General features: G+C 43.4%; 1 protein-coding gene across 5 annotated transcripts; it reads left to right on the forward strand.

The window, feature by feature from the left end:
• Positions 1-40,836: 40,836 nt before the first annotated feature.
• Positions 40,837-424,064, forward strand: PCDH1 (protocadherin 1). Of its 5 annotated transcripts, XM_030211304.1 has the most exons (6): positions 40,837-41,479; positions 77,519-78,341; positions 87,285-89,477; positions 296,420-296,639; positions 409,621-409,761; positions 423,044-423,125. In XM_030211304.1, the coding sequence occupies exons 2-5, from the start codon at positions 77,544-77,546 to the stop codon at positions 409,740-409,742; spliced, it is 3,333 nt and encodes a 1,110-aa protein (XP_030067164.1). In that variant the 5' UTR covers positions 40,837-41,479; positions 77,519-77,543; the 3' UTR covers positions 409,743-409,761; positions 423,044-423,125. The 5 variants fall into 5 exon arrangements, with proteins under 5 accessions (XP_030067164.1, XP_030067163.1, XP_030067165.1 ...); XM_030211303.1 differs by lacking the exon at positions 409,621-409,761 and having other exon boundaries at positions 423,044-424,064; XM_030211305.1 differs by lacking the exons at positions 409,621-409,761; positions 423,044-423,125 and adding an exon at positions 388,094-388,462 and having other exon boundaries at positions 40,838-41,479.
• The last annotated feature ends 152,652 nt before the right edge of the window (positions 424,065-576,716 follow it).

Here is a 576,716-nt window from a genome sequence, read left to right on the forward strand (position 1 = left end):
AGCCCCCCTTGAAGGCCTGGGCCCGGGAAATTATGCTCCCCCTGCCCCCCCTCTCAGTGGCCTTGAAGGTCAGTCGCACACATAACAATTTAATAATGAACCGACAATTGATATTAATGAGCATTATGTTATAATTGGTTCTAATTGAAAACAATTAGTAGTTATACCTACCCTTGATATTTTATAAGTTGTATACTCAAATTCCAGAGCGTACAACTTCAAGAGAACCATGGACCTGAAAGGAGGGGGGTAGGATTTGATATACCGCCTTTCTGTGGTTACAATCCAAGTGCTTTACATGGTCTGTGGTTTATTAAAGTTTGCTATACAGCCAAAGCTAACTCACAGGTCTCAGCGGTTTACAATAAAAAATATAAAAAAAAGTTTGAAACAGAAAGGAACTACAATTTGGATAGGAAAAACAACACATCTTAGCAAGAGGCAATTCACTATTTAAGTACAGAGTAGGAGGAAATAGAGGCAAACACACGAAAACAACAGAAAGCTAAGGTCTATAACATATTACTACAGTATCGTATCTCAGAGGGGACACATTTAGGTGATTTCAAAGGCTTTTGCAAAAAGTCAAGCCTTCAGAGCAGATTTAAAAGCCTTGAATGAAGACTCTGCATGTACATGAAGGGAGAGTGAGTTCCAGAAAGAAGGAGCAGCAAAGAAAAAGGCGCAGTTCTTGGTGAACTCCAATTGAGCAAACTTAGGATCTGGTAGTACAAGTCTGTGATCATTCAATGAACGAAGCAGACAAGCAGGAGAATAAGAGATGGTGAGTGTACTCAAATAAAGAGGTAACCCCACCCTGTGAGCCTTAAAAGTAACAGTCTGTAATTTGAAGATTATCTGTTGGGGTATTGGTAGCCAGTGGTACTTATTTTGTACCTGGGGCAATGGAGGATTAAGTAACTTGCCCAGAGTTACAAGCTGCTGCAGTGAGAATCAAACTCAGTTCCCCAGGATCAAAGCCCAATGCACTACTACTACTACTACTACTTAACATTTCTAGAGCGCTACTAGGGTTACGCAGCACTGCACAATTTAACAAAGAGAGACAGTCCCTGCTCAAAGAGCTTACAATCTAATAGACAAGTGAACGGTCGGTCCGATAGGGGCAGTCAAATTGGGGCAGTCTGGATTCACTGAATGGTAAGGGTTAGGTGCCGAACGCAGCATTGAAGAGGTGGGCTTTAAGCAAAGACTTGAAGATGGGCAGGGAGGGGGCTTGGCGTAAGGGCTCAGGAAGGTTGTTCCAAGCATAGGGTGAGGTGAGGCAGAATGAGCGGAGCCTGGAGTTGGCGGTGGTGGAGAAGGGTACTGAGAGGAGGGATTTATCCTGTGAACGGAGGTTATGGGCGGGAACGTAAGGGGAGATGAGGGTAGAAAGATAGTGAGGGGCAGCAGACTGAGTGCATTTGTAGGTAAGAAGGAGAAGCTTGAATTGAATGCGGTATCTGATCGGAAGCCAGTGAAGTGACCTGAGGAGAGGGGTGATATGAGTATATCGGTTCTGGCGGAACATGAGACGTGCAGCAGAGTTCTGAACAGATTGAAGGGGGGATAGATGGCTAAGTGGGAGGCCGGTGAGGAGTAAGTTGCAGTAGTCCAGGCGAGAGGTAATGAGAGCGTGGATGAGAGTTCAGGTGGTGTGTTCAGAGAGGAAAGGGCGAATTTTGCTGAGGAAGAAGCGACAGGTCTTGGCTATCTGCTGGATATGCGCGGAGAAGGAGAGAGAGGAGTCAAAGATGACTCCGAGGTTGCGGGCAGATGAGACGGGGAGGATGAGGGTGTTATCAACTGAGATAGAAAGTGGAGGAAGAGGAGAAGTGGGTTTTGGTGGAAAGACGATAAGCTCGGTCTTGGACATGTTCAGTTTCAGGTGGCGGTTGGACATCCAGGCAGCAATGTCGGATAAGCAGGCCGATACCTTTGCCTGGGTCTCTGCGGTGATGTCTGGTGTGGAGAGATACAGTTGGGTGTCATCAGCATAGAGATGATACTCCTCCACTGGGTAGATCAGAAGTGTATCGGGCAGTTACGTCTGCAGGTTATAGAATACCATTATTTACATGCCTAACATGACTCTTGGATGTGCAGCATATTGTTTTATCATGTATATACTTTTCAATGGCAGCATACATTGTAGCACAGTGCTTATTTACAGATTGCCAACCGTAGTTTTGAATGTTATCTGTCAGTATTTATACTTTTGCCCAGTTACTTCCAATATAGTACAATCTTAAATAGAGTCTACCATATCCATTTTTTGACAATAAAAGTTTAAACGTTGATTCATCATTGGAGTCCTACTTGTTTGGTTGACGTACGTCCCTTCCCTACTCTCTTGGATGGACTTTGCTCCATAGGGTATCCTTCCTTGTTTCTCAGATGTACAGTTAGGCTTCAGCATTTACACCAGCTATTGAGGTAGCATAAGTGTAAAGTTAGGTGTGGAAATGCAGACTTATGCTAATAGTCTATAACAGAAATCGCATGCACAAGTTCCATTATAGAATTCACTCTTAGCACGCATCATCACAGCGCCTAATTTTAGGCAATCTATACAGAATTACCCCCTATTTCCCAGATTCTATATATTGCATCCAAATTTCTGTGCCCAACTTTGTGCACACATCACAGATGTGTGAGCAAAAAAATTGACTAATGGGGTCATAATTGGGCATTGTTAAATTTGCACGTGTATCTTGCTGGACACTATTCTATAAAGCATGACACACCTAACTTCAATCGTGTGTATCTGAAAAGGGGACATGGCCAGTGCAATGCCAGAGGCGTTCCAAAAGGTTGTTTGGGGATTTACAAAATTTGCCCAATGCATGTCTAAGTTGGGTGCCAGTATTTATACCTGGTTTTTGCAGGCATAAGTACGGTGCCCAAAAGTTAAGGTGCAGGATCTGCACCAAATGATATTCTATAAATGCCACACACCCTTTATAAAATAGCACTTACCCTCGGATTCTATATAGCACGCCTAGAGATCCACGCAGAAATCCAAGCATATTCTGTAACAACGTGTGTAACTTAATTGTCTTAAAAAGCCAATCAGCATTGATAACAGCACTTAACAAGCAATAATGAGCACTAATTGGCAATAATTAGAATTTAAGTGCACAACTAGCTAAGCGTATTCTGCAACGTAGTGTGCCTAACTTCTAGCATGTGTTGCCAAAAAGGGGCATATTTATGGGTGGGCAATTGGGCATTTCATGGGCGTTCCAATATTTACATGTGTAGTTCTAGAATATGGCCCAGTGCGTCTAACTGTACACACTGGGATTTACGCCATATTTTCATTGGTGTAAATGGACATGCATAGTTTTAGGTGCTAGGATATCAACTAAGCATATTCTATATACTGTGCCTAAATCTAGGCGTCAGTTATAGAATACGCTTAGGCGGAAATGTTTTAGGCACCATATATAGAATTCCCCCTTAATTTTCAAGTTTTGTAGCACCAAACATAGTGTCATTTATTGAATTCTCTTATATGTGTAGCATGTAGTGGCAGGCATGTGTGTATATTAATGTTCATTCCATAGCAGGCATAAATACACAGATGCAGTTATGCACATATACTTTACATTTTGAAATATTCATGCAAACCCCAGCTCCATCCCCCAGGAATGCTGCAGATTGCAGCAAATAAATAGCAGCAAATTTTGCATAGCCAGTCTTCTAAAATTGCCTCCACACGTTCAACAAATACAATTTTGGAACTTCTGGTTCAGTTCTGATATGTAGTACTTTCGGGCAAAACAAAACGCTTTTTTGCTAAAGTTTTTGCTCGACTATTTTTTCTGATTTGTCTTTTGTTTTCCTTAAATTTTATGAAGTTAAAGCCTGGAGGTGAAAGAGAAGAGGGATTTAAAAATAGCACCGTGTGAGCAAACTCACTCACAAGCCTTTTGAACTGTTTTTAACCTAGTATTACCTGACACTGAAATCTCATGCTTAATTTCTTCTACTATTAATAGAACACCATTAGGCTGAGCGTAATAGCACTGTACAAAATGCAATATTGTAACAAAGGGATCTAGTGCAAGCTGCAGTGGTGAGTGGATTAATTTAAACACTGACATTGGTGTTTAAAATTAAAATATATATTGAGCACTGCTGTAAGGCAGATTTTAGAAAAATGGAAAGAGAAAAATGAAGGCAGATAAAGTATATATGGAGGGGCATAATCGAATGGGGCACCCAAGTTTTCCTTAGGACTTCCTCGTAGGACGTCCTGCGAAGGGGCTGGGAAACCCGTATTATCGAAACAAGATGGGCGTCCATCTTTCGTTTCGATAATATGGTCGGGGACGCCCAACTCTCAACATTTAGGTTGACCTTAGAGATGGTTGTCCTTAGAGATGGTCGTCCCCGATTTTTGTCCATAATGGAAACCGAGGATGCCCATCTCAGAAACGACGAAATCCAAGCCATTTGGTCATGGGAGGAGCCAGCATTCATAGTGCACTGGTCCCCCTCACATGCCAGGACACCAACTGGGCACCCTAGGGGGCACTGCAGTGGACTTCAGAAAAAGCTCCCAAGTACATAGCTCCCTTACCTTGTGTGCTGAGCCCCCCAACCCCCCAAAAAAACCCACTCCCCACAACTGTACACCACTACCATAGCCCTTAGGGATGAAGGGGGGCACCTACATGTGGGTACAGTGGGTTTGTGGTGGGTTTTGGAGGGCTCACATTTACCACAAGTGTAACAGGTGGGGGGGATGGGCCTGGGTCCACCTGCCTGAAGTGCACTGCAGTACCCACTAAAACTGCTCCAGGGAGCTGCATACTGCTGTCATGGAGCTGGGTATGATATATGAGGTTGGTATAGAGGCTGAAAAAAATTGTTAAAAAACTTTTTTAGGGTGGGAGGTGGTGGGTGACCACTGGGGGAGTAAGGGGAGGTCATCCCTGATTCCCTCTGGTGGTCATCTGGTCATTTAGGGCACATTCTTGTGGCTTGGTTGTTTAAAAAAAAGGACCAAGTAAAGTCATCCAAGTGTTCATCAGGGACACCCTTTTTTTCCATTATCGGCCGAGGATGCCCATTTGTTAAGCATGCCCCAGTCCCGCCTTCACTACGCTTCCAACACCCCCTGCGAACTTTGGTTGTCCCCGTGACGGAAAGCAGTTGAGGATGCCCCAAATCAGATTTGATTATGCCGATTTGGGCGACCCTGTGAGAAGGATGCCCATCTTTCGATTTGTGTCGAAAGATGGCAACCCTTCTCTTTTGAAAATAGGCCTGATGGCCTAGCCAGTCTGTCCATTCATGCCCTCTACTGTCCCTTCTTCTCCCTCAGAGATCCTATGTCCTTGTCCCAAGCTTGCTTGAATTCAGATACAGTCTTTGTCGCCACCACTTCCACAGGGAGGCAGCTCCACAAAGTCAGCATCCTTTCCGTACAGAATGGAATTGAGATGTTCAGGTTGGGATGTATCAAATTCCATTAGCTTTTTTTTTTTTTTTTTAGAAAAGCTGCTGATGTAAAGCCTTTCTTTTAGGAATGAGCACGTATGTGCTGTCTGTGTATGGTGGCACACCCACTTTGTAATTGTCAAGTTTCTGAAAGCTCTCACTGCTTTGTTACTGTCAGAATTAAACAGGAAAGAACACAAGAAAGGGTTTACTTTAAAAGGCATATTTTCAAAGCACTTTGGGAGGCTAAGTTCCATAGGTTTCTATGGAACTTTGGGAGGCTAAGTGCTTTGAAAATGAGCCTCAAATTTTAGCATGTTTCATAGTAGTTCAGCACCAGGATCTGGACAGCTCCTGTAATAGACCAATGGACAGATGGCTATCTTAGAATTAATAATACTTTTACAATATTTTTGAAACACACACAAAAAAAATAAGCAACACTGCTATGCTGACTCTTACAAGAATCTGATGCAGACATCATACTGATATGCAAGGATTTATGAATACAGCACAAGCAACTGGTAAAGAAATACAGACACATCAATATTCAATCAGCTGCACTCAGCTACCTGTGGGGCCCTTTTACTAAAATGCATTAGAAAATAGGTTTAGTGCATTTTAACACAAAACTTTCCTGTGTGTTACACCTATTTGTAATGCTGCCCTAAAATAGGGCTTTGATTTTTATTATTTCAGGTCCCGCTCTAATTTTTCCACTAGTGTGTAAGAGTTCCAAAAAAAAATTAACACAAGAGCGCCTATTAAGAGGTGCTTCAAAATTAGCTCTGCATTAACCAGTTAGTGAACGCTAATTGGAACATGCTAGCTAGTTAACACAGAGGGGCATAATCGAACGGTGCCAGCCAAATAGATGGCTGGCCATCTATTTTGGCGGCGCCGCAAAGAGCTGTCCAGAACCGTATTATCGAAAAAGATGGCCGGCCATCTTTTGTTTCGATAATACAGTTGGGGCCGGCCAAATGTCATAGATCGCCGGGTTTGAGATGGCCGACTTTGTTTTTCAGTGAAAATGGAAACTGGAACTGGCCATCTCAAACCCGGCCAAATCCAAGGCATTTGGCCGTGGGAGGGGCCAGCATTCGTAGTGCACTGGTACTTCTGGATATTTAGATCTTGCTGATCAGTTATGTTATGACTTACTTGTTCTGGAGTGCTGTATTTTGTGATACTGTTTTGAGAAATGTTCAATAAAGACTTCATACAAATTTTAAAAAGCCCCTGCCGTGCATTTCCCTTGATGGCCAAAATCAGAACTGGTTTTTGCACACAGCTTTTTTAGTAGTAACAGTGGGATTTGAACCAGCCACCTCTATATTACAAGACCAGTGATGTAACCACTTGGCCACAGCTCCACTTACTTGGATGTCCCTCCCTTTTGATTATGCCCCTCCAGGTCTCTCTCAGCCACTCACAGACAGCTAAACGCGCTGTGATTGGCTGAGAGAGACCTGAAGGGATATAATCAAAAGGGAGGGACATCCAACCAAGTGGAGCTGTGGCCAAGTGGTTACATCGCTGGTCTTGTAATGCAGAGGTGGCTGGTTCAAAGCCCACTGTTACTACTAAAAAAAGCTGTGAACAAAAACAGTTTTGATTTTCCCGTTTAGGGGAGAAAGACGGCCATTAAGGGAAGTGCACGTCAGGGACAGCCATCAAGGGAAAATGCATGGCAGGGACTTTTTAAAATTTGTATGAAGTCTTTATTGAACATTTCTCAAAACAATATCACAAAATACAGCACTCCAGAACAAGTAAGTCATAACATAACTGATCAGCAAGAGCCTTTTTTTTTTTTTTTTTACGAGCTGGCGGAATGGCTTCCCCTCCTAGGGAAGGAAATTCGCGTGCAAATGAGCAGCTCATTTGCATGCGATTTCCTTCATGCATGCCCTTCCCTTACCGATTCGCTAAGGGAATGGTAAGGGAAGGACTCTTCCGTGCAGGTTAGTGCACCTGGCTTTAAATCTGCTCCAGGGACCTGCATGCTGCTGTCATGGAGCTGGCTGGCATAGAGACTCGCAAAAAAATGTTTTAAAGTTTTTTTTGGGGGGGGGGTGGGAAGGGGTTGGTGACCACTGGGGGAGTATGGGGAGGTCATCCCCGTTTCTTTCCGGTGGTCATCTGGTCAGTTTGGGCACCTTTTTGAGACTTGGTCGTGAAAATAAATAGACTAAGTAAAACCGGCCAAATGCTCGTCATCGCCGGTTTTCTTTTTTCCATTATCAGCTGAAGCCGGCCATCTCGTAAGCACGCCCACGTCCCATCTTCGCTACCCTGCCAACACGCCCCCTTGAAGTTTGGCCACCTCCGCGACGGAATGCCGGCGAATGTGTCCAAAAATCGGCTCTCGATTATACCGATTTGACCGGTTTTAGAAGATGGCCGGCCTTCTCCCGATTTGTGTCGGAAGATTGCAGGCGATCTCTTTCGAAAATAAGCCTGACAGTCACACCTATTCTCCACCCATGGCACACTCCCTTCCAAAATATTTTCAAAAATTCATTAACACACATTTAGGGGCCCTTTTACTAAGCCGCGTAAGCGTCTATACGCGCCCAACATGCGCCAAAATGGAGTTACCGTGTGGCTCTTGTGGTAATTTAATTTTTGGTGAGCATCTGATACCTTTGTCCAAAAAATAATTTTTATTTTCGGACACGCTTATTGGATGCATGCCAACAGGCATTTGACACGCGCAGGTGATTACTGCCTGGTTACTGCATGAGACTTTACGCTGGTCAATGGCTGGCAGTAAGGTCTTAGACCCAAAATGGACACACAGCAATTTTCATTTTGCCACATATCCATTTTCAACAAAAATTTTAAAAAGGCATTTTTGATAGGTGCACTGAAAAATGATTCTGCGCACCCAAAACATGCGTCTACATTACCGCATGCCATTTTTCAGCGTGCCTTTGTAAAAGGGCCCCTTAGTGTGCAGAAAGAGCTAAATTATAGCAAAATTATTTAACACATTTTCCAGTAAGGGTTTTCCGATGCACCAAGCAAGCAATAGTACTTAACACCCTTTAGTAAAAGGACCTCTACGTCTGGTTATTTATCCCGATATGGCATTGACAGTGGCCAAAAATTATCTGGATATGACATCTTGTGCTACAAGATGTATGAGATGAGACATATGGAACTTTGTAAGGCTAAGTGTTTTGAAAATGAGCCCTTTGGGGACCTGAATATGAACACCCTAGAGCAAGTGGTTCTCAACCTAGTCCTAGGGCTACACCTAGCCAATCAGGTTTTTAGGTACCCACAATGAATGCACAATGAATATGCATAAAATGGAGGAAGCATGTGCAAATTTGTGCGTATTCCTTGTGGATATCCTGAAAACCTGACTAGCCGGGTGTGTCATGAGGACTGGTTTGAGAACCCCAGCCATAGAGGAAAGAAGAGTTTGGGGTGATATGACACAGTTGTTTAAATATTTGAAAGGGGAATTAACTTAGCAGTAATGTCAAGAAATTTAACTTAGTCAAAATATGTATAACCTGCACAATCTAGAAATTCTTCGTGGCTATCAAGTACATGTATATAATATCTAATAAAATATCATAGAAGCTCTTTTACTGAGGCATGCCAAAAAGTGGGATGCGGTAGTGTGGACACGTGTATTGGATGCATGCTGGACCATTTCTCCAGTGTGTCTGGAAAACAATAGGGGGGAGGGGCAGGAAATGGATGTGCGGCAAAATGAAAACCAACGCATGTCTATTTACAGCCTGAGCCCTTAACGCCACCCATTCACTTAGTAAGTGCTCATGCATGTGCCAACTGCCAATTACCGCTGTGAACACCCCCCATGGTAGAAAATAGAAAATTATTTTCTACCGTGTGTTTTCGGCACGTGCCAAAGTCAGGCAGGCAGTAATGTCGATTTGATGCACGCTGCATGTGCATAGACCCTTGCTCACCTTTGTAAAAGGGCCCCATAATATAAACCAGACATATACAAACCTGCACAATAACTCTAACTTCACCTGGTATAACCACTACTTCAAATCAATCCAGCATATTTTAACAAACTAGTCTGCCCAAAAAGCTTGTTGAAATATAAAAGTTCTCAGATCTTTTTTGAACAGTCCAGTGCCCTGTAATGGTTTCAGTTCTTGTGGTAATGTATGGCAAAGTTTTGGTCCAATGATATGAAAGATAGTCACATGATATTCCTTTAGAATAAGGGTTCTCAACCCAGTCCTCGAGACACACCTAGTCAATCAGGTTTTCATAATACCCAGAATTAATATCCACGAGACAAATTTGCACACAATGCAGGTAGCACATGCAAATCTATCTCAACCATATTCATTGTGGTTATCCTGAAAACCTGACTGACTAGGTGTGTCTCAAGGACTGGATTGAGAGCCCCTGCTTTAGATTGACCTTACGAAAAGAAGGAACATCCAGCAGTGTCTGACTTACTGATCTTAAAGATCTTGAAGGCTGATAAATCCTTAAATCAGAAATGTTACTAGAAATATTGTGAGTTAAAACTTGAAATATCAACAAGAAAGTTTTCAAATTTTCTTCTGTAACTCTATGGGAAGCCAATTTAAACCTTTTAACACCGGAGTGATATGTGGATATCGAGAACAACCAGTAACTATTCTAGCCAACGCATTCTGGGCTACCTGCAATGATCTGTAGTAAGCCGTAGGTAGACCCATCAGCAGACCATTGCAGGACAACTTCCCTATGAGGAAAGGCTAAAGCGGCTAGGGTTCTTAAGCTTGGAGAAAAGACGGCTGAGGGGAGAAATGATAGAGGTCTATAAAATAATGAATGGAGTGGAACGAGTAGACATGAATCACTTGTTTACTCTTTCCAAAAATACTAGGACTAGGGGGCATGCAACGAAGCTAGAATTCTTTGCCAGAGTATATAGTAAAAGCAGTTAGCTTAGATGGGTTTAAAAAAGGTTTGCATAGTTTCCTAAAAGAAAAGTCCATAAGCCATTATTAAAATGGACTTCAAAAAAAATCCAATGCTTATTTCTAGGATAAGCAATGGATGGGCCACTGTTGGAAACAGGATACTGGGCTTGATGGACCTTTGGTCTGTCCCAGTATGGCAACACTTATGTACTTACGCACCATTTTTGCAAAAAACGTATTGCCTACCAGTACAATACTGGGATAAATTTAAAACTCTATGTCAGATCTTCAAGGCGCTTAAAGGAAATGGCCCCGACTACTTGATGTCCTTAAGGTCTTTTCAAGGACTATCACTAACCACACCCTCTCTAAAAGGCATTACACGATGTGATACCCGCAAGCGAGCCTTCTGCGGAGTAGCCCCCACACTCTGGAATGCTCTCCCTGAAAGGCTCCGCTTAACAGAAGAATGTCTCTACTTCAGGAAGCAGGTGAAATCATCTGATAAAATATGGAGGTATTACAAAAGGAAAGGTGCCAAAAAAAACCGTTTAAAATTATGTCAAAATGTAAAAACAACCAAAATATGTAAACTCCTGATGTAGGCACATGTTTTAATATTTTGTAGACTCCTGACGCAGGCACATCAGCACCGAAACACGGCAGCTGTGTCAAGTCGTTTGATTGTTCCTCAATAAAGATTTGCAAACTCATACATCTCCCTTGCGTTTGGATAGAACCTACTTGTCCTATTCCCTTCTCCTTTGACCTGGCTACTTTTCGTAGGAAATCAGTGCACCTCCACTGTACGTGGTTTCTGCCTTCAAAAAAACAAATGGCCATGTGATAAGATTTCATTTACCGTGTGGCCATGCAGGGCGGGATCTCTTACCACCACCGTTAAGGGATCCCATGCTAGCCCAGCGGTAACTGGGTACCGCGCAATGCTGCCCAATTACACAGCACAACAAAAAAAAATTGTGTGCAAAAACCATTTGTCCTATACTAAATTCAGTGTGTATTCAGTGTGTATTCCAAATCTGAAGTCAGAATTGTTGTAACACGTCAGGAAATTTTGTTATGCATAAGTTTTTTCAAATGAATTAAGCACTTGGAAAGCATTGAATAATTTTTTACAGAACGAGTTTTACTCCAACAATTACCTGATCTACATCAAAGTTTTCGTAGTAAACAGTATATGAAAATGTAATGGACTAACAAAATTTCAAAAGTCTTGAATTCCAGTTTAAAAGTCTTACTTCAGCAAGGCCCAGTACTGTTAAAAGTGCTTCAGGCATCTGCTTTTGCGTTTGTGACCGGTCATATTTTCCCGTTGCAAAAACCAACAGTAGTCCCCCATCATGTTGGGATTCCAGCGGCCATGATATCTGTTCTCCATTGTAGAAATGTCTTTATGGAACCTCTCTCCATGTTTCCAATATATAATGCATTAATATTATAAGTGAATAGGCTTTGCACGTATAACTTAAAATCTAGACAAATTCGGATTTCATATTTGGAATCGGCGGGTTCAATTTAGTATAAATCACATGTTTTTTCTCTCAGTAGCAAAATCATTGTTGCGTTGTGTTACCGTCAGGTTAGTGCCTGGAGCAATATTTTTTGAATATGTATTGTAGTGGAGGATGCTGCACCCTGGGGGTGGAATTACCACCGGTGCCTGCGTTGGGCCAGTGGTAGCTCCAGATTGGCATGCAGTAAGCCCACGGTGTTTATAGAATTTGGGGTAAGTATCTAACCATATCCTACTGTAACATCAATAAAAATGTTACTTACAATCAGAGTTTAGTTCATAATGTGCATTGCATGCAAATTTCTCTCATGCATTTTCATTGCGAATATCCTGAAAACCCCTGGGGTAGATTTGGGAACCACTGATCTAACAAATCAGAGCTGCCCTAATTCATGACACTATTTCCTAAGGTCACAAAGGTATGCATGTATAAATTGTGCAGGATGCTAATTTAAACAGTGACAAAATGTTGTATGCCCTAATCAACATAAATAAGAAGAATAAATTGCCATATGTATATTTAATAGAGCTGCTAAGTCCCTTGGAGAAAGTAAAAACATGAGAGGTGGGGAGGGTGAAGGGATTTTTTCGAGTCAGTGTTCTATTCTAACGCAATGTTGCTCCCTGAGATTGCCTTTTCTGTCTCGTCTCTCTGCCCTCAATAAGCCCTATACCTTCCAGTGCTGCATTTGTAACAGTAATGGGGTCATCACAGACCAGTGACCACTGATGTGTACATAATGGACTTCTTCCTTCTGGAGAGTCACAGCTGCACTGGACTTTTGTCTGCTGTGTATGTTAGGGCTGTTCATCCTTTTCCTATAAACTCAGCAGAACTACTATAATGTGACTGATGGATGATCCAGGTGAATGTAGACTCTCTGAACCCATGTTCCTGTACTAACAAATATTATTCTTGATCATACCATGTGCTGGGAAAGCCGACACCCTAGTTGTGTCCATATATTATTATTCAAAAAAAACCAACAACCACTTATAGCCCACACTTTCCAATGCTCAAAGTAGATTACTATAGATACCAGGGGCGTAGCTACGTGGGGCCATGGGGCCCCACAGATTTAGCCCTGGCCCCCTCTACTTTTGACCCCTCCGCCACCAACCCTCCCCCAGCACTTTCGACTCCCCCTCCCGCCGCTGCCGACCCTCCCCCGCTGCCAGGTACATTTGCTGGTGGGGGTCCCCAACCCCCACCAGCTAAAGTCTTCTTCAGCGCTGGTCTCTGGCGCATTCTCTGATCTGTTTCTGCGAGTCCTGACTCCTGACGTCCTGTGTGCAACGTGCAGGATGTCAAGAATCAGGACTCACAGAAACAGATCAGCGAACGCGCTGGAGACATGGTGCTGAAGAAGACTTCGACTGGCGGGGGTTAGGGACCCCTACCAGCAAAGGTACCTGGCTGTGATGGGGGGGGGGGGTCAAAAGTGATGGGGGAGGGCCAGCAGTGGCGGGGGGGGGGGGGGTTGGCGGCCTAAAATGTGCCCCCCACCTCGGGCTCTGGACCCCCCTCCTGCCGAGGTGTGGTTACGCCCCTCATAGATACACAATATTGTTTCAAAAACAAACAATATAAGACAATTTTAAAAATAACAATACATAAAATAACCTAATATTAATTACAAAAAATGTCAGTTTCCAAATAACCCAGGGGTTTGTGTTCAAGCCTTTGCAGAATATTTAGGGGTCCGTTTACTAAGGTGCGCTGAAAACTGGGCTCTGCAAGTGTAGGTGTGTGTTTTGGATGCATGTAGATCCATTTTTCAGCGTGGCTGTAAAAAAACCTCTTTTTTTTGGCTGAAAATGGACGTGCGGCAAAATCAAAATTGGCGCACGTCCATTTTGGGTCTGAGACCTTACCGCCATCTATTCACTTAGCGGTAAGATCTCACGTGTTAACCAGGTGGTAATCGTCAAAGTGCGTACAATGCCGATTACCACCCCGCTGAGTACCAGAAAATAAAATATATTATCCGACGCGCGTAGCAGACACACATAAAAAATGAAATTACCACCTGGGCCACGTGGTAGCCAGGCGATAACTCTGAATTGACACACGTTGCGCATGCGTAGGTGCCAACGCAGCTTAGTAAAAGGGCCCCTCAGTGATGTTTTAGAGCTTCCTCCATGTTACAACCCTGAGTGTAAAGTCTGAGTTTCTTTCTTTTCTGTCCAAGTTTATTCTTAGTGTCATTTTAAGCCTTTGAAATAAAACAGCTCCCCCCTGATCCCTGCCGGTTCCTGATAATACCACCTATATGTTTGTTCGCCATGTCTTTTTAATTGAAGGCCAGCTCCAACTAGGCTGATCTTTCCTCATATGTTAATTGTTTTGCCACCCCACCATATGTCATATTATGAGGGGACAAAATGTATCTGTGCACATAAAATGTTAGGCCACATGGGACTAGTGGGGGATAGAAGTCGTTTTCCCATAGTCAGTCACTGTTCTGTGACTGATACTCTGCCATTAGTGATATTCCAACGTTTAGTTCAGTTCAGTTCATGCATCGGTGGGTTAACATAGTCCTCCAACCTAGGTCAGCTCGGTTGAAATCCTTCCCTGTGGATCTGTAACACTAAAATATAATGTTATATACATTAAGCAGAAGAAAATGAATTTGCTGTTTTAAAAAAAAAAAAAAAAGCTTTTTCATTAAAATGGGGCCTGTGGTTCTTTCTCTGACAGCTTGCTAAGTCTATCAGCGTCTATGGTCCAGCTGCAGCTCTCTGATAGGTTCAACAGGTTTTTTAAAAAAGGAAGCCGGGTGTGTGACACTCAGAAGAAAGCAGGAGTGGTATTTGTGTATTTGTTTCGTCGGATCTTATTTTTGGTTTTAACTTTTTTTTTCTTCTGGTCAGCCCAGTTTAAACTTTGCTGCCCAGCACAGGCTTCTTGTACAAGAGGCACAGCTAAGGATTAAGACTATCTGGAAAGGGGACTGGTGGCTATAATTAAGCTGGATCCTCAATTTATTATTTTTACAATTATTTTCCTATCAATTGTGAGAAACCTGGGCATGAATGGATTGACTGATTATTTAGTAGAGGTAAGCAGCCAGAATTACTTCATTTTGTGTTCTTTCCCATGTCGATTATAGGAATTTTCACTACATTGGTTTTCGTTTGGCATTTTGTCATGTTGTCAGCAGGGGCATAGCCAGCCCTCTTATTTTGGGGAGGGCCAAAGCTGGATTGAAGAGGCAATGATTTCCCTGTCTCCCCCCCCCCCCCCCCCCACACTGGTGTGTTAAAAATAATACCTTTGGCAGTGGGGATGCTGAAGCCCTACCAGCCAAAGAAATTTGCTTCTCAGCTGATCCCCTCCTCCTTACACTGCTACAGTAACCCGGAAGTCAGTGGGGTGCCTCCAGTCACCAACTCCAGGACTCCCGGAGCATGCTATAAATTAGGAAGTGTGCGGGGGGCCTCAGAGTCAATGTGTGCACTCAAAGTCCTGGCATATCCTGCCTCCTTCTTCAAACAAACTTCCTCAAAGGAGGAAGATGGTCCCAGCAAAAGCTTCAGCTGGAGCCTGCAGGTATGGGCTGAGATGTGGAAATGCTGAAGGCTGGGGACAAACTGGTAAAGGGAATACCTGGGGGGGGGGCAGAGATGGAGAAGATACTGAATGGAGTCATAATAGACTATGGGCCCAGTTTATTAAGGCATGCTAGTGTTTTTAGCATGGGCTAAAAATTACCATGCGCTATCTGCGTAGACGCCCATAGGAATATTATGGGCATCTACACGGTTAGCACGTGCAACATCACTGGCTTCCTGTAGTTTCTAGAATACAATATAAGATTCTGAAACTGTCACACAGAGCCCTATATATTGAGGCCCCGCCCTACCTGACCTCCTTGATTATGCCTATTGTCCTCCAAGATCCCTCCGTTCCGCACCTGCTTGTTGGCTGACCTTTCCATCAGTCTCAGAATCAACCTATCACTCAGCATTTTTTTTGTTGTTGTCCCCTTCTTTTGGAATGCTCTACCTGCCTCATTTTGTAGTGAATCTATGTACCTGAAGTTCTGATCTCATATAGCATGCCTAGAGATCCACGTCGAAATCCAGGCAGATTCTATAACAAAGCACGTAAATTAATTGGCATAGCAAGCTAATAAGCATTGATAACAGCATTTAACAAGCAATAATGAGCACTAATTGACAATTAGAATTTACATGCACAATTCGCTAAGTGTATTCTATAATTCACTGTACCTAACTTCTAACGTGCGCAGACAAAAAGGAGCATGGTTTGGGGTGGGGAAATGGGCGTTTTGTGGGCATTCCAAGATGTATGTGCATAGTTATATAATATGGCCCTCTGCACCTAAATCTACATGCCAGGATTTACGCCACGTTTTCATTGGTGTAAATGGAGGCGTGTAGTTTTAGGCACTGGCATATCAACTAATATTCTATATACCACACCTAACTCTGCTTATAGAATACACTTAGGCGGAAAATGTTTTCAGCGCAGAAATAAACACAAACAAAAAACAAATATATCACTGTTGCATTGCATGTAGAGTCTGGCTTCTTGGCGTTTCCAGTTCACTTTTGTCTGAAGATTTCTATTTTTAATCTGTGATATCTTATTCTGTATTTGATAAATGTTTGCTCATCCTCTGTGCGCATGAGACCAAGGTGTGATATTCTCTTTCGATGTAGGGACCCCTAGCATTTCAACTGGTGTGATAATTGCAATGCTGTTTTTTCATAGGTAGGGTTGGTGCTATGTGATTCCTGGCAGTTAGTACTGTTATGCTGTGGCAGGTTTACCATAGGTTCTATATGATATTTGCAGAATTCTGTATTATTTTATAACATGCCTGGCAGAGGAAGGAAGTTGTGCTGATCTTAATGGTGTATAAATGACCAAGATCATTCAGGGAAGAGGGGTTGTGATCAGTTCTTGAGTGAAGGATCTGTGGACCTGAGCCGTGGTTAAGTTCCTCTAACTGCTTCTCAAGCTTAAATGAAACAGATACGTTTTCAATTTAGTGGCTATTGCTACTAAATGGATCATTTTTTTAGCCTGCCTTCTCCTCACCTCTAATCCAGCCCACATTATGCAGACAGATATGGGCCGTGTAGTGATTTAAATAGCCCAAAACTGTATAACTTTTTAAAAATACGCCAGTTATGTGCTCATTGGCTGCAAGCAAATACGTAATTGACTTTAATTATAAACCGGTGTGTCACTATGTTGTGAATGAGTTACTGTGCTGAACAGTTACTGAACAGTTCAGTAACTGTTCAGCACAGGATATTTGAATATACATTTCCCATTTATGGGAGTGGCCTAATGGTTAGAGCATATCTGTTGACATCCCAAGGTGGCCGGTTCAAATCCTACTGCTGCTCCCTGTGATCTTGGGTAAGTCACTGAGGGGGTCTTTTACTAAGGCACGCTCACATTTTTAGCATGCACTAAAAATAGGCATGCGCTAAACTTTAGAGATGACCATGCATTTCTATGGGCATCTCTAATGTTTAGCGCGTGCCCAATTTTAGCGCAAGCTAAAAATGTGAGCTCACCTTAGTAGAAAAAAACCCCCTAAACCTTCCATTGCCTCAGCTACAAACATAGGGGGTCTTTTACTAAAGCTTAGCTTATCTGAAACAGGGCCCATTTTATTCTTATGGGCCCTGCTGCAGATAACTCGAGCTAAGCTTTAGTAAAAGACCCCTTTAGATTGTAAGCTGGACAGGGAAATATCCAGTGTACCTGAATGTAATTCACCTTGAGCTGCTACTGAAAAAGTGTGAGCAAAATCCAACTAAATAAATAAAAAATATTATCAATAAAGCTCATGGTGACTGGGAGTTAAGAAATGTCTAGTGTATAATATGCATGAGTGCAGAAATGGCCTTAGAAGTTTGCAACTGATGCAGCTACACAAGTCTGCCATGGGCTCCATCGTAGTGCTCAAAGGGTCACAATTATTCTCTCTCTGCTACCTGCCCCTCACACCTTTCTCTCTTCTTGCACAGGGTCCTACCAGGGCTAAGGCTGGCCCTGTCCGAATGTACGGTTTTCTATCAGCAAATAGTTATTAGGGATGAGAACAAGCAAAAAAAATGTTCAGCTCATTTTTGTAATTTTTAGATTTTTCTCAGTGTTTGGGTGGCTTTTCTTGTTTCTTTCATACGTTCATTTTAATAAAAAACAAATTAATGCACATTAGAACATCTTAACATGTATAGATTAAGGGGGGGAATTCTATGTATGGTCGCTGTAAAACCACGTGGTTAGCATGATTCTATAAACTATGCCTAAAGTTAGGTGTAGTTTATAGAATATGCTCATGCACAGTTCTTGCAACTAAAATTTAGGCGCACGCATTTAGGCCACCTAAAGCCAGGCCTAAATACCTGCGACTAAGTAAAGTGCAGATCGGATGTATTCTATAACAGTGCACACAGTTTTTTGAAATGCCCACAACCCGCCCATTCCATGCCCATGGCCACACCCCCTTTTTGACTGCACACATTAGAATTTATACGCACCACGTTATAGAATACACCTAGAAAACTGTGCGCATTAATTCTAATTAAAGCCAATTAGTGCCACTGATTGGTTAAGTACCAATTATTGGCATTGATTGGCTTGTTAATCAAATAGGCTGCGAGTGCAATTTGGCCATGCATCCAAATTACAATGCACAACTTAAGGCACCCTATATAGAATTTGTGGGTGATTGTGTATGCATTCATTCACAGGTTTAATGTGTGTCAAATTGATGCCACATGCACCAAGTGGTCCTTTTACTAAGATACACTAGCAAGTTAGGGTGCGTTAAGTGCTATGCAGCCCAATGGAATATAATAGGTTGCATGGCATTTAGCACACACTAATCATTAGCATGTGCTAAATCCATTAGCGTGCCTTAGTAAAAGGACCCCTAAAATTTTTAAGGCGTACAAACAAATTGAATCCATATCCCTAATAGTTATTTAGGGACTCTAAGGGACCCTTTTACTAAGCAGTGGTAGGGCTCACATGTGGGCAGAGTGTACCACATCAACACCACCTCCGAGGTAGCACGGGCACCCAGCGGAATTCAAAGTTGGCACGCACTGTTTCACGCACTAATCAGCGAGGCCACATTGGCGCACACTACATGATTACAGTGCGATTAACACGTGAGTCCTTACCACTAGGTCAATGGGTGATAGTACATAAGTAATGCCACACTGGGAAAAGACCAAGGGTCCATCGAGTCCAGCATCCTGCCCATGACAGCGGCCAATCCAGGCCAAGGGCACCTGGCAAGCTTCCCAAACGTACAAACATTCTATACATGTTATTCCTGGAATTGTGGATTTTTCCCAAGTCCATTTAGTAGTGGTTTATGGACTTATCATTTAGGAAACCATCTAACCCCTTTTTAAACTCTGGCAAGCTAACCGCCTTCACCACGTTCTCCGGCTCAGGCAGTAAATAGCCGTGTGCTACTTTTTATTTAGCGCATGGCCATTTACTGCCCCCATTAAATAAAGCCTTTTTCCCAGCCGCAGTGTGCGCCAATTTCATACATCCAAACTACCGCAGGCCACTTTTTACCGCAGTTTAGTAAACGGGCCCCTGTGTTTTTGGTTCGTGTTTATAAGAAGGTGTACTTTTTATAGGGTAGTGTTAGCAGTGAAACTCAACAAGCAAGAATGTTGGGGGGGGGGGGGGGGCAGAGGTGGACAGTGTGTAGCCTGAATTTAGTATAAATGACTCTCCAGAGGGTTGCCTAGTACATACCCAGTGGTGGCATTTCCCAGCACATAAATTTGTTTTTATTGTTGGGACCAGGGCCAGGAATAATTTTCACCAGGGACCTGAATATAGCAGTTCTCAGATTCTTAAAATAATCCACTTGGTCAATAACTCAGCATTTCTGAACCAATTGTTCACGTTATCGCTTAAAGCAATCACAATGTCCAATGAGGCAGAGGCAACAGGAACAAAAATATTTCCAAAGTCTCACCCCCTTAATTATTAAGTGTTCAATCTTTGAATCTCTCATATCCTATCACAGGGTGTAGCAGGGATTAAACACAATTCTCGTTATCTCTTTTCCTGCTGCTAGGGGCAGACAGGATTACTCAGAGGTCAATGCTCACAATGCCCACAGTAAGCCAACAGTGCAGAAACCACAACGCCAGAACAGCGCAAAAACCTAGCTTGTCAATTCTCAAAGGAGATGATATTCAAATTATATGCACACTGTAAAAGCAAAAGCATTGGGGGGGATGTGCATGGTACATGCACAGAAGAGTTTCGCAGTGCGCATACACCTGGGAAACCGGAACATGAAGCACACATTGGCGTCTGTGTTCTGCACCTTTAAATATGTGTTTCAATTTTTAAAACTTAGAACGCTTGTATTTAAATGTGGGAAAAAGGCGCAAATGTGTACTTTCACTTTTGGGTTTACTCTGACTCGCATACATTCATCTGTCACTACCAGCGTTTAGGGGCTTGCATGACCTTCCTTCTGCTTCCAAATTAAGGGGTCCTTTTACAAAGGTGTGCTGAAAAGTGGCTTGCGGTAGTGTAGGCGAGGGTTTTGGGCGTGCGCAGAATAATTTTTCAGTGCACCTGTAAAAAAGGCCTTTTTTCCCCCCGAAAATGGATGTGCAGCAAAATCAAAATTGCCGAGCGTCCATTTAGGGTCTCTGACCTTATCGCCAGCCATAGACGTAGCAGTAAAGAATTTGGGCAGTAAGAACCTATGCGCATCAGATGCCACTTGGTGAGCGTCCGCTACACGCTTTTGAAAATAAAAAATTTTTGTGGACGCGCACCAAAAATGAAATTAGTGCAAGAGCCATACTGTAGTCGGTGGTAAGTCCATTTTGGCACGTGTTGGGCGTGCGTAGGCATATGCGCGGCTTAGTATAAAGGGGTCCTAAATAAAATCCAACAGATGTTAAAGAAAGAATTGTGAGAAGCCCTCTCTTCAAATACCCTAATGCCTGCTCAGAGCTGGCGTTACGTTTTCAGCAGGAAGGGTGGCTTTGTTTTGTGCGCTGTTCTCTGAGCATGTGGAGGGAATCTGTTTGTTTATTTAGCATGCTATTTGCACTAATCTTTGGTGCCTTTGTTGCTCCTGCGCTAGAGCTTTTGAGCATTCTGCGCATAGTAATGCGGCTCCTGGTCCGGCGCTAACAGCCTCTAGCGCCTATGTTTGGTTCTGAGCATTGGGGCATCAGTTAATTTTACAGTGGATAATAACTGTGAGACTCAGGCACTTTGAGCTCAGATGGAGGAGTTGCCTAATGGTTAGTGCAGCAGGCTTTGATCCTGTCAACCTGGGTTCGATTCCCACTGCAGCTCCTTATGACCTTGGGCAAGTCACTTAACCCTCCATTACCCCAGGTAGATGGGCCCAGGACCACCCACTTTGGGATCAGGCCCATCCAGTAGCAGCACACCTATGATGTGGCTGGCAGGGATTCCCAAGCTCCACCTGCTGAAAACTCCCAACTGTCCCTCCTGCATACCTTGTAAATAGCAGATCTTTGCCTGCAGCAAGCAGTGACTGATACATACTTCTCGCACCGGCCCCACAGCTTTTCCTCTGACGTGTTCCCACCTATGCAGAAACAGGAAGTTGCATCATGAGAAAGCTGTGTGGCCAACATGAGCAGTGTGTATTAGTTTCTGCTCGCTGCTGGTGGAATCTACTATTGAAAAGGTATGCGGGAGAGGGGGGATGTTTGAGAGACCAAATTACCTGTGGGACGGGGTGGGGCTCTTCTGCCCATCCATCTTGGGCCCAGGCCCACCCAAAATTGTGATTCTGGCTACGCCCCTGGATCTAATAAGCAGTGCTGGGATCTGTAGGAATTCTGTAGATGTGACAGACGGTGTTATACTCCAGCCTTGCGATATTCCTGAACCATAAGGTAAATAGTCAGGGCGACTTGCTAGAATGCTCAATGCCCTTCTCCTGAGTGCACACAGAAGGGATATAGAGTGGTCCTTAAACTCTCTAGCCCAAACAGAGCAGCAAGGTTTTGACTGCTGTGTACTTCAGTCTCATCCTTCTGCCTGACAGTATACTAGCTTGGGTGACATGGAGGGGCATTTTCGAACGGTGCCAGCCATCCCTAAGGGCACCCATCTCTGAGGATGGCGCCGTGAAGGGGCGGAGCCAGCTGTATTTTCGAAAAAGATGGGCGGCCATCTTTCGTTTCGATAATACGGTTGGGGCGGGGTTTGAGATGGACGGCCTCGGTTTTTGGCGATAATGGAAACTGATGCCGGCCATCTCAAACCTGCCCAAATCCAAGGCATTTGGTCGTGGGAGGGGCCAGCATTTGTAGTGCACTAGTCCCCCTCACATGCCAGGGCACCAACTGGGCACCCTAGGGGGCACTGCAGTGCACTTCAGAAATTGCTCCCAGGTGCATAGCTCCCTTACCTTGGGTACTGAGCCCCCCCCCAAAAAAAACCCAAAACCCACTCCCCACAAGTACACACCACTACCATAGCCCTAAGGGGTGAAGGGGGGCACCTAGATGTGGGTACAGTGGGTTTCGAGTGGGTTTTGAAGGGCTCACATTTTCCACCACGTGTAACAGGTAGGGGTGTGATGGGCCTGGGTCCGCCTTCCTGAAGTCCACTGCGCCCACTAAAACTGCTCCAGGGACCTGCATACTGCTGCGATGGACCTGAGTATGGCATAGAGGCTGGCACAAAAAGTTTTGAAAGTTGTCTTTTTTTGGTGGGAGGGGGTTAGTGACCACTGGGGGAGTCAGGGGAGGTGATTCCCGATTCCCTCCAGTGGTCTTCTGCTCAGTTTGGGCACTTTTTTGGGACTTGGACCTGAAAAAAAAGAGACCAAATAAAGTGGACCAAATTCTCATCATGGCCGCCCTTCTTTTTTCCATTAACGGCAGAGGGCTGCCATGTGTTAACCACGTCCCTGTCCCACCTTCGCTACCCTGCTGACATGCCCCCTTGAATTTTCGCTGGCCCCGCGACGGAAAGCAGTTGAAGCTGCCAAAATCAGCTTTCGATTATGCCGATTTGGCCAGCATTGGGAGAAGGGTGGCCATATCCTGATTTGTGTCGGACGATGGCCACCCTTCTCTTTTGAGCTGGATAGCATATAGGCTCCTATTTCTAGGACTTGTTTGTTAAGGCTTTGGTCAAAATCCAGGGAGAATCTGGAACCTAAGACAAGGGTTTCAATATTGAGTTGCTATTTATAGATAGGAGGGGGGGTTCCTGCTGCCACCAGATTTTATGTGTGCCCCCTTGTGGGGTTCCCCAGGGTTTGCCTATCTCACCTCTTTTGTATAACTTATACATGAGCTCACTTGGTCAAGTTTTGCTGAATCCAGGCGAGCTTATGTTGTCTTCTGCTGATGACATTTTTGTATTGGTTCCTGTTACTCAGGATGTTGACTCTACCTTTTCTATTAAAAATGATTGTATTGGTAGGATTAGAGACTGGTTAATGTCTGTACAACTTAAAACTAAATGCTGGTAAGACCAGAATTTTATGGTTTATTCTTAATTTGCCAAATAGCCCAAAGTTTATTCCTACTTATGATGGGGGGTCCAACTAACCCCCCCCCCCCACACACACACACACACACATTTTTACAAAGCCACACTAGCAGCTGTCAGTGTGGTAATGATGACACAGCCCATTCAAAGCTAGCACAGCTTTGAAAAAAGGGAGGGGGGGGGGGTCCAAAGTCTTGAGGATACTGTTGGACTAACAGTGGAACCCCAGATGAATAGTCTGGTTAAGAAAGCTTGTTTTAAGTTCAAGCAATTGGATCAGTTACGTTCTTATTTTCTGTGAGATCATTTCAGAATTATTGTGCAGCTTTCTAGCTTTATTAGATTATGGATTTGGGTATAGCCTCTAAACTGCTCTTTAAAATTCAATTAATTCAGTATTCAACTGCTGATTTTTTGGTAAATCTCGAATTGATCATGTGACTCCTCTACTGAGGGAGCTGCATTGGTTACCGATACAGGCTCGGATTTATTTTAAGATGTTATATTTAGTTTTTAAGATTTTAATGGGCACTTGCCCAGAAGATCTATCTCAAATGTTGAGAATGTTAAACTCTAATTCAACTTCTAGAAATTATAATCAATTACTCCTGGCCTTCCTACAATTAAGAATGTGAGATTTAAGCCTTTATTGTCTCATTATTTTTGGCTTTCGATGATGGAATGATCTTCCAGTGGAAATACGTTCTAGGAGTATTCTTTGAAAACGTATTTGTTTAACTCTAGTAACATATGATATTATGTTTTAAACTCTTTTCTCTTATATTTTGTAATTCCTGATGTTTTGTATCAGTTTCTTTTTGATTTATTGTATTCTCACCTTGAATCTCAATTGAGGGACCTAGCGGGTGATAAGACTCCCATAACATAACACAACAGTTCCTTCCACTGATTGTAACAGACACTCCTATTTAGTACTAAGTCCTCTCAACTTCTATTCCCGATTGGAAAAAGTCAGAGGGGTTGATATTCAGCCAGCAGCAGTCAGCAGGTTTTTTAAGTCACTGGTATTGTTCCTGGATATTCAATGCTGGGACAAATCCAGGCACTGGCAATGAATAGTTGGGTTTATACAACCAGCTATCTCTTATGCAGTTAAGTGCGATATTCAGCACTTAACTACCTAAGGAGCCCTTTTAACTACGCCGGAGTAGGCTCTACACACCTGCAGTATGCGCCCAAATGAGACTATCGCCAGGCCAGCATGCCCTCCTGGCAGTAATTTCAGACTTGCAGTTGAATTTTTGAAAGAGAAGGGCGCCCATCTTCCGACACAAATCGGGAGATGGGCGTCCTTCTCTCAGGGTCGCCCAAATCAGCATAATCAAAAGCAGATTTAGGGCATCCTCAACCGCTTTCCGTCGCGGGGACGACCAAAGTTCACGCGGGCGTGTCGGCAGTGTACCGACGGTAGGATGGGGGCGTGGTTAAGAGATGGGCGTCTTTGGCCGATAATGGAAAAAAGAAGGGCGTCCCTGACGAGCATTTGGCCAGCTTTACTTGGTCCATTTGTTTTCACAACCAAGCCTCGAAAAGGTGCCCAAACTGACCAGATGACCACCGGAGGGAATGGGGGAATGAATTCCCCTTACTCCCCCCAGTGGTCACCAACCCCCTCCCACCCAAAAAAACAATTTTTTTAAACATTTTTTTCCAGCCTCTATGCCAGCCTCAAATGTCACACACAGCTCCATCACAGCAGTATGCAGGTCCCTGGAGCAGTTTTTACTGGGTGCAGTGCACTTCAGGCAGGTTGAACCAGGCCCCCCTACCTGTTACACTTGTGGTGGTAAATGGTGAGCCCTCCAACCCGCCCCCCAAAAACCCACTGTACCCACATGTAGGTGCCCCTCTTCACCTATAAGGGCTAAGATAGTGGGGAGTGGGTTTGGGGGGGTGGGGGAGCTCAGCACACAAGGGAAGGGAGCTATGGACTGGGGAGCAATTTAGGAAGTCCACTGCAGTGCCCCCTAGGGTGCCCGGTTGATGTTCTGGCATATGAGGGGGACCACTGCACTATGAATGCTGGCTCCTCCCACGACCAAATGCCTTGGATTTGGTCGTTTTTGAGATGGGCGTCTTTGGTTTCCATTATCGGCGAAAACCGACGTCGCCCATCTCTAAGGTCGGTGATCTCAACATTTAGGTCGCCCATCTCTAAGGTTGACCTAAATGTTGAGATTTGGGCATCCCCGACCGTATTATGAAACGAAAGATGGACACCCATCTTGTTTCAATAATATGGGTTTCTCCACCCCTTCGTGGTGCCATCCTTAGAGATGGGCGCCCCCTTTCGATTATGGCCCTCTTGGTGTGTCATCATAACAAGTGGATGAATTATTTATTTATTTCCTCCTACACACGCCGCTTTCGGCAGTAATCAACATTTGACGTACGCCGACTGGTCACTGTGCGTGGAGCAAGAAGAGCTGATACTGGTTTAGGCAATGGGAATTGTATGCTTATCTAGAAAGATTTTCATCTTAGGCAGACTTCACAGATCAGTAATCTTTATCTGCTCTCATTTGTCATGTATGCTAAAACAGTAGGGATAACACGACAGCAAAAGTGAGGGTCAAAGTCAGGGCCGGCATAACCATTAGACCAGATGAGGCTCTGGCCCTGGGTGCTGGCGATTAATGGCGCCAAAATACCCAACCTCTGATCTCACCTGGTGCAAAGGTTAAGTCTTTTTTCTCCTCCTCCCCCCTCCCCCTACTCTGGTCTCTCCCCTTCCTTCTTACCCCCCCCCCCCCCCCCGAGTCTGGCACTGCTCCCTCACATCTCTCACTCCCACGTGGTCTTGTACAGTTTATATTGGTCACTGGTGGCAGCAGCAAATTCAGGTTAATACCACCCATCAGAATATATCTGAGTGGTTTACATAAGTAATTACATATAAAAATAAATCATGCAAGACAAAGGTAAAGAGAGAAAGAGAAAGCAGAATTCCATTTGTCTAGGAAAGGAGAAAGAAGGGACAGTAAAATAGGTATGCAGTGCCCTCCTGGGTTCCCTACATCACTCATGACTCATGTCTCAGGCTCCTCCCCCGCAAGTGGAGACCTAGATAAAAGCTTTTGTAAACAAGTTTTTAGTTGGACTTTGAATAGGCTGCCTTTGGCTAGCCCCTGGGTCTTTCCTGTGCCATGTCCTGCCTCCTGGGTCTTCCATGTGCTGTATCCCGCCCACATGAAGAGAGCTGAGGGAGCAGTGCCAGACCTATGATGAAGAGGGGGAGAGACTGGACTGGGGGGGAGGGGGGAAAGAGATGCTGGCCCAAGAGAGGGAGGGATGCCAGACTTGATACTATGGGGGGAGGGCACCACCAAAGCAAATTGGCTCAGGGCACTACTATCTCTTGAGCTGGCCCTGGTCGAAGTACACATGACAGTGAAGATACAGAAAGAGGCATATTTTCAAAGCACTTTGGGAGGCTAAGTTCCATAGGTTTCTATGGAACTTTGGGAGGCTAAGTGCTTTGAAAATGAGCCTAACAATCACCTAAGGCGGTTCAAGCATGGGATAGTCAAGAGTCAGGTCTAATAAAGCACTCTTGACTATCCCATGCTTGAATGGCTCTTGGTGCTTTTCTGTATCTTCAGAGCAGTAGGGATGGGCAGCCAGAAAATTTTTGTTTCTGATCATTTCTCATATCATTTCTGGATATGTTAGTTTTGATCGTTTTCATTTGGCATTTTTTTCGTCATGGGAACAAAGTGGTATAATGCACACTCTTTTGAACGAGTGTGCCCTGTTTGCAAAAAGCGCACATTCTTTATGAAAGAGTGCTCACTCTTTTCCCAGTAGCATCCACGATGGATTGTGCATGTGTGATGGCACCCTGTTGGGAATGAGTTCATACTCTTTAAAAAAAAGTGTGCACTGTTTTCGACAAATGAAAAACCACAATCGTTTTGCATTTTTCTGCTCACTTTCAGGTTTTAATGATATATTGTTGACATTCCCCATGTTGTTGCAAATAACAGCCCGTCCCTACAGAGCAGTGATTTTTCAACCGTCTTTTGTGGCACACTTAGAGGGGCATTTTCGATATGATGTCTAAGTCCGACTTTGGATGTTTTGCTCAAACAGCAAAACATCTTCACCCCCCCCCAAAAAAGTGTCTATTTGCTAGATATCATTGTGTTCTGTGCATTTGTCTTTTTGGTCCATTAACAAACAAAAAAAGTCCAAGTGAAAAATGCAAAAATCAAGCCATTGGGATGTAGGAGGAGCCAACATTCTTAGTAGACTGACCACACAGACATCCCAGCAGAGCAGTGGGGCATTGCAGTGGACTTCAAGTAAAAGCTCCCAGGTACACATCTCACACTGTTGCCCCCTTATATTGTATGGTGAGCTCACCAAAAACCTACTGTACCCAATTATACACCACTACAATAGTCCTTATGTCTGCAAGTGTCACCTACAGTGGTGGAAATAAGTATTTGATCCCTTGCTGATTTTGTAAGTTTGCCCACTGACAAAGACATGAGCAGCCCATAATTGAAGGGTAGGTTATTGGTAACAGTGAGAGATAGCACATCACAAATTAAATCCGGAAAATCACATTGTGGAAAGTATATGAATTTATTTGCATTCTGCAGAGGGAAATAAGTATTTAATCCCTCTGGCAAACAAGACCTAATACTTGGTGGCAAAACCCTTGTTGGCAAGCACAGCGGTCAGACGTCTTCTGTAGTTGATGATGAGGTTTGCACACATGTCAGGAGGAATTTTGGTCCACTCCTCTTTGCAGATCATCTCTAAATCATAAGAGTTCTGGGCTGTCGCTTGGCAACTCGCAGCTTCAGCTCCCTCCATAAGTTTTCAATGGGATTAAGGTCTGGTGACTGGCTAGGCCACTCCATGACCCTAATGTGCTTCTTCCTGAGCCACTCCTTTGTTGCCTTGGCTGTATGTTTTGGGTCATTGTCGTGCTGGAAGACCCAGCCACGACCCATTTTTAAGGCCCTGGCGGAGGGAAGGAGGTTGTCACTCAGAATTGTACGGTACATGGCCCCATCCATTCTCCCATTGATGCGGTGAAGTAGTCCTGTGCCCTTAGCAGAGAAACACCCCCAAAACATAACATTTCCACCTCCATGCTTGACAGTGGGGACGGTGTTCTTTGGGTCATAGGCAGCATTTCTCTTCCTCCAAACACGGCGAGTTGAGTTCATGCCAAAGAGCTCAATTTTTGTCTCATCTGACCACAGCACCTTCTCCCAATCACTCTCGGCATCATCCAGGTGTTCACTGGCAAACTTCAGACGGGCCGTCACATGTGCCTTCCGGAGCAGGGGGACCTTGCGGGCACTGCAGGATTGCAATCCGTTATGTCGTAATGTGTTACCAATGGTTTTCGTGGTGACAGTGGTCCCAGCTGCCTTGAGATCATTGACAAGTTCCCCCCTTGTAGTTGTAGGCTGATTTCTAACCTTCCTCATGATCAAGGATACTCCACGAGGTGAGATTTTGCGTGGAGCCCCAGATCTTTGTCGATTGACAGTCATTTTGTACTTCTTCCATTTTCTTACTATGGCACCAACAGTTGTCTCCTTCTCGCCCAGCGTCTTACTGATGGTTTTGTAGCCCATTCCAGCCTTGTGCAGGTGTATGATCTTGTCCCTGACATCCTTAGACAGCTCCTTGCTCTTGGCCATTTTGTAGAGGTTAGAGTCTGACTGATTCACTGAGTCTGTGGACAGGTGTCTTTCATACAGGTGACCATTGCCGACAGCTGTCTGTCATGCAGGTAACGAGTTGATTTGGAGCATCTACCTGGTCTGTAGGGGCCAGATCTCTTACTGGTTGGTGGGGGATCAAATACTTATTTCCCTCTGCAGAATGCAAATAAATTCATATACTTTCCACAATGTGATTTTACGGATTTAATTTGTGATGTGCTATCTCTCACTGTTACCAATAACCTACCCTTCAATTATGGGCTGCTCATGTCTTTGTCAGTGGGCAAACTTACAAAATCAGCAAGGGATCAAATACTTATTTCCACCACTGTATATGTGGGTACAGTAGGTTTTGGTGGGTTTTGAGGAGCTGACACATTCCATCACAAGTGTAACAGTTAGAGTAGATTATGGTCCTGGTTCCCCTTCTCCACGGTGCACTACATTGACCATTAGACTACTCCAGGCTCCAGGGACCTGCTTGCTGCTCTAATAGGATTGGCCATAACATCTGAGGCTGTCATAGAGGCTGGTATGTACTGTTTCTTTTACATCTGGGGGGGGGGAGAGAGTCAGTGACCACTGGGAGAGTAAGGGGGTCATTCCTTTATTGCTCAAATTATCATGTGGTCATTTAAGGCACTTCTTTGTGGCTTAGTCGTTATTAAGAAAATCAGCAAAATAAAACTAAACAATCAACACGCGGAATCACTCTAAATCCAACAGACTTTTGGCGAGCAGTGGTCATGACATAGGACATTTACCCTGACGCAGCTTTAGCGAAACCAAGATTTCCTGTCAATGTAGTGTGAAGACAGTGTGAGATAAGTGGATTATAATTATTCACCTATTTGGGATTACAGTGACTGTGATTATTTTTTTTACCTGTGGATAAGCATGTGTTTTTTTTTACTCTGGGAATTGGAGAGATTTTTGTGCACTATATTAATAGGAGTTTTTTTCTGATCTGTGATGGGGTGCTGTGCTCAATTCTTTAAAACTTGGTTGGCTTAAGTGGTGACGCTGAGGTCTTTTTTTTCTCCACTTCTTTGGTGTGTGCAAGTCAAGTGGTTCCCTTTCAGAGTGATTCCACGTGTTGATTATTTAGTTTTCTGGTGCTGATTTTCTTATTCAAGCTTTTATTGCCTGTGTGAACTTGAGTCATTAATCGATATTAAAACAGGTTTAGCACAGAACGCCCTAATCCCACCCCCAACGCGCCCTCGACATGCCCCTTGTGATTTGGATTCATTGCAGACAAACTGCATAGACAACATCTGAAACAGACGAGGGGATACATGATTGAGGTCTACAAAATTCTGAGTGGCTTAGAATGAGTAGAAGTAAATCGATTTTTTACTCGTTCCAAAAGTACAAAGACTAGGGGACACTCGAGGAAGTTACATGGAAATACTTTTAAAACAAATAAGAGGAACATTTTGCTGGAGGATGTGGTAACAGCGGTTAGTGTATCTGGGTTTAAAAAAAAAGGTTTGGACAAATTCCTGGAGGAAAAGTCCATATTCTGCTATTGAGGCAGACATGGGAAGCAACTGCTTGCCCTGGGATTTGTAGTATGGAATTATGCCACAATTTGGGTTTCTGCCAGGTACTTGTGACCTGGCTGTTTGGAAAATAGGATACTGGGCCAGATGAACCATTGGTCTGACCCAGTATGGCTACTCTTATGTTCTTATCTGCAAAATAGGCTTGGAAATAGTGATTTAAACGTTTTGGCAAGCAAAACGTCCAAATGCTGCTTTATGTCGCTTTGTAGATGTTTTGTCTCTTTCAAAAACGAGCCCCCAAATCAGTCAAATGTTCAGCTTTACAACAATGAATGTGCAAGAAATACATTTGCTTATATTGGAGACACAATTTTATGTGCATCTATCTCATGCATGTGCATCTGTCTCATGCATATGCACTGTGGTAATCCTGAAAACCCGACCAGCTAGGGGTGTCTCCAGGCCAGGATTGAGAAACACTCAGAGCAGCAAAGATGGGCTTTGCTGCTCTGCATGGAAGGAAAAACAACCTCTAGGTGGAGCAATTAGCCATCTAAGGAAATTAAGCCATGCAATATATATGTGTGTGTGTCTGTGCTCAACAGGTTCATTCAGCCCCAAACAAGTGCTGCATTCTCCCTCCTATTATCCTAAATGCTGCAGAAAGCAACAGCAGACAATATAATCCTCTACCATTTTTGTTGTAAACTGGTCCAGATTCCCAGCAGACAAAATTAAAAAAAGCACTGAAGAATGTACTTGCAGTTCTGCACAGCTAAGGCTACAAGAGTAATAAAGGCTCCTGTTTAGGAAAGATTTTCTCCTCTATGGCAACGGCTCTCAGCGACTTGCACCCAAAGAATATCTGTAGGCTGGGGTTCCTCCTTTTTCTCACAGATCTTGGCTGGAGCGGCTGTCCCTGTATAGCTACAAGCCCTGGCAAAAGCTTTGCGGTACAGTGCTCAGAGTGTTCGATCTCCTGGCACAGAATCAGAATCATTTCTCCAAGCCTTGGGCACTTGGCAGGAAACTTAAACAGTCCTTAAAGGAACAGGAAATTCAGTTGACGTTCACATAGGCTTACCCTCCGCCTAAAGTATCTGGCCCTTTTCATTAAATTGAATAGCGCTATCTATCCACTGATCCCCATGGGGTAGGCATGGAAGGGCAGCACCCACCACCCCAATATCATGGGCCTTAATGCTAAATTGGTCCCCCTCCGCACTCCCCCATTGCCAATGTAACTTTCTTACCCTTTGCATCCCCCCTCTGAAATTAAGCAGGCAAACTACACCGACGTTGATCCTCTTCTCCCTCACTCTAAACACTTATTATTAGTAAGGATGGGCACCCCAAAAGATTTTGTGTGTGTGTTTGGTTTTCTTTTTTCTGTTTTCACATGAATGTCGTCAAAAGCGTGCATTATACTCATGCAGTGCAAGCTGTCTACACATACCCCTGGATCCTATATATGGCGCCAGGTCTTACGTTCTAAAATTTGGGCTTCCTCCCGAAGTGCGCACACAAATTAATTGGCTAACAGGCCAATTATCAAGAATTGGGTACTGACAACCAATTATTGAAGTTAATTGGCACCCATTAAAACTTGCACGCATACGGCTGTGCGCTATTCTATAAGGCATGGTGCCTAACTCTACTATTATGTAACTCAAAAGAGGGCATGGCCATGAGCATTTCAGGGGCATTCTGAGTCCACACTCCCTTTTTACCTACAGCAGCCCTGACAGAGCCTGCTTATGAAGGGGTATGTGGATGGCATAGTTCTTACCAGGAAGAGTGTGGGAGAGGCTAAAGGAGAAGGTTGTGAGGGCTTATTATTAGTAGTAAGAAACAAGAACTTCTACAGTGTTATTAAGTGAAACGCCTCTGAGATATGTCAAAGGTTTGAATTTACTTGGTGCATAGAGAGACGCCATCTAGATTTCTACACCCCGATATTTAGCCAGCTGCGGGCAGCACTTTTGCAGTCTGCCACCAGCATTAAATCTGGATATTCATACCAGATCATTTCCAGCGACTGGCACTGAATATCTGGTTTCATTTTTGACTGTAGCAGTTTAACTGGTTAAGTCGATATTGAGCACTAAGCAGTTAAGTATTTAGCAGTTAAAGATAGGCCACATATGTGGCCTATTTTAACCACTAAACATAGCCGGTTTGGCACTGAATATCCATGCGTAACCAGCTATGTCGTGCGATATAGCCGTTTAGCAGCTAGCTGCTAACCATAGATATTCAGCAGGAAATAACTGGTTATCTTACACTGAATATCCGCAATTAGGCATTAAAATTATATTTAACCTTGCTATAAGCTGTTCCTGGCTAGTTTTTAATATTGGGCCCCTAGTATTGACTACGACAGCACAATAACAGTGTTATCATGCTGTACATACTGTAAGTATTGCCATACTGGGAAAGACCAAAGGTCCATCAAGCCCAGCATCCTGTTTCCAACAGTGGCCAATCCAGGTCACAAATACCTGTCAAGATCCCAAAAAAGCACAAAACATTCTATACTGCTTATCCCAGAAATAGTGGATTTTCCCCAAGTCCATTTAATAATGGTCTATGGACTTTTCCTTTAGGAAAGGGAAATGGGACTTGATATATCACCTTTCTGAGGTTTTTGCAACTACATTCAAAGTGGTTTACATATATTCAGGTACTTATTTTGTACGGGGGGGGGGGGGGGGGGAGGGCAATGGAGGGTTAAGTGACTTGCCCAGAGTCACAAGGAGCTGCAGTGGGAATCAAACTCAGTTTTCCTGAATCAAATTCCACTGCACTAACCACTAGGCTACTCCTCCACTCCAAACCTTTTTTAAACTCCGCTAAGCTAACTGCCGTTACCACAATCTCTGGCAACGAATTCCAGAGTTTAATTACACATTGAGTGAAGAAACATTTTATCCGTTTCTTTTTAAATTTACTACATTGTAGGTTCATCGAATGCCCCCTAGTCCTAGTATTTTTGGAAAGCCCATGTGATGCTTTTTTTTTTGTGGCAGATAAAGGGACTCATTTTCAAAACAGATGGACGTTTTCTTGTGCCAAAACGTCCAAATCACTATTTTCAAAATCCATTTTAAGATGTTTTGCTAAGCAATTCATCTGCAGTGTGTACAAATCACAAGTGGTCGTGTCGAGGGCATGTTGAGGGCGGGATTTGGATGTTTCAAAACTTGGACGTTTTTCTGCCATAATGGAACAGAGCAAAACTGTCCTTTTGAGTGTGTTGGAATCTCAATGTTTCCACTTGTTTATCTGGGCACATAACGCACAAGTGAGAGCACCGATGATGGTGTGATTGTACGTAGTGGTTCATCTGCCATTTGCTGATGATCTTTAATTAGGCCAGTGACAGCAGGATACCCCTGTTGTGCGACATCTGCCCCATTCCCCCATTTCATTCATTGTTTAAGATTTAGAACTACTACATTGGGATTTCAACACTCCCTTCAAGGTTACCTTATTGTTTTGAGCATTCCTATTAGAGTAGCAAGCAGGTCCCTGGAGTAGTCTAGTGGTGGTGCAGTGGACTGTAGAAAAGGAAACCCAGGCCCATATTCCACTTGCGGTGGAAAGTGTGAGCCCTCCAAAATCCACCAAAGACCTACCATACCCACATATAGGTGACGCCTGCAGCCATAAGAGTTATTGTAGTGGTACAGTTTGGTGGCTTTTGGAGGGTTGAAAATACAGATAATTTTGGGAGGAGATCTAGTTGATATATACATATTTATTAAAGGACCATACAAAAGATGACATCTGATCTTTTTTTTTTTAAACAAAATCAACTACAAACAAAGCAAGGGACTTGTGAAAGGATTAATAGATTTCATCTCTTTCAAAGGAAGGCACCTATGACTGAGTGCTGAAATTATAGACCATTGGCCAACCTAATTAGTTATGGGTATAACACTAAATCATTTCCAAAGTAAATTAGACAAGCTTAGAGAAGAAATTCCTACACTGTAGACCCCCATATAGGGCTAGATTCTATCCGCTCGATATTCAGAAGTATTAACTGGCAAGGAATGGCACCTGGCCAGTTAATTACCTTCAAGCCGGCTATCTGCCAATATTAAGCGGGAGATAACCAGTTATACCCCGCTGAATATCCCAGCCACAGGCTAGCCTAGTCACCGGCTATGTCACATGACATGGAGGGGCATAATTGAACGGGGCACCCAAGTTTTCCTGAGGACGTCCTCGCAGGACGTCCCTGCAAAGCGGCAGGGAAACCCATATTATCGAAACAAGATGGGCGTCCATCTTTCGTTTCGATAATACGGTCGGGGACGCCCAAATCTCAACATTTAGGTCGTCCTTAGAGATGGTCATCACTGGTTTTCGGCGATAATGGAAACCGAGGACACCCATCTCAGAAACGACCAAATCCAAGCCATTTGGTCATGGCAGGAGCCAGCGTTCGTAGTGTACTGGTCCCCCTCACATGCCAGGACACCAATCGGGCACCCTAGGGGGCACTGCAGTGGACTTCAGAAATTGCTCCCAGGTGCATAGCTCCCTTACCTTGTGTGCTGAGCCCCCCCAAAGCCCCCTCAAAATCCACTCCCCACAACTGTACACCACTACCATAGCCCTAAGGGGTGGAGGGGGGCACCTACATGTGGGTACAGTGGGTTTCTGGTGGGTTTTGAAGGGCTCACATTTACCACCACAAGTGTAACAGGTAGGGGGGATGGGCCTGGGTCCGCCTGCCTGAAGTGCACTGCAGTACCCACTAAAAGTGCTCCAGGGACCTGCATACTGCTGTCAGGGAGCTGGGTATGACATTTGAGGCCGGCATAGAGGCCGGCAAAAAATATTTAAAAAGTTTTTTTTTTAGGGTGGGAGGGGGTTAGTGACCACTGGGGAAGTAAGGGGAGGTAATCCTCGCTTCCCTCCGGTGGTCATCTGGTCATTCAGGCACCTTTTTGAAGCTTGGTCGTAAGAAAAAATGGACCAAGTAAAGTCACCCAAGTGCTCATCTGGGACGCCTTCTTTTTTCCATTATCGGTCGAGGACGCCCATGTGTTAGGCACGCCCCAGTCTCGCGTTCGCTATGCTTCCGATATGCCCCCATGAACTTTGGTCGTCCCCGTGATGGAAAGCAGGTGAGGATGCCCAAAATCGGCTTTCGATTAAGCCGATTTGGGCGACCCTGGAAGGATGCCCATCTTCCGATTGTGTCGAAAGACGGGCGTCCTTCTCTTTAGAAAATAAGCCTGATAGCCAGTTACCACTGATTTTCACCAGTTGACTGGTTATGTTTGGCAACCAGATAAACCCACGTAAGTAGCAGGTCCATCTTTGTCTGCTAGAGTCTAGCTGGTAAGCCGCACCAAAAATACCCCTGGATATTAAATGCTGCTGGCTGGATATGTCCCTGGCATTGAATTTCCGGGTTCACCAGCGACAGCAGGAGTTAGCTAGTCTAACTCCCGCTGTCTCAATATTGAGGCCTATATATTACACATAAAAAATCAGTGCCAAAAAAAAAATACACCTAGTTGATTTCTATAAACTATGCCTAAATTTCAGCGTGGTTTATGGAATACACCTAGTGCCTATCTGCGTGACTAAATTTAGTTGTGGGCAGTTACACTAAGTAAAACTCAGAGTAAATGCCTACACCTAACTTAGGCATGGACTGGGTGTATTCTAAATGCCTACAATGCGCTTATTCCACACCCATGGCCTACACCCCCTTTTCAGCAGCGCACATTGGAATTTACGTGCATCACTTTATAGAAAACAGTTAGCAACTTGTGTGTGCAAATTCTAATTAAAGCCAGTTCGTGTCAATAATTGCTTAATTGGCAATTATCGGTGCTGATTATCTTGTTAGCCAATTGAGTTGCACAAGACAATCCAGAATATGGCTGGATTTGTGTATGCAACTTAGGTCACACTATATAGATCCAGGGGATAATGCAGACCCTGGAGTTCAAGATATCTGACCACTTTATAAGTGAATCACGTTATATCAGGTCCATGGTGTATTATGCAATAAGACAAAAACAAATGGGGTCCAACCTTTGACCATTATCAGTGATTCCGCATTATATGGAGTCTACAGGTTAACGGTGAATATCTTCATTGCATTGCTTGTTAACAGAATACATTAGTTAAGAAATAAATATTTTTTTCAGGTTTGCAGAATTGGCTATAGGTAAGGCTGCTAACTGGCTCCAGATATTCAGGAGAGGTTGAGCCAATCCAGGTTTTATACCATTGCATGCAGGGAGCTGTAGTTCCGACTTCCCTTTTGCAGTCTTTGAAAAGCAAAACAACAATTGCATGCACGCAATGGGGTAAAACCAGGACGGGAGCCGTGTGGATACCCTACCTTACAGCTGTACAGTGATTCCACCTCCTGGATTACCATCAAAAGAATATTGGATTTCATGGACCTCTGCTCCTTTTGGAGCTTCTAGGTTACCCATTTCCAAGAGGTAGACATTGGATTAGTCCTTGTTTTGAGTTTACATCCCAAAGCAGTGTGAAATTTATAGCCCTTGATCCTATCCACAAAGATGAGTGCTGCAGGTCCTATGATGCATCAGGATGAATTTGTCAGAAATCAAGAACCAGTGTCAACTCTCCTTCCCAGAACTAGCTAACTTGGCAGCCTTGCCTTTCATTCTAACCAACTTTATTCATTACAATTCTTATATGCTGCCTACATGGCTCATGATCACTCAAAATAAGAGAAAAATTAAACTAATAAAAACTTACTTCAACCCCCCCCCCCCCCAAAACAAAATCCCCGACTTAACTCACCAAAACCGCAAACCTCAAAAAAATAACCCCCTCTCTACAGCAACAAGACAACAGGAAGAGAATTTCCTCTCTGGAGATCTGTTTCACATTACTCAAAGCCATCCTTATAAATCTGCAGTTGCATCACTCCTGCTACATCCAGATATGAATACAGTATAGTCAATTAAAAAGTGGCTTCAGTGAGAGGAAACTGTTAAGTACATAGGCATGAATTTAATAAAAAAAAAAAAACACAGTTTTGTGCATGTCTCTGTGTGTCCTTATTTATTTATTTGGATTTAGCTCACATCTTTTTCAGTAGTAGCTCAAGGTGAGTTACATTCTCATAGAGTACTTTGGACAGGAAGTTTAATCCCCCCCTGTTTTAGCAATGGAGATGACATTTTGATGGTCTCACAAAGTCACAGGCTAAGAAGGGACCATATTCAGCCCATAGTTAGACTCTGAACTTGGCTGGTATCCCAAACAAGACCAGGACGTGAAATGTGTATGCTAAATATCCAAGTAAGGAGAAGCCATCACACACCGGAAATTATCAACAACCATCACCATATGACATGGAGCTCCAGCCAAACCAGGATCATTAAATTAAATGGTTTATGCCATAACCATCACCATTATGTTCTAAGTTGATGGATTTTGATGATGACACTTGCACAATCATACAGGACTCTTTCAAAGTTCCCTGATGCAATCCTTGGGGCGAAACATGGCCATGTTGGATGCTACACCCCTGAATGAATATTACGTACATCATCGAGTGTTATTGGAACATGGACCAGCATTTTCAACCTATTTATGTGAAATCCATCTGTAAGATTTTTCTTCATTTGTGTCATCTAATCAAGGCAAGTGAAAATGGTTTGCTTTCTGTTTTGTTTTTTCAATTGTGGAGCAAAGCTGACAAAGTGCAGTCACTGGTGCCCAATGATTACACCTGGAGGGGTAGCCTAATGATAGAGCTGGTAGGCGGAGAACCAGGAAAGCCTAGGCCAAATCCCAAGGTGGTCTTTTGATGTTGGGCAGATCACGTAAACCGTAAGCCACAGGGGAAAGAAAATAGCTGCTGCGCCAGACTGTAACTGTCTGTGAGCTAAAACCAAATCCCTTTCCTAAGGGAAAGTATTTTCAATATAGTGCACTTGTAACTTTGTAAATTTAAGTGCTTTGAAAATACATCTCATAGTAATCTGTGGATCTTTGTAAGTGCTTTGAAAATGAGCCCCTAGATGTATGAGTGGCCACTTTTTTTTACATTTGCACATGCAAAAAGAATCTTGGTAACAGGAACAGAATTCACCTGGGGGGGGGGGGGGGTTATTAAAGCTTTAACTTGAGGTATCTGCAGCAGGGCCTGTAGGAATAAAATGGTCCCTGCTGCAGATAACTCAAGCTAAGCTTTAGTGAAACACCCCTCTGTCCCATTGTTATCTATGGCAAGGCAGACTTCTATTTGATCGGCATATTAATGTACCGGGGAACACTTGCATCAGTTTTGGGTAGGAAGGACTGCCGCCTCACTTAGGTCAATTCGAAAAGGTTTTACCTCAGAGCATGCGTAGAGTTTTAGTTCAAATACCTCTACGTCAGGTGTGGGCAACTTTGGTCCTTGAGGGTCGCAACCCAGTCGGGTTTTCAGGATGCAAAATAGATCTCATGCATATTCATTGGTGAAGTCTTGAAAATCTGACTGGGTTGTGGCCCTCAAGGATCGAGATGCCCACCCCTGCTCTAGGTAAAGCAGAGCATGCAGTGGCAGCAAAAACCAGGACTTGGATTTGTCTTTCCATGCCAGAGCCGGACTGAGATGACAACCCTAATTGTGGGATAGGGCTCAGAATGCAGAAGCAGCTGCAGCAGGGCTGCCAAGTCTCCTGGATTTCTGACCATCCTGTTTATGATGCACTACCGGGCTGCCACCCTGATTCCAATAAATAGAAACAGAGATTGCAAATACCACAGGAAAGTGGGATGTAAATCTAAACCGGGACTTGCAAGGGTAAAATAAACCTTCAGTACCGGAGGTCAAGAAAACAATGCTTTCCTTTCTTTTTATAATCCGTTTATTTCGGTGACCGGTCCTACTGAAAACTAAAGTTAAAACACTTTAAACACAACTGTCGCCCCGATGTTGGCCGCACCTTTCAGCCAGAGAGAGAACCTCTGGAAGGAACATTCTCGCTGAGAATTAAAGCCAGCAGCTCCACCTTTTATCTTTTAGTGGAAATGCACAATCGCTTCAGGCTGGTGTAAATTTAAGTTTGCCTTTATGAGCTTCAACTCATCTTTTTTTTTTTTTTTTTTAACTATATGTCATTCTCAGAAAGGGAATTTTAAAAAATGTTAAAGCTGATAGGTAAATAGAATCTAATTCAACCGGTTAACAATGAAAACCACCAAATGCCAATGTTGATGACTTCGACCCATCCCTCAAAACTGAGGGCCAGAAAATAATGAGTATGCAGGAAGAAGAACGACTACAAGGGTTGTTTTCAGCGACTGTTAAGTGATATCGATGATGATGGAATAGTTTTGAGTTTGGAAATGTAAAAAAAAAAATGCATTGTGAGATGCGTTATTTTGAATAACTAATGTATATCTTTTTGGAAGCAGAATTTAAAAATAAAAAGAACCCTATTTTTAATACCACTAGCTATGTTTCAAAACTCTGTGCCCAGCCTATTTTGCACTGGGCAGGCTTTCAAAACACCCCCCCCCCCCCCCGCAAGGATACACAAAGAAGGACAATCTTTGCCTTTTTAAAGCACCAGCACTTGTGTTAGATAATTCAAGTCATTAGATAAACAATAGATTAAATTAACTCACCCATTGTCAGTTTGATTTCACGTCATTCCCAAGCAGACACTATAACCCTCTTTAACTATTCACCCTTTACGAGTGACGCCAGGAATAGAGCAGCCAGCTTAAAAGCGAACTTTAGGGAAAGCGATTTTTGAACCTGCAAGATGCGGTGATAATATTAAAAAGATGCGCAGCTTGATCAGAGCAAAAGAGAAAGGAGACCTTGGATTAAGACCAAAAGAAGACGTACCAGCGAGGACAAGGCGTGAGGGGGTGCTATGACTTTAAACTGCTGCAATGGACCACAAACTCCACAATCACCCGACGTTGCAGGTGCGGCGAACCGGGCTCTTTAACTAAAGTGTGTGTGTGTGGGGGTAGGGAATTAGCCCCACCTTTTCTAGGCTATTGGAGAGCGTGGAAGGCTTGAAGCAGCCACTGCACAGGACATCCGTGGGCTCGTTTACAGCGGATCAGGCTGGCTCTCTGCTTCCTATGAGGAGTTGATTTTTTACTACGTACGAGCTACAGGTAGTTGGAAAGTACGGTGGCTTCCTCTGAGCAGCCACCTAAGCTGTAGAGGCTCCCCCTCCCCAATAAATAATAGGAGGGTAATTGGAGGAGGAGAAGGAGGGGGTATTGTTTGGGTTGTGTGATTTGCAAAGAGAATGTTTGCAGCAGCACCATTTGTCCTGCCGAGCGATGCAGGCAGCAGTCAGCCTCTGGGTTAAACAGCGTGCAGCCGGAGCCTTCTCGCGCGCTACACGGAAAGGACGCTAGACGGCCGACGGAGAGAGAAACCCCTGCTAAATTCCTCCTGGCCAAAAGCGATGCCGAGTATAAAATCTGATCAAAAAGCCGGGAGCTCCACCTTCTCTCTTTCCTCAGCTCAAAGAGGGAGTTAGTTGCTTCCTCCACACACACACACGCACAGCGGCAGCAGCCAGGAGGGAGGCTGGGTCCCTGCCTGCTGCTTCTCACCGGCAGGACGGAGGCGCCTCTCCTCGGATTAGACCCGGGACAGCTATTCCAAGGGGCATTTCCCCCCTCCCCGTGTATGTGCTGTCCCTTCTCTTTATGTAAATTGCCATTGGCTGGACATCAAATCCTGTGGATGTGAATTACAACCCCCAAGCGGTGAAAAGGGAAGGCGGCAATGAAGAGCCACTGTGCAAGGAAGGGCGATGGAATCAAGTGCTTCAGGCAAAGTAAGGAGGGGAGAAGGGGGAACCCGGTGATTGGGGGGGGGGGCACTGTGGTGGGATGAGGGGTCAAGGGCAGCGGCCGATCCCAGGGCACTGGTCACTGCAGCACGGAAGGGGAGGGGGGACACGGTTCAGTTTGTTAGGTTGGAGGTAGCGCTGGTGTTGGGGGGCAGAAAAGCCAGCTCTGATTACCTCTCTCCCCCCACCGCAGTGCTGCTTAAATGTATAGGTAGGTTCGTGTACTTGTAGCTTCGGGCCAGGCTGCACCGATAAATACCCCGGCTCCCCCTCCCCCAGCTAGAACATATCTGCGGGGGGAAAAAGAGCTGAACCCTGCCCCCCCTCCCGAAAGTTTAGTGAGGGGCGTCGGAAGATAGTAAGGAGAGGGTTAATGAGGGCTTCGTTCTTAGCTTTATTCCTGGGGGGGGGGGGGGGGTGATCTTATTCTCCTTCCATGGGGCGATGAGGCTGCGGAAGGCGAGCTGCTCCTGTCCACCCCCGTTCAAGGCTAATGCGAAATCGGACGTGAATGCTGGTTGGTTTGGATTTTTTTTTTAACCCATTATGATTTATTTGTCCGTCCAGGGTTTCTTCTGAGCGGAGACAGCCCCTGGCGTGTGTTGCACGTAGAGGGCAGAATCCCCCATATTTAAAAGGGTTTATATAGAAAGCCCGAGTCCTTTGCAGAGACCCCCTTACACCTGTAGACTGCACTGAAGCAGCTATCAATTTGCTCTCGGAGGAGCTGCAGGGTAGCAGTGTATTTTCTTCACTTTTTTCGGGGGGGGGGGGGGGGTAATTTTATACTATGGGCAATAATTGTCAGATAAAACACCTCCGCCTTTAAAAATAAAATCATAACACTGCCCTTCTGTAGCCTTACTTGGAACTGGAAAGGAGTCAGAACTTAAGGCATTTAGCGGAATTGCTAGTCGTTGAAAGGCAAACGAAACGCCGTTCGTTTCTAGTCGGGCTTGCACAGAGCATGCAGTGAAGGGGGGTTTCGTCGTCATTTTCATCTTTAGTGGGGTTTGCGAGCTTGGCTGGCTGTGGTGGATAAGATGTGCTTTTAGATCTGTGCCAGTGTGCTTTCCTAGCTTTTTGTTTCCTAGGAATCCCCAGTCTGTACTGCTTAAAAATTATATGGGAGAGAAGGAAAGGAGGGAGGGGGGCGGTGGTATAACACTGTAGTATTCCTGTTTGCTTTCTGGAGTGGTTTCCGATGCTTCCCAGTCCCGCTGATGCCCGTCGTAGTCCTGCGACGATTAGAGCAGGGTTGCAGGGGGCTGTGGGAGCAGGCAAACATTTATTTTGTCCTCCTCCTCCCCCGTGAAGTTGTCAGTCTGGGGGTTCCTTCCTCGGCAACCTGACATCGTGCCGGGGTGGCATCTGCCCACGATCTGCGTGGCCGCAGATACGCTACCGCTTGCGAGTCGCCTTCGCTCGGCTGCGGGTTATGCACCATGGCCGGTCCCGGTCGCTGCGAAATGGCTGGAAATAAAGCCAGGCTGCGGATCCGCTAAGGAGGGCGCTAAGCTGGCGGCTTAGCGGATCGTGCAGCAGTGCTGAAGTGAGGAGAAATTGACGTTCATTTAATCAAGAGGGAGGAGAGAAAGAATGGAAGGGGAAATTCAGTAAATGAGGCGACGGGAGAGGGTCGCCTCGGTGTTCTCCGCTCGCTGCTTATGCCCGTATCCTCCTGCCCATTAATGCTAACCCTGTATAACCCCTCCCCCCCCCATCTCTACTAACCACCACCACTTTTATCGTACGGATTCTCTTCGTGACTTCCTCTGCTAAATACCTGGAGCTTCCACTTACAAAGCGAATCTCTTTACCTGACGTGCATGATAGAAGATAGCAAGTTGCTTAGTGTTTAAAACTGTTCTTTTGGACTTTCTGCCTATCTTGCTCAGGTCTGACACATCTTAATTACAAACAGGCAGGAAATGATAGTCTGTACTATGACAGCATATTTTTGTTAGGTTTCATATCAGGGTAGCTTTTCATAATACCTTCTCTCTGGCTGCATTCATTTACCAAAAAAAAAAAAAAAAAATCTCGATGCATATATCCTTTGGATGTTCACACAATTTCAAATAAACCTATGTTGGCATGTCAAAAAGGGAATTGTATTAGAATGGGTGTTTGCTAACAGCTCCTTTCCCTGCCCGACCTAAATGTTTATTTTTTGTTTTGTATAATAAACATTGCATGGTATAATAGTTTGCATAACACTATCCTCATAACTTCATATATGTGGACTGTCTGTATAGAGTCGGAAGTATGCTTGTTTTACAACTGCATTGAACTATTAAGGAATCATATTTTTTATACATTAAGAGGCAGTAATTAGCAATCTTCAGCTGCATAATTATGCATTTCTGTTCTGATTTTTAATTGTGCCTGAGGTTGTAAATTTTGTCCTGTACTAAGGCAGCATTAACACTTCAGTAAGGAGAAAGGACTTGGCTTGTAGATCATTTATTTTAATCTTTAATGTCATAAATGAAATAGCATTTTGTTGAGTTATGGTTTTAGCAGTGTTAATCAACCTCAAGAAAATTTTATTGCTGGCCTGCATGTTTTTCTTGATTTGACACCACTGGCTATCTCCAACAGTTGGTGGCTACCATATTTTTTTTTTTACATCAAATCAATCAGGTTGAGACTGGGAGGACAAATGTCTTTCTCCTTTGTGGCCTGAGCAATGAAAAACAGCTTGAAAACGTTCTTGGCTGTTTCGCATCCTTTTGAGTGGCTCATATGAGGCATCATGGTTCACAATAGATAAGGGATGGGCTGGAGTGTAAATTTAAGGGGCTTCGATGTTAGCTTCAGAACTTTCAGTACAAGAACAGTACTGGGCAGACTTCTACAGTCTGTGCCCTGAGAAAGGCAAGGACAAATCAAACTCGGGTATGCATATAAAGTATCACATACCATGCAAAATGAGTTTCTTGTTGGGCAGACTGGATGGACCGTACAGGTCTTCTGCTGTCATTTACTATGTTACAATGGTCAAAATATGTTCATGGTATAGCCATTAAAATACCACCTTACCAGCCATTTTTTAAAATTATATCAGTGTTTGTATAATTGTGCTTTTTTGAATTTCAGTGGCCTTCCTTAAAAGGGATTGACTTTTTTTTTTAAAGATAATTCACTTAAGCCTGCGTGTTGGTTTCATTTTATTTTGACAAGGGATGGCTTAAACATCTGCCCAGTTGTGCCGAATCTAGCAACCCAAGCCAAATGGTCGCAGTGAGCACCTTGTCCCTCTTTCTATTTCCCTTCTGTTTGCTGGAGCTGGCCACCTCCTCCACATCTCACTTTGATCTTATATTTGTGAAAGGAGTTTGCATATCTCATGAAGGGGGGATATTTTAGGAAAAACATGTAGAATTCAGCATGTGGCATCAACCATCCAGCAAGAAGAAGCTTTGTCCACGTCTTTAAATTGTAGCGGTTTTATCATGAAAGTAAAGAGCCATTTTCTCCCTGCCCCCACTGATCTGACCCTTCTCCTACCCTGAATCATCTCCTGCTATACCAAAGCGCCCCACTTGCATTACCAGACACCAGTGAGGGTGGTGTTTAGATCTAGAAGCAACATGTTGCAATCAAGCCCATTGAGCAAAATGTGATGGTTTGAACAAGGTGTTAACTGCTGTAAAACAACTCTTTGAAAAGGTTGGGGATGGAAGCTGGATAGATATCAGTATTGGCTAGTACCTTTTATTCCTTACCACCCCCACCCCGTTTTGTATAGGTGATGCTTGAACATAAGTGTTGTTTTTTTAATGGTGATCAATCTATAGTGGAGGCTGTCTCCAAATCCTTGGCAGGTTAGATGGGTGTTTTCAGGTCTTTAGGAATAAAACATGAGATATTTTAAAAATAAGATGGATTTACAGTATCCTCAAATGTGTGAGGTGTAGACTTTTTTTTGTTTGAGTCAAGGAAGTGGATGCTGATAAAACCTTGTTCTGGCCACTTCAGAAACTTGGCAGTCATGAAATGTGTGTGTGTGACCATTTTCCTGGCACTAGGTCATATAGTGCTGCATTTATTTATTTAGATTTTGCTCACACCTCTTTCAGTAGTAGCTCAGGGTGAGTTACATTCAGGTACACTGGATATTTCTCTGTCCCAGGAGGGCTCACAATCTAAGTTTGTATCTGAGGCATTGGAGGGTTAAGTGACTTGCCCAGGATCATAAGGAGCAGCAGTGGGATTTGCTCTAACCACAAGGCCACTCCTCCACTCCATGTCTTGAGTTTTCTGTTATAAGATGCCAGGCTTTTCTTATTATTTATGAATTGTCAACCTTCACCTCTGACGTAAATCTTTTTTGTGTGTGAGTGTGTTCTCTCACCCCACCCCACCCCCCACTCCTTGTCTTTTCAGATGTCTGAAGGCATGAGACTAGGATAAACAGTTTTTTACCACTTGTTTTTGGGTGTATGGATGTGGACTCCTCCTGCACAAACATTTGATGGTATATATTGCTTGAAAGTATTTTTCCTGAGGGGCCTCAACTTCATATCATAGGATGGCTTTGTGAAATTCATAATTGGTCTTTATTGTACCCTCCTGTGATTGAGTTATACAGCTGTGTTATAGCAGATCTTTGATGTGGTTGGAGAACTGAATGCTAGACAGGGATCACATGGGTGGAACTCCACAGCAAACAGCAGTATCTGACTTATGAGGGTTTGGCAGATAGGCAGGTGATTTTTTTTATTTTTTTTTTGGTAAAGAGGAATGGAATGAGGCAAAGCTAGACATTAATAACTCTTGAGCCAGGCAAGCCTCTCTTTACTTATTCTAACCCCCCCCTCCCACCCCCTCCAAACATGAATGCTCTCCCTCACACTTAAAAGGAATTTACTGCTTTTCCTTCAATTACCAGTGTTTTCTTGTGCTGTAAAGAGATTGTTTACCCGCTGTTTCTCCTTTTGTTTGCTGGGGGCCTCTGTAATCCTTCATGAGCCTGATGGCTAAGGAAAATTCATGCAATGCAAAGCTGTTCTGTGTTTTTTTTTTCTCTTTTTTTTTTCTTAAGAAAAATGTAGACATTTAAAAAATCATTAACTGGAGCTACAAACCATTTTTTTTGTAATGAGCTCTGCCTGTCGCCTCTGGATGCTGTGTCTTCTGTTGAACTAGAAGCAAGGAACCCTTCTGCATGTCACTCGGAATGAGCTCAGTGCCACTAATGGGCAGTTCTCCTCTTGGTATAGGATACCGCCACCAAGCGTACTTGGTTTTTGTCCTTCCATGGATTTTCTTTGCCTTTTTCACACACTTGTGTAAATTATTTTTCTGACATTTTGCTTTCATACCTGTACAGTGTTTGTATATAGTACTGATCTCCAAGAAGGTCTATTCAAGGCTGTCTCATGGAGCTTTCAGAACCAAGAGGCTGGTACACTTCTTTCAGCTGCTGACCTGGTCTGCATATAGATTGCACTTGTATTTTATGTGTGTAAGTTTCCTATTTATTGATCCTAGCTTACCTCTGACTTTTTTTTTTTTTTTTGTTTTCTGAAGGGGCAGCATTGTGTTTTGTTGTTTTGGGTTTTTTTTTTTTTAACTCTATAGGAATAAGCCATTTGAAATCTAACAGCTTCCATGTAGTGTAACTTAGAATACATGGTGGAGCTTTTATCACACTTTTTTCAGTAGTAGCTCAAGGTGAGTTACATTCAGGTAGTATGTCTCTGTTCCTGGAGGGCTCACAATAAATTCGTACCTGAGGCAATGGAGGGTTAAGTGACTTGCCCAAGATCACAAGGAGCAGCAATGGGATTTGACCTGGCCACCTCTGGATTTCAAGAGCGGTGCTCTAACCACTAGGCCATTCCTACACTCCAGTGCTCATAGTTACTTCCACAGTGTTTAAAACTGTGTAACTTCTGGATGCCTTTGAATTATTTAGCTCTAGTGCAGTTCTGGTGGAGGAGGGCTTCTGTTTGCTTACCCTATAGCAGTAGTGTCTGTCTCCTGGACAGTCTTGGGGGCACAGGTAACTACTACTAGTTATCATCATTTCTATAGTGCTACCAGACGTACGCAGCGCTTTACACTAGAACATGGAGAGACAGTCCCTGCTCGATAGAGCTTACAATCTAATTAGGACAGACAGACAGGACAAGTGAGGGATAAGGGTTAGGTAACCTTTCTTGACCCTCTTTCTCCATCAGAGGTACACTCTTCACTATTACAGCACTAGTCCCTATGGGTTATACAACAAATTTCTTTCCTTCTCAAGATGGATGGTGGCTGTATTAAGGGGATAACCATGAAAACGGGGGGGAGGAGGAGAAACAAAAGGTCAGTCTCATCTAAATTCAGATTACAGCCACAAATGTTTGCTGTACACTGCTATTTGATTGCTTCTATTGCATGATATGAATGCATTTGTGGGTGCTAAGAGTACCACACAAATGGAACAATTTTAGGTAACATGCATGCTTAAAAACAAGAGGTTAGTATGGTTTCAAGTTGCTTATATTAAGCAAATGATTCAAATGCCAGTGCCTGGTGCTTCTCCAAATGCTATGACAACATGACGAGATCAGGAGGTCAAGGTGGGATGAGCAGGAAAACCATTCTTAAGTGTGCACCAGCACGACTCTGCAGGAAGCTGCATATTTTAGTGCAAGTGTCATGTTTTGTGCTCCCTCTCTCTGACGCTGTGGTTCCGAGATGTGTGTTGTAGGTTCATATCCACACAACTCTCTGAATGATATTTGATTGGATCGTAGAGGCTGTACTTACATATTACTGCAGCTCATTTCCCAGCTAGAATGTTTAAGGGCTTGAGGCAGTCCTGGATACCAGTCGAGCCAGGTTATATCAACATTCTATTGTAGAATAGGGGAAATTAATATTTCATACTTGATTTAATTAATGCTTCCTCTCGCCCCCATTCTGTATCTAATTGAGGAGGCTCCCCTCCCCCAGACCCTTGTTCTTTTTACATATGTGCACAGGTAAGATAATGGTGACGTTTTATATTGAACTTACTCTTATGATTAACAAGAGCTGAGTCAGTGGTGACAGAATTGTTGGAACTCGGGGGTGGCAGGAACAGAACAAAACCTTTAAGATGTGAACAGCTCACACAATAGCTGCTTTTGGTGTGTGGAGCTGAGTGGGCTTCCTGCTTTTGTCTGGAGCAGCATGGCCCCTACAACCCCTTCTATCACAGCCTGCAGGCTTATGTTCCTTAATCATTCACTCTTAGAAGAAAAGTTAAGTGTACCCCCCCCCCCCCCCCCCCCCCCCCCCGAGCCAGAATGCACAGAAAAGTGTACTGAATCCCTGCTAGGTAACTGATGAAAGAATAAACTGTTAGGCATAAACTCCACGGAACATTAAATGCTACAGTAAGAACTGGTTATTAAAATAACATACATAGTGGTAAAAAGTTTTGACGCCCCATAATAAAACATTGCAACTTTGCCACACCCTGATAAGAACATTTTTCCCAATGTTAATTGTTCCAGCAGTCAGTGAGTCGCAGCCCATTGCTCCCCAAAATCCTGTGACTGGAAAAGAGTAGGCTTGGAGCTCTTGCTACTTCTACCCCCACCATATTTATTTGACATTAAAATATGAATATTTTTTGTTTAGGTTAAAAGACTTAAAATGTAAGCAAAGCCTGGAATGTTCTCGGGGTTCTCCAACCTTCCGCTTTCAGGACAGCACAATGGTAACACAAGGCTTGTGGGAGGGAGAGAGGGAGGGAGGAATAAGTAACAGAAAAAGCTGTTAGTTAAAATTAAAGCTTAGGGTCCAATAGGATTTGAGGTTACGATGGGTTACCATTACAGCAGTATCTATTTCCCTAATCGAGCATTAGTGCATAGAAAAGGGGCACTTATAAAAGAATGTGCTCTGGACACACTTTTTTTTCTTTGAGAGATCTAACTGCGAGGGGGACATACATGTGGTCAGATTGGAATGTTTTCAACATGTGTGCAATTTATAGGATACTCTTCCACACACATGATGCATTTAGCAATGCCTACTTACACCTGCCATTGACCTAGCGTAAATGGTCATGCCTAAATTTAGGTGCACCAATTTGAGTTTGCGCTAGTGTTCTTTAATGCGTCTTGATGCCATTATAGAATTGGCACTTGGTGTGTGGCATCATTGTGCCAAGCTACAGAATTTCTCCCCTTTTAGAATTTTATTTATTTGTTACATTTGTAGCCCACATTTTCCCACCTATTTGCAGGCTCAATGTGGCTTACATAGTACCGTAGAGGCATTCGCCAGTCCGGTAACGAAACAAATACAGGTGGTATTATGGTTGAGTAAGGAACATATGTTTCAGTTACAATGGGAATCAAGGAGAGGAAAGATTATTTAGTGTCCAGTACAAGCTTTGTACTGGACACTAAATGAATCTAACCCACTCTTGATTATTTAAACTCTATGGTCTGCTTTTACCTTAATGTGAGCTCTGGTATTTTCCATGTGTTTCGTTGTTTTAATTTTAGCACCAGTTCCTATCTACTGAAAATCCAGGTATAGAGATTACTAGCCTTGTAATGGCAGCTGATATCGCTGATACCTGAACAAAATCTAATTCTACCCAGGCTCCACTTCAGCACTGCTGAGATACTTTCTGCATTTTCAGTAGCATTCTCTGGCTACTGCTGAAAATCTAGATATGGTCCTAGTGAGTGGGACTTATATGGGTAGGAGCCATTTTTCTTCCTGGATAAGTCCTGCTGAATATTATTTGTACTTGGTGGTACTTCTTTCAAGAGCATTGAAAAGGATGGTAACAAGATCAAGCTTTGTCCTAAAGAAAAAGTTATTTTCTGTTTGTCAGCTGGAGAGGTAGCACTGTTACTGACCTGAATCGGGTGTGTTTAAGGTGTGGGGAAGTAGAATAGTTGCAAAGGTTACTAGGGCAGTCTGATTACGGGGTTAGCTTCAAAGGGTTTGTTTTGAAGCAGTTTCCTTAGAATCAAAATTCTGTGAAGAGGAAAGGTCCCACTTTAACTTTATTTCTGAGAAGTTCTGAGAGAAGACATTTCTCTAGCTAAGTGAACATTATTTTGCTCTGTGCTTTGGTAACTTAAAGATTGGAGTTTAAAAGAGGAATTGTAGGTTATTGATATTTACAATTAAAATTTTTGCTTTTTTTTTTTTTTTTTAATTATTTTAAATCATCTCATACCCTTTTCCCATAGTTAACTTGAGCTGGTCTGCCACAGCATTAATAGATGGCCTCTAGAAGGTACTACAGGACCTAGCTCAGTCTTCATTTCCACCCCCACCCCTAGCTCATCTCATTTATAGTCAATTATTCTAATTAGGATAACAAGAGGAGAGTTTTCATTAGTTTCAATTACATTTAATTAGCTTATGAGAAGCAAACACTAAATTACACATTATACAATATAATCGTAAGGCTCTTTAATATCCCTAGTACCTTAAGAAGTTTTAATTAAAACTCCTATAATACTAAGATGTAGATAGCAATCCAACAGCGAGAGGGGTTCTATTCAGTCTTTTGCACTGAGTGTCGCATGTATGATTATTTCCCAATTGGTGAGAGGTTATATGTGTGTGCTCAATGCAAAGAGCTAGCTCTCAGGAGGACAAGTTCATTCTTTTGAGGCTAGAGGAGCTGAGGGAAACAGAGGTATATAGAGGAGGCCTACAGGGAGGTTGTAGAGAAGTCTCGCCTCCATTCTGGCGACCCCTGTGCTGCCTTGGAGGAGGGAGATCTCCTCCTAAAAGGAGAGCATCGCCCTGGTGAAGCTAGAAGTAACCCTGTAGTCAGGACCAGCCCACCCGGGGATACAATATCTTCTCACACCGAGGGTGTATCTCCTGGAGCTTCTGCCCAGGAGGGAAGGGTTAGGATGACTGTTGTAGTTAGTGATTTGATTATTAGGCATGTAGATAGCTGCGTAACTGCTGGTTGTGAGGATCACCTGGTCACATGCCTGGCTGGTGCGAAGGTGGCAGACCTCACTTGTCACCGAGATAGGATTTTAGATAATGCTGGGGAGGAGCTAGCTGACTTGGTATTTGTGTGGACCAATGAAATAGGAAATGTGGGAGGGAGGTTCTGGAAGCCAAAGTTCCTAGGTAGAAGCTGAAATCCAGATCCACCATTTTCAGAAATTCTCTTGTTCCATGCACGGGACCCAAGAGGCAGGCAGAGCTCAAGTCTCAATGTGTGGTTGAGACAATGGTGCAGGGATGAGGGATTTTGCAGAGCTTCGGGATTTAGATTGGATTTAGATTTGTTAGGAACTTGGTAACATTCTGTATTTCAGAGGCCTGGTAGAAGGACGACAATCAATGGGACGCTGTCAGCATGGTACAAATTACATTACAATGATAGTGGATCAAATTGGAGAGGGGTTTGCTATATGTTAGAGGAGTCGAACAAAATAAACATTCTACATGAAACAGCATGGAATCTTTATGGATAGAAATTCCAGGTGTGAAGGGAAGGAATATACTGGTAGGGCTGTACTACCATCTGCCAGGACAGAAACGAACAGACAGCTGAAATATGCTTATAGAAATTAGGAAAGCTGGCAAATTGGGGAACATTATAATAATGGTGATTTTCAATTATCCTAATACTGACTGCATAAATTTTACATCAGGGAGAACTAGGGATGTAAAATTTCTAGATGTAATAAATGACTACTCCTTGGAGCAATTGATCCAGGAACCAATGCGAGAGGGAGCTATTTTGGATTTAGCCCTTACTGGGATGCAGGGCATAATTCGAGAGGTAACGGTGTTGGATCTGCTGGGAAACGGTGATCATACCACGTTCAAATTTGAGCTTATATCTGGAGTGAAGTCACTAAAGAAATCTACAGTAGTAGCTTTTAATTTTTGAAAGGATGACTATGTCCAATTGAAGAAAAATCTTAAAACGAAGCTGAAAAGGTCAACCGCATAGGTTAGGACTTTAAATCAGGTGTGGATGTTGTTTAAAAGTACCATTGTGGAAGCCCAGACTAGATGTATTCCACGGAGTAACAAAGGTGGGAAAAAGAGTAAATGACAGTCAACATGGTTAAAAGGTGAAGTGAAAGGCCATTAGAGCCAAAAGGAAAAAGAATTCAAATGAAGAAAATAAGAAGCAACATAAATGCTGTCAAGACAGGTGCACAAAGTATTGATAAAGAAGGCTTAAAAAGAATATGAAGAAAAACTTTGCCATGGAGATTAAAACGAAACACACTTTTCAGGTATATCAGAAGCAGGAAGCCTGCAAGGGAATTTGTGGGATAGTTAGATCAGGAAGGATCAAAACGGGCACTCAGGAGGACAAGGCCATAGCGGACAGATTGAATGAATTCTTTGCTTCGGTCTTTATAGAAGAAGATGTAAGAGATCTATCTATCTATCTATACCAGAAATGGTAATGATGCAGAGGAACTGAAAGAAATCTTGATGAACTTGGAAGATGTACTGAGCCTTGGACCATATACACCCCAGGGTATTGAAATAATTCAAATATGAAATTGCTGATCTGCTGCTAGTGATCTGTAACCTGTTAAAATCATCCGTAGTACCTGAAGACTGAAGGGTGGCTAGTGTGGTGCCAATTTTTAAAAGGGGTTCCAGGGGTGATCGGGGAAATTACAGACTGGTATATGTGACTTCAGTGCCAGACAAAACAGTGGAAACTATTATAAAGAATAAAATTACAGAACACATAGACAAACATAGTTTAATAAGTCAGCATGGATTCAGCCAAGGGAGGTGTTGCCTGACCAATTTGCTTCATTTCTTTGAAGGTATGAATAAATATGTAGATAAAGGTGAGCCAGTTGATTTAATGTATCTAGATTTGCCCGGGCCCACAAGATGCTACAGTGGGAATCAGTTCCCCAGGTTCTCGGCCCATTGCACTAACCATTAGGCCACTCCTCTATTCCAGATGGCATTTAGAATATGCCCTTAGGCCTGATGAACAGGGACTTAACTTTGGTTAATAAGGTGTGGGTAGTTTATTTAGGGCTCCTTTTACAATGCCATGGTAGAGCAACCATGGCGTTGGTGTATATCAGTCCGGCATTGCTGCTGGCCTACTGCAGGAGCCCAGAGGTAGTGCCTCCCCCAGCATACACCATTTCCTGCGCATCGATAACATTTATTTTTTAACGCCAAGGGCTTACCCGGCGATAATCTAATCGGGCAGTGCTATGCGGCAGGTGTTTCACATTGCACGGCCATTTCCTTTTTTGAAAGGAGAACACGCCTTTTACTCTCTGCAGTAAAAAGGGGGGCCTTGGCACTCACCAAACCTGCATGCCGATGCCAGCAAGAGCCCCCTTTTTTACCACAATGTGGTAAAAGAGGTCCTTAATTTTTTTTTCATGTTTTGATTAAATGAACTGTTCTTTAAAACCATTTTTGGCTTTATAGAACACATTTCATCTAGCGAGATGCTCGGTGTAGTGGTAATTGGAGAATACTAGCCAAAACAATACCCTTTCATATTTACTCTGCATAAATGCCACCTGTAAGACCCCCTTCTGATCAGAATTTGATTCATGAAGAGGTATTGCTGGTTAATGAATAACTTTTGTCAATACTTAATTTCTCCTGAAGGGCTCCCACAGGCCTTGCTAGAAGCTAATTTGTGCCATTTAATAAAATGGAAAACCAACTTGGAAAAAGATGAATGTCTAGGATATATATTTTTTAAAATTGAAATTATAAATCTTTTGTATTACAAAAATAATGCAAGAAAATACCACAAGGAAATATCACTGGAAAAAAAATCTCCATATGAAAATAGGTATGAAGCCCACATTATAGCGGAACAACAAGGGATATAAGTATTTAAAAAAAAAAGGAAAAAAACACAAAAACTGGCTAAGGATAAGCAATCAAATATATAGAATCCAAATTGCTAACTCTTCCCTAGATATACATTAAGAAAAATCTAATCTAGTCCACTGTTGCTTTATCCTGTAAGAAAACCTCCAACTGCATTGAATCAAAAAACACAAAGGGCTTCTTTTACAAAGCCATGTGGCAAATGAGAGGAAGCCCATTCAGTTCTGTTGATTTCCTCATTTGCTGTGCCTGGAATCGCTAGCTCAGTTTAGTTAAGAGGCCCATAGTGATTATTTTGATGAGTGCCTAAACATTTAGTTGAAAACTAGGACTTTAGTTTTCAATTGTAGTAAAGCTCTCCTCTTTAACTGAGTCGCCTAGCAACATCTGGAAACATATTTATTTGGATTTTGCTCACACCTTTTTCAGTAGTAGCTCAAGGTGAGTTACATTCAGGTACACTGGATATTTCTCTGTCCCAGGAGGGCTCACAATCTAAGTTTGTACCTGAGGTAATGGAGGGTTCAAGTGACTTGCCCACGCTTTCCAAAAATACTAGGAGTAGGGGGCATGCGATTAAACTACAGTGTAGTAAATTTAAAACAAATCGGAGAAAATGTTTCTCCACCCAACGCATAATTAAACTCTGGTGTTGCCAGAGAACGTGGTCAAGGTGGTTAGCTTAGCAGAGTTTAAAAAGGGTTAGACGGTTTCCTAAAGGACAAGTTTATAAACCACTACTAAATGGACTTGGGAAAAATCCACAATTCCAGGAATAACATGTATAGAATGTTTGTACGTTTGGGAAGCTTGCCAGGTGCCCTTGGCCTGGATTGGCCGCTGTTGTGGACAGGATGCTGGGCTTGATGGACCCTTGGTCTTTTCCCAGTGTGGCATTACTTATGTACTTATGCCCAAGATCACAAGGAGTAGCAGTGGGATTTGAACTGGCCACCTCTGGATTTCAAGACTGGTGCTCTAACCACTAGGCCACTCCTCCACTCCCACAAAAAAGGGAGTCGCTTTTTTAGGAAAATATGCCTTCAAAGTTTCCATCTTTTATTACTACTGATTGTAATACAACTATACATAGTAACATAGTAAATGACGGCAGATAAAGACCTGTATGGTCCATCCAGTCTGCCCAACAAGATAAACTCATTTTACATGGTATGTGATACTTTATATGTATACCGAGTTTGATTTGTCCTTGCCTTTCTCAGGGCACAGACTGTAGAAGTCTGCCCAGTACTGTTCTTGTACTAAAAGTTCTGAAGCTAACATCGAAGCCCCTTAAATTTACACTCCAGCCCATCCCTTAACTATCAATGTCTAGAGAGGACTCCAAAAATTGTGAAAGGTCCAAGCTATCAGGAGAATTTAGAGGGTCTAAAGCATCCCCTTTTTCTACCCTAGAAAGGTAATATGCATTGACAACTACCACTTTTCCAACTGGAAACATAGTGAGTAATAGGAAAATTGTAATAATCTCAGATTAGGTGTTCTAGAAATCTCTAATTTTTCAAACTTCAAAGGAATCTTTAACGGCTGATGTGGTTGCTGATTGCGACACTCTAATTCATCTAATTGATCTACCACATTTAATAGTGACTTATCTTGCTCAGACATCTTAGTGGAAGCTTCTTCAGTATATTTGTCAATTTAGAAAACTGAGCAAGATTGACCTGCAGCATGTTCTCCATTCGGGTCACAACAGTCCAAAGATCATTTAAAGTCACTTCTGAATTTTAAAGTTGAACATGCAGACACACCTGACATGCTGAGTTTATATCTATAGGTACAGGAACAGTCGTTATAGGTGTAAATTCTCGAGGAGGGTCCTTAAAACTCTAAGACAATGATCTCAAACTGTTGTGGGATGAGAGGGTGGAGTTTGTTCACCTGAAGATAAGGATGCTTCCACAGAGGACATGAGCTTCAAGTAAGGGAAAGTCAGTTGATTCGGCGGAACAATATGCTGATCCATTGATGTTGACTGTGCCCAAGTTTACGCTTAGACTTCCCAATGTCTTGTTTTTCTGCTTCACCATAATGTTAAATAACATGACAACCTAAATTCCTGGCTCCAGAGAGGCAGGACCTTCCCCTTTGGTCATGCCCCTTCAGCCACGCACCTGCTCCCCCCCCCCCCCCCCCCCCCCCCCCCAGGATACTTTTTTTATTTTTTTTTTATTTTGTGATGTCTTATTGAAGGTCAGGGTCCCTTTATTTTCAGGAATGTACCTTGAAAGGACCTTAGCAATAGAGGCTCTAGTTAACTTTTGTAACTCGTTCTATTGATGGGTGGGGGCAGATGGACTTTGTACACTGTATTAATGGCCTAGCTCATACTATACTATTGGGATTGAAATCAGCACAGTTTGTTCAAGGGTGGCAGGAAATTTGCTGGTTGACTAGCCTGAGCCTCTTGGTATTGGCTAGAAAACCATTCCAACTAGGCCTTAATCCTCAGGTTTGTGTGTGTGTGGGGGGGTGGTTGTTTTATTAAGGGGAGAGTGTAGTAATCACATTCATGACCTTAAACATAATAGTGAGTAGCAAGCATATGTCAAGGCCAATATTCAGAAAGTGCATTTTGGTATCTGCTCTGTCTTAACTTCTGATGAGCGGGTAACATTAGCTTTTGTCTCTTTGGACATATCAGCTATGCTCTGAATAGACTAATCAAGTGTGATGCATCAGAAAGATGATCCACTACTAAATGTTAGCACAACTGGTTTGTGGAGAAGCACACTGTAACATGCATTGGGATAACTGGTGCTGACCTCTAGGTACTCTTGCCCATAATGGTTTTTCATTCCATTGTGATGGTGGTGAGGGTGTGCTGTTACTTGTCCTCAAACCCCCCTACCCTAAAGCAGGAATACAGAGACAAGTAAAGCATAATTGACACAGCAGGAGCTAAAGAGGAAAGCAAATTCCTAAAGAAAATAAGGGTCTTGGTTATGGGTATACCTTTCTGTAATCTCAAATTCTGAAAAATAAGGAATAATGTAAGTGTTCAGGGAATAAGGTTAACAAGCATAAGCAGTAGTTACAGGCCAGGTTGTAATGTGAATATTCTAGTGATCACCCCAACAGTACAGAATGTGATGTGTTCTACGCTGAAACCATGAATGGAGGTTATGAGTGAGTGACTGCCTGTCCTAGCTGCTGTGCAGTCTAAGCTCAGAACAATACTCCATGGTATGGTAACAGGAGAAAGTCTCCTTGCTGTGTGCATTAAGATCTTTGTCTCTGGATTCCTATGTGCTTGTTGCCATGTATGCATGTGCTTTGATGGGTAAATCCCACAAACACTGAAGGAGATGAAATATGAATGACGTGTTCGCTGCCCATCCCCTCGAGCAGACAAAAAATAAACAGATGAGAGCTTTACGGGGAAGGTGTGCTCATCTAACTTGGCTCAGTTTTCATTATCCACCTGTTTTAGGCCAGAAGCCAAGAACTGGGATGGAATGGGCCATGCTGCTGTAATCTCTGCTTGTCTACAAGGAGTTGTCGCTTCCAGGAAGAAACGTGCTGTAAGAGCTGAAGCTGGCTTCTTTGGACCAGAGTGGATTGATTTTTTTTTTTTTCCCTTCCTTAGATGTGTTAGGAAGCCTCGGGCTTGTCCCCCTGTTCATGCTGAGAGGTTTGGGCCTCTGAGCCCTTCACATCTGTGCTCTGTGACACATGTAGAATGTTTGGCAGAACAGAGGTGGGGCAGATGGTGTGAGAGCAGAAATAGAGGTCACCACTGGGAAGTTGTGTTTTTGAACGCTGCTGCCAGAAGGTTTTTTTTTTTTTTTTTTACATTGTATGTGTTGAGACATGCTCATTTCCGTAATGCCAGTTCTTGTTGGTTCCATCAGAAAGCAGGTAGAATGTTGGCAGAGGACCTGTTTTGTACATTCACTCTTCTGTTTAATATATTTAATTCGCTGCTTTCGATTGGTAGCTCAAGGTGAGTTATATTCATGTATTCTGTTTACCTATACCCAGAGGACTTACAATATAATAGCCTCATTTACTAACCTGTATTAGTGTTAATGCACATTTAATGCAAGCCCCATTATTTCAATGGGGCTTGTTTACAAAGCACATAGGTTAGTAAATTTGTTTTTAGTTGTGTTTATTATACAGTTTGCTTTTCATTCTATATGATCTCAAAGCAAGCTACCCAACCTACCCCCCCCCCCCAAACAAATAGCATAGCTGTTTAAAAACACCAAACACAGCAGCTCGACATATATCAGTGTGACAAACGTAACCAATGTAGAACTAACAACAAAGGGATAATATTCTCTGTGTCCTACCTTAGTCATAGCATTCTGTACACTTTTTCTCCCTAACTGATACTGGGGGAGTCCACAAGAGTATGAATTAAAATAACCCAGCTTAACATATTTTCAAAGAATAAATTATTAATTGTAATCCTGGGCTGGTAAATATGCCAGCATCCAATGGAGTTTGCAAAATACAAACCTACGTTAGAAATCTACAGCCTAGGGGTTCTTGGCCTAGTCCTCAGGACAAACCCAGCCAGTCAGGTTTTCAGGATATCCACAGTAAAAAATATGCATGAGAGATATTTGCATGTTCCGCCTCCACTGTTTGAATATTTCTCTCTTGTGTATTTATTGTGGGTATCCAGAAAACCTGACTGGCTGGGTGTGTCCCGAGGACTAGGTTGAGAACCCCCCTGGTCTAGAGAAAAGAGGAGCAGAGGATGTGCTGTTAATTCTTTCTTTCTCCCCCTCATCATCCATCACCTGATTATGGTGAAGAGGAAGGGTCAGGCCCAGAAAACTTGGGGCAAGCTGTGATTGCAGGCCCGATTGACCGCCATGTTATTCAGAGCTCTTCCTTGACTACAGATCCTCTGAGGGTAGTGCCACTTGGAAACTGGAAGGGGAAAGGAGCTCCAGAGTTGTCTTTGAAAATACTCGTAGCCCAGAGCATTTGCGGGCAGCCAATCGTGTCTGCTGATAACCCAAACCCACTTCTCCTCTCCCTCCACTCTCTATCTCAGTTGATAACACCCTCATCCTCCCTGCCTCATCTGTCCGCAACCTCGGCGTCATCTTCGACTCCTCCCTCTCCTTCTCTGCGCATATCCAGTAGATAGCCAAGACCTGTCGCTTCTTTCTCTCTAACATCAGCAAAATTCGCCCTTTCCTCTCTGAGCACACCACCCGAACTCTCATCCACTCTCTCATCACCTCTCGCCTTGACTACTGCAACTTACTCCTCACTGGCCTACCACTTAGCCATCTATCCCCCCTTCAATCCATTCAGAACTCTGCCGCACGTCTTAATCTTCCGCCTGGACCGATGTGCTCATATCACCCCTCTCCTTAAATCACTTCACTGGCTTCCGATCAGGTACCGTATACAGTTGAAGCTTCTCCTACTAACCTATAAATGCACTCGATCTGCAGCCCCTCATTATCTCTCTACCCTCATCTCCCCTTACGTTCCTACCCGAAACCTCCGCTCACAGGACAAATCCCTCCTCTCAGTACCTTTCTCCACCACCACTAACTCCAGGCTCCGCCCTTTCTGCCTCGCTCACCCTATGTCTGGAATAAACTCCCTGAGCCCATACGCCAAGCCCCCTCCCTGCCCATCTTCAATCCTTGCTCAAAGCCCACCTCTTCAGTGTCGCCTTCGGCACCTAACCATTATACCTATATTCAGGAAATCTAGACTGCCCCAACTTGACTTTTCGTCCTTTAGATTGTAAGCTCCTTTGAGCAGGGACTGTTCTTCATTGTTAAACTGTACAGCGCTGCGTAACCCTAGTAGCACTTTAGAAATGTTAAGTAGTAGTAGTAATAGAATTGTTGGGTGCAGCTTTGAGGGTGGAATGCATTGTGAACCCATCTCTAAGTGGAGGAGATGCCACTGTAGACTCGGGGGGGGGGGGGGGCTGCGGAGTCGATGTCTTCAGTAGGTGGACTCTAGCTCTGGAAGAGCAGACATTGCCATCGATGGATCTCCTTCCTGTAAAACTGCAAGTTGTAATTTTAGATATTCTTTGATGCAGCACAATTTCAAGCTCATTTAAGTTTCAAGTTTGTTGGAAGTTAGTCATTCAGCTCAAGTAGCTGGACATGAAACAAGTTTTAAAGAATTGGAACAAAAAATGATTAGATATGAAATTCAAAAGTACTGTAATTATGGTTTAGAGATGGCATTTGGAAAAATTTCTTGTTCATATATACATTTTTTTATAAACTTTCCAAAATCCTTAATATCTACTGTGAACATTAAAAAAAAAAAAAACATTTTGAAAATATCTGTTTACCCTATTGTGGGCATAGTTCTCTGAATTCTATATAGTGTGACTAGAGCTGTGCACACATCTGGTTGTATTCTGTACTGCGTGCACAACTTAATTAGCTTAACAAGCTGATCAGCACAGATACTTGTCAATTAAGAAGCAATTATTGATACTGGCATTGGAATTTACACAAACAACTGTAAACAAATCTAAGGTGCATAGTGTGAAAAGGGGGCATGGCCCCCGCCTTGGGCATTTCTATAAACTGTGCGCATTGTTATAGAGTACACCTGCTCCGCACCTAATTTAGGCATAGGCATTTACACCAAGTTTTTAACTGCCCTGTGACTAAATTGCATTACGCAGGCAGGCGCTAGGCACATCTTATAGAGTACATCTAGTCCCGTGCACTAAGGCCGCTTCCTACTGCAGCAATAAAATGACTTTTTAAAAATTGTCTACTCACTAAGGGGTCCTTTTACTAAGCTGCAGCTAAAGGGGGCCTGTGCTAACAGTGCATGTTTTTTGACGTACACTGAGGCCCCCTTTTACCACAGCGGGTAAAAGGCTGTTGCTTTTGCTGGAAACAAAATGGTCGTGTAGTAAGTGAACCATTTCTGCACGCCAACCCTTTTAGGGCCCCTAAGGTTGCCATTAGTGCATGGCCATTAAAACAAAGTAGCTCATGAGCACTTGTAGGCAGTAGGGGCTCATGCACTAATCAGCGTGTGATACACTAAGCAATTCGTACTGGCACGCCTACTCTCCACACCAACACACACCCCCTCTGCCCTAAAAATTATTTTGTAGCATGTGGCTTGCACGCACTAATCTCGGACTTGCCACAGGACCTTCTGTAGTATGCCCTTATAAATTGCGGTAAACGCACGCTAGCTTTTATAGCAGCTTAGTATAAGGACCAGTAAATGAGGAAGTTAATCCATCAGATTCATTTTGTTCTTTCTGATGGTTTGACTGGTTCATCTGTACCTGCAACTCTTGATTGCAATTTTTGATACTATTGTGACACGTGGTTTGGTTCTACGGAAATTATTTAGATATTGATGAGGGGTTTGTGGTGTGACAATCTGGGTATTCCCAAACTTGTTGAAACTGCCAACATAACTCTCGCTTACTCTGGCCTAGAGTCCTACAGGTATGAGCTTAAAGTTTCCTTGTAAATGTCTGGGTGTTATATAGTAGTAATGTAAAATCTTCTATGTACCAACACAATTGACTGACTTTTTTTTTTTTTTTTTGTCTGATAAAAGCCCTTCTATTCCTTCCCCAGAGAGGTTTACAAGTATACTTCCCAACCCCCCCCCCCCCCCCCCCCAAGTACGACATTAATAGATTTGAGAAACAATAGCTTCTGTTTTGCTTTTGTTCTTTTCTTTCTCCATGTTCACAATTTACCCCAGCTGTGGCCTTTTTTCACATCTCTAAAATATTCTTTTGACTGTATATATATTTAGAGCTTGTAAATTTTCCTTGCATTTTGCTCTTTATTTCTTTTACAAGTTGTGTACATGGGTGTGATATTTTGAATATTTAAAGAAATCTAGCCTAAAAGACCACGCAGCATCAAAAATAAAATCCCATTTCTGCACGTTCTCCTGCAATTGTACTACCTTCACAGCCACATACATAGGATATATCGGTTTCCTCACCCTTCTGGATAAAGACCTCGTACTTCGTGGGGATTACCTTCATCTTAGCACAGTGCCAAGAAATGTTTGTTAGACATGACTTCTCACCAGTTTCCATCATAGGGTGATCATTTGCGCAAAAAAAAAAATTTTTTTGAAACCCAACTCTCCCATCACTGGAGATATAAAATTGCTGACAAAACCTCACATACCTTTATGGGAGTCTGGGGTGAAAAAATGTTTCTTCTGGCAACTTCTCTGCCATCCTAACTATGAAGGATTTCCACCTCTAAATGTGATCCAAACCATCTCAAAACCTGACCATCACCCCCCCCCCCCCCCCCAAAACCCTGTTGCCCGCAAATGCTATAAAACATTTCCATTTTGAAGGTGAAGTGTATGAAGGGTCACAACGAAAATCAGTGGGATTTGAACCTTGGCTTAATCTCGGCCTTCTGCTTTCTGATAGCAGTTATCTATAAAGTTTATCACACAATCCTGCGAGCACAAGCACAGGAGGGTGGCATAAAGTACAAAATAGAAAAATAGAAATCTCAGATTAAAAAGCTGCAAAAAAAATGCATGAATGGGCAGGTTGTGTTATTCAATTTGTCAAACGCGAGCTGAAACAACCAGGTTTTGATAGCTTTTTTTTTTTTTTTCTTTAATTTACTAAAGGAAGTTTCCAGGCGATTATGAAAGCGAAGACTTGTGGCTGAAATATTCAAACATTTGAAAACCATTTTTGATGTGGGTATCTGTTTAGACTGGTACCCCTGGTGACCTGTAGAGATACACGCATTCAAGAACATAATTGCCTTCTACCACTCTCAAACGTGCTTTAACAAACTCCACGGTTGTCTTATTCTGATTTCAGTCTGTGCTGTTGATCTCCCTGACTTTCAAATCTCTTCGTTCTTTATTCCTTGTGCTTTCCATGTGTTTGGTGCTAGAATTCCTTGCTGCTGCTTAATAGTATTGCACCTGGCTTAAAATAGTCCTATGCTCAACAACAAAGGATGAGACGCACACACAGAAACTTGCAGAGAAGATGATTGAGGAAGCAACGCGAAGGGCACAACAGCACTTCAGCTGTTGGGGGTTTGGGTCCCCCGTCAGCACAGGTAGTCCACAACGGCGGGGGGGGGGGGGGTTGACTGGTTTGCGGAAGGGGGGGTCGAGGGCCGTAGCGCGGGGGTGACAGATGATTCCGAGGCAGGGGGAGGAGTATTCCCTACTCCTCCCCTTGCCTTGGAATCAGCTGTCATGATGTCAGTGACGTCAGTGCGTGTCTGCCTAGCAGACCACCTCCAGGGATCCACGGTCCCAAGCACAGAACGTTGGAGGTAAGAATTATTATATAGGATGGGAAAAATCTATTCAAATGGTTTATAACTAAAACAGTACAATCAATCTGATATGCGCGTCCGAAAATAAAATTGGACGTGTTCCAAAAATGACATTACCACATGAGCCACACGGTAGCCGGGCAGTAATTCTATTTTGGCGCACGTAGGCGCATACGCGGCTTAGTAAGAGTCCCAAAGGCTGCTGAACTTTCAGGTCCTGAGAGCGCCAATTTTAGATCTCTGGACCCACCACCCTTAAAGCCTGTCTTCTTCATTCTACATGTCTTCCTAGCATTGCTCACTCTCCAAGATTTTAGGATGAAGATGTTTCTGTGACAGAGGTGTGATAGGCTGCCTGTCATTAGTACTGTTAAGTTTTCTTGGTCTAAGCTGTTAGCTGCTCTTGTGAGTGTGTGAAGGTATTGTAGTGCTCTAATGAGAATCAGCACAGCAGCTTCCTGTCTTACTGACAATCACAATGATGGTGGGAACTTCCAGACAGCTAGATCAGTAGTCTGCAGCTCTTTTTGATACTGTAGCATGCCATCACTTTCTTTTCCCTACCCAGCCTCTTGGGACTGCTTCCAAGGAGTGAGAGGAATTGGGGAAGCAGATTTTCTTACCTGCTTCTATGGTTTCCTGATCTGAACTTGAAATTGTGTGGACCCTATATAATGTGATCCAACAACTCCACATAGGTAGAAGAAACAAGTTACAATCTGATCAAAGAAAAAGAAGGAAAGATAGAGGACCTGTGTGCCATGAGGCATATTGCCGGAGTGCTAGTACTGCCAGATACCCTTCATGGTCCATATGTTTTCTCATAAAAAATATGAGTTTCCCACACACACACATAAGAAGGAAGATAATTCCAGAGGTTGGGGCTCACTACACTAAACGGTGTTCCTGATATGCCCACAACGTATTCTAAGAATAGAAGGCACAGTTAATGAATCCTGGCATCCTGAATTACTACTACTACTATTAGCATTTATATAGCGCTACCAGACACACGCAGCGCTGGACAATTGACAGAGAGAGACAACCCCTGCTCAAATAGCTCACAATCTAGGTAAAACAGACAGACAAGACATTACGGGCAAGGGAATTACAGGATAAAGAGGAACAGGAAGGAGGACAAATGGGTAGTGGCTAGGAGCCAAAGGCAGCAGTGAAAAGGTGAGCCTTCAGCGTAGAGATGGAGCTAGACGTATGGGTTCGGGAAGGCGGTTCCAGGCATAAGGTGCAGCAAGATAAAAGGAGCAAAGTCTGGCGTTAGCGGTGGAGGAGAAGGGGGACGACAAGAGAGACTTGCTCAGAGAGCGGAGTTCACGGGGAGGAATGTAGGGAGAAATGAGAGAGGAGAGGTAATGAGGGGTCATAGAGTGGATGCATTTAAAGGTCAGTAAGTTTGAACTGTATACGGAAGCGGACAAGGAGCCAGTGAAGTGACTTGAGAAGTGGGCTAGTGTGGGCATAACGATTTTGACGGAAAATAACTCGAGCTGCAGAATTCTGGACAGATTGGAGAGGAGAAAGATGATTGAGTGGAAGACCAGTGAGAAGTAAATTGCAATAGTCCAAGCGAGAAGTAACATACAAGGAGTAAAATATTGTAATTAAAAATAATGGGCAGCCAGAGGAATGAATCTGATGAATTATAAGAATCTTAAAGGTAATTCTACTGGCTATGGGCAACCAGTGTTCTTTCTGAAGCAAAGGGTAACATGACCCCTTTACTGGCACACAAGTTAGGGCCTTAACTTTAGTCTGGTACTACGATATGTTGCTTGGCATATGCCATCTGTTCTTAGATCAAAAAAATTGTCTCATTTCTCTCCCCCCCCCCCCCCCCCCCCCAAAAAAAAAAAATACTGAGGTTCAAAGGGTCTGAAATGTAGATTCAAGAATATTTTTGAATTGAAAGCCATCTAGTGTTTGGATCAGGAATTTGAGTTACAACCTGAATCTCGGAAAAGTTCCATTTTACATTTCACGGTCTGATCTACCTGGTAGTTCTGCTTCTATGACTGTAAAGCATTTCGAGCTTCTGTATTGGGTAACTGTCTCATAGTGTTTCTAAATTTAAGATTTAGAACAAGGGTGACATACCAATAAGATAAATATTTGACCAGTTGGTTCTTGCCATTTTTTTTTAATTAGTTTCTAGGCTGCAGAACATTAGTGGGGTTTCTCCTCTCTGCCCCCTTCATGAGGGTAGGGGTATGTGACCCACATTAGGAAGGGAAACCCTGATTCGGGCCTTTCAGTGTGAAAAATCCAAGTTCTGTGGGCCAGTTCATTGTGCAGATGGAGAAGCGATACTAGTTGAGCATTTAGCTGTTTACATGACTGGTGTATGAATGTTTGAATTTTGAGAGCCATCAAAGAGAGACTAACTCTGCCCTCCTTTAATCATATGAACACGTGGTTTAGTACAGAAGCTTAGGGGGCTGTTCAGGGTTTCTTAGGATTTTTCCCCTCAACCATACCATTCGAGATCATCCATACCTAACAACATGGAGACTTCAGTTAGCAAGTTGAATTTTTGGCACATAACACAATCTGTCATTTTTTTGGAGTGAGATTGTGGGGAGAAGAGAGTTCATCTGTTTGCTTAGCAGCTGTTGGAGGATAGATGTTGGGTGTCTGTTCTATAAGCCACATTACTGTGCTGTTTTTCTAGGTAATGAATGATTATGGACAACAAGCTCAAGCAAATGAAATTCTCTGCTTGCTTTTCATTCCTGAAAGAGAACCAAGCATGCAAGGCCGTTATTAGGGGTGTACATAGGCCAGTTTTTATTTTATTTTTTTCAGTTTTTTGATTTTTCAGCCTAGTTTATTTTATCCATTCATCTTATTCCAATTAATTTACTCAAGTTAAAATCCTTTTTTTCACAGGTTAACTCTTCAATTAATCTTGTATGCAATGATGAATGTGCATCACCAGCTGCTTTGCCTTACCAGTGCAGGAAAGCCCTAAAAAAAGCGAGTGGTTCTACCTAGTAATAGAGTTGTTAGCAGATAAAGACCTGCATGGTCCACCTGCACAGTTCATCCAAGGTGGCCAGAGTTGAATGTGGAACTCTGTGCAGGTTCCACTTCTTCGTGATTAAACACTTGTATACTTGCTCTCCATTTCTCCCTGCCAATTTTGGGGCACAGACTGTAGAGGTCTGCCCGGCATGAGTCCAAATTCCCCAACTACTGGAGTTGCTATAGAAGTCCACTTCAGCCTTGATACTGATCTATCTTTGCCATTTATGGGACCCAGTGTAAATCTTGAAGAGCAGCTGCCCATACTGCTTTTACTACAGTATTTATTTGGATTTGATGTTGCACCTTTTTCAGTAGGAGCTCTGGGTGTTAAATTCAAGTATTTCCCTGCTTCATAATTTAAGGTCCTACCTGAGAAAAGGGAGTGTTAAGTGACTTGCCCAAGCTTACAAGGAGCCAGAGCTTCTCCATTTCTAGTGAGTTCTATGGCTCTTGCCTTTCATTCACAGAAGAAAAAAAAAAGGGTTGACTTTTAGATGCTGACAGTTTGTTATGGTGAGGAAATAGTCCAAAATTATTTTTTCTGCCTGGTTTTGCTGAAAGGGTATCGTAATTTTCGGCCATGTTTTTGGTTTCGGATGAAAAATGACCGTGTTTTGGTGGCAACAAAAAAAATTGTGCTTTGTCCCATTTGTTTCTCTGCTGGACCTCACTTCTCACCCCTAGGCTCCCCGGGGCCTATCTTATTCCTGGTGGTCTAGGGGTGTAGTTGGGCAGGAGTATAAGGGGATCACCCTGTACCATTTTGGCTCCGTTTTCAAAATGGCTGCTGTGACTGGGGCATCGCTTCTGCCTTGACTACACTACTAGACCACCAGGGATTGTAAGATAGCCCTTTTGTGTGTATGTGTGTGTGTGTGTGTGGGGGGGGGGCTGCTATTAGCAGTCATTCTTTTTTTGTACTGTGATTACAAGTAATGCAGTTGCTATATTACACTATAGTTTTATATAATAGACTACTCCCAATAAATGCTTTTGATAAAGACTTAAATTTTCTGCTAAAATTTTGTAAATTTGGGATAAGATCTTTAGGAATTAGCATCCTTGTGGAGTTGTGATGTAAGTTATGTGGTGCAAAGTCAGCCACTGTAGAAGCATTATTATTTTTAGTTTGTTTTCATTAGCTGTGGTCTGTGTGCAGGGGCTATCTATCTTTGCTTGGAAGTAAAATACGGTCTTTCATTATTAAATTATATTCTGGCTTGGATACTGTGGGTTTAACAGACGGATGTAGACTGCAAGCTCTGACAATCACTAGTGGCCCTCGCTGGGTCACATTCACAACCAAACTTGAGGTTTCAGCATTGGCCAAAAGCGGGTGACTTTTCAGCTGCAGTTTTGGCCAAAACTGAAAAGGCAGTTTGTCGGCCTCTAGTTTATTTGTGGAGTGAGTTTAATGCACTGAAATTGCCACCAAGACACATCCATGTGTACCTTCTAGCTCAGAATATTTGTATCTACCAGGCTTCCACTCTTCCAATAAAGCATGAAATGTGTGTGTATTCTTAATGACAGCCATGTAATGATTAGTAGATTAGGTGGCAAATGTCCTGTACAGGCAGAGATAGCTCTTGCTCACAAGTTTCAACCATGTTCTTGCTGAGATTTTGTACTAAGTTAACACACATTGTTTGGAATCCTAGTTGCTTTGCTGTGACAAGTGCAGGAAGAAAGGATGTGCTGATAAATGCTAACGGTTCTATTAATCCATTGTAAATTTACCTTGTATGGAAGTTTGTAGTTGGGCAAATATATTTTGGAAATGTTGAAAGCTCTCCAAAAGACATTACACGATGTGATACCCGCAAGCCAGCCTTCTCCAGAGTAGCCCTCACACTCTGGAATGCATTGCCTCAAAGGCTCCGTTTAACACAAGACTACCTCTAATTCAGGAAGCAGGTGAAAGCTTGTCTCTTCAACCAAGCCTTTAATGGAAGCAGTAACTAACTTGTTAGTCTCACTCACACACACAAGAATTGACTCCCATTCTTACCCTAGCTGAGATAATATTTAACCATTTCTCTGACATCACATGCAACTTTCTTCAAATCAATCACCTTACTTTCTAATTCTTCCTACTTTATTACTCATATGTTAGAACTTTGCCTTACCCCTCACTACCAATTATAATGTTCTAGTACATATTGAGGGGCATAATCGAACGCGAACGCCCATCTCCATGGGCATCTATCTCTGAGAACGGGTACGTGAAGGGGTGGGACAAACCGTATTTTTGAAAAAAATGGGCGTCCATCTTTTTTCCGATAATATGGTTTGTGCTAGCCAAATGCATCAGATTTGTGCGGATTTGAGCTGGGCGGTATGGTTTTTCAGCGATAATGGAAACCAAAGGCGCCCAGCTCAAAAACGAACAAATCCAAGGCATTGGGAGGGGCCAGGATTCGTAGTGCACTGGTCCCCCTGACATTCCAGGACACCAACCGGGCACCCTAGGGGGCACTTGTAACAATAAAAAAGACAAAGCAAGCTACCTCTGAAGTCCATAGCTCCCTTCCCTTGGGTGTTGAGCCCTCCAAATCCCCCCCAAAACCCACTCCCCACAACTCTACACCATTACCATAGCACTTATGGCTGAAGGGGGGCACCTAGATGTGGGTACAGTGGGTTTTGGGGGCGGTTTGGAGCGCTCCCATTTACCACCACAAGTGTAACAGGTAGGGGGGATGGGCCTGGGTCCACCTGCCTGAAGTCCACTGCACCTACTAACAACTGCTCCAGGGACCTGCATACTGCTGTGATGGATCTGGGTATGACATTTGAGGCTGGCATACAGGCTGGAGAAAAAAAGTTTTTAAAGTAGTTTTTTTCTTGGTGGGAGGGGGTTAGTGACCACTGGGGGAGTCAGGGGTGGTCATCCCCGATTCCCTCCGGTGGTCATCTGGTCATTTAGGGCACTTTTTTAGGACTTGTTGGTGAAAAAAAAAAAGGGTCCAAAAAAAGTGACCCAAATTCGCACTAAAAACGCCTTTTTTTCGATTATCGGCCGAGGGTGCCCATCTCTCCTCGGCCGATAAACATGCCCCAGTCCCGCCTTCACCACGCCTCCGTGTCGCCCCCGTCAACTTTGGCCGTTTCCGCGACAGATTGCAGTTGAAGACGCCCAAAATCGGCTTTCGATTATACTGATTTGGACGCCCACAGGAGAAGACACCCATCTCCAGATTTGGGTCGAAATATGGGTGTCTTTCTCTTTCGAAAATAAATGGATTGTGTTGTCATTGCAAGCAGTATACCATGCCTTACTTTGTATTGTTCGAATATTTTTACTGCTCTAATTGCCTCCTGCTCATGTTTGATCTATTCTTACTGTACACCGCCTTGAGTGAATTTCTTCAAAAAGGTGGTAAATAAATCCTAATAAATATATAAGACTTACACTTGCATTACTGGAACATCAACCTCCTCACCTCACTGACACACCCTTGTCTTGTGTCCAGAAACTAGTCTGCTTCTCAGGTTATCCTTTTTTCATTGGGGATGTCCTGAGAATTATCTCGTTTATTGTGTTGAGAACCAGAGGTGGGGACCCTTGCTTATGAGTAAACTAGAGATGCATATATTAATGGTGTGTGTTAAAGAGCAATATCTTATCATGTAACTTAAACAGGGGATAGTATCAAGATTTTTTTTCCTGCTTTCAAGATTTATATTTGTCGGTACATAAGCAGCAGCTTAATTAGCTACATATGGACAGCTCAAAGGAAGAGAAATGTAACTTGTAATGTAAAACTGGGCAACTTCAACAGCAACACATGTTTGTTCCTTATTACTTCCTCTTGGTATCGTCTGTGTGTGGGTTTTTTTTTTTTAAGATGCTATTTAATCATGTACATGTGTGTGGGGTTTTTTTGAGTAAAAAAAATCTGTTCTCACTTTTCTTGTAAACCCTTCAGAATTTTTTTTTCTCCATGAACAGAGGTGGAACAGCTCTACGTGTTATGAAAAGCATGCATGAGATTCTGCTAAAGGCCAGAGCTCTGAACTCTTTACCGTCATGGTGTGAAGCACTGCCTCTGATATATAAATCCTTGTCCTTGACCTCTCTAATGCAGAGTCTTGAATAGTTAAGAATATTTTATTTACAACATTGCTGATATGGAGATCATACAGTAGCCTCTTAGTAACAGCATGACACTAAATTAATGGCTATTGAGTCTCCTAAGCTCCCATCTCACACTCTCACTGTTTCTGTGTTCTTGATGTCGTCTCCCTGTACATCACTATTGCCTAGTTATGATTCAGAAACTGTCTACACACCTTTTTCCTTTGGAAGCCTGCACAGAACTAGAAGCCATAAATACGCTATCAAGCCATATTTTTTATTTATTTTTTTTTAGATGGGGCTCCATGTTTGCTTCAAAAATGTTAACATTTGTAAAGTTCACAGTGATCTTATTTAGTTGAAGGTCTTTTTTTACTTGTTGCTGTAAAGCAATGGTTTCCAGCCTGTGGTTTGAAGATTCCTGGGGGTCCAGGAGACTGTTAAAAGGGTTCCAAAAGATACAGAGGTGAGTATTTTCCTGCTGGAGGACTGGTCTGGGTGGGGGGGAAGCAAGAGCGAGACTAATAGAAGGATAAACAGAGCTAGTGGGGACAGGTTTGGTGGTTAGGGGAGGTGCTCTGAGAAGTCCTGAAGGTGAACTAGGGATCCCTGAACTTCTTGGGGGAGGGGCCTTAAGGGGTCCACTCAAAAAAAAAAAAAAAAAAAAAAAAAAAAAAGTTGGAACCTTTGGAAGATAATCTGGACAGCAATGATAAGACATGCAAGGTGTTTTAATTCCGTTGCAGTGTTGTAATTCTAAAATTGTAACTAAATCTTTGGAATTTTCAGTCTGACTTTTTGTTTTACAATGTGCTGTCATCACATCCTCTAGTATTTATATAGATTTGCAATATGAGTGGTCTGCATTTATATTCTACACATAACTTGGAGAGGTTGGTGCTTTAGTCTGTGTCACGCCAAAAGTTACGTAAAGTGAAAAATTAGAAAATGGGCATAGCTGTCTGGTCCTTTGGATGAGACCCAAATGTAGTTATGAGATGGAGAGCCTTTTCCATAAAGGCCTAGAAGGAACTGAGAACCTGTATATTCCTTTTTATTTCACCTCGGTAAATACGTGTTGGCAATGGTCATTTCATCACATGGGAATTGATAATGCAGGGGACCAGGAACCAGGTTTGAGTCCTACTGTGACTCCCTCTCACTTAGGGTCTCTTTGATTAAAAACCGTGCGGCAAATGCGAGGCAGCCCATTCAAGTTGAATAGGCTGTGTTGCATTTGCTGCACCAGGAATCGCTAGCGTGGTTTAGTAAGAGGCCCTTAATCCTTTGCCCCAGGTACAAAAATTTAAACAAACAAAAAAACATAGATCATGAGCCTACTAGGGACAGAAAGTACCTATATACATAGTAAAATGTGGACTGCTTGGGTTGTACCACAGAAAGGCAGTATATCAAATGCATTGCCCTTACCCTTTATCCCCTAGGGTAACGTTTCCCAAGTTCGATCCTGGAGTACCGATTCCTAGTCAGCTTTTGAGGATATCCACAACAAATATACATGAAAGATTTGCATATAATGGAGGCAGTGTATGCAACAAGTTAAAACATTCATTGTGGATATACTGAAAACCTGAATGGCAAGGAGTACTCCAGGACTGGACTTGGGAAACCATTTGAGGATTAAGATATTTTTAGACTTTGGGGGGGGGGGGGGGGGGGGGGAGAATCTGCAATTTGGTGGATGTAGGCCTTTCAGGGGAGATGTCTGAAAAGGTATAAAAGTAAAAACTGGAGAGTAATTTTGGAGGGACGGTGCATAAAGGAGGACAATTTCAATGCTTGGGCAGAGTTGAACACTGGGGATCTTGAAAACCATTGGACTGATTCTAACAAAACTTGTTGGACAAAGCAATAAGGGGCCCTAGTTGAATACAACAAAGATTTTTGGATGATCCATGGTTCCAGGTTTCTGTTTTGGTTAACTGCTGTTAGTAGTATAAAATATTGGGTGTCTCCCCCCCCCCCCCCCCCCCCCCACACACACACACTATTATTTGGATTACATTTATTTTACAAGTATCTGGAGGAAGCATGAAGAAAGCATGGAAAGGATGCAAATTCAGAAATCCCTCTGAGAAATGCATGGGCACTTCACATCTTGATCTGAGCCAGTGGTTCTCAATCAGTGTGTCCCCAAGAGTTGGGAGGTGTCACCAAAAATTTGGCATACTGTAAACAAGTAAGCCTGTGCTTTCCTTAGAAACCTGTTTCTAGGGGAGACCAAGGATACTGAAAGCCAAGTTCCTGATTCCCCATAATTGGTCCTTGTGCTTCCCCACTGCACCAATGATGATTGCTGCTACAAGCCCCATTTCTGTTTGCTACATGGTTTGAGTAACATATTTGCAGGGTTTGGTGTTGCTTCAGTGTTTGGCAGTAGAACGATTTTTTGTTGCTGTTACTGAGATGACACAATAATTTGAATATATATTTATGATAAGTGAAGAAATTTGGAACTGATGTGTTGCATCCAGTTTTTAGATATGGGATTTAGTGGTAGGTAACTTAATCCTAAACTTAGTGTCAACAATGAAAAAATTAGATTTTTTTGTTCAGCTGTTTGTATGTGACACAATAAACATTAAAATAATCAGTGTTTCCCAAGTCCGGTCCTAGAGTACCCCTTGTTAGTCAGGTTTCCAGGATATCAACAAGGAATATGCATAAATATTCATTGTGGATATCCTGAAAACCTGACTGGTAAGGGGTACTCCAGGACTGGACTTGTGGGGAAACGGTGACATACATGAATATTGTGTGTCGGGTGTCACAACAAGAGTGGTTGAAAACCGCTGCTCTGGGCTGATTTGCACAGTTTGAAAACCATTGTGCTCAATATCTAGATATATGTAAATTTGATATTAATGCTGGCAGTGCTCAGCATTTGCTTACCATTGCCGGCATTCTGTCCATAAACCCGAAAATTCCATGCCAGACCCTGAAGTCGGTTATACCATAGCCGGTTAAGTGCTGATGTTTGGCACGTGACAGGCTATGGGACACCACATAAAGATAGGACTGACTTTTATGTGGGGCAGTTAATTGCTGACTCTGCCTCCAGAACGCCCCCCTCCAAAAAAAGTCTGTTTTGCATTAGGTACTAACTGGTTAAGTGCCGCTTTAAATGACTAAGTTAGCCCTGAACAGTGACTTAAACTGGCCAGGAGCTGTTTCTGGCCAGTTAAATCGCTGCGAATATCAACCCTGAATTGGGCAGTGGCACCATAGTTCCTGATTTATTTACATAACATGACTCTTTCAGTTGCTGTTCCATCTTTTTCATTTATTATTTTTAGAATTTTTTTTTCTTACACTGCAGTTTAATCATTAGCCTAAGTCTGATTAGCATTGACAATATGTTAGAAAGGGACACAGTTTTGACTGAAATAAGCAGAAGTATAAAGGGTGTAAGTGTTTTATTTGTACCATTTTGTACTCCGCAAATATATTTCAAGGACAAAGCAAACATACCGAAACAAAATCAATGAAAGCAAAATAAAACAAGAACTGTAATCCAGCACAAAACAATTATAAAGAATTCTCTAGAACCAAAAATGTAAAATGGTAGGAAAAAGCAGACTGCAACCCAAATCCTGCAGCTTTTCCCCTCACATTGGTTGAAAGGTATCTTGCCTCAAAGCAAGTTACTCATTAATGTGATAACTCTTGTAATTTTTATAAAATGTTTTCCATATAGAACAGGACTCTTATAAAATTGCATGTCAAATACTTGTACATATCCACATGGATTTACCAAGATGATGGTGTAGCACATAGGTACTCCTGTGAGTCCAATTTGAGCAGAAGAGTGGTAGAGGTGTGCTGTATACTAGTATTAATGGACAACCCTTGGGAGCAGGTATAAACTAGAGAGTTGCATAGGGACAGAACTTTCACTCATCCCCAACGGAATCTGACCCATACCCATCCATACCAGCTAAGATCCCCACCCATATCAGCAGGAGTTGACGCTATTATTTACTTGCTTGCAGCCCTGCCCCCCCCCCCCATGTCTCTTTTTGGGGGAGGGGGGGTGTTCATTATTCAACCAATGAGTGTTCCTAGCCTTAGTTTGCTGTTCCACCTGCACTCCTGGGCGTTCCAAGCTTCAGTCTGGAGTCACAAAAGATTTTCACTACACTCCTGTGCGAATCCCATGGCAACTTCTTCCATCCCCTTGGGATTCCAGCAGTCCCCATTCCCATGCAGCTCTCGAGTATAAACTCATGCAACAGTGGCGTTCCTTGCCTGGATGGCACCCGGGGCGGAGCGCCGATGTGCCCCCCCTCCGGGTGCAGCGTGCCCCCCCACTAAATTACACCTTCCCCCCTATCCGGCGAAATGACACCACCCCCGGGTGCACGCTGCTGGGGGGGGGGGGGGTGCCGCGGCGCGCGCCTGCTCCCGAGTTCGCTAAACTTCTTTGCTCGTTTGCTGCAGCTCCCTCTACCCCGGAACAGGAAGTAACCTGTTCCGGGGCAGAGGGAGCTGCAGCGAGCGAGCAAAGAAGTTTAGCGAACTCGGGAGCAGGCGCGCGCCGCGGCGTGCACCCGGGGCGGACCGCTCCCTCCCTTGGTACGCCACTGTCATGCAAAATGAATTTGTGCGTTAGGGTGTCATGTAAACCTATTTTGTAAAGGCACGTAACCTTTTGGGGCATTCGTCTGAATGCTGTCTTTACATGTATTGTATTCTTAGGGGTTAATGTAATTGGGCTCATGGACTAACAAAACCTAACTTCAAGAGCCAACCCTGGTTGATTGCATTGCTGAAGCCCTGTCTCTTCATCTGTTCTATGCCAGTGTAGTTCCTTCTACCTCCCCCCCCCCACCCCACAACACCACACACACATCTTTTTTCCGCAATTTTGTATTAAGCAATTTGTAAACCACTCAAAGTATTTTTCTATAGAGTGGTATATTGAGTTCTAATAAACCTGAAACATTTATAGGGACATGCTTACTGAGCTGCATTGCCTTTGTGACAGATGAGGTGGTGACAATTGTGCTACATTAGGTGTCGCTAAATGCACCGCCATCAACAGAACAATTAAATTCACGTTTTAAACTGATTTTTCTCTGCTTTTAACTGAATGGGGAGCTGCTAGAACACACCCAACAGCTAATACAAAGGTTTCCCAGTTACCATACTTTTGTGAGCGACTGTTGGGGCTTTTTGCCTTCAAAAACATGCCAAGTTTATGTAGTATGTTCAACACACACAACAAGTCACCTTTCTTCCCAGGCTGGCAATTCAGCTTCAACATAAATTTTCAGTGCAAACACAACAGGGCTCTGGTCCCTAACAGGTCTATCTGCTCAGGCTTGAAAGGCTCACTAAACAGTCTCTGGCACTATGTAGAGAAGCTGTCCTACTTTCACTTCTCTTCTTGGCAGTTCTTCCGCTATCACTGGCAGGGTTCAGAGGCTTCCCTGAACTTACTCGTAGGGCAACTCCAACTTTCCATCACTTAGTTTTATCCATCCTGATCTCAGCCACACCCTCCTGCCTAGTCTTAGCTCTGTTTAAGGCCTAACCCTAGTTCTGAAGGGGAACTAGGGTTAGGCCTTAAGATTCCAGGCTAAGGGGACTTAAGGGGAACTAGGGTTAGGCCCTTCTTACACTGCAGTTAATAAGGCCCTTATGATGTGACTTTCTTTTGGAAGGTTATTTCAGAACCAGGACTGGATCTGGCATACTGAGCCTTCATTCATAACTACTGGAAATATTTATTTTTCCTCCTCCTAAATCTCCCAATTCTTAATTTGCCATCTTAACTCAACAGGATGACTCTTTGAACATTGCAATGATGGACCCTAAATTCAGCCACTAGTTGCCATTGTTTTGACATATCTCAACATCCAGGCTATGAATGCTGCCTCCATGTTGATCCAAGGTGTGGAAGACGGGTCTCCCCACATGGCACTGTCGCCTTGTCACTGGGCTAGGACCACGGCCTTAAACTGGAGGAGGGGGAAGCTTGAAGGGACAATGCTGACTACTTCAGAATTAAATTCTGCTCTTGCTCTGATAGAAATAACATTGTTCTGTGTGTGGCTTACACTTATGGATGCATTTATATTTAAAGAGCATTTGTGCCAACAAAGCCTTTGACTTATTCTAAAGTGTAAAATTTTGCATTGGTTAGGGATTACATGATTTTTGGTTTTCCATTTTACACTGTATATTTCAGTACCTGGCCCCAGCAACTGCTGAATAAATAACTCATGAGATAACAATTGAACACACCTTTGAATGACATTCTTCTACTACATATGTGTCTGAAATCCTAAGAGGAAAGGCAAAGATATGTGTAATGAAATGGTCTACTCCTTGTTGACAACGTCATAATTTATCAGCACCTGGTTTAACCTGTGGCTCTGCTTCAGCTTGCTGGGAATACTCTGCAGCAGTCAATGTGTTTCTAAATTCAGAAGGCTTTAAAGTAAGCTATTTTAGTTATGCCATTTTTTTAAAATAAAGAAAATAACTGGTGTGAAACTTAATAACCTGCCTACGGCACAAACTCTTGGCTGCCATTTGTTTGGTGATGTAAGTCTCGGCTTGCCCAATCGGTGAGTAGGAAGGAGGGATTGTCTTTGAGGAATGTGCCTTTTGAATTACACAGTTATTAGTTCATATGATTGTGATTTATAATTAGAACAGCACTACAGGTATTAAAGCCTACATCTGCAGGTAAATCATTTCAGATCTGTTACTAATCCTGTTATCTTTCATGTGTTTGTTTCTGTACAGGTCAGACAGTTTTGCTAAGGCTCAAATGAAGTGGTCGTCATATTCGCTACTCATATGGGCCTTCCTTCAACTTCCTTTTTTGGGGGAAGGGACATCTATTGATTTTAAAGTACAAGAAGAGCAGCCCCCCAACACGCTGATTGGGAGCTTGGCTTCTGATTATGGTCTTCCTGATACAGGGCACCTTTACAAGCTGGAAGTGGGGGCCCCTTACCTGCGTGTGGAAAGCAAAACAGGAGACATTTTCACCACAGAGACTTCCATTGATAGGGAGAACCTGCGTGAATGTCAGAACCTTTTTCCTGGAGAGCTATGTTACTTGGAGTATGAAGTGTCTATTACGGACTTAATGGCCAATTCTGCCCCTCGCCTTTTGGAAGGTAAAATTGAAGTTCAGGATATTAATGACAACACGCCAAATTTTGCTTCCCCAGTGATCACTTTGCCTATTCCTGAAAACACAAATATTGGGTCGCTTTTCCCTATCCCTCTGGCCACGGACCGAGACACTGGCTCCAATGGTGTGGCCACCTATGAGCTGATGGCAGGATCAGAGGCTCATGAACTCTTTGGGCTGCAGGTGGCAGAGGATCAGGATGAGAAACAGCCACAACTCATTGTGATGGGGAACCTGGACCGGGAACAGCGGGACTCGTATGACCTAACTATAAAGGTGCAAGATGGTGGGAACCCACCACGAGCCAGTAGCGCCCTGCTGCGTATCACTATCCTAGACATGAACGATAATGCCCCCAAGTTTGAAAAGATGTTATATGAAGCAGAATTATCGGAAAACAGCCCTGTAGGCCATTCTGTTCTTCAGGTAAGATTTTTATACACTTGCTCTGTCTATTAAGCGGGAAATCTACGTTTCATTTTCATAGGGGTGTAAAGTGAGATTGGCCTTTTATTCGTATAATGGGGATTATTAACTGCTTTTATGAAGATTCACCTTAGGCAATGTACAGTGGGTACAATTTAATACAAAGCTTTATTTAATCAAGACAATAGTAAAATGACCAAATATAAGCATAAATATCAATGAGGTAAATTGAGCCTAGTAATATTTTAAACATAAATGTGTATGTCTGATACTGTTTAACAGCACTTTTTGTAAACTCTGAAAGGGTATGTTTTTAGATCACTTGGCAAAAGAAGTTGCCAGCTGGGAAATGTGTAATTTGGAAGAGGCTGGAGACTTCTAGCTTTTGAAGAAGGGTACACAGTAGAATTGACAGTGGTCTGTAGGATAATTTGACTGCCTAATGTACTAACCTGTCCTCTGCATTTTGCACCTGCCACATCCCATGTGTATAATAGTTTTTATTTGTATGCTAGAAAATGAGAATTATCACTAGTTATTTGGGAGTCCTTTTACTACGCTGCCTAATGAGTCAAAAATGCAGTAGCGCGGGATGCGTGTGGGCATCCTGTGATAATTTCCAAATGTGCCCATGCTAATTACAATTTGTTAAATATTTTTAATTTTTTTGAGGGGGGCAAGTCATGGGTGGAGATGGGTGTTCTAAACTGTGTTACCGCACATTTACTGGTTAGCACTGGGATACCGCGTGAGCCCTTAACCCCTACAAAATGGGTGACAGTAAGTGCTCGCGTGGCAACTTAAAAAAAAATGGCCACACACTAATGGCCATAATGGCTTTTTTTTCCTCCTCACGCTTCTTAATTATTTTGCAAGTTAGACCCTGAGAAGAGTATCTCATGTTTGGTAGTTTCATAAATAGAAAATAGGCCATTTTACAGCTGTGGTAAAAATGGTCTTAGCACACGGAGAAGACCCACCACATAAGGGCATGTTGAGGCTACTTTTTCTGCAGCTTAGTAGAAAGACCCCTTAATGAGAAGACTTGGCTCTGTCCCTGACTGCCTGACAAAGTGAGTCCCTGGTTTGCTAGCTGAAGAATGCCACCTCCCTCTTTCCCATACTAAAAAAAAAGTCATGTGTTTAAAGATGACTCAGTCATTCCCTGGTTTTCTTATGTAGCACTTCAGACAGAACACTTACATAGAGGAAACTGATTTTGTGAGTTCAGACAGAACACTTACATAGAGGAAACTGATTTTGTGAGTTGGGGCAGAAACATGAATATCCCAATCAGGGTGAATTTTCTTCTATTACTTGAGTAGAAAAATGCCAGTGCCAACCAGGATGTTACCTCAGTGGGACAGCACTTTACAAAACCAGAACACTGTACTAATGATTTTCTGGTGAGAATACTTGAGAGAAACTTTAAAACAATATAGGAACACAAAACCTTTGATATATATGCTGTTACTTATCAAAATTTGCTTATTTCTGATCTGACGAAGAAGGGCTACCTTCGAAAGCTAATCAAAAAATGATTTAAGTTAGTCCAATAAAAAAGGTATCATCTTATTTTCTTTTCTGTTTTATTTTATTCTATTTCTATTGACTGTCTTCTATTACTTAAAGATCTCTTGATAAGTGAAGAGGGTAGAGGGACAGAGAACTGGCATATCATAAATGTAAACCAGCTTTCAGTGTATGAAATACCATGACCGCCCCCCCCCCCCTCAAAAAAAAAAAAAAAAGGTCTCACCAGTGGCATCCTGGAGCCCTCTTTAGATATCACCCTCAAGAGAGTTGAATGATTATTGATCAGTCCTTTCTTTTCTGATCTGGTATTTGGGACTATGGTGCTGGTCAGTCTGAATCTGGATTTTCTATCCCCTTTTTCTAAATGTCGTTTCTAAACCAAAAAAAATGGGATTTTTGATTAATGTGAAGTAATAGGAAAATCTGAAAGTTCTTCAAGCTTAATCAGTTCCAGTGAAATAATTATATGTTCAGTCTAGTTTAAAAATAGACTGAACTTTTTATTGTTAAATGCCTCCTTTGCTGCATTACTAGGGTGTGGAACCAAGAAACCTGTTGGGTGGGTTTGGCATCCTTTAACTTTAAAGGTTGCTGTCTTTCATAAGCAAGTTTTGATCCAGTGATTAGAGGATGCTTCACATTCCATTTGCACATGCCTGTGAGGTGGCTGAAATGGGGAGTATTGATAACTGGTTTTACTCCTTCAGCCAGTAGGATCTCTACACCAGCCAAGGACTTTGTAGCTCTGTGTCTATACTTGAACCTGTTGAATAGAGCTCTTTCCTTAGATCTGACCTTTTCATGTCCTAACATGCCTGGGAAACTATTTTTTCTGCCCCCCCCCCCCCCCCCCCCCGCATCACTTGGGTACATTGTGGTCATTTTGAGACAATTTATCCATGTGGAAACACCTACACTTTAGACCCAGAGACATTGTAGAATATTACAACTAGTATTTTTCTGTTTGGTTTATAACCACATGAATGAGGGGGGGAGGTTCTAATCTCCTTGATGTGTCATTGTTCATAAATACAGGAACACCCTAGAGTGCTGCCAGCTTTTAACTAGTAAGTCAGACAACAATAGGAGCAAACAAGATACCTATTCATTCCCAGAGAGGAGGTTAAACCTGTGAAACCTTTTCATCACTTGAGTCATTCGCACTGTTGCAAGTAATTATCAAGAACACTTTTCTAAAATGTCTTATTGTAGAATTTCCTTTTATCCTGGTTTAATTCCACCCCCCCCCCCCCCATATACTTTGAAACCCACAAAAGGCACTTAAGGACTAATGGCTGCCTGTATATAATGCTTAAAAGGGGATATTCTAACAGCACATATCAGTGAGGCTTGGTAAATCCTTATGGTAGTATGGAAGAAATGCAGGTCCATGGCATCTAACCTGATAACATTAGCAGTTCTGTCCATGATGACTCAGGAGAAAAATATATTGTATCTGTAGCCAGTGTTAGACCACCCAAATTATAGGAATCAACTCGGAATTGCCAGGGTACTATTTATGTTCTAGAGGAAGATGGTTCCCCCACCACACACACAGGCAAGTCGGACCCTTTTAATATTGAATTTAGTATAGAAGTTATCCCTGCATTTCCCATATCCTCAAATCGGTAGTTGTGCAAGGGGTTCTGGTGCCCCCTGCAATAAAACATTGATGCCTTACTCTCCACTGCCATAGGAGGACGAAAAACAGCTATGTCCTGGCAGCACCATTATGGGAAATGCCTCTTTCCGCAGGTGTCTGTGCCAACCCAACCATTAAGCAAGACTAGGCAGTTGCCTAAGGCAGCAGTTGTCAAAGCAAAAATGACAGGTCCTGACAGCCAGACAAAATTCCAAGAACCATTAGCATATACTTTACCTTCAGGGAGAGTGAGCATATGCGTACAAAGCAAAGGTTTTAATATTTGAAAGTAAAGTATGGTGTCAATTATGCATGTTTATTATTGTTAACTGATGGGGCAGTCTTGGGATGATCATGATTTTGAGTTCAGTTATCAAGATCTTGGAGGGGAGGTGCTAGGGCAACAAATCAGGAGGGTTGTTAGGATGATTTGCATGTACTGCTTCCATCGTAAGCAACTTTTTGCGTAATCATTGTGGAAATCTTGAAAATCCGACTGGGTTGTGGCCCTCGAGGGCCTTACTTGCCCATTCCTGCAATAGGTCTTGACGGCCACAGTAACCCCAAGAACTGCATGTAGCCTTCACCTGCTGGGAAGTGAACAAATAGAACAAAACAGATATGAATTGCCAAAATCCTTGTATTACCATGCTGGGACAGACCAAAGGTCCATCAAGCCCAGCATCTTATTTCCAACAGTGGCCAGTCCAGGTCACAAGTACCTTGTATTACCATGCTGGGACAGACCAAAGGTCCATCAAGCCCAGCATCTTATTTCCAACAGTGGCCAGCCAAGGTCACAAGTACCTGGCAAGATCCCAAAAAAGTACAATACATTTTCTGCTGCTTATCTTAGAAATAAGTAGTGGATTTTCCCCAAGTCTGTTTTAATAATGGTCTATGGACTTTTCCTTTAGGAAGCCAGCCAAACCTTTTTTTAACCTGCTAAGCTACCTACTTTTATTACATTCTCTGGCAACGAATTCCAGAGTTTAGTTACACGTTGAGTGAAGAAAAATTTTCTCAGATTCATTTTAAATGTACTATTTTGTAGCTTCATTGCGTGCCCCCTAGTCCTAGTATTTTTGGAAAGAGTAAACAAGCGATTCACATCTACCCATGCCACTCCACTCTTTTATTTTATAGACCTATTGTATCTCCCCTCAGCCATCTTTTCTCCAAGCTGAAGAGCCCTAGTCGCTTCAGCCTTTCCTCATAGGGAAGTCTTCCCATCCCCTTTATCAATTTTTAATTTCACTATATCTTTTTTGAGATGCGGTGACCAGGATTGAACACCATTCATGGTGTGGTCTAAAAAGAGCCATTTTATCTATAACATTTCGGTACATAATTCTTTGTGCAGATGTCAGATCAGTTATAATCGGTGCCTCTTATCAGTTGGTTATTTATGAGAAATTAGCAAATTTACCTAGCCAGATAAAATACTTATGCTAGACAAACTGGCACAGTTCAGTTCACCTCTTGGCACTATAATATTCTGGAGACATTCAACTGTAATTAGATCCTTTTTTGTCTTTTAACAGAATATAACTGATGTTGATCACATTTTGTCCCTCAAACTTCTCCATGCCTCAACTCCATGGAATGCAAAAAATGTCATTAGTCATTGGGCAATCATAAAAGGCTATAATTATTGTAACATGGATAGGAAGAACTATGTACCAAAATGCTACCGATGTGTCCTCCTTTTTAGGACTCATTTGTTTTGAAAAAAATTGCAGTCATTGTGCAGGTTCTTTTTGGTCATCACTCTCCTTCTCCTTGGATTTTCTTTAATATCTTCACAGACCTGAGAGGGCTCGGGGCAGCTCATCTCCCCCCCCCCCCCCCCCCCCCTATCGAAGCAGTTGCAGGAGTTCAGGCCTCAAGTGCTGCAACCAGGCCAGGTTTTCAGGATATCTCCAAGTATGTTTAGGAGAGATTCTGCATGGATGCTACCTCCATTGTATGCATCCAAATCTAATGTCATTCAACCTGAAAACCTGGCCTGGCTGCAGCACTTGAGGCCTGAACTCCTGCATCCTTGCAATAGACTCTTCTAAACATAGGCCAACCCTTAGTTATTTGTAACAACTGTATTCAGTGGGCACAGAAAGCACATGCACCCCGTCCTCCTGATGCCTGGGCAATGATGTGTTTATGGAGGCCCTGTCCAGGTCATGATGCAGGTTTTGTCAGCCCTAGGCCCTTCTTGCCGCTAGACCCTCTCCTTGGAGTACAGGCGTTACCTAGGAACTAGTTGAGGCATACAGACCCTTCATTTAGTCTGTCCTCAGATACCACCTCTCTTTGAAATAGTGTCTCTAATTGCACCTCTCAGCAGATAACTACTACCCTTTCTAGTAAGGGGAATTTGACTTGATGCACCCCCTTAATTTTTTTTTTTTTTTTGTATTAGAAATAAAACCCCCATCAATTCCACATGAGGTGCACATTGACTTGTACACCTAGGTCTATAAAATGTGTTTTATATATTGCACTGCAGGGAGTGTGAGCCTAGCTAGCAGTTACTGAACCTTGAAATCGAGATGAATGAGAAAGCAACAAATGGTTTGTTCTACTTGAATTATACTGCTTGAGATTTTAAATGTTAGTGTGTTCTCGGACTATTTGTAGGAGATTGACAGCACACTGGCCATTCCTTGCTGTTATAATACCTACTACTTCTTGTACCTAATCAACTAATCCATAAGAACTGTGTTCTTTTGATTCAGGCCAAGTCATCCATACTGACCAGTGTTGGAGACCAGATGCTGTGCTCGATGTACATTGGAAATACCCAGCTGATCTTAATGGAAAAAAATCTTCTCTCTGTATTGCATGCTGCTGGATATACATGATCCCAACCCTCACCTAGCTAATAATTTGTTCATTTTGGAAACTTAATAAACTCTTTAAAGTCGGGCTATACTATTCTTCTTGACTGCCTCTGGCAACAAATCCCACAACTTTTTAATGTGCATTTTAAAAAAAGTTTCTTGGCCAATATTCAGTCAGCGGCAGTCAAAACAATATTTACAGTTGCTGGCTAGATTAGCTCTGGACATTCAGGGCCCCCTCCCCTCCTGGTCCAGATAGACCATGGTGGGGGGGGGAGGCAGCATCCGGGAGGGATATCATGGAACTTGGGGAAAAAACAAACAATGTTTAAGCGGGTCCCGACATTGAATATTGGCAGCTCCTTCCCAGTGCAGCCCCTTTTACCGTCCCTGACCTTCCCACTTTCAACATCGTCAGTCAGATGATACTCAGTGGCACTGCCCAGTTTGGTGCCACTGAATATTGGTAGGTGGGCTTAAATCACTTTGAATATCAGGCGAGTTCTCACCCACCAGTTCCCCCCCCCCCCCCCCAGACAATTCCCACTTAAGGGAGAAAATTCCCAGGAATTTCCCACCCTCCCTAGCCTTTTTTTTTTTTTTTTTAACCAATCGTAGATTTTTTTTCTTGTATCAGCTTCCATAAGTCCTGGCAGTGCTTTTGCTTTTTTTTTTTTTTTTTTAACGGCATCTGGAGCAAGGAGATTAGAGCAGCACACAGAAGACGTATAGCAAAATAACTTTTCATAGGTAGAGCAGTAATTTGTTATAAATGGTAATCGATTGGTGTGTCATTTTGAGGGGCTGAACTAGATTGAAACCTAATTTGGGGGATGTGTAGGGGGGGGGGCATTGCCCTCCCCACATGAACTGTACTTTGCATTTATCTATTTATGTATTTACTTATTTATGACATTTAGATCCTAGATTAAACATGTTAGGTTGAAACCTAGTTTGGGGGGGGGTGTGGAGGGCAAAGGTACTTTGTTATAAATTGTAATCAGTACATCATTAGGTTCAAACCTAGTTTTTTTGGGGGGAGGGGGCATTGTTCCCTCCTCATGAACTGCAGTTTGTATTTCTCTGTCTACTTATTTATGACACATTTAGATCCCAGATTAAACATGAATTAGGTTGAAACCTAGTTTGGGGAGTGTACCCCCACACATGAACTGCATGTCTGGAAGGGGAAATGGATGTGTAAAAGCTAATGTTGTGGGGAGGGGTTGAGGGGGTACTGCCCTCCCCCCCCCCCCCCAAATGATCTGGAAGAGAAAAGGGAGGGAGATTACTTGCCTTGTGTGTCTTGTATTTTTTGGGTTATGGGTAGGAATTGTCCTCCCTAGTGTAGTGGGACTAGTCCAGATGAGAATTGGTGGGTGGGAACTGACCTAGAACCATTGAGCCCTTGTTTCTGCTGCCTGATAAGTTTCAGTATTTACTCCTTGAAATCCTGCATAATGTAGAACTTTTGCAGAATTTCCCCTTCTGTACAGAAGTTACATAGGATCCAGGAGGCAGCAGAGACTGTGGTGGCAGTTTGTATTGTTCCTCTCCCCACTGTGCTGATTGACGCAAGAAGAGAAGAGCGGCTGCTCCTCAGGATGTCTTCTGCTACCCTAGCTCTTAACCGTACAGCTCTTCCACTTAAATTCAGGAATGAGCCCCAGGTGGCATTGGCCACAGATATGGTTTTGACATGCAGCTAATATTCCTCTTTCTTCTGCTGATCAACGGGAGTATAAACTTGAGGGGAACGTTAGGGATGTGGGGCTTTGCATCTGACTGGGGAATCAAAAGAGGGCTTCAGGTGTGTATGTGATGTAAAGAGGTGAATAAAGTCTTGGGGGTAGGGTAAAGGGGTAAGAGAAAGCTGGGGCATTTTGACCTTGGAGAGTGAGCAGAGAGAGCTGAAGCTCAAATGTGGAGAGGGGATCAAGCTTAGGGAAAGATTCAAGCTTGGGGAGGGTGAGCTGGACAGTCTGAGGATGGAGAAAGCTGGGCATCCTGTACAAAAAAATTAGGGAAGCAGAATGGCAGAATCCTGCTAGGAGTGAGGAGGGCTGTGGTCTTTATTGCAAGGATTTAAAGGTATAATGTCCATTTACACTAGATATATATAAACTCTCTAAATTTTTGCCAGTGGAAGCACTTGCTTAAATATGAATAGTCATTGGTTATAGATGTATGTATTCAATGCATTTATTTTAGAAATTGTTCTTTGCATGTGTAAAATCTGCAGTTATCTGTGAAAAGTCCTTCTGAAATGACCTACTGTATCTGGGTGATTTTAAGCAGAGAAAATTTGCTGTTCCCCTTTTAGTAAAAGCAATGCCAGTACTTCTACCTGTGGGGATGGGGCTGGTAAAGGTGCATTAAGATTCCAGTTTCAAGTACCCACAGCATTGCTGAGTCTTTAGTTTTCCAAGGGGAGACTTCCTGTATATTCCATAAACTAGGTCCATGGGTGCAGAATACCTGTTCTAAAACACTATAAAAAAATTTTTAAGCCCCCCCCCCCCCCCCCGCCGATCCCCTTATTGGCAGAACATACTATGCTGTTTGCTGTAATTTGTGTAGTGGGAACAAGTTGCACGTGGGATAGAATCTTCTATCACCAGGTGGGCAACCTCGGTCTTCAAGGGCCGCAACCCAGTCGGGTTTTCAAGATTTCCCCAGTGAATATGCATGAGATCTTTTTATGCACTGCCTCCGTTGTATCCAAATAGTGAAAACCCAACTGGGTTGTGGCTGTCGAGGACTGAGGTTGCCCACCCCTGTTGTATCTTAAGGGGCCTGGATCAAAGATGAAAAAAGGTTAGACATGATTCTCTCATCTGATTAATAGGCAGAATGGATAGGTTATATGGTCTTACTATAATGTTTTCTATTTTCTAATTTATCATCCTTTTTCTAATATTTCAGGTGAAAGCAAATGACTCTGATCAGGGTGCTAATGCAGAAATGGATTATACCTTCCACCAGGCACCAGATATTGTCCGCCGTTTACTCAGACTGGACAGATCTACAGGTGTGATTACCGTTCAGGGCCCCATCGATCGAGAGGATGTCAGCACCTTGAAATTTTCAGTTGGGGCAAAGGACAAAGGCGCTAATCCTAAGTCTGCCCGTACACAGGTGATCATAACTATCAAAGACATGAATGATAATAAACCTACCATTGAGATCCGGGGCATTGGGCTCGTAACGCACCAGGACGGTGTGGCCAACATTTCAGAGGATGTTCCTGTGGCAACAGCAGTTGCTTTGGTGCAAGTGTCTGATCGGGATGAAGGCGAGAATGCTGCAGTTACTTGTGTTGTAGCTGGTGATGTCCCTTTCCAGTTGAAACCAGTCAGTGAATCAGGCAGTGACAGCAAGAAAAAGTATTTTTTGCAAACTACTACACCACTGGACTATGAAGCTGTGAAGGAGTACACCATTGAGATAGTGGCTGTGGATTCTGGGAATCCTCCATCATCCAGTACCAATTCACTAAAAGTACAAGTGGTAGATGTGAATGATAATGCTCCTGTCTTCACACAGAGCATCATGGAAGTGGCCTTCCCTGAGAACAATTCTCCAAATGATCTGGTAATGGAAGTCAGTGCCACTGATGCCGATAGTGGTTCCAATGCCAAGTTGACTTACTCCATTGTGGCTGGGCCATCTTCCAAGGGCTTTTTCACCATTAATCCTGATTCCGGAGAGATCCGTGTAAACACTGTGTTGGATCGTGAGCAAAGGGAACGCTATGAGTTTCTAGTGGTAGCAGCAGACAAGGGCAGCCCAAATCTGACAGGGACGGCATCTGTGGTGGTCAATGTGATGGACAAGAATGATAATGACCCCAAGTTCATGCTTAATGGCTACAACTTCTCAGTCATGGAAAACATGCCACCCTTGAGCCCAGTGGGTATGGTAACAGTAATTGATGCAGACAAAGGTGAAAATGCCCATATCAGACTCTCTGTAGAGCAAGATAATGGTGATTTTGTTATCCAGAATGGCACAGGCACCATACTTTCTAGTATCTCCTTTGACCGTGAGCAGCAGGGCACTTACACATTTCGATTGAAGGCTGTTGATGGTGGGGACCCTCCACGGTCTGCTTATGTAGGCGTGACTATCAATGTACTAGATGAAAATGACAATGCTCCCTTTTTCACTTCCCCTTCCAACGTTACACATGAACACATCACACCACTAACCAGCCCTGGGACCCAGATAACCCAAGTGCGTGCTGAGGATATTGATTCAGGAGTCAATGCAGAGTTAACATACAGCATTACAGGAGGTAATCCATTTGATTTATTTCACATTTCACCCAACAATGGTGATATTATCCTAGAGAAAGAGATCCTCAGGAAGCACCATGGTCTACACCGGTTGGTGGTACGTGTAAATGACAAGGGCAAGCCCTCACGGCATAGCACTGCACTAGTACATGTCTTTGTGAATGAGACCTTAAACAACAGAACTCTGTTGGATACCTTAATTTGGCATAGCCTGAACACACCCCTAGAGATTGACATTGCTGGTGACCCTGAGTATGAGAGAAGCAAGCAGCGCAGTAACATTATATTTGGAGTGATTGCTGGTATTATCGCTGTCATATTAGTAATCATAGTGGTGGTACTGGTGCGCTACTGCCGTCAGAAGGAAGCCAAGAGTGGCTACCAGGCTGGTAAAAAGGAGACTAAGGATTTATATGCTCCAAAACAAGGAAACAAGAACAATAAAAACAAAAATAAGGCAAAGAAAAACAAATCGCCGAAGCTTCCAAAACCAGTTGAGGAAGAGGAGGAGACGGGACTCCAGAAATCGCTCAAATTCAACCTGATGAATGATTCAGTCAGTGATAGCCCCAGGATTCACCTGCCCTTGAATTATCCTCCAGGCAGCCCTGACCTGGGACGTCACTATCGCTCCAACTCCCCACTGCCCTCCATTCAACTTCAGCCACAGTCTCCTTCTGCCTCTAAGAAGCACCAGGTGATACAAGACTTGCCAGCTGCCAACACGTTTGTTGGCACTGGGGACAACAATTCAACTGGTTCTGATCAGTACTCGGATTATAGTTATCGGACCAACCCCCAGAAATACAACAATAAGCAGGTAGGCGACCTCTTCCTAAACAGCTGGTATGGACATAAACATAATGTGGACCAGAGTGTGGTGATGATGGAAAGCTGAGGGATATCGCTCTCTCCTATCCTTGGCCAAGTGAATTTACTTTGAGATAGAAATCTATTAGATTTTTTTTCTGGGAGGAGGAGTGGAATAAGTGCTGTCACTTCTTCTCAAGGCAGATAGGTCGATATTCAGACTTAGCCAGTTATCTTGAAACTGGCCAAAGATATTCCACGGTTTCATGTGGCCAAATATATTTGCTAAACTCGGTTTAAAAATTGGTGGCTAGTCAATTATATTGTGTGCTATAACCCAGTAGCCACTAACTGGGGATATTCAGTGGGGGATAGTCAGTTATTCCCCCGCTGAATACTGGCAGATAGCCGGTTAAGCCCTATTTAACCAGTCAGCAGCTGTTCTGGCCGTTTAAGTAGCATTGAATATCGAAGGGGGGGGGGGGGGAGGAGGCTGTAAGCACTGCCAAACAAATCGTTTACATGCCTGCTGCAGTTTAATTGAACTGTAGGCATTGCAAAGAAAACTGGCCAGTATCTAACCTAACCTAACTTCTGTATCAACCCACCACTGAAATATTTGAGTGGCTTTGAATAGAACATATGACACCTGCATTTTTTTTTCTTAAGTGTTGATTTTTTTTTTTAACTGTTTCACAGGATCTGATCATGGGTAGTGTCTATGTATGCATAGGTGTGTTACGATTGAAGTATTTGTATGATCACCATACTTTATTTTGTATCTTGCTCCCTTTAGTAAATGATTGCACAGATAGGCATGGTTTCATGAACGTTGTAGGAGAAAGAGCCATAAAGAAAACTGGAGCCATTGTATGTGTTGCTTATGACATGCCTCCTCTATCACAGATGATTGTATGAGAGCATACATTTTCAACATATGTGAATGTATATGTAACATGGTTTGAATACAGACTTAAAGTTTATTCTGCTGGGGTAATGGTTCTTTAACCACAAACCATTTGGGCAGGGAGATTTCTCTTGGTTTTCATAAAAACCATGGTTTCTAATTGGCCAGTCCTTTGTCATTGCTGAATTTTATGATGGCATTACCAACCAATAGATGGTGTGCCATTTCCAAAGCCGGAGGATACATTCCACCAAGCTGTGCTCTCCTCATCGTTCATAAAGGAACGTGGCTGTCTTATGAGTTATGTGCACTGCAGCCATACAGTCGGCTTCTGTTTTCAGTAGCGCACACAGCTTCACCCTGTGTAATCCAGCTAACCTGAAGAGCCATGTTCTTTAGCAAAGCAGGGGGTGCACATAGCCCACTGCTGGTGCCACATCTTGGCTTCCATTCACGTCACATATGTTACACATGAATGGTAACTGCTACTTGTGGTCCTTTATGAATCTTGCTGCATAAGTAAACTGGATCTTCATCTCGCTGTGGTGCTAATGTTTTATAAACTTTAAAATACTTGTTGCTGCTGTTAAAACATGCATGTATACACACACAGCATAAAGGTTTTAAAAAGGAAGAAAAAAAAAAAAGCGATGCTAATGAGTACTCGATAGGAAACTCAGGTCAATTGGGCTCTGATTGTCTAATAGCCAGGATGGGTAATTCTGAGCACATGGCTAAAGCTCCAATCGGAGGAATTATACTGGTCATATTATGCTGATTTGCACGCAGAGGAAAGCATCCCATGGAGACGAGCCTTATCAATTTATTTATTTATTTATTTATTGCTGTACCTTGTAAGCAGCTGGTTTTCCTGGTCCCCTCCCCCTTAATACAATGTAACCTTCAATTTGTGCCTACATCACCAAGACTGCCATTTCTTGATCTTCACAAACTTAAAATTATAGTACTGTCTGCTAGAGCACAAATGAAAACAGAGTTCCTGGTCCATGCTCAGAAGGCATGAGTGTTGTAATGGATGTTATCTGTTTTTGCTTTGACACCCCAGTGTTAATCGCAGTGCAACCCACTTAAGTTAGGAGTCAAACAACCTTTATTTAAAATGAGCAAAAGCGCTTTCTGAAATGGCAGGTAACAGCCTTTTTGAAGGTAGCTCTTAGAGTGCCAGTCTTGTACAGTCTGGGAGTGGAGGTTGGAGGGAAGTGGTAAAGGGAATTGAAAGTGGGTGGAACTGGTGACTGGGAAGATGAGATTTTAAGCTTTAGATCTAAATTGATTAGTTTTCCAGTGGCTGAATCACTCAGGCATGGAGTCCCTAACCAAGTGCCTTAGTTCTTATTGCTGATTTTTATTCTTGCAGGATATAAATTTCTGGTGTGAATGTGTAGAATATTTAAACGTTTTGATTTTTAAGACTAGCCAAACGCTTATGATTTGCTGTGAAGACCCAGGTAGCACAGGGAAGTGAACAAATATGCTGTTAACAGTGAGTCGGCCTCTAACCTGCTGTGTAATGGCACCTTATGATGCTGATTTTATACTGACTGGAAAACCTGATTGTGTTTCTCGAATGTACACTGATTCATTTTAAAGTCTGTATTTTTAAATAAAGTTTCCTTGTTTTTTTTTAAATTTGTGTTTCAAGAATGTTGACGTGCAGAGGTGGTGGGAGTCGTTGTGGCTTTATATGGCAATATGGCACATAAAGTTCCAGTTCAATTTAGTTGGTATACTGCAAATTTTCAAAAAGAAATGAGCAAATGAAATGGGGAAAAGGGAAAGAAACATACAAAAATACAAACAATATCCCAAAATACAAAAGGGTAGAGGGTGAAGGAAAGATTACATGTCAACAAAAGGAACAATGGGGGAAAAAGAAGAAACCTAAGGGGAAAGAGAATGGGACTTCATATACTGCCTTTCTGTGGTTTTGCAACTACATTAAAAGGGGGGGGGGGTTTACATAGTATATACAGGTAATTGTTTGTACCTGGGGCAATGGAGGGTTAAGTGACTTGCCCAGAGTCACAAGGAGCTGCAGTGGGAATCACACCCAGTTCCCCAGGATCAAAGTCTGCTACACTAACCACTAGGCTACTCCTCCATAAAGAGGGAAGACGTTGTCCTGCATATATGCCTGATAAGATAACAGGGAAAGGGAATTGGAGTGGAGGAGTAGCCTAGAGGGAAAAGTCGAGGAAAAATAGTAGGCTTTTAATTGTGATTAAAAAGTATTTAAAAGACTGCTCAATACATAAATATTGGGGAAGGGTATTCTACAATGTAATGGGTGCTCCTGAGAGCATCTGGAAAGATGGGATTGTAAACAGGCCCTGGTTAGCTGACCGAAGGGATTGGTAGGGACATTGAGAATCGAGAGAAACCAAAAAGGATGGTAGGCTGGAAGAACAAACGCACTGAGACAAAACATTAACCTGAAAGAAATCCTAGGTAAGTTACTGGAAGCATGTGTCCTGCAATAAGGAGGGGAGTTTCTTGCCTTTATGATTTATTGCAGTGTTTTTTAACTGGTTGCAACCTGTGTAACTGATCAGCAGGCAGACCAAGAAGCACAGAGTTGCAGTAGTTGAGTTTAGACAATACAAGAAAATACAAAGGGAACCATGATCCAGAAGAGGACAAATAGCACAAAGACATCTGAGCGTGTAGAAGGAAGAGGAGACAAATCCTAAAATATGAGTGAAAAGACAAAATGGTTGAGTAACCCCCAAACTTCTAGCTGAACATAGGGGAGAGGAGCATCACTAACTGTAAAGCAAGGGGGCTCGCAACAGGAGTGTGAGAGGAGAAAAACATGGCCACTGACTTGAACAGGTTGAGTTTCAAGCGCTGTTCTGCCAACTAGTTTGCAACTGATTCTAATTTACCAGAGATTGAAGCATAATCTGAACCAGAGCTGGAATCGAAAGGAAAGAGCAACTGAATAGCTCTTTCCTTTCGATTCTGGTTAGCTCATAGCCTAGTGATCTTCTTTGTGAGCCTGATATATAAAAAAAAAAAAGTTATGCTCATAAATTGGCCTCTTTGAAAATTTACTGGGGCTGAGGTGCATACATTTTTACTCAGTTTCACTAATCTCTTAAATAAAATGGGTGGTGACAGAGGCAGATATGGGGTGAGAAAAGGGTTAGGAGTTTTAGCACTGATTTTCAGCACTAGGCTTATGAATTACATTTTATGAGCATAAAGCTTCTAAATTTAAGATGAATTTTCAGCTAAAAACTTCTGTTTGGCAGAAAATAGGATGCAAATTTAGGAGCTCATCATTTTCTGAAGCGTTGGCCCAGTGTGTTTGAAGAGATTGCCCTTGGAAGGGGGCCCTTCAGAGTCAAGACAGTGGCTGGACAACAGTGCTACATACTGAATAAGGGTAGAGTCCCCTGTAATGATGGCGCTGGCTTAGGGCTTCCATCTCCAGTGCAGTCAGCTTGGCTGCTCAGCTGCCTTCAGTGATGCTCCATGTGCCTAAGTAGTAGTCTTCACACTTATCACATTTCATACGGCCCTATGTTCTTTAATACTGTCCTCCACCACCATCTCAATCACTCTACCAGTCAGTCTGCCATCCTTTTCTCCCATGCCTTCACTTTAGCGGTTTCCCCTCATCACCACACACTCACATGCACACACTCACACACACTCTCACTCTCTTACACACACACTCACACTCTCTCTCCCAGTGCTCTCTTTGGAAGATACTCGATGGTGCTGCTCTCAATTATGTTTTTCTTCCACTTACTCCCATTTTGCCTAAACTCACAGACCTGTGTGGTGCAGGTAGAAAATGGCCCAGTAGTGCCTATAGAACAGGTAGGGGAGAGAGCCAGGGGGTCACTGCAGGCCATTCTAGTGAAGAACTTCCATACTGCTTACACTAAAACAGGCAACCTCATTAAAATCTTCATACCAGAGTGATGTGGTGCTGAGGTTCAGTACTTTTAATGCAAAGTTACTACTTCCTGGAGAACACCATATTGGTTATGAAGCATGTACTGTGGCCATGATGGTATGTGTGTTTTGGAATTGTCCAGACATGGTCATTAGGGGGAAATGGAATTGCTGTGAGTCAGTTATACACATTTAAGTCTTACCGTATGAGGCCTGCCAGTTGGGGTTGATCTATCTGTGACAGCTTATAAATGTCACGGTCTTTGTACCAAGATAAGTTGCAATCCAAAAATGTTCTACAATTAGTTTCCACAATATTTTGGGGAGACAAGTTTCAAACCTGAGCCTCTGTTATTGTCCCCCCCCCTTCCCCCACACACATTCACACTCGCCATAAGCATAGCAGGGCTGTGTGGAAGGGGAGTAGCACAGACTTAGTGGTGAATGAAAGGGTTAATGCACAGGGTAGGTGTGATGCTGAGAGTACCTTTGATGTGTTTTGGGAGCTGTGACTTGAGACTGCTCAAGCAGAGATGCTATCTATCAGTGGTGAACTAGTGCCTCTGCAAAAGATGTTTGTTTAATAGACTGGAGCTGCCCTGAAGTGAGTAACAGCTCAACTGCTATTAAGAAATGAAGCAGAACGTCCCATGGGCTGCATAAAGGGACAGAATCTGGCTGAGACGCAGGCCCTGCTCACTCTGCCTACCTTGGAATGTGTTTGCTTGGCTCAGTAATAGCTGCCGGGGTGAAAGGCCTGCCTTGTAAAATACTCCTCTTTTCAAGGCAGAGGGACTGTGGGTCTGAACTGAAGCCAGTGAAGAAGTGTCTGGAAAGGTTTGGCAAGGGCTGCAGACAGGCTGAAGGTTGCAGCAAAGTAATAACAATACGAGAGAGATAATACTGACAAAGTCTGCCTTCTTGTCTTCAATCAGAATTGCCCAAACCAGGCCTGGGGCTCCCACAGCTAGCTGGATTTTTATGAGGAGTGGCCTAGTGGTTAAAGCACAGGTGTTGACAGCCAGCAGTGGCAGTGGCTGGTTCAAATCCTGCTGCTGCTGATTGTGATCTGGACAAGTCACTTAACCCTCCATTGCCTCTGGTACAGAATTAGGTTGTGAATCCTCCAGAGCCAGAGAAATACCCAGTGTCACTGAATGTAACTCGCCTTGAGCTACTACTGAAAAAGATGAGTAAAATCCAAATAAATAAATAGCCATAGTGGATATGCCTGGAAAAGTATGTACATTGCATGCTTCTTCACTGAGCATTCAGGCCTGTCTAATTCCCCTCACTCTGTTGCTGGCACAGCTTCCCCCCCCCCCCCCCACCCCATATAACACACCCCCTAAAAGTGGAAATCCTTGCATAGCAGCAGTAGGTGGAACAGCACTATAATTCATGAATCTGGGACTGTCTCTCCTGTAAACCTCAACCTCCCCCCCCCCCCCCCCCCCCATAAAAACATGCTTTTTTTGGAAGGGGGAGAATTAAGGGGTTGATATGGCCACTGCCGGATTAAATCACTTGTTGGGGGCTATCTAGTCACTTTCAGTGGTACTTAAGTGGCTGACCCTGCTGAAAATTAGCAGTTAATGCCTAAGGGAAAAATGGCTATTTTGGGCCATTCTGGAGGCAGAGTCAGCACTTGGCTGATTGAGTACCGATATTCACCACTTTCAAGGTAATGTAAATATAGCACCACATAAGTCAGCCTATCTTTATGTTACTATGTGGTAAGCTGTGGCCAGTTAAGTACTGAATGCCAACTATATGTTTAGTGGTTCCACAAAACGCCGATCTTCAGTGCCGAAGCCCGGAGATGGCCTTGGCGTTGAATACCTGAGAAAAGCATTGGCAGCGGTCAGCAAAATGCTCACTGCCACCAACTGAATTTTGACCCCTAAGTGTTGAGCCAGCAGATTTTGTTATTTACAGACACAATATATATTTCTCTTCTACAGGCTTTATATATTATATATGTGCTCCAGCCCAGGTGTCAGGGGCGTAGCCACAGGTGGGCCCACCCAGCAGTGGAGCACCTTCATCTTCACAGCAGCAGAGGGAGCAGGCTGAGCTCCGATCCTGCATCTGCCTCCCTGTCTCTCACGGCAGCACTTCCCAGTCAGACGCTGCCTACCGCCGCCACGATCCTGCATCTAACTCCCTCTCAGCACTCAGCAGTGGTAGCGATTCATACATGCTGCCTCCTGCTTCTAACCCGTAAGCGTCTCCTCTGCCGTGTCCTGCCCCAGCAGGATCGTGGCGGCGGTAGGCAGCGTCTGACTGGGAAGTGCTGCCGTGAGAGAGAGGGAGGCAGATGCAGGAACGGAGCTCTGCCTGCTTCCACTGTAAATTTAATGATCATTAAGATTTGGAGCAAGGATTCAGGCCTAGGGACCAAGCAAGTATAGTTCAATCATAAAAAAAGATTTAAACCACGCAGGTCGCTGTAGCTGGAAGAAAAAGGGGGATGTTGGGGGGAGAAGATGGCGGGCAGATGGAATGAGAGGGAAGGATGAGGGCGAAGGAGAATCGCTGGACATGGATGGGAGCGGAAGGAGAGGGCAGGGGACAGAGGAGAATTGCTGGGTATGGATGGATGGAGGGGGTCAGGGGAGAAAAGAGAATCGCTGGGTATGGATGGCTGTAGGGGGGGACAGGGGAGAGAGGAAAATCGCTGGGTATGGATGGATGGATGGAGGGGGGGCAGGGGAGAGAAGAGAATTGCTGGGTATGGATGGAGGGAGGGGACGGGAGAAAAGAGAATTGCTGGGTATGGATGGATAGAGGGGGAACAGGGGAGAGAGGAGAATTGCTGGGGATGGATGGTTGGAGAGGGGGCAGGGGAGAGAAGAGAATTGCTGGGGATGGATGGAGAGAGGGGACAGGAGAAAAGTGAATTGCTGAGTATGGATGGATAGGGGGGCAGGGGCGAGAACAGAATTGCTGGATATGGATGGATAAGGGCAGGGGAGAGAAGAGAATTGCTGGTATGGATGGATATAGGGGGGCAGGAGCGAGAACAGAATTGCTGGGTATGGATGGATAAGGGGGTTGGATGGAGGGAGGGGATGGGAGAAAAGAGAATTGCTGGGTATGGATGGATAGAGGGGGATAGAGGAGAATTGCTGGGTATGGATGGAGGGGGGCAGGGGAGAGAGGAGAATCGCTGGGTATGGATGGGGGGGCAGGGGAGAGAAGAGAATTGCTGGGTATAGAGGGAGGGGACGGGAGAAAAGAGAATTGCTGAGTATGGATGGATGGGGGGGGCAGGGGCGAGAACAGAATTGCTGGGTATGGATGGATAGGGGCAGGGGAGAGAAGAGAATTGCTGGTATGGATGGATAGAGGGGGGCAGGGGCGAGAACAGAATTGCTGGGTATGGATGGATAGGGGGATGGATGGAGGGAGGGGACGGGAGAAAAGAGAATTGCTGGGTATGGATGGATAGAGGGGGGAGAGAGGAGAATTGCTGGGGATGGATGGATGGAGGGGGGCAGGGGCGAGAACAGAATTGCTGGGTATGGATGGATAGGGGCAGGGGAGAGAAGAGAATTGCTGGGTATGAATGGATGGAGGGGCGAGGAGAGTTGCTGGACATAGGTGGATGGAGGGGAGGGAAGAGGAGAGAGGAAGGTTGCTGGACATAGGTGGATGGAGGGGAGGGCAGGGGCGAGGAAGGTTGCTGGACATGGATGGATGGAGGGAAGGGCAGGGGAGAGGAGGGTTGCTGGACATGGATAGAGGAGAGGGAAGGGAGAGAGAAGAAATGCTGGACATGGATGGAGGGGAGGGAAGAGTGAGGAAGGAGATGAGATGAGGGAAAAGGAAGAGAGGAGAAAAACTGCACATGGATGAAGAAAATAGGCAGAAGCTGGATCCACTGGACAGTCAAGTCTGCGGAGGACCCAGCTTTTACTTACAGATGTAGGGCAAGAAATTAAGAAGAAAGGCGGAAAGTAAAGAAATAAATGGAAAGGAAGCCCTGGAAACTGAGTTAAAAGGACAGATAGCAGCAGAATCAGATACTGGGCCAGCATGATCAGAAAAACAGTCACCAGACAACAAAGGTAGAAAAAAATCATTTTATTTTCATTATAGTGTTTGGAATTTGTCCACTTTGAGAATCAGGTGCTCAACATTAAAAGTTTATATATACTTATTTATGGCATTTTATCCCACATTAAACATGAATTAGATTGGAACCTGGGATCATTTAATTTTTTTTTCCTGGAGAGAATAATGCATTGCCCCCCCCCCCCCCCCCAAGCTCTCCCCGGCTATAGCCAGCTCTGCAATTTTGAGGGGAGGTACACAGGTGGATGGGGGGGGGGGGGCGCAGAGGTGGAGGGGGGTGCAGAGGTGGACCGGGGAGAGCGCCTGTTTTTAAACATTTACCAGCACACCACTGTCTAGTGCCCACCCATCCAACCTGTTGGCCCACCCAAAAATTGCCTTCTGGCTATGCCACTGCCAGGTGTGTCCAACCTCAGCCCTCACCAGGTTGGGTTTTCAGGATTTCTTCAATGAATATGCATGAGATCTATTTGCGTAGAGTGGAGGTAGTTCATGCAAATAGATCTCATGCATATTCATTGAGGAAATCCTGAAAATCCAACTGGATTGTGGCCCTCGAGGACAACCCTGCTGAAGACTCTCTATTTCGAAGGCCATGCAGACACACACATACCCACAAACATCAGCTGTAGTAATCGTTTCTATTTATCAGTCTGTCTAATTTGAGGAGCTTCTTGCTGGCCTGGTTGAATCTTGAAGAAAGCAAGGGTCTGCTGTGTTCTATTGCAGCTTTTATCTCTGTGTAGCCTGTAGCAGCTTGATAGTAAATTCTGTAGCTAAACTTCTCAACACATGTGGCAGAGCTAATTTTGTATTTTGCTATATAAGTTAGCCTCCCTTCTGGTACTGATCACAGATTATTTTCAGCTCTCTCAGCCTCGGACAGACAAGAAAACTTGGTGTGGATTCTCCAGGTAGAAGAGTTGGAGTATCTGGTTCAAAGCTTATCCTGCAATATACCTAGTTAAAGAGAACATTCGGGCATAAGGTGGTCCAAAATCAAACCTTGAATGAAACTGCCACTGTGTGTTCTAGTGACATAAAACAGAATTAGACAGTAATGTGAAAATGTCTCCCCCCCCCCCACCCCCCAATTGCATATGTCATTGAATAGTTTCTGATCTTTATATAAAATGTAATAAGACAAAGGGACCTGAATAAACACCGTTTTTAACTACTACATGTAAGGAGCAAGGCTATCCAACACCCACATCATCCATGTGAAAAGTAACTGCCCCCTAAACTTAATAATTGTTTACTGTACCTTTAACAGTAGCAACAATAATTGCAACCAAATGCTTCCTCTAATTTGATATCATTCTTTCACAGCTCTGTTGAGGAATCTTAGTCCGCTCTTGTTTGCAGAACTGTTTTAATTCGGACACATTTGTGCATGAACTCTTGTTTCAGGTCCTGCCACAGCATCTCTGTTGGGTTCAAGTTAGGCCTTGGACTAGGCCAATCCAGAACTTTTTAATTTTGTTCCTCCTTGGTCATTCAGATACAGACTTGCTTTTGTGTTTTGGATCATTGTCCTGCTGTATAGCCCAATTACACTTCATCTTCAGCTCACAGATAGATGATCGTACATTCAAGAATTTTCAGGTACTACTACTACTATTTAGCATTTCTATAGCGCTACAAGGCGTATGCAGTGCTGCACAAACATAGAAGAAAGACAGTCCCTGCTCAAAGAGCTTACAATCTAATAGACAAAAAATAAAGTAATCAAATCAAATCAATTAATGTGTACAGGAAGGAGGAGAGGAGGGTAGGTGGAGGCGAGTGGTTACAAGTGGTTACGAGTCAAAAGCAATATTAAAGAGGTGGGCTTTCAGTCTAGATTTAAAGGTGGCCAAGGATGAGGCCACCATTAGGCTTTCAGACAGCCTATGGCCTCTAAAGCCCAGATACAATATGGAATTCATTGTTCCTTCAATAAGGATGAGTTTTCCAGGTCCTAAGGCAGTAAAGCATCCCCACGTCATCACACTACCACCATGTTTGATTGGAAGAAGTGGCATAGCTACATGGGGCCCATTTGGCCCTGGAACCCCCTGCTGATTGCCCTTTTAAAGATCAGAAACCAGTCAATGTAACACATGTGCAGTAATAGGAGAAATCACAAGAGTCTTTTTATTTTTTTTACATCATTGTACACAGCAACTAACATCTGTGGTAAAATTTGTGGCCTCTGTTCCTGGTATGCAAAAGCTGCCAGGACGTTTTCAGGATCTCCCTAATGAATAGGTGTCAGAGAGAGTTGCATGCCTGTTAACTAGGGCTGCATTTTGATTAAAACTTTTAAGTTTAACTAATTGTGTGGTTTAAAATTTTTCTTAATCTTGATTAATCACACAATTAAAGATATTTATTTCCCACTGCAGCTCCTCTTGCCTCTGGACAAGTCATGAAGGGACCCTTTTACAAAGGTGCGGGAGGGCTAACGTGCGGGTAGCATGTGCGCCCAGCAGTAATTCAGATTTTGGCACTCGCTGAATCCTTCGGTAGAAAATAAATTTCTATTTTCTACCATGAGGGGCCCATTACAAAAATAGCCTTTTTCACAGCTGCGTTAAAAAAAATGGCGCCGCGTGCACTTAAAAGATGCGCCCACACTACCACAGACCACTTTTTACTGTGGCTTTATAAGAGGTCCCCTTAGTTCTCCATTTTGCCAGCTACAAAATAAGTACCTTTATATAACATGTAACGGTTTTGATTGTAACCACAGAAAGGCAATATATCTCCTGTTCATTCCCCTAAAAAACTGATAAATCCCTCTTCCTCTGAAGCTTTCCGTCTGGCTTATCACGCCTCATCTGACATCACTTCCTATTTCTGCATGGGCATGGTAGGGCAGAGAGAAAGTTTTGGACCAGACCACCGGCAGCATATATATATATATAATATGTATCGCTACCCAGGATGGGGACCAACAGAAGACCACCTTTAAGGTAGACCAGCATGAGGGGTGGGGTGGGGGGGAAAGATGCCACATCACTGTCTGGAAGAAGACAGGAGACACTGAACATATTTTTTATTTATTTTTATTTATTTGTTTAGATTGTGCTTATATCTGTTTTTTAGTGGTAGCTCAAAGTGAGTTACATTCATGTACTCTGAGTATTGGCGTGCCCCTGTCAGGCTCACAATCTAATTTTGTACCTGAGGCAACAGAGGGTGAATGACTTGGTCAAGATCACAAGGAGCGGCAGTGGGATTTGAACCAGCCACCTCTGGATGTCAAGACCAGTGCTCTAACCACTAGGCAGCTATTCCACCACAATTTATTTAAATTGTAGTCAATAGTTAATGCATTACTTGTATGTTATCTGCAATTAACTTACAGCCCTACTGTTCACCCCTTCTGTATGAAAATCTTTCTCGTACACATTTTTTATATCAATACAAGGGTTACATGCAGTTTTAATTAGTCACACTCTATTATATACTCATCAAATTGACTAATTTTTTATATATGTAAACATATCACAATATATTAATCTTCATTACTCTTTATTAGTTACCATATCCTTACTCACAAACATTAGATCTCACACATTGATGGGGAATGTGTGAGATCTAATGTTTGTGAGTAAGGATATGGTAACTAATAAAGAGTAATGAAGATGAATATATTGTGATATGTTTACATATATAAAAAATTAGTCGATTTGATGGGTACACATTTTTTAGGGATATTGGTGGCACTTTGAGGCCTGGGAGTGAAGACAAGGGGTTGGATCCTTTCTTCCACACACTTCTGGGATACCCTCCCTCCCTTTCAGCATTGGCTGCTCAGAATCCAGTCGGCCCTTCTGGTACCTATTTCTTTGCAAAATTCCTCTCCTTTTGGAGTCTGCAGGATTCCTGGATTAAGTATTGATAGGGCTGTTTTCACCTTTATGCTTCTCTTTGCGCACAGGAGTGATATGAACAGATTCTACAAGCAAATGACAAACATCGCTGCAATTCAGGGCCACAGCCAGGATCCGTCCTCCTCCGGTTTCTGGGAACTGTTAAGAGCTGTTTTTATTCTCTGTGGCTAGCGCGCTCACTGTGTCCATTTCTCTCTACTGAGAGCTGTGCCATTCTTTTCTCTATCATCTGGTTGCCTCAAAGTTAGACAATTCAATGTTGTATATGCTGGCCTCCCAGATCTCTCCCTCTGTAAATTGCAGACGGTCCAGAGTACCGCCATCCGCCTTCTATCATATGCTCATCACTATGATCATTTAACTCTACTTTTGAAAGAACACCATTGGCATCCCATAAAATACTACTAGAGTACTTATAAGGTACTGACCCTCGCTTTTAAGGCGTTGTGCTTGGGTTCACCACCATATCTAGTCAATCTGATTACTCCTTATTGTCCTGCATGTGAGCTCCGCTCTGCATTTGATTCCCGTCTGGCTTCACAATCTATTTACAGTCCTCATCTTTGCTCCACTCGCACCTCTGCATTTTTTTTTGTTTGGCCCCTTTCTTTGGAATTCATTACCTCCTTCCCTGAAGTCTGAGCTTTTGCTCCCCTGTTTTCGCTGTCTCTTTAAAGCCCATCTGTTTTCCCAGATGTTTCTCTAACCCTATGGTTTTCAATTTGTTAGCAATGGGTTTCAGTAGGTAGTTGGTTTTCCCTGTTTCCCTACCTGCCTTGGCTGTTTTTCCCTTTTTCTGACTTCTTTCCCCTGCTGTCCCGATATTGGTGTGCCTTTTCTTTTTCTTCCTTATTAATTTTTGTGAAGTGCTTTGGTTTGTTGTGAAAGGTGATATATTAAGTCTCCAATAAACATAAACAGGCACGTGGGTTGCTGCTTTCTTAAAGGAAACACAACCTCTGCAAATCTGACCAGTCTGTCTTATGGATGTTAATATTCTGGCCATACCTGTAGGATGCATTAAGACACCTTACCCATTCCCTCTCTTCTGCCTGCAATCCTGTGGGGAAACACAGGCCTGTAGTAAAGAATAGAGAGACTCCTTTACCTACGATTCACATTTTCTGATATTTTATTTTTCTGTGTCTTCTCAAATTTTTGTCTTTTATTGTAGAGGGGGAGAGAAGAGAAAGTCGATGAGGCTGGTGGTACGTGATGGGAAAGGATTTAGGAGGAGAGAGTTGGAGATGGGATGTTTCAGATGAGGGAGGAGGAAAGGGAATTGGGGTCATAAGAGGAGAAAACGGAGGCATGCAGGGTTGAAGAATGGCTGAACTGGGATTGGTAGGGATAGTCCACTCTTGAACACTTCCAGACACTCACTCCTTCTTTCAAATCCTTTCAGACCGCTTGGTAAGTTATTTTTCCTTGTTTAATTACTGTGTTAAAGAAGATTTTGGCTCAAGAGTTCTGAGTCTTCTGATAGTGATGTTCTATACTCCTGGTTTAAACTGAAGTCAAGCCTAGTCTAAGTAATACTTTGCAAGGACAGCACTCTCTCTCTCTCTCTCTATCTCTCTCTTCCCCCCTACATTCCCACTATCCTCTCATTCATTTTCCTTAGCTCTGATCTTATCACACAGGTGGCCCTCCTTCCTTTGTCTCCAATCTGCTCTTGTGTTCTGACCCTCTGAAACTATTGTTTTGTTGCCACCTCTGAGGATTCCTTTATTCAGTCTTCTCCCCTTCCCCTACCCCCTTTTGAAAACCACTCACTGGTCCCCTGCCTCTGTTCTGCTCACTGTTAGGGACAGTGTTTTTCCAAACTTTTATCCAACACAATCTTATTTTAACATTTAAATTCCTGCGACTGGATGATGATGAACTCAAAATAACAGACTGCCACTTTTTCATCCATTTCTTCCTACCCTTACTTATCTGAGGCATGATAAATGTGACAGTGGCAGTAGGCCCAAGACTGAAAGGAGCAGCTCGCAGAGTAAAAAACTTGCATCAGGCGTGGATGCTGTTTAAAAACACCATCCTGGAGGTTCAGGACAAATATATTCCACGTATTAGGAAAAAGGGAAAAAAGACTAAACGTCAGCCGGCGTGGCTAAACAGTAAGATAAAGGAAATCATTAGAGCCAAAAAACAATCCTTCAGAAAGTGGAGAAGAGAACCAACTGAAAGTAACAGGATAGATCATAAGGAATGCCAAGCCAAATGCAAAGCGGAGATAAGGAGGGCAAAAAAGGACTTTGAGAAGAAATTAGCGTTGGAAGCAAAAATACATAGTAAAAACTTTTTTAGATACATTAAAAGCAGGAAACCGGCCAAAGAGTCGGTTGGGCCGCTGGACGAAAATGGTGTTAAAGGGGCGATCAAGGAGGACAAAGCCGTAGCGAGAAATTAAATGAATTCTTTGCTTCGGTCTTCACCGAGGAGGATTTAGGGGGGACACCGGTGCCGGAAAGAATATTTGAAGCGGGGGAGTCGGAGAAACTAAACAAATTCTCTGTAACCTTGGAGGATGTAATGGGTCAGTTCAGCAAGCTGAAGAGTAGTAAATCACCGGGACCTGATGGTATTCATCCCAGAGTATTAATAGAACTAAAAAATGAACTTGCGGAGCTACTGTTAGAAATATGCAATCTGTCCCTAAAATCGAGTGTAATACCGGAAGACTGGAGGGTAGCCAATGTTACTCCGATTTTTAAGAAAGGTTCCAGAGGAGATCCGGGAAATTATAGACCGGTGAGTCTGACGTCGGTGCCGGGCAAGATGGTGGAGGCTATTATTAAGAATAAAATTGCAGAGCATATACAAAAACATGGACTGATGAGACAAAGTCAGCACGGATTTAGTGAAGGGAAGTCTTGCCTCACCAATCTAATGCATTTTTTTGAGGGGGTAAGCAAACATGTGGACAATGGGGAGCCGGTTGATATTGTATATCTGGATTTTCAGAAGGCGTTTGACAAAGTGCCGCACGAAAGACTCCTGAAGAAATTGCAGAGTCATGGAATCGGAGGTAGGGTATTATTATGGATTAAGAACTGGTTGAAAGATAGGAAGCAGAGAGTAGGATTGCGTGGCCAGTATTCTCAGTGGAGGAGGGTAGTTAGTGGGGTCCCGCAGGGGTCTGTGCTGGGTCCGTTGCTTTTTAATGTATTTATAAATGACCTAGAGATGGGAATAACTAGTGAGGTAATTAAATTCGCCGATGACACAAAATTATTCAGGGTCGTCAAGTCGCAGGAGGAATGTGAACGATTACAGGAGGACCTTGCGAGACTGGGAGAATGGGCGTGCAAGTGGCAGATGAAGTTCAATGTTGACAAGTGCAAAGTGATGCATGTGGGTAAGAGGAACCCGAATTATAGCTACGTCTTGCAAGGTTCCGCGTTAGGAGTTACGGATCAAGAAAGGGATCTGGGTGTCGTCGTCGATGATACGCTGAAACCTTCTGCTCAGTGTGCTGCTGCGGCTAGGAAAGCGAATAGAATGTTGGGTGTTATTAAGAAGGGTATGGAGTCCAGGTGTGCGGATGTTATAATGCCGTTGTATCGCTCCATGGTGCGACCGCACCTGGAGTATTGTGTTCAGTACTGGTCTCCGTATCTCAAAAAAGATATAGTAGAATTGGAAAAGGTACAGCGAAGGGCGACGAAAATGATAGTGGGGATGGGACGACTTTCCTATGAAGAGAGGCTGAGAAGGCTAGGGCTTTTCAGCTTGGAGAAGAGACGGCTGAGGGGAGATATGATAGAAGTGTATAAAATAATGAGTGGAATGGAACGGGTGGATGTGAAGCGACTGTTCACGCTATCCAAAAATACTAGGACTAGAGGGCATGAGTTGAAGCTACAGTGTGGTAAATTTAAAACGAATCGGAGAAAATTTTTCTTCACCCAACGTGTAATTAGACTCTGGAATTCATTGCCGGAGAACGTGGTACGGGCGGTTAGCTTGACGGAGTTTAAAAAGGGGTTAGATAGATTCCTAAAGGACAAGTCCATAGACCGCTATTAAATGGACTGGAAAAATTCCTCATTTTTAGGTATAACTTGTCTGAATGTTTTTACGTTTGGGGAGCGTGCCAGGTGCCCTTGACCTGGATTGGCCACTGTCGGTGACAGGATGCTGGGCTAGATGGACCTTTGGTCTTTCCCAGTATGGCACTACTTATGTACTTATGTACTTATGACCCTTTGTGCCTGTTGTGTTAACAGGAAGACTATCCAGGCGTAGGAGGGCAGGGCCTGTGCACAGCTATTGAATCACACTGTGCTGTCTGCTATTACTAAGTATAGATCACAGTGAAGATCTTGACCAGGGGCGAGAGCACTGGCCTGATGACATAGCTCTCACCACAATTTGGCAACCACTGGGCTAAGAGGAAGGACAAAGGCAGCACAGCACCTCTAGCTATTTTTTTTTAAATTTTTATATTTAATTTTGGATTTTGCTCACACCTTTTATTTGTTACATTTGTACCCCACATTTTCCCACCTATTTGCAAGCTCAATGTGGCTTACATAGTACCGTGAGGCGTTAGTCGCCTCCAGTGATGAAACAAATACAAAGTGATGTTATTATCAAGAGGTTCATGTGTTACAGACACGTTAGGAGAATCGTAGAGAAGAGTTATACAGTGTTCAGTACGGGCTTTTTTTCAATAGTAGCTCAAGGTGAGTTACATTCAGGTGCACTTGGCTGTCTCATACTCTGAATGCTGTGCTATTGTTTCTGCTACCATATCTGTTTTTATAGGGCTGTGGGCACCTGGTCTTCCATGCCAAGACTTTAGCAGCTGGCTAATTCTACAACAATTCTCATAACAATATAATTTTTCTTCTGCCCTCTACTTAACACTAGCAACAACCTCCCCTCGCCCTCCAACCCCTTTCTGGCCACAGTTGTCTGTGCACTTTAAGAGAAAAAGCTACCCTCCCATGGTTTCCTAACCTAGTCCGCTGGTATGTTAGATTTACCATAATGACTATGCATGACATAGCCAGTGTATGTAAATCTATCTCATGCATCTGTGTTCTGCTAATACAAAAAATCTGAGTGGCTAGGACTAGGAGCATCTCTGTTGATTGGAAAATAAGATCTCCACAGTACCATAGCTGTATCCAGTTCTTGGCTTGTTGGATATTGTGGTTTAAACATTAAAGGTCTGAGATGAATGAATTCTAAATTAAATACGTCATCTGTTTTTAGGGCAGCCTTCTAATTTTATATTTGGGAGGGCTTAGTTCTATAGTTAAGCCTTCTTTACAGTACATACTGTAAGAGCATCCTTGTGTCCTTGATGACTCATGTAAAATTGTGTGTTTCCATACATGGATTTGCTGGGTGTGGGATATTTATACAGGTAAAGAGTTCTGTGCAAAAGTATCATTGCAAAAAGGTAAAAAATAAAAATAAAAAATTGCACCGGAGAAGCTGTCACCAGGAGTGCACACAACCTCCACTGCTTCCTCAATGCATGCATTTTCCACATTCCTGTTCCCATAATTCCTGAAGACAGCCCCACCCACCATATGGCCCCAAAACTTAAAGAAAAATTAGAAATTTCCCTGTATACTATCCTTCTCCCAACTACAAAACGCATACATGCACACACAGACTTTTAATTTTCTCACTTCCAGCATGTCTTCAACAGAATTAGTTGGGGTATTTTTTTTTTTTTTTTGATGGTACACCTTGCGGTCAGAGAATGGGTATGGATGTGTTAATCAACTGGTTAGTGCATCCATAACACAGGAGCCCTTAATGCCTCTTAAACAGGAAGAGGTAAGTGATCTGACGTTAGCATCTGTGTGCCAATGCTAACATTAGTGCATGCCCATTTAGTCAAGAAATAGAAGAGGCCAAATCTGTGGCTATGCTAGAAATGGGCTTAGTGCGTGAGAGAGTCCTGCGGAAGGACACGCTAAAAACATTTCTTAGCATAGCTTAGTAAAAATGGCCCTTAGATTGTAAGGTCTCCAGAGACTGAGAAGTACCTACTGTACCTGAATGTGACTCACATTGAGATACTACTGAAAAAGGTGTGAGCAAATTTGAAATAAAATATGATAAATGGTATCTGAAGACAAGAAGCACGTGTCTCTTGAGCTCTTTAGCACCAGGCAGTGTCCTGCTTTGCTCTCTGGTACCAATTACTACAGCTGTGATTTATGGTGGATTCCTTCAGCCACCCAGGGCTGCAGAACACAGACCTTGAAATGCATCCTGCCTACATCTGAAGGAACTGGGGTAGGAGGTGGGAGGGATGTGCAGAGAAATGCACAGTTTGAACAAGACAAAGTCTGTAGTGTGCCCCTTCTTGTCGCACATCTCGTGATGTTTCTCCTCAGTAAGACATGAAGCCCTCCACTGGGAGGCAGATCTGTTGTTTTGGAAAAGGCGCTTCCAGCTCTTGGCTCCCTCCCTACGCAAATATGTGATAGATGTTGCTGCCACTTCTGAATCTTTAGTTGCTAAACCGAATTCTGGGTGTTCTCTCTCTCCTGTGAGTGCTGTATGTCTAAGGTTTCTGCATCACCACTTGTGATGTGTTCTGTTCTTCTGCATTTCTGATCTCCATCAATAGACCAACTACCTCATCATTCCCTCTGATACTCTGCGACTCTCTCCTAAGTGCTGCATTTCCATTTAACCTGGTATCTTGCAGGGATAGGCAGTCATTAGTAAAAAAAAAAAAAGTTCACTGAAAAGTGTGCACTTTTCAAAGAGGGTTGACTCTTTCCTAATGGTTTTCATATGCACTCACATTCTTGCACTATCAGGAAAAGAGTATGCCCTCTTTACACATAGGGACAGATTCTATATATGGCGCCTAGAAAATCCACTACGAAAACATTTCCATCTAAGCGTATTCTATAAGCAGTGCCTAGATTTCGGCGTTGTATATAGAATACGCTTAGTTGATATCCTAGTGCCTAAAACTACGCACTTCTATTTATACCAATGAAAACGTGGCATAAATCCCAGCATGTAGATTTAGGCACTGTGGCCCATATTCTATAACATTCCTAAATTTTGAAACATCTATTTCCCCACCCGTAACCACGCCCCTTTTTATTCATTTATTTACAATAGCTTGATATATCGCAATGGGCCAAAAAGTGGCTTCTATGCGATTTTCAACAAAGGGAAGCTGCTTAAAGAAAGAAAAGAGAAATAGAGACAGGGGAAAGAAAACACAGAGAGTGGGTGGTAGGATATGTGATCATGAACGGGTGTGTCTTTAGAACTGCCTTAAACTTCACATAGGAGGATTCTGAGGCCCTCATGATCAAAAGCCCCGCACTGTTCCAAACAGCGCCCTAAAAATAGCGCCTGGACAGCGCAGGGCTTTTCTGCATCGATGATCAAAGATAATGCATGCTAATCTAAGCAGCGCTATTATCTTTGATTATCATGTTGAAGTGCGGGAGAATTGCGCCCGAGCATGCGCTCAGCACAATCCTCCCGCACTTGTTTGACAGGTCTGGGCTGTCAAAAGCCCAAACCTGTCAAACAGCCTGGCCCGGGGGCCCGAACAACGAGGCCCCCCCAAACCCCCAGAAAACGTCGTGGCCGCCGCCGGCCAAACCCTCTCCCCCCCCCCCACCCAGCGACGGGGGGGGGGGGGGCTGGAGGATCGGTGGGTCTCCAGCCCCCGAAACCCTCAGTAATCGCTGGTCCATCGACGGGGGTGGGGGGTGGGTGCTGGAGGTCCGGTGGACCTCCAGCCCACCCCAAATCCTCCCCACAGCTTTGTCTTTAAATTCCCTGGTGGTCCGTGGTGTCGGGGGGGGGGGGGCTGGAGAATCGGTGGGCGGGGCTACATACCATGTAAGGGAGCAATTCCCTTACATGGTCTGTAACCCTGCCCAGTGCATCCCAGGATGCAGTGGGCAGTGCTGGGCGCCGCCATTTGGGCTTCGACTGACAGGAAGAGGAGGGAGGCAGGCAGGCTGCGTCCCTCCTCCAACACAAGGTAGGGGGGCCGGGACGGGGCTGGGAGGGGGCCAGGGGGGTGTCACGACACCACGGACCACCAGGGAATTTAAGGAGAACGGTGGGGGAAGGATTTGAGGTGGGCTGGAGGTCCACCGGACCTCCAGCACCCCCCTCCCCCGTCGATGGACCAGCGATTACTGGGGTTTCGGGGGCTGGAGACCCACAGGACCTCCAGCCCCCCCACCCCCGTTGATGGATCGACGATTTCTGGGGGTTTCGGGGGCTGGAGACCCACCGGATCTCCAGCCCCCGTTCGCGTTTGCCTTGGGGGGGGGGGGGGGGGGGGGGGGGGGCCTGCCAGCATGCAACTGCATGCTGGACAGGGCTCATCATTCCTCCCCAATGATCCGCAAAATCTAACGCCAGCTCGGAGCTGCCGTTGATTTTGCTGCGGCCAGCGACCCAATCTTTGGCGCGCTGGTCGCTGATCATTGGGGATGAATGCGTTAAGCGCCAATTAGCATGCATTTGCAAGCTAATTGCGCTAGAAGCCCTGTTTAGCATGCATTTGCATGCTACTTGCGCTGAGAGCCCTCGAGTGCGCTGTTTCAGGCGCTCGAGGGCTCTGATCATGGGTCGGCTGCAAACTCTGGTGCTAGTATGGCGTTAACAGCCTCTAGCGCCAGAGTTTGCTTTTGATCAAGAGGGCCTGAGTGTAAGTGGGCAGGGAATGAGTTCCAGAGCTGTGGACCAGCATAACTGATGGCAGTAGAGCCTGTGCGAATTAAAATTTAGGAGCAGTGCGTTACAGAATACGCTTATGGAGTAGTTGTGTGCATAAATTGTAATTAAGGCCAATTAGTGCTCATTATTGCTTAAGTGCTCTTAACAATGCTAAGTTACACGCGTTGTTACAGAATACGCTTGGATTTCAGCACTGATCTCTAGTCATGCTCTACAGAATCCGGAAGATGGAGGATAATTCTCAAAAGGTCATCAAGTTGGGTGCTGGGATGCTGCTAAGCACGAATTCTATAATGGCATTTGCTGTCATAGAATACTAGAGTAAGTCCTCAGTTGCCTAACTTTAGGAGTGAGGTAGAGGTGGAAGCCCACTTGGGCCACCAAGTATTTCTTTTACATTGTTGGGGGGGGGGAGTTAGGAAAGCTGGAGATCTACCAGACCTCCAGACCCCCATGCCCTTGCATGGTTGGGGGATCAGGGGGGTTGGAGATCCACTGGACCTCCAGTCCCCTTGTCGCTATTTCAGGAGGAGTTGGGGGGCACTAGGCCACCAGGGCCTCAGTTTTGGAGGGAGGTCCAGTGGACCACCAGGACACAATGGCAGCCTGGACTGCCTGACTGATGGGTGGGAACAGAGCCTTAGCCCTAATGCCAGCTCTGAGCTGGCGTTAGGGTTAAGGTGCTATGCTCTGCTCATAGGAGCGGAATACCACAGAGCTCATATAAATATGAGCTCTGCGGTGTTCCTGCGCTCTCATGCTGGACTCCCTTTGATCATGGGCGCCAGGTAAATGTGGGTGCTAGTGGTCTCTAGCGCCTGCGTTTACTTTTGATCATCTAGGCTCTGGCCCTGGAGGCACCCCAGCTGGTCAGGTTATCAGGATATCCACAATGAATTTTCACGAGAGAGATTTGCATGCACTGCCTCCATTGTGCATGATCTGACCAGCTGGGGTGCCTCCAGTACCAGGTTGAGAACCTCTGCACTTTCCTATATCTTGCACACGCAACTTAGCGTGCTAAGCATTCACCCGGTGCACTTTAGGGGGATAGAGTGCATTCCTTTGCAAAAGTGCATATTCATGACAACATTCATCCCAGGAATGAAAAAAAATGACACACATTTTTTTGGCTGCCCATCTCTGGCATCTTGCCCTCTGTTAAACTTCACCCTCACCTCTCTGGCTTCCTAGTTGATAGTGGACCTCCTGCTTTCAGCTTCCAACTTTTCCTTGTCCCTCCTCCTACAGGGGATCACTGAAGTGGCTAAGCTTTTATAGTGGATATGTGTACTGATGAGCAAGAATCTCCTTCCTTGCTATTGTCTCCTTGGCTTGAGTTTAGACGGCTGCTGACAGATATTAGCTGCTGTTGGTTAATGGAGCTGCCAGCATTATTTGTCTAGCCTGCTCTGGTGTTTCCTTGTATGCCCTGCTCCCGTTCCTCTGTGGTGGCTCTTCCCATCTTGTCCATCGTTTTCAGCTGAGACATGCGTTCTGAGGCGTACTAATTTAAGTAGATCCCGCTTTTATCAGAAATTCACTGTCTATGGTAAATTTAATCTTTAGAAAAGGAAAAAAAAGGAAACCAAATTAAAATTCTAATGAACCTCCCCTTGCTAGGCTTCCTGCCAGCGCTGCACTATCCTGAGTCAGCGGGCTGAAAACTCTGCCTGGGCTCCATCTGCAGACAGCAGGGTGAGGGGGATGGAAGGGAAACTGGGCTTGTGGTTAAAAAGGCTGAGCCTGCTGCTTGGTTACAGCATTGAGATTCTGTGTGATAGTTTTACATTACATTTATTTGGCTTTTGCTCATACCTTTTTCGGGAGTAGCTCAAGGTGAGTTACATTTGAGTAGAGGGCTCACAATCTAAGTTTCTACCTGGGGCAATGGATGGTTAAGTGACTTGCCCAAGATTACAAGGAGCAGCAGTGGGATTTGAACTGGGCAACTCTGGATGTCAAGACCGGTGCTCTAACCACTAGGCTGCTGCTCCACATTGGCCAGCGATTGGTGCTCTCTATAGGTGGCAGCTCTGTGGGTACAGCAGCTACTTGATCACCCCAGTGTTCTGTTCAGTGAGTCCATGGAAGGTTAATTCATGGTGCGTTTGGAATATCTAACCTTTTTGAAATGTTGGCTCCCGTGGTGCCCTTTGATGGTGGCTCTGGACATTTGGTACTTACAGGCAGAGACGACTTTTGCTACAGGTTTCTGTGTTATCCATGGTCAATGGAAGCTTGTCTGTTTTGGGCTAAAGGTCTCTAACTTAAGGCCTGGGGACCAGATACAGCCATTGGAGTGAGCTTTTGTAACCTTCTATAGTTTTCCTGTCACTAGTTCAAATCCAGCTCCCAGAGCAAACTACTGTTTGCTTTTCAGAATTTTTGGAGTAGACTTTCAGCTGGCAGTGGTCAGTGATTTAAACAGCCAAGAGCCTTTTAAATCGCTTTGAATATCAATCCCTTTATTTTTTTGCCTGTGGCCCCAGTCTTGTGTATTTGTCTCCTCCTCCCCCCTTACGTCCTGCAGTTCGGGGATTTCAGCCTGGGTCTCTATGGTCCTTCCATCTGAGATTTGCTGGTGGACAGGCCGTCCTATAGGACAGCCCGCCCGCCTGCCCGTTTGTCCAGAAATCCGGACCAATGGGCAGATTGCTAGCCTCCCCTCCCTTACTACTGCCCTGGTGGTCTACTGACCTCTTCCGCCTTTAGGGCAGGAAAGAGCCCCCTCTTTCCTGCCCAAAGCGCTGCCCTGCATGCATCTTTCCTGTTCGTGTTCTCGGCACCGATTCAAATGGCCGCCGAGAGTTGAAGTGAACTCGCGAGACTTCAACTCTCGGCGGCCATTTTGAATCGGCGCCGAGATCACTAACAGGAAGGAATGCAAGCAGGGCAGCGCTCTGGGCAGGAAAGAGGGGGCTCTTTCCTGCCCCGAAGAGGTCACTAGACCACCAGGGCAGTAGTAAGGTAAGGGGAGGGGGAGTGACGGAGTGTGTGACGGGGGAGGGGGAATGTGACAGGGGCGGAGTGAGGGCGTCAAAGGGGTGGGGTGGGTGGTCGGTTTCCATTCTCGGCAAACTCTGCAAGAGGGGACCCCACTCCCATGCAGCGCTCTCTGGGGTTCTTTTAAAAAGTGGCCTTAGCACACATAGAGTGGAGGAGTAGCCTAGTGGTTAGTGCAGTGGACTTTGATCCTGGGGAATTGAGTTCAATTCCCACTGCTGCTCCTTGTGACTCTGGGCAAGTCACTTAACCCTCCATTGCCCCTGGTACAAAATAAGTATCTGAATATATGTAAACCGCTTTGAATGTAGGTGCAAAAAACCTCAGAAGGCAGTATATCAAGTCCCATTTCCCTTTCCCCTTGCATGGGTCATTCCCAAGCCTTAAGGCCATTTGTAATATAGCCATAAAAATCCTTTTTTTCTATTTTCTCTTTTAATGGCCATGCGCTAATGTTCAATCAATATATGGGTTGTCTTCATAGTTTACATGAGCTAATGTTATTTTCCAAAATTAGCACTGAAGCACTTACTGCCACCTATTTTGTAGGTACTAAGGGCTCCTGTGTTAACCATGCGCTAACCAGTTAGAACAGGGTAATGTAGATGAGCTAACTGGTTGGTGCAAGACCACCGACTCTCTACCCCTGACACAACCCCTCAAAAAATATATATTTTTAGCACGGGGTCAGCGTGCACAGATTGCAACGTTACCACAGGAAAACCTGAGTGTTGTCCTGTGGTCTCCATTTTTTTTTTTTACTGTGTTAGGATGAACTTAGCGCCTGTAATTATACTACGACAGTACATGTTATCCACTCCTACCCTAGCTAATATTCAAGCACCTTTCTGACCACATTTGCAGCTTCTTTAAACGGTCCCTTAGTTTCTTACTCTTATATTCTATCTTATCTATCTATAGTTCCATTATTTGCTTACACCCTATCCTGCTTATTTTCGAACGAGAAGGCGGCCATCTTCCGACACAAATCGGGAAATGGCCGGCCATTCTCCCTAAACCCGGCCAAATTGGTATAATCGAAAGCCAATTTTGGCCATCTTCAACTGCTTTCCGTCGCAGGACCGGCCAAAGTTAAAGGGGGTGTTTTGGCAGGGTATGGAAGGCGGGACGGGGGCGTGGTTACAAGATGGCCAGCTACGGCCGATAATGGAAAAAAGTCCGGCTCTGACGAGCACTTGGCCGGCTTCACTTGGTCCATTTATTTTTAGGACCAAGCCTTAAAAAAGTTCCCCAACTGACCAGATGACCACCGGAGGGAATTGGGGAACACTTCCCCTTACTCCCCCAGCGGTCACCACCCCCCTCCTAAACATTTTTATGCCAGCCTCAATTGTCATACCCAGCTCCATCACAGCACTATGCAGGTCCCTGGATCAGTTTTTAGTGGGTACTGCAGTGCACTTCAGGCAGGTGGACCCAGACCGATCCCCCTACCTGTTACACTTGTGGTGGTAAATGGGAGCCCTCCAAACCCACCACAAACCACTGTACCCACATGTAGGTGCCCCCCTTTACCCTTTAAAGGCTATGGTAGTGGTGTACAGTTGTGGGTTTTGGTTTTTTTGGGGGGGGGCAGCACCCAAGGTAAGGGAGCTATGCACCTGGGAGCAATTTGTGAAGCCCACTGCAGTGCCCCCTAGGGTGCCTGGTTGGTGTCCTGGCATGTGAGGGGGACCACTGCACTATAAATGCTGGCTCCTCCCACGACCAAGTGCATTGGATTTGGCCGGGTTTGAGATGGCCGCCATTAGTTTCCATTATTGGCAAAAACCAATGGCAGCGATCTCTAACGCCGGCCATCTCTAACGCTGGCCCAAATGTTGAGATTTGGCGGCCCCCCGACCGTATTATCGAAACGAAAGATGGCCGGCCATCTGTTTCGATAATATGGTCGGGTTATGGCGCTTTCAGGGGCCGGGCTTAGAGATGGCCACCATATAGATGGCCGGCCCCGTTCAGTTATGCCCCTCCACGCTAATAAAATGTTTTAGTGTGTATTCTGTTTGTTGCCATTATAATGTAGCATACTATGCCATACTTTTGTTGTTTGAATATTTTTACTACTGTAATTCTGTATTGGTTATGTTTGTCTTATTCTTGCTGTACACCACATTGAGTGAATTCCTTCAAAAAGGTGGTAAATAAATCCAAATAAATAATGCAGCTTAGTAAAATTCTCTTCTGTGATTTTAAAATACCCTATGGCGCCCTTATTTTGAAAAATGAGAGGAACACCCTTTGTTTTGTTTTATTTATTTATATTCCACATTATCTTCACAATTCTAGGCAGCGAATGTTACGTACATGAAAGACAAATAAACAAACAAACAAACAGGCATCTGTTCAGTATGATAAGAGACTAGGACAGGACGTGCTCAGCTGTAACTTAAGAATGTATCCCCCCACCTCTTCAAAGTGGTGGATGTATGTAACTTGCCCAGTGGAAATTGTGTGAATAAAACAAATTGGTATCTGAATTCAAGAAAGCAGGAGTACAGCATAAAGGATGCAAGAGCCAAGCCAGAGTTCAAAAAGGTTCTGCAGTGCATTAGTGAGTAGGAAAAACTAACATAGTAGATGACGACAGCTAAAGACGTGTATGGTCCAGCCAGTCTGCCCAACAAAATAAACTCATTACATATGGTATGTGATACTTTATATGAATACCTTATCTTGATTTGTCCTTTCCATTTTCAGGCCATAGACCATAGAAGTCTGCCCGGCACAGTCCTTGTTCTAAAATTTCTGAAGTTAATGTCAAAGCCCCTGAAAAGCTCCACTCCAGCCCATCCAGTGTATTCAGGGCACTTCCGTAGCAGCCTGCCCAGTACAGGCTTTGCTTTCCAATTACCGGTGTTGCTAAGCTTCTTTGAAAGAGGAATAGTTGCTGAGCCTTCCAGTCTTATATCTTGACCCATTGTATATTTGTATGGGTAAATACTATGAATGTGTTGTCATTTGCAATTTTTTATTATTTTTTTTAATTACATTTGTACCCCATACTTTCCCACTCATAGCAGGTTCAATGCGGTTTACATATTATTTACAGGTACCTATTTGTACCTGGGGCAACGGAGAGTTATGTGACTTGCCCAGAGTCACAAGGAGCTGCCTGTGCCTGCAGTGGGAATTGAACCCAGTTCCCCAGGAACAAAGTCCACCATGCTAACCACTAGGCCACTCCTCCGCTCCAATGGCATAGAGTATGTCGTTTAACATATCTATTGTTGCATGTCGTTACCAAATGAAAACGAGCAAAAAAAAAAAAACCATGACATTTTGTGTTTTGTTGTTCACCACTATTTCCCAAAAGTGGAACCACCACGCATGCATACCTTATTGGGAGAAAAGTGTGCCCTCTTTCCACATGAGGTAAATTCAGTAAATGGCACCTAATGATGGGGCTGGAAAAAAATAGCGCTTAATGATATTCTATAAACAACGCTCAGAGTTAGGTGCTCTTTATGGAATAGCGCTAAACTCTGGGAACTGTGACTACATTTAGGCACAACCATTTACACCAACAAAACCTTGGTATAAATCCCCACGCCTAATTTGGTGTGGATCCCCTTATTCTATAATAGCATGCATAAACTGTGGGAATTCCCCTTGACCCACCCATGTCACGCCCCTAGTGTGTGTAAATATACCTGCATAACTTGTAATTAATTGCCAATTAGCCCCAATTATTAGTACCCACATTTGTGCGCACAATTGAAAGCGCCATTTATAGAATTGGAAGGGTAATGTGCACTTGTTTTAAAATTAATTATTTATTAATTTCAATTTGAATATCAAGCAATGCTTGTACAGAAAAATAGTTAAATACAATATCTCTATATATAAAAGGCACCACCAACGTTCTAAATGAAGCCTCCAGCCGGAAGTGTGAAGGGGGAGAGATATCCGGTTTTCCCATGAGTGTCTGCCTCGCCCTCGCTCTCTCTGTAACACAAACAGTGAACGAAAACACAGCAAAGCACAAAATCAAATCCCTCTCTCTGTAACAGTGAAGGACTCAGAGGGGGGAGGGGAGAGAGGGCAGAAGCACTCAGTAGCTCTGTAACACAAACACAGCACAGCAGGAAACTTAACACTGAAGGACTCGACTCCAAGGGGGGAGGGGACAGAGAGGACAGACAGCACAGGAGAAGGGAGAGAGGGCAGAGGGCAGGGACACACACACTCCCACATGCACACAGAAGAAAACCTTGCTAGCCCCCATTTCATTTGCATCAGAAACAGGGCTTTTTTACTAGTTACTTCTATAAAGAAGAATAACGAAGAAAATGAAAAATCACACTATTAAAGATCTTATACATATTCAACATACTCAAGTCCACAATTATGATTCAAGCATTAGAATAGTGGAAACAAGGTATAACTTAATGTGCATTTTTTTCTAAAGCATGCACACCATTATCAGAAACTGACAAAATGGCCAGAAAGCCGAGTAGAACAAAAATGTACGTAAATGACACGGGGAAAGAACATGAAACAAATATTTCTGGCTGTCTCTCCCTCTAAATTACCCAAGTTTAGAAACCTTTTAGGGAGGAGAGAGAACAAAATTCTGAGTGGTGTAGAATGAGTAGAAGTGAATCGATATTTTTATCTTTTACTCTTTCAAATAGTACAAAGACTAGGGGACACTCAATGTAAGTTTACATGGCAATACTTTTAAAACAAATAGAAGGAAATATTTTTTTCACTCAACGAATAGTTAAGCTCTGGAACTCGTTAGAGGGATATGGTAACAGCAGTTAGTGTATCTGGGTTTAAAACATGTTTGGATAGGTTCCTGGAAGAAAAGTCCATAGTCTGTTATTGAGATGGACATGGGGGAATCAATTGCTTGCCCTGAGATTGGTAGCATGCAATGTTGCTGCTAATTGGGTTTCTGACCTGGATTGGCCACTGTTGGAAACAGGATACTGGGCTAGATGGACCATTTGTCTGACACAGTATGGCTATTCTTATGTTCTAATGTTACCCACCATTTATTTGGAAGCCGTTCAGTAAAATGTTGCAGCTTGCATGCTAGAGAGGATTGAGAAGCATTGTTTTAAAAAATAGCTGTACTGGGCTATCATGTTTCTTTTTTTTTTTTTTTTTTTTTTTTTGCAAACTGAGAGACCGATGCAGAAAGCCACCCAATACAGCAGTGCATGGATGGCAGAGTGCACGATTTCTACAGTGACCTTAAAACTGCACTAAGCAGAAAATTCATGACATGCAAATTGCCGGACTCGTGCACAAAGGTTCAGTGGATAAGTGCAGCTTGTGCACATATCCAAAAAACACCCCAAAAGACCAGCACACATCTGCAGTTGTTCTGCACATAAATTTTAGCCTCCTCCAAATTTTGCAAAACTGATAAATATATATGCAGGACAACAGCTGCACATCTGTACTGGCACTTTAATTTTTGTTGAGACATGCACACATTTTTTTTTGTTACATTTGTACCCCATGCTTTCCCACTCATGGCAGGCTCAATGCGGCTTACATGGGGCAATGGAGGGTTAAGTGACTTGCCCAGTGTCACAAGGAGCTGCCTGTGCCTGAAGTGGGAATTGAACTCAGTTCCTCAGGACCAAAGTCCACCACCCTAACCACTAGGCCACTCCTCCACTCCTTGCTGTTACTTCCCATCTGTGTTTTAAAGTTGCAGATACTGTTCTGGCTGCAGCAAAAAAAAAAAAAGAAACATAAGAACATAAGTGTTGCCAATACGGAGATAGACCAAAGGTCCATCAAGCCTGGTATCCTGTTTCCAACAATAGCCAATCCAAGTACCTAGCAAGATCCCAGAACAGTAAAACAGAGTTTATGCTGCTTATCCTAGAAATAAACAGTTGATTTTTCCAAAGCCATCTTGATAATGGCCTATGGACTTTTCTTTTAGGAAATTATCCAAACCTTTTTTTAAAACCCTACTAAGCTAACTGCTTTTATCACATTCTCTCTCTGGCAATGAATTCCAGAGCTTAATTACACATTGAGTGAAGAAATATTTTCTCTGGTTTGTTTTAAATTTACTACTTTGTAGCTTAATTATGTGCCCCCTAGTCCTAGTATTTTTGGAAGGGTAAACAAGTGATTCACCTCTACCCATTCCACTTGATATTTTATAGACCTCTATTATATCTCCCCCCTCAGTAGTCTCTTCTCCAAGCTGAAGAACCCTAGCCTCGTTAGCCTTTCCTCATAGGGAAGTCGTCTCATCTCTTTATCATTTTCATTGTGTTTTTCTGTACCTTTTCTAATTCCACTGTATCTTTTGTGAGATGCGTTGACCAGAATTGCACATAGTATTCGAGGTCCAGTCACACCACGAGCATTTCAAAAGAGCATGAAACCACCTCAAGCAACCCTTCTACACTACTCCAGCCCATTTTTCATTCTGCGCATTGCTGTGGCGTACTTAATGATCTTATTACCATACATTTTTAAGCACTGTGTGTCCATGTCTATCATGTGTGTTAACACCTGCACTCAACACCTTTCTGCATTGATGTGTGAGTAAAGCCTGTGGTAACCATGCTGTTAGGCTCATATTAGCTTTTTTTTCAATCAATCCCTGCGTTGTGAAAAAGGTGTTTTCAGAGCATAATTTCCAGTGGTATCAACACTGGCATGTGCCTTGTTTAAATGAAGCACAGGATCTGCAAAGTATAAAACTCTGTTATAAATAACCCGGTTGGTATTTGCCTAACTGCAGTTTCCACTTGATGAGGCTGCTTTAATCTATCTCTCAGTAGCCTACAAGCTCCCAGCATGGTGGGAAAAGATGGATTCTCTGCTTTTATTTTTAAATCTGGGAGCTGCCGATTTCTCTTTGTCTCCATTTTCTGTCTGATGATAAATTATGCTAACAGTAGAATAATCCATTTTTCTTTTCTGTAAAACTGCATTAGGAAGGAATGTTCTTTCCTCATCGCGAGCCTTTTTGCGTACTGTGGATGTCAGAATGAACTGGAATGAATAATGAAACACAGAGCAAACTGGTTTGCAACAATGACGCCTCCCTTCTCCTGAGCAGTAAAGTGGAGGAGGGAAGCAAGGAGCCAGGCAGACAGGCACTGGAATTTGTCTTAAAAGAAAACCTAGATAAGGGACTTTTTAGGACTTGCCACTTTAGAGAAAGGTAAACAGATAACCATTGTTTGTTAAATCTCACAGAAGGCCTTCTGCTACTTGAAGAGCTGCCTGTCTGATTTGATTTTTTTTTTCCTTTCTTGGTGTGGAAAAACCTGCTCATAAGGTTTGCTTAAGTTAAATCTTTTTTGTTAAAATATAAAATAGGAAACAAAATTTTGTACAACTGTCATTTGTATATTACAAATGTAGATAAATACAACACTACACTAGCTGCAAATAATACAGAATAATATCAACGATCCCCCCTCCCCCTATACTCCCTGACCCACCAGGCTCTTAAAGTTTACTTAAAAATAAGTTACAGTCCATTTACTCGAGATCCTGCACAGAGGGAGGTAGGCAGTCTGGCTGGCCTGTCCAGGTTAGGGTGGGTGGGGGAGACAACAGAGGAGAGAGTAGCAAAAGTAGGGACATAGGCACAAGGGGAGGCAGGAAGAAGAAAATTAAATCTTGTTTGTTCCTGGATTGGAGGGTACAGGGAAAAGAGGGAGGATCTGGGAGCCCAAGGGAGTAGAGCCTGAGACAATTCAGTTCTGTGGTTCATTTTCTGCCCAATCATAAGTACATAAGTAGTGCCATACAGGGACAGACCAAAGGTCTATCAAGCCCAGCATCCTGTTTCCAATGGTGGCCAATCCAGGTCACAAATACCTGGCAAGATCCCAAAGAAGTACAAACATTTTATGCTGCTTATCTCAGAACTCCGTTCACTGGGTAAATCTCTCTTATCTGCACCCTTCTCCTCCACTGCTAACTCCAGACTCAGTTCCTTTTATCTTGCTGCACCATATGCCTGGAATAGACTTGCTGAACGGTAGGTCAAGTTCCATCTCTCTGGCCGTCTTCAAATTTAAGCTAAAAGCCCACCTTTTTGATGCTGCTTTTCACTCCTAACCCTTATTCACTTGTTCAGAACCCTTATTTTATCATCCTCACTTTAATATTCCCTTATCTCTTGTTTGTCCTGTTTGTCTGTCCTAATTAGATTGTAAGCTCTGTCGAGCAGGGACTGTCTCTTCATGTTCAATTGTACAAAGCTGCGTACGTCTAGTAGCGCGTAGTAGTAAATCAGAAGTGGATTTTCACCCAAGTCCATTTTAATAATGGTCTATGGATCTTTCCTTTAGGAAGCCGTCCAAACCTTTTTTTAAAACCCCGCTAAGCTAACCCTGCTAATCACTGGCATAATTCTACCACCCGCCCAATGGAGAAATTGTAACATAGTAAATGATGGCAGATAAAGACCTGAATGGCCCATCCAGTCTGCCCAACTATCACACTTATTATCAATTCATGATTAAACCAACAATGAAAGTGATATAAAATACATGAACATGGTCTTTTAGGTGTTTCTGGGATGTAGACCATAGAAGTCTGCCCAAATGTTTGATTAATTAGAAGAACTCAGTTCACTTAGGCAATGTCCTATGAAGTTCCAAAAAGAATCATAGCAAAAGGAAACTCCCCGTGTAAATTTCAGTTCCCCCAAAGTTCAAACCTGGCTTCCAGTTTTAAAGTCTTTTCTCTTGAGTGGTTGCAGGATGACAGTACACCTCCCTCTACACAGCAACTTGACTCCTGTGACCACCCACCGCCTTCAAACCCCTGCCCTCCACCAGAGTACAATCACAGTCTATATCCATCTGCTTCTCCAAACCTGGCAGTCCTGTACTCTGCCCTTCTCCTTCCTCCAAACAATCCATTAACTCTGGCTCCTTCCCAGCCTGTCTATTAGCTTCCCCCTCTGTCTCCCAGGTGGAAGGCATCTTGTATTGATTTTTGACCCAGGGAAATGAGTCTTTCCATTACTGCTCCCCCTCCTGGTCATTGAGCACCATAGTTGCTGCTCCCTCCAGTCTTTCCCTCCACCTCCCCAATGTGAAGTCCCTGACAGGTTTTTTAATTCATCTTCCTGCTTCCCTTTCCCACTACCTTCTGGGATGTGTAGTTTGGTCCCGCACCTGGCTTGAATTCTTCCACCTTATCACAATATTACCATGCCCATTTGGATCTCCATATAGAATGCGGTGCAGGTTCAGAAAGTGACCCTAGAGCAGAGCAACAATTGCACTGGGCATGCGTGGTTGGGCATTTTGTTCACTTTGGGAAGGGAATTGGTAAAAGTAGGAGAAAGAATAAAGGAAAGTAGTTCTTGCCCCATGACATGGCTCGTGAATTTTATGAATAAAGCTGTGGCCTATTTAATCTCGAACACAGGCTTGCAATGTATTATTTGTAGTATAGCAAAGCAGATAGGAAAGGTGGGGTGTGGATGGTTACCATATGGCTCCAGAAAAAGGAGGACGGATTGAGCCAGCCGGATTTTACTTCCATTGCTTTCAGTGGAAAGCAATTGCTTTCAATGGAAGTAATTGAGCCAGCCAGGTTTTACTTCCATTGCTTTCAATGGAAAGCAATGGAAGTAAAACCCGGCTAGCTCAATCCGTCCTCCTTTTTCTGGAGCCATATGGTAACCCTAGTGTGGACCAGCAGGCATGAGGATGAAGCCTTTTGTGGGTCTGTTACAACTTTAAAGGCATTGGTGCACTTCGAAAGGGTGTAGACTATAATCCTATAAAGAACTACCTTGTTTTAGGAGACAAGAACACTTGTAAATGCTGGTCTTCTAGTCATTTCCATGGATATGTGAATAGTTTTATGCTAAATATTCTTTAAGTATGTGCCTAGGCACAATGGCAAGTGCTTTGCAGGTGGACGTTCACATGGGTAGAACTTGGGCAGGGTACATAATTTTGCACATAGATTATAAAATCATAATCTCTTCACAATCTTTTGCAAACTAGGTGTGAACGTTTACACCAGTTCTATGGTTGCTGTGTTTATGCCTTAACTATAGGTATGTTTTTGGTTACTTTTATGGTTAGTCTTCTATAGTGAAAAGTAGGTGCTTACTTTTCTTTATAGAATGGACTTCAAATAGGCACTTTCCTAGCACAGGGTGGTCTAGTGCCAGGATGTGTAGGCACTAAGACTCTTAGATACCAAACAGTGGCACCTAAACCGCATGCATACATATCTGGTTTGCAGAAAACACGTTCTAGACCGCTCAAGCCACCATGGCAGGGCTTCAGCAGTGTACAAGCTAATAAAATAAGCAGCAGGAAAAGAACAACATTAATGTTAGGAAAGATATAAACATTCTCACAAAGAAAACAGAAGAAGAACACACAGGAGGAAATCAAAGAGATATGGCAAAGAGAGGACTTCTAGTTGGTGAGATTCCACTTAATTGGACACTTCAAATGCGTGTCTAAACAACTAAGCTTTTTGAAAATCTTAAGGGAGGATTGTATGCGGAGGGGGTCAGGAAGATTGTTCCAAGTGTGGGGAGACAAAAAGAAAACAACGCGCCTAGTAGATTCATAGTTGGAAAGCTTAGGGCCAGGGAGAACAAGCCTGTGGTCATCAAAAGATCGGAGCACCTATGCAGGGGAGTAAGGAATAGTGAAGCAAGCAAGATAGTCTGGTAGGCCCACCCGAAGGGCTACTTTATAAATTATACAAAACTCCACGGGTAACCAGTGGAGTGATCGAAATGATGGGCATGACAGAAGATGAATAGCAGTGTTCTGAAGGGTTCTGAAAAAAACTTCTTTTTCAAAGATGAATGGGGTAAACCAGCACAAACAATATTGCAATAATCGAGTCCTGACGTGAAAAGGGTAAGAATCAGTTTGTGAAAAGTATGGTGATTGAAAAAATGATGAACAGCACATAACTGACGAAGCAGGAAAAAAAGAGATCTTAGATAACTGAGCGATTTGTGGCTGAAACGATTGGGCCGAGTCCAAGATGACCCCAAGATATCAAAATTTGTGACCAAGAGACCTTGGTCCCTAATAGGGAGATAGAGCACCAGTGAACCAGCAGGCACTTGCCTTAGCATTAAGCACTAATCAATGATCTTCTAACCATTATGCAACAGAGTCCAAACAAGTCTGCAATGGAGTAATATAAGGGGAAGAAGGGCAAGAAGGGGAGGTCAGGTAAAGAAGGATATCATCAGCATAAAAATATGCTAAGATTAAAGACTGGATAAGGGTTGAGAGAAGGCTTCTCTAGAGCGACTTTTCTGCAAACCAGACGTGTATGTTTAGTTGGGTATGTGATATTCAGATACCACAATTTGGCACTTAAATGGCAGCACCTAAACAGTGTTGCCTAAATATCCTGCTTTGGTGCTGAACACATGGGCGGGGTTCACGTGTTACAGTTTGTGTGGCTCTGGCATTTAGAGACGAGCGCTTACGCCAGCTCTATGGCTGACTTAAATGCTTGTGCCTAAATTGTAGACATGAACGCTGTAAAGGAAAGTAGGTGCAGTGTTAGAGAACTGCCTTCTACATGTTCCATACAGGGGCGTAACTAGGTGGGGCCACGGGGGCATGGTCCCCACAGATTAAGCCCTGGCCCCCTCTACTTTGGACGCTGCCGAACCCCACCACCACCGCCGACCCTCGCCTGTTGCTGCCGCCGCCAGGTACCTTTGCTGATGATCTGTTTCTGTCTCCTGACGTCCTGCATGCACGTCCCGTATGCAGCCCCATGCAGGACATGCACGCAGGACTTCAGGAGTTAGAGATCATCAGCGAAGGCGCCTGAGTCGACCAGTGCTGAAGAAGACTTAGGCTGGTGGGGGTTGGGGACCCCCGCCAGCAAAGGTACCTGTCGACCGGGGGGGGGGGGGGGGGTCGGTGGCGGGGGGGGGTTTCAAAGTGGTAGGGGGGTCAGCAGATGGGGAGGTGGGCTAAACTGTGCCCCCCCCCCACCTTGGGCTCTGGACCCCCCTTCCACTGAGGTCTGGCTATGCCCCTGGTTCCATATAACTAGAGCTTTGGTTTTAATACATCTGTAGGCCGATGCTCAGAACTCCCACAGTAAAGAAGCCAACAGCACAGAACCCATATCGCGGAATAGCGCAGAAAACTAGCTCGCCAGTGCTCAAAGGAAATGGTATTAAAACTACATGTGCGCTGAAAATGCGAAAGCAAAAGGAGGAACGTGCTTGGCGCATGTGCTGAAGAGTTTTACAGTAAGTTCCGCTCTGTGGCCATGCACCAGGCAAACCCGAAAGTGAAACACACAAGAGCACCTGTGTTCTGCGCATTTAAATTGAAGCTTTTAAAAAAAAATTTTTTTTTTTTTTAATTGGAAGGCTTATATTTAAGCACAGGAAACAGGCACCAGTGTGTGCTTTCACTTTCGGGTTTGCTCTGACTCGCGCACATTCGTCTCGCTGCCAGTTCTTAGGGGCTTGCATGAGCTTCCTTCTGCTTCCAAATTTAAATATAAACCAATAGATTTTAAAGACAAAATCATGAGAAATCTTCTCTTTAAACACCTAACGCCTGCTCCGAGCTGGCGTTAGGTTTTCAGCGGTAAAGGCGGCTTTGTGCGCTGATCTCTGAGCATCGGGAGGAAATAGTAAATGACCTCATTAACATCTGTTTGACTACATTTGCATGTTATTTGCGCTAATCTTTGGTGTGCACATTTATTTATTTCGGTTTTGCTCACACCTTTTTCAGTAGTAGCTCAATGTGCGTTACATTCAGGTACTCTGGATATTTTTCTGTCCCAGGAGGGCTCACAATCTAAGTTTGTACCTGAGGCAATGGAGGGTTAAGTGACTTGCCCAAGATCACAAGGAGCACATTGCCATGCTAGAGCCCTCTGAGCATTCGGCACTTACTAACGCTGGCGCTAGTCCTGTGCTAATTGCCTCTAGCACTGGCATTTTGAGCATCAGCCCAGTAGTTTGGTGGTGGGGGGGGGGGGGGTTATTTTATAAGTGTAGTAACACCTGCAGACAGTTTTGGGAGTGGAGAGGTTTCATTCCTGATTTGTGACTGCTTCTGTTGGTGGAAAAAAAGAACAATGTTATCAGGCACATATTCTAGGTAAACAGTAACAGAGATAACAAATTGCTTAAGATTTGTTGAGAATTGTAAGAGAGGCAGAATTGGAGAGATTAAAGATGTCCCACACCTTTTTTGGAGATTAGACTCTCCCTTTCTGGGGTAATGCCTACTTTGGAGGAATGTAGGAAGCTGTCAGTACCATGCAAGGCATCTTGTGAAAGCTTCACTCCTGTTTTTTTCGCAGGGCCCTCTTACAAGTCCTGGGCACTGAGGATTTTATCAGTGTGTTACTGAATCATCTGGAACACCTGGTGAAACGGAAACAGGAACAGGTGACCTGCAAACAGTTTAGTCATTAAAGTTAATGGTTAAGCTCCAAGGACAAAGGGTGAGGCTGGTGCCTTGCAGGGGCTCCTATCAAAGCCTCTGTTCTGTTTGAAGTCTAATTTACTTTATTTTATTATAAAGCTTTTTATGGCATTTTTTAAAGTATTTTTATTGAACCAGCTGAACAATACAATTGTAATTCCTGGATTGTCCCAGTCTTCTTAATTGTTATCCGGCATAGAGCTGAATAGGTTATTTGTGGATTATAAGAACTGAGGTGTTATGTTAAAAAGAATAAAACACCATTTTTGTGTTGAAATACAGTTAACATTACTTACAATCATAAATAAAGATGATAATATTAAAAGCACTAGAAAACCTAAATCATTAATAACTGAAAAGGTTGAGTAAACAAATACATTTTCAAGCCCTTCCTAAAGGAACACAAAGACTATTGCATATAGTGAGGGAGAGAGCAAATATCTCTTATATCATGGTCATAAAAGATTTTTTTTGTAGTCTGCCTTAGACAAAGGCAGAATGAAAGTAATAAACCTATAAGCTGTAACTGTATAACCTACATTGGTCCCTGACACTGAATTATGGGGTGAGAGATATGTGCACAGAAACAAGTTTTGGTTTATTTTTGGGTCATTTGCACATATCTCTCACCCCATAATTCAGTGTCAGGGACCAAACTTTTTTTTCACATGGAGAAGTGACTATAGCAGCAGCCTTCTGTCAGCTGCTGCATGACGCCTACTGGAAGTTACAACAGAGAAGGTAGGTAGTGTCGGAGGAAAGCCAAAGGAAGCCTATTTTCTCCACTGCTGGTCACCCAACATGAGTTTGGAGAAGTGGGATGAGGAAAGGCAGCAGAGAGAGTTGCTGGACTTTTTTTTTTTGGGGGGGGGGGGGGGAGAAGGGAGGGATGCCAGACTTGTGAGGGGGAGGGAAGAAGGGAGATGCTGGACAGTGGAAATGTACAGCAGGAAGAAAGCCATTTTGTTAGAGGGCATTTCAGTTCAAGCAGATTTTTTTACCAGGCTTATTCAATGGTAGTTATACCCCTGCTGGGAAGCCTGATACACCACACTTGTGTTGGCCCTGATTTTGAAGGAATAGGTCTAAATGGGCTTGGATTACACTCTGCTGGTATACGGCAAAATCTGAATATGGTTATATATAGATAGAAAGATTATGGGTGAGTTCATGTCATGATTCACAATGAAGGGCATTCCTCCTTGAGGATCATAAGTGTGGTCTTTGTACTTTTTGAACAAGTGAAAAATCGATTAATCTCCACCCATTCCACACCACTGAAGATTTTGTAGACCTCAATCATATCCCCCCTCATCCATCTCTTTTCTAAGCTGAACTAACTTTAATGCGGGTAGTGTGATGAGCTTGGCCCTGCATACTTGGTCTACCTTGGATCAACGTGTATAATTTTTCTCCCTGTCCCCAAGAGAAGGAAAAGGTAGAAAGGTCCTACAATACTATCTCTTCTCCATGGCATAGACAATGTAGTACACTGCCTAATTCTACTGAACAGAGGTGTTTTGGATTGTAACACATACATTTAAATGTGTGTTCTGCCCTTCTTCTTCCACATTATTTTGAAATAGCTGGACCTAACTGTGGAAGTAAGCTTCTGGGGGAAGTATAATAAGAACATAAGAATAACCATACTGGGTCAGACCAATGGCCCATCTAACCCAGTATCCTACTTCTAACAGTGGCCAGTCCAGGTCACAAGTACGTGTCAGATACCCAATTAGTAGCAATATTCCATGCTACCAATCCCGGGGCAAGCAGTGGCTTCCCCCATGTCCATCTGAAATACACACTGTGGACTTTTCCTCTAGGAACTTGTCCAAACCTTTTTTTAAACCCAGATACTCTAACCACTGTTACCACATCCTCCGGCAGTGAGTTCCAGAGTTTAGCTGCTGGTTGAGTGAAAAAAATATTTCATCCTATTTGTTTTAAAAGTATTTCCATTTAATTTCATGGAGTGTCCCCTGGTCTTTGTACTTTTTTTTAACAAGTGAAAAATAGATTAATCTCCACCCATTCCACACCACTGAAGATTTTGTAGACCTCAATCATATCCCCCCTCAGCCATCTGTTTTCTAAGCTGAAGAGCCCTAACCTCTTTAGCCTTTCCACATATAGGAGGAGTTCCATCGCCTTTATCATTTTGGTCGCTCTTCTTTGAACCATTTCTGATTCTGCTATATCTTTTTTGAAATACGGCAACCATAATTTAAATCAGTACTCAAGGTGAGATCGCACCATGGAGTGATACAGAGGCGTTATAATATTCTTGATATTATTTTGCATCTGTTTCCTAATAATTCCTAGCATCCTGTTGACTTTTTTGGCCACTGCTGCACACCTTTGCAAACCTACAGTTGATGAGATATGGAGGGTGAGGGTGGGAAAGGAACAACACTGATGATTTTGGCATGAGAGATATTATGGGGAGAGGTTGAACCAAAGATGTTGAGAATGGCATGGTCCATCTAGTCTGTCCAGCTAATTGGCTGTGCAGATCATGCAGGTTACCTCTTCTGTGCCTTTGTTTAGTATTGTACCTACCACTCTATGCAGGCTTACACCCCTTCTACGTCATTTGTTTTGCTTTGATTCCACCCTCTTTGTAGATAGGGGTCCTCTGTGTTTATCCTGGTGTCTTTTTGAATTCTGTTATTGTTTTTATCCCAACCACCTCCACTGGGAGAGCATTGCAGGCATCTACCATCCTTTCGGTGAAAAAGTATTTACTGATGTTGCTTTTGAGCTCATCTCCTTGGAGTTTCATGTTATACCTTTTGCTCATTAATACTTTTGTTATTGATGAGCAAACAAAACTTTTTCATTCACAATCTTCAGGTTGTAGATGCTACAGTAGTTTTTAGTTTTCCAGGTTCTATGCTGCCAAAAATATTTGATACATTTATCTGCTCTCCATCCGCTCCAGATGTCAACTTTCTAAAAAGACACCCCTTGAAACATGAAGGAGAAGTTCATCTGAGTCATTCTGAATATCCTGGACATCATCCAGTGTAATCCATGAATGTTAGTTGTAAGCATGGCAAGAGATATTCCCTGGTCTACCGCTAGCTTATTCTTTGCAGAGTGTCTGTTAATGACTTTGATCAGCCTCTTTACTGTCAGTTCAGAAAATCATTTCTTGATTACAGACTCTATATGGTCAGTGCCATGATGATGATTGAGCAAAGTTTCCAGGAAGGTGATGTTTATAGTAGTTCCAGCCTCTATCTATGTGTTGGGCTATGGCACAGTGCCTTACCACCTCCTGCAGGGCATCTTTTTGCATTGTCCCGTCCCATTTACAAGCAAGGGTGTTAAGCATATATTCTGAGGGTGGAAGAAGATGACACAAAATTGGAGGCAGGGAAGCCGTTATCTCTAGCTCCCTGCACTATGGACTGGTGACATATTAATTATTGATTTCTTAGAAAACTGTTGGCTCACTTTTTGAATAATGGTATGCTTCTAGGTAGGCCTGTCCTCTTGCAATAATATGAAGAATGAAAAGCTTTTAACTTGGTTCATCATATTTTTTTACATCTTGAAGACAGCTACTCTAAACGGTCTGACAGACCGATGATAAACAACATTGTAGTAATATTTCCTTTGCGAAACAAAGCTGAAGTATGTAGGATGAAAGATCAGCCACAGTATTATGTAGGCCAAACTGGATAAGACAGCACTTGTCAATCTTTCTGCAGCTGTGATCCTGTTTGGGGTCCCAACCCACAGTTTGGAAAATTCTGGGATAGGAACTTCCCATCCTACAGATAGGCCATAACATGAGATGTGCCCCTTCTCACTGTAACCTTTCATTAGAATTAAGGGGCGTTAAATGTTGATTATTCATTTAAGGTTTTAGGCTTCTGGTAATTGTTTCTAGAACTATGATTTGACCCTGAAAATTTCATAATTTAGCTTTTAAATATATTTTTCTTTTAGCACTTAAAAAAATCACTAGAAACTCGGTTAGTGAAATGAGGATATTTGTCGAGACTAGTAATTTAGTATCCAGACGGCACAATCGAGATGGCATCTCGTAAATGAAGAGCATCCCATCCTTTGCTGTGTATCTTGGTATTTTTACCATTTGGATTTCTTTTCACCTTGGTAGTCTTTTCCCCTTCGGTGGTATTTTGCAGCTTGTTTTACTGTATAGCAGGAGAGTTAATGCCGGTAACCCCGATGGATGCTTTGGGCCAGTTACATGGTAAAATGTAAGCACAAATAATCCAGTTGTAGGTGCCCAGCTATGCAGGAGACTCTGTACTTCACCAGAATGTTTGACCACTTCATACATTTCCACCCTTTAAAACAGGGGAGGGAAGCAAACTATAGCCAATGGCCAAGACTAGCCCTTAGAGCTGCCAGGAGTTGAACAAAAGGCACTCAGGTATTTTGATCTTTGGCAGTACCATGTGCCGTGCGACCTTCTCCACTGCTACTTTCTCTTTTTCTACAGTGAGCTATTCTTATTACAGGGCCAGCAGGAAAAAAGGAATGGAGAGGCAGGGGTGGAGTAGGCACATGATCAGCTACTTGGGGCCCGTTTCCCATCCCCTCTCTTCAATATAATAGGAGGCAAATTTTTGATCAGTTCTCTGACGGGAGACTCTCCTGGCCCCAGTGCAGACCAATTTGTGGCTCTTGAGGATTGCGGTTTGACACCCCTGCATTAGCCCATCACTTGCATTCCTTGTTCAGAGCAGACATCACTGTGTGGCTTTGTTTCATTGGCATGATCACTGCCCACAGTTCTAGGGAAGATCAAGGGTTCCAGGGTTCCAGGTGTCTCTGAATAAAGCAAAGATGGGGCCTGAAGTATTTTTGAAGTATTAAGAGACTGGAAGAAGAAAGAATGAGGATTCTTTAGGTTTCTTATGTACTGGCCTACAAAATATTGATGGTCCTGTTGTGCGCATTGTACAAGTTAATTCATCACAAATGTTAACATGAATTCTGTAAGATATCCAGCTGCTGCTCTTGATTTAAGAATAATTATTTCCCCACTTCTTTTGGCCTTACAGTTTCCTCTTTCTTCTTTGGGCCTACAGTTGAACTGAAACTAGGGCCACATACTGACAGTACATGCCTGATTTTTTATAAGAGGTTGTCTATATGTGGAGCTGAAAAAGGTTGAGAAGCATTGCTTCACCCAGTGTCCCAATGCCAGGTTTCTGGGCTCTTGTCAAGGCTCCTTCAGTCTCTCCTCTCCAGGCAACCTGCAAAGAACAAGAGGGGAGAGGCTGAAGAAGGGAGCAAAGCAATTGTTTTCTGTTCTGTATGGTTGCTCCTGTTTCTTCTCCCTGCCTCTTATGTGAGCAGAACTTGGGACTCAGTTGAGGGTGGAGTTGGGAAGAATAAGTGTCAGAACTGTAAACCATTTATTTGGTGGGAGAGGGAGACAAGAATGCTGGTATGATATTATACCCATGTATACAAAATTAATGGACTTATTAATAAAAAGTATGTCCGTAAATAAAGGAATGGTTGCTTCTACACAATTCTGTACAGTGATATAATAAGAATTGTATTTTGGGGCTCAACTACATCTTCCCCTCCTTTTTGACCTTTCAGTATACTAGGAACTTAGGCTGGGATTCAGCACCATGACTCTTCCTTTGCAACTCCTCAGGGATTATTTGCCCAATGTTATATCCTTTCTTCCACCACAATTAGTCCAGTCATCACCACAAAACCTCCTCAGCCCATGGATTGTGCTCCAGGACTTTCTGGAACCCTCCAATTGTAGGCTTTATATCTGACCCCTAGGTGTCAGCATTGCGTGATAACTTGGATTCAAGGGCAGTGAATGCTACCTCTGCATTATCCCCAAACAACCTACAATGGATGTTCTGACCCAGAAATCAAACCCAACCAACGTTTCCTTCATGGCAGTGGACAACACTGCCTCTCTACCAGGGCAAATCTGGGATGCATATACATTGTTTCTTCACTCCTTTTTGCTACTGTTTTGTGTTCCTGAGAACTGGAGTTGCTCCTTCCTTTGCCCTTTTATGCATATATATTTGAAATACTAGATTTATAGCAGCCATATACATTATTGTAAAAGAGGCAATGCAGATCTCTTCCATGGCAGTTGAAAAGATGTACTTTCTGACAGATCTTGATCTGAAGCGTTTTCTTTCTGCCTGTGACTTTCAAGGAATTTATATAATTAGCAACATCTAGCACTGCAGTAAAAAGGGCTTCAGCATTTTACTGCTTTGTTTGCAGACTGGGATCTAGGAACATCTTGTCTGTATGTCTTTTGTTTACATTTAGCATGTGATTATTTGTTTTCAACTGTAAATAATGAAGATGGAAACTGACAAGGTTGCTACCGAGTAGGTATTGACTATTATGCCAGAGAATTGATTTTTTTAATCTTTTAACTCCTGCAATTCAAAATTACAAGGGGAGGGCAGGGAAGAGGGAAGTTGGAAAGCCAGCCAGATGTAGCTCAGCCATAAATGGCAACTGCTCACTGCCGTCCCTGATTTGGGATTGAGATATGAACCTTTTATATTTTTATACCTTGCAAAAAGTGTTTCTGGCAGTTCTGCTCTGGATTATCTTTGGATGGCTGCTATCCTATTGGTGGTCTTCCCTAAGGTGCTCTCCCACTTGACTACAGAAAGACCATGGAGCAGGGGAGTTTCCTGTGAGAGGACAATTTCCTACAGTGTGTTATATTTTTGAATAATTCTTTTAGAAACTTGACCTCTGAAAGCGTGAAGCCTGCAAGCCTAGAATCTGTCAAGAACTAGGGATGCACATTAATTTGGAACAACATGGGGAACTTTTTTTTTCCATGTTTCATACCAGAAAAAAAAGCCAGCTAACATATTCCCCCCCCCTCCCCCCCGTGTGGTCAATAGTGTTTGTTAATTATATTCTTGATATATCGCATTTCTGTAGTATAACCAAAGCAGTTTATATATTATATAGAGTACTTTCTTTGTCTCTGGAAGATTTATAATCTAAGTTCTTTGTACCTGGGGCAATGGAAGGTGAAATGAATTGCCACAGTGGGAGTCACACCTGTCTCCCCCCCCCCCCCCCCCCCCCCCCCCACCTCCTTGGTTCTCAATCTACTTCACTAACCATTAGGCTACTCCTCCCCTCCAGGGCTCACCATTTGGGCAATAGGATGTACAATAGAGGCTGACCGAATGTTAGTTTCAGCTTTGGTGTCAAAACTGGGCTAAAATTCTGATTCAGCCATATTTCAGTTTTGGCCAAAAATGCTGGTGCATTTTCAGCTGAAACCAAAACTCCCCCCAACCAAAAGCATCTTCCTCCCCATGCCTACCTTAGAAGCCCTGATGATCTAGTGGTATCTCTGCAATCAAAATGGCTGCTAAGACCCTTGGTTCTAAATGGCTGGTGCCTATATCTGCTCCAGTCTCAAAATGGCTGCCTCAAACTTCAGTGGCAGCCTTGCAAGACTGCCACTGAACGTCTTGGCAGCCATTATAACAGCACAGACAGCAGGAGCAAGAGTGACTGAGGATCACTCCGCCTCTGGTTAGGCCACTAGACCACCAGGACCTAAGGTAGGCTTCATGGTGGGAGGGGCTCACTGGTGGACCAAGGTTGAGGGAGGAGGTAGTGGATGCTGTTTAGGGTCAGGCCAGTTTCGGCCAAAACCAAAGTGGTGAATTGCAGCTGCAGATTTGGTTTTGGTCAGCCTCTAATGTGCTTTTTGAGCAATAGTGGGCATATCACCCCCAAAATGAAAATAAATAGATAGATAAAACACTAAATAAAATGAAAATCCCATAAACAGGAAACTAAACAAAATGAGATATTTTAATCTGCATACCCCTAGCAAGAACAAAACCACTTTACATTTTAGTGTAGAAGACCACAGCAAACTTTCAAAAACAAATCTGACAATTGTCACATGCCCAGCTAAAAATGTTATTATATACCCTTAAGGAGTTTAACCCCCCCACACCACCACCACCACAAATGGTGTTCTGTTTGGGGGGAGGGGCAGTAGAAACATTTAGCTCAGCTGCATTAGCCTGAAAATTAGAAGTTTTCTTCCTTTTAGGTTTACCCTGGTATAAATTGTCCACCTGAGCCTTGCTTATATTTTGAGAGGACGGAGAGCCATTGGCATATCCAGAGAAGCCAATTTAACTGCTTTATATGACTTTTTACAGTAAGGGCCCCTTTTTTTCAGTTTTTCTGTTCTCTATTCAAAAATAAAAAAGAGCTGCATACTACAATGAGTTATTTTGGTTAGCGTTTGGGTTTCATTTTTTTATTGCTACAGAAGATATTCTGTTATAGGTAAGCTGTGATAGATCTCAGTTTTAAAAGCCTATTTTGATAATCTTTTGGATGGAGACCCACAAGACAAAGGGAATAAACGCAGGAAGTAAAGCTAAAGGAAGTGCAGTTGGTCAAAAGGTGTCCCATTAATAAACTGATTCCTTCACCTCTTCATGTGGCCAACTGTGCTTTCTTTGACTGGCCTTTTGGTGTAGCCCAGTAGTTCCCAAACCTGGTCCAGGGGGCGGCCCAGCCAGTTGCGTTTTCAGGATATTGACAATGAATGTTCAAGAGAGAGATTTGCATGCACTGCCTCCAGTGCATGCAAATCCTTCTCATGCATATTCATTGAGGATGGAGCAAAAAAAGAGCACAAAGAGCCTTTAAAAACAGAAGGGACACAGTTCATTTTAAAAAATTCCTTTAATAGTGAACTTGATTGAAGAAAGACCCGACACGGGCCGTGTTTCGGTGCTACCGCACCTGCATCAGGGGTCAATGACGCAAAGGCTGCTACAGACAAATATTCAAACCACTGGTGATTTCCAAGGTTGTCTGTAATATATTTCTCCCGATGTCAAACAATATAGAGCTCACGCACACCTTCATTGTGAGTGTCAGTGTACCTTTTGGTAAGCAGAGGCTTGGTCTCATAGCTTCCAAGCCCATAATTGCTAGATGGCTGAAGGAGACTATTGCGTCAGTTTATTTGTTTGTGGGGAAGCAGGCTCCTCAGGCCCTGCGGGCTCATTCTATGGGGTATACAGCAACATCTTCAGTTTTGGAATAGTGGGAAGCTACATAATGGGTGAAATTAAGTCTTACCTGATAATTTTCTTTCCATTAGTCCTTCCCACTATTCCAGAGGCTCTCCCAAGGTTTCTGGGATGTTTATTCGGTGCAAAGTAATGGGTCAAATAATGACTATCACCTTGCATGGTGCTGCCTGCATATCTCTTGTTCTCTACAAGTTTCCATAGATGAGAGAGGTCCACACATATTTGCTCATCTGGTTAGTGTTAGGTTAGGGGAATTGTTTATGTTTATTCTAAGTTGCTCCTTATACTGAGGAGTTGGACTGGATGCTAAGAGAGAATGTCTCAGCTCAGTTTTCAATTCTATATCTCCATCTGATTGTTGATGGACACAGCTATCCCACGGGTTCTGGAATAGTGGGAAGGACTAAAGGAAAGAAAATGATCAGGTAAGACCTAATTTCTTCTGTTCAGAAACAGATCAAAGCTTGTTTTTTTTAGACATGTTTTATGACATCTGAGAGGTTAGGAGCTGAAGTGGGTGACTGATGGGTTTATGGTGCTGTGTGTAAGATAAGAATATTTATGTATTGTTCTATTAAGTGTCTGCTAAATGTAATGAATTAAAAGTGGAAATGAATTGCATGGCTGCTGCCAATCTCATCTCAGGCCATGTATAGTGTTTGTGTGAGACCCTCTTCAAAAACTGGTTTCCTAGGTTATGAGGAATTAGGGATTTGCACAGGGCAAACATTTGTGATTTGTTGGACTTTTTTCAGTTAATGTTATATGTTCATTTCAGTAACAGGTTTTAGCATGCAGAAATCAATGTAATGTGTGCTTTAATTTGTAGATTAACGTATGTTAAATTGATTTAACATGCACTATATTTTTAAAGATACAATAATGAACTAAGTGTGCTCTAATGAATACACATCTTTATCAGAAATTGTAGGGGAGTTGCTGAATGAAATTAAAAATTGAGGATTTAAAAATGAAACTTACATAATATTCACTGCTTTCAATCAATTTACTGGATCAAGCTTGACAGATTTCAAAGTACAGAAAAGACTGGCTATTTTAAATTAAAATCATTCAAACTGAAATTCCCAAGATCATTCCTGATTAAAACAAGATGTTAACATTCTTAACACCTCCTGCCCCACCTGCTCAGATCCATGACAGCTGTTCCTCCCTGGATTCCTGGGACCCTGTTTTGGGGTTGGCATGTTCCAGACTATTGCAGTTCCATCTGTCACAGTTGGAACAGGAACAAAATGAAGCACACAGAATGAAAATGATAAAGGCTTTCTGAGAAACCAAGCTATAAAAAAATTACCTTAGCAGTCGGCATTTGGATTAACATCTGGGTATATACATTACAAAACATTACAAAACCTGTTTTACCTTTTGTCAGGAACAGTGGTGCTGGAAGCATTGATGTTCTATGAGGGCCCCAGAATACACTTAAGAACCCTGTAGATTCTTATAAGATGAATGCACTTTTTATGAGGAGGGCATGTTGTTTACACACTCATATTGTTGGTGCTACAGTGGTACATTCTATCATTTGACTACTGCGCATAAAGAGTTTCCAGATTATCCATAAAGCTTCTTCCTTACCCCAGGTTCCCCGCATTTTAGCCGCTCTGATATTGTCTCACATACATATCCACTACTCCACCTCTTTGGCCCCCTCTATCCTTCCTAAGAAGATTATAGCCCAGCACGGTCACATCCCATTCATGGGAAATGTTGAACCACGTCTCCATGATAGCAACAGTATCCAAGTTTTCTTCAAACATCAGGGCTTGCAAGTCTTGAACCTTTTTACTTAGACTACGAGCATTTGCCTTCAGAAAATGGAAGAAAGAACCGTCTGAAAATAACAAGAAGCAGCATAAGGAGTGTCAAAGCAAATGCAAGGCGCAGATAAAGAAGGCCAAGAGGGATTACAAAAAAAAGATAGCATTAGAGGCAAAAAAGCATAGTAAAAATTTTTTTTCAGTATATTAAAAGCAGGAAGCCGGCAAAAGAATCGGTTGGGCAGCTGGATGACCGAGGGGTAAAAGGGGCGATCAAGGAAGACAAGGACGTAGCGGAGAGATTGAATGAATTCTTTGCTTCGGTCTTCACCGAAGAAGATTTGGGTGGGATACCGGTGTCGGAAATGATATTTCAAGTGGACGAGTCGGAGAAACTTACTGACTTCACGGTAAACCTGGAGGACGTAATGGGGCAGTTCAGCAAACTGAAGAGTAGCAAATCTCCTGGACCGGATGGTATTCATCCTAGAGTACTGATAGAACTGAAAAATGAGCTTGCGGAGCTACTGCTAGTGATATGCAATTTATCCTTAAAATCGAGCGTGGTACTGGAAGATTGGAGGGTGGCCAATGTAACACCCATTTTTAAAAAAGGTTTCAGGGGAGATCCTGGAAATTATAGACCGGTGAGTCAGACGTCGGTGCCGGGGAAAATGGTAGAGGCTATTATTAAAAACAAAATTACAGAGCACATCCGAGGACATGGATTACTGAGACCGAGTCAGCACGGCTTTTGTGTGGGGAAATCTTGCCTGACCAATTTACTTCAATTCTTTGAAGGAGTAAACAAACATGTGAACAAAGGGGAACCGGTTGATATTGTGTATCTGGATTTTCAAAAGGCATTTGACAAGGTACCTCTTGAAAGGCTACAGAGGAAATTGGAGGGTCATGGGGTAGGAGGAAAAGTCCTATTGTGGATTAAAAACTGGTTGAAGGATAGGAAACAGAGAGTGGGATTAAATGGGCAGTATTCATAATGGAGAAGGGTAGTTAGTGGGGTTCCTCAGGGGTCTGTGTTAGGACGGCTGCTTTTTAATATATTTATAAATGATTTAGAGATGGGAGTAACTAGCGAGGTAATTAAATTTGCTGATGACACAAAGTTATTCAAAGTCGTTAACTCGCAACAGGATTGTGAAAAATTACAGAAGGATCTTACGAGACTGGGAGACTGGGCGGCTAAATGGCAGATGACGTTTAATGTGAGCAAGTGCAAGGTGATGCATGTGGGAAAAAAGAACCCAAATTATAGCTACGTCATGCAAGGTTCCACGTTAGGAGTTACGGACCAAGAAAGGGATCTGGGTGTCGTCGTTGATAATACACTGAAACCTTCTGCTCAGTGTGCTGCTGCGGCTCGGAAAGTGAATAGAATGCTGGGTATTATTAGGAAAGGTATGGAAAACAGGTGTGAGGATGTTATAATGCCGCTATATTGCTCCATGGTGCGACCGCACCTTGAGTATTGTATTCAATTCTGGTCACCGTATCTCAAGAAAGATATAGTGGAATTGGAATTGGAAAAGGTGCAGCGAAGGGCGACTAAAATGATAGCGGGTATGGGACGACTTCCCTATGAAGAAAGACTAAGGAGGCTAGGGCTTTTCAGCTTGGAGAAGAGACGGCTGAGGGGAGACATGATAGAGGTATATAAAATAATGAGTGGAGTGGAACAGGTGGATGTGAAGCGTCTGTTCACGCTTTCCAAAAATATTAGGAGTAGGGGGCATGTGATGAAACTACAGTGTAGTAAATTTAAAACAAATCGGAGAAAATTTTTTTCACCCAACGCATAATTAAACTCTGGAATTTGTTGCCGGAGAATGTGGTGAAGGTGGTTAGCTTGGCAGAGTTTAAAAGGGGGTTAGACGGTTTCCTAAAGGACAAGTCCATAAACCACTACTAAATGGACTTGGGAAAAATCCACAATTCCAGGAATAACATGTATAGAATGTTTGTACGTTTGTGAAGCTTGCCAATTGCCCTTGGCCTGGATTGGCCGTTGTCGTGGACAGGATGCTGGGCTCGATGGACCCTTGGTCTTTTCCCAGTGTGGCATTACTTATGTACTTATATGTGCTCATAGCTTTCCATGTGCTTAGTGAGTTTAGGTGGTTTTCTATATTTACATTACCTTTCCCTTCTACCATCATATTTATTCTGGGGGTGACTTTCTGAAATCCCTTGTTTCCTTTTGTCACCCCCACCCTCTAGTTTAAATGTCTAGAAACATAGTCTGAATTTCTCCCCAAGGATCCTTTTTCCCATCACAGAAAGATGTAGCCCATCGTTACAGTACAGCCTGTTATTTTTCCACATATTACCCCATGCTCCTATGTATCTAAAACCTTCTTTACACCAAGACTCATGCCACTTATTGAATTCCACTGTTTTGCGTAGTCTTTCCTCTCCCCTTCCCCACATAGGAATAGATAGGGATGGGCTGGAGTGTACATTTTAAGGGGCTTCGACGTTAGCTTCAGAACTTAGTACAAGAAGAGTGCTGGGCAGACTTCTACGGTCTGTGCCCTAAGAATGGCAAGGACAAATTAAACTCAGGTGTACATATAAAGTATTACATACCATTTTAAATGAGTTTATCTTGTTGGGCAGACTGGATGGACCGGACAGGTCTTTATCTGCCATCATTTACTATGTTACCATCCAGCTTATTTTCGAAAGAGAAAGACGCCCATATTGCGACCCAAATCGGGAGATGGGCGCCTTTCTCTCATGGGTGCTCAAATCAGTATAATCGAAAGCTGATTTTGGGCGCCTCCAACTGCAGTCTGTCGTGGGAAACAAAGTTGACGGGGGCGTGGTGAAGGCGGGACTGGGGCGTGTTTATCAGCCGAGGAGAGATGGGTGCGCTCGGCCGATAATGGAAAAAAGAAGGGCAGCAGTAGCAAGAATTTGGGCTGCTTTTTTTGGACCTTTTTATTCACAAACAAGTCCCTAAAAAGTGCCCCAACTGCCCAGATGACCAATGGAGGGAATCAGGGATGACCTCTCTTGACTCCCCCAGTGGTCACTAACCCCCTCCCACCAAAAAAAAAAAAAGAACTTTACAAACTTTTTTTTTCCAGCCAGTATGCCAGCCTCAAATTTCATACCCAGCTCCATCACAGCAGTATGCAGGTCCCTGGAGCAGTTGTTAGTGGGTGCAGTGGACTTCAGGCAAGTGGACCCAGGCCCATCCCCTCCTACCTGTTACACTTGTGCTGGTAAATGGGAGCCCTCCAAACCGCCCCCAAAACCCACTGTACCCACATCTAGGTGCCCCCCTTCACCCATAAGTGCTATGGTAATGGTGTAGACTTGTGGGCAGTGGGTTTTGGGGGGGATTTGGGGGGCTCAGCACCCAAGGTAATGGAGCTATGGACTTGGGAGGTATTTTAATTTTTTTTTTTTTTTTACAAGTGCCCCCTAGGGTGCCGGTTGGTGTCCTGGCATGTGAGGGGGACCAGTGCACTACGAATCCTGGCCCCTCCCACGACCAAATGCCTTGGAGTTGTTCGTTTTTGAGCTGGGCGGCTTCGGTTTCCATTATTGCTGAAAACCGATACCGCCCAGCTCAAATCCGCCCAAATCCGATGCATTTGCCCGGCACCAACCGTATTATCCCCTTCACGGACCTGTCCTCGGAGATAGTCGCCCATGGAGATGGGCGTCCGCGTTCGATTATGCCCCTCTATGTAAGAGTCCTAGAGTCTGTTCAGAGATGGTATGAAATAGTATGAGTTTCTTTCCTTTTAGGACAGGAGAGTGAGTATGGGACTTCCCAAATCTATTTTCCTTCCTAGAAGGGAATTTGCCTCCTTTAGCTTAGTTCCTGTCCAGCAGGGGACATTGTAGTAGTGTTCATCGTCCATCCCTTCTTATTACTAGTTCTTTCACTTCTGTAGTGCTACTTGGTGGTGTACACACTGCTTTACAATTGCACTTGAGAGAGTGTAATCAAGATAAATGTGTAGAACACAAGAGATTAGAAATTCATGTATTTCAAAAATCACCAGGTGATTGGGTGAACCAGGGTTAAGAATTAAAAGCAGTTGAGTTTTTATTCTGATTATGGTTAGAGCATGTCATATTGACTCAATGTCTGAGCAAGGTGGAAAACAGGTAGTGGAGGAAGAGCCATAGATAAGAGTGACTTGCTGGAGGGGTCGGGATGGAGAAATCAGAGAGGAGAGCTAATGAGGAGCTACAGATTGAATCATTTATGGGTGATTAGGAGGAACTTGAACTATATACAGAAAACTATTCAGAGTCAAGGGGTTGTATGAGTGTGGCTGACTGGCAAAAGATAAGTGAATTTTGAGTAGTGTGGAAAGGAGAGAGATGTTTTAATGGAAGACCTGTGAGGAGCAGATTGCAGTAGTCTAAGTAGGAAGTGATCAGAGTATTTAAGACTTCTGGTAGTGTGTTCAGAAAGGAAGTGACAGATTTTGATGGTGATACAGAGAAAGAAACATGTTGTTAGTAGCATTTATGGATGGATCTAGAGAAGGAGAGCAAAGATTTGAATAAACACCAAGGGCTAAGAGGACAAGGAGGATAAAAGTGTTATCCACAGAAATACAAAAAAAAAAAAGGAGATGAGGGAAACTGTGTTTGGAGGGAAAAGTAAACGTTCTTGGCCATGTAAAGCGCTATTCTATAAAGTAGATACTAACATTTACACACACATTTTCCCCGGATTCTAAATATGGTGAATTGCGTGCGCAGATTTGATCGCATGCCCAATTTGCATGTGCAGTTTAAGTAACAAGCCAATTAGCACCAATGATTGTGTGCCTAAGAATCCATTATTGGTGTTAATTGGCAACAATTTGGATTTATGTGCACATCTTGCTAAGTGCTAGTCTATAAAGATGTAAATCTTTTGGCATGCAGCTGAAAAGGGTGCTTGGCCATGGGAAGGAGCATGGGTAGGTTAAGAGCATCCACTAAAGCTGCATTTAGTATTCTAGAATTCGGGGGATCTGTGTCTAATTTTACATGTGAGGATTTGCACCACGTTTCTGTTGGTGTAAATCCTTGTGCCCAAAATTGTGCGTGGATTCTGGCATTATGTGCTATTCTATAAACAATGCCCAACTCAGAGCACTGTTTATAGAATTGTGCTCGGTTCTCATTATTTTGGTGCCCAAATTGAGCGTCATTTATAGAATCTGGCCCTGTATGCATAAATGTTTAAATTACTAACATATGTGTACACTTAGACATGCATATGCCAATAAGCTGCCTAAGCACTATTTTGTAAGTATATTGCATAGCTCATATTTGCCTGAGGGGGCTGCAAATAGGTGGGACATAAGCAGGGCTCCCACTTACACATGTAGCATACTGTAAGTTACATGTGTTCCTTCATTTAAGTGCCTGCAATTAAACTAGCTCTATGGCTGGTGCGCGTGCAGACATGTTATAGTTAGGTACACAGATATCAGGTTATGCTAGTATTCTATAATAGATCCTAGGCACCTAATATTTGAAAATAGGCTCCTACTACCCTTGAGGAGACTAAATGGAGGCACCCAGTGACAAAATTCCCCCTAGCGGTTAAGATGGTTGTGAGGCATCCGGATAGCAACATCTGAGCTTTCAGACTGGGTTACTGATGAAAGTTGTGGTGTACATATGTATTTCCACACTGGGACAGACCAAAGGGTCCATCAAGCCCAGTATCCTGTTTCCAACAGTGGCCAATCTAGGTCACAAATTCCTGGCAAGATCCCAGAAAAGCTCAATACATTTTGTGATGCATGCCCTAGAATTAAGCAGTGGATTTTCCCAAGTGAATTTAATAATGGTCTATGGACTTTTCCTTTAAGAAGCTGTCCAGACCCTTTTTAAACCCCGCTAAGCTAACCGCCTTTACCACATTCTCTGGCAACGAATTCTAGAGTTTAATTACATGTTGCGTGAAGAAAATTTTGCTCTGATTTGTTTTAAATTTACTACTTTGTAGCTTCATCGCATACCCCCCAGTCCTAATATTTTTGTAAAGAGTAAGCAAACGATATCTCCCCTCAGCCAACTCTTCTCCAAGCTGAAGAGCCCTAAACGCTTCAGCCTTTCCTCATAGGGAAGTTGTCCCACCCCCTTTATCATTTTCGTCATAGAGAGAGAGATCTAGGAGTTGGAAGCAGAAAGATGGTACTGACAGCCATTGGAGGAGATCAGAGCACCAAGAGGATGAGTTGAGCAAGAATGAGACCAAGAAATAACCCTGAGAGACACCACCTGCTATTGGGATAGCAGTAGAAGGAGGAGCCATTAGCGGACACAGTAAAGTACTTAGGAGAAAAAAGATGAAAAACCAAGACAGGACAGAGTCTCGAAATTACCGGGAGAAAAGAGCCTGTCATCATTGGCTGTGTGTCCAAAACCCTCCATACCTGTAGAGCAGAAGACTAAATCCAGCATCTTCAGCTGAATCAGCCCTTGACATTGTTTTTCTGGTTTGCTTTCGGTAATTATTCATTGCACTATATATAGCATGTGCATATATTTGTGGATAGATAATTTGCAAGGTCTTCATAAGGTGGTTTCTCCTATGATGATGTAGCAAAGTAGATCCAGTACATATTTTTCCTTTCTAACAACTCATGGTAAAACTGTATCTCTCATTCTAGGGGTGTTCTCTTTTAATATCACCTTCTGCAGAGTGAATTACAGTTTTAGCCCTCTGGAGATAATTTTATACCTGGGCACCTCCATTTCGCCACCTCAGGGCCTATTCTATAACAAAATGTAGTTCTATTTTTGAATATTACGTAACTCAGTATCAGAACACCTAACATCTAGGAATCTGCCCTGTAAGGCACTGTGTAAGGTAACAGAAATCACTTATGCAGTAATTACTCCAGACTCGTTTAGCACAAGGGGATGATCAATATCCTATAAATATGACCCATAGATTCTGGTAAGGCTGTCCACCAATAAAAGGAATAATGCCAAAGTGGAAATACATTATTTATAGATATAAAAATAACAATATGGCATTATCCAAAGCAGGTTACAGATCTCTGTACACTACACTGATTTATATATACACACACATATTATTTATATATATATATACACACACACACACACACACACTCACAGAGAGAGAGAGAAAGATGTAACTACACATCTATAATATATCCTGGGAAAAGATTACCAACAACAGCAGAATCAGGCTACAGACCACAAGTCCTGTTACAACCAATCAGTTACAGGCAAAAAACCCCAAAGATAACTAAAACTTGAGCCATAAGAAGAAAATTCCTACTTCTCTCACCCTTGGGGTCCCATAGGTTCAGGTGATGTGCAGAATTTGATTTGTTCTGGCTCTAGCAGAGTGCACCTGCGAGCCTTGTAGATTGGGAAAAGTCCATGATCTCTGCTTCGTAAAGCTGGTTACACAGTCTTTGGTGAAGCCAAAGAGCTGCTTCTAAGTTTTAATGATTTTTATTCAGGATCAAACACATCCAACATCTAATAACTAAATATAAAGTCTAGACAAGAACATTAAGCAATTACATGACAGCAATCAAGCGTAACAGAATAATAAGCAAAAACATCAAGCAGCAAAAAACTGGATAACACATGATCCCATTTTTATTTTGTGAGAAGACTCCCGCACCCTCCCCCCTCATTACACTAGTTCCCTTTCAAAGTAATGGTTGCCTACAAGATCACCCCTCTCCTCCCCCCCCCCCCCCCGGCAACCCTACTGTACCCATAACTGAAACAGAGCTGCTTCTAAACTGTACTTTGTGCACTGCTCAACACAGTTCAGTTCACAGGTGTTTGGTGCAAATTAGTCTCTAGTTGCTCCGAGAGAGAACTATCCACCCACTATCCCTCTCTCTCTCTCTTTTCTCTCTCTGATGCCCAGCATTGGCATCCCGCTGGGTGAGGTGACATCCATGGACCAATCACCAGCCGTGTACCTCTGTCCAGCAGATATTCACGGTCATGACAATGAGGCACCTTGTGATTCCAGCAAGAATCACCAGCCATGTACCTCTGTCCAGCAGATATTCACAGTCATGACAATGGAAGAGCCTTGTGATTCCAGCAAGAATCTCTTATTAGACACAAGCCTGGCAGTACCAAACTCCCCTCCATGGTTCACAGATGTACCGGAGATTCTGTCTGTGAAAGGCATACTCCTATTCATCTTCCCAGGAGATAATGAATGGCTGGTGCATGTAAACACATGTCCGTGGATGGTGAATTCACTAGCACAGCTGTGCCAAGTAGTAGTTTTCCTTGAAGAAAGAAAGAAAGCTGGTTTCTGTTGTATTCAGGCCTCAAGCTGTAGAATCCATATTAGTTCAGGCTGGCTCAGGCCTAACTAGCAAAGGTGAGGCAGCAGGAAAAGACCCCTACAGTCCTTATGCCTAAATGCGGCAGGGGTGAGTATTCTGTAAGTTCTGCACATAAGTGGAAGCCCTGCCTATGTCCAACCTTTGCTCCACCCCCGTGTATGCCTCCTTGCAGATACACATTGGAGGGAATTCAATAAATGATGCCGAAACTTAGGAGCCGAAAAAAAAAATCAGCACTAAGCGCTATTCTTTAAAGGGTGCGCCTTATATAGAATAGTATTTAGCGAGGATCCCACACCTAACTTTTGTTTGCCGGACTTACACCTGTTGAAACCTGGTGTAAATGCTGGCACCTAAGTTAGACGCAGTTAGTCCATATTCTGTAATTCTTTGCACAACTGTTGGAACAATGCAACACATCTGTGGCCATGCCCCCTTTTGAGATATGCACCATGGGAGTTAGGCGCCATGCAGATGCACATGCAAATTTTAATGAGTGCCGATTAACATCAGTAATTTGTTGTTAGTACCCAATTATTGATGGTTCAGAACTTATCCCGTTTATTTGCATGCACATCTCAGAAGCACAACCAAAGTTGGGTTTGTAACTTTGGGCACCATATATAGAATCTGGAGGACTACAGTGGTATTTAAGTGGGTATTTGCAGAATAGTGCTTAGGCAGACAGAGTTGTGGCTTTTATGAGCAATGCGTGCACATACACGCGTACAGAGATCAGAACACAGCGCAGATCAGGAGTCCAGACATTCTTTATTGAGACCCGTCTTGGCCATCTTTTGCCAAAATGGCTGCATTAGGGGTTGAACAAAACACTAATCTAGCTTCCATCGTGGGAGAGAGAAGAGGAGGCTGTTGCCATGCCTCCAACTGCTGCTTTACTTTCCAAGGACTGCTGATTGCCATCTTGAATATACAGTTGTTAGCTGGGGTTTACTCACCTCAGATTAGTGTTTTTTTTTTTTTTTTATTAATTTTAATATTATCACATAAAGATGACATTACATCACAATGCTTTGGAAATTCACAATATTCTATATAATACAGTAAACCTAATGATAAAAAGAAAAAATCAAAATAATTTGTCCACAATAAGTGGATCCAAGAGCAGGAAATAAACCCACGTATCTAAATACATATCAGAAATAAACATCTAATATAATAAAACGCACCCTCAACGTTCTGAGGACAACGTTCTATGAAGCCTTGAAGCCTGAAGCCTGAAGCCTTGAAGCCTGAAGCCTTGAAGCCATCTGACGTCACTCCCAGGCTGAGGCTGAAGGGTTCGTGGATTCGTGGTGTGAAGCCTTCAAGCCAGCCAGCCGTCTCTGCCCCGCCCTCGCGACAAAACAAACAAATCCGGAAGCGAAACGTCAGGTAAGGAGGCGGCGCTCCCGACGTCTAGCCTTCCTTTCGCTGTGTTCCGCCTTCAAAACAAGGCGGAACACAGCGAAGGGAAAGCTAGACGTCGGGAGCGCCGCCTCCTTCCCTGACGCTTCGCTGCACGAACCGCCACGGAGGTAAAGTTAAAAAGAATAAAAAAAAAAAAAGGGATGCATGGATGCGAAGGGGTGGGGGGGCATGGATGCGAAGGGGGGGGCATGGATGCGAGGGGGGGGCATGGATGCGAGGCATGGATGCGAAGGGGGGGCATGGATGCGAAGGGGGGGGGAGAAGAGGGCGGGCCAGGCTGGGACATGGGAGAGAGCGTAGCATGGATGCGAGGGGGGAGGTCATGGAAGGGCGAGAGGGGACTTGCTGGAAAAGGATGAATGGAGGCGGCAGGGGACAGAGGAGCATGGATGGGTATGGATTAGGAGGGCAGGGCACAGGGAGAGAGGGGAATTACTGGAAATGGATGAATGGAGGGGGCAGGGGACAGAGGAGCATGGATGGGCAGGACTCAGGGAGAGAGGGAAATTGCTGGATAGGGAAAAATTGAGGGGCCAGGTGACAGATGAGCATGGATGGGCATGGATTGGAAGGGCAGGACTCAGGGAGAGGGGAATTGCTGGATAGGGATGAATGGAGGGGACAGATGGGCATGGATGGATATGGATTGCAGAGCAGGCCTCAGGCAGAGAGGGGAAATGCTGGATAGGGAAAAATGGAGGGGCCAGGTGACAGAGGAGCATGGATGGGCATGGATTGGAAGGGCAGGACTCAGGGAGAGGGGAATTGCTGGATAGGGATGAATGGAGGGGACAGATGGGCATGGATGGATATGGATTGCAGAGCAGGCCTCAGGCAGAGAGGGGAAATGCTGGATAGGGAAAAATAGAGGGGCCAGGTGACAGATGAGCATGGATGGGCATGGATTGGAAGGGCGGGACTCAGGGAGAGGGGAATTGCTGGATAGGGATGAATGGAGGGGACAGATGGGCATGGATGGATATGGATTGCAGAGCAGGCCTCAGGCAGAGAGGGGAAATGCTGGATAGGGAAAAATGGAGGGGCCAGGTGACAGAGGAGCATGGATGGGCATGGATTGGAAGGGCAGGACTCAGGGAGAGGGGAATTGCTGGATAGGGATGAATGGAGGGGACAGATGGGCATGGATGGATATGGATTGCAGAGCAGGCCTCAGGCAGAGAGGGGAAATGCTGGATAGGGAAAAATGGAGGGGCCAGGTGACAGATGAGCATGGATGGGCATGGATTGGAAGGGCAGGACTCAGGGAGAGGGGAATTGCTGGATAGGGATGAATGGAGGGGACAGATGGGCATGGATGGATATGGATTGCAGAGCAGGCCTCAGGCAGAGAGGGGAAATGCTGGATAGGGAAAAATGGAGGGGCCAGGTGACAGAGGAGCATGGATGGGCATGGATTGGAAGGGCAGGACTCAGGGAGAGGGGAATTGCTGCATAGGGATGAATGGAGGGGACAGATGGGCATGGATGGATATGGATTGCAGGGCAGGCCTCAGGCAGAGAGGGGAAATGCTGGATAGGGATGAATGGAGGGGGCAGGTGACAGACAAACATGGATGGCCATGGATTGGGAGGGCAGGGCTCAGGGACAGAGGGGAATTGGTGGAAAAGGATGAATGGAGGGGGCAGGGGACAGATGGCCATGGATTGGGAGGGCACGGCTCACACTCTCATATACAATGTCTTTCTGACTCTCTGTCTCACACTGTATCACATTCACTCTCTATGTGCCACACAGTCACTCACACACTCGCTTGGTCTCATACACTCACTCAAACAGAGAATCTGTGTCTCACACACACTCTCTCTCTCGCCCACACACACACACTCTCACTCACACTGTGTCTCACATACACACTTGCACACACTCTCATTCTCACACACACACTCTCTCACAAACACACTCACACCCAGACTCACGCTCTCTCTCACACAATCACACTTTCACTCTGACTCTCAAACAGTCACTCTCACATACACTCTCCCAAACATACACACTCCGAGGAAAACCTTGCTAGCGCCCGTTTCATTTGTGTCAGAAACGGGCCTTTTTTACTAGTTATATTATAAGTCACATTGACCAGAAGGAATTTAGGAACATACAGCCTAGACAGTATTTTTAACCAGAAGTTACCATTTCAGGGGTATCCTTCACATTCTCTCTAGCAGATCTGAGGATCTTCCGATCTGAGGAAGAAGGGCAACCTTCAAAGCTAATCAAGAATTGTATTAAGTTATGTCCAATAAAAAAGGTATCATCTTATTTTCTTTTCCATGTTTTATTTTGTTTGAATTCTATTGATAATCTCTAGCAGTAATAAATTCTTGTAATCTTTTGGGTGAAGAAAAAAGGTAATTAACTCCATACAGAGAAATCAAACACTTACAAGGAAATTTAACAAAAAAAGTTTCACCGAGTGAAAGAATTTTTGGTTTATAAACCATCAACTCTTTCCTCCTAACTAAAGTTTCTTTCGCTAAATCTGGAAAGATCTGAATTTTAGCTCCCATAAAGATGGCATTCATTTTCCGGAAATAAGTTCGCAATACCAAGTTTTTATCCGACTCCAGTGCAAAAGTTACAAGCAATGTAGCTCGGTCTGTAATTTCAGACCTTTCAAGAAAATCAGTTAAATTGAAATTTTGCGGTTGTTCTGGTGTTCCATTTGTTGAACACGGAGCTTTTTTTAAATACTGTGTTCTAGTCACTGGAGGGTGACTTTCTGAAGGAATATCCAGAATCTCTAAGAATTACTTTTTCAAAAATTCAATAGGTGAAATAAACGAAGATGAAGGAAAGTTCAAAAATCTTAAGTTATTCTTTCTAAGCTGATTTTCAATATACTCCATTTTACGTGCCTGGGCATTATTTTCCTTAATTACAGAAACCACAGTAGATTGCATTGATTTTAATTCAGAATCATAATTTTCAACCTTAGTGGATATCTGTGCATTAGTATATTTTAATTGACTTATTTCAGTCTGGGCATAATTCAATATCTGCTGTAGAGATGTGTTTACCCCTTGGATGGCCTCCCAGAGAGTGTCCATAGTGACTTTTTCAGGTTTTGACGAACCTCTTCCTAATCTAGGGGAAAAATCTCCATGGATTATGCCTAGGGGTAAATATCCCCCTTCTGTTGTTATAGTACCTGGAGTAGAGGCGAGGGCTGGGCCTCCCGCAGCCGTTGGAAAGTCGCCAACTCCGGACGCTCCCTCATATGGCCCTCTCTCAGCTCCGCTACTCCTTCCAGGTTGCGGAGGGGTCAAACCGGAAGGGGGGCTCAATGTAGCTCCCTCAGTACTGTGTTCCAAAGATAGCGTTATGGAACTTCTAGAAGTTTGAACCGGCGTTCCCGGTGGGCGGATTCCGAAGCTCTCCAGTGTGGGTTGCGACATGGTGGGTACATTAACTGCGCTCGAGGAGGTAGGAGCAGCAGTTTTACCTTTTCCCCATTGTGCCTGGGGAGCGCTCCGTATCGCAAATCCTCAAAGGTAAGCTTCTGGAGCTCTCGCACACACGTCTGGTCAGGCGGCCATCTTGGATCTCAGTTCCAGATTAGTGTTTTGTTCAACCCCTGATGCAGCCATTTTGGCGAAACGTGGCCATGTCGGGTCTCTTTCAATAAAGAATTTTCTGGACTCCTGGTCTGTTCTGTGTTCTATTCCCTGCTGTTTGTTGCAGACCTGAAAAGCCTCTTTTGTTGGTACTCATACGTGCAAATAGGTCATTATTCAAAGCATTTACATGTGTAACGCACATTGAAATGTGACCATCTAATTTATAGAATTGCCCTTTCATGTATTATTGGCTGCCATTTAAGTATTCTACTAGTCGCTATGGATATGCATTTGTTAATACTAATTTGGTTCGTCCGTGTGCCCAAAAGATTTTAGCGTATCCTAAGTTGACAATGCACACTAACTGAAGAAATAATGCATGTTAAGTAAATTAGTGCATGTTAAAAAACACAGTATCAAGTGTTTAAAAAAAAAGTTATCAAAACAAATGTATAAAATGAACCAAAAAACACCTGAACATCAGGAAAACTTCAGGAGAAATTGAAAGCAAAACAATTTTATTCACTGTGTACATCTCCATTTGCAATAGAAAACTCTTTGCAACTTTAATAATAATAAAAAAACTTGATAGACCCCCTTCTACAGTAAGTCAGCGTGGTTTATTATATATATATATATATATATATATGTATGTATAATTTTTTTAAGTTGTAAAGCACGCTGACTTACTGTAGAAAGTTGATATTTTTATTATTGTAAACCACTTCTTGAAGTAAATGTATCTTTAACTTAATTTTTAATTAAACAAAGACTCCCTATGGAGCTCCATCAGAAGCTGAGTCCATAAAACAGGAGCACACCAAAAAGAGGCACTCTCCCTTGTAATCATCGTGTATGACCATCGCATGAGATATGCTTGAAATGCTACTGGTATATACAAATGAACCCTGGATGTATTAGTAGAAATGCTAAGGAGAAAAGTGTGGCCTAAACTTAACTGGTAGCACCATCCACTTCACTATGGGGTCCTTTTACTAAGCTGTGCTGAAAAATGGCTTGCGGTAGTGGAGGCGCGGGTTTTGAGTACAAGCCAATCCATTTTTCAGTGCGTCTGTAAAAAAGCCCTTTTTAAAATAATTTTGCTGAAAATGGACACGCGGCAAATTCAAAATTGGCACATGTCCATTTTGGGTCTGAGACCTTACCACCAGCCATTCACCTAGCAGTAAAGTCTCACACCATAACCGGGTGGTAATGACCTACATGCACCAAATGCCACTTGGCACGCATAGCTGAAGCGTGCCAAAAAAGAAATTTCAGGCGTGCATAGCGGATGCGTGCCAAAAATGAAATTGCCACAAGGGCCACGCTGTAGTCGTGTGGTAACTCCATTTTGGCACGTGTTGGGTGCACATAGACGCTTATGCGGCTTAGTAAAAGGGTCCCTCATGTAGCTAAATCAGACCACATAACTAGCTGTCCTAAACTTAAACCAGGTCAAGTATCGGAATACAGCGGTTCACTTGATAACCTAGAAAAGTGTAAACATAAAATTAAAAATTTTATAGAGCAACTGCCCAATGTCCTATGATAACTCAGTGGCGAAAAAAAATTCAAAAAATATAATATATACAAATAAATCAACAATAACACATGATAACCCTGATAACCAATTAAGTAGACATCAGATCTTCATCTTCTCCTGATCAGGTAAGGGAAAGACATTCAAGCATGCACTGTTAAACAGCTGCTTCAGAAATGCATCCTCTCTGCTCTGTCACCATGACTTGTACTTCATTTATGATGATTGGAACATGTATTTTTGCTTAGATTGTTTTTATAAGAAGTCTGAATTTGCTAGGTTTAGTACTATGAGTAATCATGTTTTCAAGCAGAAAAAGAGTGGCGTGAATAGGAAACTTTTTAGGCACTCCTGACTTGTGTAAAGGTTCTGTATAGTGTAAATGGTAGGCTCTGTGCCCTAAGAGCAAAGTGGGTTGAGAACAGAGAGAAGAGAGCTTCTCCTGCATCCCTCATTTATTCTCCTTGTGCCTGAGATCCCTTCAGGAGCCTGGTCCAGTGAATGCTTGATGTAACAGATTTATCTTCACTTAACACAGTCAGGATCAGGAGAAGATGGAGCTAGTTAAGAATTTCCAATCAGCTGTAAAATTTGTGCTCTGCATTTTTTCACTTTAAGGGTCGGGTGCTAGCAGAGAGCTATAATAGCCTTTAAGCAGTGCAAAGTGGGAGGCAGACTGTGGTGGGGGTTAGAGAAAGAGCGATGTGATCTGCCTAGCTGAGATGTTGGACTGCTGGAGTCTGGTGTTTGGATGTTATAGATAGGGAGTAGGTATGACTTATGTACCTGAGCTGGACTGAAAGGATCGATATGACTGAACTGTAAAGTGTTTGTTTCCTATACTGTACTATGTATGAAGCTAGTTGGGTCAATGACCATGTGTGATGATCTTAAGGTGGTCAGATGGGTAGAAAAGGTGACAGTGAATGCCAGAAGCATGCTTGGGTGCATAGGGGGAGGAACGGCCAGCAGGAAAAAGGAAGTGATAATGCCTCTATATAAGTCTCTGGTGAGACCTCATTCAGAGCAGTGTTTCCCCAAGTCGGTCCTGGAGTACCCCCTTGCCAGTCAGGTTTTTAAGATAGCCACAATGAGTATGCATGAACGATTTGCATGTCATGGAGGCAGTATATGCAAATCAATTTCATGCATGTTCATTGTGGATATCCTGAAAACCTGACTGGCAAGGGGGTATTCAAGGAATGACTTGGGGAAACACTGGTTTAGAGTACTGTGTACAGTTCTGGAGACCATACTCTCAAAAAGATATAAACAGGAGGAGGGCTACAAAATGGTCAGTGATCTTTGACATAAAGCATATGGGGACAGATTTAAAGATCTCAATATATGTATACTTTGGAAGAAAGGTGGCATAGAGAAGATATGATAACAATGTTTACCTTCATGGCATTAATGCACAGGAGGTGAGTCTTTCAACTGCAAGGAAGCTCTGGAATGAGGAGGCATTTGATGAAAGTGGAAGGGGAGAGCCTCAGGAGGAGTAACCCAATGGAAATACTACTTCTTGAAAAGAGTGGTGAATTCATGGAATAGCCTGGTGGTGGTGGAGATGAAGACTGTATTTGAATTCAAGAAGGCTTGGGACAAGTACATAGGATCTATAAGGGAGAATAAAGGATAGTAGATATGCCATGCGGTCTTTATCTGCCTTCATTTTTTGGTGTTTCTGTGTAAATATTGTATACTAGTGTGTGTCCTGTTTGAGAACTAGTGTGCAGAGACTTCCTTTGCTCTGGTGAGAGGAATAAACATTAACAGGCCGTCTCTTGCTGGGTTTGTTACTGGAGTGTTGACACGTTTCCTGTCCCGTAGAGGTGAGATGTCACCTGAGAACGTTTTCAAGATGAAACTCTGTGCATTAAGAGATGCCAAGAGGGAGCAGTTTTTAAAGTGGGATTTTTTTTTGGCCCCTGTTCTCCCTCCATCTTGCCTACAACATTTCCCTGCTGGCACTACAACCTTGAAAAGTTTCAGATCACATAACCCACCCTTTGGCCTGTTAATCTTGCAGCAGGAAATGTTGACATGAAGGTGTTCATGGTCATGTACAGGCAGAGAAAAATAAATGTTCAGTTACACCCAGATTCTACATAGGTTACCCAAATTTGGGTGCAGATCCAAAATCCTTGTGCAAACTAATTAGGAAAGGAAATGGGTCTTGATATACTTCATTTCTATGTTTTTTGCAATTACATTCAAAGGGGTTTGCTAAGTATGTACAGATACTTATTTGTACCTGGGGCAATGGAGGGTTAAGTGACTTGACCAGAGTCACAAGAAGCTATAGTGAGAATTGAACCCAGTTTCCCAGGATCAAAGTCTGCTGCACTAACCACCAGCTACTTCTCCACTCCTAGTTAATGAGCCGTTAACAATCAATAGTTGGTGCTAATGGGCAGTCATTTGGGTTTACTTGAGGATCTGTCCTGCGCCCTATTCTATAACTTGCGGGCCTTACGCACAACTCAAAAGGGGCCTGGCCATGGGGCAGGTTATGGGTGGGGCAGGGGCGTTCCCAGAAATTAGGTGTGGTGATATAGAATAGGGTCATTTATGTGCTGATCTGCCATTAGTTGCAAGAGCATTTACACCAGGCTTCAGCAGGCGCAAGATCTGCGCTAAGCTAGTATTCTATAAAGGGTGTTCCATACAGATCTCCATTTGCAGAATACTAATTTAGCATGGATCTTCCTGGCGCCTAACTTTGGGCGCCATTTACAGAATTCCTTCCTTAGCGCCCGAGTCTATTACATTCTGAGAGGGTTTCCTGACTTTGGGTGGGAGGTGACCCTCCAAAGTGCAAGTCTGCTCCTCAATGCAGGAGACTTGGCAAATCTTGACACTTCATTTCTCCCCTTACTTCCTTTATGGAGTTCTGCCCTAGGACCCTCTCCACCCAACTGCCTTACTGTTTCAGGTCAATATATATATATTTTTTTGTTTTCAGTTTTTACTGCTGTTTGATCTTCTTTACTAAGCCAGAGCTCTACCATTTGTCATGTGTGGCCACAATCCATCACATCTATGGCTAGCAGATGCCCAGTGTCAGTTCACTTCCACATCATTCTCAATATCTGTCATTGGTGGGCTGACTCATTTACTTTCTGGTGTTTCTGTAGGAACTCATGATGGTTCCTTGTTACTTTGAGCTGGTGTTTGTCATCCCCCCTCTGTGACAGAGTGCAGAGACCTTTTTGTATGATACCCTGTGTGTCTGACTCATGCTGTATTGGCACAGTAGGAGAGGACCTTTCCCTGCTGGAAAGCCAGATCACTGCCTAATGCAAGGCTTTTAAAAAACAGAGGAACCTGTCAATTTTGCCTTTATTTGATGGGCAAAGGTAGCGAATAAAGCTAATTGGAGCTGACACTGCAGTGCCGGAGAGAGCCTACCAATCAATTTCCCTTTACGTGCGGTTGCTAATCAACAATGGCAACTTTTTTTCTCAAATCCAATTCTGTGTTTAATTACCAAGGACTGGGGAGCTAGAATCCAATCTTGGTGTGTTGGAGAGGAGTTGTTTTCCTTTCATTCAGGGTCCTGTTATGCTCTAGAGGCATTCTTTGGGAATTTAGGGTTCAGAGGATAACCTCTCCAGGATGAAGGAGCAATGTCATTCTCTTTGGCCTCTAAGCAATAATAGCAATAAGATATTCTACTTCAAAGCATGTACACATAAACTTGCTGACAGTGTATTTGTTGATCCATGGAGTTATGAACATTAACACCCTAGTTCAGTGTTTTTTTTAACGAATGTGCCGCTTCTAGTTCACTGGTGTGCCGCGGGACTTGAGGGTCATTTATTAGTAGGGCCAGCTTAATTTGTGCCGGAACAAAGTGTACCTTTTAAAAAAGTTTCCTTGTCTCTAGCAGTCGGTGCCAGCAAGCAGTGATTCATACAGCCGGCTTGCGCCAACCCCAGAGCCTTCTCTCTGATGTAACTTCCTGCTTCCACTTATGTGGGAAGTTACGTCAGAGAAAAGGCTCCAGGGTTGGCATGAACAGCCTGTATGAATCACTGCCACCGACCACTGGAAACAATATTTTTTAAAAGTAGATGGGGGGGGGGGGGGTCAGAGACAAGGGAAGATGGCTAATTGTTGGCTGGAGAGGGAACAAGAGGGAGAGATACTGGACTATTTGTGAGGATGGGGAGTGGAAGAGAAGGTAAATGCTGGACTTTTTGGTGGGGGGGAGAAGGTAAAATGCTGGACCATGTATGGGTGGGGGTAGAAGGTAAAATGCTGGACTATTTGTGGAGGACTGCCTTGAAAATTTTAGTACCATGTAAGTGTGCCATGAGACATAAAAGGTTGAAAATCTCTACCCTAGTTTGTCACCTCTCTAGCACTTGCAGTTTTGCTAATAATGGCATTTACATCATAGTCCTTATTTAAAAAGGTTGGTGTGATTGAGTATAATATAATATTCTCTGAACACAGCATCTTTATATCGAAAGATCTTGACATGTTTTCTAGATAGGTTATACTTATTTCCCACTTACCATTGGTACTCGTATAGCTTGAAAACGTAGGCTGTCTATCAGGATTTGTATTTCCAAGCCTTTGATGCCCCATGACATATAGATGTAGCAGGCAAACCCTGGTGCAACTGGAGTTATAGAACTAATTTCCCCAACTAGCCTAGAAACTGGAGAAATTTATTGCCGAAGAACTGGTAGTCTGTAGAAGTCGGTCCTTCTCCGCCCTTGGACTTACATGCACTGTCTTTCCTCTATGTTTCTGAGGGTTTCTGTCTTTTTATCAGTCCTCAATTGTCAGTAGATTTGCAGACGTGCACTTTATTTTGACATGTTCTATAACCTTGTCTAACACTCATTCTGCAAAATGGTTGTGTGGGTTCTTCCAGATCTCTCCAGCCAAACTGTGATGTTTGAGCAAAGTATCTGATGTTGGACATTCTGAAAGCCATATGTTGCATGCCCATTGCTCACCTTTTCACATCCATGGGGAAAGCTGTGGAAGACGAGAGATTAAGAGAAGTGACCTTATTTAATACTTTTTCTACAACCACAGGATGAGGACAGTTCTTTTGAGTGAGGCCTACGGAGTCATAAATAGCAGAATAATTATATTTTCTTGTACAGATTATCATACCCTTTGTAAACCAAACACCTATGCCAATTTTAGCTTTTTGGGGCTGTTTCATGTAGTTACCACCTGTATCTTTAGAGAATCAACCAAATTTCTGACTTGAGAACCTATGAATTTTTCAGTAGTAACTGCTGTGTAAGGTATTCTTAAACATTTTAATAACATGTCATGGAGAAGCATCTTCCTCCACCCATATTCCCCAGTATGCAGTGATGCAAGGGACATAACGGCAAGCCCAAAAAAATCAGTGATTAGATTAGTCTAATAGCACCTGCTTCTTCTTAGGAGATGATCTGGACCTCTATTTTTTCATTTAATTTAGTGGTTCCCAAAACTGGTCCTGGAGGCAACCCAGTCAGTCAGGTTTTCAAGATATCCACAATAAATATTCATGAAGGTGCTATTAGACTAATCTAATCATTGATTTTTTTGGCACTTAATTACTGACTGTAGCTACTGTGCTATAATGCATTAGGGCCGGGGTCCTTTTAGAAAGGCACGCTAGCGTTTTTAGCCCGAGCTAAATGCTAGAGACGCTCGTAGGAATATATGGGCATCTCTAGCGTTAGCACATGCATATTTAATGCAGGTGCTAAAAACGCTAGCATGCCTTTGTAAAAGGACCCTCGGTGCACAAATTTGCTATTATAGAATACTAGTAAAAAAGGCCCGTTTCTGACACAAATGAAATGGGCGCTAGCAAGGTTTTCTTTGGCTCCCCTGCAGCCACCCATGTCCAGCAACCCTCCTGTCCCCCCTGCGCCCACTGCAGCCACCCATGTCCAGCAACCCTCCTCTCTCCCCTGCCTCACCTCCTGCCACCCATGTCCAGCGACCCACCTCTCTCCCCTGCCCCCTCAGCCACCCATGTCCAGCGACCCTTCTCTCCCCTGTCCTCCCTCCAGCCACCCATGTCCAGCGACCCTCCTCTCTCCCCTGCCCCCCTCCAGCCACCCATGTGCAGCGACCCTCCTCTGGACATGGATCAGCTGTGAGGCATGTTTTTTTTCCCCGGGTTCTGAAGTTGACATCATAATGGCTACGGTGATGTCAGCCTGATCTACGAAGCCTAGCAGACAACTCGGAAGGAGCCACGGTCCCAGGCAGCAAGACAGAACGTTGGAGGTGAGAATTATTATATAGGACTAGCTTAGGGCCTGATATTCAACCGGCGGCGGGCAGCGTGTTTGCTGGCATTAAACCCGGATGTTCAATGCTGGGCCATTTCTCGCAACCGGCATTGAAATCCATGTTATTTTGGCCGCTAAAAGTTAATCGGCTATGCTGATATTCATCGCTAACTGGTTAACTTTCTAGTGGTCAAAGATAGGCCTGTTATTTAAGTGGACTATTTTGATCGCTCAGCATAGCTGGTTAGGTGATGAATATCTGCATGGTATAGCCCCGCTGACTATCCACGGTTAGGTGCTTAAACATTATTAAACTGGTCAGGAGCCGTTCCTGGCCACTTAAATAATTTTGAATATCGGTGGGGGGGGGGGGGGGGTAGTGTCTAGATATTGGGTGCCTAACTTTTAGCGCTTTTTATTGAATTACCCCCTATATGCACATAGGGGTCAATTCAAGAAGTGGTTCCAAAATTTAGGAGCTGGGTTGATGTGCACCGAGAGAAAATTCTATAATGGTAGCACTGCGCGGAATTACTGTTGTAGAATACTAGACTAAATCCACATCTAGGTGCCTAATGTTAGGTGCCATCACTTACACCGGCTCAAAGGCTGGGGTAAGTGGTCTAACTGTATGAAGTTAGGCGCGTACTTGATAATCTGCATGCGTAACTGCCTGACGCGCCCCTGATCCACCCATTCCCCTCCTATGTCCACGCCCCCTTAAAATTGTGCACTCTGGAATTTGAGTGCACAACTTTAGAGAATAGCAACTAAGGGCAGTTACGTAACTGCTCATTGGTGCCAATTAGCACCAATTATGGCAAATTTTAACCAATAACTGGATGTTAACTCCAAGTAACACCCGATTAATTAAGTTACCTACTGTGCACTAAGTGTAAAGTCGGGCCCCCAATTGTATAGAATTCAGGGGATAATGTGTGCTCTTAACGACATTCACTTAGAAATGTTTTAAAACAAATTTCTGGCTGCCCATCCTTACCCAAGAACCTGGGGATTATAGAGAAATCTCAGTAAAATATATGCTGTTCAATAGGACAGCTTTTGCAAAATTGATAGGCTTCTCCCATCAGAATTGGTATTACCATTGATTTTCTTCCTCCCAAGTCTTTCCTCTTTAATTTGTAAATTACAGTATTTTGTAGTTTCTTTTTTCCAGCTGTTGTCATCAATTCTGCAATTACTGCTCATTGCCACTTACACAAACTATGCATTTGTCTTTTCTATGACAGTGATGTCAGGAGCTTTGTGATATTATTATATTAATACTAATGTTATTAAAAATGATGGGGTCGATATTCAAAGCAATTTAACCAGCCAGATAGTGTCTCCTGGTCGGTTAAATCGCTTGTTTGACGCTATCTGCTATTATTCAGTGACACAACCATTTGGAGGGAGATTCTATAAATGGCGTCTAAAAAATCTGTGTGGAAAACATTTCCAACTAAGTGTATTCTATAAGCGGCGCCTAGGTTTGGGCACAGTATATAGAATATACTTAGCCAATGTCCCAGTGCCTAAAACTATGTGCCTCCATTTACACCAACAAAAATGTGGCGTAAATCCCGGCATGGCGCAGAGGGCCATATTTTAAAACTACACATGTAAATTTCAGGAAAACCCACAAAATGCCAATTTCTCTGCCTATAACCACACCCCTTTTTAACTGCGTGCTTTAGAATTTAGGTGCAGTTTATTATGGAATCCGCTTAGCGAGTTGTGCGCGTAAACTCAAATTATCACATAAGTACATAAGTATCGCCATACTGGGAAAGACCAAAGGTCCATCGAGCCCAGCATCCTGTTTCCAACAGTGGCTAATCCAGGTCACAAATACCCGGCAAGATCCCCAAAATATACAAAACGTTTTAAACTGCTTATCCCAGAAATAGTGGATTTTCCCCAAGTCCATTTAATAACGGTCTATGGACTTTTCCTTTAGGAAGCTGTCCAAACCTTTTTTTAAACTCTGCTAAGCTAACTGCCTTTACCACATTCTCTGGCAACGAATTCTAGAGTTTAATTACACATTGAGTGAAGAAATATTTTTTCGATTCGTTTTAAATTTACTACATTGTAGCTTCATCGCATGCCAATTAGTGCTCATTATTGCTTAAGTGCTGTTAAAAACGCTGATTGGCTTGTTAAGCCAATTAAGTTACGTGCGTTGTTATAGAATACGCTTGAATTTCAGTGCGGATCTCTAGGTGCGCTATATAGAATCCAGCAGTTAAGTCCTTATTCTACAAAGTTTATGCTCCTAAATTTACGAGCATAATTTATGCTCCTACATGTACGTAGGAGCATAGATTATGCTTGTAATTTAGGAGCATAAACTTTGTAGAATAAGGCGCTTGTGGTCACTGAATGTCACCAGAGACAGCTAAACTCAAAGCCAGCTATTTTGTGTGTGGTCTGGAGGCGGAATCAGCACTTAAATGGTTGTGTCGATATTCAGCCTTTAACCGCCCAAGTTTAGCAGTTAAATCAAACCCAATAAAAGTCAGTCTTATCTTTAAGTGGTGTCACTTAGGCGGTTAAGTACTAAATATCGCACTTCACTGTATAAGAGATTGCTGGCTGCAAACTCAGAGAGTCAATGCTGGTGCCCAGACATGGCCTGGCATTGAATATCCAGGAATAACATCAGCGATGGCTAAAAAAATACTTGCAGGTGCTGGCTAAATATCTACCCCCATTGTGTTTGTATTGCCAGTTTTGAACAGGGAGAAGACAACATTTTTGATACTGGGACAGATAAGTGATATATGGAATGATAACATTTTAAGGTTAAGTAACCCAGCGTTTAAGTTTGAGACTAGTTTAAAAACCTTGGGAGTTTTATTTACAAGTTGTGCAAGTGAATGTGATGGAGAGGAGATGATTCTTTGGGCAAGCAGTATTTCAGATGTTGGTGCAGAGCCTTGTAATAGCCCACTTAGACTATTGTAATACAGTCTACCTGGGCTGTTCGAAGTCTCTGTTGAAGAAATCACAGACCACATGTCCTATGTGCTCTGCTTAAATTTGGGATAGAATAACTCCTTTGTTAATTAGTTTGCATTGGGAAATTAGCGCATTAATATGGGAAATAGGAAATGCAGCCATTTTACAGCTGTGCTACTGATACCACAGGCCAGTTTTTAGTGCATCTTAGTGAAAGGGCCCTTCTGAGTCTTTTGTTCCTTCTTTTTGGGCAATAACCAAGGAGTTGGGACAGCAGACTGAGAATCAAGGAAGCTGGAATTCAGATCTTGCTCCACCTGAGGTTCAGTGGGACTTTGCGCAAGTCATTACCCTTTCTATTGGCGTAAGTACTTGTTAAGCTGGAAGCCCTCTGAAGCAAAGAACTGTAGTACCTGAGTTAAATGGCACCTTGAGCTCCTATTTGAAGAAAAGTGAGCCATTAAATTAGCTCTACAGTGAGTCAGATGCATGGTTGTACAATTTCTCATTTCCTGTAGGGTCTGGAGCAATCTCAGCTTGCTCAGCTACCTAGCCTTTGTGAGATAAGAAAGGGTATAAAGCAGTATTTCCCAATTCCTGTCCTGTAGTACCCCTTGCCAGTCGGTTTTCAGGATATCCACAATGAATAAGATTTGCATATAATGGAGGCAGTGTATGCAAATCAAGTTCATGCTTATTCATTGTGGATATCCTGACAACCTGACTGGCAAGGGTACTCCAGGACTGGATTTGGGAAACACTGGTATAAAGTACTGCTGACCAGAGGGAGTTGGAAAAAGAGAGAGACGGAGCAAGCAGCCAGTCTGCATTCCAGCAGATATGTAAGGGAGCGCCATTAGGAAGGATTGGCTGTGGTTTGGCAGCTTGTGTAGAGTTGAGAATCTGACAAGGCCAAGTTAATGCTATGTGTATTATCTTAAGAGAATTTGTTTCCTGGTTTGTTTTAGGTCCATTAGTATTTATGTCCCTCTTACTGTCTCTCAGGGTTGAAGATTTGCTGGTATGAGATGGTGGAACAGCTGCCAGGGTGGTAATGGTTTCCAGACCCGACGTGTCAGATTTCTGCTTGCATCTTCAGTTGAGATGGCAGTTTCTCGGGTGAAGAATGAGCTTGCAACTAAGCTAACTAAACAAAGACCTGAGCTCTTTGTTCCTGAGCATATCAATTGTGCTGTGACTCATTCAGCAGTGTCAGGACTTGAGTTCAAAAGTCCAAACGCTTTAAGGGCAGCAGCAAAGAGAATGGAGAAACAGATGAGATTCCTCTTGGAGCTCCTGTGGTCATCCACGCTTGAATCAACTTTATTGGTTACCTGTTGAATATTATACTTGATTTGAACTACTGTTTTTGATACTACAGTCAAGCAAGGGTTAGCAGCTGCTTGTTTAACTTTATTGTTGCAATGGTTTTCTGTCACTTCTCCAGTTAGATTGTGCCTTCAAAATTCACTAGTTATTCCCCCTTTCAAAGTAGGCAAATTGCCAGATTACTTGTTTGAGAATATTCAAATTTTATGCACAATGGCTGTGGAATACTTTGCCTGCTGAGATGAAGGCTAATACCGATACTACTTATTGTCATAGATTATTGAAAGCTCATTTATTTAGGAGTGAATTTGGAAAAGAATAATTTTTAATGATTATCTGTATTTGGTATATATTATACATGTCTAAGAGTAGTGTATATATTTTATGGACTTCCACCTTGAAATCTGGCAATTAGGTGGATTATAAATGTCATAAATAAAACATTGTCGTTCCCTGTTGACTTTGGGTCATCTTGGGTTTCTAAGGTGTACAGCTTTCCTGTAATAGACTTTCTTGGCATCCTCATGTCTTTCCTTCTTAAAAGTGAATTGGCATCCTTATAATGGTGGTTCTGCCAGGCAGGTAACTTAGTTTTATTCCCATATATGCCTTCTGCACACCACACTGACAGGGGCTATAAATGCTGCAGGAGTGGCCGAGGAAGGATCTGCAGCTGTGGCTCAACAAGAACCTACTTGGGTGAGATTCATGATGCTTTAAAATTTTTTTCTCTTTTTACCAGATTCTGACAGGAGCTATATTCTGAAGGGCTGTTACCAAGGTTATCTTTAAGTAGGCAAAATCCCTTAAATGAAGATCCTTGGCTCCACTATTTCAACATCTCCTGTCATGAGGTGGCTGTGGCACATTCCAGCTGGACTGGAAACTCAGGTGTGGAGGAAGTGAAACGCAAAACAAAGAACACTTTAAAACATTCTATTCATGTTGAAAAAAAACAGTTTCATTACATTTAGAGCAGGGTTATTTAGCCCAAGGCGTGGCCTTTTTAAATTAAGGGCTTAATGTTAGCTTTTGTACTTATAGGGGCTAGATTCGGTAAATAGCGCTCAAAAGTTGGTGCTGCAAAAAATTGTCACTTAGTGCTATTCTATAAAGGGCACGTAAAGATGAGCGTCCATTATAGAATAGCGCCGCTATTGGCGCCCAAATTTGGGTGCCTGAACCAGATGTAATTCCCAATGCCCAATTTTCTGTGATACTGCATGCAAATTATAGGAATGTCCCTGACCTGCCCATGCAGCTCCAATGGTCACACCTGCTTTTGGGTTGCATGCTAAGGGATTTGGGCGCACATTTTTATAGAATAGTGTGTAGCAAAATGTGTGCCTGATTCTAAATTGGTACCAATTAGCACCCAATTATTGGCTCTAATTGGCTTTTTAGCCAAATTTTATTGGGCGCACTTTGTGTGTTTGCACCCAAATGTCTGCACCCAATTTTGGGTGTCACATATAGAATCTAGGGGGGGGGGGGGGGTCAGTGGATTCAGTGAACACACTGTGACTGTCAACTGATCTTGTAAACTGGGGTTTGGGGGGGGACACTAATTTAGTGGGTATGTGTATATATGAGTTCAGAATACATTTCCCGTAAAGAGAGGGTGGTTGCTACCTAGAGTCAACTTTTCCTTGAATCTGGCAACACTTGTTCAAAAGCACCACTTATTCAATCAGGTCAAGGCGGTTTATAGGCTAAAACCTAAGTAAGGAAAGGAACACCAGTTATATAATAGGAAAGGCAACAGTAAACAGTCATGAAAGAGCCCCACACATATAGGACCAGCGACTATGCACAGGACTCCCATCTACAAACCAGTATCCAGTGGCAGATAATCAAATGCATTATTTTAAGTGCATCCTTAAATTTCTTAACATAACTCTTTTCTGAGAGTTGGAGGGAGATCATTTCACAACTTAGGGCAGTAATTCCCAAATTTTTGGGTTCCCCTAGGACAGGTTTGGAATTCGCTGATTTAGGGGCAAGAAAGAAAAAGGCTGAATGCTGAGTAGACTCATAGTAAGCTCTAACAGGGAATGGCAACACCAGACTTTGGAAATTAATAGAACAAAGAGTGCGATTTGGGGGTATAAGGAATAATTAGCCAGCCTAGATAAATAAGATTGTTTACCAGTATGAATGGCCTTATGGGTCAGAGATAAAAATTTGTACTGTATTCGTACATGTACAGGAAGCCAGTGTCTACAAAAGGAAAAATAAATTCTGTAAATGACACAGAAAACGAAACAAAATGAAATGTTCTTGCCTGCACGCTGTCTCTTTGCTCCCCACCCCTTCCCCTCTTCACACACACACACACACTTTTTTTGCCCAGTCTCTCACCAGACTGGTCTATAGTTTTCTACTTCTTCTCCTTGAGAAAAATAAATTCTTCACAATGACTACTTCGGGAACCCTGAAAGGGTATCTGATCACCGCTTCCTGTAACACATATCTCTAAGGGAGAGGAAGGAATAGAATAGTAGATGGGCAGAATGGATATGCCTTATGGTCTTATCTGCCATCATTTTCTCTCGTTCTGTGTTGCAAGATTAAGACTTACGTGTTATCCACAGCCCTTTTTTGTTTTCTTCTTTTTCCTGTCTTTCATGAGTCATTAAGTTTGGCTTGGCTAACCTGTTCTTTGATGTGCAGGCTCTCAAGTGTCCTACCTGGAGTGGGAAAATGAGCATAAAAGATGGTAATGAGATCTACCTGTTTTGAGTAGGGTCCACTCATGATGAGGAAGATTGTTATAGCTGTGTCTGGATATCGCCAAAGGTTTAGGAAGCTAAGGGCTTCTCTTACAGAGTGGCCCTACTGATTATTGTGGACTGAATGCAAAGAAGCCCACGGGAATTGAATGAACTTTTTTCATGTTCAGTGTGTCATTATTCGGTAGCGTCACTTTGTAAAAGGAGACCTAAAACTGGCAGAAGTCTGACAGCAGGTAAAATCACTGACTCCAAGTTGTTCCTGCTCTAGGGAGTATGGTATCAGTCTTCTACGCAATGACTTTTTAAAATTTGGGCATGATCAGGGCAGACTGGGACTTGGCACAGACTTGAGAACTTTCTGCAGTCTAGCATGCACACGGGTACATGAGCAAAATCTGATCAAGTGCAGCATACCGGTTTTTGGCAATGGTCCAGGGACTTTGTCACTGACTGCTGAGTTTGGTAGGAGTTCTGGCCACCAGAGGAAGAACTCATCAGCTGGCAGGGCTTGGGTAGTGCAGGTAAGTTTAAGAAAAATCAAGATGTCATTATAAGGACTGCTTCTAAAATAATTCATGTGTTTAGCTTCCAGATTATATTAAGCCACTTATTAAAAAACGAATGTCTCACAAGCAAAGAAGCAAAGGAAGGGTTTCACCAAGGTTTCTAGTAATGGAAGGAGATGAACCATTATTTTCCACATCTCCACTCATCAGCTGAAACTAACATGAGCTCGGTTTTCAAAGAATGTCTATCATACACCCAAAACCAGGCGATGGCTACATTTCTCAAATTTATTTATTTATTATTAGGATTTATTTACTGCCTTTTTGAAGGAATTCACTCAAGGCGTTCTACAGTAAGAATAGATCAAACATGAGCCCTAGGCAATTATAGCAGTAAAAATATTCAAATAATATGTCAAATATGCCTGTCTTTAGTTTACCTCAGATCACTCCAGCTCAAAGATCACGAAAACCTTCTCTTTGCTATATTAAATGGAGTCTCTATAAACTATTAGCTACTCTGAGTAAGAAGATGAGATTCTCACATATTTTTTCATTCCATGGAATTTGATGTTGTTATTAGAGGATTCAGTATATTCTTATCTTCCAAAATTTACGAGACAATTAAAGGTAGATTTGTCTACTGGTCTACTATCTGACTCTTCACCTACACATGTAAGAAACACATTTCCATATGAGATTTATTATATACCTTTAAATTTCTTCTTAAATTAGCAAGGGAGATAACTGTTCCTCATTCATCAGGAAACAAGATGAAGAGCCAGTACGTTAGGCACTTTCAAATAATTTAAGAAACCAAAGGTGATAGCAGTGTCCTCATAGGCAGGTTACTTTTGGACCTACAGACAAAAGCCCAGCAAAATCCAGATTCAGTTGTTCCAGTCTCAGAGAATTGATACAAAATCTAAGATTCATCCTGTTCCTGCTTTTAGTAAGTTTCAGCTTTCATGTTAATATGTAGTAGTAGTAGCAGCAGCAGCAGCAGCAATAATAAAAACAAAGAAAAAAAGAAAAGATCAGAAGATTCTACTAGTCATCTTCCTGTCAAGTTTCTAGGATGCCAGAGAGGCAAAAGGCCTTTCACCTGGTTATACTGGTCTCTAGAATAGCAGTTTATCAAATCTATATTCTGCATTATATAGCCAGAATTGATCATGCAAAACCATGGAACATTGCTTCATCTCAATACTGTTTCATTTTATGAAGCATCACCTCAGTAAGACAGAAGTCGATGAGCTTCAAGCGCATTGTATCTTTTCCATCTTACATACAGTTATTGTCAAATTTAGTCTAAGAACTGACCCTAAATTTCTTCCAGATATATGAAGATTTCATTTTTTTCAAATTTATAAAGGTCTTTATTTAGCATTGACAAAATAAAATATCCATCCACAAACCAACATAAGTAAATCAGAACATAACACAGGTCATGCTCCGACCTATCAGCAGCAGCTTAGGAAATAAGGATATGAAGATTTCATTTTAATAAATGTACTAGTCGTCCGGGAGAAAAACCTCTTCACACCCTGGATTGCCAGAAGGCCCTCACATTTTATCTAAAACATACAGAAACCAGTAACCATTCTACACAAATGTTTGTTTGCATAATCTTACCCTTCCCTGCCTATCACATGCTGCTCTTCTCCTCCACCTATCACACATCTTTCCCCCCTCTTATTCTTTATCAATCTCCCTGCTCCCCTTTACACTTTTTTCTTTCCCCTCTTCACCATCTCTTCTCACCTTCACCTTTCTGCTACCCCTTCCCACTCATCTTTCATCTTCATCTCCTTTCTCCCTTTCATTTGTATCTTTTCCCTTCATTTCACTCTCCTTCTCTTGCTTCCTTTCCTTTCTGTCTACTTTACCCTCCTCTTGTTTTCTTCCATCTCTCTTCTCCACCTTGTTCTGCAGGGACACAAACAGTGTTGCTGGTCCCATGGCCTTTCTTCCTTCTCATTCTTCTAACATATTTATAAATGACCTAGAGATGGGAGTAACTAGTGAGGTAATTAAATTTGCTGATGACACAAAGTTATTCAAAGTCGTTAAATCACGGGAGGATTGTGAAAAATTACAAGAAGACCTTACGAGACTGGGAGACTGGGCATCTAAATGGCAGATGACGCTTAATGTGAGCAAGTGCAAAGTGATGCATGTGGGAAAGAGGAACCCAAATCATAGCTACATCATGGAATGTTCCACGTTAGGGGTCACAGACCAAGAAAGGGATCTAGGTGTCATCGCTGATGATACGTTGAAAACTTCTGTTCAGTGTGCTGCTGCAGCTAAGAAAGCAAATAGAATATTAGGTATTATTAGGAAAGGAATGGAAAACAAAAATGAGGATGTTATAATGCCTTTGTATCGCTCCATGGTGCGACCGCACCTCGAATATTGTGTTCAATTCTGGTCGCCGCATCTCAAAAAAGATATAGTGGAATTAGAAAAGGTGCAGAGAAGGGCGACGAAAATGGTAAAGGGGATGGGATGACTTCCCTATGAGGAAAAGCTAAAGCGGCTAGGGCTCTTCAGCTTGGAGAAAAGGCGGCTGAGGGGAGATATGATAGAGGTCTATAAAATAATGAGTGGAGTTGAACAGGTAGATGTGAAGCGTCTACGCTTTCCAAAAATACTAGGACTAGGGGGCATGCGATGAAGCTACAATATAGTAAATTTAAAATGAATTGGAGAAACTTTTTCTTCACTCAATGTGTAATTAAACTCTGGAATTCGTTGCCAGAGAATGTGGCAAAGGCGGTTAGCTTAGCGGAGTTTAAAAAAGGTTTGGACGGCTTCCTAAAGGAAAAGTCCATAGACGTTATTAAATGGACTTGGGGAAAATCCACTATTTCTGGGATAAGCAGTATAAAATGTTTTGTACTTTTTGGGGATCTTGCCAGGTATTTGTGACCTGGATTGGCCACTGTTGGAAACAGGATGCTGGGCTTGATGGACCTTTGGTGTTTCGCAGTATGGCAATATTTATGTACTTTATGTGGATATTTGTTTGATTTGTCTATACAAAATAGAACAAAAACACATCAGTTCAGAGCTTATGTCAGTATCTATAGCCAATTTAAGATAAGTATCTGAATAAGATATGAGGGATCTGTAGAGTTACAAAACAAGGTTCCTGCATACTTTCACATCACATTATTAACTGGGTAGAACCCATTTGGGTTACCGAGTCATCCTTCTTGTAGACAGAGAATTTGCTTACCTGTAACAGAGGTTCTTGGTTGAGAAAAGGATTAACCAACAGCACAATCCTTCCCACCTCCTACGTTTTGAAGGTACCTGCATGCTCAGAAACTTTTTCTAGTTGTTTTAAGCTCAGAAAGCTACTCCATCCTGGCACTGTCAGATGGTGTCACCCACTTGTGTGGTTGATTTATCCTGCTCTCCAAGGAGAATCTGTTACAGATAAGCAACTTTGCTTTCCACTTATTTTCTTGTACTAAATTTGCAGACCTGAGCAGAAATAGCACCTTTTTTTGCAAGGTCTATAAATATTTAAAGATGCTCAAACACCTGCTTTTTTTTCTCCCTAATTTTTCCGCCCATAACTGAGTTAGCTAATTTAATTGCCATAAATTTCTGTCTGTCTTGAACCCTATTTCAGAGGTGAGAGACAGAGGTAGTCTTATCACAGCCCTACCAGTTGGGTTTACAGACTTCATGTCTTCATCTCTTACACATGAGCACTATCCCATTATAACAACTGAAAGACTTTCTTACTGGCAATTCCATGTTAGGCTCATTTACTTGTAATTCTTTCTTCTTGATCTTCTCCATCTTAGACCTTCCTCTCTGCATTTAAAACTTAAATCCTTCCATATTTATTCCCCTTCGATTTCCTTTCCTCTTTTGTTCTGTCTTTTTTTCAGTCTTATCTTCTCTTATAATGCAAGTGTGAGGGACGAGGCAGTGAAGGGAGAAGCACGGAAGAAATTACATTTTGATAGAAATTGTATTGACAGCAAATTCCTTCTGTTTGTATCTAATGATCCTTATCTTCGTTACGTTTTAATTACAGCTGAAATTGCATGGTAGAGAAGCTGAAAATTAAGTGCTGGGAGGTCAAGGCCTGTATGAGTACAGAGGCGCTGGAGGCCCCAGAGAGATGGCTAGCTGTCCACTGCTATTGAAGTCACGCAACTGGAGGCATGACAGCATAGGTTCTATAACAGATGTGTTGGTTTTCATTTTATTCTTTCTTATGTTTTTGTCACAAAGTTTTCAGGGGGGGGAGGAAGGGGGAGCTTTTTTTTTTTTTTTAGTCTGCACACAGAGAAGCATTTGGGGGATAAGGAAATGCATGATTGGTGGTTTTGTTAGGCTAGTTCATAGGGATGAGAGGCCAGAAAACATCCTTTTCGTATTGTTTCTCATGTCATTTTCATTTTCCAGGATTGTTCATTTTATTTGTTTTCATTTGGCCATTTTTTAATCATGAGAGCAAAATCGTTGAGGGACCCTTGTAAGCTGTGCTAAAAAGGTCCCTGTGCTAGCAGCGACAGATGTTTTTGCCATGCGCTGAGGCCTTTGTTACAGCAGCGGGTAAAAAAGCTGAAAAAAGAAATGGCCATGTAGTAAGACTGAACTTATCACATGGCTATACGGGGGGGGGGGGGGGGGGGGGGGAAAGCACCCATTCTGCCGGGGTCATCTTTGACTCCTCTCTCTCCTTCTCTGCTCACATTCAGCAGATTGCTAAAACCTGTCGTTTCTTTCTCTACAACATTAGCAAAATCCGTCCCTTCATCTCTGAGCACTCTACTAGAACCCTTATCCACACTCTTATCACCTCTTGTCTCGACTACTGTAACCTACTACTCACTGGCCTCGGTCTTAGCCATCTCTCTCCTCTTCAATCGATCCAAAACTCTGCTGCGCGACTCATTTTCCGCCAAAGTCGCTATGCCCACATTAGCCCTCTCCTTAAGTCACTTCACTGGCTCCCTATCCATTTCCATATTCAGTTCAAACTTCTCCTACTGACCTATAAGTGCATTCACTCTGCAGCTCCCCAGTACCTCTCCACTCTTGTCTCCCCCTATGTTCCCCCTCGAGTACTCTATTCTGTAGACAAATCTCTCTTATCCGTCCCTTTCTCCTCTACCGCTAATTCAAGACTGCGTTCCTTTTATCTTGCTGCACCTCAGGCCTGGAATAGACTTCCCGACTCTGTACGTCTAGCCCCGTCTTTAGCCATTTTCAAATCCAAACTCAAAACCCACCCTTTACCACTGCTTTTGACTCCTAACTCACTTACCTTGTCCTTTATCCTCACCTCTTTATTCCCTTACCCTTAATTGTTCTGTCTGTTTACCTGTATTATCTAGATTGTAAGCTCTTTGAGCAGGGACTGTCTTCTGTGTATAGTGTACAGCGCTGCGTATGTCTTGTAGCGCTATAGAAATGATAAGTAGATAGATAAGTACATAAGTAATGCCACACTGGGAAAAGACCAAGGGCCCATCGAGCCCAGCATCCTGTCCATGACAGCGGCCAATCCAGGCCAAGGGCACCTGGCAAGCTTCCCAAATGTACAAACATTCTATACATGTTATTCCTGGAATTGTGGATTTTTCCCCAGTCCATTTAGTAGCGGTTTATGGACTTGTCCTTTAGGAAACCGCCAACCCCTTTTTAAACTCTGCTAAGCTAACCGCCTTCACCACTTTCTCCGGCAACGAATTCCAAAGTTTAATTATACGTTGGGTGAAGAAAACTTTTCTCCGATTTGTTTTAAATTTACTACACTGTAGTTTCATCGCATGCCCCCTAGTCCTAGTATTTTTGGAAAGCGTGAACAGACGCTTCACATCCACCTGTTCCACTCCACTCATTATTTTATATACCTCTATCATGTCTCCCCTCAGCCGTCTCTTCTCCAAGCTGAATAGCCCTAACCTCCTTAATCTTTCTTCATAGGGAAGTCGTCCCATCCCCGCTATCATTTTAGTCACCCTTCGCTGCACCTTTTCCAATTCTACTATATCTTTTTTGAGATGCGGCGACCAGAATTGAACACAATACTCAAGGTGCGGTCGCACCATGGAGCGATACAATGGCATTATAACATCCTCACACCTGTTTTCCATACCTTTCCTAATAATACCCAACATTCTATTCGCTTTCCTAGTCGCAGCAGCACACTGAGCAGAAGGTTTCAGCGTATTATCGACGACGACACCCAGATCCCTTTCTTGGTCCGTAACTCCTAACGTGGAACCTTGCATGACGTAGCTATAATTCGGGTTCTTTTTTCCCCACATGCATCACCTTGCACTTGCTCACATTAAACATCATCTGCCATTTAGCCTCCCAGTCTCCCATTCTCGTAAGGTCCTCTTGTAATTTTTCACAATCCTGTCGCGATTTAACAACTTTGAATAATTTGTGTCATCAGCAAATTTAATTACCTCGCTAGTAACTCCCATCTCTAAATCATTTATAAATATATTAAAAAGCAGCGGTCCTAGCACAGACCCCTGAGGAACCCCACTAACTACCCTTGTCCATTGTGAATACTGCCCATTTAACCCCACTCTCTCTGTTTCGTAGCCTTCAACCAGTTTTTAATCCACAATAGGACATTTCCTCCTATCCCATGACCCTCCAATTTCCTCTGTAGCCTTTCATGAGGTACCTTGTCAAACGCCTTTTGAAAATCCAGATACACAATATCAACCGGTTCCCCTTTGTCCACATGTTTGTTTACTCCTTCAAATAATTGAAGTAAATTGGTCAGGCAAGATTTCCCCACACAAAAGCCGTGCTGACTCGGTCTCAGTAATCCAAGTCCTCGGATGTGCTCTGTAATTTTGTTTTTAATAATAGCCTCTACCATTTTCCCCAGCACTGACGTCAGACTCACCGGTCTATAATTTCCTGGATCTCCCCTGGAGCCTTTTTAAAAAATTGGCGTTACATTGGCCACCCTCCAATCTTCCGGTACCACGCTCGATTTTAAGGATAAGTTGCATATCACTAGCAGTAGCTCCGCAAGCTCATTTTTCAGTTCTATAAGTACTCTAGGATGAATACCATCCGGTCCAGGTGATTTGCTACTCTTCAGCAATGCGGCCGCACAGGCTTCTGTTTCTATGAGTCTGACGTCCTGCACATACGACGTCAGACTCACAGAAACAGAAGCCTGCGCGGCCGGGTTGCTATCTGCAAGAGCAAGCTTCTACATGGAATGTTGCTAGTGGAATACCAACATTCCATGTAGAATCTCAAATAGTAGCAACAGAATCTCAATAGTAGCAACATTCCATGTAGAACTCAAATAGGGAAAGGGAAATGGAACTTGATATACTGCTTTTCTGAGGTTTTTGCAACTACATTCAAAGCGGTTTACATATATTCAGGTACTTATTTTGTACCAGGGGCAATGGAGGGTTAGGTGACTTGCCCAGAGTCACAAGGAGCAGCAGTGGGAATCAAACTCAGTTCCCCAGGATCAAAGTCCACTGCACTAACCACTAGGCTACTCCTCTACTCCTCAAATATGTGCAGAAAACATTTCCACCTAAGCGTATTCAATAAGCAGCTGTTAGATGTGTGAGCCCTTGTGCCCCGACTGAGCACGGCAAAGATGGAGGGACACCGCGCTCGGTCAGGCAGCCAGACAACCCCTAGCTTCACCTGCACTTAGCCACTGCCCCCCAGGAGTTGAGCCCCTGGGTTCGAGTGGCTGGCAGGATTTCCGGAACCAGCGGGGTTGCACGACCACTGATCAGACAGGAGGGCAAACAAACACAGTCCAGAGCCCGTAAATGGCAGAGCAAAGAATAGTCAGTAAACAGTCCAAGGTCAAGGCAGGCAGGAACACAACGTGTGGTCAGTAAGCAATCCAAGGTCAGGAACACAGGAAAACACTGGAACAGGTGAACACCACAACCTCTAAACGAATAGAAGCCAAAGCATGGAAGGACTGGAAACAGGGCTTTAAATAGTGCAGGAATTAGGCTCAACCATGTGCAGCTGTTCCAAGATGGCTGCCCCCATCAGCAGAGTGGCACAACACCCAAATATGGGCTTCCTTCCTGTTCTTGTATACAAATACTGAAGAAACTTCAAACAGCCCAGAATACAGCAGCCAGACTCATCTTCGGAAAACCAAAATACGAAAGTGCAAAACCCTTATGGGAGAAACTACACTGGCTACCACTCAAGGAATGCATCACTTTTAAAGTATGCACCTTAGTCCACAAAATCATTCACGGTGAAGCCCCTGCATACATGTCCGACCTAATTGACCTGCCACCCAGAAACGCTAAAAGATCGTCCCGAACCTTCCTCAATCTCCATTTCCCTAAGTGCAAAGGCATAAAATACAAAGCACTGCACGGATCGACTTTCACATACATGAGCACACAATACTGGAATACACTACCCCGCAGCCTGAAAATGACCTACGAACTGACCGACTTCCGCAAACTACTAAAGACTTATCTCTTCGAGAAAATCTACGGCAAGGATCAAAACACATAAAGCCCATGCAATCTCATAGACACGCACCAATACACTCTCTGAACCTCTACTCCCGCGCTCTCACCACTCTTAAACCCTACCTACTGACCAAATTTGTCAGACCTCCCTATTCCCTCGACTATGTTTTCCCCCCCTCTCAACTCACCCCTGTTATATTCCACTATTCGATCCCCTAAGAATATCTTGAACTTACTCTGTCTTGTAACCCCTAATTGTACTGCAACCAACTGCACTTCCATTTTTTACAATGTATTGTAAGCCACACTGAGCCCGCAAATAGGTGGGAAAATGTGGGATACAAATGCAAATAAATAAAATTAAATAAATAAATAAGATGGCTGCCCCCTCCTGAGCTAACCAAGATGGCTGCTGTCCTTGCTCCAAGCCAGATGACGGCTGCCGGGTTAGGAAACAGAAACCCACCCATCCTGGAGAAGTGTAGCAGAGCGTAACAGCAGCGCCTAGATTTAGGTGCTGTATATAGAATACGCTTGGTTGATATCCCAGCGTCTAAAACTATGCGCATCCATTTACACTAATGAAAACATGGCATAAATCACGGCATGTAGATTTAGGCACACTAGGCTATATTCTATAACTAGTATGTAAATTTTAGAATGCCCACGGACTGCCCATTTCCCCGCCCATAATCATCAAGGCAAGCGATCTGCAAAATCCAATATGGAAAACAATCTAGCAGATCAATATAATATCCAAACCACTTTATTGAAGATACCGTATGTAAGACAAGTGCCCGACACAGGCCGTGTTTCGCCCAACAATAGGGCTGCGTCAGGGACTAATCTGTATTTTCATTAAATGAGAGCGGACTGTTCATCGAGCATTTGGCGTCACATAGAACACGCTGGTTTATGCTGCTTTTGCTGGTTTTTTTTTATAAATTCCTTTTATCCTTGCTCTGATATATGATTTACTACCGCTCTCATTTAATGAAGATACAGATTAGCCCCTGACGCAGCCCTATTGTTGGGCGAAACACGGCCTGTGTCGGGCATTTGTCTTACATACGGTATCTTCAATAAAGTGGTTTGGATATTATATTGATCTGCTAGTTTGTTTCCCGCCCATAACCATGCCACTTTTTGCCTGCATGTGTTAGAACTTAGGCGCACTGTTACAGAATGTGCTTAGCATGTTGCATGTGTAAATTCTAATTATTGCCAATTAGTGCTCATTATTGCTTGTTAAGCCAATTAAGTTACATACATTGTTACAGAATATGCTTGGATTTCGGTACAGATCTCTAGGCTTGCTATCTACAATCCAGTCGTATGTGGGTAAAACGTCATCTGAAAGTTGGCTACTGTGAAATGAAAACTCCTTGTGTCACTGTTCCTCTCTCTCTTTCCCACCCACACATAGATGTGTGAGAAGCAGTACAAGATCTCTGCCATGATCCCTTCCAGTCCACAGCTAGACACACAGCACCTAGTGGAGAATGAAGGTGAGGAAAGGCCCCGTGAAGCTCCACTGGATAGTGTATGCATACACGGGGAGAGGCAAGTCAAATAGCATTTGTGTGCATGCACATGTGCATCAATGTGACCACGCAGGCACATGCAACCCAGTGGATCTTCATGGAGCCTTTTCTCTACTTGCAGTAGCGGTGGGGCTCGCTGGATATGAGGACCGCAAAATTGGACTACAGAGGCTGCATGTTGACCACTGGCGTAACTCCTTGCACACAACATTGAGCGTAAATCCCGGTGCTACACGCAACGGGTGCCAATCTCAGCATTCCCGTTATAAAATCCCGTTCAGCACCAAACTTTAAGCTCCATTTATAGAATTTTCTCTGGTTTGCAGATAATAAAATTTCCCCACATGATGACCAGAACATACATACTTTCATGTGATCTGGATTTAGCATGTTCTAGGCTAGGGCATCGTTTGGACAGGACATGGGCAGAGCTGTGATTTGTACATACATTATAAAATATTGCATTTGCTTGTACTTGCATGGGAACGTTTACATCTGCTCCCCAAGCAAGCGTGAATTTTTGCAGCTTCACTTGAGCTGCAGTTTCTGCAGGATTTGTTCTCGTGATTTATAGAGACATGAGACACCTAGGTGCCTTTATGAAATAGGCTATAAACAGGCTCCGTCTTGCTTGCTCAATCTAGCTGTTATTACCTTCATGATGTGTTTTTCTCCTTTCCTTATCTTTGCTTATGTCTCCCCTGCTTTTACATTCAGCCAGTAATAGGTGAAGCCAAGAATCTTGTATTGCAGTGGGGAGGTGTTAACGGGGTAGACAAGCTGGGCTTGTGCCTTCTCTGCTATCATTTTGTTTGCATCTGTTGAACCCACACCCCCTTCTTCTAGCAGCACAGATTACTGCTCAGTGTTTACTCCTGGCCTAACCAGCAGGGCCATCACAAAGGCTCTGGAATTTAAGACAGCAAACTGAAGAGGCTTTGCTTGGTGTCCTGGCACCCACTTAACCCAATTTATCAGAATGACCAGGGATCTGGAAGTCAGAATGAATGGATAGTCTTCTACCTCACCCAGGCTTGCTGAGATTACATGTTGCCTGCTAGCTCAGCCATCTGTTGCTGCTGATCAGCAGAAGAATTATGGGCCATGTGTCTAAAACACTATGTAAAACTGATTCATATTTCACGCTCGCAGTTTCCTTTAAACTTTTACAGCTAATTCTTTGCTTGTTCTGCCACACCATAGAAACCACGTGTTTAAAGTTTAGTTGCCCAGAGCACTCTTGAAAATGATGAGACTTCTGAGTGGTAATAAATATTGGAGCCCTGTTTACTAAGCCATGCTGTAGACATGCTAGCATTTTCAGCGCGCGCTAATTCTAGAGACACCCATATATTCCTATGGGTATCTCTAGCGTTAGGTAGTGTACGCTAAAAATGCTAGTGCACCTTAGTAAACAGGGCCCTTAGACTGAAGATGAAAACTAAAATGAAGCATCACTAGAAGGAATGTTCTTCAACTGCCGTTGGGGCAAAATATACCCTTTCTCACTGTTGCCCATTTGCTCAGTTTTTGGTAGGGTTACCATATGTCCGGTTTTACCCGGACATGTCCTCTTTTTGAGGACATGGCCAGGCAACCGGGCGGGTTTTGCCAGCCTGCCTGTTTGTCTGGATTTCTGGACAAACGGGCAGGCTGGCGGGCGGGCCTGATGGTGTCCTATCCCCTCACCTTACCTTACTCTACTGCCCTGGTGGTCTAGTGACCTCTTCAGGGCAGGAAAGAGCCCCCTCTTTCCTGCCTGGGGCACTGCCCTGCATTTTCTTTCTTCCCCTTGCAATGCTGATGGTCCCGGACTCCCGGGGCCGATTCAAAATGGCCACCAAGAGTTGAAGCGGCCTTGTGAGGCATGTGCCCTCTTTTTAGGGGGCCAAATATGGTAACCTTAGTTTTTGGGAACCGCTAGATAACCCTGTGAAACTCACCAAGCAACAGGATATTATTCTGTGGGCTTTAGTTTTGATCCCATGTTAGATAACTACATTGCAGCCTAGCTGAGAACACGGGGAACGAAGCACCCGCTGCTCATCTGCCAGCTGCGGCCCAGCTTGAGGTTAATGTCATACCAGCATTGTGGTCCCCTCTATCTTGACTTACGGTATCACTAGTGCTGTCTAACTTCTAGTTAATTAATAAATCCTAGAGATGTGCATAAGCAAAAAAAAATGGTTAGCTTTCATTTGTTTCACAAATGTTTCCTGTGGGTTTTTTTTTTTTTGGGGGGGGGGGGGGGGGGGGATAATTTAGTGCATTCATTTTAACAGGAATTTTTTTTCTAGTCTGGTAATGGGGTTTGGGAAAGGAAGGGTAAAAGGGAATAAGGTTTAAAAATCATTAAACTGCAGGTGTTGTCTATATCTATTGATATTTGATTTTATATCAGTTGGGTGCATAACTGATAGTATTCTATAAATCTAGGATTAGATTCAGTAAATGTTGCTCAAAAAGCAGTTCCGAAAAAAATCTGATGTGAGTTGGGGACCATTTATAGAATAGCGCTTAGATTTGATTTCTGCACCAAACTATAGGCGTGACAATTTGTATCAGTTGAATCCTGGTATAAAACCTGGCACGTAGGTTAGTTGCAGATCCCTGGTATTCAGTAATATACTATACTGTACGCACCTTTAGTGAATGCGCCTGAACTGCTCATACCCCTCCTATGGCCACGCCTCCTTTTGAGTTGCACGCTATAAGATTTGTATGTGGATTTATATAGACTAGCGCTTAGCCAGATGAGTGCGACAATCCAAATTGTTGTCAATTAACACCAATGATTAATTGTTAACACCCAGTTATTGGTATTAATTGACTCAACCAACACACATCTCGGGATTGTGCACAATTTTACACCTGGAAATGTGTATGCTGTTTATAGAATCCAAGGCATAGCACCTGCATATACCGTGTTTCCCCGAAAATAAGACACTGTCTTATATTAATTTTTGCTCCCCAAGACGCGCTAGGTCTTATTTTTAGGGGATGTCTTATTTTTTGGGGAAACATCGGAGTCGCCCCCCCACCCGAGGTCGCCCCCCCACCCAAGGTCGCCGGGCCCCCCTCCACCCGCCCTCCGTCACTCCCGGAAGTTGGAACTAACCTTAAACGCTTCCTTTCACCAAGTTCGCACTCGCAGCAGCAGCAGGGCAGACCTCTCCTTTCTTCCATGCCCCGCCCTCGCAGGCATTACGTTACGTCAGGCGAGGGCGGGACACGGAAGGAAGGAGTGGCCTGCCCTGCTGCTGTTGCTTGCTGCGAGTGCGAACTTGGTGAAAGGAGATGTTTAAGGTTAGTTCCAACTTCCGGGAGCAACAGAGGGCGGGTGGAGGGGGGGCCCGGCGACCTCGGGTGGGGGGGCGACCTTGGGTGGTGGGGGCGGCAGCCTTGTCCGGCTCTCGGCGGCCCTGCTTTAAAAGAAAAAAAACTTTGCTAGGTCTTACTTTTGGGGGAGGCCTTTATATTTTACAATTGCAGCAAGACCTCTACTAGGTCTTATTTTCGGGGGATGTCCTATTTTTGGGGAAACACGGTAATAATTGTAAATCACTTTGATTGTACCACAGAAAGGCGGTATATCAAATCCCATTACCCCTTCACATAAAATGTCTGAAATTCCTCTGACCCACCCCACACCCCTCTCATATTTACTCCCCCCTTTCAAGTTATGGTCTATAGCAGTGTTTCCCCAAGTCCTGTCCTGGAGTACCCCTTGCCAGTCAGGTTTTTCAGGATATCCACAACGAAAATGAAGGAAAACTCTGGAATGAGAGGGCATAGGATGAAGTTAAGAGGAAACAGGCTTAGGAGGAATCTAAGAAAATATTCTTTCATGGAAAGAGTGGTAGATGCATGGAATGGCGTCCTGGTGGAGGTCGTGAAGACAAGAGAATTTAACAAAGCATGGGGCAGGCACATGGGATCTCTTTGGAAAAGGAGGAGTTAGGGGTTACTGAGGATAGGCAGACTGGATGGGCCATTTGGCTATTGTCTGCCATCATGTTTCTATGAAAGAGATTTGCATGTAATGGAGGCAGTGTATGTAAATTAAGTTCATGCATATTCATTGTGGATATCCTGAAAACCTGACTGGCAAGGGGTACTCCAGGACTGGACTTGGGAAGCACTGCCCTATAAAACTTAAGTGCTAAATTTATAGAATAGTTCCTAAATGCAGTTGCATGTTAACCCTTTAGTGTCCAATGTTCCCATCAATCTGTTCCCATATGGCTTATTACGGGAACATTGGACACTAATTAAACTGGAAATTGGTGCCAATTAACGCCACTTAAAAGCCATTATTGGCAGTTAAAATCTATTAGAGCCCACTTAAATTGTTAGGTGCTATTCTATAACCTGTTGACACAATTTAGTGCATACTAATCACCGAATGTGCATTAACAAATATCCCTAATCATCCTGAGTGTCCTGACTCCCTCCCTTCTTGGCAGCCTCTTTACTAAAAGCCAACCGTGTCAGAACTATCAGCATCACAAGCACAGATTTCCCAGTTTATTTCTGCAAAGTTTGTCAGCTACAGTACCTCATTTCCATGTCCTGTACCTCGGAAGGTTTATGGTTTGAATAGTAACTAGACTGAAACTTAATACAGGCAGAAGGTAAAAGACAGGACTTCGGTAACCATTCATGGCCTCGGACACTTCACAATGATTTTTTTTTTCTTTTTTAAGAAACCTGCTACAGGTCTGTTTTGTGCTGGGCAGGCGGGCGCTGTGGCTGTGCCACGGGGAATACATTACCTCAGCAAGCTGAAGTCTTTTTTAATTGAATTCATTCTCCTTGATTTAACTTGCAAAAATAATTACGGTTCGAACAGGATTGATGCTGCTGTCTGGGGACCTAAGGCTGCTTGTTCAATTTCTTCTCTCAGCAACAGCTAAGTCGCTGCTTTCTACAGGCTCTGTATTTTTCGAGCTTTGTTGCAGGTTTTGTCACCTTTGGCCATTCTGTTCTCATCAGGATGGAAACCAAAGAGACCACGAAACTCTGCTTAGCTCCAATATTATACTTTAGATCTGCTTGTAACGTTGTTTTGCATTAATAATGTCAGAACAATAAACTCACTGGAAACAATGTCACTATTCATTCTCTGGAATTATACAGTGTTTTGAGGACAGTATTCAGATGTTTTTACCTGGTTACACATATGCTTACCCACATAAAAAATGCTTCTTGATAATTGCTCCCTCCCCCTCATGGGCACACAAAGGGGCCCTTTTACTAAGCTGCGGTAGCGCGTGCCAAATTGACACTACCACCGGGGTATCACGCCCACCTGGCAGTAATTTCAAAGTTGGCATGAGCTGTTTCCCGCAGTAGAAAATATTTTTTCTATTTTCTAACACAGGGGGTGTGCCTGGCAGTAACTGGCAGCGCGTTCACATTGGCGCGCGTTGCATGATTACTGCACGTGTAGTGTGTGAGCTTTTACCTCTAGGTCAATGGGTGGTGGTAAGGGCTCAGGCAGTAATTTTAGTGCATGGCCATTTACTGCCCCCACTAAAAAAAAAAAAAAGCCTTTTTTCCTAGCCGCGGTAAAGTGCGAGTGCAGGGAATTGTGTGAGTCATTGGTTCAGCACGCCAACTCTGGCCATAGTTTCGCTAGAGAAGTGCTGTGAGTAACCAGAAGTAATCACTCACGAACAAACTTCCTGCTCGCTAGTTCCTGCACTCGCACTTTTTTTTTTTTTTGGTTACATTTGTACCCCGCGCTTTCCCCACTCATGGCAGGCTCAATGCGGCTTACATGGGGCAATGGAGGGTTAAGTGACTTGCCCAGAGTCACAAGGAGCTGCCTGTGCCTGAAGTGGGAATGGAACTCAGTTCCTCAGTTCCCCAGGACCAAAGTCCACCACCCTAACCACTAGGCTACTCCTCCACTTGAAAGCTAAGTTTGGATTTGATGCTTTCATGTTTTATTTGGATCCCTCATATACTCTGTGGAGATAGCATTTATGTATATCAAAAGGTATTTTGCCTGTGACGAAAAATATACCTAACATTTACATACATAAAAACTCCACCCTTGTTATTAACCTATAACTATTGGGTTGGAGGTTGGGCTTGAATCAGAGACTTTTTCCCTTACCCTTTCAAACCAGGGGCGTAGCCAGACTTCGGCGGGAGGGGGGTACAGAGCCCGAGGTGAGGGGGCGCATTTTAGCCCCCCCCCCCTCACTGACAACCCCCCTGCCGCCGACCCCCTCCCGCCATTGCCGACACCGCTGACCCCCCTGCCATTGCCGACTTCCCCCCCCCCCCCGCCACCGACCCGCTCGACCCCCCCTCCCACCGCCAACCCACTGTAGCCTACCTTTGCTGCCAGGGGACCCCAACAAAAACAGAAGGAAGCCTTTGCGAGAAGAAGAGGACCTCGGCTGGCGGGGGTTGGGGTCCCCCGCCAGCAAAGGCAGGCGACGGTGGGTTGGCAGCGGGAGGGGGATCTGGCGGGTCGTCGGCAGGGGGGTCCAGGGTAAAATCTATGGGGGCCCAGGCACCCCTTGGCCCCATGTAGCTACGCCACTGTTTCAAACAATACGAATGCACCTCACAAAGTTATAGTTGTTGTGTTCTTTTGAGAGTTTTCTTTTGCCAATTACCTTGAGAGTTATATTTATATGACTGGCCTCACTTATATAGACTGTCATCTACCAACATTTGCTTATTTCCGATCTGACGAAGAAGGGCAACCTTCGAAAGCTAATCAAGAAATGTATTATGTCCATTAAAAAAAGGTATCACCTTATTTTCTTTTTCATGTTTTTTCTATTGATTTCTATTGATTACCTTTAAAAGTGGACTAACATGGCTACCACACCTCGCTACTTGTGGGAGAGAGGATTCATGAAAGGTCGGGTCTTTATTCCTTCCAGTCTCTCATAATCAACCTTCTTACTAGATGCCACACTGGGAGTGCATAAGTTGCTCAGCATGAAGCACCAGGGCAACTAAGAAGCACAATTACCAGGAAAAAAAAAATCAGATGTCGAAAAAGCAAATTAATAGTGGGAAGAGTTGCCTATGGGGTTTCCCTGTCCCTGCCACCTTCGTCCAGGCATTGAGAAACCTTTTTGTCTTGCTTCATCAGGGTCATTAGCAATAGACATTGCACCAACTTCCCAGTTCCCTGCACTTGTTTGTTCTTTCTTTTTCCAGCCTTATTCCTGTACAGATAGTTGCCCTTCTAGTGTCAAACTTTGCAACCTAAAGAATCAAATACTTAAAAGATTTAAGGGGCCTGGAGGCTTGCAGGCAGTACTGTGTGCTGCTATCTGGAGGACCTAGGTTTTCCATTCCCCAGGTTGATCAAGGCTAGTGATAATGCGAAGGAAGTGTTCAGAACCCCTGTTACCCTATACCATTTTCCCCTCACCCTCAGTACAATGGTGACACTTACTCCCTTGGATTCTATATAGTGTGCCTAGAGATCTGCACTGAAATCGAAGCATATTCTATAACATTGCATGTAACAAACTAATCAGTGTTGATAACAGCTCTTAACAAGCAATAATGAGTACTAATTGGCAATAATTAGAATTTATACGCACAACTCGCTAAGCACATTCTGTAATGCAGTGCGCCTAACTTCTAAGGCACACCGGCAAAAGGGGGCGTGGTTATAGGTGGGGCAATGGGCATTTCATGGGTGTTCTGAAATTTACACAGCAGGGGTGTAGCCAGACTTCGGCGGGAGGGGGGTCCAGAGCCTGGGGTGAGGGGGCACATTTTAGCCCCCCCCTGGCGCCATCGACCCCGACCCCCCCCCCCATTGCCGCTGACACCGCCCGCCAGTCATTGTTGCCCCAACCTGCCGTCGCCTACCTTTGCTGGCGGGGGACCCCATTCCTCCGCCAGCCGAGGTCCTCCTCGCAAAAGGCTTCCTTCTGTTTCTGATGTGCAGGATGTCAAAAACAGAAGGAAGCCTTTTGCGAGGAGGACCTCGGCTGGCGGGGGGTTGGGGTCCCCCGCCAGCAAAGGTAGGTGACGGCGGGTTGGCGGCGGGAGGGGGGAGTCGACCGGGTCATCGGCAGAGGGGTCCAGGGCCAAATCTACGGGGGCCCAGGCCCCCCAGGCCCCACGTAGCTGCACCACTGTTACACACTAGTTATAGAATATGTCCCAGTGCGCCATGTTTTCATTGATGTAAATAGAGGTGCTTAGTTTTAGGCACTGACATAACGAAGCGTATTCTATGTACCATGCCTAAATCTAGGCACTGCTTATAGAATACGCTTAGATTGTTTACGCACCATATATACTGGTTGAACATGTGGCCCATGATTACAGAGACTTGGAAGGTGCCCTAAGCAATCCCTAGCAAAGGACTATTGTTATGATTGTGCTAAGTGTTCTGGGTTGGGATATAAGGGGGACATTAAAAAAATTAATAGAAGGGACACCCCCCCCCCCATCAGGTAATGAAGGGTTACAATGTTGTACCCCAAAAGCTGGTTTATAGTAACATCCTCCTAGCCCTGGCAAAAAAAAAAAAGCTGTGATTCTTCTGCTGATTAATAAATAGAGATTGAGGAATTTTCTAGTTCTATGGAGTTTACAATAAGTTGTCCACCTGGGATGTTTTTTAATTTCTTTCCTTTTGCAGCTGGAGTAGAAGATGGACCCAGACCTGGTACCAATTCTGTGTTTTCATTTTTTTATATAGTTATAGTTTATTACATTTATTACATCACAGTACATAATACAATATCAATTCAGTTTACAATTTAGAAAGAAAAGAAAATTGGCACTGGGACAGTCCATTTCCAAATGCTACTTGGAGGGGTATTTTTTAACATGTTGAGGGAAGGAAGCTAGAATCTCCCATTGACAGACATTACACAATGTGGTTTATTGTCAAAATACAGCATTGTCGTGCAAGCAGTCCTTTCTATACTACCTTTGTTACACTATTTTTTTTTTTTTTGCTCTTTTCTCTCTCTCTCTCAACCCTGGCTAAAAGAAAGTCCAATGGGTGCATTTATATATTTAAAGTCTTCTTTACTACAGATCTATGTTCTCAGTGGTTTACAACAAAGCATACATATCATCACACATAAAACAACCAACATACCAATAAACATAATAAAATCCCAGTAAGACGTACAAATATCATATGAAACAACAGCCTCAGACAGAATAAGAAACAGTAAATAGGGAAGATTTCAGAGATTTGCAAAGATGTTTCATAAGTGGTATAAATATCAAGTGGGTTGGCAATGAATTCCAAAGCCAAAGATTGAACATGCCCATTGATATGGACCAGATTTCCTCTCTATCTGCAGAAAAGGGCATTCAATAAGCTTTGGACTTGTGCACGTAATACTCTTCGAGATGTAAGAGCTATTAATGGGCAAACCAGGTATATCAGCAATGAAACCTCTGTGTGTTAAGCAAATTTACTACATCTTAAATTAGTGGCAAATGTAGCTCCTCCAAAACAGGAGTAACTTGATCTTTAGGCTTTGTACCAGAGAAAATTCAACCAGCACCGTTCTGGATCATTTGTAAAGCCGTAGCATAGCTTCTGAAAGCCCCCATCAATAGGACAGTGCAATAGTCCATAAGGGATAAGATCAGATGATAAAACACTATATGGAAATATTGGTGTAATAGGTAAAAGGGTTATGGGTTCAATATACCGCGTTTCTGTGTACAACCAAAGGAGTTTGCATCTATTATATGTAGGCATTTTCTCTATGTCTAGTGGGCTCACACTCTATAAATTTTGTACCTGTGGCAATAGAGAGTTAAGTGATTTGCCCAGGGTCAGAAGGAGTTGCTTGTTCTGAGCCCGCTGCATTAACCATTAGGTCATTCCTCCTCTTGACATAATCTAGGCAAGAGCCAAAGCATGAAACTTCCCTGCATGTTCTTTCAGAGCCAGTTTGATATCCAGAATGAACCAAGATAGCACACGTCTTCAAAATCCACATTGATTCGTGATCACAATCAATTTCCCTAATATTCAGCAAGCAGTGGGTTGGTGTTTTCAAAGATGCACACTCACACTGGCTGAATTTCACTTTAGTTAATGTGGGGCCTAAGCTAGTCTCTGGCATTGAATGCCCTAGAACCAATAAGTTCTAGGACTGGTATTTGGGTAAGTGCCTGCATTAAGTCAGGACAGCCTTTTTGCCATCATAACTTTTATCCAGGCAGTTACCCAATTAGCAGAGAGAATATTTCCACTAAACAGGTAAATTTGGCGCCTCCTTGACTCTACTCCTAGACTGCCCTGGCACTAACTGGATAATATACAATAGGAGTGTAAAATTTTAGAAACTGAATCTCATTAGTTTGAGAATTAAACAATGATTCAGTACAATAGAACCAAATTCTTTCCTGAAATAATATAAAGCATACAAACTATATAAAATGTGATAAGCTATGCTCAGAAAAAAAAACATGCCTACAATGGGCTAGATTCTATATATAGCACCTGAAAAATCCACAAGAAAAATACGCCTAGGTGTATTCTCTAAAGCACGCCTACATTTTATAGAATAGGCTTAAATTGCCACTCGGTATATAAATACGCCGAGTGCCTCTCCACGTGACCAAATTTCATCACGTCCATTTAGGCCATGTTTTACTTGGCGTAAATCCCGACACCTATATTAGGCACAGAGTGGATGTGTTCTATAATAATGCACATAGATTTTAGAAACGCCTATGACCTGCCCATTCCACACCCATAACCATGCCCCCTTTTCAACTATGTGACATTGAATTTACACGCACCAGATTACAGAATACACTTAGCAAGTTGTGCATGTAAATTGTAATTAATGCCAGTTAGTGCTGATGATTGCTTTTTAACATCCAGTTGACAGCACTGATTAGCTAGTTAACCAATTCAGTTACATTGTTATAGAATATGCTTCAATTTCTGGGCAGAAATTAAGGCGCGGTATATAGAATTTTGGGGTGTGTAAATAAATACTAATGGGACCCACATTATAGAATAAAATAGTAACACTTATTTTGAAACGGATGAATCCTTCATTACAAATGGTCTTCCAAAACGCCCAACTTATATGTTTGGATAGCGGGGTTGGGATGACTTCCCTATGAAGAAGGACTAAGGAGGCTATGGCTTTTCAGCTTGGAGAAGAGACGGCTGAGGGGAGATGATAGAGGTATATAAAATATTGAGTAGAGTGGAACAGGTGGATGTGAAGCATCTGTTCATGCGTTCCAAAAATACTAGGACTAGGGGGCATGCGATGAAACTACAGTGTAGTAAATTTAAAAGAAATCGGAGAAAGGTTTTCTTCACCCAATGTATAATTAAACTCTGGAATTCATTGCCGGAGAACGTGGTGAAGGCGGTAAGCTTAGCAGAGTTTAAAAAGGGGCTAGATGGTTTCCTAAAGGACAAGTCCATAACCACTACTAAATGGACTTGGGAAAAATCCACAATTCCAGGCATAACACGTGTTCAAATGTTACATGTCTTTTCTTCTAATAATAAAGATATTTTCAAAAAAAAAAAAGAATGTTTGTACGTTTGGGAAGCTCGCCAGGTGCCCTTGGCCTGGATTGGCTGCTGTCGTGGACAGGATGCTGGGCTCGATGGACCTTTGGTCTTTTCCCAGTGTGGCATTACTTATGTACTTATGGAAGTAATTCAGGTAGTTGATTCTCCTGCATTTAAGCAATATCTGACATGAATCCATGTTTCACAAATGAGCTTCACCAGGGGAATTACATTAAAAAAAAAATCCTGCAGAAAATTAATTAAAAAAAAATCCACATTACTGTCATGGTGGTCACACCAGATTTTCAGTGGTACTGCATTTATTTTATTTATTTATATTTTGCTCACACCTTTTTCAGTAGTAGCTCAAGGTGAGTTACATTCAGGTATACTGGATATTTCTCTGTCCCAGGAGGGTTCACAATCTAAGTTTGTACCTGAGGCAATGGAGGGATAAGTGACTTGCCCAAGATCACAAGGAGCAGCAGTGGGATTTGAACTGGCCACCTCTGGATTACAAGACTGGTGCTCTAACCACTAGGCCGCTCCTCCACTCCACTGTAGGGTTAAGTGCCACTGAAAATTCATTTTCACAAATGCCAACAATATAATAATTGAATGGCCAAATCTGAATCTTCTAAAGGTTATCAATAGAAATCAAACAAAATAAAACATGGAAAAGAAAATAAGATGATACCTTTTTTATTGGACATAACTTAATACATTTCTTGATTAGTTTTCGAAGGTTGCCCTTCTTCGTCAGATCGGAAATAAGCAAATGTGCTAGCTGACAGTGTATATAAGTGAAAACATTCAAGCATTACTATGACAGTCTGACGGGGTGGGTAGGAGGTATGCATGGGGACATCAAAGCATATCATTGATATTCTAACAGGATAGGTGTGGATAGGTGAGGGGAGGGTGATCAACAGAGAAATACAGCTTTATGGTTTATATTGGGCTAGGAACCCCAGAACCTTGTTAAGTCCTTTCTGTTGGGTGTTAAAATATTCAATCATTCTGACTTCAAAGGTCTTACGTTCTTGTGTGGTTTTAAAGTTACCATTCAGGATTCTCACTGTGAAGTCACTGGTACAGTGTCCTGGTCCTGTAAAATGCTGACCAACGGGGGTGGGAGCCCTACTGGCACCAGTATTGTTCATGTGATGTCTATGTAAATTGAATCTTGTCTTAAGCATCTGGCCTGTTTCTCCAATATAGCATCCTTCCTTACATTTTTTTACACTGAATGATATATACCACATTGGAAGATGAGCAAGTGAAAGATTCCTTTATGTTGAATATCTTTCCTTTGTGGATGATTGTGGGGTCCTGTGAAATGTTTTGGCATAGTTTGCAATTGGATAAATTACAGGGAAGTGTGCCCTTCGGTTCCTTTTCAGTCTGTGATGGAAGTTTACTTCTGATTAGCTTGTGTTTTAAGTTGGGTGGCTGTCGGAAGGCCAGTACTGGTGGGGATGGGAATATTTCTTTCAGTAATTCATCCTCCTGGAGTATAGGTTGTAGATCTCTTATGATTTTCCTCAGTTTTTCCAGCTCTGGATTGTATGTCACTACAAGGGGGATTCTGTCTGGCTTTTTTCTCCTTGTACTGTAGCAGATTCTCCCTGGGTGTTTTGAGGGAGGAGGCAATATTCTTGGAGATTATTTTGGGGTTGTAGCCTTTCTGTTTGAAGGATGCAGTCAGGCTTTTAAGGTGTCTGTCTCTGTCCCCTGGGTCAGAGCAGATAGGTGGTATCTTGTGGCTTGGCTGTAAATGATGGATCTTTTTGTATGTGAAGGATGGGAGCTGGAGTTGTGGAGGTAGCTGCATCTGTCTGTGGGTTTCTTGTATATAGATGTTTGTTTACAGCCATCACTGATTGAGACCGTGGTGTCCAAAAAATTGACTTTTTCTGGGGAGTAGTCTATTTTGAATCTGATTGTAGGATGGTATGTATTGAAGGAAGAATAAAATCTTCTAAAACAATTCAGTTATGCTCCATTCATTTTTAGCCAACATCTTCTAGAGTTCTTCTCAGGGTTTGAAAGGAGTAAACAAACATGAGGACAAAGGGGAGCCGGTTGATATTGTGTATCACGCTTTCCATGCATCTGTTCACACTTTCCAAAAATACTAGGACTAGGGGGCATGCGATGAAACTACAGTGTAGTAAATTTAAAACAAACCGGAGAAAATTTTTCTTCACCCAACGCGTAATTAAACTCTGGAATTCGTTGCCGGAGAACGTGGTGAAGGCGGTTAGCTTGGCAGAGTTTAAAAGGGGGTTAGACGGTTTCCTAAAGGACAAGTCCATAAACCGCTACTAAATGGACTTGGGAAAAATCCACAATTCCTGGAATAACATGTATAGAATATTTGTACGTTTGGGAAGCTTGCCAGATGCCCTTGGCCTGGATTGGCCACTGTCTTGGACAGGATGCTGGGCTCGACCCTTGGTCTTTTCCCAGTGTGGCATTACTTATGTACTTATGAAAGTACATGGAAGAAAGGTATAATTGGCATGTTTTCTGAAACATAATGCAAGATCGTTCCTTGTTGCTCACTGTTCTTTAGTATAACACCTCTCCGACTTCATGAAGGCTGGTTATATTAAGTACAAATAGTAAAATAAATAGAATATCACATCACACAATAGGCACATGTAAAGATTGAAAAGAATGTGCGTTCAGATGGAGGTTCACAAGCTGTAATCAAAGTATGGCCCTGATTTCTGAAGCCTTATTTTTCCCGGACCCCTATTTTTCCAGATGTTCATCACCAATCTTTAGTTGCAGTGCAGTAGGGCAAGCTCTTTCACCAATACAAAGGAGATGATGATGAACCACTAAATGTATTGATGGGTTTCTGCAAAGTTAGAATTTAAATATTTTCCTACCACAGTGGAGAAATCTCTGCCTCTAAGCTAGATGTCACATCAGGGTGCTCCTCAGTTGCAGACAGGGTGCCACCATTCAACAGTATCTTGCTTTGAGTAGAAGTGATACAGCCATTTCGTGGGGTACCCCCTGTTGTGTTGGCAACAACTGTGACTTGTTAATGAGGGAAATAAAGAATGTCAGACTCCTCGTGTTGCTGTCGATAATTACAGTAGCACCCTGCAGTTTGTGTCACTGGGAAGAGGCACTGCTGGCCAACCAAGAGGATGAAGATTTCAAGACAGACTGCATGGTTGCTGATCTTTCACAGCTGGAAAGGGTGTGGATTTATAAATGTGCTTCCAGGTGAATTAACTTTAGACAATTGAATATAGAAAACAAAATAATTCACTGAAACACATACAGCCCCTAATTAAAAATCCAAGTATCTAGGCTGCCAGATAAATCAAACATTGTTGGGATTTTTTTTCAAAGTAGTTTGCAAATGAATGAGCTCTAGCTGATATATGTTAAGCTGTCATCCTATTGTGCCCAGCTGTGGAGAAAGAGCTGCCACTGCCAACCCCAGCATCTAATCAAGCTCATGACAATGGAAATTGGCAATCTGGAAGAGGTGTAACCCTGTTTAACATCCCCAGGATATGAAGGATAACAGTCTGCTCTGAGTGGCGTCATACTGGATGTGAGAAAATAGCGCCAGTAATGGCATCACATTTGACTCCAAAGAAAACTGGAATAGAACTAGTCCATTGGCACTGCCAAGAGGAACCTGCATTTGATTATTGCCTAAAGTCTTCTGCCTCTTTCTTCTTCTAGGGCTGGGGATTGTCATGTTCGGCACTGTGCCACGAGCCCCACTTACCTGTTGGCAGGGTTGGATCAGGCTGTCTGCACTGCATCTCTCACATGCGCTCAGTGGCACGAGGAGCCGTTGGACATGCTGGTACACATGTAGGCTCTCCTGGGATTGTCTGTGGCCTGGTTGCTTCCGGCATTGCTCGTTGACATCACCATGGCCATTTAGGCAGTCAGCCCCGGGTCTTCCCTGCCTTTGCGACTGCCTAGCTTCAGCTGCTTGCAGTTGCCAACACCCCTGACTTCTTGCCAGTGTTCCTGTTTTCCAGCTTCAGTCAAGTCCGCCTGGTCTCAGCTCCTGTTTCAGCAAGTCTACCTGGTCTTCAGCTCCTGCTTCTGCCAAGTCTTTCCTCAGAGTGACTCATCTGCTGCCAGTCTGGGTCCCGGGCCTTCAGGCCGGGATCTGACAATGGCCAAAGGGTTCACCTTCCAGTACCATCATAGGGATGCTGCAGAAGTCATGTTCACAGCCCTTGGAGAGCAGAGAGTCATAGCACTCGGATCTAGGACCCATGATTGTTGGGTTATTGGCCAAAGTGCTGATCCAGTACTAAAAAAATATCCTAGTGTGGTATTCAGAGCATTGCTCATGCTACTACCTTTTGGATGAGATATCAATCCTTGGTTCTTTGTGCTCCGTGGACATTGAAGGAATGCTTATCTGGAGTCCTAAGAAGCCCTTTTACTAAGCCGTGTTAGAATATGAGCTTTTTCCATATGCTAAACCCATTTCTAATGGTGCAGTACTGTAGGCATTTTTCGTACATTTATTTTTTTCAGGTCATGTGCTAATGTTCGCATTAGCACACGCTACCTGGAAAATGTTTGTGGGTGCACTAACCACCTATTTAGGAGGCGCTGCGCCTAGAGATATGCGCTGAAATCCAAGTGTATTCTATAACATGCATAAATTAATTGGCTTAACAAGCTAATCGATGGGTAATGGCTCTTAGCAAGCAATAATGAGCACTAATTGGTAATAATTAGAATTTACACACACAACTCGCTAAGCACATTCTGTAATGCAGTGCGCTTAACTTCTAACACATGCAGGCGCAAAAAGAGAGTGGTTATGGGTGAGGAAATGGATGTTTTGTGGGCACTCTAAAATTTACACGCGTAACTATAGAATATGGCCCAGTGGGCCTAAATCTACGCACCGGGATTTACGCCACATTTTCATTGGTGTATATGGAGGTGTGTAATTCAACTAAGTATATTCCATATACCATGCCTAAATCTGGGCGCCACTTATAGAATGCACTGATTCTGCGCCAATTTTTTTTAGGCACCATATATAGAATCTCCCCTTAAGTGCTTGCGTGTTAACTCTTCATTAACCAGTTAGTGCACACTAATGCAAATGTGCTAGCTGGTTAACTCTTCCATGCCCATTTTCCACCCATTACACCTGTAGCAAAAAAATATCTAATGCGCGAGTTAGTGCGTGCTGACAGGCAGACCACCACAAAATGCTTTAACGTGTTTTGCGGTAAGCCTTTTTTCCCATGTTAAGTGCACATTTGCACTTAACACGGTTTAGGAAAAGGGCCCCCCCTAAATGATAACGCAAATGGTACAATCTGCCTTACTAAAAATTCATTTGTGATTGATCTGCGTTTATAAAAACCCTCACAGTGCTTTATAGGAAATGCACAAGTGCCCTGGCATCTGACATCATGCCAGCCCTGTGTTTAGGATTGCAGGGGGGAAGAGTGTGAGTGTTTCAACCATGGTACCACTTGTTAGGGAACATCTGTCTTGTCCCAGAATTGCCACATGCACGTGCTAGTGCTTAGGAGGGACTCATGACAGGTCGCCGCATCTCAAAAAAGATATAAAGGAATTGGAGAAGGTGCAGAGAAGGGCAACAAAAATGATAAAAGCGATGGAACGACTTCCCTATGAGGAAAGGTTGAGAAGGTTAGGGCTCTTCAGCTTGGAGAAAAGGTGGCTGAGGGGTGATATGATAGAAGTCTACAAGATAATGAGCGGAGTAGAGTGGACAGATGTGAAACGTTTGTTTACACTTTCAAACAACAATAGAACCAGGGGACACAAGATGAAGCTAGAATATGGTAGATTTAAAACAAATAGGAGAAAGTTTTTCTTTACTCAGCGTGTAGTTGGACTCTGGAATCCATTGCCGGAAAATGTAGTGACAGCAGCTGGCCTTACGGAGTTTAAAGGGGGTTTGGACAGATTCCTGAGGGAAAAGTCCATTGAACATTATTAAAAATTTTAAAAAAAATTTCATGGGTTTTGCCGGGTTCTTGGGGCCTGGATTGGCCACTGTCAGGGACGGGGTATTGGGCTTGATGGACCCTTGGTCTTTTCCCAGTATGGCGGTGCTTATGTGCTAACTGCATGAAAAAACTGCACAGAAGCTCAGTGGTAGAGATTGTCCTTCAAGGAAGAGGCATTAGGGGGCCCTTATACAAAGGCGCAGTAGACTCTACACGCATGCAGTGTGCGCCAAAGCGAGACTACCACCTGGCTATCACTTCCCCCCCCCCCCCCCGCCCCCAGTGGTAATTTTTAATTTGGTGCACACCCGTAACGCCGGGAAAAAATTTTATTTTAAATTTCCTACCACATGTGGCGTTTCTGGCATTAATCAGCAGTTGGTGCGTGCAGACCAGTCACCACTCGTGTAGCACATGAGCTCTTACCGCTAGATCAGTGGGTGGTGTTAAGAGCTCAGGCCATAAATAGGCACATGCTGGTTTCAATTTTATTTATTTATTTATTTATTTATTTATTTATTTATTTGTAGCATTTATACCCCGCTCTTTCCCGCTCGATGGTAGGTTCAGTGCGGCTTACAATATATGGGTACAAAGTACCACAGGCCATTGGGGAAAAAAGCCCTTTTTCTCACACATCGTAAAAACTGACCTGGCGCTCACCAAAAACACGCGCTCACACTACTGCAGGCCATTGTTTGTCGCAGCTTAGTAAAAGGATCCTTAGACAAGCAATGTGTGTGGCCCAAGGAAATCTACCAGCAGTAAAATGCCCTAAATCGGGAGTGAGAATATGGTTTTTGCCGTTGCTGCAGCCTTTGTTCTCCAGATGAACCCACAGTCCCTCGTAGTAAGCACATCAATCTCACTTTTAGCACTTTGTGTACACTAAGAGTTATTAGAGGAATAATGGAGTAAAAAACTTCACCGGCAGAACTGGGGAAAAAGTGATTTTTAGAAAATGGATGGTGAAAGTTTGCTTCATAATGCACTGTTAGTGCTGCATGTTGGGTGGTGGAAAATTCATTATTGGGATGTTTAGAAATCTTTAATCAGCCACTTAAACATGTAGCTTTTTTTTCCCCCTATTTGCAGCCTGTTGTGCTTATTTTTAATGCATAAATGGCTTTCTCCGAAGCAAAGTAAAGCTCTTCTAATTCTAGTCACAAGAGTACTCTCCAGCTGATCCATTTAGAACATTTTGAGCGAAACATGAGCAATTTACCTGTGTTACCCCCTTTTAAGAGTCTTGCAAGGAATAAGCAGCAAGCTTTCTGTTTCTTGGTTTTCTATAAGTAAATATTTCTTGCTGAAGGAGTAGATAGAATAAGCCAGGTTCACGTGGTCTCTGTTTATTTGTTTCAGAGACTGGATTTGTTGAATCACGAAAAAGTCCTGCTTCTCCTGGGTATAAAGGCGGCAGCTTGGGAGCATGACTGGTAGAAATTTTGTGGGAAACCTACACATGTGAAGGCACATTTTAGGTAGAATTTGGAAGTCCTTTTACTAAGGTGTGCTGAAAAATGGGCTGTGCTAGTGTAGGCATGTGTTTTGGGCACATGCAGATCCATTTTTCTGCGCGCTTGTAAAAAAAAGGCCTTTTAAATATTTTTGCTGAAAATGGATTTGCAGCAAAATAAAAATTGGAGCGCGGCCATTTTGGGTCTGAGACCTTACCGTCAGCCATTGACTTACAGGTAATGTCTCTGGCATTAACCATGCAGTAATTGCCTACACGCGCTGTTGGAGTTCCCGCCCGATTTTCGTCGTGCCAGAAAGGAAAATATAGTTTCTGGCTCGTGTAGTGTATCAAAAATGAAATTACCGCACGGGCCACGTGGTAACTACAAATTGATGCGTGTTGGGCATGCATAGGCGCCTACGTGATTTACTAAAAGGGCTCCTCAGAAATTGGAATTAACGTGCCCTAATCGAGATGTACACACTTCTAGCTGTATTTTAGACAAGGATTTTCTGACGTAGAGCCTTTCTAAAATTCATTCTAGAGCACATGTCCATGTGGCGGCACCTATGGTAGGGAGCATTCATTTAGCATAATAAGGACCCCTGTTTTTTAGCACACACTGTGTAGATGCCCATAATACTCTGTATGGGCGTCTACACAGCGTGCACACCTTTGCTGTAAATGTGGAAAACGCCAATGGAGAAAACTCAGCAGTCTGCTGAGAAAATCGGCCTGAATGTTCTCTACTGCAGCAGCAGGTCCTGAAGGTGAGCTTCTGCCCAATCCATCAACAAAATTGTCTCCTGCGCCAAAATCTGACTCCTGGTGCCTTCCTGGGGGTTTACATATTCTACCACTGTCGCATTGGCTGAAAGGCCCTGGATCAAGTTCAAAGAGGCTATCAATGCCAGTGGCATGGCTCTGGTCGACCAACAAGACTCCCTGGGGGACCACAGACCAACACAGACAATGTGCTCCCAACCCAAGAAACTGACATCTGTCATCACCACAGTCCACTGAGGCAGATCCAGTCCCACTCTCTGCATTAAATCGCCCATCTTCAGTCACCAACCCAAACTGCGCCAAGCTGGGACTCAGAGCAAATTCCGGCTTCCAGGGAATTAGACTGGGGAGACCACCTGTTTATCTTGTTGGGCAGACTGGATGGACCGTACAGATCTTTTTCTGCCATCACTTACTTATTTTAACTTACATGTGTTGGGGTTGGTGCTGATGCTCACACTTGCAACATGGTGTTTCAGAACTTACAGGTGTCAGTGTTGAGACTCCTGTATGTCTACCAATTTGGAAACCTGTACAAATGAATGTTTCTAATTATGGCAATCTTTATTTAGTTTCAGTTTGAGAAGGGAAACAGGGGTTAAGAAGGATGACTCCCTTAATCCCTTGTGTAAAGAGCTACCTGAAATGAGCACTTGTTAAAAACCTATACATTCCATTGAGTAGCTGTAATGGGACATCATTTTGGTTCCACCTAAGCCCTGCCCAAACCATGTCCTCTTACAATTTCCATGTGCAAATATGAGTTCCCTAAAATCTGATTTTACAAGTGTATACAACACGCATGGTAATACATGTGTAAAAAGCAAATAAGGCTCCTAAAACAATGGACCACCTAGTGAGGTCGCTTCAGTAAAACAGACCTTCAGGGATTTTATGAAGGACTGGCCTGAGACTTTTACAGAAAACACAAAACCATCCGCACTCCTGACCTCTCTAATAAATGCTTATTCTTTTTTGATTACTGATCTGTTATTTTATGTAATTTACAGATGGTTATAATAAGCTGCTGTTTCCATTCAGTTTTTATCATTGTAATCTGCCTAGAGCTTGTAGGATCAGGTGGAATATAAATTTTTTAATTAAATTACAGGTATGGCAAAGGCAGTTGTGAAAATATTTTTGAGAACTGCTATTGATAAACGACGCATTTCTAAAAAAAAAAAAAAAGACTGTGATTGGTTTGTTTTCTTAGTGGTTGCTAAATCCTTTTTAGCTGTGGAATTTTTATTAGAGAAGTTGAGAGCTAGGAGTCCTTTTACCAAGCTGCACTAAAAAGTGGCCGACACTATTCGTATGTGGATTTTCCTCGCGCTGTGGCCACTTTTAGCATGGCAGCAAAATGGCTGCCTTTCCATATGTTTTTGTAATGTCCATGTGCTAATTTCCCAATTAGTGAGTGGCCATTACTGTAGAAGCCCTGCCACTTATTTAACAAGCAGTAAGGGATCCCACGCTACTCCTGCGCTAATCGGACAGCCCATGATAATGTGCCTGTGCTACTTGATTAACGCAGGCACACCTACTGTTCGCACCCTAGACATGCCTTTTGTGCCAAACCCCCCCCACCCCCCCCCCCATTTATAATGCAGGAGTAACATGCTCTCATGGCTAAACTACTATGGGGACACCTCAACTCATCCTGCGGCACTGCTGTTTTACCGCATGGTAGGAGTTAGTAAAAGGGCCCCTGTCTGAAGAAGTCGGGAAGCCAAATGCTTAAGTCACTGTTGAGTTATTGAGTCCTTTCCTTTCTTTAGCTCTGCAATGTGTTTGTCTTGGTTGTGTAGTTGGAGGCAGTAATAAGTCTACAGACAGAGCTGCAGCCCAACCCATTTCATGAGAATAATTCTTCAGGAGATCCAAGATCATTGTTACACAAGCAGCAGCAGCAGCCTTGTCTTGTGGAATTTTGCCTGGACTGATGCAGAACTGTCTTTCCCCAGTCTACCTGCAGTGCTGTAACAGTGTAGCAGGTAATTTCGGGAGACAGATAACAGTATATTTCTTGTCAGAAATACCTCCGTGATAGGACTGCAGTAGTAGCAGATAGCTGATTTCACTTTGTAGGCAATATACCTCTACTGTGATTAAATTACAAAGAACAGAAAAAGAGGAACAAAATAAAAATGTTTGAAAGGAGGAACTTTTTATAAAAATCCCTTTTCCTCCATTTACTGTTACATGGATCCTATAGTCTGCAAATAAAATATGCTGCTTCATTGCGCATGACAATGAAAAAGAAGACTGGCAAAACAAGCCAGGAAATTATAAGAACTACAATAAATAGTCTAAGGTCTCTAAAAGCCATAAAATCAGTGGCCTAATTATCAACAGCTATATATTTAGGAAATAGAAAAGTTTTCAATTATTTACGAAATAACCCATAATCAGTAAGTGTACGAATTTCTAATGGCAGAGAATTCCATATAAATGTCACTTAGAAACAGAGAAAAATAAAAGCAGATAATGACCATATGGCCTTTCCAGTCTGTCCAGCCATGCCATCTACTATCCCTTCTTCTCCCTTAGAGATTTTATGTACTTGTCCCAAGATTTCTTGAATTCAGATACGGTTTTCGTCACCACCACCTCCACCGGGAGGCCGTTCCATAAATTCACCACCCTTTCTGTGAAGAATTATTTCCTCAGGTTACTTCTGAGTCTACCTTCATCCTATGTTCTCTCATTCCAGAGCTTCCTTTCAACTGAAAGAAGCCCTGCTTCCTGTGTATTAATGCCAAGTGGGTATTTAAACAGCTCTACCATATTTCTCCTCTCCCACCTTTCTTATAAACTATATATATTGAGATAAGAACATAAGAATAGCCATACAGGGTCAGAGCAATGGTCCATCCAGCCCAGCATCCTGCCTCCAGTGGAAGAATCCAAGATTCTTTTTGATTTATCTGAAGGAAGAAAGGTGCAACATAAATTGGTTTTGAGTTCCAGCCACAACAGGATCATGTAACAGAACAGCCAAATTGCAAAGGTATAGTGGTTAAATCAACAATAGAATACTAACTTGCTGATGAGAATACACCAATACGCTGAAGTACACAAGTGTTGCCCCCTCCTCCTATTTGCATTTGTGTGTGGTATAATTTGGTTTGTTCAACAGAGAGCCTCCGTTTCACTGTTAGCTTCCTCAGGAGTCAAACTTCTTTATGTCTTGCCCTTTTATGATTCTCAGTTCCGTCATTATACCACACTTGATTAAGATAGGTGCCCTTGAACAGTTACATTCTGGATAATAGATAATAGTTAATTTTGACATTGTAAACCACAGAAAGGCAGTATATCAAGTCCCTTTCCCCTTCCCTTCTCTTTAACCACACATATATAATTTGCATACCATTTCTTTTGGACATTGGTGAGCCAGTTCTCTGCGCTATTCCGGCAGTATTTTCTTTCTGCGCTCTTGGCTTACCGCAGCAGTTCTGAGCTTCGGGCTGTAAGAGCCACATAGTCTTGAAGGAAAAGCAGCAGTTTGTTTTGGGATGGACAGTATATCTTGATAGAAGAGAGTTAGGGCCCTGTTTACTAATGTGCACTTATGCTAGAGACACCCATATATTCCTATGGGTGTCTCTAGCATTAGTGCACATTAGTAAACAGGGCCCTAACTCTCTTCTATCAAGATATACTGTCCATCCCGATACAAACTAGTGTTAGTGCATGCATGCTAAAAATGCTAGCGCTCTTACAGCAGCACAGCTTAGTAAACAGAGCCCTTAGAGAGTTACACCAGGGGTTAGTGGGGGCCACTGCTGGCCACCTGCTTTTGTAGTGAAAAGCACTTGCTTAAAATGTCAGTACTTAGGTTGTGGAGAGATGCTGATGGGACACTAGGAGAAAACTGTAAGGGTAATTTGTGTGGTATTTGAGTTAGAGAAAGCAATTAGAGGCAGGAGAAGGAGCTCTAAGGAGGGTGGGTGTTGTGGGGGGAGTAGTAGCAGCAGGAAGAAAGAATGTTAAGAGGGGAAATAACAAAAAATAATAGAAAAGAAGCAAAAAAAATGATAGAGTGGTATAGCAAAACAGAAAAAAAAAGAGAACATAAAGGGGGTGAAAAAAAACAAAACCAAAAATTGTTGAGAACATAAAGGGGGTAAAAAGCCAAAACAAGAAAAAAGGTTTTGCAGACATTTATTTTAGTTTGTGTTTAATTAAGTATTGTAAGTTTTGTGTATGTGATTTTGTAAGCCGCTCATATTATTAGATGGGTGGGATACAAAAATTTTTTTAAATATATAAAAATTAGGAAGAAAATTTCTCTGCCTTCCCAAAATTCTTGTTAGCTTGCACCAAAATTTCCTAAGGGCTGTATCTACTAAGCTGAATTACCAGTTGCTGTTGTATTGCTGTTGCCAAAGCAAGGTATGCGACTTTTTTTCTTGGTCTTCTCATTTTGTTTCCCACTTTTTTTCCGTTAAGAAAAGAAAACAATAACTGAACAAAAACCGGAATGCATCATAGAGGGCCATGGAAACTTTCTCTACCCATTCCCTCCGCACTTCCGTAGAAGGTGGCCTGTGGGTGACTGCTCAGTCTTCAGTTTGCTTAAATTGCCATGTATCAGCAGGGCCTAGAGGATAAAACCATATGTGTGTTAATGAAAGGTCTGGTTAGTAGTGTTCGATAACCATTCCTGGTGCTATTTGCTTTAATTATTCAGAAGTGCTAATCAAAGGTTTTAACTTGCAAACATTTGTTGGAAACCTCCAAGCATCCTCTGTCTTGGGTGAGATTTATTCTCAGAACAGTCTCTGTACTTGCTGTTTCTCACAGATCCATTTATAGATGGGATTGATCTGAAGTGCCCGTTTTGTGTTTCTTCGTTGCCAGGTACACGTTCTGCCGGTTTAAAGTAGTTGACATCAAAATCCAAGAAAGGGCTTGGAGGCACAATCCAAAAATATAAAAGATATTTATTGCAGGGGAAGATGACAGCAACTCTCAGATGACTCAATCAATCCCAACACTAATATCCTAGCATTTCTCCGACAGCTTGAATTTGTCAAGGGGATCCTACTGGTGTGTTTGTAAAGGGAATATGATAGTAGAACACGTTTCATGGCTGGAACAAGATTTGAAGGTATTTCGATGAGACTGGAAGACATTTATTAGGAAGGTGTTTGAGGGGATAGGATGATGAAATTATTTCATTTTAAACTCTGGGCATTTTATTGACGTGGGCCGGGGTTGTTCTCCATTTTACTGTGGTGTTGTTAGTATATCACATAGAAGGGGTCCTTTTACCACGCTGTGGTAAGCATTAACTAACACGTGCTTACCACAGCAAAAAAGATCTTAGCGTGGGGTAAGCTGAGGCAGCCCTTTTACCAAGCTGTGGTAAAAAGGGCTCTGTGGTAGCAGCCGTGGCTGTTTATGCCACGTGCTGAGGCCCTTTGTACCACAGCAGGTAAGGCTGCAAAAATACATGGTCATGCAGTAAGATTGCTTCTGCCACGTGGCCATGTGGAGGGGGAGGGGAGCACTTATCACCACCCTGTGGAAAGCAACAGGAAGTCTTTAGTGTTGGTGCTGCTCAAGGTGTTTAATCCATAGTCATATTTAAACACTGTTCTTTAAATTAGCTGTCATCAATAGAAATAAAACAAAATAAAACATGGAAAAGAAAATAAGATGATACCTTTTTTATTGGACATAACTTAATACATTTCTTGATTAACTTTCGAAGGTTGCCCTCATATGTTTCACTTATATATACTGTCATCTACCAACATTTGCTTATTTCCAATCTGACGAAGGGCAACCTTCGAAAGCTAATCAAGAAATGTATTAAGTTATGTCCAATAAAAAAGGTATCATCTTATTTTCTTTTCCATGTTTTATTTTGTTTTATTTCTATTGATTACCTTTAAAAGTGGACTAACACGGCTACCACACCTCTCTACTTAAATTAGCTGCAAACTACTTGAACATTTTAGGGCTGTTAAACATTAGAGCTGTCTGGCTGGTGTTAAATTCTTCTTTCACATGTAGTGAGTCAGTGTGTTAAAAAGTGTCTACTGCACTGTAAAAACAAGTCATAGGGTTTGATTCATTCAGGCCTAGATGCTGAAAACTTTGGTGCTGTACAACGGCACCGGAAAATACAGCCGTTAAAGCTTGGTAAAAGAATTTCCCAGTGTTCAGCGCTAATGGCATGCAAATTATATGCACGCTGTTAGCGCTGAGCATTGGGAAGTAAGGAGAGGAGACGTGCCCAGCACATGCGCACAAGACCTGTGTGAAAGCGCTGGGGTTCTCCACTGGCCACTGTGCATATGATGAACTCTGCACTGGCAAACTTGACCCTCCAGTTTGATTTGTCCTTTACACTGGTGTTACTGGAAGATATGAGGGAGAGGGAGGTTAAATATGAGAAGTGCTTTAGAGTGAGAATCTTATTGTTAAAAATCTGTACACACTGTTGATTCTTGAGCCACCATCTGTGCAACATGTAACATGCAACTTACCTGGCAGAGAAAGCATGCCAAGGTCTATGGTTGTCCTTTGCTAATTCTCCCAACTTTTTGCTCCCAGTTGGTGGTATAGTTTCCGTAGGAAGCCCAAGCAGAGAAGGGGTAGAATGTGGGGCTGTTTGCCATCTAGTCAGTGTTCATCAAGAGTCAGGAGCAGAAAGGAGGGGAGGGCAAAGGGCCAGCGGTGTGATTGTAGCTCCCTAGAGATGGCGCTTGAGTGGGGTTGCAAATAGCACACCCTCTTCAGACACCTAATGCCTGCTTGGAGCAGACGTTAGATTCCCAGCGGTAAGGGTGCCCTTGTTCAGGGCGCTCTTTGTCGAGCATTGGAGGGAATGGACAATTAGCTAATTTAAATTGCATTACCTTACAATTTGTGGTATCCTTAGTTGCACTCATTTACCTCATTACAGCCCTTTGTGCATTTTGCAGTAGCAAATGTGGGTGCTAGGCTGGCGCTAATGGCAGGGCCGCCAAGAGGGGAGGGGGCAGGGGGCAAAATTCCCCAGGCCTGGGCCTCCAAGGGGGGCCCAGCGCGGTCTCTCTCCTTTTCTTGATGGGACCTGTCTCTCTCTCTCTCCTGTTCCTGATGGGACTCAGCTGATCGAATTCCAAAAGGAGTAGGAAAGAAAAACGTCCAGCACTGGGCCCCCCCTTGGAGGCTGGACTTTGGGCAGGACCTCTGGTTTGGCTGACGGGGTCCCCTCCCCCAGGCCCTGCCAGCAGAAGAGGTTGTCCTCCAGCGTTTCTCTTCACTCTCCCGCCTTGCCTGCCAACAGCACCAGTTTTCCCCTCAGGCCACTCATGCTCGGTTTTGAAACCGAGCATGTGCAATGTGAGAGAAAAAGCAGCCGCAGGGGCAGGCCATTCGACGAATGAAGAAGAGCAGCGCTGGACGAAGACCTCTCTGCTGGCGGGGCCTTGGGATCCCTGTCAGCCAAGGTAGTTGCAGTTGCAGGGAGCAGCAGCGATCCTGGGGGTGCGGCAGTGGCGGCGATGATCCTGGGGGGGGGGGGGGGGTGCTCCGGGCCCTGGCTCAGTCCCCGGGTGGCCATGGCTAATGGCCTATAGCATCCGCATTTGGTTCTGAGCATGGGGGCCTCAGAGCATGTTGATTATTCTCTATCTCCTTTCTTTAATTAGTGTATGAATAGGGGTGGAAAGTTGTCAAAGATCTTAAATGCCTTGGGGGAGGGGGGACTTCATGGAACCATTTTGTTTTATTGTGATACTAGTGTCAGGACTCCTTTAAAAGGACAAGATAAAACACATTTATATGGACACATTCACACTCCTGACACCCACCCAAAACACTCTGCAGCTAAAAGTATGCACACAGCATGCATGTTTTCCCTATAAAAACCTTAGTCCCTGCCCAAGCACCACAAATAAATGGTTTATAATTCTTTTACATTTTTCTATTTATATGACTTTTCTATAATTGCATTAAAAATACATTTATTTATTTTATTTATTTGCATTTTTGTATCCCACTGTTATCCAAAAACAAGTTTCGCTTCAAAGTGGCTTACAATTTACATTTTAGGTGAGAATTACAGTAGTATTTTACCATTATGCCATGGAGAGGACATCTGTAGTTTATGTAGTTATCTATAGAATTTTTGGACAGGTAGTTTTGAAGAGGTAGGGTGATAGTTTATGTGATTATCTGAAGAGTTTCGAGAAGGTAGATTTGTAGAGGTAGGACGTCGATAGCTTATTTAATTAGCTATAGAATTTTTTAAAGAGATAGGTTTTCATTTCTTTCCTGAATTGTTAGTCGCCGATTTTATAAAAGTCTGCTCCCCCTGACGTCAAAACCTGGCTAAGTCCCTGCTTGTAGGAAGTCAGTGATGGATGTTTGAGATTTCGCCAGGTTTGATCTTGTGTTTGCTATTTTGTTTTTGAAATATTGTGCAAGCTTATCTGCAGCTGGTGGTGTTTCAGTTGATGCCAATATATCTTGGGTTTTCAGTAGTTTGTTCATGAGTTTGAATATTTTTTTCATATTAGTCTGTTCAAGGTTCGCATATGTGCTGTAATGCACTGCATAGCTTTCTTTATGTTGTTTTTATATTTTCTTATAGTTTTTCTCCATGATGGAGAATTATGGAAATAAACACAAAAAAGGAAAAATAGACCAATAAATATGGGGCCAAAGAGGAAATATTTAGCCAATGAGGAAATACAAATTATAAAGAAGAATGCCACAGAAATTCTACATAAAACTAACGAACAACTGAAGATCGTCTCGCTAAGAAAAATTCAACAGGTTTTTTTTTTTTTGATCAAAGAAAGGTTTTTGACTGCCTTCAGTCCCTGCCGAAACACTACCCAAACAACTAAAAAATACACGCCAGCCAATAGCAAGAGCAAGTTAACTGGCCGGGAACAACGAGTTAACTTGTTGAAAATGAGTGTTGAACTGCAAGCTGGTTGTGTCGGGGGAGGGGAGCATTTTGGGGGTAGAGTCCAGTTATGTCCTGCCAGGTCAAGCACATAAATAAGACCACATAAACAGCGATCCTATCTTTGTCTTAGCCCATGGCTGTTTAAGTCTGAATATTGACTTAATGTGCTAGCCAGCGTTTGAAAAAAACAGAAATTCAATGCTGAAGCCCGCAAAAGGCCCAGCACTGATTTTTTTGTTTTATTTTAGCGCGGGCAGCAGACAAAAAAAACCCCAAACCTCTGAATACTGGGGGGATGGTGTCTAATTTTTAAGTTTTCTACTTCTGTTTGGTCCGTTTTCACACTCTTGCTGTTCTAATTGAAATGGAACAACACATTGCCCTCTGTGTAGGTGCTGGTCTGGTTGTGCCAATTCACTGTGATTTCAGAAAGTTAATTGCTCTTTCTACCTTAACATTTCCACTTGCCACCGGGGACCGAATCTTCATTTACCCCTTTTTCTCCCCCCCCCCCCTTTTCTTTTTCTTATATTTACAACTTCCATCTCTTCCTTTCATTGTCATTTCATCTCGCGTCTTTAGCTTTCCTTTTCTATTTCGTTACAGCCAGGAAGTAAGTGTGGGGGTTAAAACTTCGAAGGCACGTACTCTGCTGCAAGATTCGATGCTGTCAGCTTTGTTGTTTAATTTCTATCTTTTGGCCTTTATTGTTTGATGTATTTTTTTTTTTTGGGGGGGGGGGTTCATACCTCATATGTGTGGATGACATCCATTTTTTTCTCACACTGACGGTTGACGTTCCTGCTGCGATACTCACTCTGGTTGTAGAACATTCTAGATACTGTATCAATTTGGACAAAAGAAAATTGGCTTTCCTTAAATGTTGATAAGACTTGATTATTCTTGGTTAGGTCAGATGAGATTTCTGCATTTCCTTCTGAAGTCTCTATCTCTGGGGAAAAAAATGTCCAGGGTTTGCACCAGGTGCGTAATCTGGGATTTGTTTTGGATTCCAATTTGTCTGTTATGTCCCAAGTGCAGTCTGTGGTTCAAAATTCTTATTTCAAGCTGTGTTTAGTAAGTAAGATGTATCCTTTGTTGGCACGTTCGGATTTTCAGGCTGTTTTGCAGTCAATGAGTTTGAGTGGTTTGGACTACTTTTAACTTTACACCATCCATCATCCCTTAATGTGTCCTTTCTCCTCCACATTTCGTACACATTGCTTCTACTAGTCATCCATTCTTCTCCCACTTAATCCTGTCCTGTCTCTCCCCTGCCTTTTCCTATTTACCCCCTCCAGTTCCCTTAACCTGGGGCCTGCCCTGAGTTCTAGTCATAGCTCTTCTATGTTGGTGCAGGTCCCTACACACCAGCTGCGGTTTTTCCCTATGTAGATGGCAGGCACTAAATTTTAACTTCCTGGGTGGGTTCTCCCACCCCCCCCCCCCCCCCCCCAAGCTTTTGCAGTACCTTTAAGTTCTTTTGCAAACTGTCTAAAGTAGAAAATAAAAGGACAATTTTCAGCTACAGATATTTTAGGTGCAAATTCTCTTGAAAGCAGGTTCTGGGATTTGAAAATGAAATTCTTGCGATTGGTTTTCTGGGCTGCTCACCCATAGAGGTCCAGGGTCAGTTTTGGGAGGGTCTGTTTCAATTTACCCATAGAAATCCCTCTCACAATGATGGTCTGTATATTTAGAGATTTGAAACAATATTTTCCATGTCAATTCATGTCTATGTACGAAGATGTGCATAGAAAAAGTAGCAGCGATGCAATGAACATAACTGCTAGGCAGCCATTAAAACGAATTGGCAGCTTCTGAGGAAGCTGTATGGTGAAACAGAATGATCCCGTCGAGTACGAGTCAGTTCAGTTAAGTTGCTGATAGCTTGAAAGTTTATGGTCTGTTATTTTAATGAACTCAGTGAAATTTATACAACAAAAGTACACAAAAACATTAATTGTTGGTGAAAATAACAAAATGATTAAAAAAATGCACTTACTGATGATGTGATCAGTTTGGGGAATAGTTTTTGGAGCATTTGAAGACTTTCCTCCCATTATAAGTAGGTCATATATTTTGTAGAGCATAAGGAACAGTGAATCAATAGTAAGACTTACATTGAATATTGTGGTGACACTAGGCAGTAAATCTATTGGACATGTCAATTCATGCAATATTTTTGCCTGAAATGCTGGAATAAAACTGACAGTTTAGATTTTTTTTCATGTGTCCTGTGAAACTCTTCCAGAAAAGTGTGCATTATTTTGTACGAGTGTATGCTCTTTGGGCCTCTTTTACTAAACCTTGTCAGCGATTCACATGTGGCAAATGAGAGGAAGCCTATAGGAATTGACTGGGTTTCTTCTCATTTGCCACACAGGAATTGCTAGCGCGGTTTAGTAAAAGAACCCTTTGTGATGAGGAAAAGGAATGGGACTTGATGTACCGCCTTTCTGCGTTTGTAACTACATTCAAAGAGGTTTACATATTATATACGGGCAATGGAGGGTTAAGTCCAGAGTCACAGGGAGCTGCAGTGAGAATCAAACCCTCCAGGATCAAAGTCCGCTGCACAAACCACTAGGCTACTCCTCCGCTATTAGGGTTCACTCTTTTGAAAAAGTTTTTTTTTTTTTTTTTAATAGTGCACACTCTTTCCGAAATGAAAATTATTATTATTATTATAGAAACCCCAGAAGAAAATGAAAATTCCCCAGAAACAACACAGGAAATGACATGAGACAAACATTTTTGGGCTGAACACTTCTCCTGTATATAGAAGGTATTTGATCTTTCAGATTCAGTCCTAGGGCCCAGAATCTCCCTAGAAGTTGGGGAGGATTGATGTAGGTGTGTGAGGATATACCTGAGGCCACATCTCTGTTGCATTCCTCCCTCCTGCCTTCCTGAAGCACAGGGCACAAAAAATAAATGCCGTAACCTAATTGAAAGGTTTTGTAATATTTCACAATAGATATTCTTATGCTGTTAACCTACAAATTAGGGGAGGGGGGTCCTCAAAATTCTTGCATGAAATTTGAACTAATATCACTCTTTATGTCCTAGAAAACAAGCCTGTTGAGCAAATAACTACATAAGATAGACTATGGGGGAGAACATGGGTAGGAGCAGGTATCAGGAAGTGCCCGGCACAGTCGGTAATTCTTTTTTGTTTATTAGGATTTATGATTATATTCATTCTTCTTGTTTGCTTAGCTAACATTTATAGTTAGACTGTATTTATTCAGTCACTGCTAAAAATGATCTTTGTCCTTGTTGATCAGCTGGTGAGATCCATTGAGTCTCTCTTTCTGCAGTCCGATTTCAGCTTTATTTGACAAATCACCTATCAGGGTGATGTTGAAGCAGTTTACAAGAATTTAAAATAAACAGTAAAATTAATTCATAATAATCCATAGGCTAGAGAACAACCTCTCCTAGAGTATATCTTCATATAATTGTAAGTCCATTGCTCAGCTACTGCCTGTGTAACCAAAGGCTCTACTTACCTGAATCATATTCTGATCAAAACTCTGGTGCTATTCTGAATAGCGCCATAAAAATACCACTGGAACAGCGCAGAAGAACAATGCCCTAATGCTCAACGCTAATGAGATGCAAATGTAGGCACGTAAATAGCTTTGAGCATTAGGGAGTTTGGCGGGAGGATTGTGCTTGACGCATGCGCAGAAGAGTTCAGCGGTAAGATCAGCTCCTGTGCACGTGTGCCTCGCAAAACCCGAACTTGAAGCACATATTGACTTCCGTTTTCTGTAGCTTAAATATAAGCGTTTTTATTCTTTTTTTTTTTTTTGCTTTTATTTAGATGCAAGTAACAGACACCAATGTATGTTTGTTTTTGTTTTTTTAAAACATGGCCACTTTAAATTTAGATGCAGGAAACAGACGCCAATTGTGCTTTTGCTTGGATCTGCTGTTTCTCGCGACCAGCGCTTAAGGCCTTGCACAGACTTCCTTCTGCTTCCAAAAGCAATCAAAACCGGTAGATTTTGCAGACAGAATCATGAGAGAAGCATGAGAATCATGGGAAATCCTCTCTTCCAACACCCTAATGCCTGCGTGAACATGGCGTTATTTTTTTACAGCAGTAAGGCACTTTTGTTTCGGGCGCTCTTTTCTGATCATTGGGAAGGAATACAAAATGACCTCATTTAAATGAGCTTGACTACATTTGCATGCAGTCTGCACTAAGGCCTGGTGTGCTCGTTGTTTGCTGCACTAGACCCCTCTGATCATTCTGCACTGGTAAATGCGGGCACTAGTACGGCGCTAATGGCCCCTAGCGCCCGCGTTTATTTTTGATCATCGGCAAAACATTATTGTCCATCAGTCAGCTTCTTGAATAATGGGGGTTTCTTACATTTTCTGTACCCATTGTAGTTAGGAAGTGTCAGTTTGATTGAATTAGGTACAGCTCAGAGGAAACATTTAAAGTGTTTGGACAAGTTCCTGGAAGAAAAGTCCATACCTTGTTAATAAGGTGGACTTAAATCCACTGCTTAATCCTGACATAAGCAGCATGGAATCTATTACTCTTTTAGGATCCTGCCAGGTAGTTGTGATCTTGGTTGGCCATGGTTGGAAACAGGTACTGACTTAAGAGATCTTCAGTCTGTCCTAGTGTGGCAATGTTTATGTACTGCATTTGTGTAAAGTGTGACACAGTGGCATATTTCCCCTTCCTAAATGGCAGATTTGAGCATCTCTTTGAGGAAGACATGGTGAGGGGAGAGGCATGGAGAAGTGCCTCAGTAGGAGAACAGAGGGTTCATGGATAGGTTGGGGGGGGTATATATGGTACATAGAGAAAGAGTATTTATATATGTGTGCATTTGTATGTATAAATATGTGGGTATGGAGGGTATCTGCACGTGGAGTGTTGGTATGGTTTATGTGTAGGGTAGCTGGAGTGTGAGGGTTTACAAGGGGTACGTATATATGTAGTTTATACTTTATAAAAATTTACTATACTTCTCAACCGGTGTGTATGCGCATGCGTGCAAGGAATCTATAATCCACTCCTCCTGTCCCTTCCATGTTTCTATACCCCATCCTTCTTCCTTTTCCCCTTCCATATCTCTACTCCTCCCCCCCCCCCCCCCCCCCCCGTTCTCTTCCACCACAGGCTTCTCCAGTTCCGGTGGCAAGGCCTGGACTCCCCATCACCTGATAGATTACTCCACCTGCATTCTTTGTGTGGTATGTCCAGATACATACAAATACATGCGCATGAGCGGACAGACAGGCAGACGCACACATTCTCAAAAGATGCTCTCCCTTTTTGTGACACGTGCCCTAAAACAGTCATTAAGAAGAAAATAATGGGTTTCAGTTTCAAAAGTAATTTTGCCTTTCCCCTCATCATCTTTCTAAAAATCCAGAGAAAAGAAACTCTGGGATAATTCTTCCTTTAATTATAGAGGTGCTGGAAAAGATTCTCTCTTGTCTGCTTTTCTTTCACTGAGTCATATGAATTTTAGAATAAGATCTGTGCCAATCCGTCACAGGTAATAGGATTTTTAAAGTCAAAAATAAAGAAAATTCACACTTTGTTCAGTGTTTACATAGAGTGATACAGATTTTTAGATAGAAGGGGAGAAGGGAAGTCGCACATCCAAGTCAGGATATGTGGAAGTATTAACACTATTTTACAAGAGGTTCTGCCATAGAGCCTATTGTAAAATAGGATCAAGGCTGGCACATCCAAATCTCTCCATGCCCAGATGGCATATTGATTTTAGTGGGGGGGGGGGGGGGGGAGGGGAGAGAAATGCCCTCCTCCCCACATAGACATAGATGTAGCTTTCTAAAATCATTGTTCTCTCATCAAATGTTCCCCCCCTTCCTTCAGCACCATCCTCTCCCCCCCACACCAGCAACCCTCACTGTGGCAACTTCTAATACCCCCCTCCCGGGCACACCCTCTGACCTCTAGCATTAATAGCATGGTAATACTGCTAATAGCTTTATAGCTATTTTCAGCCCAGAGGAACACTGCAGTTGGAGAAGCAAGTGGAAATAGCTCCCATCCCACTAGACCCCAGGGACCCCTGGTAAGACCAGGGTTGGCATTGAGAAGAAGGTCTGCCAGGGAGGCATTCCAAAAGGGGGTCTGGCCCATGGGAGTTGGTTGCTTCTGAGGGACAGGAACTACATAATGGGCACGTGCCTTATTGGGGGCAGGGCCATTGGGGGGGGTTGGCTGATCCACTGGGGGGCGAGGTTTTCATGGAGGAGGGTACTGTGTTTGGGGGTGCTTGCTGTTGGGGGAGGTATCAGGGGGTGAGTCTTGTGGGTCTGGAGGTTGCTGCAGGAAGAGTTGATGATGGGGGGAGGGGAACAGTTCCATACAGAGACTACTACTTTCTGGATTGGGAAGGAAAATTGAATGGCAGAGAGAGTGATTGTGGAGGCTGAAGACAGTGGGAGATGTCTATTAGATTGTAAGCTCTTTGAGCAGGGACTGTCTTCTATGTTTGTGCAGCGCTGCGTACGCCTTGTAGCGCTATAGAAATGCTAAACAGTAGTAGTAGTAGATGTGGTTGGGAAGCAGACATTGGTATATATAGCTGTTCCTACATCAGGCATTTAGAGGTGCCTCAGAGTAGGTGTAAATTCTGTCTTGATTTCCTAATACAGATGTAGATTCTCTATGTGAAATAGGGGGTGTACATTTGTAATGTAGGCCTTTTCCAGACCACTTCCTCACCAAACCCCATTGAGATATACAGGTGCCAAACTACTGTTAACACAGAAGTGATTCAGCGTTAACGATGCACGTGATTTTGACCTTAGTTGTCTTTAAGGTTTTCTTGTTGTTTGTTCTATGGTGGGAGATACATATGTGTTAACAGTAGTTTGCTATACTGGCAATTCCTTTTTTAGTACTGAAGGCTATAAGGTCCTAGATACGGAAACATCCTTTTGAAGACTCCTAATGCAGGCCGGATAGGCTGAAGCACAACTCATGCCGAGTCTCAGATGTTGATGAATAAAGGTTTAGATTTTTGGAACGTCGTCTTTCCATTATTCGAGTGTCGAGTATCGGATGTTAATGAATAAAGGTTTAGATTTTTGGAACGTCGTCTTTCCATTATTTGAGTGTCAAGTCTCGGATGTTGATGAATAAAGGTTTGGATTTGTGAAACATTGTCTTTCCATCATTTGAGTCACCTTCGCTGTGCTTGGTGAATATCTATAAGTTGCATACCTCACTTGGCGCTGTGCCCACGGCCTGCCTATGCTCCACTCACGTGTAAGCCCCCTTGCAGGTACGCACCATAAACCTTGTGCGTTATTGTATAGAATGGCGCATAGTCCATTTTGACATGTATCTGCCAATTAGGATGGTTCTTGCGTGCGCAAGTGTGTAACCACATGCACCCATTTGTAAAATTGCCTCCTCATGTGCAGTTCAGTAAAAGAGCCAAATTGTATTTGTCTAACCGCTGTTGAACAAAGTAGGGATTGGGTTGAAGGAGAATTGATTTTATTGTATTATGGTGCTGTCTTGAGTGATGATATATGCATGTTTTTGTATTTCTGTCTTATTTCATAATTCTGAGCCAGCTTGCACTGATGTCTATCAAAGAAGGTAGACTATATAAAATGAGCCAGAAATGTATAGAACGCCAAGAAAACTGGAAAGCGGGGCAGGCAAAGTTAGAGGATTGCACTGGAGAGAGAAGCAGGGAAATATGAGACAACTCCCCAGAAGGTTAGAGTACAAAGTAGAAAAACTTGAGAGACGGCATTCCTCACAGCATTCCTCTCAACCTGTTGGCTTACTAATGAGATTTAATTCTGCCATTCAGTGGCTATAATAGAGAATTTGTTTTAGATATTTACAGATGACGACACCATGGTGAGGTATAGCTGGGAATGCAGTGAGTAAGAGGTAGTCAGCTTCACAGTGCATGCAAGGAAGAGGTGTGATAAAGGGCTGAGAGAGCGTTCCTACTTTAGCACCAGTGTTGTCCTGCTCAAGCAGAAGGAGCAGCCTCTTTCATAGCATAGCTGAGGTATTCTCTTCTGGAATGCTGTGGATGGTGGATGAATAGCCTAGAGGTTATTGATATCCAGGGGTACCCGGGTCAAATCCCTTGTGATTTTGGGCAAATAACCTTCAGGTATAAAATTAGATTGTGAGCCCTCCAGGAACAGGAAAATAACTTATTTGCCTTGAATATAACTTACCTTGAGCTACTACTGGAAAAAAGGGGTATGAGTAAAATTCAAATAAATAAATACTGCAAGTATGTTTGTAATAGGGGTACTGTGCTTTTCGCAGCCAGGAGGAATCTCCTTAGCGTCTTTGGGTGGCACCTCCTTAGAACTGTCACTGCACCTGCACCCCTGATGCCGAAGCACCGTTTTCTCCAGGGCACTTTGGTAGAACTCCTTTAAAGCTGCCACAACACCCTATATGACCGCACAGGTCACAAACCCCTTAAATCTAGTTGTTCTGGGGAATCTTTGAAATGGGAAGAGACTGGGATCCAGAAGCTGAAACCAAGACACCCATGTGGCAAATCTGATTGATGCTGTTTGCCTACATGTGATATATATCACCCTGCCTCTGTTTCTCGAACATCTGGTTTATAAATAATTTAATCTAAAACACACAATATATACAGTTCATCTCCCCCTCTCCACTTGATATTTGTGAAAAAGTGATTTTAAAAATAACTGTAGGGAAGTATAGCCGGAGCTGTCATCTTTTTCAATGCAGTCACTGTTAAGTACTTAAAATTATAGCAGCCCCTTTTAATATTTACCAACTGCGCTTCCTACAGAGAATGATGCAGTGTAGCATATCATAAAGTGGAGGCCATATTGCTTTGAATTTTTTAATTTCATTGTGAGTGTTTAAAGGATTGTCAACGGCATCGGAATTCAGTATCATTTAATATTTTTCATCTTTTGTTTCACATTTGGGTTTTGTTTGATTGTCGTTTAATCAAAATATATATCAAAGTGGTTCACAATAAAATAAGGTAACAAATGTAATAGGGGGTTAAATATAGAAAAAATATTTATAAAGTTTTTTTCACTCACCTCGGCCTCCGGGATTTGCTGGGGCTGCTCGGGGGCTGAAAAGTGAGGAGGAGCGCTGCTGGGGCTGGTTGGGGCCGAAAGAAGAAGGGCCGCGTTATGGGAGCGCTGCAGGGAGGGCACCGTCATTTTTTTTGAGCTCCCGGGGACGTTTGGGCACGTCCCCGGGTCGGATGGGGTGAGCGGTTCTTCCTCCACCCGGGGCGCTGTTGCTTTTCATGTCCGGGGATGATTGGCGACATCCCTGGACCAGAAGAGACGGGGCCAGGTCCGATTGTGGGCGTGGAGGCGCCGAAGAGTGAAGGAGGCCTGTTCTGTGGCCCGAAGATTAAAAGAAGATGGCCGATGGGAGGACGCGTTGGGCGCGCGTGTGCATGAGGCGGCGAGCCTCATGCACAGATCGGGAACGCGTGCCACACCGGAGCTCCGTTTAGGCCCAAGCCGGGGCCTAAATTTTTCGGACGGAGCTCCGAGGGTTTTTTCGGTTTTTCATTTTTTGGCTCCGTTTTTGGATTGGGACAAGCGAGACCGGAATCGATGGCAGGCGTTTGGTGAGGGAAAAATCCTGAAAAAGGTAAGGGGTCTTTTGACCCGAAATTTTAATTTATTTAATTTTAAAATGTGTAAATTGCGTTTTTTATTTTTAAAAATTCGGGGTTTTGAGTTTTTTAACTTTGGTTTTCAGTTTTGGGGTCGGGGAATTTTGGGGGATTTTTGTGGCGGGTTAGATTTTGAATTTGAATATTTTTAGTAGGGGTTTTTGGTAGGGTGTGGTTTAAAGGGGTTCTGAAAGAGTTAATTTTTTTTATTCGACGGGGTAGGTTTAGAGGGGGGAGTTTGAATTTTTGGGATATTTTTTGAATTTTTTGGGGATTTTTAAAAGGGGTTTTGGGGGAAAATAGTGAGGTATGGGTTAAAAAGGGTTAACTTTAAATTTTGAAATTACAGCTAGGTAGGGAATAAAAGTGTTATTGAGTATGGGAATTTTGGGGTAGATTGGAAAATGTTTAATTGGGTTTTTATTTTAATTATTGATTTCCCCATTATTTTCTATGGGAAATCAGTAATTAAAATAGGGATTTAGCACTGCTGGCCAAGATTCCGCCGGTCAGCAGTGAAGCTCGGAATGTTGAGGGAGATGGCTGATTGGTTGGGAAGGGCTTGTAATGTCACCGAAAGCTCCGTATCCTTGGTTACGGAGTCATTGGCGGTTGGCAGAAGGAGTTGGGACAGCGAAGAGAGCAGATGTGTGTTGGTGGAGTGGATTTTGTGTGAGGTAGAGGAAAGATAGCTAGGTTAAATTAGACTTGGGAAGGGGGTGATTAGTAAGAAGGGAGTTTAGTGGAAAATTATATTAAGCAAAGGAGTGATTGTGTTATCATTTAATAGTTTAGGGGAATTTTAGGAAAGTTAGGATTTAAGTTAGAATTGGAAATAGAATTGTTGGGATGGAGATTATTGGGAATTAATTGAATGTGTGATTTAAAGTGTTGGAATTTATATATTGAATGTTTTGAATGATATGATATAGGTTATGTGTTATCTGATAAGTTTATAAATTAAGAAGTGATTGACTGCATTGAAGTGTGATTGGGAAAAGAATTTATGTTCCTGAAAACTTGTATCCCTCCTTCAGTAGTATAGGACATAAAGAAAAACATAGCATAGGGGATCTAGAATAGGAAAACTGAATTGTTTTGATTTTAAAGCTAGTTCTGGCCCAGTCTTTCTAAATAAAAAGATCCCTTTAGTAAGGAAAAGAAATCCTGAAATATATGTAAGGGGCTAGGGTTTTTCTTCCGTTTAAGTTATTTAAGATAGGTTTAGGAAGAAGATACAGAAGACGCTGCATCATCTAAAAAAAAAAACAACGGGCCCCCACGCAAGAAAGACCTTTGGTGTGAAGCAAGAAGTGGGACTGAGCTACGCGCACTGAAAGGAAAGTGACTTTCAAAAAGAAAGAAAGAGGGTAAAAAAAGAGGGGTACTTACCTGGATCCGACTGGAGGGTTAAGGGTGATTCTGAAAAACAAAAGGAAGTTGACACAAAGTATCAATTCTTGAAAACTTGGGGAATTTGAGAGAACATTATTCCACATTTCTTTTAGAAAGTAATAGTTAATCTGATAATACTTATCTGATATCTTGTAGCTGGGAGGTGAAGGGTTAACCGGTTGACAACAAAAGCACAAGTTAAAATGAATCTGACATTGCTGTAGAATAATAGTCTGATATTGAAGCATAAATAAGGGGTCTTAATTTAGGGTTTTAAAGAGTTATATTTCAGTGTTTTGTTTAACTTTTAAACTGAATAAAACAAGTTTATTGTAAACATCGAGGCTTGCTTCTTTCAAATCTGACCGAGCCCAACAAATTAGTTTTTTTTCCTCCCATCTCTAGCATAGACTTGGGACGAGGATAGTGAACTGTGTCCTGTCCCTTTGCTCCAGGGTGGGTGACATTCTCCTGGCTCGACTACAGGAAAAAGGGGAACTCTGTCACCTAAAAGCTAAAGATCAAGCTTCCCGGAGCAGGGGGTCCGGATTACACATAAAATAAAAAGGAAAAGGAGAAGACATACAAAAGGAGCCTAGGTTACAGTACATTTCATAGGGTAATATTTAACTATTAATAAACACAAATATTAACATGATCTAAATAAATCACTAAAGAAATCATACTCCGCTTAAACACCATGAACTCATGGGCGAATGCATTTCAACTAAAACTTAACACAGAAAAAACACATTGAGGGGCATAATTGAACGAAAACGTCTATCTCCATGGGCATTTATCTTCGAGAACGGGTCCGTGAAGGGGCAGACCGAACCGTATTTTCGAAAAAAATAGACGTCCATGTTTTATTCGACAATTTGTGAGCTGGGCGTTTTTGTTTTTCAGCGATAATGGAAAATGAAAGCGCCCAGCTCAAAAACGAATAAATCCAAGGCATTTGTTCGTGGGAGGGGCCAAGATTCGTAGTGCACTGTCCCCCCTCACATGCCAGGACATCAACCGGGCACCCTAGGGGGCATTTTTACAAAAACAAAAAAAAAGGTAAAACAGCTCCCAGGTGCATAGCACCCTTCCCTTGTGTGTTGAGCCCCCCAAATCCCCCTCAAAACCCACTGCCCACAAGTCTACAACATTACTATAGCCCTAAGGGGTGAAGGGTGGCACCTACATGTGGGTACAGTGGGTTTGGGGGGGTTGGACGACTAATAAGCATTAAGCAGCACAATTGTAACAGGTAGGGGAGGGATGGGCCTGGGTCCACCTGCCTGAAGTCCACTGCACCCCCTAATAACTGCTCCAGTGACCTGCATACTGCTGCCAGGGAGGTGGGTATGACATTTGAGGGTGAAAATAAACAGTTGTGAAACGGCATATTTTGTGGTGGGAGGGGGTTTGTGACCACTGGGGGAGTCAGGGGAGGTCATCCCTGATTCCCTCTGGTGGTAATCTGGTCATTTAGGGCACTTTTTGGGGCCTTATTCGTGGAAAAACAGGGTCCAGGAAAAGTGCCCTAAATTCTCGCTAAAAACGCATATTTTTTTTCCATTATCGGCGAAAGGCGCCCATCTGTGATCGGCCGATAACCACGCCCCTGTTCCGCCTTCGACATGCCCCCGTCAACTTTGTACGCTTCCGCGATGGAGTGCAGTTGAAAACGTCCAAGTTCGGCTTTCGATTATACCGCGTTATTCGTTTTTGGGAGATAAACGCCTATCTCCCGATTTAGGTTTCAATATAGGCGTTTTTGTCTTTCGATTATAAGCTGGATTGTCTCATTCTCTCATCTGCACCTTGGTTCATAAAATCATCTACGGCGAAGCCCCAGGATACATGACAGACCTTATAGACCTACCAACCAGAAACACATCAAGATCATCACGAACATACCTAAATCTCCACCACCCAAGCTGCAAAGGACTCAAATACAAATCAACCTACTCATCCAGCTTTTCCTATATAAGCACGCAACTATGGAACGCATTACCAAGTGCCGTGAAAACAACATATGACCACCTTAACTTCCGGAAACTACTAAAAACCAACCTGTTCAGAAAGGCATACCCTAATGATCCAACTTAAATGCCTTAACCCTGCAACATACCAAAAACAGAACTCGTATTGGACATAGCTTAACGTTTCCTCCTTTGTAATTCCCCAATGTGTATATTACACCTGACCTTTATTCTACCTTAACCGGAATGGGCGATCACCTTATGGTACTATGTAAGCCACATTGAGCCTGCAAATAGGTGGGAAAATGTGGGATACAAATGTAACAAATAAATAAAATAAATAACATAAAAGAATGACAAGACGAAAAAGGACAAAAACAGCACTGGAGGTTGCATGGTCCAAAAATTTTAAATGCATTTGGAAACGCTTGACTGAAAATGGAGGGCCTGAAATTCAATACGATTTAAATGGCCAGAAGAGATTCCTCGCCTCTCCGAGGCTAACCAGGCATTCTTGGCAGCACTTAGCTGGATAGTGACACTGAAAATGCCTGGTTAGCACCCAAGGCAAAACTGGCTATTTTGGGGGCATTCTGGGGTAAAGCTGGAACTTAGGGGTCCTGTAATGAAGCTGTGGCAAAAGTGGGCTTGTGTTGGCGTCAGTGTATGTTTCTGATGTGCGCCAGGCCTCTTTTTACCGCAGATCTTTCTTTTTTTTTAAGAAATGACCGTGCAGCCACGCTCATTTCAGGTGAGAGCACTTACCAACACCTATCTTTTGTAGCGCAAGAAATGGTGCGAGCTGGAGTCAGAACTACCACTGTCAGAACTACCACTGGGCTGCTGCGGTAGCCCGGCGGTGACTTCCGTTTTAGCAAGCAGTAGGTCCAGGTTGGGCTGTAAAAGACTCCCTCAGTTAAGTGCAATATTTGCCACTTAACCATTTATGAAGAACCACATAAATATAGGACTGCATTTTATTTAGTCTTATTTATACTTCTTACCTAGTTAACTGCTGAAAATAGGCACTTAACCGGCTATGTCGTTGGCAGCTCTGTATCCCCAGAAATTCAATGCCAGAGCCCAGACATGGCCCAGCCAGCACTGAATTTCTGAGTTTAACACTGGCAGCAGTCAACTGATCGCTGCTGGTTGAATATCGGGCTCTAGGTTTTTAAAGCCATTTTAAATGTGTTCTTTCTCTCTCTCTCTCTCTTTTTTTGCTTTGTGCAATTGCAATCTGCAGTCCTCTCACACAGGTGAGGGAAGTGCGCAGAGCACAGGGAGCTGCAGTGGCAATTCCTGTATCTACAGGAAATCCATAAACAAAGCTGATGAGAAGCATCAGAAAGAACTTAAGCATTGATCTGTTTCACTTTGGGGTGAGGGATGACGAGCAATGGAGAACCTGAGCCTTTGAGAGTAGCATTTTCCCATTCCTTTGGCAGAGAGTGAATCATCTGCCAGGCAGCATTAAGTGGCAGTGCAGGTTTATTTCCTGACTGCTTAAGTGGACTGTTTCCCAGCCTCTAGTCTGAATATTGTACTTCTAGGATTGGTGGGGTGGGGGTGGGGGGGAGAGAATGGGGACAGGCGTTTTGTAAAGCAGAAATGTTAGCCTATAGTCTTCCACATGGTTTCTTGGCTCTATAGCATTTTCTCTGACCCTTCAATTTCATACAAATTTTATTATTTTTACACTGTTTGGATGGAGGTGGAGGTGGAAGAAGACACTGCAGGAAGAGGAAGACAGGCAAAAATGCCTGAAAATGTAAGAGAAGTTGGGAAAGCCATCAGGGAAGCAAACATGCAAATGGAAGAAAAGATAGCCATTACAGTAGAATTGAGGAACAAGACATTTTTTAGATATGATAGTGATAGGAGGAAGTGTAAAAAATCGCATTGTGAGGGTCAAGGGTGGAGGGGAGGAATATGTAGAAACTGATTAGGATAAAGTTAAACTGCTTAACAGTTATTTCTGTTCTGGGTTCATAAATGAAAGGCCGGGGTAGTTATAGAATATACCTGGTCTGCGCCTAACCTAGGCATAGGCGTTTACACCAAGTTTTACTAATTTAGTCATGCAGATGGGCACTAGGTGTATTCTGTAAACCACACATAGTTTATAGAATAATCCTAGGCAGGGTTTTTTTTGTGTCGATTTTTTAAGGTGCCATATATATATACCCATTAGTGTAATTGTGCCATTTTCCTAAGTGAAACCAAAGCACAAAGAAATGTGCCTTTCTAAAACTTTCCCTACTTTCTTAGTTGACCCTGGGCAGAATTGGCAACATGTGCTTTTTTAACATTTCTTTTCATATGTCATGTGTAGGAGGGAAACTGGAGGACTCTGAAGTGGGAAAATGTTATTTGAACACTACAAGAACAACCGTTTAGAAAAACGTTTTTGTTCTACAGTAGAAATAAGGTGTTTCATCACTACAAGCAATGAGATTTGCCCTTACCTATGACCAACTTGACAGGCAAAGCTGCACCAAGAACTTGCTATGATATCCGTTCTCCATTAAAGAATTTCACCATTTACCCACAGGACTACAAATTAGTGGCACCCTGCTTGGTGCACCAGCTTTATTACTCACATTGTTGTATAAATGGCACCTAGGTGACTTTCCATTTTTTTTTGTAGGGATATTGAACCTCATTCCACAGGTAAAATATTATTTTATTTTTGGTTGATATTGACGCAATAGTACAGCTGACCAAAAAGCCTATTGTTTTGAAATGCCCCACTATGGGTTTGTGATGGATTTCAAAAGTATTCGACTGTTATTGTCATTGCCTTGCCAGACAACTGGGGTAATGTCCATCTCCCTACTTCAGATGTAGATAGAGTTTTCTCTCTCTCTCTAGGCTGGTGCAGCTAGGAGGGAGATCAATATTTTCACTCCTCCCCCCCCCCCAATATTCAAAAGCATTTAATCAGCCAGATAAGCACCTAGCCGGTTAAATGCCTCTTAACTGGCTATTCGCTGATTTTCAGCCCCACTTTAGTGACTATATTTGGCAGTGAATACATGGTATATCTTTGGCTGGTTTGAATGTAACCAGCTAAGTCTGAAAATCGACTTATCCGGTTATGTTCAAACTGGCCAAAAATAGACCGGATATTCAGTAAACCGGAAATGGCCCGCCTTTGAATATCTGGGTTTATTGCTGATCGCGGGGAGTTAGCTGGGCTAAATCCTATGGTCTGAATATCGGCCCCACTGTCTCTTGCACTATGAGGTTCACTGTTCAGGAGAATCTCTATATCTATCATGCCTACTAATTCCCTGTACCCCTTCCAGAACGCTCAGATTTTCTTAGCAAAATTGCCTTACTGTCGCTTTCTTTCGTAGCATCTTTTTATATGCCATCCAGACATGTATTTTCAGTGTAACTAGACCCTCACTATGGAATGCGCTTCCTTGTCATCCATGACTAGAGTGTTCATTGCAAACCTTTAAAACCAGTTTAAAAACACTTTTATTTTGGGATGACTGCATTCAATAATTGACGGAGATTCTGTAGACTCCCAGTTTTACGGGAGGATGGACTCTGAGACATAATCCATGTATCTGTTCTGCCCCCTCAGTATTTTGTTGTACTCTCAGAAATGTCTTTTTTTTTTTTTTTTGTTCCTCTCCCTGCCTTTTAGTTGTATTATGTACCCCACTCAGTCCTCTAATGAGTGGTATTACAAGTATTAAATAAACTTGAAGCTTGAGGCAGATCTGGGACAGCAAGGGTCTGATTTAACAGTAATGGCCTGTTGGGAGTGAATTTTCCACAGAAGACTGGGGCAAGGGATGATTTAGGAAGTGGCATGGTAGGTCAACTATCTACCATACTGCAGGAATGAGCTGGAACTGAGCTGTCTGCTTGTGGCAGAACATCAGCCTCACACCCTACGAAGGGCTGCTTTTTCTGGTCAGTAATATTGTTTTGTTTGTTTTTAAAAATGTACACAGGCAACTGATTAGGGGTGGCATTACACACAATTTACTTTGTGGGCTAACACCTCAGACCTCATAAAGGGTCAAATCCCCAGGGAAATTGGAAACAATGCTAAGATCTGGTTCAGCAGGAGAGATGTTTACTCTGGAGTTGATATTGGTACTGTGGAGAACATGGTTGTCCAATCTCAGTTCTCAAGGGCCGCAATCCAGTCAGGTTTTCAGGATTTCCTCAATTACTATGCATGAGATCTATTTGCATGCACTGCCTCTGTTGTATGCAAATAGATCTCATGCATATTAATTAGGGACATCCTGAAAACTCGACCTGGTGAGAGCCGAGGTTGGACACCCCTGGTGTAGAGCTTTTAACTTGGTGGGCCACAAATGAAAGCCTTGTCTGTGGCCTAGCCCTTTGCAGAAAAGGCCCTGGGAGGAGTTGAGGAGCTTCAGCGCAGGATTATATGGTGGCTTCCTAGAGACCTTGATTTGAGCCCTTCAGATCTGGAAGCAGCGAAGAAATGCAGAAAGAGGAGATAGAGAATGTGCAGTGATTAGGTTGTTCTATAGAGAAGAATTGTTTGCTCTAATCTCCCAAATGTGAAAGGCTCTGAAATGTGGCACATTAATCACCTGGAGAAAGCTCAATGCAGGGCCTAAGAATTGACACATTGTCAAATGCTCTATAAAGTCCCACCCCTTGTATATGTTTCCATGGTAACAGGAAACACGCAGAGAAGGGGCAGGGTGTTGTAGGGCTTTGCCATGCACTGGTCTGGCTCTTAGACCCTACACTGAACAATTGTGTAGGTGATTAATGTTCTTGCAACCTAAGAAGATAATGGCAGTGGCGGCAGGCCAGGACAGAGATATGGATGCAACAGCAAGGCTTTGGCACCTATCAGAATTTGATGCCAAAGGCCATTCCCTCTATTGTCTACATGTAAATCTGAGCCTGCCTGGACTTGAATTAGTCCATGGAACAGACTCATAAGGAGAGGAGAAAGAGAGCTTTGCCTCTATTCTCTTTCTTCTTAGGATCCCAAACCCACATCACACTCACTCACCTCTCTCTCATCTGCTTCTCTCCCTGGTGCTCCCACTCTCCTCGCTGAGCCTATCACCAAGCAACATAATCAATACACTCCTTTTCGCTTTTCCTCTTTTACCTTCCCTGATGAGCCTCTACCTTGAATTATTTCTAGCCCATTGGTCGATTCTGCAGGCAGCACTGAAATTTTGGGGAAGCGAAGAGTTGCAGTTGACCTAGAGTTCCTGGCTTGCTCTGAAGAAAGATGTAGTAGGCTTGTAGCAGGTACTGAAGGTGGTACAATGGCACTGTAGGGTCCGGGATAGGGTAGGGGAGCAGCCATGCTGGATCCTGACTCTGAGCCCAGCAGCACAGCAGTTTGGACAGCTGATTCCCAGCAAGGGAGATACAGCTGTGGGGGGTCATCCCAAAGCTCCTTCCCCAATGGAGTTCAGCAAACTACAGGTGGTGGGGAGGGGGATTGAGAGGTAGTGAAGCAGTCATGGTGGATCGCAGATTCACAGTGTTTTTTGCGGATACTGAAACATGGTTTGGGTAGGGGAAATGCAGCATTGTGGGCTTCAGACCATCTGCTTAGTGCTTCCTAAGCATGACCATACTATGTGGTTTCAAGGCACTGTAGCATGAGGAGGCAGAAAAGTGCAAAATAGCTCCCCCTGGCTGCAGGTTTCTTATAGCTGTACCTGCTCTATCTTAGTCAGACTGTTGCACGGCAGATACTGGAGCATTTACGAGACTCAGCAGTAGAACTGGGGATTCACTGAAGGCTCTAACAGCAGGTGGAAAGAACTCATTTTAGTTTTGTTGAAGGGTAAGATATTGACGTTTTCCACACATATATGTGCTAGGAAGAGGGACAGGCTAATAACGGGAAGCAACAAACAATATTGCTGTTTTCTACACGCTGTGCTTTTTTCATCTCCTTCTCTTTTCTTCATTCTCTTTCATTTTTTAGTACGCATTACTTCCCAAATAATGTATATTAATACTGAAACACAACAGGAAATCACAGAACATTGTTGCAGGCTTTATTGTGGTTATTTACAAACCCATTCCATTGCATTTTTTAAAATTTTGTTTTCAAATAGTTGCATATCCATAGACATCAAGCAGGACTAGGATTTCAATGAGTGGGTACAGCTGAACTATTGCAGGGTTGTTACCAAGGAAGATTTCCAAGTTAATGACCCTGTTTCCTTAACCCTTTATTGTTCTTTGATTCCAGGTGATTGATGGCAGAGCATTACCTCCTTGACATTATCCAAGTGTTTCCATTCAGAGTCTCTCTTGATAATCTTCCATCATCCAAACATTGTGTTTCCATGATGCAGGACAGTGTGGCTTGCTTGCGTGTAGCCTGCATGCATTAACGTTAAGTGCTGGGCTAGCTGATATGCATGGTAACTGACATGTGACCATACCACACCATATCTGTGTAGATATGGTCCAGTCTTTTAGACATAGTGTGCAAATCCACTAAAATAAAATCTTAAATAGGGCATCTAAAAAAAAATCTTTTTAGGCATCTAAAAAAAAAATCTTAAATAGGGCTTTTGATTGACTTGTTTGCTTAAAAAAAAGAGTGACGGTGAAATGGAGGGGATTGCAGCCATCTCCAAAGAAACTCACTCCCCTGGTGTTGCACAGAACTCGGGCATTCGTTTGTGAATGTCAAGCACAGAAAGAGAGCTTTGATACAGGAATGTAACATCATATAATTCTGAGAGAGGTTTATTAGCTTCTGGCTGAGATGAGAAATACTGTGATGTTGCAAAGAGTTACTTATGTTTGCAGGCTAATTCTTCTATCCAGCTGTCAGTTAATAGAATGACCACTTCTGCCCAATGCAGAAGAATCACTACTGCTGTCCCCTAGGGCTGCAAACGGGCAAGGTTGTCAGGAAGTTGATAATAAATATTTGTCAGATATGTGGGCATAGGATTAGACCATGAACTGGGCAATTTGTTAATTTCAGTTACTCTGGAAACCTAGGACTGGTGTCCCTCAAACCCAGCATTGAGAACCTCTGCATGAACTTGTGATCATTGAGTCTGGGGATTTGGTTTTCATGATAACCAAAAACATGCAAATAAACTTGGTTCCTTTCAACCAAATGCAGATATCTCTGGCATAAATTCATCATAGGAATCGTGAAAACCAGGTGGTCTCACTGTAGAGTTTGATATTGAAAGGTAGCGAGTTTAAAGAGTTGGTGGGAATGTGTCATGTCTGTGGCTGTGACCCCTCTCAGACTCACCATATTTCCTGTGGTCAGCTTCTGAGCTGGCTTTTGTCTGTTCTTCCTGAGTTAGTTCTGTCTCTGTGTGCTGGCTGCATTGGATTGTCTATGTGCTGTTTCCCGTTCCAGACTTCAGCCTAGTCCAGTCCGGATCTTCCGGCCTGCCAGACTTGCTTGTCTTGTTTGAGCCTGCTCAGCACCCGTAGTTGCCGGGTGATTGCTGCAGCTGTGATCTCAGCTGCTGCTGGGTTTATTAGCCATTTGGAAACTCTCTGCTTTGCCTTTGCATCGCCCAAGGTCCTGGTATGTTGGGATGCTGGTGCACTTCTGCCTAGTCCAGTTATAGTCTGTAATTCTTGCCTGATTCTAGTTTAGTCTTTGTGTAGCTTTGTGTTCTGTATTTGCTTGTTTGCTGTATTGCTTGTTTCCCAGTCCTGTTCCTTGTTGGTCTATCAGTGTTTGTTCCCTGTTTCAGTGGCTGCTTGCAGCTTTCAGTTCAGTCCCTTGTCTGTCTGAGAAGCCTAATCTAGTATTCTGCCTAGCCTTCCTGTGTGTTCTGGTCCCTGTGTGTATCCTGCTGGTATCCTGTTCCAGTAAGTCCTGCTGGCCACCTGCACCCAGGGGCTCAACTCCTGGGTGCAGGTGGCAGTGGTCCAAGGGCTCACGATCCGAGTTCCTGCTTTTGGTAAACGTGACAGAATGTGAAACACAGAGCAGCAGACCGCAAATGTAGAAAAGTGCAATTTATTCAAACAAAGCACCCGAGGTGGCCACGTTTTGCCTCAACAGGCAGCGTCAGGGATAGGGCTATTAATTTGAACATATATAATTAAAAACCAAACAATGGTATCAATAATAAATAATGAAAATCATAAAAATCAAATATGAAATGAATAAAACATACTTTTTAAAATTACAAAAATATATGTGACATACTATTTAAAAGCACAAAAACATGTGACATAAAAATGAAAATTATAAATATGCACTTACGAGAAGGGTGTAACAGATCCCAGATAGCAACAGAATTACACTAATATATTGGACAACAGCTCATATCAACATGCTTAAAAGATAATTCAGCAACCAGACTTGCTTATGTGGGTGAGCAACATAATGAACAGATGGAAAGAACATCAAAGGAACACATACCTGGAGGGGATTTATGTCACAACTTTCCCCAAAACCCAAATTCAATCCTTAACCCTGAAGGACTGAAATATATATTATAGATACAGTGGTGGAAATAAGTATTTGATCCCTTGCTGATTTTGTAAGTTTGCCCACTGACAAAGACATGAGCAGCCCATAATTGAAGGGTAGGTTATTGGTAACAGTGAGAGATAGCACATCACAAATTAAATCCGGAAAATCACATTGTGGAAAGTATATGAATTTATTGCATTCTGCAGAGGGAAATAAGTATTTAATCCCTCTGGCAAACAAGACCTAATACTTGGTGGCAAAACCCTTGTTGGCAAGCACAGCGGTCAGACGTCTTCTGTAGTTGATGATGAGGTTTGCACACATGTCAGGAGGAATTTTGGTCCACTCCTCTTTGCAGATCATCTCTAAATCATTAAGAGTTCTGGGCTGTCGCTTGGCAACTCGCAGCTTCAGCTCCCTCCATAAGTTTTCAATGGGATTAAGGTCTGGTGACTGGCTAGGCCACTCCATGACCCTAATGTGCTTCTTCCTGAGCCACTCCTTTGTTGCCTTGGCTGTATGTTTTGGGTCATTGTCGTGCTGGAAGACCCAGCCACGACCCTGGCGGAGGGAAGGAGGTTGTCACTCAGAATTGTACGGTACATGGCCCCATCCATTCTCCCATTGATGCGGTGAAGTAGTCCTGTGCCCTTAGCAGAGAAACACCCCCAAAACATAACATTTCCACCTCCATGCTTGACAGTGGGGACGGTGTGCTTTGGGTCATAGGCAGCATTTCTCTTCCTCCAAACACGGCGAGTTGAGTTCATGCCAAAGAGCTCAATTTTTGTCTCATCTGACCACAGCACCTTCTCCAATCACTCTCGGCATCATCCAGGTGTTCACTGGCAAACTTCAGACGGGCCGTCACATGTGCCTTCCGGAGCAGGGGGACCTTGCGGGCACTGCAGGATTGCAATCCGTTATGTCCGTAATGTGTTACCAATGGTTTTCGTGGTGACAGTGGTCCCAGCTGCCTTGAGATCATTGACAAGTTCCCCCCCTTGTAGTTGTAGGCTGATTTCTAACCTTCCTCATGATCAAGGATACCCCACGAGGTGAGATTTTGCGTGGAGCCCCAGATCTTTGTCGATTGACAGTCATTTTGTACTTCTTCCATTTTCTTACTATGGCACCAACAGTTGTCTCCTTCTCGCCCAGCGTCTTACTGATGGTTTTGTAGCCCATTCCAGCCTTGTGCAGGTGTATGATCTTGTCCCTGACACCTTAGACAGCTCCTTGCTCTTGGCCATTTTGTAGAGGTTAGAGTCTGACTGATTCACTGAGTCTGTGGACAGGTGTCTTTCATACAGGTGACCATTGCCGACAGCTGTCTGTCATGCAGGTAACGAGTTGATTTGGAGCATCTACCTGGTCTGTAGGGGCCAGATCTCTTACTGGTTGGTGGGGGATCAAATACTTATTTCCCTCTGCAGAATGCAAATAAATTCATATACTTTCCACAATGTGATTTTCCGGATTTAATTTGTGATGTGCTATCTCTCACTGTTACCAATAACCTACCCTTCAATTATGGGCTGCTCATGTCTTTGTCAGTGGGCAAACTTACAAAATCAGCAAGGGATCAAATACTTATTTCCACCACTGTATATATAATAAAAGTATTCTTGTCCAGTGAGAACACAAAATTAATTATAAAGCTTTTTTACTCACAAACTTGGCACTCTCCAGACAGAGCAACAGCACTTCTTACCAGCAGTTCTGCAGAAGCAGCCATGTTGTTTTACAGACTAGCTTTATTGCCTACAGCCAAAGGTCAAAGGTTGTGGGCAGTGTGCAACTAAAACCTAAAACATTATTAAACTTGCATGAAAGTACCTATCAACTTTCCTTCTCCTCCTCTCATCCCTACATCTCCTGTCTTGCTCTTTCCCTGGCCTCCTATTCCCTTCTGTTTCACCCACTCCCCATTAGTATAATTCCAGGGGTGTGCTGGTAAATTTTTAACAGGCTCTTTCTCCGGACGTAGCCAGCTCTGCAGTTGGAAGGGCCAGGGGCTGCCGGGGGGGGGGGGGGGCAACACTTGCCTCTCTCTCCTACCTCCCTTCGTGTGGGCATGCTAGGCATACCTTTGCTGGCAGCCAATAAATGGACTGCCACCACGCCCAATGTCTTGCTCTGAGCAGCATGCTGGAACTTCTCTCATATGCTCGAGAAGTCCCAGCCTGCTGCCCAGAGCTGGAAACAAGGAGTGGGGAGCAGCAGTAGTCTATTTACTTGGCTGGCAGGGCTCAGCATCCCCACCAGCAAAGTAAAAGAGAATTCAGCAGGAGGCCCAAGCCCACATTTTGGGAGCCAGTTGTTAAAGTAGCCATGGAGGGCCCTACTTTAACAACCGGCTCCCAAAATTCTTAAAACGTAACAACCGGCTCTTGTGAGCCTGTGAGAGCCTGCTCCAGCACACCACTGTATAATTCTATCCTCTTTACTTACATTCTCCTCTCACTCATCTCCTTGAAAACCCCAGTGGTCTCTCCCACATGGTTCCACCATACCAAATATCTCCCCCCTCTCCCTTCTTACAACCTTGTAGCCACCCCACCCCCTCTTTTCTCCACCAATATGGTCAAGCATTTCCTTGTCCCCTCTCCCTTCCCTTCTACCCCTATGGTCCAGCAATTCCTTGTCTCCCCTTCCTCCTTATGGTCCAGCAACACCCTGTCCCCTCTCTCCCCTTCACCTATTCCCTGTTCCCTCTCCCTTCCCTTCCACCTCTATGCTGTAGCATCCAAGGTAAGGGAGCTATGCACCTGGGAGCTTTTTTTTTTTTTTAATTTTTTAAACATTTTTAGAAGTGCCCCCTAGGGTGCCCTGGCACGTCAAGGGGACCAGTACACAAAAAATGCTGGCTTCTCCCACGACCAAATGCCTTGGATTTCACCGGGTTTGAGATGGCCGGCATTTTTTTCCATTATCACTGAAAAACAAAACTGGCGATCTCAAACCTGGTGAACTCTGGCATTTGGCAGGGCTTAACCATATTATTGAAAAAAAAAGATGGCTGGCCATTTTTTTTCAATAATATGGTTCCGGCCAGCTGTTGCGCCGCTGCCAAAATAGATCGCCGGCAATCTATTTCGCCAGCGACATTCGATTATGCTCCTCCACGTTACCAGTTGAGAACCACTATAGAGGGCATTTAGGTTCTGCTTCTCTAAATTACTCAGCAGAGACCTCTAGTGATTGTTCCAGGAATAGATATGTGACCTTTTTGGATTTAGAATATTCTCACAGCTTCTGGAATAGGGGATTTTCCTTCCACCTGTGATTGACAGTGGTAGGAGGAGACACGCTTGGATTAAACTGTGTTGGTATAAATACCAAGCCCACTGGGCTTGGTATTTATACCAACACAGTTTAATCCAAAGCGTGTCTCCTCCTACCACTGTCAATCACAGGTGGAAGGATATTTTTTTCAGAACCTCTACCAAGCAGAAGGTTCATAAGAAACCTACTAAAGAATGCTAAGAATACCTCATTCTACTACCGACTAAATGCTGCAGGTCCCATTTTTTCTACATCATCCAAATTTAAGTAATCTCTTGGTTCAAACTGCAGCTTGTGCCATGGATTGACTTATTGGATGAAAGAAGAGTGCTGAATAAGTGGATAAACTGTGCTTTTAGGCCTCCCATTTCTGGCTGGTCCCAAGCTCTGCCCTCACAAATCACGTGAAATCGCAGATCACTTAATGTAATCTGCTCTGATGCTCATTGGGCGAAATAAGAGTTATATTGGGAAGACAGAAAACTAAGAGGGATTTTCTGTTTCCTTATATTTGCTATATTTGTATAAACTTGTATTTTTTTGGACACCACTTCCCTTTGAAAGTTAGTGTTTGAGGAAGCTGTGACTGATTCCCTTAGTCCTGCGGCATATGCCTGCTTCCATCAGAATTTAGATCTGAGACCACATCCAGTTTTAACTGCTTTGTAATACTTGTAGGTAGCCTCTTTTCCAAACTTGAAGTATCATGTTTGGAGGCCTGAGGAGTGAGTTGAGACCCACAATGGTCCTTGTCATGCTTGTGACCCCACTGTTTAGCTTACAGAAAGTGACATCTGATCCCTACCCCTGTTATATGCTAGTTGTGTAAGAAGATAGGTATTGGATTGCATTATGTGATGCACTAGTTTACTGTTACAGGGTAATATTAGTTGTTTAATGCTGCACCACATCATTCTAAACTGGGTGCTCTGTTGCTGCCAGCCAGAAATTCCAGGGGTTAACAGTGAAAAAGCAGAAAAAGTCACAAAAAAAAAGAGACCCTTTGATCCTAGGCTGACAGTCCAAGACTGCTCTCTGCAGGCAGATCAAAGAGCTAGCAGAAGTGGAGGATTGCACTCTGCAAGTTTCAGGCAGGCTTGCAAGGATAGAAGAAAAGACTTTTGAACTGTGGTGCCTTTTGTTGGAGGGAACTGGAGAGGTATAGGAGGAGCCCTGGAGTTCTAGCAAAGAGGACAGCAATAAACTAGGCAGGGGCACCATCATACCTTCACACCACCCACTCTGTTTCATTCCCACCCCCACCTCTCACATGGAATCATTAACTTGAAACTAACAGTAACCTATATAACTTCAACATCATACATCTCCCCTAATCTCTCACATCTGGGTGAAACCCCACCATAGCCTCAGAGGTTGCCATCTTCAACCACCATGGTTTCAGATGCCTTCTGGTGGTTACCTGACAGCCACAAATTGTTCCTCCCACACATACATGCCACAGCCCCCCCCCCCCCCCCCCCCCAGCATGTGCATTTGTGCCAATATGATTCCTCACCTCCCCTACCCCGGGGTACCCATTGCCTCCATATTTACCTGTTCCTTAACGCCAACTTTACACTAAACTCTTAGACAGTGTGTTTTCTGTTCCTGTGGATCTCTTTTCCCCTTGGCTTTGCATCCCCCACCCTCCCCTCTGCATTCCTGAATTCCTGTTGCTTGCCTTGCAATTCAAAAATAACCTACCCCAGTTGGTTAGTATTCCTCTAGCCTCCCGCTCACACCATCACAGTAGGGGCTGATGTGCCTATACCATGTTATGGCTGGCCATGGTTGGATATGCCACCTGCTATAATATTTATAGTATTTAGGTCACACAGGTTATGTTCAGATACAGGAGATATCTCCAGAGGGCTCACAATCTGTGTCCAAGGCCACAAGGAGTGTTCAGTAGGGTTTGAGCCCTGGTCTTTCACAGCCTGCTGCCCTAACCACTAGGATACTCATCCAGTCCAATTCACTGGATTTAACAATCCCAGCCATGGAGAGAGCATGGAGGCTGCTTATCTGCATATTGTAAATAGAGGGAAACTCATCTCTATACCTAGAATGAATTCTTTGTTTTGTTCTTTATGGAAGAAGATGTAAGAGATCTACCCTGTACCCAGAAATGGTTTTCAAGGGTGATGATGCAGAGGAACTGAAAGAAATCTCGGTGAACCTGGATGATGTACTGAGCCAAACTGACAAGTTAAAGAGTAGTAAATCACCTGGTCTGGATAGCATACACCCGAGGGTACTGAAAGAACTCAAATATTAAATTTCTGATCTGTTGTTAGTGATCTGTAACCTGTCATTAAAATTGTCCATAGTAACTGAAGACGAGAGTGGCTGATGTAATGCCGATTTTTAAAAAGGGTTTCCAGGGGTGATCTGGGAATTACAGACCGGTAAGCCTGACTTCAGTGCTGGGAAAATAGTGGAAACTATTATAAAAAAAGTAAAATTACAGAACACTTAGACAAACATGGTTTAATGGGACAGAATCAGATTGGGTCAGCCAAGGGAAGACTTGCCTCACTAATTTGCTTCATTTGTGGATAAAGGTGAGCCTGTTGATGGGTTTTCAGAATGCTTATGACAAAGTTCATCATGAGAGATGCCTGAGACAATTAAAAGTCATGTGATAGGAGGCAGTGCCCTTCTGTGATTAGGAATTGATTATTGCACAGAAACAGAGGGTATGGCTAAATGGTCATTTTTATCAATAGAGGAGGGTGAATAGTGGAGTGCCGCAGGGATCTGTACTGGGACCGGTGCTATTTAACATATTTATAAATGAGGAGAAAAATGGAACAATGAAAGAGGTGATTAAGGACCCTGGTTACTAAGCTGCGCTGTAGGCATGCTACTGTAACTTTTTAGTGCACGTTAAAAATTAGTGTGCGCTGATAGAGACAATGGGTGTCTCTAGCATTAGCGCATGCTAATTTTAGCGCACACTAAAAGTGTGCACACCTACAGCACGGCTTCGTAAACAAGGCCCTTACATTTGCAGATGACACAAAACTATTCAAAGTTGTCAATAGCAGGGGCATAGCTACGTGGGGCCACGGGGGCCTGAGCCCCCGTAGATTTGCCCCTGGACCCCCTCCCGCCACCCTTCTTGACCCCCCTCCCGCCGCCAACAACCCGCCGTCCCCTACCTTTGCTGACGGGGGACCCCAACCCCTGCCAGCCAAGTCTACAGGACATCAGACTAGAACGAAGCCTTGTGCGGAATTGAGAAGAAGAGGACCTTGGCTGGCGGGGGTTGGGGGTCCCCGCCAGCAAATGTAGGCAACGGCGGGTTGTTGGCGGCGGGAGAGGGTTGTTGGTGGTGGGGGGTTCGGCAATTGCGAGGGGGGTCAAAGTTGGTGGCAGGGGGGTTTGGCAATGGCGGGGGGGGGGTCAAAGTTGGTGGCGGGGGGGAGTTTGGCAATAGCGGGGGGTTGGCGATGCTGGGGGGGGCTAAAATGTGCCCCCTCACCTCGGGCTCTGGACCCCCCTCCCGCCGAAGTCTGGCTATGCCCCTGGTCAATACACATGCGGATGGTGAATAATGGCAGGAAGACCTTAGGAAACTGGAAGACTGGGCATGCAAATGGCAGATGAAATTTAATGTAGACAATGCAAAGTGATGCATATGGAAGAATAATCCGAATCATAGTACCTGATGCTAGGGGTCCACCTTAGGAGTTAGCATTCCAAGAAAAGATCTAGGTGTCATTGTAGACAATATGCTGAAATCTTCTGCCCAGTGTGTGGCGTCAGCCAAAAAAGCAACAGGATGGTAGAAATGATTAGGAAAGGGATGCAAAATAAGTCTAAGAATAATATAATGCCTCTGTATCACTCCATGGTGCGACCTCACCTTGAGTACTGCGCTCATTTCTAGTCGACGTATATGAAAAAAAGATATAGCAGAATTAGAAAAGGTTTCAAAGAAGTGCAACCAAAATGATAAAGGGGATGGAACTCCTCCCATATGAGGAATGGCTAAAGAGGTTATGACTTTTCAGCTTGGAAAAGAGATGGCTGAGAGGGGATATGATTGAGGGCTATAAAAAATCCTGAGTGGTGTAGAACAGGTAGAAGTGAATCGATTTTTTTTTTTTTACTCTTTCAAAAAGTACAAAGACCAGGGGACACTCAATGAAATTACATGGAATACTTTTTAAAAACAAATAGGAGGAAATATTTTTCACTCAAAGAATAGTTAAGCTCTGGAACTCGCTGCCAGAGGATGTGGTAACGGCAGTTAGCATATCTGGATTTTAAAAAGGTTTGGACAGGTTCCTGGAGGAAAAGTCCATAGTCTGTTATGGAGATGGAGGAAGCCACTGCTTGCCTGGGATTGGTAGCATGGAATGATGCTAATAATTGGGTTTCTGCCAGGTACTTGTGACCTGGATTAGCCACTGTTGGAAGCAGGATACTGGGCTAGATGGACCATTGGTCTGACCCAGTATGAGGGAACTGCTAAACACTGAAGAGCTTCACTGCTGTGCCTATGGAGAGCTGGGAGTATTCCTGTTTCTTCTGTGGAAAGCAGGACAGAGACAGACAGAGAGAAACCAAGCTGTAATTAGAAGAAGCAAGAGATCAGTGCAGCTGGAATCAAATATTAGTGTTTTATACAAGGTCCCAGTGCTACAGCACATTAAGAGGAAATGACAGGAACTATGAAACAGCAGCATTCATTTACTGAGACTGCTTTTGAGAATAAGGTTTTGGAGTACAGGAACACCTACACTGCAATCTATTAAGTAACAAGTTCTAGAACATTCCGTCATCTAACAGACTGAAAGAGGTTTGTGAGAGGGCATAACTCAGCACTACCTCTTAATTTATCCCCAAAGGACACTACTGTTTCCACCCAAATCTATTAACTGGTGTACCGAATGTTGCAGAAGGTTAAAGGACTGAGGGCCCGATGCACAAAGGCAACCGCCTTGGTAAAATTTAGCGTCTCGCTAATAGCCAGTGATGTGCTCATTTAATACACAGTAGAGTCTCGCTTATCTGACATTCTCGATTGTCTGACATACCTAGCTGATGCCACAGCATCATCATTTAGATGCACACTGGTTTCTCTCCCTCTTTCCTGACATTGCGTTTAGTTAAAAGGCAGCAGTGCTCGGTAAGATTCTTTGGCACCTTAAGCTTATAAACTCCTGTTAATGCTTCCTCTTTTGAAACACACATTCAATATGCCTCTCGTCTATCCCTGGTCTACTTTTTCTGTATTATCCGACTTTTAAATTATCCGACCACCTGTCAGTCCCATTTATTTATTTATTTATTTTGTTACATTTGTATCCCACATTTTCCCGCCTATTTGCAGGCTCAATGTGGCTTGCATAGTACCGTAGAGGCATTTGCCAGTCCGGTAAAGAACAAATACAGGTGGTATTATGGTTGAGTAAGGAATATAAGTTTCAGTAACAATGGGAATCAAGGAGAGGAAGATTGTTTAGTGTCCGGTACAAGCTTTGGTTATGATGTGTTGCAGAGTGCAGGCATTTATGTTGGGTCGGCGGAGTATGCTTTTTGGATGGATTTAGGATAGATAATCAAGACTCTACTGTACTTATAAATACTTGATTTATTTTTTTTTCTGTTTCATTGATGCCGTGCATAATTGACTCATGGGATCACTGTGATAAATATTTGCCATTGATGTGTAATTTTCCTGATATTTGAGTTGATTCATTCAGTAAAGTTCAAACGTTGTTTGTTTTGTTTTTTAATCACGGTTTGTGCAATTACTTATTGTCATTAACCCCTTGCAGAATAAATGAAATCTAAAGGAAGCTGGAGCCTGGGTTGGAGAATTTAAAGACAGTCTAACCCCACCCCTTACAGATGACAGCCCCCTTTTTACCATGTCTCCACCTGAGCAAATGAGCTGGGGGTGGGGTGAAGGAGAATATTTTTTGCCAGATACCTGTTTCCTTTGATGACTAATAGTTTGCTTTACCTGAAGGGGGTGCTACGTGCATAATAAAATGAATGAAGTTAAGTACCATTGGCCAGTACAACCATAGGTGGCAGGGAACCTTGGCCCCGTTGCATGAAGATCAATTGGTGATGGTGGCAAAAAAAGTAAAACGTAGGATAGAGTGGTACCTTAGGTTTGGTGAGATTCTCAATCCCTTTTGGTGTGGTAACTCAGGAAAAGGACTAACAGTTCTTGCTGTCTCCCAAGATGTCATCAGGCACATATATTGCTCTCTACTGTCTGCTCTGTCCAGGAATTTCTTGACCGCCAGCCCCTCCATACTACTATTTGATCGCTTCTTTGTTGATTTACCTTGGGAAGAACACCCTGGAGCTGTGAGTGTGCTCCAAGCCTCGATTGCCCATGCATGCATCTGTAGTTGCCACCCTATGAAGACCTGTAATGGAAGAGTAGCCTAATGGTTAGTGCAGTGGGCTGAGAAACAAGGGGACGTGCAGCTCCTTGTGACTCTGGGTAAATCACATAACACTCCATTGAACCAGGTGCAAGACTTATGCCCCAACGCTCAAAGGTTCAGTGCTAAAGCCAACAACACAGACCCCATAGTGCAAGAACAGCTCAGAAACATATCTCTCCATGCTCAAAAGAAATGGTTATTTAATTATATGTGCATTATGAAACTGAAAGCACGGGGGAGGAATGCGCACAAGATTTTACAGTAAGTGCATGCTCAGGCAAAACAGAAGTATAAGCATACATTGGCGCTCTTTCTTCTGCGCCTTTAAATATAAGCTTTTCAAAAATGCTCATATTTAAGCACAGAACAGTGTCGATGTGTTCTTGCACTTTGTTTTGCTTGAACTCACACACACTTTGTTTCTATCAGCGTTTATAGGTTGCACAGGCTTCCTTCCATTTCTAAAAGAAGATAAAACCTGCAGTTTTAAAGTGAGACATCTGAAGAAATCCACTCTTCAAAATAGGGGCATAGCAGACCCAGTATTTTTGAATGGGCCCAGAGTTAATTGGAGGGCCTTCACGCTCCCCCCCCCAACCACATTGAGATTTAAAAAAAGTGTTTGTTTTTTTAGCTTACCCCACATCCAACATCTTCCTCTCTTTTCTCCGCGGCATCTCAGCATCTGCCCTCCTGTTGCTGGGCCCCGTCCTTCCCCAGTGTGCCTTGTGAGCGTCTCTGGCACCTCCAGTGGTTCATTTTTGCTGCCTGTGCTGGCCCACAGGCTTCCATCTGCCGTGATGCAGCATGTCCTGACAGACAGGAAACAGGAAATGATGTCAGCAAGGGTGGGATGTGGTGGATGGATGCCTGTGGGCCGGTGGGGGTGGATAGCAGCAGGCACCAGGGACACCTTTGGGGTGCACCAGGAGGGCACTGAGTTTGGCAAACAGGAAGGCAGATGCTGGGGTGCCACAGAGGAAAGAGTGGAGAAGGCAGTGTGGTGTAACGCTGGGTGGGCCTGTGCCCACCCATAGCTACGCCACTGCTTCAAAACCTTCAATGCCACCCCCAAGCTGACAATCCGTTTCCAGGATTCAGAGCAGCATCTGATTCTGCGCTTTTTTCTGAGCATTGGGAAGAAATATCAACGATCTTGTTAATATCCGTTTGAATACATTTAAATGCAATTTGTGGCCATCTTTGGTGTGCATATTGTTTCCCCGCACTTGAGCCCTCTGAAAATTTTGTGCACATTAACGTATGTGCTAGTCGACATTAAATTGCCTCTAACACCAGCATTGTTTTAAGCCCCTTAGATTGTGATGCCCACTAGCGACAGAGAAAGTACCTGCATATAATAAACTTAAACTGCAGGCAAATATGATCATATTACTCCTTTGTTATTCCTATTTGAATTGGTTATCATTGGAGCCAACATTCAATTTAAGGTATCAGCTTTGACCTGTCAAACATTGTATGGATCGACTCCTGCTTATTTAGGTGCTCATCTTGTTTTTCTAAATTGATTTTATCTGTAGATCTAGGAGAAATCAATTTTTACTAAAATTTCCCTCATTTCGCCATGTAAAGCAAAGATGATTTTTCAAACTACTTTTCCTATCAGGCTGCCCAGTTTTGGATTCTCTTCCTTCTTTTCTTTTAAGAATTTGTAATTATCTTCAGTTTAGGAAAGCTTGTTTTGAAATAAATTTTACTAATCTGTGGTAATGGTGTATTTTTTTGAAAATTACTGTATAATTAGGTTTAAAATATTGTAATTCCTGATGTTTGTTCAGCTTTTGTCTGTTGTTACCCGCAGTGAACTTTTGCTATTTTGCGAGTTATAAGACTGTAGTAATAATAATAATAATACCATGAGGCGATTATCAAATGCATGTCCCTTACCCTTGCCACAGATGCTAACACCAGTTCCCATGCCCTTCACCATTCCAGCTAACAGTGGTACTGGGATCAGTGTCAAATCCAAAGATAACCACCCAAAGGTGAAGGTGCGCTAGTTTCCTACGTCAAAGGATGCAGAAGCAAAACATAGGAAGAGCTGGCTCTTCTCAAACACCGGAGGAGACGTAATGATGGAAATAAAGTCTTTATTGCAAGAAAAACAAGAACGACTCAACACAGCAGCCGTGTTTCGGCGACCAAGCGCCTTCCTCAGGAGTCTTATGATGTATAGCTGATTATGAAAAAAAGATGTCTTTATTAAATCAATACACACAAACGATATAAATATAATCCAAAGTTAAACAGGAAATATCACCGGACTGTCAAAATAGCTTCAATGAAGAAACAAGAGGGGATCAGTGTACCAGCTCCTGCTGCTCCAGCATCCTGGACCATTCTGGGCAGCACTTCCGCAGAGTCACAGTGGGGCTACTCAAAGAGGAGAAAAAAGCACCCATGCTGCCATACAAATAGGCAACAGAACTGGGGGGGGGGTCTTTTACAAAGCGGCGGTAATCCCAACATGGCCTTACCTCTTGCTAATCCGGAACTACTGCTGGGCCCGGCAGTAGTTCCCAGCCCCAGTGTACACCACTTCCGGCGCTACAAAAATATTTAGCTCCGGTGTTTACCCGGCGTTAAATTGGGCAGTGCTGCATGCTGCCTAGTTACCGCTGGGTTAGCGCAGGAGCTCTTACCGCCACCTCAATGGGTGGCGGTGCTTCCCTCCCCCAAAATGGCGCGTGGCTCACATGCCAGCCAGTCATTTCTTTAAAAAAAAAAACAGCCTTTTTCCTTCTGCAGTAAAAGTGGGCCTCGGTGCGCATCAAAAACACACGCTGAAGCCAGCGCAGGTCCACTTTCGCCGCAGTTACTAAAAAGGATCCAAGGGTGCACTGCAGGGCCACAGACCAACTAATATTTTGCCCTTCACAGTGTAAGCAACTACAGAGCTTGGGGAGGGATAAAGGAGGAGGTTTGTTTGAGTTTCCAACCAAAAGTTGCTGTTGACCCAACCACATGCATAATTCAGTTAACTTTATAAAACAATTTGAAGTCAACTTCAAAAAGTCTAAAAGTCACTGTGTAACTATACAAATGAGGTTTGACCAATGTGACTGTTCTGCTGTAACTTCCTGCTGGTTATCTGCCCTAGTTAATGATTAAATTACATTTTTTTATGGCTAGGTAAGACACAGTGAAAGGGGAATGCAGAGCTTCGGCTATTTCTGTTTCTGATGTAATAATTTAATCTTTGCATAATGAGGACAGCTAATTGCTGAGCTTCATGTGATCATGTGCAGAAATATGCATAGTGAGCGCCATATGGCAATTTCTCTTTGCACTGACTTGAATATGCAGAAAGCAGATTTGATCAATAAGTAGCACCAGAGGGGACTTAGGAATCAGAATGGTCGTTCATACACTGCACAATAAGCGACCTAAATTCTTTTGCTTCTGTTGCAACAAGCCAGTGATAGTAGCAAAAAAAAAAAAAATAGTAATACGATTGTCTGTCATGCACGGTTTTATTCCCTCTTCCCATGCAGCTGCTTTGGAGAAAGAGGCAAAACTTTATTTCCACACAGGTAAAGGAGTATGATAGAAAGTCCCAGGAGAAAGGATGGAAGTGCAACCAAAGCATAAACTCCTTGTATATGTGTATGTGTGTGGGAGAAGAAATTTGCATATCTTGCTTCCCCCCACCCCTTCTCTCTCTCTCTCACACACACATATAAAGAGCTTTCAGGTGGAATTGAAGAGAAATAGCTGCGAGGCAGTTAGCGTGTCAAAGGCGCTCTGCTCCAGGAGGCTTCTCAGCTTATCAAAGAAAAACAGAAGCCTGAAAGAAATAGGAATGGGTGTTTAAGAATGCAGGAGACTGCAGAGAGGGAGGAGAAAGAGGGAAATGGAGACAAGATCGTCCCAAAACTTGGCTTTTGTACAATGAGTGTTTAATATTCTGTTGACGTGTTGAGCTAAGAGGAAAGGAGAAAAAAAATCTACCCTTCAGAAATCTGTTCTTCTGCAGTGAAATATCATGAAGCTTGCTTACTGGTTTTTCTCTTGCTAAAATTTTTGACGTATACACCTAGAGATGTCTTTTGCCTTGTGTGTTCTGGCTAGTGTGGCGTGTTGGAGCAGCAAGTGTCAGAGCTCTGGGCAGTGGATTTACTTGTTCAGGTTGCCACATGGCCTTTTTAAACATTCTTCAAGTCCAGCCATTATTAATTGCATCATGTATGTGATAGCGAGCTTGGTGGCCTGTAATATAGTGACTCAGTGGTTCTATGCTTCCTTTTTTTTTACTGGTAACACTTTCGTCTTGAAATTGGCCAAAGGTATCCCAGTAATTTAGTAAGTGGGAGTGAGAGTTAATTTTCACTGTGGGCCAAAGTTGATGTTTGTCTCATCATTCAGCCAGGTCCCGAGCTCCATTATTTCAAGTGCATTATATGATACAGTGGTGGAAACTTTGACAGCCAAAGCTTTTCAGGGACTATTGAAAATAATTTCCTTTTTTTCTTGCTGTTTTGATGTTTGGTTGTGCTATTTTGCTTATGTTTTTTTCTTTTGCCATTTTACTTAATTTTCTTTCCATTTTTTAAATTACATTCTTCTTCTTCTTTCTCCTCCTCCTTGCCAGACCAGTCTACATTGGTGTTTGTTCTTCCCTCCAGCAGGTGGAGACAAAGCAAAACTGCTCACTTCCCTAATTAGGCAGGTGCTGCTGGTAATTTCTGTTAATAGCAGGGAAAATTCTGGAGACTCAGCTGAGGGTAGTCAGGGTAGTGAACGAGCTATATCTGCCCAGGGTAGAGCACAAGGGGGCCGATATTTAAAGGCATTTATCCAGTTAGCAGGTGCTGCTCTCTGGATAATGCTGGCAAGAGGGATATCAGGGGTGTAACTTGAGCAGAGCCAGAGGTTATCCAGTTAGCAGCAATAATGTGATATTCAGTGCCAACCGGTATCAAGATACTGGCACTGAATAGCCAGTGTTATTTTAACCATGGTGGTTGGCGTTTTCAAAAATGCTAACTTCCGCAGGATCAATATTTCCCCCAAGGTTTTTGAGATCTTAAGGATGGATGCTTTAGTATTTGCAATCACAGTCTCACAGGAAGGGGATACATCTTCAAGAAATGTGCAGGTTCCTGTGTCACATGAGACAGTTATATGCAGTGGATATTGCACACAAGACATGCTCTGATGGCTCTAGCAGTGTTAGAAGGAATCATTGTTGAAAGGACCCGTGATAGTCTGCAGCAACTCTTGTGACTAATGCTCAGTATGATAGACATCTGCTAAGATGATGGCCACTACAGTCATGGCTTGGAGAGGATTATGGTTACACCACTGGGCAGATGATGCAGCATCTAAGGCCTAGCTCAGTGGGTTGCCATTCAAAAGGTGATGGTTATTTGGAGACACTGATGAATGAACAGAAACCTGGAGCAAATGAAAGGCTCAACTTGAAAAAAACAGAGTTCAGGTTGCTCAGAGAAGAGTAAACTCTTGAAGTTCCAGGAAGAGGGCTTTGGTAGGAATTGGAGTTCCTCAATGATGGGCCAGGGATTCATGCTCTGGTAGTCCCAGTTGGAAGAAGGGTTCAATGATTTATCCAGATGTCGATTTGAAACTCAACAGGCCAGTGGTGCTCCAAGCTAAAGGTTATGGACTTAATATACAGCCTTTCTGTGATACAATGAAAGCGGTTTACATGTGCAGGTACTTTCTCTATCCCTACTGAACTCACAATCTAGGTTTTTGTACCTGGGACAATGGAAGGCTAAGTAAGTAACCCAGGGTCACAAGGAGCTGCAGTGGGAATCAAACCCATCTCTCCAGGTTCTCAGACCACTGCACTAACCATTAGGCTACTCTTCCACTATGTTCCTGAAATGGCAGCTCATACTTCAGAAGCCTTTATGATGTCCTATCATACCAAAGGGAAGGAAGCAGAGTACAGACTGTATTGGAGCGATCGTCCTCATATCCCAGGCAGGTTGAGGCAGGGGCCATTACGCTGTTTGCTTTACAGTTACCTAAGAAAGAAGAGCATGAGACACATTAGGCATCTAGAGTAGCCACTGGTACCAGTTTTTGATCTAAATGTGCTACTTGTTTGTCGTGCCACCTGATCCTTCATGTAATCTCTCAGTGACCAACTTGAGGCCTGGCAGTCCCATCTTGGAGCATGGCTTGGACACTATTGCTCCCCAAATTTTCCTTCATCCCAAAGCTTCTTGCGGTAATCCATGGTTTACCTGGAATCTTCACTTAAGCACCAGTATCACTGAGCTGAGAGGCTCTGGAAGAAGTCAAACTTCTCAGTAGATCTGCAAAAATGTGGAGCTCTTCATCACAAATATAATTTCAATCTTAACAAGAGAAAAAAGGCTTACATTGTGAATAGGCTCTTAATGTGTCTGTGCATATCTATTTCATTTAAAATAGCATCACTCTATATTTGTTTCTTCACCGGAGGAGTCTTTCGCCCCACGGCGCTATGTAAGCCACATTGAGCCTGCAAATAGGTGGGAAAATGTGGGATACAAATGTAACAAATAAATAAAATCCCCAACCCCCTCCAAAGGCATTTACTCAATTTATCGCCAGTTGCTTGGTCCCTCCAGTTCACCAACCTGTACTCCCTCAGTAGAGGCTCTCTTCTTGTTTTTCACTAACAAAATTGAGTCCTTGTTAAAACCCTTTCTGAAGTCTCCCAGTCATATTTCCACCCCTTCCTCTGTGTAATCTCCTCCAAACAACCCTCCTGTAACCCAGGCTGGTTCCTCAGATTGGTCCTCTTTCCAAACTCAAACCCTCCATTGTCTAAAAACTCTTACGTCCACAACAAAGTCAACTTACTGCTTTTGTGATCTGATAATAGCCTCCTGGCTCCCTGAACTCGGTCTATTTTTCACTCTGTTGTCTATATTTTGTCCACTGGTCAATTTCCAGACTTATAGAAGATGGCTATAGTCCATCCCATTTTTTTAAAAGCCAAATCTAGATCTGCCGGTTCCAGGTCACTACTGTCTAGACTCCAATCTCACCTACATGTCTAAAGTCCTTGAAAATTTGAAACAGCTTTCTGATTTTTCTGAGAAAGTACTTGCATTGCACCCTCACAAATCTGGCTTCAGAGGGCATTTCAGCACGGAAACAGTTCTGGCTGCACTAGGAAATTGCCAAGGACATCAACCAAAGCCTACATATCATGCACACATGGGCGGATACATTTAAGCTAAAACTCAATGCAGAAAAAACCCAATGCCTAATACTCACCTCGCAACACAACACGGACAAATTCACCACCATTGACACACCAAAACTGAATCTCCCGATCTCGGACACCCTAAAACTTCTTGGAGTTACCATTGACCAACACCTAACATTTGAGAGTCATGTGAAAAACGCAACCAAGAAGATGTTCCACTCAATGTGGAAATTAAAAAGAGTAAGACCTTTCTTTCCAAGAACCGTCTTCCGCAACCTGGTACAATCAATGGCACTCAGTCATCTAGATTACTGCAATGCACTCTACGCTGGATGCAAAGAGCAAATAATCAAGAAGCTTCAGACAGCTCAGAACACTGCAGCTAGACTCATATTCGGTAAAAGAAAATACGAAAGCGCTAAACCCCTACGAGAAAAACTACACTGGCTCCCACTCAAAGAACGTATCACGTTCAAAATATGCACCCTAGTTCATAAAATTATTCACTGAGACGCACCAGCCTACATGTCAGACCTGATGGACTTACCACCCAGGAATGCTAAAAAATCATCCCGTACATTCCTTAATCTTCACTTCCCAAACTGTAAAGGTCTTAAATACAAACACATGCGTCAACCTTTTCCTGCTGAGCACACAATTCTGGAATGTGCTGCCACACAACTTAAAACCGATGTATGAACTAGCTAACTTCCGAATTCTACTGAAGACCCATCTCTTTAACAAAGCATACAACAAGGATTAACAAATATGAACTCCTGCCCCTGTATAAGTCGTTGGTGAGGCCCCACCTGGAGTATTGTGTTCAGTTCTGGAGGCCGTACCTTGCTAAGGATGTAAAAAAAATGGAAGCGGTGCAAAGAAAAGCTACGAGAATGGTATGGGATTTGCGTTACAAGACGTATGAGGAGAGACTTGCGGACCTGAACATGTATACCCTGAAGGAAAGGAGAAACAGGGGTAATATGATACAGACATTCAAATATTTGAAAGGTATTAATCCTCAAACGAACCTTTTCCGGAGGTGGGAGGGCGGTAGAACGACAGGACATGATATGAGCGTGAAGGAGGGCAGACTCAAGAAAAATGTCAGGAAGTATTTTTTCACGGAGAGCGTGGTAGATACTTGGAATGCCCCTCCCACGGGAGGTGGTGGAGATGAAAACGGTAGCGGAATTCAAGCATGCGTGGGATAAACATAAAGGAATCCTGTGCAGAAGGAATGGATCCTCAGAAGCTTAGCCGAGATTGGGAGGCGGGGCTGGTGTTTGGGTGGTGGGGCTAGTTCTGGGCAAGACTTCTACGGTCTGTGTCCTGAAAATGGGGCTAGTTCTAGGCAAGACTTCTATGGTCTGTGTCCTGAAAATGGCAGATACAAATCAAGGTAAGGTATACAGAAGAAGTAGCACATATGAGTTTATCTTGTTGGGCAGACTAGATGGACCGTGCAGGTCTTTTTCTGCCGTCATCTACTATGTTACTATGTAAATATGAACTCCTGTACACATACCCAGAACTGCATTGACAATATCTGCTTCCTAACTTCTATCATGTTTTTCATTAACATGTTACCCAAGATCCTCCTGCCATTACTAAATGTATATTTTCTTATATAATTCTTATATATTTCTTAAATAATTCTTATTATATTTGCTTGTTAAATTACTATCATGCCTTATCATCATCATGTTACCAAAGACCCTGTTGTTATTACTAAATGCATATTTTCTCATGTATTTCCACTATTCATGATGTATTGTAAGCCACATTGAGCCTGCAAAGAGGTGGGAAAATGTGGGATACAAATGCAACAAATAAAAAATAAATACTAAGTGAACTTTACTCTCATTTTGACCAACCATCCTAGCCATCTCCCTTGATCTCTTGGCTGCCTTTGACTTGGTCAATCACTCCTTACTTCTTGCTCATCTGTCAACCCTTGGAATTTCTGGTGAGGTTCTTTCTTGGGTACCTCCTTCCTATCCAGTCACTCTTTCCAGGTTATTGCCTCCACCTCTGTTTCAAAGGAGAGCGTGCTACACTGTGGTGTCCCTCAAGGGTCGATTTTCTCCCCACTTCCATTTAATTTGTTTTTCAGTCCCTTGTCAGCTCTAATTCAGTCTTTATCTCAACTTATTTTTATGCAGATGACATTCTCTTTCTCTATCCTCCCCTGTTACCCTTTCCGGTTCTTCATTTACACCAGTCTCACATTTCCGTTACTTGGGGAAATGTTCACTCTGGTGGATCCTCTTCTACTTCTATCCCTCTGCCTGTCGGCGTACCTCAGGGTTCTGTTCTTGGTTCCCTCCTCTTTTCTATCTACACTTCTTCCCTTGGTTCATTAATCTCATCCCATGGCTTTTCCTACCATCTCTATGCTGATGACTCCCAAATCTACCTTTCTACCCCTGATATCTCACCCTGCATCCAAACCAAAGTTTCAGCGTGCTTGTCTGACATTGCTGTCTGGATGTCTCAACGCCACCTGAAATTAAACATGACCAAAACCGAGCTGCTCATTTTTCCCCCCCAAACCCACCTCCCCACTCCCCCCGTTTTCTATTTCTGTTGATGGCTCTCTCATTCTCCCTGTCTCCTCAGCTCGAAACCTTGGGGTCATCTTTGACTCTTCTCTCTCCTTCTCTGCTCATATCCAGCAGATCGCCAAGACCTGTCGTTTTTCTTTACAACATCCGTAAAATCCGCCCCTTTCTTTTCGAGCACTCTACCAAAACCCTCATCCACACCCTTGTCACCTCTCGCTTAGACTACTGCAATCTGCTTCTTGCTGGCCTCCCACTTAGTCACCTCTCCCCTCTCCAATCGGTCCAATCCTGTCTTCCGCCAGGGTCGCTTTACTCATACTACCCCTCTCCTCAAGTCGCTTCACTGGCTCCCTATCCGTTTTCGCATCCTGTTCAAACTTCTTCTACTAACCTATAAATGTACTCATTCTGCTGCTCCCCATTATTTCTCCACACTTGTCCTTCCCTACACCCCTTCCCGTGCACTCCGCTCCATGAATAAATCCTTCTTATCTGTTCCCTTCTCCACTACTGCCAACTCCAGACTTCGCGCCTTCTGTCTTGCTGCACCCTACGCCTGGAATAAACTTCCTGAGCCCCTATGTCTTGCCCCATCCTTGGCCACCTTTAAATCTAGACTGAAAGCCCACCTCTTTAACATTGCTTTTGACTCGTAACCACTTGTTACCACTCGCCTCCACCTACCCTCCTCTCCTCCTTCCTTTACACATTAATTGGTTTGATTTGCTTACTTTAATTTTGTCTATTAGATTGTAAGCTCTTTGAGCAGGGACTGTCTTTCTTCTATGTTTGTGCAGCGCTGCGTACGCCTTGTAGTGCTATAGAAATGCTAAATAGTAGTAGTAGTAGTAGTAATAGTTGAGGGTCCTTTTAGACTCCTTCCTCTCCTTCCTTCCCCATATCTCTCATCTATCTAAACTCTGTTTTCTCTCCTTCTGTTAGTTGTAGGCTATTCACTTCCATTTTAACCACAATGATTTCCACGCCCTCTTCCTGTCATCCTTCGCCTTCTGCCTTGACTACTGTAATGTCGTTTACGCAGGCTGACGTGCTCATTAAAAAATGTACAAACCCTACAAAACACAACCATCCGTCTGCTCACGCATGCTCACCACTTTGATCATACTACCCTTCTTCTGAAACACCACCATTGGCTCCCTGTTGAGTACCGGATAACTTATAAAATAGCACTACTGACTTTTAAAGCTTTTAGATTTGGTATCACATTATCTTTCCTGTCGAACTATTCCGTATTCCTCCTCTATTTATTTGCATTTGTATCCCACATTTTCCCACCTATTTGCAGGCTCAATGTGGCTTACATAGTTTTGTTATGACATTGTTATTCCAGGGTGTCAGATACAATTAATAATGTGCAAAGATTAAGTAAGGGAAGAAAGAAGGAAAGTATTAAGCGGGTAATTGTAGAGGTGGACTTTCATAGTTGGGTGGGTTAGTGAAGTGGATTAGTAGGACTGTAGGTTCTCTTTGTAAGCTTTGTTGAAGAAATATGTCTTCAGAGATTTGCGAAAGTTGGTTATTTTGTTGATTGTTTTTAAGTCTGTTGGTAGTGCATTCCATAACTGAGTGCTCATGTAAGAGAAGGTAGTGGGGTGCATCAGCTTGTATTTTAGTCCTTTACAGCTGGGGAAGTGCAGATTGAGAAATTTGCGGGATGACTTTGTGGCGTTTCTGGGAGGTAGGTCCACGAGGTTTAGCATGTAGATTGGGGCGTCTGCGTGAATGATTTTGTGTACAATCGTGCAGATCTTGAACACAATGCGTTCTTTAAGTGGGAGCCAGTGAAGTTTCTCTCTTAGGGGTTTTGCACTTTCATACTTAGTTTTTCCAAATATGAGTCTGGCAGCAGTGTTCTGGGCTGTTTGGAGTTTTTTGATAGTCTGTTCTTTGCAGCCAGCGTACAGTGCATTACAGTAGTCCAGATGATTTATTACCATTGACTGTACCAGGGTACGGAAGATGTATCTCGGGAAGAAAGGTTTTACTCTTTTGAGCTTCCACATGGAGTGGAACATCTTTTTCGTCGTATTCACGTGGGTATCGAGAGTGAGGTTTCGATCAATGGTAACTCCAAGAATTTTCAAGTTTTGTGAGATGAGAAGAGAACAGTATGGTGTGATTATGGTGGAGAAGTTTTTTGTGTTATGTTGTGAGGTGAGTACAAGACATTGTGTTTTTTTCTGCGTTAAGTTTTAGTTGGAATGCATCTGCCCAGGTGTGTATGATCTGGAGGCTTTGGTTGATTTTGTAGGTGATTTCATTTAGATCATGTTTGAACGGGATGTAAATTGTAACATCGTCTGCATATATGTAGGGGTGAAGGTTTTGATTGGCTAGAAGTTTGGCTAAAGGTATCATCATTAGGTTAAATAGGGTTGGTGAGAGGGGGGATCCTTGGGGAACTCCACATTCAGGTATCCATGGGGGTGATCTGTCCGCGTTCGTTGTTACTTGGTATGATCTTGTGGTCAGGAATCCTTTAAGCCATTTGAGAACTGTGCCTCCTATTCCGAAGTATTCTAGTATGTGTAATAGTATTCCATGATTGACCATGTCAAAGGCACTGGACATGTCGAATTGTAGGAGGAGTATGTTGTTACCAGTTGCAATTGTTTGCTTGAATGAGTTCATTGCGGATACTAGAACAGTTTCGGTGCTGTGATTTGACCGAAATCCTGATTGAGACTCGTGTAGTATTGAGTGTTTATTTAGGTATTCAGTAAGTTGTTTCGTCACTATGCCTTCCATGAGTTTGGTTATGAGCGGGATAGATGCTACTGGGCAATAATTGGTTAGGTCCATTGCACTCTTCTTAGCATCTTTTGGCAGCGGATTAAGTAAGATGTTTCCTTTATCCGTGGGAAAGAGTCCATTTTGAAGCCTGTGGTTTACGTGATTCGTGAGGTCTATTTTGAATTGTTTGGGTGCCGTTCTTATTAGGCTGTTAGGGCAAATGTCTAGTTTGCATTGCGATTTGGCATATTTTCCAAGCCAATGTGAGATTTCATCTGATGAGAGCGTGTCAAAGTTGGTCCATGATCGATCTGCTGGGTATTCCCCGGGTTTAGGATCTAGGCATTCAAGGATGTTTGTGTAATCAGTTATGTGAGTGGGTATCATGATTCGGAGTCCTTCGTTCAATAAATGATCATCGACTGGTTCTCCCAAGCCCTGAGCTTGCTTACCTAGAATCCACTAGACATTGTGCCTTCTTTTTTTCTTTCAACCCACATCTGGAACAATCTGCCCCTTTCCCTCCGTAATGAACCCTCCCTAAAGAGGTGGTTTATTTTACTGTCCCTGTTGTGTGTTCTATTTCTCTGCTGGTATGGTGTGAATGCTTATCTTTCCTATCATTATAGGAGTTCCTTTCTTTTCTAATATAAACTGTAGAGTGTACACACTCTGCTCTGCCTTGGCCGCTAGAGCAGTCTAGCAAATTTTAATAAACTATAAACTACTTAGTGCATTAATGATGCCCCCATTGGAACCACTAAAAAAGGTGTCCCTTCAGGAACAATCACAGAAGATAGTGTTCTTGGTAACCAGTTAGTCAGCCTGATGGACTTTGGAACTGCAAAATGACTGCAGCAGCCTATATTGCCAACAGCCATAGGGTGCCTCAATAATTTTGGGCCCAGTCTTACTGGGTGCAGTATAGGTCGGTTCATCTAGATGATATAGGCAGAGCATCCACTTTGACATCCTTGTATTCATTTTTCAGACATTACTAATTAGATATTTATGGTAGAGAGGTGACTACTTTGGGGTGGAAATCCTAGAAGCAGCCATGCCCCCCCCCCCCCCCCCCCCCCCCCCCCCCATTTAGGAAATCTTGGATGTATCCTACTGCTCTGGAAAGAATGAAGAGGAAGGTTAAAGAATGCTTACATTCTAGAGCCCTGCCAGTCCAAACAATAAACCCACCTAGAGAGAATCCAACACAAGGAGAAAATTTAAGAAAGCAAGGACTCATATGCTCAAGCAATCTGTTATACAGAAAATTGCAGGTAACCATGGAGCCAAGTAATAGAAGAGGACCAGTGGCACTACCCACTTCTTTACCTGGAGAAGTTAAACCAGCAGAATCAGGAAACAGAGTGATTGGCCACCAAGCTGCACAAATCTGTATAAGGGAGGTGAGCAGTTTTTCTCTCTCTCTCCCCTTGCTGGAGGGAAAGAGAGGTAACCCACTTGTCTGGACTGGTCTGGCAGGATGCAAAGAAAGAAGGTTATCAAGTAAGCATGATATCACCTTTTGCTTATTTTCCTGTTTTGAATTTTACGCATCAGGTATCAAATCTTAGGTGTGACCCAATCTCTAGGATTTTTCTAGCCTGTGCACTGTGAACATTACTTATTTTTGTTGAGGCCTGCATTTAAAAGAGCATGTTTAGAGGGAAAACTGTTTTTATTAAACCCAGCCTGGTTTTCAGGAATTCCACAATGAGTATGAATAAGATCTATTTGCAAAAAAGCAAATGGATCTCATACACAGTGTCATACCAAGGGCGGGGCGGTCTGCCCTGGGTGCACGCTGCAAGGGGGGTGCAGGGAGCAGCCACTTGGCTGTCGGCTCTGCTGGTTCCCTTCTTCTTCTGACCTTACTTCCTGTTATGGGGCAGGGAACTGACAGAGCTGACAGCCGTGCAACTGGTCTCTGCACCCCCAGGAGGTAAGAGTGATGTGCCTGGGGGTGTGGAGGTGATGTGCCAGGGGGTGTTGTGATTCACGAGGGGGGGAGGGTTGCAGCAGTGACCTAGGAACACCACTGCTTATACATATTCATTGTGGAAATGCTGAAAACCAGGTTCGGTTGTGGACCTTGAGGACTGAATTTGAGGACTCCTGTACTACCTCCTCTAGAGGTACCTTGATCTCTCCATTATGGAAGAAACACTGGAATGTATTGAATGGAAGTGATAATGAAAAGGATAAATGAGTTTTAAATATAGCAACAACAAAAAAAGCACCTCGCATCTAAGTATTGATGAGGGGGGTTCTGATCTGCAGTCTCAAATATGTAAGCAAACTCTTATCCCTTTGATGCAAGCAGTTTTCAAAAGTAATCTGGGATCATAGGGCAGGAGGATTTAGGAGAGGGAATAATGAATATTAATTGAAGTCTTGAGTGTTGGTACTATATTCTCGACTTCATATGTTTGAGAGATAACCTGTTTAAAAACCAGGAAACTTAGCACAATGTCATCTTTAATTGGATTAAAGGTTCCTTTATTTACAGCTATTAAGAAGCCATATCGTTTTCATGCTGGTGTAATTATCATATTTCTGATGTATATGGGATTGGCAGTATTGTATGGTGTTTGCCTTCCCTATAATTAATTGTAGCATACTAATAACAATTTACCCCCGCCCCCCCCCCCCAAATAATAACTGTCCTCCAATTCCCCCCCCCCCCCCACCTTCCTAAAAGTATACACAAGGTAGGTGTACAGGGCTATGACAAGTTGGGGGAACAGATCATTTTTAGTCCATGCAAGAGATTAGGTTGGTTTGTTTTGGGAGAGGAGAGTAGAAATGAATGATGGCTTTAGGAACTTTATTTGCTTATCTCTAATGAGAAGGAACAGTTCTAGAAATCCAGTGTTTGTTAGACCAGGTTGCTCTTATGGTTTCAAATTCCACGAGATTTTAAACCGTGAACTTCTGGCACTGCATGGCATGAGCTGACAGCAGTGGCTTACCAAGGGGGGGTGGTGGGGGCAGTCCGCCCCGGGTGCACGCCGCTGGGGGGTGCCGCGGCGTGCGCCTGGCTCCGAGTTCACTATCTTCACTCGTTCGCTGCAGCTCCCTCTGCCCCGAAACAGGTTACTTCCTGTTCTGGGGCAGAGGGAGCTGCAGCGAACGAGCGAAGTTAGCAAACTTTTCGGAGCTGACAGGCGCGCACCGTGGGACCCCCCCCCCCCCGCGGCATGCACACGGGGGGTGTCATTTGGGCGGGGGGGCGCATCGGCGATCCGCCCCGGGTGCCATGTAGGCTAGGAACGCCACTGGCTGACAGAGAGCCAAATCATGGTGTGGAAGTGGGATGCACGTTATTTTTCAGGCAGCTCTGTGAAAGGAAAAAATATATCAAGAACGTGAAATACCAGGCACCAGGGTGCAATTCTAGGTGCCATGGCAACCTGCAAGAGAGGGGAGAATGTCTGCACTCTAATCCAGTGGCATAGCTAGGTGGGGCCACGGGGGCGTAGGCCCCCCAAATTTCATCTGGAACCCTGGTTTTGCTAGTGGGGGTTCTCATCCCCCGCCAGCTGAAGCTTTGTCCAGCGCTGCTCAGTTTCACTTAAAGGAACATGCAGGACGTGAGGAGGAAAAGAGAGCAGGGCAAGGAACATGGTAGTGCCGAAGACCGGCGCTGGAGAAGGCTTCAGTTGGCAGGGATTGCTGCTGTGGGGTGCGGCAGGGCGGCGGAGGGAGCGGTGAGGCAGTGACGGGGTGGCAGACTAAAATGTCCCCCCCCCCCACCTTGGGCTCTGGCCCCCTCCCACCGTGAGGTCTGGCTACGCCCCTGCTCTAATCATAAATGTACAGTTAAAAACAAGATTTTTAAAAGTTTTATCTGACTTAGTTTCAAAATTGAGGGTTTGCTATTTATAATTTACTTATCATAGTCTCTTCTCAGGGCAAGTACTAGGCAGTGTATTTTGAGGGATGCTTCTGGCACTGGCATTTGTGGGGAAGGGAGAATGGGGTAACCCTCTTAAAAAGCACATTTTCTGCTGTGTTCCAAAATTACCTCTAGCAAATAAAGAGTTAACACGCATTGCCTACATAAGATATTTCAGAAACTAAGTGGTTGGGTGACTATTTACATATAATAAAACACATTAATCATGTCAGGTATTTTTTCATAAATCTCTTGATTGCCTGCATATGTGCAATTAAAGAAATGTTCATTGAAGCAGTCTTGCTGCTAGTGTGCTTGGTGTCATTTATGCCATACGTCCAATAGAAATATATGAGAGAGTGCGGTGGGGGGGGGGGGGGGGGATGTGTGTGTGCGCTTGTGTATCTCTCTCACTCTCTCTCTGTTCTGCTCTGCTCTCTGTTACAGCACAGATTAGTATGTGTATTGCTGCAACTGTGAAGGAAACAGCCTGTGCTTAGTTGTGCTTCAAGCTGTTATGCTGAGTACAGAATGACACGGGGAAAACATTTATCTCCGTCCCTACACCGTCTCCGTGGGTTCCGTCTCCATCCCCATCCCGTCCCCACAGGTTTCATCTCCATCCCCGTCCTGTCCCCACAGGTTCCGTTTCCATCCCCGTCCCGTTCCCCACAGGTTCAGTTTCCATCCCCGTCCCGTCCCCACAGGTTCCGTCTTCGTTCCATCCCCACAGGCCCTGTCTCCGTCCCTGTCCCATCCCCACAGGTTCTGTCCCCGCCCCAGTCCCATCCCTGTGGGCTCTGTTCTTATCTGCAGAAGCCTCAAACACTTATGATTTGATATTTACATCTTTTTATTAAATTATAAAAAGGAACAATATGCTGTGCAACTGTTGTGTATAAATTACAAATAGAAAATCAGGGGACAGAGGAAGACAGCGACGGAGGGTGGGGGGGGGATAATCTTGCTAGCACCCGTTTCATTTCATACAGAAACGGGCCTTTTTACGAGTAGAAAATAATAACAACTAGTAGCTATAATAACCCTCCTATCGCCACCACCCTTTACCCTTCCAACCCCAACAATAGCTGACTTCTACTACCCCAAGGAATCCTAATCCACCCTGTTAAATTGTTCAGGGATACAAAATACAACCTATTCTGTATGCCCTAGAGGGCAGAAATATGCCCTATGAAGCACTGTTATGATTTTTTAATCTGTAGATGAATAAGAAGTCATCAACAATCTCAGGATGCATTCTAGCTTTCCTGTCTTGCACTGTCCCTCCTGCAACAGAAGATGTCTTCTTAGAAGATGTGCTGGTAGCAGGATGTATAGGATCCCCCATGCAAATTTTGCTAGCTGTGGCCAGCATGTTTGTTTGTTTTTTCAAAAAATAAAAATATTGGTGTCTGCATCAATCAAACATAAGTAACAGTCCAGTTCTTTAATAGGCTTCAAAGTAGAAAGTGACATGTGGACAAAGTTTGTCCCCGTCCTTACGTGCTTTGTCCCCATCCCCGCCCCGTGGGTTCTGTCCCCGTTACTGCGGGTCCCCGCCCCTGTGTCATTCTCTAGTGCTGAGCACTAACACATCTGGATTGAGAGTGTGCATCCCAGGCACACATCCCTGGTGTATTGTAACCTTGATGCAGCCCAACTCTGTGTGTAACTCAGAAGGCGGGAGGGGCATGGGCGTGTTAGGGGCGTTCTGAAAAGTTACGCGCCTTGTTACAGAATACTGCCTCAGCATGCCTAACTTGGGCGTTAGCATTTACACTGGGCTTCAGCAGGCATAAGTCTAACTCCAAAAGTTAGCTGCAGGAATTGGCGCTAAACACATTTCTGTAAAGGGCACCCACCCTTTATAGAATCACACTTAGCGATGATTTTTTTTTTCCCGGCACTAGAATTTGAGCACCATTTCTAGAATTCCCCCCCCCCCCCCCCCCACTACAGCTTTTAAATTTAAGCACCCTATTATACAGGGGCCCTTTTACTAAGGTGCGCCCAAAAGTGGCCTGCACTGGTATAGGCGTGTGTTTTGGACGCGTGCTGGTCCATTTCCTGACCGTGCCTGGAAAAATAGGACTTTTTTAATGTGCCAGAAAATGGACGTGCGACAAAATGAAAACCAGCGTGCGTACATTTTTGGCCTGAGGCCTTACTGCCACCCATTGACTTAGCGGTAAGGTCTCACATGCTAACTGGATGGTAAGTGTCCAGCGCACAGCAACTGCCGATTACCACCGGGTAAGCACCCCATCGTACAGAGAAGAGACCTAGAATTAAGACCAAAGGAAGAAGCTAAGAGAATCAGAATTTTGATATTTTAAGAACTAGTGCACAAGTATTGCCATACTGGGAAAGACCAAAGGTCCATCAAACCCAGCATCCTGTTTCCAACAGTGGCCAATCCAGGTCACAAATACCTGGCAAGATCCCAAAAAAGTACAAAACATTTTATACTGCTTATCCTAGAAATAGTGGATTTTCCCTAAGTCCATTTAATAATGGTCTATGGACTTTTCCTTTAGGAAGCCGTCCAAACCTTTTTTAAACTCCGCTAATCTAACCGCCTTTACCACATTCTCTGGCAAAAATTCCAGAGTTTAATTACACGTTGAGTGAATAAATATTTTCTCAGATTCATTTTAAATTTACTACTTTGTAGCTTCATCGCATGCCCCCTAGTCCTGGTATTTTTGGAAAACGTGAACAGAACCTTCACATCTACCCATTCAACTCCACTCATTATTTTATAGACCTCTATCATATCTCCCCTCAGCCGCCTTTTTTCCAAGCTGAAGAGCCCTAGCCGCTTTAGCCTTTCCTTATAGGGAAGTCGTCACATCCCCTTTATCATTTTCGTTGCCCTTCTCTGCACCTTTTCTAATTCCACTATATCTTTTTTGAGATGCGACGACCAGAATTGAACACAATATTCGAGGGGCGGTCGCACCATGGAGCGATATAAAAGCATTATAACATCCTCATTTTTGTTTTCCATTCCTTTCCTAATAATACCTAACAATCTATTTGCTTAACTAGCTAACGTTGCTTAACATAGCTTCTCTTTAAAGAATGTGGACTGCTTTGAATTTAGTTCACTTAAGCTGCTGCTGGGTTTTCTGCACTTCTCATAAGCTATAAACTGGCACCTGTGTGACTGATGTTAAATGGTGTATAATTCTGTATGGTAAGATGTACTCTGATTATAGAATACCCACCCACACAGCATATGTGCAGTCTAAATTATCTTAAATTGTGAGGTTGAGAGCAACTGCATATAAATGCACATCATGCCTCAGTGTGAACGTAGAGATTGACTTTCTTTAAGATTTGCCATTGCTTTTTGTTAAGAGCTGACCTGGCTTTAAATGGCTGTTTCTGCTTTTGAAAGCATAGTTGGCTGTTATTTGCATCTGGCTTACCTGACATGAAACAATGGAAGCTATTTTCAGCATTTTTTCCCCCTTTGGTGGTGGTGGTTGTTTTTTGTTGTTTTCTGTTTAGATCTATTATTTTTGTTTCTTATAGAGCACAAAATGTAGAGCACAAAATGGCAGTATTGTATTTACTTTTGTTTTCAACACTATTTTCTGAGCCTGATATTTTTGCTACCTCTATTAATTTGCTGTCCTCTTTGCAATGTTGTGTCCACATTCGAATGTGAATGCCTACCAGACCTGCACTGTTCTTACAGTAAATTGTGTTAAGCCAGTATTCTGCATTCTTGTTCACGGCTCAAAAATGAATTGAAGAACTCCTTTATAATAAGAAAAAGGATTTTGTTCCTAATAATCTGATTAACAAAATGATAAACAGAGCCCAACTGAAACCAGGATCTTTAGCTTCTGCAAAACCCGAATCTGCGACTGAAATTAGACACTCGGTTTTGGCTAAAATTGAAGATGAAAATGAAACCGGCCCCGCCCCCTCCACCTGACCAAAACGTGCCCCCTTCCTTGACCCACCCACTCGCAGCATCTTCTTTCTTTACTACACCTCCCATCCTTTGCGGGCAGTGGCAGTCCCCTAGGCCTATTTATTTATTCCAAACTTTCTATTCCGCTTTAACTGACAAGCAGGGCAAAGCGGTTCACAATTCTAAAACAAAAATGAGAAGAAATGAAAAGAGAACCACAATATTTGATAGGAAAGGACACATCCTATATAATAATTTGCACCTCCAACGTTCTACGTCTGGATGCCTGGATTCGTAACATCAATTCCCATTGGTCCGCCCTCACGTCAAAACGTAATGACGTCAGAGGGCAGAACAATGAGAGGGATGTTTCGAATGCAACGGAAGCCAGCGCCAGCCAGCCAGAGAACGTTCAGGTACAAATTGAGGGGAGGAAGGTGAGGGGAGGGAAGGGCAGGGCAGAGGAAAATGGATGGGATGGGAGGATAATAGAGGAGAGAATCGCGGGACACGGATGGGAGGGCAGGGAACAGAACAATCGCTGGACAATGAGAGGGACAATTTATATAGTACAAAGTAGAAACTTTAAAAAAAAAAAAAAAGCAACTGGAACCCCGGGAAATAGTCGATGGGCTGAGCTCCGGGGGAGGGGGGCATGTGCAGCACGGCGTCGGGTTACCTTGCTCGCCCAGCGCCAGCTCGCCAAGGATGTGATTGGCCTCGCCGTACGCGTTAATGAGCGTCGTGTCAAACTCAGAATGTCCGCAAGGCAGGAACTCGCGCCACAACTGGTCGTTGACGTACAGAATCCTGCGCCGCTTAAACTCCATCGTAACCAGCAGGGTGCCAGGAAGCGGGCGACCGTGGAACTCACACCACAAATCGCCGCTGATGTCGAGACTTCTTTGCCGCACGGACTCCTTCGTAACCACTCTGTCTGTCTGTCTCTCTTTCTCTCTCTCTCACACATAATGAAGGCAGCGTCTGAGATGGCCAGCACAAGTAGGATTTATATATATGTGAAAATTAAGGATAACCTCTAAAAAAGAAAAAGAAAAGGAGACAGAACACACAGAGACAGAACTCACTCTCACTCTCTCTCTCTCTCTCTCTCTCCCACACACACTCTCTCTCTCACACACATACTCTCTCTCTCTCGCTCTCTCACACACACACACACTCCATCGTAACCACTCTCTCTCACACACACACACTGAAGGGATGGCCAGCACAAGTGAAAATTAAGGATAATCTCTAAAAAAGAAAAGGAGACAGAACACACAGAGACTGAACTCTCTCTCTCTCTCTCTCTCTCTCTCTCACACACACACACACACACACACACACTCTCTCTCTCTCTCTAAATCTCTCTCACACACACACACACTCTCTCTCTCACTCTGACACTCTCTCTCTCTCTGATAGATGGAGGGGAGGGCAGGGGAGAGAGGAGAATTGCTGGACATGGATGGATGAATGGGGGCAGGGGAGAGAGGAAATTTGCTGGATATGGGTGGATGGAGGAGAGGGAAGGGGAGAATGGAGAGTTTCTGGACATGGATGGAGGGGAGGGCAGGGGAGAGAGGAGAATTGCTGAACATGGATGGATGAATGGAGGGGGCAGGGGAGAGAGGAAATTTGCTGGACATTGATGGATGGAGGGGAGGGAAGTCAGGAAGGAGATGCACATGGATGGAGGGGAGGGAAGAGAGGAGAAATGCTGGACATGGATGGAATCTGCATACTCTTTATCTTTTAAAAAATACTATAAATAAAAATCACAAAAAAAGAAAGATTAAAACAAAAAAAAAACATAGATAAAACAATCCATATCTCATACCCCTGGAGCATATTACTAATTATACACCCTTCCCAATTAGTTTTATTTATTTATTTATTTGTTTATTACATTTGTATCCCACATTTTCCCACCTATTTGTAGGCTCAATGTGGCTTGCATAGTACTGGAGAGTCGTTAGCAGACTCCGGTGTGAACAAATACAATTTGATGTTGTCGTAGGATAAAGTTCATGTGGCAGAGCCACATTAGGAATAGTAGAGCGGAAGAGTTGTGTTATATTCATTGCGTGCTTTAGTTTTCTTGTGTAGCCGAGATCAGGCATTTAAGTTGGTTCAGTAGGGTATGCCTTTTTAAACAGGGTGATTTTCAGTATTTTCCGGAAGTTTAGGTGGTCGCACGTTGTTTTCCAGGCTTTCGGTAACACGTTCCACAGTTGTGTGCTTTTGTAGGAAAAGCTGGATGCAAAGATAGATTTGTATTTAAGTCCTTTACAGCTTGGGTAGTGTAGATTTAGGTATGTTCGTGTTAATTTGGATGTGTTTCTGGTAGGTAAGTCGATTAAGTCTGTCGTGTATCCAGGGGCTTCATCATAGATGATTTTGTGAACCAGGATGCAGATTTTGAAGGCAATGCGTTCTTTGTTTCACGGAGGGGTTTTGCACTTTCAAATCTCGTTTTTCCAAATTTAAGCCTAGCTGCCGTGTTTTGAGCAGTCTGAAGTTTCTTTAAGGTTTGTTCTTTGCATCCTGCGTAAATTCCATTGCAGTAATCTAAGTGGGTTATTACCATTGATTGTACCAGGTTACAAAAAGTTTCCCTTAGGAAGAATGGTTTCACGCGTTTAAGTTTCCACATTGAGTGGAACATTTTCTTTGTGGTGGATTTCACTTGGCTCTCCAGTGTTAGGTTATGGTCCATTATAACGTCGAGGATTTTCAGGCTGTCTGAGATAGGGAGGGTGTAATCTGGGGTGTCGATGCTTGTGGGGTTGTCCATGCTGTGTTGGGATGAGAGGATGAGACAGTGTGTTTTTTCTTTATTGAGTTTTAGTTCAAATGCACTTGCCCATGAGTCCATGATGTTTAGGCTTAGCTTGATTTTGTTGGTGATTTCTGTCAGTTTAGCTTTGTAAGGAATGTATATTTTGACATCATCTGTGTAGATGAAGGGGTTAAGGCCTTGGTTGGATAAGGACTTGGCTAGTGGGGTCATCATTAAGTTGAAGAGGGTCGGTGATAACAGTGATCCTTGTGGTACTCCACAATCTGCTTTCCACTGTGATAATATGTTTGAGTTTGATTTGACTTGATATGTTCTTGTGGTTAGGAAACCCTTGATCCAGCTGAGTATGTTTCCACCGATCCTGAGCTTGTCTATTAGTCTTATTAATATATTGTGGTTTACCATGTCGAATGCGCTCGACATGTCGAATTGGAGGAGGAGAATGTTTTTGCCTGTTGCTATTTCTTGCTTGAATTTGGCTAGGAGAGTGAGTATTACTGTTTCGGTGCTGTGGAGGGGGCAAAATTCTGACTGTAATTCATGTAAAATTGAGAATTTGCTTATATAATGTTAGTTGTCTGGTTACCATGCTTTCCATCAGTTTGACTACCAATTGGATAGACGCTACTGGGCGGTAGTTAGTAATTTCATTTGGGGGTTTTTTCCTGGTATCTTTTGGTATCGGGGTGAGTAGGGTATTGCCATTTTCCTTGGGGAAGAGACCTTGTTGGAGCATGTAATTTATTTGGATGTGAGGTCTGCTATGAAGCGATCAACAGCGGACTTCATTAGGTAGCTGGGACAGGTATCTAGTTTACAGTGAGTATTGGAGAACTTGCTGATCGCCTGGGTAACTGTTTCGACAGTCGAGCAGGCAAAGTTTTACCAAGTTCGATCCGCCGGGTATTCACCAGAGGGTGGGTCCAACTCATTAAAGAAGTTTTCAATGTCGATGTTGTCTTGAGGTAGCGTGTTGCGTAGGTTTATAATTTTTTAATTGAAATACGTGGCAAGTTTATCTTCAGATGGGATGTCTGTGTTCGTTGTGGTGACCAGGTTGGTATCTAGGAGTTTGTTCACAAGTTGGTATACTTTTTTCGTGTCTTTGTAATCAGTCCCTATTTTAGTTTTATAGTATAATCTTTTGGTCCATCTTATTGCGTATTTGTATTTTCTTTGTATTTGTTTCCAAGCGTTGTGTGTATGATCATCTTGTGTTTTCCTCCATGCTCGTTCGAGTTTCCTGTATTGTGTTTTAATTTTTTTCAGTTCCTCGTTGAACCATGGTATAGAGTTGTGTTTATGCGAGGTTCTTGTTCGTAAAGGAGCTATTTCATCTAGTATGCTTTTGCATCTTTTATCCCAATCTGTGAGGTAATATATGGAGTCCGTTTTTGCTGTCCATTCGTTATTGTATCAGTTGCCAAAATGTTTTCGTGTCTACTTGACCTCTTGTGCTGTTGGATATGTATTCTGGTATTCGTTGTATACCTTTCTTCCGCCAGTGTAGGGATAGGTTTAGTTTGTATTGATCGGACCAGGGTGTTTCTGTGCATGTAAGTTACTGTTAAGTTCTGGTCTGTTGAAAATTTGTGTGAGATGAGATCGAGTGTGTGCCTTTTGATGTTGGTCGTTTGCATTTGTGGTCAGTTGAGATCCCATAAATGGAAGAATTCCTTGCATTCTCGTGCGTTAATAGAGTTTGTGTCTTCTAAGTGAATGTTGATGTCTCCTAATACTAGTATGTTGGAGTTGGTTACACATATGTTTGAAATTAAGTCCATGAAGTTTATCTGGCCTTCGCTCCAATTACCTGGAGATCTGTAAAACAGAACACAGTTCAGATGATCACATAGGGTTTTGTTGTGGATTCTGATTGAGGCAATTTCGAGTTGAGGTGTTATGGACTCGGCAGTGGTGAAGTGGTGAAGTGGGATAGATAGATAGATTAGTGCTATGCCACCACCTCTCTTATCTTTTCTGGTCCAGTGCGTGATTTTATATCCTGGTAGGCACAGGTCTAGAATTATAGGGTCCTTTTGGTCATGGATCCAGGTTTCAGTGATGAAGAGTAGATTGAGGTTTTACTTATCATGACAGAACATTTCTCCTAACTCTTTCCTTAAAAACATAATCGCCATTACATGATAACCTTGCTAGCACCCATTTCATTTGTGTGAGGAACGGGCCTTTTTTACTAGTACCATTCATAAAGAGAACAATGAACATTCTGGACACATACTTTCAGGATAACTGACTTCCAAGTTGGTTATTTCAGTATTCAGGTGTTCATATTTCAGTAAGCTTGTTCAAAAAGCCAGGTTTTCAACAGTGATTTAAACTTTTTTAAGGAGGTTTCACTACGTAAAAATAGAGGCATATAGTTCCACAGTGCAGGGGCGACAAAAAAAGCACAATGGCAACTGTTCTCCATTTGAGCTATCCGAGGGCTTGCCAACACCAGGCGATGATCATTTAGAGACCTCAAGACAGGCGTAGGGGGGAGTAGGGGATTGTCCGACTGGACAAATACTGTGGAGTTCCTTGACGGAAAGCCCTAAATACCAGTTGGTTACTATGTTGTTGGTGAGTAGTGGGTGCAGGAGCTATCTCCACTGCCGCTGGAAGTCCCAGAAACCATTTTGAACCATGAGTGAGGATCACTCTGGTGCCCACTACTCACCAATGGTACAGTAGGCCTGGGGGGGGGGGGGCTGCCGCCAGGGGGGGTTGAGTTCATGAGAGGGGCTCATTGTGGTAGAGGGGGAGAAGGGAGGAAGGGAATGGGGAATGCACAAAATTTTGGTTCCTGCTGAAAATACACAGGTATTTTCAGCAGAAACCAAAGCAAAGCTGAACCTGTATTTCAGGCCGGTTTTGGTGCCAAAACCAAAACTGAAATTTGGTCGGCCTCAAATGATAATTTTTTCAAAAGATCCAGGAGTGATTTGTTTACAGGACTACAGGGGAGATGCTACCACTATAGAAACCAAAATTGAAGCTGGAAGACAGTATATGAAAGAAAGAAGAGAGAAAAGAATAGTAGGGAGTAGAGGGAGACCCTGGAAATTACACTTTTAGCAATCAATGAGGTATGATGAGACAAGGAGTGAAGGAAAAGAATAAAAAGGTTTAAAAATTGGTGAAAGGAATGAAATAAAAATAAGTAAAAAAAAAGTATCTAGGCACATAGAGTAGGTTGGAAAACTCTTATGTCTACAATGTAGATGCATTTTACATTGCAAATAATGTAAATTTATGCTAACTTATGCAAGTGAGCCACACCTTGCAAACTTGCCTTAATCCACCACAGGAAACTGAGGTCTCTGCTTATCTCAGTTCACCATTTTCTTTTTGGAGGAGGGATGTAGCTCACGCCAATTCAAGGGGCTTTGCATTCAGATGCAATAGGTATTTGTCTCCAGAGGAGGAGCAGTTGAAGGTAAAAAGGGCAAATCAATAACTAGGTGGCCAAATTTCCATCACGAGCCTGTAAAAGTACTGAATACTAGCACTTTTGCAAGTAAGTGTACACTTTTCTCTAATGGGGCATGTTAAGTGGCACAGAACATAAATGCAAGAGGGCAGGGCATAGGTGAGACTACCACTTACCTATTTCTCCCAGAATATTGTCAGTTAATTTTTACAGCTGTAATTGTCTGTTGCTTATGTTTGAGTTAAACTTGCTGTATACCACCTTGAGTGAATTCCTTCAAAAAGGTGGTAAATAAATCCAAATAAATAAATAATGCATGCCCCTGCTGCATTTACACAACCGTAGTTATGCCAAGGCTGGTATAACTCCAGGCACATCTTGTGGGTTGATTTGATTAAGTACTATTCAGCTGTAATGTTTAGAAAGAGTCTTTTTGGTGAGTAACTACAGGCAAATACATAGGCTTACAATATGGCTCAGGAGGAGGACAGACTGAGCCAGTCTGGGTTTTACTTCCATTGCTTTCAATGGAAGCAAAACCTGTACTGGATCAATGTGTCCTCCTTTTTCTGGAGCCTTACGGTAACCCTACACATACATGAAGGGACACCAGTACAGGGCTGATGTTTGTTGTTGATACCACTATGCAGTTGTCTGATAACATTGTGATGTCTGGGGTTCCTGTTGAATTATCTTGTCAGGTGCGAAGGTTGGGGGTGTTGTTGGACTCTGATTTGATTTTTGGACCACAAATTCAACTGCTCGTCACAATTCCTATTTTAAGTTGTAGTACTTTGTAAGTTGGAGCCATTATAGCCTAGAGCAGAATTTATAAGGGTATTTCAGGCAAAGTTATTAAGGACCATTGCAATAATAATAACTTGAACTGTTTATTTAGATTGTGCTCACTCATTTTTTCAGTAGTAGCTCAAGGTGAATTACATTCAGGTACACTGGGTATTTCTCTTTTGGGCTCACAATCTAATTTTGCACCTGAGGCCATGGAGGGTTAAGTGACTTGCCCAGGATCACAAGGAGTAGCAGTGGGATTTGAACCAGGCACCTCTGGATGTCAAAATCAGTGCTCTAAGCACTAGTCCACTCTTCCACCCCGCTATTGTAAAGTCATTAACCTGAGCTTACCAGCCTCAGCTTTGCAAGTGCTCCAGTTGGTGTAGAATGCTATAGTATGGTTAATATATGGTTTACCAAGGTTGAAATATTTACGTTGGTTGCCTGTCATATAAAATACAAGTTATTGTTGATGGTGTATTGTCAGGCTTATTTTAAAAAAAAAAAGGGCGACCATCTTTCGACACACGGGTCGCCCAAATCGGCATAATCAAAAGCCGATTTTGGGCATCTCCAACTACTTCCCATTGTGGGGATGACCATAGTTCCCAGGGGTGTGTTGGAGGCGTAGCGAAGGCGGGACTTGGGCGTGCCTAACAGATGGGCATCCTCGAGCGATAATGGAAAAAAGAAGGGTGTCCCTGACGTGCACTTGGGCGACTTTACTTGGTCCATTTTTTCTTACAACCAAGCCTCAAAAAGGTGCCATAACTGACCAGATGACCACCAGAGGGAATCGGGGATGACCTCCCCTGACTCCCCCAGTGGTTACTAACCCCCTCCCACCCTGAAAAAAACAACTTTAAAAACTTTTTTTGCCAGCCTGAAATGTCATACTCGGGTCCATCGCAGTGTGTGTCAGCGGAGGCATAGCGAAGGCGTGGGCGTCCTTCTTTCAAACATTTTGGATGTCCTGAACTGTCCCCCCCCCCCCCCCACAGGGACCACCAAATTTCAAGGGAGTGGAGTGGAGGAGTGGCCTAGTGGTTAGAGCACTGGTCTTGCAATCCAGAGGTGGCCTGTTCAAATCCCACTGATGCTACTTGTGATCCAAAATCCAAATAAATAAAAGGGGGTGTCGGAGGCATAGCAAAGGCATAAACATCCTTCTCACAGAAACATCCACATTTTGGACCTCCTCAACTGCCATCGCAAGGACAGAGGCATAGCAAAGGACATCCTTCACCCATACTTAAAAAAAAAAAATGAAAAAAACATTCCTGACGAGCACTTGGACATTTTCACCTGAACTTGTGTTTTTCTAAGGTTGTAGATGGCAATTTATTTAAGTCTGTAGACGGCTATTATACGCGCAGCTTGTCTGCATGTATGAAGCCGTCTTTGGCATCCGCAGAGCAGCCACGAATAATGCTTGGCTGCTCTGCACTGGCTTCCCCTCCTTAGGAAGGAAATCATGTGCAAATGAGCTAACAGCAAGCAGCTCATTTGCATGCGATTTCCTTCATGTATGCCCGTTGCTTTCCAAATCACTAAGGAATCGGTAAGGGAAGGGCTTTTTCCATTCAGTTAGTGGGACCAGTGCACTACTAATGCTGTCTCCTCCCATGACCAAATGGCTTGGATTTGGTCATTTCTGAGATGGGCATCCTCGCTTTCCATTATCGCCGAAAATCAGAAACGACCAAGTCCTGGGGACGATCATCTCTAAGATCGATCTAAATTTACTGATTTGTGCGTCCCCAACTGTATTATTGAAACAAAGGATGGACACCCATCTTGTTTCGATAATACGGGTTTCCCTGCCCCTTCGCAGAGCCATCCTGCGAGGATGGCCCCAGGAAAACTTGGGCGTCCCTCTCGATTATGCCCCTCAGTGTGTGGTGTATCAGCGCTCGTCTTTTTATCTTCAACAAGCAGTGAATGGGTATGTGCCATCGTGATCTCTGAGATCAGCTAAGGCATCTGACTTGGTAAGACCAACTTTGCAGCGCTTGCAGTTGGATAAGACAAAAAAAAGGGGGCATTTTCTATTACAGGGCCTTTGGAATGGAACACGTTGCCTTTGAGATTATGTTTAAATGCCGGTTGTTATGTTTGACCTATCATATAAAATACAAGTTATTGTTGATGGTGTATTGTCATCAATACAACTGGAGAGCTGGGACTGAATTGACTGTGTTTTTGTTATTTCTAGGAAGCTGTATTATCCTAGTTATTTTTTTCATCATTTGGCATTGGAGGTGCCCGTTTATAGAACTCCCCCCAAAACAAATTGCCCAAAGTCACAGAGAGTATCAGTGGCGCTTGAACTTTGGCTTCCACTATTCTGAGCCTGCCGTTCTAACTACCAGGCTACTCCATTGGAGAAGCAGGAATATTGCAATGTTCTGGCACAGTCTCAGGAATTCTGTTCCACAAACCTAGCTCATTAAATTAAAGTGACACCTTCACCATTTCACAAGACGGCTCTGCTCCTAGTAAAGTCTTTGCCACAGGTCCTTTCCAGAGTTGCTGCTGGTACCAGAAGAGTTTACACAGTCGCAGACTACGAAAGCGCAACACCAATTTTAAGCAACAGAAGTGAACTCTGAAAGACTTTTAAGTCCTACAAATTATTTCAGTGCAATAAAACTGTGGTGAGTTAGACAAGTGGTGCAGACCAACCAAATCCAGCAAAGGTATAAGTGCAAGGAGCTCTACTATTAGTGAGCATTTCACCACACTGTCCTAGTAGAAAGACCAGAAAACCCTCTTTTATGATGAATAAGGTTTCAGCTGCATAAAGCAGTTTGCTGTTCTTTGCTGAATGTTAGTTAATTTTTCCTTATTTATCCCTACATCCATTCCTGTGAATCACAAAGAATCATGGCCCATTTTTGTTTGAAGGTATAAAGCAGTGAACAGATTTCCAAGAATGAATGTACGATTTATTTCATGTTACAGCAGCATTTATATCCCACATTTTCCAAACATGTTTGGTTCAATTAACATCTATTACACCATAAATTATTGTCAGACAATGCTACACCTCTGAGCTGGTGACCAGAAAGCCTCTAAGATTTGTGTTCAACAAATAGAACACCCCTTTCTGCCTTTGCTGAATTTCTTAGTACCTTTGCAGCCATTTCTTGCTCTCCCTGCAAGCTTGAGTGAGATGCAGCAGCCATTCTCTTAGCTCAGTCAAGTCCTGCTGATTTACGCTATTTGCAAAGCATCTTCTCTAGGGTACCTTATCAGGAGTAAAAAATATAGTGTGATTCAGAAGGAACCTGATATTGTTATTTTCCATTTGCAGACCAGGAGGGTCATGCCTGAGCTGTGGGCATGCAGCAAAAATCCCATCTTACATTTTGTTAGTGTCTACCCATTAGACCTTCTCTACGTTTGGTCACACATCATGGCTTCTCCCTTGGGTATATCTATGGATTTTCTACACAGTTAATTGACGTGTGTTTTCTGGGTTGTAACTAAATGACAGACTGAAAATGACTAGATATGAATTTGTAATACAAACCTCGGGGGATATTAGTGTAGCAAGAATCATTTGGAATTGCAGGTTGCCCATGAGCAGGCTTGGAGCAGTCCATGTACTTTTGAAGTGGTTTCTTTATATTGTAAGATGCTCTCACCGTATGGACAAGCTCATGACTGTTGCATATGCAATATGCTGAGTTTTTTTCCATCATAAACTACCCCTAAACTTGTCCATTTTTCAACAGACTAATGTTTGGATGCTCATATGGACATAGATGTATGATGCATATCTAACATTTTTGATGCATAACACTTGTAATGTGTGACTCTTATATGTATGAAACCTTTTAGAGGGGGGGGGGGCACCATGTTTTGTCTGCAGTAGCAAAAATGACTGGGACATTTGGCACCTTATAGCCGAACCAACTTATTGAGGCATGAGCGTTTTGTGGAATTTGACAAAGTGGATTCACTCTTGAAAGCTCATGCCCCAAAAAATTGGTTACTCTATAGGGTACCACCAACTTGTGTCATTCTTATATGTGAGAATATAAAATGTGTGTGTGTGTATGATTTGTTGAATTAGTACATTTATTAAAAGGTATACTTTTACCTCCATATTTACATTATAAAACTTTTATTCCAGGGAACTACCCCACACTTCTTCCCCAATGTAACCTGTCCCGTAGAGCTCCTCCTAGATATAGTGAATTACAGTAGTCCAGAGATGACAAAATAACAGCCTGAACTAATACTCTTAAACATAGATTTTTTTAAACTACAGCGTTAATCTGGGGTAAATGCACCCCCAGAACCCTGGACTTCTTATCCACTGAAAGACAAGACCTGTCCAACAATATAACCTGCTCCAGTAGACAACTCTGATTAATAGCAAACCACAGTAGCATAGTTTTATCAGCATCCAATTGTGAACAATGTTTGTTTTCCATACATGAATGTCTAGTTTGGTTTTGTTTTTCCCCCCTAGTTGGGCCCATCTCATTTCAGGGAACAGCGCAGTTTTTATGCTTGAACACAAATAGTTTTGCATGAAATTATAGATAGTTTTGTGTCTTGAGAGGACTGTGGGGTCCTTTTACTAAGACGTGGTAGGCCTAACGTGGGCCTCTGTGTGGTAAAAAGCACCACTGCGGGACACGCTGAGGCATCCAGTGGTAGTTTGGCCATCAGCGCGTGCTGTTCCTGCACTAAAAATATTTTTTTATTTTTTTGCCGTGGGAGGTATGTCTGGAGGCAGAGAGTAGGCATGACTATTCTAATTGCGCACTACCCGATTACCGCAGGAGTAGCATGGGAACCCTTACCGCCTCCTTAAATAGATGGTGGTAAGGGCTCCTAGCAGTAATTGCTACAAACTAATGAGAAAATTGGCACATGGCCATTTTTCAGCTGTGCTAGAAAGTGGCTGGAGCATGCGGCAAATCCACACTGGCCACTTTCTAGTGCGGCTTGGTAAAAGGACACCTGTGTTTCAATAAATTAGAAACAGAAACATGACGGCAGGTAAAGGCCATATGACCCATCCAGTCTGCCCATCCTCTGTAACCCCTAATTCTTCCTTTTCCTAAGCGATCTCACATGCTTATCCCATGCCTTTTTAAATTCTGGAACAGTCCTCAACTCCACCGCCTCCACCACCCTTTCTCTGAAATAATACTTCCTTAGGTTACTCCTAAGCCTATTCCCTGTTAACTTTGTCATATGCCCCCTCATTCCAGAGCTCTCCTTCATTTGAAAAAGGCTCTCTTCCTGTACATAAATGCCCTTGAGATATTTAAACGTTTCTATCATGTCTCCTTCTCCCTCCTCTCATCCAGCGTATAGATGTTGAGGTTCATAAGCCTGTCCCTATACTTTTTGCAGTCAAGACCGCTTACTAATTTAGCCGCCCTCTGGACCGACTCCATCCTGTTTATATCTTTCTATAGATGCGGTTTCCAGAACTGCACGCAGTACTCCAATTGAGGCCTCACCAGAGACTTATACAACGGCACTATCTCCTCCTTTTTCCTGCTGGTCATGCCTTTCTTTATGCACCCAAGCATCCTTCTGGCTTTGGCCATCGCTTTTTCTACCTGTTTGAAAGCTTTAAGGTCGTCAGACACAATCACCCCCAAGTCCCGCTCTTCCTTCGCACACTGAAGCACTACACCCCCTATGCTGTACAGTTCCCTCAGATTTTTGCGACCCAAGTGCATGACCCTGCATTTTTGGGGATTAAACCTTAGTTGCCAAATATCAGTCCATTCCTCCAGCTTCGCTGTATATTGTGTGTGTATATTTAAAATAAGAAGGATCATAGGGGTTGCTATGGTGCCACCCTAAAAAAATGACAGCTTGTGTGTGTGTTTGTTTAAATTAAGAAAAATTAGTCCATTTCAGCAATTCAGATAGGTTTCAGCTATTGAAACCAGTGTTCTTCAAATCTTTGTCCAAGCGAATAAGTTGTTTCCTGATTCACTAGCTGCCAATAAGAAATGCTAGTTTTGGTACTTCAAAAAACCGACTAGTAACAAATATGATTTTTAAGGTTGATGCTTGAGCTACAAGCAGGGATTGTTCTGTGACTTTGTGTATCTGAAGGATTTTATCTGCAGGTACAGAGTGGGAGGAATCCTTAACCAGGCCCTTTGTAATTGTATTATTTTTGGAAGGTTACATGTTTTATCTGGGGTCATTTGTTTTTCAGTCATAAACAATACCAGCGAGAAACGGCAAGTTTAACTAGTCTGACTGTTTGCATATAGCTTTGGAAACAGTAATTGTTGTTGCATTTCAAAACTGTTATTTTAAAGTCTTTTAGCATTGCTGGGTTTGTGGTAATGCAGGACTTAAGATGGACGCCAGAGAGTGGACTTGTAGAACATAAAAGGTCTGTGATTTTAGAAAATTTTCTGATTGTTTCTCTCACGGTTAGCGATTTCACAATGTGGGGGATTTCCTAATTTTGCCTCCCACCCCAGGTCTGAGGCAATAATAAAACTTAGAAACAACCTCTTCCTCAATACACACCCATGTTGATGTTTGTTGCTAATCGGAAGAGTCAGGTGCTAGCGGGAATCTTGCATGGTGCGTGAACAGCCCAGTCTGTGAAGATCTGCTATTGGAAACCCAACTTTTGTATTGGATCTAAATTGGTACTGGAACAATCTTCTTGGAGGAGTTAATTCTAAAGCATAAAGGGAACATGTGCCCCTTTGTGAAAGCCAATCCAATAGGCCCATTAAGTAGAATCTATTTAAAGGATGGGACTAAACCAACTGTAATCATTCTTATTTGAAGTGAAGGTGAAAACCTTAGATGGCCTATCAAAGTTAGTTAATTAGATTAGCAGTTGCTGGAGGGAATTCACTCAGCTAAGAGTTAGATGTGCTTATGATGTGGAGTCAGCATCAGTTCTGAAGGTTAAGACTAGTACATCTCTTTGTCTCTGAAATGAATAGGACCCCACCTGTTTGCATTCTATGTTGCTATGTTGAGTTTAGAATGGCACAATTTGAATTATACTTTGCTGCAGAGACTGGACTGTGCTATATTCTATTGTTACACATTATCTAACTCAATATAAAGCAAGCATCTGTGAAACAGCCAGTCACCGTGTAGATTGATGAATGCTACAGTACAGGGTCAAGAAACTTCATTTTAAAATGCATTGCAAATTGTTTTGTACAGCTCAGTGTGTGTTCACACAAAAGCCAAGCTTGCATTGCTAACATCAGGGTTGGGGAGAGTAAGAGAAAAATGTTGCTGTGAACATACCCCTTCTTCATACTAATATACTGATTACAAAAAATAAGAGCCTGGAAATAGAGTAAGGACATTCACTTTGTACACTCTAAATAAATAAATATATAAATTCTGCATACAATGCATATTATTTCAGTGTGTTTATATATTATGACAGTTTTTTTATGTATTGGTGAAGATGCACAAGCGTACCATAGCGGTTCACAAAATCAAATATGTGGACAAACTAAGGGCTTCTTTTACAAAGCTGCGCTAGCGATTCCTGGGCGGCAAATGAGAGGAAGCCCATAGGAATTGAATGGGTTTCCTCTCATTTGCCGCAGTGGGAATCAGTACCGCAGCGTTGTAAAAGAGGACCTAGGGGCCCTTTTTTAAAACTTTATTTATTAATTTTAAAACAATACAATGCTTATAGAAACATACATCAGCATATATTATTGAAATGAAACATTAAAAAAAAAAAGCTAAACTGAAAACAACAAACCAATGTGACAGTGGGCAGGTAAAAAATAAAGCAGAACAGTATATATGCATCATATTTTTAGAAAGTTAATTCCCTCTTACAAGGTTACATAGCTGTCTAGTAGTGACCATGCTTTATTAAAAGATGAGATATGACCAAATCTTATGGCAGCTATTTTCTCATATCGCCTATATGAACATAGCAGGTTCCACCATTCATGAAATGAAACAAGCTGATTATTTTTCCAATGCAAAGCAATCAGATGAAGAGCAAGTGAAATAATTAAGTTAACAGTTTAGCATATTTTTTGGGAAATTGACAGGCCAGGAGTTGAAGGACAGAGTATCTTGAATTTTAAATATCTTCTGAGTAGTGCCCCACACCAAATGCCAGTGTGCCCTTAGCACAGCTTATTAAACAGGGCCCTAAGGGTCTTTTTAGTAAACTGCATTAATTTGTCTGTCAGCAAATTTGGGGGGGGGGGGCGGGGGCTGAAAAAATGTGACACTGTTTCTCAATATGCTAGAAAACTTACATTGGCTTTCTTTAAGGGCACATATTATTTTTAAATCAGTTTGTATGATTTTCCATGTTCTAAAAGGTAGTATCTTGAAATTGTTACTTATGTTTTTCTGATCTTTTTCTTTTTTTGTTTGCAAGAAAAATTCATATTAAAACCTGCATTTAACAGTGTTCGATTGAAACGTCACTTTACGACAGTGTTTTCCTTCCAAGCTATTACAATTTGGAGTGCATTTTCTTTATCAATTCGATCTGAGGCTGACTTTATGCTACTGCGTAAAACAAAATTTATTTGATAAATTCTGATTGTTTTTTTGTTGTTGCTGTTTTTGTAGCTTCTCGTGATGTTAAGAGTTCTCTTTTATGTTAACCGCCTTGAACCTTCTGCTGGGACTAGTGTGGTCTATAAATCTTGGATTAGATTAGAAGCATTAACCATCCAGTGCATTCACGTTAAAACACACTAACTGGTTAATGCAGAGTTAATGTAGGCGTGTTTAAGAAGAGGTGATATGTGCTTCAGCATTAAGATTTTTCAGGTAACGCAATACTACTATAAACACTAGCACATGACCTGCAACAAAAAAAAAAGGAAAAATACCTTCAATAGTGCTGCATTAGACATGGGCTTACCCCCTAATTCTTTAGAAGTCGCCAAAAAATTGCACATGTAATTTAATTGAATAACAAGCCAATTAGTTTGGCACTAATTAAATTTAATTGGACTTAAATCATTTAAATTTATACATGCCTAATTTATATGTAATCCAAAAAAGTGGAGCAAAAATGGGAGGGGCATAGACAGAGCAGGCCATTCCTAGCATTTACGTGTGTTGTTATAGAATAAGGGGATTATGTGCCTAATTTAGGTGCGGACATTTGCAGTACGGTTCACTTGGTGCAAATGGCTGAACCTAAAGTTAGTTGCAACTCCCGGGTGAAAATGCTGTTCTATAAACTGCGCCTAACTTTAAGCGCCGCTTTTAGAATAGTGCTTTTTTATGCCAGTTTTTTAGGCGCTGTATGTAGAATCCAGCCCTTCGTGTGTGGAAAAGCCCTGCTTTAAAATGCATTAAGCCCATGTTCCAATGTGGCTTAGTAAAAGGGCCCCTAAGAAAGGAGGAAAAGGCTTATGGAGGAACGACAGGGCACCAAAGATGTAAAATGAGTAAATTCAACAGGCAGCATATTCCACAGAAGGGATCCCACGTAGGAAAAAGCTGTGTTTCTCGATATGGTCAGATGTAGGCGATATGGAGGGGGAAGTGCCATATGTGAGATATAAACCAGTAGACCAATAAGGAATATAACCAGATCAGGTAACTGCCTGTTTATTATATAAAGGTGCAAATCACCTGACATGGCCATGTTTTATAAACACTGCATTAGGGGTGTGAAACAAGGTGGGCATAATAGAGGGCTTGTATTGTCACGGTCTGTATAACACACAAACGCCTATGTGTAATAAGGTGTGCTGTGGGGGGCGTTAGCATTTTTAATGCTCGTAAATGGTTTACGCGCATTAAACGCTAACACACCCATAGAAATGTATAGGCGCATTAGCGTTTAATGCGCCTTTAATTTAAGGGCACGTTAGAAATGCTAACACACCTTAGTAAGCATACCCCAAAGTATGTTGTCTGTAAATGTAGACACAGTTGTAAGCATGGGAAGAAATACAAATTCAGCAAACGTTTTCCTCAAATATTTCTGAAGAGTGCTTGGCTGACTTGATCATTTGTTATTAGTCTGCTGGTTTGTGTGGACCAATCTTTGGTTTTACCTTATTAAGGGACCCTTTTGCTAAGCTGCAGTAAGCCCTAATGCATGCTTACCGCAGGTTAAAAAGCAGTACCACGGGATGTGCTCAGGTATCCCATGGCAGTTTTTGTATGTGCCCGTGCTACCCATGCGCTAAACAAAAATGTATTATTTAGCACTGGGGTGTTTTTAAAGGTGGAGAATGGGCACAGCTATGTTAATCAGTTATGGCGTGGGCAGTTCCTCATGCTTACTGATTAGCAAGTAGTTACCGCAGGAGCCCTTACTGCCTGTAAAATAGGTGTAGTTAAGGGCTGATGTGTTAATAGGAAAATTAGTGCATGGCCATTATTGCAAAAATGGAAAATGTGACCATTTTACTGCCACGTTAAAAGTGGACTCAGCACAGCTTAGTAAAAGGGCCCCCAAGTCGCATATTACTATATCAATTTAAAGATTTTTCTCTGCCTCTGGGGTTATTTTTTCCTCTGCTTTAATTTTACCTTTTTCTGTGTTTCCTCAGTATTTTACCTTATTTTTGTAACCCTGCTTTTATAGTAGACTACACAAAATTCATCAAGCATAAATTTAATAGTTTAAAGGAGTGAAACAAATAAAAAAAAACATGAAAAATAAGAAAAAATATGAAAAGGAAACAAAAACCTTGAAGACCATAATTATAGATGGGTGAAACCAAAAAAAACAGAGGACTGAGCAAGGTTATAAAAATAATTTGCAAAAAGGAAAATTAGCACAGTGGGTGATATATTCTATATCTTTAGCAGGCCCTACCAAAGCTAGCTCCATCAGACCATGCCAACAGCATCTAGATACAAATAGAACAGATATGACTTATTATTATCAAGATAAATGCTTAACTGGATATGGTAAAAAAAAAATATTTAAAACCCTGCTCCTTATCGTCTGTAGCAGACCAGTCCAGAAGCACTGAGTTAGTCCTTCAACCAGTAGATGGGCAACAAAGCTAATTATGAGCTCTGCCCTATGTAGGGCACTGGGCAGCGAGAGATCAGCAGTATTTCTGTGTCTCCAGCAGATGGCTCACCGGCATACAGTCCAGTCGCTCTGGGCTGTTCTGCTCTTGGGCCAGTTGGAAAATAGGTTGTCAGTCAAGCTGGGGGATAGAGACAGATTTCAAGGTCCATTTTGGGGGCCATGGCTGAAGGGGCACAGAGAGGAGTCAGTGTGGTGGTTTCCTCCCCCCAACCCCTACCTTACTGATCATGTTAAAATAAAAAAGAAAGAAGACAAGTAAGACTCCTAGTCAATGCAGATGGTAGCAGCTCGCAAAGAGGATCCTGGGCAGAGAGCAGCCTTTAGTATAGAGGTGGTACTTTTTAGTATTGGCCTGCTGGTACTAGGAGCAGATGATTTTGTAGCACTGCAGCAACATCAAGTGCGGGAACAGCAGTCTAAGAGCTTGTACAGCTGCTCTTAGTGATGGCCTCTGAGTGGGCAAAAAGGTGTTCCTGCTGTGGGAGCCACCAGGGGACGTCCAGTCAATGCAGTTCATGCCATGCTGGATTCATGAGTCAGCTCAACTGGGAAATGTTTGGTCGGGAGCCACCTGACTGCACCCAAGCCCTTGCTTGCACCGGGAGCATCAAGCAGTACTATTTATACTCACAGCTGTGCCCTTCCTATTTAAATTTCTTATGGCCTCCCAACCGGCAATATCCTGTGGCATTTAACCAGCTAGTGAGCTGAATATCATCTCTGACTGGCCTTCAAAAAAACGGACAGCTCAGGAGCATTACAGGAGGGCAGCATTGGGGAGCAGCCAGCAGATATGTAGGTGCCGACAATATTCAGGAGAGTTTAGGGCAGCTGAAAAGCTGCCCCCAAGCCCATCCAGGCTTAGAAGGGTGGAAGTTACACTTCTAGTTTTTGCTTTGGAGCATAATGGACGGACAAAAGGAAAAGATCTGAGTTTAGTACGTTAAAATGTCATTTTTCCTTGTAATCCAAGATGAGAACTGTGCCTCTTACATTTTGGTAAACCTTAAAGTGGAGTAGAGGAATAGACTAATGATTAGAGCAGCAGCTGAGAACCAGGGGAGTCGGGGCAAGTCACTTTAACCCTTCATTACCTCAGGTACAAACTCAGATTATGAGCCCTCCAGGGCCAGAGGAATACCTCATGGCATAGGAGCCAGCTCTGTGGGTAACTAAGCACCCCTAATATTGAGAAAACTCCAGAGATGGGGTGATTTCCATTGGGCTTAACACCTCCAGTCATTTTAAAAAGTTGGCTCCTATACCTCCTGTACCTAAATGTACACCACTTCAATGGCTTTTGATCTTAAAGGCATAAGAAACTTAAATAAATTAAAGGCATCAAATCCTGCTCATACTCTCACACTTCCAAAATAGTTCAGGTCCTTGCTTCTCCTTCCATTCACTCACACTTCTTGTCCAGTTTTTCTTAGTATTTTCATTTGACAGTACTTGTGAAAAGATTAGTACAGCCAATATTTTCGTATTTGTTTTCTACTGCACTCTTATTATTGTGTTACAGGCTTGTATTAGCGAAGGCAAATCAATAAATATGATTCAATATCCTTTAATGTGTCTGATGGAGACAAATGGTAGAAACTGGCCTAGGAGGTCAAGACTGTGAGAACTGGTCTTGAAAAAAAAAAAAAAAGGCAAGTAAACAATGTCTGAAAGCACATCTTCTTCCAGCCCAGCCTTAAGCCTTTCTTTAAATGTATTATTACCTCTTGGCAGGGTACTAGGGTTTAAATGAAGGTCTTGATTTCAGCTGTCAGAGCTCTCCTGCTTAAGTCCATTTTACTTTCTCTTTAAAGAATGAGTGCAAGGGAGATCTGGAGTTAAATGTACAGGGCTCTTTATAATAAAAATAAAATACAATAACCAATATTTCAGTCCACTGCACCAAGCTAGATTTGGGTAGCATATCATTCTGGGTCATGGAGGCCCCTCAGGCTCTGCAGAGTGTCTGCGATGTAGATTTATGAAGCAGATGTGGGAAAATGAAGGGAAATTTGTAGTAAGTTTGACACCCTCTTTCTCCCCCTCCCCCCCCCTCCCCCCCAGCATTTCATTTTTCAGCTGTTAGACTCAGTATAAAGTGGCCCAGGACTTGATGGAAGAAGCAGCAGTTTAGCTTTCTAGTAATGAAAGTGGTTTATCAGTCAGGGACAGACTTTTTTTTCTATACGATAAGATGGGCTACAGTCAGACCTTTTTACATTTTTGTCAAATCCTAGCAGTATATCTACTAAAATATGCTGGTAAATGGGCTTAGTGTGTGCTAAGGCAGGGCTTTTCCACATGCTAAACCCATCTCGTGTGTGCCCAGGAAATAGGGCATTTTCAACTATTTCTCTTTCAGGTTGTGTGCTGTTGCACACATTAGTATGCGTAACCTGAAAAAATTTGATGTGGGAGCAGTTGCCGCCTCCTAAGGGCCCCCTCATTATAATCATAACAGAGTATGGACTTTTCCTCCAGGTTCTTGTCCAAAGCTTTTTAAAATGCAGGTATGCTAACAGCTGTTACCACATCCTCTGGAAACGAGTTCCAGAGCTTAACTATTCTTTGAGTGAAAAAAATATTTCCTCCTATTTGTTTTTAAAGTATTTCCATGCAATTTCATTGAGTGTCCTCTGTTTTTTGTACTTTTTCAATGAGTGAAAAATGGATTCATCTCCACCCACTCCGCTCACGATTTTGTAGACCACAATCATATCCCCCCTCAGCCATCTCTTTTCCAACCTAAAGAGCCCTAACATCTTTAGCCTTTCCTTATATGGGAGCAGTTCCTTCTGTCCTATCATTTTGGTCGCTCTTATTTGAACCTTTTCTAATTCCGCTATATCTTTTTTGAGGTACAGCGACCAGAATTGAACACAATAGTCAAGGTAAGGTTGCAACATAGAGCAATACAGAGGCATTACAATATTTTTAGTCTTAATTTGCATCCCTCTCCTAATAATTCCTAGCATTCTGTTTGCTATTTTTGGCCCCAACCGCATACTGGGCAAAAGATTATAGCATGTTGTCTACTATAACGCCTAGGTCTTTTTCTTCAGTGCTGACTCCTAAAGTGGACCCTAGCATCAGATAACTATGATTTGGATTATTCTTCCCAATGAGCATCACTTTGCATTTGTCTACATTAAATTTAATTTGCCATTTGGATCCCAGTTTCCTAGGGTATTCCTGCAATTTTTCAGAATCCGCACGAGTTTTGACAACTTTGAATAGTTTTGTGTCATTTGCAAATTAAATCACCTTATTCATCATTCCCATTTCCAGATCATTTATAAATATATAACACATGCTTAGCGTGCACAAAAGGTTACTTACCAAAAAAACGGTTTAACACACTGCGGTGAGCGTTTTCATGCGTTCTAAGCACGCATTTGGACTCAACACCTTTGAGTAGACGTATCCTCTAGTTTTCGAGAAAGACTTCCATTGCACTGCAGGGCACTTTTGTGTTTTGCTTCCCTGTTCGGCAGTAGCGACAGAAGGAACATGCACGTGTGTGATGGAGATAGATCCCTACAACTACTGCAGTCATCACCAGTTCTGAAGGTGTGGCAATGAGGTTAACCCTCAGAGACTTACTTCTAGATTTTCTGGATGGTGTGACTGCAGGCCTCACCTGAGCTGCCATCTGGAATAGAGGACCACAAGAGAGCACAGAGGGTAACAACACAGCTAAATCATCTGGCTAAATGCTATGCTATGCTACTGCTTGAGGGCTTGTTTTACTACTTACCATTTCTATAGCACTCCTAGATGTATGCACTGTGGTACACATTATTTCTCAAATTCTATATAGTGTGACCTAAGTTGCGCACGGATATCTGGTCATATTCCATTTTGCACATGCAACTTAATTGGCTTAATAATTGTTACCACTAATTGGCTTTAATTAGAATTTACGCGTACAACTTTCTAAGCTTATTCTATAAAGTGATATGCGTGAATTCTAAGATGGAGATCTGAGAAGGGGTGTGGCCATGGGTGGGGTGTGGGCATTCCTAGAATTTACGTGCAGTGTTATAGAATATGCCCGTTCCACGTGTAACAGAGGTCATCATTTACACCAGCTTTTAGTTGGTGTAAATGGCTACGACTAAATATAATTGCAGGAAATGGGCTCTGGGTGTATTCTATAAACTACACCTAAATTTAGGCATATTCTGTAAAATGCACCAAACTTTGGGTGTAGTTTATAGAATATGCCCAGGTGTATTTTTTTGGTAGCGATTTTTTAGGTGTCATAAATAGATTGCTTAGGTGATTTGCTCATGGTCATGAGGAGCTGCAGTGGGAATCGAACCTAGTTTCCCAGTATCTTGGCCCACTGCACTAACCATTAGGCTACTCATCCACTCCTAGTACTAGATACATGAACGTTCTTCTCTTGCTCAGGTGACCTGAACAATTAAAATAATAATATGGCATAAGTTAGAATATTATTATTGACCTTTTTCTTCATGAGTTGATCAGTATTCAATAGCACATGTAATGGGAACGATGAGTAGTACAAGGAATGTCGACGTCTGTTGCTTGGCAACAGAATCTGAATGAATGGGGAATGTGCGGAAGAATGATTGTGTTTCATAGAAGGACAGTGAACTCCTGCTGTAGATTCAGAATCAGTGATTGATCCTGATTTTCTGAAAGCCACTTCAGTAATTATAAATGGCATCCAGCATTCTATCCCTAATCTCTGTAGCCTTTCCAATGGTAAGAACAACTGTAGTAGTAGTTGGTCAACATATCGGCAGATACTGCATACTCAGAGGGCATGGTGCCTGCTCCATATTTGAAAACAGAGGTGGTGAATCCCTGTCATCACTCAGTGGTGACCTTTTCCTTCAGATTCTATAAGTAGTGCCCAACTTTGAATGCGATCCGGAGATCCATGCACAAGTAAATGAGTTGACAAGTTGTTATCAATTATTGATATTAATAGGCACTCTTTTGGATGTGCACAAAGATCTAGCTGCACACGATTCTATAATGATTGGCGCCCAAATCCTCTCACGTGCAACCCAAAATGTGGCGTGGTAATGGGAGTTTGTATGGGCAGGTCAGGGGCATTTAAATGAATTACCTGCAGTGTTAGAGTTTGGGGGGGTACGTGTTCAAGTTGCGTTCCAGGATTTACACCAGGTTTAGCTGGCACAATTCCTCAGGCGTGAGAATCCATACTAGGCACTATTCTAGACAGGGTGCTCATCCCAGAGTGCCCTTTAGGGAATAGTGCTGAGCGCTGAATTTTCCCAGGGCCTATTTGTTCAGTCCAGCCCTTTGTGGCAAGATTTAGACTTCACATTAAATAATAACTGGAACTGCTATTTGTGACTCCTGACCAGAAACCATTGCCAGAATAGCTGGATAGAGTTGGGAGGGTAATCTAAAAATGGGGGTGGGGCTGGGAGAGAACTGCAACCCCCTCCCCCACCCACCCACACACACAAAAAATCCAACAAAACAGCTAGGTGTGAACCGAGGTTTATGGTGGCATAGTGCATATTGGAGGAGTAGCCCAGTGGTTAGAGCACAGGTTTTGAAATCCAGAGGTGATTTTGCTCACACCTTTTTCAGTAGTAGCTCAATCTAAATAAATAAATTAAGGCTGGTTCCAGCTGGGCTGGAAGCAACTGCCATGCCACATGGTTGACCTGAAATGCTCTCACTTTATTGTCAAACTATCCAAATGTTTGCTTTCCCATACAGATATCGATTGTGAAAATAGCACGGTTACATAATAAAAATGGTCTGTCCTGCATGGTTAATACAGTTACTGGTAATGGGATAGTATTGCTTCAGAGCACGGGATGAATCCCTGTTGAATCAGGTACTGCCAATGGCAGACAATTAGAGAGGGTTTTCTGTGCAAACTTCAGTTCACAGTAAGGGTGAGCAGGAATATCTATATCTATAAATGTTATTTGACTTTGTATTTCTTTTTCTTTTATTTCATTTTGAAACATGGGGGTAATTCTATAACAGTATGCATCTATGCCGACATTCAGTGCTAACCGGTTAACTTTTTAGCAGTCAAAGATAGGCCTGCTATTGAAGTGACCTATGTTGACTGCTCAACATAGCCAGTTTTTGGCACTGAATAGCCACTCTTAACCAGCTACAGTGGGGGAAATAAGTATTTGATCCCTTGCTGATTTTGTAAGTTTGCCCACTGACAAAGACATGAGCAGCCCATAATTGAAGGGTAGGTTATTGGTAACAGTGAGAGATAGCACATCACAAATTAAATCCGGAAAATCACATTGTGGAAAGTATATGAATTTATTTGCATTCTGCAGAGGGAAATAAGTATTTAATCCCTCTGGCAAACAAGACCTAATACTTGGTGGCAAAACCCTTGTTGGCAAGCACAGCGGTCAGACGTCTTCTGTAGTTGATGATGAGGTTTGCACACATGTCAGGAGGAATTTTGGTCCACTCCTCTTTGCAGATCATCTCTAAATCATTAAGAGTTCTGGGCTGTCGCTTGGCAACTCGCAGCTTCAGCTCCCTCCATAAGTTTTCAATGGGATTAAGGTCTGGTGACTGGCTAGGCCACTCCATGACCCTAATGTGCTTCTTCCTGAGCCACTCCTTTGTTGCCTTGGCTGTATGTTTTGGGTCATTGTCGTGCTGGAAGACCCAGCCACGACCCATTTTTAAGGCCCTGGCGGAGGGAAGGAGGTTGTCACTCAGAATTGTACGGTACATGGCCCCATCCATTCTCCCATTGATGCGGTGAAGTAGTCCTGTGCCCTTAGCAGAGAAACACCCCCAAAACATAACATTTCCACCTCCATGCTTGACAGTGGGGACGGTGTTCTTTGGGTCATAGGCAGCATTTCTCTTCCTCCAAACACGGCGAGTTGAGTTCATGCCAAAGAGCTCAATTTTTGTCTCATCTGACCACAGCACCTTCTCCCAATCACTCTCGGCATCATCCAGGTGTTCACTGGCAAACTTCAGACGGGCCGTCACATGTGCCTTCCGGAGCAGGGGGACCTTGCGGGCACTGCAGGATTGCAATCCGTTATGTCGTAATGTGTTACCAATGGTTTTCGTGGTGACAGTGGTCCCAGCTGCCTTGAGATCATTGACAAGTTCCCCCCTTGTAGTTGTAGGCTGATTTCTAACCTTCCTCATGATCAAGGATACCCCACGAGGTGAGATTTTGCGTGGAGCCCCAGATCTTTGTCGATTGACAGTCATTTTGTACTTCTTCCATTTTCTTACTATGGCACCAACAGTTGTCTCCTTCTCGCCCAGCGTCTTACTGATGGTTTTGTAGCCCATTCCAGCCTTGTGCAGGTGTATGATCTTGTCCCTGACATCCTTAGACAGCTCCTTGCTCTTGGCCATTTTGTAGAGGTTAGAGTCTGACTGATTCACTGAGTCTGTGGACAGGTGTCTTTCATACAGGTGACCATTGCCGACAGCTGTCTGTCATGCAGGTAACGAGTTGATTTGGAGCATCTACCTGGTCTGTAGGGGCCAGATCTCTTACTGGTTGGTGGGGGATCAAATACTTATTTCCCTCTGCAGAATGCAAATAAATTCATATACTTTCCACAATGTGATTTTCCGGATTTAATTTGTGATGTGCTATCTCTCACTGTTACCAATAACCTACCCTTCAATTATGGGCTGCTCATGTCTTTGTCAGTGGGCAAACTTACAAAATCAGCAAGGGATCAAATACTTATTTCCCCCACTGTATGTCGCATGATATAGCCAGTTAGCAGCACGCTGAAAACTAAGGTATTCAGCAGGAGATAACCGGTTTATCTTTCACTGAATATCCGCAGTTAGGCGCTTAAATGCTATTTAACTGGCCAGGAGCCTGAATATCTGAGGGTTATTCTTTAAGCCCTTACTTTCCTTTATAGAACACTAGCGTACCAGGGTATATGTGCACGTATGGACTTGTGTTCAGATTTATGTGCCAAAATTTGCACGCACTCCCAAGATGTGTATGCAGATTAATGAGCTCTGAACCATCAATAAATGGGTGCTAACAACAAATTGAGGTTAATTGGCATCCATTAGAATTTGCGCATGCATCTGGCTGTGCTCTATTGTGAGCTCTTACAACACATATTTGAAAAGGGGGCATGACCATAGTCAGGGGCATTCCAAAAGGTTGCATGCATACTTATAGACTATGGGGTCAACTTGCCCAACTTGGGGGCCAGCATTTACACCAGATTTCATCAGGGGTAAGTCTGGTGCCCAAAGTTTGGGCACAGGAATTAGCATCGTGTGATTCTGTAAAGGGTGCTTGATTCAGGGGCATAGCCAGACTCGGCGGGGTGGGGGTCCAGAGCCCGAAGTGAGGGGACACATTATGACTCCCTCACGGTGCCGCCAACCACACCGCCACTTTTCATCCCCTCTCCCGGCGCTGCTGCCCCCCTCCAGATCCCTTTTGACCCCCTTCCGCCACCGCCAACCATCCCCCGCCACCGCCAGGTACCTTTGCTGGTGGGGGTCCCCAACCCCCGCCAGGAAAGGTACATGACGGCAGCAGCAGGGGAGGGTTGGCGGGGGGGGGGGGGGTCAAATGCAGTGTTGGGGTGAAAGCAGGGGGGCCAGGGCTAAATCTGTGGGGGCCCATGCCCCTGTGGCCCCACCTAGCTATGCCTCTGGCTTGATTATTAGAGAATGGAGCTTAGCGCCAATCCTTTCTGGTGGCCATTTTTGCCCTTTAGAGATGATTACTTGTGCCAGCCATTAAAGCCGGTGTATGTGTTCACACCTAAGTTCCCGTGATGTATGTCTAACTTACAGTATTCTGTATTCCATGGCCTGCACAGATGATGTACATGCATAACACCCAGCTGCAAACTACGCACCGTTGAAGATATGCAATGCAATTACAGAATAGCACTAAGGCAGCATATTGGCACATGTGCATGTGGGTGTGCCCGGGGTCCTTTTACTAAGGTGCATTAATAGATTTAGCAAGCGCTAAATGGTAAGACACCCATAGGAATAAAGGGCAAGATTCTATAGTGGAGGAGTGGCCTAGTGGTTAGAGCACTGGTCTTGCAACCCAGAGGTGGCCAGTTCAAATCCACTGCTGCTGCTTGTGATCTTGGGCAAGTCACTTAACCCTCCATTGCCTCAGGTACAAACTTAGATTGTGAGCCCTCCTGAGGCAGAGAAATATCCAGTCTACCTGAATATAACTCACCCTGAGCTACTACTGAAAAAGGTGTGAGCAAAATCTAAATAAATAAAAATATGTGGCACCTCAACAATCCATGTGGAAAAAAAATATGCCTAGGCATATTCTCTAAAGCACACCTACATTTTATAGAATTGCATTAAATTTCCGCGCGGTATATAGAATATGCCCAGCGCCTCTCCACATGACCAAATTTGGTTGCGTTCATTTAGGCCATATTTTACTTGGCATAAATCCTGATGCCTAAATTAGGTGCAGATCAGGTGTGTTCTGTAATAATGCTCATAGATTGTAGAAACACCCACACTCTGCCCGAGGCCACTCCCCCTTTTCAATTATGCGACTTTGAATTTTGGTGCACCACGTTACAGAATAGGTTAGCGAGTTGTGCATGTAAATCTTAATGCCCAATTAGTGGTGATAGTTGCTTAACATCTAAGTGACAGCGCTGATTAGCTAATTTACCAATTAAGTTACGCGCATTGTTATAGAATAAGCTTTGATTTCTACGTGGAAATTAAGGCGCAATATATAGAACCCCAGAAATAACAGGCATCTTATCATTTAACACATGCTAAATCCATTAGCATATCTTAGTAAAAGGACCCCATAACTGACATAATGTTGCCCCCTCCCCCCCATATTGTTTTGTTTCATTGGTTTAATTTTTAGTGCATACAAATTTTTACAGGCTGTACTATTTTGAATAGTATTCTCTGAAACAACATGTACAGTTTTGCTGTAGACATTAGGGTATATAGGATCAACTGAATACAGTCGGCAGTTTAACAAGGCTATTGCTAGGTCATTTTTATTTTTTGAAACAAAGCCCCATCCTACAACTACCTTCCTTCGATCCATCAAACTTTATAAAAATCTTACCAAAATTACCAGGTTTGAAAGGAAGTCTTCCCACTGCAAGCCAGCTTATACTTTAAAATAGCAACCTTTAGAGCTTGAAAAACCAGAAATTCTAAGGAAATGATGTGGCATTGTTTAATATTGAAACAAAAAGATTATGTTATGTGAAGCTCTATTTTACACAGAACGGAGAGATCAGAATTGCGACATCCAGGTAGGGGCATGCTCAGTTCTGATGGCGTTTTAGAAACGGTTCTGCCAACAGAGAGCTTTTTCTAAAATACACACAGCAGGGCATGTATATTTGTTGATATGCAGCAGAAGCAATAATTTCACAAAGATATACTTTAAAAAATAGGGCTGCATCTTAATCGCGATTAACGCATTAATTATTAAGTGTGATAATTAACTTGCCTTTTCCACCTGCATGCATGCTCGGTCCAGCATCTCTCCCTCCCCTCTTGGACAGCCTGCAGCTCTCTCTTCCCTCCCCCAACTCAGTTTACCTTTTCAGTAAGTGTTTGCCCTGCAGCACCAGCTGTAGGTATATTGAAAGACTTCCTATGGCCTGCACTGAGCCTTTCCCTCTGACCCATCTTGCCCCTTCTGAAAATAGGAAGTTGCATCAAAAGGGTGCAGGACTTATCAGAGGGAAATGCCCAGTGCAGGCCGCAAGCAGTCTCTCACTACAGCTGTTGCTGGTGTTGCAGGGCCAAAGACTTACTGAAAAGGTAAATCGGGTTGGAAAGAGAGCTGCTGGCAGTCCGGGACAGTAGAGAGAGATGCTGGACCATCTGTATGTGCATGCATGCGGGTGTGAGGGGAGGGAGGGAATTGAGAGAGAACCTGTGAGGCAGTGTCGGGGGAGGGAGAGAGAGAACCAGGAACAGGGCCAGAAAGGGAGGGACAGATGCTAAACTGGGGGAGGGGGAAATAGGGAGACATGCCAATTGAGGGAGAGAAGGATGGAGGGAGGGAAGTGGAGAGAGAAAAGAGAGGGAGAGATGTTGGGCTCAGGAGAGGGAGAGATAATGGACCTGGGGTGAAGAGGGTGGAGGGAAGGAAGAAAAAGAGAAGGTGTTGGACTCAAAGGGGGGGGGGGGGGTTGAGAGAGGGAAGAGAGAAATACTGGACCTGGGGGTAGAGGGGAAGAAGGGAGAGAGAATTGGACCTGGAGGCATAAGAAAGGAAGATATTGGGCCTTTAATCAGTGGCATAGCCACAGGGAGGGGGGGGGCCTTGAAGGCCTGGGCCCCCCTCTTTGGGCTCAGGCCCCCTCCAAAGCTGCTATATTCAAACTATATGCGCGCTTTTATAGCATGCATATAGTTTGAATATCATTTCCTTTGAGCATTGGTGTGCTAGGTTTCTGCGCTGTTCTGGTGATATAGTTTCTGCGCTGTTGGCTTACCACGGGAGTTCTGAGCATTGGCCTGTAAGAGAGGAGATGAATTTTTCTCTTTCTTCAATGTTGCACTGCAGGCAGAGTTTGGTTCTTGTTTGTCTCTTTCTATTTCTACTCTGTGGTCACTTATTCTGTATTTAGTGAGGGTGTGTCTGTGCTTTGCATTAGTAAGTTCAGGCCAGCTATGCTGCTAGATTTGTGGTTTTTGTGTAGGGTTCTTTTGCAGTCCAAAATGAGCTATGTTTGGGAAAATTATTTCACATTCTAGTCCTTTGCTTAGAACATACATAAGAATAGTAAGAGTAGCCATACTGGGTCAGACCAATGGCCCATCTAGCCCAGTATCCTGTTTTCCAAACAGTGGCCAAGCCAGGTCACAAGTACCTGGCAGAAACCCAAATCATGGCAACACTCCATACTACAAATCCCAGGGCAAGCAGTTGCTTCCCATGTCTGTCTCAATAGCAGACTTTAGACTTTTCCTCCAGAAACTTGTCCAAACCTTTTTTAAACCCAGATACGCTAACCGCTTTTACCACATCCTCCGACAAAGAGTTCCAGAGCTTAACTATTCGTTGAGTGAAAAAATATTTCCTCATTTGTTTTAAAAGTATTTCCATGTAACTTCCTTGAGTGTCCCCTAGTCTTTTTACTTTTGGAACGAGTAAAAAACCAATTTACTTCTACTCGTTCTACACCACTCAGGATTTTGTAGTGCAGTTCTTCTGCCCCCCCCCCCCCCCATACTGCCTGTGTATCCCAATGCTCAAAATTAAATGCAAGCGCTAGAGGCAATTAGTGCCATACTAGTGCCTGCATTTACCTGCGCAGAATGTTCAGAGGGGTCTAGCGTGGGAAACAATGAGCACGCCAGGCATTAGCGCAGATAGCATGCAAATATTGTCAAGCTCTTGTTAATAAGGTCATTCCTCCTCAATGCTCAGAAAAGAAAGCCCAAAACAAAACGGCCTTACTGCTGCAAAAAATAACACCAGGTCGGAGCAGGCGTTAGGGTGTTGGAAGAGAGGATTTCCCATGATTGTCATGCTTCTCTCATGATTCTTTCCGCAAAATCTGATGGTGGTGTTTGCGTTTGGAAGCAGAAGGAAGCCCTTAAGCACTGATCGTGAGAACAGCAGCCCCACGCAAAAGAACACGTTGGCATCTGTTTGCTGCATCTAAATTTAAGGTGTCCTAGCTAAAAAAAAAAAAAAAAAAACAGATGCCAAGGTGTGCTTCACATTTGGATTTTACCAGGTGCATACGCACAGGAGCCGAGCTTATGATGGAACTCTTGTGTGCATTCGACAGTCTTCCCGTTGAGCTCCCTAACGCTCAATCTCATTAGCGTTGAGGATTAGGGTGGTCTGCGCTGTTCCGGTAATATTTTTATGGTGCTATTTGGAATAGCACCGGCGTTTTGAGCATTGGGGCGCTAGTGCAGTAAGTTTAAATAGCATTCTGTAACAAGGCGTTTACAGTTATGCACCGTTTGCATATGTAAATGTACAGAAAAACCGTCATTGGTATGCAAATCTGTAAGGGCATATATAAGTGGCATAGCGCTTAAATGCAAGGGGGCATTCACATGGGCCAGAGCATGGGTGGGGCTGCCACTTAAGGGTGCGACTTACAGAATACAGTATATTACATGCACCCTTGCTTCATTTAGGAGCCCTCACTTTAGAGCCTGAGCAAACTGCTTGGCCGCTTGGTTTGGGTACAAACCAAAACCATAAATGAAAATCCCCCCTCTGTGATTACTCCCAGTCTACCCCTCCCCCCCCCTTCCTGCTTGACACTGGTGGGACCTCCCCAGGTCTTCCTTAAGAAACCCTGGTAGTCTACTGGTCTTTTCGGGGGGCGGGATCCCTTACTCATTCCTGCCCCGTGATGCTGCTCTAATGGAAATAGCTGCTGAGGCTGCAACCGAGGTCCCAGCAACATTTGGCAATTGGAACCAGCATAGATAGGAGCGAGTTCCCAGCAACATGGGGCGGGAATGAGTAGGGTTCGTTCCTGCCCCCGAACAGATCACTATGTTTGGTACTCTGGTATGTGAAGCCTCAAAAGAGGGCTTCTTAAGGCAGACCTGGGGAAGGGCCTACCAGTGTTGGACAGAGGAGGGGAGGGCAAGGACTAATCGTTGGGGGGGGGGGGCTGAGTTTCAGTTTCAGTCAACAGTACACAGGCATTTTCAGCCAAAACCCGAACCTGGCTTTCGGGTTCGTTTCGGTACTGAATCCGAAACCAAAGTTTGATCGGCCTGTACCTTGCTTCCACCAGATCTATAGCTGGTGTAACTGCAGTCACCTAAATGTAAACACGCCCATTCAGAGTTGTACTATTATTCTGTAATGGAATCTGGTCCCCCAGACGCTCTTATAAATAGACTCTCGCTGCATGGCATCGGAGCACCTAAAACGAAGCACCCAGTTACAGAATTGTCCCCTTAATACCTAGTGTAGATTGTACAGGTCATATCTATTAGGCAGCCAATCTCCACTCAGACCAACAGTGATAAAAGCTAAATTTCACCACTGTTTTTAGCAGGAAAAATGTCCTTTCAGGCAAAAAGCTTCTTCTTGAGCCTATTTCCTGCATATCAGGGCAATGGGAAGACCATCACTAATGTTTGCACTTCTCTTCAACCATCACTCAGGGGGCCGATGCTCAAAGCCTAACACCGGCGTTAGAGGCGATTAGCACCGGACTAAAAGCGTGCAGAATGTTCAGAAGGCTTTAGCACAGGAAACGTGTGCACCAAAGATGGCCGTAGATTGTATTTAAATTTACTTAAAGGTATGTTAATGAGGCCATTTGGTATTCCCTTTCAATGCTCGGAGAACAACGTAGAAAGAAATGCCGCCCTTAATGTTGGAAACTTACCGCCAGCTCAGGGGTAGCGTTAAAGGTTTTGAAGAGAGGGATTTCTTCAGAATTTCTCACTTTAAACTGCCGATTATGCTTTTTAAAAATTTTTTAGAAACAGAAGGAAACCCTGCAGTTTATAAACGCTGATCTTGAGAAACAAATGTATGCGAGTCCGAGCAAAACTGAAAGTGCAAACGCACATCAGCACTGTTCTTCTGCCCTTAAATAAGAGTAAAGTGAAAACAATTTTTGAAATGCTTATATTTAAAGATGCAGAAGAATGATACTGATATGTCCTTGCAGTTTTGGTCTTGCCTGGGCATGCGCTGAAGAGCTGCGCATCCCGTGAAACTCTTGTGTGCATGTGCCAGGCATGTTCCTTCGCCTTCATAGCACGCATATCATTTGAATACCATTTGCTTTGAGCATTGGCGAGATAAGATTCTGTGCTGTTCTTGCACTATAGGCAGAGGCGTAGCTAGGTTGGGCGCAAGGGGAGCAGCTGCTCCCCCAAATGGATTTTGAATGAAATGGTGCCTATGTGGATCAGTACTTGCACTAGCACCTACTTTACAAAAAGTCTTCTCCCTCCGACATAAAAACTGGCTACGCTTTTGACTTATAGGGTCTGTGCTGTTGGTTTTAGCAGATCTTTCAGTCAACGAATAATTATGCTCTGGAACTCTTTGCCAGAGGATGTGGTAACAGTGGTTAGTGGTTCTGGGTTTAAAAAAGGTTTGGACAAATTCCTGGAGGAAAAGTCCATAGTCTCCTATTGAGACAGACATGGGAAGCAACTGCTTGCCCCGGGATTGGTAGCATGGAATGTTGTAACTAGTTGAGATTGTGAATGGAATGTTGCTGCTAATTGGGTTTCTGCCAGGTATTTGTGACCTAGCTTGGCCACTGTTTGGAAAACAAGATACTAGGTTAGATGGACCATTGGTCTGACCCAGTATGGCTATTCTTAAGTTCTTATGTTTGAGCATTGATCCCTCAGTGACCTCCTCTCCAAAATGCACATTCATGGGGAGCAATTATTTTGTATTGGCATATTGTGTAGTTTGAGATGCTTGGAATTTAGGAAGCATATTAGGTGCAAATCTGTTCCCACCACACTGGTGCCACGCCCACTCGTCCCCCAGAGAGGCTTTTTTGCCTCCAGGTTTTTAGATTGTTTCCCCCTTGAAAGCTTCTCTGATCAGGCAGTGAGTGGCTTTGGAAAACATGTTTTTCTAAGGGGGGATGGGGTATTGGCAGCTGTCTTGAAAGGGTGAAAGAACAATGGTGACAAATGCTTGGGGTGCTGAGAAGGGGGTGAATGTAATAATCATTATAGGAGAAGGGGACAGAAGCTCTTGAACAGACTAGTTTGGTGGAATTTGTTCATAATAGGGTTTATTGTTTGCCATTTCTTTGAAAGGCACCACAAAATGAAACCATTTCCTTTCCATTCTCTATAGAACTGGGATGTACAAAAGTCCTTTGGTTTCCTGGGTCCCACCTCTTCTGTAATTATTTTAAATACCTTTAGAGCAGTTCAGTTCTACAGTGGTCCTTCTGTGTTAGATGTAGCTACAGCAGGGGTTAAGGTATGCTGCATTTAATCCAATTTGAGTGTTTTTTATGGTTTAACAAGCTTAATTTTATTGTCTGGGAATCCTCAAAACCTGCACTGCACATGGGTCGGTACCATTGCTGGTCTCCTTTCTGTTTGCAGAAGCTGAACTAAGTTGTCCCTAACAGTCAAGGGGCGAGAGAAAGGGACAGAGAACTCATTTCCCCAGGAAAGATCCTGAAGGGCAACAGCTAGTAGGAGAAATGATATTTTTCAAATTAACAGATTTTACTGCATGTGAAAAAAATGAAGCTGGTAATAAAGCAGGCAGTCTTCAGCCTGCAGCTGTCAGTGTTTTTCTAAATGCTGGCTGCCGTGGGCTGATATGGACCCCGATGATCATCAGAGCCAGGACATTGAATATTCAGGTCTTAGGCGGTCACCAGTATTCAGAGCTGGTATCTGGATAGCTTTTCAGTCAAGTTAGGAGTGCTATTTGCTTAGATTTATTTGCTTGAAGTGGAGGAGCAGCCTAATGGTTAGTGCAGTGGGTTGAGAACCTGAGGAACTGGGTTCAAATCCCACTGCAGCCTAATGGTTAGTGCAGTGGGTAGAGATCCTGGGGTGCTGGGTTCAATTCTCACTGCAGCTCCTTGTGACCCTGGGCAAGCCACTTAGAGGTCCTTTTACGAAGCTGTGGCAAAAGGGGTCTTGCGCTGGCATCGACACGTGTTTTTGACGTGTCGTGTACTGAGGCCCTCTTCTACCGCAGCAGGTAAAAGGCAGGTCTAAGAAATGGACGCTTGGCAAGTGAATCACTGCCTGATTACCATTGGGTACACACTGGTGCTACAAAAATAGAAATATTTTTGCAGCGCCAGAAATGGCGCGCGCTGGGGGAGGGAACCACTGTCAGGCTGCTGCGGTAGCCCGGTGGTAATTTCCTTTTAGCGAGTGGTAAGCCCAAATTGGGCTTACTGACGCTTTGCCCCCAGGTACAAATAATCTTAGAGTGTTGAGTCCATTAGGTACAGAAAAGTACCTGCAAAAATAATATATGTAAAGTGCTTTGATTGTATCTACAGAAAAGTGGTATATCAAGTGGGGAATAAACATATCTGGCAATCAGCATTGAACACTGGAGGTGGCAAGTAAAGCACTTAGCACTTGTTACGTGGCCAATTCGGGAGGGGGGGAGCCCTTATTGCCACCCATTGAGGTGGTGGTAAGGGCTCCTGCATTAACCCTGCGGTAACCGGGCAGTGACAGGTGTACTCCGGCGCCATAAAAATAAATACATTTTTGTAGCGCCAGAAATGATGGCTCGCTAGGGGTGGGAAGCAGTGTTGGGCTGCTGCAGTTCAGTGAGCGGTAAGCCTACATTGGGCTTACTGCCGATTAGCAAAAGAAGCCCATTGTTTTTATTGTAATTATTTTTATTTCAGTTTAAATTGTAATTCCTAATGTTTGCATTTTGGATGCTTTTTGCAAGGGATTGAGCAGGTAGTGGGGCCAATATTCAGACTGTGGGAAGCAGCCTGGCTTACTCTCGCGGTCAGCGGTGAGACTGGATATTCAATATCGAGCCATTTCCGCTGACTGGCATTGAGTATCTGTTTTATTTTCGGCTGGTTTAAACTTAACCAATATTCAGTGTTGGCTGGTTAAGTTTAAACTAGCCACAGATAGATCTGCTATTTTGGCAGCCCGGTTTAGCTGCCAAACTTAGCCAGCAATGTGCTAAGTATTAGCGGATAGCCATTTAGATCGCGTGATATAACCAGTTTGCTTCTAAGGGCTAGATTCTATATATCAGGCCTAAAAAAAATCAGCACTGACAAAAAATACACCTAGGTGTATTCTGTAAAGTATTAGGCATACTTTATAGAATGCACTTAAATTTCCATGTGGTTTTTAGTATATGCCGAATGCCCGTCTGCTTTATACTAAGGAAAAGTAAGTGTGGACTAGGTGTGTTCTATAACAGCATACATAGATTTTAGAAATTTTATTTATTTATTGCTTGATATACAGCCTTTAACTGTCAAGCAGAACGAAGCGGTTTACATTATTTATAATAATTTTGAAATTAAAAGAAAAGAGCTACAGTAAATTTTGACAGGAAAGATAATACAAACATTCATAAAAGAGACATATATAAAAGCACAGCAGTGCAGTTGATTTCTTTTTACTTTCTCTACCAGGTACCACAAGCCCAATGTGCCACCTCGATTGCTCGTAAATGCCTGTTCAGAAAACCATGGGCCCTGTTTACTAAGGCGTACGCTAACGCTAGACACCCATATATTCCTGTGGGTGTCTCTAGCATTAGTGTGTGCTAAAAACGATAGCACGCCTACAGCGCAGCTTAGTAAAACAAGGCCCCATGTTTTCAACAGGGATTTAAAGGTCTTTAAGTTGAGTTTGGCGCAGGGGCAAAGGTAGAAAATTCCACAAATGTGGAACGGTAAAGAAAAAAAACTCTTGACGAGTAACTTCAAGATGTGCAAAGCAAGGTCCTGCCCACCATCTGCCCATTCCATGCCCATGTTCATGCCCCTTTTTCAACTATGCGACTTAGAATTTACTGCTTTGACAGTTGTGCGTAAATTCTAATTAATGCCAATTAGTGTCTAATTGCTTGTTAATTGGCAACCATCACCACTGATTGGCTTGTTAGCTAACTAAAGTTATGTGCGCAAATCAAGAATACGCCTGGATTTGCGCACACAACTTAAGTTGCGCTATATAGAATCTGGGGTTAAGTGCTGTCCGGGAATATTACAAGGTTACAAGCTGAGGGGTTGATGCGTGCGCTAATGCTTAGCAGATGACTTCCGAATCCCAATGCAAGAGTTAATGCCAAACTTTTGCTCCTTGATGTAGTAACCAAATAATATGCAAATTACTCTGCACAGAAACCATGCGCTAACACGGGAGAACACACTGGGCAAACGCACATACGGGTCTACACTAGCTGCAACTATGTCCCACCCTTCCTCCTCCCCCCTCCCTAAGTAAAAGAAATCAGAGCATCAATGAATTTGATTCTGAACCCAGTCCGTGGGACACACCTAGCTCGTCGTGTTTTCAGGATATCTACAATGAATATGCATGAGATAGATTTGCATACAATTGAGGTAGTGCGTGCAAATAAATCTCATGCATAGTCATTGTATCCTGAAAACCTGACTGTCTAGGTATGTCCCGAGGGATGTGGGGACAGCTTGTAAGTTATCTTGTGCAGTGGTGCATGGGGTAAGTAGGTTTGTAGTAAAGACTGGTGCTAACTAGTAAATTAGAGTGAGCGAGTATTAGGATTTTAAAGGTGGGGAATGGAACAGGCAACCAGATCCTCTTTAAGACGGGAGTTAACGATAGTCATATTTCTTTACATTGTACAAAAGTTCGACAGTTGTGTTTTGGACTAACGAAATACCTGCAGAGAGAAGGATGTTCCTTCTGGATGGCGGGCTGTAAGTTTTCATTAAATACAGATATACATTTAATGAAATGCATGCTAGTATTGGTAGCTGTTTATCATATTTAAATATATTAGAGGTGGGAAAAGAAGAGTGTTGGGTATGACTTAAGTAGGATATCATATCAGGGGCATAGCCAGATGGCCAATTTTGGGTGGGCCTGAGCACAAGGTGGGTGGGCATGGATTTTTCCCCTCCCAGTTCCCCTCCAGTTTGCTCCTCTTTCCACCCCTCCCTGCCCACAAACCCCAAATATTAAATACTTGAGCTGGCGGGGATCCCCAAACCCTGCCAGCTGAAGATTTCCTCCTCCTCCTTGAGCAGCCAACACTCTTCCAAATGGCAGCCAGCAGCACTTGCCTCAAACTGATGCTGTTGCTGGAAGGCCATGGATGCTTAGTGCTTTAGCATGTGCAAAAACTGAGCATGTGCAGAAGGGCTGGCCTCAGCGTCAGTTCAAGGAAAGTGCTACTGGCTGACATTTGGAAAAGCGCTAGCTGCCCAAGGAGAAGAAATCTTCAGCTTGCAAGGTTTGGGGATCCCCACCAGCCGCAACAAGACTGTCACAATTCTGGGTGGGCCTGAGTCCAAAGTGGGTTGGCCCCGGCCTACCCAGGCCCACCTGTGGCTACGCCACTGGATCATATATGCTCTTCCTGCCATGTTTATCCACTCCTCCATGTGCAACTTTCTTCAAATCAGTCACCTTACTTTCTAATTCTTCCTACTTTCTTACCCATCTATACGTTACAACTTTGCCTTACCCTTCACTACCAATTATAATGTTCTGTTACGTATTGTGTTGGCATTGCAAGTAGTATACCATGCCATACTTTGTATTGTTTTTGAATATTTTTACTGCTGTAATTGCCTATTGCTCGTTTGATCTGTTCTTACTGTACACCGCCTTGAGTGAACTCCTTCAAAAAGGCGGTAAATAAATCCTAATAAATAAATAAATTATGGTAAAATACAAATGAGGAAGATGACACAGAAAGCCCTGAATATTGGGAAAAACATACTAATGATCGTGATTTCTGGATGACAGCTGAAATGTATCCTTGTAGTGTGGATGGACCAACTGGTCTTTCTCTGCCGTCAACCCCTGTTACTCTGTAATAGGACCTATCCAGAGACTAGGGGTGCAATGTATTTCCTCATGCCTTAAAGTGTTGGTAGTGGAGTGGAAAAGAGCCAACTGTGAGTAAAAGATCAGAAAAGATAAGAGAAGCATTGTTTTGAATCAGAAGAACAAGAGATCAGAGATGGGTGTCAGTGAAATTGAATGGCTGCAAATTGTGACTCTGTGTTATACACTCTACCTGTAAATATACTAGAAGGGTCCTGGAGCAAAGTTATTTGGAACAACAAGAGACAGATAAGCGTGCTAGTGAAATATGGCATGGATCTCTGTCCCTAAGGGAAGATGAGTTTATTTTGCTATGAAATATATTAGGCATCTTTCAACTGAAGGAGGGGAGGCAGGTTAATAACACAGTGAAATATACCAGGAGACTGTTCTGAGGACACCAATAAATATCCGAATATAAGTATGATATTGGTTACAGCCCTGTTTCTTTTGATAGATTATGCTTGTTTCCCCCCCCCCCCCCCCCCCTTTTAATCATTTTTAGAGCGCTAGAAATGTCCAAGTTTACCAACCTTTTTCTTTTTCTTTTTTTTTCCTTGCTTTTTTTTTTTTTTTGCTTTTTTGTTTGTTTGTTTGTTTGTGAAGTTACCTCATCGGCGAGTGACATTCTCCACATCCAATCAGGCTCAAGAGCTACAAGATCCCTCCCAGCACAGTTACTACGATAGTGGATTGGAGGAGTCTGAGACTCCCAGCAGCAAGTCTTCATCAGGGCCCCGGATTGGGCCCTTGGCTCTGCCTGAGGACCACTACGAACGCACCACCCCTGATGGCAGCATCGGTGAGATGGAGCACCCTGAAAATGGTAAGGGAGAGATTTACTCCTTCTTGCCCCATATAACACTCCTTGAGCCTAATGTACTGTTTCAGACATTTTGTCTGGCTGTCGAGTAATGGCTAAAGTAGCACATTTATTCTTTGGTGTGTTTGCACCACTATCTGTATAAAGTGCTGTCCCGCTGAATGATTTAAGGTTCCTTCTACCTTGTCAATTTCTTTCCCATCAAATAATATATGTCCTACTCCTCCCTCTGCTCTGTTATATTGGCATGAGGTGTACACCTTGCCTCGTAATCAAATGATATATTGGATTTTGAGATGGAGGCGATGGGACAGTCTCCTACAATATGAAACTGTCCTCCTGTATTATAAGTGCAAGTTCATAGCCAAAAGAAGATACTGTCTGAAAGGCAATCATTCCCATCAAATAAGTGTGGATTGGAAGAGAAAGTGATAGTGTACTAATCAGAAACCAAGAGACCCTGAAAGGTATCTTACTAGTGAGGGGGGGGGGGCAGGATACTTTTTTACAGTGAGCATTAGTGTCTGAGCATGTGTACCAGTGTATTTTATGCATTCTGGAAATGTTGCTGTGGTTTTGCTGCTGTTTTTTGTTTTTGTGTCTTTTTTTCGCTTAATTCAGTTTTAAACTTCAGATCTACGTACATGAGAAGGACCATTCATTGGATTGTGTCTACTAAAGCAGTGTTTCCCAAGTCGGTCCTGGAGTACCCCCAGTCAGGTTTTCAGGGTATCCACAACGAATATGCATGAAAGACATTTGCATAAACTGGAGGCAGTGTATGCAAATCAATCTCTTGCATATTCATCTTAGATATCCTGAAAACCAGGCTGGAAAGGAGGTACTCCAGTACTGACTTGCCAAACACTGTACAAAAGTTTTTCTCCCATTTTGTGCCTATGAAGAGGAGTGGAGGAGTAGCCTAATGGTTAGTGCATTGGGCTTTCATCCTGGCGATCTGGGTTCAGTTCCCACTGTAGCTCATTGTGACCTTGGCCAAGTCACCTAACCCTCCATTGCCCCAGGTACAAAAACTTAGATTGTGAGCCCCCTAGGGACAGTGCTGTGCTGTATACATCTAGTACTGCTATAGAAATAATTAGTAGTAGTAGGCCAATATTGAACTGCCACCACTATGGTTATACTGAAACTGGATATTCAGTACCACCAGCCAGGTTCAGTGCCAACCCAAAAGTGCTATTCAGTTAGTAGCCATATTCAGACCACTAATTGGATAGCTGACTGGATAAATTTAGGGCAGAGATCTATTTTATAGATGTCTATAAAAACAGAATGGAGTGGAACGGGTAGGCATGAATCGCTTGTTTACTCTTTCCAAAATTACTAGGACTGGGAGAGGGGGAACAAGCAGTAAAGCTACAAAGTAGTAAACTTAAAACAAACCAGAGAAAATAATTCTTCACTCAACGTGCAATTAAACTCTGGAATTTGTTGCCAGAGAATGTGGTGAAAGCAGTTAGCTTAGCAGAGTTTTAAAAAGGTTTGGATAATTTCCTAAAAGAAAAATCCATAATCCATCATTAAGATGGACTTGGGGGAAATCGACTGCTTATGTCTAGGATAAACAGCATAAAGTCTGTTTTACTCTTTTGGGATCTTGCCAGGTGACCTGGATTTGCAACTGTTGGAAACAGGATACTGGACTTGGTGGACCTTTGGTCTGTACTAGTGTAGCAACAGTTATGTACTAATGTTCTTATCACTTTTGGCTGTCCTAACTTTGTTCAGATAGTTATCTGGTTAGGGGTCTGAAAATTGCTACTAACTAGGTAACCTCTGACTTCACCTAAGCTCCACCCATGGATTGTTCAGGCACTGTCCACCACAGCAAAAAATGAGGGCTTACTGTAGACCTTGCTCAGGCATCCTCTGATAATACATGTGTGCTAACTAAAAATGTTTTTTAGTGCTGAGGGTGGGTCTGCGGACAGAGAGTGGGCGTATTCTGCACTAACATAGTAAGTGACAGCAGATAAAGACCTTGCACGGTCCATCCAGTCTGCCCAACAGTTACGTTCATTATCAATTCAAGATTAAATCAACAATGAAAGTGATATTATGTACTTGATCATGATCTTTCTTTGGTGTTTCTGGGACATAGACCATTGAAGTCCTTATGTTCCAACTATTGGAGAACTTTAAGACTGGGAGTTGCAGATAGAAGAACTTTATTATAGCACCAACAATTAAGAACTGACACGGGTCCGTGTTTCAGAGGACAAAACACCTGCTTCAGAGTGTCTTTCTTGGATCGTAGTACAGGAACTTCCTGTTTCTTGTTGTTTTGGACATCTAACTTTGGGTACCATTTACTGAATCTAGCCATGGATGTTTTTTCCTGGTTGGGAGGGGGTACATGTTAGGCTTTTCTTGTGAGCATTGATACAGCTGCTCAACAAATGTTATAACTCCAGAATTTTCACACTATGCCATTCCATTTTGGCCAGTTTTCTCCATAGCGAGAACTGTGGAATTCTACTGTGTCTGTGGATTTTTGTCAGCTGTGGCATGAGGAAGCGGGGTTAAGCCCAATTCTGAATGTAACCACAAAGAGACTGATTACCTGGGTGGGGTGGGAGGGAGGAGGAAGAGAAACTAATGCCCCGATGCTCAGAATCAAATGTGGGCACTGGAGGCCATTTGCACCGGACTAGCTCTGCATTTGCGTGCTCAGAGGCTCTAGAATAGGAAACAACAAGCATGCCAATGATTAGTGCAAATACCATGTTAATATAGTCAGACGGATGTTAATGAGGTCATTTCCTATTCCCTCCCAATTCTCAGAGAAGAGCACACAAACAAAGCCACTTTACTGCTGAAAAAAATAACACCAGCTCGGAGCAGGCATTAGAGTGTTTGACGAGAGAATTTCTCATGATTCTTTCTTTAAAATCTGCTGGGTTTTATATAATTTGGAAGCAGAAGGAAGCCCATGCAAGCCCCTAAGCGCTGGTAGTGAGAAACGAATGTGTGCGAGTCAGAGCAAACTCAAAAGTGAAAGCACACATTGATGGCCTGTTTCCTTCGTTTAAATATAAGTGTTCCAAGTTTAAAAAAAAATTTGAAACGCTTATATTTAAAGGTGCAGAAAACAGATGCCAGTGTGTGCTTCATGGTCGGGTTTGCCAGGCCGCAAGCACACAAGAACTGAGCTTACTGTGAAATTCTTCTGTGCGTGCGCCAAGTAAGTGCTCCTCCTTGCTTTCGCTTTTACAGTACGCACGTAATTTGAATACCATTTCCTTTGAGCATTGGCGAGCTAGGTTTCAGCACTGGTCCAGCGGTACGTTTTTTGCGCCAATGGCCTTACTGCGGCAGTTTTGAGTATCGGCCTGTGAGTGCCATAGAAGTGGAATAGTCTCTGTTGTGCTCTTGGTCCTGCTGTCTCCTCAGGATGCGGCAGGGAGTCTACATCTGCACAAGATAATCGGCTCAGGCCTAATTGAATTAGCGTCTCCTTACCATGGGCAGTTAATTTCATTTCTAGGAGATCAGACGCCAGGAAGCAAAGTGGCTCTGCTATCGCAGTGGAGCTCTGCTTCATTTTGCTTGGGCATTCACTGCATTGTGCTCGCCCTCATTTTTCCAGTTTCCTGTTATCTCCAGCTAATTGAATAATGCACAGTATTGAAGGATATTAGTGAGGCTGTGCTGAATTCAAAAGTATGGCTCTTCTGACTAGACGGTGCCCCCCCTCCCCACTTTATCATTTGATTTTCCCTCTTTAACCCTTTCTGCTCCTGGTCTTTTAGGCATGTCCTTCTCTAGAAGGGTCTTCTTAGTTTTTAAGTGGATCTTTATTTCGGGGGGGGGGGGGGGGGGGGGGGGGGGGTCGTATACTATAAAATGAGCTGAGAAACGCACAGCTGACATTCGGTAATTTCATTTTATCGAATGACCGATAACAGAGCCCTCGCTGACCTCTCTCAGATCTTATTTCACCATTTTAGGAGGATCACATAGAAAAGCATCATTTTACATTCTGCTCACCTCCACCGCTTGCCCTTTTAATGTTCTGCTCTCCTGTATTTTTCTGTTTGATACCACCTCCTTTAGCTCCATTCACAAGGTTTTCTGTTTTCATCATTTACCGTTAAATATTCACTTTGTTTTTCAGGTTTTCTGCCCCTGGCTCCCTTTCGTCGGTTGCATAACCACAGGCCTCTATTTGCAATATTTTTGGTGTCCCCTACTTTTCCCTGACAGATATTGAGCATTTGCCCTTCCAGTGCCGGAGTACAATGATTCACTTGTAAACATGATTCATTTCTCAGCCCATGCTTTCCTCCTTCATACCAAAGTAAAAAGTTAGGACAGCTGATGCGTCCTGCTGTGGGTAACTGCCTTGATGTGTATATGGGGGAGAGCAGCTGCGGTTGCCCTTAGAGAGATTTATTTAATAAAGATTAATGTCTAGTTAGCTTCAGGCACTGTTGACCTGCTGCGCCTCGAATAACTGCAGGCCCCATGTTTTCAGTCCTAAAGAGCTGATCCCTAGGAGCAGAATACGGGATGGAGAATACAGGGGGTTCCTCTTACAAAGGGCAGTGTTGGATCAAATAAATCTTTTTATATATAAGCACATTTATTCATTCTAAGTTTTAATCAGACTTGATCTTTTATGAGCACTCATTCTTCTGGCATCTCTATACCTATATGTGCCTGCATCCATCTCCTTGGACAAACGCCCTATAAATCATAGTAATGTTACTGGTGCATGCGGGCTGCTACAAAGGCTGAGATTTTGTTTACGGTGATTAACTTGCACTGCAGAGCTGAAGAGGGCACAGGTTTCAGTCCAGAGTTTTACCCTTGTTACCATAGCATGCCTGACCCATTTTTCAGAATTGATGCCTGCCACACTGCAGACGTTTGTATGAATTCTGGAAGGATGGTTTAAACAAGGAATCATGGTGCAGACAGTGTGATAAGCGAGACTACAGAATGGCTGGGAGCTGACATCCTAGAGGATAAAACTAAGAATGGTCAGCCCCAAAATCTTTGTTTTGTTTTGCTTCCCGTGTTGATGGCAGCTTGGCTTTATTTTATGGAAGAGTAGCCTAATCGTTAGTGTAGAGGCCTGAGAACCAGGTTCGATTCTCACTACAACTCCTTGTGACTCTGGGCAGGTCACTTAACTCTCTCTTGCCCCAGATACAAAATAAGTACCTGTATATAATATGTGAACTGCTATGATAATAACCACAGAAAGGCAGTATATGAAAACCCATCTCCTTTCCTTTTGGTCAGTCTTCATTTTCATATCGAGGGCAATGTCTTTAAGAGTGTGCTTCTTTGAAAATAGTGCACACTTTTATAGGCAAAAAGCTCCAAACATTGTAACATAGTAGGTGACGGCAGAAAAAGACCTGTATGGTCCATCCAGTCTGCCCAACAAGATAAACTCATATGCGCTAATTTATATGTATATCTGACCTTGATTTGTATCTACCATTTTCAGGGCACAGACTGTAGAAGTCTGCCCATTACTAGCCCCACCTCTCAACCACTAGCCCGGCCTCCTAACCACCAGTGCTGCCACCCAATCTCCACTAAGCTGCTGAGGATCCATTCCTTCTGAACAGAATTCCTTTATGTATATCCCATGCATTTTTTGAATTCCATTACCGTTTTCATCTCCACCACCTCCCTCTGGAGGGCATTCCAAGTATCCACTACTCTCTCCGTGAAAAAATACTTCCTCACATTTTTCTTAAGTCTGCCCCCCTTCAACCTCATTTCATGTCCTCTAGTTCTACCGCCTTCCCGTCTCTGGAACAGGTTCGTTTGCGGATTAATACCTGTCAAATATTTGAACATCTGTATCATATCACCCCTATTTCTCCTTTCCTCCAGGGTATACATGTTTACCCTGGAGAGCAGAAAGGGCCAGATTCAGTAAATGGGGCCCAACTTTAGGCGCCATTAATATTCATGCTAAGAGCTAATTCTGTAAAGGTCGCTTAACGCTAAGCAGCCTTTATAGAATAACGCTGACGCAGAGATTCTATATATGGTGCTTAAAAAATCGGTGCTGAAATCAGTGCCAACTAAGCGTATACTATAATCGGCACCTAGATTTAGCCACCGATTATAGAATACACTTAGTTTATATTTCAGTACCGATATCTGTGCATCCATTTACGCCAATGAAAACCTAGTATAAATCTCAGCATGTAGATTTAGGCGCACTGGGCCATATTCTATAACTAGGCGCCTAAATTTTGGAACGTCCATAAAATGCCTATTTCCTCGTCCATAACCTTTTTGCCCCTGCACGTTCGACGTTTGACGCCCATCGTTACAGAATACATTTAGTGAGTTGTGTGCCTAAATTCTAATCAGTGCCAATTAGTGCTAATTATTGTTTAACTGCTGTTATCAGTGCTCATTAGCTTGTTAAGCCAATTATGTTACACATGCAGGCTCATATTCAAAGCACATAGACTTACAAAGTTACATAGGTTACTATTGTAACTTTGTAAGTCTATGTGCTTTGAAAATGAGCATCATGGTGTTATAGAATCCGTGCCGATTTTGGTGCCTAAATCTAAGCGCACTATATAGAATCCGGGGGATACTGTGGATTCCCGTGCCCAACTTTGGGCGCCAGGACTTAGCCTGGTGTATATCCTTGCACCTAACTGATGGCAGTTGAGCATGTAAATCCAAGTATTCTATAACATTGCACCTAATTTCTAGGAATGACTCTGACCCACCCATGGCCTCGCCCCCTTTTGAGTTATGTGCTATGAAATTCAGGCGTGCACGTTATAGAATGTGGCATTGGGCTGATGTGCGCATAATCCCTTATTACTTCCAATTAAGTGCCTTTAATTGGTTGTTGGCATTTAATTGACGAAGTAGCTTACATGCGCATCTGAGCTCCGTGCCCAAATTTGGGTGACCTATATAGAATCCAGGGGAAGATGTGCTTTTCCTGCTTGTTCACAACAGGCAACAACATTGGAATATGTCCTTGATGTGTCCTGGGTCATTCCAAACAGCCTATCCTTAGTTAAAAGTGTCATATCCCAAAATACTGTATTTGGCCCTCAAAACCCTAATAGGAATTACTAAATCATAGAGCAGCATATAGTTTTAACATTAAATAATCTGCCTGAGAAAAATTATTAGTTTCTGGGAGTAGATAAGGTTGCCTAAAGTAGAAGTTAGCAAAAAAATCTACCTGTGATGGATTCTTAAATACTAGATTTCTTGAGGTGGGTGATTAGTGATACTGGTTCTGAAAGTTGGAGACAATCGGCAGTAGGTAACCACTATTCGCTTAACACTTTGAATTGAATATATTGGGAAGCATAGGTATCATTCTTCATAACTAATTTAAATGCAATTCTATTAAAAATATTTAGATTCAAGAACGTATTTCTCACTCAAGGCAATTTCTCCAAGTGGGTTATTTCCTGTATAGGGAGTTAACTGGAATAGCATGAAAGAGACAATCTTACAGAAAGGAGGGGTAAGTGATCTCTGTTGGACAGTAAATGGACTTGGGGAAAATCCACTATTTCTGGGATAAGCAGTATAAAATGTTTTGTACTTTTTTGGGATCTTGCCAGGTATTTGTGACCTGGATTGGCCACTGTTGGAAACAGGATGCTGGGTTTGATGGACCTTTCGTTTGTCCCTGTATGGCAATACTTATGTACTTATGATTGTAAATTCATTGGACAGACTGAGGTATATAAGAAATAAATGTTAACGGACTGAAATGAGAAAACGTATTTTCAGCTATGAAAGTTACAGAATCTCCCTCCCTCACTTGTAGACCATGAATAGAGAAAGTGATGGGTGATGGTTTGGTCTTCAGTTGTGAGGCTTGTTCCACATTCATTTCAGTATAAATATATTATTTTTCTAGTTCTGCATAAGGTTACCATACGTTCTCTTTTAAGAGGACATGTGCTCCTTTTGGACTTCTACAGATGTGTCCACTGGTTTTTTTTTAATTTTTAGGAAAATACCTTCTTTTTCTTTTTTGTGCCTATGACCAACATACCTACCCACATGATGTGCTAAATGATCTCTGGCCTATTAGTTAGTCTGGACACATGGAGGTGCTAAAGAGAGAGAAAAAGGCATTTTCAATCTCCTCTCTGTTTCCCTGCTGCTTGAATCTGTCAAAGGAATTTTGTTCATGCAGCACAACTTTAAGTGTATGTCATGCAAAGACTTTCACACACCTCAGAAGCCAGTCAAAGTTGTTGAGGGTTTCTGCTCTTCTGATAAGTATGCTTGGGCTCAGACTTAGTAGATTATTTACTGCTATACTGTAAATCAGTTACTGTTTGATGTGTGTTTATTAACTAACAGCCATTTATAGTTACACATTTACTACGATTAAATATTTCTTTAGCAAAAGTAGCAACCATTTTTATTTTTTATGTCCCTTTTGTTGTCTTCGCAAATATGGTAACCCTAGTTCAGCATCGGTGCAAATTGCACACAAACACTTCTGTCCCAGCCCTGCAGAATCTGCCTGGTTACGCACTTTTCATTAGTTGTGGATGCAGGGCAGGTTTGAGTCAGACAGCTGGGAAAGTGTGTATTGGTCAAAAGGGAAGGATGAAGCAGCAAGAATGAAGGAGGTGAATGTTTTCACAGTCGTGATCGACACTCCATGGTCTGTTGATTTATCATCTTAGAGGGAGCTGTAACCTGAGCAGGGAAATACATGTGAAGGGAAATAAAATCTCCACTCCCCTCTCTTGCAAAGACAGATTATTTTATGCTTGCAAGGTTGACCTTGTTGTTATATTCTTTCTGCTGTCAAGCCTGGTGGGAGTTCTTGGCTCCTGTGTGAATGTGTGTGACACGTCTCATACTGTAATGTTATCCCAGGCTTTTGTCCCCTGTTCTCTTAAGGTTCAGCTGGTAGATCAGGTTGAACTGTTGGTACACTTCCCAAATCAGCTTCAAGAAACTTTATCGGTATGGCAAATTGTACATATTTACCAATGCAATACCTAGTGACACAAGAAGAGAATTTGAGTTTGGCTGGCGATCAGTGTAATCCTTCCCCCACACCTTTTCCTTTCATAAAATTAATTGAGTAAAAAGGAGAAACTGCTGGGAGGTAGGGATGACTGTGGGGTTTGCCAGCATTTGAAAAGAGAGGCTGTCTGAATTTTGCTGTGTACCAGAGGCCTCAGAAATGTCCTCCCCATAGTTCAAAGGAGGAATACTCAGGAGTATCAGATTTAAAACAAATTTAAAAATGCGTTTTTCAGTCAGCATTCAGTTAAGGTATGAAATTTTATTCTAGAGAACGTGGTGAAAGCTGTTGGGTGAGTCGGTGCATAGTCAGATAGAAAAATACGTGGCCACCATTTTTAAAATCGCTGGCTGCTGCAGGTGTTTCTAGCTTCGGATGTTCAGTGTCAGGCTAATGGCACTGAATACCCAGTTCTTCTCTGGCTGTCTGACATTATCCAGGTACTGCCAATATCCAGCACTGGTACCAAAATAGCTATCCGAGCAAATTAAGGGGGTCTCTTACTAAGCTGCAGTAGAAATCAGCTGTCGGTAAACGCCAAGATGCCCATTATATTCCTAAAGGCATCTCGATGTTTACTACCAGCTGATTTCTACCACGAGCTGAAAATGCTACCATGGCTTAATAAAAGACACCCCCTAAGATAACCCCCCTCATTCTACAACTTGATGCCTAATGTTAGATACTAAATGTACACGTATGTTATAGAATAATAGCATTTACATGTGTCAGAGGTGCCAGTGATTGGCAGTTACATGTTTAAGTGCTAGGTGTTATTCTATAACAAATGCGCCAAAGTTGCTTAGCATGTAACTGCAAGTGGGTTGTATACATGGGTGGAGCCTGATGAGCCACACATCTTATAGAATGCTATCAGTTGCATTCATTGCATAGTGCAATTCGGTGCACCACCTTGTGCCTACCATTGTCCTGTTGTACATGGGTGCACCTAAATTTGGTGTGCCAGCACGACTTAGTATTCTATTCTATAATTAAAAACATGACAAAATGTAGGCAGATAAAGACCATATGATCTATCCAATCTGCCCATCCATGCCCATCTACTCTCCCTATCACTCCCTTAGAGAGATCCTATGTACTTGTCCCAAACTTTCTTGAATTCAGATACTGGTGGAGTGGAGGAGTGGCCTAGTGGTTAGGGTGGTGGACTTTGGTCCTGGGGGAACTGAGGAACTGAGTTCAATTCCTACTTCAGGCACAGGCAGCTCCTTGTGACTCTGGGCAAGTCACTTAACCCTCCATTGCCCCATGTAAGCTGCATTGAGCTTGCCATGAGTGGGAAAGCATGGGGTACAAATGTAACAAAAATAAAATAAATCTCCACCACTTCCACCGGAGGTCGTTCCACAAATTCACCACTCTTTGCGTGAAGAAGTATTCCTCAGGTTACTTCTGATCCTATGTACTTGTCCCAAGCTTTCTTGAACTTAGATACTGTTTTCGTCTCCACCACTTCCACTGGGAGGTTGTTATACAAATTCACCACCCTTGCCATGAAGAAGTATTCCTCAGGTTACTTCTAAGACTATCCCCTTCCACCTTCATCCTATGCCTCTCATTCCAGAGCTTCCTTTCAGTTGAAAGAGATTTGCCTCCTATGCATTTATGCCATGGAGGTATTTAAATGTCTCTATTGTATCTCCACTTTCCTGCCTTTCTTCCAAAGTATACATATTAGCATCTTTACGTCTGTCCTCATATGCTTCATGAGGAAGACCACTGACCATTTTAATAGCCATCCTCTGGACCGACTCCATCCTGTTTATATCTTTTTGTAGGTGTGGTCTCCAGAATTGTACACAGTATTCTAAATGAGGTCGCACCAGAGTCTTATGCAGGGGCATCATCACCTCATTTTTCTTACTGGCCATTCCTCTCCCTATACACCCAAGCATCCTTCAAGTTTTCATTGATACCTTTTTTACCTGTTTGGCCACCTTAAGATCATCACATACGATCACAGGCTGAGGCATGCCTGAAGCCATTATAGAATTGGCTCTAAGTGTGCCCCATTCTGATACCTACATCTTGGCACCCAGTTATAGAATTGCCACCAGCCTTTTTTTCCCAGCCTCGCTTTCTTAAATAGCTAACCAGGTACTAGCACCAAATATTGACGTTGCCCAGATCATTTCCAGCTCCGCCTTTGCTCTGTCCCTAGACAGCCCTGGTTAAGTGCCGCTGAATATCTGGCTTGGAGCTGGTCAGCGGGAGTTAATTGGGTAGGAGCCACTCCTCCTTCTCCTATTTCTAAAGCACTACTAGACATACACCAGACTGGTTAATGCCTACTGAATACTGACCCTATTATTTTCTGCAGTAACATAGTAGATGACGGCAGAAAAAGACCTGCAAGGTCCATCCAGTCTGCCCGACAAGATAAACTCATATGTGCTACTTTTTGTGTATACACTACTTTGATTTGTACCTGTGCTCTTCAGGGCACAGACCGTATAAGTCTGCCCAGCACTATCCCCGCCTCCCAACCATCAGCTCTGGCACAGATCGTATAAGTCTGCCCAGCACTATCCACGCCTCCCAACCACCAGTCCCGTCTCCCACCACCAGCTCTGGCACAGACCGTATAAGTCTGCCCAGCACTATCCACGCCTCCCAACCACCAGCCCCGCCTCCTGCCACCGGCTCTGGCACAGACCATATAAGTCTGCCCAGCACTATCCCCGCCTCCCAACCACCAGTCCCGTCTCCCACCACCGGCTCTGGCACAGACCGTATAAGTCTGCCTAGCACTATCCCCGCCTCCCAACCACCAGCCCCGCCTCCCAACCACCGACTCTGGCACAGACCGTATAAGTCTGCCCAGCACTATCCCCGCCTCCCAACCACCAGCCCCGCCTCCCGCCACCGGCTCTGGCACAGACCGTATAAGTCTGGGAAGTATGTCAAGCAGTGGTGTAGCTACATGGGGCCATGGGAGCCTGGGCCCCCATAGATTTGGCCCTGCACCCCCCTGCTGATGACCCTCTCGACCCCCCCTCCCGCCGCCAACCCTCCCCCGCCATCGCCTACCTTTGCTGGCGGGGGGACCCCAACCCCCACCAGCTGAGGTCCTCTTCGTCAGACTCATAGAAACAGAACGAAGCCTTGCACCGGAAGAAGAGGACCTCAGCTGGTGGGGGCTGGGGTCCCCCGCCAGCTACTACTTATCATTTCTATAACGCTACTAGACGTTCGCAGCGCTGTACACTTGAACATGAAGAGACAGTCCCTGCTCGACAGAGCTTACAATCTAAAGGTAGGCGACGGCGGGGGAGGGTTGGCAGCGGGAGGGGAGTCAAGAGGGTCGTCAGCAGGAGGGGGTCAAAGTTGGTGGTGGTGGCGGCGGTGGGGGGGCAGCACCGGGGAGGGGCTAAAATGTGCCCCCTCACCTCGGACTCTGGACCCCCCTCCCGCCGAAGTCTAGCTATGCCCCTGATGTCAAGAGACATTAATTGAGCAAATTTAGGATGTGGTATGAGCCAATACCTTTTTTCCTACAGTAACACCCAGGGCATAATTAGTAGACAAAAAGGAAGTGACATTGAGTGCAAGGCTTGGGGGAGGGGGAAGGGGAACGATGACACTAGGGGCAGAACACATCACTTCTTGAGTGCAAGAAGTGCTTTAACACTATTCCTTTGTAAATTAAGCTCTTGTAACACCTGAATGTATCTGCAAAAAATGACTTCCTGAAAAACAAGAACTTAAGGTTACTTTCTGTTTCTCTTCCATTTTATTTGCGCCTTCTTTTGCCCCATATGTTTAGTTCTGGCATCTGACTGATGTGTGGCTACAGGTGTTCAGTTTTTAATTAGTACTTCAACTGCAGCTTAGGTATAGCAACAAAATGGTCTGACATGACAGCTTTATGGTATGTTTTCTAGTATCTAGTAGTAAAGTAATAGTAGTAAAGTTGTAGTAGTAGCAGCAGCAGCAGCAGCAGCAGCAGCGTTGAAGTCAGTGGTATGAATCTAGTTCCCAGTACAGATAAAAACCCATAATCTCTACAAAGAGCCATTATAATTGGCAAAGAGTGTATGAAGTGTCAGGCATGGGAATCTGGTTACTTTTTGTGTCTTTAGAATAGCCTTGAGTAAAAAGGCCATTGCAAGGCATGGATAAGAAGGATGACTGCCCTGTACATGAAGCTGGAGGGGGGGGGGGGCATATTACTCTTTGCAGTTATCCACAGGTGCCAACATTTCCAAATGATTGGTGATGCCAAATACAATACAATTTACCCATTCCTGGACACAGCGAAGCATGCTTGCTCAATATTGGGGGTGTTCAACACCCACAGAACTGGCTCCTATGGAGCTAGCCGGTGAGCTTGCAAGCACACAAGCCTAAAAGGGAAGGAGTTACCAGAAGTAGTTTGTCCATGGAGTGGCGGAGTAGCCCATTGGTTAGTGCAGCAGACTTTGATCCTGTGGGAACTGGGTTCGATTCCCACCACAGCTCCTAGTGACTCTGGGCAAGTCACTTAACCCTCCATTGCCCTAGGTACAAAATAAGTACCTGTATATAGTATGTAAACCGCTTTGATTGTAACCACAGAAAGGCAGTCTATCAAGTCCCTTTCCCTGTTGTTTTGTAGTGAACAGTACTTTCCCTCCCTTTAAGAATGTCACTTAAGAATACACTTGCAAGCATGTCTTTAATCTCCATAGTTTTCAATAAGCTGACCTTCTTAACCACATGCTTTTCCTCAATAGACTTCAATGACCTCACCATCATACTCCAAGTACTGAAAGTCGGAAAAAATCCCTGTTTAATAGTTCACCAGGTTGAGACTGATAACAGTGTGGAGCTGGTTGTTGTCATTTGTGGAGTGTTAAGCAAATGGAGGACTTCTGCTTCCAATCTTTTGAACTCATTTGCCAAAAAGCCAAGATCCACTTACAAAGGATATGCGGGGTTTCGCCATCACTAACTATTCAGGCAGTCTTAGCCACACTTGAAGGAAATATTTCCCTATAATTAGGCCCCCTTGATGTCTTGGCAGCTCCGAGCACAAGCCTCTTCCCTCCTATGCACTGGATAGATTATTTGTAACATTGTTCCCTCTGTTCTATATTTGAAAGAAGTTAAAATTACATTATAGGCAATCTATGACTTCTAACATGTTTGATTGTAAGTGTGCTTCAGAAATCTAAATCACATGTGAACAACCTTTTTTCACAGCTTGTCAAGCTAGCCTATCAAAGTGAGCAAGGAATAAAACAGGGGTGCAGAATAGAATTGACATTTTTGCTCAGATTTTGAAAACAACCCCAGTGAAGTCAAGTGGGTGGGTGAGTTTTAATTAATGTACAGCTGCGCTGGTTGTAAGCAAATTAGGAAAGAAGGATCTGTTTTTCATTATTTGTGATCCCAGGCAGGTCTCTTGCTAGAGACAATGGGGCTAATTATTCAAAAGCAGTTATGCAATCAACAGCAGTTGCCGACAGCATAACTGGTTTGCTGTCAGTTTTGTGAACCAGGGAACACACAACCTTGGTTGGAGATGACAAATTTGTGTTGTAGTGGTGTGGGATAACATAAAAAGTAATACAGAGACGAGGCAAGAAAAAGTAAAACCATATTAAAAACCAGCAATTGGTTATGCTGTGTAAGAAGGGGATTAAGAGATAGCAATACTGGATGTAACAAACTAGGAGACATAATGATAGGATCTGAAAAAACAATGATCTTAAATACAATAGCTATGGATATAAAATCATTGTTTGTGATCTACATAGTTTTACATATATTCATATACATGAGCTCATTTTCATTTTATGACATTTTCTTCTACGTCACTTTCCCAAGGGTTTATTTTTGGCGGGTTTTTTTTGCACTTTTTCATTTATACTGCTCGGATGGCTTGTGATACCAGCAGATGCTGAACGTCCCTGCCCACGGTATGTTCCACATTATATTATTATATATTAGTTTTACCATAGCAGCTTGCCACTGCCTGAATCCTTTTTCTCACTTTGGTTCACAGTCTTCAGCCCGCTACTGTTCACGTCGTCTTTACCACTTTTACAGCCGTCTTTGAGTTCATTATGAGCTTCCTTTAGAGTATTTCCGTCTATGATGTAGATAGCACTATTAATAACTTTCAGTTAGTGGTGTCCCTGTTTATTACACTTCCATTGTCTTTTAACATTTTAGCTTTTTAATATATTTATCATTGGTACATAGCACCATTTTTTATGCACCGTGCACTTTTTTTTTCCAGTTATGGTGTAGATATGTTGCCCCATATCGCTGTTTTTAGTATCTGGTATTTAAACTCATTCATTATAATTGAGCTCATTTATATACTACTAGTAAAAAAAAGGCCCATTTCTGACAGAAATGAAACGGGCACTTGCAAGGTTTTGCTTGTAGTGTGTATGTTTGACACAGTGTGTTTGACAGTGACTGTGTGTGTGAGAGAGAGAGTGAATGCGTATGTGTGTGAAAGAGAGAGAGTGAGACTGTCTCCTCTGTCCCCTGCCCCCCATCCAGCCACTCAGCGATTCTTCTCTGTCCCCTGCTCCCCCTCCAGGCACCCAGCAATTCTCCTCTGTCCCCTGCCCCCCCTGTCCAACGATTCTCCTCTCTCCCCTGCCCCCCCTGTAGCCACCCAGGGATTCTCCTCTCTCCCGTGCCCCCCCTCCAGCCACCCAGCGATTCTCCTCTCTCCTCTGCCCCCCCCTCTCCAGCCACCCACCGATTCTCCTCTTTCCCCGCCCCTGCCACCACACCCCCCTGAGGTCGCCACCGCTCACCTCCCCCCCCCCCCCGATGTTGCCGCAGCCACTGCTCCCCCCTCCACCCCCCCCCAGGTCGCCGCCGCTCCCCCCTCTCCGTCCGCCCAGCCACTTTCCCTCCAGGCCCGCCCAGCCACCCAACAGACCTGCCAAGTCTCCAGCGACACAGGCGGCACCAGCTCCGATTTCTGGCCACTGCTGCTTCAGCAGCAGCGGCCAATACAAAAACACCATCAGCTGTTTTTACGAAGCAAGCACGGCACCGCAGGCAGCCATCAGGATTGGCTGTTGGCTCTTCAGCCGCTCCTCTCGCCTCTCATGTCACTGCCCCTGGAGGACGACCCCGGAGGAGCGCAGCGACGTGAGAGGCGAGAGGAGCAGCTGCAGAGCCAACAGCTAATCCTGATGGCTGCCTGCGGTACCATACTTGCTTCGTAAAAACAGCTGATTGTGTTTTTGTAGCGTCGGCCAGAATTAGAAATTGGAGCTGGTGCCGCCTGTGTTGCTGGAGACTTGGCAGGTCTGTTGGGTGGGTGGGTGGGCCTGGAGGGAAAGTGGCTGGGCAGATGGAGAGGGGAGAGTGGCGGCGACTTGGGGGGGGCTGGAGGGGGGAGCAGTGGCTGCGGCGACCTCGAGGTGGGGTGTGGAAGGGGGGAGCCATGGGGACCTTGGGGGGGGGGTGAGCGGTGGTGACCTCGGGGGGGGGGGGGGCGTGGCGGCAGGGGTGGGCTCCTGTAACGTTCCAATGTTTCTCATTGTGTTCGTGACGTCAGGAGATGGTTACGATCCCAGTGAGACTCATTCAAACGTTGAAGGAGCAAATTATTATATTAGATGATGTTTTCCTTTCACGCTATTACTTCACTTTACTTCTCTTTCACTTGCTGTTTGGCGTACTTGGGGCCCTGTTTACTAAGCCACGTTATAGGCGCGTTAGCGTTTTTAATGTGCGTTAACCGTGTATGTGCCTACAATATCCCTATAGACTCCTACACGGTTAGGGCACGCGTTAATTGTAGGCATGTTAAAAATGCTAATGTGCCTTAATAAACAGGGCCCTTGGTCTTTGTTTTACATTCATTACGACAGTTAAGATGTTTGTCTTCTAACAAAGGTTTTCGTTGGTCTGTTGAATAGCTTTCACATTTTTGGAGCCAGTTGCATGCTTCTTTTCACCGTTATGCTTTAGATTATACCCTGTCAGAGGGGGTAGGGTATTTTATAGCCATATAGCTTTCACTTGGCTTCTTGATGGTACTTTCACATTCACAGTTTCTTGATAATTTAACACAGTCACATGTCCTTGATAATTCAACACAGTCTCACAATTTTGCTTAGCTATTTTGATTTTAGCTTTATGATTATGATCTATAGTCACTAACCTTAGGCCATATACTCCCTATGTTTATGTGTACTTTCTATTAAGGATTCTATTTATTCTATCATGTATGTGATATACAATAATACACACAATAACAGGTTTATCTATGTCTGGATATTCATTTTATTATAGCGGTATCATCACTTTAAGAATTGGACGGTTTCACATGTTTTATAACACAGTCTCACGATTTTGCTTATGATCATGATATATAGCCACAACCTTAGGCAATATACTCTCAACGTTGATGTGTTCTCTTCATTAAGGATTCTATTTATTCTATTCCACATGTGACACACAACAATATGCACAACAACAGGTGTATCTATGTCTGGATATCTCTATTTTAGTGGTACCATCACTTCAAGAACTCAATTGTTCCACATGTTTTATGACTGTGAAGCTGATTGATTTGCATTTTTACGGTATGTTTTGAATGTTTTTCATTCCTCATATGCTGGTATACATATAATTCTTTAGGTTCTGCAGTTGCATTTGAACCTCGATGCCACATGCTGTATACCTGTATATGTTTTACATCTGTTTTTATTTGTATATTTATTTATATTTATGCTGCATTTATATCATTATATGTTTATGTTGTAGACCCCTGATGAAGGGGTGATCAGAGGTAGCAGCACTGCGCGGTTAAATGCCGCCTAATATTGGCTGGCCAGCTCAGCATGGTTTAAACCTGCCTGCTGAAACCCTTTTGAATATCGGGCCCTTAGTTGATATATGCTTTTATGTAGAGGGGGAACTTGCAGATACCAATATTCGTAACATCATGGATTTAAAACAAGACATGCAATTCTCAGTTTATTAGCTAGCTTAATGTTCAGGTGTTTTTTCTTGGAAGATTTTCACAGACTGCATGCTCTGATGTACAGGTGGGGTTCAGGGACTCAACATTTTGTGCATGTTGCACGTTAACTTGTTATTTTGATGGGTGTTTTCTTGTTTTAGAGGGAGGAGGCTTTATGAAGGCGATGAGAGCGGTTTTTGTTGTAGGAGTAGGATAGTTTTGTTAATGGGTGGCACTGGAACAAGATCTTACACCCATAATTTTTACAGTAATCTACAATATTAATAGTGATATTCAGGTTAGGTAATTGTGAGTTTTGTGGTTAGTGTTCTGTTAAGGTAGTTGTATCGTACCTGACATAAGTAGTGCTGCATACAAAGCATGTAAGAGACAGTCCCTGCTCTACAGAGTTTACAGCCTATTCAACACAAACAGGGCAATTAAGGGATTACGGAGTTTCATTTATTATGGGGGGGGGGGGGGGGGGGGATTTAAAGCAATATGGGTATTAAACAAGAAAATAAGGGGCTATGATTTAAAAAGTGGAGGAGTGGCCTAGTGGTTAGGGTGGTGGACTTTGGACCTGAGGAACTGAGTTTGATTCTCACTTCAGGCACAGGCAGCTCCTTGTGACTCTGGGCAAGTCACTTAACCCTCCATTGCCCCATGTAAGCTGCATTGAGCCTGCCATGAGTGGGAAAGCGTGGGGTACAAATGTAACAAAAAAAAAAAAAGCCTAAAAAAAGTGAGCTTTTAGCCTGAATTTGGGCAGGATCGTATTTGAGCAGCCTAGTTAAGGTGCATGGCATAGCAAGGTGGAAAGGAGTCTGGTGTTGGCAGTGGAGAAGAAGAAGGGCACAGATATGAGTGATTTAACCCAAAGAACAGAGTTCCCGGGGAGGAGAGTATGAAGAGACAAGAGATGAGGCAATGAGCTGCAGAATGAATGCATTTGTAGGTCAGTAAGAGGTTTGGACTGTGTGAGTGTAGTGCAGTAGTGGAAGAGAGAAGTCATGCAGCAGAATTTTGAACAGATTGAAGGGGAGAGAGAGATGGTTTGGTTAGAGATCTGTGAGGAGCTGGTAGCAGCAGTGTAAGCAAGAGCGTGGGTAAGGTTTCTCGTAGTGTGTTCAGAAAAGAAGGAATGGATTGTGGTGATTTTATAGATAAATGACAGGTTTTAGCAATCTGCTGGGTATGTACAAAGAAAGAGAAAAATCAACAATGACCCCAATTTTCGGAGGAGGGATGATAGTGTTATGCATAGAAATAGAGAAAGGGGGAGGGGGAATAAGAAGCCATGATAAATTTACTTGGTGGTGGGACATCCAGGCAGCATTAATTAAGCAGATAGAGATTTGAACATGGATTTTCTTCAATGGAGATTACTTATGTAACACTCCATTTCATTTTACCATAATTACAGTTTATAGAATATCAACCTTAAACAATTTGGGTTTATTCTTGTACACAATTCTCTTTCCACTTTTGTGATACACACAATGTGGAGGAATGGCCTAGTGGTTAGAGTACCGGTCTTGCAATCCCAATCCAGAGGTGGCTGGTTCAAATCTCACTGCTGCTCCTTGTGATCTTGAGCAAGGCACTTAACCCTCCGCTGCCTCAGGTACAAACTTAGGTTGTGAGCCCTCCTGGGTAGGGTTACCATTTTGTGTCCTCTGAAAAAGAGGACACATGTCACGCCCCCTACCCCGCCCCCGCCACGCCTCATGCCACGCCCCCTTCAGGTCGGGTTCCGCCACGCCCCCCCCCCCGTCACATAGTCCCCTCCCCCCCTCACTTACTATCTAGCCCTGGTGGTCTAGTAGCGTCTTCTCTTCGGGGCAGGAAAGAGCCCCCTCTTTCCTGCCCGGAGCGCTGCCTGCCCTTGCCTGCTGCATCCTCCTCGGTATGGCTGGGGATTCAAAATGGCCACCGAGAGTTGAAGCGGCCTCGCGAGAGTTCAAATCTCGGCGGCCATTTTGAATCCCCAGCCAGACCGAGAAGGATGATAGACAGGGGAGGCAGCGCTCCGGGCAGGAAAGAGGGGGCTCTTTCCTGCCCCGAAGACGTCACTAGACCACCAGGGAACATGGTAAGGAAGGGGAGGGGATGGGAGACCAGGTCACGACCCACGGCGCCGATCGCGCACCCACCGCACGCACGCGCCTGCCCGCACCCGCGCCCACGTTTGTCCAGAAATCCGGACAAACGTGGGCGCGGGCAAAATCCGCCGGACGCCCCGGACATGCCCTCAAAAAGAGGACATGTCCGGGGAAATCCGGACGTATGGTAACCCTACTCCTGGGACAGAGAAATATCCAGAGTAACTCACCTTGAGCTACTACTGAAAAGGTGTGAACAAATCTAAAAATAAACAAAATAAAAAATAAATGTTCTGTCTGACTAGTTGAACTTTGCTTTCATTTGTGAAATCCATACTGTACACCGCCTTGAGTGAATTCTTTCAAAAAGGTGGTAAATAATAATAATTATTTAATGGGACTTTCATGAAATCCATTATAAGGTTCAAATTCTGTTGGATTGTCATTGTATACTTCTCCATATACTTTGTTACGTGCTTTCAAATGCTATGTTGAACAGAACCCATTTATTATGAACTTATTCTGAAAATCACGCCAGATTTGTATGTAGAAGGTTGAGTTTTCCTTGGCCAAGAGATTTAAGCAAAATCAATTACTCAAAACCCCCTCCCCCCATGTCTTTCTATTATTAATCTTATCAGTGCATGAGCGGTAAGATCTGCTTGTTAGCTCATGCATTGAACTCATTAAAATGGGATTTCCAGCACAAAAGATTGAGAGCAAATAATTCAGGGAGAGGAGTTGTGTGTATTATGTAGGGGTGCAGAGGTAATTATTAGAGTGATATATGGACAGTGTTTGATATAGTGAAAAATTAAAGGTTTGGGAGTAATGAAGAGCTATGGATGGCACAGATGTATAGAAGGATTGATAAGAACTGATAAGAGATCTTGACAGAACATGAAAATTGGGGAGATAGAGATAGATAAGATCTTTAAATGGAGATTGACCTATTGCACTTGAATTGATAATCTTTGACTAGAATCAAACCATTTTCTCATAGATCTTTTATGGGATGGATAAAATGATCATGTGATGCAACCCTTTTTTTAAAAAAATGTTTTTATTGAAATTTTTTTAAGTAAACGCATCCAACAGGGCATCTTATACAGCTATAAATGAAGCATTGTAACCCTAAACCATCCACCCCCCCCCCCCCCCAAAAAAAAAAACCTTTCCCCTTCCCATAGTGCGAAAGATGATATGTATATGTCCTCTGTTGGCCCACTTCCAGTTCTCAGTCAAGTGGGGTTCAATAATCAGAGTCACTATCTAAACCACAGGGACTATTAGATGCAACCCTTTCTAATGGTAAGCCAAAGAATTTGAGAATGGTGGTATACATTTGGATTTATTTTGTGGGGGCTCATTTATTGAGAAGAAATATCTAAATTCTGTCATGACAAAGAGGAAAAAAACACTGAAAAGGCCAGATTTATAGAGGTAAAAAAGAAAAGAAAGTACACACACATACAAATCTTTTGACTATGAACCTATAAGTGATCCAGGTGCCCAAGATAATAATTAGCATAGAGAGGGAACCACTTTTGTTGATATGTATTTATTTTCTTTTTGGGCACAGTAATCCCTCCTTTCTCCTGTTTATTTTTTTTCCTGCTCAGTTGAAATCCTCGTTGGGTTTTTGGTGCTATGAACATTAATTTTCAACTACCCAGGGATGTTTCTTATATATTAATAGACCCTCTCTCCCACTATTCCTAGTTTGGTCATTGCAGCGTCAGTCCTGAGGCTGGGAGCCATTCTCTTAGGCAGGAGTTCACCAGTGGTGGCCAAGCGTGCATTACTGTTTAGCACAGTTCTTCTCGCAGCAAATGTTCTGGTGCTTTGAGATTTCAGATTACTCTTGGCTGGAAGCTGCATTGACTACTTTATCCATAGTGGCTATAAAGTAAATAAATACAAATAAAATCTGTTGGTGGACATAAAAACATTGGTTCGGGCCATTAAAGCACGAGGGTAAGTCCATATTGTCTGGCAATTCACATTACAAATCTTAATAGGGATATACATTTTTAAGGGGCCTTCTACTAAGCTGCATAGACGCCTACGCATGCCCAATGCATGTCAATTTGGAATTACCATCCGGCTATCATGTGACCAGGGCGGTAATTGTTTCTACGTGCGTGCAGTACGCGCGCTGGAAAATAATTTTATTTTCTGGCGCGTAAGCGGTAATCGGCATTTGAACGCGCGTTGACCATTACTGCCCGGTTAAGGCGTCAAACCTTACCACTAAGTGAATGGGTGGCGGTAAGGTCTCAGACCCAAAATGGATGCGCGCCAATTTTCATTTTGCCGCATGTCCATTTTTGCCCCCCCCCCAAATGCATTTTTTTAAAGGTGCATTGAAAAATGGATCTGTGTGCGTCCGAAACACGCGCCTAACGCACATTCGGCACCTAACTCTTACCGTTCAGTAAATCCAGACTGCCCCAATTTGACCGCCCCTATTGGACTGACTGTTCACTTGTCTCTTAGATTGTAAGCTCTTTGAGCAGGGACCGTCCCTCTATGTTAATTTGTACAGCGCTGCGTAACCCTAGTAGCGCTTTAGAAATGTTAAGTAGTAGTAGTAGTAGCCTACACTAGCACAGGCCACTTTTCAATGCACCTTAGTAAAAGGACCCCTTATTGCCCATTTGCAGAACAATTCTATTATGGGTAGACATATGTAGCACCTTCATTTGCACTTAGGCTCACAAGTGCATTATGTGCCATTTTATCACGTAGCACATCAGTGCTATAACGTGTAGGACACTGTTCCCTCTAAGCTAAGCAGGAGACCTCCAACTGCATTGCTGCCAGCGTGAGGTGGTGCTTCAATATTGTGTTTTCAATTGCTAGACACAGGCAGGTTCCTTGGAGTCCTGCAGAGCTTGCATGTCCCTCACTATTGAAAATGTGATAGTGAAACAGCACCTCCCACTGGCAGGACTATAGGTCAGCTTAGAGACAACAGTGGTGTAGGCCAGGGGTAGGCAACTCCTGTCCTCAAGAGCCGCAGGCAGGTCAGGTTTTCAGGATATCCACAATGAATATGCAGGAGATAGATTTGCATACCATGGAGGAAGTGCTTGCAAATCTATCTCCTGCATATTCATTGTGGATATTCTGAAAACCTGACCTGCCTGTGGCTCTTGACGACCGGAGTTGCCTACCCCTGGTGTAGGCAATGACTGTGTTGCCAAATTATGCAAGCAACTTGTAGAATACTATCGGTTCCACACGTTGCCAGCTGTCAACCTGATGTAAGTGGTCGCACCTAAAGTTCGGCATGCCCAAGTGGCTTTATGCCAGTATTCTGTAATGGCTCAGATGCCATTATAGAACTGGTGGTCAGCACACACCACTGTGCAGCATCTACATTGAGTCACCAAGTCACTGAATTGCCTGCTCGGTTTTGTTAGCACTGCTTAAAAAAAACTGACACATTGAAAATTGATTCAACATGCATGCAAATTTAAATACATAAAATAGATTTCTGTATTTAACACATTTTTATTAATGTAATAGTTTGATATGAAAAAGGAAAAAAGTTAAAAAATGAAACAAATTTTTTTTATATGCACATCCCTAGATCTAATCCTCTATCATCCAAACAATATTGTATCTCTTCTGTACTGTAAATCCACTTTTATCCTGTGCTGTTGCGATGTTGCCTCTTATATGATAGCAGTGCTTAAACTTGTAGTTTTAAATTAATCTTTCTTATATGCAAGTAGTCCTGTGCGTGGGATTGCTAAATTCTTCTGCATCGATCCTTCTAGTAATGTCGGTTAAGGCTTGGGTATTTGAAGTAGTGTTACATTGAAGAAGCACAGGTTTACAGATGACTAGCTTGCTGTAGAGGGATTCTTTAGAGGAGGGGAAGGTGGAATCATGCTTCAGCTCTGGCCCCTTTAAAAAGGCTTGCTTGGAGAATGATTCTCAAAGTCTGGGCGCTAAAGCCCACAAAGCAAACCCCATAGCACAACAACAGTGCAGAGAAATAGCTAAACAATGCTCAAAGCAAATGACATTCAAATTTTATGCACGGATAATTCACAATATTAAACCAAAAGCAAGGGGAGGAACATGCCTGGTGCAGTGCACAAAGGTTTCACGGTAAGTTTGGCTCTTGTGCACTCGTCCAGAGAAAATGGAAGTGCAAGCATAGGTGGCACTGTTCTGCGCTTTTAAATATGAGCTTTTCAAAAATTGTATACACTAAGGGCCCTGTTTCCTAAGCCGTGCTGTAGGAGCACTAACATTTTTATCGTGCTAACACTAGAGACATCCATAGGAATATATGGGTGTCTCTAGCATTAGTGCTTGCTAATTTTTAGCATGCACTAAAAACGCTAGCGTGCCTTTCTTGAAATCACATATTTAAGAACAGGAAAGAAAGGCACCGATGTGTGCTTTCAGTTTTGCTCAGACCTCGTGCACATATTTGTTTCTCACTATCGGCGCTTAGAAGCTGCATGGGCTTCCTTCCAAAAGAAGACAAAACAGACATGAGAAATTGACAATAAATCCTCTCCCCAAGTCCCTCTATGCTGCCCCTGGGCTGGCTGTTTCAGCGATATAGACCATCATTTGCTTTGGTCCTTGCAGTGCTGCCATTTCAGCATTAAGAAGGAATAGTCACTGACCTCATTTGCATCAATTTCAGTGCATTTCAGTACCATTTGTGGCCACGTTTAGCACACTTCCGCACACCTGCCCATTGAGCGTTCTATGCGCAATAACGTGCATGCAAATCAGGCGCTAACCACTTGTTAGCGCTGGAATTAGTTTTGAGCATCAGCCTCTAGGAGCATTAAGTTAGAGGCCTAATGCTCCCTTGGGAGGACACAGCTTATGAGGTTGATCACAAATTCATTATTCATGAGCACGAGAGTCATTAATCTGAGATACTGCAAGTTGGTGAGTCCTGCTGTAAACTAGGGTGTGATAAAACAGCAACTTTTATCGCAACTTAGTAATTATCCCCCTTAATCGTTAACATACGGAGGGTAATTTTGTAAAAGTCTAATGGGCTGATGCTCAGAACTGCCACGGTAAGCCAACAGCGCAGAAACCATACCACTGGAACAGTGCAGAAACCTAGCTGACCAGTGCTCAAAGGAAATGGTATTCAAATTATATGCGCACTGTAAAAGCGAAAGCAGGGCGGGGGAACATGCTTGGGGTGCATGCGCAGAAGAGTTTTACGGTAAGCTCAGCTCCTGTGCGCGTGCACCTAGCAGAACCGAAAATGAAATACACATCGGCATCTGTTTTCTGTGCCTTTAAATATAAGCGTTTCAATTTATTCTGTACTTGAAAGGCTTATATTTAAACGCAGGAAATAGGTGCCGGTGTATGCTTTCACTTTTGGGTTTGCTGTGAGTTGCACATATTCGTCTCTTACTACCAGGGCTTAGGGGCTTGCACGGGCTTCTTTGTTCCAGGGGCGTAGCCAGACTTCGGCGGGAAGGGGGTCCAGAGCCCAAGGTGAGGGGGCACATTTTAGCCCCCCCCCAGGGCTGCCGACCCCCCTCCCCCTCCATTGATGACCCCCCTGCCATTGCCAAACCCCCCCACCAACTTTGACCCCCCCCCCGCCGCCGACCCTCTCGACCCCCCTCCCGCCACCAACCCATTGTTGCCTACCTTTGCTGGCGGGGGACCCCAACCCCCACCAGCCGAGCCTAGGTCCTCTTCTTCCCAATCCCCCGCGAGGCTTCATTGTAGTCAGACTCACAGAAACAGAACGAAGCCAGCAAAGGTAGGCGACAGCGGGTTGGCGACGGCGAGTTGATGGCGGGTCGTTGGCGGGAGGGGGGGTCAAGAGGGTCATTGGCAGGGGGTCCAGGGGCAAATCTACGGGGGCCCAGGCCCCCGTGGCCCCATCCTGGCTACGCCACTGCTTTGCTCTTCCAAGTTATATAAAAAACGGCAGACTTTAAAGAAAGAATCATGAGAAATTCTCTTGGCAAACTCCCTAATGCCTGCTCCGAGCTGGTGTTATATTTTCAGCGGTAAGGGCGGCTTTGTTTTGTGCGCTGTTCTGTGAGCATCAGGAGGGAATAGGAGATGACCTCATTAACATGCATAAGTTGATAACTTCCCCCCAAAATGATGTATTTATTGTTGTTGAAAGAATATGTAAGCTGCTTGCTTGATTTCATACACTACTAAGTTTAGTGATATTTTTAATATTCTTAGTTATACATTGAAGCGTATCATATACTATCAGTTACGGTATTCTCAGTGCCCGTGAGCTGCTTGCATTCAGTCAGTTACGGTAACACATCTCGAATTTCCCTAGACTGCTGCAAGACTGGTGGAGGTGGAAAAACAAGCGGCAGAATAACAGACAAAAGATCCAATTGTTGAATATTGATCAGTGAAATGCTTTAGGCAGAGAGCGGTGTAGGTGTGCTTTCAGAAGATGCTCCAACTTGGCTCAGTAGATTATAGTTTCCAAGAGCTAATGCCTGAGCTCCTATCGTGTACTATTTTTTAAAGTTAAAAAAAGTTTTTGTTCTAGCCTCATTATAGCCTATATTATTATTAACAAAAGCCTTCAGACAAATTCCGGCTTAACTTGGCTATTGCGGCTTTGCCTTGTTAAAACTAGGGTAGAAAAAAATCGGCTTAGATGAGACGCTGCTGCCGAGGCGGATCGGTTTCCTTCCACCTCCACCGTTCTCCTGTTTTTCCTCTTGAACAAAATGGGGACTTGATAAACCCTTTGAAGCACAAACTTAAGCTATGTTTGTCTTTGTTGGCCTCGGGCTAAAAAGACATTTCACTTATGGCTGGCATTAGACGTTCAAGCAGGGCAATTGCCTGGAGCCCAGAAGAGTAATATCACTAAGGCAGAGCTTCAGACTGCGGGCATTAGGCTTACAGTGTGCCTGTTACTATCTCTGTTTCTACTTTGGGCTATTAGTGATTTCTGTAGTCGGTATTGTGTGTTGATGAATCTCCAAAGAGAAATTTTGCTTTAAGAAGAAGACCACCAGAGTATACTGTCACAAAGTAGTGAAAGAAGCTTCAGCCACCACTGCAGAGTTTCCATGTTATTTGTTGGTCTCTTATTGTTATCCTTCATTTTGAGTTGAGTTGAATCTAAGAAGCAGTTACAAGCCTGAGGTTAGAGACGCCTTCTTCAGCATGCTTCAAGGAGTTCTTCTCACATGAAGTTGAGTTAAGATCTCTCAGTGCAGAAAATGTTATAGTAAAATCTACCGTTGAATTGAGATCTTCCAATGAAATTGTTGAAATTAAAGAGTAGATAGATCTAGCATTGTGATGCCATCATTCGAAAGAATCAGAAGTGCTGGTACATTTTTACTATGCAGTAGCTTGAATATTTTAAAGAAAATTAAGGGCCTCTTTTATCAAGCTGTGCTAGTACTTCCCGCAAGGCAATGTCGATGAAGCCCATTCAAAGCAGGGGAGTAGCCAGACCGTACGGTGGGAGGGGGCCAGAGGGCACATTTTGAGTGCCCCCCAACTGCCTCGCCCCCCTGCCCGCCTGCCTCGCCTCACAGTTTTACTTAAAGGAGCGTCAGCGTGCACAAGAGGAGCAAGAAGAAAGAAGAGCAGGGCAGTGAACGCGGCTGCTCTGGAGACCGGCGCTGAAGAAGGCTTCGGCTGGTGGGGTTTGGGGACCCCCACTAGCCAAACCAGGGGCCCGGATGAAATTTGCGAGAGCACAGGGCCCCGTGGCCCCCCCATAGCTACCCCCCTGATTCAAAGTGAATGGGCTTTGTTGGCATTACCACACCGAGGACTGCTATCCTAGCTTGATATGAGGCCCTACGTTATTTTTATACGAAATATGTATTTTTAAAATTTTATCTGAGCATATTATGAAGTCAGTAAGCAGGAAATCAGCCTGATTTCATTTTTATAAAAAGAGTTTGACTCCCCCCCCCCCAAAAAAAAAAAAAAAAAAACTGTAGGAAAATCAAGTGAAAGGTAAGACAAATCAACTTCAGACCCAAGTCTAGTACTCGAAAGCCATGATGTAGGAATGTGTATTTGTTAGCATGCACTTGGCTTGCTAGCGTTCCTTAAGGTTAGTGCATCCAAAATTGATCTAGTACACATTAAACAATGACTTAACATAAGAACATAAGAGTAGCCATACTGGGTCAGACAAATGGTTCATCTAGCCCAGTATCCCGTTTCCAAACAGTGGCCAAGCCAGGTCATAAGTATCTTGTAGAAACCCAAGTATTAGCAACATTCCATGCTACCAATCCTGGGGCAAGCAACTGCCTACTCATGTCTGTCTCAATAGCAAACTATGGACTTTTCTTCCAGGAACTTGTACAAACCTTCTTTTAAACCCAGATACGCTAAGCGCTGTTACCACATCCTCTGGCAAAGAGTTCCATAGCTTAACTATTCATTGAGTGAAAAAATGTCCTCCTATTTGTTTTAAAAGTATTTCCATATAACTTCCTTATGTGTCCCCTAGTCTTTGTATTTATTGAACGAGAAAAAATTGATCTACTTCTGCTCATTCTACACCACTCAGGATATTGTAGACCTCAATCATATTTCCCCTCATCCGATTTAATATGCACAATCAATTTTTTGCACGTTTAAAAAGTTCTAACATTGATTAAGAATTATTTTTATTAACAACAAATGTGTGAAACAGAAAAAAAAAATCTACAAAAATCCTGGGGAAAAGCCACATTTTCCAAGAACAAACCAAATGTTTGTTTTTTGCTTATGCAGATCCCTACTGAATACTGTTTTTATGTTTAACCAGAATGGATAATTGTGTATATGTACTCTCTGTGATTGTAGGAAAATGTAGTCTACTGTTCAGAGCACTGATCTATGGTGCATAAGATCTTTTGGAAGTTAGATTGAGGGTTTTCTTCTTAGGGGCCATTATAATAATCCATACATTAGAAAAGTATGCTGAGCTTCAGCCCCTAGCATTCTAATACATGCGCCAAAAAAATCTTTTACTCCCAATGCAGTAAACTAATGACATGCAAATTACCGTGGCATTAAAAAATATGCACTGACTGAAAACCTGAGGTTTACTGTGTCGGGAGACTGTCTCCCTTCCTGTCAGTGCATGAGCGGGGATTGGCTAATGCAGTAAGTGGAAGGGATGCAAACAACATAGACCTATTTAAAAAAATTCCCTGGTGGCCTGTTGGGCCTGACTCCCCTAATCCCCACTCCACAAAAATTTTCTGGTAGCCAGTGGACCTTGGGCCTCTTGACTCGCCATCCCTCCCTATCTCCATTGCCCTCTCCCCCCCCCCCCCCCCCCCCAAGTGTTATCTGTTCCAGAGCACTCCTGAACCAGGGAAGGCCTCGATTAGAGAGCCTCCAATGCAGCAGCACCCCATCCCCCATGGACCAGTAAAAGCAGGACTGGGGAGGCATCCAGCAATATCCTGCTCCCAAGTGGAGGAGTAGCCTAGTGGTTAGTGTAGCAGACTCTGATCCTGGGGAACTGGGTTCAGTTCCCACTGCAGCTCCTTGTGACTGTGGGCAAGTCACTTAACCCTCCATTGTCTCAGGTACAAATAAGTACCTGTATATAATATGTAAACCGCTTTGAATGTAGTTGGAAAAACCACAGAAAGGCAGTATACTAGTCCCATTCCCTTTCCCCTTACTGCCTCCATCTTAAAAATAATGGTGCCAAACCTCACAGAGCCTTGGGATGCATTGCTAGGTGTCAGTCTGCCAAATGAAGAATTACAGTAGATGAAGACATTTAATATATTACATTTTATATTTGCACAGAAATGAGAACTGAATGGAAAAGTTTTGAAGCCACAGTTACAGCAATGCATTAATTATTTTCTGGAAGTAGTGAATGAAAGTTTGGATTTTTTTTATGCCTCATCTACTAAAACATAATAATGATGGAAGGGTTCTAGTCCAAGTAACTTTTTTTGATTTTATGAAAGTAAGTTAACTTTCTTTGGATCCTCTTGATGCCTCAGTATCTGCTAACACTGGCTTTTGGCTCCCCACCCCCACCCCCCCACAATTGTATACGTTTTCCAGATCTTGTAGCAGTTCTGTTGCTGTTTTCAAGTCTTTTTGCTCTCTCTCTCTCTCTCTCTGCCCCCAGCATTGAACATCATACTTGATGGGATTAGCACAGTGAAATTTGAAGATCTCAGTTGAGACAATTCACAGAGATTAGCCCTCTCAATCTCTTGGAGTAAATAGGGTGGTGGGGGCTGGAGGGAGGAAGGATTGAAGATCAGTGTAGCTAGCAGTCCAGGAAGAGGCTCAAATCATACCAGGCATAGAAGAGGATTATAAGATTAGAGCTGTCCCTCTGGTACTGGCATCCACTTGCCCAGTAATAAGTCTGCTGGTGTTGAACTGGATCAGCAGATGTCAGAACTCAGCAAACCACTGAAGTGTCAGGGTTTTGATATGTGTTGATAGATGGATATGATTTTTCTCTCCTTTTTTTCCCCCCCTGTGGAATGTATTATAAACTGTGGTGAGCATGAGCGAAGGAGGAAAAAGAGATTTTTTTTAATTATTTTTTTCTTTTCTGTAAGTGGCTGCATTGTTATATAGTCTTCTGCTTCTGCATTTATGTAAACGTGCATCTTGACTTTTCTACCCTCCCCGTGTATTTGTTCCATTGACAGGTTCCATTCCAAGGTGCATAATTTTCTCCCTAGCCATGGACAGATTTAAAGTAGCACTTTCACTTATCCAGGCAGTTTTGTAGTATGAAGTATCATGCCATGTAAGTGTTTAGAGGTGTATTTTCAAACCACTTAGTCTTACAAGGTTACATGGAGGCATATTTTCAAAGCACACAGATTTACAAAGTTACACAGTAACCTATGGAACTTTGTAAATCTGTGAGCTTTGAAAATGAGTCTTTTAATACTGTTGTTCTCTCCTCCTTCCCGCCACTATCCACCCCTGAGAGAGAAAAATAAGCACAAAAGTTATATTTCCATTTAAAGGGACTTGTCCTGCAGTGAGACAGCCCAACAGGAAATCTTGTTCAATTAAAATCTTAGAAATAATTAGGAATTTGAACAGTTATTCACTATAAGCTAGAAATTAAGACCACTGTATAATTTGTCTGGTTTTAAACACATTTCCCTAAATATAGCTCACTGAATGGCATTCTTATTTTGAAAGTGTACCATGCTATATCTACAAAAAAGGGAGGTAAAACAAGACATTAATTACACTAATGTTCTCACTGGTCAATATTCAGCCCACAGTGGATAGTGCTTTGTAAACACTAGCAGAACCAAAGTGCTTCAAGGTGGAGTCTGAGAGGACCCGGGAATGATGCAGCCAAATGTAGTGCCAGTGCCTTTGCCCACAAAGAGGGGCATAATCGAATGACACTGGCCATCTCCGAGGATGGCCATCTCCGAGGACGGCGCCGCGAAGGGGCGGAGCCAACCGTATTTTCGAAAAAGATGGCTGGCCATCTTTTTTTTCGATAATACGGTTGGGGCCGCCCAAATGTCAGAGATGGCTGGGTTTGAGATGGCCGGTATCGGTTTTTGCCCATAATGGAAACCGAAGCCGGCGATCTCAAATTCGGCCAAATCCAAGGCATTTGGTCATAGGAGGGGCCAGGATTCGTAGTGCACTGGTCCCCCTCACATGCCAGGACACCAACCGGGCACCCTAGGGGGCACTTCTAAAAAGTAAAAAAATATATATATATAGCTCCAAGGTGCATATAGCTCCATTACCTTGGGTGCTGAGCCCTCCAACCCCCCCCCCAAACCCACTCCCCACAACTATACACCACTACCATAGCCATAAGGGGTGAAGGGGGGGCACCTACATGTGGGTACAGTGGGTTTCAGGTGGGCTTTGGAGAGTTCCCATTTTCCACCACAAATGTAACGGGGGGGGGGGGGGGCCTGGGTCTGCCTGCCTAAAGTCCACTGCACCCACTAAAACTGCTCCAGGGACCTGTATACTGCTGCAATGGATCTGAGCATGACATTAGAGGCTGGCAAAGTTGCTATTTTGAGGGTGGGAGGGGGTTAGTGACCACTGGGGGAGTCAGGGGAGGTGATCCCTGATTCCCTCCGGTGGTCATCTGGTCAGTTCAGGCACTTTTTTGGGACTTGGACCTGAAAAAAAAGGGTCCAAATAAAGCGGACCAAATTCTCGTGAAGGCCAGCTTTCTTTTTTCCATTATCGGGCGAAGCCGTCCATCTCAACGCATGCCGCCGTCCTGCCTTCGTTACTGTGCCAACACACCCCCTTGAACGTTCGCCGGCCCCGCGACGGAAAGCAGTTGGAGCCGGCCAAAATCGGCTTTTGATTATGCCGATTTGGCCGGATTCAGGAGATCGCCGGCTATTTTCCGATTTGTGTTGGAAGATGGCCGGCGATCTCGTTCGAAAATAAGCTGGAAAGCTAACTAGGCAAGTAGGAGCACTTAGGGCCCCTTTTACCAAGTTGTGGCAAAAGGGTAATGGTGCTGGCATCAGCGCGTGTTTTACACGCGTGCCGAGGCCCCCTTTTACCACAGATGGTAAAAGGGAACTCTCACTTTCCTACAGGAAATGGCTGAATGACAAGTAAAGCACTTGCTGCTTGGCCATTTCGGGGGGAGCCCTTACTGCCACCCATTGAGGTGGTGGTGAGGGCTCCCGCGTTAATCCGACACTAGAAATGATGGCACGCTAGGAGTGGGAAGTTCCACTAAGCTTCTGCAGTAGCCCAGTGGTACTTATTTATTTATTTGTTATATTTGTATCCCACATTTTCCCACCTATTTGCAGGCTCAATGTGGCTTACATAGTACCGTAAAGGCGATCGCCAATTCCGGTGTGAACAATTACAAAGTGATTTGGTGGTAGAATAAGATTCATGTATCACAGACACAATAGGGAATCGTAGAGAGGAAGAGTTGTGTTATGTCCATTACGCTTTTTGGTTTTGATTGTGTTGCAGGGTTCAGGCAATTTAGGTTGCCTGTATAGCGAGCGTTAAGCCCGCATTGGGTTTACCATCGCTTAGTAAAAGGAGCCCTTAAATAGCATTTCTAACTGCAGAGGGATTTGAACCTGGTTCCCCAGGATCTTAACCTACTTTCGACTGTCGGGCAGCAGCAGGAATTGAACCTGGTTCCCCAGGTCCACATCCCGCTGCACTAACCATTAGGCCACTCCTCCATCCAATGTGAAATAAGCCTAACACTAGTTAGGTTTGGCACTGCCGCTAATGCAGATATTTAGTGCCAGTGCCCAGATATGACCCTGCACTGAATATCTGGGTAAAATTTAGCCAGCGGCAGTCAACATTTATATAAATTCTGACCGTTACCAGCTCAATATTGACCTATTACTTCTTACCTACATAGGTTTCCTGTTTTCCCCTCTAAGGGGCCCTTTTACTAAGCTGCAGTAAGCGCTAACGTGCTTACTGTGGGGGCACGTTGAGGCATCCTGCGGTAATAGTTCCAGGTGCACACACTACCCACATGCTAAAAAAGAAACCTTATTTTTTAGTGTGGGGGCAGAGAGTAGGCGTGTTCTGTGCTAATTGGTTAGCGTATGGGCATTGCCATGCATTAACCGATTAGCGCATTAGCTCTTATCGCCTAGAGAATAGGTGATGGTCGGGGCTCATGTGGCAAGGGCCACACGCTAGTGGGAAAATTAGCGCATGGCCATTAATTGAAAAAATAGGTTATTTGGCTATGTTATCCATGTGGAAAATGGCCTTAGTGCATGGGAATGACCATCAGAAGCACGTGCTAAGGCCATTTTTTACCGCAGTTTGTTAAAAGGGCCTCTAAACCTTTTAAACCACTTGGAGTATTGTGTTCAGATGTGGAGGCCATATCTTGCTAAAGATGTAAAAAGACTGGATGCAGTGCAAAGAAAAGCTACAAAAATGGTATGGGATTTGTGTTCAAACCGTACGAAGAGAGATTTGCCGGCCTGAAAACGTATACCTTGGAGAAAAGGAGAAAAAGGGGTGACATGATACAGACGTTCAAATATTTGAAAGGTATTAATCTGCAAACGAACCTTTTCCAGAGATAGGAAGGTGGTAGAACTAGAGGACATGAATTGAGGTTGAAGGGGGGAAGACTCAGGAGTAATGTCAGGAAGTATTTTGTCAGGGAGAGGGTGGTGGATATGTGGAATGCCCTCCCGCGGAAGGTGGTGGAGATGAAAACGGTAATGGAATTCAAACATGCGTGGGATAAACACAAAGGAATCCTGTTTAGAAGGAATGGATCTATGGAATCTTAGCGGAAATTGTGTGGCAACATCAGGATTTGGAGAGTAAAACCGGTGCAGGGCGGACTTCTACGGTCTGTGCCCTGATCATGACTGAATAAATATGGAGGGGCTGGAGTGTAAATTTTAAGGGGCTTCAATGTTAGCTTCAGAACTTTTAGTACAAGAAGAGTGCTGGGCAGACTTCTACGGTCTGTGCCCTGAGAATGGAAAGGACAAATCAAACTCAGGTATACATATAAAGTATCACATATCATGTAAAATGAGTTTATCTTGTTGGGCAGACTGGATGGACCGTTCAGGTCTTTATCTGCCGTCATTTACTGTGTTAATATATAAACCTGCTGTTTTAGCTCCCATGCCAGTGCTTCAGCTAGATGGTGAGAACCAGAAGGCAGCAGGAAGCAAATTAAAAATCACAATAATGCTTCCAAAGAGAAGGCACTTGTCTGTGCTGGGCAGTGGGGATGTCTGATAGAATTTGGTGCCATGTGCTACTTTGTTAACTTCTAATTAAAGCTACGCCAACATCACAAAACAGCCAACGGGGAGGGGACTCGACTAGGCGCCTTTTTGAACTTATCATATAGGTGCTGTTTTTTGTATCAGATGGTATGGGGTAAGAAGAGAGAGAGAGAGAGAATAACAGAAGAAAGGTGAAGGGGCGAGAGCAAAGAATTATTACAGCTTATGCATTCATGACTCTGTTGATTAGGCAATGAACGAAAGAGCTTTGAAGGGCAAGAGGTAGCAGAGCTTATCCATTCATTGAATTCTAGGGAACAGTAGTGGAAGAAAATGAGATGAAGAAAGGATGGGAGAAAGTGGGCATCAGACTTTCTCTGTTCATCTATGTGTCAATTAGTGTGCTGAAAGGAAAAGATTCAGAGGGCCACCACAGCTTATTCATTAAGTATCATTACAAAGCACAATTCGCTTTGGAAGACAAAGGAGCCAATTAGACATAACGTTTTGAATTATTACTGCATAGCATATCAACTGATGTATTATGGAAATAAATATCAGTTTCAAAAATGTTTACTTTAATAAAGAATTTTGCTGAAGGGTCTACATAAGTACATAAGTATTGCCATACTGGGAAAGACCAAAGGTCTAGACCAGGGGTTCTCAACTCAGTGCTAGAGACACACCCAGCCAGTCTGGTTTTCAGGATATCCACAATGAATATGCATGAGAGAAATTTGCATGCACTACCGCCATTGTGAGTGGAAGAGTAGCCTAATGTTTAGAGCAGCAGGATGGGAACAGGATCCCACAGCAGCTCCTTGTGGCCTTGGGCAAGTCACCTAATCCTCCTTGCCTCGGGCGAAGGCAATGGCTAACCACTCCTGTATCATTCCACTGAAAACTATGGGGTGGGGGATGTCCCTTGTGGGGTCACCAGGAGTCAAGTGAGGACACATCTGGATCTGGACCGCCATTGAATGCAAATATGCCTCATGAATATTCATTATGGGTATCCTGAAAACCTGACTGGCTGGGTGTGTCCCAAAGACTGGGTTGAAAACCCCTTGTCCAGACAGATAAGCAGTATAAGTATGTGTTTGAACACATATTTTAGAATTTCTACCATGGTGGGTGTTCCTGGCAGTAGCCAGCAATTGGCACGCACTGCATGGTTACTGCATGGTTAGAGCGTAAGCCCTTACTGCTAGGTCAGTGGGTGACTGTAAAGGGCTCAGGCTAGTTTTAATTTTGGCACACTCCCATTTCCCGGCCATTAAAAAAAAAGCCATTTTTCCCAGCCAAGGTAAAAAATTGCCTAGCACTCGCCCAAAACACACACCCACACTACCACAGGCCACTTTTTACCGTGGCTTAGTAGAGGACGCCTAAAATTCCACCTAAGTGTTCTTTTGTGAAGACATGCATATGTTGCATAGGGCATATTTTCAGGAGGGTGAACACATAGATAGAGTCTGGGCAGAGCAATGGACACTTAACTTGTAGAATAAGCTCTATGTCAGGTGTAAGTTTTCGTACCTAAATTACATGCATGTACTTTTCTTGTTATTGCCACATTTCTGTAAAGGAAATTAGGCTCCTACCAAGTGCCTTCTGGATACCTATTTCCAGGTGGAGACAAAAAGAGCAGATCAATCAGTGGTATAGTTGAAACTTTAATTATAAAATAATCGCCCGACACAGACTGTGTTTTGCCCACAAGGACTTCGTCAGGGGCTTTCAATCGCTGCAAAACAAAGAACAGCAGAGCAAAAAAACAGCAGGTCAACTTCTTCCAATACAAGGTCAGGCAGTAACAACTGCTAGAGGATGTTGCTTTAGAGGCAGGGAGGCTCTGCTGTTCTTTGTTTTGCAGCGATTGAAAGCCCCTGACACAGTCCTTGTGGGCGAAACACAGTCTGTGTCGGGCGATTATTTTATAAAGTTTCAACTATACCACTGATTGATCTGCTCTTTTTGTCTCCACGTTGGATTTTGTGGATTGTCTGCCTTCTTGTTTTTTGGTACCTATTTCCAGGTGCAGTTTGCAGAATTACCTCCTTAATAAATATTTTCGCTTCTGTCTCTTTATGCCATCCTCTCCTTTCACACCTAATGTGACTCTCTTTCCTTTTCTCCATCTGTGTCTGATTTATGAACAAAGAGATAAGCTGACGTGTTTTCTTACTCTTTTTCTTTCTCTCTGCTCCGGTTGACATTATAGTGAATAGATTACTAGTGACTCTCACTCTCTGCCCTCCTGTGGGAGGCCTGAGGCCTACTAAATTTGTAATAAAAATGGATTAAATGCTACTGTTATATCCCATAACCTCAATCTCCTTTAGTCCTCCAAGATATTAAAATTAAGTTCTCTATACTGCTTTAACTTTTGAGCCTTTTCTTCATTTTTCCATCCTCTCTCCCTCTGCTTGCTGTCATTGGCGCTGAGATGAATGGATAAACAGCAACTTTCTTCTCTTTCCTTCTTTGCATGCAGTTTCCCCCTCTTCTCTGTTTGTGTGCCCTCTGATTAGGTTGAAACAGCCAGGATATTCATACCCTAGCTTTTAATTAAATGATAACAGCCAGCAGCACCCTCCTTCCATGAATAAGAACCATCTTTATCACTCACATGCTCTGAGGTCCTTTTCAGTCTTTCTCAATCATCTTCTCTTTCATGTACAATTTTTAATTATATTGTTTAATCTTGAGCTGCTTTTATCCTTTTAGGAAAAGAAAAAAAGCCCAGCAAAAGTAACCAAACCATACCAGGAGATATTTCCTGAGTTCCCATGGATTCTCTGTGATTGAGGATGGAAAAGTAATTAATTGTTACAGGAAATACAAACACCTCCCCTTTTGAAAAGAATGGTTTATTGTGATGTCATAAGTACACAAAGAAAAAAAGCACAACCCCCCCCCCCCCCACCAGATACATACAGGTGTTTTTAAATTAAAAATGGTTCATCACTGTTAGGGCACACAAATTAGTAATGTCCAATTATGTCAGTGTACATTATATCTGTGAATTTAAATTTAATTTGATATTATATATTATATATGTGTCTATGTATATTGTTTTTGTTGATTGATGTTTTCATTGGTTTCTTTTAAATTATTATTTACTTATTACTAAGTTGTATACCTGTGTTTTTTACTAAGTTGCACACCTGCTTTTTATTCATATTATTTATGGTGATGTTTTTATCTTTTAAATTCCACATTTGGATTTATTCTTATTCTGATTATTGATTGTTATTATGTATTGTATGCGTTTTATTAATAGACCCCTGAGGCAGGCGTTGTTGACGCGAAACACGGCCCGTGTCAGGTCTTATCTCAATAAAGGACTCCTGTTGTAAGTTTTGAAGGCCCAGTTGTGCTTTTTTCCTTTGTATGCTTTTCATGTATACATTATCACCCTCTCTATTTGCTTTGATGTCATAAGTACAAAATACTCCTGATTTTCACTTCATTCCAGGATTTCCAAAGCTGTATTCATTACACTATGGGGTCCTTTTACAAAGGCGCACTAGCATTTTTAGCACGCGCGCTAAACGCTAGAGATGCCCATAGGAATACATGGGTGTCTGTAGAGTTTAGCGCGAGCTAAAAATGCTAGCGTGCCTTTGTAAAAGGACCTCTATACGAACAGTTTTAAATGTAACCATCTTCCTTTAGGGCCTCTTTTATCAGGCCATGATAGCAGTTCTCACATGGCAGTGCCGCACCAGAAGCCGCTAGCGTGGTGTGATAAGAGGCCCTTAGTTTGCTCTCAAGTGAATTTGAAATGCAATTCAGATGAAAAATGGAATACAGTTATTCATATGTTTCTTCTGTTTACCAAAATCATTCAATAAGAGCCTCTTTATGAAAACTTATCCCAAAATTGGGCGCCCTGACATAACAGCCCTGACAAGACAGCCTGGTAACAAAATAGCCCTTGACAGAATGGCCCCTCCCACAAAATAACCCTTGACAAAATAGCCCTCTTAACAAAATAGCCCCCTAGAAAAAAATGCAGTGCTGTATTCTGGGCAGCCTCATCGGGCCCTTTTGTCAGGGGGCTAATTTGTTAAGGGCTATATTGTGAGCAGGCTGTTTTGACAGTGGCTATTATGTCGGGGGCTATTATGTCAGGAGCTTTTTCGTATGGGCTATTTTGACTGGGTACCCCAAAATTATTATCAATACATCAAAAAATCTAGAGGGAAAAAACATTTGTTTTCCAAATCTCATAAATCTAAGGGCCCTGTTTACTAAGCTGCACTGTAGATGCGCTAACTTTTTAGCGTGCGCTAATACTAGAGACATCCATATGTTCCTATGGGTGTCTCTACCATTAGCATGTAGAGTGCAGGAGTGGCCTAGTGGTTAGGGTGGTGGACTTTGGTCCTGAGGAACTGAGTTCAATTCCCACTTCAGGCACAGGCAGCTCCTTGTGACTCTGGGCAAGTCACTTAACCCTCCATTGCCCCATGTAAGCTGCATTGAGCCTGCCATGAGTGGGAAAGTGCAGGGTACAAATGTAACAAAAAAATTAAAAAGTTAGCATGCCTTCATTGTGGCTTAGTAAACAGGGCCCTTAATCTTTAATTCACCAAAATGATTACCTTGTTAAATATTTCAAATCTAGTATATATTCATTTTTAAAACTCTTCAAACAATTTGTTGTGCTCAGAAATAAATGTGCTCAGTGGGCTTTAACCATAAAACTCAGAACGCCCTGTTGTCCATCACAGCACATTCATGACTACTATAGCAATTGAATCTCTGTTTGGACATTGATTTGCAGTGTTGTCCACTTTAAAGGTCCATTGTTCTCTCATTCTTCAAGTTGTTCAAAAATGTATAAAAACCATCTCGTGCTTAACTGGATCACCAATATGTCCAAAATGTCACATATATACAAAATTCCTTTTAAGTTCCATCCACATTTATTTCTGAACACAAACAAAAAAATTTTTGAAGAGTTTTAAAAATGAATATATAATAGATTTGAAATATTTAACAAGATAATCATTTTTGTGAAATAAAGATTTAGGGCCCCTTTTACTGAACTACGCAAATGATTCCCGGCGTGGCAATGCTAACAAAGCCCATTCACCTGGGAATCACTAGTGTGGTTTAATAAAAGAGGCCCTTAGATCTATGAGATTTGAAAACAAATGTTTTTTCCCTCTGGATTTTTTTAATGTCTTCTGTTTCCCAGCATGCCTTGGGGAACCAATCCATAATTAGGAAATCAGCATGATTAGGACCCTACTAGACTACAGAAAAAAAACAACTTCTAAATATATATATATGTATATCTATCTTTTCTTCTCCCAAGCCCTTGGTGGAAGAAGCAACTTTGTCACATTAATGGACAAATAATGCGGGTTATGGCCCTAACAAAGCTTGATAACTTTCCCCACTAAATCCGGACTTTACAAAGCATATGGCAAGAGGGAGTGGTCTGGATGTGTTTTGGGTGGGTCTAGGGCAGACCTAAAAAAAAATAAATGTGTACTCCCCGTTTCAGAAGGGGAATGCATGGTTATATCCAAAAAGATTGACTTTGGGATTTACACCTGTTACCCAGGACATCTAGGCTTCAAATAAGTGAGTAGCATTCCACTTTTTTTTTTTTGTTTGTTACGTTTGTACCCTGCACTTTCCCACTCATGGCAGGCTCAATGTGGCTTACATGGGGTAATAGAGGGTTAAGTGACTTGCTCAGAGTCACAAGGAGCTGCCTGTGCCTGAAGTGGGAATTGAACTCAGTTCCACAGGACCAAAGTCTACCACCCTAACCATTAGGCCAGTCCTCCACTTGAGTACTTAGGGGAAGTCACCGACTTAATTCCCCCCTCCCCCAAGCAAAACTGCTTAGGAATACTGGGCTGTGTGACAGCTATAGGAAAAATAAATGTTTATTTAAAATGACTGATATAAACATTTACATTCTGGCATACAAATATTTCTGTTGCCGTTTCATAACATAAACATGTATGTGCAGGCACATGAACATTTAGAGGTCCAGGTTGATCTTTTATATTTTCAATATTTATGATTCTAAATTGGACTTCTCCTGCTGCACATAACTGGGACATAAGTAGCAATTTTCCCATATTTCAGAACAGATTCATTCTACAATAGTAGCAACATTTGAGATGTCCTAACCTGGACATCTCAGGGTCAATATTCATAACGATTTCACCAGCCAGAAACGGTTCCTGGCTAACTGCTAATTTTCAGTGGCACTTAACTGGTCAGTCCCGAACTGCAAATCGGCTATTTTGGGGGTGTTCTGGGGGTGGAGTTGGCACTTGGCTGGTTAGGGCCGATACTCAGCACTTACCCCCAAATTCTATATACTGCACCTTTAGTTGTGCATGCTAATTTGGTCACATGGCCAAATTACATTCACAACTTAATTAACAAGCCAATCAGTGCCGATAATTTGTACTTAATCAATTAATGGCACTAGTTGGCTTTAATTAGAATTTACACTCACAGCTTTCTAGGCACATTGCGATGTGTGTAAATTCTAATGCGTACAGTTGAAAAATGGGTGTGCTGGGCTTTTCAAAAAACTATGCACTATTATGGAATACACCCGATCTGCACCTAACTCAGGCGCAAGTATTTAGGCCTGGTTTTAGGTGGCCTAAATGGGTGTGCCTAAATTTTAGTCACAAGAATGGCACATGAGCGAATTCTATAAACTACACCTAACTTTAGGCATAGTTTATAGAATCACGCTAACCACTTAATTTTTTGGCACTGATTTTTAAGGCACCATTTACAGAATTTGACCCTTAACCAGCCAGGTTAACCACATAAATAAGACCACATGGAAATCAATCCGATCTTTATGCAGTAAAATATAGCTGGTTACGTGCTGAATATTGAACTTTACAGGCTATGCATTAGCCAGCACCACAAAAATGGATATGCAATGGCGAAGCCTGTCCATGGCCCAGCATTGAATATCTGGGCCAGCAGTGGTCAGCAAAACACTGATTGCCACCTGCTGAATATTGCCAACCTCAGTTCCAATTTGTATGCCCTTTCTAAAGTCTGCCTCGTAAGGAATAAATAAATATATGTATGTATTTGTAACTGTATAATTCATTTGAATGGTGGCACAATAATAATGAAATTAGAGGTTTGTTGAAGTGTTTCACATATTAATGTAAACAGCCTTGTTTGCTGAGTTGTTTAAAGATGGTATATCAAAATAAACATAAACATATTCTTCCATCCCTGTTCCCAGCTATCCATATATTCCAAACATATTCAATCCCCTGTGTTTTCTCCTCCTCCTCTGCATTTATTCCGTTTCTTCTATCCTCAATTTCTGCTGGTTTTGCTGCTATTCAGCACCATGGTCAGTTCTTATAATGGACAGATGTCCACCTGACCAGCTCCAACTCACACATGCTTAACAATGGACACTTTTTTTAAATTAAAAAATATGGGTGAATTAGTATAAAACTATTAGAAAAGACCTATAGAGAAAAGTGCAAAGCAAAGGAATAAGCAAATTAGATATTTACAAAGGCATGCTAGCATTCTTTCGGGTGCACTAAAAATGAGCACATGCTGTGTAGGCGCCCATAGGAATATTGTGGGCATCTACACAGAATGCTAGCACGCCTTTGTAAACAGGGCCCTTAGTGCTAGACATATAGACTATTGACAATCTGCAGGGGTAATCTCATGGCAGATGACCTTTAATGTGAGCAAATACAAATTGATGTATGTGGAAAAGAAGAACCCAAACTACAGCTATGTGTTGCAAGGTTCCACATTAGGAGTCACTGCACAGGAAAAAGATCTACGTGTCATCGTTGATGATACGGTAAAACCCTCTGCTCAGTGTGCAGCGGCGGCTAAGAAAGCAAATAGAATGTTAGGAACTATTAGAAAAGGAAGAGAAAACAAAAATGAGAATGTATTAATGCCTTTATTGCTTCATGCTGTGACCATACCTCAAATAATGTGTGCCATTTTGGTCACTGCATCTGAAAAAAAGATGTAGTGGAATTAGAAAAGGTACAGAGAAGGTCTACGAAAATGATGAAGAGGAGGGGGCAACTTCCCTATAAGGAAAGGCTAAAGTGGCTAGGGCTCTTCAGCTTGGAGAAGTGACAGCAGAGGGGGAGATATGATAGAGGTCTATAAAATACTGAATGGACTGGAATGGGTAGATGTGAATTGCATGTTTACTCTTGCCAAAAATACTAGGACTAGGGGGCATGCAATGAAGCTACTAAGTAGTACATTTAAAACAAACCAGAGAAAATATTACTTAATGTGTAATTAAGCTCCAGAATTCATTTGCAGAGAATGTGATAAAAGCATTTAGCTTAGCAGGGTTTAAAAAAGGTTTGACTAATTTCCTAAAAGATAAGTCCAAAAGCCATCATTAAGATGGACTTGGGAAAATCCAGTGCATATTTCTAGGATAAACAGCATAAAATCTGTTTTACTGTTCTGGGATCTTGCTAAGTACTTGTGACCTGGATTGGCCATTGTTGGCAACATGATGTTGGGCTTGATAGACCTTCGGTCAATCCCAGTATGGTATTGTTTATGTTTTAAAAAAGATGTTGTACAGTGCCTTTGGCTTTATTGAAGTGGCTGGATTTACAGCAAGTTGCTTTAGCTGAGCAGCAGTGCAGAGTTTGCACTGAGTGAGGAACATTGAGCTTCATGGTGCAAGAACTCCCGGCTGGTCTCCCAAGACATATGACCCCAAGACTAGTTGGGAGTGTTGCACCACATGACACTAAATGACTGAAAACTGTGTTGCTGAGATGGCAGCCCCTGTTCCTTTGGTACTGGAAGCAGATTCAGACAGCAAGCTTTAAGCTAGAAGGTAAGCCTAGTCCACTAGCTGCTTGGGGTGCCAAGAGTGGCAGTTTATCTGAAGTGAGATATGAGAGGCAGGGTGAAGACAGGGGGGGGGGGGGGGGGGGACAATAGAGAGAGATTGAATAAACATGAGAGTTTATATGAGAGAAAGAGGGAGACTGGTGAGGACACAGGACATGATAATGAATGAGACAAAGAGTTAATTGGCTTAGGCACAGTTATTGAAGGGTGTCATCATACTGCTGACAGCATGCTTAAAGGAGTGGCTACTAGTTTATGGCAGTGAGGGAAGTGTTGCATTAAGGACCTGATTTAATAAGCTTTCTTTTCCCATAGAGACAGAAAACTAAAACAGCTTTAGTAAATCAGATTCTAAAAGAACTGTGGTAGACTTGTACCACCCCCCCCCCCCCCCCCCACTTGAATTTCCATCAGGACAAAGGGGAGGGTGGTTAAGAAAGTTTGCCTGCTCTGTGGACTCTTCCTCCAGGATCTCATCCGAACAGCATTGCAAACTTTACAGCAGAGCAATTTAAACCAACCATAGCTAGTTCTGTGATGTGAAATTGTTAATTTTCTGCAACTAGTTTTACATAGAATTTAGACTAAAGGCTTATCTATCAACTTTAATTTCCTGCTGTCCAGTATCTGTTTTTATAATAAGCAAACTTTTTTTTTTTTTTTTGCATGTACATATTTTTAAATTTCATCCAGATTTTACAAAAGTAAGACGTCTTGGTTATTGATACCACATGTGCCATGTTATAGTTCAAAAAGGGATCAGAAACAGAACCAGACAGGACAGATCTTGGAAGCTTTCCACTACAAAGAGATGGCTGCATATGTGAAAGGCGAGGCAAATTATTTATTTATTTATTTATTTATTACATTTGTATTCCACATTTTCCCATAGTACTGGAGAGGTGTTTGCAGACTCTGGTGTGAACAAATACAAAGTGATGTTGTGGTAAGATAAAGTTCATATGGCACAGCCACATTAGGGAATCGTAGAACGGAAGAGTTCTGTTATGTCCATTACATGCTTTAGTTTGGTTGTATTGCAGAGATCAGGCATTTAAGTTGGATCGGTAGGGTATGCCTTTTTAAACAGGTTAGTTTTTAATGATTTATTGTCTCTCTTTGGCATTTCTGGGACATAGACCTGGCTCTGTCCTTAGGTTCCAACTATTGAAGCTGCAGTCTATAAACTATGCCTAAAGTTAGGTGTAGTTTATAGAATATGCTCATATGCCATTCTTGTGACTAAAATTTAGGCACACCCATTTAGGCCACCAAAAACCAGGCCTAAATACTTGCGCCTCAGTTAGGTACAGATCGGTTGTAGTCCATAATAGTGCACATAGTTTTTTAACGCCCATGGCCACGCCCACTTTTCAACTGCACCGCATTATAGAATACATCTAGAAAGTTGTGAGCGTAAATTCTAATTAGAGCCAATTAGTGCCATTAATTGGTTAAGTACCAATTATCGGCACTGATTGGCTTGTTAATTAAGTTGTGCGTGCAATTTTGCCATGTGAACAAATAATTAGCGTGCACAACTTAAGGCGCTATATATAGAATTTGGGGGTAAGTGCTGAGTATCGGCACTAACCAGCCTAGTGCCAACTCCACCCTGGAACAACTTGATGGCTAAATTTTGGACTATCTGAAGGTGTCTATGAGGGCATCCTAAGGCCTATTGTTACTGCAGCTTAGTAAAAGGACACCTTTATCCACTTATTTAACCTGTTAGTGGACTGAATATCACTGGTGAATGGTGAAATGCTGGCTTTGCCCAAGCTCTGCCCCCAGAATACCCCAGCTCTAACTGGACAGTCACAGGCAATATTCAGTAGCACTACCCACTTAAATGCCACTGAATATTTCCAGATAGCCAGCTCAGTGGGGTTCAGCATCCCCTACCCAGTTAAACCCTTATGAGTATTGAGCCCTGTGCATGTACCTTGGAAAGGATATATATTTAAATATAGAAGCTATATAGGATGACGATAAACAGGCACTGGAAAATCTATGCAGAGTTCAATGTTGGTTAATCTCTTTATTATCTTATACAGCTACCTGTTCAGGAAATCTTACAAGCAAATGCAAACACTCTCTTGGCTGGTTAGCTGAGTGTGTCATCAGATAAGCATGAATTAAATTGGAAAAATATATTTCTCTAATGAGATTCATTCTCCCTCTCTCAGTTTTTGTTCATTTTTCTCTTCATTGCACAGATAGATGTTGATTAATTCTAAGATGAATGTGTGGTGAGGTGTCTTTATACCGTTCTGGGCTACGTGTTGACCAGTCCAATTGTCTGTGACACCTAACTATGGAGGCCCCATATGAGAACATTTTAAGGCTTTTGACTTAGCCTCTTCAAACTTAGGAACTGATATTTTCCTGAAGACTGTGTATTTTTAAACATGGGAACACCCATGTAGGCCGGACCCCTGGCAGATAGAGGTGCAGCAATATACAACAGACTGGACCTGTACACTAGTAGACTTGAAAATTATCATCTGACTTAATGCCTGGTTATTGCATGTTTTATTGGAAGCATCAATAAGGAGACCCCCCCCCCCCCCCCACCCCGAAACCTTGTAACAGTGGCTCAGGTCAGAATTCCTCACAGGGCCCCATCTAAAAGAAAGGCCAATCACGTTGGTAAACATGATCTCTCCTGCTCCATAAATGGTGGGTTTTGGTGGTTTATTAGACTTGGGGACTCATTTTCAAAGCACTTAGACTTACAAAGTCTCAGTGCCTCTATGTATACTGCCTCTTGTAAGGAAAACAACATTTGAACAGTTTACAACACAAAATCTACTGAAATAGGGATGAAAAGAACTCAATTGAATTATAAGACAGAGAAAATAGTAGAGGAGCAAGGGGACAAGAGACGGAGGGACACAGAGGAAGGAAAGGGAAATGGGACTTGATATACTGCTTTTCTGTGGTATTTTGCAACTACATTCAAAGCAGTTTACATATATACAGGTACTTATTTTGTACCTGGGGCAATGGAGGGTTAAGTGACTTGCCCACAGTCACAAGGCACTGCAGTGGAAATCGAACCCAGTTCCCCAGGATCAAAGTCTGCTGCACTAACCACTAGGCTACTCCTCCACTAGGGAGACAGAAACGAAGGAGATAGGCACTGATGCAGCTACAACAAATCATGGCTGTAATTAGTCCAGTAGTAGCTCACCAAAAGCATCTGTGCAGACATGTGCTGTTTCTGAAGGTTCAGTTTGGACCCTAAGAACGTCTCCTATAGTCTCTAAATGAAAGCAAACTCTTTAAGGGGTCCTTTTAGTAAGCTGAGGTAGTAAGTGGACTTTGCATGTCCTTATGTGGGTTCCCCCCCCCCCCCCCCCCCCGCGTGCTAAGGCCATTTTACTGCACCTATAAAGTGGCTGATTTTCTATTTCTTTGTATTAATGGCCATGCACTCATGTTGCCATGAGTGCGCAGCCATTTTGAAGAATTACTACGTACGCAGTTAATGCCATACATTTTGTAGGCAGTAAGGGCTCATGCGCTATCCATGCACTAACCAGTTAGCACACAGTAATGTAGCTATGCTGGTTAAATGCCCACTTTCCACCCACTGACTTGCCCCCTAAAAAAAACCCCAAAATTAAAATATTTTTAGCAGCAGTTAGGGTGTGCTTATTTAGCAATTACCGCAGGATGCCTGAGCGCATCCCATAGTATTCCACTTTAAGCACCTAACACAGCTTAGTAAAAGGGCCCCAAGTTCTAGTCTGCCCAAAATCCTTTCTTTGAAGTGAGTGCTGCTATACAGGGATCTCATTCCCAAACAGCAGTGGCCTACCAAGGGCGAGGCGGTCTGCCCTGGATGCACGCTGCAGGGGGGTGCAGGGAGCAGCCGTGCAGCTGTCGGCTCCACCGGTTCCCTGTTCCCTCTGTTACTTCCTGTTCCGGGGCAGGGAACTGGCAGAGCCGACAGCCGCACGGCTGTTCCCTGCACCCCCCTGCAGTGTGCACCCAGGTCAGACCGCCTTGCCCTCGGTACGCCACTGCTGTTTGGGAATGAGATCCCTGTATAGCAGCATTCACTTCAAAGAAAGGATTTTGGACAGACTAAAACTGCTCCAAGCACCCCCAGGAAGTAAGAGCAATGCACCCGGGGGGGTGTAGGGGGAGCACCGGGGCGGGTCCTACACCTGGGATGATGCACCCGTGGGGGGGGGGGTGCGCAGCGGCCGCTGACCAAAGAACTCCACTGCCAAACAGGGCAGTCTGCGTAATCCTTTTTGGATTGTACTGGATATAAAACATCCTAAGGAGTTCTACCATTTTAAAGAGCCAGATAGAGAATGGTTTTCTCTATTCTGAAAATATGGGGATCCATGTTTAGTAGCTATAGTCCTTGTTTTGAAGAGAAGTGATTTTGAGTTTTTGCATGACTCTTATTTTTTTATATTTCTTGTTGGACCATTCATACTCTTATAACGCACCAGAAGAATTAGATGTTCTTCTCCTAATGATGTTTTTTGCCACAGCTTTAAGCTCACTTACTTTTAACCTTTGCTTTTTATTTCTCTCTCTTTCCTTTCCTTCATGTTTTAAGAAGGCAAAGAGAAGATTAGAAAGTGGACATGGGGGAGGAGAGGAAGGAGAGAGAAAAGGGATTAGTCTTTCTGCTGGTGCATTACATCCCCAGGGAACAACGCAAGTCAGATTAACTGTGGAAAAGTGAAGGGGGGAGGGTCCTGGTTTTTTTTTTCCATAAATCCATCTGACGTGTTTTCATTTATATCTTTCCCATCTGTTAACCCTTTGGGGCCGGCTTCATGCATTCCATATTTGCGTGCTTATGTAGGAGAAGCTGGATGCATATGTTGATTTATATTTTAGTCCTTTGCAACTGGGGTATGGCATCTGTGCACCAAGATGCTGCTATAGAGTATTAGCATAGACCCCAAATTGGCATGCAGAAATAGGTGCACCTGTGTACCATGCAACATGCACAATTTATAGCATTCTTTAAGTTACTCACATATGTTAGAGATACACCAATACCACACTTCATGTGCCATGCCAAGCACTACGACCATATCACTCCTCTTTTTTATTCAGTTACATTGGCTTCCAGTTCTATACAGATGTTCATTAAAAGTTCTCTGTTTGGCTCATTGAGCCCTTCACCAGGGTTGCCCATCCTATCTGTCATCAGTTACAATCCCTTATACTCCTTACATAAGTATTGCCATACTGGGACAGACCAAAGGTCCATCAAGCTCAGCATCCTGCTTCCAACAGTGGCGAATCCAGGTCACAAGTACCTGAGAAGATCCCAAAAGAGTACAGTACACTTTATGCTACTTATCCTAGAAATAAGCAGTGGATTTTCCCCAAATCATTTTAATAATGGCCTACCCAGCTCTCTGCTTATTTTTTCTTGGCACCTTCTCTCTGGAATAGTTTACCTCCTTATCTACACAGCAAACTCTCTTTTGTAAGATTTAAATCTCTCCTTAAAGCTTCTAGGGGAAGGCAGTAAGATCTTTATTCCAGTTTTGGATTCACTGGAGCATAGAGCCAGTGAGGATGTTGACAAAGATAAGTCTAGTCTTTTTGAATACCGATCCAACTTAAATGCCTAATCTTTGCAACAAACTAAAGCATTTAATGGACTTAACACAACTCTTTCGTTCTCCGATTCCCTAATGTGGCTGTGCCACATGAACTTTATCTTACCACAACATCACCCTATATTTGTTCACACCGGAGCCTGCAAAGGCCTCTCCGGTACTATGTAAGCCACATTGAGCCTACAAATAGGTGGGAAAATGTGGGATACAAATGTAACAAATAAATAAAATAACCATGTTAGTCTTAAGTTTAAGTGCATGACTACAGCTGGTGAAGGAGTTATAAAAATATATATGAATTATCACTCCAAGACACTAATAGCACGCTGCATGCAACACAATGTTACAAATGAAGAGTAACCCTATGAATGAAGTGCTATACCACTGGGCATGAGTTATGACTTATTGCCGAAGTAAGTGGAAAACTCTGAGGGTACTCGCGCAAAAATATTTTGTTCATAGAGTGAGATACAGGAGGAGTATGAGACTTTGTTATTAGGTAGTAGTAGTCCTGGTTTCATTCAAAGAGCACTATTTTTTTGAATTGGCATTTGGTACAAAACTACCCACAGTATAGCTTAGCTAATCTGTGTTCCACCTTGCATGTATAGCTAAGATCTTTTACTTATCGTTTTTACCTTTTAGTAAATTTGGCGTGCCTGTGTTGTGAATGTCTTCTGTCCTGTCTTTAAATGTCGTTCCTTTCTCATTTGTATCTTGTTTTTTTACCCATTGTAAACCGCCTTGACTCAGTCTTGGAATCTGGGCGGGTTATCAGGAACTAAATAAACGTGTGTACACCCCCTTGCAGTTATGTGCTACCTTACAGAATATCATGTAATGAATTTAAGTGCATAAGTGTCAATTTTCATGGCACTTACACAAACAGACAAATTCTAGAAATGGCATCTTAAAAATCAGCACCAAAAATCTACATGGTTAGCATGATTCTATAAACTATGCCTAAAGTTACACGTAGTTTATAGAATATGTGTGTGCACTGTTCTTGCAACTAGAATTTAGATGCACCCATTTAGGCTACCTAAATGGAAGTATTTTTTCAGGAAGTATTTTTTCATGGAGAGGGTGGTAGATACGTGGAATGTCCTCCCGCGAGAGGTGGTGGAGATGAAAATGGTAATGGAATTCAAACATGCATGGGATAAACACAAAGGAATCGTGTTTAGAAGGACTGGATCTACAGAATCTTGGGTGGCGACGCCGGTATTTGGAGAGTAAAACCAGTGCAGGGCGGACTTCTACAGTCTGTGCCCTGATCGTGACTGAATAGATAGGGAGGGGCTGGAGTGTAAATTTTAAGGGGCTTTGACGTTAGCTTTAGAACTTTTAGTACAGGAACAGTACTGGGCAGACTTTTACAGTCTGTGCCCTGAGAAAGGCAGGGAAAAATCAAACTCGGGTATACATATAAAGTATTGCATACCATGTAAAATGAGTTTATCTTGTTGGGCAGACTGGATGGACCATTCAGGTCTTTATCTGCCATCATTTACTATGTTACTATGTAAATCCAGGGCCTTAATACCTGCGCTTAACTTAGGTGCAGATCAGGTGTATTCCATAACAATGCACATAGTTTTTTGAAACACCTACAACCCGCCCATTCCACTCCCCCTTTTCGACTGCATGTATGAGAATTTACATGCACCTAGAAAGTTGTGCACCTAAAGCCAGCTAGTGCCGTTAATTAACAAGCCAGTCAGTGCTGATAATTGGTATTTAACCAATTAAGTTGTGTGCAGCCAAATTAGCATGCATAACTTAAGGCACCATATATAGAATGCAGGTGCCCAGTTATAGAATTGTCCTTCACAGTAGAAGGTTAAATGATTTGACCAAGATCACAAGGAGCAGTAATGGGATTTGAACCCTGGTTTCCCCTGGTTCTTAGCCTGCTAATCTGTCCATTAGTCTACTCCTCCACTCTTCTAACCATAAGTTAATGAACTATAATATTTATTTCAGGCCAAAGACAAATCAGTTCTCCTAAAACAGAAATGCATCTTACACCAAAACAGAATTTGCAATAGGGATATAGAAATAAATGAGGGCTTACTCTTGGCTAAGTCCTAAAGCTTGAGAACGCTTAGTTCAAGAAATATGATATCTAGACTTCATCCATGCACATCATTTTCTTTACTTTTATTCATAGAAGCTACCGATTGGGTGCTATTTCATAATCAAACTGTAGTGGCAGCTAACAGAATTCCAGGAGTGAAGTAAGAGAGAGTTGAGAAGTGTAGGATGGGTAAAAGTGAATCAATTTTTTCACTCTTTCAAAAATTACAAAGACCAGGGGACACTCGATGAAATTACATGGAAATACTTTTAAAACAAATAGGAGGAAATAGTTATTCATGCAAAGAATATTAAGCTCTGGAACTCACTGCCAGAAGATGTGGTAATGGCGGTTAGCTATCTGGGTTTAAAAAAGGTTTAGACAAATTCCTGGAGGAAAAGTTCATAGTGTGCAATTGAGACAGACATGGGGGAAGCCACTGTTTATCCTGGGATCAGTATCATGAATGTTGCTACTATTTGGGTTTCTGCCAGGTACGTGTAATTTGGATTGGCCACTGTTGGAAGCAGGATACTGGGCTAGGACGGACCATTGGTCTGACTCATTATGGCTATTCTTATGTTCTTATGCAGCTAGCTTAGGGGATAACAAAAAGTGCGTGTTGGGGGGGGGGGGGGATTTAACACTTGAGAAACATTTTATTTTTTAAATGACCTTTCAGAACAATTTTATTCTGCAAGTTTTGGGCAGAATCAGAGAAATGCAAGAGTGCATAAAGGAGGTATTACTGGAAGTAAAAAGGAGATGGTAATGCCTCTGTACAGATTTGACACAGAATTTTGTTTGTAAGTTTCCAGACCTTAATTCCAAGATATTTAGATGCCAGAGGCAGTCCAGAGAAACTATCAACATGTTACAGGGGCAAGTCCAGTCACATGATAAGAGACCTAAGGATCTAAACATATACTGTAAAAGAGCCTAGAGACAGTGGGAGTGGGGTGGGGAAGAGATTCAAATACCTCAATAGTATACATCAGAACAGGAATTAAGCCTTTTTCAAGAGGAAAGAATGTGCTAGAACAAAGGGTCACAGTGTTGTGGTTCAAGGGGTAAACCCAGGAGCAACATCAGAAATTATTTTTTTTCCCCAGAAAGGGTGGCAAATAACAGAGGCAGAATTCAAGAAAACGACATAAGCATAGAATATCCCTAGTTGCAATGGAGTGAGAGAAAGCTAGTTATCGGTAGTGTGAGTGGTATCACAGGAGAGCTTAAACTGGACGGACTAGATGGACCTATTCTGCCAAAATATTCTATGTTTATAGTCTGTTAGAAATCATAGCGTTGTCCATTCCCCCAGAGTTTCTTTACATCTCCTAGATAACAATTGAACTTGTATAAATTATGATTTTTGTTTGATTCTGGAACAAATGAAACCTTGAGCCCTCCTATGGGGATTATACAATGAAAACGACAGAGAACTGAGGCAAGAAAACCTGGGATTCATTTTTTTGTGGCTGGCTCAATTTCAGGTCTTAATTAGGATGTAAGAAAGAGAGAAAAATGGAAGAGAACTTATTAAAATGAAATATTCCCTAACTTGGGGAGTGAGTGGAGACATCTTAAATCTTTTGACACTCTTCCCTACATAGAGGGAGGAGGGCTTTCCTTGTACTTTAGGATGCCTGCTCTTTCCAATAGAGCAATAGTCGGTGATGATCCCAGGAGGTGCACTGCAGCAGGCAACGGCATCCAAAGTATGCAAGACCAAACAAATAATTTAACCCATTAGTGCCCAATGTTCCCATAATAAGCCACCATATGGGAACATTGGGCACTAATGGGTTAATAAAGCTGTTTCTGCATGTGATGCCTGTTTTACACACGAAAAAGAGCTTTTATAAAATTGGATGGCTCTATACACACATAAAAATTGTATGGACTTTAGGTGGACCAAGCATAGGTGTTTCTATGAGGGTAGTATGTGCAGAGCTGGGGTGAAGGTTTGATGTGTATGCATATTTTAAAAAAAAAAATGCATTGCTACATGCATAGAATACATGCTCAGCAAAAAAAGAAGCACACAGGGGCCTTCAAGAGTGGGACAACAGTTGTTGTGTTGCTTAATGTGTATATTTCTGATATCAAGTTTTTTTCTATTTCTAGGATTCAATTTACCACCTCCAAGTTTATCTCATTGATTCCAATATTGTTATAATGTTAACAAAATTGAAAGTTTTATGTCAAGCTGTACTGCCTTGGGTGAATCTCTTCATAAAGGTGGTTTAATAAACCCCAATATTATCAGTATATTTTTTGAATATCTACAGATAGGCCAATTATGCATTCTCCAGTGGCCACTGAATACATAATTGTTTTTGGATAATGGCCTATAAGCATTTTAAACTCACATAGATGTGTATTAATGTACATTAATGCACATTCAAATGTTAACACAGGTTAGTAAATGAGGCTCTGGGTGTTTTGTTAGAGCTCTAAAGCTATAGATGCTTGTCCTCTTTGTCCCATATAATTGATTTAAACAAATCTGGTTAGGCCCAAAGACTTCATTAGGGGTATCCTTGGTTCCAAGTCAAGCTCTGTTTCTATCTGTTGAATTGCAAGGGCACAGTGTTTTATTTCCTTGTGTTTTAAAATTGCATAACAGCAGACAAAAGTAGAGGCTAACCAAAGATGAATCACCACTGGAGATATAGTCCAACAGTCTTTATTGATGCAAATAAGGAAAGGACCCGACACGGTCCGTGTTTCGATGCTTGTAAGCGCCTACATCAGGGGTCAAATAATAAACTCTGGAGGCACAGATATTACACTCTGTGCGTATACGAAAAAGTGGAATGTCAATGTGTCTAAGCACTGGGCGCTAGTGAATCAACACTCGCAAAGCGTGTAGAAACAAATTTTGCAGTCTTTGTGAGTGTTGATTCACTAGCGCCCAGTGCTTAGACACATTGACATTCCACTTTTTCGTATACGCACAGAGTGCAATACCTGCGCCTCCTTCCAAAGTTTATTATTTGACCCCTGATGAAGGCGCTTACAAGCGTCGAAACATAGACTGTGTTGGTTCCTTTCCTTATTTGCATCAATAAAGTCTGTTGGACTATATCTCCAGTGGTGATTCGTCTTTGGTCAGTCTCTACTTTTGTCTGCCGTGACTCTGTCATAGAGGGATCTCCTGCTTTTCTCGCTGATTAAAATTGCATAATAAATCTTTGTTAATTGACCCATGTAAAATCAAAGCAGTGTAACCCCAAAATCACCAAAAAAGAAACCCAGCTTTGAATTTACATGGTGTGCACTGTTGATGATGGACCGAACCCCGAACCCTGATGCAGCGAGATGCGAAACATACCGCATGTTGGCTAGCGGCCCCACAGCAAGAGAGCTAAAGGCTAAAGCTAAGTAGCTTCAATAATTTTTATGAGATACAAAAGATTTTTAAAAATTGATAAGATATTTTGAAGTAATTGAAGTATTGATTAAATGATCATCTGGACCTTATGAGGAGGCAGTCAAGTCAAGAGCGTGACTGCCTTTGTGAAATGAGTTGCTGCTGAGGTCTTGAATTAATATCTTATAAGCCTGCTGGATCTGAGTTAAATGTTATAAGTTTGTTTTTGGGCGCTGGGTTTCTTTTTGGTGATTGCATAATGGTATAATTTGATAAAAGGTAAATCTTGATGCGGTTTGTATATGAAGTAGAGTATACGATCAATGTTTTTAGCTTTTCATCTTTGTGTGTGTGCGTGTTTAAGCCCTTATAACTGATAAATCCATATATCTACTGTAATTCAGGCTACAGGATTCAGTGTTAGAGCACATGATTGGTGTGCTGCGATGAATTTTGGTAAATGTCTTTATGCGTGAATTGGATGTGTTCATTGGGTCATTTTGTCTCTGTATCTTTCTGTTGCATGTGGAGCAGATGTCAGTAGATTAATGATGGTCGATTTTTCCCTGGATGATTGCCTAACCACACACACACGCTCTACATCTTGTATTATCCAAACATTGATTTTGTCATTTCATTTGGAATGAGCAAAGTGTCCCAAGGAGCCAAACTACTGCATAAGGGCTATCATACAAGAACAAACTGTCATATAGCTGGGAACATCATAGTTTGCTTTTCTGAATTGGACTGTGGGTTTTTTGTTTGGTTTTTCGTCATTTTAAAAATAGATATCATTGGCATGTTAATTTTTTGTTTGGTTTGGTGAATTTTATTTACCAAATTTAAGGGCTAAAGGCCCTGTTTACTAAGGTGTGCTAACGTTTTTAGCGCATGTTAAAAATTAGCTCGCCCTAACCGTGCAGACGCCCATAGGAATATTATGGGCATCTACACGGTTAGCAAGTGCTAATGCTTAGTGTGCACTAAAAACACTAATGCGCCTCTGGCGCATCTTAGTAAACCAATGCGGGCTTACTGATCGCTAAAAGGGAAGAGCCGTCAGGCTACCACAGCAGCCCAGCGGTAGTTCCCACTCCCAGCATTCGCCATTTCCGGCACTACAGAAATATTTTAATTTTTGTCATGTCGGTGTCTACCCGGCAGTAATTGCGCAGTACCATGCGCTGCCTGGTTACCGCTGGGATTGTGTGGGAGCCCTTACCGCCACTTCTCCCACCCGAAATGGGCGCTTGGCAAGTGAGCCGACACCAGCGCAGGCCCCCTTTTGCCGCAGCGTTGTAAAAGGACCATTACATTTGCTAAAGTGTAGAAAGTTTTTTTGCAGTTACTGCATGGTAATTCTAAAACTTATACATAGTAACTACAAAACCACTACATTAATTGGTGTGTAGGAGTGGCCTAGTGGTTAGAGCACCAGTCTTGAGATCCAGAGGTGGCTGATTCAAATCCCACCGCTGCTCCTTGTGATCTTGGGCAAGTCAGTTAGGGGTCCTTATACTAAGGTGCGCTGAAAAATGGTTTGCGATAGTGTCGGTACGGATTTTGGGCATGCGCCAATCCATTTTTCAGCGCTCCTGTAAAAAAGGCCCTTTTGTAGTTTTTGCCGAAAATGGACGGCTGGCAAAATGAAAATTGCCACTCGTCCATTTTGGGTCTGCAACCTTACCTCCAGCCGTTGACCTAGCAGTAAAGTCTCGCACGGTAACCAGGTGGTAAAGATCTACGTGCGCCAAATTCCAACTTGGTGCACTTCCGGAAATAGAAATTATCTTTTTGACGCACATATCGGGTGCGTGCCAAAAATGAAATTACCGCAAGAGCCACGCAGTAAGTCCATTTTGGCGTGTGTAGACGCTTACACAGCTTAGTAAAAGGGCCTAACCTTCCATTACCTCAGGTACAAAATTAGATTTTGAGCCCTCTAGGGACAGAAAAATGCACAGTGTACCTGAATGTAACTCACCTTGAGCTACTACTGAAAAAGGTGTGAGCAAAATCTAAATAACTTGATGTGAAGATCCTGGGAAAGCCCACAACAATTTATTTTTATTTAACAGAGAGGGAATGCTGTTGATGCAGTTAGTTATACTTTTGCTTGTGGCATTAGCTGTGCTGTGGTGTCTGTCACATTAACAGTTAATACGTGGTAACTATCTCTCTGTTAACCATAAGGTGCATTCGTCACTCATTCTTTGCTCTATTCCACATTAGGTGTTAATGCTGAAATTAGCATGCCCTATCTGCTAATGTGTCATGCTGACTCATAATATGGCACCCACATTACTTGCCGCAATAACAGATAATGCAGCTTAATAAAAAGGCCCCCTAAATCTCTTTTCTATCTAGTGAGCTCGGATATATGAGAATTATATTTAAAATTGTTTATTTGCCATGCAGAACACATACATTTTTAATCAAAAAAATTAAACCTCCCACTTACAAAAACACATGACTTAGGGCTCTGTTTACTAAGGTGCACTAGCGTTTTTAGCGCATGCAGAAAATTAGGGTGCACTGTTTAGGCAGCCATAGAAATATTATGGGTGCCTACTGTCATGTCCCCTACCTCAATGCAAGCAGCGTCCTCGGGCTGCGCAGGGTCCCGTCGACACGCACACTTGACTGGCACAACCCTGAGCTATGCGTGTAGTTCTCTGGCTGCAGGCTCCTTGATTGCTTTGCTTCCATGCACCTGGCTCTGCTGTCTCTCTGCCTGGCTTCCAGGCTCCTTGATTGCTTTGCTTCCACCCACCTGGATCTGCTCTTCCTCTGCCTGGCTTCCCTTGCTTCTCTCCTATTGGTCTTCCGGTTTCTCCTTCCCCTGCTCTTGTCCTATGGCTATGCCCCTTCTCCCTGCTGATGTCAGATGCCAGCACTTTATCAGCTGAGCTGTCCCTAGACTCCTTGCTTCGGCTTTTACTTTGGTAGGTGTTACTTACTCAGTAGTGTGCTTCTCCTCTACTTTGTTCTTCGCTGCTGACTCTGCCTGTTCCTGGATTACTCTTGTGTCTGCTGCCTGTCTCCTGACCTTGCCTGTACCTGGATTACTCTCGTGTCTGCTGCCTACCTCCTGACCTTGCCTGTACCTGGATTACTCTCGTGTCTGCTGCCTGCCTACTGACTCTGCCTGTACCTGGATTACTCTCTTGACCTGCTGCCTGCCTACTGACTCTGCCTGTACCTGGATCACTCTCTTGCCTGCTGCCTGTCTGGCCGTCACGTTCATCACCCCGCTTCCTGCTCCATCTCGTAAGCCCTGCAGGCTGCCTGCACCTAGGGGCTCAACCCCTGGGGAACGGCGGTCAGCGCAGGTGAAACCTGGAGTTGTCCGGCCGCCAAGCAGAACCTGGTCCGAGTACTGGGCTCGGTAGCGCTCTACTTGGTACAAGAACCCACAGGTCTGACATCTACGCAGCGCGCGCTAACAGTTAGGAGACGCAGACGAGAAGGGCTCATAGAGCTGCATTTTTGTTAGTGCAACGAATGGCGAATCTCTACAACACATACTGGGGCACTGAACTCACTTCATGTACACCTGACTGTGCCCTCCTGTTGACCCCTGAAGCAGGCGCTGTTTAGCGCCGAAACATGGCCCATGTCGGGTCACTAATAAAGAATTTAAACTGTCCCAGTCTTGAAGGCCCAGTGTTGCTTTTTTTGTTTGTATACTTTCTGTGTAGGCTGTATTACCCTCTCTATTTGTGCTATAAATGAAACAAACAATAGAAAGCCCTTTATGATGGCTGCACTAAAAATTGACGTGCTCAGGAAAGGCTCATATAAGGACACAGTCAGCCCATTTCCTAGCACAGCTGTGTACAAAGGTCCCTTAACTTTCCATTGCCTCAGGTACAAATGTAATTGTGTGCCCTCAAGGGACAGGGAAATTACTTCCTGTACCTGAATGTAACTTACCTTCACCTACCTATATAATTAAACAAGCAAATAAGTGCTTGCATAAGGAGAGGGCAGTTTTCTCCCTGATTTTGCTCATGTAATTTGCTCAGTTACTCAGGTAAAATATTTTTTTTAAGTTGTCCTAATCGCAGTAGTACTACTACTACTATTTAGCATTTCTATAGCGCTACAAGCAGGGGCGTATCTGGACTCCGGCGGTAGGGGGGGCCAGAGCCAGAGGGAGGGGGCACATTTTAGCCCCCCCCCCCGCCGCCGAGCCTCCACCGCCGAGCCCCCACCGCCACCAATGACTCTCTCCACCCCCCTCCCGCCGCCAACCCTCCCCCGCTGCCGTTCTTACTTTTGCTGGCGGGGGACCCCAACCCCCGCCAGCCGAGGTCTGCTTCCACCTGCCGCAAAAACTTCTTCTTCAGCCGGCGGGGGACCCCAAACCCCCGCCAGCCACCCCGTGGTGTTTAAAATTCATCTTCGGCCTCCGTGGCCGTGCTGCTGTGATAGGCGCTGTTGAAATCCACTTCGGAGTCTGACGTCGTTGTACATGCTGTGACGTCAGACTCCGAAGTGGATTTCAACAGCGCCTATCACAGCAGCACGGCCACGGAGGCCGAAGATGAATTTTAAACACCGCGGGGCGGCTGGAGGGGGTTTGGGGTCCCCCGCCGGCTGAAGAAGAAGTTTTTACGGCAGCGGCAGGTGGAAGGAGACCTCGGCTGGCGGGGGTTGGGGTCCCCCACCAGCAAAAGTAAGAACGGCAGCGGGGGAGGGTTGATGGCGGTAGGGGGGTCCAGGGCAAAATCTGCGGGGGCCCAGGCCCCTGAGGCCCCACGCAGATACGCCCCTGGCTACAAGGCGTACACATAGAAGAAAGACAGTCCCTGCTCAAAGAGCTTACAATCTAATAGACAAAAAATAAAGTAAGCAAATCAAATCAATTAATGTGTACAGGAAGGAGGAGAGGAGGGTAGGTGGAGGCGAGTGGTTACAAGTGGTTACGAGTCAAAAGCAATGTTAAAGAGGTGGGCTTTCAATCTAGATTTAAAGATGGTCAAGGATGGGCAAGACGTAGGGGCTCAGGAAGTCTATTCCAGGCATAGGGCGCAGCAAGACAGAAGGAACGAGGTCTGGAGTTGGCAGTAGTGGAGAAGGGAACAGATAAGAAGGATTTATCCAGGGAACGGAGTGCACAGGAAAGGGTGTAGGGAAGGACGAGTGTGGAGAGATACTGGGGAGCAGCAGAGTGAGTACATTTATAGGTTAGTAGAAGAAGTTTGAACAGGATGCAAAAATGGATAGGGAGCCAGTGAAGCGACTTGAGGAGAGGGGTAGTATGAGTAAAGCGACCCTGGCGGAAGACAAGACGGGCAGCAGAGTTTTGAACCGATTGGAGAGGGGAGAGGTGACTAAGTGGGAGGCCAGCAAGAAGCAGATTGCAGTAGTTTAAACGAGAGGTGACAAGGGTGTGGATGGGGCTCAGTAAGGGGTCCTTTTACTGAGCCATGGTAAAAAGTGGCCTGCGGTAGTGTGAGCATGTGTTTTGGGCACATGCTGGGCCATTTTTTTACCGTGGTTGTGAAAAAGGGCTTTTTTAATGGGTCGGGAAATGGCAGTGCACTGAAATTAAAACTAGCGCATGGCTATTTATGGCCTGAGCCCTTACAGCCACCCATTGCGGGTAAGGGCTCGCGCACTACCCGTGTGATAGGCATGCAGCATGCACCAACTGCTGATTACTGCTGGGACCCCCCCCCCCCCACACACACACACACACCCTGCAGTAGAAAATAGAAAATTATTTTCTACTGCGGAATTTGGCACACACCAAATGCAGAATTACCGCTGAGCGCATATACTAGCCCGGCAGTAGTGCCGACTTGATGCGTACTACCTGCACGTTAGCCCTCCCACACCTTAGTAAAAGGGCTCCTAAATAGTCAAACTGACTACAGTAAAGCAAACTCTATGGGTAGTTTTTAGCGATAGTGAAAACTGAAGTCATTCATTTTACATTGATTTATTACACAAATGTATTCTCACTTGTTGTGCAGGTAGAAGTTTAGATTATTCAAACCTGTGTGCATCTGCCCTTTTCTAATTTTAACCTACCCCGGGGGCCCCTCCTAAACTGTGGGTGAGTAGTAATCAAAGAGCCCACTTCCATGTGATGTGGCCTGTTTTGGTTTCTTCAGTGCTTTTTTTGTAGAAAAAAAGGTGCCGGTACTCATTATGGGCGGAGTCACCACATATGGCTCCACCCCTATGATAGCCACACCCACATTAGCCACACCCCTTATACCAGCCATGGCGCATATAAACAGACATCATTGAAAATATACTGGTATAGTAGAAAAACAATAACTTGTGATTATTTTTCATTATAAATCATTTCTGTAAGATGTTACAGCTCCAGTATACCCAGTGCAAAATAAGACAGCAGAAGTAAATTCTCAAATTGAACAAATTCCAAACACTAAAATGAAAATAAAATGATTTTTTTTCTACCTTTGTTGTCTGGTGACTGTTTTCTATCCATACTGGTCCAAGTGTCTGATTCTGCTGCTCTCTATCTGTTCTCTTAACTCCGTTTCCAGGGCTTCCTTTCCATTTATTTCTTTACTTTCCTCCTTTATTCTTCCATGTACAGCATTTCGCCTCTCTCCCCGCCAACCCCTCCATCCATCCATGTCCAGCAATTCTCCTCTATCTCCTGCTCTCCTCTCCATCCATTTCCAGCATTTCTCCTTCCTCCCCTGCTATCTCATCCATGTGCATCTCCTTCCTATCTTACCTCCCCTCCATCCATGTCCAGCATGTCTCCTCTCTCCCCTGCCCTCCCATGTCCAGCGATTCTCCTCTGTACCGTCCTCACCTGCCATCCATGTCCATCGATTCTTCTCTGCTTCCTGCCATCCATGTCCAACGATTCTCTCTTCCCTGCCCTCCCCTCCCAGCAATGTCCAGCAATTCTCTGTTCCCTGCCCTCCCCTTCCAGCAATGTCCAGCAATTCTCCGTTCCCTCCCCTCCCAGCAATGTCCAGCAATTCTCCATTCCCTGCCCTCCCCTCCCAGCAATGTCCAGCAATTCTCTGTTCCCTCCCCTCCCAGTCATGTCCAGCAATTCTCCGTTCCCTGCCCTCCCCTCCCCTCCTAGCCATGTCTAGCAATTCTCTGTTCCCTGCCTTCCCCTCCCCTCCCAGCAATGTCCACCACCAATTCTCCGTTCCCTGCCCTCCCCTCCCAGCAATGTCCACCACCAATTCTCCGTTCCCTGCCCTCCCCTCCCAGCAATGTCTACCACCAATTCTCCGTTCCCTCCCCTCCCAGCAATGTCCACCACCAATTCTCCGTTCCCTCCCCTCCCAGCAATGTCCACCACCAATTCTCTGTTCCCTCCCCTCCCCTCCCAGCAATGTCCAGCAATTCTCTGTTCCCTCCCCTCCCAGCCATGTCCAGCAATTCTCCGTTCCCTGCCCTCCCCTCCTAGCCATGTCCATCAATTCTCCGTTCCCTGTCCTCTCCTCTCCCATGTCCAGCAATTCTTGGACCTTTTTTTTTGCCCCCTCCCCCCCCCCCCCCCCAGTGACATTCCCGGCGAGTCCTGACCTTACTTTTTTTTTTTTTTTTAAGACTCAGAACGCGCGAACGATGCAGCCGGCAGCGATTGAAAGAGGCTGTCTGGCGTCTGCGTCAGAGCTTCCCTCACCCTCTGCGAGTCCCGCCTTCGTTGTTACAACTTCCTGTTTCCGCATAGGCGGGACTCGCAGAGGGTGAGGGAAGCTCCGACGCAGACGCCAGACAGCCTTTTTCAATTGCTGCCGGCTGCATCGTTCGCGCGTTCTGAGTCTTAAAAAAAAAGTAAGTGCAGGACTCGACCGGAGTGTCGCGGGGGTGGGGGGCAAAAAAAAAAGGTGCCGGTACGCCGTACCATTGCGTACCGGCACAAAAAAAGCACTGGGTTTCTTGAAACAGTTCTTGATTGTACTTGTTTGACATTATAAATAAATGAAAAATGAAAAATAGAGCCCTCTTCCATGGGTAAAGCAGCATTTTTGCCTGCAGAGAGAGCCTTCATGATGGCCCTCCCTATGTGATGGTTGATATTTCTATTATTTATTTATTACATTTGTACCCTGCTCTTTCCCACATACAGCAGGTCCAATGCGGCTTACATAGTAAAAGAAAGCATCTTACATGGTAAAGAATACAGTAAAAACAAAGAAATGTAGGAACAGTATTATAAATTGTGATGATCATAACTACTTACGTTATGAAAGGCATTACAAAGGACATGTGAAAAGAACGTAATGTTTATGTTTCTGGTTATCCTTTCATAGGTTGCATATTCAAGGCCCTATTTCTTCTAAGCTGATCAGGTATCCTCCAACTGCGTTGCAAACAGTAGGAGGTGATATGTTTTCACTTGCTATAGACAGGTTCCCTGGAGTCCTGCAGAGCTTGCCTGGCCCTCACTATTGAAAATGTGATAGTGAAACAGCATCCTCCACTGTCAGGATTGTAGGTGGAGGACTCCTGCTCAGTTTAAAGGTGGGGGGGGGGGGGGGGGGGGACTTGATATACTGCCTTTCTCTGGTTTTTGCAACTACATTCAAAGCAGTTTACATAGTATATACAGGTACTTATTTCTACCTGGGGCAATGGAGGGTTAAGTGACTTGCTCAGAGTCACAAGGAGTTGCACTAGGAATTGAACCCAGTTCCCCAGGATCAAAGTCTGCTGCACTAACCACTAGTCTAATCCTCCACTAGCAACATTCCATGTAGAATCTCAAATAGGGAAAGGAAATGGGACTTGATAAACTCCTTTCTGTGGTTTTTGCAACTACATTCATAGTGGTTTACATGGTATATACAGGTACCTATTTGTACCTGGGGCAATGGAGGGTTAAGTGACTTGCCCAGAAGGGAATCCAACCCAGTTCCTCAGGATCAAAGTCTGCTGCACTAACCACTAGGCTACTCCTAGTGACTCAAGGTTCCCCTTTGATCCTTAGGAGTCCTCATAAATTTATTAACATCAATCCTCATCCAAGCATGGCACATATGTGTCTACTGATTTTAGGTAGATTTGGTCTGGAGAAAGCTAGTACTGCTAGTAATGCCACAGATTTAAACATTTCTGCATATGTGAGCACTGCTTAGTGGAATGCCAGGAATACTGAAAGCTTTCATTAGGATCTCTCAGAGTAGAGACGTATTCGCTTTGACAAATTCTAATTAAATTGTAGTCTGAACAGCCAGTTCATGAAGAAATAGTCAGTGGACTTGACACATTTTTACTTGTATAACAGTAAAAGTTTGGTGGGCTAGAGTGAAATGGATGGCTGTCACACGTTCTGCCTCATTCTCTCCCACTGGTCATGAAAGAGGTACTTTTCTTTATAGTAGAACACCTAGGCCTTGTAGGCCAGAGCTGCCCACAGTGGGTCAGCCCAAATAGGGTCACAAAACCTATGCTTGAGGTCAAAACCTTGGTAGGCTCTCCATAAGAGCATCATTATTCAGTACTTCTTTACACAATTTTATTTGGTTGTGATCATGGGGTCATGGCCATAAAAAGATTGGCAAGCACTGACATAGGCTCATGTGTTGTGTCTACTTTGTAAAGGCAACACAAAATTACACCTGCTCTGAGGCAAGAGCAACTGTGTCTGGGAATGTGCCAATAGGAATCAGAGCTTATTTTGTAGGTATCTAACACCTCATTTATGCATGTATTGGCTGGGACAATATGATAAGTGCCCACGTGAGCATATAAGATGCTGGTTTACACACGTTGCTTATAAAATTACCCCCCAAATCATCCCTTTTCTATTCTGTTGGGTCTTTAATACATCAGCAGAAAATCGTTTTTGTAAATTTAGTTAGCATGTATGGATAGTTTTGTAGGTTAAGTTTTTACAACTTGGGAAATGTAATATGAGATATTCTCTAGTTGATGAGCTGGCATTTCGTGGTGATAATTTAAATATCATGTAAAATGGTAAGATACCATAAAGAATCTGATGAATAAGAACACAGAGCTTAAATTAAATTCTTTCATTGATAGGTAACCAATGTAGATCCTTTAGAAGAGGAAATGCTTTAACATAATGCAACAATCTATATATAAAGTGGACAGCCGTGTTTTGTGCAGTTTGTAGTTTTCTTAGGAGACATAATTTTTCAGGAGAGATTGTAAAACTCATTTTTCTTATGCCATCTTCTTTAGCCTCTCTTGTTTGTGGTAGAGGCAGTCATTGCTGGCAAAACAAAGATGTGCACTGGGACTGACATTCAAGGGATTGTTAATGGTGTAACAGTCTTGAGAAGTACATCAAACGTATGATGAAGAAACTCAACATACGACTTCATGCATTAGGAGGCATAGAGATCCAAGGGAACTGTTCATTCTTGGGGTGAGCAATTGATGACCACCAAATAAGAGAAGGACCTGCATTAACTCATCTTGAGCTACAGGTGTGAGCTAAATCCACAAAAAAAAAAAGGGACCCTTTTACAAAGCTGCGGTAAACACTAATGCATTCCTACCACAGCAAAAAATGTGCTGATGCGTCTCATGATAATTGTGCCATGTGAGCATGCTACCCAAGCGCTAAAAAATATTTTTGTGGCACAGGGAGTGCATTTGGGGGGCAGAGAAGTGGGTATATTCTACCTAACCCCCAGATTAGAATGTGACCCAGTGCACTTAAAACTATGTGCTGGGATTTATACCAAGTTTTCCTTGGTGTAAATGGACGCACGTAGTTTTAGGCGCTGGAATATCAACTAAGCTTATTCTGTATACCTTGCCTAAATCTAGGCGCTGCTTATTATTATTATTACATTTGTACCCTGCACTTTCCCACTCAAAGCAGGTTTAATGCGGCTTACATAGTAATAGGGATTACAGGATATTGATAAAGAAAATATAAGTTAAGTATAACAGAATAGACAAAAGTGATGGGTAGGTAGAGAAGGACAGGGGTGAAGGAGTAGAAGATGTGTGGGCAAGGGTAGAAGAGGCAGGAGGGGGATGGATTACAGGATAAGCATATGGAATTTTGGTGGGAAAGATAGTCAAGGTCATTGTTTTTGTCTTCTGCATATGTGATGGTAGAAGGATTCATAGAATTAGTTTGAGTCATTTGGATAGGCTTATAGAATACACTTAGGTGGAAATGTTTTCCGTGTGGATTTTTTTTAGGCGCCATATATAGAATCCTCCCCCTTATCGGTTAGCACAGCTACATTGCTGTGCACTAACTGATTAGTACAGGTTTAGCTCGTGAGTCCATACTGCCTAGAAAATAGATGGCAGTGAGGGCTCATTCGCTAATCGACGTGTGCTAATGTTAACATTAGTGTGTGGCCTTTATTGAAAATTTCAGAAAATGAGGATATCCCTGGTTATCTAGTGGACAGGTTCAAATTTATCATTCTGAGACTGTTACTGCCCCGTTGCTGCCCAGGTTCAAATGTGGCTCTGACCACTAGCAGTAGTTATACTGTTCTGCTGCTAGGAAAGAATGCTATTGTTTGGCAGGTTGACTTCTAGTGGTATGTGAGACCACCATCAGGGATCAGAGCCACCATTTTGACCCTGGGCCTCATTTGGGGCAGAAGTAGAGGGACCAATCCTGCCCCGTTTATTAGACAACCAGCTACACCCCCGATTAAGTTTCAGGAGATAGGAGAGGGTAGGAATGTGGCACATAAGGGGGAGGGGGCTTTGATTGAGGGGAATATCTTGAGTGGGGGTCTTGATCAGGAGGGGCTGTCAGAGAGATGCTATTCTGGGGGTTCAGGTTTCATTTTGGAAGGGTCTTGGCCACACATGAGATGATGTTAAATGCAGCCATGCTGTCGGAAATCATGACAGCTAGGAGTAACATCCCATGTGCTACCTGTCATAGCAGGCCATGCCTCATCTCCACCCATGACCTGCCCAGGTCCCACCCCTACCATGCTAACCAGCTAGTGCCAGATTTTTTGCTGTTAGTGTGCATCCACGAAAAGCTTTGAGAATTGCCCTTTGTATGTTGAAAATTCGAGAAGGGACCACCAAAGGAATAAATCTCCAAAATGTTATAAGAAAATTCAACATGAGAAAAATGGTCATTTTATATAAATTAGAAGTACCTTGCTTGAGGAAACTCGAGGTGTCTGTCTGATTTATCTTACTAAGTCTCGGTTTTTAAATGTTTTATTAGTATTTTCAACATAAATCAAGCAATATATTTTGTACAGAAAAGCTAAGTCAAGAGTAAAATTATCTACCACTGGTAATGAAAAAAAAATGAAATATAAGCAAAACTTTACTCCGCTCAAGTCCACCAAATTATAGGGTTCCAATACTAAATATAGGAGTATTTAAGGAAAATTACCAGATGAAATCACCAAGAAAGCTATTTCTAGTAGAACAGATTATTCATAATCCACCTATTACAGCTCTCAGAAAATATATTTTACAGAGTGGAAGTTTACAATACATTTGCAAGGAAACTTAAGGTAGAAGGATGTACCTAATTGTAGAACCCCAGGACAAAGGAGCAAAAAAAAAAAGTTTCCTCCGCTTCGGGGTCTCTTATGATATATCAGGTACAAAGTCTCATTTTATGGAATTTAGATATAATTCAGTTTTGAAAGTAATGGACATTCAGTTTGGACCATGGCCTCCACCCATGCTTAGAACATATCCAGGTAAAGATCCTTCTGTCCTACAAAGCTTAGTATTGTGTTTGCTACTGCTTAAACATTTCAACCTTATCACGGAGAAAAGAGATGGCTGTTGTTATAAAAATAGGGAGGGTAATTTTGTAAAAGTGTACCTTGGAAGTCAAGTCACATGGAGGGACATTTTCGATATGACATCTAAATCCGATCTTGGCCATTTTCAAACCAGAAAAATGACCACCAAAGTTTTGTTTAGAAAATGGCCAATTGATAAATGTTTTTGTGCTCAGTGCGTCTATCTTTTAGGACCATTTTTGAAAAAAAAAAAAAAAAAGTCCAAGGGAAAAATGCATAAAAACAACCCATTGGGATGTATGAGGGGTCAGCATTCTTAGTAGACTGGCCACACAGACATCCCAGTAGAGCAGTGAAGCACCCTAGGGGGCACTGCAGTGAACTTCACATAAAAGGTCTCGGGTACACATCTCACCATTACTCCCTTATATTGTATGGTGAACCCTGCAAAACCCACCAAATACCTTCTGTACCTAATTTTACACCACTATATAATTGCCCTTATGCCTGCAGGTGTCACATATATGTAGGTACAGTAGGTTGTTGGTGGATTTTGGAGGACTCATACTTTCCACCACAAGTGTAACAGGGTGGGATATGGGCCTAGGTCCCCTTCTCCACATTGCACTGCACTGACCACGTGGCTGCTCCAGAGACCTGCTTGATGCTCTAATAGGACTGGCCATAACATCTGAAGTTGTCATAGAGGCAGGGGTGACCATATGGGCAATCGGGCAGTTCCCGAGGGCCCAGAGGGTCTGGGGAGCCCAGTGCCTCTTTCTCTGCCCCTGCACACTACAGCCCCCTGAGCCTCAGTAGGCCCTCCCCAGATCTACTTTTAGCAGCCTCTTCGGGGTCAGGAAAGAACCCCACTCTTTCCTGCCTGTTGTGCTGCTCTGTTCAGCAATGCCACATTTTTTTAAATGGCTGCCGAGACTGCTGCAGGAAGTCTTAGCAGCCATGAAGAAGAAGCAGAGGTGCTGGGTAGAGTAGCGGCGGCAGGCAGGAAAGAGTGGGGTTCTTTCCTGCTCCCGAAGAGGCTACCAGACCACCAGAGCTCTTCAAGATAGGCCTGTGGGGGCTGTAGTGTGCAGAAGAGTGCTAGAAACAAAGGTGGGGTGGGGGCCAGGGGGGCACAATGACCTTTTCTGCCCGAGGGCCCAGATCACTGTTGGTCCGCCCCTGCATAGAGGGCTGATGTGGACTGTTTCTTTCACATCTTTGGGGGGGAGGGAGGGTGAGAAGGGGGTCAGTGACCACTGAGGGAGTAAGAGGGGGGGGGGTCATACCTTAATCCTTCCAGTGGTCAACTCATCATTTAGGGCACCTTTTTGTCACTTAGGTGTGATTGAAATAGGTCTAGCCCTGGATGTTTTCGCTTTGTTACATTATGGCAGAAAAACATTAAATTTTGGGGACGCCCAAATCCTGACTTCCTAACACACCCCCTTATGATTTGGATGCACTGCAGAAAAAAAATGTCTCAAATCCAAGTTTTGAAAATCGCAATTTGGGCGATTTTCAGAGAACAACATCCAAACGCCACTTTGTCATTTTTGAGACATTTGTCTCTTTTGAAAATTAGTCCCATATGTCCCATCTGTTTTATTTTATTTTTATTGACATTTCAAAAATTGAGACCAAAATAACACACTTGTACAGAAGTCTAGTAAAAAATTCTCTAACAAGAAAAAGAAAAGATATTACAATATCAAGTCAACGACAATGTAGAGAGAGCAAATCAGTGAAAAACATTATTCATTAAACCGATAAGTGACTAGGATATTCTGGAATACACAATAGCACAGTCTCATAAGCTGATCTCACAGGAGAACTGGATATAACCTTCCTGCTATTAATGAAAGCCAAGAGATGTGGAGGTTCAAAAAATACATACTTGACTGACTTCACTTTTACTATACATTTACATGGGTATTTAAGAAAAAAGGGTGCATCAAGGTGAGAACAACAGGTTTCAATAAAAGGAAATCTTTCCTCCTTTTCTGGGTGTCTCTGATCAAATCAGGAAAAATCCTGACTCTAGCATCCAGAAAAGGGATCTCTCTCTTTTTAAAGAAAATACGGAGGATCCAAGCTCTATTTATTGTAGTGCAAAAGTAACCACCGAAGTAGCCAAAACCAGGAATTATGTTCCAGAATTTTCAAGTAGTTCAGATGCATTCCATTGCCATATCCTCATGTACTTGTGCTGATTCTTTCTTCGCAAGTGGGAGATGGTAAATACGAACTAATGGAGGCATACTCTCCTCAGGGATATGAAGAACTTTTCATAGGAACCTCTTAAACATATCTCACAGTGTTGTCAGAGGAAGTTGAGGAAAATTAATTATACAGAGGTTTGAGTACCTAACTGTGTTTTCTAAATTCTCCATTTTATGTCTCAAGAGGATATTTTCTTTCATCAAGGAAGATTGAACTTCTTGATTACTCTTAATATATGTAGAATGTTCATCCAAAAATTATGAGTTTGTAAAAATTATTCCTGCAAAACATTTAAAGCTGTAGAATTAGCCTGAGCAGAATTGTTCATAACAGCAAATTGCTGAGATAGAACATTTCCTAAATATGATATAACATTTCAAATAGCTTCCAAAGCAATAACTGGAGGTTTCTGTAGAGCAATTGAAGGAAAAAGTATCTTTGGTTGTGGCTCCCCCCCCCCCCCCCCCAGCTTCCTGCAGGGGTCATGTCTGGTCCCTGTACAGCTGAATCTTCTCCACCAGATGCTGTTGAACCTGTTGACCTGGAAGCAGTTGGCAAAGACACTTTCTCCTCTCACCTGGAAAGCCATCCCCCTCATTGCAGACTATGTTGAGAAGCTAGAACCAACTCAGGTGATCCTAGAAGCAGGGGCTGTGGTGGAGGCATCTGTATGTCAGGAGTAAAAAAAAAAAAAAAAAAATGTCAGAGCCAAACTCTGACAATGTTCCATCTGGCAGTGGAGTCGAAACATCCGGCAACTCACCGACCACCGGAATACCAGACCCTCCATGCTGCACATATAACGTAATAAAATAGTAGATGACGGCAGAAAAAGACCCGCACGGTCCATCCAGTCTGCTGAGGAGGAAGGAGGTGTTTTAGAGAGCTCTGCTGACTTCCAGTGGAAAGGGAGTGAGACCTAGCTCCCTCCCCAAAGATGAGGAGGGTCCCTGGGGAGAAGGCCTCAGGAAAGTCCCAGGCTGTGGGGCCTCCTGGGGCCCGGGACCAGAAGGCCGAAAGGAGTGGCTCTCTCCCTGGTTTGACTACCGGGAGAAGGGAAAGGAGTCCAGTGGACCGAAGGGAGAAGCAGCCCGGTGGAGGCCACAAGAGCATTTCCCCCTCCATGGCCCAGCTTGCGGAAGGTAAGCGAGAAGACAGTGGAGGGGGGAGGAAAATAGTACAGGCCCCAGAAGGGCGCTTCCAAGGAAGGGAGAAGGAAGAGGCGATGGAAGTTTGCCAGAAGCCTTTGCTGGAGGCAGATGAGAGTGAGAGTGAGGAGAGTGGATCGTCAGATGAGGAGTTCCTTGAAGTGAGCTATGACCCTGATGATCCAGCAAGTAGTGTGGTAAATATTGTAAGACGAATTAAGCTGGTGGAAAAAGAAGTAGTGGAGCTAGGAAAACGTCTGAAAATGGCAAGAACTATGTGTAAATTTGCCCCAGCGGAGCACAGACAAATGTATGTTAAAGAGGAAGCCCGGATATCGAAGTTGTTGGGGAAAAAAGAACACTTGTTGAACTGTTTAAAAAAGGGCTCTGTGAATCCTTTGAGGGAGCTCTATGTTAACCGAGAAAGGATGGCTTCTATACCACAGTCTGGGGGTTCAGGAACACTACAGTTGCAGCAAGCTTCAGTGTCTTCAGCAGCATTAGAATCTAAAGAGTTGTCTGGGTTCAGAGGTGACCCCACTTTAAAATACATGAGACAGTTGGCAACACAGTCCAGAGCACTTACCCCGCAGCCAGAGGATAAGGAGGCAGCGGCAGGACATGGCTCTGAGGTGGGGGCTGGAGCGGAGATCCTACCTGTGGAGGGGAGGACAGAACTCAGTACATTGTCAAAACTCCAGATAATGGAGGCAGCAGAGGGAGACGCAGGTAGCAGCCTGTTTTCTACAGAGGTGGTGGTCGAAGTCTCAGAGGGCTTACCTGCAGTTGTGCAAACAGCAGAGACAGTTGCCGTGAAGGAGGCCCTGTTGGAAAAGGGTCAGCAGAGGCAGACTCCGGTATTTTTGGCCGGGTCTGCAATGACTGAAGTGGAAATCGAAGCAGCATGGCATCTGGAGAAGCCCCGCCCACGAAGTCCGGGAGCAGGGGAGGTCTTCCCTGAGCATGGAGTAGCTGGCGGTTTACAGGAGAGGGGTCGGAGAGAGAGGAATAGGAGCGGGCAGCAGCTGGGAGCTCATTTGACCAGCTGTCCATTACAAGAGGTGAAATCGGGGGGTGCTAACAGCCAGCCTGTGGCGGTATCAGGAACAGACAAGCCATGCCCCCGGGAAGCGCCAGCCATTGGGAGAACGCAGGACGGACTGCACCAGAAGCAAGGGGGAAGTAACCCGATTGTTGAGAGACTGTCGTTGACTAGAGAAGTGGACATGGCAAATCCAACAGATGTGCAGCGGGTGGTGGAGCGGACCTGCCAGCAGGACGGCTGGGAGCGAGGAGCCAAGGGGAGCGGCGGAGTTCCGGAGGCTTCGCCCCTGGTGCCGGAGGTTGGAGGGAGTTCAGGGGCGGAGCGAGCAGGGAGTCTGGTATCGCCAGCTGCAGACCTGACTGGACAGGAGCCAGAGTATCGCCAGGAGACAGAGGAGAGGAGGCGATTAGCCCAGAGGCTGGAGCCTGCAGTGGCAGGGACGAGCAGGGACGTTCCAGGAAGTGGAGATGGGCAGGACAATCAGTTGGAGGCAGCCCAAGCAGCAGAACTGACTATGGACGTTGCTGGATGTTTGTCTGAGAGGGAAGGGGACGGGGGACAGCGGGAGGGGGAGGGGGCTGTGGAGATTGAGGAAGGGAGAGGGATGAGGGGAGGGGCAGAGGGACAGAAGGGGGGGGAGGCAGAGGGAAGGGCTGGAACAAGTGTGGAGGGGGGGCGGTGGGGGCTGGGGTCCAAGTCCTTTGCGGCAGTAGTCCAGGGAGGGGGAAGGAAGGAGGGGGGGAGATCGGGTGGTTTTGAGGGCCCAGGGAGGGGTTGGGGGGGAGCGGGGACAGGGGGTGGACAGCTGCCTAAGCGGCGAAATGTGGTACAGCTGAAATGGATTGGGGAGGGGGCAATGCCCTCCAGGGATCGGGTCTTGAGGCTGGTGATAGGGATGGGGTTTATACCCGAGGACTTTTACGCGTGTATACACCCCATCAACATCCCAGAATATGACTTGAGCTTCATGACCCAGAGGGGGATGGAAATATTCTGGGAAAGGTACGAGGGGGTGAGGGGAAAGGGGGAGTGGCGGGACCTCAGGGCCATTCCAATCAGCAAGCCGGACCTGGTGCAGGTCACCCTGCTCGTGAGAAATGAGTCTATCTCTGGGGCAGATTTAGCCTACTGGCTACAGAGGTACGCGGAGCTGAGATCCCCGCTTACAAAGTTACCGGATCCAAGCAGGGTTTGGGCAGGAGGTTGGGGAGCCCTGGTCAAATTGAGACAGGAGAGCCATGTGGTCCAGCACATTCCTTCGGCTGCCTTTATCGGTCGCGACAGGATACTGTGCTTTTACAAGGGGCAGCCGCGGCAGTGCTTCAGATGTGGTTCGTTTAGGCACTTCAGCATGTCATGCCCAGTGGTAAAGTGTGGAAGATGCGGGGATCAGCACGCCACAGAGGACTGCACCGCAATCAGGTGCAACCTCTGCGGCGGGTTAGGCCATGCATATCGGAACTGCCCTAGGGCGGCCCATAACGAGTGGGATATGTGGGGGAAGGGACAGGGAGGGGGGGTAAGGGAGGAGGGGATAGGGCAGGGGGTGATAGGCAGGGAGGGGCAAGGGGGGGAGAAGGAGGGGATGCAGGAGGGGGGGCGGCAGGGGGCTGGGTTAGGAGTGGAGCAGGGGGGAGAGGGGGAGTGGGTACAAGTGCCACAGAGGAAAGGGAAGTTTTGGAGGGGGGGGAAACTAGGGGTGGGCGGGGAGGGGTCGCTGCAGGGGAAGAGGGGGGGGAACAGATTTCAGGTGTTGGAGGAGGAGGAGGAAGATAGGGAGGTTGGGAGGGAGGAGGAAGAACAGGGGGAAGGAGAAGAGGTGGAGTTAATGGAGGAAGAGGGGGCGGCAGGGGGGATTGGAGAGGGCAAACGGAAATATGAGGATGCACTGGAGGAGGGTACTGGTGGTAGGAAGAAGGGTGGGAAGGCTCTGGGGGGAGGGGGAGGGGGGAGGGAGGAGGAAGAGGGAAGGGAGGGAGGGAGGGGAAAGGGGAGTAAGAGGAAAGCTGAGGGGGCTGGGCAGGTGGTGAAGGCCCAAATGCAAGCTTGGGGGGACAGAGTGGAGCTAGAGGAGGATCTGGAGGACCTGGAGGACTTGGGAGAGGTGGAGGACTCGGAGGAGGAAGTAGGGGGTGGGGGGGAGAGGGGAGAGGGAGGGTTCAGGGGGTGGGTCCGGATAGAGCAAAGAAGAAAGGAAGGAAGAAAGGGGGAGGGGGGGGGGGTAAGGTGCAGACAGGACGGCTGCGGGGGGGGGAGGGGGATCTGGCAGGGGATGACGTAGACCGCATAGCAGAGGACCTGCTTCAGGGTAAGAAGGGGGTATCCCAGGAGATAAGGAAAGAAGGTGGGAGTGAGCAGACTCGTGACTCGCAATAAGGATGGCAGGCTTAGTGTTGACATTTGCCACGCTGAATGTGGCCAGCATCGCCTCTCCGAAGAAGCAGGGTTTAGCGTATGACTGGTTCGCGAGGGTCCAAGCAGATTGCTTCCTGCTCCAGGAGACTCGGCTGCGGTCCATTGAGGTGATCAGGCGGGCGAGGCGGGCCTGGAAGTGGGGTCCCTCGGTGTGGGGGTTGGCAGGGGAGAGGTATGGTGGGGTGGGGATCTTATTTAAGTCCCACCGGGTGAATATTCAGCGAGTGGTGGAGCTGGGGGTGGGGAGATGTCTTGTTGTGGATGTAATTTGGGAGGATAGAGCACTGAGGGTGGTGAATGTGTACGGGCCCCAAAGCAAGAAGGAAAGGGTGCTCCTCTTTGGGAAGATCAAGCCCTACCTATACACTTCGCGCCAAGTAGTCTGGGGGGGAGATTTTAACACCATATTGCGGAAAAAGGATAGTGGGGGACGATCGGTACAGGTGGGCTATGACGGGGTGAGGCTGGCAGGGATCATGCGGGAGGCGGAGCTGGTAGACGCGCACGTGGCCTTCTGTGAGGAACAGGAGGGGTTCACGTTCTTTCGAGGGCAGTGTAAGAGTAGAATCGATAGATTCCTGGTAAAGAAGGGAGTTTGTCTGGGGGGGTCCACGAAACGTGGACGTGGACTTTTCAGACCACCACATGGTCCTCCTTCAGGTGGGGGGGGGCGGCAGCGCAGAGGCCAGGGAGGGGGTTATGGCGACTGAATTTAAAGTGGTTAGGTAGCGAGCAGGTGCGGGAGGAGTACCGCCGGTTTTTGGAAGTACATAAGTACATAAGTACATAAGTAGTGCCATACTGGGAAAGACCAAAGGTCCATCTAGCCCAGCATCCTGTCACCGACAGTGGCCAATCCAGGTCAAGGGCACCTGGCACGCTCCCCAAACGTAAAAACATTCCAGACAAGTTATACCTAAAAATGCGGAATTTTTCCAAGTCCATTTAATAGCGGTCTATGGACTTGTCCTTTAGGAATCTATCTAACCCCTTTTTAAACTCCGTCAAGCTAACCGCCCGTACCACGTTCTCCGGCAACGAATTCCAGAGTCTAATTACACGTTGGGTGAAGAAAAATTTTCTCCGATTCGTTTTAAATTTACCACACTGTAGCTTCAACTCATGCCCTCTAGTCCTAGTATTTTTGGATAGCGTGAACAGTCGCTTCACATCCACCCGATCCATTCCACTCATTATTTTATACACTTCTATCATATCTCCCCTCAGCCGTCTCTTCTCCAAGCTGAAAAGCCCTAGCCTTCTCAGCCTCTCTTCATAGGAAAGTCGTCCCATCCCCACTATCATTTTCGTCGCCCTTCGCTGTACCTTTTCCAATTCTACTATATCTTTTTTGAGATACGGAGACCAGTATTGAACACAATACTCCAGGTGCGGTCGCACCATGGAGCGATACAACGGCATTATAACATCCGCACACCTGGACTCCATACCCTTCCTAATAACACCCAACATTCTATTCGCTTTCCTAGCCGCAGCAGCACACTGAGCAGAAGGTTTCAGCGTATCATCGACGACAACACCCAGATCCCTTTCTTGATCCGTAACTCCTAACGCGGAACCTTGCAAGACGTAGCTATAATTCGGGTTCCTCTTACCCACATGCATCACTTTGCACTTGTCAACATTGAACTTCATCTGCCACTTGCACGCCCATTCTCCCAGTCTCGCAAGGTCCTCCTGTAATCGTTCACATTCCTCCTGCGACTTGACGACCCTGAATAATTTTGTGTCATCGGCGAATTTAATTACCTCACTAGTTATTCCCATCTCTAGGTCATTTATAAATACATTAAAAAGCAACGGACCCAGCACAGACCCCTGCGGGACCCCACTAACTACCCTCCTCCACTGAGAATACTGGCCACGCAATCCTACTCTCTGCTTCCTATCTTTCAACCAGTTCTTAATCCATAATAGTACCCTACCTCCGATTCCATGACTCTGCAATTTCTTCAGGAGTCTTTCGTGCGGCACTTTGTCAAACGCCTTCTGAAAATCCAGATATACAATATCAACCGGCTCCCCATTGTCCACATGTTTGCTTACCCCCTCAAAAAAATGCATTAGATTGGTGAGGCAAGACTTCCCTTCACTAAATCCGTGCTGACTTTGTCTCATCAGTCCATGTTTTTGTATATGCTCTGCAATTTTATTCTTAATAATAGCCTCCACCATCTTGCCCGGCACCGACGTCAGACTCACCGGTCTATAATTTCCCGGATCTCCTCTGGAACCCTTCTTAAAAATCGGAGTAACATTGGCTACCCTCCAGTCTTCCGGTATTACACTCGATTTTAGGGACAGATTGCATATTTCTAACAGTAGCTCCGCAAGTTCATTTTTTAGTTCTATTAATACTCTGGGATGAATACCATCAGGTCCCGGTGATTTACTACTCTTCAGCTTGCTGAACTGACCCATTACATCCTCCAAGGTTACAGAGAATTTGTTTAGTTTCTCCGACTCCCCCGCTTCAAATATTCTTTCCGGCACCGGTGTGTCCCCCAAATCCTCCTCGGTGAAGACCGAAGCAAAGAATTCATTTAATTTCTCCGCTACGGCTTTGTCCTCCTTGATCGCCCCTTTAACACCATTTTCGTCCAGCGGCCCAACCGACTCTTTGGCCGGTTTCCTGCTTTTAATGTATCTAAAAAAATTTTTACTATGTATTTTTGCTTCCAACGCTAATTTCTTCTCAAAGTCCTTTTTTGCCCTCCTTATCTCCGCTTTGCATTTGGCTTGGCATTCCTTATGATCTATCCTGTTACTTTCAGTTGGTTCTCTTCTCCACTTTCTGAAGGATTGTTTTTTGGCTCTAATGATTTCCTTTATCTTACTGTTTAGCCACGCCGGCTGACGTTTAGTCTTTTTTCCCTTTTTTCTAATACGTGGAATATATTTGTCCTGAACCTCCAGGATGGTGTTTTTAAACAGCATCCACGCCTGATGCAAGTTTTTTACTCTGCGAGCTGCTCCTTTCAGTCTTTTTTTCACCATTTTTCTCATTTTGTCGTAATCACCTTTTCTATAGTTAAACGCTAGCGTACTTGATTTCCTAGTTTCACTTCCTTCAATGCCAATATCAAAACCGATCATATTATGATCACTGTTATCAAGCGGCCCTCGTATCGTTACCCCCTGCACTAGATCATGAGCACCACTAAGGACTAAGTCTAGTATTTTTCCTTCTCTTGTCGGCTCCTGAACTAGCTGTTCCATGAAGCTGTCCTTGATTTCATCAAGAAATCTTATGTCCCTTGCGTGTACAGATGTTACATTAACCCAGTCTATATGCGGGTAATTGAAATCCCCCATTATTATTGTGTTGCCCAGTTTGTTTGCGTCCCTGATTTCCTTTAACATTTCCGCATCCGTCTGTTCGTCCTGGCCAGGCGGACGGTAGTACACTCCTATCACTATCCTTTTCCCCTTTGCACATGGAATTTCAATCCACAGTGATTCCAAGGAGTGTTTTGTTTCCTGCAGAATTTTCAATCTATTTGATTCAAGGCTCTCGTTAATATACAATGCTACCCCTCCACCAATCCGATTCACCCTATCACTACGATATAATTTGTACCCCGGTATGACAGTGTCCCACTGGTTATCCTCCTTCCACCAGGTCTCAGAGATGCCTATTATATCTAATTTTTCATTTAGTGCAATATATTCTAACTCCCCCATCTTATTTCTTAGGCTCCTGGCATTCGCGTATAGACATTTCAAACTATGTTTGTTGTTCCTAAGTACATCATGCTTAGTACTTGACAGTATTAATTGGCAATCTTTTGTCTGATTTTTATTGTTATTTAAAGATACCCGATCTACTACAATCTCTTTTGCAACCTCACTATCAGGATACTCTATCTTCCCTGTTATGGTGATATCTTTGAAAGATACCTTATCCCGAACCATGCTCTTTTGAGCGACTGTCGGCCTTCCCCCCATTTCTAGTTTAAAAGCTGCTCTATCTCCTTCTTAAACGCCGATGCCAGCAGCCTGGTCCCACTCTGGTTAAGATGGAGCCCATCCTTTCGGAATAGGCTCCCCCTTCCCCAGAATGTTGCCCAGTTCCTAACAAATCTAAAGCCCTCCTCCCTGCACCATCGTCTCATCCACGCATTGAGACTCTGGAGCTCTGCCTGTCTCTTGGGCCCTGCGCGTGGCACAGGTAGCATTTCAGAAAATGCTACCCTGGAGGATCTGGATTTCAGCTTTCTACCTAAGAGCCTAAATTTTGCTTCCAGAACCTCTCTCCCACATTTTCCTATGTCATTAGTACCCACATGTACCAAGACAGCCGTCTCCTCCCCAGCACTATCTAAAATCCTATCTAGGTGACGCGTGAGGTCCGCCACCTTCGCACCAGGCAGGCAAGTCACCAGGCGATCCTCACGTCCACCAGCCACCCAGCTATCTATATTCCTAATGATTGAATCACCAAGTACAACAGCTGTCCTAACCTTTCCCTCCCGGGCAACATTTGGAGATATATCCTCGGTGCGAAAGGATAATACATCCCCTGGTGGGCAGGTCCTGGCTACAGGAGTACTTCCTACTTCACCAGGGTGATGCTCTCCTTCTAGGAGACCTCCCTCCTCCAAGGTAGCACAGGGGCTACCTGACTGGAGGTGGGACTTCTCTACAACATCCCTGTAGGTCTCCTCTATGTACCTCTCTGTCTCCCTCAGCTCCATCAAGTCTGCTACTCTAGCCTCAAGAGAACGGACACGTTCTCTGAGAGCTAGGAGCTCTTTGCATCGGGCACACACATATGACACCTCACCAATTGGGAGATAATCATACATGTGACACTCAATGCAAAAGACTGGATAGCACCCCTCTCGCTGCTGGACTGCTGACTCCATCTTAGTGTTTGTTTTTTTTTTTTTTTTTTTGAGTTTTTCCGTAATTTAAAACTTGCTAAAGTATTAAGGATATCAGCCTATCACTAACTTACAGTTCCTCCTTTAAACCCCAATCTTCAAGTTCCGAAAGCACAAGCAAAATTTGTTCACTTACCAGAGAAATATCCTCTTCTCCCAGAACTTATTATAAGGAAAGCTTTCGCGCGCCGTTAGGCGCGCGGCACCTTGAGCAGAGGCCCCGAGTGGATTGGAACGGACCTGGGAGTCACTCCGGCGAAGGCTCCGAGGATATGCAGATGAGCTGCAAGTCCTCCACGGCACCTGAGAAGGTGTCAGTGCAGGGGGCATTTCAGTCATTAGGGGAGTGGTGGGATACAGTGAAAAGACGAACGCGGGGATTCTTTCTCAGACAGGCGAGAAGGGAGGGGAGGGAAAGGACAAAGTTGGGCATGGCGATAAAGAAAAAGAGGGACACACTGATTTCACAAGGGGGGAGGGAGGAAGAAATACATGATCTCCAAGCACTCCTGGAACAGGTACAGTACAACCGCTACACCTCCTTGGTGTACGAGCGGGACTTCGGGAAAATGTGTAGCCCGGACCCCTTCGCATGCTGCCGGGAGCGGAGGGCGCGCAGGGTGATGGAGGGGGTGCGGGACGCACAGGAGGTCCTGCAGGACACCAGGGAGGGGATTCTGGGGGCAGTGAGGGACCACTTTGCGGCGTTCCTTTCAGCCCAGCAGATTGATATAGAGCAGATGGAGTGTTATGTGGAAGAAACCCCGGGGATAGGTCACGGGGGACCCCAGCTTCAGGCCCTCTTGAACCCGTGGACAGAACAGGAGGTGGAGGAAGCCATCGGGGCGCTCCACAGGAAGACCTCGCCGGGGCCGGATGGGCTAACAACTGAGTTTTACCAGGCCTTTAAGGAGCAGCTGGTGCCGATCCTGGTGAGGGTATGGGGGGCAGCCCAGTTGGAGGGTTCCTTGCCTAGGTCCCTGACAGAGGCGGCTCTTATCCTACTAAGTAAGGGGAAGGACCCGGCGATGCTGGCCAACTGGCGGCCTATAGCACTGCTTAATACAGATCGGAAAATTTTTGCGCGAATGCTATTCCAGAGAATGAGGCAGGTGTCTGGGGATTTGCTGGCAGCCTCACAAGCATGTGGTGTTAAAGGGAGAGGGGTCTTGGAAGCGGCAGCGTGGGAGCGGGAGGGGGTAGAACGCAGTAGAGTGGGAGGGCATGGTAGGCTGTTGGTAACACTCGACCAGGAAAAAGCGTTTGATAGAGTGCAGTGGGGTGTCCTATGGAGCATTTTGGAGCGCTATGGGTTTCCGAAGGGCTGGATAGAGCAATTACAGCTACTTTATCGGCATGCGGGGTGTTTTCCCCTGGTTAACGGGTGGAGAGGGCAGGGGTTTGAGGTAGGGGCAGGGGTCCGGCAGGGGTGCCCGCTCAGCCCGCTGTTGTATGCATACGCCATCGACCCTTTTATAAGACGGCTGGAGAAGGGGGGGGCGGAGGGGCTGGAAGGGGTGGAGGTGGGAGACAATAGCCAGTTAAGGGTCGTGGCGTATGCAGATGACTTTACAGTGTGGGTAGCAGACCAGAGGGAGGGAGGTAGATTGCAGAACCTGATCCAGGAATACTCGCAGGCAACAGCGTCCCAGGTCAATTTTCAAAAGTCCAATAGCCTGTGGGTTGGGGATCAGGGGCTGCAGTTTGAGTTGGGAGGTAGGTTTCCTACAGCTGTGGAACGTATACGGGTCTTGGGAATATACTTTGAGAAGGGGGATTATAGGCTCTACAACTGGGATAGGTGTCTCCATGAAGCGAAGGGGAGGGTGGATAGATGGAAGGGGTGGAAGATGACCATGGGGGAGCGGGTACAGCTCATCAAGGCACACTTAGTTCCTTTGTTTCTGTTCGTCAGTTACATCTGCTTGCTGCCAGACAGCCGGTACGCGGCCTTGTATGGGGTGTTCTTCCGGCTGCTCTGGGGCAACAGGACGAATCCGGTAAAACGGAATGTTACATATCTGCCTAGGAGGGAGGGGGGGGGTGGGCATGATAAACCCAGTCCTGTTTTTCAGCGCTTTGTTCCTGCAGTTCAATCTGGGGAGGGCGGTAGGGCGGGAGCCACCGGGGTGGGCTAGGAGTGTCTTGCAGTGGTGGCCGAGATATTGGGACCTATGGCGGGAGGGGGGGAGGGTAGTGGCACTGCGAAGGGGGGCCCCGGGGGGGTGAGTTATTGCAAGACCCTAGTGAAATTAGTGAGGGTGTGGGGGCTGACGGTGGGGGAGGTGAAGGCAGGACAACGGGGGGTCTGGATGGACAGAGTAAGGGCGCAGGTGTTCTCAGCTCCTCTGGTGCTGAGGGACGCGCCGGCCCCACGGGTGCAGCAGGGGTTACGGTTGATTGCTTCGAACCGCATCCCGGCGAAGTATAAAGACCTGGCGTGGCTGTCCTTTCATGGTAGACTGTACGTCCGAGGAAATTTGAAATATCGCAATGTGCGAGATAGAGGGTGCCCACGGGAGGAATGTGCTGGAACTGAAGAGACGATGGAGCATTTCCTGGTGAGGTGCCCATTTACAGTCCAGGTCTCTGACCGGGTTTCCTCGTTGCTGCAGATCCCCAGTTTCCGCAACTACAGCTATGCGGACTGGGTGTACGGCCCAGAGGGTGGAGGGGGACGCAGGGATCCGGTAACACGCTTTCTGATTTCGGTGATATTGCGGTACTGCCTCTGGATGGCGCGCTGCAGGGTGTCCCTGTACCAGGAGGTTCGGCCGGCGGAGGTAGTCAGCTGGGATGTGGTAAGGGCGGTGCAGGAAGCGGCGAAGTGGGAAAGGGTGGAAAAAGGGGTGGGGGTGGCTTCGAGGTGGTGGAGACACGTGAGGCTTAAGCCGCCATGAGGGGACATGCTTCCCAGGGGATTGTGTGCCAGTTGTCTGAAGGGGTTGTGGGGGGTCGGGGGGGGGGGGGTTGATCCATTGTATTATTGAGGAGGGGGTGTACATAGATAGGCAGACCATGTCTAGCTAGGAGCCTGGGGTTTGATTTGCATGTCCGGTTTTTTTCTTTGGTTTTTCTAATAAACAGTTTCCACTGTACTATTGAGGAGGGGGAGGGGGTGTACATAGATAGGAGGACCGTGTATAGCTAGGGGCTTGTTTTTGATTTGTATGTTATTTGTTTTTAGTTTTTTCCAATAAAAAGAGTTTTCCAGTCTGCCCAACAAGATAAACTCATGTGTATACCTTACCTTGATTTGTACCTGTCTTTTTCAGGGCACAGACCGTATAAGTCTGGCCAGCACTATCCCCTCCACCCAACCGCCAGCCCCTCCTCCCACCACCGGATCTGGCACAGACCGTATAAGTCTGCCCACCACTATCTTCGCCTCCCCACCATCAACCCCTTTCCCCCCCACCGGCTCCACCACCCAATTTCGGCTAAGCTTCTGAGGATCCATTCCTTCTGCACAGGATTCCTTTATGTATATCCCATGCATGTTTGAATTCCGTTACCGTTTTCTTCTCCACCACCTCCTGCGGGAGGGCATTCCAAGCATCCACCACTCTCTCTCTGAAAAAATACTTCCTGACATTTTTCTTGAGTCTGCCCCCCTTCAACCTCATTTCATGTCCTCTCGTTCTACCGCCTTCCCATCTCCGGAAAAGATTTGTTTGCAGATTAATACCTTTCAAGTATTTGAACGTCTGTATCATATCACCCCTGTTCCTCCTTTCCTCCAGGGTATACATGTTCAGGTGAGGAAGTCTCTCCTCATACGTCTTGTAATGCAAATCCCATACCATTCTCGTAGCTTTTTTACATCCTTAGCAAGGTACGGCCTCCAAAACTGAACACAATACTCCAGGTGGGGCCTCACCAATGACTTGTACAGGGGCATCAACACTTCCTTTCTTCTGCTGGTCACATCTCTCTCTATACAGCCTAGCAACCTTCTCGCTATGGCCACCGCCTTGTCACACTGTTTCATCGCCTTCAGATCCTCGGATACTATCACCCCAAGATCCCTCTCCCCCTCAGTACATATCAGACTCTCACCACCTAACACATACGTCTCTCATGGGTTTCTACTCCCTAGGTGCATCACTTTGCACTTCTTTGCATTGAATTTTAATTGCCAAACCTTAGTCCATTCTTCTAGCTTCTGCAGATCTTTTTTCATGTTTTCCACTCCCTCCCGGGTGTCCACTCTGTTACAAATCTTAGTTTCATCCGCAAATAGGCAAACTTTACCTTCTAACCCTTCGGCAATGTCACTCACAAATATATTGAACAGAATCGGCCCCAGCACCGATCCCTGAGGCACTCCACTACTCACCTTTCCCCTCCTCTGAGCGAACTCCATTTACCACAACCCTCTGTTGTCTGTCCGTCAACCAGTTCCTAATCCAGTTCACCACTTTGGGACCTATCTTCAGCCCATCAAGTTTATTTAAGAGCCTCCTGTGGGAAACTGTGTCAAAAGGTTTGCTAAAATCTAAGACTCCATCAGGCCTTGATTAGAAGTCAGAGGTAATGGCTGAGACCCATAGACCCTCAGCTTTCTCTTCTTCTTAACCATGATAATTTAGCACCGTGGAGCTGCTCTATGTGACTCCCGCCATATTGATTCCTCTCCTTATCTTCTTTATAAAGGCAACATTTCTACCTATGCACCTTGGTCACCTTTTATAATTGTCCCCTCAGACGCTTCCATACAAAGTTACACCTGCTCTGAGGCAGGAGTAACTCTGTGCATGTATGTGCCGATAAGAATTGATGCATATGCCTGTGTTTGATAAAATTCATGAATAAGTGTCCATTCTGCCCCATCTTTACTATTGTCTACCTCCTAGAATGCCTATGGGCATATTATATAAAAATAGGAACAATTTTATAAGTGCTACTTGAGCACATAAATCACTGTTTTAGATGCTGATGCCACTTATAAAAAGACTCCTATAATACTTATATATTTTTCATATTTCAATGGGGGGTTTTTTGTCTATTTTAATTTGATTCTAATCTACTCTGATGTGAATAGGAGGAGCTGCAAATCAATATACAGATAACTAAAACAGATTTGTATCATACTACAAATTCCAATAGAATGTCATGACTTCTTTGGCATGATTGATTACAAATAAGAATGGCAGGTGCTATAGAAATCAAATGAGCACTTGGAAGGTAATTTTATAAAGTCAATATGCTGTAGATTACAAAATATGCTAATCTACATGATTAATCTAGGTGCAGTTGTTTATAGTGGCTTGAGAGCACATTAACTGTTTGCCGCTGCAAGGTAGATGCAATTTCTTCCACCTATGCTGGTATCTTTTAAAGACAGATATGAGAGAGAGGTGTGGTAGCCGTGTTAGTCCACTTTTAAAGGTAATCAATATAAATAAAACAAAATAAAACATGGAAAAGAAAATAAGATGATACCTTTTTTTATTGGACATAACTTAATACATTTCTTGATTTGCTTTCGAAGGTAGCCCGTCTTTGTCAGATCGGAAATAAGCAAATGTTGGTAGATGACAGTATATATAAGTGAAACATCAAAGCATTTCAGTGACAGTCTAACAGGATGAGGGTGGGTGGATGAGGAACAGGGAGATATGCATGGAGATAGGAGGGTGACAAAGCAGTACAATTTTATGGTTTATAATGGGCTAGAAAACCCAGATCTTTGTTAAGTCCTGTCTGGGTCTGGTGGGTGTCAAAATATTTAATCATTCTGACTTCAAAGGTCTTAAGTTCCTGTATTGTTTTAAAGTTCCCTTTCAGGATTCTTACCATGAAATCACTGGTACAGCGTTCTGGTTTTGTAAAGTGCTGCCCCACAGAAGTGACATCCTGATTGGTACTAGCATTTTTCATATGGTGTCTATGTAAATTAAATCTCTTCTTTAGCATCTGACTTGTTTCTCCAATGTAGCAGCCTTCGTTGCATTTTTTTTACACTGAATGATATATACCACATTGGAAGATGAGCACGTGAAAGATTCCTTAATGTTGAATATTTTTCCTTTGTGAATGACTGTGGGGTCCTGTGAAATGTTTTGGCATAGTTTGCAGCTGGATATATTGCAAGGATGTGTGCCACTCTCTTCTTTTTGAGTCTGTGTTGGGAGCTTACTTCTAATTAGCTTGTATTTTAAGTTGGGTGGCTGTCGGAAGGCCAGCACTGGTGGGGATGGGAATATTTCTTTCAGTAATTCATACTCCTGGAGTAGAGACTGTAGATCTTTTATGATTTTTCTTAATTTTTCCAGCTCTGGGTTGTATGTCACTATAAGGGGGATTCTGTCTGTGGCTTTTTTTTCTTTGTACTATAGCAGATTTTCCCTGTGTGTTTTGAGGGAGGAGGCAATATTCTTGGAGATTATTTTGGGGTTGTAGCCTTTCTGTTCAAAGGATGCAGTCAGGATTTCAAGGTGTCTGTCTCTGTCCCATGGGTCAGAGCAGATACGGTGGTACCTTGTGGCTTGGCTGTAAATAATGGATCTTTTTGTATGTGAAGGGTGGAAGCTGGAGTTGTGGAGGTAGCTGCATTTGTCTGTGGGTTTCTTGTATATGGATGTTTGTATATAGCCATCACTGATTGAGACTGTTACAGTACAATCTGCTTCAGTACAAAGAAAAAAAGCCACAGACAGAATCCCCCTTATAGTGACATACAACCCAGAGCTGGAAAAATTAAGAAAAATCATAAAAGTGTACTGCTGAAGAGAGGAGTAGTGCCCATTCTCCCACCCCTCCCCCCAATGCAGGCAATTATTGAAGAAGTTATCAGAGCCAGGACTGGAGGAGGAAGCAGCACTACCAGTTTTGACACGCTGTTTATTATGGGGCCATACCTGGAGTTCAAGGACGCATAAAATAAACACTTGATGCCATTCAGAGTATAGGGAAGCCTGTAGGGATTCTTGGAACTATAAACTCCTTGATGTTGACTTTGGGTGACTTTGCTGCAGGTTCTTTAAATGGCCCAAATTATTTAACTTTGAGACCTTATGGGAAAGAATTGCTGCAGTGAAATTTATTTGAGCAAGTCAAATTTCTGAAGATGGAACAATTGAGACTACTTCTTTGAAATTTCAAGAGGCCGTTCCATGAGAAAAAAAGTTAATACAGTGCACTCCATTTAAGTGCACGTCGGACAAGCGCATGCTCTGTTTAACTGCATGCCGTACTTTGATCCCGTTTTTGGCGCCATCAATTTCTATGGGGACAAACTTCTGTTTAGCGCACCACTGATAAGTGCAAGATTCGTTTATATGCATAAAGACCACTCCTCTACAGGAAAGACTCCGCATAAGTGCATGCACGGAATATGGAAGCCGATTGGCATGTGGCAAAGGGGCGATAAATTTGAAATCTCATTGGTTAACTGCCACAGGCAGAATAAGCGAAAGAAAGTTGTTAGAGTGTACCCTGGAGTCGTTGTCGTCATCGCACAGCTGTAAGACTTTAACACTGGCTGAACAAATAGAAGTTCTTAAAAAATTAGAAAACAAACAAAGTCAAGCATCTATTGCTAAAGAATATGATGTCAATCCCAGTCAAATTTCACGTATCTTGAAGCAGAAAGATCAGCTTCTGGAAGACTGGCAAAACAATACAAATCCACATAGGAAACGTAAACGGGCAGGAAAAGCTGAGGAGGTAGAAGATGCTCTTTTTCGGTGGTTTTCTCAAGTCAAGAGCAGACAGTTTCCTGTCAGTGGTCCACTGCTTATGGAGAAAACTAATCAGCAAGTCTTGGGCTAGCTGAAAGTCGTGGACTAACTGAATTCAAAGCCACTGTTGGATGGTTGGAAAGATGGAAGGAGAAGAACAACATAAAATTCAAGAAACAGCATGGTGAAAAACAAGATGCTGATGACTTTGGTGCTGAAAATTGGATTGTTTCAGTTCTTCCTACCATCTTGAACGAGTTTGCACCTCGTGACATTTTCAATGCTGATGAAAACGGTCTCTACTGGCGAGTGATTTCTGATGGAACATTTGCATTCAAACAAGCTGAAACTACAGGAGGTAAAACATCGAAGGACCGACTGACGATCCTCCTTTGCTACAATATGGATGGGAGTGAGAAGTTGGAACCCCTCGTCCTTGGAAAGAGCAAACAGCCCCGTTGCTTCAAGAATGTTAAGAAACTTCCTGTGTCATATGAGGCCAATGCAAATTCATGGATGACTGGGGAAATTTGGAAGCAGTGGCTAAAGAAGTTAGACACTAGAATGCGGGCAGAAAAGCGTCAGATTTTGTTGCTTTGTGATAATTGTGCTGCACACAGGGATGATGTCAGGCTGTCTAATGTCAAGGTGGTCTTCCTGCCACCAAATACTACCTCTCTGATCCAACCTATGGATCAGGGCATAATAACCAATTTCAAATAACATTATCGGGCTCTTGTGCTACGTCATCTGAAGAGCATTATGGATGACCAGACTGGTCCATAAATGTGCTGTTGAACTGGCTCGTAATCTATCACTGTTGGATTCCCTACATATGCAAAACAAAGCCTGGAATCATGTTACACAGGCAACCATTGTGAACTGCTACAAGCGGGCAAGCTTTGTTAAGGATGTGGAGAAGGACGAAACAGATGCAGCTGTTGCAAACGTGTCAGATGAACAGGCTATTGACATCCCAGCCGGTGTTACTGAAGAGGAGTTTCATCACTACGTAGCTGTTGATTACGATCTACAAACAGCTGACGACAGCACTGATGTCGAGATATGCGCCTACATGCAGGCAATGGCCGATGATGAAACAGATGAAGAAATGAGCAGCGAGGCACATGCTGATGAAATTCAACAACCTCCTGTCACTTTTGCAAGAGCGCTGGAGAGTGTTAACACCGTGTGAGGCCTAGCTGGAGGCCACTGGATGTCCGTGCTATGACAGTTTTTACCATCTGGCAGACTTAGTCTATGGAGCTCACAAACACAATAGTGTTGTACAGAGGACTATGACTGATTACTTCAAGTAAGCCTAACGTCAGTTAACGGAGACTGTATACTGTACATATAATAAACAGTACTGTACATATGTTTATCAGATGTCAAGCTTCTTTGGGTCACAACGGTTAAGTGCACGCTCCGGTTAACTGCATGCATTTCTTTGGACCCAGTCCCTTGCACTTAAGCAGATTGCACTGTACATTGAATTTTAATGATCTGATATTATTGAAGAATAATCTTTTATTACATAATCGAGTTAAGTGTTTAGATAATATATGGTCAGACACATCATATGCCCCAAACTTTACTGGTATCTGCCTACAAAATGTTTGAGATATTAAATGTACCTGAATCTTCCCTTCCAGCAGTTTCCAAGAGTTATTACATGTCGCAAGCTAAGAGAGAGGTTGTGGAACGGTTTCATTCACAGCTATTTGATATTTATCGCTTAGTTTTGAAATCTGATAGAGTAGTTGCTATAAAATCTTTTTTTAAATAAAAAGATATATAATTTTTGAACTGGAAAATTTGTATGCTCCAGAAAATGGCTTTTAATGCTGTTAAACAAAGGAATCATTTTGTGCTCTTAAGGCCTAAGTTGTTATTGGTGGGTACTTTATTTACATGAAGCTTCCCATGAAAATGCATAATTAAGTTCCAAACGGTTCATTCTGTTTTCTTTGATCTACCACAGTTGACGCATTTGTAGTATGAAAGGACCCTCTATTAACAGAGAAACACACAAAATGACATATAATAAAGAGCATATGACCTATCCAGCCTGTCATCTACACAACCTACTGTGTTCGATAATCCTTTCCTCTCCCTCGCAGATCTTTACTGGCTCCATGCTTTCATGAGTTCAGATACCGCCCTCATCTCCACCACCTTCACGGAGAGGCTCTTCCACCCATCCAGCACTCTTTCCTAAGGAAATATTTCCTCTGTTGTGATGCTGGAAGTAGTAGCAGTTGTAAACATCCAGTCTTTTTAATCTTCATAGTTTTCTTAAGAGTATTTTTGTGACCTTAGTCTCTTTTCCCAGAGGGTGGATTAATGGGAAATTTTGCCTACATTCTTATCATTATTTGGTTGTTCTGATTTCTAGGTTTGAGTGCTATGTTTCTGTTGAATATTATTGAACAGTTTGTGTTGTCTGGAAAAAAAATTAGAAATACAATTTTCTAAAAATCAAGATGATGAATTCTGCCTGAACGTCATGGTTTTACTTTTTGTTTTCTTTTTATAACTCTGTCATTAAGGATCTGACCGCTGCTTTCCTTTCTGTATATTTCCACAGTGGTTCCTTATGTATACTCCATTCTTTTCAGTGGCTTTATTTAAATGTCTGTCATATCTGAACTTTGTAGGCAGTGTTGCATTGCCAATTGACACTCCTATTACCTTAACTGAGGAGTTTAGTGATATTTTGATGCTGGAAGCTTTAAGTGAACATATGTGTAGCTCTTTAATTGCTGAAAAGAAAATCAATAGCTCTTCGTACTATGGAGATCAATAACTCTCATGGAGTCTCTTGAAAGGAAGCAAGTTTGAGCCCACTATTGGCAGTTTCTAACTTGAATTCATGACACACAGAGGTGCAGCAAGATTATACCTAAAATTTAGGAATGTAGGGGCCCTTTTACTAAGCTGCAGTAAAAAGGGCCCTGCGAGGAAATAAACATAAATACTTGCATAAACACTTGCATAAACACTTGCATAACACAAATAAGACATAATCATAAATTCTCTGTTATGCATATGATAATTATCTGAAATAGAGATAATTATCATATGCAGAACAGAGAATTTATGATTATGTCTTATTTGTGTTACTCAAATTTGTATGTTTGTAAACATAGGTTTATGCAAGTATTTATGTTTATTTCCTCGACGATATTTGATTTCTCCTTCCAAGTGTTTGATTGATTTTATATATATGATATGGTTTCTTTTTCATTATTAACGTTTTATGATATAGTATTATACAAATATATATGTTTTTAATTGTATTTGATTTTATTTGCTTTTGTAGAGCCCCTGACGCAGCCCTTGTGGGCGAAACACAGTCTGTGTCGGGCGAATCTCTGAAAATAAAGTTTTGAACCATATCACTGATTGATCTGCTTTGTTTGTCTCCACGTTGGATTTTACGGATCGCTTGCCATCTTGTTTCTTATTGAGGAGGCTTTTGCATTTGATACATTCTCATGGCGTGGTGTCTGGCTTGTCTCTCAATCTTATCAAATCTGAGACCATGGTCCTGGGAGGGTATCAATATGCTGATTGGGGTGATCAATTTCCATTGAAGAAGGTGCTGAATAAATTAAAATATTTGGGAGTTTATTTTACCAGTAAGGTGAAAGAGGCCTATTGGGAAAAGTATACGGTATTGTTCAAAAAGATTTTGGATGTTTTTGCTTTGTGGGCATCATTGCCACTGTCTCTCACATGCTGAATAGCCTTATATAAGATTATATTATTTCCAAAATGGCTCTATTTATTTATTATTTATTTTATTTATTAGGTTTTATTTACTGCCTTTTTGAAGGAATTCACTCAAGGCGGTGTACAGTAAGAATAGATCTATGTCTTGCAGACTTTTCCCATGTACCTTACTAATTGGGATGTGGCTGTCTTTCAGAAGAGTCTTAACAAATGTCTATGGAATAATAAGAAGCCTAGACTTTCCTTATCTCAACTATCTCTGCCTTTTGATAAGGGGGGGGGGGGCTTAAAACTACCTGATCTACGATGCTATAATGTAGCTTGTAGTGTGCGACACCTAGTGGACTGGATAAAAGGAACTGCTCATTTCACCCCTATTGCACTGGAACAACAGTTGATTGCACTAACACACCTGTTGTACTACCTTCATACTGCATACCCTACGCGAGTGATGACTTCTGCAGCACATTCCATATTAAAAACTATGCGCCAAGGTTGGAAATGGATTTGTAAGCAGTTGAAACTGCTGTCTTCCTCCACCATATTGCTCCCTTTTTGGGGTCATAAAGACTTGGATCCTGATGTGACAAAGCTATATTTAAAACGGTCTCAATGTGGTTTAAAAATTAAATTCATGACTTAGTAACTGATGCAGGATCCATGAAGTCTTTTGAACAGCTTCAGGAGGAAGGGGGGGGGGCTGCAATCTGGTGAGTGGCTTGCTTACCGTCAGGTGCACCACTCTGTGAGTGCACTGGATGCTTCCACTTTGAATGAAGATGCTGTGGACTTACTTTCTGAAACTTTGCTTTTATCCCAAATATCTAAAGCAAGTTTATCTATTTAACAGATCAGCTTACACAGTGTGGCTTCTTCTTTTGATTACGATGCCCTGGCTGACATTTGGAATCGGACTTTATCAGTGGAAGAACGAATTACGGGTGATCAGTTGCGGTTGCTAATGAAACAACTGAAGCGCCTTACACGGTCATCATCTTTTCAAGAACAACAATATAAGTTTTTGCTCCGTTTATCATCGGGCATTTTTGGCTCCAATTGCAGCAACAATAAAACCTTTCTGGATGCAGGTGCTAATGCATCTTTCTGCAATATTGGGTAGATGCCTGCCTCTCCAGGTGGATATTCAATTGTTTTTAAACTTTGTTTCATTGGGCCTGAGATTGGGGCCTGCTACATAAGGCATTTTTTTTTTTACTCAGAAAGAATATTTTGATGTGTTGGAGACAGGCTGCAACCCCATCAGTCACCACTTGGAAGAATGAACTTTTCAACTTAATGAAGATAGAGAGACTGGATGACTTTTCAACAAATTTGGTCCTCCGTGTGGGATTGTTCGCCAAACGTGCTCGTAGTTACCTGTTGAATTTATAACTTGAAGTATTGATGTCAGGGAGGGGAGGGGGTTCTAGGGTTTTGATCTGCTATTATTTGCATCAGACTGCCATGAAGAAACATGTTGGTCTGATCCTTTGTAGTGTATGTGTGGGTGGTGGGGGATGAAACTTGAAAATTTACCACACTGTACTGTTGTAATTCCTCTTTGGGACTGTCTTTTGTTTTTGGCATTGTGTGGTTTCAATAAAGTGTTATATATATATATATATATATATATATATATATATATATATATATATAAGTAAAATGAAACAAAGAACATTTGATATCCAGCAGCGGCGTACGGTGGGGGCGATCCGCCCCAGGTGCATGCTGTAGGAGGGGTACAGGGAGCAACCACGTGGCAGAGGGAGCAGGGAACCGGCAGAGCCGACAGCTGCGCTGCTGCTCCCAGCACCCCAGGAGGTAAGAACAATGCACCTGGGGGAGGGGCTTAGAGGTGATGCACCAGGGGGGGAACAACGCTGCACTCAGGGGTGGGGGTGTCTTGCTGCGGCGATCCGCCCCGGGTGGCAGCCAACCAAAGAACACCACTGATAGGAAAATACATCAGATATGGCATAATGCGAAAGTCTTCTTTCTATTCAGACCCTTACTAAAGTTTGAAGTGACATTTTGTTGCCCTGTAGTAGAGTTAAACTGTTTCAACCACTTGTTCTCGCAGGGAGAGAGGCTCTACAGTACACACAAGTATGGTTTATATCTGCTTGGGTGCACTTGACAATATGTACTCTTGTCCTTAAAAGGCAAAGCCTCAATAAATCAATTAGTCCATATAGTCTGTAAGGTACCACCAGCCTCTCTGTCGGTTTAGCTACTACAAACTAACATGGCTACCCCTCTGGAAATGTGATTTGTGTTTCTACTTCATGCTACTTGCTAATAAGCTTTCTTGGCATGCTGAAATTGGGCCTTTTTGTATGTTAATGCTTCAGGGCTCCATTCCTTTAGCACCTTAATCCCCCCTCTGCCTTATTAGCAGAATGTTGTCTTTGTACATGCAACTCTCAGAAACGTTTTCTCTTAAGAGTGGGATATATGCCTTATACATCCTGCATGATGAAAAATATTTATTAGCACTACTCTAAAGATGGAAGAAGTATTCATTGAAATTTCTGCTCTTCCTTCTTTCCCTGAACAAGAGACTTTGTCCTTGAGTGCTAATTTTTTTTTCTTTGTTATCCATGCAAATGCTTAATTTATTATTCTGGGGTTGCGTATCTCTTCTCAGTCCCAGACTAATTGCGGTCTTTTCTTGATTTAAAGAAAGTGTCTGTTTCATCAGCTATTCTGGTCCCGATTACTGAGTTTGAAGGATAGGATTAGGGAAAAATTTTGCATTAAGCCAATGTGATTTAGTTATATTTTTCTTTTCTTAGCTCCACCGATACAAACCTCCACCCTTCTTTTATTTTTATGTTGAAATATTTTGCCTTTATAATTTGACATTTTGGTTTCCCCCATTATCAAGATTTCTGTGCCAAGGAGATGCTTGTAAATATTTCAAAATTCTAATACATACAACATTTTTTTTAAATGATCCTTTCTGAAGGTAGCTGTTCAGAAGTAACTATGGGGCCCTTTTACTAAGGTGCGCCAAAAAATGGGCTGAACTAGCGTAGGCGCGTGTTGTGGGCGCGCATATCTATTTTTCAGCGCACCTATAAAAAAGGCCTTTTTAAAATTTTTGCCAAAAATGGACATGCGGCAAAATAAAAATTGGCTCGCATCCATTTTGGGTCTGAGACCTTACCGCCAGCCATTGACTTAGCGGTACGGTCACACACGTTAATCGTGCGGTAATCATCTACGTGTGCAGAATGACGATTACCACCTGGTTTCTGCCACGCACCAGAAAATAAAAATTATTTTCCAGCATGTGTAGTGGACGGACGTCAAAAATGAAATTACCGCATGGGCCACACGGTAGCCGGGCAGTAACTGCAAATTGACACGCATTGGGCGCACGTAAGCACCTACACAGCTTAGTAAAAGGGCCCATATAGCAATTGAAATGGTCAGTAATGTTCAATTAGTAGACCCCAGTTTCAAGATATGATTTCTGTTCCTTTGACTTGTACATTTCTTGAGCATTTTATTTAGTTTGTAGAAATATTACAACTCTTAAACAACAAGGATATTACAAGTCAAACCAGAAGCAAATTAAGGGGCTCTTTAACTACACAGCTGTAGGGCTAATGCACAGGTAGTATGTGCCAAATTGGCACTTTTGAAGTTGGCACGTGCTGTTTTCCCGCACGAGTAGCGTATGAGCCCTTACCGCTAGGTCAATGGGTGGCGGTAAGGGCTTAGGCAGTAAATAGCCGCTTGCTACTTTTAAGTCTAGCGCACAGCCTTTTACTGCCCAATTTAAAAAAATGCCTTTTTTCCCAGCCACAGTAAAAATAAATGGCCCAGCACGCTCCAAAAACACAAACCCACACTACTGTAGGCCACTTTTTACCGCAGCTTAGTAAAAGGACCCCTAAAAGTCTTCATACAAACTTGAGACCTAAAAAAAATAAAAAAAAAGAGGAAGAAACAGAGAAATAGGGAAGGCCAGTTTTAAAAAATCATTTACCCAGGTAAAAGTGTTGTCTGAAAATGACTATATGGAGTTAAAAGTATTTGCTTTCCCCTAACACTTGTATTTTTATCCATATAGGGAGGAGCAATTCCAGGTCATGATTAAGTTGAAGGAAAAAAGTAATGTACATAGATCTTATTTTAAAATCTCTGTGCTATTTTTTGTAGAAAACATATCCACAAGTACAATTTTCAAAGAAACCATAAAATCAAGCTGAAAACTGATGCAAAGTCAGTGGGTAAAAAGTACTCAATGGCTTCACAGCAGTACAGGCAGTTTCAAAATTGCACTCAGCTCAAAATAGTGGTGTATCACCGTCTTTACTGTCTACAGAAGTCATTAGATCCTAGATTATGGGCTGTACTCCCACTATACCATATACTACTTTTTATACATGTGCTTAGTTGGCATTTTACATCACATCACATCATAAAAATCCTGAAGAAGGTGGCTCGGCGCCGAAACACAGCTGTGCAGAGTCATTGTTTGATCTTACCAATAAACTTTTTTTATTATATACTTCTGTCTCACTGATTGGAAAGAGCCTATTTTCCCCACTCCTTCGTTTTTGTATTGGACTTTTTCTCCTTGGGGATCAAATGCACACCCCCCCCCCCCCCACCCCCGTGTGGTCTTCCCTCAGTCGGTGTAGTTCTTCAGGCATTTGAAAAGTAAATAAAACAAACAGGTTTTTTTTTACATTCCTTCTAAACTGCCTTCTTATAGACTCATACCATGGCCTCTTTTTCTAGAGCATTAGTTTCTCTGAAAAAGGTTTGCTTTAAAAGCATTATCTATACCTATGAGGTATTTGAGTATTTGTATCATATTTCTCCCTCTATCACCACCAATATCTCTCTTCTCTTGTAAGTTAAACTTGAGAGGCGGTTGGTGACTTGTTCAGAAAGGATGAAGCAGAGGGTGAAGGGAGAGGTGTACCAACAGGCAGCCCTCCACGGATGGTGTATATGGTTGCCAGTCCTGAAGGGGGGGGGGGGGGAGGGCCCCTTCTATATGCACATATTCTCTTATTTCACAAACTTTAAAGAATAGAAATAGACTAATTTATATTAATATTGAATTCAAATACTCCACCCAACAATGATTTTTTTTAATCAGTTTATAAAATGTTTAACAGCAGAAGTACAAGGGCATGCCTGGGAAAGGATGAAAGAAAAGGAAAGAGGAGAAAGAAGATATGAAGGAGGACAGAGCAGACCCTCAAGTTTGTGAAAAAGTAAAAAACAAGGTGATACATCAATGAAAAGGAGGGGGCAAGAGGAGGATAGAAAGTGAGAATGATTGAATCAGAGGCAGATCAAGGGGAACAGGAGACAGTGAGGGAAACAGGTAAAAGAAAGAGGAAAAAGCTGAAGGAAATGGAATTTGGAGGTGCATTAAGCGAGGAGAGATGAAAAGGTTCTTTAGAAATGCAGTGTTCTTGTTATTTTTCAAGCATCAGCTAGATAATTATTTGAACATTCTGTGCTCTCTTGGATTCTAATTAGAGTCTACACAGAGAGGCCTGTGATGCTGTTTGTATAGTCTCAGGTACTTTTTCTGTGATTGATGTAGTTTATTGAAGTTAATGTATGTGCAGCAGTACCTGCTGTCCCCCCCAGGATGCCCTTGAAAATGAGATGAGCTGCTCATCTCAAGGATGTGTTCAATGTACAAAATTTAAATAAATTAAAGGGAAGGAGAAAGATTGAGGTGATAGGATGCAGTTGGTACTAGAAATGCTTCTTTTTCTGCTGGAATGTTTGAAATTGTAACAGCAAAAGAGAGAAATGGAGCAATGAACCTCCAGACACAACGCCTGTCTCCTCAGTTCTTTCTTCTTCTTCTTCCACCTTACCTGTTCATAGGATCTGTAGCTCCACGCTTTAGAGCCAGGCTTACTCTGAATGGAAGGCAGCTGGAGAAGTGGATGCTTGAGAGACTGCAATAAGTAGATTGAAATCTCAGTTCCTGTTCTATACGTGTTCCAGTGTGTTCCCTGGTTTTCTTCTTGGATGTTTTTTGCTGAAAGTTGCAACATACTCCTATGACACAAGTTATTCATAGCCACGTCCAGTGCTTTTTTATGCTCTGAGCGGTATGCTTTATTCACAACACGCCGTGATCTTGGAACAAGACCTCACAGGCCAGTGGCGGCCCTACCATTAGGCCAGCTGAGGCCGGGGCGCTCATCCTGGAGCAGCATCTCCCCCTTCCCTGAGTTTACCTTCTTTTTCCATTTTCCAAAATACGGTGTATTATTATGCACCGTGCCTTTTTAGCTTGTTAGCCACATTGAACTCAAAATTGTACGGGAAAATGTGGGGTATAAAAGTCATAAGTAAATAAGTAAATTCTAATGTTCACAGTTCAAAAGGGGCATGGCAATGGGCATTTTGTAGGCGGTTCAAAATTTTGAATATGGCCCAGTGCGCGCAGGTATTTATGCCATGTTTTTGATATCAACTAAGCATATTCTATATTCCACGCCTAAATCTAGGCACCACTTATAGACTACGCTTAGGTGGAGATGTTTGGATTTTTAGGCACCTTATATAGAATCTGACCCGTAGTGCCTTAACACAGCTCTGCGTTAGCAGTTACCTTGCAGTTTAGTGCACATTAAAAGCATAATGTCGTCATTAACTTCCTTGCTGGAATTGTATGATTAGGGCTTGTATACTTTAATGCTTATAAATTTATATAATAAATCAATATATAAATTAGCTTATTTTCCAACTAATTTGGGGTTATTTGAGAGTACAAAAAAATCAGTGTTTTTCGTTGCTTTCTTCACCAATGTCATTGTTGGATTCCTTTTCCAGTAGAATCAAATGCATACATATGTGAGCTGTGGAGACATTTACATGAAATAGACACAAAATTAGAATAGTGGATCCCAGGCAGGGAAGGGGAGACATAAGAGAGCACTAGAGGAAGTGGTGTTATCCCACTGTTCATCCAATAACCCCCAGATGCTATATATGGTGCCCAAATTTGGGCGTGCACGCAACTTGAGTAACGAGTCCTTAACTAGTAATAATTGGATAACAACCAATTGTTGCAGTTAATTGGCTCCAATTAGGATTTGCACGTGCATCTTCCCGCATGCTATTTTGTAAGGCTCAGGGCGCCTATCTTTTATAGTTCATATCTGAAAATGGCGCATGACCAGGGGTGTGTCGAGTATTCCAAAAAGTTATGCATGATGTGGTAATGTGGTCAAGGGTGTGGCTTGGATTGGGCACAGATTCAGGGCCAGATGCACTAAACTTAACGAGCCAGCAATGTGATTTTTAAACTGGTTCTAGCCAGTTTAGCGCGCAAGTAGTAAACCGGGACATGCACAAACGGGTTCCCTGAGCCATTTTCCCTGTCACGGTAGCAGCTAACAAAAACAGAATGCAAATGATCTACAGGTTATTATAATGAGCTAATTAGCAGATGCACAGCCGTTTTCCAACTCCATGCACCGTGGAAAACCTAACGGGAAGTCTGCACCTCTCGTTGGGGCTGCTGGGCGGGACTCATGCAGAGGAGGACGCCAATCACAAAAGCTGAAGAAAAAACATCCAAGTGCTCGTCAGGGACGCCTTTTTTTTTTTCTCAAGTGAAGGACATCCAAGTGCCTAACACTTGGGCGTCCTTCACGCAAAAAAAAAAAAGGGCGTCCCTGACGAGAACTTGGATGTTTTTTCTTCAGTCGGCCAGCTGAGCATGCGCAGATCAGCCAATCGTTATGCTGGCTGCTCTGCGCATGCCAAAGATGTCCTTCACAAAAAAAAAGGACGTCCCCGACGAGCACCTGGACGTTTTCCTTCTGCTTTTGTGATGAGCGTCCTTCTCGGACGTGTTTTTCTTACGTGCCTGAAATGACCACAGCCATGGAGGTTCTCTCAACATTCTCCTCGTCCCCTCCAAGGTTGTTTTCAGCTTGCGCCCCCCCCCCCCCCCCCCAGGATTGGGACGTGCGAGGACATCCAAATCAAAACTATTTGGACGTCCCTCCCTCCAGGTCTCTCTCAGCCAATCACAGTGTGTTTAGCTGATACCGGTATCAGCTAAACGCGCTGTGATTGGCTGAGAGAGACCTGGAGGGAGGGACATCCAAATAGTTTTGATGTGGACGTCCTTGCACGTCCTGATCCTGGGCGAGGGGGGCACAAGCTGAAAACAACCTTGGAGGGAATGGAGAATGTTGAGAGAACCTCCATGGCTGTGGTCATTTCAGGAACGTAAGAAAAACACGTCCGAGAAGGACGCCCATCACAAAAGCTGAAGGAAAACGTCCAGGTGCTCATCAGGGATGTCCTTTTTTTTGTGAAGGACATCTTTGGCATGCGCAGAGCAGCCAGCATAACGATTGGCTGCTCTGCGCATGCTCAGCTGGCCGACTAGCTTCCCCTCCTTAAGAAGGAAATTGCATGCAAATGAGCTAACAGCGAGCAGCTCATTTGCATGCGATTTCCTTCATGCATGCACGTTTTTTACCGATTTGCTAAGGAATCAGGAAGGAAAGGGCTCTTTCCGTGGGGTTAGTGCATCTGGCTGTCAGTCAGATACACAAGGTTTGCGAGAAAAAGGGAAAATATTTTAGTATTTGATACACCGTGTTACTTCACAGGCTTACATTCAGCACGTCCAGTCTCTAATTAGGGCTAGCTCCCAGCCTAGCCCAACACATTGTCTATTCACATCAAAACAAGTACTTTCTGTACATAACTCAAGATGTCTCCTACCTTGCCAGTTTTCCCACACAACTCTGATAACCAATGGAGCCTGAGCCTCACCACATCCCTGGTTGTCTCCTAAGGAACTACAGCTCAGCTTGCAGAGGAGTCCTCTCTTCTCCTGAAGCTCCCTCCTAGAAACCTCTGTATCCCTGATCTATTGAGCCTCAGGGCTTTTAGCTCCAGCCTGATCTGAGCCCCACCCCTCTGACTCAGCATCTTCCTTGGCCTTGGAAGACTAGCCCCACCTGCTGCAAGGTGGATGAACTGTATCATTAGTGAGTGCTCTTCCCTATACCATCCACTCCCTCACACATGGATCTACAGAATATAGCCTCTGCACACCAAAGTGCAGTGCCAGCATTTACACCTGGTTTTAACTGGCTTATGTCCAGTGCCTAAAAGTTCATTCTGGAATTGGCGCTAAGTGCGATTCTATAAAATGCATGCACCCTTTATAAAAACACACTTAGCATCGATGTTTTTTGCTTCCGAATTTTGAGCACCATTTACTGAATCTAGTCCTAAACACCTAGGACTAAATTCTGAATATGGTGCTGATAAAAAAATTAGCGCTAAATGCTATTCTATAAATGGCGCTCGGATTGCATTGTAGAATAGCATTTGGTGCCAAGATCAGTGCCCAATTTTGGATGCAACGATTTACACCAGCTGAAACCTGGTGTAAATTCTCATGCCTGAATTAGGCATAGATCTCCCTTATTCTGTAACACTGCGCACAAATTTCAGGAACGCTCTTGATCTGCCCATGGCCGCGCATCCTTTTCAGACCCACATGTAACATTTACGCACGGATCCTAGTGCCTAAAGATGTACACCTAAATTTAAATTAATGCCAATTAGTGTCGATAATTGATTATTACTGCCCAATTATTAGTGCTAATTGGCTCATTTGGCAATTAAATTGCACATGCAAATTGAGTACACACCCAAATTTGTGTGTGCAATTTTGAGTGCCATATTTACAATTAAGGGGCTATTTACCATTTTTTTGCCCTGCAGGTGTTTTAATTGTGTTTATTGGTTAAAACCTAAGTTCAGAAGCCCTATGTATGATTTTAGGTTCTCATATAAGAAGCCATAGATAATCTCACACCAAGCTCTGTAGATAGCTGTGGAAACTAGGGGTGGGCATTTCTTTCTGTTTTGTCCTTGCTTTCCCCTGTCTGCGTAAAATTGACTTTCTGTGTGTAAATATAACTTTAAGGGGATAAATTCAGTGGTTCCCAAATGTTTTCGGTTTGCAGTGCCCTTAGTGTATATGCAGTTTTTATGGCACCCCCCCCCCCCCCCGCGCCACACATTTCTCCCCCAAGCCACATATTTCTTTGCCCTCCCTCCCCCCAAAAAAGGTATTCTGGGGAAAAAAGTTTTCATGGGGGGGATGCACCTTTAATCCCTGAAAGAGCTGTCTTGTACTGCCTGCTGCTGGCTTATTCAGCTGCTGCTGTGGCCCGGTGCCAGTAAATTACTGCCTCTGCTGTGCTCCCTTGGTCTGTCGCCTGACACTGTGTTTCGGGACCCAGGTTATCTCATGTAAACTGCTCTGCCACCGGCCACGGGTTGGATCCTGTGACAGGAAAAAGGACCCGACCAGTGCGGCAGAGCAGAGTTAACGAGTTAACACACGATAACTTGGGTCCCAGCACACAGGATTAAGAGACCAATCAGCATTCTGCAGCACCCCTATGAGTTTGCCACGGCGCACAGTTTTGGAAACGCTGTATAAATTACTAGAATACCAGCATATACTCATCTACATGTGCCTATACATGCGAAAATGCTAATGTTCTGGCAATTCACTATCTTTTTTAAAAATGTTTTATTTATAATCACATTTAAATTTTACATTCAGCAAACATTCTGAATGAAATGAAATGAAATACAAGTAAGGAAATACATCATATATAAAAAAAATAGGAAATATAAATTAGACCTGCATTTCAATTAAAATTTTAATCGTGATTAATCACATGATTGAAGGTATGTTATTCATTCGTTTTTTCCTCCACTGCAGCTGCTTGTGACTCTGGATAAGTCACTTTACCCTCCATTGCCCAGAGTCACAAGGAGGTACAATGGAAAATAGATAAATGAAATGCCTTTAAACACAATTACAAATTTGAATCAAAATGCAGCCCTAAATAAATTAAAGAATAAAAAGTAATGAAAAGATCAGAAATACAAAACGCAAATTGACAAATAGCACACTAAAGAAATCTAAAACTGCATTCAGAATAGCTATAAACAGCCTTACAGTTTTCACAGCTTAGTTTAGAAATGCAGCCCATAATAATGAAGCTAAGACTCAAATAAAATAGACAATTCACTATTTTATAACATGGCGCCTATATGTGATAGAACATTGCTTGAAGATGCGCAGAGCATATGCAGGGTGCACGGCTATACATGTAGATTATAGAATGCTATAATGTATGCATTTTTCTTTTTTAATTGTCTAGTTGAGGTCTGTGATTGGCGTAAGTGATTGTGCCTAAAATGTACACACATGTTTGCTCTTCTATGCTAGTATTCTATAAAGCAAATTAGGCACCCTCTAGGCATCTAAATATAAGAATTCCTTTATAGAATAACCCTCCATATATATCAAAAATAATTACATAAAAAGTAACTACAGAACAAAAAGTTTTTCCTCTACATACTCCCTATCCAAAAATGAGCTGTTTCTTGTCTTTCCCAGAGGAGGATGGTTGCCTTCCTATGCAGACCTGATATAACTGGTATTTCGTTCCTCTGGTTGGAAAGAGGACATAGTCTCTGCACAGAGGTTATCAAGGCTTGATAGATTAATATATACTCACAGCACGTGCCATCTTATCAGAGCTGAGCACAGCAGATGCATTATTCCCCAAGATACCATCCTGACTCTGTGATGATGATGCTCCTATTAGCATGTCTCAGCGGGAGAGTATGGAGATGATCCAATCTCAGAGATAATGTGGGTACAAATTTTGCATTGATTAATCAGTATGGAAAGCAACTATAAGTTTCATACCATCTGTAACACCGTTGCACCTAGCTACTGATTCCACGTTAAGAACTTTCAGTAAGATTTTCAAGTTGAACACAATGGAAATTTTTGCACGACTGATTTATATATACATACTAACTCTGGTATCCCAAAGCTGTCCTCGTGACCCCAGTGTGGATATTTGAAAGGCAGTAACATAGTCAACGCTGGACATTGTGGCACACTCAGAAGCCAGTTTTGGGGCTTCAGTCCTCAGGGTGGTGGCATCAGGATCCCACCCACTCTAGGTGTTGCTTTTATATTCATCCCACAGGTTCTGGAATAAAGGGAAGCTATGTAATGGAAGGAGAAATAAGTTTTTTCCTGAAAAGTTTCTTTCCATTAATCCTCCCCACTATTCCAGAGGCCCATCTAAGGTATTATCTGAGGTTCTGATGTTTAGTTTCTTGCTAAGTAATGGGTCAGATAATGACTGTCACCTTGCATAGTGCTTCCTTGAATATCTCTTGTTCTGTACAAGTTGTCCAGACATGAGAGCACTTGTTTGCTCATCTGGTTAGTGTTAGGTTAGCAAGGTGTTTAAAGTTGTTGTGTTTATTCTGAGTTTATCCTTACTGCTTGTCTACGTAAATACCGAGGAACTGAATTGGATGCCAAGAGAGATATGTCTCAGCTTAGTTTTCAGATCTCTGTCTCCACCTTCTGGTTGATGTACACAACTATCCCATAGGTTCTGGAATAGTGGAAATGACTAATGGAAAGAAAATTATCAGGTAAGACCTAATTTCTCCTCACACTTAAAAGTGCTAGATGCTATTCTATGAAGTATATGCTAAATTCATTTAGCATGTATGTTCAAGGAGGTGAAGCATAGGTGGGCTATAGGCGTGTCACTGTGTGATGCATGCAACTTATAGAATACTGTCAGTTGCGTGCATTGCATGGCACACTTAGGCATGTCAACTTACACTAGCCACTGACCTTCCATAAGGGGGCGTACTGAAACAAGCCATTACGCCAGTTATGCTATGAGGACGTAGGCACACATAAGTGCCAGTATAGAATTGGCACCAAACATGCCCCATTTTCATGCCAAGCTATAGAATTGCTCGATGTATGCAGGTAAGCTTGCACCCAGAATCCTACTATATACATAATATTATCTACAGTGGGAAGAAATGTTCCCAATGGTGCGTTGGGGAGTGGCTTTCACAAATATTTAAAAATATGCATGCATTTGTCTCCAACAAATGTCATGCACAAAATAGTAGATCTAAATGGTCATGAGCAATTTTCAAAGCAAATGTACACACACATAAAAATTGCTTTGAAAATTGGGACAAAGCCTTTGAGTAAAACTTGTCTGTGGATTATACACCACTATGGGCAGTTAGAAAATTACCACTTACACGACTAGAAAGGTTTGTGTAGCACATTATTCATTTATTGCCATTCTGTGCTAGCTGGAGCAAAAGTAAAAATCTGTTCATGTAAACGGCTTTAATACAATTCAAAGAATAGGTAAAGAATGAGAAAGGAAAATAAATTACACCAAGATTGAGCAATTTATTTCCATTATCCATACAATCACTGTAATAAAATGTTTATATACAACCAAAATATTATCGCTAGAATGAAACTAACATAGGTTACTGTTATCAGGCAGATGTTGTTTGAAGATGCTCTCATTAAGTTTACATAGGATTTTGTCCAGTTCATTTTGTTTAAAATTCCTGTTGCTTCTTTGTACTCTGTCCACCCTCTTCCCTTTCTTGATAACTGCACTCTCATTCCCTCCTATTCCTGCTCTTGCTATATCTCTCCTCCCACCTCATTCTTAAAAAAGTTTCTGGTTTGAACTAAAACCTGCTTAGAATGTAAAATGACTTCCAAACACCAGGAAGAGAAGTTCTGTTTGCCTTTGCCACATTCCTCTTTTATTCTGATGTCCTATCTGAGATTTAGATAGTGTAAAGCAATTTAGTTTATTTAACCTTTTGATATACCGTCTTTTAATTTAAGAAGACAAAGCAGTTTAGAAACATAGATCTCTCTTCCTTATCCTTCTTTCCTTACAGTTTATAACTCCAACCACTACCAAGAGGGTCCACGTCACAGCTCGGCATAAGCTTGACTGAACAAGTGGTTTGAGGATCCATTCTTTTTATTTCCACATACTTTCTATTAAAACCTTTTCAGAAAGTACAACGTACATTTTGGAAGGCCCACAAAATGCCCATTTCCCTACCTGTAACCACGCCCCTTTTTGTGTATGCACATTAGAATTTAGGTGCGGTGTGTTACAGGATACGCTTAGCAAGTTATGCATGTAAATTCTAATTATTGCCAAGTACTGTTCATTGCTTGTTAAGTTCTGTTAACGCTGATTGGCTTATTAAGCTAATTAAGTTACTCATGTTGTTACAGAATATGCTTGGATTTCGGTGCGGAATGCTAGGTGCTATATTGAATCCTGGGGTTAATGTCCCATTTTTAGTGTTCTAGTTTTATAACCTGCATTACTGGTTTTAGGTCTGAAATGGTGGCACGTGTTAAAGCCGTAAAGAAAGTAACAGAAGAGAGGGTGGAGCAGCACATAAACACAAGCAACCAGAGTAAAGGACTCTTGTTCGTCTCAATCTTGAAGGCCCAGCAAAGCCTTAAAGAAGAACTCATAAAAGGGTGGAGGCTCTTTACATTAAGGGGTCCTTTTACCAAGCTGCGGGAAAAAGGGCACTGCACTAGCTGCAGGGGCCATTTTTCTCATACACCAGGGCCCTTTTTACCACAGCGGGTAAAAAGACCCCATGCACACATGGCCATGTGGTAAGAGAACTCTTACCGCGTGGCTATGCAATGGGGAGCCCTTATCGCCACCCGGCGGTAACCGGTCAGTGGGTGTCAATGCCCAATTACTGCTGGGTTACTGCCACGCAAGCCATTTCCAGGGTTTTTCTTTTTTCTGTGGAAATGGTGCGTGCTTGGAGCGGGACCACCTCCGGCAGCGGTGTTGGGCTGGCGGTAGTCCCGGAAGAGTGAGCAGTAAGCCTGCTTTGGGCTTACTGCCGTTCTGTAAAAGGGCCCCATAATTATTTCAGGGAAGCCTCCTTTGATGTCCTTATAGGGAGGGGGGGGCTAGTTTGCAGATTGTGGGCTTTTTATTTGTTCCATTTTGTGCTGTGTTTGTTTTCCATGAGATTTTGTTTCAAGGTTTAATTTGCATGTGTGTTTTTATGTTTACATAGAGGTGCATTTTCAAAGCACTTAGACTTACAAAGTTACATGGTAACCTATGGAACTTTGTAAATCTAAGTGCTTTGAAAATGAGCCCATAAATAAATATTGTGTGCTTAAATATTATTTTGTTTGATAATTGTTTTACAATTTTAATGTTCACAATTTTAAATATGGTACATGAAGGGGCCCTTTTACTGAGCTGCAGTAAAAAAGGACTCTGTGCTAAAGGTGGGGGCTGTTTTTGTCATGTGCTGCAACCCTTTTTACTGCAGTGGTAAAAAAGCTGAAAATAGCCATGGCCATGCGGTAAGATTGCTATGTGAGAGGGAGCATTTACTGGCACCCATTGAGGTGGGGTGGTAACTGGGTAGCTTGCGGTGCTTCCTGATTACTGCCAGGTTAATGCTGCTCTAAATAATACAACCCTATTTTCCTCAGCACGGGAAATGGCACACGCTGGTGCTGGAGCTACCACTCTTGCCTGCATTGGGTTGGCAGTAGCTCCAGTAGCGTGCAGTAAGACTGCGTTGGGCTTACCGCCGCTTTGTAAAAGGATCTCTAAATGTATTAGTCTTGAATTACTTGCGAATAGCATGCCCTGCCCGTTAAGCCCTCCACCCAAAACCTCACCTACTCAGTCTTCCAAACTATTGTGATTCAAAAGAGGAAGGAGTGGTTGAAAGAATCTCCTGGGGTACCACTTGGTATTTCTGTCATACTAACTGGGAATGTTGACCTTAGATACCCAGAACAGTAACAGTCAGCCTTTCCTTGCTTAGGGAAATAGCAGCCTTGTCAGATATCCATTTCTTAATTCCTAAAGAAGACCACCCTCCCCCCCCCCCCCAATCTCCCTTCAATGACTCCAACTTCCAGTGCATATTACCGTGTTTCCCCGAATATAAGACACTGTCTTATATTAATTTATCCTCCCCAAAATGCGCTAGGTCTTATTTGGGGGGGGGGGATGTCTTATTTTTCTGGGATCGTGGTCCCCCCCACCCGAGGTCGCCGGGCCCCCCCTCCGTCACTCCGGAACTAACCTTAAACTCCTTTCACCTTCACAACGCAAGTTCCCAGCAGCAAGCAGCAGCAGGGCAGACCTCTCCTTCCTTCCATGCCCCGCCCTCGCCTGACGTACCGTAACGTCAGGCAAGGGCGGGGCATGGCAGGAAGGAGAGGTCTGCCCTGCTGCTGCTTGCTGCTGGGAACTTGCGTTGCGAAGGTGAAAGGAGTTTAAGGTTAGTTCCGGAGTGACGGAGGGTGGGTGGAGGGGGGCCTGGCGACCTCAGGTGGGGGGCGGGGGCGGTCTTGTCTGGCTCTCGGCGGCCCTGCTGCAAAAAAAAAGTTTGCTAGGTCTTATTTTCGGGTGGAGGCCTTATATTTACAAATGTAGCAAAATCGCTACTAGGTCTTATTTTCGGAGGATGTCTTTTTTTCGGGGAAACACGGTATATCTCTGTACCTCCATGGGAAGAGTCCTCCCTAGGTTTCTTGGTTTGCCTCCTGACATTGCCTACTGAAATAATATTGCTGGCTGAGGTCCGGTTTTAGCAAACACATCCAGTGACTTTTACAAACTATTCTTTCTGTTTCATATGGAGTATTTTTTAGTTTTTGCACATCAAATCCATAAACATCTCACCAAGGAAGACACTTTTTGGCAGTCCATCGATTCCGTGCCTTAGAGAACTGTACTAATCCTGGATCTAATTAACTTAAGTTTTTTAGAATAATTTGATTTCATATTTGTGTACATCCCTTCCAATATAGGCTGTACAAGCTGGTTTACAGCTTTAAGACATCACTTCATCTCTGAAATATCTGATGTCCCTCCTGCAAGGTTAATTTTGACTGTTTACTAAGTTTGATTATGGAAGACTTACTGATGTACTTTCTATATGGCAGGAGGAGGAATAATTTTCATGAAACTTCTGCTTTGTTTTTCCCTTGTCTTCTTTCTCTAGATCCCCAAGTGTTCAATTCAATTTTATTGCTATACATAGTTGCATTTTAGTAGAACTTGTGGAATACAATGAGCTCTGCTTCCTACAATGTATCCTGTTTTAACTCCTTAACTATCAGAACTTAATGAAATTGATTTGTTCAAATTTGTCCTCATTTTGGAATTAGCAGGCATCTGAAAATGTTCATGCAGCAAACTTGTTGTTAATACTGTTACTTAGAGGTCAACCGAGTTTTGATTTTGGCGCCCAAACTGGCCCAGAGTCCAAGTTTGGTTGCAGACGAAAATTCCAGTACATTTTCTGCTGAAACCAACCCTTCCCCCCCCCCCCACCTCCACAATCGCCAGACCGAGTCCTCCAGGCCCCAGACTCCCCCCTCCCCCATCGCTTGGAGAGAGTGGGTCTCACTGGGTCGCTGATGTGCAGAGACCAAGTCCCAACAGGCTGAGCAGGCCAGCCACCTGCCCCACTCTCCCTGAAGAGAGCGGATGTAACCGAGCTGGCTCCCTGGGCCTTCCTTTAACTGCTCTGGTGGTCTCGCGGTCGGGGCAGGAGCTATCCCAGTCACTCCTGCCCACACTGGTTTCTCCATAAAAATGGCTGTTGCGAGTTTCCAGTTAATATTTTAAATAAATCTTTGAAACAATTGTCCCCTAACTGCTTTGCCACTGAAGTGTTAAGACATTGTTCTTTGCTCTGAGAATAATTAGATCAGATCTAGCAGCTTCAGGATAGAACTTATATTTGCCAGTTCTTTGGATCCAGGACAAAAACATATATACAGAAATGATAAGTTTGTCATATATTATAATGTTGTTAAGTTTTTAATTTGAAGCTGGAGTTGTAGTTGGTATATTTTTGATGACTGACTCCACCCAAAATTATTTCCAACTCTGACTCCACAATTCCGATTCCTCAGCCCTGGTTATACATATATTCCACATTTCCAGTTACCCAGATGTGCCCTTGTCCACTAAAGATTTTGACATTTAGGAGTGAATTCTATATATGGTGCCAAAAAAAGCGATATTCTATAAGCCTTGCTTAAGTTAGACGTGGTTTATAGAATAGCGCTTATGCTCAGGTTTAGGTGCGGTCATTTGCATCAACTGAAACCTGGTGCAAATGTATGCACCTAAGTTAGGTGTGTATCCCCCCTTATTCGATAACAATGTGCGTAAATGCTAGGAACCCCCCGGTCTGCCCATGACCATCCCATTTTTGCACCCCCCCCCCCTTTTTTTTTTTACTCACGTGGAAAGTTTAGGTGCAGATCCTGCATCTAAATTTACATGCGTAAATTCTAATTAAATGTAATTAGTGCCAATAATTGCATGTTAAAAAGCACTCCAATTTGCATACACAATATTTGGCGACTTTCATAGATATAGGAGGTTAATCTAAAAAAATGTATTATACATTTCACTATCAAACTTTGGGTTCAGTTAAAGCAAGAAAGTTGTGGATGTGATGAAGGTGGAGTATAAAGTTCAGAAATCACACTTTCAGAGTAAACGATATGACAAACGATAAACCTTGAAAAGTGTTCTGTTTCTTGTACAGTTTCTCTGGAATTCTTGTACTGTGGCTGGACTCATTTCTCCTGTCTTCATAGAGATGGGGATTTCAGTCATAAGAACCAAAGCGTTGCCATACTGGGACAAGATTGAAGGTCAATTCAGGCCACAAGTACCTGGCAAAACAGCAAAACAGATTTTATGCTGCTTATCCTGGAAATAAGCAGTGGATTTTCCCAAGTCCATCTTAATAGCGGCTTATGGACTTTTTTTTTAGGAAATTATCCAAACCTGTTTTTAAACCCTGCTAAGCTAACTGCTAGTTCTCTATGCTCTTGAAAAGGGATAGGCACCTTTGACCTCTGTCAGATATACATTTAGGGGAGGGGTGTACTTTTAGAACAGGGTTCCTATTTTATGAAAGCAACAGGAGCCCTTTTACCAGCTTCGAGTTACAGTGTAATTTATAGAATGGTGCTCTGTACGTAAATTTAGGTGTGGGCATTCGCACCATATTTTTGTTGGTGCAAATGGCCACTTCTAAATTTACACGCTACTCTCCACTTAAGTGTGCATTCTATAAACCATGCCAAACTTTAGGCAGGGCTTATAGAATACTGCTTAAGCATTTTTGTTTCAACGCCAATTTTTTAGCCACCATTTATAGAATTTACCCCAAAGGGGGCAATTCTAGAACAGGACGCCCCCTATTAGGTGCCATGGTGGTACAGAGTGAGTGCCTGTGCTATAACAGCATCTGTGTGGCAAACTGTAAAGATCTAAGATGAGAGATTTGGAGGCATGGCTAAAGAGAGCAGACAGCTTTATCCTCATGTATATCCCTGGGCAATCTTGTAATTGGCTTTTTATAAGTGCCTAGAAAAATTACCTCCTTAGAGGGCAGTTCTATAAAGGTTGCCCAAATTTGGGCACCCAAATTCTGAGGGCTGCGCACAAATTCTATAACAGCATCTGGATGTCCAGATTCCATTATAGACTAGAGCATTAGTTGGCTTGCATGTGCCTAAGTTTAGGTAGGAGCATAATACGCCATGTCAAAGACTAGTGTAAATGGTTGCGCCTAAAGTTGGTAGTTACACGTGTAAATGATAGTATTCTAGAACTAACGGGTGCAACTGCAAGACACGCCCCTGATCCGTCCAAGGGCATGCCCCCTTTGTAGTTGTGTGCTACAGCATTTAGGTGCTAACCCCCGGATTCTATGTAGTGTGCCTAGAGATCCACGCCAAAATCCAAGCATATTCTGTAACAACATGTTCAAGTTAATTGGCTGAACAAGCCAATCAGCATTGTTAACAGCGCTTAGCAAGCGATAATGAACACAAATTGACAATAAATTAGAATTTACATGTACAACTCCCTAAGTGTATTGTGTAACGCACTGCGCCTAAATTTTAATGCACGCAGGCAAAGTGTGCATTTCAAAATTTATGCACAGCATTATAGAATATGGCCCTCTGTGCTTAAATCTATGCGCCAGAATTTACGCCACAGTTTCATTGGTGTAAAAGGAGGTGCGTAGTTTTAGGCGTTGTGATATTAACTAAGCATATTCTATATATCGTGGCTAAATCTAGGCACTGCTTATAGAATACGCTCAGGAGGAAATGTTTTCCATGCAGATTTTCTAGGGGAAATATATAGAATCTGACCCTAAGTTTATAGAATAGCGCCCAAGTACAGTTACGCATGTAACTACAAATTAGAGCCAATTAGTACCAATTAATGTCACTTAAGGGCTGTTATTGGTACTGAAGGCCAGTTGGTGCCTAATTTAACAATTAAGTTGAGTGCATAACTAGAACTAGTCTATAACTTGTGCACTGAAATTTGTACACTACATGGAAATTGGGTGCACAGCCTTTTAGAATCCGGTTCTTAAGGGGCTATTCTATAAACGCCACCCAAATTTGGGTGCTAAAATGCAGGTGACTAAGCACAAATTCTATACTGGCATCTGAGCATCCAGATTCAATTAGAGAATAGAGCGTAACTCGTCGTGCAGATGCTATCACTGAAGGCAGGCATAGATGTGAGTGTGTAAATGTTGCATTTTAGCATGTAACTTATAGTTTTCTATAAGCTACATACATAAGTGTGAGACTCACCCATGTGCCTCCCCCTGGGAACGCCCTTTTGCAGTATGTGCTATGTAACCTGTGTGCGACCACATTCTAGAATACCACTGAGCACGCGGAGCACACATAAGCATATTGAACGTAACATTCACAGATATGCTAGTGTTCTGTAATCTTAGCACAGAAGTAGCACTTACATTCGGACGCTAAGGGCTAGATTCTATTTATCACGCCTAAAAAATTGGGTAATTTATAGAATACCCCCAACACCTATTTTGTGCGACTATATTTAGTCGCAGCCATTTATGCCAATGAAAACCTGGTGTAAATGCTGACGCCTAAATTACACACGGAACTGGCCTATTCTACAGCACTGTACATAAATTCTAGGAATGCCCATGGCCTGGCCATGCCCCTGCCATGGCTACACCCCCTTTTCAGATCTGCATATTAGAATTTGTGTGCATCACATTATAGAATACACATATTTGTGTGCATAAATTCCAATTAATGCCAATTAGTGTCAGTAATTGCTTAAATTCAATTAACAGCACCGATTGGCTTGTTAAGATAATTAAGTTGTACATGCAAATCCAGAATACAACCGGATTTGTGTGTCAACTGAAGTCGCACTACATAGAATCCGGGGATCAGGGGTGAATTCTATATATATGGCACTGAAAAAAGCACTATTCCATAAGCCGCATTTAAAGTTAGGCACGGTTTATAGAATAGTTCTTACGCCCCGGGACTTGCGCGTAACTTTAGTTGGGACCATTTGCACCATGTGGTGCAAATGTACGTGCCCAAATTGAGCGCGTATCCCCCATACGTTATAACAATGTGCGTAAATACTAGGAATGCCCCCATTCCATCCATGACCCTTCCATTTCTGTGCCCCTTTAAAAAAGATTTGCGCATAAAATTTATGTGCGGATCCCACACCTGTATTTACGTCCGTAAGTTCCAAGTAAATCTAATTAGTGCCAATAATTGGTGGTTAAGCCAATTAGTGCTAATTAGCTCATTAATCAATTAAAGTGTGCATGCAAATTAGGCACAACCCCAAATATGCAAATGCAAGTTTTGAAAACTTTGATAGAATTAGGGAGTAAAAGTTCTAGAATTATGGGGTTAACGGATCAGTTGTCCCCAGAGCAACTACCAAGCAGGTAGCCACCGGTGGGCCTGGGTGGGCCAGGGCCCACCTACTTAGGGTTCAGGCCCACCCAACAGTAGCACACGTTTAGTGGTAGCTGGTGGGGATCCCCAGCTCCACCAGCTGAAGACCTCCCCCTGATGGTAATGAAAACGCTACTCTCCTTGATACTGTCACCTGCGCATGCTCAGTCTTCAGCGCATGCCTGCTGCAGACTGTCAAGGTGGAAAGAAGCGTTTTCTCACCAACTGAGATATATATATTTTTTTGTGGTGGTGCGGGGAATGGGGGAGAACACTTGGTGCCCACCCACTTCTTGCCTAGGCCCACCCAAAATCTGTTGTCTGGCTACGCCCCTAGGTAGTCCTGGACAGCGGTGGGCACAGTAACTTCCCCTGCCTCTTTCTCTCTTCCTCTTCCTTATGTTTTCCTCAATTTATGTATTGTACACCGCTTTGTTGTTTCAGAACAAAAGGCGGGTAAGAAAATAGTACAATAGTAATAATACTGGAAGGAGCAGAAAGGGCAAATAAGTGGGTCGCAAAGCAAACAGCTTTTGGACATGCATATCATGTTTCTCTCTTCCTCTTTCTTTCTTTCTCTCACGGCCCATCCTTTCTCTTTCTTCTCTTATATATGTGCACGGCTACAGGAAAGAGTGGTGAACAATTCGATAGCCCAGTAGTCCGAGATGTGCCAAGATTAGGCTGCGATCCACCTCATTATGAGGTTCTAAAGTCCTCAGGGCTGCCGGCTTTGAATCCTGTGCAGTAGAACATAAGAACGAAACCCGGTAAATGACTTACTGTTCTACCTGAAAATAAAAAAAAATTATATCTGTGTTTCTGATAATATCTTTATAATGGGGCAGTCTTTGAACAATCTCTTGGAATTTAAGTTTCCTTTACTCAGAGACTCTTCTCTTTATAGCCATGTTTCATAAGGGAACAGGACATGGCAAAATGTATGCTTGTATTTAGTTCAGTCTTTTACACCCTCTCAGAGCTCCTAGCAGGTGCGCTCCTCCCACAATTTTCTTTGAATTTCTCAAGTGGTTCAAAGCATAATTAACAGATTTTATCTGTTTCTTACTGTTCATAAATGCGACATCATATCTCCGAATAGTGCAAACTGCTGCCCTTAAAATAATTCTGTGTACAATTCCATTTGTATGCTACTGTAGTTTTCATACTAAGAACGTGCCAGTGTATACTGGATGCCTGTATGTAGATAAATGTAATGTATTTGGCCTAGTTGCCAATTGTAACTCTTGGTCCATGATCTTACAATTAACTAGAATGTATGTGGCAACTATAGTTTCCTGTGCAGTGATCTATCACTACAGACTCATATATTTGCAGAACTGATTGCCTAAAACCTGCACCACTGGAACCCCAGCCTGTCACAGCCAACACTATACATTTCTCAGACTTTTGATTTTTAGCAAAGGCAGTTTTTTTTTGAGAGAATTCATAAAGTTTCTGCAACTCCAGGCATGCTGAATTGTTCGTACCGTCACCCCACTGAATAGCACTGCACCAGCCATGCAAGTGATCTGACAAGTGGAATGTTAAAAAAAAAGTCCATAGTCTGCTGCTCATCCTGAAAAAGCTCAGCTTTGTCCCTTCATTTCATCCTGGATGCCAGCTCCCCTAAGAGGAGCCAGCTGTATGCAATGACAGGAGGGGATGCTGGGTATTAAATTGGCAATCTCACCCAGCCAGCTGAGATGCTCATCCCCAAACTGGTTTTATGGTTTGTCATTTCCATTGGCAAGGGGATCAATATGCATGGGGGGGGGGGGGGGCATTACTCAGCAGGCAGGCAGCTGGGCTTCAGAGGGCTACAGTGGACTGATTGACTGTGGCAGCCCCTTGTGTGGTTATCTATTTCCATGCCAGCAAAATTCCATTTTTAACCCTTTGGTACCTGAAGGTTCTGAGTTGCTGCATGTCGGGTCTAAGTGATTCTACTTGTCTGAAAGCCTCGACTTCTTGCAACTTGCTTGTGGAATACAAATGATTTAAAAAATAAATAAACAAAAACATTCAGAGACAAGTCATAAAGGAGCAAACTCCTTTAGAAGGTCCTAAAGAGCAGGCGGAGCACCTAAAAAATTAATCAAATTACAGGGTGATGGTTCATCCCCGTTTTTGTGACTCCGCATGCCCCCTTTTCATATCCGCAGGTTTGTTTTCCACTGCCGCTGAATTCTGTCGGTTGTTCACATTAACTGTCCCCAAAGTTAGGCACCAGGGGTCCTTTTACCAAGCGCGGGGAAAAAGGGCCCTGCTGTAGCGGTGGGGGGGGGGGGGTTGTTGTTCCCACGCACCAGAGCCCTTTTTCCTGCAATGGGTAAAAAGCCCCTTCCCCCCCCCCCAAAAAAAAAAAATGGCCATGCGGTAAGATTACTTTTACCACGTTAGCCATTCAGCGGGGAGAACTTACTGCCACCCATTGAGGTGGCGTTAAGGGCTCCCTGTGGTATAGTTTTTTAAAGATCCAGCAGCGCCGGAAATGACACGCGCTGGAGGCGGAATTGCCACCGTCAGCCGCATTGGGTTGGCGGTAGTTCCGGGTTGCCGCGTGGCAACCCTGTAGTAAAGGGGCTCCTAAGCTAGCATTCTATAAAGGGCAGTCTGTGCGGAACAACCTTTACAGAACGCTAGCTTAGCACGCATTTCGTGCCTAATTTTGGGATCGAGCATTTACGCCTGCCAAAAGATGGTGTAAATGCTTGCACCCAAATGATAGCATTTAGGTGCTAAATTTCAGGTATTTCATAACATCGGACCTGCACCCCTGATCCTCCTATGGCCATGCGCCCTTTGGAGTTGTGCGCTATGTAATGTAGCAGCCCTTTTACTAAAGGGTTGCCGTGTGGCAACCCAAAACTACCGCCGGTCCAACACGGCTGCCGGCAGTAGTTCCACCCCGAGCATGTGTCATTTCTGGTGCTACAGAAAATAATTCTGTAATTTCTAGCATGGCGCTAACCCAGTGGTAATGTGCTGCCCGGTTATTGTTGGGTTGCCATGGGAGCTTTTACCCCCACCTCATTGGGTGGCAGTAAGTGCGCCCCCTCCCTCGCAGGGCCACACAGTAAGACTAATCTTACCACATGGCCATGTCTTATTTAGGGGCTTTTTACCTGCTGTGGTAAAAAGGGTCCTGGTGCGTGCAAAAATGGCCCCCACCGCTACCGTAGGGCTCTTTTTACCGCAGTTTGATAAAAGGATCCCTTAGTGCGAATGTTATAGAATAGGGCGTAAGGCAGATCAATGCGTAACTCCTAATTACTGCCAGTTAAGTGCTTGTTAATGCTAATAGTTGATTATTATCACCTAATTGACCTAATTAGTTTATGCGCAGATCTGGGATCTATCATCTAATTGACTAATTAGTTTTTGCGCAGATGTGGGATCTGTGCCCAAATTTGTGCAGCCAACTTTGAGTGACCTATGCAGAATCTGGCAATCAGTGATTTTTATTTGAATTGTTATAATCATGAGTTCCATATGTGGTTGAACTTTAAAGTGTTTGCTCTTTCTTTTAATGTAACTATGGACATACAGGAGCAGAAGCATTACAACTCTCTGTTAATAGGGTTAGGCTTTCCTGTGTCTCAGCACTGAGTCTCGGGGCCCAAATCACAAAGTTTACCATGCTTGTAACGTTTTGTCTAAAGCAAACATTAATTTAGCATCTAATGCACAAAGGGGTTCTGCGTCCCTTTTACTGTTCCCCATAGCAGCTGCTGACAACCCTATGCAAATGCATTACAACAAACTTATTAGTATAAAAATGAGCATTCTGAGCAATGCACAGACATTTTCAGACAATGAGCGCATACCTTTTAACGTGCAAAATTTTACGGCACTTCTGGAGCTCTTCTTATGGAGTGCAGTCTGCTTGTACTGCATAGTGCAAGCAGACTGCTCCCTATAATGTAGGTGATTAGTGCACAGACCCCTGATTCCCTCCCCCCACCATCCCCAAAACTTTGTTATCCCTGGTGGTCCAGTGGATCCCAACCTGACCCTCTCCCAAGACTACAGCAGACCCCCTCCCAACCCCATCCTTGTTGGTCCAGCCAGGAGGTTTCCATTGGACAACCAGGGATTTCTTTTGGGTGCGGAGGGGTCAGCTGGACCACTAGAGATTTTCTTTTTAGTTGGGGGGGGGGGCAGGAGGGTTCCACTGGACCACCAGGGAGCTGTTCTAGGAAACCGGGGAGGAGGGTGGGGGGGGGGGTTGGGAGTGGTTCAAACATCCCTGTGCCAGGAATGCTTGGACCCCTTTACTGAGCAATGCAGAACACTAACCGAGTGTGTATAGTCTGCATACTATTAGTGTTGTGCATTGGTCGGTAATTCCGACTTGTACATGAGCCGCTGTTTTTCTTGTGCTGTTCCTTACAGCAGCGGAGTTTTGTGCATCAGCCCCTCAGTATTTTGTCATGTTGCTTTTCCTTGTGCCATTAGGATCTTCAGTAGGCTGTGCTGGTTGATTATATTAGCTTTCCTTACATTTTTTTTTACAGCTTTCTAATCCCACTGGTGGCTTTTCTTCAGGACTAGGAATAGCGGTCCTTGGTGGCACAAGGCTAGTGAAGGTACACGTTCAACCTTCAGCAGTAGGCCCTTGGGATTTATATTTCTATGCCTCCCCTTTCCCTTTGGATTTACACATTTTCAATTAAACCTTTGTGTGGTGTGGTTTTCTCTTAAGGGAGAGGCCTGCACTGACTTCAGCAGTACAGATTGGCAGCCTACAATTTTTTTTGAAGACAAGATATAGGCTTATGGAGGAACGAATAACCCCAGAGACAGACTGAGGGAGGGATGGAGCTGTAATAGCTCAGAGGATGGGAACAACCAGCTGTTCAACAGCCGCAGGCAAAGGCATATTGAACCTTGAGAAACTGCCAGTCCTCATGCTTTATTGTTCAGCAAGAATAGCAATTAAATGTTTTGTTTTGACACTTTGATGATGTATCAGAGGCCCTGATCAGACTCTTGCAGGTACTTTTAACACAGTTACATCAAATAGAAGATCTTTCCACTCATTGCATCACTGGACTCTCTCTGCTCCCCTCTTCTTACTCCTTCTAGACTGGGCAGTGTTATGTTTCTTGTCTGCTAATAGGTTGAGTGGCATGGGTAGTATTTCTACCTTTGAACCTTTCTGTAGTCTCTGTGGCATGGTGCTAACCTTTCTGAGGCTTCCCCCCATGGGAGACAGCTGCCTGTAAGACAGTAACTGCAAAGCGGTGAGAATTTCCAAACTCAGTGAACAAAGCAAAGCGAGAATGGTCATAGAGTTGGGAGATGAAGACTAAGAAATGATCTGCAGGGCTTCTCTACTGGGAAATTTGTGCCTCCTCCCCCACTCCACCCCCAGCCTTTCTTTTGGGATAGTTTTGGTTTATAGATTGTGATGGAAGGTAGTATTTTGGAGAAGATTACACAACAGTACAATGGAACATTTTAACAAATTGAACCTCATGATCTCTGTATATATTGAGGGCAGTTTCAAGTTATCTGTACAGCTGCATATGTGTGGATGTGTCGATTGGCGCTTAGATAACGACTCTGACTATGAAGAAGTAAGGCAGTGCCAGGCAGACTTGTATGGTCTGTGTCCTGTATATGGCAATCCAGTCTAGGATGGGCTAGAAAGGGCTTCGACAGCAACTTCAGTAGCTGAAATGTGAGGACAGTGCCGGGCAGACTTTTACGGTCTGTGTCCCGCAAATGACAAGATGGATTCAGACAGGCTGGAGTGGGCTTCAACAGCAATTCCAGTAATTGGAACGTAAGGACAGTGCTGGGCAGACTTGTATAGTCTATGTCCCAGAAATACCAAAGAAAGACCATGATCAAGTATTTTATATCACATTCATTGTTGGTTTAATCATGAATTGATGATGAGTGTGACTGTTGGGAAGACTGGATGGACCATTCAGTCTATCCAGTCTTCCCAGACCGGCGCCGATTCAAAATGGCCACCGAGAATTGAAGTCTTGTGAGGCCGCTTCAACTCTCGGCAGCCATTTTGAATCGGCACCGGGACCGGAGTCAGCAAGGAACAGTATGCAGGTGGTCCGGGCAGGAAAGAGGGGGCTCTTACCTTACTAGACCACCAGGGCAATATAGTAAAGTAAGGGGAGGATAGGACATCCTTAGGGGTATGTGACGGGGGGGGGGGGGGCGGTATGTGATGGGGTGGGGTGTGTGACAGGGGGTGGGGCGGAGCATGTGTCCTCTTTTTGGGGGGAGCAAATATGGTAACCCTAGTCATCATACTTATGTATTACTAACAAACCAACATTTAATTATATTAAGCTGTGTTGATGTTACTGACATTTTAACATTACTACCTAGTGATATTTGCACATTAAAAATGTTCACATTAAAACACAATAAAAAAAAAATTAAACAATACAATTAACAGTGTTTCAGAATTCCGCAGTCGCTGTGAATGCTCAAAATGTCCACCCCCTCACTCCCAGCTTTAACAAAGGCCTTAAGTCACTTTAGGAAGTTTTTAAGAGCCTTGCTGATCGGTCCCTGTGGCAGGCTGCCCCAGATCATCTGCTGCTCTTCCTTGATTTTGGCAATTGTTTGTGGTTTTGGGTGGATCTTATGATAGCCCTCCAATGACAAAAGTCACTTTGACATCATTAACAGTAAGCTAGTACCCTATTTTTTTTTTTTTTTAAATAATGATGGTTTTACAGTGGAAACATTTTTGAATGTATGAAAATTGCTGGGTGGTTATGCTAAAAAATCTATAGCTTTGCCGTATTTAAAGATAATCTCATTTCAGTTGGCACATAAAACGTAGATAGTAACAACAAATAAAGCTGTAAAATTTCACATTGAAATTCCAAGTGGTTTCTGAGAAAACTGTAAAAATATTCTAGGGAGTTACTTTTTTTTGCCTGTAGAAGTAGCATTTATGCTATTTATACTTGTAGATGGTCTCATGTGGTTTGGTTGAGGCAAACAAGTGTCGATGTACTTCCCATGGGAACTTGTGAATATTTTAATAAAGTACCGCCATGGCTTTTGCACCTGCTCCAAGTCATGTGTCATCCATCTGATTGTCTGGACCTGGGGTTTCCAATAATGATTTACAGGGGCAGTTGTACTAACCTCTCTGGTGCCTACTACTACCTCAAAAATTCAGAACACTTATTTTATTCATCTCTTTATTCATTTTTTTTTTTTTATTTTGCTTTTACAAAGAAACATAATTTGAACAAATAAATGCACTGGACTTACCAAAACGAATGATACAATTAAAGTAATAAGAAAACAAAGGAAATGGTTTATGGTTTATTAAGCTTAATAGTGGTGTACAAATTAAAAATCAATTAGTAAAAGAAAGGAAAGGAACTGCAATTTCAGTAGGATAGAAGACATAGGACAAACAGCAAAGAAGAACAAAAAGTAACAGCAAGAAATAGAGTGAAAATTAGGACTGTAGGTCAAAAGCAGAAGAAAAGAGGTAGGTTTTTAGAGCATTCTTGAATTTAGGAAAGGAAAACTCAAGATGTAGGCGTTTTGGAAATACAAACCAAAAGGTTAAACCACCTAAGAGTCCACATTTAGAGGGGATCCAAGGCCGCTTTGAATGTAGTTGCAAAAACCTCAGAAAGGCAGTATATCAAGTCCCATTTCCCTTTCCCTATTGCTAGAGGAGGATAATTTCAGGAAATACATTAGAAAACGTGTAGTGACAAGCTTTCATATTGTTGTCTCCTCTTTTTAAAACGCAGCACATAGGTGTGTAAGCAGTGATAGACATGTAGGTTGCGAAATAGGCATTTGCATGTATAGCTGCTGGTACTTGCATGTGTAAAGCCCTGAGTGATGCTGCTTTTTTCTGTATGTGTAGGTTTGTAAAATAGATGCTCTGGCTGTACATTCTAGCAAGTACACGTGCACTCCTGTGTATCCTTAAAGGTATTTTACTAAAAGCTCTGTATTGGTAGAGCTTTTGGTAAAATACTTGGAGAACTATAAATATTCCGACCTGGATATCCCGTTTCCCAAGTGCAGCCCCTATGCAACATGCATTCTGTTTTTATATCCTCGGCGCTTGAAAAAAAAAGGCTTTAAATTATTTCTGAGCAAATTTCATAACAAAGCTTGTTTAACAACTCTGATGTTGTGATAGAAAAAAAAACTCTGGCTGTCTAACAAATTTTACTCACAAATAGGGTATATGCTGACTGGACTTTCTACTCCCTGCCCCGTACCCTCCCCCTTTATGTTGTTTGCCCTCCCGCCACATGAAAATCTGGTGCTGACAAGCCTAGTCCCCAGATTTAAATTCCCATTCGTTCTCTTCTGAATTGCCTGCTATCCTTTAAACCCGGGTGGCCCCTCTCCCCACTCGATCCTCCCCCGCCCTGCCTGTTCCTCCTCCCATCAGCCCTCCCCTGTTTTTTAAATTCCTTGTCCTCCCTTTTGCTTCCCTTTTTCCCCCCTTCCTTTCCCCTATGTCCCTGCAGCACCAACATTATTTGAATGAGCCCCTTATGATCCTCTGAGTCTCTCTGCCATATCTGCCCTTTTTTGTTTTAACTAATTTATTTTAACAGTTCCTTCAGCTGGAGCATAATTGTGGTACTGAACAGTACCAGTCTCTAATGTATTAGATAAATAAGTTGAGTGATTTGAATACAAAGTCTTAAAAGCCAACAGTTTTAAATGTTGTACATCAGTCACTGGAAACAAATGTAAAAAGCAAACAGGGACCAAGCCCTGTGTCTGAATTAGAGAGTTGCACGGGGACAGAAATCTTACCCATCCCCGCCCGTCCCTGCTAGAATCTCACCCATCCCCACCCGTCCCCGCAAAAATTTAACCCATCCCTGCAAGAATTTAATGGCACATAAAAGAAAATTCTGGTCAGTTCCCTCAGTCTCTCTCTGGATTTGAGCCACATCACTGTAGGCAAGAAGGAATGGAAGCTGAAACTTAGAACACTGTGGTTGCACATGTAAGATTTGTCTCAGATTTTTGGCATTTTGTGCTGAGAGGTCACCACATGCACGCGCCAGTAGGTCAGGTGACATCCGATGCTCTTGCCTGTGTCAGAGCTGAGGTCTGCGCATCAGCCCAGGAGCAAAGAGGATTAATTGTAACATAGTAAGTGACAGCAAATAAAGACCTGAACGGTCCATCCAGTCTGCTCAATAGTCACACTCATTATCAATTCATGATTAAATCAACGAGTGTGGTATTATATACTTTCGTGTTTCTGGAACATAGACCATAGAATTCTATCTGGCCCTAGTTAATCATAGCCAGAGTCGCCATCTAAGCGTCACTTCACACATCCACATACATGCAGCCGTTTAAGGTTAGGATTTTTATAACTTCCATTTTCTAATTAGAGATCCTCTGTGTTCATCCCAAGCCTTTTTGAATTCCATCATCATTTGTGTCTCTGCCACCTCCTTAATGGAAGACTTTCCACATTTGTGCTGTTAAAGCAAGGAGGAAGAGGAGGAGGAGGAGACAGCACTCAAGGTACTTGGGTAGATGAGAGGCTGATGCAGTGCAGCTTACACTTCCACGGGAACCCCGCAGGACTGCTTCCGTCCCCACGGGAACCCCGCAGGACTGCTTCCGTCCCCGCGGGAACCCCGCAGGACCTGCTTCCATCCCCGCAGGAACCCCGCAGAACTGCTTCCGTCCCTGCGGGAATCCCACGGGTTCCTCAGGATTCCCGCAAACCCCGTTCCCGTGCAGCTCTCTAGTCTGAATTTAAGAAAGCATGGGACAGGCACGTGGGATCTGTTTGGGAAAGGAGGAGATCTTGGTTTCTGATGATGGGCAGACTAGATAGGCTATTTGGCCCTCATCTGCCATCATGTTTCTTGCCTGCTCCATCCCACTTTTAACCATGTAGCCATAATCTGAATAACTTGTAATTTTCTAAGTATGGTGAGGGAGGCCTACATGTAAGGTGTTGCAATAATCAAGCACACTTATCACCAGCAGCTGTATCAATGTCTGGGGATCTGACTGTTCCAAGGAAACTACATGGAATTTATAATTGGTAAAATGAGCCACACTCCATTGCATATATCCAATATAATGCCTAGATTTCTGATTAGATCATTAACAGAAATCTTCATACCTTGAAGTCTAGGGCTATTGACGATTAATGATTGATTATTATCCCATAACATAGTTTCAGTCTTATCAGAATTAAACTATCAAATAGTTGCCCCTTAAGCAATAATGGTACAGCCTTAAGGCATTGATTGAGTCTCTCCATAGGCCTGTCTGGGATCTGGCTTAATGGAGCATTCCTTAGCAGTGCCGTAGCGAGGGCTAATGACACCAGGGGCGGGTCGCCGCTGCGCACCCCCACCCCCAGGTGCAGCACGGCGCGACCCCCCCCCCCCCCTGCAGCGCACCCTCCCTCCGGAGCAACCCCCCCCCCTCCCCGGACCGCATTCTTACCTGCGGGAGGTCCGATCCACCCCGAGTACATGTCACTCGGAGCTGCGTCGGCCCCGCTGGTTCCCTGCTCTCTCTGCCCTGGAACAGGAAGTAACCTGTTCCGGGGCAGAGGGAGCAGGGAACCAGCGGGGCCAGCACCCCCCAAGCGCGTGCACTTGGGGCGGACCGCCCCTCCCGCCCCCCCATTCCTATGCCACTGTTCCTTAGCGTCCCTCTGGACTGGCCCAGAAAGTGACAGATGGGTTATGCACTCCTGCCAGTAGGTGGAGACCGAGACTGGGCCGATCTGGAGGGACTAAAGGAAAGCAAATTAGCAGGTAAGATCTAATTTCTTCATATGTTAGATCTTATTGCCATATGTATAAAATAAAAATCCCAATGAGCAGATAAGCTGTCCTAATGGTTAAAGAAATATATGTAACTTTAATGGAGAAGTTAAAATGAGATGAGAATTTTTCTATTTTCTGGCTTATTTTACTGCAGAGAGATTAATAACATTTTACCTCTAATTAACCTTGTCAAATATGACCCAAGGTCTCTGTTTTGTGGTATTTATTAAGTATGTTGTGGTATCAGTTGAATTCTTATCCTCAAATTTAATATAGGTCACCTAAAGTTGGGCACCGGAAATAGGGGCCCTTTTATGAAAGGGCTGCTGTGTGGCAACCCGGAACTACTGGCCCAGTGCAGCTGCTGGCGGTAGTTACCCATTGAGCATGTGCCATTTCCAGCACGCCGGAAAATATTTTTGTTATTTTTACTGCCGGGTTAGCATGGGAGCCTTACTGCCACCTCAGTGAGTGGCAGTAAGTGCTCCCCGCCGCATGGCCACACGGTAAGGGCAATCTTACTACATGGAGGGGCATAATCGAAAGGGGTGTCCAAGTTTTCCTGAGGATGTCCTCGCAGGATGTCCCAGTGAAGGGGCGGGGAAACCTGTATTATCGAAACAAGATGGGCATCCATCTTTCGTTTCGATAATATGGTCGGGGACGCCCAAATTGCGAAATTTAGGTCGACCTTAGAGATGGTTGTTTCCGATTTTCGGCCATAATGGAAACCGAGGACGCCCATCTCAGAAACAACCAAATCCAAGCCATTTGGTCGTGGGAGGAGCCAGCATTCGTAGTGCACTGGTCCCCTGAAATGCCAGGACATCAACCGGGCACCCTTGGGGGCACTGCAGTGGACTTCACAAATTGCTCCCAGGTACATAGCTCCCTTACCTTGTGTGCTGAGCCCCCCAAAACCCACTCCCCACAACTGTACACCACTACCATAGCCCTAAGGGGTGAAGGGGGGCACCTACATGTGGGTACAGTGGGTTTCTAGAGGGTTTTGAAAGGCTCACATTTACCACTACAAGTGTAACAGGTAGGGGGGGATGGGCCTGGGTTCGCCTGCCTGAAGTGCACTGCACCCACTAAAACTGCTCCAGAGACTTGCATACTGCTGTGATGGAGCTGGGTATGAAATTTGAGGCTGGCAAAAAATATTTTTTAAAGTTTTGTTTTAGGGTGGGAGGGTGTTGATGACCACTGGCGGAGTAAGGGGATGTCATCCCTGATTCCCTCTGGTGATCATCTGGTCAGTTTGGGCACCTTTTTGAGGCTTAGTCGTAAAAAAATGGACCAAGTAAAGTCGCCCAAGTGCTCGTCAGGGACACCCTTCTTTTTTCCATTATTGGTCGAGGACATCCATGTGTTAGGCATGCCCCAGTCCCACCTTCGCTACGCTTCCGACACCCCCCCCCCCCCCCCCCACCCCGTGAACTTTGGTCATCCCCGCGACGGAAAGCAGTTGAGGATGCCCAAAATCGGCTTTCGATTATGCCGATTTGGGCGACCCTGGGAGAAGGACGCCCATCTCCCGATTTGTGTCGAAAGATGGGTGCCCTTCTTTTTTGAAAATAAGCCTGATGATCATTTTATTTTTAGGGTCTTTTTACCTGCTGCAGTAAAAAGGGGAAAATGGCCCCCGCTGCTACCACAGGGCTCTTGTTACTGCAGCTTGGTAAAAGGACCCCTTAGCGCATTGATCTGAGCAGAACTTAACAAGGAAATGGGTACCGATTGGCCCCTTAATTGAAGTTGTGTATGGATATCCCCTGCATGCCCACTTGTTTTTAAATTGGTTTCACACATTCGTTTTAAATGCATTGCCTGTCTACTGGAACTTTTTTACATGTGCAAATCAATTGTAAACATGTTTATTTGTGGGTATGTGTGTGTACGATCGAGCTGCATGCACTAAAATGTTTTAGGCACAGATTTGTACCAAATGGATGCTAACAAATGTATATCCCTAAGGACTACCACGTATTTATGCAATGCTTTGATATAGAAATTATGGCTGATATTCAGCACTATTTAACCAGCCAGAAACGGCCACTGAGCATTTCGGTGCCTAACCACTAATACTCTGCGAGAGATAGCCAATTATCCTTGCTGAATATTGCCAGTTAGCGCTGAAAAAATAACCAGTTATATCATACAGTAACCAGCAATATTTAGCGCTGACCAGCTATGTAGCGACCAAATTGGACCACCTAAATAGCAGTCCTATCTTTGGCCACTGCTGAATATTGACATATCCAGTTAAGTTTAAGCTGGCCATATTCAATGCCGATCACCGGAAATGGCCCAGAATTGAATAAATGGAGTCAGCGCTGATCACTGCACTTAGGCAGGCTGCCTCCTGCATGTTGAGTATTAGCCTCATCATATTTATCTCCTTATTTCCTGCAACTTAATTTGTGGTACCATGAGAACTGCTTCCTTGGATGACACTAGTCTATTGGAATGTAAACGTGAAAATGTTGATTTCATCAGACACTGGGAGCTTCACAAATAAGAAGTAGGCTGCTAGGTTTGAAAATTGCTTTGCCCATTATGTTTTAATGAAAGATTTACAAAATGTATCGTGTACCATATACCCAACTGAAAGTTCAATTTACTCAACTTTATTCCAGTTGACTCAGAATAAGACAAATACTCTCATAAATCAAGATCTGAGACAGTAGGAAGCAACTAGAATCTTAGGCATGGTTTGGGGGGGCGGGGCAGTACCCCTCTAAAAATTGTGGGTACTAATGCTGACTTGGTTCTTCTTTTTTTCCACCATCACTATGGCTTCCTTCACCTCCCCTCCTCACCACAAAATTAAGCAGGCAAACTACTCTTATGTTTAGAATATCTGTGACAGTCAATCACAGTAAGCCTTTGAGTGTATCTAGGATAGTTCTGAAGCACAGATATGTCTTTGATAGCTATCTGGATGACATGTCTGATATACACCTATTTCAGAATGCTTTCTACAAGGAGAATACTTGTAACACCAACTCAGCTGACAAGTTTTTATGTTTAATGGTTGACTGCCATAGAAACACAATGAACTGGAAGTGTTCAAGCCTACCTGCAAGGCATTTCTTGAAAGTAGGGACCATAAATAAAGGGGGCAGTAGAATTGTAAAAACATGAATAAAAAATTAGAAAGAAAATTTAATGTTGCAAATGCAGCAGCTAAACTCAGAATTTCTTTAATGATGTGCTTGTTTTCCCTTTTTATTTTGTTTTGTCTGTTCAGATCTCCGACCATTGCCAGATGTAGCCATGACAGGGAACTGTACCCAGGAATGCACAGAATATGGCCACTCGGACACCTGTTGGATGCCTGGTCAGCCCTCCCCTAATCGGAGACCCAAGAATGCCCTCAAACTCTCCACTTTTGTGCCTTACCAAGAAAAGGGGAGTCAAGAGCAGATCGGCAATGGAAGTCCTCGAATCTCAGATGACCGCAGCAACAGCACCACCAAAATGGCCAACATCCGCCTGTTACCCACATACAGTGCCTTCTCAAATAGCAGCCATGAGCCCTGTAAGGACTCCCCAATGGATGAAATCCCCCTTACCCAAACCTCTGACTTCCAACAAGCCACTACTCCGTCATCGCAAAATGCCAAGAGGGAGATTTACCTGTGAGGTTTTGCTGCCCTTGAGCCTGTGGTAAAATAGAAAAAAATAAATTCTGTTTTCTCCAAGAGGAACCATTTCAGGCAAACTTGTAACACTTGGAAAACAAGACACAATAACATAACAATACTTTGTCCAGGTTTATTTCGTGTTTTTGTGTGCAAAACGCAGGAATGGAGGAAATCGTGAAATCCAAACGAAAGTGCAAGAGAGCAGCTGGTTTTTAATGCATTGATTTCTAAAGTCTTTTGAAACTTTTCGAGAAAAAAAATGCAGAAAAAACTGATGAGAAAGCTGCGCATCTGCTAACCTTTTTTTTTTTTTCAAAAGGATTGGGAATGTGGAGGTCATTGATGCTGTTCATGTATCTACCAGCCTGTTTTCTGGTATTGTATGAGTGGGAAAATTGATATATTTATGTACAAAAAGAAAGAGATCGACCTATTTATAGCTAGTACTTTATTCTCTAGTCACAGGTCCAGGAAGGAAAAGATACCAAAGGTGCCAACTTGAATTGGTAACAGGTAGCAGAAAAGCGAGAGAGAGAAGGTGGTTTAGTCTGTTCAACCCACTCACGCTTACATACAACAGGGAAGGATTCTGAGTCCATGTGGCTCACTGCAGGCTTCTGTAAATACAATCACTTTGAATGATAAACAAATCTGCCTGATTTAAACTTTTATTGTTGTAGGAATTTTAAAAGTCCTTTTTTTATATGAAAAAAAAAAAAGCATTGTTGAGACATTTTAATTGTTTTACAACGAGAGAGGAGGGTGATAAGAATGAAGGTTTATGTTGCTCTCTGTTCTATGTTGTAAATAAGGAACTGAGTCCATTTTTGAAAATGAGGTGAAATGAGGGGGGGAAGTAGAATGAGAAAGGGACAGTGACCATTGTCTGTGGGAGATCATTTCATGCCTCACTGGTTACCCAATAGCTCCTGGTACAAATCCCAACTGAGAAAGTTAATAAGAAATAGAGGGTCTCTTGTTTATAATAAAAGATTGTTAAACAAGTCTTTATTCTTTCCCTTGATTAGAATTGGAAGGATTTCCTTATCATTCTATCCCTTCATTTCTGTTTTCATGGCCGTACCGTCAGAAAATCACGTTGAATGTTCAAACGTGCTACAGTCCATATTTTGTAGGTGCTCTTTTTTTGAGTTGAGATGGAATTACTTTGAACTGTAAGATGGCAGTGGGTACAATGCCAGGTTGAGAGTGACTTACAAAGACAGAAGTGCAGTGATTTGTTTCATGGTTTTTAAAATTATTATTTTTTGAAAAATATCAGCACTGTGTGCATGGAAATTTGTCCAAACATTTAGTGCAGTAGTCACTGTTATTTTAACTGTTGCCACTCATTGGGGTAGGTTGATAAAGTGTTTTTGCAGTAGGACTAGATGGATTTGCTTGGCATCAGAAGCCAGTTAAAACGCCATCTTTTTTGTATTTATTTGTGTTTCTTCTTACTCGTCCTCTTTTGGAAGGGTACAGATTGGGAATCACTCTGTTTATGCGGTGTTAAATTGTGTTGCCCATCTCTCAGCATCCCTTCTCTCCATACCTCTGCAAACAGGTAAGGAATCAAAACTTGTTGACGTAGTCATGGTATGCATAACTTTTTCAAAGTGTGGGATTTTTTAAAGCAAATGTTCCTTACTTGTCTAGGGCTTGTAGAAAAGTCTTAACATTTTGATCATGCATCAGTGCTTTTATGCAGCCATGAAAATATACTCTTATAACATAAATGGCCTAGTATGTAGTATTAATGTTGCTTATTTTTGGACATAATCGACAGAAGAAGTTACTTTAAATCTGTGACACATAAATTGCTTTATAAACGGAAACATGTATCCCCCACCTGCGAATTTTGCAGGATTTTCTTGCCTCACTCACTGCATGACTCCCAAGCCAGTGATGCCCTGATCTTGACTCTTGACCTGTTGGCCTTAAAAGTTAAACCAGCCTTGCCTTTTAATGTTGCTTTCATCTCAGGGGTCATGTTTATGGGGTACCATTTGCTCACTGAATCCAGTAAGGCTAGGTGTTGGTTGGATTTGGGATAAAATAGGTCTGCTTTTCCGTTTCAGCACATGTACTGTAAGCACAAACACTGGGATTTTTAAAGGGCATATGTCCATACCTTATTTCTGGGTTGCCTTTTCCTTTGTGTCTAAAACTGAGAAACAAAATGTGGGTTTCGTAAGCAGGCCTGGCACAGGAAGGTAGCAGGTGAAGCTGACAAATACATATAAGCTATGTTTTCCTTAATCTTATGTAAGCACTACCAATCACTTTAGATCTAAGTTCAAAATGTATTCCCTCGAATTCAGATAATCTTAGTGGCCCCTAATATCCTGTCCTCTTTGTTTTGTAAAGATTATCTGATGAAGCAGGGGCGGACTGACAGGTGACCTGGGCCTCTGGGCAGTGAGGGTGATCTAGGCTGCTGGCCCATTCCCACACACCACATGGGCCCTTCCCAGTCCTACATTGAAGGGCCCTGTTAATCTAGTGGCTTCTTCGGGGGTAGGAAAGAACCACACGCTTTCCTGCCCACTACCCGCTATTCTGTCCCAGCGCCGTCGTATTTTCAAAAGGGCAGTCAAGACTTCCTTCAGTAGTCTCACGGGTCTCAACAGTTTTGCGAGACTGCCGCAGAAAGTCTTGGCAGCCATTTTTACAACACGGCGGTACCGGGCAAAATAGCGACAGTGGCAGGAAAGAGTTTTTTTCTTTCCTGACCCCCCACACCCCCTCCGCCGCAGAGGCCACTAGAGCATTAGGGCCCTTCAAAGTAAGACCAGGGGGGTTGCAGTGTGTGGCGGCGGTGGACCCTTGTGCACTGCCCGGTTGCATGAAAGGTTAGTCCACCCTTGTAATGAAGAATTGTATGAAGGAAAAAGTGGTATGGAGGAAATGTTATATCTCTCCTAAGCTCGATTCCCCTCTGCTCTCAAATTTAAAATGGATATCTGGAGCCATAGTAAATAGGAAGGAGAAATTCGAGGTGTCAGATGCACTATGAAATTTGTGAAAGTGATAAAAGCAACTCAGGAGACACTTTATGTATTTGCGTGTCATGGATCATTATTTTACAAAAGAAAATTTAATTAAGAGACTTAAAAATACACGAGTTTAATATTCTCTGCACGTCAAGCCTTTAGTTTAGGGGAAAAATGCTTCATTACTGTTGCAAACTTTCCTACGTTGGCTTAGAAACTAAGGGGCCCATTTACTAAGGTGTGCCCAGAAGTGGCCTGCGCTGCTGTAGGCGAGTGTTTTGGATGTGCGCTGGTCCATTTCCTGAGCATGTCTGGAAAAAAGGGCTTTTTTAAATGTGCTGGAAAATGGATGTGTGGCAAACTGAAAACTAGTGCGCATTCATTTTCGGCCTGAGACCTTAACACCACCCGTTGACGTAGTGGTAAGGTCTCATGTGCTAACTGGGCAGTAAGCATCCAGCACATGCCAATTGCCGATTACCGCCAGGTAAACGCCCCATGGTAGAAAATATTTTCTACTGCTTATTTTGGGCGTGCACCAAAAATGAATTACCGCCTGGGGCATGCTGTAGCCTGGTGTGTTGGTGCCTATGCACCTTTGTAAAAGAGCCCCTAAGAATGACCAAACTAGCTTTTCAATTGCCTGGACCTTTAAGAAACATAGAATAGATATATATATATATATATAAAATTCAGTTTAGTCATTGAAGCAAATGAGAAGATATAAAACATTCTCCAGACCAGAGAATCAAGATGGAGAATAGAGGAGGAAGATGAGGAGTGTGTCTGCTTTTAGGTATACTCTGGAAGTTACTGCTGCTTGGGGAGATCTCCTTTCTGAATCAATCACTGTTGAGTGCATGCAACCTTGTAAACGAAAGAAAATTTTCTAATAATTCTTTACACACATATTCGAAATTTGCCACCTAATATTCAGCAACTGGCGTTTAAATCAAGTGCCGGCCACTGCAGATACCAGCCGCTGCTGAAAATATCCAGATATGTTGAGTGCCACTGTTATCCAGTCTGCTAACTGGTTACAGGTTTATTCAGGGTCATTTTTACTAAGCTGCAGCAAAAACTGGCCTTAGCTTGGGTTTTTCCTGTCTGCTAAGGCCAATTTTACTGCAGCTGTGAAAATGGTCTTTTTGTATTAATTGCCATCGGTGCGCAGCAATTAAAAAAACAAATTACCATGTGAGCACTTCCTGCCGTCCATGTTGTAGATGGTGGGCTCACACGGCATTGGTGTACTAACCAGTTAGCGTGCGCTAAAGTAGCTGCGCTAACTGGTTGGCACAGGAATGCTCACTCTCCGCCCCCTAGACACACCCCTCCACAAAAATTTGTTTTTTAGCGAGCGCACATTTGGCAGTTATCGCAGGATGCCTGAGCATGTCCCACAGAACGCCATTTAAGTTTAATGCGGCTTACTAAAAGGACCCTTCAGTTAGGGGTACTTTAACAAAATGGTGGTAAGCCCAATGTGAGCTTACCACTCGCTAAATGGGAAATACTACCGGGCTACCGCAGCAGCAGTTCCCACCCCTAGCGCCTGTCATATCCGGCACTACAAAAATATTTTTATTTTTGTAGCGCCATGTACCTGGCGGTAATTGGGCAGTGCCGTGAGCTGCCCGGTTACCGCCAGGTTAGCGCAGTAGCCCTTGAGGTGGTGGTAAGTGCTTCTCCCTCCCCCCCCCCCCCCCCCACCAAAATGGCCACGTGGCAAGTGCTTCACTTGCCACACAGCCGTTTCCTGAAAAAAAAAAAAAAGAAAGACCTGCCTTTTACCCACTGCAGTAAAAGGGTGGCTCAGCATGTGTCAAAAACACACGCCAATGTCAGCGCAGGCCTCCTTTGACACAGCTTTGTAAAAGGGCCCTTCAGCTGTCTGGTTAGTGGACTGGATAACCTCTGGTTCTACCCCCGGATGGCTCTGGCACTGTCCTTATAGCAGTGACATTCAGTGGCACTATCTGGATATTACCACGGAATATGAAGGCACGTTGCCAATTGAATATTGACTTATTGGTTGTTAGTGAAGTGCCAGACACATTCTGAAAGCAGGGTAAACTAAGGGGTGTGTCAACTAAAGGGGGTTAAGCGCTAACGAACGCTTAGCATGCGTAAAAATGCTTACCATAAAGTACGTTAAAGCAGATTGTTTTGCATGCACTAAGCACGCATTATTAATATTTTTGTATTTTATTTCTGAGAATGAGCATGTGCTCCCTTGCCAGTTTTTCAGGTTATGCACGCTAATACGAACATTAGTGCATAACCTCAAAAAGAAATACTTGAAAATGTCCTATTTCCTGGACACACTAGAAATGGGCTTAGCGCGTGAGAAAGTTCCGCTTTAGCACGCACAAAGTCTGTTTACTAGCGCACTTTAGTAGACATACCTTTGAGTGTGGTATTATATTTTCCACCATTCCTTCTCTTTGGATTCATACATCATAAATCTTGAATTTTATTTTCTTGGGGGCCGATACTGTGGTCGGTTTTAAGCCAGGTGATTCAATGCCAGGCCATTTTCAGTGACCGGCTTTCAAAATTTGTTTTATTATAGGCTGGTTTAAAGATAACTGGCTAAGTCAATATTCAGACATAGCCGGCTATCTTTAAACCGGCCAAAGGTATCCCACCTTTTCACGCAGCCACATTTGGCCACTAAACCGGCTTTAAAAATAGGTGGAGAGCCGGTTATATTGGGCGATATAACCAGGTATCCGGTAGTCGCTAACCAGGGATATTCATCGGGGATAGCCGGTTATCCACCGCTGAATATCGGTGGATAACCAGTTAAGTGCTATTTAATCGGCCAACAGTCATTCTGGCCAGGTAAATAGCGCTGGTTATTGGGTGGTTGTACTTTTCAGCCTCTGATTTGTTATTTTTTTTCCATTATTCATGATCCACGGCTTTCATGGGATTCCTTTTTGAGTATCTCCATCTTTAGGGTTTCCTGTTTAACTTCCCTACTCCTCTGTTAACTTCATGCTTTGATGAACATTTTTTTTTCTTTGCACCTCTATGTATATAATTCACATTTGCAAAACATAATGTTCTCTACAATGTTTTGGCTATTGTAACTTGGTTCAAGGCACTTGGACATTCTGTTGAGAAAAAGTAATGCTAACCAAAGAGTAAGCTGGAAAAAAATCTGAAAACTTTTCCAGGACTTACTTGTCATTTTGTCCACCCCTTTCCCACAGTAGTTTAAAGGGGGGGGAGGGGGAGGAGGAGGATGAGAGAAGTTTATGTTGAGTACATTTTCTTCCTTCATAAGTGTATAACTTCCACCCAGGGCCGTGCCTAGAGTCTCTGGCGCCCCCCTGCAGACCATCAGTTGGTTCCCCCCTGCCCCGGACCTGCCTGGTTCCAAGGTGCGTGAAGAGCTGGGCGGTGTCAAAGAGCCGAGCGCTGCTCCCCCAAGCTGCCGTCTGGGGTGTGATGGAGGAAATGGCTGGGTTTGGCCTGAGCCTCCTCCGCTCCATCCCCGATTCCCCGGCGCTTTAAATTTACCTCTCTCCGCCTCTGGCACTGACACTGCGCAGACGTCGGAGGTGGAGCGAGGTAAATTTAAAGCGCCGGGGAATCGGGGACGGAGTGGAGGAGTAAGGTTTTTTTTTTTTAAAATACAGCTCGATGGCGCAGCACCCTTGAAGGCAGGCGCTCCCCTGCGATGCTTACCGCGCTTACTGTGTTGGTACGGCCCTGCTTCCACCCCGTCCCTCCCTTATACAGCCCTTTTAATCCTTCCCCCTCACCCAGTGCAGCCCTCTGGTCCTCCCAGAGTTGCAACCCTCTTAGCGCACCTCTTCTCAGCCCAGCTCTATCATTTCCTCTCTGCCTCCAATTCATCCTTTTCCCAGTCAGCTTTCTCTTCTTTCTCCTCCTCCGTCCCTCAACCTTCTCAATCGCACCCCTGTTGCTGCCCTCAGGCCTTGAACCAGGCCAAAGATGTTTTTGTTGCTTCCCAGGGCCCTATGCATGATGGCTCCTGCTGAGGGGTTGCTAATGACTAGCTCTGCCAGCTGCTTCCTGTTCACAGCAATTGGGCCCTGGTAATTTTCCTGTATCGGGTCAGGACTGGGGCTTCTACTCCAGCTGCAATGGGGAAGAAGTTCCAGATTGGTAACCAGGCAAGACCTGGCAGACAATCATGGCTGTGCAGAGATGTCTTCACCCTTTCAGCTAAGCAGATGTTCTTCGGCCTCACTCAAAATCAACTCACAGGCTTGATTGAAAAAGGAGGTGAAGTAACTACAAAACATTCATACAAACATGAATTCTAACCTATTGGTAAATGGTAATAGTAAAAAGAAGTCTCAAGTGAGGTCTTGCTGTCTAGACTTATTTTGGTTTTGAGGCATTTTTCTGGTGCTCAAAATTATAGAATAATAAAAAAATGGATACATATTCCATTTGTTTAATTTTAGCCAGAAGGATTCTGAAGATCTTCGTCCTCTACATTGAAGAGATTATAATTGCACTTTACCTTTCAGTAAATAGCCCCATAATCTCCTAATACGACTTTGTATTTGGGCAATTCTTTTTCCAGGTTTAATATTTTTGGGGTGTGTTGGGCAGTGTCATCTGCAGTACACACAACTGCACTATCGTATGGTCTGGCTCACTGTTCTTCAAAAGTGTACCTATTGGCACTAACGTGGGTGGGGGAAAAACAGAACATTGAGGGGGTTTTTTTTCCTGTCGTTTCAAATTAATGCACATCTCTGTCTCTCTTACTGCAAACTCTCTACATTTTTGCTCTGTTTTTCATTTTCTTTTGTCTTCTAATATTTTTTTCCCAAATCATCATCTTTGCAAAAGCTAGTAGAAATGTTTATTTAAGAAAAAAAAAGTCATTGTTCTAAGATTTTGCTGGACAAGCTGATTAGAGTTGGAGACTGAAAATCCAAAGATACGCACAGCAAGTAGAAGTCAACATTTTCCCTGGCTTGCAGTTTTTTGTTGTTTGTGAAGTCTGAATTGCAGATGGAATATTTAGCTTTTGCACAGCTTTGACGTGTTGTGAATTATCTTTAGTTGTTCCATTTGGAATGCAAGTGGGTATGAGCACTGAATATCTAGGGCAGAAAATAGTTAAATGGGCTTCAAATTCACTAGGTCCAAAAGGGACATTTATGGAATAATGAAGAAAATAGCTGCTGGGTTTTTGTAAGAATTACAACTTTTAGTTACAGCAAACCTAACTTAGAAGACAGATCTCATGTTGTCAAATACAGAAATGTCAGAACACCCATAGGGGTGACTTTAGAAGTACTGTATGTGCACAGATTTCACTTCGGAGTCTTGCTGGGATTTTAAAAGTAAAATTACATGCACACTGCTGCTTTTATAATTACTCTAGAGAAAGTATGCATGTTTATTTACATCTGCTCTTTAACGTACAAGATTTGGGGTCATTTATGTGCATATTATTGAACTTCCTTAAACGAGCATGTAAAATATTTTTATGCATATAGGGCCAGATTCTATATAAGGCTCTCCAAGTAGCATCCATTAAATTGTATGTGCAGCCAATTTACGCGTGCTACTCAGTTGAGTAATGAGCAAATTAGTGATGATAATTGGCTGATAGTTGTCATCACTAATTAATAATAATTGGAATTTACGTGTTTCTTTTTAGGCGTATTCTAAAAAGAGGCGCACATATATTCAAATGCATGTAGCTGAAAAGGGAGCACAGCCATGGGAGGAGTGTAGACGTGTCAGGAGCATCAATCAAATTTGTGCACGTTACAGAATTCAAGGGAACGCGAATACATTACTGTGCGTGTGTTTATACCAGGTTGTCAGTGGTATAAATGGCTCCCCCGCCTATGTGCTATTCTATAAACTGTGTCTTACTGTAGATGCAGTTGATAGAATAGCGCTCTGCATGTTATTCTGACGCACCTACATTTTAGACACTATTTACTGAATCTGGCCCTTAATACGCCCACACATGTAATGCGCACATGCATATAACATACACAACTTGCATGCCTATGTAATAATAAAGTTGTATAACATTAACACGCATATAACGTGCTGTACCAGTTTATTTTTTTCTAAAGCATTTTAATTATAAAATTCATGCATTTGTTATTAAGGGCTTTTCTTTTTAGTGTTTTTGCAGGCATTATTAGCACGCAAAACCTGCAAAGAACCTAAAAAGCCCTTAAAAATAAATGCACTCATTTTGCAATTAGCATATGATAGTAAAAAATGCAGTGGTATAACACGCATATGCATATAGCATGCAGGGAGTAGGCACGGTTTGTAAAAATGTGTATAATGCAGGAGTTATCCGCCTGATTCTATAAAGATTGCCAAAAATTGAAGTGTGTTCCCGATTTGCATGCACAATTTAATAGAATTAATAGAATGAGTTAATTAGTGTCAATAATTGGCTTTTTATCAAGCGATTATTGGCACTAATTAGATTTAATTGGAACCAACTCGCATAAAGTTTGGTACGGGATCCGCGTTTAAAATGTATGCATGGTCAAAAAAAGTGGGTGTGGAAATGGGAGGTTCATGGGCGTTTCAGGGTGGAATGGGGCCATGGTTTTGAGTTACGTATGTAATTGCATAATAATGATGCTCCACGTGTAAATTTAGTTGCAGACGTGCGCCATTTTTTCATTGGTGCAAATGGCTGTGCCTAAATTTACACGTGACTCTCCACTTAAGCGTGAATTCTAAAAACTGCACCGAATTTTAGGCATGGCTTATAGAATACCATTTAAGCGTGTGTTTTTCAGCACCGATTTTTATTTTAGGCACCATATATAGAATCTAGCTCTTTATGTGTAAAAATATGGTAAGTGCAACCCCTTCCCATCCTCAACCCCAGGAATGCCTTCACTCAGTCTTTAAGTATTTTAGTTTTATTGCATAGCAGACATGCAATTTAAAAAGAAAAAAACTAATCTGTATATGAGGCACTTTTTTTTTACATATGAAAATACTTATGAAAATTACCCTGTGTATCTATAGTATCCTTCACTTTGCCACTGGTGACTGAGAACATTGACATATGCTTTTTTCCAATGTTGTATTTACTGCAATATATTGATTTCATTTCCCTTTATTTTTGACGTCTACCCACTGCACCTTGCATAAGGAGGTCAGTAGTTTGGAATGGAATTACTAAAACAGAAGTTAGATCCTAATCTTTGACTGTGGCACCAAGATGGCAACACAGTTTGCAGGTTGTTAAACACTTGCCTGAACTGGTTAGGGTGACAAATATAATACAGGAGGAAAACTGCTTCCATAAAGAAAGGGTAAATTACTCAGATGAGGAGACCTTATTACAAAGAATTGGTCATTACATCCGTATTCATAAGAGGTAGCACATGAAGCCATCCGTGATGGTGTATGCACATTTTGGATATTGGCAACCCTGTTGCTGACTCTTGACCTTTTTGTTTCTTGGATGCCATTGTTTTTGTGGCAGAGTTGATTCTCTTGTTGAGGTGTAATGTCAACATAATCAGATTTGAGGTGTAATGTCAACATAATTGGATTTTTTTTTCAGTCTTGCAGTGTTTGATATACAAAGACAGAGTGGAAAGACAGTGTCTCGCTGAACCACAAATGAGCACCCTTGTCACTTTATAATTATTCCATTGTTGTTGTAATTCACTTGCAGTTGAGGCCATTTATCACACTTGAACCACCATGTAATTGAGAGGGAGCTTGTATCATGATCGTAGTTTTGTATCATGACTGTTCTTGAGCAATAAGGACTTCGGCAGAAGCCCTGAATCAGTTGGATAAGAACCAGTTGGTGTAGAAACAGACTGATATTCAGGTTTGTAGTCCACATACACATGCTCTTGTTTTAATTTAGCACAGATAAATTTACTCCTAGAGGCTCAGGGGAAAGAATGTTTCCTGGATATTGTTATCATCAAAAGAATTCTGGGTAAAGACCAAACTGATAAGGCAAACAGAAAATGCTTGACCTCGGTGGCATTGCTATTATAAATTTAAAGATATACAAGGACCACAACTGTCTCTTCATTACTTTTAAAGCACAATCTGAAATTATGAGTGCAACAGGAGTTTTCTTACCATAGTTCGAGTGTCTAATGATTCAGAATACTAGGCAACTTATTCAGCCTCTCAGGTTGTTCACCTTAATTAAAGGCCACAGAGATATGCAGTAGACCCTTACCCAGAGATTATTGGCTTTTATGACTTCTGCCAGTATACTGTTTTCTTATGGTCTGTCTTTGTTTTGAAGCAGCCAGTGTCTCATTCTTTCACCTGTAGCTGACCCTGCTGGATGCTGGTGCTCACTGCTCAACAGGTGTGGTTTCTTGACTGGGCATTTAGCTGATATGTATTGTCAGTTAATATGGCTTATAAATCTTCTAGAAATCCCTTTACTCACTGGCAACAAGTGAATGAGGGAGTTCTTGTTTCTCTTAATTCTTGATTATTTTCTTAATTATAAGGTAGTGAGTTCAATAAAGTGTACAGGAAGACTTTTATGGGTCATAGTAGCCCAGTGTCCATGAGATAGGGGCCTCTGAGGAACCAATAAGAACAGGTCCTGCTTGGGTTTCATTATACTATGCCTAAATAAAAACTCATACATGATCAGGACATAGACTAATTTTATAACAGAACTACTGATTTTTGGGTATGGATATGCACATATTACTGTCCCTTAAAACAATGGTGTATGAGCTTTTTTTCCCCTTGAATATTAACCCATGGAAAGTATGTTCACATAGTTATACCCCCTACTTACTGTACACAGATCTCCTGGTTTATTTTACATGCATAATGGGGAGAATTCTATATATGTCGCTAAAACAATTGGCGTGGAAAAAAGCCGCGCTTAACGCTATTCTATAAACCTCACCTAAAACTAGGTACAGTTTATAGAATACGCGTAGTGTCATCTCCATAACTAAAAGTTAGGAAAGCCATTTACACCGATTAAAACCTGGTGTAAATGCCCAAGCCTAACTTATGTGGATTGGGCATATTCTATAACAATGCGCATAATTTTTAGGAAGGCCTATGACCCGCCCATTACCACGCCCCCTTTTGAGATCCATGCATTAGAATTTACATGCACCACTTTACAGAATACACTTCGAAAGTTGTGTGTGTAAATTATAATTAGTGTCAGTAATTGCTTGTTGGCCAATTATTAGTGCCAATTGGCTTGTTAAGTTGCGCTTGCAATTTGGCTGCCCTGCCAAATTTGCGTGCACAATTTAGTCACCATGTATAGAATTCCCTCCAGTGTGCATATTTTATAAAATAGGCATGTAAACACTCACCCTTCCCCAAGGCTGAACCTCCGAACACCTCTAATCAAGATGGATAAATTTATGCAAATACAGGCCATATAACTTTACACACATATAATCTGGGCAGTTTTATATATTATGAAATTGTGTCTCTTCATGTCTAAGCTGCATAAGGGACCTTTTACTAAGGTGCAGTAAACACTTATGAGGGTAGGGGGTTAAAATATTTTATTACAGGTTGTGCCCCAATGTTGTCATTAGCGTACGGCACCTGCATAGAGATAACTCGGGACCACCTATGGCTCCCATGTTAACTCTGCATTATCCAGTTATCCAACTAGCATGCTACAATTAGCGTGCTAATGCAGAAACACCCACTTTCCATGCATATATTTACAGAATATATTTTTAAAAATAGGTAACGCAATCAGGCAAAATACTGCAAAAAGGCTTTAAAGTGTTTCTGCAGTAGCCTGTTCTTATACGCTAGCCACGCATTAAGGACTTAACACTCCATAGTAAAAGGGCCCCTACCTTAAAAGGCTATTCTGTGCATGAAACGTTGTTATGCCCATTGAAATGCCCTTTAAATTTATTCCAAAACAGTATTTAATAGTGATGGACAGCCCAAAGAGTTGACGTCATTTAATACCCATTTTTTGCAGCATTGTTTATTTTATTTTTTTTTGTTTTGGTTAGTCTTAGGGGCAATGTCATTAAGAATGCGCAATGTTTGCAAAGAGGGTGCACTTCTTCCTGACAGGTGTAGACAAAGAGCAGATCAAACGAAGAATAGTCCTTAATATACTTTAATTCACAGCATTCGGTAAATATCTAAAAGCTCAACACGGCTGGCAGAGTAGATTGTTATGTGTATGAGAAATTACCAAGTAGGTGACACGACTTGGAAACACCGCTTGGTTTTATTGACCCCCCTGATGCAGCCCTTGCATGGGCAAACAGGGCCATGTCGGGCTTTTAGTTATTTTTTGAATGTTGTGGTGAATGGAAGTATTTTAAGGATTATTCTTAATTTGATCTGGTCTTTGAACCATCTTGGAGATTGGTTGCCTACTTGTTTCCTTGGTGCACACATGCTCACTGTAATTTACACATATGTAATGGTTCACGTGCACATGCTACCAGGAAAGAGTGTGCTCTATTTGCAAATAGTATGGTCTATTATTAGCAAAGAAAAAAAACACAAAGTGTGTGTGGGGGTTTCTGCTCATTTTGTTAATGACATGCAAAAACATGGGATATGTCAATTGACATTTCCTGTGTCATTGCAAATGATAGCCCACCCCTAGTATTTAATGCCCTGGCTGGAGGCATGCGAATCCACTTGGAAACAGTGTTGGCAAATATTCTAGTTTTGGTTCAAAACTAGCTGCTGCTTTTTTTGATCTTGGGCAAGTCATTTAACCCTCCATTTCCTCAGGTACAAACTTAGGGCCATGTTTACTAAAACTTAACTCATGCTAAGTGTTGTCATACAGCACTTAAGACCCACTAGTACACATGGCCCTTAGATTGTAACTCCTCTGGGGACAGGGAAAATACCTCATGTACTTGAATGTAACTCATCTTGAGCTACTATTGAGAAAGTGTAAGCTAAATCTAAAATGAATAAATATATAAAATTGGAGGGAATCGTTGCTAGTAAAAACCACATTGGGGTCAATATGGTTTTTGATATTTCCAAGAAGTGTAATAGCTTAAAATGGGGCCTTTTGAGGACAGTAACAACTGTCAGTGTGTCTACAAACATTCTCTTTAGCTTGCGATATGGACCTGAAACATTTTCTGGCATTGTAGGTGATGTTTTCATGTTGTCATTCTGAGGTCATTCCCATCCTTAAATGTTAATGGAATTACTCCCTTACATGTCAGAACTGCAACAATTTAATTACTTAAGAATATAGAAATCTTACCCATTAGACTCAGTTTGAAAAGTGTATTGTTGGGTCATGTAGAAGCAATTTCCGGCACCCACAGTTGTAAAAATACAGCAGAGAGGCAAGACTAGCCAGATAATGTTGATACTCAGGTGATACAAACAGTTTATTGGATCATTTTATGACTGGGGGAGAAAGGTATTCGCATGGGTAAGGAAACCTATAAAGAGAGAGAAAGCACAGTGACTCCTAACCCTCTCCTGGTGAGCCCCCAGTCCATTAGCTCTTTGAGATTGGCACAGTGAAAGTCCATGAGATAAACTTACATAGTCAGGGTCTCCAATAGATACAAAATTTTCTCTTGTATTCAATATGGATTTTCTCAAAACCTGACAGCCTGTAGGGTCACCAGGACTGGTTTGGGAAGCCCTGTTCTGGAGATCAGCAACATATTTTGGTTTTACCTTATCAAAAGGAGCAATGTGGGCAATTAAGCCAACTGGAGGTTGTGAATGCATGGACGGTCTGAGATGGTTCAGCCACTGAAGCTTACATTGTTTTGTGATGTGCTGTTATCGCACCATGTTCTCACAACACCACCATTTAGTGTCTTGACTTTTTGTTTGACTTGTCCGTTTGGCCCACAGATCCCGCCATGCTGATTGCTGTCACATACCAAGGGACCTTAAAGTTTTCTGGATTTGAATGTACCACATTGGGGGGGGGGGGGGAGGGGAAAGGTCCAACATATTGAATTTTAAAAATAGAAAAACTGTATTTTATATTTTGAAGTGGGATTCAGGAAAGATGAAGCCTGATTTCTCACAGGATGCCATTTTTGGAAGCACAGGGTCATAAAATTAGGAAGCCACGTCCACATGTGTGTCTAATTTCTCCGCTCTGCCTAAAAACTGTTACCAATGCTGCTTACTTTTTAGGACAAATGCCATTTTGAAGATGCTTTGCAACACAAATTGTTAGCAGTAACTATTTGAACTACATTCACTGGATTGTCCTTACTGTTCTTTTTTGCTGTTGCAAATAAGCTATGTCCTACTGTATGGTTATTACATGTCACAGCACTAATATGGTTTGTGCTGTTACAAGCTGTTCAGGCAGATGTGTGAAACAGTTGTGCCAAGAGGAGTTTTACATTCAACACCTTGACTATCCTGAATTTTCCTGTTGAAACCACTTGGGTATCCAGAAAATGAGTGAAAAGAAGTGTCATAAGGGTTATGACTTCACTAAATTATCAGGTAGAAATAAGGAAATAAGACAGGGTGAGGTGAGGGGGGCTTTCTGAATGACCATCAAACTGCATTCTGATTGATCGATTCATGTACTGGCAAGTTTTCTCAAGGGAAACCACATACAACATCTCCAAATACAACATGTTACCAGAATTGGCTGATTTCTCCATGGTGATGATCTGGTACACTTAAGTCATTGTACAAAGGCTTACAGATTTACCCTTGGGTTGATAATCCAGACATGAAATGAGTACGGGATCATATTCTAGTAAGAGTGGCAATCAGGGAGAGAGGTCCGGCAGGCAACATAGTGTATACCTTAGATCAAGTGCAACATTTAATGGATGGGTGGAAGAGGAAGATGTACCTTTTTGGCAAGTTTTGTTCACTGTATTTAGGACACTGCACTAGGACAAAACAGGAGGAGTGAGCGAGGGAAAAACCAAAGGTCAGAGACGTGTGCTGCCCACTGCAGACATTTACTTACAAGGAACACACACAGAAAAGTCAAACTTTATTAGAGCTTCAGTGTTGGTTCTATTTATACAGACAATTTAATTTAATTGCTTGTGGTGATGCCTTGTTTTTTGTACAGTTTTATGTACATGCAAGTGTAGCTTTTTTTAAGAAAAATTGAAAGATACTATGGCGAAGTATGTAACTATTTTTAAGATGGTTGAAATATGTATAATCAAAAGAAATTATTGCTAAGGTTGTATTGATATAAATATGTGATGCATTTCCTAGTGACCCTACTGGCTTCCTTTCAGGGGGAGAGTCTTTGTTTTCCTAGATTTTTATTTTATTTTTCTGGAGGGGGGAGGGGGCAGGGGTGGGGTTCCTGGCGCTGTGAGCACAACTGATTAATTTGTAATTACTTCTGCTCCATTGGGTAAGCATGACAGAAAAATTGTGGTTCTTTTTTTTTTTTAAAGAAAATATTTTTTGTTTGCTGAGCTGTCAAATGAAGAAATCCATTGTAATTACTCCTTCCTAAAGCTTTACAATAAAATTATGAAAATCAAACTCTGCTTCTCATCCATTTCTTTGCTATTGGGTTTTGGTTTTCTTCTCTTGAATGTGCTTTGAATAGCACTCATCCCTTTGTGAAGTGGGAAATTCGAAGTGTGAACTGCCATGTTCTGGTTGATTGAAACACCATCACACTAACCTCCGAGTCAGCAACAAAGATGCAGAATGGAGATTTACTGTTTTAATTTACACCTTTTCAGAAGCAAATGGCCAAAGATGATTCTCCTATTTTGCAATTAGAGGATCTTTCAGTGATTTGTTCAAATAGAAAAGGGAACTGTTTCGTGTTTGTTATGGTAAGTGCACAGCTAATGTTACTTCTAATGCTTTACAATCACAAGGCATCCTGTTGGGATGCTGTATGGCTTTATTTTCTCTGGCACAATATTGATCTGGACCACATGGAGAGGGGAAATTATCATTGGGGCTACCATTAAGACAGGTTACTGATGTTATTTTAGCACAGTTCCCATTTTATGCAATGAAACCTAGTCGGTGGCATACCTAGCTTGGTTGCCACCCAGGGCAAAGCACTCCCCTCCTCCAGGCGCATCAGGGTGAACTGAGCAGTAGCGGAGCCATAGTCTATGTGAGTGCGGCTATTGTCTCAGGCCTGTCCCCTGCCCCCTCTGATGTCAAAATTTTGTTCCCGGGCAGGGGACCGGCAGAGCTGACAGCCACACACACATGCAGACTGTGGCTCTGCAACTGCTCAAAGCACCCCCTAACTGCCTGCACCCATGTCAGACCGCACCCACTGCCCCACCCTAATAACCTGTATTATAAAATAACACGGTATTTTAACGGTAGCTCGCATTGATAACTTCCTCCCAGAACTATTTATCCTAGTCCTATACAGTCATATTAGGTCTTTCCACTACTTCCTAAGGCTAGCATCTACCAGCTAGTCCTGCATTGTGCCACATGCTATTGGTACTATAGGACCATAATTAATGATGGAAGCAAACAGAAGCGGATCAATCAAGGTGTAGTGGAAATGATGCTCTCTTTTTCAAAAGCATGAAACAGGCACCGGATCAGATGTCTTCGGCCTGCTAAGAGCCCCTGACCCAGCCCTAGTGGGCAAAACACAGTCTGTATCGGGCATATTTTTAGAATAAAGTTGTACATTACACCTTGATTGATCCACTTCTGTTTGGTTCCATGTTGGATTTTGTGGATCGTCTGCCTTCTTGTTTTCTTGGACCATAATTAATGATTTCTGGATATTTTTCATTCTAGTAAAGGGTAAAACACTCATTGATTTGATATTTGAGCCTGCAAATAGGTGGGAAAATGTGGGGTACAAATGTAACAAATAAATAAATATTTGAAAATATTCTGTAACTAAACACAAACTACAGATACATAGTAAACATAGTAGATGACGGCAGAAAATGACCTGCACGGTCCATCCAGTCTGCCCAACAAGACAACTCATGTGTGCTACTTTTTGTGTATACCCTACTTTGATTTGTACCTGTGCTCTTCAGGGCACAGACCATATAAGTCTGCCCAGCACTATCCCCGCCTCCCAACCACCAGCCCTTTGTAACTGAAAAACATTACCGTAACTTCATCCAAGTGTAAAATTGTGAGCCACTTTGAACCGAAACCTGTTTTTGGAAAATAATGGGATACAAGAATACATAGTAACATAGTAGATGACGGCAGAAAAAGACCTGCACGGTCCATCTAGCCTGCCCACGATAAACTCATATGTGTATACCTTACCTTGATTTGTACCTGTCTTTTTCAGGGCACAGACCGTATAAGTCTGTCCAGCAGTATTTCCCGCCTCCCAACCACCAGTCCCGCCTCCCATCACTGGCTCCTGCACAGACCCCGTATAAATCTGCCCTCCCCCATCCTAGCCTCTCAACCACCAACCCCTCTTCCCCCCGCCACCCAATTTCAGCTAAGCTTCTGTGGATCCATTCCTTCTGCACAGGATTCCTTTATGCCTGTCCCACGCATGTTTGAATTCCGTTACCGTTTTCATGTCCACCACCTCCCGCGGGAGGGCATTCCAAGCGTTCACCACCCTCTCCGTGAAGAAATACTTCCTGACATCTTTCCTGAGTCTGCCCCCTTCAATCTCATTTCATGTCCTCTCGTTCTACCGCCTTCCCATCTCCGGAAAAGATTCGTTTGCGGATTAATACCTTTCAAATATTTGAACGTCTGTATCATATCACCCCTGTTCCTCCTTTCCTCCAGAGTATACATGTTCAGGTCAGCAAGTCTCTCTTCATACGTCTTGGAACGCAACTCCCATACCATCTTCGTAGCTTTTCTTTGCACCGCTTCCATTTTTTTAACATCCTTCGCAAGGTACGGCCTCCAAAACTGAACACAACACTCCAGGTGGGGCCTCACCAACGTCTTATACAGGGGCATTAAAACCTCCTTTCTTCTGCTGGTCACACCTCTCTCTATACAGCCTAGCAACCTTCTCACTACGGACACCGCCTTGTCGCACTGTTTCATCGCCTTCAGGTCCTCAGATACTATCACCCCAAGATCCCTCTCCCCGTCCGTGTCTATCAGGCTCTCCCCACCTAACACATACGCCTCCCTTGGATTTCTACTCCCTAAGTGCATCACTTTGCATTTCTTCGCATTGAATTTTAATTGCCAAATGTTAGACCATTTTTCCAGCTTCTTCAGATCTTTTTTCATGTTTTCCACTCCCTCCGGGGTGTCCACTCTGTTGCAAATCTTGGTGTCATCCGCAAAAAGGCAAACTTTACCTTCTAACCCTTCGGCAATGTCACTCACAAATATATTGAACAGAATGGGCCCCAGCACCGATCCCTGAGGCACTCCACTACTCACCTTTCCCTCCTCCGAGCGAACTCCATTCACCACCACCCTCTGGCGTCTGCCCGTCAACCAGTTCCTAATCCAGTTCACCACTTCGGGTCCTATCTGCAGCCCTTCTAGTTTATTCAAGAGCCTCCTGTGGGGAACCGTGTCAAAAGCCTTGCTGAAATCTAAGTAGATGACGTCCATAGCACGTCCTTGATTTAATTCTCCTGTCACCCAGTCAAAGAATTCAATGAGATTTGTTTGGCACGATTTCCCTTTGGTGAAACCATGTTGTCTCGGATCTTGCAACTTATTGGCTTCCAGGAAATTCACTATCCTTTCCTTCAGCATGGCTTCCATTACTTTTCCAATAACCGAAGTGAGGCTTACCGGCCTGTAGTTTCCAGCTTCTTCCCTATCACCACTTTTGTGAAGAGGGACCACCTCCGCCATTCTCCAATCCCTCGGAACCTCTCCCGTCTCCAAGGATTTATTAAACAAATCTTTAAGAGGACCCGCCAGAACCTCTCTGAGTTCCCTCAGTATTCTGGGGTGGATCCCGTCCGGCCCCATGGCTTTGTCCACCTTTAGCTTTCCAAGTTGTTCATACACACTCTCTTCCGTGAACGGTGCTCTATCCATTTCATTTTCAGGTGTACTTTTGCCAGTCCCTCTCGGTCCTTCCCCAGGATTTTCTTCAGTAAAAACAGAACAAAAGTATCTATTTAGCAAATTGGCTTTTTCTTCATCATTTTCTACATAGCGTTTTGCTGTATCTTTTAGTCTCATAATCCCCTTTTTAGTCTTTCTCCTTTCACTAATATACCTGAAGACAAAAACTCCCCTTCGTACATTTCTAGCCATTTGTTCTTCCGCTTGCGCCTTCGCCAGACATACCTCTCTCTTGGCTTCTTTCAGTTTCATCCGGTATTCCTCCCCGTGTTCCTCTACTTGAGATTTTTTGTATTTCTGGAATGCTAACTCTTTAGCCTTTATTTTCTCAGCCACTTGCTTTGAAAACCATATCGGTTTCCTTTTTCTCTTGCTTTTATTTACCCTTCTTACATAAAGGTCTGTGGCCCTGTTTATTACTTCTTTCAGCTTGGACCACTGTCCTTCCACGTGTTGTGCATTCTCGCAGCCCATCAGCTCCTTCCTCAGGTATTCCCCCATTTTGTTAAAGTCAGTTCGCTTGAAGTCCAGGACTTTGAGTTTAGAGTGGCCGCTAACCACATGAGCCGTTATATCAAAACAAACCGTTGGAAAGCATCCACAATCTCTCTACTTCTTTCTGATTTCGCAGACGGAACCTTCCAAAGTGTCAGCTAAGTGCTGCTATCAAGGGAATTCTCTAGCTTAATGGACCCAAATGGTAGTGTCTGATCAAGATCTTACAGTTTATTTTACTTTTAAAAATATACCGCCTTTGTGTGGTACAACCAAAGTGGTTTACATTTATTGTGTACAGGAACTTTCACTGTCCCTGGTGGGCTCACAATCTAGTATCTTCCATGTCTACACATTTATATCAAGATTTGAAGCTAGTGTTTCATTGGAATGGTTTTGAATGATCTAGGGCATTGAAAGTCCAAGATCACTTAGGGGACAAGAGAGGTGTTAAGATGCAAATTATGATCATTTTGCTGAAACTCTAGTTGGAATTACTCAGGAGGAAATCAGAGGTGTGATAAACAGAGAAAGATGGTAACTAAATACCCTTTAGCCAATTCTATTAGTAATTTTAATTAAAAAAATATATATTTTAAACTTAAATGTCAAAGACAAAGCCCTTGGATAAATTTTCCATGGGGTGGTTCTCATTACTAGTTTAAGATCTGCAGTGACAACAGGAAAAGATATGTGTTCATTCTTTGGAATCGGAAATCCTGTCACCAGTGGGAGGAGTGGCCTAGTGGTTAGGGTGGTGGACTTTGGTCCTGGGGAACTGAGGAACTGAGTTTGATTCCCACTTCAAGCACAGGCAGCTCCTTGTGACTCTGGGCAAGTCACTTAACCCTCCATTGCCCCAGGTACAAATAAGTACCTGTATACAATATGTAAGCTGCATTGAGCCTGCCATGAGTGGGAAAGCTTGGGGTACAAATGTAACAAAAATAAAAAAATAAATGTTGTAAATAATTTGTACTGAGAAATATTATATTGTAGAGATATATAAGTTTTCACATAACTGTAGCTGTTATGGTGGAACATCATATTCATGTGTTTCATGTTCACTCCTCTTTCACGTGCAACTAATTATGTACATTGGATATGCATAATATTGTCTGCTGCTTAGCAAATAGTAAAATTACGCAGAATCAGATCCTGCAGCAAAAGTGGATTAGACATCAGTCAATCGCAGTTACATAATTCTGGCCACAAAATGGACTTGTGAGGTGTGGATAAAGGTTCTTGACAGTGATGAAAGCACTTTCTGCCTCTTTGGAGACCAGGTTCACACATAGGGCCAGGTTCTGTAAATGCCATCTAAAAGGTAGGTGTGTCGGAATAATGCGAGTAACACTATTCTAGAAACCGCGTCTACAGTAAGACATGGTTTATAGAAGGGAAAGGGAAATGGGACCTGTCTGATATACCGCCCTTCTGTGGTATTTTGCAACTACATTCAAAGCGGTTTACATATATACAGTGGTGGAAATAAGTATTTGATCCCTTGCTGATTTTGTAAGTTTGCCCACTGACAAAGACATGAGCAGCCCATAATTGAAGGGTAGGTTATTGGTAACAGTGAGAGATAGCACATCACAAATTAAATCCGGAAAATCACATTGTGGAAAGTATATGAATTTATTTGCATTCTGCAGAGGGAAATAAGTATTTAATCCCTCTGGCAAACAAGACCTAATACTTGGTGGCAAAACCCTTGTTGGCAAGCACAGCGGTCAGACGTCTTCTGTAGTTGATGATGAGGTTTGCACACATGTCAGGAGGAATTTTGGTCCACTCCTCTTTGCAGATCATCTCTAAATCATTAAGAGTTCTGGGCTGTCACTTGGCAACTCGCAGCTTCAGCTCCCTCCATAAGTTTTCAATGGGATTAAGGTCTGGTGACTGGCTAGGCCACTCCATGACCCTAATGTGCTTCTTCCTGAGCCACTTCTTTGTTGCCTTGGCTGTATGTTTTGGGTCATTGTCGTGCTGGAAGACCCAGCCACGACCCATTTTTAAGGCCCTGGCGGAGGGAAGGAGGTTGTCACTCAGAATTGTACGGTACATGGCCCCATCCATTCTCCCATTGATGCGGTGAAGTAGTCCTGTGCCCTTAGCAGAGAAACACCCCCAAAACATAACATTTCCACCTCCATGCTTGACAGTGGGGACGGTGTTCTTTGGGTCATAGGCAGCATTTCTCTTCCTCCAAACACGGCGAGTTGAGTTCATGCCAAAGAGCTCAATTTTTGTCTCATCTGACCACAGCACCTTCTCCCAATCACTCTCGGCATCATCCAGGTGTTCACTGGCAAACTTCAGACGGGCCGTCACATGTGCCTTCCGGAGCAGGGGGACCTTGCGGGCACTGCAGGATTGCAATCCGTTATGTCGTAATGTGTTACCAATGGTTTTCGTGGTGACAGTGGTCCCAGCTGCCTTGAGATCATTGACAAGTTCCCCCCTTGTAGTTGTAGGCTGATTTCTAACCTTCCTCATGATCAAGGATACCCCACGAGGTGAGATTTTGCGTGGAGCCCCAGATCTTTGTCGATTGACAGTCATTTTGTACTTCTTCCATTTTCTTACTATGGCACCAACAGTTGTCTCCTTCTCGCCCAGCGTCTTACTGATGGTTTTGTAGCCCATTCCAGCCTTGTGCAGGTGTATGATCTTGTCCCTGACATCCTTAGACAGCTCCTTGCTCTTGGCCATTTTGTAGAGGTTAGAGTCTGACTGATTCACTGAGTCTGTGGACAGGTGTCTTTCATACAGGTGACCATTGCCGACAGCTGTCTGTCATGCAGGTAACGAGTTGATTTGGAGCATCTGCCTGGTCTGTAGGGGCCAGATCTCTTACTGGTTGGTGGGGGATCAAATACTTATTTCCCTCTGCAGAATGCAAATAAATTCATATACTTTCCACAATGTGATTTTCCGGATTTAATTTGTGATGTGCTATCTCTCACTGTTACCAATAACCTACCCTTCAATTATGGGCTGCTCATGTCTTTGTCAGTGGGCAAACTTACAAAATCAGCAAGGGATCAAATACTTATTTCCACCACTGTACAGGTACTTATTTTAGCGCAGAGGTCGGGGGAATGTACATACATTTAGGAGCGGCCATTTACACCACTGAAAACCTAGTGTAAATGTCCACTCCTAAATGTACGCGTGTATAACAATGTGTATAAAATTGATTGACGCTCCTGACATGCCTACACTCCTCCCATGGCCATGCCCCATTTTCAGCTACGCGCATTGGAATCTATGCGCCTAAAAAGAAATGCATGTAAATTCCAATTATTGCCAATCAGTGATGATAATTGGTTTTCAGCCAATTATCATGACTGGCTCGTAGCACGTGTAAATTGGCCGCGCACAGACTTTAACACACACTACTTGCTGCGCTTTATATGTAAGGTGACTTCCAGATAAAAACTACAAGCCAGAATGTCTGAATGTGTCTATCAAACATCTGCTGAAGATCATGGCTTGAGGTTTCATGGCAGCAAATGATGTTGGGGACATCTAGAAATTATCAACAGCATAGTAAATGCGAAGAAATAGTTCAAGACATACTGCAGAAGCGCATGATACCGTCAGCTGACTACATGTTCCAGGACAACAATGCCCCACATCAAGCAAAGGCAGCTGTTGACTGGAAGAAATCCTAGAAGATCTCGACCCTGATTGGCCAACCCAGACACCAGACATGAATCCAATCAAGAACTTGTGGCATCTAATAGCACTGAAAAATATCCAAGTGTCACTCTGTATCAAAGAGAGCTGACGGGCACTCACTGCAGCCTGGAATCAAGTGGTCATCAGCCACCATCTTCTAAAGTTGGTCTATTCGAAGCTAAAATGGTGCAAGGCCATCTGTAAGAGTCAAGACTAATCTACAAAATACTAACCATCACAAAGACATACCCATTTTCTGACCACCCTAAAAAAATAACATCTTTGGGCACTTTTATTAAGCTGTGGTAAAAAGTGGCCTTAGCACACCCTTATACAAGATATTTTTTCTGTGCAATAAGGCCATTATTTCTGCAACCAGTAAAAATGGCCTTTCTATTTTTTTTGTTTTTCTGGCCGTGCACTAATGTTGCCATTAGTGCGTGGCTATTAAAAAGAATTACCACGGGTGCACTTACCACCACCCATTTTGTAGGCAGTAAGGGCTCACTTGCTATCCGTGCGCTAACGTAGCCGCACTAACTAGTTTACTCAGAAATGTCCACTCTCCACCCCTGACACACCCCCTCAAAAAAAAAATTTAAGGCTTCTTTTATTTATTATTTATTTATGAACATTTATACCCCACTTTTTTCCACATGAAGCAGACTCAAAGTGGCTTACAATGCACAGATAAATCAATTACAATTACATTAGATAGGGGAGAAAGAACAGGGTAAGAAAGGAAAGGGAAGAGAGACTAAGATGGACGGTGGAAATCCAGGTGGACCAAGACGGATGATGGAAATCCAGACGGACCAGAGTGGCTCGAACAGTTCTCGGCAAGACGATCCACAATTGGGAACTCTAGCAATACCCAGTTAGCGCAGATGAAGCACTGAAGAAACAGCAGCAGCATGCAGCCAGGAGAGTGGCAGCGGTCACCAGAGGCAGACGACAGCAGCTGGAGGCGGACAATGCCGATTGGACCCTGGATGTCCACGGGTCCGGCAACTCCACCGCAGAGGAATAGGGACCGCAGCCTGCCTGTGCACTCCGGCACCCTGAACTGCAATGGGAAAGATATGCTAGTTCCACCCAACAGCAAGAAATCACGGATGACAGCAAAGCAGGGAAGGTGAAACGAAGACCAAGCCATCTGCATCAGCGAAGTGGCTGCTGCTCGATCAATTTTGACCGCAACTGACGATCCAGGGGCTACGGAGAGGGATCCAAAGTGGTGCAGGTTAAAATGGTCCTCCTCCATAGTTCCAACTGTTGGGGCCCTCCAAACCAGGGACATCCGCCACTGCTCCGTCAGACCGGTAGAAGAGGAAGAGCCGGTGGTGTCGGCGGGGAGAACAACTCTGATGTAACGGCCAGAAGCTCGCTTGGGTCAGGGCAGCAGAGGCAGCAGACTCCCGACTGAAAAAGATGAAGAACGGGGAAGAGGGGGCCGCGGCTTGCCGGTGGTTGGTGCACGAACATGACAGCAATGCACAGACTCGACTGGCCTTTCTATAATGAACAGGCACCCTACGGTACTATGGACCCGGAGAGGTACTGAATCAGCAAATGACGGTCGTAGCACAGTCAAATGCCTGGTTAAAACCCATGGATGTCTGGAGCTAACATTTTCCTGTCCATTTACCCAGCGGCCATCTTGTTTTACAAAGGTGCACTAGTGTTTTTAGCTAGTGCTAAATGCTACGATGCTCATTATGGGCTCCGTTTACAAAGCTGCAGTACTGCTTTCCATGCAGTAAATGCAACGAAGCCCATTCAATTCCTGTGGGCTTCTTCACATTTGCCAAGGTATCTTAGCGCTAGGGTGTCTTAGCATTTAGCTACAAATGCTAGAACACCTTTGTAAAAGATCCCCTTAGCATGTGGTTAGCACATTTTGATTTGGCACTACCACAGGACACCTGAGTCATTCCACAGTAAACCATTTTTAAGCTACGGTATTACAGAATCATTGTGGCGGGAGAAACAAAGAATAACAATACTAAGGGGTCCTTTTACTATTAGCGACTGGCCATTAGTAGAAAAAATGGAAAATGGGGCCATTTTACCGCCATGCTAATAGTAGCCTCGGTGTGTGGGAAAGACCCACGCTGCGTATCGCACAGGCCATTTTTTATCGTGGCTTGGTAAAAGGGCCCCTAAATAAGCACAAATTTTAAAAATGAAAATGAAATGAGTGCCAATAATAGTGAAATGCCGCACTGCAAACAATTTATTCTACACTTTTGCACACCACTCTATTATATACCATAAAGAGAATCCAGGGCACAGTACACAACAGTGCAACTTCTTCATCAGTGAGTCGGTGTATATTGTAGGTATTCTATAATTCAAAACTGAAAAATATTAAATCTAAAACGTCTTTTAACAAGGCATTAGAGGAAATGCATTTAGGAGGTCTTTTACTAAGCCGCGATACAAATCAGCTGGTGGTAAACACTGAGATGCCCATATGAATATAATGGGCTTCTTGGTGTTTACCAGCAGCTGATTTCTACCGCGAGCTAAAAATGCTACCACGGCTTGGTAAAAGATCCCGTTGTCCTTCCAATTATTTTGGTGAACCATCCTATATAATAATTCTCACCTCCAACGTTCTGACTTGCCTGGGACCGTGGCTCATTCCGAGTTGGTCTGCTAGGCTCCGTAGATCAGGCTGACATCACCGTAGCCATTATGATATCAACTTCAGAACTCAGGGGGGAAAAAAACATGCCTCACAGCTGATCCATGTCCAGAGGAGGGTCGCTGGACATGGGTGGCTGGAGGGGGAGCAGGGGAGAGAGGAGGGTCTCTGGACATGGGTGGCTGCAGGGGGGGCAGGGGAGAGAGAAGGGTCGCTGGACATGGGTGGCTGCAGGGGGGCAGGGGAGAGAGGAAGTTCGCTGGACATGGGTGGCTGCAGTGGGAACAGGAGGAGAGGAGGGTCGCTGGACATGGGTGGCTGCAGGGGAGCCGAGGAAAACCTTGCTAGCGCCCGTTTCATTTGTGTCAGAAACGGGCCTCTTACTAGATAAAATATAATATTCAGTGAAGTGTATCTTGCAGAAGTGGTGTGTAAGAGAAGTTCCTAACCAGTGGCATTGGCATAATGCGCTTCCGTTGCTGTTAACTTGGGAGGCTCATTCTGCCTGTCTCAGCAAAGTGGAGAAAATGGTTTGGGAGCCTTATATATGATGCCTCTCCCATCGAGCATGGAGCCTACTTCTTAATACTTTACCTTTTTAGATATTACTGTGGAAACCTGACTTTGGTTTCTATATCCCTGTATTGTTAGATTGCATACCTTAGGGTGGGGAGCGAAGTGGGGGGGGGATTGTTTTGGAGATTTTTGTTGTTCATGCAGAAAGGGAGTGTCAGAGGAGTTAGGCCTCTCCTATGTTTGGTTTGTCTGTTTTACACTATAGGTCAGAATGGTATTGGGGTTGGAATTATTCTTGTCTCTGTTATATTATCATTTACATTAAAGGGGGGGGGCGGAAAAATCTTTAAACTTTTGATGATAAGTTGTAAGGTACTTTATAAATTTAATTATCTATGCATTTACATAATGTATTGTTGATAATGTTACTTCTTTACAGTCATCAATAAAAAATGTTTATAAAAAAAAATAATATTCAAGCATAGTACCAGCTCCTTATTTCGAGGGCTCTTAAACCAGTTAAATCTTTTAAGTCTGTGCTTTGATTAAACCTGTTAGTAAATGAGGAAACATTTTTCAGATGTCTCATTTGTTAAGCTTTCAATTAAGTATTCTCCCCCCCCCCCCCCCCCCCCGCCAACAATGCTAATACTACCAGACTGCTAATGAAACAATATTTTAAAGTTTCCCTTAAAAAAAATCTAATGCTTATAAATTTAGTTATTTTTCCAATAAGGTAATTTCCACAAAGTGTAATGAATTGAGAAATATTTTTCCCTCACTTAAACCTTTGCTGCCCTATTAAAGTAGCTTTGAAAAAAATCATTATTAAACACATAATTCAAGCAGAACAGCTTGGGGGAGAAAAGTGTGGGTTTCTATTAAACAGAAAAGATTTTTCTGGGTAAATGAAGACATGAAGGTTGAAAGAGGCCTGCAAGCGGTGCAGGGACACTGTTGTTTTCCCTCAGCTAAATAAATGATCATACATTCCATATGTTTCAGAAGACCTAGGGGATACTTTTTATCATCCTATAAAGAAAATCTGGCAATCTATAGACTCTGACTCTGATTCTCTCACTCAAATCTTTCTACTTTAGCCTGTGTTAGTGGTACCTAAGCTGGGGTTGTGATCAAAAATATTGGACCCAAAATTAGGGAATGGGGGGGGGGGGGGGGGAAATCACAAAAACAAGGCTCAGTTGCTCATTCCCCAGATCTCTGCTATGACCTTAAGTCAGTACAGACCCTGGGAGCCAGTGAGCATTCACAGGATTTTCCAATTCCAGATTTTGCATTAGATTACAAATTAGGAATGTGCATTTCTTAATACACATATGATTTGTTAGTGCGCCTTAAATACTGTAGTGCCACGGAAGTCTTGCGAGGCTGCTGCTGGAAGTCTCAGCAGCCATTTTTAAAAAGCAGAGAGGAGAGGATTAGTGCTGCGGGGATCTTTCCTGCCCCAAAGAAGCCACTAGACCACCAGGGTGCCTCAAGCTATATGCCGGGAGGGCACCCAAGGTCAGAAGGGAGGTGGATGAAAGGAGTCGGGAATCAGGATGGTAAAAAAGGGGGAGTCTCTGTTTCTTCATCCTCTGTCATCACCGTACACTCAAAACAGAAAGCAAACCTATGAGCTGCTGCGTCCATGTCATTCTTTATTGTTGGTGGCATTTTTATTTAATCTCCATTATATTTGCAAACATCCCGGCTTGTGCAACATACAGTTGTACACAGAGGAAGTATAACAATGGAATAACTTTTCATAGATATAGTAATCTGTTATAAATTGTAATCAGTCTGTCATTTGGAAGGACTGGTTATAGGGACACCCTAATACTGTTATATTTGTGCAGAGATTTTTTTTTCTCCTGGTAAAGGGCCACTAAACAGACACCATGTTATGAGAATCAGGTGCTCAACATTCAGTTTCTATCTATTTACTTATTTATGACATTTATATCCCAAATTAAACATGAATTAGGTTGAAACCTGTGAGCATTTAAAACCTTTTTTTTTTTATTTGCCTACATCAAAAGAAAAAGATGGCATGTGGGAACTTGCTCCTTTTGTTTTGTGAATTGCGGTGGTAAATTATAAAAATGCACTTGTATAGTGTAGTGTATAGATCCATTTTTGTTCTTGCTGGAGGAGCACTAATTTCCTATCTCCGCCTTTGAGGTTGAAATTTACTTGTCGTAGAACTACACATCTAAGCCCTTCGAAATCCTGTTTCTCTTTGATGCAGTGTGCTGCCAGTGGTGCTGTGATCTTCTGAATGTGTATGTTGCTTTTATGTTCTGTTAAACGTGTAGCCAACTTCCTTGATGTTTGTCCCACGTATAACTTTTTACAGGGACAGATCCAACAATATACCACAGATTCGGATTTGCATGTTGTCCTTGATCGGAGAGCATAAGTCTTGCCTGACTGTGAATCTGTGTTTCAAGCATCACTTCACACATTCAGCATGTCCCACATTTGAAAGAAATTCTGTCTCCGGCAGCTTTAAGACCACAAATCCAAAGGCACGGATTAGAATCTGGACGCAGCAAATGTGGGACTTGTAACAGCAGTTAGCATATCTGGGTTTAAAAAAGGTTTAGAAAAGTCCATATTCTGCTATTGAGACAGACATGTGGAAGCAACTGCTTGCCCCAGGATTGGTATCATGGAATGTTGCTGTTAATTGGGTTTCTGCCAGGTACTTGTGATCTGGCTTAGCCACTGTTTGGAAAATAGGATGCTGTGCTAGATGGAACATTGGTCTGACCCAGTATGGCTACTCATATGTTCTTATGTTCATTAACCATTGCCTTGCCTCTGGCCAAATTTCGCCTGCTGGAAAACTGCGGTGGTATGTCCAATACTTTAAAAACCCTTCCTGGATCCCCAAGTCCCGGCACATTATCTCCAAGTTCCTAATCTATGTTTCCTTTATAAACATCTTGAAAAAATAGTTCATTTATATAAGTCTCAACTTATATCGATAAGACACTTGTTGGAGGGGTATGTCTGGGGGTAGAGAGTAGGCGTTCTTGTGCTAATCAGTTAATGGTTCTGCATTACTGCACGCTAACTGGCTAGTGCAGAATTACCGTATGAGCCCTTACTACCTACAAGACAGATGTTAGCAAGTGCTGTCATGGTAATTTTTTAAAAATTGGCAAGCACGTAAAGATAGGACTCTATTTTATGTGGTCCCATTTATGTGGCTACCCTGGCTGGTTAACCAACCAAGTGCCGACTCCGTTCCACCCCCAAAATAGCCAACTTTCACTTAGGGGTATGTTTACTAAGGTGTGTTAGCGTTTTTAACACGCCTGTAAATTTAAGGCGCATTAAACACTAACGCACCTATACATTTATATGTGCACATTAGCGTTTAACACGGGAACACCATTTACGTGCGTTAAAAACGCTAACACGCCCATAGCACCGCTTATTAAACATAGCCCTTAGGTGCTAGCAGCTAAGTTTGTGTTTTTATCACTTGCTGATAATAGTGCACATTTTTTGGAAATAGTGTTCACAATGTGGAAACACTGTTTTCTGATAGTGGAATCTCCATGCACACCCTATTGGGAAAAGGTGCATCCTGTTTCCCAAATACTGTGCCTTCTTTCCACATAGTCTACAGTACTTCCAAAGAGTATGGTGTGCACTATTTATCTGCAACTGACAAAACAACAAAATGGCAGAACGAAAACAAATAAAATGAAAATTCTAGTAAATGACACAAAAAATTACACAGAATGAACATTTTCAGGCTGCCCATTTCTTCTGTGAGTTCTGTGTAGCAGTTGGATGCTCTTGAACTGGCCCTATGACATATTCCATTTATAATTTAATAGTAATAATGTTGTTACCTGATAAATTCCATATATTTCTGGATAAGAATACAGCTCAAAATGGTTTTATTGTTGTACCAACAATCAACTCTCTACAATTGGTCTGTCCAAATATCATAACCCTGGTTTGTATGTCAAAACAGACTAAACATTCTGCAATTACATTATAAACTACAGTCAGTCATTTTTTTTCTCCTTAGGGTAATAATTTATGTGTTTTTTTATCCCTTTATGTTGGCAATTTCCATTCCACCACTGTTTTGATTAAAACGCTATTTAACTGAAATTAAAAATAAATCATTTGTGGCCAGTTTCTTACTGCCTGACAGCCTAATTGGAACTAAAAATAATAACTACTTGAAAAGGCCATTTATAATGTATTTCAAGATTGTCAAAGAAATACCTGACTTTGTTTTGCATTATTTCCAGGGACCTATAGAAGAGGATCCTTATCTTTAAATGACATGCAGAAATTCCATGGCCACATGGTGAGAAATATTGCTCCACAAGCAGCTCAGAAGGGTTACACCCCCCCTCCTTTTATAAAGCCGCACTTGTGGCTGCCGACACAGCCCGTACGCTTTGAATGGGCTGTGTCGGCATTACTACACCGGCAGCCACTGGTGTGGCTGTGTAAAAGGGGAGTTACTTATTCCAATTTATAGAAAATCTTTTTATTTTTCAAGAAAAAAAGGATTTTATAATTTTAAGCTCGATGATGAAGAAAGTTTCCTAGAAGTTTTTGAAACAAAAAAATTGGACGTTTTTCAGGTTTGAAAATGGCCATGTTCACTACTGGATTTTGGATTTAGACGTCCTATCGAAAATGTCCCTCAGTATTCTATGTTATACATGTATAATTTGGAGACACGCCCATGCTCCTCCCATGTGTATGGCTCCTTGTATTTATGCAGTAATGCATCTATGTACTATTTGATAGAATGTTGCGCAGTGCACATACATGCATGCATGCAACCACTCGTGCACAGTTCTAACAATTCCCCTTCATAGGCTTATAACCTGATGCATCCACTGCAGCCCTCTCAAGAGGCTTTCATGACTATCTCAGCCTTATCTGAAGCAAAATATGCTGGGATGAGAGGAAAGACATATGTCTCTGTAAAGATTAAAGACAATGGGTGCAATTCTATAAAGTGGCACCTAAATGTGGGTGCAAAAAAAGAAGCAGCTCTATAATGGCATTAAGGCACACTTAGGGCCTCTTTTACCAAGCTGCGCTAAAATTGGCCTGCGGTGGTGTTGGCGTGCGGTGGCCCTCTTTTACCACAGCGGGTAAAAGGTTGTTTTCAGCAAAAAGAAAAATGGCACTGAGCTAATCACAAGGATTTGTGTGCAGTCAATTCCAGGGGGAGCCCTTCTCACCACCTACTGACGCGTGATGGTAAGGGCTCCCACGCTAACATGCTGGGAACCTGCCAGATAAGCCCCGGCACTACAAAAAATATATATATATTTCTGTCGTGCCAGAAATGATGCATACTTGGGGTGGGGACTAGCCACAGTCCTGATTTGGCACGTGGCAACACTGTGGTAGCTCTACTACAGCGTTGCAAAAGAGCCCCTTAATCCCTTAAAAATCAGTTGCACAAAGTTGATTTGGTGTGCCAAAACTTAGGCACAATAACTTATGCCAGGTCAATGACAGGCATCATATTGACATGCCCTGCCGCGGGAGGTGGTGGAGATGAAAACGGTAATGGAATTCAAACACGCATGGGATAAACACAAAGGAATCCTGTTTAGAAGGAATGGTTACGTGGAATCTTAGCCGAGATTGGGTGGCGACTCCGGTAATTGAGAAACAAAATGGGAGCTGGGCAGACTTCTACGGACTATGCCCTGAGAATGGCATGGACAAATTAAATTCGGGTATAAAGTATCACATACCGTATAAAATGAGTTTATCTTGTTGGGCAGACTGGATGGACCGTACAGGTCTTTATCTGTCGTCATTTATTATGTTACTATGACACACGTAAGTGCACCTTGCAATGCGCACATCTGACACTATTCTAGACGGAATGCCCATGACACACCCATACTCCGTCCACTGGCATAGCCCAATTCTTCTTACAGGCTGAATAGCACATATGCATGTAAATGCTAATATTTATTTATTTGCTGCATTTGTATCCCACATTTTCCCACCTATTTGCAGGCTCAATGTGGCTTACATTGTTCATTCATGGCAATCGCCAATCCAATACAAGTGGTGATAAATAGAGAACATGAATAACATAGTAAAATTAATCAAACAAGTATGAATAGATCACAATCCGGGACCAGAGAAAAAGTGGTATTGCATAAGAGCTTATATGATGGATCGTTGCGGTATGCTTTGATGAAGAGGAAGGTCTTCAGTGATTTCCGAAAGTTGGTTAAGTCAGGAATTCTTTTCACACCAAATGGTAGTGCATTCCATAGCTACGTGCTTCTGTATGAAAAGTTGGATGCATGTGTTAATTTGTATTTTAGTCCTTTGCAGCTGGAGAAATGGAGATTGAGGAATGTGTGTGTCTTATTATATAACTCAGTGCTTGTAATTTAGGCACCCTTTATAGAATTGTCCTTAAAGCTTTTTTAAAAGGAAAAACCTTTGATTCTGAATATATTGGTATTTTTCATTTAGCACTGATGCTAGTGTTCACCTTAGGAGTCAATCCAAGAAAAAGATCTAGGTGTCATTGTAGACAATACACTGAAATCTTCTGCCCAGTGTGAGGCGGCGGCCCAAAAAAGCAAACAGGATGCTAGGAATTTTTAGGAAAGGGATGGCGAATAAGACCAAGAATACTATAATACATCTGTATCGCTCCATGGTGTGACCTCACCTTGTATATTGCGTTCAGTTCTGGTTGTCGTATTTCAAAAAAAAGATATAGAAAGGCATTTTCAATATGACGTTTTGCGCTAAACATCCCAAATCAGAATTGGAAATATAGCCATTTTTGAAACAGCAAAACATCTTTTTTTTCTTTTTCGAAAATGGCCACATGCTAGATGTTTTTGTGCTCTGTGTGCTTATTTTTCTGGTCCATTTTTCAAAAAAGAAAAAAATGGAAGTGAAAAACACACAAAATCAAGCCATTTGGTTGTAGGAGGAGCCAGCATTCTTAGTAAACTGGCCACAAAGACATCCCAGGGGAGCAATGGGGCACGCCTATAGAATTCATATAAAAGCTCCCAGTTACACTTCTCCCCATTGCTCCCTTATCTTGTCTGCTGAGCCCTCCAAAATCCACTACAATAGCCTTTATGGTTGAAGAGGTCACCTATATGTAGGTACAGTAGGTTTTTGGTGAATTTTGGAGGGCTGCCACATTCCACCACAAGTGTAACAGAGTGGGATATGGGCCTGGGTCCCCTTTTCCACAGTGCACTGCTCTGATCAGACCACTAGGTTACTCCAGGGACCTGCTTGCTGCTCTAATAGGACCAGCTATAACATCTGAGGCTGTCATAGAAGCTAGTATGTACTGTTTGTTTTACATCTTTGGCAGGCGGGATGGGCTCAGCAACTACTGGGGGAGTAAGGTGAGGTCATTCCTTTATTTTGCCAGTGGTCAACTTGTCATTTAGAGCACTTTTTTGTGGCTTAGTCGTTATTACAACAGGTCTAGCTCAAAACATCCTAGTTTTAGTCCTGGACGTTTTTGGTTTGTTCCATTATGGCTAAAAAATATCCAGGTCTTAGGAATGTTTGAATCCTGCCCCTAACGTGCCTCCAACATGCCCCCTTGAAATTTGGACACATTATAGACGAACAGCATAGAAAAACATCTGGACAATGGGGTTTGAAATTAGCGATTTGGAAGTTTTGGGGAGAGAAACGTCCGAATGCTGCTTTATGCCACTTTTTAGACATTTTTCTCTTTTGAAAATGAACCCCATAGTGGAATCAGAAAAGGTTCAAAGAAGAGCAACCAAAATGATAAAGGGGATGGAATGTCTGTCATATGAGGAAAGGCTAAAGAGGTTAGGGCTCTTTAGCTTCAAAAAGAGACAGCTGAGTGGGCATATGATTGAGGTCTACAAAACCCTGAGTGGTGTACAACGGGTAGAAGTGAATCAATTTTTCATTCTTTAGAAAAGTACAAAGACCAGGGGATACTAAATGAAATTACATGGGGATACTTTTAAAACAAATATGAGGAAATACTTTTTCACTCAAGATTAGTTAAGCTCTGGCACTCGTTACCGGAGGATGTGGTAACAGCGATTAGCATATCTGGATTTAAAAAAGGTTTGGACAAGCTCCTGGAGGAAAAGTCCATAGTCTGCTATTGAGATAGACACGGGAGAGACCATTGCTTGCCCTAGGATTGGTAGCATGGAATGGTGCTACTATTTGGGTTTCTGTCAGGTACTTGTGACCTAGATTGGCCACTGTTAGAAGCAGGATACTGAGCTAGATGGACCATTGGTCTGACCCAATGGGTATTACGTCCCTATGTTCTTGTGCAGCACTCTTTAGCATGTTAGTTCATACCTGTTTACCATTTAGAATGGTCTGGTATACAGAGTCGTACTAAAGGCTGTGCGAACAATACAGGATGGAAATATGGAGGTGAGCAAACATTGCTTCCAACCTAGTGTCTCCTCTCACTGGTGGTGGCAAAGTGGATGGGGCAAGTGGGCATCAGTAGGCAAGCTGCACAGGATGCTACTATACCTCGGTATGGTTCTGCTGGTATATAGTGATATTTTATTTATTCCTATAATGTATTTTGATCCATTTAGGGTAAGATAGATGTGGAGATGTAGCCCAGTGATTAGAGCACCAGTCTTGACATCCAGAGGTACCCGGTTCAAATCCCACTGCTGCTCCTTGTGATCTTGGGCAAGTCACTTAACCCTCCATTGCCTCAAGTACAAAATTAGATCATGAGTCCTGTACGGACAGAAAAATACCAATGTGTACTTGAAAGTAACTCACTTCGAGCTACCACTGAAAAAGTTGTGAGCGAGATCCAAATAAATAAATCCATTAAATGGTGCCCAAATATGGGTGCTGGGAAAACCTGGTGCTCAGTGCTATTCTATACTCTGGAATAAGCACCCTTTATAGAATAGCATGCATTGCCGATTCCCACAAGCTGTAAATCCTGCTGCGCAAGTTGGGCGTGCATCCCCCTAATTCTGCAACACTGAATAAAACTTGGGAATTCCCATGGCCATGCCCCGTTTTGGGTTGCACACAAGATAATTCAGGCACAGTTCTTGCACATAAGCAGTTGCGTGCAACTCCTAATTAGTGCCAATTAACACCAGTAACTGATTGTTAGCAGCCAATTATTGAGTGTTAATGGCTCATTAACTAATTTAGTTGCACGCACAACACAGGATCAAACCCAAATTTAGGTGAATTTTATAGAATCCGTGGATTAGAATATTGTACATCAGGTTTGTTTGTTCCTGTTAATCTATGATATTCACTTGGATGCACATTGCCTTCAGCAACAAATGTTGGTAGCATGATTAATAAATCTAAATAAATGATCTGAAATAATGTGGGATCCAGGACTGAATGACTATGGGCTCTTCTTCCTTCAGAAGATGAGGGTGATCATTGTATGAATTCCTCTGGGGTAACCTGATAAGTACTTAAACCATTTAAATAAAATGTAGTTTAGCCACTGAACCACTAACATTCCCGTGACCTGAAAAGTCAGTCTGAAAGGAACAAAAGAGCCTTTTGAAGACAATACCCTCTTGTAGAAATAAATATTCACTGGATGTCTTTAGTCTTAAAGCCTATTGTCAAAAGTTTTCTAAAGTTAACATACTCTGCCCCTTGTGTTATGCCAAAGAAGGTTTTATTGTTGCATGATTAATTCCTCCTGCTTTTTTGGCATTCTCAACTTGTCCTAGGGCACTTTCTTTTGGCACAAAATTGCACTCTCTACATGCCTAGTAGCATTACTTTGATTTCAAAGTACCTTTCTTTTTAAAATAGATATGCCTAATTTGTTTCCTTCTCTTTCCTTCCCCCGCCACACAACCTAGTTTTCCTTTCAATTTCACAAAGTCTCGATTTATACAGAGATTTGATGTACTCTATCTTCAGAAACCAGGAATTCTGTTCCTGCTTTCTAACCTGACCTAGTATGAATGCATTACTGTAGTCAACAATCAATACCAACTGGAGAATGGATTCCAGTTAGAGCCCAAATCTTGTTCTCCACCCTCTCCACAATTTCTGCAGCATTGCTGCACTATTACTGTAGTAGATATATCTGATCAGGGTTTGTTGACAAATGTTCAACACTTAGGTTTAGAGGAAAGGATGTACAACCACTTAGAGTTAGAGATTGATATTCAAAATAATACAAGCAAAGAAATATAAGTGGTGGAAGATATAAAAACAAATAAAAGAAAATCCTTCAGAAAATGGAAGAAGGACATTCCGACTGAAAGTAATAGGAAACAGCATAAGGAATGACAAGTCAAATGCAAAGCGCTGATAAGGAAGGCAAAGAGAGACTTTGAAAAGAAGATTGTGTTGGAGGCAAAAACATAGAATAATAACTTTTTTTAAAGGTATATTAGAAGCAAGAAGACAGGAAAAGAATCAGTTGGACCACTAGCTGACCGAGGGATAAAAGTGGCAATCAGGGAAGATAAGGCCATAGCAGAGAGATATCACCGAGGAGGATGTGGGTGAGATACCGGTGCCAGAAATGGTATTCAATGCTGATGAGTCAGAGAAATGGAAACAAATGTCTGTAAACATGGAAGTTGTAATGGAGCAATTTGACAAATTGAAGAGTAGCAAATCACCTGGATTGGATGGTATACATCCCAGAGTACTGATGGAATTGAAAAATGAACTTGCAGAGCTATTGTTAAGCAATAAGTAATTCATTTTTTAAATCAAGAATGGTACTGGAAGATTGAAGGGTGGCCAATGTAACGTTGATTTTTAAAAAGGGTTTCAGAGGTGATCCGGGAAATTATAGGCAAAATGATAGAGATTATTATAAAGAACAAAATTACAGAGCATATACATAAGCATGGATTAATGAGACAAAGCCAACACACATTTGGTATGATACAGACGTTCAAATATTTACAGGAGCGGAGGGAGAGAAGCGACACCGCACCAGACGGGGGGGGGGGGGGGGGCAAAGATCTGAAGCCTCGAAGTTGAAAGCCGACGTGACAGGAGCGGCGGGGGAGAAGCGATACCGCACTAGACGGGGATCGCACGGTCCGCCCACCACCCCGCCCTTGCTGCACTTCTGGCTGGGGAGGCTTAGCCTCCCCAAGCCTCTTATACCGGGTGCCTATGAGCCTCTACGCTAGTCTCAGGGGCATTGCCAGACCTCACGGTGGGAGGGGGCCAGAGCCCGAGGTGGGGGGGCATATTTTGGTGTGCCACCCTGCAGCTCCCCACCCACTGCCGCAGCAAATACCTTTTAGTGAAATTGAGCATGCTCAGTTTCAATAAAAGGAGCTTGCCAGATATGAGGGAAAGACAGAGCAGAGCAGGCAATGCGGTGGCACCAGAGACCGCTGCTGGACAACACTTCAGCTGGCAGGGGTCGAGGACCCCCGCCAGCAATACCAGGGGCCCCCAGTTAATTTGGGGGCCCCAGGCCCCTGTGGCCCCACGTAGCTATGCTACTGGTTATACTTAGGTTCATTACAGAAGCATACAGGTTCCTGGAGTAGTCTGGTGGTGGGTACAGTACACTGCATACAGGTAGTCTCAGGCCTGTACCACCTCCTATCTGTTACACTTGTGGTGGAAACTGTGAGCCATGCAAAACTCACCAGAAACCCACTGTACCCAAATATTTATGGTATCATCTATATGTTCTTTCTAGAACTGATCTTATGCTGTGGATGTGATTTGGAGTGGAGGAGTGCGGTAGTTTGAGGACCTGGGGAACCAGGGTTCGATTTCTGCTGCTGCCTGACAGCCAGCAGTGGTTTGCGATACTGGGGAACTGGGTTCAATTCCCTCTGCAGCTCCGTGTAACCCTGTGCAAGTCACTTAACCCTCCATTGCCCCAGGTACAATATGGGGCCCTTTTACTAAGGTGCACCTAAAAGTGGCCTGTGCTGGTGTAGGCGCATGTTTTGGACGCGTGCTGGTCCATTACCTCAGCACGCCTGGAAAAAAGGAATCTTTTTGTGCCGGAAAATGGAAGTTCGGCAAAATTTAAAACAAGCATGTGTCCGTTTTCAGCCTGAGACCTCACCGCCACCCATTGACTTAGTGGTTAGGTCTCATGTGCTAACTGCGTGTTTTGGGCACATGACAAGAACTGAATTACCACCAGTAGCTAGGCGGTAGTGCCAATTTGATGCATAGGCATCTACATGCCTTAGTAAAAGGGACCCAATTAGGGCAATGCAAAGTACCTGTAATAGAAATTGTAAACCGCACTGTCACCTCAGGGATCACTTGCAGTATATAAAGTGCTGAAAATAAAATAAATTCTAAATCTTACTGACACTGGATTTCCTGGGAGAAGAGCTATTTTTAAGAAGTACAAAAACAATGTATCTTCAGAATCATATTTTGAATATTCTTTGGGATGAACTTTTGCCATGGTGCCTTCATGCATGCCAAGCAAAGAATTTTAAGTAATTGAAAAATTGGAAAAGAACAAGCGTTCTTTAAAAAGCTGATTGCTCTTTTCTGCTTTTCAGCCATAATTCTACTGTGGGTTTAATGCTACAAGAGATAAAGATGTCTGGATTTTTAAGTTGGATATGATTGAACTGGTAGGGCTCAATGGCCCATTTGAATGGGAAGCATTTTATTAACTGGAATTTGTTGCCAGAGAATGGAGTAAAAGCAGTTAGCTTAGCAGGGTTTAAAAAGAGGTTTGGATGCCGTCCTAAAGGAAAAGTCTATAGACCATTATTAAAATGGACTTGGGGAAAATCCACTGGGGATGTTTTATGTGACAGGATTCAGGATATGAGGCATGTATCGAGACGTCAGACCGTTTCCGGTCTAGTCATCGTAAAAGAGACGCCGCCAGAGTTAGTTCAGAGCAGCGGCCGAAGGAAGAAGGCGCATTATTGGAGATATGCACAGACCATGAACTTATTTGATGGAGTTATATCATTAAGGCAAGAACTGACAAGCATTTCTTTTCTTTTTGAACAGACCCGAGGTTACAGTATTCCCCTTGATAAAGCTGGATAGCGAAACAGGCTCCTGTCGGGGTATTAAGATTCGGAAAGTTACGACTATATAATATGGTGTGAAGATATCTACATGCACCGGAAGAGTCCAAATAAGTAACCACTATAAGCCTGCCAGTATTTGCACTGTTATGTGAGCAGTTATATACGCAAGAAAGGCAGGAGGAACTGCCATCAACAGAAGTTGATAATCTTGAATATTGAAAAGACACGATAAAAACTAAAAAAAAAAGAAGAAGCTTATAGAAAAGGAAAATTATTACAATTACGATTGTGAACATTTGAAGGTAGGAAGGGGGTCTTGTCAATGATTACAAGTTGTCACAAAAGGGTTCTCACCATTGAGAGAGCAAAAAGAGATTACCCAGTGACTATATATGAGGCTTCCCCCTATAAATATAAAAATATAAATAAAAACAAAAAATATAAAAACAATTAAAGAAAGAACATAACAGTAGTTCACTCCAGATCATTCTATCTACCAATAAGTGGTTTATTTGTAGAATAAGCAGTATAAAATGTATAGCACTGTTTTGGGATCTTGCCAGGTACTTGTGACCTGGATTGGCAACTGTTGGAAATAGGATACTAAGCTTGATGGATCTTCATTCTGTCCCAGTATGGCAATGCTTATGTACTTATGTAACCTTTTGGGGGGTGATGTAGCCCTTTAATTTGTTGACACTGCTGATTGGTCGATTTGATTTTGTCACCTTTTTTTAGCCTCTCCACCATCTTGAATTTTTCAATATTGAGAGAAGTTCTGCCTCCAGACGCAGTGCCAGTGAAACAAGTGGTCCTTGTTGGGGTATTTTTACAACTGTGCTGGCAGAGATTGCTTATGATGTGTATCACGTGAAACTTCGGTTTGGTTGGACTTCTTGTAAGGCTGGAAATGGATGCCTGTCTACCCTAGAGTTCTTGTGTAGAGCTGTTTATGAATTGGATCGTTGGATCGGGTGTAAAGAACAGGGTTCTTTTTTTTTTTTTCCTGTGCAGTTTGTGAATGAGCTTTAGGAACATTTTGTATCCTATTTTTTATTTTTCCTCTTTAGCTGGTCTTGTACTGCTTTATTACAATTTGGTTTTTGAGTATGCTGGGTTTTTTGAAGGACAGTTGTTTTTCTTCAACTGTGATATGAGTTGTAGAGGTGGAGTTTTTTCCACTGCCCATTATTTTTTTTACCAACTAATTTGAAACCAATGGAATGATACCATAAGTTAATCTATTCCTGGAGCTTTGAGGTTTCATTGTTTAAATTTATTACGTTATAACTTTGTTAGCACTGCATAACTTTGTTCAGGTTTTTGTAAATAATTTCATTATTGGTTTTGTTATACTTATTTGCTTCCTGTGTGTATTTGTTTCAAGTGTTGAAAAGAAAGTCCTTAAATATCTGAGCAGGAGAGGGTTGGACAGAGGTAGTGGAAACAGTGTCTGCGTCACACCCAGATCTTTGTAGACAGATTCCTTTGACCCAGTGAGGTAGAAGCTGAAACAGATGACTTTCTGATTGCTGCGTCTTAAATACGCAGCCTCAAAACAAACTTGGGAAGTGTGACTACCCCCCAGTCTGCCTGCTGCTTGGCTCTAATGCAAGACCATGTTTCTGCCCAGCTGCCACCTTCAAGCAGCCAGAACTCAAAAAGCAAAGATATAATGAGAACTGGCACGTGTTGGGTGAGGCTACATGCCATGTCGTATAAGAGAAATAAATTCAGCCTACAACTAGTAGCCTTTCAATCTTACTCCATATTTGCCATTACAAATCTCTTCTGAGTTTTGTTTAACATGTTACATCCATCCTTTCACTTATTGTCTCCCAGCTGCTTTTCCCGACACAGACCTAGTTCTATACTGTGCTGATATATAGGGCCCTGTTTACTAAGCAACGTTATAGGCGCGTTAATGTTTTTAATGCACATTAACCATGTACGTGTGTTAACCATGTACGTGCCTATAATATCCCTATAGGTGCCCACATGATGAGTGCACGCAAACTAAACTCCAATCCCAGCAACAACCTGTATTTTAAAATTAAAGAGCCCTTTTACTAAGCCGCGTAAGCGTCTACGCATGCCCAACATGCACCAAATTGAAGTTACGCCCGACTACCGCATGGCTCTTGTGGTAATTTCATTTTTGGCGTGCTTCCAATACGCGGTTCTGAAAAATATTTTTTATTTTTGGGCGTGCGCAATGGATGCGCGCCAAGTGGCATTTGACACATGTAGATAATTACTGCCTGGATTCTTTACCACTAGGTCAATGGCTGGCAGTAAAGTCTCAGACCCAAAATGGACGCACAACAATTTTGATTTTGCTGCACGTCCATTTTCGGCAAAAAAAGGCCTTTTTTACAGGCGCGCTAAAAAAAAATGGATCGGCATGTGCCCAAAACCCACGCCTTCACTATCGCAAGCCATTTTTCAGCGTGCCTTTGTAAAAGGACCTCATAGGTTGTTGCTGAGATTGGAGTTTAGTTAGCAATAAAGCATTGCACAAAGTACAAAAATTTGAATATAACAATTGAGTATAACAATTTAAAATATAATAACAATCATACAGCCATCATATTAAACATTACAAAATAAAATAACAATAAAACCATCAGGCTAAAATCTTAAAAAAAGAAATTAGACTAATATCAGTACACCATATTGCTTTTTCTTACTTCTTAGTGGAAAACTCAGGAACTGAGACATATTCAAACAATTTTTGGTTATTTACTCAATATTTTTCAGGTTAAGTTCTAGAAGAGAAGATGATTATTTGTATGGCATATTATGCAGATTTTAGTCTGATAGTTTTATTGTTGTTTTATTTTGTAATGTTTAATATGATGGCTGTATGATTTGTATGATATTTTAAATTGTTATATTCAAATTTTTGTATTTTGTGCAATGCTTTATTGCTAACTAAACTCCAATCCCAGGAGTGTCCTAGTGGTTAGAGCACCAGTCTTGCAATCCAGAGGTGGCTGGTTCAAATCCCACTATTGCTCCTTGTGATCTTGGGCAAGTCACTTAACCCTCCATTGCCTCAGGTACAAACTTAGATTGTGAGCCCTACTGGGACAGAGAAATATCCAGTGTACCTGAATGTAACCCACCTTGAGCTACCACTGAAAAAGGTGTGAGCAAAATTTAAATAAATGTTAAAATACAGGTTGTTGCTGGAATTGGATTTAGGGCTGTGTTTACTAAGGTGCGTTAGTGTTTCTAATGTGCCTTTAAATTTAAGGCATGCTAACGCGCCTATCCATTTCCATGTGCACGTTAGCGTTTAACGCACATAAACCATTTACGTGCCTTAAAAACACTAACACACCCACAGTGCACCTTAATACACATAGGCATTAGTTTGTTTATATATACCCCACATTATTAAATAGAGCCCTACTAATTAGATTTATCAATGCATTATTGCTATGCATCGAATGGAAAATGGAATCATTTGGCCATGAGAGCAGCAGCTGGATGAGGTCAACATGGGGGAGGTGGTGTTAAATTTTTTTTTTTGCTTATAATCGAAAATCAGAAGGTTTACATGCTATATATATATATATATATATATATATATATATATATATATATATATATATAATCTTTTACATTTGATTTGTCTGAGGCATTTATACATTTATATTTGTCATAACATGCTGTCAGTATAGTCTGCAGAAAGATGTAAAATAAGTCTACAGGATAAGATAAAATAAGATAAAATAAAGCCACGTTGCTTCTGAAATGCTCCTCTAACTTGAAGTTCAGCATTCTAGTCTTGCAAGCAACCTTACTCTCTGAAGCTTTCAAAAGGCCACTGGGCTCTTAGCAGACCATTCTGATAAAAGCTACTAGACTCTGTCATGCTTCCTACCAACCAAGACATTTTACAGCCTTTAATTAATTCTGTTACCACTTTCTACAGATAGAGATTGCAAATTCTGGATACCAAGAGAGGCACAGTATAACAGAATTTGCTCCTTATTAATCCAGTTTCTTTCTTCTTGTAACTCCTTATTTATGTAGACACACATTTCAAATTACTGAGTTTCATTGGTATGCTGCCAGTAAGCTATAGTGTAACATCAAATTAGCACAACGAGCATACTCATGTACGAGGGGAGACTTCTAAACGTTGATGAATGGGTCTTCTTTATGCAGTATACATTTCTGCTAAGTCCATTATGGTCCCAAATCAGGTTCTGTGTAAAGAGTTATCCTTTGACTGCAAAGGTATGCTTTTCTATAAAGCAGTGGCTGACAACCAGTGTGTCGGACACACGGGAGGTAGGAGGTGTGTCACAAAACAATTGGTGTAGACAGCAAGCCTGTGTTTCCTTTACAACCATCAGTGCTTGCAAGCTGAGAAGACCAGTACTATTGAGAACATGAGAACATAATAGTAGCCATACTGGGTCAGACCAATGGCCCATTTAGCCCAGTATCCTGTTTTCCAAACAGTGGCCAAGCCAAGTCACAAGTACCTGGCAGAAACCCAAAAGTCATCCCCGTAACTGACCCCTATTTCTGGTTCCCCATTACCCCCAGTTGAAAATGTTGCAGATCTGCTGTCCATAGATTCTGTTTGCTATATAGTTTCTGAATAGTATATTTGCAAGTTTTTGTGTTGCTTCACAGTGTCCGGCAGTGGAGGGTTTCTGTGTTGCTGTTACTGTGGTGACACCAGAATTTGAATATATATTTGTTTTGTTACATGGAGGGGCATAATCGAATGGGGCGCCCAAGTTTTCATGAGGGCGTCCTCGCAGGACGTCCCCGCGAAGGGGCGGGGAAACCCATACTATCGAAACAAGATGCGCGTCCATCTTTCGTTTTGATAATACGGTCAGGGACGCCCAAATCTCAACATTTAGGTCAACCTTAGAGATGGTCATCCCCGGTTTTCGGCAATAATGGAAACCGAGGACGCCCATCTCAAAAATGACCAAATCCAAGCCCTTTGGTCATTGGAGGAGCCAGAATTCGTAGTGCACTGGTCCCCCTCACATGACAGGACACCAACCGGGCACCCTAGGGGGCACTGCAGTGGACTTCACAAATTGCTCCCAGGTGCACAGCTTCCTTACCTTGGGTGCTGAGCCCCCCAAAACCCACTCCCCACAACTGTACGCCACTACCATAGCCCTAAGGTGTGAATGGGGGCACCTACATATGGGTACAGTGGGTTTCGGGTGGGTTTTGGTGGGTTCACATTTACCACCACAAGTGTAACAGGTGGGGGGGGGGGGGGGAGGTGGGCCTGGGTCCGCCTGGCTGAAGTGCACTGCACCCACTAAAACTGCTCCAGGGACCTGCATACTGCTGTCAGGGAGCTGGGTATGACATTTGAGGCTGGCAAAAAAAAACATTTAAAGTTTTTTTTTAAGGGTGGGAGGGGGTTGGTGACCCACTGGGGGAGTAAGGGGAGGTCATCCCCGATTCCCTCCGGTGGCCATCTGGTCATTTCGAGCACCTTTTTGAGGCTTGGTCGCAAGAAAAAATGGACCAAGTAAAATCGGCCAAGTGCTCGTTAGGGACGCCCTTCTTTTTTCCATTATCGGCTGAGGACGCCCATCTCTTAATCACGCCCTAGTCCCACCTTCGCTACGGTGCTGACACGCCCCCGTGAACTTTGGTCGTCCCCGTGACAGAAAGCAGTTGAGGACGCCCGAAATTGGCTTTCGATTATGCGGATTTGGGCGACCCTGAGAGAAGGACTTCCATCTCCCGATTTCTGTTGGAAGATGGGCACCCTTCTCTTTCGAAAATAAGCCTGATAGTAACATAGTAGATGACGACAGATGAAGACCTCTGTGGTCCATCCAGTCTGCCCAATAAGATAAACTCATAGTATAAAGTATGATATATTTGATCTTGATTTGTATGACAAGTGAGAAATCTGGGACTGATGTGTTGCATATAGCTCTTTGAAATGGGGTAGGCAAATTCATACTAAATTTACAGTTAAACAATGAAATATTTAGGTGTGATTTGTTCAGTTGTGAATCTTAGTGCTTGGTGTACCACATACGTTGTCTGTCAGGTGGGTCACAGAAGAAGAAAGGTTGAGAACCACTGCTATAAAGTAGTATCAGTGGTATGGTTTCTTCAGTAGTCCAAATTGGAAAAAACAAAGTTGGTGGTGGTGGGGCGAGGAGGGGGCATGGAACTTTAAAACACTTTGGGGGGCAATTCAATAAAGGGCACTAAAAGTTAGGCGCCCAAAATCTAGATGCAAAGGGATAAATTCTATAAGTAGCGCCTAAAAATTGGTGGCGATAATGTTAACGTGCTTAGCGTGATTCTATAATAAGTATGCTTCCGTTATAGATTTGCACTTAGCACCAAGGTGCGCCTAACTGTAGGTGACTGCAATTAGTTCTGCTATAAAGAGGCCTAAGTACTGGCACCTAAGGGGTCCTTTTAGAAAGGCGCACTGAAAAATGGCTTGCGGTAGTGTAGGAGCAGGGTTTTGGGCGCGCGCTGATCCATTTTTCAGCGCGCCTGTGAAAAAGGCCCTTTTGGGTTTTTTTGCCGAAAACGGACGTGCGGCAAAATCAAAATTGCTGTGCGTCCATTTGGGGTCTGAGACCTTACCGCCAGCCATAGACCTAGCGGTAAAGAATCTGGGCGGTAATAAACTACTTACGTCAAATGACACTTGGTGCACATAAAATTAAAAATTATTTTTCAGACGTACATAGCGGATGTGTGCCAAAATTGGAATTTCCGCAAGGGCCACGCAGTAACTCCAATTTGGTGCGTGTTCAGCGCGAGTAGGCGCCTTCAAGGCATAGTAAAAGGGGCCCTAAGTTAGGTGCACTTAGGCATGATTCTGTATGATTCTGTATCAACGACATAAAATCCAGAAACACCCCCAGGAATGTCCCCCTAGCGATGCCCCCAAATTATTATGCACGACAGCACAATCCGTTATACAATTAGATATGCGCCTAAATCCTAAGTATTGTCAATTAGTGTTGATAATTGATAGTTATCTTCCAATTATCAGCGCTGGTTAGCTTGTTGTTCAATTAAGTTGTGCGCAATTTTTATAAAATCAGGCTAAGCGTGTCTTTAATTGGTGCCGATTTTTCAAGTGCAATATATAGAATTTGGTCCTGATTATTCAATAACAACAAATTAGTGCATCTAATCTGTAACAGAAGAAGTAAGTCAGCAATTAGGTGGCAGCCCTAACGCTAGCTGTATGGCAGGTATAAATGTAGCAGTTAGGTGTGCGCTGAAATAAAATGTCCATGACCTGCTTATGTCCTTCCCTTGTGAACAACCCCTTTGCACTTGTGTGGTACAACACTTACGTGCCCGGTTATAGAATCGTACTTAAGGACAGATTATCACAAAGGGGCCCTTTTACAAAGTGGCGGTAAGCCCAACACTTACTTCTCGCTAAAACGGAAGTACTGCCGGGCTACCGCAGAAGTCCAGTTGGAGTTCCCACCCCACAGTGCACGCCATTTCTAGCGCTACAAAACATTTAAATTTTTTTACCTGGCAGTAATTGGGCAGTGCTGCATGCTGCCCAGTTACCACCGGGGTGGCGCAGTAGCCCTTACCGCCAGTTCAATGGGTGGCGGTAAGTGCTCCCACCCGAAACAGGGCACCTACATTTAAGTGTGGTATATAAAATATGCTTAGTCAATATCCTAATGCCTAAAACTACGTGCCTCCATTTACACCAATGAACGTTCAGTGCAGATCATCTTGGCGCCTAACTTTGGGCCAAAAATAAAATATCCACAGAGGGAACAGGGCAAATATCAACATAATTCAAGCAACCCTGCTCAATTTGCTAACGTACATGTGAAGGTAAACCCATTGCGGGCTTATCGCTTGCTTCTTCAGTACTACCGCCGGCCAAATGCAACCACTTGCGGTAGTCCTGCCCCGAGCACGTGCCATGTCCGTAGGAAAAAGAAAACCCCCGGAAATGGCCAGCATGGTGGTAATCCAGCAGTAATTGGGCATTGCTGCTCACTGCCCAGTTACTCCCAGAGCCCTTATCACCACCTCAATGGCAGGACTACCGCCGGTGGCCACATTGGGCCGGGGAAAGTCCTGCTCCGAGTGCGTGCCATTTCCGAGGGAAAAAGAAAACCCCCGGAAATGGCTAGCCTGGTGGTAATCCAGCATCGCCGCATGCTGCCCGGTTACTGCTGGATTAGCACCGGAGCCCTTATCACCACCTCAATGGGTGGCAGCAAGGGCTCCTCACGTGGCCATTTTTTCCCCAGCTTAGTAAAAGGACCCCAAAGTGCAAAAAAACAAAACAAAACAAGCCAGCATAAAAGAGAGAAAAAGACAAAAAAAAAGAAGAAGAGAAAGCCAAGGAGTGAAGCCTCAAAACTTAAATGCCCCCTCCAAGGCAAAGTCTCAACAACAGGGACTACAGCAGAAGCTATCACCGGCCCTCTCCCTGTGACTAACACAAAATGTGGCATTAAAAAATAAATTAAAAAAAACCTGTGACTTTGGTGCCATTTCTTGAATTCCCCCCTAGAGCTGGCGATTAATTTGAACATTTACAGCTGTTGTCAGGTGCAGGTGTTTCCCTGGTACCAGGACTCGTCTGCGTCTTCAGAATAATTCTCTCTCCTTGTTCTGATCAAAGATACTACAATTTCCTGTGTTTCAGAGAGGCACTTCTAGCTCTTCCCTTGGCAAAAATCACTTCCAAATCTCCTGTACTGTGAAGGTCAAGAGCATTTATCTAAGTGCTCCTCTCCCTTCTCTGGAAAGGGCCAAACTGGAGCTTTCCTCAATAGGGTTCTCTACATGCCTCCTCAAGGCAGAAAACTGTCGCTGTATATCTCAAGGAGAATTTAGGACACTGAACTAATCTCTGTAGTAGAATGCAGTTCCCCTTTATTCTTTCATACGGGAAAAGGCTCTTAACATTGGATAAATCTACAAGACCCTCTGGCAAATATGAAGGGGATGGGACTTGATACACCGCCTTTCTGTGATTACAATCAAAGTGGTTTACATATTATATGCAGGTATTATTTTGTACCTGGGGTGATGGAGGTGGCGATAAGGGTCCCGCGCTAACCCGGCGGTAACCACCAGCTTACCGCCGTGCAAGCCGTTTCTGGGGGTTTTCTTTTTTCCCTGGAAATGGCATGCGCTCGGGGCAGGATTACCGCCGGTGGCTGCGTTGGGTCGGCGGTAGTACCAAAAGAGTGAGTGGTAAGCCCGCGTTGGGCTTACTGCCGCTCTGTAAAAGGGCCTCTCTGTTTTTGTGCCTGGGGCAATGGAGGGTTAAGGAGTCCTTTTACTAAGGTGCACTAATGGATTTAGCGTGCACTAAATGATAAGATGCCCATTGTGGGCTAGATTCCATATAAGGTGATTGATAATTCTGTGTGGATAAAAATATGCCTAGGCATACTCTAAAGTACACCTAAATTTTATAGAATTGGCTTAAAATTTCCACATGGTATAAAGAATAACTCAGAGAGCCCCTCCATGCCACCAAATATAGTCATGGCTATTTATGTCATGTTTCACTTGGTGTAAATCCTGATGCTTAAATTAGGCGCAGAGCAGGTGTAGTTTATAATAATGCACGTAGATTTTAGAAACGCCCATGCCCTGCCCCCTTTTCAGCTATGCGACTTAGAATTTATGTGCACCACAGAATATGCTTAGTGAATTGTGCACCTAAATCTTAACTAATGCCAATTAGTGCTGATAATTGCTTAACATCCAATTAACAGCGCTGCTTAGCTAGTTAATTAAGTTATGCACATTGTTATAGAATACGCTTTGATTTCCGCAAGGAAATTAAGGCGTCATATATAGAATCCTGGGGTATATTCCTATGGGCAGCTTATCATTTAGCACACATTAATTGTTAGCGCACCTTAATAAAAGGACCCCCGAGTGACTTGCTCAGGATCACAGGGAGCTGCGGTAGAAATTGAACCCGGTTCCTAGGTTCTTAGGGGCCCTTTTACTGTGCCGCTTAAGAGCCTTCGCGTGCCCAACACATGCCAAATTGGAGTTACCGCCTGGTTACTGTGTGACCCTTGTGGTAATTTCAATTTTGGCGCATGTCCGTTAAACACATCTGAAAAAGATTAATTTTCTGGTTTGCAAGTAGCATTTGACGCGCGTAGACCATTACCGCCCGAGACCTTACTGCTAGGTCAATGGCTTGTGGTAAGGTCTCAGACCCAAAATGGACGCGCTGCAATTTTGATTTTGCCGCACGTCCGTTTTTGGCAAAAAAAAGGCATTTTTTGCAGGCACGCTAAAAATAATTCTGCGCGCTCCCAAAACACATTTTTCAGTGCACCTTAGTAAAAGGACCCCTTAGTCCACTGCACTAACCATTAGGCTACTCCTCCACTCCTGAAGGATTTCACTGAATCCCGTTACAAAACCATCCCAGGAATCCTAATCCAGTTTTTTAACATTTTTTTTAACTCAATATAGTTTTTAGTAATTTTTTTGTGGGGATTGCTAATGATTTCAGTTTCATTCTTTTCCTGGGCTCTTTCTTCCTACCCCTCCCCTCTGCAGCCCCCATAGCAGAAGATGCAACAACCCTTGCTCTCGCTTGAGCTCTCATTCTCTGCTGGGGGGAGAGCTTCAGCTGTAGGAATTACTCCTTGTTTTTTCCCCTGAGGAAGAAGAGCCTCTCTCCTCCCTTTCTTGCCAGACTTTCTCGTTGTCTTGGAAACTGTTATTGATTGCTACGGTTGGGAGGATGAAACGGCACACTCCATTGTAGCCGCAAGAGGATCAAGCTCTTGCCCTGGTGCTCACCACCCGTCACTGTTGATAGGAAGAAATTTATATGACTTAGCTGTGAGCAGTAGTCTGAGGAAGTCACCGGAATATGCAGAGCAACACCATGCGATATGCACTTGCTCAAATGTACATGCACTGCAGTATCAGGCTGTTTCTGCTTCCTCCACTGCACAATCTACTAAACAACCAGCTAGTCTGTTGGACCCAGCCCAAGAAAATAAAAGCCTACAGTAAGATATATTAACTATTTAGAAAGCAACTTGCAGCTAGATTATTCATTACTTAAAGCATGGTGCATCTCACTTGTCGGGCAGTGTCACTGCATGGTACCGAGCAGACTGAAGTTGTCGTAAAACACATTGAAAGATAGCCCTGGGCTGGCGATAGCGTGGGTGTTATTACAGACTGGCTATAATGATTATAGTTCTGTTGTAGGTTTATGATTCAAAAACACGTTTGCTCTAGTAATTTGTGGCTTAGTTTCTTAATCTGCATAATTCCTGGAATGCAGTTCAGTAAAACCGTTGATTTGAAAAGTAAAAATAGAGGGGGATACGTTACAGTAAACACTGCATCCATCTTAAAAGGATTTATAATTAAGGTAAAATAATAAATGAGGGAAAGCTGATTAAAATTGAGGCCTACTAGATTAATTAAAAGCTTTCTCTGTGTGTGTGTGTGTGGTCTGGAGACCAGTTTGTCATGAAACCAAAATGATAGTATTCTGCAAGTTCAAAAGCTGACGTGACGTGTTTAGACCAGGCTTGTGAAGGTTCAGTCCTTGAGAGCTGCAGCTTGGCCAGGTTTTCAGGATATCCCTAATGAATATGCTTGAGAGAGATTTGCATACAATAGAGGTACAGGGCATTCGGGTTTCTCTCATTCATATTCATTAGCAATATTCTGAAAATCTGGTCAGTTTTGCAGCCCTGGAGGACTGAACTTGCAGAAGGCTGGTTTAGACTGATATGTGGGAAATAGCAAAACAGGAACAGAACCTCTAGGTAAAAAGATTGTCAAACCAGAAAGGAGTAGAAGCAGTGCCGTAGCGAGGGCGGCTGACACCCAGGGCCGGTCGCTGCTGCGCACCCCCCCCCCCCCGGGTGCAGCACGGCGCACCCTCCCCCCCTCCGGCGCGCACCCCCCCCCCCACCAGAGCGCATTTTTACTTACATTGAGAAGCGAGGGACGGGCAGGCGGGCTGATCCACCCCTGAGTGCACGTTGCTGGGAGCTGTGTCGGTGCCGCTGGTTCCCTGCTCTCTCTGCCCCGAAACAGGAAGTAACCTGTTCCAGGGCAGAGGGAGCAGGGAACCAGCGGAGCCGACACCCCCCCAGTGGCGTGCACCCGGGGTGGACTGCCCCACCCCCCCCTTCCTACGCCACTGAGTAGAAGTTGACCTACATATTTTATGGTGGATTTATCTCATGTTTTTGCTGACACAGGATTGTCCATTAGAGGTTTTCTCGTAGTACCACAGTATTTCATACAGTTATAAGCTAATTCAGTGTGCTTACCAAGTTCTTCCTTTTTTTCAGCAACAATACAGAAGAACAAGGACCTCGCAGAGAGAATCACACTTGCGAGACAGCGAAGGTGATACAATGAGACGATGATGTTTTATGGTCTATAAGATTTATTGAACAGCACTACAACTTGACACGGCCGTGTTTCGGCCCAGTGGCCTGCCTCAGGAGTCTATACAGAAAAACATCATTATATTTATTTATGTGATTTTGATGTATAGACTCCTGAGGCAGGCCACAGGGCCGAAACACGGCCTTGTCAAGTCAAGTTGTAGTACTGTTCAATAAATCAGCATCATCGTCTCATTGTGTCACCTTCCTTTTTTTTAGATCATGGGCTGGCTCCATTTCTTGGCCGGTTTAGGTTCTGTACCCATTTTTATTCATACCGGTTATCTTATGAGCATCTGTTCAGTGTTTCCTAGTTATTAATTTTTTATTTAATTAGATAAGACTGTGGCCGGTACATTTCTTAGTGAGTAACTTTGTACCTGGTTTGTTCTTGAATTCTAGTCTCCTTTATGTATGCAATATTATCAATGTTACTTTCTACACTAATATGTATCTGCCTCTCTCCAGCAGTTATTGCTGTTTCTACCAACAAATCTGCTTGTACCAGTCACAAAACTAATCGTTCTGGTTATAGAGGTAAGCTTTTTTGGTTTATACATGTGTTCATCTAGTTCGTCAGTCCATCTATTTCTTGGCGTCAACCCTCCTCTGTTCATTTTTCTGGTTATATTTATGAATCCTTAAGGGTTGATTTCCTATGCATACTCATGCATCCCTTTCGTTCATTCATATCACTATGAGACTGTCTCTCGTATTTCCATTCATTTGTTTATAATTTTGCAGAACGCTGGATATATATTTTAATATGTATATGTTTTAAAACGTGGAGTTTGAGCTTCATACTACTTTATGTTTGGTTTGTGTATACAAGTTGATTATATGTTTTAATTATGCATTTCAATTATCCCTTTTTTATTATATATTGTGATATGATATATGTATATATATATACTTTTTATTCATAGAATATTGTTGTGACCCCTGAGGCAGTCGGTTATACCTACTGAAACACAGCTGTCCGTGTATGTTCCTTCTCCTGGTGCTTTCAATAAAATTACTTGCAAGCAACATCTCCTGAGTTTGCTCATCATTTGGTCAACCTCTACTCCCTTCTGATTAGACTAATGTTTGGCATCTTAGAAAATCACTGAAGGGTTTGAGATATGCATGTTCAATTAAAATTAAGAACATAAGAATTACCATACTGGGACAGACCGAAGGTCCATCAAGCCTAGAATCCTGTTTCCAACATTGGCCAATCCAGGTCACAAGTACCTGGCAAGATCCCAGAACAGCAAAACAGATTTTATGCTGCTTATCCTAGATTAGGCAGTGGATTTTCCAAAGTCCATGCTAATAATGGCTTATGGACTTTTAGGAAATTATGCAAACCTTTTTTAAACCCTGCTAAGCTGTTCACCACATTCTCTGGCAACAAATTCCAGAGTTTAATTACTCGTTGACTGAAGAAATATTTTCTCTGATTTGTTTTAAATTTACTACTTAGTAGCTTCTTTGCGTTCCCCCTAGTCCTAGTATTTTTGGATAAAGTAAACAAGCGATTCACATCTACCTGTTCCACTCCACTCAATATTTTATATACCTCTATCATATCTCCCCTCAGCCACCTCTTCTGCTTATGTTCTTATCTTATGGTATCCACAGTATTGAGTAAACTCCTTCATTGGTGTCCAGGGAGGAGTAATTTATAGTATTGTATTTGGCACCCCCAATCATTTGAAATGTTAATGCCCATTCAGGGAGAGAAGCCTTGAGACACCTCCTGTTAAGGGGGGGGGGGGGGGTGCATGACTAAAGTTTCACCTAGGATGACAGAGATCCTTGAGCCGGCTGTGCTAGCCATATGTCTATTTTATCTAAGGCTTAGGTAGAAGAGATGAATGTAGGGGATGAAACAACTCAGCTGCATTCAGATTGGGACAAAGAGATGAAAGTGAGTTAACCAGAGAATAAAACTGACGAACACGCTATGGAAGTTACTAAACATTAAACACTGTACTGAAGGAGGTTTTGACACATAATTTGTATGCTTTATCTTGCAGTGCTTTGGGAAACCTGAATATGGCCTGAGAGCAGCCTGCAGGGCCTGTGATTGATGAACTGGGGAGAAAAGACTTGGTAAGTTGCCCATTTGAGGTTTTCCCTCACCTGAAGTAAGGAAATTCTTTTTCTAAAGTATCAGCTTAAAGGTTTCCAAGGCCGTATGGGTGGAGGGAGCTGCATTACAGATTCAGCAAGGAAATTGACTTTAGCCAGAGAAAGCCAAGCTTTAGAAGAGTTTGTGATAGGGATGGGTAGGTTTTCATTTGGTTCATTTTCATAGTTTCTGAACATTTCCCAATATTTCTGTGGGTTTTTTTTCTTTCTTTCCACATATTTGCATGCATTATGGGCCTCTTATCAAGCTGCGACAATGCTGAGGAGCCGCTAGCACAGCTCGATAAAAGAGGCCCTTTAATGGGACAGTTCTATGCCCCTTTTACTATACCCAACAAGATAAACTCATTGTATGTGCTACTTTATATGTATACCTGACCGTGATTTGTCCTTCCATTTTGAGGGCACAGACCGTAGAAGTCTGCCCAGCACTAGCTTTGCTTCCCAATTACTGGTGTTGCTACCCAATCTCCGCTAAGCTTCTGTGGATCCATTCCTTCTGAACAGGATTCCTTTGTGTTTATCCCACGTATTTTTGAATTTCATTACCATTTTCATCTCCACCACCTCCCGCGGGAGGGTATTCCAAGTATCCCTCACCCTCTCCGTGAAAAAATACTTCTTGATATTTTTCCTGAGTCTGCCCCGCTTCAACTTCAATTCACGTCCTCTAGTTCTACCGCCCTCCTGTCTTCAGAAAAGGTTTGTTTGTGGATTAATACCTTTCAAATATTTGAATATCTGTATCATATCACCCCATCCCTCCTTTCCTTTAGGGCAAGGGTTCTCAACCCAGTCCAGGGGACACACCTAGCCTCTCAGGTTTACAGGATACCCACAATGAATATGCATGAGATAGATTTGCATGAAATGGAGATAGTGCATGCAAATCTCTCTCTTGCATATTCATTGTGGATATCCTGCAAACCTGACTGGCTAGTGTGACCCGAGAACCAGGTTGAGAACCCCTGTTCTAGAGTATTCATATTCAGGTCCAGTATTGTTCCGAAGGAACATGTGCTGGCTGGTCAAAGAGCAACCTCATAAATAATTAAGCTGCAGCCTCTTCTGCCACCAAAGATTGCTGTTTTTGACTAAAAGGGAAGAGTTCTGAGAAAGTATTAAATAATGACCCTCGACAAGCTGAAAGGGAAAGAGATACTGAAAGAATGAGTCTGTATGCAAGGAGCACACGCATGCTTGAATGTCTTAAGCATCCCACACTGGAAATGGAAAGGTTTAGAATCCTGAGATTGTGTATTTGATGGGCACAGAGACAAAATACCAAATCTGAAAAGCCGTCTCTCCTCCCATTTCTTTTTTGAGGCTTAGACCTCCTGAAATAGATTTTAGTGTTATCCCTGAGGAACAATTTATAAAACTCTCAATTTAGAAGCACTGTTCCCTCTCAGCTGAGCGGATGTCCTCCAACTACATTGCTACCAGTAGGGGGAGATGCTTCAATACTGTACTGTCGCTAGGGACAGGCAGGCTCCCTGGAATCTGACAGAGCTTGCCTGCCCCTCACTATTGAAAATGTGATAGTGAAACAGCACCCTCTACTGACAGGACTGTTGGTGGAGGACTCCTCCTCAGTCCCGGCTTCTATAAAGGGCACTCTAATTTAAGCACTCAGATTTGAGCACAATCCTGAGATGTGCACACAAATAAATTGCGTAACAAGCCAATTAACGCCAGTAAATTGGGTGTTAACAATCAATTCTATTCTATAAAACTGGTTGCCAAAATTTCTTAGGGGTGCTTTTACTAAGTTGCGGGAGGGCTACCGCGTGGATAGCACATGCTAAATCGGCACTACTGCCGGGCTAGTATGTGCGCCTGCGGTAATTCTGAATCCCACGGTAGAAAATAATTTTCTGTTTTCTACCACGGGGGCATTCCTGGTGATAATCGGCAGTTGGCGCACACTGCATGGTTACCACGCAGGTAGCGGGTGAGCCCTTACCGCTAGGTCAATGGGTGGCAGTAAGGGCTCAGGCCATAAATAAGGTGTGTGGTAGTTTTAATTTCAGTGCACGCCCATTTCCTAGCCCATTAAAAAAAAGCCCTTTTCCCCAGCCATGGTAAAAAATGCCCAGCGTGCGCCCAAAACACGCACCCACACTACCGCAGGCCACGTTTTACCACGGCTTAGTAAAAGGACCCCATAGTGCACAACTCAAAAAAGAGCGTGGCCCATTGGAGGAACATGGGCAGGTCAAGGGTGTTCCAGAATACTGCGGATGCATCCCCAAATTGGGTGCCAAGAATTTCAGCAGGCATAAATCCTGCTGCCCAAATTTGGGTGCAGGAATTGATGCTACATGCTATTCAATAAAGGGTTCCCAACCCAGAGCACCCCTTATAGAACAGTGATTAGCGCTGATTTTTTCCAGTGCCCAAATTTGAGTATTGTTTACTGAATCCAGACCAAAAATGACCATGAACCATTTATTTGTATTTTTTGAAAGCGAAAAGTAGGCTTGCACTTTCTCTTTGAAATTGTCCAGAGGTAAAAAGTACCTTTGTCTTTGTCTGTGGGTTAAATGGAAATGGAAAATAATCTGTGTGGGTCTGAAAATGCAATCTATCCACATTATGTTTCTCTCCTTCTCTAAGCACAAATAAGTACCTGTAAATGTAAGCCGCATTGAGCCTGCCATGAGTGGGAAAGCGCGGGGTACAAATGTAACAAAAAAAAAAGCACACCTCACAATGGAGCTAAAAGCATGCACACTTTTGAAAACCACATGTACTTTTTGCTAGATTAAGGATGGGAAATTTCAGACAGTGGATTTACCTGGGTAAATCACTATTAGCCTGGGGCAATAGCTTTGAAAGCTGCCCTTTTAGCTAGCAGATTTATTTATTTATTTATGTATTAGAATTTATTTACCGCCTTTTTAAAGGAATTCACTCAAGGCGGTGTACAGTAAGAATAGATCAAACATGAGCAATAAACAATCACAGCAGTAAGAATATTCAAAAACAATACAAAGTATGGCATGGTATACTATTTACAATGTCAGCACAATACATAATAGAACATTATAGGTGATAGCGAAGGGTAAAGCAAAGATGTAACATATAGAAGGGTAAGAAAAGTAGGAAGAGTTGGAAAGTAAGGTGATTGATTTAAAGAAAGTTGCACATGAGGTCAGAGAAATGGTTAAATGTTATTTCAGCTAGTGGTTAAATATGTCCTGCTGCACAGGGGAGCCAACTTTTCAAAATTATTGGGGGTGCTAAACCGAATGCTGCTGCAGTATATGCAGCCTGAGTACTCCTTGTGTGTGTGTGAGTGAGACTAACGAGTTAGTTACTTCTTCCAGTAAAGGCCTGGTTGAAGAGCCAAGCTTTCACCTGGAGGTATTACTGCAATTTCAGTTCTCCTGATGGCATTCAGTCATGCAGTGAAATAAATTTCTTTGAAAATCATGACAAGAAGAAGGGAAGCCTCAAAGAACTGTATGAAAAGAGAAAGCATGATCTAAAAATAATGACAATAATTATACATATAATAAAAAAAATTTATTCACACTGAAAATGTCATTATTAAGAAAACTAAAGAAAAGTAGAAATAAGATGAATGGAAGGGTGGGAGGAAAAGCAGTAAAAATGCAAATGAAGGTCTCATGAAATGTACTGAGCCAGGTATGCATGTGAAACAGAAGTTTCCAGTATATTAAGATATATATATATATATATATATATATATATATATATATATATATATAGATAGATAGATAGATAGATAGATAGATAGATAGATAGATAGATAGATAGATAGATAGATATTTTCAAGTTTGTGCTTAGCATCCAATGCAATAATTATTTCAATGCTCAACATTTTATTTCATGTGGAAGCTGAGACGAGAGCAGGCAACAGAAGGGGACCGCAAAGAGGATGTCTCAAGGTGACATCTTTTTGGCGGCAAAGAAGGAAACGAATGTATCACCAATTTACCCATTAAAGGCATGTTACCCCCCTCACCCCCACCCCATCTTGCATAGTAGAAACAGGTGTTCATAGGTATAGTCTAACTGCCAAATTTAGGGGGCAAGGGGTAGGGAGGTCAAATTAGTATGAAGGAGTAAACCTATCCTCTACCCGCTGTTCCCTCTTAGATGAACAGGAGTCCTCCAACTGAACTGCTGCCAGCAGGAGTTGGTGCTTCAACAGAGCTTGCCTGTCCCTCACTATTGAAAATGTGATAGTGAAATAGCACCCCCCACCCTGGCAAGACTGTAGATGGAGGACTGCCATTCAGCTTAGAGTGTTATCTTAAATGTTACTTGTGTTGAAATATATATATTTTGATTCTATATTCTATTCTCCACCAATTACCTATAAGGTAATAAGATTTACATTTGTAAGAAAAAAGGGGGAATTAAATATTATATTTGTGAAATTACATTAACCTGCACTGCAAGGTTTAAGAACATGTGCTCAGAACATAAAAGACCATATATTCAACTTTAAAAAGGTTTATTTACAATACAGGTAATATAATAATGTTACAAGCGAGAGGTAGTTTTTAAGAATCTTGCTTACAGGAGAAATTTGCAACAAAATAACAGGTCTGAATCATAAATTAACTTACAAAGTCTGTTGTCCAAGGTAACAGGAGCCCATAGATCCTTGACTGAAAATGATGTATTCCTTGGAGTTTGCATTAAGGAATCCCTCAAGGCTCATAACATTCTCTTACATTTTTCTCCAACCATAGGGCCCAGGAGAGTGCCAGGATTTCACATAATTACCTGAATAGTTGCATTTACATATGTGCACACATACATGTGTAAATGCCAGTATTCCTGTTAGATGCTATTTTGTAAAATGGCACCTGAGTGGAATGGCATGTAGGTTGCAGGTGGGCATTTGCATGGGCAGAATTTAGATGGAACATGACTGTAGGGCACATTTACATGCATACATTACAAAATACTTTAACCAATGCATGTTCTTTAGTGATCTAAGTGCAACCATTTACACCAGCTCTATGGCTAGTGCAAGTGATCACGTCTGGAATATGGGTGCATTCTCGGCATGTTACACTGGTTTTGTATAAAGAAATTAGGAAAGCTAAAGAGGTTAGGGCTTTTCAGCTGGGAAAAGAGATGGATGAGGGGAGATATGATTGAGTTCTACAAAATCCTGAGTGGTGTAGAATGAATAGAAGTAAATTGATTTTTTACTCGTTTCAAAAGTACAAAGACTAGGGGACACTCAAGGAAGTTACATGGAAAGAGTTTAAAAACAAATAGGAGGAAATATTTTTTCACTCAATGAATAGTTAAGCTCTGGAACTCTTTGACAGAGGAGGTGGTAACAGCAGTTAGCATATCTGGGTTTAAAAAAGGTTTGGACAAATTCCTGCTTCATTGTATGGCACATGGGGCTGGGTACCTGAGTCTTCTGACCTAAGGCTACTGTCATCATCTACTGTCTTGCCATCTTCCTGCTTGCTAGGCCACATAGTTGCATTGTCTTCTGAACCATGCAGGTTGGAATAACTCCTTTGGGAGCATTGTCCTCCCATACCCCCAAATTCTGCCCATGCAAATGCTCCATTATGTTTTGGGTTTCACAGATGAACTGGTTTCAAGGAAATTGGGTCCTAATCTGACTGTGCTCCTCTACGCCCCTATTTAATAGCTTGAAATACACCGTTATATGTGATCAAGACTCCTAGACATTACAAATCTAGTTCTCTGCGGAGTTTGAAAGAAGGGAATCAAAAAGACATTTCTCTGTGATAACTCATGTTATCATCATGGAAGGTTCTAGCCTTATGCTTCATTTCTTGGCTGAATCTGTTTCTATGTCCCTAGGAGGATCTAGTTATTTACTTCACTGTAATCACTATAATTTTGTTCCAAATTTTATTAATATAACAACAACAATTCAATTTTGATTTGTTGGTACAATATATTTTCAACCTTACTTTCAATCATACCCACCCTCACTCACAAGTGGAACAAAATTATAGTGATTACAGTGAAATAAATAAGTGTATAGGTGTAATCAGAGTGAAATTCAGATAACTCAGGGTAAGGTTAGCATTTAGGAGGATCTAGTGAGATCTTCTTCTTCCAGGAGCCAGTAATGGAAATCCACGTTTAAGAACGGCAATATCTTGACTGTGGGACCAGAATGAGATTTAGTCCCTGAAGCTGGGATGGTTGGGATTTCTAGGATTGTTAAGAGCTCCTGATGGCAGGGACTTCAGTCCCATACTTTCCCCTCTCCCCTCACTGCTTTAAATTAACCCCAGATAGACTGTGGGTTTCCATATTGTATTCGAAAAGAGAAAAAAAAAATCACCCGGAATTGTGCTTGTTTGTGAAGAAATGTTGAATTTTGCTGCTACTGTCTCAAAATCTAGATGGAACAAGTATTCGCTGAGAGGTGACCTGTGGACTGCAAATAAACAGATTTTCATTTGGAAACGTAACTGGGTGCCTTCAGCTTGCATTTATTATCTGGAATCTGGCTTAGGAGCAAGAGAGAGAACCAGTGGGCTGCCTGAGGCAATTCCAGTCTGTGTCCAGACAGGAGAAGTTACCATCCACAAATAAGTCTGGTCAACCTTCTGCAATAAGCAGTTCATTCCCCTTGTCCCTTGTACCATCTCATTGACCACCTGTCCATTCAGAACCTCAAAGCCCCTGGTTAGGACTTTGCCCTAAGCAAAGGTTACAGACAAGTTAAGTACAAAGTTTTGGCTTTCTCTTCTATTTCTAAAACAAATGTGGATTTGCTGTTCTTAAATAAGAAAATATTTACATTGGCAGCTGTAAGCTATGGCACCTTGACTCCTGCCCTCCCCTCCATTCTCAGTGGCTCCACTAGTTTGCTCCTGAAGTTGCCCACCCCTTTTTAAAGGCTGATGCATTTAATTGCTTTCACGTGTTATCAGTACCCTGATTTCTAGCATGATTTCAGCAAGTTACAGTGCAGGCTGCTGAGATATGGTACTGAGGCTTCTTCCACCCCTTCAGTGCTTTCTTGCAATGCAGCCGTCCATCACTTCTTCATGTTTGATTTTCTATCTCTCATTTTCAATGCAAAGAGATAGGATGCTTTGCTCCCCGTGGGACTTATTACTTGTGCAGAAGAATGGACAGGCTAGCTGTGACTGTATCACTGATCACTGCTGGAATGGGCCCATCCTGGGTCAGATTTGTTGTAATTTCTGAGACAAGCATAGGAGCCAAACTAAAATCTAAATCATTATGATCAGCAGAGATTTATTTGCAGCTTTAAATCTATATAGTTTATTGCACTTAATACACCACCCTTTGTAAGAATACAACAGAGCAGTTTATATAATAAAATATGTTTAAAAAGAACACCATATCATAATAGGAACGTATATCTTATATATTCTATACATTCTGTCGGATTTGCCTCGAGTAGGTTTTTTTTTCAGGTATGTGCAAGTACCTAGTACCTTTCTCCACCTGCTTTATCTCCTAAGACAGTGGTTCCCAAACTTGGTCCTGGAGGCACCCACCCAGAGGCAGGATGTTATCTTCCTCTCCCCCAATCACTGCCACTGCTGCTGCCCTATGTCTTCCCAGGCTGAAGCTTCAAGAGTTCAGTGCTGGTGCAGGACCTTTGATAAGGGTGGCAATGGCAGCAGTGGTGCAGGTCCAACAGGTGGAAGGGTAGAGGGAGGAGATGCTTAAAAGGGGATGGACAGGGAATGGATGCTGGCCAAATTGGGGGTGGGGTAGAGAGAAGGAGGTTTCTGGCCACCTGGGGAGAGAGGTACAAAATAGAAGAGGGAATCTGGCCACATGGTAAGGAGTGGGAGGGGAAGAGCGATGCTGGTCACCTGGGGATGGGGTAGTAGGGAGGGAAAGGGAAGGATGCTGGCCAATTCCCAGACTGTCTACTTTGCTAATTAGCCTTCTATATGGAACATTTACTGAAATCTAGGTACAGTAAGCTACATTTACTGCAGCCCCTGATCTACTACATATCAAAGAAATCCATCACATTTCCATGCTGCTCATTGTATTTTAACCCACTTGCTTCATAAGTACATAAGTATTGCGATACTGGGATAGACCAAAGGTCCATCAAGCTCAACATCCTGTTTCCAACAGTGGCCAAACCAGGTTACATGTACCTGGCAAGATCCAAACACAGTACAATATATGTTATGCTGCTTATCCTAGAAATAAGCAACAGATTTTCCCCAATTCCATTTAAAAAATGGTCTATGGACTTTTCCTTTAGGAAGCTATCCAACCCTTTTTTAAACCCCGCTAAGTTGACAATGAATTTCAGAGCTTAATTACACATTGAGTGAAGAAACATTTTCTCTGATTTGTTTTAAATTTACTACTTTGCAGCTTCATTGCGTGCCCCCTAGTCCTAGTATTTTTGAAAACAGTAAACAAGCGATTCATGTCTACCCGTTCCACTCCACTCATTATTTTATAGACCTCTATCATATCTCTCCTCAGCCATCTTTTCTCCAAGCTGAAGAGCTCTAGCTGCTTTAGCCTTTCCTCATAGGGAAGCTGTTCCATCTCCTTTATCATTTTCATCACCCTTCTCTGTACCTTTTCTAATTCCACTATATCTTTTTTGAGATGCGGTGACCAGAATTGAACACAATATTCAAGTTGCAATCGCACCATGAAGTGATACAAAGGCATTATAATGTCCTAATTTTTGTTTTCCATTCCTTTCCTAATAATACCTAACATTCTATTTGCTTTCTTAGCCGCCACTGCAGACTGAGCAGAGGGTTTCAATGTATCATCAACGATGATGCCTAGATCGCTTTCCTGGTCGGTGACGCCTAATGTGGAACTTTGCATTACGTAGCTATAGTTTGGGTTTCTCTTTCCCACATGCATCACTTTGCAGTTGCTCACATTAAATGTCATTTGCCATTTAGATGCCTAGTCTCCCAATCTCGTAAGGTCCTTTTGTAATTTTTCACAATTCTCTTGCGATTTAACAACTTTGTTACTCCCATCACTAGATCATTTATAAATATGTTAAAAGGCAGCGGTCCCAGCACAGACCCCTGGGGAACCCCACTATCTGCCCTTCTCGATTGAGAAAACTGATCATTTAACCCTACTCTTTGTTTCCTATCTTTTAACCAGTTTTTAATCCAAAATAGGACAACAGTTCCTTCCCATGACTCTCCAATTTCCTCTGGAGTCTTTCATGAGGTACTTTGTTACATGCCTTTTGAAAATACAGATACACAATATTGACTGGTTCATCTTTATCCACATGTTTGTTCACCCCTTCAAAGAAATGCAATGGATTAATGAGGCAAGATTTCCCTTCTCTAAATCCATGTTGGCTTTCTTTCATTAATGATTTTGAATATGCTCTGTAATTTTGTTCCTTATAATAGTCTCTACCATTTTGCCCAGCACCGAAGTCAGGCTCACCAGTCTATAATTTCCCAGATCTCCTCTGGAACCTTTTTTAAAAATCAATGTTACATTGGCCACCCTCCAATCTTCCTGTACCATGCTTGATTTTAAAAATAAATTACATATTACTAACAATAATTCTGCAAGTTCATCTTTCAATTCTATCAGTACTCTGGGATGAATACCATCTGGTCCAGGAGATTTGCTACTTTTCAATTTGTCAAATTGCACCATTACATCCTCCAGGTTTATAGAGATTTCATTCAGTCTGACTCATCAGCTTTGAATTCCATTTCTGGCACTGGCATTTCTCCCACATCTTCCTCAGTGAAGACCAAAGCAAATAATTTAATCTCTCTGCTATGGCCTTGTCTTCCCTGATTGCCCCTTTTACCCCTCGGTCTTCTCGCGGGCCAACTGATTCTTTTGCCAGCTTCTTGCTTTTAATATACCTAAAAAACCTTTTACTATGTGATTTTGCCTCCAACGCAATCTTTTTTTCAAAGTTCCTCTTTGCCTTCCTTATCAGCACTTTGCATTTGACTTGCCATTCCTTATGCTGTTTCTTATTATTTTCAGCCGTATCCTTCTTCAATTTTCTGAAGAATTTTCTTTTAGCTCTAATAGTTTCTTTCACCTCACTTTTTAACAATGCTGGCTGTTGTTTGGTCCTTCCTCCTTTTTGAATACATGGAATATATTTGGCCTGGGCTTCCAGGATGATATTTTTGAACAGCATCCACACCTGATGTAAAGTTTTGACCTTCACAGCTTCTCAAGTTCTTTTTCACCATTCTTCTCATTTTATCATAGTCTCCCTTTTGAAAGTTAAATGCTAACATATTGGATTTCCTGTGTGTACTTACTCCAAATCCAATATCAAATCTGATCATTTTATGAGCAGCCCCAGTACCATTACCTCCTGCACCAGATCATGTGCTCCACTAAAGACTAGATCTAGAATTTTTCCTTCTCTTGTCAGCTCCTGTACCAGCTGCTCCATAAAGCAGTATTTGATTTCGTCAAGAAATTTTACCTCCCTAGCAAGCCCTAATGTTACATTTACCCAGTCAATATCAGGGTAATTGAAATTACCCATTATTTTTGTATTGCCCAATTTGTTAGCTTCTCTAATTTCTGATAACATTTCTACATCCGTCTGTTCATCCTGGCCAGGTGGACGGTAGTACACTCCTTTTCCCCTTTACACATGGAATTTCAATCCATAGGGATTCCAAGATGTGTCTTGTTTCCTGCAGAATTTTCAATCTATTTGATTCAAGGCCCTCCTTAACATACAACGCTACCCCTCCACCAATTCGATCCACCCTATCACTACGATATAATTTGTACCCCGGTATGACAGTGTCCCACTAGTTATCCTCCTTCCACCAGGTCTCAGAGATGCCTATTATATCTAATTTTTCATTTAGTGCAATATATTCTAACTCTCCCATCTTATTTCTTAGACTTCTGGCATTCGTATATAGACATTTCAAACTATGTTTGTTGTTCCTATTTACTTCTTGCTCAATAGTTGACAGTGTTAATTTGAAATTCTTTGTCTGATTTTTATTTAAGGACACCTGATCTACTATGGTCTCTTTTGCAACCTCGCTATCAGGATACCCTATCTTCCCTGCTTTGGTGATATATTTGAAAGATACCTTCAAGGTAATGCAGTATTTTCTCCTTCACTAGTGCTTCCTTTATTTTATCCATTACGGACATTGAACTAAGAGGTGTGTTGTTTTTGGAGCCCTGGAGTAAAGTGTTATATAAATGCAGAAATAAAATCAGTGAGCGTGCAGTTAAGAGCCACCTCTGCTCTATATTGGTTCAATAAGCCAGATAAAATATGGATGTCAGAACCATGCTGGCTCGGAGCTTTGCAAGAACAGTTCAAGAGACTCAAATCTAATCTGAACTGCACTGATTTATCTTCATTTTTTACTTGACTAATTTAATGTACATTTCTCTGCTTTGAAGAGGTTCAAATTTAATCCAAACTGGCCCACTTATTCCTGTTTATAATAATAAAACTAGCATAAAATAGCATTTATTACTTAGTTAAACCCTCTGGACACAGGGAAAATAACTAGTGTACCTGAATGTAACTTGCCTTTAGCAACTATTGAAAAGGTGCAAACTAAATCCAAAGAAATAAATAGAAACCTGTGCATAGCTTGTTGAAGTGATATATTTTCTTTTTACACTTAAGTATATCAAGATAATTGCTAGGGATGTGCATTTATTAGTGTGCATCGGTCTCATTAGTGTATCTTAAAAAATTTTAGGGGCCCTTTTACTAAGCTGCGTTAGGCACTCATGCACACCTAATGCAGCTTAAAATGTCGTATCCCAAAACATACTCATGCATCCTCCAGTAACTGCCAAATCAGCGAGCACTAACCACATGCTATAAATATTTTAAAAAAAAGTTTTTTGAGGGGACATGTTAGGGGGCTGAGGGGCCTTTACTAAGCCACGTAAGCGTTTATGCTGTGATAAAATGGAGTTACCGCCTGACTACCTCGTGGCTCTTGCAGTAATTTCATTTTTGGTGTGCATCTAAAAAATAAATTTTATTTTCAGACGCACGCCATGTGGCATTTGACGTACGTAGGTCATTACCGACCGGTTACCATGTTAGGTCAATGGTTAGTGGTAAGGTCTCAAACCCAAAATGGACGCGCGGCAATTTTCATTCCGCATGTCCATTTTCGGCAAAAATTTTAAAAAGGCATTTTTTGCAGGTAAGCTGAAAAATGATTCTGCGCACGCCCAAAGCACGCGCCTACACTACTGCTGGCCATTTTTCAGCACACCTTAGTAAAAGGACCCCTGAGTGTGGGTATTCCTGTGCTAATCTTACGAGCTGGGAGACTGGGCGGCTAAATGGCAGGTGACGTTTAATGTGAGCAAGTGCAAGGTGATGCATGTGGGAAAAAAGAACCCGAATTATAGCTATGTCATGCAAGGTTCCACGTTAGGAGTTACGGACCAAGAAAGGGATCTGGGTGTCGTCGGCGATAACACACTGAAACCTTCTGCTCAGTGTGCTGCTGCGGCTAGGAAAGCGAATAGAATGATGGGTATTATTAGGAAAGGTATGGAAAACAGGTGTGAGGATGTTATAATGCCGTTGTATCGCTCCATGGTGCGACCGCACCTTGAGTATTGTGTTCAATTCTGGTCGCCGCATCTCAAGAAAGATATAGTAGAATTGGAAAAGGTGCAGCGAAGGGTGACTAAAATGATAGCGGGGATGGGACGACTTCCCTATGAAGAAAGACTAAGGAGGCTAGGGCTATTCAGCTTGGAGAAGAGACGGCTGAGGGGAGACATGATAGAGGTATATAAAATAATGAGTGGAGTGGAACAGGTGGATATGAAGCGTCTGTTCACGCTTTCCAAAAATACTAGGACTAGGGGGCATGCGATTAAACTACAGTGTAGTAAATTTAAAACAAATCGGAGAAAATTTTTCTTCACCCAACGTGTAATTAAATTCTGGAATTCATTGCCGGAAAATGTGGTGAAGGCGGTTAGCTTAGCAGAGTTTAAAAAGGGGTTGGACGGTTTCCTAAAGGACAAGTCCATAAACCGCTACTAAACGGACTTGGAAAAATCCCAAATCCCAGGAATAACATGTATAGAATGTTTGTACATTTGGGAAGCTTGCCAGGTGCCCTTGGCCTGGATTGGCCGCTGTCGTGCACAAGGTGCTGGGCTCGATGGACCCTTGGTCTTTTCCCAGTATGGCATTACTTATGTACTTATGTACTTATGTAATCAATTAGTAGATGTAGAGTGCGGTAAAAGGGCACTACAGTGAGACGCGCTGAGGCATCCCACAGTAGTTTGGCCATCAGCATGTGCTAAACCCATGGTAAAATGTATTTAATTTTTTGCTGTGGGAGGTATGTCTGGGGGAGGGGGGCACATTACCGCACACTACTCAATTAACATAGGAGTAGTGCAGCCCATACCGCCTCCTAAATAGGTGATGGTAAAGGCTCCCAGCGGTAATAGCCACCGTCACCAAAGAATTGTTTCTATAAACTTCAGCAAATTAATTCAATTCGCTCTCTCATTGATCCACCAGCATTAAACACACTTATTCACTCCTTTGTCATTAGCAAACTTGATTACTGTAACTCACTCTATATGGGCTTTAAAACAACTGACATTTACAAATACTCCAAAATACCGCTATTAAGCTAATTACCGGAAACTAATTAATTTGACCATGTTACTCCTCTCCTGAAGGCGGCCCATTGGTTCCCTTTGCCCCACTGTATCATCTACAAGATTCTACTTTTGGTCTACAAAACCCATCTTTTCCATTGAACCACCATATCTCTCTCGTACGCTAACCCCATATTCAAATTCAAGAACACTGCAATCATGGTTCCAAAATCTACTGACAGTACCATCATTTTGAGAAATAATTCATCAGCACACTAGGAAAGCGATATTTTCGGTTCAAGGCCCCAAACATTGGAATAGACAACCTCAACCCTTCCGGCGTCAGACATCTCTTCACAACTTAAAACAGAACTTGAAACCTTCTTTTTCTCTGATGCATATTCTTAGTTCCTCTGTTGCAGTCCATGGAAGATGAACCTGACAGACTACTTAGGCCCTTCCCCTTCCTTACCCTCTTTTTCTATCCTATCGTAAGAACATAAGAGTAGCCATGCTGGGTCAGACCAATGGTCCATCTAGCCCAGTATCCTGTTTTCCAAGTAGTGGCCAAGCCAAATCACAAGTACCTGGCAGAAACCCAATTAGAAGCAACATTCCATGCTACCATTCCCAGGGCAAGCAGCTGCTTCCTCATGTCTGACTCAATAGCAGACATTTTCTCCAGAAATTTGTCCAAACCTTTTTTAAACCCAGATACGCTAACCGCTGTTAATACATCCTCTGGCAAAGAGTTCCAGAGCTTAACTATTTGTTTTAAAAGCATTTCCGTGTAACTTCATCAAGTGTCCTCTAGTCTTTGTACTTTTGGAATGAGTAAAAAAATCAATTTACTTCTACTTGTTCTACACCACTCAGGATTTGGTAGACCTCAATTATATCTCCCCTCATCTGTCTCTCTTCAAAGCTAAAGAGCCCTAACCTGTTTAGCATTTCCTCATATGAAACGAGTTCCATCCCCTTTATCATTTTGGTCGCTCTTCTTTGAAACTTTTCTAATTCTGCTATATCTTTTATGAGATATGGCAACCAGAACTGAACACAATACTCAAGGTGTGGACGCACCATGGAGTGATACAAAGGCATTATAGTATTTTTGGTTTTATTCACCATCCCTTTCCTAATAATTCCTAGCATCCTGTTTGCTTTTTTGTCCACTGCCACACACTGAGCAGAACATTTCAGCATATTATCTACAACAACACCTAATTCTTTTTCTTGAGTGCTGACCCCCAAGGTGGACCCTAGCATCAGGTGACTATGATTCAGATTATTCTTTCCAATGTGTATCAACTTGCATTTTGTCCACGTTAAATTTCATCTGCCATTTGGACACCCAGTCTTCCAATTTCCTAAGATCATCCTGCAATATATCACAGCCCGCTCATGTTTTAACAACCTTGAATAGCTTTGTATCATCTGCAAATTTAATCACCTCACTCGTCGTTCCGATTTCCATATTATTTATAAATATGTTAAACAGCACCGGTCCCAATATAGATCCCTGAGGCACTGTAAGCTGCCTAGACATGCTTTTTGATGGGCAAGATAATAAATCCTGAATAAAACTTGAATAAACTTGACAGCGCGTGGTCATTACAAAAAACACCGAACATGGCCATTTTACTGCCATGCTAAAAGTGGAAGTAGCGTGCGGGAAATCCATGCGCTGAAAGCAGTGCTGGTTACTTCTTTAGCGCAGCTTAGTAAAAGGACCCCTTAGTGCAGCTGCATTACGCGTAGTAACTGGTTAGTGCAGGATTACCGTGTGATCTACAAAATTGGTGGCGGTAAATGCTCATGGGGTAAAAAAAAAAATAATCGCTGTGTGCTAATGCCAACAATTGAGCATGAGTCCCGTCGGTCATGTCTCCAGAGTCCTGTCAGTCTGTGAATGGAATTGAAATTTTTTTGACCGTTTGACCCTGATGCAGCCCCTTGAAACGCTGGCTATCGTTGGTCACACTCGGCTCTGTTATAACTGGAAAGAAGAGACCCCGCAGCTAAGTATTTTAAGCTAGAATTTTGATTAAATTCTTAACGTTTTTTTTATTGAAGTAATTAAGGAGGTTTTTTTGCCGATGATGAAGAAGTCCTGCTCTTCCAGCATGTAGCTGGGAGCTTCTTGAGGCTTTTTCCTCTTTATTAAAAATTTTCTTTCTATTGCTTACAGTATTGATTATATGAGAATCTTTTTTTCTTGTGTTGATGTGATATATATTTGGGATTCTCTTCCTCAATTACAGTGTAGTTTATTTCTAACAGTTGAGCATGGCCATTAATACAAAAAGGTCATTTTTATGGCTGGAGTAAAAATGGCCTTACCATGCAGGAAAAACCCACGTAAGGCATGCTAAGGCCACTTTTTGCCACAGCTTAATAAAAGTACCTCTTAGTGTACAGTAAGTAAATTTATTTCACGCATATTAATCTTTCAATTGCTTAGTACATATTTTCCATGTTTTTTTTAATTAAGACAAATGTGTGAAACAAAGTAAAACAACTTCAAAATACCATGGGAACAAGATCAAATTAACTGAAATTTTTTGCCACAAGCACATCCCTGTAATTTATTTATTTATTGGGATTTATTAACCGCCTTTATGAAGAGATTCACCCAAGGCGGTGTACAGCAGGTACAGTTTAATATAAAAATTACTTGTTAACAGCATAACAATAACAAAATAACCAAGAATAAACATAAATATAATAAATGAGGTAAACTTGAAAACAGTAAACAAACATAATAGCAGAACTACCATGAAACAGTATCAAAAATACACACACTTAACAGCACTGGAATTCAGTTAGAAGCATATTTACAGTTTCACCTATTTTTTAAACCAAGAGCATATTTAGAAGACTGGAAGAGGCTGGGGTGGGGGGGGGGGGGGGGGGGGGGGGGTCTGGGTCTCAGTCATCTGTTTCTGCTGCTTTTCCTCCTTTAAAGACATAATCCTCTGCTTGTCAGCTGTGACATCATAATTGAATACAAACAGTTATAATGCCATATGAACAAGAGGCTTATGATAGAAGCATGATGATTATAATAATAGTAGAAGCAGGCAGATTAGAAATCTGGGGATTATTGTGCCATAAACACGAGGATTATGACTTCAGAGAAGGCTAAGGAATAGGAAGATTTAAATAACCAAAAGGTCCCCTTAGCATGGAAGCATCTATGCAAACAGTGAAGATAAAAAAAGAGAAGTACAAGCTAGAGCGAGGTGAATTGTATCACAAGATACTTGATAATGAGTTGGCTGAAGGATCTGTAGGAATTTTCTTTACTTCTTTTCCTGGTGTTTGTGAGCTTTTCCCCTAGAAGGAACTGGATTTTTCAGTTTTACCTGCACTGCAGTGTTGACAGATTCTCTGTATTGTAAACTGTGTTCTGTGTGCAGCCCTCATCTGACCTTGCAGAAACCAGAGAAAGAAACCAGAGCCGACCTGGAGTATAACAGACATAGGAGTCCTTTTACTAAATGATGACAAGCAGTAAAGCATGCTTACTGTGCAGGAAACTTCACTGCCGTGGGGCGTGCTCAGGCACCCTATGGTAGTTTTGGCATATGTATACGCTTCCCACGCTGGGGGCATGTTGGGGGGGAGGGTTGGAGAGTAGTCATGGCCAGTGCTAGTTGGTTAGCGCAGTTACATTGCCGCATACCAACTGAGTAGCGCTTGGTTAACATGGGAGTCCTTACCGTCTAGAAAGGGCTCCCGTGCTAATGGCCAGTGGCGTAGCTAGGTGGGGCACCAGGGGAGCGGCTGCTCCCCCAAATGGAGTTCTGCCAGTGCCTATTTTTTTCTCGTCGTGTTTCATTGAAAATGTGCACCGGCGCCAGTCCGCTGTCACGCCGCTTTCACTCCCCCCATGCTGTCAACCTGGCTCTGCTTCTGCTAATGGCCATGCACTAATTGGGAAATCAGCGTTTGGCCATGAATTGATGAAATGGAAAAATCGTCCATTTTACCACCGCACTAAAAGTGGCCTCAGCCCATGCGCTAGTCATAGCGGCAGGCCACCTTTTAGCGCAGCTTAGTGAAAGGGCCCCTAAAGAGGGCAGTTTGCGTGTATGTTAAACAAATGTTACCTCCCCCCCTCCCCCCCCCAAACTATCGGGTTATTATAAGTCCACTCCAGTCTCTTTACTCCTCACCTTTGTCTTTTTCTCAGGTTAGGAAGGCAGACAAACATTTGAAAATGCAGAGCAGACACTAAAGTGCACCAGATCGGGACTGAAGATACCAAACATAAAGGCATCAACAGAATGATTGAACTGGAAAAAGGATGAGACCCTGTCCTGCCAGGTGACAATTGAATAAAGAACAAAAGAAAGGGATGGGGTTTGATATACTGCCTTTCTGTAGTTACAATCAAAGCGGTTCATATATTATTTTGTATCCAGAGCAATGAAGGGTTAAGGGCCCCTTTTACCCAGCTGCGGCAAAAGGGGGCTGGTGCTGGTGTATGATTTACATGCACGCCGAGGTCCCCTTTTACCGCAGCTGGTAAAAGGGAAGTCTCGCCTTCCTAAAGGAAATGGTGTTGTTGCAAGTAAATCACTTGCCGTGTGGCCATTTTGGAGGGGGGGGAAGCCCTTACCGCCACCCATTGAGGGTATCCGATTACCGCCGCGTACACTCCGGGGCTACAAAAATAAATATATTTTTGTAGCGTCGGAAATGACAGTGTGCTAGTGGTGGGAAGTGCCCGGCGGTACTTCCTGTATAGCAAGCGGTAAGCCTGCGTTGGGCTTATTGCCGCTTAGTAAAAGGAGCCCTAAATGACTTGCCCCGAGTCACAAGGAGCTGTGGTGAGAGTTGAACCTGGTTTTTAGGCCTCTGCACTAACTATTAGGCAACTCCTACAAAGAGAGTCTGTTTTAGGAGATGAGACAATGGCTATGAGGAAATCACAGCCTCTTAGTAAAAATAAGTTGCCATATATTGAAAGCAAGCCCATTTAAAATTACTTGTTCCCACCCAGTGGGTTAACATTCAGTGGCCAGGGGGGAGTTCTCTTAGGCCTCAGAGCAGTGGTTATCCTGACTAAGGTTGGGAGGGGGTCTTGATTAGTCAGGGGGGGGGGGGGCTGGAAGGGGTTTTTGATTTGTCAGGGTCTGGGAGGGGAGGTCTTCACTTGTCAAGACTCTGGGAGGGAGGCATGGACAAAAGACTTAAGCAGGACCTGGCCAGCACTCAGCTAACTTGATACTGCTGACTTAAAGCAGGAGCACTTTGGGCTAGATTCTATAAATGGTGCCTAACAAAATTGGCACCAAACCCCCCCCCCCCCCCAATGAAGTGGTATTTTATAAGCTGCGCCTAAACTTCAGTCGGTTTACAGAATAACACATAAGCAGAGAGGTTGCATGTAAATTTAGGTGCCGATATTTGCAGCAATGAAAACGTGGTGCAAATGTCGGTGCCTAAATTTACGCGTGGAGCACCATTATTCTGTAATTATGCACATAACTCAAAACCATGCCCCTTTCCACCCTGTGATTCCCCCTTCCCCCATTTCCATGTAAATTGTAGGCACGGATCCTCTGCCTAACTTTATGCACGTTGTCCCAATTAAATCTAATTAGTGCCAATAATTACTTGTTTTTGGCTCATTCTATTAAAGTGCATGCTTAAATTTGCACATGTAATTTTGGGTGACTTTTATGGTATCAGGGAGTTAGTGGTGTAAACCCCTAGGGATGCTCTTGTGAGCACTCTCTTGTGGCTCTTGTCCTGTCTCACATACTCTCCACCCAGCCTCACTAGAACTTGGCTTCTTGAGAAGGATTCAGAAAATTCTTTACAGCATCCTGTAATCCCAGCCTCAATATTTAGACTCCCCTTTCAACTCAGGGTGACTGGTCCTTCATTCACCTGGATTCTGGAAATTCTTCCCTACTTCATCCTCTGGTAACTGGTCACTCTTTTTGGTACTCCGACTGAGTCCCTGGGACACCCTCCTTAAGAATATAACCAGGGTTTCTCTGCTTCCAGAAATATGCAAATTAGGCATGTAAATGCAAATACAATTTATTAGTACTTGGCGCCAGTCTTGTGGGGAAACACCTCCTGTTCAGCTTATTATTCAATTGGTTTCTTCTTTACTAGCCCACTCTCTTAGGGGACCTGGGTCTCAGTGTAAAACAGCCACCTCCCCTGGAGGACTTTCTTTACTCTCTCTAAGAGTCATATCCTCCACCCCACAGCTGTTAGTCCATTTCAAATAATCCCCAGTGTCATTAATAACATTCCCACAGTCAGGTAAGTACCTTCTGGGTTTTTGAGGGAACCTTCTCTCTCAGCTTCCAATTCTCCTCCAGCAGGTCTCTCATTCTGACTTCATTCATTCCAGGTCTCTCTCTCTCAGGGCGCTCTTTATAGGTTGGCCAATAATCCACCCCACCTCTTTAGGCCCCTCCCCCTGGTTCCAGAAAGGTCCAGGCCCATAACTCTCTTCACCTGTCTCTCCCCAACTCTGACCACTCCCCTAGTGGCCCCTTCCGGAAAAACAGGTCCTGTATCCTGAGCACCCCTTAGCTGTTCCTCCAGGTCATTATGGGGACGTACCTCTCTTGGCTCCCTCTAGTTACCAGAGTGGGCATTTTCCCGACTTTCTGGAGGAGAGCGTCCTCTGGCAGCCTCCTTAGGGTAGGGCAGTCCTGTGTTTATCACAGTGGCTATAACATAGGGGGCAGTAAATGTTCCCACATTAATATTTTTGCAGGTCTCGCATGCTAATAGAAAAATTAGGGAAATGCGCTTAGCACACGGGAAAGTCCTGCATTAAAATGTTTTAGGCCCATGTTTTAGTGCTTCTTAGTAAAAGGGCCCCATAACAACATAAGACCATAATGAAATGACATTATGACATAAAGAATTATTTTCCTTGCATATCCACAGGTGGGAGCTGTGGACACTGCGCAACAACCTATTCACTGATTTTAGGGCTCATAAACGCAGGACTGCAGAAGGAGCTCTGGTGATTAATCCTCAACTGAAGGCTTCGCTTCAATGATTGGACTCCAATTTTGAGGAATTCCTTGCCAAAGAAATTACAGAATTAGAATCTGAGGATTCATACTCCTACACACAGACGAGACTCCTGAGGAAGAAACCGTGTGTGCAGACACATGGTACCCTGTTGAGTCATCCTCCAATAAAAATTCTGATTGATATCCAGCATATCTGGTCTGTTTTGAAGAGTCTGACTCTGCTCCCACTCCTCCTTCTCCTGTTATTTTCCGTGGGACAATTGTGTTCTTTCCACTTTTTGTAATTGTGTAGCTTCTGTTTTGTGTTTTTGAATGTGAAAGGATGAGTTGGCTAAGTACTAGTTGATATTTAAGATCTATATTTCATCTTTTAATTTTCAGCAATTTTTATTGAGGATTTAACAAAACAAACAGTCATCGCATTTAACATATCAAAACATAGTTATCATCCATCTGAGTACGAATGAGATATTGAGTGCATCAACCATTATTTTTGATCTTTTCCGTCCAACCCTCCCTCTCATTACTATAACCTTTTTGTTGCGATCCCCCATTGATTACACAATCTCATTCATTCCAGTGCTAACAATTATTATGATCCCAACAATATAAGATGATTAAACAACCTTCAACTTTACTATTTTAACCGTCAATGTCCCCCCGTTTCTTCCCTCCCCCTAACCCTCCCACTCTCCTTCCCCTATCTCCCCCTCCCCTTCCCCCCAGGAACCTGAATATCAAAATGAAGCTGCATGCTAGAGGGAACTCATCCTTCATTCAAAAGTAGGCTACGTCCTCTTGGATTTAGTATTTGTAGGTAAGGCCCCCAGTGGATGCTTGGAATGCCCTCCCGCGGGAGGTGGTGGAAATGAAAACGGTAACGGAATTCAAACATGCGTGGGATAAGCATAACGGAATCCTGTGCCGAAGGAATGGATCCTCAGGAGCTTAGTCAAGATCGGGAGGCGGGGATAGGGCTGGGCAGACTTATACGGTCTGTACCAGAGCCGGTGGTGGGAAGCGGGACTGGTGGTTGGGAGGCGGGGATAGTGCTGGACAGACTTGTACGGTCTGTGCCAGAGCCGGTGGTTGGGAGGCAGGGCTGGTGGTGGGGAGGTGAGGATAGTGCTGGGCAGACTTATACGGTCTGTGCCTGTGCCAGAGCCGGTGATTGGGAGGTGGGGCTGGTGGTTGGGAGGCGGGGATAGTGCGGGGCAGACTTATACGGTCTGTGCCCTGAAGAGTACAGGTACAAATCAAAGTAGGGTATACACAAAAAGCAGCAAATATGAGTTATCTTGTTGGGCAGACTGGATGGACCGTGCAGGTCTTTTTCTGCCGTCATCTATTATGTTACTATGTTAGATCGCCAAAAAAGTTGTTCTCCTCCTCTGTGAAAGCCTTGCCTCCCTGGCCTCCCAGGATACTAACAAGTGCAACTGGTTCCTCCAGTGCCAGTATGCCGGCGGGTCCTTTACCGTCCAATACCGTAGGACACATTTCCTTGCTAACAGACACATCTTGCGGAGCATCAGGGTTTCAAAGCGGTTTTTGCCTCTAAAGGTTCCTGGTATATCCAAAATTAACTGCTCTACCGTTCCCAAGATAGGAACCCCTAATTGTTTCCCCCAAAAGCATTGGACTTGAGTTCAGAATCTCCTCAGCGCTGGACAACACCAGAACATGTGTAGCAATGTTCCCGGACTCCTCCCACACTTAAGGCACTCCAGGCCCTGAATCCCTCCCATATGCGCTAATTGAGAAGAAGGCACATACCCCGTTAATACATCGATATGCGCATTCTCTCAATCGCGCAACCGAGGTTAACAAAGGCACTAATTTGGCTATGTCCCACCTCTCCACTGATGTGCCCAGTTCTCTTTCCCAAGCTCTCTTCAGGGGACTATAATCTCTAGGGGGTAGCCATTTCGTTAATGCTTTATAGAGCAGTGAAATAGTAATCCTCTCCTCCCCCAGGGACTGATAAAAACCATGTAACTGCACCCCCATCTGTTTCCCCAGGGGGTTCCCAGGTAATCTATATTTCATCTTTATGATTTGTGTAATTTAGTGGTCTTGCTGTATTTATTTTTATGATTTTGTATTTTATTTTATGCCTGAGATTTGTATGTTGGCTTTATTCTTTTTATTTTATGATTTTGAATATCACTTATACTAGTACATTTTGATGGGCGGCAGATAAATTTCAGTAAAATAAGTTGAGAAGGGATATATAATATGGGGGGAAAATCCCCCAAAGATTTCCTTGACTTGCCAAATGGATAGATCCTCCTCCATTTTGTTTTGAAAATGAAAGAAAAACAACCAAAAGGTTGTTTGTTTTGAAAAAGAACTTAAAGCAAGTAGCTCTGGGCTCCCTGTCCCTCCACGGTAATATGTAAGCCACATTGAGCCTGCAAAAGGTGGGAAAATGTGGGATACAAATGCAACAAATAAAATAAAATATACCATGTCACCAAAATTGAGAAGAAAAAAAAGAAGAGGGAACAATCTCCACACCTCGAAGCACAGCAACAAGAACAGCAATCAACCAAACAGGTCTTCAAAAAGGTGCTCTACTAACAACAACTTGCATAACGCTCAAAGAAGAGCACATTTCCACTAAAGGGACTTGGCATGGGCCGTGCTTCGGCTATACTGCATCAGGAGTCCAAAATAAATCTTACAGGTTCATGGTACAGGTACTGAGGAAAGATCCACAGCTTCCCCAGTACTTGTACAGTGAACCTGTAAGATTTGGCAGTATAGCCAAAACATAGCCTGTGTTGAGTCCAATCACTGTAGCTGTATTTTCAAAGACCTTTTTGGCTGCACGTTGCTCTTTTGGTCTATCTTCACTGTTTGTTGCTATACACCAAAATTGAGAAACCAGACCCCCTTAGGCTTGACACTGCTGCCCCATTGCCTCAGAAACCAGACCCCCTTAGGCTTGACACCATTGCCCGCCAGGATATGACTGAAAGAGATCTAGATAAAAATGTCCTTTTTAGACATGGCCATTTCTTCCCATTTAAAAAAATCCCTGTTGGACATCCTACTTTTTGGTCCTCCCCAACCACAACTTGCCGCCTTGCTATTTGGACGAACTGCAGTGTGAAACGTCCAAATTCTGACTTTTTCAAAATAAGGATTTAGACGTTTTTAGCAAATGGACCTTTTTTAAGGCATTTCAAGATGTCCACCTGCTTTGAAAATGAGCACCACTGGGTCCAGTCTTCAAAATGGTCATCTGAGAGATCAGTCATTTTCGTGAATAATCATTTCATAGCATACACACACATACAACAAAATGGCACCAGGTGGCATCATTTTGACAATAAGACCTGATGGCACAGAAGTGACTTCTCATGGAGTGGATAAGTAGAATCTGAAGGATTGGGGGGGGGGGGGGGGCTGCAGGAATCCTCATTTCCTGTTCTTTTGGGTTGTTTTGGGTTTTTTCTTTTTTGCTTTGATGTTTATTTTGTTAGTAATGAACCAAAACAAAGATCCTAGTTATAGGCGGTATCTACATTTTTAAAATAAATAAATAACATGTCAAATGAATAACAAATTGAAAAAAAACAAAAATGTTCTTGTGTACACGCCTAACCTCCAATCCCTCACTACATTCATAACTAATAAATGCCTAGGAACAATAGAATACAGTGTCTGATTTATGTTTGATTTTTTTTGTAAGCCAGGGTGGAAAACTACCTCAGACACACCTTCTGCAGGCAAATTGGTATTTTTGTTACTAAGCTCTATGAAGAAATGTTATAGGCATGGACAAAGTTTTGATTGGATATGACTAGTGGCCTTTTCAAAGTTACAGTACATTCACATGTAGCTGGTGTATTCCTGCCTCCAGGCACCTTACAACATAAGGCCCTCATTTTCTGAGCTACATTTGGTGCATGAATGCACATTAACCCACATTAAATAACAATTTTCATTATTCTCAAAGGGCCTATTTACTAGCAATGCACTTAACTTGCATTAAAATGTCAATGGAGCTTAGTAAATTATACAGTATGTTTCAACCTGAGGCAACTAAAGGGGAAGTGACTTGCCCAACTTCACAAGGAGTGTTAGTGGAAGAAGCAGGATCTGAACATATTCTCTGGTTCTCAGGCCATCAAGATGTGTCCACCTAGGCAGCAGAGTTTGGGGTGGCTCCAGTGCATAGGTGAGCCTTCACCATGCTGGAGTCTGCTGCTGCTACCCTCCCTCCCCCATGCTCCCTCAAGCTTAACGATGAGCAAGTGTTACACAGGCGCTGTGAGAGCATAGGCCTGAGCTCAAGTGCTGCCCTGTCCTGACCCCTGTCCCTCGAGGCAGATTCCTGTTGAAGGGGGCATGACATGTCACTGCTTCAGTGCAGGCCTGTGCTTACAGGGCCTTGCAATACAAAATCTTCTTTAAGCTCGGGGCTGGCATAGAAGAAGGAAGGATTTCGGCAGGGCCTGGAAGTGAGGATGGGAGAGGGAGATGCTAGACTGGTGAGGCTAGGGAATGGGAGATGAGATGCTGGCCAACGGGGGGGGGGGGGGGGGGAGGAAGGGGTAGGTTAGAGGGGAACAGGAGGTTCTGGTATCCTGAGGGTAGAGGTAGAGAGGGTAAAGAAGTGCACTTGCCATCTTGGGGGTCAGTGGAGTAGAGTGGGGACGTGGAGATGCTGGCTACCTTTGGGGGTGGGTGGGTAGGGTAGAGAGGGGAAGTGGAGATGCTAAACTATGGGGGTGAGGTTGGTAGGCCTTAAGCTGTCCCAGGGGAGAGGCAAGCACTGCTGATGTTTCACCTAAGGCATCTGACCATTAGGCTAATCTTCCACTTACTATACATAGTAACATAGTAAATGACGGCAGATAAAAGACCTGTCCAGTCCATCCAGTCTGCCCAACAAGCTAAACTCATTTTATATGGTATGTGATACTTTATATGTATACCCGAGTTTGATTTGTCCTTGCCATTCTCAGACACAGACTATAGAAGTCTGCCCAGCACTTTTCTTGTACTAAAAGTTCTGAAGATTCTGGAATCCTAAAGAGTTACAAGATTCTGGAATCCCAATTAGTAGCAATATTCCATGTAGAACCCCAAAGAGTAACATAGTAAATGATGGCAGATAAAGACCTGTCCGGTCCATCCAGTCTGCCCAACAAGATAAACTCATTTTACATGGTATGTGATACTTTATATGTATACCCGAGTTTGATTTGTCCTTGCCTTTCTCAGAGCACAGACCGTAGAAGTCTGCCCAGCACTCTTCTTGTACTAAGTTCTGAAGCTAACGTCGAAGCCCCTTAAAATGTACACTCCAGCCCATCCCTATCTATTCCTACGTGGCGAAGGGGAGAGGAAAGACTACACAAAACAGTGGAATTCAATAAGTGGCATGAGTCAAGAAAGATATAGTGGAATTGGAAAAGGTGCAGCGAAGGGCGACCAAAATGATAGCGGGGATGGGATGACTTCCCTATGAAGAAAGACTAAGGAGGCTAGGGCTTTTCAGCTTGGAGAAGAGACAGCTGAGGGGAGACATGACAGAGGTATATAAAATAATGAGTGGAGTGGAACGGGAGGATGTGAAGCAACTGTTCACGCTTTCCAAAAATAGTAGGACTAGGGGGCATGCGATGAAACTACATTGTAGTATATTTAAAACAAATAGGAGAAAATCTTTCTTCACCCAACACGTAATTAAACTCTGAAATTCGTTGCCAGAGAGCGTGGTGAAGGCGGTTAGCTTGGCAGAGTTTAAAAAGGGTTTGGACAGTTTTCTAAAGGACAAGTCCATAGACCGCTACTAAATGGACTTGGGAAAAATCCACAATTTTGGGAATAACATGTATAGAATGTTTGTGCGTTTGGGAAGCTTGCCAGGTGCCCTTGACCTGGATTGGCTGCTGTCTGGGACAGGATGCTGGGCTCGATGGGCCTTTGGTCTTTTCCCAGTATGGCATTACTTATGTACTTATGAGTCTTGGTGTAAAGAATGTTTTAGATACATAAGAGCATGGGGTAATATGTGGAAAAATAACAGGATGTACTGTAATGATGGGCTACATCTTTCTGTGATGGGAAAAAGGATTCTTGGGGAGAAATTCAGACTATGTTTCTAGACATTTAAACTAGAGGGTGGGGGTGACAAAAGGAAACAAGGGATTTCAGAAAGTCATCCCCAGAATAAACATGATGGCAGAGGGAAAGGTCATGTAAATATAGAAAACCACCTAAACTCACTAAGCACATGGAAAGCAATGAGCCCAAATGCTCTTAGTCTAAGTAAAAAGGTTCAAGACTTACAAGCCCTGATGTTTGAAGAAAACTTGGATATTGTTGCTTGGGTGCACTGTTATGCTTATTCAATAAAGATATTTTTCATAGAAACAGAATGGGAAAATTTCCTTTGTATATGGTCCATTGTATTCTTTATTAAAAGATTCCAATTCTGCATTTCACCTTGTCGGGTCTCTCCTTTTTAATTTTTTAAATTCTACTCGTGTTGTTTCACTCCCCTTTCTCTATCACTTTTCTTTGTTTCCCTTTATCTCCTTTTTCTCTCTCCTTTTTCATTCTCTCTCTCTCTGCTCCCATATGTCCCTTTCTCGGTATAACAGCACAGTAAGAAATACATATAATTTGTTACAGATAAACCTAAAATCCCTGCAAATCCCTTGAAATAGGGAAGAGAATTAACCTCATATGACTGGATATACGATGCGGGAAATAGCAATTTCCCTTCCTTTGGCCCAGGAATCAAGCTGCATTTGTAGCAAGAAAGTAATTTATAAAAGCATAGCTTTCATTTTCTGAGAGGGGTCGGTAACCTTTGCATTTATGCTCTTGCTGCATATCGCTATTACTAATTGGACGATTTTGTCCTGTCTATATACAAGCTGTGCAATGAGGACAAAATTAGCCTTCTCCCAAGCTTGCAGTTGTAGTAGAGTTTTACAGAGCTGATACTGTGTTTGCTAAACATGTGATGTCCACGTAATCAGTGTTATAATTTGGATTTTACAAAGAGACCATGAGGTTGTGCAAGCAGAAAAAGAGGTTCACAGATGGGGCAATATTTAGGTCTGCGTTTCTTTTAAACACTACCTTCTACTGAAATATTCTGCACCAGACTCCATTCAGATACCCAGATACTGGCCATATTCAGCACTGTTATCCGGACGGCTTGTTTGCTAAGCTGTCCATTTATCAGCGCTGAATATCGTTGGTTTCTACATAAATTCTGGCTTCACCCATGGGTCACCCCAGCGCTATCTGGATAGTACTGGAGTGGTTGGTAGTGATTTTCAGCAGCATTATCCGGATAATGCAGCAGAAAATCCGTGGATGTGCCTCAGTCAGCATTAATTATCTGACTAGCAGCACCTGCTACCTGGACAAGTAGTTTTGAATATTGGCCTGAGTTTTATTATACATACCCTGTTAAGCGATATTGGGAGTAAAATTTGTATGACTGACCTTCTGGAAGCACAGACTGATCACTTGAGGGTCTGTGAGTGACTAGGATCTTTAAATCATAAATTATTACCCAGCTCTCAAATATTTCAATAGCTTCATTAGCATTCAAAGGTATTTATTACATTGTATAGGATCCTATACAATGTAATAAATACCTTTGAATGCTAATAAAGCTATTGAAATATTTGAGAGCTGGGTAATAATTTATGATATACAGCGATACCACCTCTATTGAAACAGTGATACCATACTTTGTGGATTATAGGATCTTTAAATGGCTTGGGAGGCAGTCAATGTAAAAACTATCTCCTGGATTCTGTATAGGTCACATCCAGGGCTCACCTTTTCAACCCCCACCAAGAGCAGACAATACCTCCTCTCCGTAGGCCCACCAAGCCTATCTACATATCCTTGGTGGTCTAGTGGAATCTGTTGAGGCAGAAGCAATGCCCATTCACTCCTGCCCTTGGCCACGCTGAATCCAATATGATGGCTGTGACATAAGTACCATGAGACTATGGCAAGAAGTCGCAGCTGCCATATTGCAGAGATGCCAAGTCTCACTCCTGAGGAGTGTGTCACACTCATTTGAAAGCTTTCTCACTCTCACACTCTTTGAGCCTTGCTTCTCACTCAACAGAGCCTCGGTACAAGTGCACTGGTCTTGATCACTGCTTTCATGAGAGGGTAAACCAAGTGGTTCGACCAGTAGGAAGAAATCTGAGCACACCTTCCTGCCTACTGCTTCACTGTGCCCTGTCCCTTTCCCACAAGTATATTTATTTATGGTACATTTATACCCCATATTTTCCCACTAGAGCGAGCACAATGTGGCTTACAATGTTACAAAAGGTTACAATGCAATGAGGGTAATGATATGACAAGTCAGAAGGACGGGAAAACAGGAGGATTAGACAAGGATGCTTGAGTAGGTTGGAGTAGGAAACGAGTATAGACAATTAGAGATAATCGGGGATTAAGCGTTAATTGGTAGGATAAGCTTTCTCGAAACCAATACGCTCTGAAACCAATGTGTATTCTTTTAACTACCCAAATTCCTCCACACTTTGTCTGTGTTCTTTCAGAGGCTCCAAAGAAAGGCCAACATCATTTAGTGCTGCCTTGATTCATTTGCAAAGCAATACTACACTTAAATCATTCTAGATTTACACCCTGGTGTACTGTCTGAAAAATCACTTTGATTCTGAGTCTCCTTGACGTGGTCAATCTCACTCTTTGGGATGGTTCACCCTTGGTGTCTCTGATTTTGGATTGGATGCAGCAAAAGGCAGGAGCGAATGGGCATCACTTCTGTCCCAATGGACCCCACTAGACTACCAGGGATATTCAGTTAGGCTCAGGGGAGCTACAGGGAGTGGGGGAGGGGCATTGAAAATTGTGGATTAATGTCATTTCCTGTGATACAGAGTGGGGGGGGGGGGGGAGCACCTGTAGAAAACAAACGTGGGAAATGACACATTTTCAGGTTGCCCATCCCTAGTGTAAATGCTGGCATTTACGTATGCTTTATTCCATCAGACATCTTTTCACACAAGAGGCTCTTAGAGTTTTCACACATGCTTTTGTTATAAATAAACTTGACCACTGCAATGCACTTTTACAAGGCATCAGCCTCTCTGACATTCGCCACTTACAAATCGTACAGAATATGGCAGTCAAAATTATCACCAATTTCCACAAATATGACCATATTACTCCTCTATTGTGCCAGGAACACTGGTTACCAATCACCCATTGAATTACATATAAAATCTTGGTACTTACCCATAAGATTTACCGCTCAAAACAAACAACATATCTCTCACCGTTTCTGATCCATTACATTTCTGCGTGAACTCTCTAATCGTTGCAACAATTGCTTAACGATACCTTCCTTCTACTATATTAAACCAGAAACTATACGTGATCGAATTTATAGCGTCATGCCCCCCCACCTTATAGAGTTCCTTACCCTTATTACTAAAGGCAGAGCTTTCCCATCCTACATTCAAATCAGAACTAAAAACGTTCCTATTTCAAGATGCTTTTCCTACCTAACCTGGATCATAGTTGTCTGGGTATCCCCAGTTCTGCCCCCAGGGACTAGGGCATAAACTGTCAGTAGTCTAATCTAGTTTACCGAATATTGCTCCTTCCTCCCCCTCCTCTTCCCTGCTCTCTAGCTTCCCACTCCTCTCTTTCCTGTCATTAATTGTATTTCTTTTCATTTTCCTTCCCTATCATTTTAAATTACTGTAAACCAATCAGTGCATTCTAGGGCGTTATATCGATCTTAAATAAAAAAAACACACTTTGAAACATGTAAATCTCAAACAGGGCTTCTGAAATAAGGGCCACAATGTGTATAGAAGGTGTAGCCTAGTGGTTAGAAAATGGGCTTAGAACCAGGGTTCAAATCCCACTGACAGGGCCGCCAGGAGACAAAGCCAGGCCCGGGGTGGCAAACAATGTCTAAAACTGAATTTAGAAGCCATGTTGAAAATGCCCCTCCACATGTGTGACGACAAACAAACAGCAGGACATAAATTTAATTCAATTTAAGAGCTTCTATTCTGCCTTTTCAATCTATGGATCATAGAAAGTGGATTACAAACCATAATCAAAACAAACTAATATTCACTCAAGGCGGTGTGCAGCAAGAATATGTCAAACATAAGCAATAACATAATAACATAGTAACATAGTAGATGACGGCTGAAAAAGACCTGCACGATCCACCCAGTCTGCCCAACAAGATAAACTCACATGTGCCATTTTTTGTGTATACCTTACCTTGATTTGTACCTGTCTTTTTCAGGGCACAGACCGTATAAGTCCGCCCAGCACTATCCCCACCTCCCAACCACCCGCCCCGCCACCCACCACCGGCTCTGGCACAGACCGTATAAGTCTGCCCAGCACTATCCCCACCTCCCAACCACCAGCCCTGCCTCCCATCGCCGGCTAAGCTTCTGGGGATCCCTTCCTTCTGAGGAGGATTCCTTTATGTTTATCCCACGCATGTTTGAATTCCGTTACCGTTTTCCTTTCCACCACCTCCCGCGGGAGGGCATTCCAAGCATCCACCACTCTCTCCGTGAAAAAATACTTCCTGACATTTTTCTTGAGTCTGCCCCCCTTCAATCTCATTTCATGTCCTCTCGTTCTACCTCCTTCGCATCTCCGGAAAAGGTTTGTTTGCGGATTAATACTTTTCAAATATTTGAACGTCTGTATCATATCACCCCTGTTTCTCCTTTCCTCCAGGGTATACATGTTCAGGTCAACAAGTCTCTCCTCATACGTCTTGTAACGCAAATCCCATACCATTCTCATAGCTTTTCTTTGCACCCCTTCCATTTTTTTAACATCCTTCACAATTACAGGACAATTACAGGAGTAAAAATATTCAAAACAACAATGCAAAGTATGGCATAGTATACTACATTACAATGTCAACACAATAAAACATTTTAATAGACTGCATAGGGTGTAAGCAAAGATGGAAAGATCCAAAAAACAGTACAGAAGACTGAGTGCAGGAACTTATCCATCATGTTGATACTGTTCAGCAGCCTCAAAATTGATTTGGGCCAAAAAAGCTGATGCCTCCTCTGCCAAGTCCAGCACTCATATCACTTTTTGAACTGCTCTGAACAAATTGGAGAAAACGCTCTTCTCATATGTTGTTACTTTAAATGAATAATCTTGGAAGCAGAGCAGGAATAGGAACATTAGTTATAGGTGCTACAGGTATGTATAAAACTAGCATGTGCCTATTTATGGCTGAGCCCTTACTGCAAGCCATTGACCAAGTAGTAAGGGTTCATGTGCTACCCGCGCAGTAACCATGCAGCACGCACCAATGTAGCTGCGCTGACGATTACTGCTGGGAACACCCCCCGCAGTAGAAAATATAAAAAATATTTTCTACCATGGGATCCGGTTTGCGTCAAACTCAGAATTACCGCCGGGTGAATGCGCTGCCCCAACAGTAGTGCTGATTTGGCATGCACTACCTGCATGTTAGCCCTCCGTGGCTTTGTAAAAGGGCCTCTGAGTTAACAATGGTACATAAGTACATAATTATTGCCACACTGAGACAGACCAAAGGTCCATCAAGCCCAGCATCCTGTTTCCAACAGTGGCTAATCCAGGTCACAAATACCTGGCAAGATCCCCCAAAAGTACAAAACATTTTATGCTGCTTATCCCAGAAATAAGTAGTGGATTTTCCCCAAGTCAATTTAATAATAGCCTATGGACTTTACTACTACTTATCATTTCTATAGCGGTACTAGACGTACGCAGCGCTGTACACTTGAACATGAAGAGACAGTCCCTGCTCAACAGAGCTTACAATCTAATTAGGACAGACAAACAAGACAAACAAGAGATAAGGGAATATTAAAGTGAGGATGATAAAATAAGGGTTCTGAACAAGTGAACAAGAGTTAGGAGTTAAAAGCAGCATCAAAAAGGTGAGCTTTTAGCTTAGATTTGAAGATGGCCAGAGATGGAGCTTGACGTACCGGTTCAGGAAGTCTATTCCAGGCCTAAGGTGTAGCAAGATAAAAGGAACGGAGTCTGGAGTTAGCAGTGGAGGAGAAGGGTGCAGATAACAGAGATTTACCCAGTGAACGGAGTTCCCGGGGAGGAATGTAGGGAGAGATGAGAGTGCTGCAGGAGGTACTGAGGAGCTGCAGAGTGAATGCACTTATAGGTCAATAAGAGGAGTTTGAACTGTATGTGGAAACGGATAGGAAGCCAGTGAAGTGACTTGAGGAGAGGGCTAATATGAGGATAACGACACTGGCGGAATATTAGTCGTGCAGCAGAATTTTGAACAGATTGAAGAGGAGAGAGATGGCTAAGTGGGAGACCTGTGAGAAGCAAGTTGCAATAGTCTAAGCGAGAGGTGATAAGAGTGTGGATGAGGGTTCTGGTAGTGTGCTCAGAAAGGAAAGGGCGAATTTTGGTGCCGGCGGCGTCTTATTAATGGTGGCTGGACCAGAAATGACTTCACATTTACCGGCATATCATGTGTCCAGGTTGTCATCACATAAAACATCCCCAATTAGCACTGTTGTGTTAGTTGATATGTGTGCGAGAGTGATTTAACGTACAATGCTGAGAACAGCAGCATAAAAAATTTAAAAAGAAAGAAAGTCTAAAACATAAAAAAATTAATTTTCATCATAGGTTGATAGCACACAGAGGATGGAAGGGGGTTGTATCGATGATTAAAAATTGTCACAGAAGGGGTCTCACCTTTTTGGTGAGTGAATTACAATATAAGAATACCCGGTGACTACTCCAGATAGTACTATCTACTATTGAGTATTGTATATGAGTAGTTGGAAGAGGAGCAGGGTCGCATGAGTTTCACAGCAACACTAAAACCATGCAAATTATATGCACGCTGTTAGTGTTGAGCACTGGGAAGTTAAGTGGGTGGAATGTACCTGGAGCATGTGCACAAGAGCTGTGCAGTAAGCACAGATCTTGTGCAAATGCTCGGTCAAAAGATCATGCCATCTGCCCAGCAGGAACTTCTGCCCACGCTGGTCCCGGGCTCCAATTCCCAGTCCACTTCTAAATCTTTGGTGCAGACATTGTGGCAGCTATTTCCAGCCCAGATCTGCCAGTGCAGCTCTTATGAGCACTATCTGGGGAAGATCCGACAGATGCTTTGCCCCCGGGGCTCTAGCATACCAAGGGCGGGGCGGTGGGGGCGGTCTGCCCTGGGTGCAAGCAGCAGGGGGGTGCATGGAGCAGTCGATTGGCGGACCTGACAACCACATGACTACTCCGTGGACCCCCAGGTGGTGAGGGTGATGCGCTTCAGGGGGGAAGGGGGTTATGTGCTGAGGGGCATGATACACCAGGGGGGCATAGTGGCAACCCACCCTGGGTGGCAGCCAACCTAGGCACACCACTGCCTGGTGCTACTGCTAAACAATGGTAAGGTTGTCATTTGGGGCTGGGAGTTGCAGTAGTGAACCAGGGTCCTATGAGAAATCTCTCTTCAAAACAATCTAATACCAGTTTGAGCCGGTGTTATGTTTTCGCTGGCAAGAGCATCTTTGTTTTGTGCGATGTTCTCTCAGCATTGGGAGGGAATAAGCAATGGCCTAATTACCATTGATTCAACTACATTTACATTCATGATATTTGTGGTACTGTTTGCCACCCATGTTGTTTCCTGTGCTATAGAGCCCCTATGAACATACTGTGCACCCTATCGTTGGTGCAAGACTGGAACTAATCAGCTCTACCACCAGCGTTAGATTCTGAGAATCGGTCCCTTAATGAGTACACAATCAGAATATTTCAAGGAAACCTCAGAACTACACAAGAATGTGAAACATTTGGAACTGAGAGGATCACATACTTTGGAACCAACAACAACTGGGTCTCATTTCCTATTGGTACTATAAAGTTATCTATTGTACCTCTATCAAGTCCTTCACACTTTTCCAATCCTTTCTTGAGCTGCAATTATAATATGACCTGCCAGGTCCTGACATATGCAGGCCACCTCATGTAAGTACTATTTAAACTAGGCATAACTGTGCCATTTCATCACTGACCTGATGCAGGAAACCTATTTAAAAACTGGTGGCTCTAGTGTTGGAGGCCATCTTTGAAGATCTGATGAAGGGGCATAGCTAGTCACAGATGTTTTGAATTAGTCAAACATATAGTAAACATCTACAATATATTTGTCGACCCTTAATTCTACATGTTTTTTTTTTGGGGGGGGGGGGAGGAGAGATGTGTGGTTGTTAGGTTAGTACACTTGAAAATATAGAAAGAAAGATTACTTTTTTATTTTGCTTTTATTGGTGATCTTTTTTAGTGGATTCACTGAAAAACAATTTTTGACTAGCTTTTGGATCCAAAACCATCTTTCTCAGGTATGGATGGAATAAGCAACTGACCCAAGAAGAGGTTTTAGTTCCTTACAGCTAAAAAAGAATAGACCAACAAAAAATATCACCCTATATTCATCTTATGCTTTGGTTTCATTTATTAATCTTTATTTTTACACTTTGTGGAGAATGAATCCTTTACTATAGAGACTATCAGTGAGTTAGGGGCATATTATGCAGAGGGAAGATGGTCTTCTGTGTTCTTTCCTGACCCTAAGAAAGGGTCTGTCTCTTTTCCTATTATGCATTCATATCCATAGTAGTTTGTGATGGGCCTACTTCCAGGCCCCGACTCTCATTTCATTTTACTTTGCTTCCAGTCTAACTACCTTGGACTGTGCTGTACTTGGTATTCCTGGCGCAGGAAGAAACATTGTGAACACCTGGGATATTTCAATTTCTGCTATTTTGTTTCCCCAGCAGCATTTGTTATTTAAAATGGAATACAGATGTTGTGCCAATGGCATTTTGTTTGGGGGGGGGGGGGGGGGGAAGGGTTCCAGTAGTTCCTCTTTTTTTTTAGTTCCTGCTCAAATAATGTTGGGATTTTGGCACCATCAGTTTTTATTCACGCCTACCAGGGTATATTTCTCCTATTTGAAGAAACTCAACTTTCCAGTGTTTCTAGTGAAGTGCTTATAGCAGTGATCCTGAGGCTAGGAATCATGCACCAGGGTACCTTCAAAAACTCATGCATCATGGACTGTTTCTAGCCACCAGGAGTGCAGTTCTATAAGAGGACACATAGAATTGGAGCCTGTTCTATCAAGAAAAGTAGGCACCTAACTGCCAGACATAGGCACACTTCTTATATCATCCATTATCCTTTCCTATAATGTTTTCGTCTCATGCATTACACCAAAGGTCTCTAATTGTTCTCATACCTCACACTAACATTATTGGCTTTTGTCTCACCTAGAAAGTAAACCACACTGAATCCTGGAAAGGGGATATTAGCGGTATACAAGAATTGATTTGATTATAATATTCTATCCCCCCCGATACTGAAAACCGTTTAACTATCCTGGAATGGCACTTGGCCGGTTAAATGGCACTTAACCGGCTATCCGGCAATATTTAGTGGAGGATAGCCAGCTATCCCCTGCTGAATATTCCTGGTTAGCGGCTAAGAGATAACCGGCTACATCGCACGATATAGTCAGCTATCCTTGAATATTCACCGCATAGCTGGCTATTATAAGCGGAATATAGCTGGAATATCTTTGGCTGGTTTAAACTTGACTGGCTATCTCTGAATATCAATGTAGCCAGTTAAGTTTAAACCGGCCAAAAATAAACCAGATATTTAATGCTGGTCACTGGAAATGGTCTGGCATTTAATATCCCGGCCGACCGCTGACCGAGGTAGTTAGCCAGGCTTCCTCTCGTGGTCTGAATAGGAGCCACCTATATGTTTATTAGGATTTATTTACCACAACTTTGAAGAAATTAATTTAAGGCGGTGTAAGAATAAGTCAAACATAGGAAATAGACAATTACAGCAGTAAAAATATTCAAGTTTCAAGTTTATTTGGGGCTTACTACCCTGCCCATCGCAAGTATATCTAGGTGGCTTACATACTAAAAGAAAAGAGAAAAATTGGAAAAGGAAGGGAATGGTGGGGGTCTAAACAGACAGAAGGGAGGGGTAGAACTACAATATTGATAGGAAAGGTAGGGGAGGACAAAAAGGAAGGGGTATTGCTGTCATCCAGGTCCATCTCCTGGTAGGGGTGTCTTATCTATAGGCATCTTTTTGAAGTGTCATTTGTTCACGCAAATGTTATGGTAACCTGTTCCAATTTTCAGGACCTTGTACAGAAAAGATGATGGCTCATGAATATTTGAAAGGAATTTCTGTGGAAGAGGGAACTACTAAATGGTGTTGGGTGGTTGATTGCAATGTACACGATGGGATATAAGGGGCTGCGTATGCCTTGTAGCGCTATAGAAATGATAAATAATAGTAGTAGTAGTTAGTAAATGGGAGAGGTACTGGGGTTCACCAGAGTGGATGGTCTTATGTACTAAAAGTATTTTGTGAATGATTCGATGAGGAAAAGATAGCCAGTGTGCCGACTTGAGAATGGGTGTAACATGATCACATTTTTTTTGAGTTGGTAATTAGTTTAATGGCAGCATTTTGTATGAGTTGAAGACGGCATATGTCTTTTCGGTCAAACCACGGTATAGTATGTTGCGGTAGTCAAGTTGGCTGGAGATTGGCACCTTCAACCAAAAAAAGGTCATCCGCTGCCCCTGCTCTTATTGCCACATAAAGCTAACCATTGCCAGCTTTATTCCTAGATATTTAATGCTGGGCTGTTCCAGGTACCAACACTGATATGCGGGAATATGCAGCTGGCTAAAACACAGCCAGTTACATACGATATTTAGCACTTGGGGACCCTCTTACTAAGGCATGGGAGGGCTAATGCGCAGGTAGCGCATGCCAAATTGGTACTACAGCCCAGGGGCATAGCCAGACTTTGGCGGGAGGGGGGTCCAGAGCCCGAGGTGAGGGGGCACATTTTAGCCCCTGGCTCCGCCGACCCCACCCCTGCCATTTTTTACCTCCATGCCGCCACTACCACCTTTGACCCCCTCTTCCCGCTGCTGCCGTCGGGTACCTTTGCTGGCGGGGGTCCCCAACCCCCACCAGCTGAATTCTTCTTCTCCGGCGCGGCCGCGTTGCTGATCTGCAAGGGCGGGCTTCTGTTTCTGTGAGTCTGACATCCTGCACGTTGTACATGCAGGATGCCAGACTCACAGAAACAGAAGCCCGCCCTTGCAGATCAGCAACACAGCCGCGCTGGAGAAGAGGACTTCGGTTGGCGGGGGTTGGGGACCCCTACCAGCAAAGGTACCCGACAGCGGCGGCGGGGAGGGTGGGATCAAAGGGGTTGGCAGCAGGAGGGGGGGGAGCAGGGCCAAATCTACGGGGGCCCATGCCCCCACATAGCTACGCCCCTGCTATAGCCAGGCTAGCTCCTGCACCTGGCGGTAATTCTGAGTTTGGCATGCGCGGTATCCCGTGGTAGAAAACAATTTTCTATCACGTGGGGTGTTCCCAGTGGTAAGCAGCAGTTGGCACGCTCTGCGTGGTTACCGTGCATGTAGCACATGAGCCCTTACTGCTAGGTCAATGGGTGGCGGTAAGGGCTCAGGCCATAAATAGGGGGGCACTAGTTTTAATTTCAGTGCATGTCCATTTCCTGGCTCATTAAAAAAACAGACCTTTTTCTCAGTCGTAGTAAAACAAATGGCCCAGCACACGTCCAAAACATGCGCCTACACTACCGCAGGCCACTTTTTTTTTACACCTTAATTAGCTATGATGAACTGCATAAAGATAGGACTGTGTTTTATGCGGTTCCATTTATGGGGTTATCTTAGCCAGTTAAGGACTGAGTGTCAACTGTGCCCCCATAATGCCTACAAAGAAGCTGATTTTGACTTAGGTGCTAACCGGGCACTTTCAGCAGCACTATCAGGTTATATGCTGCTGAATATTTATTTACTTATTTATATTCAAGTGCTTGATATACCGCAAGTGATCCCTGAGGCAACTATCAGGGGCATAATCGAAAGAGAAGGGCTCCCATCTTCCGACACAAATCGGGAGATGGGAGTCCTTCTCTCAGGGTTGCCCAAATTGGCATAATCGAAAGCCGATTTTGGGCACCCTCAACTGCAGTCCGTCGTGGGGACGACCAAAGTTCACGGGGGCATCGGCACCATACCGAAGGCGGGACTGGGGCGTGCTTAAGAGATGGGCGTCCTCGGCCGATAACGGAAAAAAGAAGGGCGTCCCTGACGAGCATTTGACCGACTTTACTTGGTCCATTTTTTTTCGCGACCAAGTCTCGAAAAGGTGCCTGAGCTGACCAGATGACCCCCCCCTTACTCCCCCAGTGGTCACCAACCCCCTCCCACCCAAAAAACAAATTTAAAGACATTTTCTGCCAGCCTCTATGCCAGCCTCAAATATCATACCCAGTTCCATCACAGCAGTATGCAGGTCCCTGAAGCAGTTTTTAGTGGGTGCAGTGCACTTCAGGCAGGCGGACACAGCCCCATCCCCCCCCCTACCTGTTACACTTCTGCTGGTAAATGGGAGCCCTTCAAAACCCACCTGAAACCCACTGTACCCACATGTAGGTGCCCCCCGCACCCCTTAGGGCTATGGTAGTGGTGTACAGTTGTGGGGAGTGGGTTTTGGGTGGGGGGTTGGGGGGCTCAGCACACAAGGTAAGGGAGCTATGTACCTGGGAGCAATTTCTGAAGTCCACTGCAGTGCCCCCTAGGGTGCCCGACTGGTGTCCTGGCATATGAGGGGGACCAGTGCCCTACGAATGCTGGCTTCTCCCATGACCAAAAGGCTTAGATTTGGTCGTTTTTGAGATGGGCGTCCTCGGTTTCCATTATGGCCGAAAACTGGGGACGACCATCTCAACATTTAGGTCGACCATCTCTAAGGTCGACCTAAATGTTCAGATTTGGGCGTCCCTGACCGTATTATCGAAAAGAAAGATGGACGCCCATCTTGTTTCAATAATATGAGTTTCCCTGCCCATTCGCCGGGATGTCCTTAGAGATGGGTGTCCCCGTTTGAAAATGCCCCTCTATGCGGTTTACAATTTCTGTTACAGGTACTTTGCACTGTCCCTAATGGGCTCACAATCTAGGCTATATATTGGCCATTTAGCCTGGACAAACGATTAAAATGGCCATTGAATATTGACCCCTCCTAATTGCTAAGTGTTGACTTTGGATTTTAAGAGCCTCAGTTTAGAAAAGCCAGCTTACTTAGCTTCATTATTAAGTGTGAACCTATTAGATCCTTATGTTCTGGGAATTAACCTGAACCTGCTGAGGTAAAGCTTGTCGTCACAAGACGAGGAGCTTTCAGTTATTTTGGGCTGCACATGTGCAATTCGCTTCCCTTGAAGCTTCACAGTGAATCTGATTACTAGTATCTTAAATGCAGGAAATTATTGGAGACACTCTTTTGAGCAGACTTTTTCCCAGCCTTTTATATTAAATAAGATATGCAGGGAGTTTGAAGGAGTCAGATTGATGTTAAATCAGATGCACTTGTAATTTGATAAGCAAACTTAAAATGATAAAAGAAAGCCATATACTTTATTATTTGTGATAAGATTTTATACTACATCCGCTGTAACTGTTTCGATGAATGGAAGGCAGGTTATCAAGTTTTAATAAAAATTAAACACACTACTTGCATAGAACAACAATCTGTTCTAACTTTAGTAACAGTGACACAAACTACCTTCATTATCGGAGAGTTTCTGAAGGACCAAACAACTGCAAAAAAAGAAACAAACAAAACAACAATACATGTAAATAAAATAAAAAATAAAAGTCACTCAGAACCTATATAGTAAACATGCCATATCAAAAGAGCACTAATTCTGAGAACTAAACAAATATTACATAGAGCCCTAGAACACCAAAACACTTCCTAATAAGAAAGCAGCCAATACCACAAAACTTCACTCATCACACATGCAGAAAACAGACCTTTGAAATAATCAGAATAAGCTACCACAAACAACAAATATGCAGACAACATTCCATTTACTACTAATCATTTCTATAGCGCTATTAGCTGTATGCAGTGCTATACACATTATATACTCTGTCCCTAGGGGGCTTGCAATCTAAGTTTTTTGCACCTGGGGCAATGGAGGGTTAAGTGACTTGCCCAGAGTCACAATGAGCTGCAGTGGGAATTGAACCCAGGTTGCCAGGATCAAGGCCCACTGCACTAACCATTAGGCTAGTCCTCTACTCCATTTCTTCTTTGTTCTGCTGTCCAATCCAGTTTCATTTTCCCCTGAAGACAAAGAGGGGGAGGGGAGGGTTACCATATTTGCGGAGACAAAAATAGAGGGCAGAAAAAATAAAAACGGTTGCTACCTTTGCTAAAGAAATATTTAATCATAGCCTTTAGTTAATGAGCACACATCAAACAGTGACTGACTTACAGTACGGCAGTAGACAATCTACTTTTCAAGAACTTCGGAATTTGAGTCTGAGCCCAAGAGTACTTATCAGAAGAGCGCATACGTGAGATACTTGTGAAAGTCTTTTTATGACATATGCTTTAAAGTTGTGCTCCACAAACAAAATTCCTTTGACAGTTTCAACCAGCAGGAGAACAGGGGGTCAGCAATGCCTTTCTGTCTTTGTAGCACCCCATTAATAGGCCACAGATGGTTTCTCTCACTACGTGGATAGGTGTGTTGGTCATAGACACATAAAAGAAAAAGAGGATATTTCCCTAAAAATTAAAAGTCCTGGAGGACATATCTGAAGAAGTCCAAAAAAAGGACATACGGTAACCGTAGGGGAGGGAGAAAAGAGGGGGCAAGGGGCTGGATTGGGGAACTGACCGGGTCTTCTTTGATCTACATTGTGCTCTCTCTACCTTTGCTTCATTTCACCTCCTGTTCTGTTTCTCTGCAGTTCACTGGAGCAGGAAGCAGAAGGCTGATCTCTGGGCAGGGCCAGCCCAACCATTAGGCAACACAAGGGGGCAGCAAAGAGCAGTTGCAGTGGAAACAAAACAGGACCCATGGGAACAATTACCCCTTTTACCCATAGGTATAATTGGCCCTGTTCTTTGTTCACACCAGGCGCATTGCCAGACTTCAGGTTTTCGGGGGCCCTGAGCCCATAGGAGGGGGACAAAATTTTGCCCTGCCTCTGTACTCTTTGCCCCCTTTCAACCCCACATACATGAGATGGCAGGGGTCCCCAAGCGCCAGCAGCAGAAGCCCTTCTCCACCCGAAGCCTGGCAGTTGGTAGCACTTTTCTGGGCCACTGACCACACAAGCCCCCCCCCCCCCATCCCCACTCACACTTGGTTTTTACAAAGCTAAACATACATGGGAGAGGCCTTCCACCCCATGAGCATGCTCAGTTTTCACACATGTGGGAAGTGAGCCTCTCTCGTGCATGTTCAGCTTCACAAAATCCGAGCATGTGCCTGGGGGGGGGGGGGGGGGGGGGGAGGGGGGAGTGGTGGAATAGCCACCCAGGAAAAGTGCCATCAACTGTCTGGCCTCAAGTAGAGGAGGTCTCTAATGATGGGGCTTGAGGACCTCCGCTTGCTTGGAGAATATGGGAGTAGGGCAAAACAGCAAAGAGTGCCTCAATTTGGGGGGGGGGGGGGCAGGCCTCCAAGGTCCCTCTGTGGCTATGCCACTTCCACACAGCAGTCCCATTATCAGGCCTATTAGCATACCGGGCAGCCTGTGATGCAATAGCTTCAAGCTGGCAGCTGCATAAGAGCTCAGGAAAGATCTTGCTGTTCAGCACTTGCTGGTGTTTCATTCTACCATTAGGGGCACTGGCCTGACCTGATGCTCCAGGCAGTCACCTATCACCTGCACTTTCTGATGGCTCTATTCATAACCTCCTCTACATACAATTTTACATGCAAAGGCAGGTCTCGGATTAAAGTGAGTTCAGAAGGTTGTTTATATTGTAGGAAAAAATGCCTTCCTTTTCTTATAAAATAGTGAAAGAAAGAGGAACTCTTATTCACATTGTCTGTCACTCTAGACATGACTGTAAGCTCCAGGAGGCAGGGGCTGGCTCTTCTGTGTATCTGTACAGCTAATGCATAAATCCTGTAGAGGTATAGAAATAAGTAGATAGGAGCAGTAGTAAGGCAAACTTAAATATGATCATCCTTTGCACGATCTAAAGAGTAACTGACAATTATGCAATCAGGTACCAAACAAAGAAAAGATCCCAAAACTTGCATTAACTCAGGAGAAAAATTACCTCAGAGAAAATGCCCATTGCCCTTTAGCTTAACGGGTTAAAACTAAAGAGTTGCATCGGGACAGAAATTTCACCCATACCCACTGGAATCTAAACCATCCTCGCCTGTCCCCATTGGAATCTCTTCCCCTGTGTTAATCTGACTTGTCGTAAAATAACTCAGTTTAAGAGTAGCCCATGTTAATAACTTCCTCCCTTAGTGCTTATGGGGATTTCAATGCTATCAACTATATCCATTACTTTTTTTAGTGCTATTATAATTGCCATGGTACAAGGAAAGATTAGGTACACTGGCCTGGAACGACACTTCCGTGGGAACCCCGCAAGACCTGTGTCCATCCCCACAGGAGACCTGTGGACCTGGAGGGGGCTCCCCCTGGGACTCCTGCTAACTCCGTTCCCGTGCAACTCTCTAGTTAAAACATAATCATCAGTCCAAAAAAACCCCTCCTGTTCATCAAACATATATCACATTTCTGCACGGTAAATAATTATTCCATGTCACTTATCTCATCATGAAAGTCCAATGTGACTTTTCTGCAACACCCAATCACCCACTGAGGCAGAAGGCAATAGGTGTTCCTCAGCGACCCTCCAGACCGGTCAAGACACTTGGGTTATGCACGTCTACCAGCAGAGGGAGACTGAGAACACAAAAACTTAACCAAGTATAAGCCACCTGCCAACCCCCAAGCAGCCAGTAAATCTCAGTCTCCAGCAGAGGGTAGACGTGCAGCCTGAGCAGTCAGTCTGGTCTAGTAGGATTAGGATTTCTTTGCTTTTAGCACCCTGTACTTAGATTTTGGTGCTTCGGGGAAGCGGGTCCAGTGGGGCTCCCTTTTCCCCTGGGGGACTACACCCGGTTCGGGTCTTCCCCCCTGCTGCACTTTCTTGTGAAGTCAGCCTTGTGCCTCGGCTCCTGTAGTTGCAGGAACCTTGAGAGCCATAGCCCTTGTCAGTATATAGCAACTGGGCTGTTTGTGGTGTGTGTGTGAATAAAAAAAAAAACTAGAAGAGGAGAGCACTAGACTGAATCGGAACGCTCTGCTTATTTCATTTGGGCTGACAAGAGAATTTTGTTCTATCTTGCGTGAGGAGGAGAGAGCTGGGGTGCATTTTGCCGGTTTGTGTGTGTACCACTTTAATTCTTCGTGATGTCGGCGGGAAAAGCAGCTCGTTGCCGTTTCTGTGCGCGCCAGGGGGTAGATGCGCCGGGAGCTCCTTGCAAGCTTTGGGGGGAGCCAAAGCAGCCTCTCTCTTCCCCTCCGGTTTTGTCAGCGGAGGTTTCGGGCGTTGGTAAGGAGGTAGCTGTGTCGGACTCTCCCTCCGGTGCTGTAGCGGCGGTCCCAATTTTGGCGGGAACCGCCACCATCTTGGATTCAGCAGTTTCTTCACAGCCTGTGATAGAGAGTCCGGGTCAGGCTGTTGGTTGGGCTCCAGAAGGTTCAGGGGCCATGGGGTTTCCTCCGGAGTTCATTTGGTCGATGTTTCAGGCCTGGCAGTCAGGTTCTTCTCACTCTGAGTTGCAGAAGGGGTCTGGTACTGTGCTTTCCAAGCACTGGTCGGAGGACCCAGAATTGTTGTCCTTGCCACCCCCAGAAGATGAGGGCAGTCTGCTGGGGGAAGATTTTATGGTAGACAAGGATCCCGAGGAGGAGGGGTCCTTACCAGGTGAGGACCCATCGGTCGTGAGGATCTACCCTAGGGATGAGCTTCCTGAGTTGATTGATCAGGTAGTGGCTACCCTTAGATTTGATACTCCTGAGCCTATAGTAGCGGAGGTCAAGCAGGTAGACCCCTTAGTCAAGGGCATTCGCCGGTCCTCTCGTACTTTTCCTATGAATAAGGACCTTCGAGATATGATTTTACAGGAGTGGTCCTCCCCTGATTCGGCTTGTAGGGTGAGCAGAGCTATGGCAAGACTTTATCCTATACCTCAAGAGGATAGGGACTCTTTTAAATCCCCTACAGTGGATGCGGTGGTGACTGAGGTCACCAAGGCTACGGCTATTCCGGTTGATGGGGGGGCTGCCCTTAGGGATCCCCAGGATAGGAAGTTAGAATCTTTCATTCGGCGAAGCTTTGATCTCTCGACTTTGTCGCTTCAGGCCGTGCTCTGTGGAGGTTTAGTAGCTCGTGCTTGTTTCCAGTGGGCTGAAAAGCTTCTGGATGGTCCGGTAGTGGATAGAGCTTCCTTGATACAGAAGTTAGCCAAGTTGGAAATGGGGTCTTCTTTCTTGGCAGATGCTAGTTATGATTTACTAAGGGCTTCGGCTAAGAATATGGCTTTGACTGTTGGAGCTCGTCGGGCCCTTTGGCTCTGTGGTTGGACTGCGGATGCGGCTTCTAAGTCCAAGTTATGTTCTCTTCCCTTTAAGGGAATCATGCTGTTTGGGGAAGAGTTGGATAAGTTGGTACGTGGACTTGGGGACGCTAAGATCCCATGGTTGCCAGAATTGCGGCCTAGAGCAGGTGGTCGAGGTATGTCAGGGTGTGCTCATTTGAGAGATGCACAGCGCTATAGGCCAGGTAGGTTCAATGCTGCGCCTAGAGGATGATATTTTCAGCGTAAGCAGCCCTTTCGTGGGGGTCATCGTGGAGGGCGAGATGCTTCTGGGGGGGCTCTCTCCTCCGTGTGGGCTTCACAATGAAGGTGTGCGGGTCCAACCTCTGGTGCGGGTAGGTGCTCGGCTGAGTCAGTTTTATCAGAGGTGGACCCATATCACGTCGGATCAGTGGGTTCTCGAAGTGGTGCGAGACGGGTACGCCTCAGAGTTCAAGGACTTTCTGCCAGATTTCTTTGTAGCTTCCCCGTGTCGCTCTGGTCTCAAGGCCAGGGCAATTTGTCAGACTCTCCGTCGTTTGATAGATCTGGGGGCCGTTTTTCCCGTGCCGATCACAGAAAGGGGGACAGGTTGTTATTCAATTTATTTTGTAGTTCCCAAAAAGGAGGGTTCCGTCCGGCATATTTTAGATCTAAAAAGGGTCAACGGGGCGTTGAAGGTCCCTTCCTTTCACATGGAAACGTTGCGTTCGGTCATAGTAGCGGTGCAGTCGGGAGAGTTTCTCACATCTCTGGATCTGATGGAAGCTTATCTACATATTCCCATCCGGGAGGCACATCACCGTTTTCTCTGTTTTGCGGTCCTAGGACAGCATTTTCAATTTTGTGCTCTGCCGTTCGGTCTGGCTACGGCGCCTCGGACCTTTTCCAAGGTTATGGTGGTCGTGGCGGCGGCTTTGAGGGAGCAAGGAGTATTGGTTCATCCGTATCTCGACGATTGGCTAATTTGGGCCAAGTCCAAAGAGGAGAGTGTGGAGGCAACCGCGCAGGTAGTGTCCTTCTTGGAGTTGCTTTGCTGGGTGGTGAACGTTGCCAAGAGTCGCCTAGATCCATCTCAATCCCTGGAATATTTGGGAGTTCGGTTCGACATGGTGAAGGGACTGGTGTGTTTACCATCAATTCGGATTGCCAAAATGCAAACATTCATTTGTCAGTTTTGTTCCAAGAGGTCTCCGTCGGCTTATCTTCAGATATTGGGGCTCATGGCGGCATTGATAGAGGTTGTGCCTTGGGCCAGGGCTCACATGAGGCAGTTGCAGTCGGCGCTGTTGGATCGTTGGTCTCCTGAGACTCAGAACCTGGAGAAAAGACTTTTCTTGCCGGAAGCTGCTCGTCTCAGCCTGCGGTGGTGGCTTCATACGCCGAATCTGGAGAGGGGCATGCCCTTGGATCCTCCAGATTGGGTGGTTCTGACCACAGATGCCAGTCTGGCAGGTTGGGGAGCACATTGTCTCGGAAAGGTGGCCCAGGGCCGTTGGTCGCCGGAGGAGGCTCAATGGTCCATCAATCGATTAGAAACTCGGGCAATTCAGTTGGCATTACAGGACCTTCAGTATCTTCTCGACGGCAAGGCATTTTGAGTTCTGTCCATCAACGCCACGGCTGTCGCTTATGTAAATCGTCAGGGGGGCACAAAGTTGGGAGGTCGCCGAGGAGACGGTGGAGTTAATTCTTTGGGTGGAACTTCATCTGCAGGGTCTCTCGGCAGGGCATGTGGCCGGAGTGGACGTTAGTGCAGACTTTCTGAGCCGGCACACGTTAGATCCAGGAGAGTGGTCACTGCATCGTCCGCTGTTCCATCGTCTAGTGAGGGAGTGTGGACTCCCGATGATAGACCTCATGGCAATGTCCAGCAATGCTCAGGTGCCCCGGTTCTTCAGTCGGCGGCGGGATCCACGGTCCGAGGGGATCGATGCCCTGGTGCTTCCATGGCCTCCTCATCAGCTGTTGTACGTGTTTCCTCCTTGGCCCCTAGTAGAGCGGGTAGTTCAAAGAATAGAGCGGTACTTAGGTACGGTGATTCTTGTGGCTCCGAATTGGCCTCGTCGTCCGTGGTACAGAGATCTATTGCGTCTAGTGATAAGAGATCCCCTAAGGTTGGAAGATCCGGTTTTGTTAGTGCAAGGTCCCATCGTTATGCCCGATCCGGCTCCATTCTCGCTTACGGCCTGGCTCTTGAAAGGGACAGGTTGAGGAAGAAGGGTTTTTCGTCTAGAGTAATTGATATGATTTTGCAGTCCCAGAAGCGGTCCACTTCGTTTGCTTATGTGTGCGTGTGGCGGATTTTTGAAAGTTGGTGTCAGAATCGTTCTTACTCTCCTTGGAGAATTTCTATTCCGGAGGTGTTAGAGTTTTTACAAGATGGTGTGGACCGAGGTCTTGCTCTTTCTTCTTTGAAGGTGCAGGTTGCAGCTTTGGCGTGTTTTCGGGGAAAGGTTCGGGGGGGTTCCCTGGCTTCTTCTCTGGATGTAGTTCGGTTCTTGCGAGCTGTGAAGTTGCTTCGTCCTCCACGGCTTCAGGTGGTTCCTCCCTGGGATTTGAATTTGGTGTTGGACGTGTTGGTGAGCCCTCCTTTTGAGCCTTAGTTTGCGAGTACTTTTAAAGATCTTACTCTGAAGACAGTATTTTTGGTGGCTATTACTTCGGCTCAGCGAGTTTCGGAGTTGCAGGCTTTGTCTTGTCGTGTGCCTTTTCTCACTTTTTCGAAGGAGAAGGTCTCTTTGAAGCCTGTTCCGTCATTTTTGCCCAAGGTGGTGTCTTCTTTTCATGTGAATCAGGACATTTCTTTGCCAGTTCTGGGCGATAGGTTGGGAGATGCGTCTCAGCGTTGTTTGGCTAAACTGGATGTGCGTCGAGTTTTGCGTTCCTACTTGTCCAGGACTTAGGAGTTTCGGTCCTTGGATAGGTTGTTTGTGTTGTATGGAGGACCCAAGAAGGGAGCTGCAGCTTCTAAGGCAACAATTTCTAGATGGTTGAAAGAGGCTGTTTCTTTGGCGTATTTGCTCAAGGGTCGTAGAGTGCCTGAGGTACTTAAGGCGCACTCGACCAGGGGAGTAGCTTCTTCCTGGGCTGAGAGTGGTCTGGTTCCGCCTCAAGATATTTGCAGGGCGGCGGTCTGGTCCTCGCTGCATTCTTTTGTGAAGCATTATAGAATTGATGTGCAGGCTAGGGAGGATGCAAGTTTTGGCGCAGCAGTTTTGACTTCTGGGATGCAAGGTTCCCGCCCTTAGATTATATACTGCTTTGATACTTCCCAAGCGTCTTGACCAGTCTGGAGGGTCGCTGAGGAAGGTGAAATTAGGGCTTACCTGCTAATATTCTTTCCTCTAGACCCTCCAGACCGGTCAAGAACCCTCCCGCTGTGTGCATATCTGTTGTTTGGTTATCGTATGATTGGCAGAGTAGTGGTTTTTTGTTTTCTGGTTTGCTATAGCTGATAGGACTCTAAATTTGGAACTTTGGGGTTTCTGAAGTTCTTTTATGTTTTCCTCTGCATTTCAGAGAAGGACCGCAGCGCTGGGGCGTTCACAGTGGCGTAGGAAGGGGGGCGGTCCGCCCCGGGTGCATGCGCTGGGGGGGTGTCGGCGCCGCTGGTTACCTGCTCTCTCTGCCCCGGAACAGGTTACTTCCTGTTCCGGGGCAGAGAAAGCAGGGAACCAACAGAGCCGACGCAGCTCCCAGAGATGAAGTGCACTCGGTGGGGCGGAGGCGTGCATAACCCAAGCGTCTTGACCGGTCTGGAGGGTCTACAGGAAAGAAAATTAGCAGGTAAGACCTAATTTCACCTTTCCCCCGAAGTCCTTTTTCTCCAGAATTAATGCAAGTTTTGGGATATGTGTGTTTATTTGAATATAAAACGCTATCTCATCTTTGCATAAAATATTTTTTACCAAGTATATTGCAAACACACACAAACAGAAAGAAGAGCCACAACAAATGTTCATTAATCTAACAACAAACGGTGGAAAGAAAATTAAACTATGATCAGTCTAAACAGTTCTAAGCACAGTGTAATAATACTTGATGTTCCATTGAGATTTTGCAAGCAGTGTGGTTGAAAGTCAGAGGGGATAGGCTGTACCAAACAGCGACCAAAACAACTGGATGTGCATTAAAAGTAGTGCAGTGTATGCCAAGAGTGTGGTGTTATCCATTCAGGTCAAAGGCTGAGTGCTTTCAGCACCCAGAAGGTACATCAAAAACCTATAATGTGGATGCCAGAATATTATTGGCCCTCTAGACTGTCCTGGGATCTATTACCAAAGCATAAAGATTAGTCCAAACCTCAGCTTGACTGTTTCTTACTTCTGTTGTTGCACTTCTGGCCCTATTCCTAGATTTCATTTAATTTTGTCCTAATACTTATTATTTTTAATACAAAGCATGCAGGATTTAGGAGCATAAATGTTAAGGAGATATTTATTAAGGTGTGAAAATTTCCCACTGGAGAAACTAATCTGCAGTAGCTCCGTACTGCGGGATCATTACTCCCATGGTATATGAATAATATTGCTTGAGATCAACCTCACAGTACCTTGGAGCATCAGGCTGCTAAGCTGTGGCCCGATGCTCCCAGACCACTTCTTAAAGAGGCCTGCCAACCTGCTGATGCCTCCCCCACTTTAACAACCGCTTTCCTGATGCCCTAAATCCATTTTCCACACCCCAAAGACCCTCTCCTCCTGATGCCCACCCGAATAGATGTCTACCTCCCAATGCCCCTGAATAGAATACCCCACCTCAAAGATTCCCCCTAATTGCCCAAAATATCACCTCACCCTCCACTAGGCCACCCTACAGGGCTACCTTAAAGAATCTTTGCCAGTGCCGAGTTCAAAATGGCACCGGTGACCCCTAACGGTAGTCTCATGTTACTACAGCTAGGGATCAAGCTGCCATATAAGGATTTGCTCTCTGACTGAACTTTTTAATACAGTTCAGAGCTGCCTGTTGGCTGTTTGGGGCACTTGCCCTCTGCCAAAATGCTACAGTCGAATGAAGCCAGTTCAAATTACTTCTGCTATACTCCGTTTGTTTGAGTCTGGCTCAAAATTAGTCTTTTGTGTGTCCTAAATTCATGTGGTGCATTTTACTGTGCCAGGATAGTCCCTGTTTATTTGGGTGCTAATTTACGTAACTGTTGGTTAGGTGTGAACATCAGGAGGGGCTACGCAAATAATTTTATGGACTGGTGTGAGGGCAGGACCAAGACTAGCAATGCTAGGAGGCTGGCTGGCATAGAATCCACACAATCTGTGTACGTCTCACGGTATGCTCAAAACTGTGAAAGGAATTACTGGATTTAGATAGCCAAACAACTAGGACAACCACCGCAGGAAACCATTCACACTATAGATATATTCCAGTAAGTAAAAGTGGTTTAAAGAATAACACTTACAGGGGTCTTTTTACTAAGCTACGTTAAAAAGTGGCCTGTGCTACTTTTAGCATGTGGGTTTCCTGCAAACTGAGGCCACTTTTAGTGTGGCAGTAAAATGGCCACAATTTAAATTTTCCCAATTAGCGCATGACCATTAGCACTTGAGTCCTTACCGCCACCTATTTAGTAGGTGGTAATGGCTCCCGTGCTAAACCCACGCTAATCAGCAGTGCATGCACAATGATTTGTCGATTAGCGCAGGGTACGCTTACTCTATGCCCCTAAACATGCCCCCTTGGTAAAAGCACTCGTTAGTGCTTATCGCCGTTTACTAAAAGGGCTCCACAATCTTTTGGGGTATTTTTCTGAATTATCCTCTCTTATTTATAATTTGTGAAGAGCTTTACTTTGGGTTGCTTTTTTATGTTCCAGCTGGGTTTTGTAGTACCTCATCTTTCTCTTTAGTCAATTCCACACAAGCAGTGCTGGAAGACAGGGACCTGGTTCCACTGCTCCCTAGAAGCAGTTCAGCAGCTTCATAGGCTCTGAGGCTGGCTCCTCAGGGTTTTAGTCAAAGTCCTATTTCTCCCTTAGTTGAGAGGTTGCAGCAATTTGGAGACTAAAGATATTTCTTCCATAAATGTTTAAGGAATGACTAGAGGCTCTGTCAAACCCCATCTACTTGTATAGGTAGTACTGGTGCCAGGGGATCAAATTCAGAGCCTGATTAAGAGGCATAGGCAAACTAGGCCTTGGGCCCAGAAGTTTAGGGGGGACTCTATCAGATATGCTGAGGACTCAGGAGCCTTGAATTGCCAACTTTTGGATTTTTTTTTTAGGATTGTACAAATTGTAAATTACTGGGCTAAAAAGTCAGAATGGTGACTAAAGTATCTGGATACTTTTCACAGTTTAGCTCTCTGTAGCTCTCAAATCCTCCCCCCTTCCAGTGCAGGGACTGTGCTAGGATCCAGCCAATGAGGAGGCTTCTAGTCACAGCAGGAAGGAACGGAAAAGATGTTGGAGGCAAACTTGCAAAGCCCTGCATGGGGTATTGGAGAGAACTGTGGAACCAATGAGCAGTGGCATACCAAAGGGAGGGCGGTGGGGGCGGTCCGCCCCGGGTGCATGCCGCCGGGGGGGTGCTGCGCGCCGGTTAGTGTCGTTTGTTTCCATGCTCCCTCTGCCCCAGAACAGGAAGTAACCTGTTCCGGGGCAGAGGGAGCATGGAAACGAATGACGCTGACCGGCGCTCGGCACCCCTCCGGCGGCGTGCACCTGGGGGAGGGGGTTCTTTCGCCGGGGTGGGGGGTGTCCTTTCGCCGGGGGGGGGTCGCGCTACAGGGGGGGATGCTGCACCCCGGGGGGGGGGTGCATCGGCGATCCGCCCCGGGTGTCAGCGCCCCTAGGAATGCCACTGCCAGTGAGTATTGTGGGGAGAAAGGGATTGTTGAAAGGGAGCAAGAATTTATGAAGAATGGGAAAAAGTGTGAAGGGTCTACTGCAGGCTGAGGAATAGAACTGCCAGCAAATGCAAGAGCTTTGCATGAATGTGATGGTGTGGAAGTGCGGACACTGCCTGAGACAGTTCGTGCACTTGTGGATATTTCTGTAATAGAGCTTCCCTTTGAAAGGCCACTGCTACAAATGTACTTGTACACATACTAAATGAAAGGAAGTTTTCAGCCCAGAGAATTTACCCAGCTAGCTGTTAAGTTTTCTGGGCAAATTGTTTTGAACACTGGCCTAATACTGCCTTTTCTCTTTCTATGTCATTTCATAAACACCAAAGAAAGTGAAATGTTTTATTTTGCCGCTTCCATTAGTGAAACTTTTCTCACATGTAAAACTATGTAAATACTAGTAAAAAAGGCCCGTTTCTGAGACCAATGAAATGGGCACTAGCAGGGTTTTCAGCGGCATGTTTGTATGTTTGAGAGAGTGTGTGTGAGAGTGACTGTGTGAGAGAGAGAGACGGAGTGAATGTGCGAGTGTGGGTGTGTGTGATATAGTTTGAGGCTGTCTGTGTGAGAGTGTGTTTGTGTGAGAGTGAGAGTGTGTGTGTGAGAAAGAATGAGAGTGTGTGGCAGGGGCCCCCCCCCCCCCTCCGTCAAGGTGTTTTGGAAAAGAAGCAGGAGATCCCAAGAGGTCACGTTGTGACGCGAGGGTGGGGCAGACACTCATGGAGAAAAAGCGATCTACACCATGACACATTTGGAATGTTGGGAAACTTGAGGCTTCATTAGAATGTTGGAGGTGCGTTTTATATAGAGAGATATACCTCAGACACATTGTCCCTTGGCACCTCTGAATTTTTTATATGTCAACATTTTTATTGATGACATTTCAAAACAAAAATAAATAATTAAGGCAATTTGCCATGTACAGTCATCAAACTTTTATTGTTTTTATCCCCCCCCCCAAACGTCCTCCCTCTGTTTATGCTGCAACATTTTAACATTGTAACATTTTATTTCCCTCCAATGGGCACCTCTGAATTTTACCAGAGGCAAATTCAGAGAAGGGTGAAAATGACTTGCACAACTTCTTTGGTTCTTGGCTCACTGCTGAAGAGTTGCCAAGTTACCCAGCTCCAGGAGCAAGACTTGTTGACCAGTGGTTGAATTTATATGCCAATTCAGTGTTTTATTTGTAGTCTCTGATGCTAAGTTAAATCAGTGCTTCATGTCCCATAATGTACAGTACAGTCTCGATTATCAGACCTAGTCATGTTTCCAGGATATCCACAGTGAATACTAGAAAATATCTCCCCCTAATATTCAGCTCATGGTGGTCAGCCATTTTAAAGGTGCTGATCGCCGTGGGCTGAATTTGACCTGGATATTCAATGCTGGCCTAATCCAGGCACTGGCATTGAATATCCAGGTTATGGCCAGCTGCCAGAAATTATCTGGGTACTGGTGAAATTCAGACTTGTACCCAAATAAGTGCCTAGATAAAATTAGGATAGCGTTTTTCCAGCTCTAATTTTCTGTAGACACTTACCTGGTTAGCAGACTGAATATCTCTGCTAACTGATCCCAGCACCGCCCCGACTCTGTCCCTCAGCCGCCTGGGGACTAACCAGATAGTGCCACTGAAAATGCAGTGTGACTGCCATGGGACTATCTGGTTCACAGACACTGAAAATATGGGGCTGGCCAACTCACTGCAGTGTAACCGGGCATGAGCCCCTCCTTCCTAGTTTAAATTATTCTGAACATTAACCCTATATATGTGAAGGGCAGTTCTCTATACCAGGCATCCAGATTTATGTAGCCCTTGCATGTGTAAATGTATAAGCACCAAACAGCAAGTATACAAAGTCTCATTTAACTTACTTATCACTTAAAATGGAGGAAAAGACTTCAGATGCTCGGCTGATTGTTGTATACTTCCAACTATAACTGCTGTACGAACTTCCTCATCAGTCATAAAAACTTCCATTAGATGAATTTTGTTTTTTTTTTGTATTTTTCTGTGTCTTCTCTTTATAAAGTAACTAGTAAAAAAGGCCCGTTTCAAAACACAATGAAACGGGCGCTAGCAAGGGAACTTCCCACCCATCCTCCCTCCCTGCCGAGTTCCATACTCCCTCTGTCCCTCCGTTTCTCCCTCCCTCCTGAGCTGCAGACCCCCTCCCTCCCAGTTCAAGGCCCCCTTCACGGCCCTCCCACCGAGTTGAACCCCCCCTTTGCGTTACTGCCTGGCCCCCCCGTGGCGCGACCCTCTGGACACCACCCTTTTGTTCGGAAAACCTCCCCTGAAGCCTGTGCGTACCTCTGCTGACGGAGGTGAACTTCTGTTCTCGGCTGCGGGGCGTTCCTTGTTGAATGAGCATCTGTTGAAGTTTCTGTTTGTGCATCTGATGTCAGACGCACGCACAGAGACTTGGATAGATACTCCTTCATCAAGCCATGCCCCGCAGGCGAGAAGAGAAGTTCGTCTCTGTCAGCAGAGGTAGGTGAAGGCTTCGGGGGAGGTTTTTTGGAGGAAAGGGTGGAGTCCAGAGGGTCGTGGCAGGGGGGTCCAGGGGAAGTAAAGCGGAGGGGGTGTGTTGCAATCGGAGGGAGGGGGGAGTGTGTAACTCGTTGGTAGGGGAACATGTTTCCCTACTCCTGCCTTTCAGTTGCATTCCTTTCGTTCACCGAAATTATTCCGCCCTCAACGTCAACACGTTCGACGTGAGGGCGTGACAGAGAGACATGGTCAGTGGGGAGGCTTCACCACCACGAAGTTACGAACCCTTCATGGAAGTGGGTGGAGCTTTGGGGCTTCATTAGAATGTTGGGGTTGCGAATTATGTCCGGGTGGGGCGTGGCTGAGGGCGAGTGTATGAGTGAGAGTGAGAGTGAGTGGTGCTGACAAGCTACAACAGTACAGGGCTTCAGTATTTCCCTGCCACACAGTGAGCTTCAGAATTGGAGGTGAGAATTATTTATATAGATGTTACAAATATCTTCCTTAGCAGGAACTCTAAGGTTCAAGGACACTAATCTTAATTTTAGTATGGCTTTCATCAGTTTGCTGATCAGAGTGCCTCCATTTCACAGCTTGCTTCCTCAGGAGTCAAACCGCCTTCCGTTCACATTCTGTGCCCCGAATCAGATAAAATAAATGGGTAAATCCTAGAGCTACATTTGTAAATGTATAGAATACTAGCATTTATGTGCGTTAAGTGTATGTGAATGAGCCAGCAGGACGCTGAAGCGTTGTTCTGTAACTGCATACATAAGTGATATAGCACACAAATGCAAGAGGGCATACACATCCTGGGTGGTGTAAAACAAGTAGAAATGAATCAGTTTTTTACTCTTTCAAAAAGTACAAAGAGTAGGGGGGCACTCAATGAAGATACATGGAAATACTTTTAAAACAAGTAGGAATAAATATTTTTTTCACTTATCGAATAGTTAGGCTCTGGAACTCATTACCAGAGGATGTGGTAACAGTGGTTAGCGTATCTGGGTTTAAAAAAGGTTTGGACAAGTTCCTGGAGGAAAAGTCCATAGTCTGTTATTGAGATAGACATGGGGGAAGCCACTGCTTGCTCTGGGATTGGTAACATGGATTGTTGCTACTATTTGGGATTCCGGAATCTTGTTGTTTGGGATTTTGGAATGTTGCTGTTACTTAAGATTCTACATGGAATGTTGCTACTATTTGGGTTTCTGCCAGGTACTTTTGACCTGGATTGGCCACTGCTGGAAACAGGATACTGGGCTAGATAGTATGGCTATTATGTTCTTATGGGCAGAGCATGGGACACAATACTGTAAGTTAAGTGCCTGCAGTTATGCCAGGTCTATGGCTGATGTAACTACAGGTGTGTCGATAGTGGGTTACACTAGTCCTATATAATAAAACGCACCTCCAACATTCTGAAGCTGACTGCATGGCTGAGGCATTCCTGCTCTCTGTATCCATCTCCTGAATTGACATCACGTACTTCCGGGTTCGTCACAAGCAGAAGTGACCAACCACACAAGGTTTCTCGGCTTCCGAATGTAGGAGGTGCATTCTATTAAATAGGATTGGTCAGTTCCTTGAAGCACAGCCAGAGCTCAGCGTCCTGCACAGTAACACTCAGACACCAGAGAGAGAGGGGGGGGGGGGGGCTGACACTAGAGAGAGGGAGGGAGGGGGGCCTGACACCAGAGGGGGGGAGGTATCTCTGTCACACACACACTCTCTCTCTCACAGTCAATGTCTTTCTCTCTCTCACTCTCACACACTCTGTTTCACACTGTATCACATTCACTCTCTATGTGTCACACAGTCACTCACACACTCTCTTGGTCTCATACACTAAGTCTCACAGGGAGTCTGTGTCTCACACACACTCTCTCTCTCTCGCACACACTGTATCTGTGTGAAACACACTCTCTCTCTCTCACACTGTGTCTCACATACGCACTTGCACACACTCTCATTCTCACACACACACTCTCTCTCACAGACACACTTGCACCCAGACTTACTCTCTCTCTCTCTCTCACACACACACACACACACACACACACACACACTCGCATATTCACTCTCTCTTTCACACACAGTCACTCTCACATGGGGTCAGACCAATGGTCCATCTGGCCCAGTACCCTGCATCCAACAGTGGCCAATCCAGGTCACAAGTACCTGGCACAATCCCAAATAGTAGCACGATTCCATGCTGTTGATCCCAGGAGAAGTAGTGGCTTCTCCACAAAAGATTGCTGCAAGCAGGGTTCAAATCTGCACAGGGAGACCCCATTGCATTTCAACCATCACAGCATCTTTGGGGTGCCTATATCGAGGTGCCCAGTTGTAGAATTGCACCTGTAGGGGCTCTTTTACAATGCCACGGTAGAGCTACCACAGTGTTGTCGCACACCAATCCAGCACTACCGCCAGACTGTTGCAAGAGCCAACAGCAGTGCCACCCCCAGCACACACCATTCATTGGGTTAGCGTAGGAGTCCTTACTGCCTCCTAAAAGGTGGCGGTAAGGGCTCCCCTCAGACATGACCACACTGCCATTTCTATGTTTTTGCCTTTTACCCGCTGTGGTAAAAGGGGCCTCGGCCTGTGGCAAATCCACGTGCCAGTGCTACCGAAGGGCCCCTTTACCGCAGCTTTATAAAAGGAGCCCTTAGTGTCACTATTCAGTCACCAAATAGATTATTTTGTTGCAGGCTTAAATCTGATTGGATAGTGCCGTCGTGGTCACCGCTGAATACGTATTTACTGCCACTACATATATAGATAGTGGTAATGAATGTATGTACTAGTTAAGAGCTGGATCAGTGGTTAACAACACAGTGACTCTGCTGGCTCGGTATCAGCCCTGTATTTAACTGCAGTGATTTTTTCTTCAATATGAAAAGGCCAAAACATACAGGGTAGTTTAAACAAAATCTTCTAACATGACACTACATTATTTCTCATCATATTTTATCCCCTCTTTGTCTTCCTTGACTGGGACTTCCATCAGTGTTCCTTGTGCAGACTTCACTGTTTCTTTTCTCTTCTTCTGCTTCTTCACCCTTTAATCTCCTTTCGTCTCACTTATAGCCTTCTCTGAGCATGGGATGGGAGCTCAAATCTCTAGAGGTTGGGAACTCGCACTTCCAATCTCCACTTCAGTGAGTCTGTGAACTGGAACCTCCATCCTTCACTTGGACCTTCTGGAGTCTTCTCAAGACCCACTAGCATGGCTGATCTGGTCACCACTTCATATGCTCCACTTTTTTCCAAACCTGGCAGGTGCCAGAAAAACAGGATTATAAGGAAACCCCCTCCCCCAATCTCTTCTCCTAGAAGATTTTACACTTCTTCTTGCATCACAAGGTGGTCACATCCCAGTAAATATGCCACATGTTACTATCTTAACAGCATGGGATCAGATGCCAATGAAGTACATACTCTCCCCTGTTTGGGTCATAGGTTGTCCTTCACCAGGGCTGCCAAGAGGGGGGGCAGGGGGGACAAAATTCCCCAGGCCCGGGCCTCCAAGGGGGGGGCCCGGCGCCGGTGTCAGGCCACCAGCGCTGCAGTCCCCGGTCTCACCTGCCTGCCTCCTCGGCTCCGGGCCCCCTGCATTCGAAGCGGCAATCACAGATCGCCTCCCTTCGGGCCTTCCCTCCCTGTGTCCCGCCCTCGCAGAAACCGGAAGTTACATCAGACAAGGGCAGGACACAGGGAGGGAAGGCCAGAAGAGAGGCGATCTGCAACTGCCGCCTTGAATGCAGGGGGCCCGGAGCTGTGGAGGCAGGCAGGTGAGACCGCGGACTGCAGCGACGGGGGGCGGCAGCGGGGCGGCCTTGACCTGGGCCCAGCCTAGTCTCTCGGCAGCCCTGTCCTTCACCATACAAGAACCTTAGATAGACATTAAGGGATAGTGGGGCGGTGGGGGGAGATACCCCCTACACTATTAAACTGAAAGTGGTTCATACTCAAATTATTTCTACAGTGTGAGATTATGGGTTGATGAAAGGGTGACTGTCCGTTAGAGCTCCTTCCTAGAAACAGTATGTTTACACAGTGACAAGCTGCAACTAACCAATGACAGCTAGCTGGACAATATCAAAGAGTTTATTGGGGTCAGGGGTGAATGCAGATAGAAAAAGGATCAATAGAGCTGAGACGCGGTTTGAACATTAATTCATGAAAAGCGGTGTCATCTCTTGTTTAAACAGTAGCCCGGTAAGTATCATTAAAGTTGACACGAGTGTAGGAAATAGAACTTTACTGCAGGGTAATCAGCTCTCAGGCACACTAAACAAATCAAAAGCAAGAGCAAGAGAGGAGACAGCAAATAATTCCCAACCTCCAGCATCCCCGTCCTCCGCTCTGTCAAACGGGGCAGATTTCTGGTTAGAAGCACAGCACGGCTAATGTATTAGAGGGAGGTGGATGGAAGGCAGGAGTGAAGAAAGTAAAAAAATCCAAGCTACTTATCCATGTGTATATACTGACATATATGGTATTAATACTGTATACGAATGCATGTCATTTTTTTGTTTATGTGTACCTATCTGCCGGGCACATGATTTGTATGTTCTTATGCACACATGTGAGTGGCATGTGCAGGTGACATATTTATATCTATAAAGTCTTGGACAAATGGATGTGAGCTAGGTATGGTTAAATAATTAAATAAATAAATAAATAAATAAATAAATAAATAAATAAATATATATATATATATATATATATATATATATATATATATATATATATATATAAGACCACCACTGGGATAACTGGTGATTCTTGCAGTCTAGGGATATGCTCCAGTATTGTGGCCACAGATTTAGGGTCTGTGATATGCTTCTTGCTTGGGGTTGCATATGACCCCAAAACTTGGCGGTCATATGCAACCTGTTTTTTTAATAACCTTTTTGAATAATTTAGACTATACACATTTTAGAAAATACTTAAAACTGCTCTTTTTAAAGGTTTTGTTGCTATATCTGATTAAGAAAATTTTAGGTTAATTCTGTCATATCTTATCTTTGTACTGTTACCCGCGTTGAACCACTTTATGAAATAGATATGGATGGGCTGGAGTGTAAATAATAAGGGGCTTCGACGTTAGCTTCAGAACTTAGTACAAGAACAGTACTGGGCAGACTTCTACGGTCTGTGCCCTGAGAAAGGCAAGGACAATTCAAACTCGGGTATAAAGTATCACATAGCATGTAAAATGAGTTTATCTGGTTGGGCAGACTGGATGGACCATACAGGTCTTTATCTGCCGTCATTTACTATATTACTATATATGAGTGGAGTGTGGACAGAGCACAATCAAGACACACTTGTGTGTAACTTATAGAAGACTATAAGTTATGCACACATCTCCGGTTGATATTGTGTATCTAGAGTTTCAGAAGTCATTTGATAAGGTCCCTCATGAAAGACTACAGAGGAAATTAGAGGGACATGGGATCAGATGTAGTGTCTTACTGTGGATTAAAAACTGGTTGAAAGATAGGAAACAGAGAATAGGATTAAAAGGTCAATATTCGCAATGGAGAAGGGTAGTTAGCGGGGTCCCCCAGGGATCAGTGCTGGGACCTCTGCTTTTTAACACAAAGTTATTCAAAGTAGTCAAACCGCGGGAAGATTGTGAAAAACTACAAGAGGACCTTACGAGACTAGGCATCTAAATGGCAGATGACGTTTAATGTGAACAAGTGCAAAGTGATGCATATGGGAAAGAGGAACCCAAACTATAACTACGTCATGCAAGGTTCAGCGTTGGGAATCACGGACCGAGAACGGGATCTAGGTGTCATCATTGATGATACATTGAAAACTTCTGCTCAATGTGCTGCTGCGGCTAGGAAAGCAAATAGAATGTTGGGTATCATTAGGAAAGGGATTGAAAACAAAAATAAAGATATTATTCTGCCATTGTATTGCTCCATGGTGCGACCGCACTACGAGTAATGTTTTCAATTCTGGTTGCTGCATCTCAAAAAAGACATAGCGAAATTGGAAAAGGTGCAAAGAAGGGTGACAAAGATGATACAGGGGATGGGACGACTTCCCTATCAGGATAGGCTGAAGAGGCTGGGGCTCTTCAGCTTGGAGAAAAGGTGACTGAGGGGAGATATGATAGAGGTCTATAAGATAATGAGTGGAATGGAACGGGTCGATGTGGAGCGTCTGTTTAAGCTTTCCAAAAATACTAGGACAAGGGGGCATGTGATGAAGCTACAGTGTGGTAAATTTAAAACGAATCAAAGAAAAATTTTCTTCACTCAACACGTAGTTAAACTCTGGAATTCGCTGCCGGAAAAGGTGGTTAAGGCGGTTAACTTAGTGGACTTCAAAAAAGGGTTGGACGGCTTCTTGGAAGAAAAAGCCATAGAATGTTATTGAATGGACGAGGGAATAATACAGTATTTCTAGGATGGGCGGGACAAATTACTTGTTCTTTTGGCCACTGTTGGTGACAGGGTGCTGGGTTCGATGGACCCTTGGTCTGTCCCAGCATGGCGATGCTTATGTACTGAGGTGCACACATGCTAGCTGTATGGCTAGTGTACATGTTCACATCTAAACTATAGACATGTAGTTTCTATAATGGAAAGAGTTTCTTATGTTCTATTATAGAGTAGGCCTGTACTAGGTGCCCTCTGGGTGCCTATTTACAGGTGCTAGTTATACAATTGACCTCTAAGTGCATGCCCACTTGTATAAGTGCATTTACTTTGCAATGTGTGTTTGTACCTGATAGTAATCTGAATGTGCATACATTAGTGTAGGTGTGAATTAAAAAGTGTTACTTTTTTTTTTTCATGTGCAGTGCATTAAATATGCCAGTGAAGGATTCGGCTCAGTTTGGATTTATCGAGTTTAATTGATTAGATTAATGCTTTTTACATTTTCTGCATGTCTAGTTCTACGCATGTTATTCTAGGTCAGTAGACATTATAACAGATTCATATAACAGCCTTGGATCTGGGAAATTTTCAAAGCAAAATAGCCTTCTATTTATCATGGTGTTAGGGGAGCTGGGAAAATTCACTCTAGGAGAAACACTTAACACTGTGCTGTCTTCTCAGCATCTCTGATTTTATCTTTCCCTTTTCAGTTTTTTTCGTTCTCTCTTTTGTGGTCTTTATCAGTGTCTGCTCAGCACAAGCCTCTCTTGTTTTCTGTCATAGCCTTCATCTGTCACTATTTCTCTCTCTCTCTCTCTCTCTGCTCCTTTGAAATTTCTATCCTTCATTGGAAATATGAGACAGGGGGTGGGGGGCAATATTTAGGCAGTGGCTATTGCCTGCCGAACTAGGTTGGATGTTCCGTATTGGCATCGACTGTTTGGGGCGACTACCTGGGTATCACTCATATTCTGATGTGGTGGCTGGACAGATATTTGATTAACTGGGACAACCTTCACCGAGAAAGATTTGGGAGTGATACCAGTGCCGAAAATCGTATTCGAAGCTGACGAGTCGGAGAAACTTAATGAATTCTCTGTAAACCTGGAGGATGTAATGGGGCAGTTCTACAAACTGAAGAGTAGCAAATCTGGACCGGATGGTATTCATCCCAGAGTACTGATAGAACTGAAAAATGAGCTTGCAGAGCTATTGTTAGAAATATGTATTTTATCCTTAAAATCGAGTGTGGTACCGGAAGACTGGAGGGTGGCCAATGTAACGCCGATTTTTTAAAAAGGTTCCAGAGGAGATCCGGGAAATTATAGACCGTTGAGCCTGACGTTGGTGCTGGGCAAAATGGTAGAGACTATTATTAAGAACAAAATTACAGAGCATATTCAAAAGCATGGATTAATGAGACAAAATCAACATGGATTTAGTGAAGGGAAATCTTGCCTCACCAATCTACTACATTTCTTTGAAGGGGTGAACAAACATGTGGATAAAGGTGAGCCGGTTGATGTTGTGTATCTGGATTTTCACAAGGCGTTTGACAAAGTACCTCATGAAAGACTCCAGAGGAAATTGGAGAGTCATGCACTAATGCAGAAACAACCCATTCACTTTGAATGGGCTGTGTTGGCATTGTTGCATGGCAGCCGCTGGCACGGCTTAGTAAACAGGGGAATAAAACAACAAAATAAAATTAAATCTATTGAACAAAAGACTAGATTAGAAAAATATGTTATCTAAAACATATAATAGTGGGCCTAAAACAAAATCAAAATTTTTATATTTAAATTACGAATCAAAGTAAGTATAAATTGAAATGTTCGTAAGCACATATATAAGTACATAAGTGTTGCCATACTGGGACAGACCGAAAGTCCATCAAGCCTAGTTTCCTGTTTCCAACCGTGGCCAATCCAGGTCACAAGTACCTGGCAAGATCCCAAAACAGTACAATACATTTTATGCTGCTTATCCCAGAAATAAGCTGCGGATTTTCCCAAGTTCATTTTAATAATTGCTTATGGACTTTTCTTTCAGGAAGCTATCCAAACCTTTTTTAAAGCCCGCTAAGCTAACTGATTTTACCACATTCTCTGGCAATGAATTCCAGAGTTTAATTACACGTTGAGTGAAGAAATATTTTCTCCGATTTGTTTTAAATTTACTACTTTGTAGCTTCATTGCGTGCCCCCTAGTCCTAGTATTTTTGGAAAGAGTAAACAAGCGATTCACATCTACCCGTTCCACTCTACTCAGTATTTTGTTTTTATTTGTTTATTTATACTTTCAAAAACTTTACAATACAAGACAAATTTGCTTAAGTAAATCAGACAGAAAATATTGTAGAATTATCACATTTGTCTTAAGAAGATACATTAATGCCTTTTTTATATCACAAAATAAGAGCTAAAACAAGGCGTTACTAAGAATAAATGGGGAAAAATATAGGTAAATATAACTAAAGAACAGACTTCACACATATCATTCTTCCTTAATTTCTTACAACTTAAACATTAGTTAGAATGTAGAAAAATCATAACTTCCTAGAGTCAATGAATACTCTTAACTGCTCTGGCTGGAAAAAATGTATTTTAAACCTTGATATTTCACCACACATTTGCTTGGATCATTCAAGAAGAAAGAGGCTCCCAATTCCTGGGTCTCTTTCCTCATGCTCAAAAAAGATTTCCTAATATCTTGTGTTTGTTTCGTTACATCCTGAAATATATGTACTGTTTTTACCGTAGAACAAGTCATTTATTCGGCGAAAATACAATCTTTTTATAGCTTCAACATCTTGCAAGAAAACAAATTGAACCATTAAAGTCATTCTTTCTGATTGATCCGAAATAGTAGCTTCCAACAGTTCAGATATATTTAAGTTTGTTTGTTTCACTAAACTTGCAGGTTTATCAGTTAAGGATCCTGCTTCCAAGGAGGTCTTATTCATTATGTAGTAAATTTTGTTAACTGGAGGTAAAGTTTCTGGGGTATATTTCAAAATTTCAATTAATATTTTTAAAAGCATCTAACGGTGTTACTCCTTTCTCTCTTGGGAAATTCAGAATCCTCAAGTTTAGTCTTCGATTGTAGTTTTCAATTTGATCAATCTTTCTTTTTATTATAATTTTATCTTTTATCATTTCTGAAGATAAATCTTGTAATTTTTTAACGTCTTGATTGAGCTTTGTGGTTTGAACTGTAAACTCCTTTTTTATACCAGTCAGAGATTCAGAAAAGGCATTTATTGTACTTACTAAAGAAGATAGCTCTTTCGTAGACTTATCCACATTCACCGCTAATTGTTGGAGAACACTCCATATGTTCTCTAATGACACCGACCCAGGAGCAGATTTTAAAAGCTTCCCTTAGGCCTTTGCGACTCATCTGGTTCCGCCGCTCCAGACCCTTCGATTAGGGGTTCACCTTCGACATCCTCTTCGGATTCGAGGGAACCTCTCTGGATCTGGCGTCTTTCTGGGTGGGGTGGTGGTTTAAGCGCCGAAGGAGAAAGCGTGGCATCAAGTCCCAAGTCCTCCAAAGCTCCCCTGCTCTGGGGGACAGCGGGATCACTCACGGCGTCTTGGGAAGAAGTTTGCGAGATGAACTGCCCGATCGAAAGCTGTTGCGGGGATGAGGTCCGGGGTGTCAAAGCTTCGCCCCGGACCATGCCCTTCTGTTTGGTGTGCGGCATAGGTAAGAGGAATTAATTTTTAAAACGCAGCCGAATCGAGGAGGTCAGAGCTCGCTCAGCTACGTGCTGCCATCTTGAAACGCCCTTCCCCTACTCAGTATTTTGTATACGTTCTATCATATCTCCCCTTAGCTATCTTTTCTCCAGGCTGAAGAGCCCAAGCCATTTCAGCCTTTCCTCATAGGGAAGTCGTCCATCTCCTTTATCATTTTCATCGCCCTTCTCTGTACCTTTTCTAATTCCACTATATGTTTTTTTAGATGCGGTGACCAGAATTGCACACAGTATTCAAGGTGCGGTCGCACCGTGGAGTGATACAAAGACATTATAACATTCTCGTTTTTATTTTCCATTCCTTTCCTAATAATACCTAACATTCTATTTGCTTTCTTTGAAACCATCTCCTCAGTGTGCTGTGGCGGCAAAGTATCGCCAACGATGACAAATAGGATAGCAATAAGAGAGAGATTTTCTAAAAAAAAAAGAACATTTCAGTAATTTACAAAATCTCAGATAATTGTATTCACATCTCAGTTCAGATGGTTGAGAATTCCATAATGATACTGCAACAATATTGAAAAGATTTTTATGTGAGGAAGACAGCCTAAAAGTTGATGGTGAGGGAATAACAAGCTTATTAACATAGAGTGATTGATTAGAATGGCAACTACACTGAAAAGAAATCAATGATGAGATGTATTCTGGACTGAATCCATGCAATATTTTAAAAACCAAACATAAGATCTTAAATTGCAATCTGGCAATCACAGGCAGCCAATGAAGTTTTTAGAAGAGTTGCAATTCTGTCAGATCTCGATTTTTATGTAAAAGTATTCTTGCTGCAATGTTAAGGATTTTTTTTTTCAAAAGTCCTAAATAAACAGAATTACAGTAATCAATTTTAGAAAGCATTAAAGTGTGAACAATTTTTTGCATATGGTCTAAAGAAAAATAAGACCAAATTTGACATAAAAATCTAAGAACCCCTTTTATAAAGTTGTGCTAGCGTTTTTAGTTTGCGCTAAAAAGTGCACTAAACATTGGAGATGCCCATATATTCCTATGGACGTCTTTAACATGTGCTAAAAACGTTGGCGCGCCTTTTATAAAAGATCCTCTCAGTTTATAAAATAGTGATGATGTCAATATTTAATGTGAAAGTCCCCAGTCAAGGATTCAACTGCTAGGAAATCCTTGTTTGCGTCATTCCTAGTCCTTGTTTAGTTATCCTCTTTTTCTACCTTTTCTACCTAATGTCTTTGAAGCTGCTATACAGTTGAACTATATCCTTAAATATACAGATCATGGGCTGACGTGAGGACAATAGCATTCAGGGCTGTGAAAAATTGAATTGGTGCATGGAACCACTACCTAAAAAGGTCCTTGTTCTAGAATAAGATGATGCTCCAGGGCTGCAGAATCAGAGGTAACATCAGAAAATATATCTTCACAGAAAGCATGATGCATGCATGGAAGACCTCCCAGGAGAAACAGTGAAGGAAAAAAACATAACAGAGAAAGAAGGGAAGGAATAACCAGAGATCAAATGAGATCTATGGTTTTGTACCAGGAATGAAAATAAGCAGTCTAGATGAGTCTTAGGGTCCTCATCTGTTGTCATATTCTGTATTTTTGCATAAGAGAGTCCAATTTTTCTCCTTACTAGTAGTAACTTAAAAGCTTCCACAGACTTTGAAAGTAGAGATGTCGGTGTGGAAGAAAAGAGGGAGATGTCATGGGAGCAGGTTTATCACAACACAGGTATTAGGTTTGGTTCCAGTCTTCATTCTCATTGAGATATGTTTGGGCTCAGGAAGAAGCACTCAGGCATTAAGGATAAGGTCCCTAGGGTACAAGAGACCAATTGTATGTGAATCTATGTCATACATATTAATTATTGTAATCCTGAAAACTTGACTGGCTAGGTGTGCCTCCAGGAAAGAGTTGAGAAGCAGTGACCCATGGTTCGGGTGGAGAAAGTATAGACAAAGGGCTAAAAACTGTTATGATTGGGGTCTGAACCCCTCTCAAACTTACCTCTTTCCTGGGGGTCAGCTTCTTAGCTGGCTTCTGTTTCTTTTCTCTTTCCTTTCTGAGCTGGCTCTGTCTCTCTGTGCTGGCAGCTTCCAGCAGCATGGGGTTAATTGTCTCACTTCACTACAGCTGTGTGTGTGTTGCCTGAGTTGCTCTAACTCTCTTTGGGTGTACTGGCTTCAAGTGTTTCACGGTTTTGCATTGGTGTGGGTTGGGCCTCTCTGGGTCAGTGTGCTTTTGCCTAGGTCTAGGGAGTGTGACATCATCAGGGAGGGCCTTGATAAGGAAGTGGTGTTGTTTCCTTCAGGGCCTTTGCAACGGTGGTGTTTGCTTTAGGTAGGGTGGTGCAGTGTGCACTTCTGACGTTGTGTCTAGTTTCCCTGCTTGCTTTTGCTAAGGTCCAGGTTAGTGTTAGTGCAGTGTGCACTGGTGACTGTGTGTTTAGCTTTCCTGTTTTTCCCTTATGGTTCCCCTGCTTTTCCCTCTTGGTTTTGGAAGCATTGCTATGTGTAGGGCTTTGGAAGCTCTGTTGCTGATAGAAGTACTTCAGGGTTTGGTGTTGTTAGGAACACTGCAGAGTTTGCTGTTAGAAATACTTCTGGTGTTTGTGCTATTAGGAGCATTGCAGTCTTTGCTGTTTGTGTTTGGTGATTTAGAATCACTTTTGGCTTATGTGTTAGCTTCCCTGTTTTTTCCTTGTGGCTCCCCTGTCTTCCCTTTTAGTGCTAGGAGCTCTTCTGGTTGCTTGCCAGAGTAGTGCTTAGGAAGCACCTTGTTAGTTGTTTCTAGCTTGCTAGAGCAGTGCTTAGGTAGCTGGTTAGTTCTGTGTTTAGCTTATTAGTGTAAAGCTCTGCTTGTAGCTTGGTGCTTAGTAGCACCTGTGTTAGCTTTGTGTTTAGTTCCCTGCTCTGTTAGTTTAGGGCTTAGGAAGTCCCTTTCTTGAGCAGGGATTAGGAGCTCCTGTTTAGTATAGGGCTTAGGAAGTCCTTTTGTCAGTTTACTGTTAGGAACACTCCTGCTGGTTTAGGGCTTGGGAGCACGTAGATCAGTTTAGGTTTAGGTGCACTTCTGTTTCCAGTCCTGGTCCCTATGTCATCCGGTCGTCCAGTAAGTCCTGTCGGCTACTCGAACCCAGGAGCTCAACTCTTGGGGGGCTTAGTAGCTAAGTGCAGGTGAAGCTGTGTGGACCAGTCCAGTGTGCTCCAGTCCCGTGTTCCAGTCCTGTGTCCTCCAGTCCGGGGGACCAGTCCAGTGTGCTCCGGTCCAGTGTGTTCCGGTCCGGTGTGTGTTCCAGTCCGGGGGATTGCAGTCCAGTGTTCCAGTCCTGTGTCCTCCAGTCCGGGGGATTCCAGTCCATGTGTTCCGGTTCGCTGGGCAGTGCCTGCAGTCCCTGCCGGTGTGCTTACCCAGTGTTGGTTGGTGGGTTTTGCCTGCTGCTGTCGCTCCTCGGCAGCAGCCCAAGGGCTCACGTTTGCTTCAGAGCCCGGCCCCGCGGGCTCTGAACCTGAGAACCTGACAAAAACAATTGTTCCCAAACCTGTACAGAGGGACATCCAGCCAGTCAGGTTTTGGGGATATCTACAATGAATATAGATGAGAGAAATTTGCATACAGTGAATGTATATTCAAATCTATCTCATGCATACTTATTGTGGATGTCCTGAAAACCAGATTGGCTGGGGGTCCCTCGGTACTGGTTTGGGAAGTATTGGTATGGCAGATTGATATGAGGGATCTGAAATTGTTTCATAATAATTCTATTGAACTGGAGCAGAAGAAGAGAAGAAAATACCACTGAAGACAAGAGTCAACTAGGGAGTGATTAGCTGCTCCACTCCTGGTCTAGGCCAAAGTACTGGATCATCGGATGTCCATCTCAGTCTGGTAAGAAGAGGATTTAGAGAGAAGATATTTGATTCTACTAGAGTTTCAAAAATGAGAATCCATGCAGGGCAGGATTAAAGCATAGGCAAATTAGGCATGTGCCTAGGGCCCAAGTATTTAGGAGGGGTTCTCAGATGTGCTAATTCAAGGCAGATATTTGCCCTGGTAAGTCAACTGCTGGCAGAAAGAAGGTAGTGGAGGAGGCGGATATGTCTATTCCCTGCTCTCTCTGTGCACTGTCCTCCATTTAATACAAATCGGAGAAAATGTTTCTTCACTCAACGTGTAATTAAACTCTGGATTTTGTTGCCAGAGAATGTGGTAAAGGTGGTTAGCTTAGCGAGGTTTTAAAAAAGGTCTGGACGGCTTCCTAAAGGAAAAGTCCATAGACCATTATTAAATTGACTTAGGGAAAATCCACTGCTTATTTCTGGGATAAGCAACATAAAATGTATTGAACTTTTTCGGGATCTTGCCAGGTATTTATGACCTGGATTGGCCACTGTTGGAAACAGGATGCTGGACTTGATGGACCTTTGCTCTGTCCCAGTATGGCAATACTTATGTAAGATCTGGGGAGGAGCTTTCTCCTCTCCCTTGCTGATTTTCCACCACAGTCAGAACCATGTGGGATCCTGTTTGTGGGAGTTCTAAAATGTATTTAGATTAATGATGGGGGAGCCCAGTGTGCTTATTTATCTGTGGCCCAGCAAAGGGTTTATCCTGCTCTGAGTTTGTGTCTTTCCTCCTGTCAGTCCATGTTTTGAAATTTACCATGGTAACTCCTGATTTTTTTTTTTTTGCTGTATCATTCTACAATCAAAGAATTCAACCAGATAATGTACATTTATTTTATGAGCAACCAAACCAGCATGTTTTTGATTTTGTTGAGAGTTACTGGCCCCTGGGAGTATAGTTTGCGAGATGGCCTGATCTACTCCTTCTCAGACCCCATGTAGTACACGAAGGTTACATCTATTTTTCTCTCTCTTCCTTACTCTTTCTATGTCTTCCTTATTATTCCATCGTAAATTTCTCTTTAGCACCTTCATTGTTTCTGTAACTCCTCCTCTTCACTCCCTCCTATTTTTGCATTCTGTCTTCTTTTCGTACTGTTTGTATGAAATTGGAGTTTCTTGATGCATGCTGATCATCAGGGGTATTTTCTGAGAACTCATCTTCTGTGCTGTAGCTGCCCCTCTCTGACCGATTTCACTCAATTTTCCATCACTTTTCAGGAGCTGCTTCACAAACTCTTGACTGCAACTGAAATTGGATTTTCTTAACTTAAGGGGAAAAAAAACACCACTAAATGTACTGCTCCTTTATCTACTTCAGATTCTATCCTTCTCTTTATAAGATGCTGATGGGCTGCTGACACTCGAGGAGGCCCCTGTCGCTATCAGGGCGAGATAGCACAGTCCCGTTCAGGAGAGCTGAATTCAATTCATTTCTGCTGCAGATAAAAACAGATTAATGTGCTCATACAATTCACTAGCTGCTTTTTCACTTTCTCTGCCTTCCTGGTCTCTCTGGGACAGCTGATTTTGAATGGCGTACAATACTAGTACAGAAAAAGGCTCCTTGTTTGAGCAGAAACACTTCTTTTTATTTTCTAGTTGGTTTGGGATGTGAACATGTGACTTAGCACAACAATGTAGGGTACTTACCACCCAAGCCACAAAGCTAAGGACATAGGAGCCAACTTTTCAAAATTATTGGGAGTGTTAAGCCCAATGGAAATAACCCCTCCCTGGACACATACAAGCACTTTTCTCAATATTGAGGGTGCTCAAGCACCCACAGAGTCAGCTCCTATGGCTAAAGATAGAGATACTCCAAGAGAGTATACTGGAAAAAATATTACCCTGATTCTATATATGGCGCCTAGATTTGTGTGCCAAAATTTGGGCGTGCTGATGAGATTGTGTGCAAATTAATTGGCTAACAAGTGTGTTCTTATAGAATACTGTCTCAGTGTGCCTAACTTGGGCACCAGCATTTACACCAAGTTTCAGGAGGTGTAAATCTAACACCTAAACTTAGGCGTGGGAATCAGCATTACATGTAATTCTATAAAGGGCACATGCCCTTTATAGAATCGTGCATACTGCCAATTTTTTCCAGCACTGAATTTTGAGCGCCATCTAGAGAATCCTCCCCACCTCCCTACATGGTTAAGTCAACAAACAATATCATCTGCCTGTACTGCAGGGCTTCCCAAATCTGTTCTGGTGACCCCCCCTAGCCAAGTTTTCAGGAAAGTGCGGGGTATAAGTGTTACAAATAAATAATATCCATAATGAATATACGTGAGATAGATTTACATATCCTGGGTGTAAAATGCATGCAAATTTATATTTGGGAAACTCTGTTGTATTCATCCTAGTCTTCAAGAAATAGAAACGGGTTTGGTTTTCAGAGTAACCAAATAAGCAGATTAACCTGACTCTTGGAGGAAGTGTAGACCAGTATGTTTGGTGAATATTCATTGTAGACATGCTGAAAACCAGGCTTGCTTATAGACCCTCAGGGCCATGGATGAGAGTCCCTGTTCTAATCAGTGCTATCATTTTCTCGCCTGATTTTCAGAATATTTCCAATGAATATGAGAGAGATTTTGTATACACTGCCTCCATTATATGCAGATCTATCTCATCCATATTTATTTATTTATTTATTGCTTTTGTATCCCACATTATCCCACCTCTTTGCATGCTCAATGTGGCTTACAATTCATCATGGATGCTGGAGGTAGAAGAGAATTTACAATTGGTTTTACAGAGAGTTTTGGGTTACATGGTGGTGAAATACATGATAGTTTTAAAGCAAAAGACATTAAAGAACATTTCTGGATATATTAAAGACGTTCATTGTAGATAAAACCCAACTGGCTAATTCAGTTAATAATCACTGATGTAAAGCAATTTTCTCATTATTCTGTTGGAACACACCTAGCCAGCAGGACCATCGAGGGGAGGGGGCGGGGGAGGGGGATTCCTGGGGGGGGGGGGGGATTCCCCAGGCCCTGCCTCCAAAGGGAGGCCTGGGCCTGGTAAGCTTCTTCCTGCTTGCTTCTTCCGGGTCTGTCCTTTCCTGCTCCTGCGTGCTGCCCAGGATATCACGTTAATGTAATCATCTAGGTCCAGACTCCCGGCACAAGCAGGAGAGGACAGATCAAGGAGGTTGGATGAAAACAACAGACAGGTGATGTCAAAAAGCCTGTCTTTTGCCTTCCCCACACAGCAGTTGTCCCACAACAAAGCAAAGAAACCTGTGAGCTGCTGCATCCACGTTGTGGTTCTTTATTGCTCGTTAGCATTTTTATTTGATCCCACTTATATTTTCAAACTTGCTGGCTTGTACAGTGGGCGGGGGCGGCGGCATGAGTGTGTTTGTGTGGGGAGGGGAGGATACGGCAGTCTGGTTCTGCCCCGAGTCCAACTGTGTCTCTTGGTGGCCATGCTAGCCAGTTGAGTTTTCAGGATTAACACAAGGAATATAAATCAGATGGGTTTTTTATTTAGTGGGTCTCTAATATATGCACATTTATCCCTTGCATGTAAGCACTGGTAGAGAGTAACCAGCTAGCCCCATGTTTAAAGGAGCAGGCTGAGTCAGTCCTCCCACGATATCTAGTTTCTTAAACTGAAACTTCACATGTATGCATGCAATGAGAGTAAAACCAGGAGTGCTCAGCTTGTTCCCGTTAATTTGGAATTTTCTGATCCATAGGCAAAATGGCACTTGGGGCAAGAGTTGCTTTTGGTGCACTCGTTCCCATGTGGATTTGTGTGCTTGCTGAATTAGACTGTCCCAAAAGGATTGCATAGTGCTCCTTCCTGTTCTCTCCTCCAAATCCTCCCATCCCAGGGAGTGAGAGTAGCCTAGTGGTTAGTGCAGCAGACTGTGATCCCGGTGAACTGAGTTTGATTCCGACTGCAGCTCCTTGTGATTCTGGGCAAGTCACTTAACCCTCCATTGCTAAGTACTATTTCGACCCAAATCGGAAGATGGGCGCCCATCTTGCAAAGGCACCCAAATCGGTATAATCGAAAGCCGAATTTGAGCGTCTTCAACTGCGATCTGTCGCGGAAATGGGAAAGTTGACAGGGCGTGGTGAAGGCGGGACTGGGGCATGTTTATCAGCCGAGGAGAGATGGGCGCCCTCAGCCGATAATCGAAAAAAGAAAGGCGTTTTTAGGTGAATTTAGGTCACTTTTTTTGGACCCTTTTTTTCATGAACAAGTCCCAAAAAAGTGCCCTAAATGACCAGATGACCACTGGAGGGAATCGGGGATGACCACCCCTGACTCCCCCAGTGGTCACTAAAAAAAACAACCAAAAAAAAAAAAAAAACAACTCCCACCAAAAAAACCCAACAACTTTAACAACTTTTTTTTCCAGCCTGTATGCCAGCCTCAGATGTCTCCATCATAGCAGTATGCAGGTCCCTGGAGCAGTTGTTAGTGGGTGCAGTGGACTTCACCCAGGTGGACCCAGGCCCATCCCCCCCCCCCCCACCTGTTACACTTGTGGTGGTAAATGGGAGCCCTCCAAACCGCCCCCAAAACCCACTGTACCCACATCTAAGTGCCCCCTTCAGCCATAAGAGCTATGGTAATGGTGTAGAGTTGTGGGCAGTGGGTTTTGGGAGGGATTTGAGGGGCTCAGCACCGAAGGGAGGTGTGGATTTGGGAGGTATTTTACTTTTTTTTTTAATTGTTACAAGTGCCCCCTAGGGTGCCCGTTTGGTGTCCTGGCATGTGAGGGGGACCAGTGCACTACGAATCCTGGCCCCTCCCACGACCAAATGCCTTGGATTTGTTCGTTTTTGAGCTGGGCGCCTTCAGTTTCCGCTGAAAAATGAAGCCGCCCAGCTCAAATCCACACAAATCCGATGCATTTGCCCGGCACATACCGTATTATCGAAAAAAAAGATGGGCGCCCATTTTTTTCGAAAATACGGTCTGTCCCTCCCCTTCACGTACCCGTTCTCGGAGATAGACGACCATGGAGATGGGCGTTCGTGTTCGATTATGCCCCTCTATGTAAACTGCTTTGAATGTAGTTGCAAAAAAAACACAGAAAGGCAGTATATCAAGTCCCATTCCCTTTCCCCTTTAAGATCCAGCATCCACTTGTGAATGTCTTTGCAATTGATCATATCAGACTGGTCCAAATCAGTACTCGAGTCTCCATCATGCGCCGACTCCGGTACCATGTTTTCTATGGTACATGTTGCTGCCCGCTGCTTATTTGCTGCTTTATCTCACCCCAGCAAGATGGGGGGCACTTGCTGGAGGGTGGAGGAAAGGGTATGGGCATAGGGGCATGACAGGTGTCACTTTGTTTTGGATGCCTCTAAATTTAAGAGCTGCTGCTGACACTCCCCTCATTATCTTGTGCAGGTGCAACAGACTGGGGGGAGGGGACACGTACATCCGCTCATTTCACTATGCTGTGGTTAGGGGGGTGGGCCCAAGGGAGGGGGGCCTGTTCAAGACTGATCAGCAGATTTGACACATAGGCACAGGAGTGGGGAGCCTGATGATCTTCTTCCCAGCAGGCACTGTATCTGACTCTGCCTGTGTATGGTGCTTGCACATGCCTGATGCAGAGCTCCTTAAGACACTGCTTCACACTCACCATTCCAGGGACCTCCTTATATTTCTCCATGTCCTCATGGAGACACTGTGGAGTGGCAAGTGGTGGTGGTACTTGAAGCTATTCCTCCTTTGCCTGAGGCACAGGAGGACCAAGTGCTCTGACTCCTTTGGGGAGAAATTAGGTTCTCCCTTAGATACATTTTTTGGCAGACTGAGAAATGCCTTTCCATGTGCAGCACTTTATATGGTGGTTTTGCACATGGAAAGGATGTCTTGACATCAGCCGAGAATGTTTTGTCGACACGAGGCCACTTCCATACTTGGATGTTTGCCATTAGTTTTTTTTTCTATCACGTCTATCTCGCTCTGAGGTATGACTTCATTTATTACATTTTGAAGGCATATGTTTGAACTCCAGTAGACGCTTCTTTCGGCCATTCATTATAGCGTTACATTTTGGGGATGTTTTCTAATAGACGTTTCTTTTGGGATTTAAACATCATATTGAAAATGCCCCTACAAGAAACTAGCAGAATACTATAAGTTACGCACGTCCCTGCCACTTTTAGATGCCCACACTTATGCCAGATTTACGGCTGGTGTAAGTTCAGGTGCCTAAATGTTAAGTGCACCAATGCCAGGTTACGCTAGTATTCTATAATGGCATCTAGGTACCTAGGCTCCATTATAGACTAGACTCTTACCATCCACCCTTGGAAGTGCCCACTTATTGAATTACTCTTTAAAGAGTACCCAAGTCACTGCAGAAATACCAAGCAGCTTTCTTCCTTCAGCTGGTCTGCGTGTCTTCTCATCTTTTTTGCCTGCCTCTGCTCGTTTCCCTCAGATTTTCTACTCTCTGTCTGCTGTTAGCTCTGCTTCGCTGGTCGCCTGTTTTATTTTCTGTGATGAGGTTAACTGTACTGTACAACACAATTTCACAGAGGCGCTCGAGGAGTTTTGCTTCCCAGTCATTTGTGGCTTGCCCAGGTTGGCGGCTCCTGGCAGTGATGCAGGCTGCCTCTCTTTCCCCATCTCATCTTGCTGGTTGCAAAACAGCCTCACTGTGTATTTAGTTAGTCTAGGCATCTTCCTTTAGGCTTACGATTAGGTCCTCTATTGCTATATGGAACACAGTAAAGGAAGGTAAAGAGAGACAGCAAATCTACCTAAAATGAATGCAGATTCCATTCTTTGTCATCCACTCTGAAGGTGGCCTCTATTGCTTTCTAGTGTGATTGGGGCAAATTCTTAAAACAAAATTGTTCTGAAACCTTTGTCCCACTCTTAGATTAGCTGTAATAAATTATTATTCTTTCACATAAGTAGCAGAATGGGATGGGCCACTTGGGCCATGGCCCTACTAATATTTTGCCCAATGTAGCATCAACAAGGCTTAGGGGTAGGGGCTGAGATTGTTCTATTTGGTACCTCCAACCAAAAAGATGTTCTGTTGCCCCTGTTCTCCCAGAAACCACCCCACCTGCTTTATTGAGCTGGGATGAAGGAAGAGAAAAACAAACAGTGTTACAAGTCTCCAAATCTTATGGTGTTCTCTGGGTTTCCAGGTTAGGTTATCTTGTTTTATATCTAGTGTCATTCCTTTCCATATAATTAACCACCATTCTTCAGTGTAATACCAAATTTGTGTATTGCAATGACATTTTCTTCTTGACGTCTGACAAATATTCCTATTAGTCTTTGGAAGTGCATGGCAGCGAAATACAGAAGAAGAATGTCTAGTATCAAACTCTCCTTAAATCACTGCTCCTTTAGGAGGCTAATTTAGATGCAATTTTGAGTTCTCAAATCAAAAAGAAGCTTGTGTGTTCCCTTTGAAAACTGCCCTGGCAAAAATACCTACAGAAAAAGCAGGTTTAAATCTCTCTGGGTACTTTTTCCTGGGAAAAGGATGCGTGTATGGGGAGATTCTATGAATGGTGCCTGAAAAATTGGTTCGGAAATCAATGCCGACTAAGCGTATTCTATAAGCGGCGCCTAGAGTTAGGCACAGTATATACAATACTGGCCTAGTGGATAGAGTACGGGTCTTGTAATCCAGAGGTGGCCGGTTCAAATCCCACTGCTGCTCCTTGTGATCTTGGGCAAGTCACTTAACCCTCCATTGCCTCAGGTACAAACTTAGATTTTGAGCCCTCCTGGGACAGAGAAATATCCAGAGTACCTGAATGTAACTCACCTTGAGCTACTAAAAAGGTGTGAGCAAAATCTAAATATTTTTTTTTTGTTTACATTTGTACCCCACACTTTCCCACTCATGGCAGGCTCAATGCAGCTTACATGGGGCAATGGAGGGTTAAGTGACTTGCCCAGAGTCACAAGGAGCTGCCTGTGCCTGAAGTGGGAATCAAACTCAGTTCCTCAGGACTAAAGTCCACCACCCTAACCACTAGGCCACTCCTCCACTTAGTTGATAGCCCAGCACCTAAAACTATGTGTATCCATTTACAGCAACAAAAACATGGCGTGAATCCCAGCACATAGATTTAAGTGGACTGGGCCATTTTCTATAACTACGCATGTAAATTTCGGAACGCCCACAAAATGCCCATTCCCTGCCCATAACCACACCCCTTTATGCCTGCACACATTAGAAGTTAGGCTCACTGCGTTACACAAATCAACCATTAGGAAAGCTATACGGTTCAGTCAGTATGTTTCACACTGGAATTTACAAGTAACAAAATTAAATACACATCTGAATCGGTAAGAGGCAGAACTGTGGGAAGGGGGTATATGGTGGGGAAAGCATGGAGACATGTGCCATAGAATTATTTCTAATCCCCCTCTGTGTGTTTGTGTGTGGTTTTTCTTTTAAGAATTTATACCTCACGTTGTCTCCATGTCTCTGTTTTGTGTGTATGTGTGTGCTCTTGTGCAGGTGTCAGTGTAGGGCTCATTTTCAAAGCACATAGACTTAGGTTACTGTTGGGCTCATTTTCAAAATAGAAGGGTGCCCATCTTTCGACACAAATCAGGAGATGGGTGTCCTTCTCCCAGGGTCGCCCATATTGGCATAATCGAAAGCTGATTTTGGACGCCCTCAGCTGCTTTCCATCACGGGTATGACCAAAGTCCCCGGGGGGGGGGGGGGGGTGTCGGAAGCATAGCGAAGGCGGGACTGGGGCGTGCTTAATACATGGGCATCCTCGGCCGATAATGGAAAAAAGAAGGATGTTTCTGACGAGCACTTGGCTGACTTTACTTGGTCCTTTTTTTTTTACGACCAAGCCACAAAAATGTGCCCTAAATGACCAGATGACCACCGGAGGGAATAGGGAATGACCTCCCCCTACTCCCCCAGTGGTAACTAACCCCCCTAAAAAAATGTTAAAATATTTTTTCCAGCCTCTATGCCAGCCTCAAATATCATACCCAGCTCCATGACAGCAGTATGCAGGTCCCTGGAGCAGTTTTAGTGGGTACTGCAGTGCACTTCAGGCAGGCGGACCTAGGCCCATCCTCCCCACCTGTTAAACTTGTGGTGGTAAATGTGAGCTCTCCGAAACACACCAGAAACCCACTGTACCACATCTAGGTGCCCCCCTTCATCCCTAAGGGCTATGGTAGTGGTGTACAGTTGTGGGGAGTAGGTTTTGGGGGACTCAGCACACAAAGTAAGGGAGCTATGCACCTGGGAGCTTTTTATGAAGTCCACTGTAGTGCCCCCTAGGGTGCCCGATTGGTGTCCTGGCATGTGAGTGGACCAGTGCACTACGAATGCTGGCTCCCCCCACGACCAAAGGGCTTGGATTTGGTCGTTTCTGAGATGGGCGTCCTCGGGTTACATTATCGCCGAAAATCGGGGACGACCATCTCTAGGGATGACCATCTCCAAGGGTGACATAAATGTTGAGATTTCGGCGTCCATGACCGTATTATCGAAATGAAAGATGGCCGCCCATCTTGTTTCGATAATATGGGTCTCCCTGCCCCTTTGCGGGGACGTCCTGCGAGGATGCCCTCAGAAAAACTTGGGCGCCCCGTTTGATTATGCCCCTCCACGTAATTTTGTAAGTATAAGGGGTCCTTTTACTAAGGTGCACTGAAAAATGGCCTATGGTAGTGTGGATGCATGTTTTGGGCGCATTTAGAATTATTTTTCAGCCCACCTACAAAAAATGCCTTTTCAAATTTTTTGCTGAAAATGGACATGTGGCAAAATGAAAATTGCCGTGCGACCATTTTGGGTCTGAGACCTTACTTCAAGCCAGTGACCCAGTGGTAAGGTCTCATGCGGTAATGATCTACACGCGTCAGAAAATTAAAAATATTTTTGGGACATGCGTAGTGGACACTCACCAAAATTGAAATTACTGCAAGGCCACACAGTAACTGGGTGGTAACTCCAATTTGGCGCATGTTGGGCGTGCGTAGGTGCCTACGCGGCTTAGTAAAAGGGCCCCTAAGTGCTTTGAAAGTTTTCCTCTTTGTGTGTGTCTGTACCAGACACAGAAATATATATCCCAGTGCTCCCAGGAAGAGGCTTGTGCTTTTAAAGAAATACCTCCCCAATCCTCCTGGATCCCCTTTCAAAAGTATTCCCAATCCCCCATCACTCATCCCCTGTCAAAATTGATCCTTCCCCTCCTCTTGACTCCCAACCCCACAATTTCCTTTCTAAAACAACTTCCCAATCTCCCACCTCCTATCATTTGTGAATATAACCCCCCCCCCCCCCACCACCACCACCACCGATCCTTCCAAATTATTGATTCCTTTTCAGAAATAAACCTCCTTGATCCTACACCCCCCTGGTACTTACCAGAGGTCTCTCTGGTAAGTACTGGTGAGGCAGGAGTGATCCCTGTACACGCCTAGCCCAGTGGTTCTCCAATTCAAAATGGCTGCCCCTTCTGCTCACTGCTCATTAGGGATATCGTTTGTAGATACCAGAGGAGGATACGCTGTGTGGGAGATGAGGGAATTGGCTATTACATTTGAAAGAAGACTGGGGATTGGAGGTCCAATTGACAAGGGATCAGAGGGTACTTTTGAAAGAGAATTTGTGGTGTTGTGTGTGTGTGTGTTTCTGTGTATGTGTGTTGGGAGGTGGAGGAGAGTATTGTTTATACAGTAGAACTTCATTATAAGGGACCCGGATATAAAGGACACTCGGATATAGTGGACTAAATTTTTAGTACCAGCTGAGAGAATAGGACATCCCATGTATTTCAGTTTGGTTATAGTGGACTCGGTTATAAGAGACCGTTTTACACAGTCCCAAGGCTTCATTGAACCATGTATATAATGGACTGACATGTCGGTTGCACTACGAGTGAATTTGCAAGTTTAATTTAAATTTAAGTGTTGTTAAACTTCTTTGCATTTACTGTATGTTTTGTTGTTAACAATTAACTGAGGATGAAACAACAGTAGGCTGTGATTGAGTAAACCATTAATGCACAGTTTGGATATAAGGGACCTCAGATGTAAGGGATGATTTTTATCAGTCCCCAGATGTCCCTTATAGTGTTCTACTATATATTTATTTAAAACATTAGTCCCTGGGGCCAGGAATGCACAATATTCCGGGCTGCAGCAAGAGAAAAAGTAATTTAGGGATTCACTAATCCGCAGTACAGAGGTGTCGGAGATTAGTCAATCCTGCGGTAGATGGTCAGGATGCGGCAGTCTTTATTTATTTATTTGTTACATTTGTATCCCACATTTTCCCACCTATTTGTAGGCTCTATGATAAGAAGACTATAAATGTCTTAAATAAATAGATATGGCCCTAAATAATTTTTGTTTTGTTTTTTTCTTTTCAAAAACAGCATGAAACATAAACATCTCTCTATTTGGCTCAGCCTAGTATCAGGGGCTTGTGTGCTTGTCACAGCTCCTGTCAGATTCCTATGAATGTGTGAATTCTGCTACACTCCTCATTGCTGACTTGTGATAGGGACATTAAGAAAGTGAGGGGCTAATAGGCTTACAAGTACTTCTACATCATAAAGGATAGGCTGAGCCATTCCTTGGTTTACACTATTGCAGTGCTTAAGTGGCAAATCTATTAGTTGGGAAGTAAGGCTAGTGCTCGGCAGATGTCTACGGTCTAAGTCAAAATTAAGGCTAGATAGATCTGCTTGGACTGGAGGAGGTTTCATATGTACATAAGTATTGCCATACTGGGACAGACTGAAGGTCCATCAAGCCCAGCATCCTGTTTCCAACAGTGGCCAATCCAGGTTACAGAAGATCCCAAAACAGTACAATACATTTTATGCTGCTTATCCTAGAAATAAGCAGTGGATTTTCCCCAAGGCCATTTTAATAATGGCTTATGGACTTTTCTTTTAGGAAGCTATCCAAACCTTTTTTTAAACCTCGCTAAGCTAACTGCTTTTACTACATTCTCTGGCAACAAATTCTAGAGTTTAATTACACGTTGAGTGAAGAAATATTTTCTTTGATTCGTTTAAAATTTACTACTTTGTAACTTCATTGCATGCCCCCTAGTCCTAGTATTTTTGGAAAGAGTAAATAAGTGATTCACATCTACCCGTTCTATTCCACTCATTATTTTATAGACTTCTATCATATCTCCCCTCAGCCGTCTTTTCTCCAACCTGAAGAGCCCTAGCTGCTTTAGCCTTTCTCATAGGGAAGTTGCCCCATCCCTTTTTCATTTTGTCACCCTTCTCTGTACCTTTTCTTATTCCACTATATGTTTTTTGAGATGCGGTGACCAGAATTGCACACAATATTTGAGGTGCTTCGACGGCAACTCCAGTAGTTGACAAGCCAGTGCCGGGCAGACTTCTAAGGTTTGTGCCCTTAAAACTGCAAGGATGGCTCAAGATCAAGTATGCATATGTTAGCATATCATATACTAGGGGGGGGGGGGGCGATATTCAGACCACAGGAGGGAGCCCGGCTAAGCCTGGATTTTCAATGCCAGGCCATTTCTGGTGACTGACACTGAATATCCAGTTTATTTTTGGAGATAGCCAGTTCAGTTTAAACCAGTGAAAGATATTCCAGCTATTTACGCGGCCCAATGTGGCTGCTGGCAATAGACGGCTATGTGCTGAATATTCGGGGATAGCCAGCTGGGAATACTGAATCATACCAGAAAGAGAGTGTCTGACATATCTTATGTCAGCACATTTTTCTGGTTTATTCGGTTGAGCTGTTTTTTTTCAATATATATACTAGAAGATTCACAACTGCGGTCTTCAGTACATTTGGTTTAATCAAATCTACCATATTTTGACAGTAGAGGATCATTGTTCCATGAAGCAGCCCTGCTGGGCAAAATACGACCTGTGTCGGGCTGTAATGTATATAATTTTTAATATCTGTTAATAGATTACATTTTTTCATAACGATCTGCTTTGTTGATTTTCTGTCTTGGAGTTTGCAGACCGTCTGCCCTCTTTCTTTCTATGGTAGTGTTGTACAGTTCTGGGGAGTGGGTTTTGGGGGGCTCAGCACCCAAGGTAAGGGAGCTATGCACCTGGGAGCAATTTCTGAAGTCCACTGCAGTGCCACCTAGGGTGCCTGGTTGGTGTCCTGGCATGTCAGGGAAACCAGTGCTCTACGAATGCTGGCTCCTCCCACGACCAAAGGGCTTGGATTTGGTCGTTTCTGAGATGGGCGTCCTCGGTTTCCATTATCGGCAAAAAACAAGGTCGACCATTTCAACATTTAGGTCGACCTAAATGTTGAGATTATAGAAACGAAAGATGGACGCCTATCTTATTTCGATAATACGGGATGCCCCACCCCTTTGCAAGGAATCCTCAGAGATGGGCGCCCTTGAGATGGTGGTCCCCGTTGGATTATCCCCCTCTTATGTATATTTTTGGAAGAAAGGTGAGAGAGAGGAGAATTGATAGAGACATTTAAATGAATACACAGCATAAATGCACAGGAAGCGAGTTTTTTTCAATAAAGGGAAGCTCTTGAACGAGGGGGCATAGGATGAAGATGAAAGGGGATAGAGTCAGAAGTAACCTGATAAAATATTTCTTCACAGAAAGGGTGATGAATTCATGGCCTCCCGGTGGACGTGGTAGAGACAAAAACAACATCTGAATTCAAGAGAGCTTGGGAGCTTGGGAGAGTAGATGGCATGGATGGGCAGACTGGATAGGCCATATGGTCTTCATCTGCCATCAATTTTCTATGTCTCTATACATGTAGCTAACAGTCGCACATATAATGTTAGTATTCTAGAACTTACGTATGCAAATTGGCACCTACCTTTAGGTAACTTGTTATAGAATGAGGTTGCTAGAAGGCTATTCTGTGAAGGGGAGCCTAACAGGAGCCAGTTCTATAAAGGACAATAGACACCTACTTTGCTTTCTAGAATACTAGCATAGCGGGGTATATATGCACATATATAGTTAAGTGGTAGCCTTGGAACTGATCTAAATGTGTTTGTGAGACCCGTCCAAGCTCCTCCCACAGTCTGCTCATTTACATGCTCACCTGTCAAGTATGCACCTGTGTAAGATATGCACTTATTTATAGAATAATGCTTAGGTAGCTTTTGGGCATTTAAATGTATATATGCTGTTTTCTTAGCATATCACATGCATTTACGACTAGATTCAGTAAATGACACCCAAATTACAGTATAGTGCTTTGAGCTGATTTCCATGCCAAACTTTGGGTGTGAAGATTTACACCAACTGAAACCTGGTGTAAATCCTAGCACTTAAGTTAGGCACGGATCCCCAGTATTCAGTAATATTACGTGCATCTTTAGTGAGTGCCCCTGACCCTCTCATGCCCCTCCCCCAGGCCACACTGCCTTTTGAGTTGTGCGTTACAGGATTTGCCCATGAATCTTTATAGAATAGCACTTAGAAAGATGTGCGCGCAAATCCAAATTCTTGTCAATTAACACCAGTAATTGTTAGCAGCACCCAATTGTTGCTGCCAGTTGGCTCGCTAGCCAATTTAGTTGTGCGCAGGGGTGTATCTGCGTGGGGCCACAGGGGCCTGGGCCCCCGCAGATTTCACCCTGGCCCCCCTACCGCCGTCAACCCTCCCCTCCGTCGCTTACTTTTGCTGGCAGGGGCCCCAACCCCCGCCAGCCGAGATCCGCTTCCTCCTCCGAGTCCTACCTTTAAAAATATTTCTTCAGCTGGCGTGGGACTCCAACCCCTGCCAGCCGACCCGAGATCTTCTTTAACTTTCTTCTATCTTCGTCCTCCGCGTGGCTGACGTGTTGCTACTGTTGTGCAAAGCTGAAATCCAGTTTCGGAGTCCAGATACGCCCCTGCTGCCATGCCAATTTAGTTGTGCGTGCATAAATTTGCTGCCATTTATAGAATCTGGGGGGGGGGGGGGTCCACTTTACAGAATTACTCCTCTAGTGCTGCTTTTTACTGAAGTCAGAGCTAGGGGCAGGATACAGACAGGGCTGGATCCGTTTGTCTCTTTTGACATGGAATGGCTGCTGATCTTAAACGCTGATGAGCTTTCAGAACGGTCTGGTTTTTGATTTCCCTGCAGCCGTCCTTCTGTTCTGCCTCAGAAGTTTCAAATCCCACTGTGTCCTCAGAAATGAAACGAAGCTGACTCAGGGCACTCTTGACTAGGAGTGCAGCCCCGGGCCTTCACTCTGCTATAAATACAACCCTGAGAAATCAGTTCCCCGTGCTGAGTGCAGAAGTTTACTTTAATTAATAACAAGTGAGAGTTGCTGGCCTGGGCTGCAATTGCAGATGGCAGAGAGTGGCAATTTATTTCACAACATTCATTGGACAGTTTCAGGGTATTATTTCACAGAAAGCCCAAGTAGCTCCAGATCTTTTCTAATCCTGCGATAAACTCAAAGGTGGAATATAGCTTGATGTATAAAAAGAGATTAATATGAGTATAAAATAAGAGGTTAGACAGTATTAAAATAATGCTTTAACGCATGACAATAGGATGTAAGTTCTTGGGGGAAGGAAATTCTGCAACATAGTTTATGGTTATTGTTATGCTTGCTGTAGTGCCTTTCTTTCTGATGCACAAAAACTGTTGACAGAAGAAACAATAATTTAAATCAGCCTTGAAGATCTGTTTCTTTGGTCAACCATTTTCTGCTGATTGCTTTTTTGCTGTTTCCCTGTGAACTGTACGTCGTGGTGTGTCCTGCATCGCTCTCACCACCCTATCACTTAGGTTAGACCTTTTGAATGTTTTTCTCTGCCACCCGATCTCCCGTGATAAATATATTGTACTTATTTTAAACTAGGCCTCCTCCTATGATATTCTCTTATTATTATTTTCCTTGCTAATTTAGGGGCCCTCTTACTAAACCATGTTAAGTGCGTTAACACGTTTAACGTAGGGAGAAGGCTTACAGCAAACTACTTTATTGCCTGCTATTGAATTCTTTTGTTCATTTTTTTGGGAGGGGGTGTGTTAAGGGTGGGGAATGCATATGGAAACATCATCCAGCTAGTGCATTCGCACTAGCATGCACTAACTTGATGACTTAGGGGTCCTTTTACCAATTCATGTAAGCATCTACGCTTGCCCAATGCGCGACAAAATGGAGTTACCGCCTATCTACCATGTGGCTCATGTGGTAATTTCATTTTTGTCATGCGTCTGATACGCGAATCCGAAAAATAATTTTTATTTTCAGAGGCACATATTGGGCGTGCACCAAGTAGCATTTGATGCGCATAGGTCATTACCGCCCGGTCACCGCATGAGACTTTACCGCCAGCCATTGACCGGCGGTAAGGTCTCAGACCCAAAATGGATGTGCAGCAATTTTCATTTTGCCGCACGTCCATTTTCGGCAAAAATTTAAAAAAGGCATTTTTTGCAGTTGCCCTGAAAAATTATTCTACGAGCTCCCAAAACACGCATCTATACTACTGTAGGCCATTCTTCAGTGCACCTTAGTAAAAGGACCCCTGTATGTGGGAGTTCATAGTGTCTTCTAAGGAGGTGGCAGGTGCTCCCTTATTCGTTTTTTTTTTTTTACAAGCTCCACACACTAATGGAAAAATTAGCACAGAAAAAAAAATATATATATTTATTTGTAGCATTTGTATCCCACATTTTCCCATCAACTTGCAGGCTCAATATGGCTTACATTTGCCGTAATGGCTGTTGCCATTTCCGGGTAACAGAATTACAAATGGTATTGCGTTAAGGTGCATAAATACATGGTAACATACATGGAACATAGCATATATGGAACAGATCATGGTATATATATATATATATATATATATACATACACCATGTGCATACATACTGTCGCGTGCTCGAGGACCTTGGCATACTGTCAGGCTTCCTCCCCGGGAGCACTGGGTTTGTGAGTCTGTGGGCCACTACCGTGGAGCGGCAGTGGCAGGCAAGATCACCTCCAAGGTACAGATAAGACAAAACTGGACCGGAACCCCGGACTGGAGTTCTACACAGGAATACACGGAACTAGAACGCACCGGACGGGTGCGCACTGGGGTGGAGCCCGCTGGACTGGAACACACTGGAGGGCCCCACTGGACTGGAACATACAGGAGTAAAACCCCCTGGACTGGAACACACTGGAGCGGAACCCATGGGACCGGAACCCGCTGGACTGGAACACACTGGACCTAGGCTTCACCTACGCTTGACCACCTTTCCCCGAGGGTTGAGCCCTCAGGTTCGGGCGGCCGGCAGGGCTTACAGGAAAAACCGGAACTGGAACTTGCAAGCAGGAACAGCAGGCATGAGGATCCAGGAGTGCCCCCTGGCACTTCGGTGAAGGCAAGGCAGCCAGGCAGGGAATGTCCGGGTTCTGGCAGTCGGCAGGTTAGACACAAGGACTAGTAGACTGTACCCAAGCTAATAGGAAAGCTATGCCCAGGCAAACCAGTCATACACAAGAAACATACACCGAGAAGTAGCAAAGCTATACACAGGCTAACAAGCCACACGGTGCCTAAGCTGGCTAGTCTAACACTAGGAACAAACACAGAGAACTAGCAAAGCTATACACAGGCTAACAAGCCACACGGTGCCTAAGCTGGCTAGTCTCACCCTAGGAACAAACACAGAGAACTAGCAAAGCTATACACAGGCTAACAAGCCACACGGTGCCTAAGCTGTCTAGTCAAACATAGAAACTCACACAGAGCAAACACTGAAACCGTGTACAGAGCACTCTATACACCAGGGCCCTTAGATGAAATGCAAAAGCCAGGGCTGTAGTCTCTAAGTGATTAATAAAGCCCTTCCACACCAGAGGCACAGCTGCAGCAATCACCTTGCAGCCAAACAGAGGCTTGACACACAGAGAAGTCAGCCTAGCGGGAGCCATCTTGGATACTGGCATAGAGGAGTCGGCGGCAGCCATCTTGGAAAAGGCATAGCCCACACAGGTGAGGTTCAGTAGGGCAATCAGCACACAGAGTCAGAGAGAAACTAAGACAGAGACAGACACAGAGACAAGCAGAAGCCAGCACAGCCACTGACTCCCAGAAACAGGGTAAGTCTGAGGGTGGTCACGGCCACAGACGTAACAGTACCCCCTCCTCAAGACCCCCCTCTCGGTCTCCCTGAGGAGTTCAGGTGTCCAGGAGTAACTATGGTGAAACCTCCTGATGGGTCTCAAAAGCCAGACATAGATCACTGGACTGGAAGTCACAAGGAAGTTCAAAACTGGCAGACAAAAGTAGAACCTGTGACCAGGAGGCTCCTTTGAATCACCGCAGGGCAACCTCAGGAACATGGATGCATCAAGAGGAACAAAATTCAAAAGTAACCCTTCCCAGAGGGAACCCACAATGTCCTGGACCTCTTGGCAATTCCGTGTAATGGCAAGAGCAAGGCTGACGCCACTACCCCAGCTGACATCAGAAGCCGGGCTGGGGCCCGAAGTGGCATCCCAGTCTTGACAGGAACTAGAAGTCTGAACAGAAGCAGATCTGGAACTGGAACCTGGGTTGGCATCCAAAACGGAGCCGGGATTTGGACCCGGACTGGAATCAACCCCTTGACTGGAACTGGATTCAGGAGCTTGACTGGAACTGGAACTTGATCCAGACTCAGCATCTTGACTGGAACTGCAACTCGATCCAGACTCAGCATCTTGACTGGAACTCCAACTCGATCCAGACTCAGCATCTTGACTGGAACTGCAACTCGATCCAGACTCAGCATCTTGACTGGGACTGGCACTTGGTCCGGGACTACTAAGCCACCTTCTTTCAGCTTGGGCTTCAGGAGTATCCCGTAGGGTTGGCTCCAAGAGGAGTTGGAAGCGGTAAAAGAACAGCTTGGTAGAGGGATCAATAGCAGAAACTGGGTTTTCTTCAAACCCAAACCAGGAGACACGCTTTCTCTCTGCGGCAGCTTCAGGGGTATCCTTCAAGGCTGGATCAGACAAAAGGGCAACCCGGTACTCCTGGAGCGTCATAAACGGATCCAGCTCAAAAATGGGGTTGGAACTGGGATCCAAACTGGTACTAGGAGACTCCGTAGACAGCGCCACTTGAACTGGACGCAGAGACTTGGCTTGACGTGCTGCTTGGACTGGAATCGGAGACTCGGTAGAAAGCATCCCTCGGACTGAACTCAGAGACTCAAATGGAAGTGCCACCTGAACTGGGATAGGAGGCTCGGTTCGAAGCGCCCTCTGGACTGGACTCGGAGGCTCGGTCAGAAGCATCCCTCGGACTGGACTCAGAGGCTTGAGTGGAAGCGCCACTTGAACTGGAGTCGGCGACTCGGTTAGGAGCATCCCTTGGACTAGGCTCCGAGGCTTGAGTGGAAGCGCCCCTTGAACTGGCATCGGAGGCTCAGTCAGCAGCGTCCCTCGGACTGGACTCTGAAGCTTGGCTGAACGCGCTGCTCGGACTGGATTCAGAGGCTTGTCTGGGCGCTCTGCTTAAATGGGACTGGACCCCTGCTGGGCCCAGAGCGTGGAATTCCCAAGACGTCTTCTCTCAGCGACAGCTTCCGGAGTATCCCACAAAGCTGGATTCAGGACAAGGCTGCGGCGATACTCTGAGAGCGTGATGAAAGGGTCCATATCTGAAACTGGGCTTTCAGTGATTCCAAGCCACCGGACACGTTTTCTCTCAGCTGCCGCTTCAGGGGTCTTCTTCAAAACAGGATGAGACAACAGTTTCCCACAATACTGACGAAGAGTCATAGAAGGATCAAGCACAATGACGGAGCTGGACCCCAGCTGGGTCGGCTGGGTGGGGGTTCTTGCCGGGCTCATGGCCTTTGCATTCTGTCGCGTGCTCGAGGACCTTGGCATACTGTTAGGCTTCCTCCCCGGGAGCACTGGGTTTGTGAGTCCGTGGGCCACTACCATGGAGTGGCAGATCACCTCCAAGGTAGAGATAAGACAAAACTGGACCGGAACCCCGGACTGGAGTTCTACACAGGAATACACGGAACTAGAACGCACCGGACGGGTGCGCACTGGGGTGGAGCCCGCTGGACTGGAACACACTGGAGGGCCCCACTGGACTGGAACATACAGGAGTAAAACCCCCTGGACTGGAACACACTGGAGCGGAACCCACGGGACCGGAACCAGCTGGACTGGAACACACTGGACCTAGGCTTCACCTACGCTTGCAAAGCTATACACAGGCTAACAAGCCACACGGTGCCTAAGCTGTCTAGTCAAACATAGAAACTCACACAGAGCAAACACTGAAACCGTGTACAGAGCACTCTATACACCAGGGCCCTTAGATGAAATGCAAAAGCCAGGGCTGTAGTCTCTAAGTGATTAATAAAGCCCTTCCATACCAGAGGCACAGCTGCAGCAATCACCTTGCAGTCAAACAGAGGCTTGACACACAGAGAAGTCAGCCCAGCGGGAGCCATCTTGGATACTGGCATAGAGGAGTCGGCGGCAGCCATCTTGGAAAAGGCATAGCCCACACAGGTGAGGTTCAGTAGGGCAATCAGCACACAGAGCCAGAGAGAAACTAAGACAGAGACAGACACAGAGACAAGCGAAGCCAGCACAGCCACTGACTCCCAGAAACAGGGTAAGTCTGAGAGTGGTCACGGCCACAGACGTAACACATACATGGTAAAGAAGAATACATTTTGGTATTGCATGAGGTTCCTGAGTAGTAAATTAGATTGTAACATATATTAGGTCATCGACTATAGAGAGACCCTATTCGATATAAGGTTTAATCATTGATAGCAATGAGGTTAATCAGTCATGTGATAAGATTTCGGGTTTGTATAGATGGTGTATGGTGTTATCATTTGGACTTTAAGATGGATGTTTATGGTATGCCTTCTTGAAAAGATCTGTTTTCAGTAGCTTTCGGAAGATGGTTAGGTCTTGCGTTGTTTTTATGGCCTTCAGTAGTGCGTTCCACAGCTGCATGCAGATGTATGAGAAACTGGTCGCGTATGTGGATTTATATTTTAGCCCTTTACAGTTAGGATAGTGGAGATTGAGGAATGTGTGTGATGATGTTTTTGCATTCCTAGTAGGCAGGTCTATAAGGTCTGACATATAGGTCGGGGCTTCCCCATATATGATTTTGTGGACCAGGGTGCAAACTTTGAACGCAATTCGTTCTTTTAATGGGAGCCAGTGTAGTTTTTCTCTTAGGGGTTTGGTGCTTTCGTATTTCGCTTTTCCAAATATGAGTCTGGCTGCTGTGTTTTGAGCGGTTTGAAGCTTCTTGATGATTTGTTCTTTGCATCCGGCATAAATGGCATTGCAGTAGTCTAGATGACTTAGCACCATTGATTGTACTAGGCTGCGGAATACTTCTTCTTGAGTAGAACATTTTCTTTGCTGTATTTTTCGCATGGTCTCAGAGTGTGAGATTTCGGTCAATTGTGACTCCCAGAATTTTCAGGATGTCTGAGACCGGAAGGGTGTAGTCTGGGGTGTTTATGGTATTGGGTTTGTTTGTGTTGTATTGTGAGGATAGGATGAGACATTGTGTTTTTTCTGCATTTAGCTTTAGTTGGAATGCGTCTGCCCATGAGTTCATTATTTGGAGGCTGTGTGTGATTTTGTTTGTGATTTCGGTTATGTCTTGTTTGAACGGGATGTATATCGTGACATCATCTGCATAGATGTATGGGTTGAGTCCTATGCACATATATATATATATATATATATATATATATATATATATATATATATATATATATATATATATATTTTAATTTAGAATGGTCTCAATACTGCCATGTTAAATGTGGACATAGTGCCAAATTCTATAACTGGTGCTGAAAAACCACACGGTTAGCGTGATTCTATAAAGTAAGCCTAAAGCTAGGCGTACTTTATAGAATATGCGCACACACTGTTCCTGCAACTAAAATGTAGGCGCACCCTGGTCGCCGCATCTCAAGAAAGATATAGTAGAATTGGAAAAGGTGCAGCGAAGGGCGACTAAAATGATAGCGGGGATGGGACGACTTCCCTATGAAGAAAGACTAAGGAGGCTAGGGCTATACAGCTTGGAGAAGAGACGGCTGAGGGGAGACATGATAGAGGTATATAAAATAATGAGTGGAGTGGAACAGGTGGATGTGAAGCGTCTGTTCACGCTTTCCAAAAATACTAGGACTAGGGGGCATGCGATGAAACTACAGTGTAGTAAATTTAAAACAAATCGGAGAAAACTTTTATTCACCCAACGTGTAATTAAACTCTGGAATTCGTTGCCGGAGAAAGTGGTGAAGGCGGTTAGCTTAGCAGAGTTTAAAAAGGGGTTGGACGGTTTCCTAAAGGACAAGTCCATAAACCGCTACTAAACGGACTTGGAAAAATCCAAAATTCCAGGAATAACATGTATGTTCGTACGTTTGGGAAGCTTGCCAGGTGCCCTTGGCCTGGATTGGCCGCTGTCGTGGACAGGATGCTGGGCTCGATGGACCCTTGGTCTTTTCCCAGTATGGCATTACTTATGTACTTATGTACACCCCTTTAAGCCACCTAAAACCAGGCCTAAATACTTGCGCCTAAGTTAGGCACAGATCGGGTGTATTCCATAACAGTCGAGTCTTATTTTATTCTGTTTTCACACCATGTCCCTTGGTGTTTTGGAAGAGTGTTGATCACGCTACTTCTTGGGTATTCAGCTAGCAATGTACCCTGACCCTTCAAAAGCCTGCTCAGAGTAAAAAGTTTTGAAACCTTGAATTCATTGTGATGAGGGATGGCGATATTTGAATAACCTGCACTGCTGTGAAGTATGGAATTTTTTTTTTTTTTTTTAGGTGCACATAGAGGCTTGTTCCCCAAGCAGGGCTAGGTGTTCAATGAGAGCTTTAGTTCATGTTAAAAATCATTAGGACATGGTGAAAGATGCTACCTCACATTAAATGCCGCATTAGGAATTTTATTTAAAGGTGGATAAAAGGGACGAGAAATGTGCAGAAAAGGTGGCACTGACATTGAGTGTTAATTATCTAGCAGCGCGTGCAGCGGTGCAAGCTTCAGAATCAGGTCCGTCTGCTCCTGAGGATGCCCCGCCCGCGAGCTTGGGACATTGTCCAGCTGTTGGGATCGATGACGGCCACCTTGGAAGTGGTGCCATGGGCGAGAGTGCACCTGAGACCTCTACAGTATTCTCTACTTCAACGATGGTCTCCAGTATCTCAGGATTATCAGTGCAGACTTTCTTGGCTCCCTGCGGCCCACCTCAGTATGGAGTGGTGGCTCTCGGACAGCATGTTGCGGCGGGGAATGCCGCTGGTGCTCCCCGATTGGTACCTAGTGGTGACAGATGCCAGCCTGAAGGGCTGGGGTGCACATTGCCAGGGGAAGCATGACCAGGGTCTGTGGATGCCCGACGAGTCGGAGTGGTCTATCAACCGCCTGGAGTTGAAAGCGGTGTTTCTGGCTCTTCTGGCCTTTCAAGTGACCCTGGATGTATTGGCTGTCCGAGTGATGTCGGACAACATGACAGCAGTGGCCTACATAAATCGACAAGGCGGCACTCAGTGCAGAGCTCTAGCCGTGCAGGCCGAACAAATTTGCCACTGGGCCGAGCTGCATATACAGTTCCTGTCAGCAGCTCACATTGCAGGTCAGAGCAACGTGCAAGCCGACTATCTAAGCAGGCATCAGATCGATCCAGTGGAGTGGGAACTAGCAGACGATGTACTCCTGCAGATATGTGCCAAATGGGGCAAGCCAGTGATGGATCTTATGGCGACCAGTTCCAATGTCAAAGTCCCGTGCTTCTTCAGCAGACGGAGGGATCCTTGCTCTGCCGGGTTGGATGCCTTGGCTCAACCCTGGCCCCTGGGCTTGCTGTATGTCTTCCCTCCATGGCCCTTGATAAGGCGAGTGCTCCTGCGGATTTGGCTGCATTCAGGAGAAGTGGTGCTCATATCCCCGGATTGGCCCAGGAGGCCTTGGTATGCGGACCTCCGACAGATGCTGTTGGAGGCTCCCTTTCTGTTACCTCTGGTTCCGCACCTGTTGTCACAGGGTCCGGTGGCCATGGAGGACGCCTGCCGCTTTGGTCTTATGGCATGGTGATTGAGAGGGCGCAATTGAGAGATAAAGGCTACTCAAATAAGGTAATTTCCACTCTCCTGCAGGCCCGTAAGTGCTCCACTTCCGTGGCTTATGCCAGGATTTGGCACCACTTTGAAGGCTGGTGTGTTTCAAGAGCGCTTTCTCTGTTGCGGGCTCCTGTCGCGCCGATTCTGGACTTTTTGCAGGATGGTGTACACAAAGGCTTGGCCTATAATTCCCTGCGGGTGCAAGTGGCAGCATTGGCCTCCCTGAGTGGCAAGGTTGAAGGCGTGTCCTTAGCTGCTCATCCAGATGTGGAACGGTTTCTTAGAGGGGTGCTTCGGCTCCGTCCTCCCGTGTGGGCACTTTGTTCAGCTTGGAACCTGGGGTTAGTATTGAAGGCCCTTCAGGGGGCTCCCTTTGAACCACTTCGGCGTGCTTCAGAGAAAGATTTGACACTGAAGGCCGTCTTTTTAGTGGCCATTACCTCGGCAAGACGGGTGTCAGAGCTCCAGGCGCTGTCCTGTAGAGACCCTTTTCTGCAATTCTCAGAGTCAGGGGTCACGGTTTGGACCGTGCCTTCCTTCATGCCTAAGGTGGGTTCAGCGTTTCACCTAAACCAGCCTGTTTTTCTTCCCTCCTTTGTTGCGAAGGAGTTTCCAGATTCATTTGGGCAGTTGCACCTTTTGGATGTGCACAGGACTCCGTTGCAGTATCTGCAAATTACAAATTCTTTCAGGACCTCTGATCATCTTTTTGTGTTGTTTGCAGGTCATTGCAGAGGGTCTTCAGCGTCTAAAGCCACTATTGCCCGTTGGCTCAAAGAAGCTATCTTTTCAGCATATCTGCTGTCTGGCCGGGCTCCGCCTGAAGCCTTTAAGGCACATTCCACAAGAGCGATTTCCTCTTCCTGGGCGGAAACAGGAGCACTATCTCTTCATTAGATTTGCAGTGCTGCAACATGGGCTTCTAAGCTCTCTTTCGCCCGACATTACAGGCTGGATGTGGCTGCCAGGAGGGATGCGCATTTTGGAGCACAGGTGCTAGCGCGTGGTGTGGTTTGTTCCCACCCTATTTAGGGATTGCTTTGTTACATCCCATACGTAATGGCTTCATCTGCTTGATGACAAGGAAGGGAAAATTAGGTTCTTACCATGATAATTTTCTTTCCTTTAGTCATAGCAGATGAAGCCATGAGCCCTCCCTGTATGATTGTCTGTATTGCAGTTATTCTGATTTTAGGTGCTGTTTTTGTTTCCTGAAGTTATATTCCTTCCTTGGAGAGTCGGAAAACAGTCTTCAGGATTCTTGTTACAGTGATAGGAGGATGAGTTCATTCCCTCCAGTTCATGTTTTGGGAGGATGAGTTTATTCCCTCCAGGAGGATGCAAGTATTCCTTCCATTTATACAAAGTGGAGGATGAGTTTATTCTCTCCAGGAGGATGAGTTCATTCCCTCCTTTTGTTGAGTTTATGCCCTTGTTAAGGGGCCATCGTTCGCTGTGAGGAAAGTTCATGTTATTCCCATTGCGGTTTGCCATACTGCTTTGGAAGCTTCAAATACTGAAGAGGCAGTGCAGCTAGCTGGCCATGAGGCACTGTGAAAAGTTGAGTGCTCTCTATCTCCCCCTGCTGGTTCATGGACACAACCCATACATAATGGCTTCATCTGCTATGACTAAAGGAAAAAAATTATCATGGTCAGAACCTAATTTTCCCTTTGCTGCTGTAGCCTCCCTCCATTGTTGGAATGGGCCTCCTTATAGCATTGCCTCCTTGGTATTCTTTAATAAAATGACCCTTGTAGTGACTGAAAATAGCAATGATATGGTAACTGGCCTATAACTCCATTTGAAAATGCATCCTCATCTTTCTACAGATGTTAATGGATATTGCTAAACAGATTAAAAATCATGAAAGTGTTGAAAATGGCAGGTGCGTAAATGTAGACACTTTTTCCAGCTGATCCATTACCACTTTTTAAAAAAGTTATTAATAAGGTCTAAAAGTTTATTGACTCATTAGACTGTCAATTAATCAAGTGCAGACAATTCCATGGTTACAAAAAATACTCTCGCTCTTAACTTCTCAGATGGAGAGTGCAATTCTGTCTACTTTCAACAACAATAGGTTTCTCTAAGTAGCTGTTTGAGCATTTGAAAATGAAGATAATTCATTCCTACAGAGCAGAAGAAGGTTATGTAAAATCGTTAACTGAAAAATGTCCAAGTCTTGGGAGTGCCCAAATCCCACCCCAACACACCCCCTTGTGATTTGCATGCACTGCAAAAAAAAAAAAAAAAAGGTCTCAAATCTGAGTTTTGAAAATTACTATTTGGTCCTTTTTCTGACATTGTTGAGATGTTTTTCCCCTTTGAAAATGAGCCCCTTAATCAGTTAAGTGAAAAAAAGCAATCTTTTTTTTCTTGTATATTTTCTCTTTATTTAGTATGTGAAATGAAAGACACCCACATCTGCACCAAAAATTTTTTATTTTATGGCTGATCAAATATACAGAACGGAAAGTGAATCTATGTCAGAATTGCATCATGATTAAATCTTTCAATGGCCCAATCTCCAAATTTATTCTTACTGTCCTTAATTTACTCCACATCCCTGTTTACAAGGCTTTATGTTATTTACTAGGGTTCAGATCCAATTTTGACTTTCGAGTCAATGAATAATATAATTAGCTCTCAGCCATATCGTTCAAGAAATAGATTTTGACTGAATTATTAGAAGACTCGGTGGACTGAATTGGTTGTATCCTAGAAAAAGGATGCTCAAAAGATTAGGGTTGGCAATAGCTCAGTGGATATTTCATTGCTGTGGCAAATATTCTGCGGTCAACAGTAGTTCAAAGATTACTGCATTACTGTTGCAAAGGGTACTCCAAGGCAAGATCTCAGCAGGGCACAGTAGTACGGGGGATAGGAATGATATTTTAAACATAAGCATTTCCTTTCAGGAATAAGTTTGAGAGGAACAGGAGACTTCATTGTCTTTAGGTCAAAAATTCATCCATGTGGTCTTCCTGCACCCCTCCTTTCCCTGGAGGAATCCAGAGGTCAGGTCAGTGTGCACAATAGAGTAATTACTGTGACAATGAAAGTTGTTTACCAGCCATTCAGGATGTCCTTCTTGTTGTCCTTAGATAATATAGAGGGGTTTTTTTTCACGTATATTTCTATATAACAGATATGTGATATGATTCTAGAGCATAATTTGAGAAGATGAATGTTAGAATAAGGCATTCTCCCTAAACAAGTTTTATCTGCACAAGTCTTCAAGGTGTTCAATGAGTGTGAATGCAATCTGCTGTCGCAGAATCGTTCTGTGTTCCATTGTTAAGCTCTGCCTGCAAGCCTAGTGGTTAGTGTAGCAGACTTGGGAACTGGGTTCGATTCCCACTGCAACTCCTTGTGACTCTGGGCAAGTCACTTAACCCTCCATTGCCCCAGGTACAAATAAGTACCTGTATATACTAAGTAAACCACTTTGAATGTAGTTGCAAAAACCACAGAAAGGCAGTATATCAAGTCCTATTTCCCTTTCCTTCTTACAGTATTTAGACACTCATTCACACCCTGAGACTTTTCATCTTATACGATGTGCCATGCTGAATCAGACCAAAGGTCCACTGAGTCCACCATTCTGTTTCTGAAGGCAACCAATTGGGGTCACAAGTACCAAGTCTCAGCTGAATCCCAAAGAGTAGATCAATTCCTTGAGACTCCCATCCAGGAATAAGCAGTGGGTCTTCCAAGTCGACATAGCTAATAATGATTTATGAACTATTCAGTCACGATTGCTATGCCAAAATAGGAGGCAAACAAGACATACAAATACTATACCAAAAAAGAAAAAAAAAAACCCCACACAGAGTAGGTCTAATAATATAGCACAAATTTTCACATTCCCTGCCACTTTTATGAGCCAATTAGATTATTGTAACATTGTGCTGCTGGGTGTACCAGATTCACAAATATATAAATTATAAATAGTGCAGAAAGCAGCAACAGAATTGGTTGTAGGGGGTAAATCCAACGACCATGCTACCCCATTTCTCAGAAGTTTGCATTGGCTCCCAGTGAAGGCTAGAATTCATTTTAAACTTTTATTGTTTGTTTTTAAAGTTTTATGTGGTTTGATACCTGATTACTTAAGTACAATGATCTCAATGTATTCAGCCGGAAGGTCCTTGCACTCTTCTTAAGAAATTAAAAAAAGAACGTAAGTGTTGCCATATGGGACAGACTAAAGATCCATCAAGCCCAGCATCTTGTTTTCCAACAGTGACCAATCCAGGTTTCAAGAACCTGACAAGATCCAAAATAGTACAAAACATTTTATGCTGCTTATCCTAGAAATAAGCATTAGATTTCCCAAGCCAATTTTAATCGCTTATGCACTTTTCTTTTAGGAAGCTAGCCAAACCTTTTTTTAATCCCCGCTAAACTGACAGCTTTTACTACATTCTCTGTCAACAAATTCCAGAGTTTAATTACATGTTGAGTGAATTTTCTCAAATTTGTTTTAAATTTACTACTTTGTAGCTTCATTGCATGCCCCCTAGTCCTAGTATTTTTGAAAAGAGTAAACAAGCGATTCACGTCTACCTTTTCCACTCCACTCATTATTTATAGACCTCTGTCATATGTCCCCATAGTTGTCTTTTCTCCAAGCTGAAGAGCACTAGCCACTTTACCCTTTCCTTAGAGGGAAGTTGTCCCATCCCCTTTATCATTTTCGTCACCCTTCTCTGTACCTTTTCTAATTCCACTATACCTTTTCTATTTATTTATTTAGATTTTGGTTACACCTTTTGTGAGTTACATTCAGGTATACTGGGTATTTTGAGATGCAGTGACCAGAATTGCACACAGTATTCAAGGTGCGGTTGCACCATGCAGCAATACAAAGGCATTATAACATCCCAAGTTTTGTTTTCCAAAACTTTCCCAATAATACCTAACATTCTATTTGCTTTCTTAGACTCTGCGACACACTTAGCAGAGGGTTTCAACCACATTCGGAATCACCAACCTAGATCCCTTTCCTGGTTGGTGATTCCTAATGTGGAACCTTGCATCACGTAACTATAGTTCATATTCCTCTTTCCCACATGCAACACTTTGCACTTGCTCATATTAAATGTCATCTGCCATTTGGATGCCCAGTCTTATAAGATCATCTTGTAATTTTTCACAATCCTCTTGCAATTTGATAACTTTGAATAACTTTTGGGCTCATTTTCGAAAGAGAAGGACGCCCATCTTTCGACACAAATCGGAAGATGGACGTCCTTCTCCCAGGGTCGTCCAAATCGGTATAATCGAAAGCCGATTTTGGATGTCCCCAACTGCATTCCGTCGCAGGGACGGCCAAAGTTCATGGGGGTGTGTTGGAGGCGTAGTGAAGGTGGGACTTGGGCGTGCCTAACACTTGGACGTCCTTGACCCATAATGGAAAAAAAAAGAAGGACGTCCCTGACGAGCACTTGGACGTTTTCACCCAGACCTGTTTTTCTTATGACTAAAGCACAAAAAGGTGCCCGAAATGACCAGATGACCACTGGAGAGAATCAGGGATGACCTCCCGTTACTCCCCCAGTGGTCACTAACCCCCTCCCACCCTTATACTGCCCCAAAACTTGCCCCTCCAACCACCATAGTTGCTGCCTTCGCCGCCATCCTTCTCCCGCATACTACAACCC

This window comes from Microcaecilia unicolor, chromosome 8 (assembly GCF_901765095.1).
Source record: "Microcaecilia unicolor chromosome 8, aMicUni1.1, whole genome shotgun sequence".
NCBI classification, from domain to species: Eukaryota; Metazoa; Chordata; class Amphibia; order Gymnophiona; family Siphonopidae; genus Microcaecilia; species Microcaecilia unicolor.

Bases quoted from the DNA above. Each gene is read 5' to 3' on its own strand.
- PCDH1 (XM_030211303.1), top strand. From the start codon at position 77,544: ATGAAGTGGTCGTCATATTCGCTACTCATATGGGCCTTCCTTCAACTT. The intron at 89,478-296,419 runs GTAGGCGACCTC...TTGTTTGTGAAG, and splicing joins AGAAATACAACAATAAGCAG to TTACCTCATCGGCGAGTGAC. The intron at 296,640-423,043 runs GTAAGGGAGAGA...TTGTCTGTTCAG, and splicing joins GATGGAGCACCCTGAAAATG to ATCTCCGACCATTGCCAGAT.